At 43.4% G+C, this 576,716-nt stretch overlaps 1 protein-coding gene across 3 annotated transcripts; it reads right to left on the bottom strand.

Moving 5' to 3' along the window:
• Positions 1 to 1,195: 1,195 nt before the first annotated feature.
• Positions 1,196 to 307,184, bottom strand: KCNC1 (potassium voltage-gated channel subfamily C member 1). 3 transcript variants are annotated; one of them, XM_085648061.1, is made up of 4 exons: positions 306,247 to 306,952; positions 78,272 to 79,205; positions 5,649 to 5,837; positions 1,196 to 5,176 (listed from the first exon to the last, which is right to left on the bottom strand). In XM_085648061.1, the coding sequence occupies exons 1-4, from the start codon at positions 306,817 to 306,819 to the stop codon at positions 5,163 to 5,165; spliced, it is 1,710 nt and encodes a 569-aa protein (XP_085504187.1). In that variant the 5' UTR covers positions 306,820 to 306,952; the 3' UTR covers positions 1,196 to 5,162. The 3 variants fall into 3 exon arrangements, with proteins under 3 accessions (XP_085504187.1, XP_085504188.1, XP_085504189.1); XM_085648063.1 differs by having other exon boundaries at positions 1,198 to 2,519; positions 306,247 to 307,184; XM_085648062.1 differs by lacking the exon at positions 5,649 to 5,837 and having other exon boundaries at positions 1,197 to 2,519.
• Positions 307,185 to 576,716: the final 269,532 nt, after the last annotated feature.

Consider the following 576,716-nt stretch of genomic DNA (forward strand, 5'->3'; position numbering starts at 1 on the left):
TTAAATGTTCAGTGTTAATCGACATTGACTGGAATGATCCTTATTTGTGGCTAATTCATACTAGCTTTCATCATGATCCCTCGATATGTTTATAGTCCACCAAGTTAATCTCATTACTTCCAGTTTAAAGTATTTGTGCCAACATTTGTAGCATGGTTTGCATATCTTTTCAAAGTTTTTGCGACACTCATTCCCATTTTAACGTACTTCTGAGATCGTGCACCAAGCCAAACCCTCTGCCATATCATTACTTCTGGTTGTTTGGGTCTCTCTCATTTGTAGGCTGTACACCCCTCACCCCCCCCATGGAAAGTGCAGTAATAGAGGTCATTGACCATTTTTCCAACACATACACGGTATTTCCTAAAACCACAAATCTAATCTTGTTTTGGGGAAGTTTGGTGTCGATCAGAAGTATACAAGCACAACTTCCATGAGACCAGGTTTTCTTCAAAGTGGGCAGGCCAATACCTGAATGAAGTCAAAGAAAATGGACCCATAGTGTCCACTATTGGTTGGGGAATTGCGAGGAGCTAACAATAGAAGGAGAGGGGGGTTGTGAGGAAAGGAGCAGTAGAGATGGTGTGGATAGCAAGAAGAAAATAGAAGAAGTGTGAGTAACTCAGCAGAGGAAATAAGTAAAGGAAGACCAGTAGAAGAATAGAGGAGCAAAAGGGATATTACCGAGAACAGAGGAGCAAAGGAGCCAATAGAATGAGGCAGAGGGATTCAAGGAGGTGAGGAGCAAGTAGGGACCAGTGGAGTAGCTGAAGACTAAGACTCGACCGAGAAAGAAAGAGAGGGTGAAGATGCAAAGTGCCACCTAGACATTAGCAACCTGATAGTCCCTACTAATGGGGGACACATTTATCACAACTGCTGTCTGGAGAAAGACATGGAGTTATTTCCTTCAGCTACAATCTTAAATGAGGACCAATGCTCAAGGCAAGTAGAAGGGAAGTGTTGGGCCTGGTGGAGGAGCTGCTTGGTCTCACAAAAGGTGTACACTGTAGGAGCTATAAATCTTTGATGGGAGAGGAGGTGAGCTTTTAAGGAGAACCTTACCATTTGGAAATGTAAACACATTTAGGTAATGCCACACATTTCTAGATCATAAGATATCTTGCCCTTATCAATATCAGAAAAAAATTTGAAAACATAAAATTATCAGGAACACTACAAATGCATAAATATTTAAAATGTTTTTATTTATGAAATGTGTGCACACATTTATTATTGATATTTAAAGAATACTATACCTGAATAGATTTGTCCCTCCTTTAATTTGTTTTTCAGGACTTTTCAGGTTCTAGACAGTAATTTGTTTCACAATGTGGCTATATATCAAATGATTGGTTATTTTGTTCACAATGTTGATATTTATCAAAGACTCGCATTTTATTTCCATCTGCCATGCATTAAATCTGTAAACTTCACCCTAATGGATGTCATTCTTCTAGATCTCTATAGCGCAACAATGCATGGCATGCATTTAGCATGTGTGAGCCACCATTTTGTGAAATCTGACTATGTCAGAAAATAAATATGTCGTACAATATGCAGCAAGCAATCAATCCATGATATAAAATTTATTTCATGCTAGATTTGTTTTTTTCATAACATTGTGCATGCAGTTTTACTTAGAGTACTAAATTGCGTACAAGTTTATCTTGTGTCTTAATCTGCAAGATATGGTTATATTCAAGTTTTATCCTAAATTTGTACAATATGTTCCAGCTTCAAAATAATACTTTTTGAAAAGTCATACTGCTTTTTAAATATGAACTCTCTGTTATGATCTTTACATCCGATATGTACATCAATAAAGTACAATAGAACCAGAGCCAGTAATTTGATCTAGAACATTTACAACCATCAGGTACAAGGAAGGGTTCCATGTGTCACAAGCATGCCAATGGAAACAGACAAGGGGAACCTAGTCCTCAAAATTTACACAATTGCATTTGTTTCAATGTTATTTTGATTTCCACATAAGTAAGCACATATGAAGGCCTAGTCAATATGACCGATGAATGCCTGATCGCACTTTTTTAAACCAATATCTTGCAGCTTTCACACGAAAAGTAGCAATCCATGGCAAATTAATGTACAGATGCATAATGCTTGAAGTTGGCTACAAGAATGTATATACATGTAAAAGACTATGAAAGAAAATATATAACCCTTTTTTCTTCTTAAAAAATTGTATGTTTTCAGTTTTTGTTTTGTTTATTTACTTCATGCAATTCATGCAACACAACCAACATGTCTTCTACAGTTTGTTAGACTTTGGCCGCGGAGAAAGCCTCCGTCTCCAGTACAACTCCTTGATCATGTGATGTTGTCCGATAAACCTGCTTGGAAAGAGCGTGTCCAGACGAAGAGGTCTTCAATGCCTGCACAATTCCAGACAGATGCGTGTTGGCCTCCATTTTCCATCGGCATCTCAACTTGTTAAGTCACTCTGACTGCCTCTGATTGCATATACTTAGCAATGACAGGGCTTTCTTTGCAAAGATCTGTATGTAAAGAATACAATGAATACTTGAGCTTCTTCCATGTTCTTTCAACAAGTTCCGATTAGTTTTTTTAAAAAGTCAAGGAAGGGGCATGCAGAGGCAGGCATATTTGTCTTTAAGTATAAGTCATTAAAGCAGCCAGTTATACCTGTGATCAGTTTATATTGTATATAGTATTGCTTTCAATTTATCCTATACCATGCACATGTTAATCCCTCTGTGCGTGTTTGCTCAAACTCCTGCAGGGCTCTTATGGCTCAAAATATCCTGAGAAAAGGGATTAATCAAATGTTGACTTTTTTATAGTTTATACAATAGGGAGCTGATCCATTTCATGCGAACCAGTGGATCCATGAGGATAGTGCTAAAATAAGGACTCGGACAAGAGTTACTATTAAACAATGAACTGCTTCATCCAGTTCATAAGTAGCAAACAGAGTATGACTTACGAGCAATAGGTAATGCCCCCCTACTTATTTGTTAAATATTTCCTGTATTTTTGTTAAAACTCAAAATATGCATCAAACACAAGACACTGCAGTGAGATATGACTTTGGCCTCTGGAATCAATGCAGCATAGAAGAGACCAGCCACGTATAAAGCAGGGTTGTCTAATGTAAGTCCAGGTGGGCTTGATACATGCAACATTGTCAGGATAGCCACATAAGGTACATATACATTGAATCTATATAAAACGTATTCCAATAGTGTTTAGTTTTGACCTCCAGCAAGGAGCCGGCCTCCTGGATTTGCATTAGACAACTCTTGCATAGATCTTAGTAGTCAATTTTGCTCTTCAATCATGCTACACAGTGAGTTGGATGAGAGATCATTAATGTCTTGTACAAAAGCTGTAGCATGCCGAACCTTGAGACAGTCCTACCACAGTTCCACTTATGCATCTATGTTGGTAAGGCTCCATGACATTTGACAACCTTCCTTTAAAAGTTAAAATGTAAAGTAAAGCACTGTGTGAACAACATCGAGGACATATGAACATGGTCAACTGGTCAACATAGTCTCCAACAACTGTTCCATGCACCAACATGCTGTGAGTAAGATTATCAAACAGCAAACATAGAAACACAGGCAATGCATAGTATGGCGGCTGAAATCGTCAGACTTGGCACATTAGTTTCATAAGTCTTTTAGAAATGAATATGGGAAAGCAAAAAAAAATCTAAAGGGTAGAATCATGCGCAAACAATTTGTGATTGGGTACTCTGTGGAGCAAGTGTTGGCTCGGCAAGTCACTCTGCTATGTTGAACTCTTTCCCATACATTTTCTTTCCCTGAGAGACATAAGCTACTCCTACACATGTAGTTCTTTTTATAGCACTTGGAAATCATAACATGACGTTAGTAAAACCTAGTAGAACAAAAATACATAATGAAAACCCTTTGATTTGGTGTTTTTTTGTGTGCTAATTTGTCAGTTCTCAAGGAGGCAGCCCAATAAAGGTTTGTAAATTGGGTAAGGGTGGAAGTGAGTTGTACAAAGAAACATTATTACAATTATCTTCATCAACGTGTGGCTTTGGTCGCGTTGTGAATTGATAGGTAATGATGTGCAAATATTTTTTAAGTTAAGTGATTTCCACTCCTTAGCATGGGAATGGGGCATACTGAGCATGTATTATCGTGATGGGTTAGCATGTCTCCTGTTGTCATAGTGTTACTATTCTTTGTTCACAGCAACATAACCTAAAACACTGAAGCATGCAGATATTTGTTCATTCCGATACATGCACACAAGCACAGCAGAGCAAGATGACATATAGTCACACGCAATGAAGTCGGTTTCAATGAACATTCATGATGCTTGGAAACGTGGTCCTAATGAGCCTACCATATGCTGACTTGTTTAATTTTAGCCAAAGTGATTCTTCTTTGTCACCGCATTTCTCATGCCTTCTTGAGCAGTGCAGAGTACGAAAGGTACATCATTCCTACCAAAAGATGCACCTTTTCGAGGAACCACACAGCATTCCAGGCAACCAAAAGCCCACTTTGGCTAAATAAGCATATTCTGTATTGATCCAATACAGAAAATTCCAACGACTTGCACCAGGAACAATCCCATAGCAAATACACAATGTATACTAGGTGTTGTGGGCTAACATTATAGTTACATAGACTAAAATTAGTATTTCACTAGGTAGAGATTGTTGCCCATTAAAACTGCCACATGAACACTCTAAACATGGCAGTTTTATGCATTGCTTCTATATTTGAACATACCTGTTTATATTGTATATTATCTGCAATGTAGAACTTATTTACTGTGGTTGGAGTATGTTTTTCATTTGATGAAAAATGCCTAGCAAAGTCTATGTACGTTGGTATTGTTTACTGTGGGAATATATATTCATATTTACAAGAGTCTCAATAATTAATGTATATCGACAGGACTCTATCTATCAGGGCTATAATAGGCTGGAAAAGTGACTGAATGAAAAAACAAATCCATTTCAATTTGTCAGCATATTCAAAGCTATTAAAATGCGAATGTGTGGCAGATTTGTAACAGTCAGCAGTCAAATGACTCTAGAATGGAAATATGAGATTGATGAATTAAAAATGAGCCCCAAACATTGGCGTTTGTATGGGAAACTTAGATTACCATACCTATTTGAATCCCTGTTAAGTGCATTGAGCTCAACATAAGAAAGACATTTTAAGAAGTAGATTAGACAAAGACAAATCTAATATAGTCGGTACAGTGGTCTGGACCTTAAAGAACCGTTAAATAATCAATCACAATATTGTTACCAAAATTTAAATATTTAACTCTACAGCTTGGTAAAAATAATTCCAAGACAAATGTTGTGCCTTAAATATTTGAGGCATTCTTAAATATACTTCGCTGAATCTCACCAGAAAGCCTGCAAGGAAATTGACAAGCGGCTTCATTCAACTGATGAAAATTCTAAGAGTCTTTGATTTCCATTTAACTGTTTCTATAGAAATACATTGAAAACACAGTTTGTACACATCTACATAGTGATTTATATACATAGACACTGATATACAACAATCCAAACTTAAGATACTATTTTGAGAAGCTTGTATTCTCTAAACATGGCAACAGATCACTACCCGTGTGGTTATATGACCTAGACTACATACCCTTTCTTATTCCTCCTTCAGGTGGACATGGGTACTCCCTGGGTGATAGGAGGAAGCATGGTCCATCTCTCTTCCGAATGCTAGAGTGGGTATAGGACAGGGCCTCGTCAGGCGATAGTGCCTGGTCTATGTGGGGGCAGTCTTCGTTTGCCAGCGCCGCCTTAGCCATCTCGCCATTCAGTTTCCAAGCTTCAAACATATAAGCAAAAGGCCATTGAAAAATATTGTTTACTGCAGGTTTGTGTCTGCATTGGGTTCATTGTTAATTTTTACAAGATAACGTGTTAACAAAAGGAAGCACATTTTTTCCAAATCACAATTTAAAATTTGTGAGGTTAAGAACATAGACATGTAAAAAAGAGTTTGACATTTTGCTACATTATGTTACTGCTTCCTCTATATGAATCATTATTAGGGTATTTTTATCTGAATCGTATGCTCTGTAACTATGAGGAAAAATCTTCAGAAATTAATTAGAGAATATATATTTTGGGTTATATGAATTAACTTTGTAAACTGAAGACTGACATCAATAGGCCTATGCATAAAAAAATATGGGGGCATAAAAAGGTAATTGGACTCCTCTTTCTTATACAAAACTTTATGATCCGACATTTTTGAAAAAATCAAACTATTTCAAAAGCATTAAAGGGCGGTAAACGTAAAAGTGATACTCCTTGACACACAATAGCTAGTGTTTTACCTATCATTGGAAACTGCTATTTGTTTTGTGCGTTTTAATTGCAGAATGTAATGTGTTTTGGAGTGATTACAGCAAACATAGTAATATAGAATGACATGCCATGATTCCTTTGACTGACATACCGTGTGAAAATTGCATACCCCTTTTTCTTAAGAAAATACGTTATCTTTGTACTGTAGTATTTTATACTCTCCATTCATAACGACTGTTTGGAGACGATGGTTTTGCTGTGACAAAAATGATTGTGATTTTGCCTCAACCACTTTATTTCCCTGAGCCTCTGGGTCCTAGATGTGTGCGATACACATCTAAGTATGTAAAAAAAAAAACTAGATGTGCATAGTGTTAACTGGTACTAACTCCACCCTATTCCACTACACTTTGGTGTCTGTAATCCATTCTCATCCGGGCACTACACAATGTGGTGTTTGATTTACAGCGCCTCGTGTTTACACCTGAGCAACAGGAATGTCAAATTCCAAAATTGCCTCTGTCCTGGATCTATGCTTAGGCTATATATATAAAGAACCCAAGCTGTTTAAAGAACCTGGGCAATTTGTAAAGTGTCTGTAGACTGTTCCATAATTCTCTTGGAAAAAAAATCAATGTAGAAAACCAATTTAGATCCTATTAATACTTGGGCTATGGTTTCACAATGATATCTCTTCATGATATGGGTTACAATCGCTCAGTTGTCTCAGATGTCTTTAGTTAATTAAACTAAACGTCATGCTTTATTGAACTGTAAATGCGCGTTTTAATCTCTTTGCAAGAAACACATCAAAGGTGACACTGGACGCACTCTGCCGTCTAATGATGGCGCCAGCTGAGAGCACTGAATGTTGCACAGCCCACTTAACCAGACCGCGACACAGGGAGGGAGGGCACCTCGAGTTTCCTCTTGCAAGCAGGCTGTAACATTTCAAGTTTTGTCTGGTCAGCTGCTTAGCCACTTACTGGCAATTGTATTTTGGGTTTGTGGTCACCAGTGCTTAACTTGTGAAAAAAGTGCACATGCCAAAATGCTTTTTTAGTAGCCCACCACTAATGCTGTCAAATGCCAGGTGTTTCAAAGTGCTACAGCTGCCTATTCTTGATTCCTCCTGATGCCTCTTTCTTCCACCATCCTACACTTTCATTCTCTTTATTTCACTCTTGTAGGTTCGTTTTCATGTCCTTTTTCTCCTTTTGTCACCATTGTCCTATCTTACTACTCCTCTCTCCTTTTTCTGTCTTTCTCTCTCTTACTCTGGATCAAAACCTGATAATAAAATATAAGACCAGGTCCTCAAAAATGAGTGCCAATACCCACCACCTGGGAACAGCGACACAAATTAAGCACTGTTGGGCAGCTCGCCATTAGGATTTAGAATGGTATTATAGCACAGTACTCTGGCCTGAGACCTCCTCATTGACTCTGGAGGGTGGCCCCTCCATATCCTTTGCAGGAGACCCCCTCAAGGTTCGTTACGCCACTGCCTACCTCCTCACAACACATCCATTGGCATCATGGGTGTCCAGTGTCAATCCATGTAAGGTTCCGCGATAGCCACTCAGTATGTAAATAAGTCCCATTTGCACTAATTCCATGTAATGTCTACTTCATGCACATTCTGTATATCTGACATGAATTAGTCCAGCATGAACCAATGTCGAACCCCTTTCCTTTTCTACACTTAGAAAGTAAAATTTAATAGAAATGTTGTTCTGTGCTGCGCAAGATAAGCCCCATTGCGATATGCATTTTTTCACACAACTGTCCCCTCATTTATTCATTTTTATTATAGAAGCACATGTACACTGAGAGGTTTCATGGTGCTTATGGCAACTGGAACTTTGGGAATAAAACCAGAAGCTAACTCAGGATCAGCAGCTTGTTCACTGATCTCCTGAATTCAAGATGGCTGCTCTGTACATGAAGACAAATGGAATTCCAATACAGGGAATCTAGAGCTCCATATACCCAAACTCTAGTCTGAACTTTAGAGGACACAAGCAGAGAAAATTAATATTACCTTAAACTTAATCTCAACTTTCTCATTTAAAATCGTGGCCTGAAATATGTTTGTTCTAAGCAGCTCAAATAATACACATGTTCTTTTCCCATTGTTGTGGTGTACGTTTCTAATAGGCTTGCTCTATTTCTCATTAAATGTACATCAAAATAGTGCAGAATGATATGATTCTTTTTCTGCTCTGGTGCAAAGGTTAACCTGCTTGTGTGTTTCCTTTAGGACCAACAATAATCTTGGCCTGCAAAAATGAGGCATTTATCAAAATATGCAATAGCTGTGCAGGGTTATGTTGAAAGTTCTATGGGGAATACAGATGTTAAGATCCCTGATAGGGATGTGCAAAGATGTGTGTTGACAATACTATGCTTGGCATCCCTGCATGCTCTTGAACAGGTGCACAAAGGCACGTACTTCTTGTACCAAGGCTTTTTCAAGGAAGGCTTTTGCAAGGAAATATTTGCTGATTACTCATGATTACTTGTCCTGCAAATGCTTAGCATCTCACAATACTCAACAGGATTCTAATTGTAAACCAGTTACAACTCTCCAAACAAAATGTTTTGGTTCATAAAAAACATAAAAGGAAATTATCTGCATTAGGAGATTAGGTGCCAGATGTAGGTGGCCAAATAGCGAGCGTTAACGCTGAAATTCTCAGAATTTGCCTATTTGGCAGCGAGCAATGTAGGTAAGTTGTAACGTACTAGCAAAATAAGGAATCACAAAATTGCGATTCCTTATTTTGCTCTTGCATTTAAGGAATCGCAAATTGCGATTCCTTAAATGCAATGTAAGTAGCACAAAAGAAGGTGCACTTTGGCCTTAAGGAATCGCTAATTACCACCAACTTCATGTTGGTGGTAATTGGCGATTTCCTTTAAAAAAGCACTTTTTAGCTTTCTTTTAAGTGCCATGTGGCACACATTCATGCCCTTAGGACATGTATGTGGTACAAAAGGGGGTGGTGATGGACGGAGCATCAGAACCAATTGGCAGGGTATGCTCAGACGTGAGTCCCTTGCTCACTTTGCCACTGGATTCAAGCAAGCCTGGCTGAAGACGACTGAAATGCCAGAAACCGGTCCTAGGAAGCTTGTTTCCGGTCCAGGGAAGGCATGGCTTGGCAGTTCGGGCTGGACTGTTCCCATGAGGCACAGGGTCAGACTGATTTGCATATGGCCATGTCTGAACTGGGGTGGCAGAGTGGGCTAATGAACGGTGATGGATCAAACCCAGATCTGTTGACTGGGTGTGAGTGTTTGATTGGTTCTGATGCTCCATCCATCACCACCCCCTTTTGTACCGCTTAGGACATGTATGTGCGCCACATGTGCACACATGCACATTTCAGGGGTGCAACAGGGTGTCCTTTTGGAATTTGTGAGTGCCTCTTGGTGACTCGCAAATTGCGGGAGCAATTCCTATTCATTCCTATGGGCCTCTTGGCCCATAGGAATGAATAGGAAGGTATTCCTTAATTGCAAATCACAATTTGCGATTCACACTTAAGGAATATTAAGGAATCTCAAAAAATATTGCGATTCCTACCTACATGGCATTTTGCGATTCCTTAATAGTGATTTCCTAAAAATCGCTATTAAGGAATCGCAAATATGCATTTATCTACATCTGGCCCTAAGATACCCATGATAGTAATAACAATGCCACAGTGTTAATATAGGGCTGTGTGAGACCTGGCATGCTTGGCGTGGTTTGCCCCCTAAATGCTTGCCTTCAACACTCCTGTTTGCAAGCTTTAGGGCTCTGCAGACTTTGCCACTTCTAACCAGTGCTAAGATGCTTGTGCTCTTTCCTTAAAACATGGTAGAATTGTCATAAACCCAATTGACATCTTATGTGTAGTTCTTAATAGTTTGTTTGGAGGTAATAGGAATGCTGTCATTCAGATAGAAAATAAGCAGACAGTTGTTGATACGCATGTGATTTTGTCTTGTATTGTATTGTATTGTAGATGTCCCTGACGAAGGGATCCTCCCGAAATGCATTGGGCAAGTTTTTAATAAAGTCGTGACATATGGAAACCACCTCTTCGCCTGTGCCGTTGTGACCATCTTCGCATTACAGTTGAATGAGTAAAAAGAATTGAAACAAGTAGATTAAAAGGAGTAAAAAAGAAAAAGTCAAAATATGGATTAACTTGGTGAAATATTGTGAATTTGATTCATTTGACTCGTTCAGCAACATGGCTGTGCAGCTACTTTTAGAAAGGTCCCTTTGTCCTTCCTTAGCCATTTGGTGGCTGCAGCCTGCCTCTGGGTCACATGACTGGGTGTAGTTGAGAGATGGGCATTGTGTATTTCGCCTAGATAGCCACACACAGTAGGGGGCTTAGGTGTGCCTTGATGGGCCATCACTGGCAGTGTGGGAAGGAGGAGCTGGACCCAGCCCTCTTTACACTTGTATAAGCTGTCTCCACACAAAGGGCTGCATACCATCTCTGTAGTTAGTCTGGTGCCAGGACCAGGAAGGTAGGGCATCTGTGTAATTCACAGGCCTGACTCTAGAAGCCTCTCACCACTTCAAAGTCACAACTGGGTATACATACTTTGCCAGGAAGGAGTGCTGTGCTGCTTGACTGCTGCTCTGAAGGAACTGCTTCCCTGTTGTGCTGACAAGCTGCCTGGTGCCCTCTTGCTTGGGTGAGAAGGATTGACCTGCATCTCTTGAGCCCAGAGTGACACCAAGGGCTACTTGGCTGTCCTCCTGATCTGAAGCCTCAGGGACCCAACAGGCTTCCAACAACCCTGCACCTGGACATCTGTGAGTCTGTCCTGCCAAGTGGTGCCAGCTCAGTCCTGGACCCTTGGAAGTGGGCTTAAGGTGCTCTGTCACCATTTGTGAACCAAGCGGACCAATGCATCTCCTCTGCTTCTCGGTGCAAACCCGAGCAAAATCAACAAATTCCCGCTGCTGCATGGATTGGACCTGTCTCAAAGAACCACATTGATCACAGCCTTTCATAACTGCTGCTATGTGATGCATCCGCAGCTCAGGCCCTCGCATCCCTCGTCAATGGCAGCCTTGATGATGACACCAGACTGTATTGCAGTCTTGTAGCTCCTTGGAACCAACACATAACCTCTACTGTGTGGCGCAACCTCGACGCCGGCCTTTGCATCGCAAGCCGTCATCAACATAGTCCTCGACAATGAGATAGGCCCTCGCACTGCAGCCTTGCTCTAGCTTGGAAGCAACGCATCGCTTTGGCTGTGCGGCGCATCTTTGATGCAGAACCTTGCAACGTTCCATAAATCAGGATTTCAGGTGCTCTGTTCAGCAGGCCTCACTGGGTCCCCATATGCGGCCTGCGGTTCATCACGGTCAGCCTGAACTAATGACTTTGTCCCTGTGAGGCTCCACTAGATCCGCAGTTGGTGCTTGTGCTTTTTGGTGCTATTTTCACTAAAATCTTTACAATTGCAGATGTCCGGTTCTACTGATTGATTTCTGTCGTTTTGGTTTTGTTTTATTTATTAATGAAAATTCTATTTCTCTAACTTGGTGTGGGATCGTTTTTGTGTCTTGTTGTGTTGTTCTCTCTATTACTCTTTGAAGTGTTGCACAAATACTGTACACTTTGCTTCCAAGTTAAGCTTGACTGCTCTGCATCAAGCTGCCAGAGGGTTAAGCACTGGTTAATTTAGGGTTGGCGTGTGCCTCACCCTGACAAAGATTATGGTTGCAGCTTGACAACGGCTCACATACTAGTCAACCAAGAACCCAATTTCTTGCACGCTGTATATTGAGAAGTGTAAAATGGCAAATCACTCCACAGCATTCATTGCCTCACTCACAAAACTATTTGTGCATGTACAGCTGCAGGTGCAAATTGCCTTTTTTACCAGTGCAAAATCCTCTTGTAATTCGGTCAGTTTCACATTTGTGAAAGGACTAAGAGTTTGGGACCGTATTATAGAAGATGGTGCACTCCTTGTTAGCGTCCAGCTCACCTTTCAAAAGGTGCGCTCAGCGTTAACAAAGAGAGTGCGCCATATTATATTGCTGCCCTGGGGGCAGCGCATTCAAGTGAAATATGAAGCGGCTTTGAAGCAGCCTCTCCATATTTCACTGTACTGATGGCAACCTGCCGGCACTTTTAAGGGGGTTAGAGATCCCCTTGCAGGTGGGTGCAGTGAGTGACTGCACCTACTTGCACGAGAATGTCTAGTGGGTCCATATGACCCCCTTCAACCCTCTACAGAGAGCTGCCATCAGGGGGCGCACTGACAGTGAGCCACTTTTTAAAGTGGTGCACCTCCTGACATCTTCTGTGCCCACTTCTATCATACCGCGCGTGCGCAGAGGCAAAGGGATTTCCTCATATGCAGGGGGCCATGTCCCCATGAAATGAGGAAACACCCTCTGCTGATAGCGCTGGTGCTGTCTGCAAGCACTCTCTGTATTACAGAAGGGTTCACACAAGCATCTGCTGCACTTTCTGTAATACCAAAGTGCTCCGGAGGCGCACAAACTGGGCACACATGTGACTGGTTTGCAAATGGGTGTTCAATTTTCAAAGCAACCTTTATACTAATAGGATCTAACACAAATGATCTACCTGTAAGGAGAAGACAATGACCTGTCTAATGAATATTGAATAGGAAGGTCACTGTTTACGACCCCACATAATTGAATGCAAATACAGGGTTGGTGGCCTGCAAAGGCAACATTATTATTTTTCTTTTTTTTAAAGCAGTGTTACGAACTTTTAACTTCTTCCCCCAAGGCCACAGACATGATTCCAGATGGGAAGATTGCCCACAAAGACAAAGTGTCCTTCGTAAAGCAACAATTTTGGGTCCTGTAACAATGCAAACAATGGATTGCGACCACAATTGCAATCTGTATGCATCAAAACATTCCTTTCAGGTTCACAAATAGAAGAGGGACACTTCTTTTACGCCCCTCTTTTCCGAAAGTTAAATCTTTTCTGAATCTTAAAAGGACTTTTGTACGTTTTTAAAAGCCCTATTGAGGTTTCAAACTTCATGATTTTGTGAATTGTAGGGTTTGTGACCAAAAAAAGGATTTTGTGAGGCATGAGATTCGGAGTTTTTGTGAGCTATTGACCTGGAACTGTATGAACAAACACAAATACATGTTTCCCCATGTTCACAGGTAATTTTCGATCCCTTTCCATGATGGACATTTTATTTCTCCTGTGAAAAGCAGGAATAAATCCCTTTCCATGGTAGTAAGTAGCAGGCAACACCCCCAAATTGGTGAGGATGTGGAGAAAGGGTTTTCTTCAGGAGAAAATATTTCCCCTTGGAGAAAATAGAAAACAAAATGAGCAAGTTTATTTACTCTGTTTTTTCACTGTCAGAAATATGCTTCCATATTTGTGCATGCACATAAGGAATTCACAAACTTTTCAGAGTTTTATCTGGAAATAATAGTTTAAGAATCTGGCTCCCAGCATTGAAATGTGCTCATATTCATGCATTTTACCTTTAAATTTTCCCATAAGGAGTTCTAACTTTACTTGAAACTAAAGGGCACATGTAATGATGAGGTGCAGAAAAAAAGCCTTGGCAAAGACAATAGGTCTTGCCTGTGAAACCTATAGACTTTCTCAGTGATTTATTTCTGCTAGATGACTGCTGCAAATTCACAAGTATCCACTGTAGCCATCTTTGAATTTATTCTCTTATGCTTTAGGAAAAGTCAATCCACAATAGTCTCCATGAATGCACACGCACCCTTGCACATCATCTTTGAATTGGATTTATCTAAACATAACAATGGACGCCCCACTGGCAAGTGTGTGCACATGGGGCAGCCTCTTTTTTAATGATGAAAAACATTTTAAGATGACTGCCCACTGTTAGCTTAGAGTGCAGTGCTGAAAGCACCGGGGGAGAATGTATTAATAAATAGAGGCATGGGAGTGGATAAGGAAGAGCTTGACAAACAAAAGGAAGTGAGGTGTGGTGATGGTAGGGAGAAATAGTGAGAGATAAAAGAGTCTTTCAAATGCTCTGCAAATTAAGGTCTAATATCAGCAGGGGAAGGGTACATGCCATCAAATTAAAACACAGTGAGCTTGATTTGCTACTGGGCCGGACAAACACAAGAATGGGGAGGGAAACCGTTGAATAAAGAACAGGAAAGTGAGATAGACAAGAATGCAACCCAGGCATGTATAAGGTGCTAAGCTAGAGCCATTTCTATGTATTGAATTATTCATAATACATCTTCAAAAACAGAATACTAAATGTATATGCATGTGAAACCTAAAATCTTTTTTTTATTAAAGAATGTGGAAAACACACAATCTAGATTCATCTGTTTACTTTCTCTCTTAATTTCTGTCTCTTTGTGATGTATAACGTTCAGTTACATTCAAGCAATGTGGGTGCCCTAGAAATACTAATTTATCTATGTGCACAAACATTCATTTTCTATTTAAAATGCATTACCTAACCTTTGCATTCAAAAACCAAAATTACGCCCTTCTGAAGAAACCCACAGCGGACCCTAAAGACCTCAAGAGCTTCCGCCCCATCTCTCTTCTTCCCTTCCCTGCAAAAGTCATCGAGTAGACCGTCAATAAACAGCTGACCGCATTCCTCAAGGCAAACGACTCCCTCGACCCATCCCAGTCCAGATTTCGAGCCAACCACAGCACCGAGACCGCCCTCATCGCAGCCACCGACGACATCAGGACCCTGCTTGACAACGGGAAAACAACCGCTCTCATCCTCTTAGACCTCTCAGCCGCCTTTGATACCGTCTCTCACCGCACCCTAATAACCCGCTTCCACAACACTAGGATCCAAGGAAAAGCCCTGGACTGGATCACCTCGTTCCTCTCCAACAGAACCCAGAGAGTCCGCCTCCCTCCCTTCCGCTCCGCGGCCACCAAGATCATCTGCGGCGTACCCCAAGGCTCTTCACTCAGCCCAACCCTCTTCAATATCTACATAAGCCCCCTCACTGCCATTGCACGCAAACACAACCTCAACATAATCCACTACGCCGACGACACCCAGCTGATACTCTCCCTCACCAAAGACCCAACCACCTCCAAAACCAACCTCCAGGAAGGAATGAAAGACGTCGCGGAATGGATGAAGCTCAGTCGTCTGAAACTGAACTCAGACAAGACGGAGGTCCTCATCCTCGGACAGTCCCCATCCGCCTGGGACGACTCCTGGTGGTCCACAGCGCTGGGCGCCGCACTGACACCCACGGACCACGCAATCAACCTGGGATTCATCCTGGACTCCTCCCTCACGTTGACCAAGCAAGTCAACGCCATCTCATCCTCATGCTTCAACACCCTGCGCATGCTCCGAAAAATCTTCTGGTGGTTCCCCACCGGAACCAGAAAGACGGTCACCCAGGCCCTCGTCACCAGCCGACTGGATTACGGGAACGCCCTATACGCAGGAACCACAGCCAAACTTCAGAAAAGACTTCAGCACATTCAGAACGCCTCCGCACGACTCATCCTCAACATCCCTCGCCACAGCCACATATCTGCCCACCTGAAAAACCTGCACTGGCTCCCCGTCAGCAAAAGGATCTTGTTCAGGCTCCTCACCCATGCACACAAAGTGCTCCACGACATGGGCCTCGAATACCTCAACAACCGCTTCACGTTCTACACTTCGACCTGCCCGCTCCGCTCCGCCAGCCTCGCCCTCGCCCCCGTCCCACGGATTCGCAGAACCACCACCGGAGGAAGATCGTTCTCCTACCTGGCCGCCAAGACATGGAACTCCCTCTCCACCCAATTACGACTGACCCAGGACCATCTCACCTTCAGGAAACACCTCAAGACCTGGCTATTCGAGCAGTAGCAGCACCCCCCCCTCCCTTCAGCGCCTTGAGACCCTCAAGGGTGAGCAGCGCGCTCTATAAATGGATTGATTGATTGATTGAATGAAAACTTGCTGCTGTTTTAATGTCACTTCTGACACAGTTCATAAACAATGCTCATCAATATCTTCTTATAAATGCACACTTGGTCCGTCCCTTTTACTATTACTGTGTTGAAGATTTGTACAACTGGGGTAAGATTATGTTAGCTTTCCCCAGCTATATTTATACAGAGCTATCATTAGAAAATTGTGTTCTTGCAAAAGCAAGTCACTGCTCACTTGATTTTTGCACTAGTTAGTTGGTGGGAATGGCAGTGCAAACATTTCACTGTACCAAGTCAATGTTACCTAATCTCATGACTTACTATCTCATTCCCTCAACTTTTGCACTCGGGTACTCCTCAGAGTTGCATATCAAATAGTGAATTTACTTAACCAATTTGCCCTTTAATAAGCAAACTTAGAACCGAACTAGGGCAGTGATCACTAAAAATAAAGTTTGTGTTTTGAAATGTATATAAACTGGAAGTTGGAAAGGGCCCACCCCTTTAAATATACTATAGAAAATAAAGTTTTCCCATGAGCATCTGCTCCAGACCCTTTTCACAGAATTCCACCCCACAGTCAAGGTATAAAAAAACTTTGTTAGATGTACTTTTTCGCTGGGAAATATCCTTACCATTGGACCAGAGTCACTTTTAAATGAACTGTGTCATTTAAATACATATATCTATCTTTAAAAGATGATAAACAATCCCAGACATGTTTGGACTTGTGAGTATGAAATAGTCGACATTTGAGAGTGTCTTATATCTGGATATAATGATGAGCCAAGAAAGAGAAAATCACAATGTGTGTAATGTTCTGTAAAAACGAACATATTCCATGGTCAGGCATATGTAGTGTGCAGCCCCTCATTGCAGACTTCTAAAAACAGAATTCGAAAGGGTGCCTATCAACATTTCACTGAAGAACTCACATCTTTTATATTAGATTTTATAAAAATAAATCCCTACCACTCCTCCCTTTTTTCTAGCACAATCATGTTCTAGCATCTATCCTGCCTTTTATGTTTAATATCATACAATTGTGATTGTAAACCACACCCAGGAATCTGGGTGTGTACCTTATATTGAACTCTTTGAATGTCTTTTAACATGCTAATTCTTCTTGCAGTTCCATTCGTTTTGACACTACCTGCTGTATTTCCTCAAACTTCTCAATATCTTCTGTATATTTCTTTCTAACTAAACGTGCTATTAATGCTTTATTACTCGACAATACAAGTACGTTTAAATTGTCTTCAGCTCGACACCTGTTAATGTAATCCTGCATTGGTTTTTCAGTAGGCACATCCACTCTGATGTGCACTGTTACATACTGAACTTATATAAAACCCAGCCATGCATTTTCAAAGGTCGAAGGATTTCCATTTAAATCTCACAGAATACACAGATGGGTCGCGGGAATTGATGCAAGCCAGAGCTCCAAATGTGATTTGTCATGGGGATTGATGGTAGCCCAGCCCAGATGTTGACTTCTGGGGTACTCCTTTAAATTGTCTCTCAGCTACCTACACAGCTGAAAAAACAGTCGCTCATTCCAAGAGGTCAGTGCTTCACATGGGAGAAAGAGCAACGTAACAGAATGGAGCGTGATATTAATGCAATGTAACATATTTACGAAATATGGAAATCTGTGTTAAAGCTTTTGAATGCTAAAATATGCCTTAAACAGAGCGATTAAAATCAACAAAGTGTACAAGATTGGCACCAGGGGGCCATGCATGCCCTCTTTACTTACATGGTACTCTCTCACCTTTCCCCTCTGTGACTAGTGAGCAAAGTAGTTCATTTTGGCAATGCACTCTTAGGTGTATTGTCACCAGCCAAGATCAGCGAATGCTTTTTAAAGATCTAAGGGCCAGATGCATAAAGAAACCGTTTCGCGATTTCCTAATTGCGAATCTTTAAGATGCGCAGTTAGGAAATCGCAAAACGGAATGCATGAAACTGTGTGGAACACTTTTAGCAATTCCTAGGGAATGGCAAATGACCTACATCAAGAATATTAATGAGGTCTGTCGCAGTTTGCGACCCCCTAGGAATCTCAAAAATCACAGGGATGGTGGCCTGCCGGGTCAGCATACCACAATGTCTGTGATTGCTTTTAAATAAATCAATTTGTTTTTTGAAATGCAACCCGTTTTCCTTAAAGGTAAACGTGATGCGTTTCAAAAACAAAAATTAAAAGATTTCTTTTCGTTTTTTAAGAGCAGGCAGCACGTACTACTGCCTGCTCATAAAAAATGATTTTACAAACGTTCACAAAGGAGAAGGGTTCCACTGGGGATTCCTTCTCATTGCGAATGGGTTACCAACTATTTGAAGTAGGTGGTAAATTGCGGATGTTTTGACACCACATTCACGGTCACAAAACATTCATGCATACCATTAGGATTTGCTATTTGGAAGGTACACCCTAAACACGCCCCTTCCGAATAGCGAATCGGCAACCCAGTTTGCGATTCGATAACAGGTAATCGAATCGCAAAATTGTGTTTGCTGCATCGGAAAATCATTTTTTGTGATCGCAAATGGGCCGAATCTAGTATTCAGCCCGTTTGCGAGGAGAAAAATGCTTGATGCATCTGGCCTCTATGCTACATTGTTTTATAACTTAACGAAAACGAGAAGTTATGGCTTTACCTTGGAAGAGATGCCCCTAAGCTACCCTTCGTGCACTTTTTTCCCTAAGGTAGATTTGTCCTTTTCAAAGATTTACATGTGAAACAAATACGCTATTCAACAATAATTGCTATAATTGGAATCATTTTCAACTACTGATAGGTGTTTTTGGGACTACATTCTGAAACAACTGACTGGGACTGACTTCATGTCTTAGGGGGCACATTATGATGCAATGGGAAACATCTATTGAATAGGTAACAAAACAAGATAGCAATCACAATGCATACAAAAAAGTCTGAAAAGACACAAAATACTCAGAAAATCAAAACGTATTGATTTGCATTGAAAAAAAGTATATCATTATCTAAAAAAAATACTGTTTCTTACCTCAATAACGATTAGTCTGCAAACAAAATTCACGAGGGTCATGTACTTAAATAGCACTGTGGGAATTCCTCAATACGATATTTTTGTTTTAGTACCAGCAGTTTGCCATATTGTGTTTCCTTTTATTTCTGTGTTATACTTAGAAGACCTGTGCACACTAATCATAATCCAACAACTGCTTTTTAGGAAACCACGAACAAAGCTATTTGTATATGGTACATGGATGGGTAAACACTGTTATGACACTGACCCTTTTACCACGTGCATTCCCCTAATTAAACCTCACCTATGTTTGCATTACCAAGAAAGAAGGGGAGTATAATATGAATACAAGACATGTTTAGGGAAAGATCCCAGAGGGTTTGGTGGAGGACAAGATAACAGAAAGTTTAATAATAGGCGAATAAAAAAAAGGGAGACAGCAGTACAGCAAAAGGAAATCAGGACAGGATGTACAGGCGCTGGGGTGCAGAGAGCAGATGGGCTTCGCACTCTTTCTTTCTTGGCTTTCCCATTTCTTCTTGATAATGTAACTAGTAATGTTGTTTATGATGAGATATGAACAGTGACGCTCAAGTGATTTGAACAATACAAAAATAAACAGTCAGAGTGAGGTGTGCAAATGCCATCCTTTGTAAGTGTAAATTCAGTTCAGTGAGTCACAAAAAAGGGAGTTTGCCCTTCTAAACGGCTTTACTTACAAATAAAACTACACTGTTGTGGGGAAAATGTATTTGTGTGAAAATCTGCTTGCATGACTGATGTGTAGGTGTGAGATTGTTTAACACTCCAGGAAAAACAGCATTTTTTCCTAGTGAAACGTTCATCCTGCAATTAAAAATGGAACATTTACCGATCTTTTGTAGTAATTTGGTGCAGTCACTAAGGCCCCATTTTACGAGTTACACAGCTGGGCGCAAACTCTGCTCCTGTAAATACCAGTAGTGTATCGTAACACCCTACCAATACAATAGACTTACAAGTTAAACCCCTCGAATGTCCCGTTTCAAGGGAGGTTCATGTGCAGTGGGGACTAGGGAGATGACGTAAGAAGTCTCATGGCAGTTGTGAGCATGTAATGCTGCCCTCTGGCTACTAAAAGAGGTTGGGTTTGGTCGTGGGATGAGGTCTGGCTGTGTTGCAACCCAATCCTAAAGCGATTTTACCAGCTTGAAATTCGTAATGACTTTCAAGAAAAGGTAGAAATTTACTCTCATATTAAGATTACATTTCCGTATTTAGAGCTGAGACGTCTGTGAACTGGGCACAAACTTTAGTTTTGAGATGCAACCAATGACAACAAGTTTAAATTAAGGATAAGGCACCTTGACTTCCAGCCTTCAAACGTTTGAAAATATACCATTTGGAAATTACTTGAAGACAATATTGATGATTTACTGGTTCAACTGATCATTTTCAAATATTATCTACAGAAACTCTTATTTTTTTATAATGAGTATTACACTGATAAAGTGGCTGTAGGGTTGTAATCCTAATAGTACATTAAAAAAAGGTGTATTGCATTTACCACTTCTTTACAGTTTGTGCCGGTGGTAGTAGGTGGTGGTCATGGACCCAGACCACTGTACCAACAGACTTTGACCCAGAGCAAGAAAGAGGAAGGTAGGAAAGGGAGAAAGAACGAAAAATATAAAGATAGGGAAAATGTGACAAATGGAAAAAGTGCATATGAAAATTATCTGCAAGAGAGCGAAACAGAGATAGGAAAAGTAGGGTTGTAGAAGAAAGAGGAATGAGGTGAAAGCAAATTCCGCAGCCTTGCTAGGCGGAAAACTTGGAAAAACCATAAAACGTGACACCTATTTCATAGAAAGATGCTCAAGGGAAGAAGGACTACCCTGTTACACAACTCACGATTTTTATATGAAATGTATTGTCTCTTGATATCTCTCCCACCATCATCGTCATTTTATGAGGTACACAAGCGAAATAAACACAATAATTAATAATTTGGTAATCTGAACATGTGCATCTATTCATTTAAAACCTGTTACACAGAAAGTCGGAAACCAATAAAAATGTGATGAGTTGGAATTAAATGGCACTTCCTGCTGCAGCAGGGCACACCCAGTTGACACCTCTATTCTCTCTGGGGCAAAAATCTCTGAAATTAATGTCACCCAGTATGCTCTGTGCTAGTAAAAACACATGCAATTTATCATGTGTTGATAACTGGATTCAATCGCAGTGCCCACATCAAGAGCAATGTGTATAGGTTTGGCAAAGCATGCTTCTTAAGTGTTGGGCTAATTTAATGTAGACTAAAAACAAAGTATACACTGTGAGAATTTTGCCGTAGTGGGCTATAGCGGCTATTAAAGGCCCGTTCCAGCGTTAAAGGCCCGAGCCGAAGGCGAGGACCTTTAACAAGGGAGCGGGACTTTAATAGCCGGTATAGCCCAGCTACGAAGGGCTATAAGGCTATTAGAACATTCTGCCACTAGAGGACAGTATGTCCTAACAAATAAAACAAAGGCTTCAGGGAGCGCGAGGGGATTGAAATCCCCTCAGGCTCCCTGAACCCTTTGTTCACAGCCACAGCTGTGAACAAAGAAACATTGGAATGTTGGAGCTCCGGGCTTATACCAGCCAATATAAGCCCGGAACTACTCCATTGTTTTCAATGGAGCTCCAAAAATTCCAATATTCTAATAAACATTAAATTTGTCACGTTCTTCTTCAAATACCAATGGCTATTTTAAACAAACCAACTTAATACGTGATCGATTTTGTTAAAGTATCTGCCAATTGAGAGATGACCAAGCGTATGAAAGTGGTGAGATTATATAATATATAGGACTAAAGTAAAGGGAAATGGAAAACACTTGTTGGCTCAATGTCCGACAAATAATGTGATACAGATTATGAAGTCTTTAATCAGCAATCTCCAATTGAATTCAGCCTATGTGATAGACTACTGCACTGTGACTCACTTAGGCCCCCAAAGATTAATAGATGGATTTTAAAGGCTCCAAAGTCATACCATCAAAATCTCTCTAAACTGATAGACACATCTTTATCTATCTCTTCATCTGTTCCCACAATGCCCCTTCAATTAACAGAATCACGACCACTGTTTCATGGCAGTGCTGGGTCCTTAAGTGTTTGACATCCTGGAATTCCAACTGAAAGCTGAGACAAACTACCCCAGATACAGGAAACTCCTAAAAATAGTTTCTCGAGGTAATGTGGCTAAAACTTCTGTCCTGGCACCACACTACTATGGAAGAGTGTCAGAAAGTGAAATGCATTCATACTTCTGGACTTATGTGGCCAATTGATTCATCTGTACTTAACCGAGCTGTGACATTATTTTAGGATTATGTCCACTACTTCACAAAATACATAAAACAAGTCAAACAAATAAAGCATACCTACCGAGAACAAGAGGCAAATATGCTTAGTTTAAATGTATTCATACAAATGCAAGAATATAAATATATTAACCAAAACAGGATATTCTAGTGGATGCAAAAGGCCAAACAGAATCTCCTGCCTTGAACTGAATGTCTGAGCTCCACTGAAGGACATCCATCACTTGTATTCCGTTGAAGCAAGCCTGCAATGTAGAGAGATCACAGGCAAGCAGAACAAGTATCTTAAAAGCCAGAACTATAAAGAAAAATCACTATTCAATATTGTGAGAAAGTGGATTATTAGTTGAGGTGGATGGTAATCTACCACAATTTGTGGACATTTTACCACGGGGCAATCATCAACATACTCTTCACGCTGGTATTTGCCCTGTTGTGATTGCTATTTTTTTTTTTAACTGAGGGGCCTCCCTATCCCCCTGCTCCTCTCACTATGCTGCCCATGGGCTTTTCGCCACCTACAACTGCAGCACTAGTTAATTAGGCACTGCAGTGCAGGCTTCACAATATCTGTTTGCAAAAAAATGTGGCACAAAGTCTGCATAGCGTCCACCACATGGAATAATATCACTATTCTTGTTAGATCCAGTAAATGTTTCAGTAATATAAACATGAGTTCAACCCTTGGTAGCTATGGCACCGAAGAGACAGGCTTACCTTAAGAAAATATGTAAAGCAATTATAAGTACCAAAACATTTGATAAAGTCAAAAGTCCAACACAATACAAAACCACCAAAACACCAAAAATCCAATAAGGAGAACAGGAGCATATTTAAAGTTTCAGATAAAAATATTGCCAAAACGCATTAAGCACAAACCACGGTGATCCGGTTGCGCTTGCTTGATCAGTACTTAGACACAAGTTAAGGCCGGCATCGGTGGACTGTGGGTCAGATACAGTGACCTGGTTTGTCCCACTCAGGAGTATTACCTTCTGACATGGGGCCTGATTACCAGTTTAGCGGATGGGATACTCCGTCACAAATGTCACATATATCCTGTTCCCTGTATTATGAGATCCATAGGATATAATGGAATTGTAATTTGGCAGACGGTATATCCACCACTTTTGTGACAGAGTAACCCCATCCGCCAAACTCGTAATGAGGCCCTTGGTCTCTGAAATGGAAGTCAAAAATCCTCAACCAGACAAGGCTGCAGACTGGGCTGAGACAGGTTCCATGAGGCCAGGTAGCTGTTGGATGAAGTCCCGGTGAAGTTGCAGACTTTTGGGGAAAAGCTCTGAGTGGTAGCAATTTTAAATTTCTACCCTTGGAAGGTCTGTAGCTGTCTGGATTCTTTGGGCTCCTTTGCCCAGTGAAAATTTCTACCTTTAAACTTGGTCACTTTTTGGGGGGGGACTCGGCTGCAAGGTAGGTGGGGCAAGGATGCTAGCTGTAGCAGAACTTTGCTCGAAGAAACTGGATACCTTCTCCGCTTTGTCATGTAAAATGGATTTCTTGCTGCAAAAAAACTCAGAGTGGGAGGAACCCAAATCTTTGTCCCAATTGCAAGGCACCTCCTTAGGAGTGACTTGGTAGGTGTGTCCTGATCTTCTGTCAATTCTCCAGGCAAAATATCTTGAATACGTTTCTAAGTCTAGGTTTTAGGGTTAGGCAGGAAAGTACACTCTGAGACCAGTCAAGGATTCCAGAACTTCAGGAGCAGTACTTGATCGTCAAGACTCTCTCCAACAGAAGCCACCACCAGGATCCAGGGCTGTTCCACTTCCAGCTGGTCAGCTGGGCTCTTCAGGAAAGTGGGCTTCTTGCAGCTTTTATGTCCCTGCAGCATAACAGGAGGTCAGCCAACTGAACCTTGCAGTCACTTCTCAGCCGAGGGTACAAGTGGGAGCAGGGCCAGCCCCTATGGTTCTCCTCACAGGTTACCACAGCAGATGCAGTCCTTCTCTCTTTCACATGCCCAGAAGTGTTCTGAAGAGAGTACTGGAGGTGCCACATTCATGCAAAGTGCCAGTCCAGGAGTGGGGGAAACTCCTGACCACTCCCTAGCCAATGGGATAAAAGTTCCCAGGGATGACACTATCAACTTTTGCAGCACGCCCTGCATGTTTTACTGTAAACATCCCACAGTATCCCTCTCTACCTAAAACCAACATGGTAGAACCTTACTTTCCTTGTGCAGAGCTCCCTGTGCACACCGAAAGGCTCAAAAATGATAATGGGCAACCTTTCCTCGTGGTGACTCAAAATCAGTTCTGGGGGCAGCTTCTCTCCCACTGGGAGTAGTGCCTTTGATGACTGACTAGACAATGGAGGGAGCATGCCCAGGTGAGAGATACATCTGTCATTCTGTGAAACCAATTCAGTTCCTGGGCACAGCCCATAGGGCCATCCTGTCAAGAGAATCTCAGCCCCCACTCCCTTTGTCTCAGCTCCGGGAACCACTTCACACCTAATCAAGATGTCATTCAGCTCTGGCTGACAGTGAATACTGGCAGAAAAGCACATTTGGCTCAGGCAGGAAAATGGCAACTTTGCAAAAGTGTCATTTTTATAATAGACATATAAAATCCCACTTGACCATTAAGTGGGATGTAAAGTTACTATTAAAATGAGTCCTTGAAACATTTTTCTAGCTACTCCCAAATTGAAGTTAGGCATTATAATGTACCCACGTATTTCTCAATGGGAGAGCCAGCCTTGCCACGGTGAAAAAAGAAGTTTGTAGGTTTTTCATTGCCATGACATGTTAAGCATAAAATATACATTTCCTACTTTTTAAATACCATGAACCCTCTTCTATGGGCATTTAGGGCCTACCTTAAAACTTATAAGGATTATAAAGGGAGCTGAAGGCCTTGAAAGAGGTTTATTTTTCCAGGTCGAATTTGCAGTTTTAAAACTGCATGCACAGGCTGCAGGGGCAGGCCTGGAGACCTGCTTTGCATTGTCACTTTAGTGATGGCACAATATGTTCTTCAAGCCACTAGTGACATTTAACTTACAGGCCCTGGGTATATTTTTGTACCCTACACCAGGGACCTATAGGTAATTTATATATACCAGTCAAAAGGGTGCCCAATTTCAACATGCTTTAGGAGTCAGAGCACATACAATGGGCACTGGATAGCAGTGTCCCAGTATGCGGAGTCAATAAAGCAGCAACAAAATCTAGCAAAAAACGGGGTGACCACACAAATAGGGGCATATTTCTACAAATATAATATAAACAATCCAGTGCATCCCCGTGGACCAAACCATGGTGATTACTACCCTTTTTCCACTAGTAGGCATCCACTGTGCCACCTAAAGTAAGAGGCAGCAAGCCATAAATTACGGACCAAAGCTATGCACATTTACATACATCCTAAAACGTGTTACTATCTCTTTCTCAGGACACTAAACAGACAATATATCTTTTTACTCTAAAAGAAGAAAGCATGTGAATTTACCATTAAAATGGCTTAAACACAATAAAACCATCCATGTAATCTGTGCTGCACAATCTTACAGCCATAGCGTTTGAGCAAAAATGGTGTTAGCAAAATCTATGCAAAGGGCAAGATAACTAACACAGTAGTGCTTTGAACATATGAATTGTCCTCCCTAATTTAGGTAAAGCCTTATCTCAAACCATCTGAGCTGTGGTCCTCACATGTGTTTTACCAATGAGCAATTGAACTATTGATAATTAGAAAATCAAAATAATATTAAACTATCATGTTTTCGCATCACCGCATAAAAAAAAATATTGAAAAGTGAAGAAGGAACCAAATTGTGTCCCTCCACTAAGAGAAATTTGGCATAGTAATCATTCCTTCTAACTCAATATATGATACAGACAAGAGACTTGTGTCACTTTGCCACTGGATTCATGCTAGCCTGGCTGATGGAGGGTGTTACCCAGAAACTGGTTCCAGGATGCTTGTTTCTGGTTCAGGGAAGACCTGGCTTGACAGTTCGGGCTGGACTGTTCCCATGAGACACAGGCTCAAGACTGATTTGCATATAGCTGGGTCTGAACTGAGGTGGCGAAGTGAGCTAAACAATGATGATGGAACCAACCCCGATATGTGACTGGGGGTGAGTGTCTGAAAAGTTTCAGCCCTCTGTCCATCATCTCCTTGTGTTTGCTTTGTTCGCAGAAAGTACCCCCAATCCTTTTACCTTCTGAGAAACAAAGGTTATCTAAGGGAGAGCAAGAGATTACTTTTTTTTAAAGTGTCTCTTACCCCTGTTGGACCAATTACAGGGGGCATTGCTCCTTAGAAGTGTATAAACACAAAATATGTTTAACTGGGTATTAGTACTAAAGATTTATGAGCATGATGAACACATTTTTGATGGTAGACATATTGGACAATTTGACTAAAAATGTTTTCAAAAAGGTGAATCGAGATATAAAATTAGAAATCTCTTGGAATAATTCTCTTCTTCTGATATATCACTCTGTGTTCAATTAATTGCAGAGTTTGATTTTTAATAAATAGTTCAGGAAAGTACCTTTTAGAAAGTTACATTTCACCTGTCTGCACCTCCAATAGGCCATTTACCTGCTGATAGCTGGTCTGCCAGTGCTCGATCTTGATGAGGAGTGGAAACTGTATCCAGAGCAGACACTATGGCCTAGGTGTAAGGAGGTGTTTTTCTTTCCCTTGCTGGAAGACCAATTAAGATGGACACAGGAACTTCATTAACTTGTAAAGGGCCTACTCTTTCACTAATAAACAAAAGATGAGACACGTTGAAGGCAAACCTTTGTTCTCCCAGCCAGGCTTGCTCCAAATCCAGTGGGACGGAAACTACCCACAGAGGCAATTTTGATGGACGACAAAAGAGGCGGCTTCTCAGTTCCCTGGATGGGCACATAAGCTCTGCACAAGGGAGAAAGGGATTTCCTATTTTGGATATTAGGAGTAAGGTACACTGTGGTATTGTTTGCAGTAAGACCAACATGAAAGGCTAAAAAGTTGGGTAGGGTTTCTCCTCGGACTTTTTACTCTATTGGTTAGGGAGGAGACATGAGTCACCCCCACCCACTAGCTAGAGTCAACCATAAATGTGACATCACAAAGCACTCTCCTCAGAACACTTTCTGGACCTGCAGAGAACAGAAGAGGACTAAACTCTGCCTGCTGTAACCTGAGAGGAGCTCAGAATGACTGGACCTGCTCCTTCTTCCACCAAGGACCAAGAAGTGGACTCCAAGTATCAGTGTGCGGATCGCATATGTGACTTCAGGGACACATTAAACTGAGGAACCACTTTTTTCTGGATGACCAGTTGCCCACTAACAACTGGACCTGCACTGGACCATGCGCAAGGCCTTTACTGAATCAAGCCCTGAATTTCTAAGTGCCCCCATGAAGTATGGGAGCCTTAGGTGAAGAACTGAGGAAGAAGGGGCTTACCATTACAAAGTTTAGCGACTTGGAAAAATTGTGAGTTGCAGCTGCCGGAGGACTGGGACCAACTCCCAAATCCCATTCAGGAGGAAATGTGACCCACCGACTGAAGAACCAGGTTCAATGTGCCTGGAGCCTCTCCGTAGCTGCAAATCCATTTCAGCCAGCCTTTAGCATGAACATATCCGACCATGTGAAGCCCTCTTTGGATATATCCTGTTGCCTTGTCCTGCTAGAGAAATCCAAGCTCTGTTTCATAGACTAAGTCAGAAGGTAGAAATCTTGACTAAGGCAAAGGTACTGAAAGTATTCGACCAACACGATGACGGCCGTCGCTCAGCACCTGCCCGATTTCAATGAGATCTTCCCGGATACAGTCTGCTGGCTTGCCCCACTGAGATGTTCTGAATTCAATTTTGCAGATGAAGTTGGAAGACAAAATCCTTGACTAGCACATCCCATTTGGTATTTTCGACCTTGGGACCTTCATGGTTTGCCTCAAAGTGTGCCTATGTCCTGATCTACCGCCATCATAGACTATATCATTGGCGCATAGTACTTTTTTGCACTATTTGACTTAAAACTTAAAAACTCATTTATTCCAGTCCCCCACATTGAATTTGTCATGTTGGTGTCAGATATGTCATTCAAATGTATTCCATTTGACTAATTTCCTTTGAGATTTTTATTGTTTGGTGTTTTCACGTTATTACTGTTTTCGTTCTGCATACATATATTACACATTGGTCTAAGTTAAGCCTGAGTTCTCTGTGCCATAGCTACCAGGTGGTTTTACTCGGGTTAATTTAGTAACTTTTTAGGGTTACCCTGTTGGGATAGTGCTATATTTCCTAGAGGAGGGTGTCCTCCTACCCCAAACAGAATACACTTTCTACAAGATTGATAACCAAGTGTGAGCTTTTTAACCATTTTAATTGTATTTGCCCAGCACTCATTGGTTTTAAACGGGCTAAACTCATACATTGTTGACCATGTCACAATAGAGCAACTGTTGAGCACTATGGTATTAAAACCTTCAGAAAAGAAAATAAAATATAATGATTATTAAAGAAAAACAATGTTAATTACTTGTGCTCAAAACCTATGTATTTTAGGATGAATCTTTTAAATTAGCAAAGGGAGAGGTTAAAAGGCATAATTGTTCCCTTGCCCTTGAATAATGGAAAAGAGTAGCCATTACTTTCTGATCCCATTCATCCCATTATGATTGATGTGAAATTGCTACTACTAACAGCTCATATCTGGATTTAGAGGTGCCTTTCCCCAATAGGCCTAGCTCTGCAGATAGCAGTGGGTCAACACTTTGATACTCTGTGGAGGAACTTAGTCAATGATCATCCTGCTTCTTTGTTGATGGAATAAGACAGACTCAAGATAAAACCACACCGTGAGGAGGATCTGGTCAATCCTGAAAGTGCAAAGTTGTCAAAGGTACGCTCTAGTGCCCCTGTGTAAAAGCACAAAGGGTGGGCAACCATGGCATCTTCCCAGAGTACCCTTGTACCACATGAACAAAACTACACCAATGTTGGACATGAAGTGTCTATTATTTGGCTTGGCCGTATACTAGATGGTAGTTCTTTGCAAGGGTCTGTGTCTGACTTAGACTTTAGCTGGCTGTGATCTTTTTTTTCTAAGTGTTAGACCTACAATCAATAGTAGCTTTACTTTTTCGTTTATAAAAATAAGGAGCTGCTTCCATATTCTGTATTATTGTATAAGCGTCATGCAAGGGTAGCAAACAAACAAGATGATATCTACCATTCAAATGGATTCATCGGATGTTCATGGCGAAGTCAAAATTTGGCAAGGAGCAGTCTTTTGAGGCTTAATGTACAACTTAACCTGAGTTAGTTGACTTAAGCAAACTGGTGATGGATGAGAAATCTTCTTGAGAATTATTATTTGAGACACTAGAAAAGCCGAATCCAAGGTCTCAAGAACTCAATATAAGGGTTCCACAACAAACATGTAAACTGCATCCTTTTAGTCTCAGGAATACCTACACTGCAGTGATGCAGTGATGCAGCTTGTAGTTTCAGCAGGCCAAGTAACATGAATAAAAAAGACCTTGTATTATGCATATTTATCACAATCCAATTACACGCAAATGACTGGTGCTATTCCAACTAGATTTCAGATGAGCTGCTAATGTCTCAGTTGAAATATCTCTAACGAAAGAGAGATCCGTACTATTTCTCCTTATCAGCGATGCTGACTTCCTTGTCATGGGAGGGATACACAATTAGGAAAACCAAGATGTCGTGAAGCTACCAGAATTAAGTGGTTTAATTGGGGTTTAGGATAACAGTATTGTGCGTCAATACTATCTGCTTTGGATTCAGTCAGGAATGTCCCCACCACCCAACAAAGGACCTTTAGAAGGAATGATGGTTTCCTTAAGGGGACCATTGGAATACAGATAAAATCTAAAAATGTGCACACTATTCCTCAGCCACAATGGTCCATTTCCTTTACAAGTGATAAACATTCTGTCCTAGAGGTGCATATAGAACCCAATACAATGTTTAAAGACCAGGATAAATTGCACAAAAATTGGGCATGAGTAAATACCACATTTTCTGCCAGTTCATGGAAATAGCTGTAAAATAAAAAGGTGAGAGCACCTACATCTCAGTCTTGAAATGAGAGGTAACTTCTCTTGTGTCAAAAATGCATTTATGAAGGTTTTAAAATATGGCAAATGATGTGCCTGATAGAGCCTCTAACATGTCTTCATTGCTCTAAAGACGGCCAACAAGATTTGAATCAATTTTAACAATCGTTGAAGAAACTCCCATGAATTGCAATTCATGAAAATTTGAAGAAGGCACTTAGAAACTTTGGTTTCAGAACTTAAAATAGCTATTGATATAGCTACTCAAAGCAAACAAATAGCTTGCTCAAGATATTTTCCTATGTAAATTGTACAAGAAATCGAGCTTTCGTCTACACACTACCTTTACATGCTATTTGAGAAAACCAAATCATAGCCAAATCAAGCAGCAACTATAGTTTAACTTCACTTTAGATCTAACAATAGAAGCATAAAGTACACCCACTGTGCACCTTTTTTAATTTGAACCCTAAATCTCAAAACACATTGTTGATTGAAATAAAAGTAAAACATTGAATATTACAAAAAAGATAACCTGCAATCAACTAAGAGGTGAATTAAAAAATGAATGTAAAATAAAAACATGTATTTATTTAAGGAAGTATCATTGCCAGCTTATAATAGTGCCAGACTGTCTAGGTGCCAAGAAATAACTTAATGAAACCATGAAAGCTGTGGGGCAATCAGAAAAAGTATTTTACAGCTTGAAACGTGATCATTTACAAACCACTTTCAAAATAGGGCAAAGGAAAAGGAAAACAAATTGCTTCATGATCTTAGAATGAAAGCACTGCTTCTACAGCCAGCCAGCACACTCAACTGTATATTTGAGGAATTTTTTAAATAATAGCAGATCCTGACCTGCACAAGATGCTGTTCGAGTGGAATTAAAGCCTAAAGAATAACAGAATTTAAGGCATATGGTAGAAAATGCTAACTGTTTAAGGTCAGATTGGTAGAAAATGGACATGGATTATGCTGGAATTAAGAAGGGGAATTCTTCTTATTATAGTAGAGCAGTAGTTTAACGGGTAGCCCAAAGTATAAAATATGCTGTCTATGTTGCGCTTCATGGCAGTAAATGGTGTCTCAACTCTCAAAGCATCTTTTTACTGAACTCTGGGCATTTGGTATGTGATCTCTGAAGTCCCTATTTATTACTTTCTGAGCAGGCCTGAATTACAAATGTTCGATTTTAAAAAGATGATATTTTTTATTCTTAATAAATCAACTGTGTTTATGTGCAAAGTTTTACACACCTGTAAGGTGTACAGAAATGTACTGCTGGAGTAAAGATGTTTCCGCTATTACTCAAAACGATAACACATGCAGACAGCAAGGGGCATATCAACAAGCGGCAGAGATAATTATCGCTGGCCGCTCTTAGCGTGAGGAATTTTATCGCCGGCTATCGCAGATAATTATCGCCATGCTAGCGCTGTATTAACAACGCATAGCGCAATGGCGATAATTATTCCAGTGATATCGAGGTTTTCCAGCGATGTTCCATGGAAAACGGCAATATCCTTGGTGATTGGGCCGGTGGTCTTAGCCACACAATCCACCCCCCATGCTAGGTATGCCTTAGTCAGGAATTTAACAGACGTTAAATTCCTGCGTTAAGGCATACTTAACGTGATTTTAAATATCGCTAACCCTCGTTGTTAATATGACGAAGCTGGGTTAGCGATATTTACCCAAGGGAGTCTGGTCAGGCACGCCTCCTTTGCATCTCACTAACGATGCGATGGAAGGCATGCTGAGAAGGGGCGCTAATGCAAGGATATACACGCTAGCGTGCCCTTTTTTTTTTTTAAACTTATTTTTATTGCCATTTTCATATTTCATACATTGTACATCATTCATAATCTTCAAGTAGTCGTATCCGTTTCTACATCCTGTAATGGTACTTAACAACTGTACTGATTGATGATTCGTAACCAGGAAGCATAAACAATGTATACAGATATCGTGACGTTTATATCCTGCTGTCACGGGTTCCATATATGGCAAAGGAACTGGGGTTTAACACAGGCATAAACTAGGGGACGGGCATGGAAGAATATATCCAATTACACTAGTGAGGGTATGTAGCATTGTATGGGTAAGGCACCTCTGATACTCATGTTTGCGTATCCTAGTTGGTGCGACCTAGAACCGTAATAGTGTACCTGAGGCTAGGGCTTGTTATAAGCTCGCGCTGGGATTCTGCGAAATCAGTTGGGCAGGGTCTGCGACTGTATACGCTGGATTAACTGTGTAGATGAGCCGTCTGGTGGGTCCGCCCCCGGGGAGAGCTGCCTAAACTGGTACAATAACATGGCCCATTCCATTGATATAGGGTGCTTGCGGGTCCCTTTCACCTCCTCCTCCCGTAATGTCTCCTCCTCCGCCGCCGCCCATTTGTGCGTAGCTCCCACCCACGCCGCCAACGGTGGACCGGTGGGGGAACGCCAATGCATGGCGATGCTGCGTTTGGCCAAGAGCACCGCAAGGGAGAGGAAGCGAGTCTGCACCTTGTGCTGCTTACTTACGCGAAAGATGCCTATGGCACTGGCCTCCCAAGTGTTCATACAAGTTAGCCCAGTGAGGGTACCCAAAGCAGTGTGGATGTGGTGCCAGAAAATTTGAATGACGGAGCAGCTCCAAAACATATGCCGGAAGTCTGCATTTTGCTCATGACATCTGGGGCATAGGAACTGGGTGTCAGGGTAGAATCGTTGGAGGCGTGCAGGTGTTAGATAGGCTCTGTGTAGGATGTAATATTGGATGTTTTTAAAGCGTGCGTTTCTGGAGACCTTCTTAGGGTACTTCAAAGCTCTCTCCCACTCCCCCTCATGGAACACCTGCCCGATTTCCGCCTCCCAGGTGGCCCGGAGGGTTTCCAATGGTTTATTAGTCAGTTCCCGTATGGCTTTATAAAGCCATGTAGTGAGATGGCGTCCTGCTCCCATGTGTAGGATCGTGTGAAGCACTGGGTGTGTGTGTGGTTCCCCTTTACGTAGGTCCTGATGCGGTCGGTAGCTATCTAGGAGTTGGCGGTGAAGCAGGAAATGTCCTGGGGGTAGATCGTACTCCTCCACCAAGCTATGGAACGGTCTTAGTTGCCCGTCCTCGAAAATGGACTCTGCCTCCGTTAAGCCACACCTCGTCCATGTGCGAAGCGCGCTATTTGTGTAGTAGTGTTCCCGGTTGGGCCATCCTACCAGAGTGAGTAGAGGGGAGTACAACGGATTCCCCGGGGACATGCGGTGTATCCGCAACATGCACTTACGCGCCACTGACACCTGTAAAGGGTATGTGCGCTTTGGGTGAGTGCCAGGGAGGAGCAAGCGACGGATCTCCGGAACCGATACCCGTCCTGCGATGGTATGAGTTTCCACATTATACCTGTCTGCCGTCCAATGAGATAGCCATTGCAGTTGTGCTGCCAAGAAGTAGGCTTCGAATGATGGGGCTCCCAAGCCACCCTGCGTGGTGGGCAGTTGTAGTTTTGTCAGGGCTATTCTGTGCCTGGCGGACCCCCAAATGAGCGCACTGAGGAGGGAGTCTAGGTCCCGACAAAAGGCTCTGGGCGGGATTACTGGCAGGTTGGTAAAGAAATACAGCAATCTTGGAACCATGATCATTTTGGCCAATGCCACTCTCCCAATTGGAGCCAATGGAAGGCTCTTCCAAAATCCGATCGTAGCCCTAATACTCGCCAGTGCCCTGAAATGGTTACCCTCGAACATATCTGTGGAGGAGTGGTAGAGACGGATACCAAGGTATCGGGGGGCCTCCGCGCTCCAGGGCACTCGCTGAGCTCCTATGTGAACCTCCTGCGGAGGCAGTTCCGGATGCAGCGGATATTTTGTGGATTTATCCCAATTCACCCGTAGTCCCGAGGCCGCGGTAAATTCCTTCAAAGTTTCCCAGAGGGGGGTCAAGTCGTCGGTAATGTCCCGCACATAAATCAGCAGGTCATCAGCGTATAAGGAAACACTATGCACTGTGCCTGCTATCGGGATGCCCCAGCTCTCCCCTTCCCGCCGGAGTCGTATGGCAAGAGGCTCCACCGCCAGAGCAAAAAGCAGAGGGGATAACGGGCAGCCCTGTCGCGTGCCCCTCTGAACCGCAAACTCCGTCGATATGCACCGGCCTAGGCGCACCCGCGAGGTCAGCCCGGTGTACAGTAGGCGCGTATGAGCTAGGAGGGTGGGCCCAATGCCTACTCGCTGCAGCACCGAAAACAAAAACTGCCATGTGAGGGAATCGAAGGCCTTCTCAAGATCTAAGATGAGACAGGCCGCTCGAGGGTATATCCCCCGTACCTGGTCCTGGATGTGGAAGACTCGACGTATGTTCTGGGACGTGCATCTGCCGGGTATAAATCCGCACTGATCCGGGTGAACCAGAGAGCGTATAATTTGTACATATCTATCCGCCAGTGTCTTCCCGAAGAGTTTGCAATCGGCTGACAATAGCGATATTGGACGGTAGGAGGCCATTCGCTGTGGGTCCCTATGTGGTTTCAGGAACGTCACGATTACAGATTCTCGCATGGATTTCGGCAGTTCTCCCTTCTTCAGCGCCGCCGCAAACACCTCTACTAACCGAGGGACTAGGTGCACCGAGAATGTCGTGTAATATTCTAGGGGGAACCCATCCAGCCCCGGAGCCTTATTTCGGGCCAGGGCACGCAGGGCCCGTGTCACATCCGCCGAGGCTATTACGGCGTCTAAGGCCTCCTTCTCTGTCCTCGTGATTGTTGGGATAGGTAAAGGATCGAGAAATCGATCCACTACATCTTGCGGGGTAGAGGTGGGGTCGTTATATGTCTCTGCATAGTAGTCGCGGAAGGCCCCTAGAATCTCCGCTTGGGAACGCACTAACACCCCCCCAGGGTCCAGGGCTTGACTTCCGTGTCCTGCCTGGCCAACCACGCCAGTAGAGTGCCCGTCTTGTCTCTCTCTCTATGCATCCGTGTAGCGTATGATCGGAAGTTGTACCTTCGCAGATCCGCGGAGGCCGTTTAATAGGCAGTTTTTGCCTCGGCTATACGCCGCGTCTCCTCTTCGGACGTAACGTCCCGTTTGGTGAGGGTCGCCAGGCGGTGTTCCGCGGTGGTGAGGGCCTGTTCTAGTACGCGCTTAACCCCCGTTATTTGCTTCAAGCACTCTCCCCGGGCCACCACCTTAAACGCATCCCATTCCACTAACCTGGATGATGCTGTCCCCGAATTGCGTGTGAAATAGTCCTGGATGCTACATTCCTAATCGTGACGAAAGACCTGGTCTGATAGACAGTCCCGCGGTAAGCGCCACGTGGGGACCGGTGGGTGTGGGGGCCGCCAGTGTAACTGGAGAATGTGAGCATCATGATCGGATATGATCCTGCCCAGGTAGTCTGTGTGGGCAATCTTGGGCAAGATAGTCACCGTACATAAGAAGCGGTCAAGTCGGACACGCAAATTGTGTGGGATGGAATGAAAGGAATACAAGCGGACCAGGGGGTGGCGCATTCGCCAGGCATCAGTGAGCGACCAGTGCTTAATCCAAGCCCGGAATCTATCGGTTTGCTTATGCGCCGGGGAATGCGGTGGAGGCGGGTGCGACCGGTCAAGGTTCAAGTCAAGTGAGCAGTTATAGTCTCCTCCCAGGACCCAGGGTATAGAAGCAAATGGGGCAAGGACCCCTGTGAGATGGTCCCAAAACTTGTCTTGGTCAACATTAGGGGCGTAAATGCTACCGAGAAGCACTACCTGTCCGTCCAGCAGACCCTCCAGTAGCGCATATCTACCCTCTTTGTCGACTACCCTCCGAAGCTCCTGGAAGGGAGTTCCCGGTCGCACCCAGACCAGCGCCCCTCGTGCATATGCAGAATAGGTTGTGGCACATATGAGACCCCTCCATTTCAACTGCAGTTTCCCGACCTCTTTTGCAATGAGATGCGTCTCTTGTAAAAAGACTATCGGGGTGTTGTGACGCTTTGCATAGGAGTACACCGCATACCGTTTGCGTGGAGTGTGAAGCCCCCTAACATTCAGGGTGAGGATGGTACTATCAGTGTGTGGCGTATGATGCGTCATGTTTTGTGTCTGCGCGCCATGCGCGGGGACTACGCCTATTGAGGTGCGCATAACTTGGTCGCTCCAGTTGGCTAAGGGTGTCTGTATCCCCCGACGCTGTATAGGCATAAGTAGGAGATGGCTGGATCCGTATCATTCCATATGGGGGGGTGGGAAAAGTGTTGAACTGGGGCAGACAACTGTACAAATGGGGTCGGGGAACATCCACAATGCCTAGGGCCCATCATCAAGGACGATGCGTCCAAACCTGTTTACCCAATTAAGGGAGGTACAACAATATAAGAAGGGGGCGGCGGTGCATGCGTACTGGGCCAGAAACAAATCGGGCCATTAGTAGGGAAAATGGACGTTGCTCCTGCTATAGCAGGTAACGAGGTTGGGGTCGGAGTTCAACAGGTGGGGGAGAAAGTACATTTGGCTCAATGGTAGTTTCAGGAGCCCCTCTTATTTCGCACGGGAGCCAGATTGTTCATCTAGAATGAGGTCCGCCGTCTGCGGAGTGACCATGGGGGGCGTCACGGAGTCCTCCCCCGACCCTGTTCCATCACTGTCATTCTCCTCCTCCGAGGTAAAGATATGCGGGGGCCGGTCAATGTCGTCCGGTAGGGGAGATGCCTGCAGGTCGATCACCGCTTGTAAGGCCTCTCTCCGTTCTTTCACAATTTGCTCTAGGTCAGGAGAGTCCTGGGTGCGTGCACGAGCTCTGCCACGCGCGCCCCCGCGTGGGTGCCGCTGTGATCGCTTTCCAGATCGTGGAGGCTTAGGGTGCGGGTCTCTTGCGATCTCCGCCCTAGACTGTCGTGTGCAGTGCTGGTCCGCCCAATCTTGGGCTTCCGCGGTATTAGTGAAAAACACAGTAGAGTCGGCATAGACCACCCTGAGGCGGGCCGGGAAAAGCAAGGAGTGTTGGATATTGTTCTCGCGCAGCCGTCGTTTTACATTCAGAAAGGACATTGTTGAACTGCAAGGACATTATTGAACTGCCCGTGCATAGTCGGGAAACACCATAACTCGCTGGTTGTCGACCCGCAGGGTGCCCGCCACTCGTGCCGCGCGTAGCACCGCATCTCTGTCTCGGAAGTGGAGGAACTTTGCTAACAGCGGCCTCGGGGGCACCCCTGGGGGCGGTCTGCGGGCCGGGACCCTGTGGGCTCTTTCCATAGAGAAGAAGGCGGAGCGATCCTTATCCGGAGTGAAGGATTTCACCCAGGTCTCCAAGTATTGCAGGGGGTCTGTGCCTTCTATTCCTTCGGGTAGCCCTATTACACGAATGTTGCAGCGTCTTGAGCGCCCTTCTAAATCGTCCGCCCGTTCCTCCATGATGGTTAGGCGATGTAGCACCTCCTGGAGAGTCTGCTGGTGTTTATCGAGCGTTGGCTGCATGTCCTCCATTTTCTTCTCTCCGTCCTTCACCCTATACACCAGTTTCTGATGGTCGTCACGGATAAGGCTGATGTCCGTCGCTAGCGTCCCGAGTCGCTCCTCCATTGAGACTCTGGAATGCTCTATGGCGGCCAGAACCTGGTCCAACTTGACGGAGACCGAGGAGTCAGGTGGTGGCTCCACCGCGCCCACCCACGTTCGGGCTCTGGGCATCTTCCCCTGGGCCGTCTCGGGAACCGCCGTCTGTTGGGTCCCCCGGGACTTCCCCATTGTTGCGATCGGGGTACTTCGGCACGTCGTGCCCGTCCGCTGGGGAACGCGGGCTCCCTCTCTTCCCGAGGAGGCAGGGGGGGGTCGCCTCGTTGCCGGTCCCGCTCTCACCAATGATTTGTGTCCCCACCGGAGCCCTTCGTACTCCGCCACGGGTCGCCTCAGCTCCACGAGATCCTCCGCTAGCCTGCCCCCGCCTGTGCGCCAACAAGGAGGCCGCCATCCGTCAACCTCAGGGACCGGTATTCAGAGCACGTGGGAGGTGGCGTCTCACCTCGTGTCTTCTCTCGAAATGGGCCACCGCAGGACACTCCGCCGCTCGGCACCCTTCAATAGATCCCCAGGATGGCCGGGCTCTTGGGGCCCATTGGTAATGTCCGATTCTGGGTGCCATCCATATGTATGCCTCCCTGCAGGGTGGGGCGTCCCAGGTTTGATCCGGGAGGAACGTAGGCCGCTCTCCCCTAATGCCGGTGTGCCCTGCCCTCCGTTACGGGCTCCAGACCTTGCTGTGGCGATGTCCCGTCGGGCGCCATCTTAAGGTCAGGCGTCCCGACCCTGCCTCCAGACACACCAGGGCTCCCCCCGTAGCTCCTCACGCACCGCGGATGTCGCAGCCTCCAGGCGCCCCCAGGGAATGCGTCGTCTCTCGTCCAGTTTACCTCGTCCTCTCAGCCGCGGGGTTGATTACTGCGTGGGACGCGCACTGCAGGCGTCATGGCCGCCCTCTCTCTTCGTGTCAAGACAGGTAACGGGACGCTCACGCTCTCGATCTGCCTCCGGAGCTCCGCCACCCATCAGCGTCATTCAGGCACCGTCCTCGCCTCAGTGGGGGTTCACAGGGGAGATTTGCCGGCTGTAACCGAGTTCCAGCCGTCCTCCAGGCACACTATCGCGGACCTCAGGGACCGCTCGCCGCCATCTTGCGACCCCAAGCCCCGGTCCGGAGCTGTCCCGCGCCGCCACTTCTCTTCTCCCCTTCAGTGCTTCGCCTCCTCAGATCAGTAGACGCCCGGGTCACTCCGACGCCTAGGGTTGCGTTTTCCTGTGGGTGCAACGTCTGGAGTCGACCACTTGTCCGGCCCGATTGTAGAGCCCTAGCAAGGTGCAGCCGCCATGGTAGCTGGCTTGGCCACGCCCCTACACGCTAGCGTGCCCTTGTTGATAATGCGATAATATTATCGCCGGTTTTCGACCGAAAACGGCTCTAAAGCGGCACTAATATTATTGCCGCACCTTGTTAATATGCCCCAAAATGTTTTCTGGAGTCAGGATGGAAGACCATTTGTAAAATGTCACATATTAAGCACACCCCATTTTTGCTACACTTGTAAGGGCCATGCTATCATATAGGTGATTCATCCAGTATAAAATGAAATTATCAGCTTTAGTTAACCTGCAAGGAGGTTTCATCACGTTTTAAGCAATTACATTTATTCTGCAAGAAAGCACTGCCAAATGCTTTACTAAACTACAACGTACACAAACAGCTGGGCGTTCACAAGTAAGAGTAAAGAAGTGTGTGATTCTAACATTTTAAAGGAAGCCAAGAAATATATTCATTTATAACAGGCCCAAAATAAAGGAATTCTGGTCAGAATAACCAGGTTTTTTTTTTCTAGAAGCAATACACGAGGGAGAGGATGGCCAAGAGTTCAAAATAAAGGTAACTGGAAATTTTCTCCCCACATATGACATTGAGGAGCAAGCGAGAGCCAATCTGACAAAGTAGGCCTTGTCTCTTGATGACATACTGGGCCTTAGCACAGACTTAGGTTTTGATCCCACCAGAATGCATGATCCTTATTGTAGTAAGAGGGAAATGAACAAATGATTGCAACAATGTGTCTTTGTCACTTCTTTGACAGTTATTCATCCTCCACAATGCATTCAAGCTAAGGTGAGTGCATTTGAGAAGGCAGTCTTAAAAGACCAAGAACCTTGAATAAGAGGGGTCTTTTTGTTTCAATTACATACATTGGACTGAACGAGAATCCATCAACAATCTTAGGCAAGAAGAAGATATCATGAATCTAGTCCATATGAAAGGAGCAGTGGTGATCCTACACCTCAAGATATATAACCAGGAAGCCACTAGACTGTAATCTGATGAAGCAAGTAATAAGGCCTATTATCAAGATACTCTTACTCAAAGGGTCTATAGTGGGTTAGATTAAATAACGTGATGTTGATTTCCTTAGAGAAGACACTCTAGTAAGCCACATGTTTACATTCTCCATACAATACACAAAGGGAGATTGTAACTACCACAAATACCCATTGTATCTAGCATAGTCTTTTTTTAATATTAGCACTGCAACTTTTTTCCCTGATCAGAGGTAACAAGCTGTCACCTTATCTATAAGATATTACAGACATACTGCATCCGATCAAAGACCTTGTACCCTGCTCCACTGGCTAATATGTGAAGGGTGTACATTTTGAGATGCTCTACATGGGTATTAGTCCCGGTTTGCACTAAACCTAGCAAACCTATACATCCTTTTCTTTGAACATACCAAATTCTTGACCATCTCAAACCCTTTCTATCACCATATGACACTTTATGTATTTACTTGTGTGGGATTTATAAAGTGCAAACCTAACCGAAAGGCAGCAGAAAGCTGTATAGAGCCAAAGGTAAAGTCACAGTCAAGATGTGATAGGAAGGGTGGCTTGTTTGTGAACTGTTATTGCTTCATGATGTAGTATTTCTTTAAGAGATACTTCTTTATCTCTGGTAATAATACAAAGATAGTGTACTAGCCATGTGGAATGGAGAGAAAGACTCTGGATAGTTTCATGGTCTGACCCATAGCACAATACCTTCATTCAAACATTCTTGCCACAATGGATACAATGTAACAGTTATTCTTTAACCCGTTAATTACAGAAAAGCATGTTGGCATAGCGGGTAAGTTGGAAACCGACCCTACAAACCATACTTCTATGTTACACTGTGATAGGTGATATCCCATAGTCTAGACAATGAACCTCATATATCAAAGGGTTTAACCTATCCTAGGACCATGGGAAAATATGCTAGTACATATGGGCCAATATTCCTTAAGAAACAAGTGTTCATATTTAAGTATGTCAAACTATTTATAAGACTGACACACGCAAGTATGATGAGATAACTTCCCCCCCTAGATGTTTTTGCTACCCAACTGAAAGGTACTCATTTTATCAACCTCAGAATGTTAAATTTCTCCATGTTTTACTATTTCCCTTTCTCAATAGCTCCTGAAAACCTTTGACCCTTTATCCCTTATTCATATCCTATTTCACGCCCCATTATACTCTCTCTGGCTAACTCCACTCCTGTGTCTTTCCCTATCCAAACGACTCCTGATGCAACATATCTCTTCTTAGTCCCATTTTCTCTTTATTATGTATCTTCTTACCCCAGTCTAATTTCTTCTTTCATGTTGTAGCTTTTTCTGCCTCTCTATATCTTCATCCCTTTTTTATTTCTTTTTTCCTTCTTACCTATTTATTTTATTCCACCCAGGAAACCCACTTTAACAAGGAAGAAATGTAGTATCCATTACACATGTATGCAAAAAACATATTAGCATTCTCCAATAGTTAATTTGTGAAAAAATAAGTGCCTTGGCTCAGGAGGCAGTTTGCATCAGCCCATTGCTCCTATTAGCACTGCCTACAACAGAACCAACTATTAACCCTGAAACTCTAAGTGGGAAGAGCATGTGGTGTAACGGCCAGGGCTGCTGACTTTGGTGCTGAGGAACCAAATTTGAGTCTTGGTGTAGGCTTAACATCCCCGCCCTTAGTATTTAACTTTTGTTTCTTGTAAGCATAATGTTCTCGTTGGAAAAAGGCAGCATGGTTTTCACGTCAGTGCATGTTACCAATTCTCTACAAGCGTTGATGTGAGTAAACCTCTAAGAGAGAATACCTGGCATTCTTAGACCGTCTAAGGTCTCCTCTTGGGAGAACATAATGTGATGGACTGACAGCTCTGAGGACGAGATGGGACACTCTCATGTTCCAAGGGTACCTTTTTTACTTACTGGCTGTGTGACAGGGGTAGCTTGGTCAGTATATTGCGCAAGCACCCCTACTGTTGACCTATCGAAGAAGCCTATTGGCATTCAACAGGAAGGTTTTTAGTAGTGGCTGATTTCTACATACTGAGGTCTTTAGCTCCCCCATGAAGGCCTGGGAGGGGTGACTTTAGCACTCCTTGACTCCTCGAGGGAGCAGAGGGACAGACCACTGCTCTTACAGGTCTGACTGCTGGGTCGCTGCTCTCGTGTAGACTGATGCCCTTTTTTTATATTGTTTTGTAACACACTGAAACATGGCTGGTGCAGTGAGCGCTGTTCTGAAGCTTCAGTGCAGTTTAGCGGACTTTAGAGGACTTAAGTGTTGGTGCTGTTTGGCTGACACTTGGCATAGTCTTTAATAATCTGTAGTCACTCATTATTGCCTTCCTGAAATTTGTAACACCAGCACAACCTTTCGACAAAGCTACCGTTTAACTCTTGTGTGTCATTTCAACACATAACATTGTAATGGTCCTAAGATCCATAACCTGGATGTGTAAGCTTCTCCCATTCCCATTCCTCACCATAAGGAGCTATGTATAGCATTTTTTTGTTACAAATACCAAAATCCATAGACACCTTTTATCTTAAACATTATTCCTAATATTGCAGCAAATGATATACTTACTTGTGAATTCTGCATGGCAGCAACCAGATTTCTTTTACGTAATATAATTTTTACAAACCTATGCTTCCTCTAGTTTAAACAGTTACTGTCTTCCAGGTACTCTCACATAGTTACTCTTTTAAAATTCAACTTGGTATTAAAATTAAGCTGATTGGATAGTTGTTTTCAGAGATCTTGTTTTATCCTTTGTGAGTAAATTTCTCTTTTCCAGCGTTCTGGCACTTTAACTCTTCTTAAGAGATTTTCGCCAAAAATATGTTGGTTATTTGGCTTATATAGCACCTATTTCATAAAGAACAAGTAGGTTAAGGCTATCTATTTTAGCCTCTTTAGATATTTTCCAATTTTCAGTTGCTACTTTAATTAATTTACCTTAAATTTCAATTATTATTTTAATATGTATATATATATGTATATACACACACACAGGTATCATTCTTTTACACTTGTGACAATTGAAATCTCCGAGGCAGATGCAGTCACTATAGAAAATGATTTGATGAGTCCTTTAATATGGAAAATCTTCAATAAAAATGTTTTTTTTAATACCACAGTAGAAACTATGAAAGACTTTATTACGAGTACAACGGTTTACAGGACTGCATACTTGCGGTGGCGGTCGGACCACCACTGTGGGTTGGCCTGCAGTATTCAGAGTGTGGCGCTCAGACTACCACAGGACCGCCGCATCTGCCGCAGATCCAGGATCCCATGGCAGAATGCAACATGTTTTAAGTTTGGCATATAATCCCAATGCTATGCTTTACAAAGTAACCTGTTTAGTAATGGCGACACCTTAGACTGGAGCAAGTCGGGTGTCCTTTGTTTATGTTTATCAGTAAATGTATATTTAAACCTGTCTCATGCCGGCGCCGGCCACTATTGATAAAGGCGGGAGCCAAAATGCTTCTGGTCGTGTAGTAAAGAACGCAATAAAATCTGGGGGATAACGTTCCTGTGAGTGCTAGTGCATTTATTTTGTGCCGCGAGCTGTGGATTTGAGGATCCGCGTGGTGTCCGTCACCGCACAACAAAGCACCCGATCGCGAGTGAAGGGAAGAAAAGATGGAGAGCGAGCGCGATGTTAATTTCCCTTCACCGCTGAGAAGCAAGTGAACTGGAACATTGTATCACCGTAAGTCTGAGAGGCTGCGGCGGGAACGCTGTAGCGTGACGCTTCAAAGATTGAGCTAAACACGTCTGAGGAATCGGTGAGATTGACAAAAGTCGATGCTCGGCTGAGCGTTCGAGCAAGTTAACTGCAACATTGTATCATGTAAATCTGAGAGGCTGCGGTGGGAATGCTGTAGCGCGACGCTTCAAAGACTGAGTTAAACGCGTCTGAGGAACCGGTGAAATTGACAAAAGTTGACGCTCGGCTGAGCGTTCGAGCAAATAAATAAACTCGGCAGATCGAAGGAACGTTAACTACACGTGTAAGGAGCAACACGCTCGAATAGTATGTTTGATGAGAAGGCGCGGCGTGAGGCAGCCACAGAAATCTTCAAGAAAAAAGATTCACACAAAAACGGAGAGCACAGCGGAAGCAGCCGCGCACCAGCCACTGGCACTAATCTGCTGAAAGACCAATTCTTTCATTTAGAAAAACTCTACGAACGTGAGACTCGCAAATGGTGGGAGGCTACCTCCCTCCAAAATTATATCGAGGTTGAGAGGGTACCGTGGGGACTAAGAATATATACAGTCCCTGCATATGAGAATCCAAACCCGTTACTGCTCGAGGAATGGGCGGAGCATACGGCGGCATCAACTAAAGGAACGCTAGAAATTCTCAGTAAATTTGCATGGTGCGATAGAGATCAAGCACTACGCGATATCGAGGAATTGGAGAAACAGATTGCCAAGGACAGTGACAAGAACAAGCAGGAAGAACTACGGGAGGCTATGAAAAAACGCCTCACAACGTATGAACATAAAATAAAACAGCAAAAACAGGATAAGTTCAAAACAGATGAGAGGGATTATCTACAGGGACGTATCCTGACATTTGCGAAGAAATATGACCAACCCAGGAAGCAGCATTTAAGCAATAAGAATAAAACTGCATTGAAACAGAGAGAAACTTCTGAATCAGAGATCACTGATATCGAACAAAGTGAAGACGAAAGAGAAAGTAGAGCTTCTGTATCCGCGCAAGTTGCAGCCCCCGTATCGGCCCCTTTTTTGGAGGAGTTTCAAGTCATCAGGGAGACATGGGGCAAAGGGGGGAGAGGAAAGCCACCAGAGAAACTGCAACAAAGAAAGAAAAAAGCAAACGTCGTACGAGGAGAGGTGGTTGGCATAAGCACCAGCAGCGCCTCGCCAAGAGTGACCCGGAGCAAGAAACAGTGTAGAAAACGCTAGATGTAGAAATGCTTACTGTTGTAAACCTGACTTCAAGAAAATTGAAGAAGCCAGAAGAGGAGGTACTACAACTGGGTTTAAGCTTCAGCCCAACAAAGGCATCTGAATATACACAGACTAAAATTTACCTATTTAAGTTTGGTACGAAAATTAAGTTATTGAAATATTTCAAAGGCAAAGAACGTCCAGCTCCAACACGAGTCACTAATGATATAAGCAGTATTGATAATCTTACAGCTGACGATGTTGAAACCTTAGCAGTATTGAAGGATTTGGCAGATAAAGGGAATCCTATATCACTGATTCCATCATCGGTGTTTGATAAGAACCAGACAGGGGTGATACAGATTAATCCTGGTAGCCCTTTCAAACTTAAATCGAAGTTTTGTCTCTTAATGCCAGCTGATTCCATAGATGTCTTCACGGACATTGTGACCGAGGAACTCTTAAAACTTCGCAATTCAAACAACAGAAAGAAAGGTAGAAGGAACATTAAGGAATTGCAGAGAAAGGCAATTGCTGATTTGAAGTGGAAATGTAGTCTTGATGACAAATGACTACTACATAAAAGAGGCCCTAGTGCAGCTGAATGATGAGACAAGCTACAAGAGAGTGACAAGGAAAACGTTTGAGGACAGCATCCATGCCTACCGGACAATGTTGAACATATGGTTCCATAGAGGGATGTTGAGTAAGCAGGAGTATGCCTTTTTGGAATGCAAACATCCTCGCATACCCACCTTTTACCATCTTCCGAAGTTGCACACACATCCGACCTGCCCACCAGGTCACCCAATTGTGTCGTCGCTGGCAAGCCTGACAGAACACATGTCAAGGTTTGTGGACTATTTCCTTTTTGAATTTGTTAAAGAACTGATTTCGTACATCAGAGACACAAAAGACCTTTTGATAAGAATGGAGAATTTGTTTTGTGACAAGGACTTAGTAATGATAACACTTGATATATCAAGTCTTTATACGAGCATTGATCATCTACAGGGAATTGAAGAAGTTAGTTGGTTCCTCGGAACAAGATCAATGAACTTGGCTGAGCATAACAAAATGATATTGGAATTTTGCCTAGGAAAAAAACATCTTCCTCTTCCAGGAACAACTATTTAAACAGATACGTGGCACTGCGATGGGCACCTGCTTTGCCCACAGCTACGCAAATCTTTTTGTGGGCTGGTGGGAGAAGCAGGTGGCCTGGGCAGAGGGGAATGCAGACTGGACCCGCAGGGTTATAAGCTGGAACAGAAATATAGACGCTTTATTTATCATCTATAAAGGCACAGAGCAGTCAGCCAAAGAGTACATTAATGTCCTGAATATGAACAATCTTAATCTCAGATTCACAGATGAAGTTAGCAAAATATCGGTAAACTTTTTGGATCTGAAGGTCTTTCCTGCGGACGGAAGACTATGCACGACATTGCATAAAAAACCGACCGCAAGGAATTCCGTGCTACACGCAAGCAGTTGCCATCCTGGGAAAACTATAACTAGCATCCCATATGGCGAATTATTAAGAATAAAAAGGAACTGTATTGAAGGGATTGAGAGCTGGAGATTTGGCAGATTGGTTCTTGGATAGCATTCCAGGTACTTGGATTTCAAACTGTGCCTTGTGTTAATTTAGTCTATGGGAGGTGCTAATGACCAAATACTTATACCATTACATGCTTATCTGACAGTTTTATCCCAGAATACATATTTTTGAAGCAATCTATATCTTAGACGTACCTGGGTCTTTTGGATACATTTTATTTCATTTCTGCCAGGCTTCTGGACTGCTTGTTTTGATGCTTGGAAGAGTGTAAAATACTAGTTACAGTGTTTGCAAATCAGCAATTTACTTGTGTTTGATAATGGAAATTGGCAATTTTTACGACCATTTGGTTTTTTTTGGGCATAAACTTAGGGCTTGATTACGATGTTGGTCAGAAAGCTTCTGACCGATAGTCGGATTCCCCTAGACCATGTCTGAACCCATCTGCCTCACTCGGTCGAAAACAATTATGACTTACTGATTACGATGTTCGCAGTTGGAAGAGGAACCATTCGGTCATTCTGAATCGGTTCCAACCGGCATCCAGAGAATCCGAGGCGGTCAGAGCCGATTCGTACGGCTCTACAGACAGCGTTTCCGACCGAGCGATTACGATGCTGTATTCTGACAGCTTTTCCGAGTCGGCCTGTCAGACACGAAAAGGCTGTCAGAAACTGATTTTGGGGCCCCGTAGCAGGGCATCCCTTCATCCTGAGGCCTCTGGTCAAACCTGGCACTGTGTTGCAGGCACCATGGGTTGCCTGCGACATGGTGCAAGGTTTTCCGCAGACACCCATTTCTCCCATAGGAGCCTGTGTGGTTGGTTAGAACACAGGCTCCCGTTGCAGTCAATGGGAGTCCTTGAAAACGGTGTTTGGAGGCATCATATTCGGTCCGGCAGAACCACCGACTGTGAGTCAGTCGGAACCAAATCCAACAAGGAGTCCGGCGGTTTACTTTCCGACCAACATCGTAATGAGGCCCATAGGGCCGATTAGGATGGCGATGGGACTGCCACTGACAGCTCGTCAGTGGCGGTCCCACCGCCATCGAACCCATCACATCCCCCCACTATATTTCAATGGCAGGCGGAAATGTGGCAGTCGGAAAGACCAACTGCCATGCATGCCTTGAGCCCGCTGGTGCGGCAGAGGGGCTCGTAGTTCCTACAATGGTGGTGCCTACCAGGCACCACCGTAGGGATTACGTTTTCCCTTCCTGCCTGTTCATGGCGGTTAACCCACCATGAACAGGCAGTTGGAAAAGGACTTTGGGGGCCCATAGCGGGCCCCCATCTCCCCTGGCCCTAAGCCATGGGCACTGGGGGGGGCACCTATGGTGTCCCCTACATATCCCTCCACCATGTGGCAGACACCGCATGGTGCCTGCCATGTAGTGCAGGGATATGTAAAGTGTCCCATTTTTGCATTGCGGTGGGTGCTGCAGCCAGCAGCACCCGCCAAAATGCAAACTATAGGAATTGTGACCGCCGTGGTGGCAGTCGCATGGAAATGCTTCGTGCGGGACTGCTGACCGCCTGTCGGGTGGTCCCATCTACGATAGGGTGGCAGGCGGACAAAAGTCTGCCCGCCTTCCTAATCAGATCCTTAGTTTGTGTTGGCTTTCTTTAGCCAGTAATTTCTGTTTTGTTGATACCTTGTCGGATATTACTAAATAGCACCTCCTATAATGCAGACCTCAGGTGGTCAGAGGGGCAGTTAGTCCACTACACCCATCCCCTCTCAATGTCATCGACCCCCTTCCATGGAAAATTTCATTATGCCTTTACGGCAGGCCAATTGCACTACTCAAGGATCTACATCTCTAGCGAGAGCCAGAATTAGAAATAAAAGTAGTTGGGGCAATGCCACTCTCTTGAGACCTCAAGATCTTCCCGATAGGTCAATGATCCCCAGTTGCAGACCACATCTGCCACTGGAATCAGCTCCACTAGTTGCAATCATGACCAGGGTGCCTCCTTTAAAAGAGGGTACAAGTAAATCCGTTTCTGATTTGTATAACACAGTTATTCATTTGTGTAATGTTCAATGAAGACTTGGGGAACACTTTGCTAAACATATCATAATGGCAAGAAGATGTGACTGGGTGGGCCCTAGGGAAAAGATCCAAGAGGGCGACTGTGTCATGCTCAGATTTGACCAATCCCACTGGACTAAGCAGTTTCTAAATTTAACTGGTCAGTGTCTAGTATCTAAGTTGTCCCATTGGGCTCTTTGTATCCTCCTGGGGCATCAGATAGGGCCTCTGGAAACCCTTTCATGCACCAAGAGGCTTGTAAAGTGGGTGGTGAACCAATTCCGCTGCTGAATAATTTAATCCATTAACTTACTTAGAAGGGCTGATTGACTCCGGCGGAGTTCTGCTTTTGACACCACTACTCAGGATTTAGATGAGAGTGTAGGTTACTCCACATTTGCACACCCTCTAGGGATTATCATTTTAATATTGCTAGTTGGAATGTGGCAGGTCTAGCTAACGGACATTTGGATGCGAATTGGTTGACTTTTGTAAAGGATTCTTATATCTTGGGGCTGCAAGAGACTTGGGACTTGGAAATGACCTTTTATTGAAATGGATATTGCTCCTTTGTTTATCGGCTATACCATCATCCAGAGTTAGAGCAATGGGTGGTCTTAGTACTTTGGTCTCCTTGGACATCCCATCCAATATGGCCCAGGTTTCCACAGGATTTCAGTTTCTCCTCGCAGTAACTTTGATGTTTACACCCACATTAAAATTCCTAGTCATAAATTTTAATAATTTTAACACTCAGGATCCCCAGAATGAACATTTTGGCTGACTTCAGGGAAACGTAATGTGTCCTGACAGAGGGAAGTAGCTGAACCTTGAGGGGTACCTCATTTTGAACATACAGGTCCAGGGGAGTTTCTGTTAACATTATGGCTGATAACATTCAGCATCTTTTAAACAACAATGGGACTCGGAACAGCACAGATATGATGGTGCCCATATTTGTTGGGCGAGGTTATTATTCCACTGTTAACTTTATTTTGCTCTCCTCTATCTTAGTCAATTTTGTTATACAGTACAGTGTGGTGTGGAGCTAATTTAATGACCACAAGCCTTTGTGTCTGGCCTTTAACTGTGATTTGATGAAGAACATGAGACTTGATAAGGCTAGGGCTGGGAGGGATCTTAGATCAGTAGACCTTGGGTGATGATTGAAATGGTCCAAGGTCGTTGCCCTTAACTTTATGTCCAAGCTAGATTCAATCTGTGGGCTAGACATTTCCATTTGTTTGAGAGATTACTTTACGGCGGAGTGAATTCTGCATGCCTTCCACAATATCTGTGAGTTTATTAGGAGGTATCTCTTTTTGGGTAAGAATAAACCAATGGTGCTGGTAGCCGACTCTTGATGGTTTGATCATGCTTGTTCCTAAGCCCACCATTACCTGCTTATTGTCCTGAAAAAGAACCCCAGCAACACTAAGAAGGAGGAAAAAGTATAAATCTGTTGTGGCCAAAAGGAAATAGTCTATTAATCAGAATGCGTGGGAGCAACTCCTTCAGGTTGATGTCCTGAAGAACAGCGCCTGCTTCTGGGAAATTGTTAAATACTCCTATTTTGTTGGGTTTGCCAATGATAGTAACAACAGCATGAAGTGTCACATCTCACCTGAAGCATGGTACAAGAATTTTAAGGGAATTTAAGGGCTTAACATGGCTAATGAGTCAGGACATGACTGGGAACCGCCGGCAGGCACATTTAGTTTGGTTTTCCAGGTAAGAGAAGTCAAGGCAGCCATTGAAGGTATGTCCAACAATAAAGTGCCTGACTCTGATAGAGTTCCGGCAGATTTCTTTAAGACCGACTCAGATAACTGGCTAGACTTTTGACCAAATGTGCTGAATGCTACTGTGCTGTATGGCATCCCACAATCATGGGCCAAGTCAATAATCATGCTGATATTTAAGAACAGACTGAGAAATATTCTGAGTTGTTATCTACCGATTTCTTTAAAAGATTCAACAGTTAAAATTAAGGGATGAGTCATTCTTTCAAGGCTGACCGCATGGCTGGAGGAAAATCAGGTTCTGAGTGACCAGCAATATGGCTTTAGAGCAGGCAGAAGTACCATAGATCAATGTATAAACTTACAAATGGTCACTGATAAATATACTACTGCTAAATAGGGTCCTTTACATATGCCAATTATGGACCTATGTTTGGCCTTTGATATGGTCAATAGGAATAAGCTTTGGTCAAGGTTATCAAGTATGGGCCTAGATAAAGAGATAGTGCATTTTTTGTTTGACTTGCACTTTAACCTGGAGGCTAGTGTTAGATATGATCAAGATAGTAATACCGCAGCCCCCTTTAAGGTTCGTTGGAGTGAGGCAGGGCTGTATCTTGGCCCGAGTACTATTTACCCTTTATATATATGAGCTGGTGGAGACTGTTTGTGCAGCCAGTCCAGTTACCCCTCATGCAGGTGTTTGCCACAATTCGTCTCTTTTGTATGCCGGCGACGCGGTCCTACTTTCTAGGACCACGGTCAGCCTTCAAAGGATGCTAAATGCCTTTGTTACTTTTATGGATGGTCTGGATTTATACACTAATTAAAAAAATTCAGATATAATGGTCATAGGCAGGGGAGCCATGGGGCGGAGAGCTTATAGCCTGGCAGGGGGTGATATCACCACGGTTAGCACTTTCCCTCATTTAAGGGTTCTTTTCGATGAGAAGGGCTCATGGGTGCCACTTTTAAAAACTAAAATAAATGTTTTTAGCAAGTCAGTGGCCTTAGTGTTTGATTTTACAAGTTGTTTAGGAGCATTACTAATTAAGGCTCTCATTCAAATCTATCAATCTAAGTACATCTCTCTGGCCTCATATGGGAGCGGTATTTGGGGCCATAACAAAACCCATGACTTGCAAATCATTAAGAATACATTTTCTGAGACGTCTCCTGGAAGTGCCCCAAACCACAGCTTCTTTTTGTAATACATGAGGAACTAAGTGGGGGTTACATCTGGGATTTACTGGCAATATGGCCCCTGTTAAGATGGATTTCAATAGGTTCTAATGATGATTTGAAGTTTAATAGGATTATTTTGAGGGATTGTATGGTTCTGGATAAGGCCAAATTCATACCATGGCTGAACTATGTTAGCTCTGTTTGCCAGGAGTTGGGTCACTCTGACTTTTATTTTCATCCTGAGAACATTAATAAGGGGGATTTATCCTGGGTGAAAAAACATTTTAGTGCTAAAGCTCACGCTACCAGGGAGTGCACAGAATTAGTAAAACATTCTGTTTGCACGTGTGTTATCTTTACCACCTTTGTGTGGACCAAACCATGCCTTACCTTTGTCACTAACCCCCAGCCTTGTTTTATATGGACTCGCTTTAGTTTGAACCAATTACATTGGTTATTAGACTCTATTTGTTGGAATAAAGTCGATAATCTAGCCCCACGTATTTGTGATCATTTCTCTGATCAGGATATCTTTCATTTTGTCCTGTCTTGCGATCTTTATTGTGTCCCTTGCAGAAAATGTATTCTTCCTCTACTTAAAGGGAAGCTCTTCACTCATGCCAGACCCACTTTTATATTTTTACAAATTGTATCTAATGAATTTGTTTGTTTTAATGTTGCCTGATTTTTAATGGCTGCTCTTAGGCTTAGAAAAATAAAGGGGTGATTGGCATTCTGTTTATATTGTGTGCACGTATGGGTATTTTTATGGTGTTTATCAGGTTTTTGTGCCATCAGTATTTTTTATCCATTTTCTTCTCACAGATTTTATTGGTTTTATTTTACATATTGTATTTTTAAACCATTTTTGTTTTTATTATCTCGAGATTGATTCTGTCTCTAAGCTTAATTACTTCTTACTGATTTTTTTGTTTGTGAATGTCTGTCATGAAATGTTTTCACTGTTCATTTGTATCTTTCATGCTTTTTATTAACCAAATAAGGATTATCTGACTGACTGACTAGTAAACAGTACATCAAAACATGTTGATGTGAAAAAACTTGACTGGAAATAGGCATAACATAGAGAGAAAATAATTCACTATGATTACTGCTTACTTTAATCATCTTTCAGAAGCAAGTTCTGTAGCATCATCCATGTATTCACATTTTCCCTCTGGTGTCCATTGCTATATATTGTTGCAAGAAAGCATCCACAGATCAATGTCCCTGTGGAGTGTCAAATGTGTTAAGAAGACTAATAGCAGATCTGATGTCTCTCTCACTATATTCCAGATACATTGTATTTAAATGCAGTCTTTTCTATGTATGTTACATGGGATGTTTACAAATAATGTTTTTTGTATCCTTCACCTTTGGCTTACAACAACATAAAAGAGGATCTTACACTGCATCAATGTCAAGTGGTCCATTTTGTTGCTAATTGGTCAAACCCTAGTATCAATATAGAATACAGTACTCACATTTGTTGGGGAGAGACTAGTCCTGACTCTGACACCTGTACATGCATACTCATATATACTCTAGATAGTGCCTTATCATAGGGCATCTATAAATATTTTCCTTGGTCTCATCACAATTTCTCGAACATGCCTCAACTGCAGCATCGTCATAGCCCCTTGTGAAGCCATGAACTTACATAGAGCAGATGCATATTAAATCAATTCTTCAGTGAGCCACTACCTAATCCAATATTACATAAACATTAGTCTACCATCCAAATCTCAACTCACTGTGATCAATCTGACAGCTCCTTAAAAAGCACTAAAGACACAGACTGAGATTAATACCAAGAGTGTTTGTTTAAAATTAAAGAGATCAACCAGGATTGTATTTTAGCTTGTTGGCTTGCCTTTTCTCTGTTGGGAGATTTCCCACTTTCCATCTTTAGTGGAAAGTTGAAAAGTGTTTCGGAGTACATGGAATGCACAGAAGCCAATTGCTGAAAACACCAGATTATCTTCAGCCCCATCTGCAACATACAGCATAATGAAACCTCTGTTATCTGGCTCAATTGAATAACATTTCAATGTCTCTCTGTTGTTTGAAACATAGAGCTGGCCTGATCTGAGACATTATCTGTCAGAGTGTCACATACTATCTTTAGTTTCTTACAATTTGTTTATTGTTTGGTGCCACTGAGCTGCTGAATGTTCAACAGAAAGCACACCAATTATGCCATGCTTTGTAGTAGTTGACTTTAAGGTCTCATATTGACCAGGTGCATTAAGTTATCAGGTAAATACAAAATACGCCTTGAGCTCTTTCGAGTGCATCATAAATAAAGCTGTTGTAACTAGCTCTTCTCTTTTTCATTTTGGAAACTTTACTCGTTGAACGGATTTAGAAATGTATTAAGGAATTTTTCCAACGTGCACAATATGTCATTACAATGATTCCATAAGAAAAGATGTGATGGTAAATGCACTTCACAGCATGCTCCTTGGGTGCTGTGGGTACCCATAATGTGGTGACATGTTCCTTTTTATCTAGAATCTTATTCTGCTTGTGCTGCATTTAAGTCAAATTATGGACTAACATGCACTGTTAAAAATGTCCACTAGACCATCAGAATAAGTATGTGAGGAGTTCCTAGTGGATATGCCATCTTTCTCAACCACTAGCTGAATCTTATTTGTTGTGAAGTTGTTTTCCAGGGAACTTTCCATTGTGCATCCAGTGTTGACAATTGCAAAGATCACGAGTGGTTTTGAAAATCATTTTTGTCTGGATGGACAACCATTTTAGATTATTCCACAACATTTCACACCATTGTTGACAATTTATTTTTACCTTTTGGCAATTACTTTATCAGAAATTAAGAATTTGCAGGGAATTCTCTTCAAGTTCTTATTCACAAAGCAATGCACAAGCAGAAAAGAAAAATCAAGCAATGGAATCATACTTACGCTCCCAGATCAGTGCCACTCAAGATGCTTGGAGTGATTACTTCTCTACAGCAGAGTTTTTGTGCAATCATTCTATCCATTGTTCCTAAGGGAAAATACCTTTCTGCTTCATTTAAGATCTTCTCTTTGTTTAGCGCCTGATCTTCATTATCATCTGTATTCATAACAATGAACGTGATCAAATCTCTGCAGTCCTTTCACACAAAGTCGGCGTAGCACCGCAGGAAAGTCAAAGAACCACGAAGCTGTTAAATTGCCTAGCCTCCACAGTTGGCTCCTGGATATAATGTTGGTGACCATGTGGGATTGCTACCAAAATGCATTAGTGGCAAGCCTTTTGTTGCTTTGTGGCTCCATGTCCAAATGAGAGTAGGAAACAACTGGGTAGTTTAAAAGTTTGAAATGTCTGTAGCAATGGTCAAACTTTCTTTTTGTATTTCTCCATATTCAAGGCTTCCCCTCCTTACCCAACTTTTAGTATTCAGTACACTTTCCCATCTTATTGGAGGGTGAACCAGAAAATAAAGTCTGTCAAATCCGGGTCTGTAATATAACTCACAGATTGTAATAGCATCTGACTGGGTAATTCATCTAAGATAGCTGGGTAATATACCATATAATACTTTCTTACTTTTTCTTTGATAGCTCCTTCCCCCCTTTTTCTTTGCTGTAATATCTTTATAATCTATCTGTTTGTGCGTTTTCCTTGATATTTTGGTGGATCATTCTTTCATTAGAAACAGCAGTGTGTAGCATGCAGCACCGTATAAAATCTATTTAAGGTAGGGTAACATAACATAACATAGTATAACATAACATAACGTAACATAACAGCACATCACATCATATAACATAACATGACATGACACAGGAAACCATAACATGCCATAACATAATATAAAATAACTTAATATAACATATGCCCTTTGGAGGAAAAGCCCTTTGCTTATTGACCTTAGCTACAGGTTCAAGTGCTGGGTATTACTAGCTGTCTTACAGCCCATAGAATGAATAATTTCCACAGAATTAATGTGCTGATCTCACCCATCCAATTTTCTAAAAGAATCATGAATTCCCAAAGTAAATCCAGAACTTGAGCCAAATAATTCAAATAATGCTCCAAATTCTGTAATGCTTTAATACATATTTAGAAACCTGCTTCTTTATCTCCCGCCCCCCCAGGGTATCAGATATCGTTGAGTATTTTCCAAAGAATTCTACCAAAATAGAATATTTAATTTCTCCCAGTTACACAAACCGGTGTTCAGTCTAGGCTGCTCTGTAGCCGATTGTCTTCCATCACCTTTCCTTTCTTTTGAAACCCGCTGTGCCTTTTCTGCGATACTGTTAGGAAGCCTTGGCCCAGGCGAAGTCATCTGATTTTTCAGTTCAAGTCCAACTGCATCTGTCAACTTCCCTCTCCAAAAGAGATTTCAGGCTCCTTTGCAAAGAAACTCCAAATATGTTGCTGAAGCAATCAAGATCCCATATCCCTACATTTTCCATTAACGTTCAGAGGTGCAGGGTTTGGCATGGGCTTTTGCAGACACTAGAGTGTGTCGCCATTGCTGCCATCCTTCCGGAATGAATTGTATGTCTCAGGTGATATTGTCTGTGTTTTCATTAATGTCGGGATCTTGCATCCGCATCCAGATCGGTGTGTAAGAACTTGCTGAACAAGACAAAGAAGATGTTTGAAATTTTCTGAAAGATTGCTCAGCTCAGCATTCTGTGGGCTTGACACCACACCTGAAGACATTTAACACATTTGCGATATCTATTATAATTTTGAAAGATCTGTAATGTATTGTGTTTTCTGTAATCTTCTGTGTATTCTGCAACTCTTCTATGTTATATGATTACCACATTTCATTTTGTTCATCATTACGTACTCCACGCCACCATAGCTACAACCAACGCGAGGTTCTGCTCGCTCATCTCACATGGCAGCAGATCGCACGGCAGATTAGCTTGGGAAGCAGTAAGTTTCCAAGAATTGGGAGAATTGAGTTGGATCAATTTGAATCAGGAGATCAAATCTGAGGACCTTTGACAGCATGAATTTAGAAACAGCTAGCAAATTCTCACCTGGAACTTGTAACAGCAGTGTGGACTACTGGTACTTGAATTTTTTGCACTCATATAATTAGACCAACCCTCTGGATTATCTGGTGAATCAAGCATGATGACTAAAAATGTATACTTTCATGGACGTGGAGCATGTAGATTGAAGACATCATCCAGGAAATGTGATCTCTTGTCCCAAGCCAACCTGCAGTACCAGCCAAACCGTGGCATTCTGGAACCATCTTGATGACTGTCAGTCCGGAAATATTTTATGGATATTACCATCATCCCGGTAAGATAAGGTAACAAACTGAACTGCTGTTACAGAGTGCCCAAAGGATGGAAAGGGGAAAACTCCTCAGAGTAGAGCAGTTTCAAATGAAGAAAGTAAAGTTAGTCACTGTTTCCATTTGGGATTTCTTAGTAACAATTTGCAATCTAGCCAGTTTCTCACTAATGAATCCTGCCCAGTGCCTACTTTTGGACGCAAGGTACACGCCTTCTTTCGTGAGCATCACCTCTGATTTGGTATAGCTGAGATTCAGCCTGTTACTATGCATCCTTGCTCATGTTCCTTTGCTGTCCTCTTCTTACTTTTTTATTTAAATGATGCCCAGCTCAGAGGTTTGTTGTTATGCTCTGCTTTGAGTGTAGTATGGGTCATACTTAAAGGCACACTATCCATGTAAAACATTAAACATGAATCTCGCAATGCACAAGAAGGGCACAGGCAGAAAAATGGTTGTGAATGGATGTAAGGATTGGCAGACAAAAAGATGGAATTATAAGTATGGAGGCCTGTGTGTTGAAGTAATTGTCACACAGGGACACAAAGAAACAGTAAAAACAACAAGAATTGGACAGACAGGTAAACAACTTGATATACAGATAAACATAAACCTACTCAGATTGTAAGATTTTAACTGTATTTCTTACAACTCTGAGAACTAAGCAAACTTTTGGCACAGCTATAAGCGGACCATTTTACGTATCCAGTGGAGATGTGTCAAGTACTGAAGGACTGGAATATAGGAGATGTGATTTTCACAAATAAAAAAAGGATAACACAAGTGGCTTTTAAAAAGACCCTCCAATAAATTTGGATTTAACCTCACAGGTAAAATGCAGGTGTTTACACAGAATATTGGAACCAGATATATTGCAGGACAAAATATTGTGTCAAGAATATCAAGGACAAACATATTGTGAAGATAAGTTACTATAGGGTAAGTAACATTTTACTATGTGTATATATATATATATATATATTTATATACATATATTCACATACATATATATATATGTATTGTCAAGGAATGTAGATGTAGAGTTAAGAATAGTAGATCTATACTTACCTATTTGGGCTTACCTTCTCAATATTTGGTCCTCAATATTTGTGACCCAACAGTCTGCCCATTTGATATTTTTGGTTCCAATATTTTGTCAGTGATCTGAAATACATACTAAAGAGAACGAGGGGTAGACCTAAAATGTAGTAATCGTTTGAAGAAGAATCAGCAGTGTTTTGTGAAAAACATATCAGTGGTATCTAATTGGATCTTTGGAGAACTCTACATGATGCAAATGACATGGTTCACTTTGACTTAAATAAAGCATTTTAGATCACACCTAGCAATAAACTAGTAAAAATGAGAAAGCTGATTTGGGAGAGGATATTGACATACTGAAAAAGGCATGCTTGCTGTACTGTATAGAAAGCCCAGAGATAAATCAAGCTGCTGCAGATTACTTGAAAGTTTTGCAAAATTCCCAGACTTTTTTCTCACATGAAGCAGGTGAGCACTTAGCGTACTCGTAGTTTAGAAATTGTGCATACTTTAAAATTAGTTACAGTCAGGTGGATACATAAAATAGAAATAAAATGACAGGAAGAAATGATGAAGACAAAGATCAAGGTTATTGGGATAGAGTAATAGAGTAGCAAATGTGAAGTATTAAAATGGGAACACATTTAAAGGAACAGTTGAGGAGGGGAATCAGGGAAAGGATACAAAATTAGAGAATGACAGAGATTGAGGGAAATGGCATGAGGCAGGAAACAGGAAGAGGGTAAAATGGAGAGAAGGAGCGAACCATACAACTGTAGAGAAAGGGTTAAAAATACGACCGGAGTAAGAGAGAAAACAGGAGAAAATATAAACAGGGAGAAAGATAAAGGGAGAGACTGAGATGCACATTTAAAAATATGAGGTAGAGAATAGGAATTGAAAGAAGTGAAGCTATGAAGAGGTCAAAGTTAGAGGAGCAGTGAGATAAAGAGAGGTAGAGAGTAGGAATTAAAAAGAAGTGAAGAGATAAAGAGGTTAAAGTAAGAGGAGCACGTATAGGGAGGCAAATCAATGTGAAAGCAGAGAAAGAAAAGTAAAAGGGGAACATTTGGAGTGGGAAAGGTAAGAGAAGGCAGGAAAGGGGAGATGGGGGAAGGTCTTAAACAAAGGCAAAGAGTAAGGAGAAGGGGAGAAAGAAAAAAGATAATATGAGGAGCCAGAAGGAGTAGGAGAAACAGATAGTGAAGGGAGAAATTAAGCTAAAGGTATTAAAAATGGTAGCGAAAGAGAAAAATCATGGAATGGCTGATCAAAGGGAAGGAATGAGGTAGGGCAGTAGTCACATGCAGAGAATATAAATAAATGTGGATGATAAAAGCAGAAGAAAATGAGAATGAGTGTAAAGGAGGCATACAGAAAGGGGAGAATTGTAAGAATGAGAAATGATTTTTATGGAAAGGTAGACAAAATACAAAGTGGAGAAAGGGATCAAAATAAAGAAGTGGCATGTATTGGGATAAAAAAAGAAAAACAGAGAGTTAGAGAATGTGAGAAGGAGAGGAAAGTGAATAAGGAGAGGAAAAGACTGAGAAAGAGCAGGAAAGGAAGGGGTAGAGGAGGAAGTGAAAGAGAACGGAAGGAAGAGTGAAAAAGTAATGGAGCGATATGCACAGAAAAAGTAAGAAGAGACAGAAAGAACTGAAGGAGAGAAGACACGGGGAGAATGGAACAAAATGGTAAGGAGTTATAGTGGAAAGAGCACAAACAAATTAGACAGTAAACGATGAGAGAAGGTGACAAAGGAAAAAGAATGTCTAAAATGGCCAGAAGAAGAGTAGAAGGAAAGATAAATACGCTGCAATAGAAGGCTATATGTCAATAGGTAGTGAAGCTAATGTTCTGAAAAGCCCACCTTTAGTACATTGTGTTCAGTTTAGTCACCACTATGAATAAATCCTTTGACAAACCTCTAGAGAAGGGTGACAAATGTGTTTGGCATATAACAAAATAGTGTAAGAGCTTACTAATAGTGCTCCGCGTGTAAAGGTCAGGCTTGACAAAGAGCCTGGATAAAGTGATTGTTACATCCGTGCAGTGATGAACTATAGCAGCACTCACGAAACCATGACCCATGGGTTCCCATCAACATCTGCAGTTCCATGATGTCATCTTATTTTCGCTACTCTGCCAATACCAAACTCTCCATACAAAATCAAGTCAATATAACCTTTATTCGCACACTTATTCGGAAAGGGTTGCCTTTGCGAAAAAAGCAAATATGCGTATGTCAACGGAGCCCACCAATGGGAATATAACTTTTTTAAACAGTGTTGAGGCACAATCACATTTACCATATTAAAGTGAAAATATAGGGGCAAAACAACTAGCATAAAAAAGAAAAATCATCATTGGTTTTTGTTTATTATTTCTTTTACCATGCCTGATCATTTCCCATCACTTTTCTATTTGTTATGCCTCCTTTCTTCATTCAAACCAACACATCCCTTTTGCCTTCCAAATTCCTCATTTAACCTTCATTATTTCCAATTGCACCTACTTTGTTCCCTTTCAGCAAGCCACCCTTGTCCTGAGAATTTGCTCTCTGTCTTATTCAATTTCTTTGTTTTAATACAGTTCCTTTACCTCCCCCTTCAGGGAGAAATATCACATCTCCTTAAAGCTCAAAGGATGAACCAGCCCACCAATTATTATTGTCTTCACACTTATTCATTCTACTTTAGCTATTAAACATAGTTTGTGTATTTAACTTCTTTTGTAGGTATTGGGATGGTTATTTCTGTGATTTTAGCATAAGTGAGTTAATGCGTTTTAAATGTTCATGATAAAAAAAAAGATGAGCTCAAATTAGAAGTCTATCTTACAACAACCAATTAATTCTTTTTTAAAACCGATGAGTATGCAGCCTCTTATTATATGGAGCTTCCAAGATAATTTTTTTTACCCATAAGAAGTATAAACAACACATATCAATAACAATACAGGGTGGAGGCATTATCCTGTTTTTATCAGGTTTGCGTTCATGTTGTTTGCTCTTTGCTTTTAGTGTTCTTCTTTTCCATTTTTAATTTTGTGTTCTTGATTTCAAGCCTTTTACTACAGATTATTATAAGACCATGTCATGTGTTCCAGCAGGACTGTTTATGGTCCTCTTATAAGTATATCATCTGATATGCCCCAGGTATCTGTATAAAATCACGCTCAGTCTGATCTGTTCAGTGTTCTTTTGGGAACTCTTTTCATGTTTGTTTTTGTATATCTTGTATTTATCAGGGTATCACCATTTGGCATGGGTTTGCAATTGAAGGAAGGGTAGCCCTATTTCTCATGTCACCCTATTGAAATTGTAGGCCCTCTGCTAATATCACAGCGATCTCACATCCAAAGTCACACTTACTCCAGTGGCAGCACATGGGTACCAAGAAATCTCTACTGAAAATACAGGAAGAAACAAACTTTGGTAAAAGGCCAGTGAAAGAATAGACCATTGAAACTACTGTGTAGTGTGGGATGGGCAAATAGAAAGGTGATAAATAGCCAGTAGAATGCTTTGTCTCAGCAGATAACATATTTGGATAGTAAGGATAGTCTGGGCAGCAGTGGCTCTACAGAAGGCTATTTTTTTATATCTGTCCTCATATGTAGTTATACTTAATTTGGTTCTAAATATTTATTCACACCCTAGTTATATTAGTAACAAATAACACCAGTTATGGATATTATTAGGAAAATATACAATAAGCACAATATATTATAAAACTGTTGAAGAGTGTACAAGTGAGGAATTCATTTGTAACCCGACATTAAAATACATGTTGATTTTTCGAGGCATAAAATAATATTTCTGTCTTTCCGGCATCAGAGGGTGAAGATATGGATTGACGATCAAATTTGGCCAAGTGGATTCATAAGCACACCAGCAAGTGATTAGAAAGGACTTTAAGTTGTGTATTTTGGAAAATGGGTTCAATTATTGTAGCAGTTTTAGGTGTTGATAATAGCCACTCCATAGAAACATACACTCTGAATATATGGATATTACAGAGTTACGTTTTGAAAGATTGATTCTTCAGGAGGAAGCCCAATAGTAATGTATCTCTGCAAATGGTAACTGATTGACTTAAATCTTTGTGACAAATCAATCAGTTAATAGTTTTGTTACTTACCTGTGAGTTGGGCAACCACTGTGCAACCAGGTGGTGGGTGTGAAGTGCTTTATGTTTCTGGTCATCGCCTTGAGGTGGTAATCCACTTTTGGACATTATCTGGGCATCATTATGGACCTGGTGCTTCTGCCCATTATGTAAACCTCTGTGTTGATGGGAGGTTCTCTTTATGGCAGCAGTTATCCACTGATGAGGGTATGCATCATTACTGCTAGCAAATTGGTCCTGGCTAGGACCCTGCACTGCTATGTTCCCATAGAAATTTGGCCCGACCCCTTGCATGAATCACTGTGAATCATAATTTCAAAGATTAAGGTGAACTGCAGAATACTATTTTTTAAGAGGTCAAAATTTTGGAGGTCTGCTTTGGAGCAGTGTGCAAGGTTAGCCTAGAAAATCGGTATTTGAACCCCTTGTGGGAGGATGGATTCAGGTCATCTGCCACAACTGCAGAAGGACTCACCGAGACCATCTATTGGTTTAGCCCCCAAGCATCACCCATCTACAAATCTAACTACTTTGCAGCACTCATGTGGTAGAAATGATCAGGTGAGCGGGACAGGTGACAACTTGGCTCTTTCCTTTGCTGCCTTGAAGGAGAGGGATATATTTTCTTTATGTTTTCTATAATTCGAATCTGCCCAAGGAATTTACATACTAATGCTTTTATGTAATGAATTTAAAAAATGGCAGTTTTTTTTAAGGCATTGACAATATTTATTAGAGCACAGACTTTTTAAAAGTCTTAGGGGCCGATTAGGATGGCGGGCGGACTTTCGCCCGGCCACCAGTGGTGCGGCAGTCACGCACCTGCAATTAGGATGCCACCGCCACGGTGGCGGTGGCATCCTCTATTACCAGCATTGTGGCGGACGGTGCTCACAGCACCGCCCACCACAATGCTGGAAATGCACTGTGTGCATTGTCATGCACAAGGTGACAGGTAGCGCGAGGTGCCTGCCACCTTGTCCATGACAATGTATGGTGCACCCCATGTGCACCCCCCACCTCCCCAATACCCTGGGGGCCCGCAACTGGCCCCCGACAGCAAAATCCGCATGCCATTCCATGGCGGCGAAAGGCTGCTTCCCGCACCCATGCTAATATGGATGGCGGTGTCTAGCAGACACCGCCACCATATCTAGCTCCTTTTCCGCCCGGTCGACTGGTCGACCAGCGGAAAAACGGCAAACGGTCTTTCCGTCCGCCAGGGTCCCTTCGCCATCCTAATATGGCGGGAGGAAATGGGTGGCGGGCGGAGGGAAATGTAGGGCGGATCGCCACCACCATGCGGGCGGTGGCGATCCACCCTACATCGTAATCAGCCCCTATATGTTTAAATAATAAAATTAGACAATTTTAATAGCTGTATTTAAAGTAAAATTACACCTTACATGATTAGGTAAATTTAATTTACCTTTCGGTAGTACCTTTGATGCAATAGGTTTGACTGGAGGTACTGAACATGCTAATTCTCTAAAATATTATTTGTAATCTAAATTCATTTTGAGACATTTTTAGTTTGTAGTATTTTTAAAGGTTTGACGCGATTTATTTTAATGTTTCCCCAAAAGTTTCTTTTCCAAAGCAGTCGTTACATCTTAACAGGCTGTCATCTAGTTTGATAAAGTAATATTGAATAACTGTGTGTTTACGAAAATATGATAAAATTGTGCTCCATATTTTGGAGGAAAGTAAAACTTTTAAGAGCATATTTTCTTTTTTATATTAAGTTTCAATGATCTGTGCTGCAAAATTATCCATTATTTAGAATTGTACTCTGCTATTTATTATAAAAACACATTTCCATGTGTCTTTGATTTTCCATGAATGACTTATGTAACCCTTCTGTTGACCAAAATACTGTACCTCAAATATGTGGGGCTTTTTAAATTGGATGTGAAGAAGGCCTGGTGGTGCCCGAAGACCTAACCCTTATAGAGTAGCATAGCACATCACTGCTATGGTGGGCTGAGGAATATTCTCACTCCAGGTGACACACACCAAGACCGATCATGCCTTTTCACCTTAAAAAGACATTTGGTGTATAATATGGAACATGGTGCATACTCCCACTGACACACTATTGTATACCTCATTGCTTAATTTCTTGGTTAGCCCATAATAGATGCATTTGTAGTGTAGAAGAGTGTGTTGAAAGTGGTCTGTAAATTGACTCAAGCAAGTGAATGGACGTCTGTGCCAGACTAAGATCCTTTTTGTGGTTTGGAGCTATTTACTTTCCAAAACCATATTGACAATCCTTGAGTTGATGTCAGCCAGGCATACTCCTAGAACCTGGCTTTCATTGAGTTTGTTTCTGATGCCTGGGTTAGGTTGCATGCCTCCACTGTTTAACTATTAGAAGAGCATGTGGCTGGCAGTGGGAAACAGTTAGGGGTTAAAGAGTATGGTCTTTAACCCATTGTGTGCCCCGCCCTTTCCCCGCCCTGTGCCGGGCGTTGAATTAGCGGGCGGGGTTCATGACGAGATAGTCTCGTCATGGGCACAGCGCTACCGCGGCCCATGACGAGACCATCTCGTCATGGGCACTCAAGGGGTTAAGAGACAGACTGTGATGGATTTCATATGAAACATTACAGGTGTGTCCAACAGGAAGGCACCTACCTTGACCCCTTAAAATGAATTTTGAAACATAATATGAGCCAGAAGATGGATGAGTGCATGACTACTTCTACTCCGAAACCTGATGAAGTAGGATCTTGTGGTAGATACTGTGCCAAAGGCCAGCCAAGCTCTAGGTGGCATGCCGCCATCACCATCCTCTTTAAATTATTCCATTACACATTTTGAAGACTGCATTTTGGTCAGACAACCAGGGGAAAATGATTGAACATATTGGTTGGAAGAGGTTGAGTTAAACAGATGAACTGTTTTTTTTCTACTTGACTATGACAGCAAGGTGTGATGGGTTTTGAGTTTCTGATGATGACGAGGGTATTAGTGTGATTTTAGAGTAATAGTGTGAAAAGGCCTAGTCATTAGAATACAGAATTACTCTTTTTTTGAAGGGCTGACTGTGTGTTATACACCAGAATAGTATAAAAATGCATTCATTATGGACTCTGGTTGATATTATGTCTTTGCCTTAAAAGCAGAGCAGTAGCTTTCTGAGAATGCCATTGACAGTGAAACTAACGGGTTATGGTTTGAGTGAGAACCATTTACAGGCTTTTTTTTATCAGAATTAGTTTGGGTTGCTTCTTTGGAGATGGTTGTGACATTTTGGTCAATGTTTCTATAGATTTTTCTGATTTTATTGCTGCAGAACGTTGGCAGTGTTTTGTGGGATTGATGAGATTCAATCAATGAGAAATATAGGCTTGTTGGCCTTTTAGACTGCCAAATCTTGTTGAGTCCAACTGGTTTTTAAAAAGCCACATGTAGTTGCCTAAACAAACACCAAATCATGCACTAATGTTACTCAAAAGCAGTCCATAAATGAAAGAAAATGATATAAAAACAGAAAAAACTGCAATGGGAAACCCTTTACAACCCAACAATATGCATGAGGCTGGTCATCCAAATACCACAAAACCAACTGAAGGAAATGTATTAACTCTGCAGTTTTTAAAAGGTCCAATGTTGTATACTTCATACAAAGAAAGAACACCATTTCATATCCCTCTACTCGCAAGTCTGTGACATTGAATTTCTCACAGAAGACACTCTCTCACTCTCTCTTCCTCTAACACTTTCAGCAAAAAATCTCTGGTCTAACATTTGGCCATGACTTTAAAAATGCACTTGCCTTTATAGCAACTTAAATATTAAATTGTTTTCCATTATATAGAAGAGCACTGATAGGGTACCAGGAAAATATTTAATATTGTTAGATTATAAGTACATAGATATGAATTAAGGGTATATGATTCATTTTGGGAATTTGGTAAATAAACTGCTTGTCCTAGTCTGTAGGGTAACATTTGGATACACTGTGGCACTGCAGTTCTTTGATGTATAACTATGTGAACGGGTTGATAAAAACATATTTTTCTCTAATTTGGTTTCTGTGGTTATCAGTGTTCTTTGATAGTATAGGGGCACATGCATCAAGCATGTTTGCCTTTGCAAACGGGGCGAATGCAAAAAAATGCTTTTCAGATGCAGCAAACCCTATTTCGCTATTCTGTAACCTGTTACCGAATTGCAAAATGGGTTTGCGATTCGCTATTCAGAAGGGGCGTGTTTAGGGCGTCCTTTCCTTATAGCGAATAGGAATGTTTTGTGACCAAAATGAGGTCGCAAAACATTCACATTTTACCACCTACTTTAAGTAGATGGTAACCCATTTACATATGGGAAGGAGTCCCTAAGGGACCCCTTCCCCTTTGTGAATGTTTGTTACAGCATTTTTTAAGAGCAGGCAGTGGTACCACGGGGGTCGCAAATTGCGATCTACCTCATTAATATTAATGAGGTAGAGTGATTTGCGAACGCCTACAAATCGCTATCTGAAACTCTTTGAGTTTTATACATTGTAATTGCGATTACCTAATTGCGATTCTCAGAAATGTGCAATTAGGTATTTGCAATTTACCATTTTGATGCCTGTAGTCCCAGAGATTAGTTTACCTATGTATGTCAGAATTTTCATACCCCTAACACTCCAGAGCTTTTAAAGTTTACAAACAACTTTCCACCCACAAGCTACGATATTGAGGTTTCCTAGGCACACATTTGGAGTCCCAGATCTTGAAGATACCGCTGTGATCTCCAAACCTAATGCGCTACGCTAGTTTTTAACTTGTCTAGGCCATATTCATAGGTCTTTAGTACATGTCAGAAATGTGTCAGTTCCACATACAATATTTTATGATTCTGTATTATCTCATTAATCTGTTCATCATGGTATAGAAAGATATTTTCAAACGGGTTTTAATTGATAACATTGCCTACAAACAATGCTCATTCTGATTAATTTGTCAAATGTTTCGAGCATTTTATTAAACTGCACAGTGATATGTTACATACCGGAGGCCCTCAATATTGCAGGTGTTATGAAGCACTAAACACCTTACGTTCAATGTTGAGTTAATTCTCAGATCAGTTACCTCCCCCATATCTAGTTAACTCTATTTCACTTCTAGAAATTCTTAAGTCATTTTGGAGGAGACATTTGTGTTTACTAGTTAGTATCATTTTTCGATGAAATATGGAATATTTGAGAAATATAGTATGTATGTCTTCAGAATCAAAAGTAAACATTTGATATTACATTATTAATATGATCATTGCAAAGGCTTAGTATTGATTTTTTAATATCTATGAATACATTTTACTTTGATATTTGTGATATTTTGATAGCTTTGTTAATGTAACTTTAATGGCCAGAGACATTACTTAGAATACATTTTCCAACTGTTTTGTTATTGAATTATGATGTTAGGTTATTCATAACATTCAAATTTCAAACTTTTGAGATTAAGTTGAATGAGTGACTATCTTTCTCATGAAAAAATATAGTGGGCCCAATTGACAAGTTTTTACAGTTAATGAGCGTTATTCAGTCATATCTAGGTTTGACTAGTCCTGAAATGTTAGGAGTAAGTTACTCCTACCTATGGAAAAATATTTTGCAGATAAGGTCTTTTATAAGCATTTTAATATACAAGGGCATAATGGCCATTTTCAAATAAAGGCATACTGCCTGAAATGTTTGGTCTTAAGAGTGATTAGGGACATGGAGTTAAATTTGGTACACTAGGCTGTGATAATTGTCCACCTATTTACATATTTACAATGGTGAAAATGTAAAATTGTAATTCAAATGACATATATAGGCCTGCTTTGGTTTACCGACATGCTATTCACATTTGAATTCAACTTACATCATGTGCATTTTAGTAAATAGTTTTTCTGATTAATAATATTTTATTGAGATTTTTAGGGTGGATATTTTATGTTGCAGTGACTCACAAGGAATAGGATTATATGGGGAGATTAAACTAAACAGTGCCATATACTAATGACAAAAATATTTCAAAGTGAGAAACATACTAGTTTTTTGCCCAACCCACACTGAATATTTTACAATTAGTATAATATTCCGCTTGAGGTGCTACCAGAACACTGAGGGGCTCATTAAGATGTCGGTTGGAGTTCCCTCCGAACGACATTGCAGCGGATGCGGAATGACCAACCTCCAGTCAGCTGTCCCAAAACTGCAATTAGGATGCAACTGCAAATGGTGCGGTCGCAAACTTCCATTTTACAATGGGAGCTTGTGCAGCAGTCTGACACCGCCCGCAGCACAAGCTCCCATTGTGAAATGGAAGTTTTTGCACATCCCTGCACCGTGTGGCAGGCACCTCATGGTGAGAAAGGGAGCACCTATAAGGCTAGGGGAGAAGAGGTGCTTGCTAGGGGCCCCCAAAGTCATTCTTCAACAGCCTTTCAATGTCAGAAAAGCTGACATGGGAAGGCTGTCAGAAAACGACATCATAATCCCGATGGCAGAAACACTGTCCGTTAGGGATTATGTGCGGCTTCTGACTGGCAGTCAGTTTGACCTTACTTTTTGACATTATGATTCGGCGGTCGGAATGTAAACATACCATGTCGGTCGGAGCTTTACAGACCAACATCATAATTAGGCCCAGAGTATAAACATTGTGCTACAAAAAACAATTGCAGCCAGGATGTTGGATACTAAAGTATTGTGAGGGGAAGTATACATAGGTCAGTACAGTTATAGGCACCCATTTTGAGTGGCCTTCAATTCATGATGGACCGAGTGACAGATTTGTTAACAGCGAGATTACAGCTGCTGAAAGACACCCAAATCTCTGTGTGAAACTTTGTGGGTAAACATGATTGAATCAGTGTGGGAACACCAATTCTCAAAAACATGTAATACCCGGTATTAACTCAATTCCAGAATCATCAAGGCCTCTCATAATGGCAATTCTAGGACAGAGTAAAAACTGGGATTGTCACAAGATTTTGTTATCCCTGTTAATATTCTGTAATTTACAGTTTTCCTTTTCTTGTCTAGCCGTCAGGAGGCATTTGGCTGGCAAAGAGTAAGACAAGCGGGCAACTCTATCATGTCATTCAGGGTAAAATACTGTGTGATGCCACTTGCATAACCTTGGAATTTTGGTGAATTAACAACCATGTTGCTGATTATTGAGGCATATTACCCTGAGTTATGAATTTTAACAATGCAGAACCATGTAGAGGCACTTGTGGAATTATGTTTGTCAGCTTAATTCTTGTAATCCGAGCCACTTTTGCAAGCCATGGTGTGAGTTTTAATGTCATTAGAGAAAGTAAATTGCATTGCTTTGGACCTGGCCCTTGTTGCAAGGTTATGCCCAAATGGTTGCTTTCTTGCTTCTATTTTTCTGACCTGTTTTTGTTAGACTTAGGACTCTCTGCACTTTATCAATGCTGATCAGTGCTAAAGTGCATATGCTCCCTCGTGTAAATTCTGATTGTGATTGGTTTATTCATGAATGGCAAATTTGATTTACTAGCAAGTTCCTAGAAAAGTGCACTGTGAGTGCCAAGGGCCTGTCAACCAAGTGCTAGTAGTGGGCTTGCAGCACTGATTGTGCCACTCACAGGAGTAGCCCTGCAACCATGTCTCAGACCTGCCACTGCAGTGTCTGTGTGTGTAGTTTCAAACTGCCCTATCGACCTGGCAAGTGCACCCACTTGCCAGGCCCAAACCTTCTCTTTTATTACATGTAGGTAGACCCAAGGCAGCCCAATGGGCAGGGTGCGGTGTATTTAAAAGGTAGGACATGTACTGGTGTGTTTTACCTGTCCTGATAGTGATATACTACTAATTTAGTTTTTCACTATTGCAAGGACTATCTCTGCCATAGGTTATCGTTGGAGCTGACTTGTAACCTCTTACAAGTGTAACTTCCATTTGGGAAGAGATGGAGATTTGGAGTGTGGATTCCCTGAACTCCTAATTTAAAAATACATCTTTCTGTGAAGTTGTTTTTTTTAATTATGTGTTTGAAAATGCCACTTTCAGAAAGCAGGCATTTTCTTGCTTTACCATTCTGTGTCTCTGCCTGCCTGTAGAATCCAAATCTGGTTTAGACTGACAGTTGGGCTGTTTGTGCATTCACTCTAGACTGTCACACAAAGGGAGCTCAGGTGTGCCCTGCATATCCTGGTGGCCCATCACCAGGCTGATAGGCCTTCCTGAGCTTGAGTGGTGGGAGTAATTGTCACTGACACCTGAATAGGGCTGAGCCTGGCCTGACACAAAACTGTCTCCAGCCCCCTGTAGTGCGTCTGGACACAGGTCAGGGCAAGGCAGGATCTGTGCACTACAATGACTATCCTTAGAAGTTTGCTTACTTTAAAGCCATAAACTGGTATAAGTACTGAAGCAGTGACCCCACATTTTTAGAACATTTTCCGACTAAGAGGAGATTCTGTCAAGAAGAAGAGCTGGAGAAGCTGTAGGAGGGGAACTACCACTCTGCTTGTTGTTGTGTGGTGTTGGCCTACTGCTTGCTGCTTCTGTCTGTGGTAGGGAAAGGTCTGGACTTTGCTTTCTGTATCCTGCTTGCGAAGGTTCTCCAAGGGCTTGTGTGTGCTTACCTCCTGTTAAGCCGTCTCAGGGCCATCAAAGACTTCACCTGCAGCCCCCTGAACTCCTCTGCTGGAAGTTATTACTTTTCAAGAGGTGCCAGTCTATGTTCTGGGCCCTTGAAGGTGGCTTTGCTGCAAAGAAGAGAAGAAAATCCATGCATCGGCATTCAGTGCCTGTTTTTCCTGACACAGCACCGCCATGCGGTTGAAAAACCTGCACATTGCCGTGATGCAAGCGAAGAATCAAATCAGCACCTGCCCTGTGCCTAAAAGATCAGTGCAGCTTGAGTCCTGAGCATCATGTCTCCGATGTCTGAAGCGACTGCTCTGACTTCGACGCAGGATCTGCTGTGCAGCTCAAGAAATTGACACATCACCTGCCACCTCATCGACTCAGCTTGTCCCGATTTTCAGCGCATCTCACCTGTGTGCCATGTTTGTTGCCCAGCAGTAAGGAACTGAGGCTGTGTTTCCAGAAACCAACGCATTACCTCCTCTCACAGTAAGGAACCGATGAATCACCTCCCCTCACAGTAAGGAACCAATGCATCACCTTCACTTCGCTACAGTAAGGAACTGATGCATCACCTATCCTGGCAGTAAGGAACCAACGCATAATTTCCTCTGGGAGTAAGGTACTGACGCATCGCTTTGCTTTTCCGTTGCCTCACTTCCCCTGCGCCTGTTTTTGTCTTTGAATTTTGACGCATCCCATATACTTTGTGATAAAAGTGACGCATCCATAGTTTCCTATGGACTTAACTGTTTTTAACCTTTTAAAGTGATATCTTCACTTGTGTATGTTGGATTTTTGTCATCTTGGTATTGTTTTACTCAGGTAAATATTGGTTATTTCGCTAAACTTGTGTGGTGTTCTTTTGTAGTGTTTTCACTGTGTTACTGTGTGTTTATGTACAAATGCTTTACACATTGCCGTGAGATAAGCCTGACTGCTTGTGCCAAGCTACCAAAGGGGGTGAGCAGGGATCAAGGATTATCTTGGGTGTGTAACCTTACCCCGACTAGAAGAAGGGCCCCTACATGGACAGGGTGCAAGCCACTGCCAACTAGAACCTCATTTGTAACACATTGCATCTCAGTAGGTGTAAAATATATCATTGATCAGCAGCCCATAGTAATTCAGGAAGACAGCTGCAGTTCCTAATACAGCTACTTCAAATGCATAAGGTGAGAGTTTCTATCTTTGTCGCTACTTGCACTGAAGTGTCTGTTTGTGGAGATGAATGAGAACTACTCCTGGGGCATCCATCTCTGAGAATTACTGAAAGATGCAGCCTGAAGGTGTCATATATTGGCTGTTACTGTTTGCAAAATACCGCCCTGGGCAGATTTGAAAAACCATTATTAAACAACCACCAAGTATGTTGGAACATAGGTGATTCAGGGAATGCAAGCTTATCTAATGGCACTGGTGCAACAAGCTGCAGTAGGAGTCCCTGTATCTTGAGACAAATTGTTGAATTCCCCCACATGCCCTCAGCTTTCTTTTTCATTGAATCAGAGGTGGAAAATGCTTTTGGTGTCCCTTTTTACTAGGAAAGAGTTCAACAAATAGCACTGCATTGCTTAAATATGGTTGCAAGCAAACAAGAGCCTAGAGTTTAGAGGGCTTTGTGTGCTTTCAACATACAGGTGCTCATGTTACCAACTTTTCGAGTAAATCATACATCCAGTAGGAGTTTTCGCCTGGTATAATCCTTTCTTTAGACATTTTGTAAGTAGCACCTATCATTATTTGACTTTCTCACCAATATCTCTACAGCTACATGTGCAGTCATCCACCGTGCAACTCAACTACAATCACAACCAGGCACTCAAATTACTACCAGGTTTCTCGTGCCTTGGCTTAGGCCTATGATTGGCCAGTTCATCTTCAGTTATATTTACACATTTCTTCAACAAAGCTGTATTCCTTCTTTCTTATGATATTTATCCTTTCAATCAAACACCTACTTTTTACCTACTACTAATTCGTTTAAGTAAGTTTTCAAAGGTAAAATTAGACGTTTGGTCTTAGACCAAACGGTTAGGTTTACGACTTTGGGAATTCACAAAGGGCATTTACGAGTACTATCTTTATGTCTCCGGCCCGAGTGCGGACATAAATATAGTACTCATAAATGCTCTTAATGAATTCCCAAAGTTGTAAACTTAGACATTTGGTCTAATTTAGACTAAACGTCCAAGTTTACCTTTGTCAGTCGGGCCCTGAATGTGTAATGATTTATTACAATGGGATGTGATCACTTTAACTGAACCTCTTGTTATGACTGTAATTTAGTGAAATTTACTATTGGTTTTTATTATTGTTAAGAGAGTAATATCCATATGGTGAATAGACTGCCATTTTATTTAATATAGTTCCAACTTATCTTACCCAATGTTGCTTTTTAAAGTTTTCTCTGGGTGTCCGTGTATGTAACTTTCACTGGATCAACATGGCTTTACGTTTGCCACTGTTATCGTCAGTTTACTATATGCAGATGATAGTTTTCTGCATTTTTTATTTATTTTAATGTATTCCAATGCTCTTCCAACTTTGAAAGAATGTAAACCTGCATTCCGGGTATATGATAAGTGTTAATGTTTGTGGTTCGTGCCGAGTGCAGCTCCATGAGTAAACTGAAAAGTACATCCACAATTGCTAGACATAATCTGTCATATGGTTCAATGTTTTAAAATACAAATATCTATGTGCAGTGCCTTAGCATTCCAAATAAAGGATCCAGTGGTGATATTATAATGAGGGTTCAGATCACCTTTGCTCCTTAAAAGCATATAGTGACTTTAATTCTAAATGTAGGCTTTCTTATATATAGCAGTGCAATACATATGAATGGAACCACAGCAAGGCAGGTTTTCTACAAATTTTGAAATTCCTTCCACATATTTCATGCTAGCCTGTTCTTTGTGAAAATGTAGGAGAACAAAGAATGTGAGAAATCTTCATGGAGGGGACGAAGACAAGGTGAGAAAACAATCCTAAGAAAACCTAGGGGCTGCTTTAGAGTTTTGCAGACAGAGTACTCCACCGACAACATGACTGAATATCCTGTCCACCAAACTGACAGTCTGTCCACCTGATTTAGAGTTGGGCGGACCATCAGTATTTCTTCGACAGAGTCCCCATTGGCTCTGTCACTGGAATATTTCCTACAACATTCCGACGGAGTACGAGCCATTGGAGGAAGAACTTTTCATCATCAGCCTTATAGGGTGGATACTGTAAAGCCCTTTAAGCTGTCTGTCACCACCAGAAAAATCCTGCCAGTATGGAATAGTAAAAAAAAAAGAATAATGCCCCCCACACCCTGGGAGAAGATTCCCAGGGTGTGAGGGTCATCAGTTTGTATTATCTCAAGGTGGGAGATTAGTTTTCAAAACAAAAAGATTTTGAAAAGTTTAATGCCTGGCTGTCATGGTTAACTGTACCATCTGTCAAACTTTTCATATATATACAGGAACTACTGTGACGGTGGTTCCTGCCAATGTACAAAGTTATCCACAGGGCCAGCAGACAACTCAAAATTTGGTGTATAAATATCCACCAGGGTGACAGAATAAAGTACATCATTGCTGTGACAGACTATAATCCATCCGCTGAACTCTAAATCAGGCCCTTAGTTAAAGGATGAACACAATTATCTGATTGAAATGAATTTTATACTTAAACCATTAATAGAAATCTCTTTGCTTTTGTAACATGGACCATTTCTTAACTCTGGGACTTCTTGGGAAATTGTCACAGGAACATTTCTATAATAATGCAATCATGTAGAGTAAAACTGGAAATGGGTCCTTCTAGTTTATGATTTATCAATTCTTCTAAGTGAAATATACGTGGAAGAGATATGTGTGGTGCACAATTGGCTGAGGAAGTTTTCCTGAATCAGAGACCTAGTAATTCTGAAGGCAGCTATTTTAATCTTTTTTGATAGATACTGTTTTTATTTTTTTGTAATTTTAGATATTTCTTCCACAGCACTCTGTAGTTTGAGACTTGTAGCAAGTGCACCGGCTTCAGTTTATCTTTAAATATGGAACTATCCAGTGTCATAAGCATTTTCTAAAAGGTAATTTAATTAACTTTGTGCGGAACATCACTGATGCTTAAAAAAAATCATAAAGCGTTAATTGAGGGTAAAGTAACAGGATTGTCTTTTTCCACAAGGCCATCCTTTCGTTTCGTTTTCTTCAGCGTTTGCTACTTACATTGAAATAAAGCAATTTTATGATTGACACTTTAAACGCACATGAGGTTTAGTGAAGTCTGGCTAGGTGAAAGTAAGTAGTTAACTTATTTCCCAATGCAGCCTAGACTGCCTGATATTATTAACAAAAAATATCAAATATGTCACCCATAGGGGACAATCTAGCGTTATTTGTTCAGTACCTGTAGTTATTGGTCCTTATATGATATGGGCCCACACTGTCAATAAATGACTATAAGTAGTTATTGCCTAGCTCCACAGTCAATACCGCCATTAGCACATGGACATGTCACCACTGTCACCCCCTTTTACTTCCTGTATCTCGCATTCTGTTATCTTTTGTTGATAGAACTACCTCACTGTTATATTAATGAAAGTGCTAATTTGGAAATATTATCTGAGGGAATGTGCCCTCCCAAGTATCTTATCACCTTTGGCAGTTACTTGAGTGTTCCAAGGGATGCTGAGGGCTCGACTGTATCTCAGGCTAATTCCTAGTTAGGATGGTGGCCTCCCTCAACCAACAGTGCTCTATTGAATCAGCTCCTTCCACATGTCATGCCTCAGAATGAAATGCTTACAGTAGTTACAGGATGGCAGGATAAGCTTCTAGTTCTTCCACTCAATCGGTGTGTAATAATACTGGCAAAGTGGAGCTGGAGGGCGAGTCAAGGGCATTTTGGGGGGCATTATCTTCATCCAGAGGCATAGCCGAGCATCAGTAGAGGCCTATCATTAGTGGAAGGTGCATTCCTCTACTGAGACGTCACACCTCCATTACAGTGCCTCCTCCCCATGGTAACAGTGACATTTCCACCAACCATTAGAAACACATAAGAGATTCTCAGGAAAGCTTTATATAGAGCAGAAATCTTTCCTTGTTGATGAAGGAAAGGGCAGAAGCTTTTTTGTGCTGCAGAGGAAATTCCTACTGGTATTATACAGGGGGGAAGAAGAGGAATTTTCTCTCAGTCTAGCTTTCCCTAAATCCTTCAGGATTCCACGTGAAAGCCGTAGCCCTGTCAGTGGTTAATCTGTAAATTAAATGTAAGTGCCAGGGCCCTCACACGAGGTCACTGGAGCTTGCATCAGTGGAGTAACAATAACCCAAACAGTTTTGGGGGCCCCAGAGCTCCAGGGATGTCCATTGGGAGTGGGCCCCTGGAATGAGAGCTCCTGATTGTCTCCGACAGTGTCCAAATTGTAGGGATCCCCCTCAAGTTTTGCTGCGCCATTGGCTTTCACCACCCATTGCCCCCGACATCGCTGAAATTGACAGTACTAGCACAACTATTAACCATTGCACTCCTACAAATGTGACAGTACAGACTATTCCGGGCCCCCAAAGCTATAGGAATAGCTTGGGCGGTAGGTTTTAGTCATTTTTGAGTATTGTATTGTATTAATAAACATCTGTTGTTGTGCTCATCTCTAACTCAGAAAAACAGTGTCACCATGTGACAGACTGTCATATGTGCTGGTGTTGACAATTAAGTGCTGGAACCGATCACTGGAAACCACCGCCTCAATTTAAGCACTGACCCTGCTCATCTCCCTCACCGAAGTTGAGCAGCCAGCCGCCTATTTCAATGCAGTGATATATTAAACTATTAGCCAATTTACAATGTTTTTAATACCAATACGTTTGGAACGTGAAGCCTGCGAATGGAAATCTAATCCCTCTGCTGCCGTCCCTGACCATGTACGAGTATATTCACTTGGTAAATCGAGTAAACATTTTGTGCAAACCTTTTCTATAATTCAGCAAATGCTTGTACGTTTCCAGGCTAGTAAATTGTATGTCAATATTAATTGCTACTTCCTATTCACACCCTATTTCACCAGATGAAACAGATAACACACATGGGTAGAGGTAGATTGTGGGGTGAGAAATCTATGATTAGAGCCCCTTTACTCAATTTCTCCCATAAAACTGAGACATTTCCTATCTAGTCACATTGCCTAGGGATTGTAATATTTTCATTGTAAATGTGATTGTTCTTGTGATGCTTTTTGCCTTAATCTTTTTACACTGCCTTTCCTCATATTGCTGCTGTGAAACAGTAAAATGAAAAAGCATTCCCTGCAATTGGCGTTTCGTGGCTGACTAAAACAAACATCAAAAAGTCATTATTGTGAGGTCACTCTCTTGTTATAAAATCTAAAAGAGGTGATTATCCTCATTCCATACCTGCATAAATTGTCATATATGTAAAACGTTTTAGAGTGTTCCAAACTATAACAATAAACAAACCACACTTTATATTCATTTATCATGAGTTGATTTGCCAACTCTTGGGTCATGTTCCTGTGGTAAGTGTATGTGGGAGCTAGCACTTGCTGAGTGTGTAATGTTGTGGGGGAGCTTCTGGTGAGGTTTCTGCTTGCACGGCAGTAGCTCTCTGCTCAATGAATGTCAGTGTAGTTGTCCAAATAGACTATCTGCTTGAAAAAGTCTTTAGTTGTTAGTTCATATCTACTTTTATACAAAACAGGTGAGTAGTTACTATCAAACCTTCAAAAATGGACCCTGTGAGAATTCTCTGTAGCCTACTCTTGTTCGTTTGATGACCTTAGGAGACTCTACCACAGATTTCTATTGCTACAAACCACACTTGTCTCCGAGGCATTAGCAACACTTTAAGGTCAAGGAGCAGGCTGTAGGATTTCAAAAATTTGGCACAGAGGTAATGGAGCTTCATGACCTTTTGCAGCTTTGTCCTTCTAACCATAGGAAAAACGAAAAAGTTCCTAAGAGTAGGACTTTCCTCTTTACTTCTACTGGTCCTACTGGTTCACCTCCGCCACTTCATGCCACTTACCCCTGAAACCTTAACTGCAGCATCACACATTCTTGATGTGTGTTTGAGACTATAAATGGATAAAAATGCTACCCATTACTCTAAAGAAACAGTCTGGCTGAATCATAAATATCTAAAAAGGGAATGAGGTTAAAATTCAGATGGACATTCCTCTAAGAGGTTTCCTACCTGCTCTGTTAATGTCTAACATTTCTTCTTGTGCGAGTGGACATGTGTCGCTCTGAGTACTGTGGTGTGGAGAGTTTATGACAGATTTACAATAATTGGGGGATCCCAGTTGGGGTGGCCTTGGAATATGTTTCTTTTTTTTCTTTGGTAGTTTCTGTTTAGCCATTGCTAAGGAGTAATACATTCCAAAATTGTTCACAATGACGGGCACAGGCATGGCAATGGTCAACACGCCCGCAAGAGCACAGAGCGCCCCTACCAGCATGCCGGACCACGTCTGAGGATACATATCTCCATAGCCAAGGGTAGTCATGGTGACCACAGCCCACCAAAAGCCAATGGGTATATTTTTGAAGTGTGTGTGTTGACTGGCACTCGGATCATTGGGATTAGCACCTATTCTTTCAGCATAGTAGATCATTGTGGCAAAGATTAAGACTCCCAAAGCCAAGAAAATGATGAGCAGCAGGAATTCATTTGTGCTGGCACGGAGCGTGTGTCCTAGAACTCGCAGGCCTACAAAGTGCCGGGTCAGCTTGAAAATTCGCAAGATCCTCACAAATCGAACAACTCGAAGGAAGCCCAAGACATCCTTAGCAGCTTTGGAAGACAGGCCGCTGAGTCCAACCTCCAGATAGAAAGGCAGGATAGCCACAAAGTCGATGATGTTCAAAGAGTTTTTCACAAATTCCACCTTATTTGGGCAAAAGGTAATCCTCATCAGGAACTCAAACGTGAACCAAACAACGCAGACTCCTTCAATGTAGGTCAAGAAAGCATCAGTCTCGGACTCCTGGTAGAAGCGCTCCTGGGTCTCATTCCCAAAGGTTTCGATTTCAGTTTTGTTCACAATGGGATTAAATCTCTCGTGGGTCTCAAGGCAAAAGGTGGTGATGGAGACCAAAATGAAGAAGAGGGATGCAAACGCAATGTACTGCAAAGAAAAAGACAAGAAAAAGGACGTCAGCCATGTTGCACAATATGTTTCGTCTTCACAAACAGTTTTACAGTTGTCATTCAATAGGTTTCCTGCACGTGTTGTTGCTGCACAGAACAATTAATCGTTTTACAGTTTCAATCAGAGTCAAGGACATTTCTTTGGGACTCACACAGGAAGTATTCCTGAAGAAACTTCCACAAGTGTGCTCTTTTGGACACTTTTAACCCAAAACACTCAAACCTTCTCAGATCTACAGCTCCGTGTTCTTAATTTAGGAGGTATACCGTTAAGTAGGTGTGCGCATGAAACATGTTGGTGTCCCGAATCTCCCCCAGTGACGGTAGTGAGAGATGAAACAAAAGAATTGAACACGGTCTAGCAAAGGGATAGAAATCCTTCATCATCAGCGAGCGATGTAAATAATTAGACCTTATTGCCAAACATACTGTGCATGCTTAGGCCTTAGATGCAGATGCGATGTAATATACCAAAGAACCCAACCACACCCTGGCAATTATTGTTAATGTTGCCCTTGTAGACTTCTCTGGTCAGGGGTGCTGTCACATATGGAGCAGTAGGGATGACACAGTAATAGCAACTTTTAAGTACTTAGAGCCCCAGCAGCCCATAACCTCTAATGTCCTAGGGCCTTAGCCATTCAGTGGGGTGCTGAAAAAGTTCGACCTCCTCGTTGTCTTATTATTCACACTTTGCTATGTGGCACACAACGGCAGTGCACAATAGCCAATCAAGCACAAATTACATTTTGCATGTCTGCTTTCTACATTACCACCTTGGCGTGCACGTTGCCCCATTGCATACGTTCAGCTCCTTCAAAAACACGCCCCACAGACATATATTACTGTTATGGGCAGAGCAATCGATCTCCTTCCTGTATTAGAAAAGGGGCGTTGCTGTGCACATGCTGCCATACACGGCCTTTACCAAACAATGTCACATGCATAGCTTTCGTGTATTAGACTTCGACGGCATTGTCGTTTTAAGGAAGGGGGAGGCCCTGGGTAAGTGCGCTCTCTGAACAATGTCTTAAAACGTCTCTGTTCTTGGGTCTTCAGTACAGCGCTGAGGCTGGAAAGGGGCAGAGCATTTGGGATACACTGGCCCAATCCAGAGTATAGCAATTTAAGGGGATATGTGAGCTTTTCTTACTCCCACTCTTCATATCTCTGCTTCTCATTTTAACTTCTCCTCAGTCCACCTAACCCTCTCCTGTGTGAATTTCTGTTCCTCCCTCTCTTTTACACTTTCCTTGAACATGGTTCTCTTCCTGACGCCCAGTGTCAGCTCTTCCTTCCATTCCTTTTCTCTCGTCTAAATTTACATTGTTTTCTTTTTCTTCCCTACTTCTTTCCCTCTTCTAGGTCTCTGCCCTGTCCCTTGCAACCTTTATGTTTGCTTGTGCACCCATATTTTATTCACGTCTTGGTGCACCTCCTCTACATCGGCTCCGCGACTGCGGCCTACCACCACATCACTTTGTATTACGTCGTCCAAGGTATGCCTTATTATGCAGGTTAAGAGTAATGGTAACTTTTACAAACCATGCTGACCTGCACACAAGATAATTTAGAACACGGGCGATTACATAGAGGTAAGACGGGAATGACAAGCAAGACAAAAGCTGTAACTGACACAGGAGTTTGCACCCGGGGTTTGCAGCAGGTAAAACCTGTCACAAATCTCACGTTTGAATTGTGCACAATTCTGGTGCGTGCATCCCTCCCTCCAGACCAGGTGAAATTGCACGTGTTGAGGTGCACGTTTCTAAAAAGAAACTCAGATTCCTTAGGCCTCTCTTCACATAAAAACATCACATCGCTTTGTTTTGTGTACAACCATTCTGCAGCCGTTATTCTCTTTTCCATGCCTATAATCTGCATTCAAATTATTCATATTAATTTATTTTAAAGACATAGCCTTTGCATTTTTTTACCATATAAAGTTCTTTGCCATTTTTACATGCACGTTTATTGTCAGCATTTTTCCCCATCCAAAATGTTCTTTTTCACTGCTTTCCACACTATGCAGTGTTGGTTCTCACATTCATTATGTGTAGTTTCACTTTACCGCTGTATTGAAGGGTCACTCACTACCAACGTTCTCATACCTTGTGGTCACCTCTGAGAAGCACTTGTGCGCGTGCCATACAGCGTGGGAAGCTTGCCCACATGCACTCTCTCACATACACACATGGTACACCACCTCAAAAATGATACTGGTCAGTAGTAGTACATGTCTTTGGTAAACAACGAAATTCATTAAAAAATGCAGTAAGTTAGATATTAGGACAGTTTACAACAGTGCATAAAGTTGGAATTATAATACATATTTTAGAACTGGAAATTTTAGAAAGTGACCTGTTTTCTGACTAAAGCCTCTAAGACTAACAGTCCATTTGCATGAGTTTCCAGGGGCTGAATAGCCCTTTGATGAGGTATGAATTGGTGCCAGAGCCGAGACGGAGGCCTTGGGTGTGAGGAGGTTCTGTTCCTGTAGCGAGAGGACTATTTTGGCTGTGCCCAGGAACGTAATTACCGTCAAAGAAGCCTATGTTAGCTGACCCCTCGGTAGGACACACCTAAATCTAAGTGGGAGATGAGCTGCCCCAGAACAGATTTGAAGTGACCACAGGGCAGGAGTTGTTAATTTCCCTGATATTCTGTGGCAATTTACACCATTCGATTTATAATAATTTGCCTCCTAGAATAAATTCCTATGAATGCAGACTTCAATTTCACTGAAGACAGTTATTTGGAAGAGGAAGCCCAGAGAGCATTACTGAGGAAGTAACAGGCTACCACCACTCTGAGAACCCAGCTTCTCCGCCAATAACTCATTGACTGCATCTTAGCCTTTGACCCTAAGCAGTGCTCTAATACACATTGGCTAGGTTTGCCCTTACGTACACACGTAAAAATACGGCCATACGTACATAGAAATAGCGTGGCGTCTGGCATGCACCTCTTGATGCTGAAATGAAGACAAAAACAGACTCTTTGTATAAGTGACTTAGATCAACACAAGTGAGAGCAAGATGGCAGCCAGGCTGCTTGCACCCGCAGTCACTGAATGGCGAAAGTGAAACAGAAACAACAACGGCTTGGAAAAGTAAAAGTGTGAGGTATGAGAGGTGATAAGCAGGCGATTTGAAGCAATACTAATTCAAAAGTTATACAAAGTCGCTGGATTGCGTCAAGGAAACTCCGTTAGGGGAGCAAACTGGAGAGAAACATAATGGTGTCACAGTGATAAAAGGTAAATACAAAATGCCACTCGTTTAAAGATAATCGTGAGATGGTTCGCTGGATCGGTCGAGAAATGGGAAACCTCAGAGCAGGGCGCAGGTGAGGAGGCTTTATTTCTCGTTGGATATATTAGTATTTACACACAGCCACATCATTATGAGCGTGTTTTCCTACACGTATCTGCTCGTTCTACTATCCTGCTGCTCGTGTTATTCACACCTGGCATTGCGACTGAAATTGTGGAACAACATGGTAATTGTTAAAACCATCAGGCGTCAAATGCAGCAGGTTAGCTGAATGTAAAGCTGCTTCTAATCTACTTCTTCGCAAGCGCCTATAAGGGATCAGCGTGTTTGCCTTTGTATGTTACTACTTTCATGTAAAAACAAGATTTAAAGAGATAAATGCCCCAAAAATGATTTTTAGAAGCTCAAGTGTGAAAAAAGATCTTCGTACAATTTCTTTTATTAGAATAAAGAGAAAAATATTAGGGAAAAATCAACAACTGCATGAAGAAAAAGCAGTAGCCATGGTAACAGAAAATCACATTCAGTTTCCATAGCAACTGTAGCAGCACTGGCTTTACAGACAAGGACCATACGGATGGTCTCTTGGCTTAATCAGATATTGTATAATCATTAACGAATACAGGTGTATATAAAAAAATTCATGTATTTTTTCCCCGTTATTTTCATCAATATATCTGTACAGATTACATATTTTATCATTCATAGTATTAGGTAAATCAAGGTACAATGTTTTTTCAATGTGATTCTTTTTAAGAAATCTCGAGTTTCTTTCTCTAATGCATACCTATATGTATTTCCTTAAATTATGTTTATACATCTTTTAGCAAAATTATCCATTTTAATATGCGCAACTATGTACTTAAAGCTTTGGGGTTGTATTGCATGTTCTGCTTGTAAAAGAGGGCTGTGTCTTTCGGTTTAGTGTAAGGTGCATAGTTTAGCGCACTATGAAAATGTGCATTTGTTTCTTTTTTGCTCAGTCTATAAAGTTTAAACATTGACTATCATTTCACAATGTTGTCTGAAATATCACTTAACAAGAGCCGCAAAATAGGCAAGTACACAATATCCAACTGTTCCAGATCTGAGGGCTAGAGAACCTTCTACACACTAGTATTAATTAGTCACATGAAGTATTAGACGTTATTTTTCTCATTGCTTGCATTGACAGCTGTTAATTGCCAATCTGTAGGTTTGGGCCTTTGTTGAATGAGAGGGAGAAGAGCATTTAACAACAGTTAATTTCCAGCAGCACTTGGACCGCATACGTACCATGGACCTAAGACGATCTATGGATTTACATTTGAACCTCTGCAACAATACCCCAGTTCCTTTCAGCATTGACATCACCTAAAACGCCTCTCTCTCTTGGAAGAAGGGTGTAGTCTGTTGCATTCCTAAATGGGAACTAACGGTTGAGACAGTGGGTTGCCAGATTGAAACGCCAGACATCGCAGTAGTGTTTGCTCCTTGTTTTCACTCTGGCTGCCATTTTGAAGACAGGCAACTTGTCACTGTTAGACATCTTTCACTCAGGGACTACATTAAATAATAGCAGGTGTCTATCACAATGAGGACAAAAACATGTATTCCTACGCACACAAATTTCAGAGTTGGCTTGCAGCAGCACACCTGACAGAGGCCATGACTTCACACCCATACATGCCTCTGTACTCATAAGAATACCCAAATAGACACGCCACACATTGGACACTAGAACAAACAAATGCACTAACCAACAAGCAGCATGACCTACTCCAACTAACATTAACTGGAATGGGGTGATTCACATAACCTCAAGAGAAATGGACCAAAATAAATTCTCCCAAACATGTGCAATCATAGAATTATGTAAAAGAGTCAGCTCAAACGCTTCACTCTTAAGCGGGCCGAATTTTGTCGCTGCGAACATCGTGGCAGAGCCAGCCCAGATCCCCGCTCCGCTCGTTAGCGGGCAGAATTTTATCGCTGCGAACTTCGTCGCAGAGCCTGCCTCCGCTGGGTGAGATCGTCGCAGAGCCAACCAAGATCATCGCACTGCTCGTTAGCGTGCCGAATTTTATCGCTGCGAACATTGTCGCAGAGCCAGCCAAAATCATCGCACCGCTTGTTAGCGGGCAGAATTTTATCGCTGCGAATATCGTCGCAGAGCCAACTCAGATCATCGCTGGTGAAATTGTCGCCCCGCTTGTTAGCGGGCCGAATTTTATCGCATTGTGCCTTAGCGAGTAAATTTCTACCGGAAAAGCTACGCCTTGGAATCCATACAAGTATCGTCTCACTCCCCATGCAGACCGGATTCGTCGCCCACGCCCACTGTGTGCAGCGGGGTTGTCGCCTCGCCTCCCCAGGGTCTCAGGACTGACGCTGTTGCTTGTTTTTCGACGCCTGAGCGCCGCTAAGAACTTTTATCGCATCACCAGGTACTGTTGGCTAAAATTGACGCTAAGGTGAATGATTTTGTCGCTAAGCTAAGAACTCTTTTTGAAACCATATTCTTGAACTGTGTATGTTGGATTTTTGTCGTTTTTGTCTTGTGTAGTTTATATAAAAGTACTTTACTTATCTACACTGTTGTGGAGTCCATTTGTGGTGTTTTCACTGTGTTACTGTGAGTGTTGGTACAAATACTTTACACATTGCCTTTGATAAGCCTGTTTGCTCGTGCCAAGCTACCAAGGGGGTGAGCAGGGGTTATCTAAAGAGTGTATCCCCCTTACCCTGACTAGAAGCAAGGGTCCCTATTTGGACAGTGGTACCTACCCCTGCCAACTAGAGACTCCCAGATCTAACAATTGGGCACAAGTTGTTTGTGTCCACAAAAAAGGGCTGCCCTCTGCACAGCTGTGTTCATTCTGTTTATTTATCTAGCTGCCTAAGTTTGAACTTTCAGAGGAAGATACATAACATTGGAATGCTCTTAAAGTGGCCTATATAACTAGATAATGTATGTTATTTTTCTCTGCCAGCAGCATAGATTGGAGTAGGGCAGTCAGTAGGCTACATGGATTTTAGGTCTGACTTGGCAGTGCGACTTTCATCTGAACTTTTAACATACACCAATATTATTCTACATCTCTTTGCTTCAACACAAATGCGTGTCAATATATTTGTAATGTTTCACATTACCATACAACATTCCTTTAACACCAGACCTGTTGGTATTGCCAATTCTTGTTCCTCATGGTATGTATTATTATATGTGCTTATTTTCATCATTGGCCTTTTTGTTATGATAATGCATGCTAAATTCTCTTTCCCTGGGTTTGATAGAATTCCTGCTGTTGAGAGTTACACAATCACACTTTTGCCCCAATGACTCAGAGCCTGGGTTTTCGAGACTTCAACTGTGATAGCCATGTTGAGTTACTTGATTACCTCCAGCTGTTGGAGAAAAACAAAACCCAGGCAATGAGTAGAATAATGACACCTCAGAAGATGCAGAAAGCATCGGATGTATGTTGCCTGGAATCCAATCCAGCCGGTAAGCAGAAAACCAAGCCTACTGAAAACCACGTCCACTGGCAGCAATACTCCCAAGGTTGTACTCACGTTCAACAACCCCCTCTCAACTTGACTTGGGTCGGTCAATTTTTGCCTGGCTACCATAATAGAAATAATTCACCCTATGCCTAGAGCGCAAGAATCTGGTAGATATTTGTCCAGACACAGAGTTAAATGACCCTCGTGCTAAAGATGAACCCAGCCTAATGTTCATGTAATGGAGTTGAAATGCACAGCATTGACAATGATATTCAATGAGTGCTTAGCTGTTGCAGATGAATTTACAAGCCTTCTGCCTTTCATCAATGGTATTATGTCTCTGGGCTACTATAAAAAGGACGGGATTGACCTTGAGAAATGTCCCCAAATTCATCATACCTTCAGACATCATGTGAGCCTCATCCCCTGAAGCAATGATCAGATTAGCAAGAGTGTGATCTTGATGTTACCTACGAGCTTCATCATGTATCTGTATAGGCCCCCCAGTTGAATTAATAAACATGCTATCTAAAGGTAAGCAGTTCCCCTCATAGGGATGCCTGGGAAAGAAAGCACGCCAAGCTATCCTTGTTTGTAAATTGCAAACTCAGTGGGGTTTGGTGCAGGAAAGAGAGTGAGGGAATTCCTTCTTTCAGAACTAGGGTCCTCTCACACCCAGCAAGCTAGGTGTCATGCTTCATCAGATGGACCTGCTCCTCGTTGGGTTGGCGCTGCAATACCCAACGGGCACCTATGAAGGGGCTCTTTACCGGAGATCTTTTGTTCCTTGCCGTATGATGTAGTTGGAGTGTGTGGGCAGAAGCGTGTTTATATTGTGCAAGGGTGATTTAAAAGAAGTGGGATAGTCCAAATAAGTCTTTTATTCTGGCTGGCTATCCACCTCCTTAAAATATACAGAGTGGCAGCCTATCTAACTCCAAGGTTTAGTTTAGGCTATGCTCAACTCTACAGGTCAACATGTTTCATGCCTATTGGTCAGGTTGATCTGTGGCAATTCTTCAGGACCTACTCTGTGAATCTATCTACACAGCACGGTGGGGTCTAAGTACTACCTACCATGTGTTCATACTACGAGTCAGATAATCTGTAGTATCTTCCATTTACCTAAAAAAGGGGGGGGAGTTGGGGGAATACAGAATGGAATCACAACTGTATCACAGGTGTTTAGGCCATTTATTGTCCATTACTCTCTCTCCGAACACCTCCTGTATAGTCCTTTAATTTGTGCTCAAATCTAGGCAATTGAAGAACAAAAGGGGGGCCTAATTTAGGACACCCGGAAATGTGAAAGATTTAAAAACAGAATCTAAAAGCACAGAAGACTGTACTCCCCATATGGTGTCACCCAGGGGAATGTCATTCATACATATTAACGTTGTATCATACGTCAACTTAAATTTGCTCATAACAACCACCAGTTCATTGTGACCCAGTAATTGTGGTGGATCATTTTTGTACATAACTCACCTCGCTATAGTGAGGGAGTCACTCCAGTCAGTGTCCGGTGGCATCTGAGGACACCTGAAACATGGTGTCCTATAAGGCATAAATGATAAGGTTGGATGGAAACAATGGATCACTTGGGCATTGGTTAAGAAACCAACCCCACGTAGGTCACTTGCCCTATTGTGTGACAATCAGGGAGTACGTCAATTGTACACTGGCTCCCAAGGGTGTCTAGGTAAGAGAAAGGGTTCCCTTAAGGCACAAATAAAAAACAGGTGTAAAATAATGTACCTTATGACTTAACAAATACATACAATAAAATATGGAAAAGTTAAAAGTTCATTTATTTGAATATATTAAAAAACAGTCAATAGGGATAACTAAACTAAATCCCTGAACTAAAACAAGATAAAATTAAGACAATATATATAATTGCGACCTGCACAATTACAAGCAGACAGAACAGTTACAACACACATTTGTTGGATACAGGTTTGTATATTCTTTCTCCGCTCTAATGACACCAGAGTAGTATCACTACCAAATCAGCGTATCTATTATGGTGTTGGAGACTTGAATTATACGCTTTAGGTTGCGTCGACGCGTTTGGGTGATAACTCCTTCTTATAATCACCTTTATCAAGACATAAAATTTGTCTGCCAGAACCAGAGGGTATGTAAAATTGCCCCTGGAATAATATTGACGATCCTTTATAGGGATCACTTCACGTTTCCTAATTGGAGCGTGGGCTTCTGTAGTCGCCTTATACAAAGCTGCTGGTAGAAGTATATTTCTGTTTCTGTTCCGAATAAATGCGATCTTTTGTTGTTCCCCTGATCATGGAAGACCAAGGGAAATTGGTTGTGTTGTAGACCATAAGAGTTATATGCGATCAGGCCAAAATTGCCATGTGTAAATATAAATATCACAAATTCTCCACTTCTGACGGGTTATGTTACAGGAAGTTGTGGTTGTAATTCTCTTTTAGGCTTCACAAAGGTAACCTATGATATATGGCCAAATATAATGAGAGTCTACCTAGTTAGTAGATAAGGGTTCCGCTCTCTATAAGGGTCTGAGTCGTGTGTCTACCGGTGCCCCCTGGTAGTTGGATGAAGAGGAAAGGGGGGTCCACCAATACCCAGGCTGGATTATTATCCTCACAGGCAGCGTTGGGCGCCCACTATCTTTGGGGCGTCCGCCCGCTTTCCGGACTCACAATATCAGCCAAAACGCCTTGCAGTACAGCCCAGGGCCCACCGTTAGAACGATCGGTTGCGCGTTGTCTCCACTTAAGCACTCGTCTGTTATCCACCCTAGTAGCTTGCCTATTCCGTTATGCTTCAAAACCTTTTCCAGCGGTCCATCATTACCCACCATTCCATAGTTAAAGCGGGCCAAAGTCACCTACCCTCTCTCGTCGGCACCGGAGAATAGTGGTTCAGCCCCTGTGGAAGTGCTGAAATACTCTTCCGGGTGTACGCGATATGGGCGGGGCTCAGGACACGTCATTACGTGTTGTGGCTTGGAGCTAAAGTATTAGTGTTTCGTGGTGGCAGTGGCGGCCATCTTAGAAAGGAGAATGTATCCCTGGCATTGTACACTTGTCGTGATGGTGTCTAAATTAGGCACCATTTGTAATAATTGACATTGCGGTGTTTGTGTAGCCAATCTACGTGTATATGTATCACCTCCATTTCGTAGTGGAGGAGTGGGATCGTTCCCCTTTGTTGGTTGAAGGGGCTTACTCTATCGTGCATGTACTCATGTACTCAGTCAACCCCCATGTAGTATCATGTATGGTGGTGGGATCGTATCACACATTTATGTCCGGTACCCAATCATATTTAATAATCATGATTCATACCATTATACAGTGCAGTGCGGGGTACGGAGTCTAGTGCATACGTTGGTATATTCTGGTCATGCAAGTGTAAGGAGGCCTTAGAGAAGCTGTGGACGAACCTGACCAGGTCAATATTACCTGTTGTTCAGAGAGGCCCACGGAATGTGATCGGTCAGTCCTTGTTGGGCACGATAGAATATAGCTTGTATTAATAATATGGGGGTAGACACTGACTGCCTGGAGTATGAATGTAGTCTTTCTTTAGTAAATAATGGCAATGGAGCCAATGACAATCAAAGGCTTCTTGTTTTATTCACTATCTGGAGCCGTATTACAAATGACTGCGCCAGCGCTAATTGTCGATGTGCATCGAGTATGTCTGTGTTTATGTGCGTTTGTGCGCTAATAAAATACGCGCACAGACGCAAATGCACATAAACACAGAATTCAAAGTCCGAACCAACATCACGGCGCATCACAGACAGATCCTTTGTAATGTCGTTGGGCGCATACTCGGGCGCACAGCGACAATTAGCGCTGGCGCAGTCATCTGTAATACGGCCCCTGGTGTGAAATCACCAGAGAAAGAGTGTTGGGGTCTTCATATTTGAGCAAATCTAGCCTATAATGTGGCCATAGAGGAGTTGGTTTAATGACCAGAAATTTGAAGGTTGGGAAATTCTCTTCTAACCCCTGTGAAACCTGTGCACCGCAAGGGATGGAAGTATGGCTGGCGGCAGCATGATGCAGCCCCTGAGGACCTATAACGACACATCTCAGAATGAACAATGAAGAACTGGAGATTGTCGATGACTTAGATTTTATATGTTTGCAGCAATGTCATGACTGCGATTGCAGCCCTGAAGTCAGAAGACAGGTAATACTGAGAAGAAAAGCAATGATGAACCTGGACAATGTGATAAAGAGCAAAGATATCTCTCTGACAGCAAAGATACGAATCGTCAAAGCAGTGGACTTTCCTGTAACAATTTATGGATGTGAAAGCTGCACAACTTATAAAAATGATCGTTCAAGAATTGACACCTTCAAACTCTAGTGCTAGCGAAGGCTTGTGCAAATCCCATGGACTGCTAGAATGATTTAATCAATACTTGTCCTGATAAAGTAATGTAAGGTAGATTTGTAGAGCACTGTTTGTCACCGTGAGGGTACCCAGGTGCTGGAAAATAATATTATGTTAGGAATGATGGAAGGAAAACTGAAAAGAGGAAGATCAAGAGCACAGTGGTAAGTCCCCAAAACCTAAATAATTCTGTTATCCACAGAAACAACTGGAGCATTTTTGTAGACTAAGTAACATTCATAATTCTTTATACATTTATTAATTTTTTTTGCAGTTTTATACAGCACAAATTCGACCCCGAGGTATTGGAGCACTTTACATGAGCAACAGCTAAATAAAACAAGGTCACATTTGTTTTTTTGGCACAGGTAGAATTTGCTCAGAATTACAGTATGTTGAGCTGACACCAAGACTAGAACCTAGTTTTCCATTTCCAGAGCAAACACAAGGAGATGATGGACGGAGTGTTGAACATTGCCAGCACTCACCCCAGTTAACTGATCTGGGTATAATCCATCATCATTCTTTAGCTCACTCTGCCACTCCAGTTCAGACATGGCCATATGCAAATCAGTCTGACCCTGTGCCTCATGGGAACAGTCCGGCCCGAACTGTGAAGCTATGTCTTCCCTGGACCGGAAACAAGGCTGAATTGCATATGGCTGGGTTCAAACTGGAATGGCATGGTGAGCAAAAAAACGATGGATTTAGGCCCAGATCTCTGTACTGGGGTGAATGTATGACATTGTTATGCATTCTGTCCATCAACTGTTGTTTTTGGATTTTTCACCCCGAGTGGGAAGGGTATGCCCAGACGTGGGTCCTGTGCTCTCCATGCCACTGGAATCGAGCTATCCTGGCTGAAGAGGGGTGAAACCCCAAAACCGGTCCTAGGATGCTTGTTTCCAGTCCAGGGAGGACCTGGCTTGGCAGTTCGGGCTGGACTGTTCCCATGAGGCACAGGGTCAGGACTGATTTGCATATAGCTGTGTTCAAACTGGCACGGCGAGCAAAAAAACTATGGATTTAGGCCCAGATCTCTATACTGGGGTGAATGTATGACATTGTTCTGCATTCTGTCCATCAACTGTTGTTTTTGCAATTTCCATTTCCAGAGTCAGCAACTTTGACCATAATACCACATCCTCGCCCCAATGTGTTGTCATTAACAAATACCTACTTTGAAGAGCTGCAAAGGGCGTTGGCTGCAGCTTTTGGGTTAACGAACCCCTTTAGCTGCTGAAGCAAAATATTTGGCTGGGGTTGAATCACACTCACTGGAGCGTAGCCCCTCGTTGGAGGACTAGGAGACCTAATGGTTTTAATGTTCATTTTTTATTTACAGATTTTTGTAGCAAGAACCTTAATCTCCGGGTAACACAACTCTTTACAAGGGACCAGCAATGTATACAAATATTTAGCACCAATACACAGGTCGATAGTAAGCAGAACAAAAGTACTTATATGTAACCAGGAAGCTAGCATTTATAATATAATTTTAGCCCATTAAACACCAGGCAATGTTACAATTTCAGAACCCAGGAGTGTGGATTAAGTGTTACTTTGAAAGGCCTCTTTGAAGAATCTTGTTTCAAATGCACCCTGTTCAGGTTGATTTTTCGGATCTGGGCACAAAGCAATCCAGTGCTGGGTTTTCAGTATGCAGATTGTGTCGTAACCATGGCTCCTGCAGAGCAATCTGGCCTGTGTGAACTAATTTTCCTGATTAAACCAAGAATTATGAATTGGTATATACATTCACTACAGAGACTTTGGTCTGTGGCCACCAGGGCCCGTATTATGTATCTATTTTTATTTCTAAAGAAACAAGGGAACCCTGAAAGTCAGAGGGACCTAGGTCAGAGGTGATAATCAGTGAAACATAGAAATACAATGAAAACTACGTTTATCTTCTCTAGATGGAGAGTTGGATCATTTAATAAATCACACAATAATTAAAAAACATAGGATAATTGGGCAAAGAAATTGATATCACAAGATTGCCAGACCTCAGGCATTATACAAAGAGTGACTCAAGAGTAAATGCACATTCACTAAGTCACAATTGTAAAAGTATCTTTGCTCATAAAGAATACAAGTAAAACTGTTTGGGCCTCATTTATGAAAACTGTTGCATCGCTCCGATAAAACAGCGATGCAACAGTTTTCACTGCACCCTCCTTGCGACATGATGGATGGGCCATATTTAAATGTACGGTGCTCCATGTTGCAAGGAATGACAGATACGTCAGGAATCCTGGCGTATCTGTTGGGCGCAATAGTTACGCATTGCTGGAGTTGTCTCGCAAGCATGAAGCAACTCCAGCAATGCATGGAGTAGGCCTGTTCCCATTGCACTGCATCACCCTTACGCCTGCCATGAGGCCATGAGGCAGGCGTAAGTAAGGCTTTGTTGCAGTGGAGTCCTTGAAGTGTCGCAGTGACATCTCCTAGATTTCACTGCAACACTTCTATGACCCTTTTACGTGGCAATGCCCACCCTGCATACATTACACCTGACACAGGTATAATGTGGCGCAGGGCTTTACAAAGTGATGCACCTGCCTAGATGCGTGACCTTGTAAATATGGTGCAACATGGCGCATTGTTTACGCCACCACTGCGTAACAAAAAGTAATGCAACAGGGGCGCAAAAGTGTTGCCTAGACTTCATAAGTAAGGACCTTAAAGTCAAGACCCAGAAGTCGATTACGTTTTAATTCCAACTAAGGTTGGGGTATCATCTTCAGGACACAAGAATTTATACCTGAGAAATTTCCTGGTGAAAAAGGAATAAAAGGAAAATTAGGGAGAAAGAGGGAGAAAAAAGAAAAGAAAAGAGTTATACAAGTCTCACAATATTAGGACTAATCAAAGCACCAATGTGTAGTCAATCACAGACATGCACTACTGTTCCAGTAGAGTCACAATTATAGTGCGTGCATGCGTGCCTGTGTAGTACGCACCAGCTCAAAATTATCTAAAGGAGTGAATGATTGGTACCGTGTCAATGACAATGCACTAGTATCAAAAACAAGAATAGAAATAATAATAATAATAAACTCGTGCTGGTAGCGCGGTATAAACAAAGTCCCAAAATTGATTAATAAAGTGAATGCGGACTAGTTAGCCACTGACCTGCTAGTTATACCTAGATGAAATATCGTGTAGAAAAATCGGCCACAGAGTGAGTAAAAATGCCATGCTGATATTTACCAGAGTCGGTAATCCGACGCAAAACTCAACGATTTCTGAGGATTCAAGAAATATTAAGTCAGGATCCGACAGTAAAACAACACGTATTATGCATCTGGCACACTGTTCCTGTTTGAGCCAAGACACACCTTTAAACAGCTGCACCAGGTAACACAGTGCACCCTATTACAAGTAATGCGCTGCCCCCAGGGCAGCCTCATACTTGGGCATTAGGGATCTGTGCAGGCGGCAGACACTTGTACTTTCAAGAGGGTACAAAGATCCCCAAGCAGGTGGCTGCAAACTGTGGCCACTTTTTGTGAATTGAATAATAGTTCTTCTGGCCTTGGCTTCCCTGAGCCCGTGGAAACCAATGGCCTGTTTATTGTGTGAAAGGAGGCGATTTCTGTAAGTTGAAACAGTGTCTTGCTGATTAATTCTGCAGTGACTGGAGTGGAGCTTCAATTCTTTGAGCCTCAGGCCTGGAATATGTAAAAAGCAATCCTGTCTCGACAACATAAATGCCCTGTTCAACTTGATGCTAACCATAGTAGCTTTCTTTGTAAATGATATTAAAATTAGTGTTTTTGATAACTGGCTACAGAATGAGTCTGGGTTGAATTATATGTATGTTACATCTTGGGAAGAAGTCAGAGTGGCTCCTAGAAGCTCTTGCCATACAGAGGGAAGACTGTAGTAGAATATGCCTCCAACTCTGTGTGTTTTTGTCTTTGATCTATTCAGGCAGAAGTAGCTCATCTTTATTCGAGTAGAATTGTCATTCAGGCAAGACATGATGTTATCGAAGAGCTCATTTTAGCTATCCACGTGGCTATGGAGTTATATGTTGTATACATAACTTTAGGTACTATTGTGAGTTATCTTTGGCCAGTGGTCTCATGTAAATGTTGAGTAATGGAGTATAGGGGAGATATTTCATCATGAGATGTGTCTCATAGTTGAATAGCATTGCCCAGTTCTGATTTGCTGGCTGCAGTTTAATAAGAAAGAATGTAAACATTGGATAACAATTTGGTCATTTGGGTCCATTCCATAGGTGCTTCAGTAATGCATTGTAGTCCACTGTGCCATTAGCAGAAGTCAAGTCAAGTAGAATTTAGATTTCAAATTGTCTCAATTGCAATGATGAAATAGGATGTTCCCCGAAGTCAGCTACTATGGATTCTATCCCTCTCTCTGGTGTGAAATCAGTTCAGGTAGATGCAGCTAATTCCTGCAGTTGACATGCAACCCTGCCTTCCATGATTATACTGACAAAGGGTAGGTCTGAGATGGGTTTGTAGTGCTTAACTGGTTACAGGCTGATCGTTTCCGTTGTAGACAAGCGTTTGCAGCGTGTTTTAGAGCCGTAAGGGCAATTTCACTTTGTGGGGGTGTAGCAATGATTCTAGTTAAATCCTAATCAAGTGTGAAAAAAATATTTTTACTGTAATATTCAGAGAGGGCTCGACTGGGAGGTTTGAGGCTTTCCGCTTACCATCTGCCTTTCACTGTTGCTGATGAATCAAAACTGCAAAAGAAGGGGATAATGATATGGAATTCTGGCATTCTATCAGGTGCAGATTGGTGTCCCCAATTTCTCTTATTCCTCCACTTTGATCTTATGAGCTGTATTGTTGCAAGATAGGTTCCACCCATATTGTATGCCCAGATTGTTTGCTGTCTGCATCACCCGGTCTGTCTTTTATTTTTTTTTAAAAGGCTGCTGCGAAGCAGCTAGGGTAAGGGGTACTTGTTGGTTGCATGGGAACACGTGCATACGCATGTGCGCATGTGTGCGAGCTGCTCGTGGGAGACTGCTGTAACTGCACACAGGTAAGCTGGTGCAGGGGGACTCTGCAGGGTTAGATATTGACCTGTGTTACGGCTTATAATATTAGTGGCCGCTTACAGGGAAAGTTAATGTGATTTACTGTTTTGTCTGTGGTGACACATTATTATATATAGGAAGCAATCTGCCTTAGAGTGCGGTTTCTCTTCCTTAAATCCTACAAAGTTCCAAGGGGTATGAAACTGGGCTGGAAAGATACACCCAGTCCATATTAACCAGTCCTAGGTGCATCCATGTAGATTTATGGGCCATCCACAAATTTCATATTTCTCTGGCTCACCTCAGGAGCAGAGTCCAGGCCTTTTGTCAACCTGTTGGGCCAAGATAATAACATTTCTCTCCAATAGCAGGAAAAAAGGCCTCCCCACACAAAAGGTGTAATTAACAGTGCTTTTCTCAGCAGAAAGGGGTTTGGATGAAAATCTGCGTCTATTAATTACCTGTCACACTGTACCAGGGCTTTGGACAAAGCAGGTCTGCTGAACAAAGGAGGAAGTCCAGACAACCGAAGCCAACACAGAAGGTGGTTCTTCTTTGAGATTTTGGTGGGAAAGGCCCTGGCAGTGGTGTCTGTGAGGAGGCAGATCTAAGACCCCAGAAACAGATGTGACCGGTGACTCCTGGATGACGCCATCTTGAACTGTCCAAGCATCCTGTTCAGAAGGGTTGAGTCAGTGGTGGAGAGATGATGTGGCACCCTAGAATTGCCTGACTTCTAGAACCTTCTACCCCATTTTAAAAACAGTTGCACAAGGAAGAGATAAGGCTGTTATGCTTTTTGCTGCTGGTCCCTGGGACTGTGACAGCCATGGGCAATTTAAAGGGGGAATCCTTGAATGCCCAAAATGACTAAGGACTCTTTCCCAGCTGACCCCAGGACCAGTAGGCCTCTACAAAGGTCAGTGAGGCTTGTCCCCCTTATCTCTCCTGAGTACCATTTGGGGGAAAGACCTGGATGTCTGCACTGAGAAACAAATACCAGAAGGAAAGCTTGCATGGGGAGCAAGTGGAACTAGCTGCATGCAAAGTACACCACCTTTTAGGTCAGGAAACTAGCTGGAAGGGCTCCTGGTGGCTAGAACTCCCAAACAGGAGTAAAACAAGCCCAATTCGGTCCAACGGGGCCTGAGTCATGGCATTTTAAATGATTGTAACCTTTGACCCCTTTTCCAAAATGGAGCGTGTGGGGCTCCGCCGCCTGGTCAGCAATCCCTCCCAGGGTGGGCCTGGGCTCTGCGCTGGAGTACTCTATTTATTAGCCCCAGTGAGGGGGCATGCATGGGATTCCCTCCCCTCATCTTTAATTGTCCCTGGGGGCAGAATCAAGAGGACCGGGAGAGTGCCATTGCACTCCCACAATTGTAGTGGGCCTGCTTCCTGCTCCCCATGCCTGTGCTTGGGGGAAGTGGGGTGGTCATCAGGAGAAAACGGACAGTGCCAGCAAGAGCGGGCAGAAGAGAAGATCTGCTGGCTCCTGCAGCAGCAAGGATGCTGTGGCTGAGCTAAGCTTGGCAGGGACAACCCGGGGTGGTCTCCCCAAGCTGGCCCCCACCGCCTTGGCATTCAGGGGGGCCCAGGTGGGACCGTGTACCTCAAACAAAAAGGAAGCATGCTGCACAAGACTGCACACCAAACAAAAAGGAAAGTAGAAGAAAAGCTTTGCGAGTCTTTCCATCATAGTAGGAAAGACGCAAATAAACTAGTCACTGCTCTAGGATGGAGTATCCCAAAATGCCCTGTTGGGCTGACTAGTTTTTATCTTGCCTTATGCTGGCCCCAGGAGGACAGGGGCACCACCAATGAATCTTGAACGTGTTGTTGGAAGCTGTAGGAGTTTCAGCAGCTCCCCAGAAGTAATATTTGATAACTAACCCTATGCTTGCGGGGTCAAGGAATGCATGACTCTTTATGATTTTCTCATATGTTTTTTTAAAGCTCTACCAAAGCTGGAGCATTTGCTCTATAGCTGGGAGTGCAGTACTTTCTAGGAGCTAGTTTTATGACTGCATTTTATGTGGCCTGGAAGTATATAAAGAAGATGCAGAGCTATGGAGTACATCACTTTCTAATGGTGCAGTCTAGGGGATTGATATCCTTTATTGATATTAATAATTGTATTTACCAATGATTATTATTGAATATTGTATTTAAAAACAAAATGATGATGTTATTAACATGTGGTTTGTTGTTCATGCAATATGGTGAACCTTCGATAAAGCCAATAGACCTGTTTTACCTAAAGTGATATCCCCTATATTGTGATGTGTTGTATGGTATAGGTGGGTGGCACCGGAGTTTTGGGAGTCATGATCCTTTAGGGGTCAAATGTGATCTCGTAACATCTATGGTATTTTCAATCTGCCTTATGTAAATATTTGTAAATTAATATGTAGTATTAAGTGGTGTCTGTCTAATAAATATACTTTTTCGAAAGAGAAAGCACTGACTTGACAGTCATTTATTAAGTGTTATTTTTGCGCACCAGCGAATGGTGACACCACCTCCCCTGAGTAGACCTCTGACTGCTCTGCTTCGCTAGCCTGCGAGAATCAAGTGCTACAATCGGGTGCTTGGTTTCCAGTAAGAGGAAATTGTGGACCTATTACTTGTGTAGGCCTCACATCCTAATCTCAATTTCCTACACATAGTCTTCAAATGCATCAAGTCATCACACCGTTGGTAGGAAAAAACGGAAACATTCTTTAACACTTCTGTTTTCTTTGCTTCCTGGAATGTTTTTAAGGATTTTCTAGTTTGCTGATCCTTGGGTTTTTCTATGCTATCTTTACATTGTATTGCCCTTTTATTTTATGTCAGTCATCTCTGAGTTGAACAGCTAGTTGGCCATCTTTCCAGCCGATTGAGGTTGTTTTGGTTGACCTTGAGTCACTACCATGAAAAAGAGATCTAGAAGAAAAGCACAAGAGGCTGGTTTACAGAATAGGCCAAACTAATTCATTTTGCCCAGTAGGTGATTTTCTGTCATCTCACCCATAGTATTTGTTGAGAAAACATTCTTTTAACATGTGTGACAGGAGAGGCTCTGATATGGGTGTCAATATTCTAACAGCGTAAACTTTTTCTGCATGATGTACACATGCACAAAACGCAATGTCTTATACAGGGCATACTTGTCTGGTGCTAGGACATCAATAGGTCCTTTGCTGTATGTATGATCTACAATAGACAGATAGACATCTGCTCTGCTTTATTTCACATCTGGGTGTAAACTTTATCTTCCTCTCAGTGGAAAAAGAGAGCTATGCATTGGCTATGGACTTGCTGCAGTGTTGGCATGGAGACTGCGTGATATCTCCCCCTCCCCAGGGCCATGCTCAGCGAAGCTGAGATTTCTCACTCTCTGTGCAGCAGTTTACTTGTCAGATGCACCCTACTGTGGAGGGTCAGATGGGAGAGTGATGTAGGTGAAAATAGGCAGTGCTTGCTGTTATCAGAATTGAATGCAGTACTGGTTGACTAACTTGATCCTTGCTCGATTCTGACTGATGTACGGTTGACTCTTGCAAAATCATGTCTGAGGGAAATCTCCACGTAGGATTGAATTATGAGGGACTGCTGTACACTTCTGGCTGATGGACTGTGGAAACTCACTAATGGAGAACTGCTGTGAAGAACTGACTAATTGAAGGCTTCTTCTGTACTACTGGTTGCTGGAAGTGTTTTTGCATAATACCAGCTGATAATGGATTATCACAAACACGTTTTCTGATTATAGGGGTCTGAAAAGTACTGCTCGATGGGGGAAATAGGCATTCTGGATTGTCAACGACATTGGAGCAAAGGTTTTTTTTTTCCCTTTCAACAGTGTCTCATGTGCATTGTTGCATAATAATCACTACAGGGCACACTCATTCAATTTTAAATGATGGTGACTATCAATGGTTCAGTGTTAAGTTTGTTCACCTCATATTAATGGAGGGGTGCGCATTTGTGTTCTGAGGAATTACAAATCACATCTGACCAGATTTTCAGAACTTTTTGCCCAGCTACAATGAGCACAAATTGATCTAATCATATCCGTGTGCACAGAACCGTGGTCCAGATTTATCAAACGTTCACGCATCGCAATGCAGCAAGACACCTTGCTGCGCTGCGCTAAAGGGTGAGGGCAGGAATTTGCCATATTTACCATTATATGCACCAACGCAGGCCCCTTTGCACCAAGGACGGCTCCTCCGTTTGAGCGGAGGAGCATCGCCCAACTAAGCAAAATGCCTAAAAACAAAACCAAGAGATGAAAAATAAAATGGTAATAAAGTTAATTTATTACCATTTTATTTTTCGTCCACCCTGTCCGGAACCAAGTGTCAGGACTGGGCGGGGCATGTTGTGTCGTAGCAGCAGGGAGGGGGGTGGGCTGCCTTGGCGCATGTGCCTTTGGCCGGCCGTCTTGCGACAGTCAGCCAGACATAAGCACTTTGAAAGCTCTAACCCAGCTGTGTTAAGACAGCTGAGTTAGAGCAAGTGCAGGGCTTCAGTCTGCTCGTTAGTGGCAAGAGAGGCTGCTCTCTCTAATCCTGGTGTTGTTCTCATGCAGCATGGGAGCAGCACCAGGATTGGTTAAGGGAGTTGTTGAGGGTCCCGCGCTAGAGAATACCAGAAGATAGAAACCGGACCAGAGCGCGGAGGACGTTCGTGCAGGTAAGTGTGTTTTTCTTTTTTTCTTTCTATAATGTGTTCTCCACCCATTTGCCCACCCCACTACGTTGCAGGCAGGATTGCTTTTGTGCAGGAAGGAGCAACACCGGGCACAAAAACAATCCTCTGAGGCTTTTTCCTTTTTCTATCTGTGTTTCAGAATGCAGCACAAATACAAAGAGGAATAAACAAATAGAATAAAGATATTTCTCCTCAGTGTGCCTCCGTTTGGGAAGGTGTAGCATTTTGAAGTATTCCCAGGTGTACCACTAAGGGTAAATTCAAGCATGTACCAAAATCCAAGGGTGGAAGTGTGGAAACACCCATGCTCCACCCATGGATGCCTCCCACTGGCGTAACGAAACTTGAGGGATCCTCCCTGCAAGGCACATGGAGGGGCCCGGTCTGGGCTCAATCAGGAGCTCTGCAGCCAGAGTGCTGTGCTGTGCTGAGGTTGCACCGCGGGGCTGCGGAGACCTGTGTTACGCCCCTGACGCCTCCCTGGGGCGGAGTAACGCAAGGCAGCTACTTGCTCTACCTTGCGTTACTCCAGATTTACCATGCACTGCAAGACCATGCAAGGTGGCTTTGCATTGCTTAGTAAATCCGATGTTAGTGTTGCATTGCCCTTGGGTTACCTTGCGTGACGCAAGGGCAATGCAACACTATGAGTAATCTGGCCCAATATGTTTCAGCCACAGTGGCAATTAGAGAATTGCAACAGTTCTGCCGAAAATGTATAATGGTTCAGGGATGCTGTTTTTGGTACTGGTTAGAACACATTTCCTGTAGTGCAAGTACTTCTACAACAGATGATGAGAGTTAGAGAAGGCCATCATGCGTCAGCCTATAGAGATAGAGTGCTCAGCCGTTTGTTGCAACCCCCCCCCCCCTGCCTCTCGAGCATTAGTTATCAACATAATCAATGAGATAGTTGAGTTTTTGGCCTTTGTGGCTTGATTGCTGCTTGGATGCTGAACGCAATGGGCCATAGGGGTCACTTTCTGTAGGTCTAAAAAGAGGTTACATTGGTAAATTATTTAGGATGATTATTTGAGTATTTTCCTAATTGGCCAGACAGAAGTAATGGACCACCTTCCATACCTTTTAGGCATTCCACGTATTTTGCAGTAGATTTGGAGATGCCATTTATTGTTTTGTTGATGAATCAGAGGCATTTCTTACAGATCATTAGGAGACTAGAGTGACAGTGCTGCATGGAGACTGCAAACTGAAGCCGCCACAACTCAGACACCTGCAGCAGCCAGAAACACTTATTGCAGTCATACACACTTGAAAGCAAATATCATGGCTTGAGATAGGGGAGACAGGGCTCGCCAAGGTGAATGTTTACCTTCCTTTTCCAAGCATCCTCGCAGTGCTGCACTTACTTAACACAGTCACGCGGAAAAAGAGTCTGCTGGATGTAAAGAGGGCTGCTAATCTAACATGAATCAAGCATTGGCAATGCCAATAGGTCTGCTTATAAATTAAGGTGCCTCTACAGTCACCTATTGGTTTATCACTCTGATTTTGTCTAAAATCTCTTCCTTATAACTCGTAGCTTGAAATGTATCCAGCATTTCTTTTTCAATGATCCCATACTGTTCAGTTGTACCACAGATTCTCTTGGCTCCTAATAGTTCCCCATATGAGATGCTGACTTTTAATGGGGCTGGGTAAAAGCGGTTAGCAAACAATGTACTGTTTCCTGCAGTCGATTTTCTGTACCAGGTACTAGTGAGCCTCACTTCAAACACTTCTAATAGCACATCAGGAAATTCCAACTTTTGGTTATTAATATTACTGGTGAAGGTGAGATTTCTGTCAGATACATCTCAATCGGCCACAAGTGTCAATTACAGTGAATTTTAGAATAATATCTCATGAGACGCTCACACAGATAGACACCCTGTTTGCTAGTGAGGAAGGTGCAAGTGGTTTTAAACCCCCTTCTAAATTTGTACCAATAGCTGCACATGATAATGACATTTTCTCTGAATTGGTTATAAAATAATTTCGTAGTTTACAAAGCAGAAGTATGAAAACAAAGGTCCTTTATGACACTAATTTAGAAGCAGTTTATGAGGAGCCTCTCAAAAAGGTGGGAAATTTAAAGTTTGTGGTAATTAGAAACTCTGATAAAGGGGCTAATTCAGTCTTGTGGGTGACTGAGAGGTATATGACTGAATCCTACAAAGAATTATCCAATGCAGAGTGTTACAGTAAGGTTGAGATGGCGTATTATCTAAATTTGAAACCAGAGTATTTCAGAGAATTGATTGAATGAAGGAAGTAGGTTTGATTAATTTGGATGAATTCAATTTTCTTAAAACTGACCATCCTAAGTTGCCAGTATTGTCTTTGATCCTGTAATATTACAAAGATATGAATGTATCTCCCCAGGATAATTTCGGCACAAGGCAATTTGTCAAGAAATTACCCCTACATTGGAGAGGAACTCTCCCGCAGACCTTCAATTACTTTTCAAAAAGCCTAGTCTATAAGGGACAAACTGATTCACAGTGAAGCCAAAATGAAACAAGAACTTAATGGGTGGTTGACTTGAAACCTAAGACATGTTTATTTTTGTGCATAATGTGCAAGGTATGTAAATATGGTAAGATCATTACTGAAAGTGCTATTATGCATAAGAGAAACATAAAACTTAAATACCACCTTATGTGTAGAAGTCAGTTTGTGGGTTACACATTTAGAGGCCTATGCTCGAAGATGTATATTGGGAGCACAACGCAAACAGCCCACAAAACTATATTACATTTGTAGGCAATAAAAAAACAAAGATGAAGAGTTATCCAGTTGCTAGGATTTTAATCAGGAACATGGGGATGTAGACAAATTGTGATTGATCAATTTCAAAGAAAAATAAGAGGAGATGATAGCGAGAGAGAATTGAGAAGACTAGAGTCTCGCTACATCATTACTTTGGATACAAATTAAACCTTGGGACTAAATATTGATGAGGAAGTACATAATAATTTATGAATTATTTCTAAATATGTGTTATTTAAATATGATCCTGCTTGCAAATGAATAATAATTGTTTTTTATCAACAGCTTTAATTTTAACTGGTATGTGTTTTAACTATGTGCTATGATCTATTTCCCATCTTTAGATAAAATATGGAGCCTGGCACAGTGAAGGGTTCCTGTCAACTTAGTCAAGTAGATAATGCATGTTGGAGTGTCGTGAGATAAGAAATTGTTAGGGTTATTATTAAAATACAGGACAATACAGGAAATATTCTTCTTATAGATCATTAGATCATCACACAGATTTTGGATGCTGACGGCAGCAAGATTATCCCTGTGAAACATCGAGGTATGCAAGTCAGCAAAGAGGCGAGTCCTCAACATATTTGATATGTAAGTCATGCAAAAACCCTCATGTAAAAATATAACGCCCCTCAAAATTCAAAAGAGGTGTATTTCTTTAATACAATGAAGTTGTATAGCATTTTAGTGGCATTTATTAGAGGTGATAGCTTCCAAACATGAGCTCAGAAGGATAAATACCCCTCACAGCACTACGCAGATGAGGACGCTGTTAGTGAAACAAGAAGCAAGTCAGTTATTATGTGCAAACTCTATAGGCCTTAGTTACTATAGATGAAGCATTATTATCAAGGACTGGGAGGTTTATTTAGTTCTTTGCTTGATTGCCTGAGAAAAGGTCAGCTTCTCCTGGCAGCCACAGTGCCACCCTGCTTAGTACAGTATATGTGAGGGGTATCAAATGACTCCTTAAGTGGGTCCCGGTGAAGAGGAAAAGAGATAAAATGCCTCCTTGGGAATCTTGTGGCTCTTGATTGAGGATGAAGATAGACAATGAAGTGATCAGTAACGCATCCAACTTCTCCTGGCATTAGGGACCTGACATCAGAGAAGTGGATGTTCTTCATCTTAGATGGAAAAGCATTCTATAGATAAACCACCATCTTGAAAATGGAAGCTTATAAGGTGTGACCCACAACTTTCCAAAAACTCATGGCACCCATTTGGCTCATGTTTGACATCCTTGCCCCAGTGCAGAATTTTGTTGTCCCGCCATCACATTTCATACCTGATGTTCTATTTTGGCCACAGAACACCCTTCCAGGTGAACATGCCTGTGGAAATGCCAGTGCAGTCTAGATGTTGAGGGTCCTTATCCACACTCTGATCATGTAGTCAAGGAACATGCTGCTTGACAGCGCAAGGAGCATTCCGTCTTCTACTAAATGTGTGTAATCTCTGGTAAGCCCTCTTTGCAGACATGTGACAAGTCCATTAACACATCTACAAAAGATATATTTGTACAGTGAAGATGGTGAACTGATGCATTTCAGGGTGCTCGCTAATGTGAGGAGATATGAAAAGCCATTGTGAAATATTTTAATTTCATGGGATCACACATTTGATATAGCAAGGATGCAAGGATTTATCCCATGTTTCCCGAATTCATGTGCAATAAATGTTACATCAAAGGTTAATGCTTTGTCTTTAATGCTACATCTGAATACCTTGTTAAATGAAAATACATATTCCTTACAAAATCAAGTTAAAACAAGAATTCTAGAAACAAAAAGTTAAAAGTTAAGAGGCAGGATACTTTATTAATTTTGTTATCACCTGCTTTACCTAATCAAAGAGATTCTCCACACCTTCGGCAAATGCAATTACATGTGGTTCACTAACAAAATATAGAAACCACAAATATTGTGGGACATAAATATTGAGTCAAAAATATCTAACACAAAATATTGTTATCTTATACTTAATAATAATAATACGGATATTTATAGAGCACAAACAGCTACCTCCCAAAGGAGGTGTCCCGGCGCTATAACGACAAGTGACAGCAAAATAAAAAGGTCAGACACCAGCACTCCAATTGCCTTAATCCAAGTTAAAAAGCCAAGTCTTATCTATACAAGTCTTAATTATACTTGCAATTGAGAATAATATTGAAATTAAAATATCGTTATACACTAATATCTAAGACGAAAATATAGTTTTTTAATACATATATACCTAAAATAATAAACACTAATGGGCCTATCACGATGTCAGACAGACTTACGTCTGCCCAACACCATCTAGGAAATGGGACTGACCGACCTCAGGTCAGCGGTCCTGACTACCTCATCATGATGCGACAGAACACTGTTCAGTTGCATACTCCCATTCCTCTAGGAGAGGTCGTGTTACAGCTGTAAACCGGCCATAACACAGGCTCCCATAAGGAATGAGAGTCTGTGTTCATCTCTGCACTGTGTGGCAGGCATCTCAGGGTGCCACACAGTGCAGGGATGACCAGCGGGGCACCACAGGTGCCCCCTCAGCCCCCAACCAGAGGCCGCAGAGGCAAGGGGAGTCCTGCTGGGGGGCCCCCATGCTCGCTCTCCGAAAGGCTTTCTCTGTCGGAAAGCCGGACATGGAAAGCCTGCCGGGGACCGAGTATCTTAATCCCAAGGGCGGAAAGGCTGCCCTTTGGGATAACAGGCAGGCCTCCAACTTGCAGATGGGCTCCTTGAGCCCATTGGAAGCCAGTGGAAGGACTCCCCAGATTAATTTCCGATCGACAGCATTGTAATGCAGCGGTCGGAAATTAAACCAAAATGAGGCCCCAATAAATGTTAATATTTAGCGATAATATATTTTATAAACTATATATAAATATTTTACTTATTTTAAAATAGATGTATATTTTAAAATAAGTAAATATTTACCACCCCCGGGACATTGCCATTTGCTATGGCAGGGCGGGTGCTGTGAGGCTCCCGCCCTGTCATAGCAAACGCTGCTTTGCTTGATTGAAGCGAGAGCAGGCAAACCTGCTCTCGCTTCAATCAAGCAAAGCAGAATTGCTTTTGAGCAAGGGGAGCTGCATGTTATATATATATGTCTAAATATGTTTCTTAATTTAAACATTCAAAATAATTATTTAAATTTATATTATAATTTACTATATTAGTTATAGTTAGGACCTAGTTTCCGTAGGAAAAGCTTTTGGCGTTGTTTGACGAATGTTTGCGAAATTTTCAAAACCAATAGCCCTCTCTGGTCAGCTCCTGTCCTGAACAATTCGGGGTGATTCCTCAAGTGGGGGCTAAAGAAAAAAAGGGGGTCCCAAAACGCTTTTTTCCCTATGTTAATTTCCATAGGAAAAATATGAACAAGCTACAGTCGGAACTGCTGAATGGAATTACACCAAATTTGGCAAAAAGGTAGCCCTTGGTTCAGAAAGAGACCTTTTTTTTAAATGGTGTAAATCAGTTCAGTAGTTCCTGAAAAATGAAAAAAAAAATATCGATATCTGAGCACCGAGGAGGGTTCGCGAACTCTCCCGGGCACGAGCTTCACTCCGATTGGCTGCCAACACTCTAATCCAGAATGTGTTGGCAACCATCTTGCGAATCCTTCTGAGAAAATAAAAAAAAATGGGCCCTGGGTGGGCCAGGTCCCGGGGGCAATCACCAATTAATTTGCAGGGGCCCCGCAGCCCCGGGGACCGCCACCTCCCCGGGGCTTATTTAATTGTATGCGAGGGGCACTGTGTCCCCCCACAGCCCCGGGGACCGCCACCTCCCCGGGGCTGTAAAAACAACATGCGTGGGGAACCCAATCCCCCCCACGCTGCTCCGGGGACCGCCACGTCCCCGGGGCTTTGATAATAAACTGCGGGGGGTGTGTGTGGCCCCCGCAGTCCCGGGGACTGCCACCTCCCCAGGGCTCTTTTTTGTTGCTAAAAATGTTGTGTGGAGGGGAAAGAGCCCCCCACACGCCCGAGGATCACCACCTCCCCGGGGCTTTAAAAACTTGGTAGGGGGGTCTTGATCCCCTGGGGACCGCCACGCCCCAGGGCCAGCTCCTGCAATGTCCCGTGGTGCCCACCCCCAGGACATTGCCATTTGCTATGCTGCTTTGCTTGATTAAAGCGAGAGCAGGGAAACCTGCTCTCGCTTCAATGAAGAAAAGCAGAATTGTTTTTGAGCAAGGGGAGCTGCATGTTAGCAGCTCCCCTTGCTCAAAAGCAATGCTGACTCTCGCAGGAGGCAGGGAGCCGGCAGGACCATGGGGGCAATGGGGCTCTCCCCATGGTCCCCAATGGAGAGGCCAGGCCCCGGGGGATGGGGTCCCCCTCCCTTTTAAAAAATAAAAAAGTGGTCGGGCCCTGGGGGATGGGGTCCTGGGGCCGAAATCAGCCTGGAGAGGAGGGGTGCGTGGCCCCCTCCTCAAAATGATAAAAAAATAAAACAAATGGCCAAGCCCTGGGGGATGGGGTTCCTGGGGCCAATAGTGGCCCAGGGAAGGGGAGCCTCGCATTGAAGAGTCTCAATAAAGCAGGAGACTCTCCCCCGTGAGTGCTGTGTCTTTTCTGGGAGCGAGAGAGGATAAGGAGCGGTAATATTGGCGGCTGCACCTTCCGCCGTATCAGCACCCGCTCGCGAGTGCATGAGTATGGTGCAGGAGGAGCGCCAATATATATATAACCTACTGGCAGTCTCCAGTAGGTAGTTATAGTTAGGGCCTTGTTTCTATAGGGAAAGCATTTTTTCGTTTGCCAATATCGTCGTTTGAGGAATCTTTGTGAAATTTTGAAGACTAATGGGGAGGTGAGGTCAGCTGCTGTGTTAAAAGTTTCGGAGTGATTTGTCAAGCGGGGGCTGAGAAAAATGGGGGATCCCAAAGCGCATTTTCTCCATGTTAATTTCCATAGGAAACTTTAGACATGGCTACAGCCTGAACTGCTGAACGAAATTACACCAAATTTGGTAAAAAGGTAGCTCTTGGTTCAGAAAGCACTCTTTTCGTTAAATGGTGTAAATACGTTCAGTAGTTCCTGAGAAATGTAAACATTTCTCAGATATACAACTCTCAGATATACAACTGTGGCCGTGGAGGATCCGCAAATCCTCCCGATCTCGAGCCGGCAATCTGATCCAGGAAGTGTTGGCAGCCATATTGTGACTGGGTTGAACTGAGTCACAAGAAAAAAGGTTAGAAAACATGAAAAAACAAGAAAATGGGTCAGGGTAGAAACACCCTGACCCCCTAGGCCTGCTCCCACAGGGCCACAAAAAGCATTAAAAAAATATATTAAGTGGGATTTGTAATGGATCTGCGAATCTGGCCAAAAATTAAAAAGAAAAAATGAGTCGTGGGCTCCCGCGCTTTGTTTACTTTATGCCCCCGGGTGGGCCAGGTCCCAGGGTCAATGAGTAATAGACATGCGGGGGCCTGCATGGGCTCCTGCAGCCCTGTGGACTGCCACCTCCCTGGGCTAATTTTATGAAGTGCGGGGTGGCCACGCGGCACCCTGATCTTCAGGGACCGCCACCTTCCCGTGGCTTTATATTGTTTTAATGCATGGAGGGCTCCATCCCCCCAACCAGCCCCGGAGACCTCCACCCCCCCCCCCGGGGCAAATTATTTTAATGTGGGGGAGCATGGATGCCCCCTGCAGCCCCAGGGACTGCCACCTCCCCCGGACTACTACACTAAAATGCGGGAGCCATGCGCCCCCCGCTGCCCCAGGGACCACCACCTCCTCAGGGCAATTTTGCACATGGGAGGGGCCGTAAATGGCCCTGGTGACCACCACCCTCCAGGACCGGCTCCAGCAAAGTTTGCTATGGGATGGGATGGCAGGAGAAAATAGCGTGCTTGCTTTGAACAAGGAAGAGCACTTTGCTCTCACTTGCTCAAAGTGAGCACACTTTGTTTTTTATCTCCAGGGAGCTGCATCTTAGCAGATCCTTGGGGGTAAAAAGCAATGCTGGCTCCCGCAGGAGGTGGCAGCCGTCCGGGACCGCAGGGGCCTTCAGGTTCCCCCCGCGGTCAATAACCAGCTGGCCATGCCAAAAATAGCCTGGGAGGGGGCTTGCGCAGGCTTCCCTACCAAATTTTTTACAAATAAAAAACTTAAGGCCAGGCCCCCGAAGACGGGGTCCCCAGGGTCAAAATCTTCCTGGGGAGAGGCCCACCTCCCTTGAAATTACCATTTTTTTTACAATGGTTGGGCTCTGGGGAATGGGGTCCCCGGGGCTGAAATATGCCTGAGGAGGGGGGGCCCCCTTCCCATTTACAACCCATAAACTAAATATAGGCCCAGCCCCGGGGAAAAATCGGCCTAGTATTCGTATGGGTCTAGGAATGGGTTTGTGAATGTATGTGCGGGAGCGGCAGAGGGCTTATAAAAGAATCAATAGGCGTGTCAGTGGGTGTGTCAGACATGCTGTGGATGATGTCATCAGTGATGTCATTTGAGATGTCATCAGTGATGTCACTGACCATGTCATGAGTGGTGTAATATGTGAGGTCATAAGCAGTGCATTGCGGGGGCTTGAGTTATAGGTAGCTCAGCTAACTATAACTGCTGAATTTTTCTGGTTTTATATGAGTGAAATGTCAGCCTAACTACAACGTCCCTGTAACCTTTGGTTTTTTCTGTGAATATCTAAGGTTTTTTTTAAATTCTGTTTGCTAACTATAACAGCCATGCAACCTTTGTTTTTTTCAGTGAACAAGGCAGGTATGCCAAAACGGGTCATAGCACAAGAAAAAACGAAATAAACGAAAGGATGGAATAGCAACGCTACCCCTGTGTCTGATCTGAAATGAGCTCAGAATTGGTTTGGATATATTTATATATATAAAGTTCCACAAGTTGCCTTTGATTAGAGAGCACTCACGGCAAGTAAAATTACCAGGAACAACCTCGGTGAGAGTGCTCTCTAATCAAAGGCAACTTGTGGAACTTTATCTATTACGGCCAGCCAGGTCGGGGAGAAGCACCATTGCAGGATTCTGTGCAAATCCTGTGGCGCGCTGATGTCAGGCGCCACATTGGAACGACAAGTGGGATTTCATTTGGATTAACTTTTGGTGAATGTACTTATTTTAGTAAAATGAAATCATGTTGTTGACATTTGGAGCTTGTTCATTATTTCCGACCCACATGGGTAAAAATTTGGGACTCCAACTCCCGAGATGCTTTGCATTGAGAGGCCCACCTGGGCTGAATGTGATTTAAATGGGCTATTTAGTTGGAGGCATTACGGGAAGAACAGTGCTCTGCATGCTGCCTCTGAAGAAAGATAATTAATCTGAAACGCGTTAGGCAATGGCATGCCGATATTTGAATCTCACCGAGGTTGTTCCTGGTAATTTTACTTGCCGTGAGTGCTCTCTAATCAAAGGCAACTTGTGGAACTTTATCTATTACGGCCAGCCAGGTCGGGGAGAAGCACCGTTGCAGGATTCTGTGCAAATCCTGTGGCGCGCTGATGTCAGGCGCCACATTGGAACGACAAGTGGGCTTTCATTTGGATTAACTTTTGGTGAATGTACTTATTTTAGTAAAATGAAATCATGTTGTTGACATTTGGAGCTTGTTCATTATTTCCGACCCACATGGGTAAAAATTTGGGACTCCAACTCCCGGGATGCTTTGCATTGAGAGGCCCACCTGGGCTGAATGTGATTTAAATGGGCTATTTAGTTGGAGGCATTACGGGAAGAACAGTGCTCTGCATGCTGCCTCTGAAGAAAGATAATTAATCTGAAACGCGTCAGGCAATGGCATGCCGATATTTGAATCTCACCGAGGTTGTTCCTGGTAATTTTACTTGCCGTGAGTGCTCTCTAATCAAAGGCAACTTGTGGAACTTTATCTATTACGGCCAGCCAGGTCGGGGAGAAGCACCATTGCAGGATTCTGTGCAAATCCTGTGGCGCGTTGATGTCAGGCGCTACATTGGAACGACAAGTGGGCTTTCATTTGGATTAACTTTGGTGAATGTACTTATTTTAGTAAAATGAAATCATGTTGTTGACATTTGGAGCTTGTTCATTATTTCCGACCCACATGGGTAAAAATTTGGGACTCCAACTCCCGAGATGCTTTGCATTGAGAGGCCCACCTGGGCTGAATGTGATTTAAATGAGATATTTAGTTGGAGGCATTACGGGAAGAACAGTGCTCTGCATGCTGCCTCTGAAGAAAGATTATTAATCTGAAACGCGTCAGGCAATGGCATGCCGATATTTGAATCTCACCGAGGTTGTTCCTGGTAATTTTACTTGCCGTGAGTGCTCTCTAATCCAAGGCAACTTGTGGAACTTTATCTATTACGGCCAGCCAGGTCGGGGAGAAGCACCATTGCAGGATTCTGTGCAAATCCTGTGGCGCGCTGATGTCAGGCGCCACATTGGAACGACAAGTGGGCTTTCATTTGGATTAACTTTTGGTGAATGTACTTATTTTAGTAAAATGAAATCATGTTGTTGACATTTGGAGCTTGTTCATTATTTCCGACCCACATGGGTAAAAATTTGGGACTCCAACTCCCGGGATGCTTTGCATTGAGAGGCCCACCTGGGCTGAATGTGATTTAAATGGGCTATTAAGTTGGAGGCATTACGGGAAGAACAGTGCTCTGCATGCTGCCTCTGAAGAAAGATAATTAATCTGAAACGCGTCAGGTCATGGCATGCCGATATTTGAATCTCACCAAGGTTGTTCCTGGTAATTTTACTTGCCGTGAGTGCTCTCTAATCAAAGGCAACTTGTGGAGCTTTATCTATTACGGCCAGCCAGGTCGGGAAGAAGCACCATTGCAGGATTCTGTGCAAATCCTGTGGCGCGCTGATGTCAGGCGCCACATTGGAACGACAAGTGGGCGTTCATTTGGATTAACTTTTGGTGAATGTACTTATTTTAGTAAAATGAAATCATGTTGTTGACATTTGGTGCTTGTTCATTATTTCCGACCCACATGGGTAAAAATTTGGGACTCCAACTCCCGAGATGCTTTGCATTGAGAGGCCCACCTGGGCTGAATGTGATTTAAATGGGCTATTTAGTTGGAGGCATTATGGGAAGAACAGTGCTCTGCATGCTGCCTCTGAAGAAAGATAATTAATTTGAAACGCGTCAGGCAATGGCATGCCGATATTTGAATCTCACCGAGGTTGTTCCTGGTAATTTTACTTGCCGTGAGTGCTCTCTAATCCAAGGCAACTTGTGGAACTTTATCTATTACGGCCAGCCAGGTCGGGGAGAAGCACCATTGCAGGATTATGTGCAAATCCTGTGGCGCGCTGATGTCAGGCGCCACATTGGAACGACAAGTGGGCTTTCATTTGGATTAACTTTTGGTGAATGTACTTATTTTAGTAAAATGAAATCATGTTGTTGACATTTGGAGCTTGTTCATTATTTCCGACCCACATGGGTAAAAATTTGGGACTCCAACTCCCGAGATGCTTTGCATTGAGAGGCCCACCTGGGCTGAATGTGATTTAAATGGGCTATTTAGTTGGAGGCATTACGGGAAGAACAGTGCTCTGCATGCTGCCTCTGAAGAAAGATAATTAATCTGAAACGCGTCAGGCAATGGCATGCCGATATTTGAATCTCACCGAGGTTGTTCCTGGTAATTTTAGTTGCCGTGAGTGCTCTGTAATCAAAGGCAACTTGTGGAACTTTATCTATTACGGCCAGCCAGGTCGGGGAGAAGCACCATTGCAGGATTCTGTGCAAATCCTGTGGCGCGCTGATGTCAGGCGCCACATTGGAACGACAAGTGGGCTTTCATTTGGATTAACTTTGGTGAATGTACTTATTTTAGTAAAATGAAATCATGTTGTTGACATTTGGAGCTTGTTCATTATTTCCGACCCACATGGGTAAAAATTTGGGACTCCAACTCCCGAGATGCTTTGCATTGAGAGGCCCACCTGGGCTGAATGTGATTTAAATGGGCTATTTAGTTGGAGGCATTAAGGGAAGAACAGTGCTCTGCATGCTGCCTCTGAAGAAAGATAATTAATCTGAAACGCGTCAGGCAATGGCATGCCGATATTTGAATCTCACCGAGGTTGTTCCTGGTAATTTTACTTGCCGTGAGTGCTCTCTAATCCAGGGCAACTTGTGGAACTTTATCTATTACGGCCAGCCAGGTCGGGGAGAAGCACCATTGCAGGATTCTGTGCAAATCCTGTGGCGCGCTGATGTCAGGCGCCACATTGGAACGACAAGTGGGCTTTCATTTGGATTAACTTTTGGTGAATGTACTTATTTTAGTAAAATGAAATCATGTTGTTGACATTTGGAGCTTGTTCATTATTTCCGACCCACATGGGTAAAAATTTGGGACTCCAACTCCCGAGATGCTTTGCATTGAGAGGCCCACCTGGGCTGAATGTGATTTAAATGGGCTATTTAGTTGGAGGCATTACGGGAAGAACAGTGCTCTGCATGCTGCCTCTGAAGAAAGATAATTAATCTGAAACGCGTCAGGCAATGGCATGCCGATATTTGAATCTCACCGAGGTTGTTCCTGGTAATTTTAGTTGCCGTGAGTGCTCTGTAATCAAAGGCAACTTGTGGAACTTTATCTATTACGGCCAGCCAGGTCGGGGAGAAGCACCATTGCAGGATTCTGTGCAAATCCTGTGGCGCGCTGATGTCAGGCGCCACATTGGAACGACAAGTGGGCTTTCATTTGGATTAACTTTGGTGAATGTACTTATTTTAGTAAAATGAAATCATGTTGTTGACATTTGGAGCTTGTTCATTATTTCCGACCCACATGGGTAAAAATTTGGGACTCCAACTCCCGAGATGCTTTGCATTGAGAGGCCCACCTGGGCTGAATGTGATTTAAATGGGCTATTTAGTTGGAGGCATTACGGGAAGAACAGTGCTCTGCATGCTGCCTCTGAAGAAAGATAATTAATCTGAAACGCGTCAGGCAATGGCATGCCGATATTTGAATCTCACCGAGGTTGTTCCTGGTAATTTTACTTGCCGTGAGTGCTCTCTAATCCAGGGCAACTTGTGGAACTTTATCTATTACGGCCAGCCAGGTCGGGGAGAAGCACCATTGCAGGATTCTGTGCAAATCCTGTGGCGCGCTGATGTCAGGCGCCACATTGGAACGACAAGTGGGCTTTCATTTGGATTAACTTTTGGTGAATTTACTTATTTTAGTAAAATGAAATCATGTTGTTGACATTTGGAGCTTGTTCATTATTTCCGACCCACATGGGTAAAAATTTGGGACTCCAACTCCCGAGATGCTTTGCGTTCAGAGGCCCACCTGGGCTGAATGTGATTTAAATGGGCTATTAATTTTGAGGCATTACGGGAAGAACAGTGCTCTGCATGCTGCCTCTGAAGAAAGATAATTAATCTGAAACGCGTCAGGCAATGGCATGCCGATATTTGAATCTCACCGAGGTTGTTCCCGGTAATTTTACTTGCCGTGAGTGCTCTCTAATCAAAGGCAACTTGTGGAGCTTTATCTATTGCGGCCAGCCAGGTCGGGGAGAAGCACCATTGCAGGATTCTGTGCAAATCCTGTGGCGCGCTGATGTCAGGCGCCACATTGGAACGACAAGTGGGCTTTCATTTGGATTAACTTTTGGTGAATGTACTTATTTTAGTAAAATGAAATCATGTTGTTGACATTTGGTGCTTGTTCATTATTTCTGACCCACATGGGTAAAAATTTGGGACTCCAACTCCCGAGATGCTTTGTATTGAGAGGCCCACCTGGGCTGAATGTGATTTAAATGGGCTATTTAGTTGGAGGCATTACGGGAAGAACAGTGCTCTGCATGCTGCCTCTGAAGAAAGATAATTAATCTGAAACGCGTCAGGCAATGGCATGCCGATATTTGAATCTCACCGAGGTTGTTCCTGGTAATTTTACTTGCCGTGAGTGCTCTCTAATCAAAGGCAACTTGTGGAACTTTATCTATTACGGCCAGCCAGGTCGGGGAGAAGCACCATTGCAGGATTCTGTGCAAATCCTGTGGCGCGCTGATGTCAGGCGCCACATTGGAACGACAAGTGGGCTTTCATTTGGATTAACTTTTGGTGAATGTACTTATTTTAGTAAAATGAAATCATGTTGTTGACATTTGGAGCTTGTTCATTATTTCCGACCCACATGGGTAAAAATTTGGGACTCCAACTCCCGAGATGCTTTGCATTGAGAGGCCCACCTGGGCTGAATGTGATTTGAAAGGGCTATTTAGTTGGAGGCATTACGGGAAGAACAGTGCTATGCATGCTGCCTCTGAAGAAAGATAATTAATTTGAAACGCGTCAGGCAATGGCATGCCGATATTTGAATCTCACCGAGGTTGTTCCTGGTAATTTTACTTGCCATGAGTGCTCTCTAATCAAAGGCAAGTTGTGGAACTTTATATATATATATGTATATATATATATATATATATGTGCAATGTGCACAATACATTTAAAGCAGTAACAAATAAACTGGAAAGAATATAAAAAATGACATTTTAATGAAAATATACTCAAAATTACAAATATTACTAAATACTAAATACAAATAATATAATTTTAAGTACAATCAGCCCCTCGGAAGCATCGGTCAATTCCTCCGACCGATGCTGTCCGACTGACCGCATCATAATGCGGCGATTGGACCGCTCTGCTATATGTCGATCATACCGCCACCGACGGCCTGTCAGTGGTGGTCCGACCACCATCCTGAGGCCCAATATTCTCACAATAATAACAACAAATATAATGTTATTTACAATTAAAAACAATAACACAACTCACACGTAACATAAATAATAACAGTTTAAAAAAACAAAAACTATTTGTACATTTACTATAACTTAAATACCTTCCTACCCTATACCTCTACAAATTCAACAACCCACACCTAAAATAAATCTAAAAATGTATATTAATTACTAAATTCACATAATTAATGATCAATTAAACAATTTATAATAATAAACTACTAATAAAATTACATTTAATTAAAATTAAAATTACTTTAATTAACTTCTTACCTTTGTCCCTACAAACACACCTAATATATATTTAGAAATCATAATATTTACATGATTTATTTCTTTAATTATTAATGGAACAATTATTAACAATTACCGAATATTTTTTTAAATATTTAATTAGCTTTCCACCCTTTTCCCCCTACAAACTTAACAACTTGCACCTGATATATACCTTAATAATGATCTTAATTACACAATTTACATATTTAATTATCAATTAAATAATGATGAATAATTCACATTAATTATTAGTTATTATAATTCATTTCTACCACACCATTTGCCTCTACAAAAACAACTCACACCCAAAATATTACAAAATTAAATTAATTGCACAATTTACATAATTATCAATTAAATAATTAATAGTAATTATGATTAATTTACTTCTCACCCTATACCCCTACTAATCCCACAACTTGCGTCTAAAACTAAAAAGTTTTTTTTTAGTTACACAATTAGCATAATTAATTAGTAATTAAATAATTAAGATTAAAGTATTAAATATGAATTAATTATTATTAATTTACTTCCCACCCTGTACCCCTATAAAACCAACAACCCACTATGGCACTAAAAAAAACAATAGACTAATAAATTACATTTATAAACAACAAAAACTATAACCAACTATATCTAAAAACACATTAACAATAACTGCACAAACAACTTTTAACATATACAATTAAAATATATACTAAAATACATAGAAATTATAAAAAAATGATATTATTAACTATATTTTTGTAAACGATATTACAACACAGATATTAACAGCTTAGATATTTTTAACATCGATATTACTTACCTTAAAATCGACATTCTTCAATCAATCAATCAATCAATCAGGGATTTGTGAATCGCTACTCACCCGTGAGGGTCTCAAGGCGCTGGGGAGGGGGTGGAGGGTTATCGTGCAACTCCGTCTCATCCAAAGAGCCATGTTTTAAGACTCTTCCTGAATGCTCGCAGAGTGGGGGAACGTCTGATGCGGATTTTCTTGTCCATGATATTCTTGCATCATCATATTCCAAACTCAATATTGTTGCCTCTTGATATTTTATTTTCGATATTTTGTCTGAATACCCTTGGACGCATTAGCAAAACAAAGGTCTGGGAGAGTCTAAGGAGAGCCTATGGAGTTCACATGATACAAGATCACTTTGATACAAGATTGACAGAAGATCACTGAGAGCAATTGAAAGATAATGGAGAACCGCTCCATCCGCTGCCCACCTCAAACTACTAAGAAGCACCAGAAACTCCTATTACAGAAAGATTAGACATTCAAAAGCTGACTTCATATGTAAACAATTAGACCAAGCTAAGAATCGCCCCCAAAAAACTATTCAATCTAAAGGTGTCTCCCACTCTCCCCAAGCTAACCCAGAAACATTCCCCAATTGCGAGGAACTTGCCTCCTTTTTCACAACAAAGACTGGAAATTTAAAGACAGACCTACCTAACAACCTATTATCCCATACCCACCCACACATTACCACCTCGCTGACCACACCAGTGACCCCGCCTAACTGCGCTACAAAGCTCGACCTCAAAAACAACGCCTCCTGGACCACCTTCATCTTCTACAGCGAAGAAACTATTTTAAACACGCTCACAGCTCTGAATCCCTCCAATCATTTCACAGACCCTCTCCCAGCAACCCACTTAAAGACCTTCATTCCACAGCTAGTGCCCCTATGGACCGGGATTATAAATACCTCTCTCTTGCAAGGAACCATCCCAGACATCTTCAAAGCAGGTCAGGTATCCCCTATCCTAAAGAAAGTATCAGCAGACCTGTCAGACTTAAATAACTATCACTCAATATCCAACATTTTGACCCTGGTCAAACTACTCGAAAAATGTGTTCACGTGCAGCTTAATAACCTCATTGACTACTTCAACCTGCTCGATCAATTCCAATCTGGCTTTCAATCAGGGCATAGTACCGAATCAGCCATGACCCACATTATAGATGCCACACTACAAATACTGGATCAAAATAAAGCCTGTTTGTTAATCCTACTTGACTTATCCTCAGCCTTCGATACAGTCAAACACAGCAACCTACTTGACCTCTTGAAACATAGAATGTGTTTATCTGGAACAGTGTTAAACTGGTTCACGTCCTTCCTCCAAGACAGAACGCAAAGATTCAAGAACAACCATTCTTTATCTAACCCCACCGCAGTCACCTTGGGAGTACCCCAGGGATCTTCCCTCTCCCCAACACTCTTCAATCTGTTTATGGAACCACTCACTGAGCTTCTCAACTCCTCAAACATCCAATATCACATGTACGCTGATGACACACAACTCTACATTAAGGTTCACTCTCTTGAAGACATCAAGTCCCTTAACTCAACGCTCCAAAAAACACAGACCTGGTTGGCAAGCAACCATTTAAAACTAAACACACTAAAAACAGAATTCCTCCTTATCGCTCCCCCCAACCAAACAGCCATGATCCACGAGTGGATGAAGCACCTAACTGCATTCGATGGTCAACCTCTCATCATTGATTCCGCTAAATCCCTAGGAATAACTCTGGACAATAAACTAAATATGCAGAAACACATCAGCACTGCAACTAAAGGAGCCAATTTTCAGATGAACACCCTGAGAAAACTGAAACCCTTCATACCCGCAAATGACTTTAAACAGGCAGTTTGAACTCTAGTAATTCCCAGAGTGGACTATGGGAGTGTTGCTCTCTGCGGCCTTCCCAGATCAACGACCGCTCCTCTAAGAGCCTCAATCAATGCAGCCTCTAGACTCATCACAGGCTCCAAAAGAAACTGCCACATTTCCCCTGACCTTCGTGCCCTCAACTGGTTACCTTTAGAGGCCAGAATCCATTTGAAAATCGCCTGTATGACACATAAGGCATTGCACCACAAAACCCCGAAACACCTGGTGGAGAAACTAGTACTATCGGGTGGTAACAGAACTACTAGGAATTCTGATAATCTTCTACTTAAACCACGTTTCTCCAGGAATGGCCCCCAGGATTTGGAACGCCCTGCCCCCAGAAACGAGACTTAATCTGTCCGCTGCTTTCTTCAAAAAAGACATGAAATCGATTTTCTTGTCCAGATTCACCTGAACTTTCTTATACACTCTTGTAGATATGTGCTAGTCTCTAATAGTTACCAGTAATGTATTCGCATAACTCATCATATTTATATGTGTATGTCAATCACCTGCATTTGCCCTGTAAAGTGCTCTGATACCCGCAAGGGTCTTGTTCACGCTATACAAAACTGTCAAAATAAAAATAAATTAAAAAAAACAAGATCAGAGCTCAGCTGTGGAGAAAGTTTCATACAGGACCACAACTGTGTGTGCTTTTTGCACTTGTCATTACCACCTGGGTTGGGAGTGGCATTTTAGATGGACTGTCTATCAAGACCGTCAGACTGCTGTGAAAGTTCTCAGAGAAATAGCATTAGCTTAACATCCTTCTCACTTTCACAGGACTCTGAAGGATTTTCATTATCAGCCCATCTACAAAACAAATAATGTGCAACTCGGGGCAGTACCTACTCTGCTGCAGGAGGAGCAGGTGTTGAGGGAGGACTTCAGGCTGAGGAAAGAGTATGGGCACCAGAAGCCACATGAGGGCTGAGCTCATTTTTTGGCTCAAGAGTCCATGAGAACCTTGAGCTTAGCTAAGGTAGATATCTGAATTGAGCTTGGCTCGAGCCTTTAGTGGATCTTCCATTTCTAGTAAAATATCATTGTAAAGCATTCACAGATTGGTGAGGAAACACTGATTACTGCAGGTGATTTTCCAAAAATATGTAATCCCCGTTATTTCCCTGCCCCCAAATTAATGGGACCGGGCCTCTTGTAATGAAGCCCTTAGTTTGCTATTTTCCACATTGCTGCAGTAATATCCTCATTTGTCGTTTCCTCAGGAGTTTATTATTTCAGTATCCACAACACCTTATGAAACAGTTTATATATTAATTCACATGAACAGACACAGACTTCAGTGCATACAAGCCAACAAAGGCACACAATCAGGCGCACAAACAGGCAAATGTGTCAAGAGCCTTTATGTTACATGTGACATGCCGAGACAGTCCTGTCTTTTTAACCCACCAAACTTTGCATGGTAGGCGTAGTGAGCTGATAATTCTAATGCTAATGAGGAAATGAATGCTGCAAGTGCCAAAATACAAGGCTAAAAAGATAGTTATGTCCGATGACGTTGCTCATGAGATGGGACAACATAGTAGAAGTGGACACATGCAGACACATATATATGCAAATTCCTACATTCACACACCAAGGTACTGTGACACAAACAAACACATACACACACACAGACAAATTCATACAATATGGGCCTGATTACAGACTTGCGGAGGCGCAGCGGTAGCTGTCCAGCCACTACCGCACCCGCAGTCTGACCGCCCTATTACAACTAGGGTGGCCGGATCGCCATTGCACCTGTGAAACCGTCAGCTAACCGCACTCCCTGGCAGTACCCCAGCGGTCAGGGGCTCACAATATGCTGGTGGTGCGGCTGCAGCACCCCATGCATATTATGAATTTCAGGACCACCAGCGGAGTCATGGAGATTCTTCCTCTATGAAACTGCTGGCGGTCATAAAACACCTGCCATGCTGGAATGAACTGTGGCGGTCCTGCGGGGGTGCCTTTCTAAGGCATACATAGGTGCCTTTAAAAGGCACCACCACAGGACTGCCACACCATCCGCCAGACCAAAAAAAAACTTGTTATCTGGCGGGTGGTGGCCCGAATTGGGGGTCCTGGAGTGGGGCAGTGGTGTACCGGCCGGCTCCAGAACTGCCAAACTTATAATTGGGCCCTATGTGTCCTTTCACATCTAAATCTAAAGTATGGATGCTCTAGGGGAATGTTTTTTGCATTTGGGATCATGGCCTCTTGCATGCCAAGTGGTATAAAACATTATTTTTTTTAATTGTTAATTTAATTTATATTTGTCATCATATATTTATATTTTGTCACATTCATACTGGGCTAGTAATTGCTAAGCCTGTTATGCATGAAAATTCTTTGCACAGCTTACATTAAAAGTATTCAAGAAAGTACAATATGGCTTTAAAAGAGCTATGACGATTATAGAAGAGCATGTCTTGGAATGCTACCATGAACTACACTAACTCTAACAACTTTAATATTTAGTTCCAAAGTTCATTAAGTGATAAGTTGCAGGCTTTAGATAGCTCTTTAAAGAAGGACAGAGAATAATTTTGCTTCAGCTGCATTAGATAGAGGATTGACTCAACGCATGTTGCACTCTCTGATCAGGCACACTAAACATGCTCACTGGTCTGAACCAGCTGCATTCATATAATTGATCATGGCCTGTGTGCCAAGAGCTATTCCACACCTCAATCCCAGAGTAGCAACATTGAATGTAAGAGCTCAAATGAAGTAAAGAACAGTAATACAAGACCATCTTGGCCAACAAAATGCTCATACTATCACTGGTCTATAATGCTCGGACCACTGCCCATTTACACTGTAGAAAGGGACCCTAAACATGTGTGTGTGCGTGTGCGTCTGATGGGCGTGATGGAGCAGGTAGTGCAAAATTTTGTATACCTCCTCTACTTTGCATGAAAGTATTAACTGAATAACCTACTTATTATAATTTACTAATAGTGTGCTGTGATATATTAAAATTAACCAACCTGCATACACAAATTATACGTGGGAACTTGCTATTTGCATGGCAAAATAACTCTGAAATACTAAAATACGTACGCATATTAACAGTAGTATATGTAATAATTAGATTTTGCATGCTTTATGTTGCTTTTGTGACGTTTGCACCTTCGTGGAGGACCGTAAAGGTGAATATACTGCTTTAAATGACGCTATATGCTAGGAAAATACTAATACATAAAGGGATTAGTGAGGGTGTAACATTAGATGCATCATTTCTTTGTATTAATTACTCTTTTGTGTTTGTTTCGCTTAAGTTGACAATTTGGCCTATCAAAAGCATGGCGGCAGAGACCGAGTTCAGAAGTGGCCACCGTCTCATGAAGTGCGAAGTCTACTGCGCAGAATCGGATGGCTCCGTGAACTTCCTAACGACCTCTGTACACGCCGTTCCTGTCAAGGATAGGTTATTGGTGGACTACCAAAGGACCCCGGATATTAGAAACTGGTATAAATGAACAATGGACCTTTTAAACTAGAAGTCGAAATATTGCAACAAATGGAATTTGGTCATAACCAGAAACATATCAGCAAAATCCATGTGAACCTGGACTATACAAAATCGGATGTTTTCCCCCGACCAATTGGAACCTTTCTCCGCCCAAAAATGTTTCATGTTATCCCGAAATTTACTATAAAAAGAGTAGTAGAATAGGGAGGGGCTATCTATTCTATTCTTTCCAGACCTTTTCGATCACATTCGGCGGTTATTATGACTGCGTACCCTCTTTGACCCCACAGGCGATGACGGATGCTGGCACAATTTCTGGTCCTCTGACGATCTTTGGGACTGTGACGTGCTGAGCAAAGGACTTTCGGACTTTGAGATCTGGCCTGCTTTTGGACAAATTAACGACAAAATTCAGTTATGCAGAGCCAATGAATTAAAGAAAACCAAGATAGCCAGAATAGGTAAATATGATGTTCTGTGATAAGATTAAATTGATCTAGAAATTCTAAGCTTTTGAAGAGACAAATGATAATATTAATGAAATTTAGATAAACAAATATTGATTAACAGAAATAATGAGTTTTGGGTTTTTCGTTAAAGAGAATAAGGATTCTGAGTCTTAAATGTGTTTTAGCTGGTTCTAAATCACCATCAACCAATCCAACTAATTGGTCCGATCGACCAAGTGGGCGGAGTGCCTTGATGTTTAGGATTAGGAATCTATAGGTGGCGAATGTTAATGTATATGATGTAAGATAACTTTTCTTTCTCTATAGGTTATAAGGTACTCCCACCCACATGTCCAGCGCATCAGTCCCCCTCCTGTGTGCAGACCTGTGAATGAGAAACGTGCGAGTGTTGGTGTTATGGGCCCCACCAATGAATGCGTGTGTGAATGAGTTAGTGTGAAGGCGGTTCTGCTCTCACTTTTTCCCCGAGTTGTTGTTTGCGCTGGATCAGGCGCAAGTGTGTCTTTGAACATAAAACCTCCTGAGGAGTGACAGAAGCCATGTCAGCAACCAAAATGTCTGCGAGCTCCAAAAGGCCCGAGTCATCACACACCTAACAGTCATAAAAGAAACAGAGCCACTTAAACAGATTCTCTGTAATGTTCTAAAGGATTTAATTTGCTTTTCATTACTTTGGGTTTTCACCTTTCTTTCCGTTAATTCTAGGATCGAAATTTCTGAATTCATTTTTCACATTGTTAACTTTGAGAACACTCAAATTCTGCTTTGCTTTCCTCTTTTTTGTGTATTTTTGTTTTTAGGTCTGGGTTCAGACAGCTGTTAAATGACCTTATATTGGTTATATGTGTTAAATTAGAGTTTTAAAAAGCGTGCTGCCAAAATATTGTAGCACTAATATCGACTGCCTAAGAAAAATTGACAAGGTGAATGTATTTAGGTAAGCATAGATATAATATATAATATAATATAGATGTAATATTTTCACATAGTAAATGACGCTCTACTTGCCCTAGACTGCAACGAAACCTGTCTCCTTATTCTGCTCGACCTTTCAGCTGCATTCGACACAGTAAACCATACCAAAATACTAGAACGACTGGAGGAAAGGATGGGTTTAGTGGGCACAGTCCTAGAGTGGTTTAGATCGTTCTTAGAAAACAGATCACAAAGATTCATGGTGAACCAAAACCTATCAGCATCATCAGCTTATTCGAGTACCACAAGGGTCAACACTATCCCCTGCTCTATTCAATCTTTATGTAGAACCTCTAACAGAAATCTTACAGCAGGCAAACATCTCCATCCACATGTATGCAGATGACACACAGCTATATATCAAGATTTCATTGGTGGAAGAGATCAACATCATGAACCAGGCCTTAAAGAGGACCATTCATTGGCTAACTAATAATCATCTCAAGCTTAACCTGCATAAAACAGAATTCCTTCTGATTTCCTCCCCAAAAAGCGCGATGAGAATAATGGAATGGACCAAGCTAATCACTGCACTAAACTGTACCCTGAGTCTAGTAGACTTAACCAAGTCTCTTGGAATTGTGCTAGACAAGACCCTGAACATGCGAACCCACCTTAACACAATGGCAATAAAAAGTCAGCTTCCATTTAAGCTATCTAAGAAAACTGAAACCTTTCATAGCTACTTCAGACCTCAAAACGGCAGTTCAGGCACTAGTCATCTCGAGGATTGAATACGGATGCACAACTCTAGCAGGTCTATCCAAGATATCAACAGCCCCACTAAAAGCATGTCTCAATGCGGCCACAAGACTTCTTACAGGCTTCAGAAAATTTGACCACATCACCCCTCATCTGAAAGCGCTTAATTGGCTACCTTAGAAAGCAAGAATGCAACTAAAGATGGCATATATCACACACAAAGCGATTCACTACTAAACACCATTATACCTATCCCAGAAAATCACATTATCAGTAGGCAGCAGAGTCTCTTGGAGATATGGAGATCTTTTACTGAAACCTGCCCTCTTCCGAAAGAAGAGAACTTATGACAGAGATTTTCCTGGTGCGCCACTAAGAATTTGGAACTCACTCCCACTGAGCAGAAGAAGAATCGCATCCACTTCAGCCTTCAAAAAAGAAGCTAAGACCTTTTTGTGAACAAATTCCTCCCATAATAACAGTAGACTAGACTCTGCTTGGTTACTTTCCTGATCACACACCCTGTTAATACAAATCAATCGCTAGTAGTCGTCAGGACTTGTATATATGATGATGAAAATGATGACGAAAGCACAAATGTTTCTCTCTCAAATCGATGTACGTATACATATGATCTTGTAAGCACAATTGTTTCTCTCAAAGTGTTGTTCGATTGTTATTTTGCTTATGCTCATGTCAAACCTGCTGTACTAAGATTAAGACAATGTAAATGTGAAGCGCTCCGATACCCTATTGGGTCATGTCCACACTATATAAAACACAGAATAAATAAAATAAATAAATAAAAAACTTGACCTCTACCTCGAAGACATTGATCTAGTCAAGGTACTTATATCATTTAAAGACAGTCGGGCACCATATCAAGAGATCTCTGCCTGCATGGGGAGGAAGTGGAACTCTGTGATGAAAGTGCATCTGCAGATGTGCCAAATGCAGTTTCATAACTGATGAACACTGATCAAGGAAGATGCTTATGTCAAAAAGGTTGCATGTCAGAATGTCATATAAAGAAGTATTGTGTGACATAAATATTGTGTCCTAAATATTGGTTAGAAAAATATCTTCCCTTTGGGTGTAGAGGTTCCATTAACTTCACCTGAAGGATAGTTTTTAAACAATATTTAGAATATGATATTCATGTGTGAGGCTCTTCTGACTCCAATATGAAGGTACCAGACCGCCAGGGGGAAATAATTTGCATATTTCCCAGAAAGATCCGACAAGGAACATGGAGGCTGGTTAAAGCTAAAGTGCGCGTGTGTTAAAAGAATAGTGTCAAGGTCCCTTGCGGAAAAAATCTGAGTTAAATAGTTGTTGAAAATTGAGTCAGTAATGACAGATCGTCTCTGCCCACCATTGTGCAGGCTGCTGAGTGGAGTTCTTAAGTTACAAGTCAGTCTCTTATGGACTTAATTTTGGGCAGTCAGCGAGGTAAATCGCCAACTTTAACTTCTACTGAAATTTCTGGGGTTTAATTTAAGGAGCATTAATTGGATCTGGTGGCCACAGAAAAGGAGGCAACTCTGACACTTCTGGAAGCGAAGATCAAGAACACACGAATGGTCATAGCCTGGGAGGGGTTAGGTGCCATTAGCGAGCTCATTGTAAAAACAAGTTGATTCGTGTTGCAAATAATACATTTGTTATGTTTGCCTCGTTTCTACAGAAGTGAGGATGGGGTTGGTGTGTTTGGCGGTGCGGACAGTGGTTGGGATGGAACTACTTAAATTATTTTCTTGCTATAAAAAAAATAGATAACTTTCACCACTCTCTCAGAAAGGCCTATGCGACTGCCGGTGTGCCTTAGAGTCTTGCACTGAACTTAGTTTATTATAAAAGTCTTACAAACGCCTTGCCCTCTTGTACTAATATCTTTGGAGCTACTTGTTTAAGAGCTAATGTGTGCATGCTTCCACACTGTCTTTGGTTTTTGTAGCAGTGGTTCCCTGGATATTCATTCACATTCACACCTTAACTATGAATTATTATCAGGTAAAGAGACTTGAAAGTGATAATAGCGTGTAATTGCACTGAATTATTTTCTAGAGTATATGTTAATATTTGTAATCACATGCTTTTGTCATTTCCGTTACTTATGTTATGTATTTATATACATTCTGCATCTCATCGGCTGATGACATGACATGTTTCAGTGTTTCCACAACTTGAACAGATGTGACATTCACTGTAAGTTTGAAATCCACATGTTTTCTTATTATATCAAAATGTCTGGCAGATTAGTTCGATAAAACCTTATGTTTGTAGTCTTGTTAAGTTGTCCAATTTTGTTTTTGTAAACCAATGCTTTAATCTAATGCAAAATACTGGATTTTGAATTACCTATGACTTTCTTTGACTGAGCTTGATTTACAATCACGTGGTATTCACCACCTGGTGAATGGCGTCCCACCCTATTGCAAACGGCAGTTAGACAGTATTGCAAACCGCCACCAGTAAAATTGGCATCACCTACGTGTGGTAGTAAAGAAGAGACCCCCAAATGCATCACCGCTAGACAGCCCTTTCTGTGGCCGCACTCGTTTCAAGGAATATCAAACTTTACCACACATATGTTTAGACTGCATGCCTTAGTACTGCTAGCATTACACCCTGTGTGTGTATATACTTACCTCCCTTTACTTCTATCTACCCGACCCCTAAAAATCACTTACGTTCCTTTGCCTCTGCATCCTTGAACCCTAAAGATTTGTATCTCCCTTTCCACGTCCCACTCCTGTACCCTAAAAACCCTTTACCTCAGTATACCTCTATGCACCCCTAAACCCTTAAAATCCCCTTATCTCCCTTTATCTCTACCATTCCATAAACCCTAAAAACCCTTATGTCCCTTTGCCTCTACCCACCGACCCCTAAAAAACCCTTACCTTCCTTTACCACTGTATGCCCATGAGCCCTCACAACTCTATAACTACCTTACCCATACCACCATGGACCCTCACCCATAACTTAACTCTAAAATCCCATTTTTATAAATTGATATTGTGTAGCCCTCCCTCCCAGTAACATGCAACAATCCCATAGTCAATATAACCCTGAACTGCCCCCCACCCTCTGAGCAGTGCCACCAACCCGTCGCATTTCGCAACAAGCAACCGAACTGGCCACCGGCCCCATCCCATACCCATATTTCCCATCATAACTGTGTCAATAAAAACAAGGCCTCCGTTGCCAAAGTGAAAAATAGGGTCTTTCCCTGATACAACACCCTAAGTTTGGTAGGGAACATAAGAACATAACGTAAGTTATGTTTCCGCATTTCTGCCTTAACTGCTAGGAGGGTCCGTCGTTGCCCCTGAACTTTCAGGGTCTAGTCTGGGAACACTGAAATTGGATGGCCTTCAAAGTTTGGTGCACCCGTCACTCGACACATGTAGTAGTATCATGTCCCTGTAATTGAACATTTGAGCGATGAGGGCTCTCGGCAACTCCCTGGGGCAGGGGGGTCATGCCAGGGCCCTATGGGCACATTCCACTGTAAAGAACTTAGATAGTGGCTCCAGGTGCAGGATTTTGTGGCTGCGGGTGAGTGATTTTTACCAATCCATTCCTCAAGAAACAGCTCCGCCGATTGCCCTTCCACTTTTTTAGGGGGTCCTACAAAGCGGTGGTTGTTCCTCCGGGACCGATCCTCCGCGTCCTCCATTCAATCAATCAATCAATCAATCAAGCATTTATATAGCGCACTACTCACCCGGAGGGTCTCAAGGCGCTTGGGGAGGGGGGTCTGCTACTGCTCGAACAGCCAGGTCTTGAGTTGCTTCCTGAAGGCGAGGTGGTCTTGGGTCAGGCGGAGGTGGGTCGGGAGGGAGTTCCAGGTCTTGGCGGCCAGGAAGGAGAAGGCCCTTCCTCCTGTGTTGACTCTTCGGATGCGGGGGACGGCGGCGAGGGCATGGCTGGTCGATCGAAGCTGACGTGTGGGAGTGTAGAAGTTGAGGCGGCTGTTGAGGTATCTTGGGCCTTGGTTGTGTAGGGCTTTGTGTGCGTGGGTGAGGAGACGGAAGGTGATTCTCTTGTTGACCGGGAGCCAGTGCAGGTCTCTCAGGTGTCCGGAGATGTGGCTGTGTCGGGGGATGTCGAGGATGAGTCTTGCTGAGGCATTCTGGATCCGCTGGAGTCTCTTCTGGAGTTTGGCGGTGGTTCCGGCGTAGAGGGAGCTGCCGTAGTCCAGTCGGCTGGTGACGAGGGCCTGGGTAACCGTCTTTCTGGTCTCGGTGGGGATCCATCGGAAGATCTTACGTAGCATGCGCAGGATGTTGAAGCACGACGAGGAGACGGCGTTGACTTGTCTGGTCATGGAGAGGGAGGAGTCCAGGATGAAGCCCAGGTTGCGTGCGTGGTCTGTCGGTTTGGGTGCGCTGCCCAGGGCAGGGGGCCACCAGGAGTCGTCCCAGGCGGAGGGTGATGATCCCAGGATGAGGACCTCCGTCTTGTCCAAGTTCAGCTTCAGGCGGCTGTTCATCATCCACTTGGCTACGTCTTTCATCCCTTCTTGTAGGTTGGCTCTGGCGGTGGAGGGGTCATTGGTGAGGGAGAGGATCAGCTGGGTGTCGTCGGCGTAAGAGATGATGTTGAGGTTGTGTTGGCGTGCGATGGCAGCGAGGGGGCTCATGTAGACATTGAAGAGGGTGGGGCTGAGCGAGGAGCCTTGAGGAACGCCGCAGATGACTTCGGTGGCTTCTGATCTGAACGGGGGGAGGCGGACTCTCTGTGTTCTACCGGCGAGGAAGGAGATGATCCATTCTAGTGCCTTCTCCTGGATTCCGACGTTGCAGAGGTGCTGCACTAGGGTGCGGTGGCAGACAGTGTCGAAAGCCGCGGAGAGGTCCAGGAGGATGAGGGCCGCTGTTTCCCCGTTGTCGAGCAGGGTTCGGATGTCATCAGTGGCGGCGATGAGGGCGGTCTCGGTGCTGTGGTTGGCCCGGAAGCCAGACTGTGAGTGGTCGAGGGATCCGTTCGTCTCGAGGAAGGCGGCCAGCTGCTTGTTGACGGTCTTCTCGATGACTTTGGCCGGGAACGGGAGGAGCGAGATGGGGCGGTAGTTTTTGAGTTCGTGGGGTCCGCTGAAGGTTTCTTCAGAAGAGCGCTGAGTTTGGCGTGCTTCCAGCTCTCCAGGAAGGTGGCGGTGTCGAAGGAGGTGTTGATGATTTCCCGCAGGTGGGGTGCGATGACAGCGTCGGCTTTGTTGAAGACGTGGTGCGGGCAGGGGTCGGTTGGAGAGCCGGAGTGGATGGAGTTCATCATGCGACGGGTTTCTTCGGTGTTGATCGGGGTCCAGGCGCGGAGGGTGGTGGCGGGGGGTGCAGGTGCGGTCGTGGGGTGCATTGGCTGTGTGCTGAAGCTGTTGTGTATATCTGCGATCTTGTTGTGGAAGTAGGAGGCGAGGGAGTTGCAGAGGTCTTGTGATGGGGTGATGTTGTTGTTTCCGGCACTGGGGTTGGAGAGCTCTTTGACGATGTTGAAGAGTTCCTTGCTGTTGTGTGCGTTGTTATCTAGTCGATCCTTGAATGCGGTTTTCTTGGTGGTGTGGATCAGTTGGTGGTGTTTTCGAGTGGCGAGCTTGAGGGTGGTCATGTTGTCTGGTGTTGGGTCTCTGCGCCAGGCTCTCTCGAGTGCTCGGCAGTTCTTCTTGGAGCTCTTGAGTTCGTCGGTGAACCATGGTGCTTTCTTACTGCCGGGTCTGCTAGGCGCGGTCCTCAGGGGGGCCAGGTCGTCTGCGCAGTTGCTGATCCACTTCGTGAGGTTGTTGGCGGCTTGGCTGGGGTTCGCTGAGCTGGTGGGGGGGTCCTGGCTCAGGGATGCGGCGAGCTGGTCGGCTGTGATCCTGTTCCAGCTTCTGCGTGCAACCTGTTGCTGGTAGTGGTGGATCGTGTTCTTTTTGAAGCTGAAGTGGACGCAGCTGTGGTCCGTCAGGTGGAGTCCGGTGGCGTGGCTGAAGGCGATGTCCTTGCTGGATGAGAAGACGGGGTGTATGTCCGGCGTAGTGGGTGGGGGTGGTCACCAGCTGCTTGAGACCGAGGTTGGCGAGGTTGTCCAGCAGGGTGGTGGTGTTGCGGTCGTTGTTATTCTCCAGGTGGAAGTTGAGGTCCCCGCGGAGGATGTAGTCAGCGGAGGGGAGGGCGTGCGGGCTGATGAAGTCGGCGATGTCTTCGCTGAATTGTGTGCGAGGTCCCAGGGGTCTGTAGATGAGGGTGCCTCTGAGGGTGGTCTTGGGGTCGTTGTGGATATGGAAGTGCAGGTGTTCGGCGGTTGCGAGGGTGGGGGTGTCGTCGGTGTTGGTCGTGATGCGGATGGTGTTCCTGTGGATGATGGCGATGCCTCCTCCGGTCTGGTTGCCGCGGTCCCTCCGGGTGATCTTGTATCCGTCCGGGATGGCGATGGCGATGTCGGGGGCTGAGGAGGCGTTCATCCATGTTTCCGTGAGGAAGGCGACGTCCGGTGATGTTGTGTCGAGCAGGTTCCAGAGCTCTACGGCGTGTCTGTGGACGGAGCGGGTGTTGAGCAGGATGCACTTCAGGTGGTTGCTGCTGGTGCTCGGCTTGGTGGGTGCGGGTGCAGTGCAGGACCGGATGCAGGAGAACTTGCAGGAGTGGCGGCTGAAGGGTCCGTGGGTGCGTCTCGGGGTGGCTTGGTAGCATCCGGGGATTCGACCGACGTTGAGTGCGTAGAGGTCAGTGGCGTCGTAGGTCCAGCGGGTGGGCTGGTGTCTGCGGGGGCCAGGGGTCCGGGCGCTGGGCGCGGGCCAGGCACGGACGGGCGCAGACGGGCTTAGCTTTGGCGCGCCTTCGGCGCACAATCGGCGCGCCCGCTGCGCGTCAACGCTGCGCATGCGCACGGTCGCCATTTATGGCGAAGTGCGAGGGAGGGAGGAGCAGCTGGGAGGCGGGAGCGGGGAGGGCACAGAAGGAAAAGGGGGCGTGTCCGAGCTCACGGCGGCGGGAGGCGGGGAGCAGGGCGGGTGGGCACAGGGGTGACTACGGGGTCACAGCACAGGGGGGCACACAGGTACAGAAAGAAAAAGGGGGTACAATGCCTAAAAGAGGCTACAAGGCAACAAATAAGTAATGGAAACACAGTTAGCGCGGGAGCCCACACCGAGCGACGGCGGGGGGCGTGGTCAGCAGGCAGGCTCAGCGAGGCTGAGGGCAGCGGCAGGCGGGGAGCACACGCTACAGCTGGTGGCCGTGCGGCGCGGGGGTGTCATAAGAATAGGTCACCATTTGGTGTTCTAAATGAATGGTCAGTTTCTGGAGAGAGGATTCTGTTTCATTGAAAGTCTTTACATTCGACTGTAACTCTGCCACAACCTTACACTGTGTAGATCCGCCCTCAATAGAGTTATATCCATGGCTACAGAGTCTATTTTCTGCACTAGCTCTGTACAGGTGGCCTGAATGGCCATCATAAGATCTGAGAGCATGGGTTCTCTGGGGGGGTTTGTCATTGTGCGAGTGCATAGTTGGGTCCAATTTCTGCTCTGTGGTCTGTCTGGTCGGAGCAAGTACTTTGGTATAGTTATCCATGGTATTTAACTTGGCAGGTTTGGTGTTTTTTTCTTTACCCATAGTGGCAGCAGAATTCACTTGTGGGGAAGCCCTCCCTAGAACAGGTGAGATATGGTATAACTTCAAAGGCAGTGGCCACTGTCTGCTTGTCTGTGTTATGTCCAGGGAGTGTGGAGAACAGTAGAGCACCTTTCCAGTAGCTCATATATTCCTACACATATGCAAAGTTTCCGAGCAAGCATCCATCAAGCAGTCATTGGGCTACCCCCGAAGCATTTTTTCCCCCAATACTTACACTTGTCCCCTCAGAGCAGGCAGTTGGGCCATCTGATCAAAATGTTTTTTTTAAAAGCTATTCTTTTCAGCTGCAACCTCACCTTTATGTTAGATCTGCAGGCATATACAATAGAGGGGGAGGGAGTCTCACCCCCCCCGTTTGTCACATATGCTGTTAAGGTCATTAGACCTATGCAATCTACAGTGTGCAAGTCTCGCTGCTTCCCAGCTCACCTTTGAAGTTCCGGGCCATTCCCTCGCACCTTTGTGCTAGCCTGCAGGGGCCACCTTCATCCACAGGCCTGCAGTATCAGGCCCACGCTGCCGCAGTATGGGTGGTCGCAACTCTCTCCGTTGATCTGCAGACACCGCAGGCACACAGGAGGCTTCTTTCTCAGCAGGGGGAGACCCACAGCACCGCTTCCTGACAGCGGGGCAGTGTCTCCACCTGCACTCCAGGAGCAAGTCTTCCGGCCTGCAGCAGTAAACCCCCATGCTGCAGAGTGGGTGCCCCCCCCCATCAGCAGGGCTATCCATGCAGATGGCACACTCGGAGCTTGACTCTCTGGGGTGGTGCCACCGCATGATTTCCACCGCAGCCTCTCGTCCTTTTTGGTTATTCCCCCATCTTTCTCTGTTTAGGGAATTGCCACACTTGTGCCCTGGTGCAGCACGGTGAGGCACGCTGGGTGGATGTTTCATTCACAGCAGGATGTTTTGGGATGTTTGGGGGCTCGGTCGGAGCTCGATCAAATGGTGTCTGCCATGTTTGTCATCCAGGCCACACCCCCGTGACAGATTTATAGTTAAAAATGTAAAGCCCCTCTTTGTCCACGGATTCACAATGACTAACTCCTTCCTTTTCTTTTTGTTAGAGAGTTCACAGTGTAAAATCACTTTCAGTTGCATTTGTAAGCGTTATGAGTCTTATAGAGCGTGCTAACACCAAATAAGGCACCTATGTATGAACAACAAGAGCACGGAAATAGATAAAGGTGAGGAGAGAGTAAAGGAAATAAAAAACAGTTGTCTAAGGAGATTCATTTAAGCTACAGATTTAAAATGCCAGGTTTTGAAGTCCTTCCTAAACTTTAGAAGATTAAATTGAAATCGCAAATGGCTAGAAAGCAAGTTCCACCATTTTGTGTCAGTGTGGGAGAAACTTCTCCCCCCAATGGGCTTATCCTATTTTATGAACTTGTACTTTTTTGCCACTACCAGACTGCAAAGAACGGGAGGCGGAGTTTCATTTAAAATGCCTTGTAAATAGGAAGGACCATTTAAATGTATGCCCTTTGTGGACACCGCAAAGTGCTTTACACTGGATGCACACCCGGATACGGAGCCAATGGAGATCCCTGATAGAGTTGGTTACCAAGCAAAACTGAGAAAGATTCAACAGAACTCTTGTAGCCGCATTCTGTAGGGTTTGAAGTTTATTGATGAATCGAGTTTGAGCTCCTACAAATAAGGCATTACAGTAATCAGTTTTTGAGATGACAAGCGCTAAGATTACTGTTATTCGCAGCTCCATTGGAAGATATTGTAGTATTTTTTTTTAAATGTTCAACATCAAGACAGAGGATGATGTTACCTGATTTGAGTGTTCCATAAAAGTGAGTCTATTGTTGAACGTGAAACCTAAATTTCTTGACTGGAGCCAGTAGAGGTACCAAGTTAGGTGGTCACCAAGTGATGTTCCAGAAAGTGTCATTGTTGCCAAACAACAACAGCTCTGTTTTGTCAGAGTTAAGCTTTAAATAATTCAAATTCATCCATTGAACAATATTGCTTATACAAGTGCTGAACTGCGCAGCTACTTTTCCAGGATCAGGTGAGTTAGGAACCACTAGTTGGGTGTCATCAGCGTAACAATATACTGCAAAACCAAAAGATCAAATCAATTAAATCAGAGGTGTGATGTAAATATTTTAAAAAGTTGAACTCAAGGAAGATCCCGTTGGAACCCAACAAGGGAGCTGCAATTGGACTGGGGCCCCACTATTGCCTTTATCAACAGAATGGACCTGATCTCGTCAGTGGCTGCCAGCAGGGCAGACTCTGTACTATGTTTCGGTCTAAAGCCATGTTGTGTGGGGTCAAGACAGTTGTTGGCATCTGTGAAGGAAATAATTTCTTGGTTCATTGCTTTCTCCGGTATTTTCGCTGGAAGTAGTGGGCGGCGGGTGGACCTGTATTTATTTTCATTATAGGGGTCAAGGTAGGGTTTTATAATCAGTGATAGAATTGAGTTTTTTTTCCAAGCTGTCGGAAAGCATCCTGTTTCCAGAATCTTATCCACTATGGAAGTAAGGTGAGATGCAATTGTGTCAACTACTGGATGAAGCACCTCAAGTGGACAGGGATCTGTAGGAGACCCTGATTTTATGGTTTTTAGGAAGGAAACAGTTTGATCTACTATGAGGTATGTAAAAGAGTTTAGGATTAAAGAAAAGTCTAGACCCTGCATCTCTGGGGCTTCATTAACACCCACAGTTGTTTGTGAGAATGGGCAAAAACGTAATTCTTTGAGTTCACAAGGTAATACCCATTCCTATGGTATTCGTCAGACAGTTCACTGTGTGCTGTGCTGTGCAGTATGTCATAGAGTTCACATTTGTAAAAGCACCTTCCTGTTGAATTTTTCAGAGAGTTCATAATGTAAACTGCCTTCCTATTGTAGCTGTCAGAGATTACATATTTTAAACCTCCTTCTTGTATTTGTCAAAGTTGATAACCCTCTTCGTATTTCAGTTGTTAGAGAGTTCACAATGTAAAACTACTGGCTATTGTATTTGTCGTAGAGTTCGCAATGTAAATGTCCTTCCTATAATCCCTTCTTGTATTTGATAAATCTGATTCGGGATATCCCAGGGCAAACAGTAGTAACTGGGATCCAACTGGGGTCAATGGGGGGTATTTCTCCTTTGTGTCCGGGAGCATCTGTGCTTTAGGACCACAAAATAGGGAACAAGTACCCATTGTAGCACTTGAATCTCAGGGTAATGAAATAAAGCAGTCCACGTCTGACTCAGGCAGGTGCTAAGGTTTGAAAATCGAAAGGGGCGGGGGGGGGGTTGGGGGGAGGCTTGTAGTCTTAAAAACAATGCACCACAAAGAAACATAAGGATGAGCAACAAACCCGGTGCATGTAGTCTCTTTTAAGTACATGTGTGGTACCAGCCAATAATCTGCGCACCAACAGTCTATTAACCTATATTCCAGTCTTGGCCCTTTATGGGCCAATTGGAATAAATAAAGCTATTCACATTCAGCAAGCTTTGACTTGCAAGCTTTATCAAATGATTAACAATTTTAAAAGAGAAGACTACTGTCTTTGTCACCACATAAAAACATTAAAGTAAGCCTAATAGCTTTAACATGGACAGAAATATAGCTTTGTTGTCTCTTCTTATATAGACCTATCAACCATTTTATGCAGAGCAAATGTAAACATTGACATGCATAAAAAGTATTTCTCTTTTGACACCAAGCATTTGTTTTGACCAGACCTAAAGAGAGGCCTCTATACTAAATACTTTCCTATTGCATATCTCAGAAAGTTCATAATGGAAAACCCATTCCTGTTGTGTTTGTCAAATAATTACAACTGTAAAGTTTCTTCCTAGGAGGTTTGTCATGATGTTCAAGTTATAAAAAATGTTTTCTGTTGCATTTGATAGAGAACCCACAATGTAATACCACTTGGCATTGCATTTGTCCGGGAGTTCATAATGTGGAGCCCCTTTATATTGAATTTGTCATAAAATTCACAATGTAAAGGCCCTTTTTAAGGTTTTTGTCAAGGTATTCATAATATTAAAAACCCCTTCCCTTGGTATTTGTCAGAGAGTTCACAATGTAAAACCCCTTCCTATTGTTTTGAGAAATCCGGTTCAGGAGAACCCCAGGCAGCCGGAAGTTACTGGCCCAAATTGTGTTAGTGGGACTTTTTCACCCCGGATTCCTGGAGGCCACTGATCAGTGTAAATTGTATACTATTATTATCCGAAAGTAAGAGAAGAACATTTGCACAAATTATATATTTCACCAAATGTTTTTAAATACAAAAAACACACTGTTATCTACACATCTCTTGATGATCTCTCCAACCCCAAAGGCTTACCAGCACCCAATGTTGAAATTAAAATGATGCAGTAGTACTTTAGATTCTCCCTTTTAGGCTAATGAAGAACTTGAAACTATAGGAAGAGAAAGACAGAGGCAGACTGAAATTACATTGCATTGAACATTAGAAATATGAGGTTGAATATGTTCCGATTATGGTGGATTGAGACAGAAGATATCATTTTATTAACTTAAAATAAGCAAGGGGCTTTTGTAAACTGCAACTATTTATTTAACCAAATGTGTTAAAATATAAAAAGACACACTGTTATCTGCACATCTCTTGATAAAGTCTCAAAATCCCAAAGTCTTAGCAGCAGATGAAGTGAAAATGTTGCATTCACATTTGGTAATACATAGCTCACTAAAGGCACAAAGCAGTTCCGATCAACTATTATTCAATAGTAAATGGTACTACCAGTACCCAGGGCATGTAAATAAATTAAATGCTACTAGTGGGCCTGCAGCCCTCATTGTGCCATTCACTAAAGAAGCCTTTCAAAAAATGCCTCAAGCCTACCACTGAAACTGTAATGCAATTTTGAACTGCCATTTCAACAGGAAAAAATAAAAATTTTACCAGGCCTAAACCTTCCTTTTTAGGTCTCGCCTGACCCAGCGCATGCGCTGGTCTGGCGAGACTTATTGAGAGGGCTCCAAAAAGTGCTACCAGGCCAGCCTAGAGCTACAGTGCATGTGCGCGGGCGCGCGCGCCGCGCTTTACCGCGATTACTTTCACTTTCGTGGCCGCTTTGATGTTTGATCGCGGTCGCGATCACTTTCACTTTCACGGCCGCTTGTTTCCTCTGGTCACCGAGCTTTGTTTTCATACCTAAGAGGTTTTGCTCCTGTGCGCCTGGAGTCTGCACCATTACAATACCTTCCTGCTCCAGCCCTTGTTTTTGGACTCTGTCACGGCAACACCCCACACTGTAGCCGCGAACTCGCCTTCCTAGTTGCTATTGCCCACCACTTTCTGTATTTTTCTTCTGCCTATATTTTTCTTCTGTCAGTAATCCAAGAGTCTCCACCTCTGGATATTACGGACTGCAGCCTCAAACTCTGTCTATATTTTTCTTCTGTCAGTAATCCAAGAGTCTCCACCTCTGGATATTGCGGACTGCAGGCTCTAACTCCTGCCGCATGTGTTATTTAGACACCTTCATGTCTCTCCGTTGTAATACTTTTTTACTTAAACCTCGGACCCCTTGTTCCGAGTTTAATCCTCACCAAACTGATTTCCTGTATTCTCTTTTATCAGCCTTACCGTTAGATCAATTAGTGTTTTCGCTACCTGCAGACTGCAGCCTCGAACCTCATTATTGGGATTTCCAATTTGTCACTTTTATGACTCTCCGCTGTCATTTTCCCCCTACCTTACGGCATTTGCTTTACAACATATGGAACCAGCACCCACCGCGCTTTTAGCATCTGGACTGCAGTTGAAACCCAGCAATTACCACAGACTTGTGTGCACCGTTCTCTTGTGAGTATTTCAAACACCTCACCAGCGCCTCCCACCATGCCCCTCCTGGGGATCCCTCATACCGTCCTCTCGCTTTCTTACTTATGTGCCTCCTGCTTTCTCGTTTTCAAACCCTCCCTGGTCACTTGCGTATTATCAGAACACCGGCGCTGGGCACCCTGATGCTGCGGGTGATTCTACCATGGCATCGCGGCCCCCCACGGCCCCCAACACAGCGATGCAATACCGACCTCGTTTCTCGTTTCTCCCCACCACCTGTTTTCAATCTACACTCTCCGCTCAGACTTTCTCTATAAACTTTACAGATACTTCACAAAAACCGCATAAGAATTCCTGGTAAGTTGAACGTGACAGTGATTACACAAGAAATCCCGGATTCTCATTAGTCTGTCTTTACAATATTATGTACCATGGCTCACTAACCCCACCCTGTATGTGTATGTACCTTTGTTCCTATCGGAAAAATACCCGCATGTTACTGATACCTCCTAGTGGGTTGTACTCCATGTTTGACAACTGTTTTTTCCCGTTAAATTACCTGCGGGTTATTTCATTGTCCTGAACTAAAAGTTCCCCTTTTTTGGCTTCTACGTACACGCATATGCACCATGCCAACCCATTCCCAGTTGTTCGACTGAACAAAGGTTCAAAATGATTTCACTCTCGTGTTTCACTATACACAAGCCACAGAGGCCTTTTAAAACTGCGTGCATTTCCTCCTCTTCGGCGCATGAACCAAATCTGATACATGTATGCAACCGGATCCACAGAATGGGTCTAGCCTCCATTATGGCTCTGTCCCCCCTTTTAGATATTAGCATGATATTTTTGTTGCCTATTCGTTTCTTTAAACCCTGCCTTTGGTGCAGGGCACCCTGTAAGATATTAGCATGACTCTTTTGTTGCCTATTTTTTTGTTGCTTATTCGTTTCTTTAAACCTTGTACGCCTATGCATAATGTTGAAATGTTTTACTATATGAGCTGCATGTTAGCCTAACGTACCGGTATAGACTTGGTTAAGACCAATATGTTGGCCCATTGCCTCTGTATAGCAAATAGCTTGACATATATTGTTTGCCCATTCCCTCCTCTAAATCTTTCATGGGAGGGACTCTGACCCAGGGACCATCAGAGTGCTTTAAAGACAGAACGAGCATTGGCATAGCCAATAGGTCTCGCCTTTGGGACCTTATAAGTGTTTTGCCATGCAACAGTTATTGCTGCACCAAGGATATTGTGCTGCATAACCAAATACTTATAAGGTCCCAAAAGCGAGACCTATTGGCTATGCCAATGCTTGTTTAATTCTTATAAGTGACCCCTAAGATAGGGCCTAAAGCTTATATGGCAGGGCTGGGTGCATGGTATCTAAAAAGCAGGACATTCGCAATAGAGGACATGTGTGTTTACGTTTTACATGTCCTGGCAGTGAAAAACTCCTTAAGTGGTTTTTTTCACTCTTGTAAGGCCTAACGCTCCCATTAGCAACGACTAGGTTACCTTATTTTGATAAGTACTAACTTTAGAATGGCGGCTGATAGAGATATGCTGTTTACACTAAAATGAATTTAAAATAATCTTTAATGTTAAAGTTGGATTTTAACTTACAGTCTTGAAAATTACACTTTCAGAAAGTTGACTGTTTCTTGTCCCAACTATGTGTGCCTTCTACCAGTGTCTTGGGTCACATGACTGATTGGCTCTGCCGTTGTAGTTTGTTTATTGTTTCTAGACAGTAACCCAAAGGGGTTTAGGTGTGGGCAGGATGGGACATCCTAGCAGGTTCACTGAGAATGAGCTGTACCTAGCCCCACTTACACTTCAGAGACATTTTGCACAAACAAAAGAATCTGACACCAGACCTGCCTTGCATTTTGCCACCCCCGACAGTTTGGAGCCTTGACAGTGAAAGAATCTTTCAGAACCAGATGTAGGGGTAGGACAAGCACTGCCCTGCTGCTTGGTGGACTGTCTTGCTGTCATAAAAGAAAGATTGGACCTGCCCGCCTTTATTCTAGGCAACCTAGAGTTACTCCAAGGGCTAGTTATCTAACCTCCTGTGTGAGGTACAGGGACACGACAAGCTGATAGGCCTCTCTGCATCTGCCCTGCGGACCACCCACAACTAGACTTGCCTAAGCCCCACACCTGGTATCTGATGAAGTGAGCCAATGATCCAGAGGTGCCACCCAGGTCCTGTACCCTTGACTGGCATCAGACTGTAGTCCACCTAAAGAAAAGGTGAAAATCCTGAAATTTGTGCTCCTTGGGACCGAGATTAGGTCAGTTTGTGCCAAGATTCTGCTATCTGCGACTATTGCAAATGTGAGACTCCAGTGAGACCTGCACTACACATCAACAATGACTGAGCACAGCGATTGACCGCAGTGACTGGCAACGGGAAGCTACAGCAATGACCATCCACGATGCCAGACTAGCTCTTTGTGCTATAGCAATGACCATCAGCTACACTCATCCTCGTGGCCTCCTCGAACTCGATTGGAACTCTTAGAAAGTAACTTTTCAGCTAGACTAACTTGGATCCTATATCTGACCCACGCTTCATCATGATCAGCCTGAACTTGTGAGTTTTCCTTGGTCTAGAGTTATCAGATGACCGCTATTAGCACTTTTCACTTTTAGGTACTATTTTCACTTACAACTTTAAAACTGAATATCTCCTGTTCTACTGATTGAAAATTTGTAATTCTGGTGCCATTTTATTTACTAACATTTACTCTAATTTTCTAAATTAGCTTGGGATTATTTTTCTTGTCTTATGTTTTTACCTTACTAATAAACTGGATAGCACAAATCAGTTTTTAAATTCACTTAAATATAGTGTAAAATATATGTATTCAGTATGTATACAATATTGTATAGTATATAGGTGAAGAATCCTATTAGAGGGCTACATCATTACTATAATACATTACAATAATACATTACAAAACTATCACAACAACTACATCACAAGCTAAAATATAGTTACATTTGAGTAAGTGGATGATTAGTTGTGGTGGATGGTGGTCCAACACAAGTAATAACGTCATTGTTCTTGTTAGGAGTAGTCAATGTTTCAGTCATTTAAACCTGAGCTCCACCCCTGGTAGCTATGGCACAGAACTTAACTTAAAAAAATATGTAAAGCATTTAGGGTCACCAAAACAGGTAAAACCTTGAAACACAACACAATTCAAATCCTACTCCAGTTTATAATAATAGAGAATAATTTAATTAACCAAATGACATAAAACTGACATAAATCAAAAAAGGGAAACCAAAGCTATGAATTTTCAAAGTTTTCCATGATAATAGCACCAAAAAGCACAAAACGCTAACCTCTGTCAACTTATTGGGGCAAGAGTAAGGTTTAAGGCGGCACACAATAGAGTGTGAGTAGGATGCACAGGTCGCATTTGTCCCGGTAGGAAAGTTACCTTCACATTTAGAAAATCCGAGGAAGGGAGTGTCTTGAGAGGAGCAAGGCTGCAGGTTGGATCGGTTCGTTGACATGAATTGGTGAAAGATGAGGCCCCCGGAAAAGCCGTTGACGAAGGCGGTAAAAGCTTTGAGTTGGAAAAATCTGAGTTTTGCGTCCATGAAGTCGTTGATGTTGATTGGCTGCTGCTCGGCGTCAGGCACAATAAAGCTTTCAAAGTTTGGACTTAGGCTCTTTTCTGAAAGCAGATTTTCCTCAGCAAGGTAAGGCTGTAGGCTGTAGGCCAGGAAGGTTTAACATCGTCAGATGCTGGTCAGCGCTGGTGTGCTGATACATATTTTCTGCTGAGGAAAATAACGTAGTGGGTGCTGTTAGAAACCTGGTCTTCTGTTGCCAGAGGTATGCATCTTGTCCAATGAGAGACCACGACCCTAGTAAGGGACAGTCACAACACAATACTAACGTATCCTGTGCTCACCCCCTGGTAGCTTTGCATAGAGCCGGCAGGCTTAAATTAGAAGGCAATGTGTTAAGTATTTGTGCAATATCTCATACAACACAGTAATACACCACAAAACAAGACTTCACACTAGATTAGAAAAATAATGAATCTTTATCTGTGCAGTATAAAACCAAGATAAAAGAAATGCAATAAGGATACCATGAGTTATGCTTCGGTAACGGCAAAGGTCAAAAGTCAGTATTTTGGACCAATGAGTCTCTCTTAAAGCTGTTACGGTAACCCTTTTATTGTGCAGAAAAATAGAACGAAAATATGCTTCGGGACTCAGCACATCCCTTTGTTTCAGTACCTTATTGCCGACGGAAAGGCAGGCAGGCGTGCTCAGGATAGTGCTGAGGATGGAGACACGCGTTACAATTACTTCTCCGACTTGCCAGCGGAAACAGGCACACTCAGAACGGTGTGGAGAGGAGATGAAACACCGCACTCACTTAACGGGCATGCTCTGGACAGTCTGGGAATGATGTGGAGCACTGCGCTCACTTCTATGACTTGACAGCGGCAACAGGCACACTGAGAGTGCGTGGAGGAGATGGAGCACTGTGCTCACTTCACCCACTTGGCAGCAGTAATAGGCACGCTCAGAACGGTGCAGGGATGAGGTGAAGCACCTCACTCACTTCTCCATTTTGCTGGCGGCAACAGGCACACTTGGAACTGTGCAGGAATGAGGTGGAGCAATGCGCTCACTCTATGACTTGCCAGAGGCAACAGGCACGCTCAGGACAGTGCGGGATGAGGTAGAGCAATGTGCTCACTCTATGACTTGCCAGTGGCACAGACACGCTCTGAGCTGTGCAGGGGCTGAGACTAAGCACAAGGTCTTTGATGTTCCTGAGACCTTGGAGAGAACAGGGGGCAAGACGACAAGCCCTTGGAGGTCACTTTTGGGGAGAAGTTAGAGTTCAGTTTTCCTTCCACAGACTCAGGGAGCAACAGGCAGCAGGGCAACAACCAGGAAAGCAGTCCAGTTGGGTCCTTTGGGCTATCCAACAATCATCAGGGCAACACAAAAAAGAGCAGTCAAGATGAGTCATTTGGCCTATGTGAAGAGTAGGCCACCCAGCATTGAAAAGCGAATTTAGCTGTTTGTTACTTCTAGGACATGTAAAACATAAATGCACCTTTTACTTACATACCACCCTGTCCTTTGTGTTACCCAAGTCCTTACTTAGGGGTGACTTATATGTAATAAATGGGGAGTTTAAGATTTGCATCTAGTTTTAAATGACAAGTCGAAGTGGCTGTAAACTGCACGTACAGACCCTGCAATGGCAGGCCTGAGACATGGTTAAGGGGCTACTTATGTGGGTGGCACTATCAGTGCTGCAGGCCCACTAGCAGCATTTAATTTACCGGCCCTAGGCACATGTATTGCACATTACTCTTGACTTTAAAGTAAATTAAATATACCAAGTGGGTATGAGCCAATGTTACCATGTTTAGGAGAGCACAAGCACTGTAGCACTGGTTAGCAGCGGTAAGGTGCGCAGAGACTTAAAGCCACAAAAACAAGTACAGAAAGAGAGGTGGAATGAAGGCAAAACATTTGGGGTGACCCTTCAGAGAGGGCCATTTTCCAACAGGAGCAGAAGCAAACTCAGTCCCCCCGGTGATACACTCACTGGCAGATCGGCTGGCAGTTTGGCCCTGGTCCCTTAACGGTTCATCAAGCAAAAAGTTAGCAAAATGTCTCTAAGTTCCACTTTTTCAGGTTTAGGCAGTAGGAGTACACTCGGACACCAGCCAATTTTTCCAGGACCTCAGTAACAGTACTTAGTGGTCAGGACATACTCCAACAATAGCCACCAGCAGGGTCTGTAGCAGGCCCTTCTGAAACTGGTCAGTTGGGTTCTTTCAGGAAAGTGGGCTTCTAGCAACTGTTTTCCCCCTATAGCTTAACTGGAGATCAACTAAGACTCTTGGAGTCCTGGGTAGAAGTACAACCAGATCTAGTCCTTAAGGTTCTCCTCACAGGTCTCAACAACAGATGCCGTCCTTCTTTTATCTTCCACAGGTTCAGTAGTATTCCGAAGAGGTTGCCTATGGGTGCCAAATTTATGGCCAGCACTAAGCTAAGGGTTAGGGTGACTCCTCACCCTCCCTAACGAACAGAGAACATGTTACCAGGGATAACACTACTCACTTTTGCAGCTGGCTAGAGGGACAAAAGAAGTAGCTTTCCCAGGTGTTAGAAACAATGGGAATGGTGGTATAGACAATAGGAAAAGGCGCCTCAAGGTAAATCCACTAGGTATTTCAAATAATACCTCTAATCGCAAGGGTGCTTCAGGGTTTTAGAGAGAACCACCTGTCTCTCTAGTTTTTGTGGCTAGAGCAACAAAGAAACGTTCATTGGAAACCCAAGCACACATAGATTATCACTGTCAATTTTTCATAGGAAGTAACATAAAAGGTACAAAGAAATAAACAATCGGTTTCTTTCTATTTCTTTCTTTACATAGTTTAATGGATCTTCATGTTTTTCAGTCAATATGCAGTTCCCAAGCCAACACCTGTTTCGTCGCCTCTGTAGATAATACATGCGACTTGATCACGGCTAGGTAGAGAATAATATACACTACATTTAGTTGCATGATTCATTGATCGCAATTGTTCATTACTATTATAAGAGCCACACAACACAAAGTGCTACCAGGGGTATTCGAGTGGTGTGGTACTCATCGCATATCAGCACCTCGTAATCCAGTGTTCAGACATGCACAAGGTGCCATTTGTGACAATACAATCAAGTTTAAAAAAAATGGAATTACCATTTCTCACGTTAACACAATTTTTTATAAAAAAGGTGTTTGTGAAGTGAAAAGTGCATGTGATGGTGTATAATTCCATGATGCATTTGAGAGGGTCACTGTACTACTACACTAAATGCAAACCACTAGGGTGTCACCCAGTGACAACAACCGAAAACAAATCACCTAAGAATGTAAGAACAGGTCTAATAGTTATTTAGAGGTTCCAATAAAACACCTATTACTTATATCTCACTGACCTAAAAAGCATCGGTGTATGTAGATCTATAGGGTGAACAAAAAAACACAAGGACCAAAAGGGGTATATATTAGACATTAGATATACCTCTACATAGAAGAATGTATATAAAACAACAAACAAAACCTCTAAGTCAGGTCTGTGCGTAAAATAAAGATCAAATCCCATTGATATGCAAACTCAAACCTACTTGTAGTGGAGTGATAATTCCAATCCACACTAATTCTGTGGCGTGAGGAGAAGAATCTTTATTGACTGTATGTCCGAATCTCATTACTTAAAATATCTTTCACGGGAGGAGCTTCAATCTAATAGAAGAACAGAAAAGACAAAAAGCGAAGAAGAAACCTCCTTTTAGTATTGACGCTGGTTAAGTTAATTAGACGAAGCGTCGCGAGGGAGGAGGGTTAATCAAAGGACCACCTGGGATGGCAGGCAAACCGCTGATCATAGACCCGGAAGAATAGAGATTGCAAATACCTGTATTCAAAAGAAACTAAGGTGCCGATCCGCTTACATGACCTCCTCACGCCGGATTCCAAATGCGAGTGCCGGCGAGCAGAGGTGCCTCCTGCTAAAACGATTCCAAAACCACGTGAGCCCGTGAACCGTGCGTAATCACGTGTGTCTAAGTATACGGCGGCCCCCATCTTGGAAGGTGGGAATAGTAGTAATAATCATAAGTATCGTGAGTAAGAGTCAAGGGGAAAAAACCCAAATGAAGTGAATTGTGAACTCTAAGACCTAGCTGCCAAAATGTAAAAGTCCCAGAAATAAATGATATGAATTAATGGTGGATACTAACCACCATAAGTAATTCAACGTACATGTTGTCATAGAGCCAATTATAGTGTAGCGATCGTTCGTCTATAATGGCGGATGGCTCGTCGTCTGTATCTATAGATAAAGGAGTGGACAGTAAAACCCTTATTGATTACTTCTGTAGCTATAACGCATGCCCCCTGTAAAAAGTCGTCCTTGCGATGTCGGCGGCCATATTGAGAAGGTGAATCCCTCCATTAGAGGAGTATATTTGACCCCTATAACGTATTGTAAAAAGCGGTTCTTTACGTATTTATTCCATTAAAAAAATGGGGGGGGGGAGGGGGGCCTCTTCAATCGCCAATACCCGGGACTAGTACATAAAAAATATTATGGGCTACGCAATAATATTTTTTATGTACTAGTCCCGGGTATTGGCGATTGAAGAGGCCCCCCCCCCCCACTCCCCCCGTGTGTCTTGTGGGGCTCCTCTTCCTGTTTTCTATTGGAGCATAGTTATAACTTGGGGCCACATTTTGGCCCTCTTTTTTATTCGCCTTTATGCCTTCGTGCCCACAGCCATTCGGGTTTGTTTTTGGGCTTGAGCCTGCCAACTCCTGCCTTCGTCCCTGATCCTGTGCAATTTGATTCCAAGAGACCCTCCTTTCTAGCCCCTTGGTCAGCTCTTCTTTGCTTACAGGTGCAACCTCTTCTGCGCTGTTCTTCCCTTTTCTAAGGTGGGCTTGATCCCTTTCCGACCGAATCTGTAGTTCTTGCGTCAGGGGGGTTGCCTTGCTTGGCTGTAGCGGGATTGGCAGATCACTTATGTTGCTATTATTTAGGCAGAGGGCAGAGCCAACGTCTTTGATGAATGGAAATTTTGAATAGATTTTAGGTTGAAAGCTAGATTTGTTCACTGAGAATACGTTTGCGATCCCTCTCGCCTTTGTGTCTGGCGGACAGTTGGGGCTTGTGAGCAGGGGGTAAATCAAAGGAAGTTCTACCTCCTCATCTCCATTCCTTCCCTCGTCTGTCCCCTTATCTTCGTTGCTGACATTCATTCAATCTTTCTTGAGGTTTTTCTTTACTCTCCTTGGTCTTTTAGGGGGGTTCACGGGAGCCATATAGTTCGTTGACTTCCCTGACCTCATTTCTTGGCTTAATTCCTTATTCCTTTATTCCTTTATTCCTTCTTGCCCTGGGTTGCTGCGATTTTAGTTTGTTTGCTTATTAGCCGCGCAGGTCTTGTACCAGCACTGGGGGTGGACTTATCAACGGTTTAACTGGTGTCTCTAACTCCTGCTCCTACACAACACTGCACCGCACTCAGTAGGGTGTGACGGGGGCTCCGTTGGTGGGGGCTGACGCCACTCCCTCTTGCAGTCCCTCTTGCTAAATACATGGGTTGTTAACACACATTGCTTTTTTGATAATCGTGCTTTTCAAAGATTACTTAGTCTTTCATTTGTAGCAAGTATTAGTGGCTGATGATGGTTTTGTTGTGTTTAGTCTCTCTATAGCCCACCATGAGTGCTTTGGACTGTAGCATACTGATTCATAGAAATTTAAAGCAAACAATTGTCTATAGAGCTAGACTGAAATCAGAAGGTGTGTTTTAAAGTTTGCATTTTATGAGGCTATGAAAATGGCAGGGATACAGATAATAATAGTTATATTGTAGAGAGTGGAGGATAGGATTAGGCCAAGTATGAAGTCAAAGCTTTCTGAGTCAGATAATGGGAACACTGGCGAGAAGAGGATGGAAAAACATGTCAGAGTGAGAAGGCTGATGACAGGTTGCACCGTTTAATAGTTACTTTGTGTGTTGGGCTAAAAAACAGGTTGGTTTTGTGTTGGGGTGTGTGGGTTTTCCAAAATCTATACAGTTCTTTTTTACATTTTATACAGATGGGGATTTATATATTTATATCTTCATTGTACCATCATAATTCATTTACTTTTCAAAGTGCTAACGCCATTCCACTTAATGATGGGGTTTATGAATTTATTGTCATGCTTGAGAAATGGTTTCATATTCCTGGGGTTCAGATAGCTCTAGTTTATGGCCTTTGGCCTTAGTCTTATTGTTAGTGGGTGTATTTGGGAAAGAATTTTGACCTTTTTTTACAACCAGATGTATAAAGCTTTTTTGCAGTCACAAATAGCCTGATTTGCAGAATCGGGTAAATTTTGACTGCAAAAAGCTTTTGACAATATACAAAAGGCAAATTGAAATTTAGTTACTTGCTATTGAATCACAATTTGCATTTGCTACCAAATACCGGTTCAAGATTTGGAAGGGGCGTCCCTTCCTAATACGCAATCAGAATGGTATGCATTGATGTTTTGTGACCTAATTCCAGTCACAAAACAGTAATACTTTTCCATTAGTATATAACTGGTGGCAACCCATTCGCCAAAGCGAAGGGGTCGTTTGGGAGACCCCTTTCTGTCTGAGAATGTAAAAAAATATTTCTTAGGAGCAGGCAGTGATTCCACTGACCTACTCTTAGAAAAGAAAATTTCAAATTTTAATCTTTTCTTTTTATTTAAAGGAAAACTGACTGCATTAAAAAAAAGATTGATTTATTAAAAAGCAATCATAGGCATGGTGGTCTGCTGATCTCAGCAAGCCATCATCCCTATGATGGCTGCAATTCCTAATGGATCGCAAATTGCGACCTACCCCATTAATATGCATGTGGTACATCTATTTACGATCCACTTGGAATCGCTAATGAAAATCAAAAGGGTTTCATACATTAGGAATACCGATTCCGGTATTTCTAATGCTTGCACATCCGGCACTTGATTGCACCTCACTTACCATTCCAAGAACTGCAAAGCATACAGTCACAAATAACAGTCAGTCATAACATTTTATTCAAATAAACTAATAACATAAAAGCAGCACTGAAACTTTCGGACAGCCATTCAACAATTTAAAACGCAAAACAAGGAGACATTGTTAATTATCCAAAAAAGTGCAAGAATTCAGTGCAGTACAATTGCTTTATGGCAAAAACACACACTACCCATAGTGCTTCCTAATACTGATAGCCCCCCTAATTAAATGTTAAATGTCTAGACAAATTTCATAAGTTCCCAATGAGTATAAAATACTAAAACCATTCTTAAAAGAGCGGGGGCTATACAGCCTCAGAAACAGAAGTAAAAATGTCCTCCTCACAGAGTGATAAATGGGACTAAAAAAAATTAAAGTATAGTAGATTGTTTTGAGAAATTATCACAAGGATAAGGAGGGTGGACCTGTAACCATCCTCCTTGAATAAGAAAGGCTACCAGAAAAAGCACTGTGCCAAGTCTAAACTTAGTTAATTAATATCTATCCTGAGGTTTGGGAATAAATATCAGATAAAATTGAATTGCTGGTAAAAATAAATCATTCATTGGATTAATATACATACAAAGTTGGCGGGGAATAATTCTAAGGTGACTTACCAATGTCCTTTCCATATAAGCTGCCTTAATTTCTATTTTAGCAGAGGGCAAAATGGCAGCTGGATCTAAAAAATGATTGCTAAGGCCTAGATCTTCAAAGGCACGTCTAACGTGGCAGAACTATGGGGATTTTCTTATAATTACTCATGCCAGGCAATCCGTTAAAATTTGCCTGGTAGCAGACATTTGAAACAGTTCCTACAATATTTCCTTGTAAACTAAAGGTCTTAGTTTTAGTTCTTTTTGGGACACACACCATTAGGTGAGATTTTTTTAAATTTACTTTTAAGTCCAAGGAAGACATCAATTCCACAAAAGCGTCAAGGGCTTGTTTCAAGCTGTTAGCTGTCCTGGCCAAGAGGACAGCATCATCTGCATAAAGAAGAGTGGACACAGACTGGTTGCCAACTTTGGGATAATCCAAGTGCTTCTGCAGAAGGAAGGACTCAAGACCATGAACGTAGATGAGGAACATTAAGGGGGCTAGGATACAACCCTGACAAATGTCCTCAGCTGAAAGTAATGATTCTGTGCATTCACCACCAGGACCGTAACGCACTTTCACCATGGTGTTCCAATAAAGCCTATTAATGAGGTTAACTGGGGCTTTCTCCACCTCTATACCGCCCATCATCTTCCAAAGTTTCTCTTGATTTACCGTGTCAAAAGTGCTCGACAGGTCCATGAAGGCCATATGTATTGAGCTTTTCATGGACTTTGTATACTTATTAACTATAAGCGCTAAATTCAGACACTGCTCAACTGTCCCACGACCAGCTCTAAAATCATATTGGGTCCTATATAATATGTAATTTTCAGTGGCCGAATTTTCCATTCAGGCTAAAAGGACTCTCCCTAGGACCTTGGCTGTGGTAGCTATCAAGGAGATTAACCTATAACACGTTGGATCACTTCTGTCTACCTTTTAAAGATGGGCACCACTATGGCCTCTTCCCACGAGACAAAAAGTGAATCAAGCACCACAGCCCTAAAGATGTTGGTAAGGATTGGGACCTGTAAAGCATGGTTACTTTTGTAAAGATCAAGTGGGACCCCATACGGCCATGGCAATTTTATACATATGCCCAATTTGAAGGCCAATTATACCTCCTTAACTGAGATTGTAAAACTGAACTGAGAAGCCAGGATCATGTTTGTAGAGGTCATTCTAACACAATCCCAATCTGCAACTGCCTTAGCCAGGGGATTTAAAAATCAAGAAAAATGCACCATCCTCGCCACCCCATCTATCAGACTCTCAATCTTGGTATGAGAACCCTCAGTAAATAACGAATGATTAATAACGTCCCAAAACATTTGTGAGTCTTTAAAATGCCCAGCGGCCAACAGGTCAGACCAAGCTTCGACCCTAAGTTCTTCCTTTCTTGCATGGAGAATAGCTTTATAGTTTTTCCGTGCTAACCTAACTGAGTCCACTTTTCTGGGGACTTCATTAAGTGCGGCTTTAGGAAGTTTGTGTGCTTTACTGCAAGCACTATTAAACCAGTGGTGGTCTTACCAGATTGAGCTGGACGATTCACCGTCAGGTCAGATTAAATAAGTAGGCACAGCCGCTCGAAGTCCCTTATCAAAGCATCAGGAGAAGACTCATCTAATAGGCAATTATCAATCAAGCTGGCATATTCTCTTACTAGTTTGGCTTCAAAGGCCACAAAATTTATCTTCTCCCATTTGAGTCTGAGACCTTTGTTTTGATTGTACATAATGGGAATTTGTGCGGGTTGTGGGATTCCATCCTTAAATTTTAATTTCAGACTTACTGCCAGGGGATTGTAATCACTGACACAGTTTGGTATCACTTTAAAATCGCTAGCCAGGTAACAATAATTTCTATCTAATAGCATAAAGTCAATTGTGCTAGGTTTCGATCTGCAAAAGTGGGATAAGTAATAAAATCTTCTGTAGCACAGTCTGACAAGAAGATTAAATATTTTGGGAAGGCAATGTTATTTAAGGCATCGTCCTGCTTGGAGTAACTAAAATGGGCTACAGATTGACCAACCTCATTTACCAAATCACAAAATCTTGTATTGCTGAAATCATCGGATGGGGAAATTGAAATCCCCAACCCATAATACAAGACACATCCTGCATTGTTTCTCTTCTGAATTGCATCACCAAGCATATCAACGGCATCTTAATTATTCTTATCAAAAATAGTATGATCAAAATTGATCTAAATATCTACAGGTTCTAAGCCAGTTAGTAATAATAATTGAATCCATGGACACCTGCGGCTTGCAATCTCTTCCTGCTCATATTCGCCCGATATTGCGCAAGAATATCCCTTAGGAAACCTAGAGAAATGGCAAACAGTAAATAATGGGGCTACATCAGGATACAAACAGAAACTGAATTACCTCCAGGAAGGCTTGATACTTCAGAGAAAAGAGGGGTGGCCCAGCCCAGTCTTGAACGGCGGCAGACACGGAACATCTGTGATGCTTTCATAGCGCTGAGGATGCTGGTCCCTCCTGTTGGCAGGGTGAATGCTGGGGGACTGGGTCCCACCCCAGCAGGGCCTCTTCAAGCTGTGACTGCAGAGTTGGTGAGGGCTTTCCAAGACTGCCCAATAGCATGAATACCTGTGGCGCTTTCATAGCACTGATGATGCTGGCCCCTCCTGTTGGTAGAGTGACTGCTGGGAGACCGAGTCCCACCCCAGCAGGGCCGTCTCAATCTGCGACTGCAGAGTGGGTGCGAGCTTTCCAAGGCTGTCCGATAGTGAGTCCCCAATGACATTTTCTTTTTTATAAAATGATCAAATTGGTGGCTTTCTGTGTTTTGGTCCTTTTTTCTTAGAGTGCATGAGGAGAAAGTGTTCAGTAACTGAAATACCTCCTTTAAGCAACTGGGCAAAGATAATTTGTGTTAGTATGCAAGCTTGGCTAATGTATCAGGTAAGACTCTTAAGCATTTAGAGATTTTTAAAACAAATCTTTAGGAAAGATAGTGGCTGGTTCATGTTTAATCCCCTGGACCTTAAAACGCTTTTAATAAGAGAAAGATAGGATGAAAAGATGTAAAGGGTGAAAAAGAGATGGAATCAAGGAACTTGATAAAAAGAGAGGTAGAGAAAAAAAAGTACCTTAAAAAGACATCACAAATCCAAGGCCATTCCCTACCAAGAGCAAGCTTTCACCAAAGGGACGACTCACAGAATAAATGAACTTGCAGAATTAGTTAATTCTGAAACTTGTCATAAGATACTAGGATTCAAAAAACGCTACAAAAAATTATTAGACCAATATATCTTTACGTGAAAATATTTAGCATACATAACAAAATGAAAACCAACTATTTCCTTGCCCGGTTTTATATTGTACACGAGTCTAGATAACAAAATATAGAATTAATAATAGTGATGAATGCAGCAGATGTAACGTACTGGAATATTGATATGTGAAATAGAAGAACACTGGGCCAAGATCAATGCTATCATAACTCTTTCATTTTTCCGGCCCAGATCTAGTTGACACTCAAATATATTTGTTTTGCAGTAAGTACAGAAAACGTGGGAATTAAATTGTTATTTAACTTACTTATTATTGAGTGTCAAGAAAGTATTACAAAAATTACACCTAATAGAACTAAAATGTAAAGATAAGTGAGAGAGCATTACTAGAAAGGTGCTTTGAAATAGCAGTTGAGAAACAGGCAGCAATATAATATGGAAATAACCAATACAGAAAGAGGAAACAGGCCATATCGGAAAGGTAAAGGCAATTTTGTAAAAATGTTCAAGAAAAATTGAAGTTGAAATGCATTATAGTGATGAAGCAAAGTTTATAACAGCATGCCTCGCGCAAACCCCCAAACGAATCGATTGAGTGTATAAACTGCCTGCAATCAAATATAGAATTACAACATATAAACCAAACAAGGTGGAATGGTGTCTAGTGTTAACATAATTTCAAAAACATATAACCACATATAAGCAAAGGAGCCATGGAGCCGCCTAAGGTATGCTTAGTACACATAAATGTAAACATCAAGAGGATGCACTACAGTGAAAGTACTAACATACAAAGGTGACTGTACACCTTGCCCTTTATAGTAAATGAAAAAGGAAAGATGTACGGTGTCCTGCTTAATGATCCTCTTTGCTGAAGGCTCTATCCTTACTTGGGTAGTATATTGTTTGCCAGTCATCAGTTTGTCCCCTTCAGTAAACTCATCACACTGAATCCTGGATGTCACACAACCTTTGACAACAACTGAGAGGGAGTCGTTATCCACATTAGTCATATGAGGAACTTCAGTGCCTTCCATCCTTGTAAAAGACACTCTAATAGCATCCACTACCATAAAGTTCATTTACTTTTTCAGATTCCCACTAGTGCCTTGAATAGTTTCATATTTTATCACTCTGTTCAAAGTCCACTGAGAATTATTCTCCACTCTCAATGAAAAGCAGGCCATTGTAATTACTCTGAGATGTTTCAAAAGCTTTTTTTTCGTTTACTAGCCAATCCCAGTATTTAATGTTGAACCATATCTGCCTCTGGTATCACTGAACTTCTTACAGAAAACTTGGATCTTGCAGCTCCATTATAACTAAGATTGTGACAACTAATATGGGTGTTTTCATCTCCTAAGGGAGAGGACAAATGTGAATATCACTGATGTGATCTTTTTGGTCTCACAGGGATACTTAAAGGTAATATTTATGGTGGTTATCGCCTGTCTGCAGCAATCTGAATGGATTATTAGGTTGTTTAGGTCTGCCCAAATGTATTTTAGATCCCCCTAGGCATAGACCTCTTGATATATTTAAGGAAGTACGCTGGTGATTTCATTAATGTAAGATGTATCACCAAAGGCTGTAGGCCTTTGTTAAAATGTTCAATATCTTGAGCAAGCCAATAGACCTAACTATATTATAATGAAAAGCTAACAATGCTGCAAGAGCTCTCTGTAGGTGTATTGGTGGTTTTAGGGTTAGGGTCTCTTGATGTTTTGTTACTTTTAGTTAAAACCACAAGATTGGATACCCTTAGTGTGAAATTGCAATGCACCAGATTTAAGCATTGCAAGCAGCTCACAGTGGGACATATGTGTTTTCATGACCGCATAGGTGACCCTCCAAAGGCAAGCTGCAGGACCTTGTCCTGGTCTTCAGAATGTGGAAATAATGACCAAGTCCCACTTTTCTCCACCTTCTGGGAAAGTTTCTTATGGTTTCTCCTGTAACCCCCACTGGTTTTCAGAGCTGGTTTCTAGGTACCAGATCTCTCCCCAGCAAGGCCCCCTGCAGAATCCAGTGATCTGTGGCCTCTTTCATTCAGAATTCCTTCCACTTTCTATGTCCTTGGACCAGGCAAATAGGAGGTCAACCACTTGATCCTTGGAAATTAGTTACAGTACTTGGGGGTCCTTTTCTTTCAGCAGGGTTTTCCTTTTTCCATTGTTATCTTCCAAGGTCCTGGAATGCTGTCAGTGGTTGAAGGATTTCTCACTCCCAATCCTGACTTACCTCTCACCCTATGCCCACATTCTTTTACAGCATATTCTTTTCGGTTTATTGCTAAGCATCCCAGAGGCCAAGGTGGTTATCCCCTTCCTCTGCCTTTTAGGGCTCTTGATCGGCCATAACCAATCCCTTATTCAGATAAGGTTCCCTCCTCTTTGTCAAGGTCCTAACTGGTTTGATATCCTTTCTGCTAGGGTCCAAATTTGTTTTCCCCCATCCTGGCGTTGGAGCCAGAAAGTCTGGTAAGTATTTAGGAATGAATGTGAGCATTTACTTCCAGCCATGTTTGGCATCATCAAGTCAAAAATGGTTAATGATGGAAATCGGCGGCTCCCCTTCCATGCCTGCCTGGAAGGAGGAGTTGGAGAGGTGGGGGTTGGCGGAAAGTGGAGTCTTGTGAATGGATGAACACCGCGGATTGAGGAAAAATATCATCAAGATGACTTGGGACCTCCTCTTGGAGTCTTTCAGGGCATTGGACTTGGTAACAGCTTAATATTGTCAGACCGCTTCCATTAGTAAGATGCAACTGAGACACAGGGAGACACGTACAAGCCTACACACAAAATCTAATCCTGTACAGGATTGAAGCGCAGGCGACATCACAAATCTTGGTCCGGTTGGAGATGGACATAACCAAACGTCCATGTGCAATTTCACCAACAACACTACGTATCTGCAAACTAGCAAACATATATTCTACAATAGCATTAAGCGCAGATAGGATAGCTCACCCATTTTCTCCTTCCTTTGTTGCACAACGGTAGGTGCACCTGTCGGTTGGGAGGGGAAGGAGGGGGTTATTGACATAGTTCTTAACTAAGTGGGATTGCTTCTTATACACTGTTCTTATTATCCAGATGCAACCTGTTGGATTTCCAAACACCGATATGCATGATACTGCAACTTATTTGAAAGCTGTAACGCACACTTGCATACCATGAAACTATGTATCATGTCACTTCATCGTGTATTTGAAATGTAATGTATGCATTGTTATGTGTGCATCTTTTTAATGGAAAACCCAATAAAATATGTTATAAAAAAAGAAGGAAATTGCTAAGGATGTCCTTTGTTCTGTAGCTATTTTGCAACCCCTCCCAGATAGTTAATCACTATTAAGAGGCTGGTTATTGACAACACCCCTGCCTTCCTGAGCCCAGAGGCCAGGCCATTGTTCTCTCAGAACAGGATCACTAACTCCCAGCCGGGAATGTTTTTGAGCCTCGCAGTGGGGCTATGAGTCAAACTGGTTCTGAATCAGCATTCTCTCAGGCAGCAGAAATACTCTGCTCTAAAGTTATCAATTCTCTACGTTTACAACTGAATTTATTTTTGACACTGGATATCTATATAAAGGAGTTCATTCACCACTAGGCCTGTTCATGAAAAATCTAGCTTTGACTACTCAGTGTAATCAACTTTTGGGTAATGATTCAATGTGAGGGCACACTAATGCCAATATGAAGTATCCACACATATATTTATATAGCGCATGACACTGTGGGCTTACAGGGCACATTGTAGGGATGACTTATATAATATATAAACATATTAATATATAAATGAATTAATAATATAAAAATAGGTTTTTCTACATGGCAAAGACAATTTTTCCAGCCATAGGTCAATGCAGTGCTTTGAAACTGCTGAAACTCATAGATTTTATGTCATATAAAGGGGTAGTGTAAGTATGTACTGAAGTCCACATATGACATTCCATGAAATTAGTATCTTTTTTGTGCTATTTAACATGGCCCAAAAAGACATGGCAAATAGGCTAATGTGGTAAATTCAATGAAAACTACATACTGTAGTGCAAAAACTCAGGCACCATATCACTGTTTAATAGTAGGCTAGTGCACAGGGTCTTAAAGCCAGTAAATGCAATTAGTAACACCAGGGAACCACATTCCCTGGCGGAGGCACGTGGTCTGGGTCAGCAATATGGCTGGAGGTGCGGCTACGGCACCGCCAACCATATTCTGAGTTTTCCCACTGCGCTTTTTTCATGGCGGTGATCCCGCCATGAAAAGGCTAGTGGGAGGGAAACAAAGTTGGTCGTACAGGGCCCCCTGCCATCCCTGTACACTGGAATGCATGCTGGGGGGCTCATGGTATGCCCCCCGTGTGCATGCATGCCCAGTTCATGCACTGTATGGACTAAATAGTCCATGTCGTGCAGGAACTTGCTTTGGCATTCCTATTGAGATGCCTTTTTCAAAGGTACTGCAGTGGGAACCCCAAACCATGCGGCCGACAGTTGACTTGGAGGTGCAGGAGTAGGGCAGTGGCATGCCACCCAGCTCCCGCACCGCCAAAGTCGTAATGAGCACTTTTGGTTTTAGTTCTGGTAACCATTTGTCCCATGCTGCATATTGTAGTTCTAATAGTACTCAAGTCCATTGTTATGCTATCTTGCAAGAGGACTCCAGTTGCATTATTCAGCCAGGTGAATGTGTGCTTTCCATCACACAACCTCTATCAAAGCCCAGATCCCATCATATCCAATTAACATACAGGTGTACAGGGCTTACGCACAAACTTTGCACAAACCGCCTCAAACTTGTGAACTTCAGCAAATCATATTTTCACTGACATCCCGAAGCCTAGTTGTGCATCCTTAATAGTTTATAAAGCTCTTCTTGCTGAGTAAGTTTATATTCTACTTTAAAAACCAGTCCATAGACATATGTTGCTTTCCGGTGCTGGTCCAAATCCAATCCTTAAAAAGCCTCACAAAGCCATATTGTCTACTCTTCTTTCACTCCTTTTGTTGAAACTATTGACACCATATTCTATTTATCTGTGAGGCTATTTCCAACGATCAGACTGCAAAAGGAGTTTCTACAGATTGAAAACTCATGTACTTGAAATAAGGTCTTTGACTGTTGGCATGCTGCTTCCATCCCACAGCTGTATTTTTTAAATATAAGTATAGTTGAATATGATCTCTACTCCAAAGCATAACTTTTTATGAAGGGAATATGCACTCCATTTCCAGGACATTAGAGGAATAAAGCAACCAATGGCAATGTACTTATACAGGGCGGACTTAGAACCAATCTAAATAAAGTCACAAAAGAGATGAGTCAGAACTCACATCGTCAACCAGAATTGGCCATTGGTAATCATCAATGTTTACTTGATTACAGGGGCATCCTCATTATATTAGGATTCCATCAAATAATTGTATCAATGCCAGATCCAATACAGGACCATTGAAACAAAGCAGAGAAGGGGTTAGAATAGTGTTGCTTTATCTAGCAACTCAGTTATGCATTCAGTCAAAGCTTGATCGAACACTGCCCTATCTCATGGCAATAAAAGACAACTTGTTAGGTACCCTTGTATGTGTAACACTATTTGATTGATGTGATTCCACTTTAATTTATCAACTGTGGGGCATATTTATCAAGGTTTTACATCACCCTTTGCACCACGAAAAGAGGCACAAGAGTGACGCAAAACCTGAATGAGATTTAGCAAGCCACACGTGGCCAAGTGTGGCTTGATAAATCTAGAGTGAGGCAAGGCAGCGCAAGTTTGCTGCCTTGTGTTACTCTGCAGCAGGGAGGTGTGCCATGGGTGGAGTGTGGTGTTCCTACGCATCCACTCATGGATTCTGATAAATACCCAGATTTACCAACATTGGTAGACTTGGAAATGCGTCAGAACTGTACCACCCGAGGCGAAATGAGGAGAAATCTCTTTATTTCTCCTCATTCTTTCCTCTTTCTAAGTGTGCTGCAGCACACTTAGAAAGAGGAAAATACCTCTGAGGATTGTTTTTGTGCAGGAAGGTGTCTCTTCCTACACAAAACAATCCCGACTGCAATGCACGCACCCTTGTAACATGACACAAGGGTGCCTGTGTTGGCACTAGGCAGCCAAAAGTGCTCCAGCACTAGGAAAGGACCGGAATGCGCCATATAATGGTAAATATGGTGCATTCCTGTCTTTTCCTCTTCACACTGCTTAGGCTGCCCATGGCACGGGAGCGCACTTGATGAGCTAGCAGTTGTTGATAGAAGCAGACGGCTAAACTTATGCTTCGCGCGCTGCTCGCGCTATCTTTTAACCTGATTGTTTTAGATGCTCATTTTCAAAAAAATCTATTGTATGAATTCATTTTACATAATTGCTCTTACTTGAGGAGATGGTGTTTTGCGTGGTTTTGCACCTCCCCGGTCCACCGCAGCCATTAGCGGGCTGATTGTTGTGGAGGGAGTACCGCATTGACCCAGCCGGCGTAATTCCACTTCCGGTTGCCGTTTCCCTGCCGCCATCTTGTCAGGGGAGGCGGTCTAGTCTTCCATCCCCTTTGTTCTTGGACACACTACTAAGGCACACCAAAGGCAAGCCCGTCTGCGCCAGTCCGCGCCTGGACATCGCCAGACGCCAGAAATGTTGGCGGTTTTAAGTCTGGTGTGCCAATTTATACCAGAGAAGTTCGGGTAAGCCCATGCAGACAGCTCTTGGTGGATGCTGTGGAAGGGCCTTTCTGTTGTCTTAACTGTGGCTATGACTCCCGCCCCGCACTGCCACCCTGTCGTCCTCTGTCTCCACCCAGGCCCTCTATGAAATTTCTATACCTCAATGTCCACTCTCTGGCTAAGCATTACATGGAGATCTACAACTTAATAGAGGATGAATCTCCTGTTGTGTTCTTCCTAACCGAATCCTGGTTGACTGATGTTATGGTGGCTGAACCGGGCTTAGCACTCCCCCCGAGTTTCAGTATCTTGACAGTAAACAGGGAGTCTAGAGGTGGGGGCATAGCTGTCATCTTTAAGTCCTGTCACCGCTGCTCATTTGTCAAGGAGGAAGTGGCTGGGTGCGAATGCGCTCGTTTTGTAATTTCCTTTAGCGCCCACTCTACTATGACAGGAATGTTAGTCTACTGCACCCCCCCCCCCCCCCGGGCCGGTCTCGGAATTGAAATCGACTATCATAGAGGCCGCGGGTTCCCTGGCGCTGACGGCCACCAACTTTAGTATCATTGGTGATTTAAATCTACACTTTGACCGTCCCTCTGATCGCAGCTTGCTGACTTCGCCGCTTGCCAATTAAGATAGCTTGTGGTGGGCCCTATCCATATTGCTGGGCACTTGCTTGACCCTGTTATTTCTAACATCCCTTCTCTTCTGGTCAAGACACCCAGCCCGATGTGTTGGTCCGACCATTTTATGGTCTCCATCTCCTTCCCGTTATCAGAGCCAGTGCCCAGAGTCGATCCTAAGGCCTCCTTCAGACGTTGCTGGCATAAACTTAAACTGGAGGACCTGCATGCCATCTTGGCATCCTGTCCCCCTAGCCCATCCACTGATCCGGATCTGGCGTTCAAATCACTCTGTGACTGGATCCTACATGCCCTAGACACTCTCATTCCTGCTAAACGGTCCAAGGGTCACTGCTCGAATTCCAGTCCTTGGTTTAACGATTCTCTGGCCGCCCTGCGCAGTACCTGTAAAAAACTAGAACGGGCCCGGAGAAGGGTCTACGATCTTGGGGCTAATAAGTCGTACCAGGATGCGATCAAGTGCTATAACAAGGCCATACATCTGGCACGAGTGGATTACTTCACTAATGAGATCAAGTCTAGTAAGAACCCTACCAAAAGTATCTTCAAAATACTTAACGACCTCAAAAACAGGAAAGACCCCTCTATCCCGGTGATCACATCTGGGAAGCAATGTGAGGACCTGGCCACCTTCTTTGTTAAGAAGGTGGAAGCCATTTACAAATTCTTCCCTATATCCCCTATCGATCCCGCTGCTTCGCATGCTCCTCTCCCCACTCTCACCTTGGCAGCTATCCCCCCTATTTCCCAGGATGAGTTTCTCACGCTGAGCAAGAAAGTCAAATCTGGCTCCCCTATGGATCCTCTGAGGCCTGCACAATTTAGGGACTCCCTACCTGTACTCCTTACGCCTTTGTGTCAGGTAATCAATTCCTCTTTCACCACTGCTGTGGTGCCTTTGCTATAGAAGCAAGCAAGGGTGGTCCCCTTGCTGAAAAAACCCTCACTGGACCCGACTAAACCGGAAAGCTTCCGTCCTATATCTTTACTGCCTTGGGCTGCTAAAGTTGCTGAGGACCACACCAATAACATCCTCTGTGCTTTCTGAACAACACCGGCGTCTTGGATCGTTCCCAGAATGGCTTCTGCCCTGGCAACAGCACCGAGACTGCGCTCTTAGCTGTGACCGAACACCTGCGCACCATTCTGGATGAGGGACATACCGCGGCCCTAATATTGCTCAATCTAAGCGCCGCTTTTGATACGGTCTCTCACCGAATCCTCCTACGTCGCCTAGAGGAGGTTGGGGTGGTAGGTCTTGCCTTGGATTGGTTTCGATCTTTTCTGTCTGACAGAACATTCCAGGTCACTGCCCCCCCTTTCTCTGCCGCGCCCATTCCATCAAGCAGGGTTCCCCCAGGGCTCAGCCTTGAGCCCAGGACTGTTCAACCTGTACGTTCAACCCCTGGCTGCGGTGGCGAGGGACCATGGCTTGACCATGGTCTCGTATGCTGATGATACGCAGCTGGTGGTGGCCCTCTCCGATGATCCTACGTTGGGCGCCTCCAAATTTCGGAGCGGCCTAGCCGCATTCGCGCAGTGGATGACCACCAACTGCTTTCAGCTCAATGCTAATAAGTCAGAAGTGTTGTTGGTGGGGAGAGATAAGGGGCTCTGGAGTACGCAATGGTGGCCGGCGACCTTGGGCTGCGCCCCCACCTCTAAGTCGGCTGTGAAAAATCTTGGGGTCTGGCTTGATTCCACTCTTGGGTTTCAGGAGCACACTAAGAAGGATGCAGGCACTTGCTTTGGCCTACTCTGGGGACTGAGGCCCATGTTGGGTTTCTTCGATCCACTCACCCGCCAGTTGCTTGTCCAGGTGACTATTTTGTCCAGCCTGGACTACTCTAACTCACTCATGTTAGGCGCTAACAAGGCAGAAGTGACTAGTCTACAGCGAGTCCAGAATGCAGCCGCCCGAGTCCTGTTGAGGCTCCCTAGAACTTGTTCCGTGATGGGTGCAATGCGCCGTCTACATTGCTTACGCATGTCCAAACGGATTGAATTCAAAACGCTATGCCTGACTTTCAAAATACTAAAGCTTTCATCCCCTGAGATTCTGTCTAATCTACTGGTTCCCTATGTACCCACCTGCCAGCTATGCTCTGCTGAGCAATATTTGGCTACGGTCACTCGGGTGAAGCGCCTCAGAGCTGGGGGCCGGGCCTTCCAGCATCTAGCCGCTAAACTGTGGAATTCGCTCTCTATTCAGATTCGTCATCTGGATTGCTTGCTATCCTTTCGTAAGGCCATCAAAACCTACCTGTTCCCCTTGGTTTAGTCCCTAGCTTCCTATTGACACTGCTACCAGCACCGGGACACCTCTTCGCTGAGGTAGCTGCGCGCTATATAAGAATACCTAACATAACATAGTGCAGTCCAGCACAGCAAGGTGACTTGCTGGGTTGCACTGCGTGAAAGAATGAAAAATCTTCTCCTCTATGCAATGTAAAATAGACCTTTAAGCAACAGTGGAAGCTGGGTTGTGTCATTTGCTCCTGAGATGCACATTTATTAGCAGGTGTTTTCCTTGAGAGTGGTTCCTTAAAACAGATTATTTTAGCTAAGGTCTCTGCAGATGTTTTCGGGCATTGATATACTAACACCTTGACCTGTGTTTTCCAAGTTCCTTCATAGGAGAAAGAGAGAATGGAAATTTCAGAAGGAAATAGTACCCCACAAGAGAATATTTATTGCTATGATGGAAAACAAATTAACATTGTTAATCTTCTGGGCTACCTTCAATTCACATGACCATTGAGCTCAAAGCTACATAACAATCAAAGCTAAGAATATCCCCGCCATCAGGATTTTCCCCAGTAGATGAAAGCAGATAAATGTCCAAGAGCTAGAGGAATACTCTTCACTAAGTTTCCTGAAAATGTCTGTTCCACAAGGCACTACCGTTTTCTTTTAATTTTCTAAAAACTATATATTCTTACTCAGCAGAAACCATGAATAGCATCCCTTCCCCTTCCAAAAGCCCTTTACAGGAAACAAAAACTGTTTTTCTTTCAAGGTGTAACTAAAGGTCTACTCTTTCTGCTTTGGAGACTCCTCTGACACATGGAGTGCCACTAAAACACTCATCCAACAAAATCTAAATGTTAGCAAAAGGCCTTCCACTCCTTGTGCAGTTTCTAAGGTTCTCATTAGTGCAAGGCTAAATTACGGTCACTGTGTAAACATGAATTTACACAGGAATCAGGATTATAAATGGCGTGCTAATTATCAAACCCTCACAGGTTTCATATGATAGAGACCTGCATGTCAAACAAGCAGAATTTTAATAGCGACAAAAGGCCAGGTAAAAAGTCAAAACATGCAGAAAGTGGTGTGTTAAAAACCGATTATGCATGCTATACCTCATTTTCCAGCAGAAAACAAGGTATAGGTGGAATGTACCACACTTGGTAAATGCATCACCCTGGACTGGTATCTGGACAAAATACCGAAAAATATTGTGATGCACAGATATCGAGATGAAGAAATATTGTCAAGAATATCATTTTTTCAGGTAAATAATGTTATTGCTAAGAATATCATTGCAAATATTGGTTTCAATGATATAGTTTATTAATTTATTTAATATGTTTATATTTTATATTAGTTTATTGTGTTAGTATTATTTGTATAATTGTTATTACGTTTTTAAAATACAGATTGCAATTTTAAATGATTTGACAGTCTTGATTTAATTTTTAATAGTAATTTATTGGGTAATGGCGGGTTGTTGGATAGGGTGGGGAATTAATTAAGTAGAAATTAATTACTAATTAATTAACATATTTTAAGTAAGTATGCTATGTATGTTATGTGATATTGATTTGTTATACTTATATTTTGCGTGCAGGTTGCTACGTTTGTAGGGATATAGGGTGGGAAGTTAATTAGGTAATAATTAACAATCAAATTTAAAATCTATTATTAATTATTTAGTTGCTTATTAATCATGTAAATTTTGTGATAATCATATATTACAGTTATATTTAAAGTGCAGGCTGCTGGGTTTGTAGGGGCATGAGGTGGGAAGTTAATTAAGCAATAATTAATTAAACATTAATTAATAATACATTATTAATTATTGAATTGATTAATAATGATGTACATTGTGTAATATTGGTTTATTTTAGTGATATTTTAGTTGCAGATTTGCTAGGTTTGTGGAAGTATGAAGTATTATACGTTATTATTAATGTATAATTAAATATTTAATTTACTAATAATTAGGGGAAATTGTGTAATAATTATATATTTAAGTTACATTTTAGGTGTGTTCTGCTGGGTTTGTAGCATTGTAGTTAATTAAGTAATAATTAATTTAAATTAACTAATTATGTAATTGTTCATAAATTATGTAAATTGTCTTATACTTATTGATGCTCATTATATTTGAGGTGTGGGTTACTTGATTTGTAGGTGTTTAGGGTAGAAAGTTGATTAGTAATAAATAAGCACTCTTTTTTTATTGCATTGTTTATAAATTTTGTAAATTGCATATATATATTTTTTAATTCTTATATGTATTTTATGCTAAGTAATAATGTTTATATTTAGCTATTTATATTTTTTCTAAATAAAGAGGGTTGTTCAAGTATGTAGCGTGTGTGAAATGAAGTACTTTAACTTCTGTTGCTCAGATTGGAGTGGGCATAGTAAATCTTACCCCTCCGAAGTCCAAAGCTTTCCTTACTGTTGCACAGATTGGAGCAAGAATAGTCATTCTTACCCTACCAAAGTCCAATGCTTTTCCTACTGTTGCACTGACTGGAGTGGGAATAGTAAATGTATCCTCTCTGAAGTTCAGCACTTTTCCTTCAATTGCACAGACTGCAGTGGGAATAGTAAATCTAACTCCTCCGAAGTCCAACGTTTTCCCTATTGATGCACAGACTGGAGTGGGAATAATAAACCTTACCCCTCTTCTGAAGTCCAATGCTTTCCCTGCTGTTGCACAGACTGGAGTGGAAATAATACATTTTACCCATCCGAAGTCCAAAGCTTTCCCTACTGTTGCTTATACTGAAGTGTGAATAGCGAATTTAACCCTCCAAAGTCCAAAGCTTTCCATACTGTTGCACAGACTGGAGTGGGAATAATAAATCTTACTCCTCTGAAGTACCATGCTTTCCCTACTGTTGCACTGACTGGAGTGGAAATAGTAAATTGTGCTTTAATTTCAGTGTCCAGAAACTCAATGTGACTATGGCTGGTGTGAGCAGTACATTTTAGATTGTGATCACACAAGTTAACCCATAGTAAGAATTCAAAGAGTTGGCTTGAATCATTTGACCAGATGAAAAATATGTCATCTATGAAACGAGCCCTGTGTTTAATGGACTCGTAAAAGGGGGCTATTTCATTATATATATGTATTCTCTCAAAATAGGCCATATATATATATTTGCTACAGTGGGAGCGCAGGACACTCCCATGCTTACTCCCTTTACTTGGCGGTACAAATTACCATTAAAGTCAAAGGTGTTTTCTTCTAAGACAAGCAAGTTGCTGCCTGTGAATGCTGACATTTATCACTTTAGCTGGCGAGCCGAATGACGTTTCACTAGGTTTTTATTATTTTTTGGGTAGAGCTTGTTTTTGAGTAACAACCGCGTAATGTTTTATCAGGTTTGATATTCTTTGTCTAGTTGGTTTGTGTACTTCTATCACAGCCCAGTTACCTACCGCTTAACGGTCAGCTCTAGTATAGACTGAGCGATGTCATTAGCGGGTAGTTTAGGCTCAGCTAGCACATACAGGCATTCTTCTGAAGAATGTGCATATTTATGCTCATTATTGACGCCGCACCCAGTGGTTTAGTGAAGTCGACTGCACATCTTTCATTTAGAGACTGTCAAACATAAGTTAATACATTCGAGTAAGCAATAATCGGATTTAGGTATATACGCATGGCATTTTCGATTTAGTTTACATGAGCTACCATTCTGAATATCTATCTTGATTTTTCTTTATCACCTCTAGATATATTATCTGGCTAAACGCCAAATGCTAAATATATTGAAATGTAAGTATGCAAACTACACTTTTGTAGTCATAAATCAGGCTTGCTTTTAAAATTAACGTGCCACTGCTGGGACAAAAAATATAGAAATATGTACTCAATGATATCCACTAACTTGTATGTAACCGCCAGTGGTCATTCAAATTGTAACCCATTTCTTTATATATATCATTTTCTCTTTTCATTTTCAGTCAAAAAGGACGATCAGTTATTGTTATAAAACTCTGGGTCTGTGGTGTCACAGCAAAACACACTTTCAATTGGAGGTTATCGTTAAAGGTATATACAACAAACATATACGGTGGAATCACCCTTTAACATGAAATAATAGATATTAATATAGGTAATGCCTTATTTCCATAGTTCTTTTATAATTTTTGGCCAGCCGTAGTGAAAACTCTACATGATTGTAGAAGTCACAGATACAGTCTGATCTCTCCTTTGAGAGCGATAAGGTTCATTTTTAGAAATCTTTACACCGACTTATTTTTTAACCTGATTCACCTGTGACAGGAGTGCCAGGTTGACCACTAGGTGAAGGCTTTATTCATTCAACTTATGTGGTGGCTAGTTTCTTGACTTTCCCCTTTTTCATTTTTCATCTATTGGGATTCTTTATTCTTTATTTAATTATTCAATCTTGCTTTCCCTACATTAACTTTTTCAGTCTATCTGTAACAGATTATATAATTTACTTTTCATTCTATATTCCACATAGTCACACTAATTAAATTCACTACCTTCTAACTTTATTTAAATGCAAACAAAAAGTAATACATGCCCTTCTGGCGGCATAGAGTTTATCATATAGTGAGAACCACTTACCTGAAATACATATTTTTTTTCACAGAAATCATCATTGATCCATTGTGGCCCTCTTTCCTGACGAAGGCACTGCCTTGTGCTGAAACGCGCGTAGAACACAACTGTCTATTACCATTGTGCCACATTGTTTCTTTACGATTATGAAGATTAAGAAAATCAGATACTAATTGTTACCATTGCCTCTGTCAAAAAATAGTGTTTTTTATTGTGTGTTGATAGCACATTGTATGGATGCAGATACAAATGAATTAGTATGAATGGGATGCTCTTTTAGTATGAAATTGTTCTTTCAGTATGTAATTGATTATTAATAAAATATTTTTTGATACTTATTATAGAAATACAGATATGTTGGTTTTCCTTTGTTTTTCTTACATATTTTGTTTAGTCTATTTTTGAAATTATGTGATGTTGATATATTGGTTGCCTTAAGTCTTTACATTTGATTTACTAGCCCTGCCTTAAGGAACTGCACCCTATTTTCAGGGGGCCTCTGTCTTTACAATAAATGAGCCTGATTCACAGAACTAACTTAAGACAAAATCCTAAACTTACTACCATTTTGGTATTCACAGAAGGCACTTACTCATTTCGGTATTCACAGAAGTTAGGAGTCCTAACTTTAGGACTCCTAAATGCCTTCTGTGAATACAGAAAGTCTTACATTTAGGATTTTTCTCAGTTTAGGAGCTGTAAAGTTAGGACTTCTAACTTTAGGACTCCTAAATGCCTTCTGTGAATACCGAAAGTCTTAAAATTAGGATTTTTCTCAGTTTAGGAGTAGTAAAGTTAGGACTCCTAACTTTAGGACTCCTAAATGCCTTCTGTGAATACCGAAAGTCTTAAAGTTAGGATTTTTCTCAGTTTAGGAGTAGTAAAGTTAGGACTCCTAACTTTAGGACTCCTAAACTGAGAAAAATCCTAACTTTAAGACTTTCGGTATTCACAGAAGGCATTTAGGAGTCCTAAAGTTAGGACTCCTAACTTCTGTCAATACCGAAATGAGTAAGTGCCTTCTATGAATACCAAAATGAGTAAGTGCCTTCTGTGAATACCAAAATGGTAGTAAGTTTAGGATTTTGTCTTAGGTTAGTTCTGTGAATCGGTCCCTATGTACCTACAAACTTCGCAAGTCTAGGAAATGTGTGTAATACTTAGAAAACAAGTTATGGTGAGGCTGTTGTATGACTGATATCCAGTTAAACCATTGGCAATGCAATTAGGAAAGTATTTAATATATATACTTCAGTGTTGTTAACAGAATTCAGTCCGTCCACGTTACTTCATCAGTATGGTACTGGTATTCAATTTCCACTTAATAAATCCACTTGGAACTCATATTTTGGTGGGGGTTAAGAAACAATACTGCAATGTTAATAACTAATTTGTCTGTAAGATATCATGCTAGTCTTTAGGTAAATTCACCATGTAAAGTTTTACATTTAAAAGATCTCATGCCAGTGTAGTACAAAAATACAAAACTTTGATGTGATAGCACAGCATGCGTTGATGCATGAGTGTGCAATTTCAAGTGAGATCTCTATCTTTTAAATGTTCAACATAATTAAGTGGGAATCACTTTCCCTCGCAAATTAGTATCAAAAAGCCTCAATGAATTAACGAGAAACTAAATAATAGTTGTTGGCATGTTGAAACAGCGATGGCATTAGGCCATTCCTTATTCCCTGAACCACTTAGCTTTTATTTCTTGTTTAATGCCACCCTAATGGATGCCAGCAAACAGAAGTGCAAACAAATGAGTCCCTTTGATCTTATTGGCAATATTTGAGAAGAAGTGATCCAACATGAATAAAACTGTATGTCTCTCTGCTTTAAACACACTCCTTTATGCCTTCTTTCACTTGGTCATGGTGGCTTTACCCGTTGTGTTGCAATGGGGCTCCCACTATTGGAAATATAAATATATTAAGAACATATATGCATACGTATAAACATGCATGCTAACATGACACTAGAAAAGGAAATCAGACACATTGAGTCTGACCATGTTTTGCTTCTGGTGCTTGTTTTGTGTGCTTCACCGGCTTATTCCAATTCTGAGTGTTGCTGTACCCCCGTTAGTAATGTAGGTGGGTCCCATTCTAGCTCTATTTGCCTTCACATCTAAGGGCCTCATTACGGTGTCAAACAGAAAGCCTCCACCCGACAGTCAGGATTCCCTAGACCACCTCGGAACCTTTCCTACCAACTCAGTCAGCCTACAATCCACCCGACCAATTACGATGTTGGCGGTCAGAAAGTGAACCGCACGGTTATTTCAAATCAGTTCCGACTGGCTCTCAGAGTATCCAGGTTGGTAGGAACAGCATCGTGCACCTCTACGAACAGCGTTTCTGACCGATCGATTATGATGCCGATTTACAACAGCCTTTTCCGAGTCGGCCTGTCCGACACAAAAAGACTGTTGGAAAGTGACTTTGGGGGACGCTAGCAGGGCCCCCTTCATCATGCGGCCTCCCACCTAAGTGACCCCCTTGTCAAACCCTGCACTGTGTGGCAGGCACAATAGGGTGTCTGCGACAGGGTGCATGGTTTTACACACGCTTACCATTTCCCCATAGGGGCCTCTGTTTTTGGGCAGAATACAAACTCCCATTGGTCGGCTCCCGAATCCGAGACGGTGTCAGACGGAAAGTTTCGGCTCGACATCGTAATGAGGCCCTTAGCTGTGAGTGACCCTCCTGCTCCACCTGACTATCTAATCTTCATCAGTGAAAGTGTGAGAGTGTAATGTTTCTTGTCTACTTCATCAGAGGATAGGAAAGTGGGAAGCACAGCAGCTGGGAGGACCTAAAAAGAAGACTGCGAATTGAAACTTCTGCAAGAAAGATCCGGATGTGGGGACTGACAACAGCATCCTTGTAACATGATGATATTTAGTTAGCTAATCTTCGCTATGGGTTTTAGCACTTCTACCAAGTGCATGGCATCCAACTACAATTCGATGAGAGTCTGAAACACAGCAGCATCACAATCATGCCACCTAATGCACAGCTGAAGGCGATCAGCAGTAGAAAGAATGAAGGGAGGGTTTCTATATTCCCATCATATTTGCGTACTGGAATTTTACTTTCATGTGGCAAGCCAAGACAGGATTCTACAACCTTTGTTGGCTAAGTACTTTCTATTCAGATTTAGAAAATGACGTTTGACTGCTAGAAAGACAACCAGGTTAAATTCCAGGGATTGGCAGCCATCTTTCATTCCTGCTTATAAGTGGGAAGTCTTCCTTAATGTGGTGAGGCATTTGTCCATTAAAGTAGAATACTATGAATACCTACCTGACCTTGACAGCTATGATAATTAATTATCTCCTTTTCCCTAGATCACAAGTTATTTTTCAGTCTTCGTGTTCATTTTGTCCCCTATTGCCCTCTGAGGTACATTACATTTCCTGTACTTCTTTCCTTAGGGAGCATTATTCTCTTCATATTTTTTCTACTAAGTGGGTACAGGAGGCTTACTGGCCCTCACTACAACAGAAAGAGTCTAAGTTGATATCCAGGATCCTAAATCCTGACTACACCAATTTACATATACTTCATTTTCACACCATGCAACTTCATTCAAATGATAGCTCCATTCAAGGCTTTCAGGCCCAATATATAAAAAATGGTATCACGTTAAGCCCAGTTCAGGCATGCAAATATAAACATGTCAAGCAGGGCTACTCTTTCAATATAGCCCTTCATGACACATGATATAATGATTGCTACTTCATAAAAAAGGCTGTCTTGCCATCATTAGCACTTTCTCTAAAGTGTAATAATAACGTTTTTTCATGAGATATGATAGCGGGAGAATACCTTCTGCCAACATAACTGTTCTTCGCACAACAGCTTCTAGCAAAATGGGCTCTGTGACCCAGCCCAGTGCCTGACCCTGACTTCAGAGACAATGTCATTACATCAGTGCATCATGTACCAGCTTTTGACTGCAATTTGTATGCTCTGAGGGTGCGTAGCTGCAGGACTGATCATTGCTCTGCTCCTTTGTGGGAGGAAAAGACATTGTGTATGTTCAGTTGTTACCTTTTCAGTAGCACCTCATTCCTACCCTTTCGGATTGGAAGTCATGGTAGTGCCATGTCCCTCTTGAAAGAAAAAGTGAGTTGCATAGACTGGATTTCGATGCAATTTTGTAAATTTTGTAAATATGTAATGTTACTGAAATAAACTACAAATCCCATCATGCTGCATAATGGGCTGGAGATGGGCACTTGTATAAAAAACACAAGTGAAGAAAGACACTGTGAGGTCGAAACACGTTGGTGTAGGATTGGTGTCTACCTAATAAAGGTTTCTTGATCAGGATAACTTTGAGTGTGACGTTCCTTGTTTGTTGAGTGCGACGTTCCTTGTTTGTAAATATATATATATATATATATATATATATATATATATATATATATATATATATATATATATGTATATATATATATATATATATATATATATATATATATATATATATATATACATATTATCTACTGGCGGTCGCCAGTAGATAGTTATAGTTAGGATCGTGTTTCCATAGGAAATCCGCAACATTCTATTTGGAATAACTTTGGTGCCGATTGACGAATCCTCGCGGAATTTTCAAAATAGGTGAGGCGCTCCGCTCCGCTCCTTCCCTGAAAGTCTTAGGGGGATTCGTCAAGCGGGAGCTGAGAAAAGGGGGGTTCCCAAAACACGTTTTCCCCATGCATTTTTCCATAGGACCTTTAGACACAGCTATAGCCCGAACGGCTGAACAGAATTACTTGAAATTTGGCAGAGAGGTAGTCCTCAGGTCAGGGATGTGCCTTTTGCAGGTCTGGTGTAAATCTGTTCAGTATTTCCTGAGAAAATAGCATTTAAAAGCATATATATATCTATAAGCGCGCACCGTGCGCGTACGGTAAAACTTACCGTACGCGCACACTGCCGTGTGCGAGCGCGATTCTGATTGGTTGTTAGATCTTAGTAAACATTCGAATCGGTCGAAACCAGGAAGTGTCGGCCTCCATTTTGTCTCTCGCAGTCTGAGGGGGTGAAAAACAAAGGTGGAGAACGTGAAAAGGGGGCAGGGTGGACAGTTGAACCTGCTAAATCTCCTGAGGCGGAAGCCGGGAGACGACCGAACTTTTTAAAAATTGTAACTTTCTGTGTCACTCACCAAATAACCTGTATTTTAACAGCGCACTCACCCGGCTGGCACCTCTGCAGCGGGCTTGAGACACGCCAAAACAGCGACCCCTTCGCTGCACCGAATCAGTAACTAAACAAACATTTGGACGCCATTCACGGCGAGGAATTGAGGCCACGCCCACTCTCAGGCCACGCCCACCCGCCACAGTACAAAAGCGCGGTCAACAGCGCTAAGTAATCAGAACCTGCTAAATCTCCTGAGGCGGAAGCCGGGAGACGACCGAACTTTTTAAAAATTGTAACTTTCTGTGTCACTCACCAAATAACCTGTATTTTAACAGCGCACTCACCCGGCTGGCACCTCTGCAGCGGGCTTGAGACACGCCAAAACAGCGACCCCTTCGCTGCACCGAATCAGTAACTAAACAAACATTTGGACGCCATTCACGGCGAGGAATTGAGGCCACGCCCACTCTCAGGCCACGCCCACCCGCCCCCTTTCCACCTATAAAGATGTGCAATCACCGGACGCGCAGCGGACGGGCGCAGCGGGCGCGCCGTCAGCGCGCCGAAGGCGTGCCAAAGGCGTGCCAAAGGCAAGCCCGTCTGGGCCCGTCCGGGCCCAGCCGGCCTTAGGCCCAGTCACTCTGCCCGCTGCAGCCACTAACAACCTGACCTACACTCGGGCTGACTTGCTTGCCTTGAACCCCTACAAACATCCCTCCTGCTCGCGCATCTTGACTGGAGACACTCAACTCCCCGGCTGTGACCGTTGCAACCCCGTCAATCAGACCATGGCATCAAAGGGTTTGCACCTAGGCCTACTTAACTGCAGGTCGCTTGTGAAACACGCACAAGAAGTGAACCTCCTAATCACCAATAATGCCTTAGACATTCTGTTTTTAACAGAAACCTGGCTTACCTCCAGTAGCGGCCCAGACATTGTTCTAGCACTCCCCCCCGGGTACGTTATGTGCTCACAGAACAGACCAGAGGGTAGGGGAGGTGGACTCGCAATAATCCTCAAAGACACCTTCACCTGCAGAACATCTGATGGCAACATCAAGGGTCATGAAAGCTGCCACTACACCATCATAATCTCCCCTGTCACCTCGATATCAGGAACGCTGATATATCGTCCACCAGGCAATTTAGGAGACTTTCCGACCAAAATTATTGACCAGACCTCCACCAAATGCACGTCCACTACTAACTACCTATTATTAGGAGATCTGAATGTACATTTCCTGGACCCTGACGACAAACTGGCCAATGAACTACTCCAGGATCTCACCTCAATGGGCCTTGACCTCAAAAACCCACAGGCCACCCACGAAAAAGGGCAACTGCTTGACCCCATTCTTTCCAAAATCCCCAACCTGAGATCCCTTGACCATATCCCCCTTCCCTGGACGGACCACTTCTTGGTTCCCCTAGTATGGGACATTATCACTGCGCTCCCTCCACCCCCAAAAATCAGAACGTATTCCAGACGATGGCAGAAATTGGAACCAGACGTCTGGGCAGCCAAACTCCGAGAAAACGTTCCCCATCCCCCCAATAACACCTTAGTAGGGGACAAAAAATTCAGTACCTGGATTACCCAATCGCTTGACGCCATCCTGCCTAAAACCCACTCTTTCAGACACATCAAGAGAGTTAATCCTTCGCCCTGGTATACCCCGGAACTCAATCTGCTACGTAAGGCTTGCAAAAGAAATGAACGTTTCTGGAGGAAGGAAAAAACCGAGGAACGGAAAGAAGCATTCCGCACCGCGGTAAAATCCTACAAAAAAGAGCTCCGTAGCATCAAAACTAGTTTCTACGAGGACAGAATTAAAAACGCTGCCTGCTCGGCCCATGAAACCTACTCAGTTCTAAAAGAACTACTCCACGCCCCTGACCCCCCACTCAAACTCCTCGATCCCAAAGCAGCTGAAACTAAATGTAAAAAATTAGCCACCTTCTTCGACGAGAAGATTCAAAACATTCTTCTAACCATACCCCCTCCCGAACAGGACCCCATACAGCCGGATCCTACCAGCACCACCACCAATCCTCCTTTGCCGCCAGCCCCCCAACCCTCCCTGGACACTTTTGGTCCCGTAACAACGGAAGAAGTAGGAGCTACGCTGGCCGCAATCAAAAGTGGCTCCCCCCTTGATCCTGCCCCCCTCCGTTTCCTAAAAAAAGTGTCAAGTACCATCATTCCCTCCCTCACGGCCCTGATCAATTCCTCTCTCTCAGAGGGTATTGTCCCCCCAGCTGGAAAGCGGCAGCAGTCAAAGGTCTACTGAAAAAACCCTCTTTAGACCCGCAGGATTTCGCCAACTACAGGCCCATATCCCTTCTCCCTGGAAACAGCAAGATCGCAGAGAAGCTGGTAAATAAGCAACTATCGCTTTACCTAGAAAGCAACAACCTCTTAGCGGCCTCCCAGACAGGATTTCATCCAGGTCAGGGCACGGACATCGCCCTCCTGACAGCAGTGGAGAAGGCCAGAAGCATTCTGGACATGGGAGGATCAGTGGCAGTGATCCTCCTAGATCTCAGTGCGGCCTTCGATACTGTAGACCATGCCACCCTAATCCACCGACTGGGAGAGATCGGATTAAAGGGTATGGCCTTGAAATGGCTAGAATCCTTTTTGACTGGACGCTCCTTCCAGGTGCGGGAAAACGACAGCTGCTCATCCACCATCCCCCTCCGGTGTGGAGTGCCACAGGGCTCATCTCTGAGCCCTACACTTTTCAACGTGTACATGGCCCCACTGGAGAAGAGGGTCAGCTCGTACGGCGTGTCAGTTATCAACTACGCCGACGACACTCAGCTGGTCGTTACCCTTTCTCACCCTCACCACGCCCCATCCGACCTCCACAGCTGCCTCTCCGAAGTCCACCGATGGATGAATCTCTCCTCATTAAAATTGAACGGGTCCAAGACTGAGATTCTCCTGATGGGCCACAATGGGCCCTCTCTACCATCTCACCTTTGGCCTAAGTGCCTAGGGGACCCTCCCGCACCCAAGGAAGAGGTCAAGAGCCTTGGTGTGTGGATTGAGAAGGACATGAGTTTTAAAACCCAGGCAAAAAGAACCGCAGGGACATGCTTTGGGCGACTTAGAGCCTGCAGGAAGATCTTTCCCCCGCTCCCAGATACCGCAAGGAGGCTCCTCATTCAGGGTCTAATCCTGGCAAGATTAGACTACTGTAACGCTATATACTTGGGAGCCCCTGAAGCCACCCTGAACTCATTGCAAAAAGTCCAAAACGCCGCAGCCCGCCTACTTACGGGCACACCTGGAAGATCCTCCGCCAGGCCGGCCCTCAACTCTCTCCACTGGCTCCCAGTCAGAGAAAGGGTCGTTTTCAAAGCCCTCTGTCTGGCCCATAAAACCCTCAACAACAACGGTCCCCCACTTCTGAAAGAACTCCTAATCCCATACAAAGCAGAGAGAAATCTCCGGTCCAATACAGAAAACCTCATTGCAGTCCCTAGAGTGAGAAAAGCCAAGACCGGTGGCCGTCGCTTTTCGGTTCACACGGCCAAACGATGGAACCATTTACCCCGAAAACTCAGGACAGAGCCGAACTATCTCCAGTTCAGAAAAACCTTAAAGACCCTCCTTTTCCCGCAAATATAATTTTCACTAGTTGGCTAAAACCCCTGGAGAAGCAGATCAGCGCTGGGATGCTCTTCGGAGTTACTACGCGCTTTACAAAAAACCATTAAAATAAATAAAACATTAAACAGTTCCTGACCCCCTAGCCTTTGTCAGGGGGTCCCAGAAGGACCCCCAAAGGGGCAACATTTCCTTTAATTTTTTTGCGAAAAATCGCGGAGTACGCGTAGCGTGCGCGTACGGTAGAAACGGAAAAATTCCGCGAACTGCGTAACGTGGGCGCGCGGTGCGCGAAGCGCACCGAGCGCCCACAGCGCCCGGTACGCGCATGGTGAAAACCCTTAAAAAAATAAAAAATAAAAATACATAACTTAGCATATAAAAAACCGTACAAATTCACTGAAAAAACCATAGGTTTCACACACGTTATAGTTAGGAATTAGCATTTAAAAAACCTTGCAAATTCACTTAAAAAACCATAGGTTTCACACATGTTATAGTTAGCTGGACATTTCACTCGTGAAAAACCATTGAAATTCCCCCGTTATAGTTAGTGCAGGCAACTATAACTCACGCGACCGCAATCCTCTGCTGATGACGTCAGATATTACATCACTGATGACATATGTGTTTTTCTGAAAAAAAAATATTTGTAATATATGTATAGCTAAAAATTAATGGAAGAAGACATGGGTAAATAAGTGTCTAAATACAGTGATGTAATATCTGACGTCATCAGCAGAGGATTGCGGTCGCGTGAGTTATAGTTGCCTGCACTAACTATAACGGGGGAATTTCAATGGTTTTTCACGAGTGAAATGTCCAGCTAACTATAACATGTGTGAAACCTATGTTTTTTTTAAGTGAATATATATATATGGACAAACCATGTCCTTGTTCACAGGCATTAACATCCGGGAAAACAGCAACTCTATGAAGGAACACCTTTTATTGCTTTTCAAAGTCCCGCCCTGGTGGGCACGGGGCGCATTGCCTCCTGGTCCTTGCAGTCCCTTACAACAATAACACCCTCGTGGTTGCTGCTGTACATCTCGTCGATATATCAAAGTCTTACCCCAGTGGGTTGGAAAACAGTGTGAACCCTCGGTGTCCTGCTATCAAACCACAACATGAGACTCCCTGCTCACACGCCGCCTCGTGGTTACGAGGCGCTGCAGTTCTGCATAGGTCACAGCAGGGTGTCTCCACGGCTGGGAAGCCGCTAATATATCCAACAACATGGAAGCCCTGCTAAGAGACTCCACACGCAGGGAGCTTCATTCCTCCTTCATTTGTGTACTGCAGAAAACATCAGGGTCACAAACTGGATCCTCAGTGCACAGCCCGACGCGTTTCGGACAAACCATGTCCTTGTTCACAGGCATTAACATATACATGCAAAACCCCTGCTCCCTAAGGAAAAGAGCACGCACACGAGGACTGCAGGATTAAGGCTTCTTTAATGCGCTGGGCCTCCCTTGACACAACAATCAGGAGAGATGCGTTTTGGCTGTGGCACAGCCTTTGTCAATCTGGTAAGCGCCATTTTTCTCAAGCTCTTTATTGTGTCACATACATAGATATAGTAAAAATACCCCATGTTTCAATATATTTTAAAAACCATCAACTAATGCATGAAAATACATTGCAATTTGTGTGCATATGAATATAGTGGCAGTGATTGACCTCTCAAGATTATATACTAATAATAAAGGAGCAATGCACCAACTGTGCCTTTGTTGCCAATACATGTGCAGTCCACTAAAATACGATAATTACCCTGCACATAAACATGAAATCTAAAATAGTTTCTTACATCTTTTTAAAACACCTCTTTTTCTTTCATAGAGATTAGCACAAAACCCCCTCAGGTAGCACTATCAAATGACATATGCTGCTTATTTTTCCAACATTAAGAATACGTCAATTAGCCTTAATTATTTCCTTGTATATATTTTATATATATATATATATATTCACTGAAAAAACCATAGGTTTCACACACGTTATAGTTAGGAATTATCATTTACAAAACCTTGCAAATTCACTTAAAAAACCATAGGTTTCACACATGTTATAGTTAGCTGTACATTTCACTCGTAAAAAACCAATGAAATTCCACGTTATAGTTAGATCAGGTAACTATAACTTGCGCACCCACAATAAACTGCTGATGACGTCACATAGTACATCACTCATGACATGGTCAGTGACATCACTCATGACATCAATGATGACATCTGAAATTACACATTGTGGATTGCGGTCGCGCAAGTTATAGTTACCTGATCTAACTATAACGTGGAATTTCATTAGTTTTTTACGAGTGAAATGTACAGCTAACTATAACATGTGTGAAACCTATGGTTTTTTAAGTGAATTTGCAAGGTTTTGTAAATGATAAATCCTAACTATAACGTGTGTGAAACCTATGGTTTTTTCAGTGAATTTGTACGGTTTTTTAAATGCTAAGTTATGTATTTATTTATTTATTTTTTTCTGGTTTTTCACTATGCGCACACCCTGCGCGCACGGTGTGCTTCGCGCACCGTGCGCGCGCTGTGGGCGCTCGGTGCGCTTCGCGCACCGAGCGCCCACGTTGCGCAGTCCATGCCGTGCGTGCCTCGCCTTTTTTTACGCAGTAACATTTGTTTTTTTCTCCCTTGTGGGTCCGTTAATTTATTTAATAAATGTGATTGTTACTTCTTTATTTATTTTTTTAAATTTTTTTTGCCGTGCGCGTACGGTAAGCTTACCGTACGCGTACCCCGCGATTTTTTTTTAAATTTATTACATTTATTTTTCGTACTTTTTGGGTCCTTCTTGGACCCCCTGACAAACACTAGGGGGTCTGCAACTCTCTTCGTTGCCCCCTTTTCACGTTCCCCACCTTTGTTTCTCAGTGCGAGAGACAGAAAGGGCGGCCGACACTTCCTGATTTCGACCGATTCGAATGTTTACAGTCATGTAACCACCAATCAGAATTGAGCTCGCGCACGGCACCGTACGCGTACGGTAAGCTTACGGTAAGCGCACGGAGCGCGCTTACAGATATATATATTGATTTAAATGCTATTTTCTCAGGACCTACTGAACAGATTTACACCAGACCTACAAAAGGCACTTCCTTGACCTGAGGACTACCTCTCTGCCAAATTTCAAGTAATTCTGTTCAGCCGTTCGGGCTGTAGCTGTGTCTAAAGGTCCTATGGAAAAATGCATGGGGAAAACGCGTTTTGGGACCCCCCTTTTTTCTCAGCCCCCGCTTGACAAATCCCCCCGAGACTTTCAGGGTAGGAGCGTAGCGTAGCGCCCCATTAGTTTTGAAAATTTCGCGAGGATTCGTCGACCGGCGCCAAAGTTATTCCAAATAGAATGTTGCGGATTTCCTATGGAAACAGGGTCCTAACTATAACTATCTACTGGCGACCGCCAGTAGATAATCTATATCTATATCTATATCTATATATATATATATATATATATATATATATCAGCTTTCAGCCTTGCGCCAGATGAAGTACAGAACAGAGCACTCGCGGGGGTGAGTCACGACAAAATGTATTTACGGACTCAGTTACACCAGACGTGTTTCGGCAGTCGCCTTCTTCAATGGTAATTGGGCGTGCCGGAAATGGCCACTTTTAATGATAAACTAGTTCCGATTTCCCAACTCGGGTATCGACATAGAAGAGGACCAACTTCTGCAATAGCATATTGCCATCTTGAAACATGTAAATACCTTATTATACAATTATATTTCTTTTTCAAGCTACATATTCCACTGTTTCAATGGTAAAAACATGTTTGTATATTTGCAAATCTATTCTTTGTTTACCGCATTCAGTTTCAATTTACGATATATATCGCCAAAGAAAATCATCATAGATGAGCCCATGATCGACATCAACATGTTTACATAATCCATATTTATGCCCAAGGCTATAGGTTAGTAGCTCGTCAAAATTAATTACATTTCGCATGTCATACAATCCTCTATGCCCCATTTGGCTACAGTATATACCGGAGATAAAAAGTATTATCTTGCCCTGTATGGGCACTTGGTCTTTCAATCAAATTCAAAGGTTTATACAGGTTATGATCACTCTCATTTTGTTATCTTTTGCTCCCCATAAAAATTCAAAATCACATTTTTCTTCAATTGAAAGTCATATCACGCCTTTCATTAAATCATTGATTCATTGATTTACGTTGTATACTTTGATTTGTTTGAAAACTAGGTATTTTTACCATACGGCAATATCCAGTCATAGGCATATTACTTGGAACCCATACTTACTTATACACATCTATGATAACCTGTGGTAAACAGTAACACCTCATTGTGTTACCGCAAGTATCTTTATCATTCACTGTACACAGGCTATTGCCCTAGATGAGTTGCTAACTCTTCATTGCTCTTCATACCATGTGGTGTCTAAGGGCCAGATGTATCAAAGGGTTTTACCCATTCTGTGCCTATGGGAAAATGTGTTCATACATATGGCCCTTAGTTCGAAGATCAATTATATATCTAGATTCCAGTCTCCTGAGACTAGTGACCCTATCTCCTACTCTAGGGTGGGATACTACATGGTCGAGAGCAAAAAATGTCAGGAGATCCCTATTGCTGTTATGTTTAGCCATAAAATGCCTCGCTAAGAAACATCTCAATTTTTTATTGCCCTCAAGGAGACCTTCCAGAAGAAGATCCAGAAGTTTGGTAAAGTCAGGGAACTTTTTGCCAACAAGCTCCAAGAAGTGACTGACTTGATGTCGAGAGTCAAGCCGACTACCTTCAACCGCGACCCGGCCTGGATTTCAGGTTCGTCCCACTGAACACTCCATAGCTTCCGACTTCCAGGATTTGACCGATGCCTCACAGAGAAACAATCCGACAATGTCACAATGAAATTGGTCTGCTGGAGGGAACCTCTCGACGTAGAAAAAACAATTCCTCCAGAAAAGTTTCTAAGTCCGAAGGTAACATTTTGGCCAAGTCCTCCTGCTTAGTGTAACCAACAAGGGCTCCATCGCGGTCAGCCTCAAACTTTGACTTTGTCCCGGTCAAGTGTGAACAGATGTTCTAAAGTGGCGCTATATTTTTTAAGCCCTAGAAAGTGTTTATTCTTTTAAAATTCATATTGTCGGTGCCCTACATTGGATTTTTGTTGTTTTGCTGTCTATATGTTCATAAAGATATAATCTATGTTTATAAATTGGAGTTGGATTTTTATTGTGTGTTGTGTCTTACTTATTTAATGTTTTAAACGCTTTACTCACCTGTCTCCTAATTTAAGCCTGCCTGATAGTTGCCAGCTACCAAGGGTTGAGCAAGGCAATAATTTTTTGAGAACCTAACTGAACCTTTTATTGTGTTTGTGGCCTTATTACTAGTGGTAAGTCAGTATTTAGCACTACTAATAATCCACTTTCCAACATTGGCGAATTCCATGGATATACCTGGCTATGATGGATAATAATAAGGGGACAGGATGTAGCCTAATGGCTAGAGAGGTTGATCTCTAATCTGGGGAACCGGGTTTGAGTCTCTGCAATGACTCTCAACATCCTGTGATTCTGGGCAAATCACTTAATCACCCCGTGCCTACTAAAAATGAATGTGTCCTTGTGTAATGCAACTCATGCTGATGTAAAGCGATCTGATACCCGATACCTTCGGGTCAAGTTCGTACTATATGAAACTATGGAAAATAAAGAATAATAATAAAAAAGCCATCCCAACGCTCTATCTAAATAGGGCCGACAGTCATGGCTTACCTCTGACAACCCCAACTCTCTCAGGCCATCGCAGGAAGGTTTACGCTAACAGAGCCTACTCCATCGGCATAAACCTGGCAGTCTACTCATCTCTAAATTAGGTAGATGGACCAAGAACTTGGTAGAGAGGGTAGGCTGACACCATTGAGATGGAGCACACCTCCAGAGCCAAATTCTAAATCAGCCCCAAGTTTCCTTTTCATTCTGCCACATAGAAAGAAGTCTCTCTAATTAAATGAACATTAAATAGCTGAACGTTATGGAAAATTAGATTGTGGAGTTTGGGGCTGACGAGTAGAGGAAGCTTCCAGGGCACTCTGAGCCTCATAACCTGTTGGACAAGGGCAATAGGAACTTGCCTGGTAGTTATGAAGAACATAATTAGCATCAATGTGACTACAATGTTGCCTCACAACTTCTGTGAGTTGTATGATACCTGCTGTTAGTCTCATCCACCATTTGTATTCCTCCACTTTTGTTGTTTTCCCCACTACCCTTCAGTTCCCTTCCCATTCTCCCTGACTTCAGGTCCTGTTATTGTTTGGCAGCCTTTCCACACCTCTTTTGTCAAGTTAGCTCCCTGCAGTGATGCCACCTATGCACACTGCAGTCCTGCCCCATGACTCTTCTGCTCTCTGTTACTTACTAGCATTCATGTTTTCCCCTTGTTTAGGAAGTTTCCTGGTACCCAGAAGGTATGGGCACAGTGCTTGGAATACTGAGAAAGAGAATCTTTCAGCAAACTATTTTTGTATTTGAAGATATTTGATCATCGAATATGTTACATATGCCTTTATCACTTCTTTAGATTAGATTGATTCTTGAGAGATCACAGCATTCCTGCCTGCTATACCTGAACCAAATCCATGGAGAGTACTAACTATTGGTTTACGTGAATGGCTACGTCTGAGTCTCACTCAGATTGTGAAGCAGCCTGTGGAGCTGTGGTGCAGAAAGCGCGGGCTGTGCAGCTGAACGGTTGTGGAGCAGAACAGCGTGGGCTCAGTTTATTGGAATTGAATGCAGGTGGTAAGGTAATTATGCTGCAATAAGAGATCCTAATTGTGCCGACGGTATGGATGAAGATCTTTGAAACAGATATGGTGATGAACGAGTTCTTTATTGGAACAGGCTGCGGCTAACTAAGGTGAGAACACTGTGATGAGAGGCGTGCTGGAAGTAAACTGAAGCAGAACCCGAACAAGCATGTGGCCTGCAAGGAAGACTGTTTACCTTGTCAAAGAGCTGTCAGTAAGGTTCTGAAACTTGGGGTTTATCATAACCTAATTCGTAGTTACACATAAAATGAATGGAAAAACAGTAGGGATACTATATGTAAATGATATCATACCCATATTTTGTTCAGAATTGGATGATCTCTACTTGGGATATTATTTGTAAAACTCTGTTGACATTTTTACATCATTATGTCCTGATGAAGTTCCATTAAAAGGAACGAAATGCGTTGGCTGTTGTCCTGTGTGTTCCTATTTTTATATGAAGATGAATAAAGGATTGTTTTGAATAAGATCACGGATTTGTGACTTCATTCCTGGTGCCGCCTCCACTTTTCTTCAGAGAGTACTAACTATGCCTGGGCAAAATTTCCGTCAAGCAGGCATAATCTTTAATAATTTTGTTTCATGCTTGATACATGATGTCACACTATTATGACATGTCGCTTAATTTCATGCTGTTCACGCCACAAATCTCATGTAGGCTCATAGGAACAACGTGAACTACAAGAAAGTGAGCAGCTGCTGTTTGCACCACTTCTGATTTTTGCTCTTTTTTAGTACAAAATGTGTCCTCCCTTTTATGGGGCTCAGTACACATTTCCTACTAAAATATAGCCAGGTTTGCTTTTTACTTATGTATGCAAATTTACAGAAAAATTAGGCAAATTAACGCACATCCCTAGAACAGATGTCAGATGCAACTATTTCTCTCCTAAGCATATGCCCTTTCCCCTCTGAATGGGACTTAGTAGTTGGTTGTGCTAGTTTTCCTATATATGTTGTCACTTTGTGCAAAAACTTTGGGGATTATCATTACAGACTGCCCATATATTAGTCCTCATACTAAGCTCCAGACACTCTGTTCCACAAAAATAAGTATTTTATCCGGCGAGCCTATGGAGTGATTGTGAAAATGGGACCATCACAGTTGGTGAATCAACTAAAAGAGACTTTCAGTACTTTGAGCAATGGCCCAACAAGCAATGACATACAGACATCAACTGCTAATGATTTTAAGGACTTTAGAGTATTTTCAGAACAATAGTTCAATAGTTTAAAACCCCAAATCTCCAACTATATTTCCAGGATTAATTTCAAGAAATTATGGTAAAACTAAAATTGTAGGAACTGTTGCCTATCAAGATGGAACTGTATCTACTGAATTTAAGGAATCTATAATAATATCCTTTGTGAAAAAAAGATAAGAACCCATTAGATGTGGACTCTTTTAGGTCAAACAGCTTACTTAATTCTGATTACAAGATTTTAATGAAAGTATGGGCTCAGCGCTTCCTCCCTGCTGCTCAAGAAATAATACATAAGGATCAGACAGGTTTTATAGCAGGTCAATCTATGGCTACTAATACTCAATTTTTAATTCATGCCTTAGATTTTTTTAATACTAACGAAATTCCTGCTGCAATATTTATGGTTGACGCTGAAAAGGCCTTTGATCTTGTGAATTGGCAAACATTGTTTTTAACTTTAAGGAGTATGGGTCTCTCACAACAGATTGTTAATATGTAAAAGAATATTTATTATAGTGCAAGCGCTAAGGTGGTTATTAATCAGGAACAAGTAGGAGAAATTATAATAAAACGGGGAACCAGGCAGGGTTGCCCGCTCTCCCCGCTACTTTTTACCTTTTTTATTGAACCCTTGGTTCTAAAAATACGTAATAATGCTGCTATTTTTTCTCCTATACCAGGGATGTCTAAAGTTAAGTTGTTCGCTGACGACATTATTTTGTATTTAACCCCGACAAAAAGAGAACCTAGAGCTTGCCTTTAAAGAGTTTTTTTTGTTTCAACAAATCGGTGGATACAAAATAAATGAAAAAAGACCGAGATACTGGCTCTTAATATTGATCCTAATGTTCTACCTAATAATTTGAGGGTCCAAGCTATGAAAACTGACCCGATAAGATATTTGGGTATCTATGTTACTAACCAGTATCAGAAATTATTTGAACTAAACTATCTTAGAACTAAACAGAAGATCAAAGGCTTTTTCGAACAATGGTCTACACTCCCCCTTACAATTATAGGGAGAGTCTCTTTGATTAAAATGTCCATTCTTCCCCTATTGATCTTTTTATCTTTTTATTCTTAAACGTCCCTATTCGCCTCAATCAAACTTACTTCAATGAATTAGATACATTGTTTAGGGAATTTATTTGGGCAAAAAAGGTTCCCAGAGTAAAATTAACCACAGTACAGCTGCCCATAAATCAAGGGGGTCTAGCATTTCCGCAGATACGGACATATTATCAGGCTGCCTTATTGAATTTAGTGGTTGACCTAACTTTTTATAAGTGCATCTATGATAGCTTTTTTATTGATAAAATGATAGTAGAAGGGGGAACGCAAATGCCCGCCTTTTTAAAGACTGCCAAATTACCTAAGAGGACCCGCTACAAGTCTCTACGAGAAGTTCAGTTTAGGCTTCAAGCAATCTTTAAAAAAAATAGCTCCTCAGGCTTTCAATTTCTGGGTCTGGGTGAGTGTAACAGTCTCGGCCTACATCTGCAACTAAGATATATTGAAATTTGGGGTGAGTGTGGGTTTTCTCAACTTAAACACTTCATTGCCCATAACAAAATAATATCCTGGCAAGAAATAATGGATAGGGCAGAAGGTTCTAGAAAGCCCACATTTCTTGAATATATGCGGATAGTTCATTTTATTTCCAATATTGAGGGTATTTTGAATACTCCACACTATACCATGGTAGAACTCTATGATTTAAAGCTTTCGGGACTTGGGAAATGGTATTCTGTATTGCGGAAGGAGGAACAGGCAAAGGGGATAGTCTCCCACATTGAAAAAATAGCAAGGAATACTGGTTGCAGATTGAGCCTTAAGGAATGGGAAAAAATATGCCTTCTAGGGCATAGGTCCCTACGTGCCGCTAATTTTAAAAGAATGTCCTTTTTATCAAGATGGCTCGCTTATTGGACCCCATCTATGATTCAGAAACGATATCCCGACCATCTCAATAGGTGTTTCCGCTGCCACCAGGAGGAGGAAGGAGGATGGCTACACATTTTTTTTTCCTGCCCGCAACTGGTGCAGTTCTGGGGGGAGATTTTCAACGATTTGGGAGCAGTTACAGGCATGAGTGTCTTTCCCCAGGTTGAAACTGCATTATTCGGGTATTCAAGGGACGAGGTTAATCTATCTAGCTCCGATAGGGTTTTTGTAGCTATATCTTGTATGGTGGCGCATTCCTTGATACTTCAAAATTGGAAATCTAAGGAGATTCCGAATCATTTAAATTGGTTTAATAAAATGAAAAGGATCTGGAAATTTGAAGAGGCATATGCCAAGAGAGTAGGGGGCATAAGGAAATATTAGAAAAATTGGAAAAAATTTGAAGAATTACTCCTACTCAAGGATAGGTCGTAGAGATGGCGCGGATCTTCTAATTGTTAAAGAGTAATACAGCTTGAATTACTAAATCACTATTGATCCCCAAATGGACCGGGGCAATGATTTTCTACTTGTATAAGTTTTCTACTATTCATAACGTATAATTTTTTGGGGGGTCAGTTACGAAAATGTTGTTCTCTTTTTTATGTGATTTTAGCAGCTTTTAATTGGCTGTTATTTGTATTTGCACTTTACCCTGTTAGCCTTATATTGTGTATTGTATGACTGCAATACTGTGTTTTTCTTTTAAGTCAAGTTCTGCTGCTAGTACAATTGCACTTTAAACGGTGATAATGTTAATAGTACTGTATTCTAACAAGGCAAATTCCGGCTGCTTTTGCATTTGCACTTTAATCTAGAACCTAATTAGGTCCTTAGAGTTCTAAGACGAGTTGAGTTATATGTGACTTTGTAGTTTCATTTTGCATTTGCACTTTAGTCGTCAATATTTGTATTTGACGTTAAGAGTACTGTATTTGCCAAGGTTAACTCTGGCTGCTATTGCATTGGGCACTTTAATCTGGATTTTAATTTTTATCTTAAGTGATTTAAGATGAATCGTATATCTCAGTTGAGTTATAAGTCAACTTGTAGTTACATTTTGCATTTGTACTTTATTTGTCAACTTGTCAATAGACAATGGAATGATATGTGACTGCTAATAAATATGAAAATGCATAGCACTCCGTACTTTACTTAGTAAGTAGTCTTTCAATATACCAATATCAATGGTTGGTCTAATTGTGGTGTTTCAAATGTTGTTTTTGAAAATATGTATGTACCTTTTTGCTCTGCTCAATAAAAAAAAATAAAAAAAAAAAAAAAAAGGTGGAGACCCATTCGTACATTTAAAACTGATGAAAATGAATCAGTAAGGCATCCTTCATGCACAAACATCTGTTTCCTCATCACTGATGTTGCCTTATGTTTCAACGCCTACTTCACTAAAACACTATTTAATTGTTCAGGTTCTGGTCTTTGTTTTACCTGAAACAATGTGCCAGTGTTATACTGAATTTCAGATGTTTTCAGAAAATTGTAATTAACTGTTCATATGCTCTTAAAAGCAATCTTATGTACACTACTATTTAAGCAGTACAATGCCCTTTTTTGTATAGCACTTTAATACCCATCGAGTTTGGCTCAAGCTATATAAAACTATAAAAATGTATACATAATTAAATAAATAAATCCATAATTCACTCAATTATTTCCATGTCTGTTACCTCTTATTACTTCATTACATGCAATTAAATTCCATGTTAGTATACGTATTTTAAAGTACCTATTGACCAGGAAATGGCATCTTTGTCCTAAAGACCAGATAATGTCATCCAAACTGAACTGAAGTTTTGCAAAACAATTATGGTCGTCTGGTCATAGATTAATAGTTTGTGGTCACACTGGAATATTACATACAATTATGGGTAACTGTGATGATTCCCATTTCTTAAAAATCACTGACTAGTAGCGCACTGATACTTACTGAAAACAGTGTCAAATTTCACCAATATGCTGATTATAACCAACTATTGTTTAAAGTCTCTTCTATTTCAGACATACAGTGCCTCAAACACTTGCATGTCACCCAGACTTAGGTGTCCAATATCTACAGGAAGTTCAATTTCAACAAGACAGAATTCTTATTTGTCAGGAACAACAAACAAGTGCTAGAACAAGTCGGGCTCAATTACATGAACCTTTACTTCTTTGAACCCAATGCCAAGTCACTTAGATTCACCCTCGACACCAACCACACCCTCAAGGAAGACATTACCTAGAAAACAAAGCACCTGGTGCAAAGTCTCCCTAATGAAGAAAGTTAAACTGTTCCTCCCAGAAAGCGACTTCAGAACTGTTGTTCAAGCGGAGAGTTCACATCTGTATGATGGAACAATTAGCTCCATGTTCTTCCAGACTCCATGAGAGTCCTTTTATGAACATGAGACATGCAATAGCATGTCTCATCCAGGGACTGAAGAAATATGAACAACATTTTGGTTAAAAAAGCATGATGTTACTTTATTGTCACATGATAGCAGCACGCCTCATCTATAGTCTCGTTTCAAGCTACAACTGTGCGGTCTTTGTTAAAAGCCTTTTATACGTTTGAACATTATGAGAAAGTAATATTAAGCTTTGGAATGTAGACTTCAGACAGGAGCACAAACCAATATGTGTAATGGAGGAAAACATCTTAGAGTGATAAAAATGTTCAAAAGATAGACCCCAGTCTTTTCATAGGATTAATGTGATTAGAGAGAGTGAGATAAGGTGCTTTTTTGAGTGTCTGAATTCCCACCCTTTAAAATAGAGTTTGGGTTAAAGTAGACAATTAGAACAATGTAACTTGGGTTTACCTACACTTAGGGTCTCATTACGATGCCGAGCAGGAACTTTCCTCCCTACTCCTTCTCGGAGTTGGTTGTGACCGACTCATGATGAGCAGTTTTTGCATGGCCGATTACGATGTTTCCGAACACCGTACGGTCAGACTCCTATTGACTCCTATTGGAGCACGTGTTCCAACACTGGCTCCTATGGGGAAAATGGTTGTCTGCAGAAAACCTTGCACCCTGTCTCGGGCACCCAATGGTGCCTGCTACACAATGTGTGGTTTTAAAGGGGGGGGGGGTCCCTTGGGTACCCCTAAGGCCCCCAACCGGAGGCCTCAGGATGAAGGGGGCCTGCTAGGGGCCCCCAAAGTCAGTTTCCAACAGCCTTTTCATGTTAGACAGACCAAGTCGGAAAGGCTGTTAGAATCCGACATCCTAATTGGTCAGGCAGAAATGCTTCGGCTCTGACCAACACAGATTCTCCGAGAGCTGGTCAGAATCAATTCAGGAAGACTGTGCGCTTTACAATCTGACATCTTAATCGTTCGGGCGGATTGGATTCTGACCGAGTCGGGCGGATGAATTTCGACACGGTCTGGGAGAATCCGACTGACGGTCGGAGGATATCCACCCAACATCGTAGGGAGGCCCTATGTTGCCATATATATGGTACAAAAAAACATTTTCTAGGTTACATGCTAGTGCCCTAAAAAACCCTTACTTTGTCATTCTCGTTCCACCTGTGTTATACAAAGATGAACTGTGGAATCAGTCGGGCTTCAGAACAGCATATTCAGAGCGCTCAGTTCTCTGTTCTTTCCATGGGGTCACCTGCTGTGTGCTCATTCGTTAATGTCAATATTCTCTTTTTATGCTATTCTTTGTAGTGTGTTACTATTGGGTATTTTCCACAATGAAATCTTATTTCCCTGAGATCTTCTGGGACGTGTTTGTACAAAGGGTAGATGACACTCCTTAGAAGAGCTATATTTCAATCCATTAATTTCCAATTATTTGGATTTGCGCATATCACAATTTTCGCATTTGAAACAGATATGGGGAAGTTATTGAAGCCACTTTGTGTTCTGTTCTTTAAGTGGACTTTGCACCCAGAACCTGAACCTATTTCAAAAATATATATTTTTCCAAATCTGCGTCTGGTTGTAAAATCTGCAGGGACTCACTTGAACTCCCACAAATCAACAGCCATTGGATGTGGTATGCACACTTACTCAAATGGTGGTTTCTGTCCAGAATGTGGAAACCTAAATGTAGTCGTTATAAACTGGGCAGGGTACATCTCCAAAGAGGTGTCGACCCAGTGTGGGACTGGACCCAGAAGGTGTTTAAGCACACGGTATGATTTAATATTAAAAGGTGCTGTGACTTACTGTTGCCTTCGCTGTGACATGATTTGGCGGAAATTATGTTCCACGTTCACCTTAGTCCCAAAAGTTAATGACTAGTCATACAAAGCAACAGACCTTTGTTAAAGCAACAAGGATCAACATTTGTATATAATTGACTGTGGATTATACAATAATGCAAGCCCTTATAGTGTGGAAAGTTACACCCATTTTGAGTTTTGATTCTGTTTCTTATGCAACGTGGATCGATAACACAATACAGTACAACCCTGACACCCAGGGGCAACAGGTTAGAACGTCCACACAGTCCACATATCACCATTAACAATGGTCCTCAAGAATTGCCCTCATCTTTTCCTGCTCGGATGTGCCCCTTCTTATTTTTCAGAATAGTTTGTGCAGCTTGAGGATCTGTAAAGACATGAGTTGTCTCATCACAAGTAACCCCGAGCTTTGCAGGGTAGCAACTAGAAGCTCCATAACTCACTTCCAAGATCTTACATCCTATGAATTTTAAAGCTCTGTTTGGTAGCTTAACAAGTAACTTCTTCATGAGATTCCAGCGTCCCCAACTCAGCTAAGATGGTTCAGCCCCAGGTGTCCTCACTCCCTAACCGCGTGTGGGAAGATGGATTAATTTATGCACATTTAGAATTTGCTTGGTAACCTTCAAGTTTTTAGGAAGTCTAAAAAGTAATCATTTAGCTTGATAAATTCCCACAGACTGGGGCTCCTTCACCCGTCACCATGACAAGTGAGGAGAATATCGCCTATTCCTCCCTCGCACCATTGAGTTTAAACGGGCATGACAAGAGGAAAATCCTACATAGGGATCGTAGCACACAGAAACTCACAGATTACTGTGACCTCTGCGCCAGGTCGCATACATGGAGCTGGGAAGTCTCTGGTCAGCCAAGCAGCCCGCCCGTGGCCAATGGCAGATGGCAGGGTCTTGCTCAGCATCCGGTCTTCCGATGGATCCTCAGTGTACAGTCAACTAGTTCCTCCCTCTGTCCTCAGTTTGTGAGCTCTATCCGAGGTGGGTGCTCTCTAAAAGAGCAATGCAGGTGCCAAAAATGCTCAAGCAGTCTCGACCGCTGCACCTTTTTGGAGTGAGTGGCAGTGACCATGTGGATCCGCCACCACTGGTTCATGGGCAGGTGCCAGCTTTCAAGGCATCAGGTCCACATGCCTTGAATCTTCCACTACTCTGGCCTTTCAAGTGCTGTACCCTCACGAATCCCCCACAATCAAAATCGCCCCGATTGTGAAATAAAAATTGATATATCACCCTTACAATACATTAGACATTTTCTGTATTAAACGTTCAAAATTCATAAATGCGAAAAACTTCAATAGGAAACCATGTAGATATGTTCTCAATGCAAATGTGAAAGTATGGGACGTTTGAGATGTTTGATGTGGACTTCACTCAAAATATTTCATAGCTCTAATGATATCTGTCCTGTTGTATGCAAAGACAGCTGTAGGAGGTCTAAATCAATCACCTAAAATTGACCTTTTCAGGTAATTTAGTTAATACAAGGCGGGCGCCACAGCAAAACATTGATATGAAAAAATGAAATGCACCTAGCCGTAAGGGCAACTATAGATTTCCTCCAAGATATTTTGAATGTTTTTTTAAAAAACGAATATTTTTGCCACATATCTTGATGGACATGATGTCAGTAAGTGAGGGCGGCTACTCTCAGATTTGTTTAACTTCTGTACAAACATTCATCAAATGAAGGGGACGAGCACTTGCAGTTACAGCTGGGTTAGGGCGGAAAATAGCACAGCACCAGGATTAGTAGGGCTCACCTGCTGATGAGCTCATCGGTGGTGCATGGGCTAAATCCGGCTGTTTTGTGTGACTTTCCGCCTCATGCTCTTGCACAAAGGTAAATCGGCAGTGTCCTATTTCAGATTTGTTCTGGAGGAACAGCCTCCGGTACACATTGCTACATATAGACAAGAGCAAAGGGCCAGACATGTAAGATGTGTGCTGTAGGGCAAAGTGCAGCTTCATCATCTTGGGATATTAGGCCATAAACTGCTTGGCCCTTGCTTGCGCCTGCTTTTACTTGGCATTCGGATTTAAGGCAAAGCCACTTTAGTAGATTTGGCTTTGCACCAAACGTATGAGTTTTGCACCGGCCTGCACCAGACAAACCATCCTTGCGTGCATAACCTGGAGATGGAGCAAAGAGTTTTGGGCACAGTTCATTGGTCAGTTATCAGCACAAAATAGCGTTTGCACATAAAAGTTGCTCCATCGCTGACGTTGTGCCAGTGCAAACCTTTAGAAAACCTGGGATGTCTGTAATCTACTTATGTGCCCTGTGCCTATCTGTCAAACAGGAATGTGAATCTGCCGACGCTGGTTGGAACACTTTTTGTGGCGTGCTTAGTACAGCCACTAATGTCATGCAATTATTGACTGACAGATGGATTGTGAACGCATGTAATGTTACAGAAGTTTTTATTTGCCGTGTTTTCTTATTTAGTTAAAACTGTTTAAGCTGTCGTTGCTTGATTGATGTCTACATGCTTGACTTCAGATGGGAAACAAGAACAATACTGACTGTGAATCCAAAATGGAGACAGCATCTTTTGAAATTGCCCTGGTGAGCTAGGGTTTCAGGCATCCTACAAGTAGGTTTCAGTAGGAATTTGGCAAGGCTTGATTTTGTTCAAATCTAGACTCCGAGGTAGGTGCGAGAGAGGGCTTATTTACAGAAGTGGGGACGCAAACCTATCACGTCCCTAATCTGAGCTTAAACATCACGTTATCTGGCCTCCAAGACTTGAAATGTGAGTGAAGAACTCAAGATTAATGGAGCTGATTATAGAACAATAAATGTGCAGTCTGTCTGTCGTTGAAGAAGCGCTGCGACAAAAATAAAGGTAAAGGCAGTTGTGTGGGTGGGTTGTGGTTGCTAAGCGTGTTGCTATGGATCAGGGTAGTATACTGAACACATGCTTCTTCTTTTCGAAATTTCCTTTAGAAGCTATCCAAGTCTGTGATGTACTTTGACACAATACCATGAAGTGGAACAAACATTAGCACATTCTCGTTCTTTTTGGAAATCTCCCTTGTAATCCAGAAATATCTCACCCAGCCTCTGATTCACTCTTCTGATTAGTCACTTTCTTGTCGTACTGCTAGAGAGAGAACCTAGCTAGTTATTGCAGTAAAAGAATGTTTAAAAACCGACCGACCTCGAATAACAAAGATTTACTTTGCAGGTACCTGTAGGTAGCATCTTCTGAAGATCTCAGTTAATCGATTTCTTGGACAGACCTTTAGGAAATGCAAACACTTAATGTGCGTTATTTATCTTTTTAATCAGATTTTCTGGTAGAGCAGTCGAAGTGAATTAGCAGCCAACCTTGACAGATAGAATGTGACTCTTCAAGGACCTTCCAATAAGAGTAACTGTATTTTTAACTACATCCCCAGATCACTCTTGCATACCATGAACCACCCCGCTATCACAACTTTTTTTTTACATACTACTCCTGTTGTTTCTAAGCACTACACATATAAATTTGAGAATTTGGGTTCTTGGTTGAGGGGTGTGTGAGCCCTTCTCAAGCAACAGCCACAATCCCTGTCAGGGTGGATCACAAAAAGTCACTAAATTAACCTGTGCTTAACTCTCTGGTAGCTTGGCACAAAAGCAGCCAGGCTTTACTCAGAGGCAATGTGTAAATTATTCATGCAGCAACCAAAAAGTAATAAAGTGCAAACACAACATAAGAAAAATCCCACACGAATTTAGAAAAAATAGACTTAAAATGTAATAAATTATTTGGCACCAAAGCAACAAAAATCCAATCAGTAGAACAAGAGATGTGCAATTTCAATCATTTATGGAAAGTGTAGCACCTCAAAGCAGACAGCAGCACTCGTGGCAATCTGGTCGTGCAAGAATGGGTGCAAGTGACAAGCTCAGGCTGACCACAATGGAAGGTGGACCAGATACAGGGACCAGGTTTGTCCTACTGAAAAAGCTACCTTCTAGAGTCCAGTGCGAAGAGTCCAGGTAGCGGCGGAGGAGGCCACAAGAGGCAGAAAGAACATCACAGATGGTTCTTAGCTGTAGCACAAAGAGAAGGCCTGGCATCGTGGATGGTTGTCGTTGTAGTGCAAAGGTCCTGTTGGGAGTTAGGGATGATCATTGATGGAGCTTCATGCTGGCAGTCACTGCATACGGTTGATGCTGTAGTGTGATGGGCATATCTTGCGTTGCTGCTCATCGCTGATGGTCACTGTACTGTGAAGAGTCAGGTTCACCAAAGATTTGCATTGGCAGTCGATGCAGTCGGCAAGATCTTGTCGAAAATGTGCCCGTTTGCGGATCCGAAGAGCCCAAAACTTCAAGACTTCTCCTTTTATTTTAGGAAGCGCACAGCAGAGCTCCACCAGAGTCTAGGACCTGAGGGCAACTCTTGGGCTTCAGGAACTCACTCCAGCAGAGGCAAGCAGGGTTCAGGCAGGTCCAGTTGTAGGTTCAGTACATCATATCAGCTGCGCAGTTTCAGGGAGGCATCTAGAGCTTTTTGTGTACCTGTAGCTCAGAACAGGTGGTCAGTCAGCTGACCTTTGGAGTCACTTCAGCCTGGGGGGAAGAGTGCAGGTCTATTCTTCCTTCTCATACAGCATGACAGACCTCAAGCAGAAGGGTATTCCTCTGGCAGGAGGGCAGTCCTTCTTTAGTATCCACATGTCCTGGAGTCTACTGAAGAGGGGTCTGAGGTTTCCTTTTTTATTCCTGGTGTCCTCTTGGAAGTGAAGAAAACTTCTTGAGTCTTCCTCTTACATAAGTGGCCGGAAAACACCACACAAAAAGCATCCCACACCAAGTTAGAAACATAGATCTTCGTTTTAGAAGAGGTGTGGCGCAGCGGCCAGGGTGCCTGACTCCGGACCACAGGGTTCGCGGTTCGATTACGGTTTGATCCCCGGCTCTGGCTGCAGGTTAGCCCAGCACTATGTAACTCATTCACGTCATCTTTCCAATGGCCCCCAGCGCCAGGACACCTCTCTGGAGGTAGCTGTGCACTTTACAAATGCTGGCATTTACATTTACGTTTAATAAATAAGTCAAGACCAAAACAATAAATCTCCAATCACTAGAACCGGAGATATTCAATTTTAAAGATTTCAGGTAAAAAAGCACCAAAAAGCACAAAGCTCCAACTGTGAATATCTGGTCATGCTGGACCAGGACAAAGCCACAATTTCATGCCAACTGAGATGGAGGGCGGGCCAGCTACAGGGACCCAGTTATGCCTCCGAACAGAGTACCTTAAATCCTGCTGTGCGGGGCGTTGTGAGGCTGCATGTCGAAGATGCTTTGCACAGCCAAAGGGATGAGTCCCTTGAGATTTGGCAAGATTGTGATGCGAGGCTGTGGTGTGTGGTCCTGCATTGTTATCGAAGATCCCGTCGATGGGGCTTGCAATGTGAAGTCTGGTGTAAAGGATGCGGTGTGCAGTCGGGGCAATGTGTCGCTTCTGAGGAACGGTGAGGCTGGGATGTGGAGTCCAGCATCGTCATTGAAGTTGCCGTTGATGAGGGATGCGAGGGCCTGCACTGAGGATGCAACATGCAGAGGGTGGTTCTGATGGGACTGCGAAGGCAATGCAGGTATTTGCGGTGGGTCCAATCCATGCTGCAGTGGCTCGAGTTTGCGCTGTGCAGAAGAGGAGGTGCGTCAGTCCTGCTGGATCCACAGAGGCTGACAGAGCACCTTATGCTCACTTCCAAGGATCCAGGACTGGGGTGGCACTGCTTGGCAAGGCAGACTCACATATGAAAAAGTCCAGGTGCAGGTGCAAGGTTGTTGAAAGTCTGTTGTGCCCCTGAAGCTTCAGATCAGGAGGCCAGAAAACTAACCCTTGGAGTCATTCTGCGTTCAAGAGATTCAGGTCCAGTCATCCTCACCCAAAAAGAGGGCAGCAGTTAGCAGGTCAGCACAGCAAGGCACCAGTCCTTTATAGCAGCAGTCCAGCAGAGTGGCAGCCCTTTCAGCAGCATAGCAGTCTTTCTTCCTGGCAGAGTATCCAAAGGTTCAGAACTGTACTGGATCGTTGGGGTCTGGGGTCCAATATTTATACCCAGTGCCTACTTTGAAGTTGGAGAAGCTTCTGGAGGTTTCCACCCCTTGAGGTAGCAAGCATTCCCTTCCTCCCTGTCCTGTCCCCAGCTTGTCTGGGATCACAATAGACTAGTGACAGGCCCTTTGTGAGAATGCTCAGGCAGATGTAATGTGCAAGTGTGGTAGGTGACAACTCCTACCACTTGTTACCCCAGAATGGCCCATCCTGCCAACACCTATCTTCCCTTTGTCTCACTATCTGGGAGCCAACTGCCAGCTACATCTAGTCATGTGACCCAGGATCAGGCTGAAGGTACCTAATGATTAGGGCAAGAAAATACCAACTTTCTTAAAGTGTCATTGTGATTAAAAATCCAACTTTGCCATTAAAGAGGTCTTTTAATTACAATTCCAAACCTGATGCATCAACCTGGTCCCAATTGGAAATTACAGCTTATTAAATTGTTATCCTATGGGAGAGGTAGGCCTCACAGTAATGACAAACGAATGTAGGTGTTTTTCACTACAGGACATGTAAAACTTAAAGTACATGTCCAACTTATTAAGTGCACTGCGCCCTGCCCGATTGGTTACTTAGGACCTACCCTAAGGGCAACTTATATGTATTATAACAAGAGGTTATGGCTTGAGAAAAGGTTTATTTTGCCACGTTGAAATGGCAGTTTAAAATTGCACACACAGGCTGCAATGACAGGCCTGAGACAGGTTTTCAAAGGGCTACTTTAGAGGTTGGCGCAGTAAGTGCTGCTGGCCCACCCCACTAGTGTTATTTACTTTACCAGCCTTGGGAATATTGTAAACCACTTTACTAGGGATTTACAAGTAAATTAAATATGCCAGTTGGGTGTTTGCCAATTTTACCATGTTTAAAGGAGAGAACACTTTAGCACTGGTTAGCAGTGGTAAAGTACGTAGAGTCAAAGAGCCCACAAAACCAAGTTCAGCAAAACAGAAGTGGTGAAGGCAAAAAGCTTGGTTGGACTACCACTCAAGGTCACTAACTATACCCCCTCTCTCAATTCAGGGGGTGGTCTTTGTCTCTACCTGTATGAATTAAGTTATACCCCCTTTTCTACTAGTTCTACTAACTATGTTATTGTTGATCCTACTACTCTCTTATAATTGAGCCCTCATGTCTTTACTTTGTGATTTACAAAGCTCCATTCTAATCACATTCATTCTGTCATCTTGATGTGTTCCTGGCTATGACCTCTTTATGTCCTTGATATCACTATTATATTAACTACCACCATTAATCTGCTTTTCAATATACACTATAGATCTCTGTTGAATGCACATGGCCATGCTTATATTGACCTTTAACAGTAATTGCTATAATCAGTTATTAACTCTATACATTAGTATCCTTTTTAACCAATCTAATCACTGCCAAATATTACCTCTAAAGTTTTTGTACAAAAAGTTACTTCTTATTTCAGACAGCATTTCTGTTAATACTCATTGTATTCATCAGCTAGTCTCTTATACGGACATTAATCTTAACCTGGTCAGCTATTGTTCTGTACATTTTCATGTGCTATTTGTGAAATGCAATACTGTACTATAAAACACCTTGAGTAAATACATTTACTAACATTACCCAGAAAACTGGTGCAGCTAATACACTACTTACTATTGTATCACAATGAATTGTACTTTGCTCTACAACCCGTACAAAGCATGAGTTTGTGCCATGGAAACAATAGATGAATAATTGCGGATATCAATTAAACAATAAATAATAAACAAATACATAAATAAATAAACATTCACTGGTTTTACTTACTATTGTATTATCCTATGCTACAATGCATCCTGCTCTATGTGAATCTAAACATCTGAGCAGAAAACAGCTCTGCAGACCGTAAACATGTACATCATGAACATTCATTTACACATGGGACTATGAGAGCACACATCAGTCACATGCATGCAACACCTACTTAATTGCATGCAAATCTTAATATTTTATATATATGTGTGTGTGTGTGTGTAGATATATTAACATATATATTCACTAAAAAAAGGTTACAGGGACGTTATAGTTAGGCTCAGATTTCACTTGTACAAACCCAATGAAATTCAGCAGTTATAGTTACCCGAGCTAACTGTAACTTATGCCCCCGCAATGCACTGCTTATGACCTCACATATATTATATCACTAATGACATAGTCAGTGACATCACTGATGACCAGTACCATAGCAAGGGGGTCATGGTATTCCTACCCTGCCACCTTTTCTTAATTCTTTGTTTTTTGGGGGGACTCGGCTGAAGCTGAGTCCCAAAATGGCTGCCAACACTTCCTGGTTGAAGTGTTGGCAGCCAATCAGATCTCTGCACGTGATTGGGCGGGTTTGTTTCCCTATATATACAAATTGGTTTTCTTTTATTAAGTCTAAAACTACTGAACAAATTATAACAAAAAGCACTCTTTCTAGACCAAGAGCTAGCTTTCTGTCAAATTAGCAGTTTGTGTTCAAAATTCCTATGGGAATTAACATGGGAAACACAACTTCATTTGACCCCCCCCCCCCCTTCCCCCCTTTTCTTGGCCCCCAGTTGACGGATCATCCTGAAACTTTCCATGGACAAGTAAAATCACTGGCACACTTTTTTGGGGGGAAATTTTGTGAAGATTCATCAAACAGCGCTAAAGATATAGGCAAGTCAAAAAATGCTTTTCCTATGGAAGCATGGTCCTAAATATAACTGCTAGTAGGAAATATATATATTAACCATAATATGTAATATATATTTTAATATGCAGAGACGTGTAGGACAGGTGCTTTACTTAGTGAGCCTCTTACCATAGATGAATCCCACAAAGTAATCTATGTAGTGTCTTAAGACTAAAAGAGTCAGGATCCCGCAGGTCTGGGCGCACTCAATGACCGAATCATGTAACCATTTGGGGAGGTGTTTAGGTGTGGTTATTAAAGGTTAGGAGATAATGAGAAGCTTAGTTGACTGTTGTATGCTGGTGAATAAAGACGCTATTTAGGAGCTGTGTGTGTGGTGTTTTCATTTTGCATGGTCCTGGGCCCATGCCCATACATATTGCAATCAAGTTAGCTTGCAGATTGTAGAGGCACAGATTTATGTGCTGTTCCCTTACAGCTGCCACTTTAGTGTATGTACATGACAAAATATAACAAATAATAGCGCTGTTCTAAAATTCTTTACATCGTCCTCAAAAGGCAGGTAGAGGTGTGCTTAAGTAAGTGGAGCTCATACAATGGAAAGCACTGCAATGCCATTGTAATGGCAGATAACACATTATATAATTGCTAAATACTAATAACAACATTAACAATAATAATGCTCAAATATCTCCCTTATTTTAACATCAACCAGTATGAAAATAAAGATTCACGGCTAGTGGGTGATGATAGAATACTTTGATATCCCTTACTTTTGTTTTAAGTGTAATTAATACTGCAGTTTACACCCATAATGCAGGTTTCTAACCATTTGTATGGAAACTCACTCTGTGTTACCTAGTCCATTACCAAATATCTATATGGTAGACATAGCTGACAGCACTCATCTTCTCTCCCAGTGAATGGTGCTCTATACCTTCTTACTGTGCTATGCAGAAGGTAGATATATTCGTTTACTCAATTTACATAGGGCTGTATGCCTAGTACAGACCAGTACCATTGCCCAGAGGACTTGCTGGGCATGCCTGCCTCTGTGCTGAATACCCCTTAGGCTGCAGTACCCCCTAGTCATTTTCAGCATTTGTGCAAATAGACGTGTGTCATAGCTAATCCTTTAAAACCCCCACAGTGCAGCTACTCATAATATATACTGGTAATGCCAAGTAAATAAGGATTACAAGTCAACACCTTTGACGATGCCTTGTGCTCGTGACACTAAAAGTGTTAATGGCCACTGGCTGTCACCAAGGCAAGAAGATAAAGGGCTCAGAGGTCAGTTTTCAGTTTTTAGCTCTGTACTGTGCCTATTGTTCTTCTCTATACTGCTCAGAGGGCCCTAGGTATAGTGTTTGTTTCTGTCCTGTGACCCATGTATGGCACCCCTACCTACAATACGCACTGTATACAGTGCATGATTTGGCTATGCTCTGTGCCCAGTGCCCTCTCCAAAGGACCCATGCCATGTTGCTCAACACCTCTGCCTGCTATTCCTGTTTGCTCTAAATCTAATTTGATCTGTAACAATTAGTCATCATAAATTTTTATTGTCATTTAAATAGCACACAATGTGCCGTGTAATAATAATTATGACAACTCTGTAGAATTTCAGCCTTTCCTATATATATCTAAGGGCACATATTATTGTCAGTGGTACCACCAACTTTCTTCCCTGCATAATATTTGTGGGGACATCTATTACGTTTCAGTGGAACTGCACCTTTTCAGTTGCATGAAATATGTATGAATACAACTACTGATGGTCAGTGATACTGCATCCTTTCTTTTCCATGTAATGATTTCAGGGTATCTGTAAACTGTCACTGCAGACTTTTTGACACTTAACATGTCACATATGAAGGTACAATACTGATATTATCTGGGATGTTATCAGTCATCACAAATGTGATGACACAGGTAATGTCTTCAAAGATGTTTTAAACGATGTCATGCAAGAGGTCTTGTGAAGTTTATCAGACATGCTACTGTGATAATGCTACAGTCGCTTTGAATAGCACAAGACAGTACTGGATCATCAACCATCAACAAAAGACAGTCACTCAAATTACTATTAAGAATGACTAAGGTTCAGATTTAGACTTTGGCAAATGGGTTACTCCATCACAATTCTGCCATATTACAAGTGCATTGTATCCTATTATGCTCGGCATATCCACCAAAGTCTTAATCAGGCCCTGAGTCAAAATAGTGTAATGAAGGTAAAATATCACAAAACACTATTGCTATAGTTTGTTTCTTTAGTAAGAAATCCAAAACACTCTAAAAATGTAATTTTTTCGATGTTTTAATAGTATATATTTTAGTAATCCATATATATTTTGTAGAAAGCAAAGAAATTCATTGAGTGGTCTGTGGCTGCTCTCAGCGCATCCTAGGAGGTGTCCAATATCAATGTATTTTGACTTACCCCTTAACTCATTTATCTTTTTTTCCTGTATATTCACTTTCATCATGCTCCAACTTCAGCCCTGTTGCGGCAATGCAGTCCCACTACTTTTCAATGAAGTTATATGAAATTCATTACCTTAAGAATAAATCTAATTACCATAAACCTAGCCTGTATAGAGCAAATCCTTTTAAAGATCGAATGCAGTTTGATTGTATTTCAACTTGTAATGCGCGTAGTTTTTAATTGTTGAAGGAAAATCATTTTTTGGTATCATGTTCTCAGCACTCTGACATGAAAAGATTGATGTTTGCTTTTTAGCACACAAAGTTGTGTAAATAATACTTTGAATGTTATTCTTTGCCTTATGGAATTTCAAATTAATATCTCTCACATGGCCCACGTCTCTCTAAAGTTAAAGGGGTCACCTTCACCCAAATTAATATCTTAGAAATGGAGAAAGCAACCCTTAATTTCAATTAGATTCCAGTAAAGTACCAAATAAGAGTATGACTGGGATCCCATGTAGTTTTGACTGAAATCAATTTACAAACAAATATTTGTGTGACCTGCTAAAGAACACATGTATTTTTCTCTGATTGCAACTCATTCTCTCATTTCAGATTTATTTTACACTTTATTCTGTAATATCTGCTTTTTGTAGAACGCTTTATACTTAGGTTCACTTTGAGTCAGTAGCTGTTTTAGTTTCATTTTTGGATAAAGTAACTTCTTTTAGGTGGCACGAATCTGTAGAAATTGTAATTGACTTATGTTATTGTTAAAGTACTGGCAAAACATGCAGTTCACTTATTTTTCTTCACTGGTGTGCATGAGGGAAACGTCCATTAGAACGAAGTCTGAATCCTGCTGTGCCTTCACAGTGCCGGCAATAGAACAAACGCATCTTTAGTACGCATTTGTTCAGCACGCAAGTTGTTATAACGACTTGCTTTAGGGGGGCGCATTGGCGGAATGGTGTTGTGTTTAAAGTCCAACACCTACTGTTGCGCAGACTGGAGTTGGAATAGTAAATTAACCTATTCCAAAATCCACCGCTCCCCTAAAGCAAGTTGTTATAATGACTTGCGGGCTGAACGAATGCATACTAAAGACGTGTTTGTTCAAATGATGGCACTCTGAATGCACAGCGGGATTCCAGCTTGCGGAATTCCATTATACATTTGTGCATGAGCATAAGACAAGAATGTCTGGGCAGCCCTAACAATCACTGGAGAACTTTTAATTTTGGAGTTTGTATGATGCTGGTAAAAAACGCATGGTCAAAATATTTGTTTGGTGATGGTGGAATTACATTGGCGTGCTCGACAGGAGCATTAACATCAGTTACAATGGACACATCAGAAAAGTTAGAAGAATGTGGATAATACACTTTATAGCAGCTCTCACTTGACTTGCACGTGATAGTCCATAAAACAGGTAAGGAGCAATACCTAAAATGTTTGACCAATTGTGATGTCAATAATATCAGCATATTAATTTGCCAGTACCTTGCCTCTTCCTACCCCACTACAGATCATTTGTTGGTAGTGAAAGATTCAGCCCAAGACATGTATTATAGGCCCGCTCCAGGGTTGGTTTCGAGCCTTTAACAAGCGAGCGGGCCTTTAATGGCTGGTAGAGTCTGCTATGAAGGGCTCTAAAGCAATTAGAACATTTTGCCACTAGAGGGAAGAATGTATTGAATTTGTAAAACAAAGGCCTCAAGGAGCTCGAGAGAGTTGAAATTGCCTCGGGCTCCGTGAGGCCTTTGTTCACAGCTGTGAATAAACATTGGAATGTTGATGCTCCGGACTTCTACCAGACATTAGAAGCACAAAACACTCCATTGTCTTCAATGGAGCGCTCAACATTCCAATGTTGTAATAGTAGTTACACACTCCACTACCTGTTCACACTCAAAAGTCCAATAAAGGTACTAATCAAATAATTCGTACAGGGTTCGTTTAGCACACCTCAGTTCCCTGCCCTCATGAGTCTACATAATTGTTATGCAATCAGTTTGTAAGTGATAAAACAATGTGTTTAGCTGCTCGTACATGGGATGTCATGCAGCAGCTGAAATCTAGGCAATGGCCCTTTGAAACGTTGAAACAATAAAGAATATTTCAAGTACGTGGAGCACAATAATTCACTTTGAGGCAGTGGGTGTACTTTCGGCACACATAGGGCATTCAACTGAAGTACTGAGACAGTTTTCCAGCATTCACGGAAACATAATCGGAGCCTCTGGGAATTCACTATTCTTACGGAGGTCAAGAGTAAGCACAATAATATTTCCAAAAAAGCACCTCATACACACAAATAGAGCAATGAAAGGAGGCACTGAAGTTGTGATGTTGTAATATCACCTGTCTTCTCTATCAGGAGGGAAAATAATCACAACTTTGTAGCAAGAAAAGCTGGTTGTATGGCTATGGCAGTTAAGCAAGTCTTGTTGAAATCTGGGTGTAACCTGCAGGATTGATCCCAGCAAATCAAAGCATTGAGCATCATGTTACAGGAGGATAGCAATGCCTTTTAGGTACCTTGTTACATCAACATTACAGTATCAAAGACTGTATCAAAAACAATGTTTTATTACTGTAGAGTTAATTGATGGCTCAGACAGACTGCAGGTAGGTGGCATGCCTTTGTTACTCCTACAGGGGTAGTGATGTTACACAGTATATTTGTTTCCAAGCCACTTCTTATAAAAAATTTGCCTAATATATATACGTTTTAACATTTTTCAGTTCATGGACTATGATTTACTGATACGCCTAAACTGGATGTATGAAGGCACAACACATTCCATTGTAACGCATGCAGTTACAACATGGACGTTTTAACACAAATGCCTTTACCACGCAGGTTTTTACAACAAGTATGCCCTTACCCAGCATGTTTTTACAACTAATTTTGTTATTAAAGCATGAATATTAAAGGCATATGAGTGGTAAAGGTTTTCCTTGATCCCAGCCCTAAGCTCTAAATCTGGCCCGCAGCACAACGCTTCCTAGCCCCTAGCCCTCCCCCCCAAAAACAGCCCCAGCCCTGAGCCCTAAAACTGGACACCGGCACAGCCCTCCCGGCACCCTGGCCCCAGTATTTTAAAAAATAAAATACCCAACCCCAGCCCTGAGCCCTAAAACGTGACCATGGCGCAACCACCCTGGCCCCCAGCAATAAAAAAAAGGCCACAGTCCTAAATCCTAAAATTGCCTGCTGGCTCTACTTCCCCCAGCTCCCTGCCCTAAAAAACCCACCCACCAGCCCAGAGTCCTAAACCCGGAACCACCACAGCACTATACTTGAAAATCCCCCTTCCCCACACCCTCCTATAGAATTCCCTTTGCCTGACGAAGAGGCAGGTAGCTCCTGAAGGCTGACCTGCAATGCAGATCGTGTTTCCCCGGAGAAAAAGTGGAAGGGTCTCTTCGCTCCTCTAACGGCATTGATAGCCTTTACCAGACCGGTGCCTTTACTACCATTACCACGTGTATACCTTTACCACCAGTACCACGCATATGCCTGTACCATTCATACCTTGATAACGTTAATTTGTTGTAAAGGCATGTGGAGCAAAGGCATATGCGGTGTAAAATTATTAGTGGTAAAGGCTATGGGCCCGATTGGGATGTCGGGTGGAGAGCCACTGGTAAGTTGTCGGAGGCTCTCTGCCCGACATCCTGGGTTTCCCTCCAACCGGTGTATTTTGATTATGGCAGTCAGAGGGAAAACCGCAAGGGGACTCTGACCCTCTTCTGACGGGCTCTGTGATCTCATCAGAACAGGAGCGTAATAGTAATCCCTTCAATGACAGCGGAGTCAGGCTCTGCCATCGGAATTACAATGTCAGTTTTGGACAGCCATTCCATGTCAGCCTTTCCGACATGGAAAGTCTGTCGGAAAGCGAAGTTGAGGGCCCCCCAACGGGCCCCATGGCCCTCTGTTTAGGGTCCTGCAGGGCACTTATGGTGCCCCTCTGGATATCCCTACTCCATGTGGCAGGCATCATGAGGTGCCTGCCACACGGTCGAGGGATTTTCACAAACTCCCATTTCTTAATGATAGCTTGTGCTGCAGGCGTTTTCTGCCCGGTGCACAAGCTCCCATAGAGAAATGGGAGTTTTGCATTGTAATCAGGTGTCCCAAACCGCCGACCTATGGTCGGGTAGTTCCCTCATCGAAACGGTGTCAGTTGGAGGCAACCCTGACTGACATCGTAATGACGGCCTAAGTGGGGTAACGATCCCACGCGTTGTAACAATGCTATGCGTGGTAACAGCCATGTTGTAATGGCTGTTTCCCACCCAAACTGTTAACATTCGAGTGACAACCTAGAGATGTTTGATTGTCACAGATTAGGCCTTAAAGTATTTACTGAAAAAGATGGGCACAGATTGAATATTTTTGTTCAAAAGGATTGGGTTTTTCATGAATTGCACGAGAAATCATTTAAGGGTGCTTCCTCTTCCAGTTTCATTTGTTTGTATCCCTCATCAATGCATGTTCATGCTGGCCATAAAGTCAAAAGAAGCAGGTAAAAGAGGGATTTTAAGGTTCATATAATTCTTGAGATAGGCCAGTTTAAAGAATATATCGTAAACGCATCTGTTTTTTAACTTCTCTGCTAGTTAAGTTTACTTTGTTATTGTCAATATGTAACACGCAGTTTTATCCATCAAAAGCTTGATGATAAAACATTATGCAATATGTATGAGGTGAAAAAGGGTGTTAGGACTTATTTCTAACCTTCTCACAGTACTACAGCACAATTATGGAAATTTGGCTTATTTTGCTCTTGTCTCGAACATATATGGCCAGTGTGTGTGTGTGTGTGTGTGTGTCTTATGTGCGTGCCTTGTGTGTATTTGTGTATGTGCATACACTTTATTTTAAGGCTCCTTCAGTTGTAAGCACATAACAATGTTAATGTTAATGTTAGTGGGAATTTGTAGAGCGCACGTACGCCGATTGGCTTCATGGCGCTAGGGCTCAAAGTTGACAGAGAGGCAGAAGCTAACCCTGTGTAAACAGCCAGGTTTTCAGGAGTTTCCTGAATTGGAGAAGGTCAGTGCAGGATCGAATTTCAAGCGGAAAGGAGATCCACAGTTTGGGGGCGAGAATGGCGAATCTGCGGCCTCCTAGACGTACCAGTTTAAAGTCTGGGATAGTGAGAAGAGATAGATGAGCGGACCTTAGGTAACATGTAGGAGAATACCTGAGTATCAAATTATTGATGAACTCAGGGCTGGTGCCATGCAAAGATTTAAAAATAAGGCGACCAGTCTTAAAAACACAGCGCTGTGATATTGGAAGCCAATGTAGTTTCCTCAGCAATGGGGAGGCAGAGTGCCATTTAGGTTGGTGATAGATCAATCGCGCTGCCTGGTTCTGAACCAACTGAAGTCGCTTGAACAAGTAGTGGGGCATCCCCAAGTAGACAGAGTTGGAATAGTCTAGATGAGATAGAACCGTAGAGATCATGGCTTGAATCAAAGCGTCGTGGGTGAGGAAACGGTGGATTTTCCTAATTTTGCGCATTTGAAAGAAGCACTTGGACACCACAGCTCCTACCTGGATTTTCAATGACAGATCACTATCCAAAAGTACTCCTAGCGTTTTAGCTGAACTGGAAGGGGTGGGTGGAAGACCGAGTTCTAGGGGCCTATAGTGAGGGCCCCAGTGCTTATGGCTATCACCAGTAAGGACTATTTTTACGTTTTTTCCAGGATTCAGTTTAAGATGATTGAGATCCATCCAAGTTTGGATATATAACATAGTATCCTGGAATTCCGTAATAGAGTTGTTAGAACTATCAACCCTAAGAAGGAGCTGAAGGTTATCAGCATAGTTGAGGACCAGCACGTTTCTGTCTTTGAGTGACTTGATCAAGGGAACCATATAGATATTAAATAGATGGGGAGAAAGAGCCGAGCCCTGGGGTACCCCACAGGTGTTAGTATGTGGATGTGATAAAATCAGACCCAGGCGAACAGCTTGTGAGCGGTCCTCCAAAAAAGAGGTGAGCCATGGGCCGCGGTCCCCCGAACACCTGCCCTCCTCACACGGTCGACCAGAATGCTATGGTCGACCGTGTCGAAAGCCGCGGACAGATCCAACAAGACCAAGGCTCGGGGGCAGCCTTTATCAGCATAATCTCGCAGGCTATCCACAGCCATCAGAATCACAGCTTCGGTGGAGTGGGCGGGGCGGAAGCCAGCCTGATGAGGGTCCAAATATTTTGACAACTCTAAGAAGTTAGAGAGACATTTTGCTATGTAGCCCTCCAAAATGTTGGCCAAGAAGGGTAGCAGAGAAATCGGACGGTAGTTGGAAAGGAGCGCAGGATCAGCTCCCAGCTTTTTCAAAAGAGGGACCACTATAGCTCTTTTAAAAGCCAAGGGGACTGTGCCTGATATAATAGATTCATTCAGTAATGCGAGAGCAGGACCAGAATGAATTGCAAGGCACTCTTTTAGAATGCGAGGGGGGCAACAGTCAGAGGGAGCGCCTGATTTAGTTTCCACTAATAGATCTTGAAAGGCCTATGATAGGGAAGCAGCTTAGGGTTCTGTTATTGCAATGTGGACTAGGGGAAGAACCCAAAGGAGAGAGATGAGTAGGAATACTAGCTTTTATTAAGGAAATCTTATCAATAAAATAGTCATTCAATGAATCACATAGGCCTTGGGAGGGGGCAGCCTTCAAAAGGATACATAAACAAATGTATTTAGTTTAATCTCTTCTTAACAGAATTGGAGCATTTCCCATATGACAGTTCCTAATGGTTCACTGCCAAAATATGGAAACCCTAAATATCGTGGTAAAAATATTGTGTCAAAAATATTGAGCACAAAAATATTGTTTCCTATACCTATATTGTAAATGACAAAAATATCGAAACAAAAATATCGTTCTACACTAATATCGAAAAATCTATACAAAAAATAGTTTTTTAAGATATAGTTGAACATAGTAAACATTAAATATATTAACACGTAACAGTAGTATAATGTAGATTAAATATATTCAAATAATATGAGATATATACATAAATATATACTTATTTAAACAAACACACATAAATATGTGTATATGTTTATTTACACATATGAAATGTACAACTATTATTAAAATAATAATTGTAATTTATATTATAATTTACAATTTTTTTAATTCAATAATATAACAATTATGTATATAAGTATATATAAATACACACACACACAAATAATTAAAAACATACCAAATAAAATGGAAAAAATGTAAGACAAAGACCAATTTATATATACATAAAAAAGTAAGCAATCTAAAAGAATACATTTTACTAAAAAAATATTATATATATCAAACATAACTAATTAATAAATATATAATTTTAAATGCACAGAAACATAATATTAATAGAATTTTAAACAATATAAAGAAAACTATACACTTCTAAAAATAATACATATGTTATTCCCGCTCCAGTCTGTGCAACAGTTGGGAAAATGTTGGACTCTGGAGGGATAACATTTACTATTCACACTCCAGTCTTTGCAACAGTAGGGAAAGTGTTCGAATCAGGAGGTGTAACATTTACTATTCCCACTCCAGTCTGTGCAACAGTAGTAAAAGTACTTCACTTCAAGCACATACCTTATTTTAATACAAGCATTGATTTAATAAAATTATAAAATTATTAATTTAAAATTAAATATATACAGTGAAAACAATTAAAATCCTTTTACATTTAAAAAAAATCATTATAAGAAAAAACTCTTATTTAATAATTATTTCATTAAATTCCCACACTATAGTCCCACATACCTAGCAACGCACATTTAACATATATGTGAATTAAAAGAGTATTATAAGTACACAATTTACATAATTAATTAACAATTCATTAACCAATAATAATTAAATAATTTAAATAATAAATTATGATTTCAATAAATTCCCACCCTATACCCCTACAAACAAAACAACCCACACCTAAATTGTAGCTTAAAAAAGTATAATCACACAATTTACATTTCAATTAACAAATAATTAATACACTTATCTGTAATTTTTAACTAATCAATTATTATTTAATCAACTTCCTATCCTATAGCCCTATAAACCCATCAACCTACAACTAAAATATAAATTGAAGAATAATAATTACACAATTTACATAATTGATAATTTATTTATCAGTAATCAATAATTAATCAATGAATGCTGTTCCTAACTAGGGTATGCTATAGATTGTTTATCAAGTACAATTGATATTCAAGTACTGTCCCCAATAGAGTTTTATATCATAGGTCAATTTACTTTTTCTGAAACTCATCGAGAATGAGCAATTTAATATTCCCTGCAATTTTTTCTATGAGCTGCATATTATCATTTCGGCAAAACTCAAGAATTTACTCTGTCTTCAGAAATATCATGTTAAGTCCAAACCTGGGTTTAGGTCTCAATGTCTGTTGATCAGGGCATATCTTTCTTAACTTATGCTACCAGGAAACTCCCAGTTTGGAAGTATCTGAAGGGCAACAGTCACATTCAAAATAATTTCTGAGTGAGTTTTCAAACTATGAAATTCAAAGTAGTCCTGGACCTGAAGAACATTAACTGAAAAACATGTTTTCCCCTTAATCTCCAAATCTCTTTGGGAGTCTGGCTTACATGATACACGTTGATCCTCAGTTAGCAGAGGAACTATAATGTGCCCAAAATATTAGGCCATGTCAAACTGAGTGCCAATAAGTACTTGAATCATATATATAAAAGTATATATATATATTATTGTCACACAAAAATCAGAGATGCTATAGTTAGATTCAGATTGTACATGCACAAAACAAAAGAAATTCAACAGTTATAGTTAAAGTTATGTCTAGAAACTATACCTCGTACCATAAGGTAACTGTAATTCACGCCCCGCCATGCACAGTTCTTTCATCAATAACTTTACAGCAAATGTTGCACTAATATTATCAATGATGTCATAGAAGTTGTTATGAGTGATGTAATATGTGGGGTAATTAGCAGTGCATGGCGTGGGCCCGAGATATAGTCAACGTAGGGCGGGTGTTATAGTTTCTTGACATAACCTCATAACTGCTAAATTGCTATGGTTTTGTGCGTGTAACATCTGAACCTAACTATAACATCGCTGTACCTTTTGTTTTTTTAGTAAATTTCTAAGTTTTTTTTAATTCTATTTCCTAAATATAACATCCTGCAACCTTTGGAATAGTTAAGTAATCTTTAATTACCTTACATTAATCCAACCCCCTCCGTGCATGCCCTTTGACTGTGTGCAGCAGGGGGTTTGCTGCATAACCCCCTTCGGGCAACCAATCCTGCACTGCGCAAGGCCTTGGCTATGCGGGGTGAGGCCCTTACAGAAAAACCTCTGCAGGCACCCGACTGAAGGGCAGATATGAGCTTTATCCTCCATGAGCAGAGATTCCTCCTTTGTGTTGAAACCTGCGGATAAAGGAGGAAATGTGGTTCTATAGGATGTAAACAAATATGAACAGGAAGCTAAGAGACAGCAAAATGTATCAGGCAGTTATGAGAGATGTACTGTGAATTACTACAAACAAATCAATCAGAGATACCGTGCTGGCAGATTGGCATAAGGAAGGAACACTGGGGGTGGAAGAGTTCCAGTTCTTATATGTGGATAAACCAAGGACACCATGTTTTTACACGCTGTCAAAAATTCACAAAAATAGGCAAAATTCCCCAGAGAGGCAACTCATTTCAGCCAACAATAGACTATTGGAGAATTCATCTAAATACCTTGATTACTTCTTGCTGCCATATGTTCTTGGTCTACCTTCCTATTGTAGGGACTGTACAGATTTTATCTTCAAAACTGGGGACATCCCATGGAGATCTGATTATACTATGGTCACCATACATGTTATGTCATTGTGCACATGCATTAATCATGAATCAGGCATCCAGGCTTGCAGATATTTTGTTAGGGACAACTCCTATTTTTGTATGATCATTCTATGATGCTCCTGGACATGCTATGTTTTGCTTGTAAAACAGTTGTTTTCTGTTTATAAGAACCAGTGGTACAGGCAATTGACTTGAACAGCTATGGGAAGTTGCTTCACACCCAGTTATTCCACTATTTTGATGGGCTGGTGGGAGGCAAGGCACATTTGAACAGAAGCAAATAAGAGGTGGACAAAGCATCTGTTATTTTGGACCAGCTATATAGATTGTGTTTTGGGATGGTTCACATAGAGACCTGCTTGATTTCCTTGAATACATCTCCGATAATGACCTTTAGTTCACACATAATATACACAAATCTGAGATTGAGTTTTTGGATGTTTTTGTTAAAGTGGAAGGAAACACAGTACACACCAGTCTCGTAAATAGTATCTTGCATGCACACAGCCACCATCCCAGTTCTCTCAAATGGAGCATTTCCGTTGGGGAAATGCAGCGAGGAAAGCGCAACCGAAGAGCGCCTCAATCTATAAAATATGAACAAGACAAGATGATAGGCAGATTTATTGCTAGAGGTTACCTTAAAAAAGGTTTAAGAACAGCATTGGAGAGAGTGCAGGACAGACCAAGGGAAAGTTATTACAGAAGATAGCAAAAACACAGGAACAGAATACAGTGAGATTGATAATGACATTCAATAGTGAGTCATGCTGGGGAAACATTGGCATTTAGTGAGTGCATACGTGGTGATTGGCAACCTGGTGAGCCCTCATCCTGTGGTGTCCTACAGGACAAGTAAATCAATAAGGGTCTTGTTGGTACATATCTACGCCACACCACAAAGCAACACAGGGTAGTGGTTGAAGGAACAGCAGGGATTCTATAAATGCAGAAAGTGTAAGGCATGTTGACACAGTGTGAAGAGAAAGACATACACATTGGCTACAGGGAAAACAGCTAAGATAAAGAAATTCATTGCATGTACTTGTGATTTTATGATTTATATCTTGCAACGCCCTTGTGGACTATGCTATGTGGGTAGTACTATCTTCCCCATGAAGAAAAGAGTCCTGGAACATTTTCGAGCCATAAGAAACTGTGATCCTAACTATCCTGTATTGAGACATTGGCATAAAATGCATGCAGGGGGCAATGACAAGTTCTAATTTTTTAGGTTTGACAGGGTACCAGTAAGTCTGGGAGGTGGAGAAAGAGAGAAGAAAATTAGGAGAGTGTAATCGGAATATATTAATATGTTCAACAGCAAATTTCCTGGAAGTCTCAGCTTAGACGAGGAACCTAATGTGCATATTGGCTGTAATTTACTGTATGGTTTAAACACCTCTCTCTGGCATATCTACAGTTAAGAACAGAGCAGGAGCTGTAACCATATGGTTCGATTTAATATTATTTTTAGTTATAGTTTAGTTTTCTGTTTGATCAATATGCAACCAAAGCCTTTTTTTTATATCAATATGTACTTGCGAAAGTATTCCTAAATTTCGCTTCTTTTAGACCTGGGGTAGCACTAGTTGTGAACATGGTGATAATGAATTTGATTTTTCTTGTTGAGATATTGTCTTAGATTAACAGACTACTTGGTCAGAATATATTACCTATAACGAGGTCCTTTTGTTTAGACGGAAGGCCCTGTTTGATTCTTTAATTTTTTTGATTTCTTAAAGAGGAGTAGGATATGGAATATAAAATGTAATTTGTTTATTCATGCAATTACATGCCACTTGGCGGAAGAGCAATTTGTTTGTTATAATTGCAAATGTCAACAAACATGATGGTGCAAGTTCCCCTCGAGGCACCTCTCATTTCGTTACATTTAAAAAAAAAAAATTCTATATAAATACTGTGTGGTTACTTTACCGCATGTGATTTTTTTGACCAATGGAATGTGTTATTAACATGTACTAAAGGCACCCCTTCTAGTTTCTTTTTATTATCGTTTCCGTTGCTTTCAACCATGCATTGATTTGAACGGAGGATGTGCAGTATCTCTACTATCTTTATGGTTTTTGGGTTGTTTTTAAAGCTGATGGTGCACTGGGTATGTGATCTTGGTTGTTATGAAGCCCGTTCTGGTCGCATGTGATATACCTAAATGAACTAAACACCTACTGCCGATATTTGTGGATAAGTTACAGACAACAATGCTAAATCGAAGAATAGCTGACTCAGCCTTTCCTCCTAATGAAGTCAATAAAATCAGTACTATTCAGTTCGGCAATAGAAACCTATTCTAGTTGCAAACTTATGAAATAGTGACATATTTGGTTGCTGACTCTATAAAACACAGGTTATCAGTATACCTTAATTTGGACCATGTATATATTTTGCATTCATTCACCACCAAAGGAATCATTAAAACACCCGCGTTAAATATCAAAGTCCTGTTATCCCTGTTTGAAATGAGAGCTCTGTGTAGGTTCAAAAGTGCCACACTGCTGCCACCAAAGCATGGGGCTGCGACAGAACCCAACACGCGTACAGTATGTCTGACCTAGCATGGTAACAACCTCCAGCATAGACTAAGCCATTGATGATGTCTGCAGGTGTCCATTAATTATTAAAGCAGCCTACTGTGGCATAAATGATTCAGAGTGCTGTTGCAGAGAGAGACGGCTTCAATCTGTGCACGTTATTCTGAATGTCTGCATATCCTACATGTGTGTGAGCGAGCCTGGGCTGTTCAATTGTGTCCATTCCAGCAAGGAATCTTCTCACGCATTTTATGCAAACCCTGCACCAAATCCATCACTTTATTCCCCATGCCATTCCTTTTCAGGGCACCAGAGCTGCATGTTCATCTAATTAAATGTATTTTCTTTTGAAGAAATGCATTTGATGGACCTGAAGCAACTATTTCAGATAAAGTATTCCATAAAATACATTACATGCATGTTACAAGTCACCGAGCAGCTCTTTTGCTCTATATGGGTTTGAGGCAGAAGACAGTTTTTTGTAAAGTCACAAAACTCCAAGGTGACGTTTACTATCAACATAACATGGGCTCGAGGGTCTCGTTTAAGAAATTTGGTTTCCCACTCCTCCTTCTGAAAGAGAAATACTGTTTGCAGATACGTACAATCAATGTGGAATCTGTACAGTTAAATTAAGCACCAATATGTAAATTATATTTGGCTGCAAAACAGATTAGATAGCAGGGGAACCAGAAACAGCCCGAACAAAAATGCTCAAACCAGCCCTTCTCCCTTGATCTCCTTGCACTATCTCTCTCTCTCTCTCTCTCCACGAATCGACTCTCTCTCTCTCCTCTCTTCTCTCTCTTTGATCTCTTCCTCTCTACCTTTCCTCTGCCTCCCTCTCTTTTTCTCTCTATCTTGAAGCCTACCCATGCCTGCTGCAATTAACATCAGGAAGCTGGGGAAAGTGACAGAGGCACTGGGCTTTCAACAGCTGTCTCTTAGGGCCCCAGCCCACAGAGGAAAGGCCCAAGGGTCTCAGTCCACAGGAGAATTGCCCAGTGGAATAAAAGGCATGTCTGGCCCTATTAGATAGTTTAACGGGTGGGGGAGAGGGAGGGGCTACAATTCAGAACGTATTATGCAGTCCGTATCTTGCATTCTTGCTATGAATTCCAGCAGTTCAATTAATAAACATAGTCATACATTTCTCCTTATCAAGGTAATTCTTGTGAATTTTCAGAGGGACTAATTCGGAAGGTACAGCTGAAGAATGAGTTATCCCTTCCATTGTTTAAACATGAGTTGTAATTCTGCTCAGTGACCTTCCTTTCGCAGTGTCTGCCTGCTCTGGCAGCAAGCATTGTGATGTTACAACTCAGCTGTAATAAGTTATTATAGTAGAGTAGCAATGTAATTTCCCTATTAAAGGTGAGTATGGATGTTACAGTCAGACTGTAACAACCAGATTCTAGATAGATTTTCATTCAGTGATTGCATGCTCCATGTATTATATAACTTTACTTGCATCGGCCCAACTAATGGTGCAACACAGCATGCAAAGGGTCACCATTTGAACCGAAGATGAAATCACAATTGATAACAGTATCTTGTTTAATCATTAATATAAATATTGCCATATAATTTTTAAAGCAAATACATAACTGTTAAACCGCAGTGTGACACGCGACAACAACCTAGTACCAGATGTATTAACTGTGACAAAAGCAGCACTAGGCACAGAGCAGCCTTTGCACTCTAGCAAAGACAAGTGTCAATTTACCAATTTGCACCCGCTTTACTGTCTCTAAGGAGAGTCTGTGACCTTGCACGCCATTATGATTCAGTGTGCAAGGACTAGGGGCTTCCACATGCTAAGAGAGCGTGTGGACATTTCTAAAATGCTTGAAGCTAAGATTTCTACGACTATCATGCAGTTTGGTAAGTACTAACCATACTTAGGGCCTCATTTATGGCATTTTGACGTAGGGCAGCACAGCCAAAGTGAAAGGATGTGCTTTCATCTTTCCATGTATGCTGCAGAAGCAGCACACATGGAAAGAGGACAAAACAAGGAGAAATCTAGTTATTTCTCCTCGTTATGCATCACCTCAGTAGGCGTACAGATTGGGAGCTTGCCCAGGTCTGGGGCAGCATCAAATTCTATGAGTGTTGCGTGGAAAAACCCACTGCAACTCCCATGGAATGCCTCCTGGGTGCAGAGTAAAGCGATGCAGTGATTTGCTCTGTGTCCCCTTACTCATGATTTATAAGGCCACTCAATGCCATGCAGGGTGGCTTTATGTGGCTTCATAAATCTTTATGAGAGCCCTGCGATTACCTGGTGCAAAAATGATGCAGGGCTCTCATTAATAAGGCCCTTAATGTCCTGAATGCTGTGGTATACCTCTGACTTGGGATAAAGGCCAGAAGTTTAGTCGCAGATGAACCAATCTTGAACAGACTTGAATCGGATGGCTGTGGGAGTTAATCGAGGTTTGCTGAACTGTCAATCTTTGCTGGCTCGTGGGGGCTTGACCCTCAGTCTGCCCATCCACATTTGATTGTAACCAAGAAAATGTATTTTATATGCACTGCTGAGAGTGCAGAATTCTGGGTGGAGCTATCGGGAAACATTTAGGATTAATTATACGTAATGAGGATTTTGGAGTGTTGAAGGTTTTTGGACCTCCAAGAGTCTTGGTTTTCTGGGAGCTGTGAACCACTCAAATCCCTAATGTCAAAAGTGAAAGACATGAATTTGACCCACGACTTGTCATCCAGAAAAGCTCACCTGAATCAAAGTCTTTCTATGGATGCATGAAGTCCCAACTGAACTGCATCTGCCATCTGTATGAATTAGAAATAACAAAAGATGGCCCAAGTTCTGTGAACTGCAATGTCATTGATTGATGGGTCCTTTTTTATATAAATGAAGACAAACACAATTTCCTTTTTAGTCATGTTTCCCTTTCAGCTTGATTTGAAGAGTTTCAACATTAGGGTATATAAAATGATCATTTGCTTGTATCATGTACTTACGTACAGAGTACTCTACGTATCCGCCGACAGAACATTGTTTATCTATTTTGCTAGTATGCTGCATAGAGATAATATAGATTCTTCATTTGTTTAAAACAGCAATTCAGGAATGGCCAATTGCAATTAGAAGACTTATGGGCTTTATATTGAATACGATTCCTTCTCTAACATTTAAAGAAGTGCGAACACCAGGTATGTGGTCTAGTAGTTTAGATGTTCATGGTGAAACTGGGGGACATAACTTCTAGCCCCCCTGACTCCTTGAAATCATAGATCTGTGTGTTCCTAGACAAATCATTTTACCACACTCTCCTTCAGTTTCCTAATTCCTGAAATTAACCAATGAAGGTAACTTCTAAAGTCCCCATTAGAACTTGAAAGGAAGTCTCTGTCAGAAGCACTCGCCCATTTGCCTAATTCCCTGCACAGTTTGTTCTGTAAGATCTATGCGTGATACTCTTTTAGAACAATGCAGCAATCTGTGGCGGTGTGTCCGGGCTATCAATTGTGTGCATCTGCTGAAACGCCATAGAAGAAAAGAGGAACAAAGGGAGATGAATGTAGGCAGTGAGCTGGGATCTGACTTGAAACATGCACACCAAACTTTGTACTCACAATGCATTTGCAGATGTTGGCCAAGAAAATTGTGATTATCCTGTCAACCCACACGTTGAAATTGCCCATTGCATCCAAACAAGCAACTGACTTCCTTGAACATACGAGGACATTAGGTCTCATCCAGGTTGTTTATGACCTGTGATGTACTGCTGGCCACTTGTACTTAATTTAGACACCTTCAACACGTTGGTGCAACTGCTTTCATGGACAGATCACTCCATTATTTCCCAGGACCTCTGACATTTGTTACACTTTCCTTTCCTGTGCAAGAGTCAAACTTCTAAATCCTTTTCTATCAGTCCTTACAAGAATGTAGCTGTTGAGAAGTTTGAGGTTATCCTACATTCAGTCTGAACACACTCATCCAAAAGCCCTGCTGAACAGCTTCTGTTGAAACATATTAACCACGCCTGACAAACATACTCACCTCAGAACCAAAAGAAACCAAAAACCGGCCTTCAACTCTACTAATAGGTGGTTTAAGAAGAATGTTTCAGAGATTAGATAAACCTCCAATGCCAGTGATGCTCATCCATGATGGAGGCAGGCCCATCCATCTGCAAGAGGCACTGAAGGAGACACAAACCAAACAAGGGACTTCTTCCACATTAACCAGGGCATAATTTTTAGACCTGACGTCCTTGGTGTGGTATTTACCTGGGTATCCTGATATTTGGTGAACTCACTTTTGTTGGCATTATGACTCTGTACACTTTATCCCTGCTAACCAGTGCTAAAGTGCTTGTGTAGTGTTTGGAATACTGGAATTATCGTGTTGAAGAAAGTATTGAAGAATTGACATAAAACTGAGTACACTGTACTCACATTGTTGACTATATTGGTCTATGGACCTGGTGGTTGTGCATCCTGGGTCTGGTGCACCTTTTGGGAACCAGCTAGCGACAATAGCATGTATGCGAGTTTTGGATAAAGCACACACCAGGGTTGCACACCAAAACTTTGCCTGTGAGCGTTTGAAAGAATGTTGATGATTTTGGAGTGCATTCTATCATTCATATTATTAACAATAAAACTTTTGCCAGGCCTAAGTTTATTTATTATGCATGATTAATTAAAACCTTTGCATATACAGAGGTAAAATTCCACTCATTTCATACTAAAATCACTATGTACAATAAAAACATTTTTATCACAATCAATAAAATAATTAACACAATTTTGCGAAAGTTAGCTGTTGTTATAGCAACTATAGCTGAAGGTGGTTTGGTCAGGATTTCATCTAAACTTGGTCTTTCAGCAATTCGATCCGGGTTTCTTTTAGTCTCTTTGCGGTAATATCAAGAAATTTAAGAAATTTAATTAACCTACAATTTAGCTGAACCCAGGCGGGGTTAAAGCACAACATTAGTGCTTGTCTGCATGTTCTGGCTCCATGTTGTTTAAAGACGGGTTTTAGTAGGGTACTCCTGATGTCTTTTAGCTTTTTACAAATGCATATAATGTGAATTGCGTCTTCTGTACCGCCAGGCCTAAAACTTCCTTTTTTAATAATGATAATTCACCTCTAAGGTAGGCCCTGCTAAACACAACTTTATTTAGTGACTTTTGTGGTTTATCCAGACGAGGATTGTGTTTGTTGCTTGAGTGAGGCTTCCACCCCTCTCTACCAATAACCTAATTACTTACAATAAATCCAGGCACCATTAAAATACAGTTTAGGCATCTTATTAGCAGTACTAGGACCTCCTGATATATTTCTAGCCGAAAAATCAAAACATTCCAGGACTTCATCCCCTATATCTCAAAACCCTGAATTTACACTTCTATAACCTATACAACTTCCATTTTCTACATTCAATCCAATAGTGAAACACAAAATCAATGTAAGCGCACATCAGTGAAGTTTCTAAATTTCCTCCTTAGCTGTGTCCATCCACTTATCTGAATCAGTTACTTTACTCATTAGAAATAGATCCGACATCTGTGACCAAGACATTCCCCTTCCAGTTTCAGACCATAGGGAGGCAACAAATCTCAGGCATCCTAAAAGGCTAAGAAATTCTCTTGCTTATTGATTGAAAGTAAGATATCAGATCTGAAATTCCAAGACCTTTCAGACACTTATGATAACTAGGACCACAATTTACTTTTGTGCAGACTTGAAGAATTTACTCGATTGTCTGCAACTGCCTTGGAATTAATCAGATCCCTTGTCTACTACAGCTGCCAACAAATCACAAGTTGGCTTGGGTGAAATTTGCATGATTTCCTTTGCAGAAATGACACGAAATGCCCCCAAACTTACGTGGAATTCGCTTTATTATGTGAAATGCCTATTTTGGAATTTTCTCTATTTTTAAGACTCCACTTCTGGGCAAGGATGCATTTTGTGCTAAAAAAAAGCACAACATCACGTGTGAAGGGGCTCAAATTAGGTTATTTTTTATTTCCGGGCTCTTGCACTAGGGTTTTTATCCAAACGCATGTCTCTATAATGCAACATAGCCTAATGGCGTGATTTCAGGCATTTCAAGTAACAGTTGTAACACAAACTGCCATAAATCACACAAGATTATGCCAGTGTAAATTAAATTTCACTAGTGCCTATTCAGAAGTAGAGCATTTGAAAAGTGTCAAGGGATGGTTTGGAGAGATCTACCCTCTTCTGCCTACTTTTCAATATTTATATGGCACAGGCTAATCGATTTTATAGTTATATCACGGTTTGATAGTGATCACAATGCCCTAGTACTTGAACTCAATGAGCTTAATCCTAGGAGTGTCACAAGTACTTATAACCCCATCGATGATGGGCTGACACTCTCAAACTGCAGGAGAAGAGTACGCTGGTCGGATATTAGTCAGTCACAAGCCAAACTTAGCGCCATTTATGAAGCTATGATTTCGGTGTTTCTCACTGCATCTAACTCAATTTCCCTCAATGGGGATAGAATCGATCCCCAGATGGCCGCCATGAACCATGTCAAACTAGGAGAAGTCACATTAGACTTTTTTTTCCCTTCAAAAATGAACAGGCAAAACCGGAAGATCCCCCATCCATGGTATAACGAGCAGTGCCGCAAATCCCAAAAAACCTTGGTACAGTCTATTAAGGCTAATGACCGTCCCTTAATTAAATAATCAAGCACGGCCTATAAGGCCGCAGTTACCGAGGCTAAAAAAGGGTGGGAATCTGATAAGTGGGACATTTTGAGAGGTTCCCTGGGTTCTAGGGACATGAGGACCTTCTGTAAAACTGTTATCATAGGTAGCTCTGGTGTCAAACCACCAATAGAGCCGAATCTGGATGCAGAGGTCTGGCGGGTTCACTTTGAGGCCCTTTATTCAAGGGGAGAGACACTGGAAGAAGGGGCAACTAAGGGATGCTCTGTGGGGTTTGATTATCCGACCCGAACAGAGCTCTCCAATGATAACGATGGTGAAATCCCCAGTATAACTCTAAATGAGATCAGCGGTGCTCTTTCTAAAATAGCCCCAGGCAAAGCCCCTGGATTAGATAAGATCCCTGGGGATTTATTTTGTAGCGAACCGACTATATGGGCGCCATACCTTTGGGTGTTATTCAACGCCATACCCCAAGGCATGAAGATCCCTGCCATTTGGGCTGGGGCCGAAATAATTCCCATCCACAAGAAGGGCTCACCGTTGCTGCCAACCAATTATATGCCAATTAGCCTTATTAACATTACGCAAACATTTTTTGCGCGGGTGTTGCTGCTTAGGCTGCATAGCTGGATGGAGGAACAGAAAATACTTACCCCCCTACAGGCAGGGTTTCGAGAAAAAATGTCCACACTGGACCAAATCCTCAGGCTACAAATATTATACTGGAAGACCGTATGTTTGGAGGATGGCAGCCTCTACTTAATATTTGTAGACCTGAGGTCAGCTTTTGATTTGGTCCCTAGAGAAAAACAGTGGGCAGTTCTTCAGGAGATGGGGGTCCCACCATATCTATCCCAAGTTATAAAACGGCTCCATGAGGACAATTATGCCCAAATCAGGTTTGGCAAGGAGGAAAAGCTAACAGCTCCCATCCTGATAAATCGTAGTGTTCGACAGGGTTGTGTGTTTGCCCCCACTCTTTTTAGCCTCTATATTAATGGTCTAGTAGACTTTCTGCTTGCAGAGAAAGATCTTGATGCCCCTAAGTTGGCATCACGCAAAATCCCTGCAATAATGTTTGTCAACGATACCTTATTAGTCTCTAAATCACCTATGGGAATCCAGAGGGTACTCAATAAATTTGAAGCGTTCTGTAATGAGAGAGGATTAGAAATTAATCTACAGAAAACCAAATTTATGGCATTTAACATCACTAAAAGTACCCGAGCAAATCCTACTCCAAGCGGTATACCCCTCGAAAGAGTTTCCTCTTTCGATTATCTTGGCATCACCATCACAGAGACCATGGATTGGGGGGCGCAAATGAAAAAATCAACTCTGAAATTGGCACAATCTTCAGACGGCCTAATGACGTTTTTTTGCAAGTCCAGCCACAAACCAGTGAGCCCTGCTATTGAAATATATAAGGTTCAAGCAAGGGGAGGGGCTTTATATGGTGCTGAATTATGGGGCCATTGTAGCTCTGAAAGCCTCACCCGGATAGAAAACAACTTTTTTAGACAGTTGTTTAACCTCCCACAGAGCACCCCTCTCACTCCGATCGGATTAGATCTGGGTGTAAGGGCAATTGCCGAACAATCTAATCTCAGACCTCTTTTATATTGGCGGCGTCTGTGGGTCACTCCAGAACTTGCAGTGTACAGGGAAGAACTAAAAGAGGTGATGAATCTACGGGGGGCGGGTAAGCTCCTGTGGCTTGCGTACATACAGCACATGACAGCTAGTTTGGGGTGGGATGATCTCTGGGGTGACCCAGAGCTCGCCTGCTCCTCACTTTCAAGGAAATCATTAAAGGTCCACTATGGGGAGTTCAATCTAGCACAGCTCCACCATAACCCCCTAATAGGCAAGTTGACCTCAGCTTTTGTAGAAATTAAAGATAGATATAACTTTGAGCCGGCCTTGGATGATATCAAGCCGGCAGCTGCAAGAAAGCTTTTTCTTCAATTCAGATATGGGTCCCTGCCTCTTCGCTCTTTTACACACAAATGGGGGGGTCTGCAAGCTTTGAAATGCCAGGCATGCGACTGCCCCGCGGAGACAGTCCTTCATGTGTTTTTTTGTTGCCCCGTATATCATAAGGCAAGAAAGCGTTGGTTGGTACAGATTTGCAGAAACTTGGGAACCAGGAGTTGCTCTGAGGCCTTCAGGATTCTGAAACATGACTGTAGCACCCCGATAGTATACTCAGTAGCAGGATTCCTTTTTTCCATGTGGTGCACCCGCAGAGCACTTTTAAAATTATCTTAAATAGTACATACCATGGCTCTGCACAAAGGAAATGGGGTTTCTTCTTAAGGACCCCCTTATATTATTGGCAGTCTGTAAAAAGTACACATCCATGGACCCGTTCTGCAGCTAGGCCCTATCGTCTAATGACTAGCTGTACTTGAATTATGTATTCAGTGTTCGGCATCACGCCTCTGGAGAAACTGACTTTTTAATCAATATTTGTTTTAACTAGTTATTTACTATGCATTATGCACTTTTAAATGCTAGTACTGTTTTTCGCCCTGATTAATTTATTGTCATACTAGATGTGATTATTTCCTGGTGAAATAACCCGAAATGAGGGCACCTTATAGTTATGGCAGGCAATACTTTAAAAAAAAATATTTGTCACATATAATGTCCATATAATGTTTTAATTAAATCTTTTCTATGTAGTATCTGAGACTATGTTTTAGGATAAACTGATCTTTATTATTATTTATTCATTTCGCACTATGCACTTTCAAATGTGAGCACTGCCTCCTGTCCTGACCAATCCACTGCCATACCCGAAGCGATCAATTTATCTGGTGAAGTAAACTGATTAGAGGACATCCTAATACTGTGTTAGGCAATCTTTATCGACTAATATGTATGCCAAGTTTTGCCTACTCTTGTTTAAACAACTGTCTTTGAACAAATTTGTATGCATTGTTATTTGCACTTTTAAGGTCATACTGACCGAAATAAAGCTTTTATTGATTGATTGATATTCATATGCACCCCTGGCTCAGAACCTAGGGCGGTATAAGGTGACCCTTCAGCGGTTCTCATGTCACCCAAATTCACTTACAGTTGGAACACTGGCCAGTAAACCAGGTTAACATCATAATTTAATTGAACCACAATTTACAAGAAGAGCACATATGAACTAAACCTTGACTGAAGTGATGACATGACAAGAAGCTACTTAAGACTAAGTGCTATTAAGTCTGCTCCGCCCCAGCTTAGCTTTGCATCTTTCTATAAAATTGAAAGTGACATTGAGAATCCTTTTTGACTCCAAGCTTTCCTTCATTTCATAAGTAAATTTAGCAGCCAACAGTGACAATTGAAAGTGACATTGAGAATCCTTTTTGACTCAAACCTTTCCTTCATTTCATAAGTAAATTTAGCAGCCAACCGCGTGAACTTGCAACTTTCCCTACTTTAGACACTTCTGCCACACCTCCAAAAGTACCACTAGGATGGTTAAGGTTCTGCACTATGCAAGATCATCTACACCGGGCTTCCTAAAAAACTCATCAACAAGAGCACCAAAATCAGGCTGCCAGACCGCATAAAATCTACCCCTAAATGGCCCACTGGCTCCAAGATTGTAAAATTCATATTCAACTTACAAGTCAGGTTAAACAACAAAACATCAGTCCAAATATTTCTTAAAAACAAAGGGACATACAAAAGAATAAGCAAAAAGCAAAGGGCTATATGCGAACATAACATTATAACAACCAATGGAATATGTGGTACTTTTTATAATTACATAATACACCTTTCCATGCAGCTTATTCTCATATAGTGTAAAAGTGGAAATGATATGCAACTTCTTTTCTTCTTTATGACTAGGTAGCATCTATCAGGTTAATCTCCGTTTGACAATTAAACTAAGTGAACCTAGACATTCCTTTTCAAGTTTTCTCTCACAAGTCAATGAATCAGTTTAGATAGTACTTCTTCCTTGATGTCTTCTCTACACCCTTCTCTAACAATGGTCTGAACTCTTAGACCAATCAGATCCTAATTATCACATATGGCTTTAAGCAGATGCCATTTCCGGATTCAAATACTAAATATAGATCAAATGGGTATACACAATACTTTATACCAAATGGCTGCCCATATACGTACATACGTGGAAGAACATAAACACTGTGACATGTGTTAGTGACGTTTTCCAAATTACTGAATTGACTTTTAAACGTATTAACTGTCTTTATTCTGGCTCTATTACTTTGACAACTCCATAAGTAGTTCCTTTGTCCGATCTGACCTTGGACATATCAGTTAAACTGGTATGTATTATATTGTCTTTATAGTCCACTAGCTTTACTCCGACTACATTACCAGATTGTATGGACAGGGATGATTAGACTTTGGGTAAAAGAGGCCCCTAAGATGCCCTTGAGCATCCACTTAGACAAATGTGGCATTGTTTTTAACTAACAGCCTGCTTTCTCTCTGCAGAATTTTAATACTTTGTTCTTCAAATTTGACAATTGCCAGCTCCAATTAATTGCATTTGCTCCTGCAGATACAATTTTACCTAACTTCCTCACAGCAGGACAACAATTTCATCTTACTCTAGGTAAGAGAATCTGGGGGCTATTCAGAAGGGTTACCTACACTTGTGAATAATTTGCCTCATTACGGCCTGTCAGTTGTCTGGTGCCACGGTCCGACTGCCGCATTATGATACGTAGTAGTTGGAAGCAGCGGGCGCAGCAACAGACTGATGTTTGCGACGGGCTGAATGTCAGTCGTAATGTAAAACCCTACAATGGGGTGATGCCTGCTCAGACACCGCTGTAGGTAGCAGGCACAGCCATAGGGATTACGATGTCCCTATCAGACAGCATTTCTATTGTGGTCTGATTGCCATAGAAAGGCAGTGGGAAACGGCATTTGTGGGCCTCTAGCAGCACCAACATCCCCCACGCCCTCTGCTATATGGACTGGGTGGCACCTGTGCCTGCCACACGGTGCGTTGATGTTTTTAAACATACCATTCACCATTGTGGCTTGTGCTGTGGCCCTTTTCCGACTGTCAGCACATGTCGCTATGGTAAAGGATATGTTTGCGACTGCCCCAGTGTGTTACACTTACCCTAACTAGGATTGTGGGTCCCTACTTTGACAGGGTCAGCCAACTAGAGACCCCCATTTCTTACACAAGGATGTATAGTTGCTATTTGTATTACAGTGACAGTATAACTTTCACAGTTTTTTCACTCTATCTAATGTGTTTGGTCCACATTTGCCGTGCCTCATGAGTGTACATGAGGTAAATAACATCATGATGTTTCAATCTAAAATTAGTATTTTAGATATATGTATATATTAATATTACAATCAATATGTCAGCCTTGAGAAAGACTCAGTCATAGGAGGCGGGTAGGACGAAACACATGCTGCCTCATCCATGGCAATAAATAAGTTTGTTAAGAATTGTTGCTATCAAGTCATAAAGAATGAATAAAGTCTCCAAGTTTCTTATCACTAAATGTTGACCTCCTTGATTCTGAAAATGCTTTGAATATGCCTGGAATCGAAGGCTTTACCTTTGTAAGAGAAATGCACAGAATTCCAACAAAATATAAACATCAAGTACTAAAGAGAGGCAATGAGTGCAGAGCTGTGAATTAAGGGGGGGCTAACCATATAAAGAGGCATACCTTCAAAAGGAAGAAAAACAATCACACAAACCAAATCCTCTCCTCCAACTTCTCCCAAAACCATCGCTCAGAAAGTGAAAGTCACACCCATATACACTTTCTGGGCTGGGCTTACCAACTGTATCTCACAACCGTGTACAACATTTCCAGAGAATCTACCTAGTGTATCCAGGCAAATAGAAATATTTTGAATTGGACATTTATTCTTGAAGGATCACCACATTCAGCATTTTGTCCTTCACTTTATGGATTGCTTGTATCACCCTCCATCGTTGTATCACTTTCTTCTGGTAACTGGAGTCTCGCGTTGGTAATGTATTCCCGCACATCCTGTCAGGTCCTGTCACTTTACCCTTCCAGACGACTCTGGGAGATGCTATCGTTTCCCCTAGTGACTTTCTAAGGTCAGCCTCCTACCTTGGGAAGTACAAAATACTCACACTTTCTACCAATACCCTTAGTTGTTGAAAAATGTCCTAAATGTTCTGATTAACACGCAGTTTTCAAAATACTTTTGAAATGTCATTGAGATCTCTGTCAGTAAAAATGAAATGATGAAATGCCCTCTTACTTTTTCACCTCTGCTTGCTTCTGATCTGCGCCCTGAGCTCTTTGCCAATCTTGTCTCCGAACCGCGCCTTTGCAGCCTTTGCAGCCTTTAGGTTGCTGTTATTGATTGTGCTGTACATTAATGTAATCTCTCATCTCAATTTCTTTAGATTTGGTCTGCAGAGTGTCAAGATTCCTCAGTGAGTCCCCAACACTAATTGAGAAAATGCTCTTTTGCAAATGGTTATTACTGCCTCGACTTCTCTCTTATCTCTGTTTTCGTTCCCATCATACTTGGTGCGGAATCGCCACGAAAAGAGCCCCAGAAGGTTCCCAGCGCACTAGAGCTGATGCTCCACCGCCATTGCTATTTATAAACTCATTAATATGATTTGCCAGCTGTTCTCCACAACTTCCTCTCTCCGGTGGTTTCCTGCTGCATGTGTGCTGGCACTGCAAGGACCATTGAGCGATGACCATCACGACAGGATGGGCAGGCATGAGTTTGGGGCAACCGCATCCATTCTCAAACATTGATAAAAGGGAACGGCACTCATATAAAATGCAACTTCCGCATGATGTCTAGTAATTCACACTCATCCATAATGTATGGGCGGAGATGTTTTACTTTCAGTCCCCTGGGCAGATCATATGAGCTGAGATCACACAAAGAAGTAAACTGCAAAGGCCCTCAGCCAGGACTGTGAAGGTGATACAAGAAGTACCTCCCTGAGATGTAGCCGTGGCTCATTCTGTCAGAGGAAGAGTCTCTTGTATGTTACATGCTGTACTACCATTTGTATCAGTACCCAGGGCCACATTTACTAACATTTCACACAACGCAGCGCATCGCAGCAACTTGCTGTGCTGCGTTGCATGAGAGGGAGACATCTGAAATTAGTCATATGTGTAATAATAGGGTGCATTTCTGCTGCCTCCTTGTTCTCGCACACTGGGTGCTGCCTAGCGCCAACACAAAAACCCTTGCGGCATGGTGCAAGGGTGCCTACGTTACAGGCGTTACAACAAACAAATGATGGACGGAATGCTGACAATGCAGACATTCTCCCCCAGTCAAGAGATCTGGGTTAAATCCATCGTTCTTTTGCCCACTACGCCACCCCAGTTCAGACATGGCCATATGCAAATCAGTCTTGACCCTGTGCCTCATGGGAACAGTCCAGCCCGAACTGCCAAGCCATGTCTTCCCTGGACCGGAATCAAGCATCCTAGGACCGGTTTCTGGCTATCAGCCGTCATCAGCCAGGATAGCTTGACTCCAGTGGCGTAGTGAGCACGGGTCCCACGTCTGGGAATACCCATCCCACTTAGGGCGAAAAGCGTTACAACAAACAAATGATGGACGGAATGCTGACAATGCAGACATTCTCCCCCAGTCAAGAGATCTGGGTTAAATCCATCGTTCTTTTGCCCACTACGCCACCCCAGTTCAGACATGGCCATATGCAAATCAGTCTTGACCCTGTGCCTCATGGGAACAGTCCAGCCCGAACTGCCAAGCCATGTCTTCCCTGGACCGGAATCAAGCATCCTAGGACCGGTTTCTGGCTATCAGCCGTCATCAGCCAGGATAGCTTGACTCCAGTGGCGTAGTGAGCACGGGTCCCACGTCTGGGAATACCCATCCCAGGCAGCATTGTTTTTGTGCAGGAAGGAACACCTTCCAGCACAAAAACAATCCTCAAAGGCTTTTTCCTTTTTCTATGTGTGATGCCGAATGCATCACACATAGAGCAAGCATTTGCAACGCAATCGGTCTCACCTTTGGGACTTTATATGTATTTGGCCATGCAGCACATTAGCCTGAGGGCTTAAACAGCTACTGTTCTTTAATATGGAGGGAAAGTAAGCACCAAACTGCGTGACACGCCAGGTATGGGAACACATGGAGAGAAATATTGCCTTTCAGCGGGAAATGGTATAGTGCAAAGCTGTGTTTTTTATATGAAATCAGGGCCTTCGGTAGTCATATCACTGAAAATACAAGATTTGAAAAAAATATTATTGTCTACGTGTGCTTGTGGAAGACAATTTCCATGGACTGGAACCTAGAGAATGCTAAAGTGATTCTGGTATTTTACTGACCTCTGCTGGTCGTTCTCTATCAAGAAAGTTAATTAGAGGCAGTTGCCAGAAAAATAAAAAAAATAAAGTTCCTCAGCAGAAAACAATTCTGGTATTTTACTGACATCTGCTGGTCATTTTCTATCAAGACAGTTAAATAGAGGCTGTTGAACAGAAACAAAAGTCCCTAAGCGGAAGCAGACAAGTCCTGGGGCTGATCTCCAGAGCCCACAAAGTACATACCAAAGTGCATACATATATAAGTATATACTAAAGTACATAAGTGTATACTAAAGTATATACAAGAGGTCTCGAATGCTCGACCTAAAAAGGAAGTAACAAGGAGGAAAAAAGATATTTCTCCTAGTTACGCCTGTGTCTGGAAGGCATATCATTTTGAATCATTACCAGGTTTACAACTCTCTGTAAATCTGGGAATGCTTCGAAATCCATGGGTCGACACGTGGGAACACCAATACTCTTCCCATGGAAGGCCTTCGTGCTGCAAGTTAACACAAGGCAGTGGTGTGTGTTGCCTTGCATACTCTGAATTTACTAAATAATGCAGAGCCATGCAAGATGGCTGTGCGTGGCTTAGTAAATTTCACTAAAGGACTTGTGTTGCCTTGCGGCGACCAAGAGCAACGCAAGCCCTTAGTATAGCTAGCCTTCAGTCACCAGATTCAAAGTGGCTTGTAACTTTGTATTTTGGTAGCCTGTCATGTTGTATTGAGGTAAGTTATCTTGGGTAGTGGTCGACTGGGGTGGTATAGACTATACAATCGCATTCATTTAATACTTGAGGCAAATGCTGGACTTCTTGTGTAAATTTAACCACTAGAGCCGGAGAGCCTGAGATCGTGTGTGCCCAATATGCTGGAAAATAAACAGTAGTCAGAGTTGACAGCTATCCACTAATCATTCTGATTACTTAAATAATAAACACACGTTATAAAAAAAGTATTCAATTTTATTGTTACTCTATGTACTATTCTTTTGCTGTCGCCATATTTTATTATAAAAACGTTTTTCAAAAAGTATGCTTTTTACCCCTGAACAATCCGACCCGACCTATGGGTGGTTTTTGATAATCTCATAGTAATTTTATAATTTACAAAAGTTTGTTTCACCCTCGCAGGGCACAAGTCGGGGGTACACCCAGGTACACGGCGTCCACATAGGGTGGACGCCATTCTCCATGCCAAGAAGATTGGACCACACAGAAATATGCTGAACGTGTCCCTGTGTAAGGCAGGGGGACATGTTCAACAGCGCCTGTTTGTCTGCTTTCAATTTCCAGAAGCAACGTGCAGGCAGCGAGGGAGTTTTTTTCACCTCCAGCTGAGCCATAGTTAAAGGGCCATCAGGCCTCCTTTTGTTTGAATATCCTGACTGGAGGCGGCCTGGAACCTCACACTTAAATGTAAATGGCACAGAGGGGAAACAAAGGCACAGGGCTTGTTATCTCTTCACAGGTACTTAAGAGAGGCATGCTTTTGCCTTTGTTCCGTCCCTGTATTTGAGATGCATGCACTGTAAGAATGTCAGATGGGTTGGTCTGTCACATTATTTACGCAAATACCAATTTCAATAGCACTATTTTATTTCTTTTATAGTGCTATTGATTGTTATCAATGCGGGATGTCAAAGCTCTGTATGGAACATACACATTATAAATTGACAATAAATCACGTACATGTGCAAATCAATGTACAAGATGAGTTACATGAGACAGGATTACAAGATGTAGGAGTCACATGTCCTTCATAGCTCACTGTGCTATATTACAAGGAGTACAATTTATGAACTGCAGGAAGCAAAAGGATCTCTGTGTTAAAAGTACTAACCCACTTACCTATCTATAAAATGAAAATCTGTCATCTGCATGTTATGTGGTGTGCTTTGCAGGAGACACATTAACCGTATACGACTTTGATTCAAATTTGGGACTTCACAAAACACAGATCCCTTCAACAAATGCGTTAAGCTCCAGTGTTATCTCACCATTATTACTATTCACTGAGATTTACTGGGCACCTTTGCAGCAGATGCCTTAACCCAATAAAATATTTTAAAATGTAGACTTTCCAACCAATTAAGCATAACAGCTATGGCCTTGTGTCTCCTTGTAGCCAATGTGTTTGTGGCAGGGCTCTAAAAAATAAATATTAGTTGAGTCCCAGATTTTGTGTAGGGATTGTGCCACTTTTTTGGCACAACCCAGACGCCAAATCCCATTCATAATGCGCTTAAATGTACTCATGAAATACCTGATAATCATGTGGGAGTTCTTAATATCTGATGTCACGTCTTGTGATGTCCCTTCCTATGTCACATGCAATGTCATGCGTCGTGACATGCGATGTGAAGGCACGCGTCATGATTGCACTTGCATACTGCTGAACCTGGTTAGTCCCCCCACTTATTTTTTTAGGACTTGTGCCCTGCAACCTTGTAAATGGATTTATTCACATGCAGGTTTCTGTGTGAGTAAAACTACTTCTGTGGGTATGGATTGATCATCCCGAGGCACGAAGGCCCTCGAGATTTGTGCACAGACACAAACTTTCACAATTGTAGATCTTTACCAACCTTTTGCCGACCCATTTCTACCCTTAAAAAGGTTATACATTTACTTGTGCCAAGGGCAGTAAAGGAATACGATCCCCGAGTTAATGAAGTGAAGAGGAAGGTATAATTCCAAAGGCCAAAATAGTTAGAGCATTTTCACTTGCTTTGCTATTTTTCGCATGCAAGAATTTTCACTGGTATACTCTTGCATGTTCAACTGCATAAGTCTGCCTTGATGTGGCAAATGCCTAAAATCCTGGTTGCTCCAAACACAATTTTCTCTTTATTCCCCATAAACTAAATATTTAAATTGTCTCTATTTAAGGTGCAAACTCTGTGAAAAAGTGAATTATTAACGAGGGTGGAATGTAGTCATTAGTTGGGCTTGTGTAAAGTATTTAGAAGAACTAAGAGTTGAAAACACAACACAATAAAAATGCCACTCCAATGTATAAAAAAAATTAAAAAAATTGCTCAACAAAATGACATCAAAACAACAGAAGTTCATTAAGGGAACCAGATAAAGGAGTATTTAATGTTTTAAGTCAAAATTAGTACCAAAAAGTGGAACGCTCCAATGGAAGTCAATGGTCGCGGTAGGCACGATTTCAGGCTGACTGCGATGGAGCGTGAGTGGGATACACCAACCTGGGTTGACCCAGTTAGAGGGAATACCTTGGGACTTTTTTCTGAAAATCAAAATCCTACTGCAGGGCAAGGCAACAGTCTGTATCTAAAGAGGGCCCCACAAGGCTGTATACTTTATCGGCAAAGTCCAACTGAATTGGATTTGTTGCTGCAGAGAAGCCCTGAGCAGGGGAAACCTGTTTCTCCAGCCCCAGCAGCAAAGCACCTCTGGTGGATTGACTTAGCATGGTTGTACCAGGCCTCCAGAGGTCTGATGACACAGGTCTCAGGAATGTTAGGAGGAGTACAGGCAGATACAGCAAGTGTCCCAGGACCTCAGGAACAGCACTTGGGGGTCAAGACACACTGAAGCAGATTCCATCAGCAGAGTCCAGGTCAGGTCCAGGCGGTACTTGTCAACTGTGCTTCAGGGAAAAGGCTTTTTGCAGATTGTTGACCCTGTATCATACACAGGAGGTCAGCCAACTGACCCTTGGAGTCAACTTCTTTGTCCTGAGTACAGGTGGGAGCAGGTCCAAGCTTTTGGGTCTCCTCATAAGTCGCAAACAGCAGGTGCATTCCTTCATCTGTTCTTCCATAGCTCATGAGTGTTGTACGAGGGCGCAAGGGGATGCCACGTTTATGCCTGGCACTAACTTGTGGTTGGGAGTGACTTCTTGACCCTCCCTAACCAATAATGAAATTGTTCCAAGGCATAAACCTATCCACTTTTGCAGCAGTTCCTGTGTGCTTTACTATAAACAACCCCACAGTAGAGCCTCACTCATTAAATCCAAAATGAAGAAACCTTTCTTCCGTAGTGCAGAGCCTTTGTTTTCACCCAGTGATCTTGCTAGGGTAATGAGCAGTCATCTTCTCCAAGCCAGTTTTATGGGCAGCCTCCACACACTTTTGATGTCAGCCTGAATGGGGCTTTGGAGGCTTTCACCCTTAAACAAATAGATGAAATTACAAATGGTGTAAATCATCTTACAGATGATATATCACATCACCTTTACAACCTTCAATCAGACAACTAGTTTGATTATGTATTGTTGTTTAATTTAGATTTTAGATTTCAGTGTTTTTTCAATTTTAATTTATAACCATAATTGCACTTTAACTGTGTTTTTTGGTGAATTTCTGAGTTTTTTTTAAACACACAATAAGGTTTTTTAACAAAACCAACTATAGCTTTACCATCACCTTTGATTTTTTTTCAGTGCATTTCTAGTTGATTTTTGATCACATACCACATCCAGGATTTCCCTCAGCCTGACTCTTTGAAGCCAGTGAACCCAAGCTGCACATAACCTGTGTCCTTACACAGCAGGAGTTGGCTACATGGCAAGGTCTCTGGTCAGGCAGAGCATCTAATTATTCTTCTATGGGCAGCCAACCTAACTTGTGCACGTATTCAGCAGGGATTTGCCAGCGGGGGCGGACCTCTGGCCTTGCCCTGCACCTTACCCTCCATCGTTGGGCAACTCCCGCTGTGCACCTGAAAAGTGGGGATTGGCAGCAGGACAGGGCTCCAATCAAGCTCTGTGCCCATTCCTCTGTTGTCAGCTAACCACTGCTGCACATGGACTTCTGCCCTGTGCAGTGGGGTTGGCTGCAGGGTCCTTGTGCCTCCATTGGTGATCAGCCCCTGCTGTGCAGACATACAGTGGGAGTTGGTGGCAGGGCCTGGGTATAGGCTTCTATCCCACAGCAGGCAGCCAGCTCCCACTGTACATGGCAGCCGCATCCGCAGCATGGGTTAGCAGAAGGGCCTGAATTCAACCCTACGTAGGCAGCCAATGCTGCTGTGAGCGTACACAGTGGGGAGTTGGCTGAAGGGCCTGGCCAGAGGCCAGGCTATATGCCTATCCTACCATGGTTGGCCAACCCAAGCTGGACATGGCCAAGCTGGGCATGGCCTCTGGCTGCGTGCAGAATTGGTTAACCACAGGCCAGGGTCAAAGGCCAGGCCCTGCACCCATCAGCCAGAGGGAGAGGGAGATATAAGGGGAGAAAATCTATACTTACATAGATTTTACTATCTTCACAATATTTTTGTAGCTGATATTCTTGCTGCAATACATTTGTAGCACAGTATTTAAAATTCAATATTCTGGTAGTACCTCCTCCTTCCATGATGTGGTTGGCTCCCCCCCAACCCTTTCGCTTGCCCTTGCCCTGGAGGTTCCAAGGTGCACAGTAATTTAGATGTCCTTTAGTGCAGTTCTTGTAGTGCAGGCTGAGCCAATGTATGTAACCAATCAGCTGGGCAATGCCACTCAAGGTGATGTGGTCCACGCCTGGCCCACCGAGTGAGGATCATCTGCTTTCTGCCCTGACGCAGCAGACATGCTTGTGGCCCATAGTCTGTGCACCAATGCACTCCCGGTCAGGCGTGCATTGGCAGCTCCACTACTGTCAAAGGAGCAACTGTGCCTAGCCTAGGTTGTGCTGCTCGTAGTCCAGTGGGGCTTGCTTCCATGAATCCTCCTTGCAAGCCAAGCTTAAATTCCAAACTCAAACAAGCTAGGAGCCCACCACGGGTCCCAGCAGTGAAAACAGGCTCTTAGTCACACCCCCTTTGGGGACAGGAGATGTCTTCTTTATAAGCACAGATCATTGGGATTTTCAGTGGGTGCGGTCGGAGGACCTCGGCATAAGAATTGCAAAATACAACACAGAAACAACTTTTTAAAATGTTCGCAAGTGTGTAAATATGGCTAAATCGGTGAGGAGGGAGGTAATAGGAAAGGGGGGGCCTAGATCAGTATGAATACAGTGCATTAGTTGTATGTATTTCCATTACTGTGAAAAAATACAGTCTGAAGTCCGCTTCCAATTCAGAAAACTATTTGCAATGCTCATCAGTCAGGAAATCTAGTGCTTAATTTTAAAGTGAATTGTGTGCCGGTGTCCAGACCTCTACTCAGAAGCCCAAGGCCTGTGCAACCGTAGTCTGAAATCTATTTCTTGGCTCTTTAATCCACTACCAGACACACCCTGCCCCTTTATCTCACTCTTGCATGTTCCTCCTTTTATTCTTATTTATTATTTTTGAGTTTTATATAGCGCTAGCTAGAACAGAAGGTATCAGAGTGCTATACATGTTACATTAATGAGCTCATTTGAACTACATGCGAGGGTGCTTTCTCTGTTTGCTATGGTTTTTCCATCTTTCTCTTCCCCTGTCTTTCTGCTTTGTGTGTTTTTATCTCTCTTGCTATTTTGCAATGTATAATACAAAGAAAAAGTTGCCAGTCATCAAAAATGAGTGCTGGTGCCCCCATTGGCAACTACTGGCTCAAATTAAGCACTGAGTAAATTGCTAATTATTTGGATTCCTAACTCAGACCTGTCTGCTCAATAGAAGGGGATTCCCCTAGTCAAAGTCCCGCATTCCTTTATATAGGTGCCAAGGGCCAGACTGGGAACTGAGAGAAGCCCTGGCAATTTTGTCAGACCAGCCCCCACCCCTGGGGGGTGAGTGAAGCACTGCTGCTTTTGCTCCTGGGGGCCGATATTACAGCATCGCTGCGATACTGGCCCCCAGTAACAAAACCGGCCCCCACCCTTCCAGCCTCCCTGGCAAATGCCAGCCAGTCCAGCCCTGTTTCTGCCTCGGCATGACAAGACAGAATAATCTTCCACGTTTTCAAGAAGAGGCTACAACAGGGTTTGCGGACCCGTATGACATCTATTATGATAGTCAATAAGTTGGACTGACATGGTGGCAAGGATTCTCTTGATCTCCACCGCTGCTGGGGTATTGTCTCGTGGGCCACATGAGTGTCAATGGCATGAGCCTATGCCCTGGCAAAGTGACATTTTGTCACCGCATCCCTTGTCACGGGGGCCATATTTCACGCTTCTGGGAGTAGTGTGGTGTGCTCCCCAGCTAGTGGGCCCTGGGCATCTGTTGCCTTCAATCGCTGTGCTGTACCATCAAACCTGCACCCAGCCACCTGCCACGTGAGCATGCTCTACTGTTTAACTGTTCTTATGATGACTAATCTAAATGTCTTGAATATCATGATTAGTGTCAAGCCTGAAATTGCTTTTGTCTGTATTTGATCCTTTGCCGTATATGTCCATTCCTCTACCTTAAAAATACTCATGGAGTATTCATTTCCCTTCTCAGAAGGCCTTTTAAAATTCCAAATGAATAATGTTTAAACAGTACTTTATCATATGTTAAATCTTCAAACTCTTTTATTAGTTTTATCATCTTTGTCTGGAGGTTCTCAAGTTTGGCAGTGTGTGTTTAGGCCTGTAAGTAAATGCCCATCAGCAGGCCACACAATAACTGGTTGCCGAGGGACACTGGGAGATCAATCACTGTCAGAGGCAGGCTGCTTTCACTCTTCTCCTCCCACCTCTGGCAGCAAAGTAGCCTGTGTGACAAGGATGAAGATTGATGGGGTTGGTCCTGTGTTCTGGCAAGACGTGGAATCCTTTATTCCTCCTCTCTCTTCCTCTTCCACGAGGCTTATTCAAAAGTATCCCTTGTCCGCGCAGTAATTGCTTTGTCACTTACAAGTGCAGAGGCTAGATCAAAAGGGGAGAGAAAAAACTGCAAGGAGCCAAATTTACTCTATTTACTAAAAAGTCAGGACTATGCTGTTGACTGACATATGTATTGTATTGTAGTTGCATTTATATAGCGCTTGCTACCCCTGATGAGGCGTCAAATTGCTTTTTCGGCAAGTAGCACACTGCTCCGGAACTCATAAAGAATTAGTGTTGAATTAGGATAGTGAAATATGAAAGCAATTTGAGTGATGGATAGGTTAGTCAGTTATTTGGATTCAGAAGGATAGCGGAAGGATAGAAGAGGGAAAAAAGGTTTGTATTTATATAGCGCTTGTTCTCCCTGATGGGGTGTTGAAGTGCTTTTTTGGCGAGTAGCACACTACTCCGGAAACCATAAAGTATTAGTGGTGAATTAGTATAGTGAAATATGGAAGTAATTTGAGTGGTGGATATTAGTCAGTTATTTGGATTGAGAAGGGTAGCGGAGGGATAGAAGGTGGAAAAAGGTTTGCATTTATATAGCGAGAGGGCCTTTAGTTGAATTAAGTTCCTCCCAAACTTTCAAATTTGAAGCCTACTCCCAAGATGTACATTAAGGGCCTCGTTCTGATCTCTTGCACAGTTCTTGAATCAGGTGCAAACCCCAGTTTATACCCGATTCGCGATTACAGGTTTTGTGGCAATTAATGCGACAATGAATGTTCTGCTGGAAAAAAACTTCCATAACTAGAGGATTAGGACTGTTTGCAGATGTCACAAATGATATGGGACAAGCACCTATGCAAACAATTCCCCGTAAAGGTCCAAAATGCAGTAGAGAGCGATATGGTGCTGAAGTGCCCCAGAAACATGCTCCACACTCCGGGTCCCAATTCATTATGTAGTGCTCTGTTATGACTGTCCTCGCCCCCAGCCAAAAGCATGCACATATTGCTTGGTTGTAAATTTGCATGACATCACGCTCTGCTATACCAAAGGGGATGATGGCTATCCATTTCCCTAACAACTTTGATCCAGCACAATGGACTGTAATCAATAGGAGGAAGATTCGGTGCAGCTCTTCCCAAACATACCTGAAGACAAGCTCACTCCTTGCACTGGGCCATAATCCAGAACCTGAATATCTGATGTGGCCACAACTAGAGCATGCACACCGTACTGTGGCAAAGGTTCTGACTGCAGTGTATGATCACTTCACAAATAACTACAATTACTGCATAATTGTGATTACTGCACTTTTCTGAACGATTTACACAGAGTAACTACTGATGACCTGAGTATGGCACAATAACAGTTGCTTTCTGCACAGTTCTGTATATACTACAGAATGAAGGTGGATGCAGTGATTATGGCACTGTTAGACTTGACATCTTTGGCATATTTTTCCCATCTTTCTTTTGCTTCTGACCTCCTGTTTTTGACTGTGTGCTGTATCTCGTTTCTGCTGGTTTTAGAACTCTGGGCTCTTACCACGGCTGATCAGTGCTGAAGTACAAGTACTCCCTGGGAAAATTGTGATTGGTTATCCATGATTGACATATTTGATTTACTGGTAATTCCTTAGTAAAGAACACTGTGGGTGTCCAGGGCCTGTAAATTAAATGCTACTAGTGGGCCTGCAGCACTGATTGTGCCACGCACATGAGTAGCCCTGCAACCATATCTCATACCTGTCACTGCACTGTCTGTGAGTGCAATTTTAAACTGCTATGTCGACCTGGCAAGTGCACCCACTTGCCTGGCCCAAATCTTCCCTTTCTGTACATGTAGGCACCCCTAAGGTAGGCCCAGTGTAGCCCCATGTATCAAAAATATGGGTTATGCCCTAAACCCCCATGGAAACATCTGGGCAAAATCAAAGCAAGAAGCACAAAAAAGATGTCCAGGAAAAAATATGCACAAGCGACTATAGCAAAAAGACAAACAAATAGGTCTCATGCATGGGAGCAAAGTCCCCAGCTATAACTTGTCAGCTCTTAATAGACTCATGAGGATGCTCTCAGATCTTTTAACATATCTTTCTTTTATTATAGATATGGGTATCTGCACGGTTAAACATTTATCAAAAACGAAAAACAATATATAAACACATAATCACAATCAAAAGTTGATCAAGATCTTTTGTAGTACCCATCCATTTTAACCTGGTTGCACTCAAATGCAATTGCACAGCAATACAGATGGAGGTAATACACACTACCTAGACAGAGAGGCAACCTCCTATCTATTCAGTCATTTATATAGTTTGTAACAAACATATTCAAACATCATATTTCAATTTAGATGGACTCCTCCTCTTCATATGTCGACGCGTTTCAGCCCACTGAGTCGGGCCTCCTCAGGACAAGGGTAACACAATTGAACACAAATACTCCTTTGGTCGGGCCACAACAACTTGACAAACTCGGAACCAGATGCCACCATGCATCTCTACCTGAAGTATCCTGTTGGGGACTCCTACACAACAGGATCTTAACAAGCTGGGACCGGGGTAAACAACACGGGGTCAACGGGAGAATGGACGCTTTCTATTCTGTCCGATCACACTTCTTCCGAGAAAGAGCTGCTTTCACCAGGGTGCCGGACGTCCCGTCCCGTAGCCCCATAGGCAGGGTGCAGTCTACGTGAAAAGTAGGACATGTGCTGGTATGTTTTACATGTCCTGATAGTGAAATACTGCCTATTTCATTGTTCACTATTGCAAGGACTAGCTCTCCCATAGGTTATCATTGGAGCTGCCTTTTTAACCTCTTACAAGTGTAGCTTTCAATTGGGAAGAGATGGAGATTTGGAGTTTGGGGTCCCTGAACTCACAGTTTAGAAATACATCTTTTTGTGAAGTTGCTTTTTAAATTGCGTGTTTGAAAATGGCACTTTTAGAAAGTGAGCATTTTCTTGATTTACCATTCTGTGCCTCTGCCTGCTTGTGGAATCCACGTCTGGCTTAGACTAACAACAGTTGGGCTGTTTGTGCATTCACTCTAGACAGTCTTACAAAGGGAGCTGAGGTATGCACTGCATATCCTGATGGTCCATCACCCGGCCTATGGGTCTTCCTGAGCTAGAGTGGGGGAAGCCGTTGTCATTGACACGTGAATAGGGCTGTGCTGGTGTTCGCACAAAGCTGTCTTCATCCCACTGTAGTGTGTCTGGAGCCAGGTCAGGGAAAGGCAGGGTCTTATGCACTACAAAGACTTTCCTTTGAAGTTTGCCTAATTCAAAGGCAAAAACTGGCATAAGTACTGGAGCTGTGACACCATACATTCAGCACTCTTCTGGACTAAGAGAACATTCTGCCAAGAAGAAGAGCTGGAGAAGCTGTAGGAGGGGAACTGGCACTCTGCTTGTTGCTATGTTGTGCTGGCCAACTGCTTGCTGCTTCTGTCTTCAGCAGTGAAAGGACTGGACTTTGCTTTCTGTATCCTGCTTACCAAGATTCTCCAAGGGCTTGTGTGTGCTTGCCTCCTGTTAAGAAGTCTGAGGGCCATCAAAGACTTCATCTGCAGCCCCTGAACTCCTCTGCTGGGAGTTCTGACCTGCTACGTGGTACCAATTCCAGTTCTGGGCCCTTGGAGATGGCTTTGCTGCAAAGAACTGAAGAACATCTATGCATCGTTCTTCAGCACCTTTTTTTCCCATTGCAGCACCAAGTCAGCGATGCGGCCAGCTCAAGGTAAGTGTTTCTCTTTTTTTTACGTTGTTTTCTCTCCTCATCATCTGTCACCCCCCTCCCCCACCCTGTCACCCTACCCCACCGTGCTTATCTGCACCGGCCGCTCCTGCTATGGTCACATTTGTGGAGGTGATTTACCAAGTGTAGATTCTGTTATGTTATGGCTGAATTCTCTTGTGCCCTGAATGGCTATGTCCGTGTGGGTCTGGGTGAGGGATTAGAGGGGTTGGGAATGGTCAAAGCAAGTCTGCAAAGAGCAGAGATCTGTGGCCTTGGAGATAGCGAGAGCATGCTTACCCTTGCAAACCTCTACTGTTGTGTCATGAGGGCAACACATCTGGCTTCCCTCACAACAAACCATCCAAAAGTATTGCTGAGGATGCAATTTTCAGCTCCTATTTATAGTGTGGCAACATTAGTGGACCCTACCCACTAAATGAATGAAAGGGCAGGCCCTGCAGTCCCTCCATTAGGCTTTGACTGTTTCAAGCATCCATCATGCCTCAGAAAGTCAATACTGCGATGAGCCATTAACAGCTATATTTCACCATTGCTAATGGACAGGCAACGTGTCCATCAACTAGTTTAAAGGCTTTGAAATGTCAGTGGGTACCACCCTATGTCCACTATTTACTTCTGTTGATGGCAGAGTGTCTGGACTCCACAGCAGTGACCTGAGCACATGCTTTAAATATTTTATAGATTAATGTATAATATGTTGTACGGATTAGCCATTTACGATAAAGATAGCAAACACATTCCCCCTTTCCTCACTGTATCCCTGGGGTTCCTTCGAGGAAAGCACATCACTTAAAAACATTCTAAGTGTACTTTATGGTCAAAGAGCATTTGCACAGTCTTCCAGCAGCCCATAACACAAAGTGCTGCTCAAGAGTGGTCAAAAGGGGTGTTGTCAGCTGTGTTGTGTGGCGTCATAGAGTGACCTGGGCAGCAATAATTCTTTGATTGCACTCCTTCTTCTGCATGCCTCTATGTCTCCCATTTACGTGAGTGTGAGCTATTGGCATTGTAAATGACAATGCCCTTTATTTATGTTTTGGTTTTTGAAACATAAATAAAACGCATTGTCATTTACAATGCCACTAGGAGACCTATTGCATTGCAAATGCTTGTTATTTTAGTCCTTGGGCAATTAAGTAATTTGCCCAGAATTACAGGATGTTGAGCTGAGGTAGGTCTCATACCCATTTGCATAGTTCCCAATTCGGCAGCTCTGACCCTAACATTACACCCTCTCAATTGTCCTCCCTCGGAAAGGTGCTTCACAGCAAGGCTTATACAAACCTCCCGCCCCCCCCAACACACAGGGATCCCCGAGCTGGTGATGTCGAGATGTCCCTCTTGATTGTTGGGATGGTGGTTTAGCCAGGCCTGTGTGGCATGGCTGTGCCCGGGCAGCCATGAGGGGGAGAACCAAAGGCCCTGGGACTGCTGTGGAGAAGACAGGACACTGGAGCAAGAAAGCTCTGAGGCCAAGGAGGGCACGGGCCCTGTAACTGTCCCTGGTGCCTGGGAGATCCCTGTCTGCCTTGCCCACACCGTTCGACAGGAGTGGAGGCAATCGGTTGTAGAGGGGGCCGTACGCTTTCATTGGCCTCGAAGTGAGCCTCGGCTTCGTTGAGGCAGGTGAGCTGTGACGGCCTCCCGGGAAGTTGGAAGGACGGCGAGGGACCCCACTAGAGGCTGGTGAGAGGCTTGGAGTAGGCTTTGATTTTATCAGCCTCGATCCTGCAGGGCTGCACTAGGGAGGCCGCCTGCTGCACGGCAGACTTAAGATTCCTTGGGGAAGGGTCGTTTATGGGGAGGGTTTTCAACACCACAAAATCAACCCAGCTCGCGTCTTCCATCACCCCCTGACCCACCAAGCAACTCTGTTCTCCATGCATTTCTGAGTGCATTGCTTCCTTAAAGGGCGTATTTGAAGCGCCTGTGATTCGCAGAACCTTCAGATCCTTGTGTGCCTTGTTCCACTCTATTACCCTTCCTTTGACCTTTGCCTCTTGTCTGTTCCCCCAGGCAGCTCTCTATGACCCGCCTGGGCTTGAGCCCCTCACCATGTTAGCGGCTGCTCGGATTGAAATGTCGCACGCCTCTTCCTTCCTGCAGCGGGCAGAGCGTTGCCGGTGCGGCGGCTCCGTGTTCCTTGGAGCCCAGCCCATCCGCTGCAAAGTTGGGGATCCTGCTCCTGCAGAGTGACCCGCCCGGATCCTGCCCGCTCACTCCTCCATGCTGCTGCGGGCGGCGCGGAAGTGCTGCCCGCTGCCCACCTCCTCCATGCTCGGAGACCTTATAACGCAGGAACAGGAGCCATCCCGGGGTGCACTGCCCAGGCGTGTGTTTAAAGAACATGCGGCTGCCATTGTCCAGGCTCAATAAATTTCACCTCCTGGGTAACAGGCAAGTAAAGAGGCCAGTAGCCATGGAAGGATACAAATGATGACATGGACGTAATAAGGAGAGACTAACAAGCCTATAAACGAATCCGAAGGCAGTATTTACGAAGGACAAAGACACAAGCCAATTAAAAATATGAGCGGGGGAGTGGGCGGGGATTCCCTCACGTACAGAACTACAGCAGATCTTCACCTGAAGAATCGCTGATGTAAATAGCATACTGTACATTTCCCTTCAAATACTGTGCAGGAATATGGCTCTTGCACACAAAATTGTTCTGCTTAACGCTGATGAAACAAATTGTATTCCACAGTCATAAATGACCAATCTCATTTGTTATTTCTAAGCTAAAAAAGAGATTCTTACTTTTTGTAACAAATCCTGCACATCTGACACACGTTTTGTTCTCTAGTGTGGTAGTAAAACTAGCTTTTGGCTAGCTTTATCAAGGCTTTAATGTAATATTGCTCATTTTACGTGCCCTCTAAGGTGTGGGAAAATGCGTGCTTAAACAAACTGAGAACTGCTTGTAATAGTGTTATGTTATGTAATATTACAATGGAAAGCTTCTTTTCTGCCATTGTATTCACCATATTAGAGCTGTAACGTTCAACCTCGTCATCCAAACCTGTTAACAAAACATCGATGCAAAATATTAAGCGTCCTCCAACATCTTTCACGACTGTGTGGTAGGGGCAGAATATTAAAACAGAGAAAGGGCACTATAAGCGTTTGGGATTACTGTGAGAATATTAGGCCAGGATTTGCCCACAGATGAATACAGGGGCGTGACAAGCCCATGCAGCCTCTGTGGTGCAGGAGTCCCACACCCCTTCAGGACCCCCCTCAACCCTTCAGGAGGGGCCCATTCACGCCAAGATCAATGAACATCTGTGGATGTGGAAGACTCATGGAAAGTCTTCCTAGTCTGCAAGTGGGAGGGCATCATTTTGCGTTCCGCCAATGGCTGATACTCGTCCTCAGCACTGGCCTGAATGCTATTGCTGTAGGATGAAAGACGCACAAGTATCAAACAGAACCTTCTCTTCAGCCGGCTGCAAATGGTCTGATACTAGGAACCCACAATGCTTTGCGCACCACGGTCGCCACGGTCTCTCTCTGAACGTTTTTACATCGGTGCTGCTGGTACCCCGATAACTCTCTGCCAGACATGATATTTGTCAGAAGAGAATGACCGAAGCGCTCATCATGACTGACGTTAAAGTCTAGAAACTTGAAAAACTGGAGCTGGACAGTGTAACTTGTTATGTAATTCGAAACAACCACAGGTTCTCAGGCCCTCCGAGATCTTACCCTACAAAGACGTCAGCCCGCATTGGAATGGACCCTATGACCTATCATGGTGCCGTTTTCTGTGCTGCCTCGGTGCAGAACGGATCTTTGTGCTTCCTTTTGGCGTCTCCATTGCGTGCATTAACTTGAAAAATCTTCGAGTTCATGCATGTTTTGCTGACAGCAGAGCTCAGAAACGCAGGGCAGTAATTGCCTCTTTGTGTTTCCGGCGCTTCTCTCAGCAAGGCATGCATTAACTCCAGGGGTTTTTAAGTTAATGTATCCGCCGAAGACGCCAAACAGGTGCGCGCAACAGACATCCTCGCTGACGCAGCGCAGAAAACAGCATCGTGACAGGAGCCTACACGTTCACGTTGCTTTCTATCGACTTCAGTGTGTTCCTGCACATTTGCAAACAATTGCAAATGAATTTGTCACTAATGGCTTGCTTTACTCCTGCCGAGAATCTAGTCCAAGGCTCTACATCCGTGAAGCTGATGAGAGCAATAGACCTCCGCTCTGCTCCTGCATCTATTGGTACCTTCTCCTCCCATCTTAAAACGACATTGTGATCAATGTCTGCCAATTTCCAGCTAGGATCTCACCGCTGGTCCTTATGGTGATAAACTGCGCTACACAGCCGCTTGCTGTTAATAGGCGCTGCATGGGACACTCATTTGCTTTTGACTAAAGGTAATTATTGATGATATGCCTGTTCCTTCGAACTCATCGACAACTGAGCATACGTGATAAATGCTTTCAGCCTCCATCAAGCAGCTCATAAGCAAGAACCTGCAAACGACCAGATAAGTGGAGCGGATGGGCCAATTGCAAAGTGATCGATCGAGCTACTTGAGGAGTAACAACGTCAAAAACACATTAGGCTTTTGCACTGGGGGCATCTAGGTATAATTGAAGACGTTTCACAAATGATAAAACATAAAAGATTCATGCTTGATTTATCTCAGGCGTCCATTTTCCAAACAGGCCGCACCCAGCCTGTCCAATGCTCTAGGACCAGAGAGGAGTTATGGATGACCTCACCAAACTCATCAAGTTGGTTTCATGGTAGAACCCACGCCACAATCCCTTGAGGAACCTTTATGGGATTGTATTAGGGGTGGGCGGAATTTGCGAAAGTGACTTTCGCAAATTATCGCGAAAATGTTAAAAATCTCCGCAAACACGCGGAAATATCGCGAAGATGCAGAAGTTTTTTTCCCGCCCGTTCGCGGTATTTTCTGCGTGGTCGTGGCTCGCCAACTTACCCATGCGGTTGCTCGCGGGCGCGGCCATCTTGTTTTCAATCTTCTCGCGGTGCATGATCGCGAGAAGAAAGATGTGATCGCGCGACCAATGACATTACTGCGGGCGCAAACTGTCGCGAGACAGCGCAAATGGCTACCAACAATCCAACATCTCGTAGAGAACGTGACCGGATCGGGAAAACTTGTCGGCGAATGCGGGGATTCAGGTAAGGCGATCGCGCGCGCGCGAGAATGTATTATTTTACAGCGCGAGCAAGAAACAAATTATCGCTAAGCTGCGGAATGCGGAAATTTTGACATTTTCGCGCTCTCCGCGGAACGCGAAAATGTCAAATTATCGCAATTTCCGCGAGCGGAACGGAAATTTAGCCCAGGCCTAGATTTTACTCTGGAGGACCCAATTGAGAGAACTGGCGCATGGAAGAGCCCATTGCAGGTTCCCTCCCCTCATCGCATGAATATATTACATTCCAGGGGGGAACCCCATGGCTTCTGTACCCCTGTGCTGGGGGTCATTCATGGTGATTTTGTTGTTGTGCACATTACTGACGGATCTTTTCAGGGGGCGGTGATGCATCCAATTATGCTGCCGCCCAATTAGAAGCTGTCAAGCTCTAATAAGTGGCTGTGAGCGACGTGTCTGTTACATAACTGCTGAAGAGAATGTAATGACAACTGCATCCCAAGCAACAGGACGCAGGTTACTGCTCCCTTCTGCACCTTTTTATTTATTTGTTTATTTAATTCTTGACTTATTTTATGCATTTATATAGAGCACCAGCTCCTCCACTTAAATCTTGAGGTGAAGAATCCCCTACTTAAATACATCAAAACTTTTTGTTTTATGGCTTTGATTTTTATTTGGAGATATAGCTCATTTACTTTCACAGTCTCTCTGTGATATGTCCCAAATGATGAGGTGCCGCCTTCGATGTTCATTTATGTCATTAAGTACAAATGTATTCTATTTGTGTGAATCAATTTTTTTTCTTCATGCTGCTTCTTCTCCCCAAAGTTCTCTAACCCCAGCATTTGAGGGTGTCTTCTTGGTGTGGATAGGCAAGAAATTAGTTCTTCAGGGCTGCCCATTCCAGGTTTACTCCTGAGAAACGGGGAATAAAGTTGGGATTGATCCTGGCCGCTATCTCCACGTGTTGTTTAACACACCCTTTTCATTAGCAAGTTTGCCTGCTTTCAACAAGTAACATGTCATTGGCTAAAATTGTGAGTTGTGATTTTCTTGTGTCACTTGAAATTTGCAATCCTCCAGTAACTCAAGTTACCAATTAACTTGGGAATTATCACCAGCCACTCAGAATGAGAACTTAGTTAAGTATTTTAGACTGTTTTCCATTTGAGATATTGTCAGTGATGAGGATTTAATTTGCAAAAACCCAACAATATTGGGCATGGCTTCCATAACCACCCCACTCATACAAATACAATTGAAACCTGTGCGAGAATACAAGGGGCGTCTGTTCTCAGTAACCTAGCAAGAGACGCTTAAAGTGCTTAATTTCGACTCTACAACATCTTATCTCTAAGATGAGGGATATTCACAGACTGACCACTGTGTTGCTTGTTCTCTTTATTGCACAGAAAAGACAAGGCCTCTGGATGACCACCCCTATTTGCACAATGGAGAAAACAAGCATTTAAAATGCAATAGGTCTCGCATTTACGAGATTTTGAGCTATTGCCAATGCAATAGCTTAAACTCTCACAAATGCGAGACCTATTGCATTACAAATTATTAGTGCCCATGCTGCACTTTCACATTCATGGAGACCGCGCCCCTTCCTTTAGACAAGCCGCATCTAAAGAAAGGGACGTGGCTGACATTAAAGTGAAACTGCGGCAAGGGGAGCTTTGATCAAAAAAAGCATCTGTTTGTCAACTTGACAAACAGATTTTCTTTTGTAAAAGCGCCCATGCCGTGCTTTCACTTTAATAGCGGCTGCGCACCTTTCTTTAAATACGGCTTATCTAAAGAAAGGGGCGCGGCCTCCATGAATGTGAAAGCGCCGCATAGGTGCTAGTAAACAAAAAAATAAAAAATAAGTTAGTGCAGCCATTATACCTAAAGTGGACCGCGCTACTAAAATTAAGAAAGAAAGAAACACCGCCTAAATAGTTAAAGCGGACCACCATTAATGAATAAAATAAAAGCAGGCGGCCTGCAGTGATGTAGTTGGTGCTTTAGGGGCAAATCATTAAACAAAATAGTGCTCACAGCCAAGATAAAGCAGACCGTGTAATAAGACGAGTAAAAGGTCCAGTTGTTATGGGAGGTAACAAATGCAGACACGGCGGTTCCAAGGAGGGACTAACAAGCCTAATAACGACTAGGAAGCCAGAGTTTAGGAAGGACAATGACACAAGCCAAATCAAAATATGGCCGGAGAGCGGGCGGGGCTTCAAAGCCATACTACAATACTGCATGCCTTGCGGCAGCGCATGCGCTGCAGAGGCTCGACCTAAAGGCCACATTTGTTTAGCTGTCTGTGATTTAAATTCCAATTCTTTACTGATAGTAAAAGGCAGGTGTTTATATACTGATGAAAAAAAACTCTCTACCACATCAAAAAGAGATGTTCAAAGCAGGAAGTCAACAAAGTAATTTCAACCAATTTGCCAAGTTAGTTAGTGTAAAACCAAACATGATCATGTATTCAACCAAATCTCTTCCAATTTCCAACAAACCCACAGAGATGCTGAAGAGGTTAGGTAAACTAAAGCATACCCCAGTGTGAACAACAATAAAGCTGGATTGCATCCCACAAAAATCTCAATACTCCACAACTAGAAGAGCAAGCTGGCTCAAGGCAACATTTTCATGGCTGTGACACTGAAGTTTATGCTACCCAGCCAAAGCAGCCCCTCTCAGGGCAAATGCAGGGTTATGCCTTTTAATTATGGATGACAAAAAAGCAGGACCCTGCTTGTAAAATGCTCTATATGTCACTTAAGCGACCCTAAACCGAGTTATTTGTGTGACAGGGAGACACTGAAGTTTTTTAAGTGCAGGAGTGGCATGAGTGTGGCTGGTTAGTTTGAAAAGCATCCTTGCAGCATCGTTTTATGACCTGGAGTTTACGAAGGATAGTGGAAGGGAAGTCAAGGTAAATAGAGTTGGCGTAATCAATGCAAGAGAGTATGGTTGCTGTAATGGCCGACCGCAATGCTTCGAGGGAGTAAGGAGGAAGTTTTCTTATAATTCTCAAAAAGCCTATGCATTTAATAGTAACTGTGTTGATATGAGGGTACAGAGAAAGTTGGTACCCCAAGGCCACCCCTAAACTTGAGGCTGATGGCTGAGGGGAATGAGGGTTGCCCTATTTCCGTTGGCCAATCATAGGGTGTCCAAGGGTTGAGTGCCTTATTGATTCCCACAAACTCAGTTTTATCTGGGTTTAGCTTGTGTGAGTTCCTCTGCATCCACCAGCAAATAAAGCTCATCGTTGATTGAAGTTCCAAGTAGGAGCTATGAGTGCAGTAGCGGCTCCTCGTGGGGGTGCTGCAGGATGGTGGGGCGGGGGAGGGGCAAGGTGGGGGGTAGTAAAATTTGGCTTACGGACGAACGGAGTTCAATAAATAAATAAATAACTAAATAAAACGAATTACATTGCGCGCGCTGCAACGCCAATCGGCGATGCAGCGGGCGCAATGTAATTAGTTTTATTTATTTATTTATTAAACTCCATCCGGCCGTAAGCCAGAGTTTACTACCCCCCACCCTGCCCCTCCCCCGCCCCGCCCACCGGCCCGCAGCACTCCCACGAGGAGCTGCTACTGTATGAGTGCCCTCCAACTGAAGTATGAGCTGTGAGTCTTCTGTATAATTATAAAGACAACAACCCCTAGAGGCAAGAGTCTTAACCAGGGGGCATGTATAGATGTTAAACAGTAAGGTCGATTAAGAAGAGCCCTGCAGGACACAGCAGCCAAGTTTTACAGTAGAAGAGGTGAAGTATCCTAGCTTAACCTCTTGGGTACGATTGTTGAGGAACGAAGCAAGCCAACTCATCGCTAGCCAAGATATCTCGACGCCTTCGACCGGGACGTCAAAATCCTGTAGTGCACCATGTCAAAGGAGGCACAGATCTCCAGTAATACCAGAGTGGAATTGTGGCCTGCATCACATTCCATGCACAACAAATAAAGGGTCAGTGGGACCCTATCTCAGCGCACTGTTGCTGCTGGGTATTCCATTTCTTTCAAAATTATAAACCTCTCTGTTGTTTGACTTCTGTACTTTTCAGTTGAAATGAAACATAAACATTCTTCTGAATTCAATACATCACAATTTTATTCATTGGATATAATATAGTTCATTTCTTGTTGTTTAAATTAATAAACTCCTTGGTCGATCAATGCATTCTTTAGGTTGCCCTATGCATTTCGAGCCTACTCGGCTCTTCTTCAGGGGCTTGGGATTCTAAGATAAAAATAACGTTTAACTTTAGTAATGAAGATGTTATGGAACGCGTCATCTCAGTCAAGTCAATACTAACTATGTAAATGCTAGTCAGTGTGTCACTCAGAAAAAGGATGTGTGTCAGTAATACCTCCACCAGGGAAAGTGATCGAAAAGATAGGGACATATGGCTTCATGCAAAGAAATATTGGTTGCATACCTGGTTCGAAATTGAAGAAAAAAGTACCCGTTCTGAGGAGGAAAAATCAGGATGAAATCGTATCTAGAGAGAAACATCGCGGGAATGAAATATAGAAAGAAATCGCCATGAACTTACTGGGATCGTAATCTGCGTGGTCTCTAAATCTGAGATCGTTACAGGGTGGTGGACGAAGATTCTGGGGCCACAATCTTCATCGGATAGTGTTGGGTCGAAGCCGGTAGCAGGTATAAATACTTCTGGGTTTGCGAGTGTGAGCGTTGAAATCTCGCGACAATGAAACTCTGTCAGGTGGATGCTGAAAGCTCAGCGGCCATGTGTAAGAAGTAGACTGTTCAATGGAAGAAGCGCTTACGAACTAATCACTAGTCCCCCTTTTAAGTATAGTTGTTCCCCCAGTTGTTCCCCTTGTCCGACTTTATTACAGTTTCACCCGTGATTAGTTCGTAAGCGCTTCTTCCATTGAACAGTCTACTTCTTACACATGGCCGCTGAGCTTTCAGCATCCACCTGACAGAGTTTCATTGTTGCGAGATTTCAACACTCACACTCGCAAACCCGGAAGTATTTATACCTGCTACCGGCTTCGACCCAACACTATCCGATGAAGATTGTGGCCCCAGAATCTTCGTCCACCACCCTGTAACGATCTCAGATTTAGAGACCACGCAGATTACGATCCCAGTAAGTTCATGGCGATTTCTTTCTATATTTCATTCCCGCGATGTTTCTCTCTAGATGCGATTTCATCCTGATTTTTCCTCCTCAGAACGGGTACTTTTTTCTTCAATTTCGAACCAGGTATGCAACCAATATTTCTTTGCATGAAGCCATATGTCCCTATCTTTTCGATCACTTTCCCTGGTGGAGGTATTACTGACACACATCCTTTTTCTGAGTGACACACTGACTAGCATTTACATAGTTAGTATTGACTTGAATGAGATGACGCGTTCCATAACATCTTCATTACTAAAGTTAAACGTTATTTTTATCTTAGAATCCCAAGCCCCTGAAGAAGAGCCGAGTAGGCTCGAAATGCATAGGGCAACCTAAAGAATGCATTGATCGACCAAGGAGTTTATTAATTTAAACAACAAGAAATGAACTATATTATATCCAATGAATAAAATTGTGATGTATTGAATTCAGAGGAATGTTTATGTTTCATTTCAACTGAAAAGTACAGAAGTCAAACAACAGAGAGGTTTACAATTTTGAAAGAAATGGAATACCCAGCAGCAACAGTGCGCTGAGATAGGGTCCCACTGACCCTTTATTTGTTGTGCATAGATTTGCAAGTATTGACTGTCGCTTGCCTCCTCAGCAGCACGCTTTTTTTAAAAAAAACTATCAACTAAACTGAAGTCTTCACAATAACAAGGGAGTGCCTCCTCTACCTACTTTGGCTGCATCACATTCCCACATGAGGTCATCCAGCAGGGATAGAATTACTACTTCAATGCTGTGGGCGGCTCGAAAGCACGCTTGGTGTGGATGCAAGAAATTAGAGGTGGTAAGAGAACTGGTGAGTTCCTGGGTGACATATGATTCCAGCACTTTGTCAGGGTACGGGAAGAGAGAGATGCGGTGGAAGTTCTTTAACTGCTTAGGGTCATCTCTCGATTTCTTCAGCAGGGCGAGAACCACTGCTGATTTAAATTGTGGAGGTACTAGACCCTGGGATAGTGACATATTAAGTAGCTCCAACATAGGGTATACTACAGTCTCGGCTAAGGACTGTAATATTGTTGGAGGGCAAGGGTCTTTGAGGGAGCCTGATTGTACTTTATTCAATATAGTGAGTAATGCTATTTTTTTTGCATTCGTGCATATTGACGGAAGAGGTGCGTGGGCAGCTTCTTTCTTGTGATGTAGGAGGAACTGGTGCAATGTTTGTCTTTGGTAGTTTGTATTTCTTCTATAAAGAACATATTGAGGGAGTCACACGACTCCTGAGTGGGCTGCAACTCACGGAGCGACTTTTTGGCACCTCATAATTCATGTAAGAATGTAAAGGTTTATTTTTGTTTGTTTATGACTCCATTCATGCTGGCACTTTAAAAGGGGGTTTCAACCCTAAAAAAAATTGCTTTATACATTCTTTTTTCTTCTTTAAAATCTTTTTGTTTCTGGGGCTATAATCCGTGCGCATGCTCCTCTCTTTCTGCGAAAGTTTGGTGAACCTCAATCGCTCACTGTACCATGAGGCGTGTTTAGACGCGGGTCTAAGGAGGCCATGGTGTTCCGGAGCATGATGGTTGCAGGCGTTTGTGATCCAGCACTTAAAGCCCGTGGCTGCGTCATTCAACTGCGCTGTTAATTTAGAGCTGAAAGCCCTAAGAGTAGCTGCCAGGTCGACGCGATTGACTCTTTTACAACTGAGAAAAAGATTATTGGAACATTTGGCTTGAGTAACAACCACTTCTAGTGAGATATGAAAGAAAATAAGAACGTGATCTGACCAAGCACAGGGAATGGTATGTTTATGGGTAACAGGTGTGGTGTAGGACCATAGCATGTCCATAGTGTAAACATTGACATGAGTAGGGCCTTGGATTCATTGAGTAAAGGAGAGCAAAGCCATGACTGCGAAGAGCTCTTTATGAATGATATGCGGCTGATCATACCACATGTGGCAGTGAATCAATTGTAGGTTGTGCGCAGAGTGCGCATAAGTTCAAAGAAGTTACTTGTGAAGTTAGACATGTGCTGTAGGGGATGAAATGGCTTCCACACACATCAAGCAGCATCATGGAAGTGAGATTTCCACTGAGGCAAGCTCGGCGTTAGGGATGCTATTACATTCCACAGCCAAGATATTCAGCGAGCTGCGGGCCAAAATTGCTACCCCACCCCCCTTTCCTCTGGTTGCCCTGATTTTTGTTAAACATGATAAACTGAGGAGGCGGGGCCGCCAGAATGTCTGAGTGTAGTGATCCTTCAGCCAGGCTTCAGTGAAAAAGAGAGTATCAATAGCGTCAACGGTTAGAAGATTGTAGAGTTCTTTGCTTTACTTGGGCAGAGAACAAGTGTTTAATAGGACCATGTAAAGATGAATGTGAGGACTGATTAGGCGACCTCGCAATGAAGGGCTGGAAAGCTGCATGTGAGGGGGCATTTTTAATACAGGGAGCCTGTAGTGTGCATGCTGAAGGTAGACTAAAAGTATGCCCTACCTTCTTCTCCACTAGGCTATTACTAAGTTTGTGGTCTGCGGCAGAGGATTCATTGATATTATGTATGTCAAGGCCATCTGTGTGAAGTAGGAGGAAGGTGGACTACTCAATGGAAGAGCTTATTGGTATTAAAGAACAGAGCCTTTGAACAGGAGTAAAAACTGCCAGAGTGGCTGGCCCCTGGTCCCAAATGGGTGTGGATGGGCACAGGCAGGCTTGACTTTGGCACACATATGGTGCACCAGCAGGGCTCCAACTGTGCGTGTACGCTGCCAGAATGCACGCCCCGGGCATTAAAGAGCCCTTGAAACAAAATGGCACCCAAAAAAACTAGACCGATAGCCCTACAATGGCAGGGAGTACAGTTAAAATAAGGCAAAGGACGAAGTAAAATCAGATAAAAACAACTGGGCACATTTTTGTACGTTTTAAGTTTTCTGAGCAAATAAGCAGAATCACTCTGCCCCTCAGAGTCTCTAGCTCGACTGGGCTGCCCTGGGCAATAAATAGCCCTTGAAACAAAATGGTGCCTCAAAAAACTAGGCAGCTAACCCCAAAATGGTGAGGGCACAGTTAAAACTACGCCAAGAACAAAGTAAAATCAGAAAAAAAGTGAGCAGATGTTTTATACGTTGTGTACGTTTTCAGAGCAAACAGGCAAGTATTTCTGTGCAAATAGGCACTATAGTGCTAACAGGCGGTCACTCTCCCCCCTCAGAGTTTCTGACCTCACGTACGACCTTAACAACACAATTATGCATCACATGCTTGCTTTATAGACAGCTTGGTTAGTTTTTGGAAAAACCTCTTAATCAAGAGTTGCATTCTCATACTATGTTCCAGAAAAGTTGCTAATAGGAAGCTTCAACATAGGAGTCTACAGTATTTAGAACAAATGAACAGCATACCTAGCATGGAACTTTCACGCACTATTTTTCAATTGGATACTGGCACTTGTCACCCAAGAAACTAGACAAATAAGGGCCTAATCCTAGCACACATTATCAATGAAGCAGTATACAAGTCCCTATAGGAACTGGACAATCCTTCAACGTGAAATACTGGACCCAGACACCTAGAAAGACCAATCATAATCTGAGCATATTAAGGCAGACCAACAAAATGAACATGGGCGAATATCAAAACATTTATAGCGCAATCCATCTATGAACACAGGATGTGACATACCTAGAAACTCTCTCGGAAGCCGTCAACTTTAACATGGCCTGTACTTGAGTACAGGTTCCCTTTAAAAAGCAAAAGAACAGTAGCCTGAGAGCAGAGCAATGCCAATGACAGTGGCACTTCTACAACACCTGTGGCGGCAAAGTATGCACATGAGAACACGTAAATGTGAATCAAACAGTAGTCCATAAGGCAATAAAGGTATACCACAACAATAAAAATAAAGAGACAGCTACCCAGTAAATCAAAAGAGCAATTTAATATTTTCCATGCTTGTGTACAGAAGTTGCACTAAATCATAAAACGAATATTTAGGTGCCCAGAAGATCTGAGGTCTCAACTTCAATATACCAACTCCCAAAAAAGTGGCTAGCCGAAGAAATACAAAAAATACGCTTATGATTCAGCTGGCACAGACGTGGTATAAATTCGACGCATGTCATTGGCACTGATCGCATTATGTGCTACAAATTACTCGTGAATGAGTAAGAAAAAACTATCTAGAAGGCAAAAGGAGAAACTGCAGTCATGTTATCAAAATAATTAGATACCCACCAACTAGATGGAAGATTTTTCCAGATTGTGTTAGCCTTAAAAATGCACATTGCACCACAAACCAAACAACATTGAATGAGAATTGTTTTCAATGAAAATGCTCAAATTCCCTGTGATCACAATGCACAAACCTCTCAACCACTCACAAAACCATTGGCCGCCACCTGCACACCTTACAGTCCTCTTTGTCGGCTTTCAAGCTTTTGGGACTGAACAATGTTGCAAAGGCAGCATCCAATCTGCTTGCAGAACCTTTCCCAAATCTTGCATCAAAGAATTCTTTAAAACATCTTCTGCCAATATATTAGAATTTTTAATACATCCCTTTGCTGTGTCATAGTACCGGTCCCCAACCCTCTCTCCCTGAAGAAATCAACATGCCCCAAAAACATGCTAGAAAATAGCTAACTTAACACCTCCGGGAGTATGAAGTTGGGCAGATTAGACATACTGATGACATTTTTTTAAATTCGACACACTAAGTGGCCAAAAGAAAAAACCCTCACTCCCCTCCAGTCTGAACATGCTTACCTGCTCCACTAGCAGATCGCAACGTAGGGACTCTAGAGATTGGCGGAGAGAGTACTCAATCGCAACTACGATGGAGTACCCTTTCTGCCAAACTGAAGGCCTGCCGTCTTGATTTACAGAGGGGCGGAACTCCAGTATGTCAGTGATGGAGACTACCACATCTCCATCACTGACATATTCCTTCGACGGCTTGATGGAACAGGAGCTGATGGAGATTTTGCCCTTTTGCTGCGCCCAATTTAGAGTGGGTGGTCAAATGTCCAGTTTTTACTTTCACATGCTGCCATTAAAAACGTGGTGGTAAGTGAAAGAGATAACTTTTAAATGACCTTCATACCATGGAAGAAACTCTCTTGCTGACGGGTTCATTCGTTTTGTTATTCCCCCCCCCCCCCCCCCCCCCCAAAAAAAACCCGCTTTGGCATTTTGTTTTTGAAAATAAATCACATTTCACTGAGCCGCATGTCACACTTTGTTTCAACCAGGTGTGCTTCTCGAAGTACGTTCGGGGGTGATCGGACTTGGAAGATAAAATCACCAGTTGCTGTGGTTTTTGTCTGAACAGTCTTCTATGAAGAGCAATCCAGGTTCTCGCGCCGCCATTTAGCCCTGACCAACTATTTTTAGGTAAATTCTAAACATTGAGGAATATGTAAGTTTCAATGCGAATTCATCTTACACTTTTTCACGTGTACACATTGATGCATGTCACAGACCTGTATCCCATTAACCCCCACAAATCGGGGTCATCACGGCTGAGATTATGTTTTTTTTCCTCGTCCTGATGAATGCGACAGAACCTACAGGGCTTTTTCAGGCATGAAATATGTCGACCACGTTGTTGTGACCCTGTGGATGATTATAGCCCCTCTTGTATTTTTAATCTTGTCTTGGATTCCACTATTAATCACTGAAAATCAAATGTTGGTCATTCATAGACAACTTTAATTCATCAGCACCAATCTAATTCATTCACCTACCCCTCTAGCTTTTTAAGGGATCTTCGTCCATTAGGTCCTTGTGGTCTATGAATGAATAATTAAAAGGAACTCCAAAAAGTGCTCCTTAAGAAGCCCGTTGGGATTGCACTCTCCCCGCCCCCCACAAACGAGGAGCACGCCCCGATGATGAAGCAAGCTACCTCCATGTGTGGGCACCGTGCAAAAGAATGACCTTTGCACCTAAAAGCAGCTGGCTTCAGATACGTTATCCTTTATTAGAAAGTCGCACCTTTTATGTGCAAAATTCCTGCCAGCCATGATGTTGTTTTGAAGTTATTTCTCATCGTCTATACAATTAAAACTCTTGTGCATATTACCAATTAAAAGGCATGTTGATTAGGACAACCTTGAAACGTTTGTGTTGGTGCAGCGCTGTGTCCGTCGACATTGCTATTTTTCTCAGTTAACTTTCCTATCATTTGTCACATCACAGCGAGAAAAGGAACAGCGAACACAAAAGAAGTAATTATGTGTAATGAGTAATGCTGTGGATGGAGAAATTGCGCACGAAAGCATCATTTACTATGATTTCCCTCTCAGATGCATAGTGCTGCTGATGACTACAAATGCAGGATGCACAACATTCTATCCAGCTGCCTTTTTCTCTGCAGTTCTGTCAGAGCTGTTGCCATGGCAACGCTAGGCAGCTGCAGAGAGCACATGGTTGATATGCCTCCTTTGAATCGAAAAAAACACCTTCATTAAGAAATCTAAACACTGTCGACACTGCAATGTACACATTTATATGCGCCTGCATATAAATATATCTTGTCCGCTATTCTCGTGGTAACCGTCTCCAATGGTTGTTTGTCGTGCCTCGCCCGCACCGGTCCTAGCTTTTTTTGAGGGCGGTGATAACGGGAGGGTGCTTGCCTTTGAGAAATAGAGGGCACGCGCACCGCGGTGTTGCATAACGTGGGAGCATCTGCCTGAGCGCAGCCTCCATTTTGAATTGCTGCATGGTTCAGATGTAATTGACTAACTTTGGAGCAGATGTTCATTAGGCGACGCAGTTTATTTCTTCAAAGATAAATTCTGATGTTAGGGCTGTTTTCAGCCATACCATCCAGCGAGGAGGCATGTTTTGTGCAGATAAAAATGTCAAAGCCTGCAAGACTAAATAACGTACTGTTATGTTGCTGTAACTGGGGTTTCATAATGTGCTGCTCTTGATATGGAAAGCCTGTTCCTTAATGGTGTGAAGAAAAGGCTGGAATTCCATCTGTCATGCTTATTGGCTAAATATAATTGTATTCAACTGTATACTGGCCAACATGGATATAAGCACCACAGGTTTTGTGTTGTGAATGTGAAGGACTGAGATTGCTATTTTGTGTTTGCTATTGGCGGCATAGTGCAAAATGTGGCAGTGCAATTGCAGAATCTCTGCTTTTTTTTTGTTCTGTACTGGTGCACGTGGGCAGTGTGTGCCAGAACCCAGTGCTCGTGTTTATCATTGGAACCAATGCAAAAACAACAGTTGATGGACAGAATGCAGAACAATGTTATACATTCACCCCAGTACGGAGATCTGGGCCTAAATCCATCGTTTTTTTGATCACCATGCCATTCCAGTTTGAACCCAGCCATATGCAAATCAGTCTTGACCCTGTGCCTCATGGGAACAATCCAGCTGGAACTGCCAAGCCAGGTCCTCACTGGACTGGAAACAAGCATCCCAGGACCGGGTTCGGGGTTTCACCCCTTTTCAGCCAGGATAGCTTGATTCCAGTGGCATGGAGAGCACTGGACCCATGTCTGGGCATACCCTTCCCACTCGGGTGACAAATGCAAAAACAACAGTTGATGGACAGAATGCAGAGCAATGTCATAGATTCACCCCAGTACAGAGATCTGGGCCTAAATCCATCGTTTTTTTCCTCACCATACCGTTCCAGTTTGAACCAAGCCATATGCATATCAGTCTTGACCCTGTGCCTCATGGGAACAGTCCAGCCCAACTGCCAAGCCAGGTCTGTTCCCATGAGGCACAGGGTCAGACTGATTTGCATATGGCCATGTCTGAACTGAGTTTGTGGAGTGAGCTAAAGAATGATGATGGATTAAACCCAGATCAGTTGACTGGGGGTGAGTGTTTGATTTGCTCAAACGCTCCGTCCATCATCCTTTGGTATCGCTTTGTTCACCCTAAGTTGGCAGGGTATGCCCAGGCGTGAGTCACTTGCTCACTTTGCCACTGGATTCAAGATAGCCTGGCTGATGAGGGTTATGAACCCGAAACCGGTCCCAGGATGCTTGTTTCCGGTCCAGGGAAGACATGGCTTTGCAGTTCGGGCTGGACTGTTCCCATGAGGCACAGGGTCAGACTGATTTGCATATGGCCATGTCTGAACTGGGGTGGTGGAGTGAGCTAAAGAATGATGATGGATTAAACCCAGATCAGTTGACTGGGGGTGAGGGTTTGATTTGCTCAAACGCTCCGTCCATCATCCCCTTTGATATCATTGGAACCAAGGTATCAGATTGTGACAGTGCTGCTAGATGCGAGTGAATGTCCCTGCACCACCGGCTGCCTTGGTAGGAGACTCCTAAACAGCGTGGTGAACCCCATGGCTACACCTCCTCTCTTCAGGTGGTTTTTACCGTCACTCATAGCCCCTACTCCCCCTCCCTAACTAGACTATGGCATATAGACACTCCAGACATTATCTAAGCATTCTGTCTCCCATATCTGAAATGGCCTTGGCAAAGCATGTTTCCTAACAGCAATGGCATTATGAGGCAGGGGATAGGGCTTACTTTGAGAAGTTGTCCACAAACAAATGAGGTCACCCCACTGTAGTTAATTTGCAGACACCTGTGCCTGAATTTCACGATACGCATGACGCCGGTTTATGCCAGGCCCATATCACAACAGGTCACCAAACACAAGTTAGGGCTCTTCTAGACTATGCCTCCTTTACCCAGGGGATCTTTACCACCACTCAAAGCACCTTCATGGAGTCGCAAACATATCGGGCAGATTTACAAGAAACTGACGCATCTGTAGAGATGAGTCAGTTTCCTGCGCCAGCCTGCAAAACCCTTGCGCCACCATGGATTCCCCGTATTTACAATACGGCACACCATGGTGCAAGGATTGACGGATGAGTCAGAAGTTCTGACGCATCTGTTGGCGCAAAAGTCACGCATTGCTGGAGTCATGTCGCAAGCACAACGCAACTCCAGCAATGTATGCTGAGGCTTATTCTCAGTACACTGCGTCACTCCTTACACCTGCTTCAAGCAGGCACAAAGTTTTGATGCAGTGGGGTCCTAGAAGTGAAAACCTGTAGATTTCACTGCATCACTTTTACAAGGCTCTCCTGCTTGAGTATGCCCACCCTGCATACATCATACATGACGGAGGTATAATTTGAAGCAGAGCTTCACAATGTGACGCATCTCCCTAGATGTAAATTGGCTGTATTTTTTTACACCCCCACTGCGTCACAAAAGTGACGCGACCGTGGCGCAAAAGTGTTGCAAGGGGCTTGCAAATCTGCCCCTTAGACTCCCTAGATATTGTTTAAATGTTTGATTTCTCTGTTTTGCTGCACCAATGCAGATCGGGACTGTGCACATCATGACTAAAAACAGTATTTTATAAGTGCCTATCCTAACTCTCTGAATTAGCATATTTATTGCAGACACAACCATTGAGTGTGCAGGTTTCCCCACAACCCTTCACGGGGACCCTTAAATATGACTCCCACTTGCGGGGTTCTTCTGAAATGTCCTCAGGAGACGGCCATCAGCCCAGGCACATGTACTTTATTTATTTTTATTTTAGGAAGTTTACTCAGATCACATCACTCACCCAGTATACAGTTTCATTGTACCGATTGCTGCTGAACGTGTGGACCACATATGGTGTCTTGAAGTGAGTAGTTGAACATCATAAAGTCATAATTTAAGGCTTATTGAAATATCAAAAGTGTAACTGAATTTATTATCTTCGGAAAAATGGAAATTCCACAGCTGTTCACCTGAGCGATGAGAGCTCTTCCACTATTCAATTTAAATTTAGGAATGTTGAACAAATGTTTGTTCCTGGATCTCAGTGACCACCAAAGGAGGGGCATCTCACAAACGTATTGCTCCGAAACGTGGGTGATATGTGAAGAACTGAATGATATCTATTTGTTGACTGGAAGCCAATGAAGTTGATGCAGAGTAGTGGAGACATGGGCAAACATTTTTAGGCAAAAGAGAGCTCTAGCTCGGGCGTTGTAGATAGACTGCAATTTCTAAATGCTCCTTTTTGAAAGGGCTACAAATACAAAATTGTATGGTGTATGTGAGATGTGACAAAACGGCTGGACGGCTATTGCCCCATGAGGAAGGTATGAACTGTGATGATCTGAGATTGTTCAAGCATGTTTAGTCGCTGTACTGTCTTGTGTGTCATGGCGAAGCCTTCAGCAATCAAAAGGGCAAGAGTTCTTACAACTTGAGGTCTGCATGGACCGGGCAGCGATTCAAGTAGTATTCTGGCATCCATCCATTGTGGGGATGCTTTGCCATCATCAATGTACCTTTTCATTGAGTTACTTTGAGAAACCTTGCGCACATCGGCTCATGGGTGGCTCCATGTGCCATAGGTAGCTTCTTTGTAACCAAGACCTAGATACCCTCCCTTAATATTGAGGAGTATCTGAGTGTCTTCAGCATACATGTGGACCTTTGGCAAAGACAAACAAAATGTGCTATCTAGACGACAGGGATAGAGATTAAAAAACAAGGGGCGACCGTAAGGATCCCTGTTCCTGTGGGATTCCCCAACACATGGTTCTCGGGGTCAAAGTAAAGGAGGCCAGCTGAACTGATTGTGTTCTGCTACCAATGGACTCCAGCCATCTCAAACCATCACCTTTAGCGGCTGATTCAGCCAGAAAAGGATTAACATCTAGTGATCGACAGTGCAGAATGCTGCTGACAGTTCTAACAAAGGTCAGTGCACTGACACTGCACCCTCCGTTATCATCCGAAGGTTGTCTACTGAAGACATTGACACTGTGGCTCATCAGAGGCTGCCAATGTCTCTACAGGAGCACTCATTGCCTGCCCTTGGATGAGCACCACCGGCTCTCCTTGCTCTCTAAGAGTATGCTAAAAATGTGCATTATACGTTATCTGAGACCTGGGCGAGGCACTGTTAAAGTGTACTTCTAGGGATTTTTTTTTAGGTTGAATACGTTTTGATTTGTTTTCAAGCAAAACATTTTGAATCAAAAACCAGAACTCCCCCATCTACCCCAAACCCTCCAATTCCCTTCCATGTGGAGTAGCTAGTGATGTAGTTGCCAATATCTATAACTCTCACCTTCTGGGAGCCCATCTTCCTCCCACAAGCACTTAAATGATTTGATCTGGCCCCCTTCAAACATGACACAAGGTTTTTTACAGGCTCGCTCCAGCCACACTTGATATGGCTCTCTTGTCTTCCTAGAGGTAAAGTCTGTGTTCGAGAGAAAAGGGCGAGGGAAAGGTGTAGTGTTTCCTTCCAGGTTTAGAATACTTGGGCCATGATGTTCTGGTCTCAAGATTCCTTTTAGAGTGTTATGTTTTAAAATATGTGACAGTTGTCTGTACAAGGGTACATCGCTGAAGTTGGCTGCAGCGCAGCACCTGTTTATCTTATTAAACTTCACCTTATGAAACTACTATGAAGTGACTCGACTTACTACAAATTATATGGCGACAATCGGTCACAGGTGTCTGCAGAACCCACGAAGCAAACCACGCTTCATCAGTGAGTCGGCGCTTCAAAAGATAATAGCATCACGCTGTGGTGGATGCTGGATCGCAAGTTCTTCCACCGGAGCTGAATCTTATGAGGTACTGTGTTGTTGTCAATTAAGTTCAATTGTAGCAGCGGCTGAAAGAGGACAACGAGTTGATCCTCATGTCACGGCCCGTCATGGCCCATCACTAAAGGTTAGCGTTTCAGTCATTTGGAAGTACGCCATCTTTGATGTACACGCAGCGTTGCGTAAAGATTTTTAAAAAAGAAATCTTCAGTTTCAATGAGGTTTTGGGTTACGTCCTACGTCGGCGCCATCTTGTAGTTGGTGTGACTTCACCGTTCCTCGATTACTTTCTCGGATCAGCATTTTCTTCACATTGCACGTCATTGTTAATTTTTTTTTATTTTCATCATCGTTACTCTACGCGTTTGACATCGATGACACGCACATCATTTATTGTGATTGTTCCAACTTGCGAAGCTCCTGCGTGTTTGTTACCGGTGGCATGCACACCTTTTTTCTCCATTTAAGGTACTTTGCTTCATATTTGATTTAAAACGGTATTCTTCAGCATTAAACAGTTTAGAATCACGGTGATGCGCACACCAAACGCTTGAGTCCTGTACATATTAAGCAGGCATCTGTACAAAATAGTATTACTACATGGTTTTGCGCACACCAAGCGGATAAGTATTAAACACGCATTTTTGAATTGTTATGTGTAAGCTCTGAACTGTTTTTTTTATTCTTTTTTTTAAAACGGTAATATATACATCAAGCACATGAGTTTATCTTTCCATCAACTGTGATGTGCATGCCGAGCACACATCTCAACTACGTTTTTCTTCAAGAGTTAGTAGTTTTTCAACGATCTTGTGCACACCAATACTTTATCTTAATTCACGGTGATACACACACCACTAATTGTGTACTTACCTTGGAGGAAGTTTGTGAGGGTTATTTTTGTTTAATAGTTTTACACAGAATAGCTGTACTTTCATTATGCAGTCTGTTTCTCCACCTCCACCCTTTCTTGAGACACTGGGTGAGCCACCCATCTCATGGAAAAAATGGTATCATGTCTTCATAACCTATATTGGTGCTGTAGGTGGTTCACGCTACTGAGCTGAGAGAAAGAAGTGTCTCTTATTAAATGTTTTGGGGTTCGAAGGAAGAGTCATCTTTAAACATTTACCTCCTTTAGTACGTACTGCTGATGATGAGGAGATTGATGAATTTTAAGAGACAGTTAAAAAATTGGAGCTCCGATTTGACGTTCAATTCAGTCTTGTTGTCAAGAGGCACAAATCTTGTAAGAGAGAACAGAAAGTTGGTGAAAAAGTTGAAGATTTCATTTCCGCACTACGTATTCTAAGTGCAGAATGTCAGTTTGAAGGGTTTAGAGACCAATTGATAAGAGACCAGTATATTTGTAAATGCACTGACAAAAGCATTCAACAAAAACTACTCTCCTTAGGTAATCCCACGCTGGAAGAGACCATTCGCATCGCGAAAAGCATCGAACTTTCAAAGTTCTCAGTAAAAGAACTAGATGAGAAATCTTCACCTACACCCATCAAAGAAGATTCTGTCAATGTTGTAAGGTCAAAGGACGTTAAAAATAACACCTTTGCACGTAATGAAAATAAGTTTTTCAAACAGACAAATATTTGTTTTAAATGTGGCAACTTTCCTCATTTTAAGTCAGGACGTCCTTGTCCTGCCAAAAATGTCATTTGTAGAGTGTGTGGTAGAATGGGTCATTTTGCAAAGGTTTGCCAGAACGGCAGGAGAAGCTTTTCTTCTCCTTAAGATACTAAACAGGCCACTAGTTCTTCTTCCTCTGTTGCTAATATTTCTGTGTTTGAATCCAAGCCTGATGACTACAGCAAAATTAAGGATGATTTAAGGGACATGGTTGTTGTTGTCGGAGATATGATTACGGAGTCTAACATATTTTCTGAGTGTGTGGATCCTTACGTGGATGTGGAAATTGGTAGTAAGAGGGTTTGCTTGTTAGTTGATTCGGTTGCAAGAATAACAATGTTAACACAATAAAAATTTAAAGAAGTTTGGGGGTCTCGTCTATTACAACCCCCAGATAGATCTCCAGTTTCATACGAAGGGAGAACCATTGAACTGGCAGGATACTTTGAGGACACTCTTGAATTTAGGGGAAGGAACATTTTTGGTAAAGTTTATGTAGCCATCAAGGGATTAAACATCCTTGGATAGTTCCACCAGGGACTTTTCAAAATGGTACTTAGACCAGGTACTAAGGACCAAGTTTCTATCCTTCCTTCAGATGATTTTATAGATATGTCCGAACGTTTTCCAACTGTTTTTGGTGATGGTCTTGGACAAGTTAAAGATTTTGCTCATGTCATCAAGGTCAAGGACAATGCTATACCGGTTAAACATAGACTCAGAAATGTACCATTTAGTATGAGAAATCAGTTAGAACAAGAGCTTAATGGTCTTTGTAAGAAGGGAATGATCGAACCTATAGAATCGTCCCTTTGACTTTCTTCTTTGGTAGTAGCTAAGAAGAAAAATGGTGAGATTCGTGTTTGCATAGACTTACGCAGTCTTAATAAAAATATTTGGATCGATTCTCATCCCCTTCTGAAGATTCCTGACATGCTTTGACTAATCAATGGTTCTAAGTGGTTTAGTAAGCTGGATTTGGCATCAGCTTATCACCAAGTTGTTCTTGATCCTTCTTCTAGGCATCTAACTGCTTGCGGTTCCCCTATTGGGACTTTTCAATACTGCCGCATGCCATTTGGGCTGGCCTCTGCGGCAGCAGTTTTCCAGAGAATCATGTCAAATTTGCTGAGAAATATGAAAGGTGTAGTTGTTTTCCAAGACGACGTTTTAGTTCACGGTGAAACGTGCGAGTCACATGATGACACCATGTTTTGTGTTTTGGAGGCTTTGCGTGATGCTGGTGTTGTCTTAAAAAAAGAAAAGTGTGTTTTCAGAGTACAAAAGCTGGAATATTTAGGTCATGTTCTTTCCGAACATGGAGTTGAACCAAGACCAGGTCTTGTAAAAGCTATAGTGGAGTGTCCTCCTCCCAAGGACAAGGTTGGGCTCAAGTCATTTATTGGCCTGTGTGAGTTTTACTCACGAATTTTACCAGACTATGCTTCCAGAGTTCAACCCCTTTCCAACATGCTTAAAAAAAAGTGTTCCTTTCCTCTGGGATAATCTTTGCAATGATGTTTTTGAGTGGATCAAGCGTCAGCTAATTAGTCCCAAGATCCTCAAACCTTTTGACCCAAACGTTACATGTACTATCACAGTGGATGCCAGTGGTTTGGGTTTGGGTGCTGTCCTTACCCAAAACATCAACGGGAATGAGCACACTTTAGGTTATGCATCTAGGGTATTACGTGGTTCCGAATTTAATTTTGCTGTTATTGAGAGAGAGTTGTTGGCATGCTGGTGGGCTATAAGAAAATGTAGTCCATACATTTGGGGTGAACATTTCAAATTGCGCACGGATCACAGTCCGCTAGTATCTATTCTCTCTGGTGGTAAACTGAAGGAACATACCCCGAGGATTGCACGTTTGTCTACTAAACTGTTACAATATGACTTTGAGGTCACTTATATTCCTGGAAAAAAGAATGTCAGAGCAGATTATTTTTCTAGGCATCCTGTTGACTCTGACAAGGAGATTGTTGATGATGATGACGAGGAGTGTTTTGTTGCTTCTCTGGGACTGGACGAAATGTGTGCCGTTAGTGAATCAAAGAGGAGAGATCTACTTTCAAAAGATGTTTTACTTTGTGAAGTTATTAATTGTGTGAAAGGAGGTTGGCCGAGGGAGAAGAATGCTCATTTTTCCCTCCAGACATTTGTTAAAGTTTCCCCTGAACTCTCTGTTGAGGATGGCCTACTTGTACGTGGTGATAGACTAGTTCCTCCTGACTTGCTAAGAACTAGGTTGATTTTAGGTGCACATGAAGGTCATTTAGGGAGGACACTTACTAAGAGAAGATTACGTGAACACTTCTGGTGGCCACACATGGACAAAGATGTTGACATGTTTGTTGGGGAGTGTGTTGTCTGTTCTAATTCAGAAAAGAGTTTGAAAGTTCATACACCTCCTCTTCAACCCATTGAGTTACCTAATAGGCTTTGGGAAAAAATTGGTATTGACCTAGTTGGACCTTTTAATATGCTTCCTGCTAATTCTAGATATGCTATTGTGGCAATTGATTATTATTCAAAATGGCCAGAAATACGTTTTATCAATGAACCCAATTCAAGGAATCTTATCGACTTCTTGAAAGATATTTTCTTGCGAGAAGGTTTTCCCTCCACTATTGTAAGTGACAATGGAGTACAATTTGTTAGCCATGAGTTTGATTGTTTTTTGCGCCAAGGTGGTATTACGCATTCCAAAGTGCGCTCTATCACCCACAGACCAATGGTTTGGTTGAGCGTATGAATAGAGTACTTAACAATTGTGTTCAGTGGGCTTTGGCTGGAAGGTGCAATGTACAGAATGCTGTGAGATCAATGTTATGGTTCTATCGCACCACTCCGCACTCTTCAACAAAAGTTTCCCCTTACGAACTACTACGAGGAAGGAAACCCTGCTCTAAGGTTTGTCTAAGATGGATGTCATAATGGGTAAAAATTGATTCTTTATGTGATGTGGATGAGTTTGTGAGACATAATGTGACACAAGCCCAGTCACGTCAAAAACTGTATTTTGACTCCAGGAAAAGATCTGTTTCTCAACCTATTATTGTTGGAGCCATTGTACATATTAAGATTCCAGTCCATATCAAGAAGGGCAGCTCAAAATTCTCTGAACCTTTCACCGTTGACAAAGTGTGTAAAAATGCTGTAAGAGTCAATTCTAAGAACTGGTGGAATGTTTCTAGAGTAGGAAAAGTCACTGAGCGAATCAATCAAAATCCCCTGCGTAATCAAAATGATGTTTCTTCTCCCATTCCCACTACGGTGGGTTTACGCAGGAGTTCCTGGCAACGTTTTGTTCCTGCCAGGTATTGTTAAAACCCCTTTTCCTTCTACTGTTTTCTTTTTTTATTTCTATTCTGTTTTCTTTTCTTTATTTGTTTATGAGGAGGAGGATAATGTAGTGTTTCTTTCCAGGTTTAGAATACTTGGGCCATGATGTTCTGGCCTCAAGATTCCTTTTAGAGTGTTATGTTTTAAAATATGTGACAGTTGTCTGTACAAGGGCACATCGCTGAAGTTGGCTGCTTGCAGCACCTGTTTATCTTATTAAACTTCACCTTATGAAACTACTATGAAGTGACACAACTTACTACAAAAGGTCATAAGCCCCTTTCGTACCGCCTACCTATTTCAGGTCTCTAAATGTCGCTTTTGCTACCGGTGATTTATAAAGTGTAAAGTTTCTCTGGGTCTTTCTCCTCTATGGCACTTCCCACAATGAACCTGCCATTAGTGTGTGGTCTGTCATGCACCACGCCTTGTTGGTCTCCCAGCGGGTCCAGTGGTAGATATAGCGGATGTGGAATGCTATGTAATAATAGGTGAGATTGGGGTCCCTAGACACCTGTCCTTGTGTTGGAGGAAGCTCTGTCTTTGCGACACTCTTCCTTTCTTACCTTGCCAGATGTAAGTCTGGCAGACCTCCTGTAATTCGTCAATATATTCTTTGGGGATCCAGAGGACCAGAGTTTTGAAGAGGTAGAGAATGCTGGGGAGGATCAACATTTTGAACACTGCTATCTGTTACAGGAGCAAGAGGGATTTGTGTCTTCAATTGTTCGAGTCCAGTTTCACTCACTTTTTAAGTCTTCGGAGATTTATATCTTTAGTTTTGAACAGCGTGCACACCAGGGCTAAGCATGGGTTTTCTGTAAACCCTGAGACTGTCTGATAGTCACTAAGTTCCGTCATGAGCTGGGGGACCGAGCAGCTGGGGTCTGTGAGGGAGGCCAAAATGTCATCTGCAAACATGGTCAGTTTGATATTCTATACCCAAAACTGGATACCTTGTATCCAGAGGCTTGTCCAATCTTATGGGCTAGCGGCTCCAATGTTGCTGCAAATAGGAGTGGGGATAACGGGCAGCCTTGCCGTGCCCCACGTGGGATGGAGAGCCATCCATACAGTTTCCCATTCAGTCGAATTTGTGCAATTTGGGAGGCTATCAGAATTCCCTGAAGCCCATGCTGTGAATGGCATCACCCAGAATGTTATTATATATCAAGAAGAGAGAGAGGAATGGAGAACTAGTCCAGATCACCTGTGGTAATCTTATTAATCAGCGTGAACTAGTCTGTCTAGACGTGTGGGGAAGTCGCAAAAGTGTATGTAGTATGATGTATGTAAAGGGGTAGAGTTTACCCTTTTAGAAAGCCCTCACCCACCAACCTAGTTGGTGGCATGCTTCATCATCGGGCCCACCTGGTAACACCGAGTGTGTTCTGGGTGTGTTTCTATGCCTGATTATAGCGGAGCAGGTATGTTGCTGAGTGTGCAGTGTGGGTGAAGTGAAGAGTGAAAGGATAAAAATCTGTCAAGTGGTCCCAAAAAGATTACTTTATTTTTTGGGTCTCTTGCAGTGTTAAAAAAGCAAGGCGTTGGATGTGAGTGGAGTTGTATTTAGGGTACTCCTACATCCGGTGTGCGGTCTACATGTTTCAGCCAGGCCTTGAATTGTAACTGGCTTTCCTCAGGACCTATTCGAAAGGTGATAAAATGAAGTATGCTACAAGTAGTGACACAGAACATAGACTATGTGCTGCATGCGCTAAGGTGCATTATATGTAAGAGAGGGTTTCCCTCTCAGGACAGTAACAAGCGTTATGTTCCTAGAGTCCCATGAGTATCCTGGCAAGGGTGCTGGTACAAATGAGTCCAGGACCCTCTCATCAACCTGTTGCTGCTGCCAAAGGATCTCCGACGTGCTGTCCGAGGGTGCATGGATTGCATTTGTCAGTTTCTCCAGGTGACTGGAGACTAGTTATTGTGTACTCATGCATTCCGATTAGTATGGCGTGTTATTGTCTGCATAGCGTCCATCCCGACTTACCATGTTGGAGTGGTGCTTGCAGGAACGACTGAGCAGGATGTTCTTCTGGAAGTTTTTTTAGCATGAGGTGACCAGGTTAGTGAGGACAAGGCAGTAGCATTCTACCTCATGAGCTAAACACCCTTTTCCTCTGTTCTCTGAGGCGATTTTGAAGAACTCTTGTACAGCAATTATTGCACACTGGTGAACATTCAGCTGGTTATTATGAGTGCCCTGTAAATTTTCATGGGCCAGTAATAGGCATCACCAGCCCACTGATGAAATTCCTCAAAATACCATGAGATAAAAGACATGAAGCATAATTTAAGAGTTGTCTTCTTTACTGTACAGAGGGCTCTAACCCAAAAGGTTTATGTGGTTCTGTCTACATGGGACTCAAATGACGATTTGCAGTCAGTTTTTTTTTCCGTATGCAATTTGCTCCACTCAGACATTTTTTTTAATAAAACATGCTCAGAATCGTGATCAGTCATGTCAAACAATCGTCTAGAAACAGCGATGGTACAGCCAAAGGTGACCTGTGCACTCCCTTTAAATGACTGAGCTGAGTGGCTCACGATTGGCACCAATTCTATTTGCCACACGCCAAAATAATTATATTGTAGTTAAAAAGTGACCCTTTTTTTTTTTTTTACAGATTTTTGGGGAAATCATATAAAATTCACTGTTCCGTGTGTTGCGTCATTTATAACACCTTAATGAGGTGTTCAGTCATTTAGAAATTATTAATTCTGTTGAAACTCAGGTGAACTGTGTGTTGTTAAATATTCATGACAAAAAGCTAGGAAATTCAAGAGCTGCTCTAACCATGTTTAGTTTTTTCACACAAGCATCAGTAAAATATGTCAGTGCGCATGGCTGCAAGAAATCTACCTTCTACCTCTTAACTTCCATCAGCAGAGTGATTTACTCCGTGCTCCCGGCGGAACAATGCAAACACAAGGAGATGATGGATGGAGCGCTGAAACTTTCCAGACACACACCCCCAGTCACAGATCTGGGTTGAATCCATCATCGTTCTTTAGCTCACTTCGTCATCCCAGTTCAAACACAGCTATATGCAAATCATTCTTGACCCTGGGCCTCATGGGAACAGTCCAGACCGAACTGCCAAGTCATGTCTTCCCTGGACCGGAAACAAGCATCCTGGGACCGGTTTTGGGCTAACAGCCCTCATCAACCAGGCTAGCTTGAATCCAGTGCCAAAGTGAGGAAGGGACCCACATCTGGGCATACCCTGCCAACTTAGGGCGAACAAAGCAAACACAAGGAGATGATGAACAATGGGCAGTCCACCGCATTATAACTCACATCCTTAGGTTTTTTAAGGTGTGAGCCACAACTTAATACATCAGGGTGCACAACTTAATACATCAGGGTGACACCCATGTGAGATATAGAGAAAAAAAATATTCCAGAAAGGAAGAGGGCATGCTCATTTAGCAAGATATTGGGTGTCTCCACTCAGTGGACTAATGCATCAGCCCCAGGAATCTGTGTTTGAGCTTGTGGTCGAAGTTGGGTCGTGGTGGGATCCTAGTGGGTCTACTCATCTTTTCATCTTCTGACATAGATAAAATGAGTACCAATTGGTTTAGTAACAATAAACATCTTTTGATCAATGCTAAGTACCTTCATACCCCCAAGGAGTACTTCACAGAAGCAAATGTTATATTAAGATATTCCCATTTTTTTTTTGGACAGAGGGAATAACATGCTATGCCCAGCTGTCGACCTACAGAAACACACAGGAGGAAAGGTAAGGCGCATCTGCTGAACACGTTGGAGTGACTTTGACATTGGCCTATTAGAATACGTGGACAATTCTTCCTAATTTTGGAGACAAAACAAAATGTAGGAAACAAGCTTGTTGACCCCAGCATGGTGCATTTCCATTTTGGTAAATCCTCCAAAAGTCATATTAAACAAAATGTCAACAAAAAAAAAGGTTGTTGTTTGGCAGGCTTCTACCAAAAACATAGCAGAGGAATGTCAGAAATGTCAGAAATAGGGCACAAAAAACTGGGTGAAATGTTACCAAGAAGAACAGGGTTTGTCAGCCTGATGAAAACTCTTCTTGGTGACAATTTCAAGGAACTTTTTTTGGAATGAATCTCTGTAGGCAATGGCTTGACTACCTGCAGGAAATGGCCAACCAGAGCCACCGCCTCCATGCTCCGAACAATAATGTAAGCAAACGAGCTTCTTTATTTCAAAGAAGCATCCCCTTGTCTCTGGAATTCTCTTCCTCTCTAGATCATGAGCTCTGCACATTCCTGTGCTACTTAAACAGGAACCACCACCTCTTCTCACGGGGCTGCAGTTAGCACCAAAAATCAACGAAGGACCAACAGCCCTGATGAACGACTCCAGCATCGTGGTACCTCTGAAGGCCTCGTCTCTCAACCAAAGCCCAGCCACGGTCCTAAATGTTGCAAGTAACTGTCTTCGTTTGTATGCATTTATTTGCACAGTTCATTATTTGAATGCATAAAATAAAGAGTTGTTTACATAAGGAGTAGTGCACGTAATAGGTTTAAACCAAATGAAATAATAAAAGACATGTAAGGCAGGCCAGATATGGATGAGCATGGCGTGGCCGGTCTTTAATTTGCAGATGGGTTCTATTTGAAACTTCTAGTGATTATGGAGTCTCACTTAGTTTGTCCTTCCACTATGTCACTGCATATATCTGATCGTATTGCATTCTTACAGGCGTACAGATGTAATTCCATTGTAGCTTTGCTGTGCTACCATTATACCATATAATCAGTATGTGTGCTCTCGGTGCATAGCCAGACACTGTTTACATGGACGTCAATTGAGGGTAGCCAGCGATAGCAGCTATTACGCCTGACTTGCCCTTATACACCCCCCCACACTGCCACGGCTACCCTTCGTCTCAGGCCGGAAGTAATCAGGTATCTAAGAGATGTATTTAGTGCCTGTAGTTTTTACTCTGTGCCCTCAGCCTAACCCATCCGCAGCATATAGCAGGCTGTTGACAAAGGAAAGAGTGCGGCAATACGTCAATACCGCTTCCCCCTCAGTGTAGTGAACTGAAGTTGATGCTGTCTGGCTTTTGACTAAAAAAGAATGACAATAATGAGCAATGATGCTTTATTCCTGGACTAAAATAAAAGAAATAACACCCTTAATACAGTAACATTTTATACTATATCAATTTAATTTAGCTCTGCATCAAGACGCTGGCATGGGGTTAAAGTGCTTTCTGCAAAATAGTAGCACAGTGGGGAGCGCAGGTGAAAGTAAGTCAGGGCAACACCCTCCAGATGTGATTCACAGTACAGTCATGAAGGAGGGAGAAGGCCCTCAGCAGGTGTTTTTGGAGGTTCAGGCAGTGGGCTGCAGTTCAAGTGATTCATCTCAAAATCTGTGGTAGCGACATCCAGGAATTGGTTCAATTTCATCTTGGCAGCTCCTTGTATTAAATGCATTGCCAAATAGCTTGCAGGGAATGCCAACGCTGGATTTAAGCGACATCCTCTGAGTAAAGAAATTAGAATTCAATAACACCACCGTATGAATTAAAGTGGTCTGCCACAAAGGCAGGCTGACCTGGCTCAAAAACACACACACAAGAGCACATTGAGAGATTCCTGCTGCGCGTTGTTGCACAGTTCGAAGATGCTGTGTTCACTGGAAGGACCTGTTCGATGGACTGGCTGCGCATGGCACTGTTAATGAAGTGCGTAAGCTGGGCATGTGCCAGGGTCCTGGCACTCTCGCCTACTAGGTAACAGTAGACCCAGAAACCTTAGAATGAGGAGTCAAGATCATGAGGCCAGCCTCAAGATAACTTTAATACAAAAATAAAGATTGTGGAGCATGAAACATGCCCAATAGCAATATGGACCTTTAGCCCTGCACGGATAATGATGTAGCCGTGCGCACATCGGAATTAACCCCTCTGTTGTAGGTGTCTTCACTTGCAATGCATAGAAGTTTCAATAGAAGAGCAGCCCCTTATAGGTGAACAATACCCATGTGTTCTTTCAGAGCTCAGATACCCTTCATGGTGAACGTGCACTTTTCCTTCAGGGCCAATATCAAAACATACTACCTCTTAGGCTTGGGTATGGGTTACTACTTTAGGTAGCCCATCAACATGACTCTACTCGACTGGTTTTCTACTTCTAGGTCTCTACATTCATGGGGTTGCAGTCTTGTCATTAGGCTGCTGCTGTATAACTAGTGCAGGCAAGGGCCGGAAAATTGTCTGTTCCAAGCTTGTTAAACCCTCCACAGTAGTGGGCATCTCCAAAATGGAGAGCGATCAGCTACAACGGTGAACCAAGGGATGGTGAACCAGGGTATTAGGGAGCAGGTAAGGGGAACACACCACCTGGGAGGGGAAGATACCCACAATGAGAGCGCCAGAATGGCAAATATAAAGATGCAGAGTGTTCAGATATTAACGTGGAATGGTAACGGATTGGGGAACCAATTTAAGCAAAGTCTTCAGATCTATTAGGCACATGCATCAAGCTAAGAAATAGCAAATCCTTATTAGCGATTTATAAGGAATCGCAAATAAGGACTCGCTATCTCCTATGCATGAAGCAGATACCGGAAAAGTACCGAATCGCTAAAAATCGCTAAACGCGTTAGCGAAAATGACCAAAAATGCGCAATTTCAGAAAACACTCATATAGCGAGATCGCAATTAGCGAGATCGCAATTAGCGAGATCGCAAATAGCGAGATCGCTAATTGCGATCTCGCTAATTGCTAAAGTCGCATCGGGAACAGCCTGATGACATCAGAACCAGGAAGTAACTCTTCCCATGGTGCATGCTGTTCCCAGAGGAAGCCAGAGCAGGAAGCTGAGTGCCTGCAAAGAGCTGTGCAGAGGACCACTGAATATCCAGACCACTGACAACCCAGGAAATGGCCAATAGATCTGCTGAGGAGGGTGCAGGTGCCAGGAAGAGAAAACTGAAGTTCAGTGAGAGGGAACTGGAGTACCTTATAGAAGATGTGGTGAAGAGCCATGACAAGCTCTTCGGGAAGCTCTCCCTGAAAGTCCCAGAGGCAGAGAAACGACGCCTCTGGAACAAGATAAAGACAAGGGTAAATGCTGTGGGTGTGACACACCGCAGCATAGATGACTTAAAAAAGCGCTGGTATGATTTGCGCAGCCGTGCAAAGGAGCGCATCGCCCAGAGGCTGAGGGAGGCTAAGAGCACCGGAGGAGGACCATCTACAGTCCCGGACAACACAGCCCTGGAGGACCTGGTCGAGGGCACTATCCTGCCTGAAGCTGCTGCGGGGGTCACGCAGTTGGATACATCCGGCGTAGCCTGCAGTACTGAAGGTAAGAGGCGCAATGATATACCCATCAATGTACATCATAATAGCGCCCATACAGGAATACGAAGGCAGGCAGCTGTAACCAACCCCAGTCCACAGTCCATATACAGTAACTGATGCATCATGGGAGTTGTAGTCCCCTGAACCAATCATTGAGTCACATAGCACATAGTGAGACCATTGTGGCCAAGATGCATTACAGACAGGGAATACAGAGAGTGAGAACGTAATAGCAGACATAATCACAATGTAGCAAAACTTAATCCAATGAAACATTAATCCTGCACTGTTTCACACAACAGGTGCTGAGGAAGGAGACAGTGATGACAGCGAATGTGGGGAGCACGTCCAGTCCACCGCAGACACTGCCGTCGCAAGACCAGTCACACCTCCCAGCACATCCCAGGCACCCACACGACGCAGGGCTACTGTCCCTCCCATGCAGCCAATGGAGAGCTCTCCTGAACCAGAAAGGGCAACTGCAGAAGGGGCGCCTCGGGTCCGGTCCACCACCACCACCCAGACACCCGTCCCGACGATGCGTAGACGCAGGGCAAGGGGCCAGACAACTGCGCAGGAGCCATCTACACCAAATGTCTGGGGACCCGTAGAGCTGCAGATGACAAGGGTGCAGCACCTGCAGGCACGCCACATGGGGGCCATCAGCCTTCAAATGTCCAAAATGAACAAAAACCTCTCCACCATGGCAGAGCGCATGAGTGCCCTCACTCAAGCTGTTGTGGAGGGCAACAGGGACACCAACGCAACATTTCACGAGCTCGTGCGTGTGATGCAGGAGGGACAGATTAACGAGCGAAGGAGGCATTGCCAATTCATCGGGCGCCTGTCCGGATTGACATGCTCAAACCTCAAGTTGAGCAATGCCACAGCACTGCTGTCACGTCGGTCGGTGGCAATGCAAATCGACATGGGGCATTGTTGTGGGGACGTGGCCAGGGCCCTTGGACAGGTTACAACAGCAGTTGAGCAGATCCATGCTGGTGTAGGTGGACTCAGCACTGCCACTGGCGATGAGGGGAGTGAGGGGGCATCCAGCGTAAGCAGCATGTCTGCGCCAGTCAGCACGGGCAGAAGGGGTAGTGCACGCCGTTCGACGCCTACAATTCCACCAATGGGTGAGGAGGGCGCAGCAGGAGATAGGCGCCTCGGTGTGCGTGGGAGGAGGCGCTGAGCAGTGACATCCTTCCGGACATTTGGCCATGGTGACATAACCATGGTCAGGACCTACAGAGGGACTGACAATTGAGTCCTAAACCTTGTTAATCATCGTGCCTCGGTACATGACGTCAATGTATCCTCAGACTACATGTCTGTTCTGACATCCAAGAATCCATGTGCAAGTGACAATAAAACTTAGCATTTGATGGATGATCGTGTCTGTCTCATTAATAAGTACCTTTGTTGTGATGTTGGGTGATGTGGGCACGTATCAACTGCCCCGCCGCATAGCTTCCATGATGCTGGTGTAGTGGGTGTACAGGGGGCTGATTGTCCTCAGTGCCGTGGTTATCTATGGGTATGCGTATCGTGGTAGCTACGATGGGCTACATTGCACCTGCTGCCACCTTCCGACAGCAGGTCACCGGCTGGTCCTGCATCGCAGCCCTAGGTCTGTGCAGGATGTGGAGGCGACTCTTGACCTATCCAAATGTCCTTTCAATAACATTACCTGTGCTTGTGTGTGGTGCGTTGTACCGCAGCTCCAGTTGTGCGCCTGTGTTCAACTGTGGATTCAGGATATCGTACCTCACCGCGCATGCACTATCACCTACAGGGTAGCGTGGAATGTGTATGTGTCAGGTTTGCATTGCGATTACAGTATTCTTTAGTGTGCATGAGTATATTGTCTGACCTAGCAGGTGTCCCTCGGCATGTCCCCCCCTGAGCAGGCGTGTGTGAATGCCAATGTTTCGGAAGATGTATGGATCATTGATGCTCCAAGGAGATTGCGCTGCGATATCCGACATGATGTCATCCACATTGCACATTGGTTGGACGTGGATGGAGTGATAACAATTCCGGTCATGGAAGCTCTACTCATTGACTGATGGTGGACATATGGGTCATGTGGGCTATCTCGCCATTCAACTCACATCAGGGAACTGTGCAGTCATATTTGTATGGAGTCTTGGTGGAATCAATTCCTTTTGGGTTCTGGGGAGGCTGATGTGGTCGTGGGTCTGAGTCATCATGCCAGGCAGGGAGGTTATCTGGATACGTGAGTGGGAGCCCAGTGATACCCCTCCCGCTAATGCCACTACACCCTGGACACCTCACGATGCTGTGGGTGCAGGCAACATTACAACTGGACATGGGGACCCTTAGCATGGCTCCTCTGTGTTTAGCGCAGCATTGGTGTTGTCAATTTGGATTTGTGGGTGAGTTGTATCGCAGCGTTGATCATGTACTACTCATATCAGTCCTCTTGGGTGTGTCACATCTGAGTGATGCGCAGGCAGTATGCCCTCTCCTGGAATCTCCGTCTGACCTGCCCTGCTGCATGGGTCCTCATCCCCCCATCACACATGTTGTGTGCCGCCTTTGTGTGCCTCCTACATGGACTCATTGGTTAGTTGCAATAGCCCTCACCAGCTACATCATTGTTTTTGCATAGAAATGAGAAAGATACATTTTTACCACCTGCTTCTGGTACTCCTTATTCGGCACTTGCTAAATAGCGATTATGGGTAAAATCGCTATTAGCGACTTTTGATGCATCCATTTGCGGGTTCATTCTGCGATTCCTTATTTGCTCCCGCAATTCTGGTTGGTGTAGAATCCGAATCGCTATCTCTCGGGGATCCCGGTAATTGCGAGTCGGTATTTTTGCGATTTTCGGGGATTTGTTTGATGCATGGGAAATAGGTGGTTTGCGCTCGCAATTAGCTACTCGCAAAGGCTTGATACATGTGCCAGTTAGTCCTGATGAGATTTGCAGTGCACATGGTGTTTCTGCAAGTGACGCATCTTAAGGGCTCGAACTGTGGTTTCCCGGGCAGGGAGAAGTATACAGTGGCCAGTCACTCTAGTTATACTTTCAGTTTAAAAGAAGACATGATACTAATAAAGGAAGTGTTAGGATTTGGGTCTCTAGTAGGCAGAGGTTTTCAGTCAGGGTAAGCTAGATACACACTTTAAATTAATCTGTGCTCAGGCTCTGGTAGCTTGGCACAGGGCAGGCAAACTTATGTTAAGAGGCAATGTGTAAAGTATTTGTGCAACACACACACCCATGGTAACAATCAAAACACCACAAAAAGTATCCACACAGGTTTAGAACAATAGAGAATATTTATCTAAGTAAAATAAGACTGAAACAATAAAAATCTAATCAGTGGAGATCGAGATGTGAATTTTTAAAGAATAAATGCAAAAATAGTGCTTAGAAGTCACTAGTGGTCAAAAGGTTACTTGAGGTCGGGAGGGACTGGTACATATCCAAAGTTCAGGCTGACCGCGATAGAGGGCACTAGTGGTCAAAAGGTTACTTGCGGTCGCGACAGACTTGTACAAACCCAAAGTTCAGGCTGACCGCAATAGAGGGCAGTTCGGCTATGAGACTCTCACTGAAATGTACCTTAAATAGTGTGTCTACATCAAAAGCACGATGCGCCGGTTCCACTTCATGTTGTGGGTTCCAGCATCAAGCTCAGTAGAGCTGAAGGCACTGTGTCATCATTGAGCCACACAGTGTTGTTGTCAGACCTCGCAGGCTGTGAAGCCGCTGTCGTAGAACAACCTCTGCCTTGACATCAAAGGGCGATGCTTCCGTTCTGACAGGTGCAGTGGTGATGATGTGTTGGTTTTGAAGCAAATCAGCTGCAGAACCCACTTCTGAGGCCCAGGACTGAAGGGGCACCTCAGGCGAGGGTCAAACTCCCAGGTCCAGCAGCACCACCAGGATTTCAAGAAGTCTTTTGGGTTCCTGAGACTTCAGAAACAGGAGGCAAGCCAGCAAGCTCTTGAAGTCACTCTGGGTTCAAGTGTGATGGATCCAGTACTTGTCCTCAGCATGGCAGATATCCGCAGGCATCAGGGCAGGTCAGCAAAGCAAAGAAGCAGTTCCTCAGAAAGTGGCAATCTTTACAGCACAGCAGTCTTTACCCCAGCAGAGTTCTTCCCAGGTCCAGTAGTGTGCTTTATTTGGTAGGGTCAGAGCCCACGTACTTATACCCAAGAGTGCCTTTGATGCAGGGAGTGACTTCAAAGCAACTCTATGAAGTTATGGGAATGTCCCAAACTGCAACCCTTTTGAAGGAGTATAACCCATAGGCTGGAAGAGGCCTCAGGCTAACTATAGAGGCAAATACCATCCTGATACTACTGGGCATATGAAATAACTCTTGGGTACATTGTGGTGAAGAGTGAGATAGCCCAGAAATGGGGCAGTAAAATAGGTCCAAAACTGCACAACTTGGAACTGGGAATGGAGTTGTGTAGGGTAAAGGAAAAGATGGTGTATGAAGGCAGAGGATCCTCTCTCAAATATGAGAAAATATGGGGTGCCTAGGACACAGGACGATAAAAGGATATAGAGATCTGAGAGCAGACAGTTGGCAATGGGCTAGGGAGGGAGGTCCGGGATGCAGTAATAAAATAGGAACAATAGTGGATATAGGCGATAAAACCCAATCCGTGAACAGTTGAATCTCGAGGGAGACTCAGTGCTAATATGATCGCCATAGTGTAAGCTGAATAAGAGGGGTGGTGAGGGGGGAGGGGGGAAATTGTATCACTGCTGCATTTGATTTAAACTGCTGATCTATGTTTGAGCACGTCTTATTTGACAATAAATGACAATATATATTTTTTTTAATTGCTAGGTAGGGTGTTTTTATTTTATTTAGTTTAAAAAATATTATTTCAATCGTAAATTAATATATTTAAATTATTATAATTATTTAGTATACCTTTAGTTTGACTGGGGAATTCACTCCAATATTTTATTTTATTAGTTCAAGGGCAAAATAATTACTTTAATTTATTTTACATTTATACTTTACAATAAAATAAACGTTTTAAATTAAAAAACTTCAATCATTTTCCCTAGTCATTTCCATTGGGGGATCCCAACCGCAGACATGGAAATCTCCACCACACTGGCAGAGATCCTGGACTAGATGTGAAAGGCTACAAGGAGTAACTTTGCACGCATAACTTTGGTATTTCCCTGCTACATAGATCTAGTACTTATTTACCTAATGCATTGATAGGTACACTACATTAGCAGATAGCTAGACCCTGGGAGCTGACATCTAGATTGGTTCTTACACCGATCACTCTAGAGGGCCTTAGGAAAAGACAAGCACTGTACATACACTGGACCAGATTTCATTGACTCTGCCATTCAATTATCAGCCGGGGATATTTTTTATGAAGAGGCATCTAAGAGCAGACCAAAAATGTAGATTCACAACCCAAGTATACTAAGGGCCCTTCATAAGTACAAAGTGGAAGGATTTGGGATTTATACTGCAAGAGATGTCTAGAGAAACTCCTCACATTAGGTAACCTCCACGGTTGAACGACCCAATGACAGCTTGCAGAACTGAAAATGTAGTCCGTCCACTGCCTGTGCGCTCATGAATGTAAAACCCCCTTCGTGCACCACATTCTGCTTGACTGAATGTAGTAATATTTCATCTTCCTTTCCAATTCCCTGAATACCAGCGCTCCTTCTGTCATATCAGTTTGACATCGGCATGAACCATGCAAATGTGGGATAGCAGAAACTATACTCTTGTCTCAAAAAGGAGAAAATCACTTTCCAGTCCTTCCTGGAAAGACTGACCCTCATCTAACTGCTTATAAATATGGTCATATAGGGTCCAGGAATGATCATGTTAAGTACTTAATTAGGAGGCAAGTCAACATGGTGAAATGAGGCATGGCATATCTGCATGGCAAAAGACAAAGTGGGAGTGCACTTCTAGGGATTTCTGGGCTGGTGAAAGGGTGGACCTTTCGCATATTTGAGTGTGGTGCCACAACTCTCCTAAACACCCATTATTGAAGGGGTGGATGGAAATGTCACAGACAAAGAATAGCACATATCTAGGCTTTTCAAGTGTCTTTCTATAAGATTTATCCATACATCATGACCTAGAAAGAATGTGAAGCATCTCCTGGAACAAAACCCCTCAGGCTAAGTCTCCATTAGATCCTCTTGAGTATGGGCACCTCTGTGACTGTGTTGTGTGATTTACAAGAAATCCCACAGACTGGAAATTCTCCAATTTGCCGAACTGCTACCGTGATGAACATCGTTATTGTTGAAAAATCTGTAATTTCCGTCCACCGGACCCAGGACTGAATGCAGGGCCAATGGTGGCAAGCATTATTTTAAAAAAAGTTCCAAAATAGGGTTTAGAAAGATCAATAATTTAAAGCAGCTAAAAAATGAAACATTCACTATTTAGAAAAATTGTCGTGGTGCTCTGTTTGGTGCTCTATCTTCTGGTTCTACTGTAACTGGAGTCCCGAAGAGAAGGAGAAAGATACACGTTGGAGATGCATGATGGAAAAGAAGGTAATTCGAAGTGGGAAAGTGGAAACAGAGATCCAAGAGAAGCTAGACGTGGGTAGGAAAATGGCATTCCCAAAAGAAAGAGCTGAAAAAGGGGTAGGGGTTGAAAAATAAAAAGTAAGGGTTTAGTTCATTGAGGATGTGGGAGGATGAAGAGTGTGGGGGACAGTATTAAACGGTGAGTCGTTAAAATGTATGATAAAAAAGCAGAACGTTAATGGTTAGAAGAAAATGATCCAGGGGAAAAAAATAAGGAGGAGGCAAAAGAAGGAAAAGTGGTATATTAGAGTGAACCCAAAGAGGATTTCCTGGTCCAGTAATACTTGTGTAAGGTATTACTGGGCAGATGACCTAAGAAAGAAGATAGGGCGAAGGTGATCATGGCAAAATTAACCTGTAAACCATTTTTCGAAATGAAAGTCTTTCCTCAAGCTGGATTCTACACCTTGGTATAAGTCATTCATTTTGAATTTTTTTTGAGAATCAGTTTAATAGAACAGTTTAATCAGAACAAGTTTCAATGTGGAAGCAAGTCAAATCAGAGATTACGTGTCTGACGCATTGCAAACCTTCTTCATGTTAACTGGATAGCTCTATGGCTTATAGTACAGTTGTCCGGGATTTGAGGTGGGAAAAGCTGTGGAATTGCACTGTGCCTGGCACATTGCGGCCGACTAAGCCACTGGAACAGAATTTAAACCTCCTCAGAAAGGAGACATAAAATGTGGGTCTTTTGTTGAAGTACTCTGTGAGTACTTCGATAAAAAGGTCATTGCACACCTGAAAATTGAGAGATGTCTTTTGGAAGAGCTGAGATTGTACATGGTGGAGGCCAATCCATTGTTCAGCGACAAGTACCTCGCCCCACAAGCGCCTCATGTTCAAATGTGATGAGAAACACATTTGTCAGTAGTGCACTTATGTTAGTTGGTCTCAGTTGCACAGTATAAATATTTAATAAGACAGGAGATAGATGGCTAAGCCAAAGGATGTTTAGCTGTTTAATCCCTTATCATTTATTTATTTTGGTATGTCTTTATTAAGGTACTTTTAAAGCATTACACAAAGCCTTTCAGTTACTTTGGGGCATTGACTGTGAGCAAAAAGTGTGATTTTGTGGGTAGAGGATGTCATTTAATTCAAGATAGACACTATATGGCCTGGTACTTCCGCAGCCCACCAGACCTGCATTTCTGACCTTGATCAAATCACCTAATTTCTCTGATACGATGAAAGTATTTAAATCTAATTTAAAGCGCACCTCCACTGACTCTAGTTAGCCCTTCAGGTGTCTTAAAATTAAATAGACAATGTATTTCCCACAAAACCATGAAGTTGACTGCTATTCGCAGAAAAAAGTCCTATTTTCATTTGAACCCTTATTTTACTACCAGAACTAGCAAGTTCTACCTGTTTCAAATTCCTCAAATATTTTGACAAACTAAAAAGGGTTAAAGCTGCTAATGACTGATTTAACCTTATTTTGACATCTGCTTCAGAAAGCACCAGGTCTGAATGTTGAAATCACAACTATTATATGAGCCTCGCCCAGGAAACTTTAAATAACACAGTTGAGTTAGGTAGTGCCAACTCCATTGCTAAAACTGACTACCAAAATCAGGCGGGTTTGCTCTTTGCCCTCTCGCATGCAAATAATATAGTGGATTCCCAAAATAATCTTTTCTATGATCATTAACTCTTGATATGCTAGTAAGGTTTTCCCTAGTTCAATGCTTATTTAAACAATGTATTGAGAATGTTGAGCAGAAAGAACTAATAATCCAGTTTCGCATATGAAACAGCACAAAGAACAGGTACTGTTAGCAAATATTCCAAGAAGTCCACTATGAGACGAGAAGAAGTAGGCTAAACTATAGAATATCTATTTATTGCACAGGCCCAGGCTATGAAGCCTGACTATAAGAATTTGCACTCAAAATTTTACGGCCCATATCTTCCCTGAACCTTTAATTGTTTATTGATAAGTACACCATTAAGGACTGGCACTTAGTAAAGCACTTTCCACAGCTCCATTAATCGCATCACTTTACGAAACTTCTGAAACTCTTGGATGCACAGTACAGTAGATGCAGTATCCAAATATATCCAGGGCCAAACCAACAATGTCTACAGAGGGGTTCTCCTATCGAAGTGATGGTATTAACTAAAGACAGAACCTCAGTTGGGAACCCCACCCTCTAACAAACTGCTCAATTAACTGATCAAAGATGGTTAGACAGATTAGGAGTCAGTGGCGTAGCTAGGGTGGGGCGGGGGTGGTCAATCGTCTGTCAATCTCGCCGCATCCCCACCTCCCCACTCATCATCGTCTTATGCCAGCACCCACCTCCCCCTGCTCTTACCCGCATTGGGCGGCAAAGGAAGGCATCCAAAGCTCTAGCCACGCCACTGCTGTTTGGAGTAGCTGGATACACTACAGGGAGTCCTGAGGGGGGTGATGGGAGGACTAGAGGGAGGGCCCCAGGTTACTCCTTAGCAGATTCTTCCAGGAAACTATGTCACACGCTACTTGTTGTACATACAACTTGACTGAGGCCGATAATGTTTATGCCTCCCGCGAGTGGCTTACTGTATTGGTTTTTTATTGGGTCTGTATAGCTATGAACTGAACAACTACTTGGTAAAAAGATTTCTATTAAAAAAAAGATGGTTATACAGAACCAATAGACTCAGGGCTCACTCAATAGATCTACCCCACAGGTTCCATAGACGTGCAGGTTCTTCTGTTAAAGAACAGAGCTAGCCATAATGGGGCATGGAACCTAGGGTCTCAGACCTAAAAGAGTGGTACTGCCTTTTGGGTTGTACAGGTCTTATGGCCATTCATTTTAGAGAGCAGAGCTATCCTTTGGGCTACACAGATTCTACTGCTGTTCCATATTAGACTGCATAGCTATAGGCCAGATTTCACACACCATAAGTACTCATGCCTCACACTGCAGAGCTATCCCACTAATCACAAAGATCGGACATGTTTTGACTTCAGAATGCAAACTTATCACTGAGTTTATACATTCACTACACTCTTGTTTACTGTGGACAACAGAGTTATTTCACAGCCTACAGAATTTACAGGTTCAGGACTCAGACAGCAGAGCAACCCTGTCAGTGGCGATTTAGAATCTTACAATTGGGTGTCTAAGTAAATAAAATATACAACAAACGAGTGAGTTTCACAGAATAGCACCCAGCCCGTGAGAAGCGAGATAATCCTTGAATGAAACACAGCCCCTAGATTTCAATTCCACCCTTAATCTTTCCTAGCTCATTCTAGGTTGCATTGGGGACCTTCAAAATTCAGAGGTTACTTGAGGTTTGTTTTAATCTCAACTATGAGCTTGTTTAATATGATATAGCATTTTATTACTAATCCTTTATGCACAAACTCGCTCTCGTGAAGGTGTCATTCAAGTAGATTTATGAGGCACAATAACCCTATGGGTATCCACCTTCTAGCACAGACACAACAATGCAACACTCCATCAATGCATGCACTAAGGCCCAGATTTACTATGATTTTGCTTTGGGGCTGCGTCACGTTTTGCGCAACCCCGAAGCAAAATCCTTTTTGGTGTTTACTAAGTCACACAAATTGCCACACAAAGTTGATTTGTGTGACTTTGCGCGGTTTAGTAAATACAAAGTAACGCTTGTGTTAATGTGCATCAGGTAGTCATTACATGGGTAGAGCATGGGCGTTCCCATGCATCCACCAATGCATTTTGATACAAACCCAGATTTGCAAAGACGTGTAAACCAAATGCTTGTGCGAAAATGTGCTCCTATATGTCAGAGGCGCAACGAGGACAAACATCTTTATTTTTCCTGGGTACTTTCTATTTCCGCATGTTGCATTCTGCAGCACACATGGAGAAAGTAATATGTCTCTAAGAATTGTTTTTGTGGAGGAAGGTATGTCTTCCACCACAAAAACCTGCCCACAATGTAGGCCCCCTTGCACCATAGTGCAAGGGTGGCCTCGTTGACGCTAGGCAGCCTCAAGTTTGCCAAAGATGGGAGAGAGCTGTAGAGCACCATATCTTTAGTAGATGTGATGCTTTTCAACTCCCTACCGTTCATGTAACACAGTGAGGCAACTTTGCTTGCTGCTCTGCATTGTGTGGACATTTGATAAATATGCCCTCAAAAGATTAGCACTTTTGCACAGTGTCTAAACATGCCATCTTTTTGTCTTCCCTCAAATCCACTTTGAACTCATTCCATCATTTGCTCTGAATAACTTACAGACATTTTTCATCTCAAGCTCTTTTCCGACAGTCAGTGACCTTGCGTTAGCCTCTGCCGTGATGTGCAGCATAGTGTCCCAATAGGTAAGGGTAAAATCTAGTTCTCCAGTCATCAAACCTGTTCTGGTGAACAGTCTTCTGTAACATAAATGATGCCTGAAATTTCTCTTCACTGATGACTAGGAGCCAGTGGACTGACTGCAATGTAGGACTGAATTATTTGTGACGATTAAATCCAAGCCACAATTTGAGCTGTGCAATCCTGAATTGTTTGTAGTCTGTCCATTATCTTTTTTGATACTCAATATTCCAATATCACATTCTGGCTCCTATGATGACCCTTGCACACATGGCTCGCCTATCCTCAGGTATGAATTATAAACCCAGGATTTTGAACAACATTCCCATATCCATCAGGACAGCCCCAATACTGTTCCAATTTACGTAAGATTTGAAGACTCACCTCTTTAAAGAACACTACATCACAATGCATGAATCATTCACAACCCAGCTTCATCTCCTCTTACTTGTTGATTTTATGCTTGTCTTTGACTCTGAACATCGCTCCGGTGCCTTTTGGCCAGAGTAACATATACATACATACATAATACATAAATGCATGCATGCATACATACATACATACATTATTTTAATTTAGTCAGCAGGTGGATGTAATAGCAGCTCAATTCTTAAGATGGTTAACCTGTTCCTCTAACATATAGAAAGCTTTCAAAACTAGCCCCAGAGTCTTCACTATATTTGGCAATCCTATTTCTGTATCATCCAGCTTTCCTATGCTGTGATTCTCACTTTCTTCTCTGCGGCTCCATATCCTTCTAACAACAGTTCTGTCTTTCTGAAATTGAGTAGCTCATTCCATCATTAACTTAGAACCAGATCTTGTGCATCAGGCTGTGAAGCTCATTCACTGTGTTCCATAGGGAAGCTGGGTCAGTTTAAAATCACAACTTATCAGACTCGCCAGCTGTGAATCATCGGTGTAAAAACAAATGCAAAATACGTATCTCCAGTAAGTCACAAAGAGGTTCTATATAGACATTGGAAAAACCAAGATTAGAAGGGACACCTGAGGAACCTCATAGATGTAGTGGGTATCACATCCCTGATGATCTGAAAGCACCGGCCAGCAGGAAATTACTCAAAAACACTTATGAGAGAGGGCTTGGAACCCAGCAACAGTACAGGCCTTAATATCCGGAAACTATTCACAATCTACATAAGGCACTATTTGGATTCTGGCCCCATCCTTACCCACAAATGCAACATAGTTTCCCTTTCCAACATGGACGTCCTCCTTTTTTATAGAGAGTAAGAGTGAAGTAAAAACACAGCACACAGACACCCAGGGTAGAGTCGGAGGACCAACAACTGACCCAAAGAGTCACGAGGAGCAAAACGAAGGAGCCCACTCCATACACGAACAGGGACCCTCCAGTGCAGTAAATCCTAGTACCACCATCCTCATGGATGAGGACCTGGGGGATTTATCAAAAGGATTGGAATTTGTCCCCACCTCACGAAGAGACTTGTTTTCTCTACATACTGAACAAGCACAGTTCTTCAGTTGGATCAAATTACAGGCATTCTTTGAAAATCAAGATAACTCCACAGAGGGAGAACAGAACACTGGTCTGCGGAGAAAGTTGACCTTCCAAACCCCTGCATTTGAACAAGCAGTTTGAACAAGCAGTCCTTAGGGATATAGATGACATCAATTGCAACACCAAGAACTCATTTCACAATCTAAACAAAAAGGAATAGAGAGCTCTAGAAGCCCTAAAGAAAAATACAGGATTGATCAGAAAACCAGCTGATAAAGGGCGGAACAATAATGATCATGGATTAAACCATGTACAACACTGAGTGCCAATATCTCCTCTCAGAAGGAGACCGTTTAGAGTGCATGACTGAGGACCCCACTCTTGGACTAATCAACACGATCAACAGAATAGTAGAGGAAGCACAGGCCCATGACTGGATAATGAAAAACGAGGTGGAATTCTTCATTGCAGTAAGACCAAAGATATTGAGGTTTTATACCTTACCAAAAATTCATAAGCAAAGACTACCACTCCAAGGAAGACCCATTGTCTCTGGGACTGGTTCATTGCTAGAATCACTGTCACAATTCTGCCACTGGTTCCTAAAATCCATTGTAAAGTAGTTTTCCTCATACCTACGTGACACAAAAGATGCCTTATGGTTACTCAAGGACATTGTGATCAAGGTACCTGAGAATATGATAATAACCACTTTATACAGAAGCACTATATACCAGTATTCCACAGAGGCACCCACTGGAGGTTGTAGAAGGAATTCTGGTAAATACAGAGTGGAACTATATCACTCCAAGGAATTTCGCGTTGGAGTGTGCGCAGAACTGGTGCTAACGGAAAACTTTTTTGAGTTTGAGGAGAAGATATACCATCAGATACAGGGGACGTCTATGGGGAGTACCTTCGCCCCTAGTGTGGCCTGTCTCTATGTGCATCAGTTTAAGGTGGATCACATTTTCACCCAGGACAACCCATACAAAGATAACATCAAGCTTTGGCATTGATATATTAATGATGTACTGATAGTATGGCATGGAAATGAGCAATAGGTAATATAGTTTACTAACTAGGTTAACTCTAAAGACAGGCAGTTGAGGTTTACACACAAGATTTGCAGGAAAGAGGTGGTATTCTCGAATCACCATTGGGCCCAGTGGTATAGGGACAAGAGTACGGAACAAGATGACAGACAGAAACACTCTTCTTCTATATGATAGTTTCCACCTAAGAGCCCTCTGTGAGAGCCTTCCAGTGGGCCAATTCCTGCAAGTGAGGCACAACTGCTCCTCCTTGGAAACTTTCGAAACCCAGACCACCACCCTTGAGAAATAGTTACTGGCACGCATCTACCCGAGCATAACAGTCAAAAAGCATGCAAAAGGGCAAAATACAATAATAGAGAGGCACTCCTAGAAATGCACCAAAAACCAGAGCTGGATAGGATGGCCTGTGTGACTATATTTAGCACTATTTGTTACAGAGTACAGGGTACCTTAAAAAAACACTGGAAGATACTAAACTGTGGAACTAAACTGTGACCCCCTCCACGTTTTGCATTTAAACACAACACTAACATATGGGATATGCTAGTATACACCAAAACATTAGCACCTACTAGCTCACCACAGACAAGTCTCTGGAACAATGAACTCCGGTGGGTCACTACCCCTGTGATACCTGTGAGGTGCTTTACTGCACCAACAAAGAAATTAGACATCAGTAGAAGGAGACCATGCGTCCTGAAGAGCCTAAAGAACTGTTGTAGTGAAAATGTGGTAAACCTGATCACCTGTCCGTGCTGCATGCTCTATGTTGGCATGACTACTTGGAAGATAAAGATACAAATAAATGAGCATCGAAGCACTATATGGTGCAAAATGAACAACATCAAATTGACGCAACACTGCTCGGAAGCTAACCACAATGATGGTAGGCTGTCCTGGGTGGTACTGGAGAAAGTGGCAGCAAATGCCCTGGACACAGCCCAAAAATTGGTCACTCCGGAACTGAGGTGGGTGTATCACCTGAGATCTTAGAAAAATGGTCTGAACGATGAAATACCATGGCTACAATTGTGAACCGCTGTCCCTATCAGTTAACACTATGCATAGATACTATATCTGAGATATTATTGAGCACGTTGGTCTAAGACAAAATATTACCCCTGGCAGGGCGAATGGCCCTTTGATATCATTACCCTTTGGTATCAAAGCACTAAACCTAAGTCCTTAGTATACACAGCAGGGCATTATTCTTGTCCATAGAGGCAATAAAAGCCTGTTGCACAATCACTCTATTTTGTCCCTTGAAATCCTTTTTATAAAAACACAGTGCTAACATACCACTACAACCTCTGGGACTCAGCATTTTTAAATATCAGCAGTGATTTAAGGGGAGTGCCAGGCATCTGAACAATGCTTTCTCAGCGGTGGCCCATTGGTCCCACTTGTACATCTTCATGTTGAGAGGGACACCCCCACATGGTCCACAAGGGCAGAAGGCTGACCGTGTCTCTGCTAGCACGACTCAGATGCTCTTGTCATTGAGGGGAGCTCATGCAGAGAAATGCCTTTTGGACCGCTGTGCCATTGCTCACAGCTGCTGTAGTTCTATGATCAGCAGCGGAGATTACACTCCACGAGGGGGGGCGTGCATACGGATGCATACACAACTAAAAGAAATAACTGGAACACAGCTGAGAAGATTCGTAATGGAAGCCCGAGGGATGCACCTTGCAGTAGTAAGTGGGTAATGGGGGGAGATAGGTATCTGGCACTACAACCTCTGGCCTAATCTTGTTTAATGTTGATAACAAGGGGGCTACAATGAAGATGGTTGCTGTATTTCCCTCCTACACCGTGTGTGACTGCACAGGTTCTTGACCCCTCCTCCATGGGGCACAGATGACCCACAGTTAGGGTAAGAGGGATGTGAGCTGGCCTCACATCATTTCAGTATGGAACGTGTGATGCACGAGTGCAGTTTCATACTCACAATTTGTGCATGCAAAATGTGCATGCTTTGTGTTTGTCTGTTGATTTCAGCCTATCGTATTAAACATTGTGTGTGCTTGTTATTTTCTAGGTACCTAGAGACCTGGGATAGTGCGGGACAACAAAGGTCAGCCTGAGTTAAAAGTGGCACTAACAGCAGTACATGCCTCAATATGATCCTGTGTGCCATCCTGACGAATGCCTTAGACTCTTGAGAGCCAAGATGGAGAAACATGTTGATGGCCTAAGTGGGAATGGGGTATTGGTTCCCCCAGTCTCCACACTGGTGTTTAATGCCAAGTGATATTTCATTCAAATTAAAAGGTCATTTTGATTTATCACATTGGTTTTTACATTTTCATATCACAGATTTAATAGATAGAAGTGCCTCCTTAACTATACAGCGTAGACCCGCTATTCATCAAACAGGGTTTTTGAAGAGCAAGGGGAGTCCTATGATGAAGCATGAAACTTGGTGGTGTGTGATGACATCCCGTCACAATTTTTTGTGTGTTCATAAATAGGTTTAAGGTGGATAGTCACTTATAGAGAGGAGCAAATTAACATATACCGTGTCGCTTTTCTAGTTATTAATGAGCATGAACGTCAACCTGATCCCTTCCCGTGTCTGCAGACTCCAAAAGTAATTCCTGGACATCCATCAGGGTTGAGTCAGTAGTCCAAGGGGCCTGAACCCCAACCCCACATCCCCCCGCAAATCAAAGGCCTCAAGGTAGGTGAGCAGTTTTGTAACTACCATCTCAATGCTCTTAAATGATATCTCTTGAAAAATAATTTCACAATCAGCGCCATATATTTAAGATATCTATAAATTAAAAGGATTGTTAGTAGACACTTACACACTGTAGACAATAGTAAAACTACGCTTTTTGTGCCGTTGTCTTTTTCTTCATTTCTAAGTAAAGTGATACACTGTGGGCATGAAAACATTTAAAAGAATGCAGAGAAGCTATGTGAGTGGGTTCTAAATTTAAAATTCACAATATTTAGTAAGTTGGAACAAATTCAGTGGCAGGGATGATGCTTCACAAATTGAGAGCGCACTGTGGAAAAATGAGGACAATCAAATCTAAATGCAATTAACTGCTCCATTGTTAACTTGGGTGTTCAGATGTGGATTTGTAAAGCCTAATGTGGATCTGCTCAATGCAGTATTGATTAGCAATTTACTATTAATTAGCCACATTCAGACTCCAACCCTGGAAGGCATCTGGTATGCATTATCTCTTTACAATACAGTTTGATAATAGAGTGCGGGTGCTGGCAACAAGCGACCCAACACCATTTTACTTCCAAGACATTATGGTGACGTAAATGCTGCAAAAGATTTGCTTTAAATGAATCCCAATTCACTCATTTGCTCTGTAGGTCAAGCAATGTTTCGTGGACCTGTTATATCTGACAGGCAAAAGGGAGCATCATGGCTGGGTATCAAGGATAAATCTTTAGGCCACATAGGGTCTTCAATGCTGGAGGAGATGTGTCACTGCCTGCTGAGATGTGCCCGGCAGCCTTATCTTCGGTCAATGTATATGTTGCTTAAACTGACGTCCGATTCTATGCTTGGTTCAATTAGAGCATGTTTTATTTGAGCGCTACATGACCACTACATAGGTGTTTTCTCCACAAAGTTGCATCCCTCTGGAAGCACAGCATTCACTCTCAGCTTCACAAATACTCTGTGTACATTTTCCACCTTTGTGCCTGCATCTGGAAAGCTGTGAATAAGAAGCGGCGGTGTGGGGGTAACATTGTTTTGAATCAGGTTGCATTCATTCATTTTTCAATCACACTGCTTGGCACAAGTGGATTCAGACCACCTGTGCGAAATCAAGAGGCATGGCAAAGTCCATTCGGGATATATTCAGTTCTAAAACAATTTCAGATTGTTGTCCTCATAACAAAGTGCGACTGACCATGAGTTCCACGGCTTGGACAAAGAAATGAAAAGGCGTCACCTCCTCTTGTGACGCTGCTAATCTGCCACCCTTCTCTTGTGGGTTCACAACCTCCTCTCATGCAGAGGTATATCACCTCACACAATTACAGGCCTAGTCTGCAGTTTTTATTAATTGCTTATAGGCGCCCAGAGCCCACTTTGATAATCCTTCGCAGCCCTTCATTGTATTGATGACCCCTTGTTCCCATTTCTACACACAGTTCTTCGATTTCCCCTCAATTGGAGGTTGTGGAATGTCTACATAGGTCTGAGGAAAGCAAGAGTAGGGCTTGGTGGTTAGCCTCTAAGCGTTGAATGCAGCCAATGGTATTCAAATTCACCCACTGATAACCACCAATCGAAAGACCTATCGATTATTCGTGACATTTTGCCCTTAAGGTTGTTGTAAATTGTGTGTGGGGGTGAATCCTCTTTTGAGCCCTGATAACACAGCCCTTAACATTTAGATTTTGGATACATTATATCTCTGTTTGCTTTCCTGGACTGTACGGGTGCGACCTAGCACTTCAGGAAGGCTGCACGTGACCAATCAGACCAGAGGCACCACATTCTAGTGAGTGAAGTGTCTGTGGACCTGTAATAAAAACACGCGAGCTCCACCTCTTCGACAGTTTCGTAAGATGGCGAGTGCTTCAGCAATATCCCTTTTATTTATGGACATAGATTAACAAAACCTAAATATTTTGAGAAGTCTTTCTGTGAGTGCATGGGATCTCCATTCCTGTGGCACTCAAAACAATCCTTCATATTGTCTCCCAAGTACCAATCAATGCCACGATTTCAGTTCATTCCTACAATCTTTCTGTCAGTTCACATGAATCCAACCTGCAAGATGCACTCAAAACACCAGTCTGACCTACACAGTATCCGTGTACCACACCACCACCAGCCCTTCTTCCTGTGCCTTTGAAGCCACTGCTGAAGATACCTGACATTATCCTTCCTCGAGCCACCCATCCATTTAGTCATCTGACAATATGGGCATCGTTTACATTCATACTCCGCATCATTGCGCTTTCACAGTATCCTCTTATATTCCTATGCTGTGAGTCTCAGTTTCTTCTCTGAGGCTCCAGATCCTTCTGACAACAGTGCCGTAGCTCATTCCGTTATTAACTTAGAGGCAGCTCTGGTGCATCAGGCTGTGGAGCTCATTCACGGTGTTCCATAGGGAGTAAAATCACAACTCATCAGACTCACCAGCTGTAAATTCCACGCCCATCAACCACCTGCAGGAAGACAATCTGCAGAAAAGCACAAATCTGCAGGTCTCTGTTGAATTAAGGGCCTTTGTTCCAATGTGAGCATGTCTTGTTCTAAAAAAGAAAAATTGTAGTTCCTTAGAAGCAAGGAGTGCCTTAACCGGGAGGGTATCTTGGCGCTGAGCAGGTGTGAGTCTAGACACCCCTTGGGCCTAGTGGGACTACTGGAAAAGCCAGGTCTTCAGTTTCTTGTAGAATTCAAGAAGTGAGGAGGAGGCTCTGGTGTGTGTAATAGAGGAGGAATGTGTGTACTTGTTCAAATCAAAAGGAGGGGGGTTAGAAGTGTAGAAAATCACACTTCTTCCATGCACCATAACATTTTTAATCAAAAGGGAGTGAGTCCTGGTAATCCAGGACACGGGGAAAAACAATCTATTCCCGAAACCCTCAACCAAAATTACCCGTGAGCGGCGTATGTGAATCACCACTGGAGTATTGTTGTTTGGGCAGCATCCTTATTGGGTTTCGCACCTAGGTACTTACTTCCCTAAATGAATACCGCCTCCTGTCGAGTCTACGTCTCATAGTGTCTAAAATTACCTCCTGTATCTTAAATAACTCCTTTAATATGAGTGAACGGCACAGAGGTATGATTAAAAGAAAGGCGATGTTCTAGGAAGTGTGAAATAACTGTAACATCTTTCAAAAGTAGTCATTGTGGCATCAAATACGAGTGGTCAACATGTTTCGGCTTTTCAAACCCCATTGGGTCTATGCCTTCGTCAGGACCGTATGCTGTTTATACGGGTCCCATTATTACTTCTAGACCATTATTCTCGGTCATCTTTTTTCAGCACGCAAGCCTTTTACTCCTGTGTCTGTGGTCCGTGATATATGCATCGGACAAAATGTCCCTGGCTTCTTTTAGCCTATAATTTGCTTGTGCTTTAAAGGTGCATGTCTCATAGGAATCTGGTGCAGTGGGGTGCTCCTTCTATTGGCCACTTGTCGGTGAGAGGGCCCCCAGTGCATTCACCTACATTTTCCTCGCCTGTCCTGGCTGGTGTCAGGGAGAGGAATGTGTGTACACCTACAGGTGAAGGGCTCCTCAATGACTCTCATACTTTACTCTGTATAACTTGAGGATTGTAATCCTTTCACCATTAACCAGGAAGCAATGTACCTAACTATAGAAAACAAGATATCTAAGTTAATGTAACTCTCCCTGCTGACATCTGTATACTCTGTAAAACACAAGTTCAAATCCGGCAAGGGACATCCCGAGTCCATTCTGTAATTCAGATACTACAGACGTCATCTCTCTCCTACTTAGCACACATGAACACCATGCTGAGTTATCTCAAAGCGCAGTGTGAACCTTAACCTGCCACATCTGGAACTTTTTGTGTTGGCAGACTTTCGTCTGTTCTCGAATGGAAACAAATGTTTGTTTGCTAGTTAGCTTTCCAGTTCCTCTGACTGTTTGGCATACTGGTAATTAAGTACCTTGGAAGTGATCTGTTTGAGAGGTCTATCTGCAATGTAACACAATTTGTAGCATTTTCTTTGTATACTGTGCCAATATTCATTGCTGTTTATTTATGTACTTTGTGTGTGAATTCACTATGTAAAATATTTCTCCCCCACCATTCTTCCTTGCTTTCCCAGGTGAGCCAGTGGTCTCCTGGGTCAAGTGGAAAAAGAGTTTTGTTAATAATTTGAAAGTTTGTGGTTCGAGCATGGTACCTGAAATAGATGCTTCCATGCTTCACTGCCTAAGTATTGAAGGGCAGGATGTTTTTGAAAACCTCCCTAAATGAGAGGTGCAGGATGATGGTGATGGGGAACATTCTGGGAATAGGTTTGAGAGAGTTCTTAAGAAATTAGAAAACCATTATCTGCCAACGGTCTTGTTAATACTGGAGGGATGTCACTTTGGCAGGAGGAAACAAGGTCCTGATGAGTTGGGTGAGGAATTCATCACAGGTTTATGCAAACTTGCTTCTTCTTGTAATTTTGGGGCTGGAGTAGAGGAGCGTATCAGAGATCAGCTTTTGCTGCAATGCAATTTAGATTAAGTCAAGGAGGCATTGTGGTCTAAAAATGATCCTACATTGTTAGAAGTCATCCTCATATCAAAGAGGGTAGAACATTCTGTGGAGTGTATCAAAGAACTGCAGAAGCAGAAGGATCATTCTCTTCCGGTACTGGTAGTGAACACCAATAGTAAGAAAAGTGTTCCAAGCAATGCTACTTTCAAAGGCTTGTGCTTCAGATGTGGGAGCCCGAGTCATTTAACTAATTCTAAAGGGTGTCCGGTTATTAGCGTCATCTGCAAAAATTGTTCTATGAAGGGACACTTTGCGAAAATGCTGCAGATCAAGACCTGTCAAGAAGAAAGATTAATGAGTTGGACTGTTTTGATGAGCTGGTGGTCTTGCAAGTGGTAAAGGATGTGAACTGTGTGTTGGAAGCTAAGTGTGATTATCACTTTGATAAGGTGGAAGTCAATGGGATTCCGATTTCCATGATGATCGATTCTGGAGCCAAGTTGTCCCTTGTATCAGATTCTGAGTTTGAAAGGAATTTCTGGGGTAAACTTAAACTGGACTATCTGGAAGTTATGCCATACAGTTATGGCGGTAAACCATTTGAGCTTGTGGGATATTTTGTCACCAAAATTGAATTTCCTGGTACTGTTATACAGGGCAAAATTTATGTTCCTGTGAAGGGGGACACCATTCTCAGTTGCCCCCATTCATATATCGTTAGCAATATTTCTGGATCCCAATGCCTCACCACAAGTACAAGTGAGGAAAATGAAAGTTGAAGAGGCTAGTTTCTTTGATTTTAAGGTTGATTTTCCAAATTAATTTCCGGAAGTCTTTTCGGCCCAAATTGGCTGTGTTGACGGGTATTTGCACCGCATTCGGCTCAAAAAGGATGCTAAACTGGTTTCATGCAAAGTGATGAGTGTCCCTAGTCATCTACAAGAGGCTGTTAAGCAAGAATTAGATTGATTGTGGGCAGCCAGGAGCCTTCAAACAGACATTGCAGAGGAGCTCTGCCCGACCCATATTAGAGCTCGCTATGTTCCTGCTTCCCTGCCATACTCTTCCTGAAGCGGGAGTCCAGGGCGCCAGAGAGTTGCAGCATTGCCCTGGGCACTAACAAGGCCACCCGCATCTCATCAGGGGTGCTGGGCCACCAGGAATGTGGGAGGTGCACTTCCCTCTACTCACCCAGCAATGCCAATGCCCGCAATCCCCTGTGACCAAGGCAAGGAGAGTTTTGACGGGGATTGGTGCCCAACTCTATCTCATATGAACTGAACTGCTAAACAGCAAGTGGAGCTGGCTTTGGGGTGACTTGGCCCTATTAAAAGCAGTGCGATTGGATCTGCAGAGCCACAGAGGAGGTCTTATCCCTGCACTGCGCACTGCACGTACCTCAGGACATCTTGTGAGTGGGGAAGAGCGACCCTCCACTGCTGTGGCTGGTCTGTCAGCTATACATGTTATTGCCTGGAAAACTTTGCAAAGGGTGAGTCGCCACTGAAGACGCTGCCGCTGGGACTCTAAGGTCCACAATCCCTTGCTCTTCACATAGTTGCATGTGCTGTGTAGCGCCTCCATTCCCATCCTGTGTGCCAGGAGGTGATAGGGCAGGGCACCCTCCCCGCCGGCCCCTTTGCAAGACAGTGTACAGCTGATAAGAAGTGACTACAATTATCTTAAGAGTTGTTATACTAAAACTGCTATCCACTGACGTTTTTCCTTGAGCCTGAGTCTAGTCCTATAGAGTAGTACCTTAATGACTTAAACTGCCTGGGCCTGGCTAGTGGGGGCTGCCCATTTGACTGGCTTACAGAATATGTCTGTGCTCCGCAACCACACATCAAGTCTGCCGCCTTATTTGCCCATCTCCATAATACTTCTGGAGCAGCTGCTGCCACCGAACTTGGTTTATCCTCTGTCTGCTGTAACCCATGTATGATTGGCTGCGAGACTCAAATAACTTTTGCTGGGCTTGCCCCCCTCATTTACTCTGAGTCATCCTGCACTGCTGGTGTAATCGTGGTATTTGTGTGTAGCGCTTCCGGACTGCAGGATATTGTGGGTGTCCTCCTTTAAATGCCTGTTGACTTTGTCTAATGCAGGGTTTAACTGTTGCAAAGAGGGATCTGATGCTCATCATTTTCCTGGATCTCCTTACATCCCACACCAAACGTCTTGCTATACCACTCAAAGTAGCCTTTGATCCTCCCTGCAAAACAAGGTCACAGGAATATAATAATTTGGTTTCCACATCACACACCTAACTTGGTGTAACAATGTCATGCTGTTTAGAAATCTACCTAAGCCTAAGACAAAACCATTGGATAGCATGGGGAAGAGAAGGGAGGGCACTGCAGCCAAAAATCCCTTAAACACCGTAAAGTTCTCCAGCATCGAGGGGTTCTTGACCCGTGCGGTCTCTGTTGTCTCAAAAGAGATTGAACTAGCCAAGAGTAGGCTTTCTCTTTCGCTGGAGGATGTTCTTGCAAAGGAGTCACAGGACCCTAGTCCTATGGAGCCTCCCATCCTAATTTCAGACATTAGTTCCCCACCCCCCCAGAGGGCACAGGTGGAGCTGCCCAAACGAAAAACCAAAGTGCCTTATATCCACTAGTAAGGAATGGCACTAGTTCATCGAACAAACAGCCCAGCCCCACCACTGGCCCCAGTAATCAACAGAGGAGACTTATGGCCGCCCGAAGAGAAAGAGTAACCTGTCTTCAGTGGGAGTCTAGACAGATACTTTCCTTGATTATCCAGCACACACTCCTCCAGGGATAAATTGCAGTAAGCACCCTAAACTGGATCTGATTATCACTCGTCTAGACCGGTTAGCAGGACACTTCGCACATCTTATGGCCCAGATAAACAATCTAGCCACATTGCAAAAATATATATATATATATATATACAGTTGAGGGTGGAGTCCACCAACATTAGTACCAACTTAAATACAAAGGTGAACACTGTTTCAGCTCAGAAACCAAGTCTGCTTGGTAACTCCTCTGAGCAAGCGCCCTTAGTTAGGCAGTCACTCAGGAAGTCTCTCATTGCCCCGCATAGATCTTCCATATCTACTGCACATCGGGATGCCTCACACTCTAAACACTCCACAAATGTGGCACAGTCCCCACTGTTTAGGCCAAATATTGTGATCAGTCTCCCCCCTGAATCAACCCCTTATGTAATAGTGCCTGGGAATGTACCCTCATACACTGAGTCACAACAGGAAACGTTTGGGGAGCTAAAGAATAAGGCGGTCTATTGGTTGAACTCAAACTCTAGCACCGGTCCGGAAATGTACAATTAAATTAACATGGTGAGACGGGTTGATTGGATAGGCCCGGATAAGAAGAAGTGGCCAGGGGACTGTGGAGTAATTAACTTTTAACAACCCCGTTACTGCTGCACTCCTCCATCCACCTTGGTCCTACCAAACTCTGCCCGGTTAAATGGTATTCAGGTCTACCCACTGGGATTTTTGTTACAGACCCGAAACCGTATGCCGCTTCCGCATGATTCCAGCATAAGGCAGATTAATTCATAGCGAATTTTGTCCCTTGGCCTAACTGACAAATCCACCGCTGACCCTTGGAAATAGGTTTGCTCCTTTGAGCAGCCTAGACTCATGCGCTTGACTTCGTGTCACAGAACCTACACTTGTTTTCCACATATTAGTTGCCCAAGGTTCAGGTAGCAGAACAGTTGCTCGCTGAGGCCCCACAGGAAGCCCTGCTAATCATGTCTACTTCCCAATGTACCACCCATTGTATTTCCATACACAGAGCCATGGGGCACACGCTGAAAGTACTCAGCTGGAACATTACAGGTTTACAATCTAAAATGTGTTTCCCAGAATGGCAATCCTTAATACGAGACTATGATATTATTATGTTACTGGAAACCTGGGATTGTGGTTCTATTATGCTAGATCGGTATTCATGCTTAATATACCGGATATCCCTTCCAGCTCAGAGCGTGCCTCTGCGGGGTTAACTACCTGGATAAAACTTTTTATAGCAGGTAGCACTGAAGTAATAGCTACCAGTGCAACCAATGTTTATACTGTACTCCATAAGGGAAATCCTACAATTTATATTGTCAACTTTTATAACAATAACTTTACGAACAACCTTAATTAGAGATTTTCTTAACCCCTTCGGTGCTCATGACGGAACGGTTCCGTCATGAGCCACGGTTGAGCTGTGCTCATGACGGAACCGTTCCGTCATGACCACACCCGCGCAGGAAAAGATCAGCACAGCAGGGGAATCCGTCCAGCATGGAAGGGGTTAATTGTTCTGTTTAATTGAGTCCCTTGTGGAGTCAGCCACTGGTGAATGCCATCAGGTTTATTTGTGCCTAGCAGGAGATTTTAATGCCAAATTAAAGCGCCCTATGCTGGGCAATCACATACCGTTTTCTGGGGGATTTGATCAGAGGGATAAAGAACTGAGGGGCATATTATCAAGCGAGTTATCGCCGCTTTAGCGGCACTTTCATGCCGTTAACGCATTTTTTTTATCGCACTATTATCAAGCTGGCGCAAACAGGGGTTAGCGACAGCTTTCCGGCAATAGCAGCCAGATTTTTTATCTCCTTGCATGCCAGCGATATTTATCACTGATGACATGCAAAGTAGGCGTTCCTTCCCAACACTTCATGGAAAAAGTCACTAACGCAACATCGCACTATTATCAATGATGCCCCAGACCCGCGAAGCGACAAGAAAAGTCGCGCTAAGCCCCGTTAGCACTAGGAATTTAACACCACATAAAAACATGACTTAAACTGGTGATGAAAGGAGCTACATGGGTAAGACTAGGCCAGAGCTCCATCAGTAGAGCCACAGACACCATGGAGGTGGTGATCATGCAGTTTAGGGATCCCACTAAGGCAACAACAACCACTGCCAATGCCAACCCTCCCAGGACCACCCCCGAGGCAGCGACGAAGAAGACAGCGGGTACTGCGCAGATGTAACAGGCGCTAGTCTAGCGGGGCATCCAGGATCGCATTATGGTAATCCTGGATGTTGGGGGGCTTGAGGGGGGTTGTTGCTGTGTACTGCACTTGGCCCTGGGTGCTCAAATCTGTATTTAACGTTATTGTACATCTTTTCTATGGTAGGTGGACTGATAAGCAATTTTTTCAAAGTCCACACTTGCGGGTTAGCATGCGTTTTATTATCGGTAAGAGCTTATTGCTTGTTTCTGTCCGCTATCGCCGGTTTTCCTATCGCCATCTCGCAGCGGTTTGCGGCAGTTTTCGCTGAAGCTATCGCCTGTTAGCATGTGTTGATTATAGAGCGATAACAGGGCGGAAGAAACAGGCAATAGACAGCGATAGAAAAACTAGCGCTAAGCTAGGCTAGCATTAGTTATCACCAGTCCTTGATTATATGCCCCCGAGTCTTTCTTGGCATCCCCGGATATATGCAACACACTCGAGGTGGCAGGCGTGGGTGAAGCTGGCATGCCAACTTTCAGGGGCAGGAATTGCTTTTTTTAATATAGATTATATTTTTGTCTTGAATAACCTATCTGGCTGGGTGGTGTCAGAGGCTATTGTGCAAGCAGACTTTGGAGGTTACAATCCCATTGCAATTGATTTACTTATGCCATCTAGAGTAGTCCCCAAATGTTAACCAGAACTCTGCATCTGTATCCACTGACAACGCAAGGGTCCGCTGGAAACTTCCTGACCCCCTCACATACACTAATAGAAATCATCCAGAGTAATCTTGTATTCATTTTGGGCTGCCTTTCCAACAAGAGTTTTAGTGGAAACACTCATATAGTAAGTTTATTCGTGCTTCTCTGCTCAAATAATAAAATGCACCTCTCATAGGTGGTAAATACCATCTGATGTTTGCTCCACTCCAAGATGGTTTGTCCAAGAGTGCTCAGCTGTTAACTGAGAACTCCGGAAGGCTCTAATTGCTACCCCTAGAAACCCTGCAGACGTGATTAGAGTGCATAAATATTCTAAAATAGCAACCAAAAGAAGGAAGGTGGAGGTTATTACCCAGCAGTGGACCAGTCTAAAGCACTCAGCCATGACCGAGAACAGTAAGCCCTTCTGGGGATCCTTTTCAGCCCTGAGGTCAACCAATGGTCAGAGGGTGCCAATTAGTTGTCACATTAGCAGTGAGGCGTAGGAAGCACACTTTGCGATAATCTATATGGCATGAACTCAAGCCGTGTGTGTAAGTACACTGGCTGGGAAACACCCCAAAATGTCAGTGTCTTTATCTGAAGTCTCAATTGCAATATCGACAAAGCGGGGGGGCAATGCACCCAGCCCAGACGGCATCCCCTTTTATCTCATAAAATTCAATGAGATCATATTGGGCACCCCTGTTGAGCAATGTTTATAGCAATCTAGATTGTACATCCCTAACTGAGTCATGGGCATCCTCTACAATTGTACCCATCTTTAAAAAGGGCGATCGAACTTCACTGAGCTGCTATCATCCAATTTCTCTCATAGACACCTCAGCTAAAATCCTTGGGAGGGTCTTGTATTATAAGATCGTTGAGTGAGCAGAGGCAAACAAGATCCTGAACCCGTGCCAGTATGGTTTTCGTAAGCACATTGGAACTCAGAAACAGTGCTTAAACCTTGATCTAGTATTGGGCAAATATACCATAGCAAAGCGCACCCCGATGTACTTAGCATTTATGGACTTAACTATGGCATTCAATTGTGGAAACCATTCTAGGCTTTGGCAAATACTATTAGAAATGGGGATGGAGGAACCACTTGTGCATCTTTTGGCTTCTATGCATATGAACACCAAGGCTAGAGAGAGGTTCGGCCACGGAGGATAGCTCACAAGAGAGTTCCATATTGGATGTCGGATACGCCTGGATTGCCTGCTCACTCCTCTACTGTTTGTTCTGTATATAAACAAGCTTGGCACACATTTAATAACATGTATGCCAGACATTCCTATGGTCCTTGACACTCCATGCCCTGTTTTGTTAGATGCAGATGATGCAGTTTTAATGGCACGTACCCCAAGAGCCCTGAGATTACTCGTCAAATCATTAGTCACACTTATGTCAAGGTAAAGCGCCCACAAGAATCCTACTCTGCCCAAAGGAACAGCCGTCTGGTAACATCATGATTCATGAGACCTCCCTTAGGTTCAGGTTAGCCCCCCTGAGGTGGAGTTCACCCTGGTAGTATCATCTCACCAGGGTGGGACGAGGTGGAAAACGATGAAGCATGTCACATTACGTGAGTGAGCGTACCTTGTCCAATTCTTGGAATTGGCCATCTTTCTGTAGGGATGCTAGCAGTAGGTAGATGGGCACATACAAACTAGGGCTAGGGAGACAATTCCCTATGCACGCAAAAGAGGGTGTCACGCCAATTCTGTGTTTTGAGTGTTTCCCAAGAGGCAGGTGTGAGCCCAGGGTATTGCCTCTCTCTCTCTCATTGGTGTTTTTACTGCTTAAATCCTTTACACTTTGCCTCTACGTCAAGCATGATTGCTTTTGTGCCAAGCTACCAGAGGGTTAAGCACAGGTTAATTTGGGGTTTTCTTGTGTTTCAGTGTGCAAGAATTTTGGCTTTAGCTTGAGTAGGGTTTCACTTCCCCTCAACCAATAACCCAATTTCCAACATAATCAATGTGCTGAACAGTGATAGACATTTGCAGATTGTTCTTACACCCCATGTGCTTGGAGTCAGGGGTCAGGAGCATGAATGCTGCTGTATATCAATTCATGGAAGAAATAGATCGATCACTGATTTATGTCATAACATGGATCTCCGTTAGTCAAAGAAAAGAAAGTGGTAAATTATGTGGACTGCTACCGGCTCATAGAATTGTTGCCTTTACTGTGAGCAGAATTTATTGAATACAAATTTCTGAAAGGAAACTATGTAATACTGTAGCAGTAAAAGTTGCAGCCAAGGGCTATACTAGCTGTGAAAGGCTGTGCTACTATGTTACAGGTCTGAGCTGCAGCTGAAGGACTATTACTAAGGAGAGGGCATTTAAGAAATGGTACAGCTGGAAGCAGAAGAGCTAAGAGGCTATTACAACACTCCAACCATTGAGGGTATAATGTTTGAAATTAAAAAGGAGAAACAGAAAGACAAACATTGACGATCTGTACCAGCCATTATTTGCCCTGAGCTACTCCATTGCCTTTATTGGTACTGCCACTATTCCAATGTTCTATTTAGTGTATGTGATGTAAAGGCCGATGGCAAAACTAGGACAATTTTAAAAGAAGAAAATAAGCCAGGAGTGGAAAAATGGGTTTCTGATTACAGGAGGATATTTCTCTGAGTTTGCAAACTTTGAGCAACTGGACGAGTATGAGGGCATCGCTTGCTTTCATTATAAGCTTTTGCACATTATTATGGACCCTGTAGGTACATTTTTTTATTATAGGCAACCAGCAAGAAAATGGTGTTAGTGGGTAGGAGGTGCCCCATTCATCACCATAAAGCTGTTTCAATAGCAATCCTCAAAGGGACATAGTAGGCAGATTGAAAAGAGAAACGTTATGTAAGGTAGGCCGGCTGCTCCCGCATCACAACCCGTTGTCCTTATTTATTTAGCTACTAGTGGATCAGGATTAAGGACCTTTATGTACCAACTCCCATTCTACACTCTTAAAGCTTGGACCACCATACTTCACACATGAGCTCAATTTGCGCCGGGGTTACAGGTGGTGGGCACTGACAACTCATGTTTGGGGCCAAGGACTTATTTTTCATTATCAGACTTTAACCCAGCGCAAGAAATAGAAATGTAGAAAAGGGAGAAAGGATAAAGAAAACTATAGGAAAACAGTGACAACAGAAGAAAAAAGGTGTGAAAAATATCCTGCAAGCGTGAGATTAAAAGACATGAAGTGCAGGGTGATGGAAGAAAGAGACATGAGCTGGAATTAAAAGTAGGCAGCTTACTTAATGAGCTTGCTTGGCTTACAATAGTGGAAGAGACAGGTTCCTAAGAAAATATTTATGGCACTTATTTTGTTTTTATAAATGATCCACTGCTTCACAGGCCGGGCACATTAGTGAGCAAAGTGGCCAGATCTGCAAACTGCAGGTAGATGGTAAGTACAGGAAGTTGTATGTCATGAATTCCGATTCTTTCCACTGAAGGCCCTGTTAAACTTTCCCATTATTAAGAAAAAGCACCTTCATTCACACATCAGGTCGACTTGGTGACCTTGATGCAGACTTAAAGTTTGAGTATATCCTATCTGTCTTTGCTTGAAGGGGTTTTGTTAAAGTGCCCGGTTTCTATTGAGGCTGGTTTGTATACGGCTGATCCCTTTCTGTAATGACACAGCCATGCTAAAAACGCTTTAATGTGGCTAAGGCCGATCACCAGAGGCTTCGATTTCTTGAAGAATTCCAGCCAAAACTTTTTGAGCTGTGCTCTTGAAAAGTGGCATATTCTCCTATAAAAATAAATTCTCCTATGCTGCAAGTACCTCCCTGCATTGTAAGTAACAGATTCTATTATTAACTAATGCAATTGAAGCCATTTACCGACTTCAGAAGGGTGCCAGGATGAGATGGTGTTGCCAGGATATTAATATGACCTTCAAATTACATCAGATGTCGACATTGAGCGTTTAACTCACAAATACTTCTGCCCTTTATAAACTTGGGCCCTCATTTACGGGTATTTGGCATAGGGCAGTGCAGCAAGTCAGCTAGCTGGGCTGCCCTACGCCAAAGTGAACGGGCAAGAATGCACTGTATTTATGCAATTCCTGTATTTCCCCTCTGTGCTGGCACTGTTTCGGCAGCCTAGTGCAAACGCAGGCACCCTGGATGGTGCAAAAGTGTCCTTGCCTGTGTTGTTGACAGGATTGTATTTGTGCAAGATGGGGCACCTTCATGCAGAGAAACAATCCTAAAAGGTGTTTTCTTCGTTCTATGTGTGCTGTAGAATGCTGAGCTGTAGAATGCAGCACACAGAGAGAAAAAAACGAGAAGAAATAAAGTTATTTCTCCTCCTTACGCCTCACCTTGGGCGGGGTATGGTGGAGGCACTTCCCCAGGTTTACATGCTCTCATAAATCTGGGTGTCAACATTCTTGGGTGTTAAGTGGGAAAATTAAGGCAACACAGCCATTAGTTCTGCCTTGCCTGTCTCCATATCAGTGAGGCCATTAAAAGCCACGGCTTTGCATGGCCTCGTAGATATGATTTTATGATTTGGGACTCTTAAATATGCCCTTTGGTGCATTCAATCATTTTACCATTGACAGAGTGGCGAAGCTGCAGCGGCAGGGTTCCCGCACGCTCTGAGCGGAGATAAATTAGGTTGTGACGTCATCTGAGTCTTCCATCTGAGACCTGAAGTCGTCGCTACAGGTTCGCATGGACAAGGGAGGACAGGCAGGTTCAACCAAGCTGAGCAGGTGGAGCACAGACCCTGCAGCCCTTGCACGGAGCGCCCGCATCCTCCGCCCACCACTATGAAGGACAGAGTGAAACGTCGGAAGCGCAGAACCGATGTCAAGGGCAGTGGCGTAACGAAAGTTGAAGGGACCCCCTTGCAAGGTACACAGAGGGGCCCCCGCTCCGGATTTAATCCAGAGCTCTCCGGCATGAGTACAGTGCAGAGGGGATCCCCTCCAGCTCGGGGGCCCGCCCACACTGCGGGGGATGCAGGGTCTGTGTTATGCCCCTGGTCAAGGGCCGAGACAGCAGGCACGGAAGAATGCGCATCTCAGCCTTACAACCACTGCCCCTATAAAAAGGACATGGGGGGGCTCTAAAGGACCACGGGATCTGGGCAACACAATCTTACAAACACTGCCCCAATAACAAGGGCACAGGGGGAACTAGAGGAACACTGGCCCTGAGGATCACACCTTCACATATACTGTCCCAATAGCACGGGCACTAAAGTGCCACGAGATCTGGGCATCACAACGTCACAGGCACTGCCCTTATAACAAGAGTAAACCGAGCACTAAAGGATCACGAACTCTGGGCATCACAACCTTGCAAACACTGCCCCAATAATAAGGGCACCGCACTGGAGAAACACCGTCACTGAGAATCACACCCTCATAGATACTGCCCCAATAACAAGGGCACTAAAGTACCACGAAGTCTGGACATCACAACCGCACAAACACTGTCCATATAACAAGGGCACAGCTGGCACTGGAGGAAGACAAGTTATGGGCATCACAACCTCACAAACACTGTCCAAATAACAAAGGCACAGAGGACACTGGACGAATACAAGCTCTGGGCATCACAACCTCAGAAACACTGTCCAAATAAAGGCACAGCGGGCAGTAAAGGACCACAAGGTCTGGGCATCACAACCTTACAAACACTGCCCCAATAACAAGGGCACAGAGGGCACAGGAGGAACAAGGGCCAGGGCATCACCGTTTTGCAAACAGCACACTGCGCCAATAACAAGGGCAGAGCGGACACTGAAGGAACAACAACCCAGGACATCACAACCTCACACATACCGCTCCAATAACAAGTGCAGAGTGGGCGATGAATATATGCTGCCCCTGGGCATTACAACCGTAGAGAGGTGGCGCCTGTATTAAGGATAGAGCGGGCACAAGAAGAAGAATGACCTCACACCCCCTGTCCCAATAATAAGGGTAGAGCGGGCACGGTAGGAACACGGGACCCACATCGACACCTCACAAGCACTGCCCTAGTAACAAGGACGTGACAGGCACGAATTGCCCAGGCACAGGGTGCCAAGTACTCACTGCCCAGTGAACGGAGACGTGGGTACCCCACCTCAGAAAGATTGCCCCCGTGACAGGGACGTGGCAGGCAGGCTCAGACCGGCTAGGGCTCCGGGCACATGGCACATGAAAGCTGAGTCCTGGTTGGGCATTACCACCTCACAAACACTGCCCCAATGCAAGGGTGGAGCTGGCACAGAACGTTCACGTGCCGTGGATATCACCACTGCACAGGCATTGCCCTAGTGACAAGCGGAGGGCAGAGCCGCCTCACAAACACTTCCCCAGTAAGAGAGACAGGGCGGGCCCAGAATGCACGGAAGGCCCTGGGCCTCACACCCCCTTCCCCAGTCCCAGAGGCAGGGCTGGTTCTCCTTCGTACTTACCCGTGCGAACCTGGACGAGTAGGGGTCCTCGAAGAGCGCCCAGATGCGCGGCTGCCAGCGGCGCCACACGCCCCCGGGCTTGCCGTCGGGAGAGTCGCTCATGGCCAGGCGCTTGGTCATCTCCAGGTCCTCGTCGCCCATGTCGGCCGAGTCTCCGGTGCAGTCGGCGTCGCCATCGTCGCCACACGTTTCCGGGGGACCCCCACCGAAGCTGTCGAGGGCCTCCTCGGCGTCACGGTGCTGGCGGTAGGTCATCCAGCAGCAGGGCTCCACGTCCGTCTCGTCGATGCCCCAAAAGGCCAGCTCCTCTTCGTAGAGCGGCCCGCACACGTCGGCAGGGCAGTGCAACTTGCCCGTGCGGTAGTAGTTGAGGATGTGCGCGAAGACACCTGGGTGGCGGTCGAAGAAGAACTCGCCCATGCGTGGGTCATAGTCGAAGTGTCCGTGGGCGTCGGGCTCGGCCAGCCACGCCAGCCTCGTGCCGGGCAAGGTGCGCAGGGTGCTGCGGTAAGTCTGGTGCCGGGTGCCCCCCACATTGATGGTGATGCGCTCGCTCTCCTCGCCCTGGCCCATGGCGCCCTCCCCTAGGCATGGTGCGGGGGAGCCGGGGCGGGCATCGGAGCATCGGGGCCCGGCGCCGAGCTCATCCCGGGGGTACCCTCGGCATCCAGGTGCGCCTGGGTATAGATGGATGGGGCTGTAGGGATCCGTGGGGGCGCGCAGTGACTCCTGCCCCCGGGCTCGGTCGCACAGGGAGACCCGGGAGGTGGCGCTGTCCGCTCTCGGGGTGCTGAGCGCCGATTGCACCGTGGCCGGGGTGCCGAGCACGACGCTGTCACAGAGCAGCTGTCCCTGGGAGGCTCCTATATTGTCCCCTTGTGGGGCTGCCTGGGCAGCATGGGGGGCAGTGTTCACCTGGGCCGCGGCGCAAAGGGGTGCCGAGATCTGAGAGCTGCACTTGCCTTAGTAGATTAGATCTCTTTCTCTGTCCTTTTGGCCAGAGATATGCTTCTTGTTGGCGTAAGTCGGTCTCCTCCTCCCTCCTATTGCCTGTAGATACAGTTCTCCTTGGCCTGAGTAGATTTCCTCCTCCCTCCTTTTATCTAGGTGTCTTTTACACTCGCAGATAATATCAGTGAGAGTGCGGACCTAGCTCCGGAGATCTGCGGCTCCTTGGCCCCAGTGGCTCTCCTGCGCCCTCCTCTTTTCCGGAGTTCTTGTTCTCCTAGTGTTAAGTCGGTGGACGGTCAGTATTATCAGGGCTGCTACAGTCGGAGATCTGCTGCTCCTTGCCGTCTTCGAGGGAATGAATCTCCTATCCGGAGATCTGCTTTCCGCTGGCGTTAGGGCAGTGGGGTGTATCCTGCAGTCTGCCTTTGCTCTTGTTGTTAGCGGTGCCGAGTCCTCTCTCGTTATTCGTGCTGCTGTGGCCTGGGATTGGCTTCGCTGCCGCTGTCCGTGGTGCTGAGTCTAGCCTCATACACCTGTTCGTTCTCTCTCGCGCTGGTTATAGCGGCCCTTCTACCCTCTCTCTAGCCCTGTGGAGCCCGCTGCTACCTCCGTTCATCTGCAAATGCACCCTGTTGTGTCGCCTCTCCCTGCTTCGATCTGTCGCGCTGGATGTTGCGGGGTCCTCTTCCTCTGCCGTTGTCTGTCAGTGGTGATGTACCCGCGGGGTCTGCCTCTCCCCTCTCGTTGGTGGGGGTGAATTCTGCAGGATATGCCTGTCCCTCCTCTCTTCACTGAGGGTGAATCCTGCCGCCGCTGTCTGTCTGCTGTCACCAGTGGCTCTGTATCCTGCAGGCTCTGCCCCTCTCCCGTTGCCAGTGCTGGTGAAGCCTGCAGGGTCTGTCTGTCTCTCCCTCCCCTCACCACTGTTGGTGAATTCAGCAGGCGCTGCCTCTCCCTCTTCTTTTCAATGAGGGCCACTGGATCTCCAGATCCAGTCCTCCCGTCCAATGAACGGCGCAGGATCTGGGAGGCTCGGCTCCCCCTCCCATCGGCGGTGTAGGTTCACCCCTCTGATATCTGCGGTTGATCTCCGTCCCTCCTTCACACTACAGTGGTGCAGACGTGATCCGCGGACTGTGCTCTTGCCCTCTTCGCGGACCCCGCTCAGGGCTCGTGCAGAGCAGGAGCCATCCGCCTCCCCGAGGGTGCTCGGGTCCTGCAGGTGATGCCTCAGACTCCGTCTTTCCCGTTGACAGGTGCAGCGGCCAAGCCTGGAGGGCATTCAGCCAGAATTAGTCAAGGTGCGCTCCCGCAGCCACAGATGTCAGCCTCTGACCCTCACCCTCCTCACCGGCCTGGGCTGGGGTAGACGAGCAGCAGTGTCGGGCGGCGAACCTCCTTGCTGCCATGTCCCTGGGAGAAGATTCCCCCCCCCCTGCAGTGTGTGTCCTTCACCCTCCGCAGGAAGACGTGCATCCACCTCACCGGCTGCAATGGCTGCACCTCACCCTTCAGTGTTGTGCTCTCCTAGCCAAGCAATGCCAGGGCGACCCCCCCTGGACTCGCGCAGACCGAGGGCCCCACGGTGCCTGCCCAGTTGTCGGCCAGGCACACGGGGGTGACCTGTTCTCCCGGTGTCCCCACTGCGCAGGCGCCTTATACATCGACTTTCTAGGCTAATAACCAACCAGACATTCAGGTCAAGACTTGAGCCCCTTCATCATGCAACACCGGGAATGCAAATTAAAGCGGCATATCTATGAATTGCTTAAACGTGCGCCTATTGCCAAAATACCGTTTTGTTGTAAATGTCATGAGAACACGAGCAGGGAGTCGCTCCATGTAGCGTTTTGATCAAAACCTTTCCATTCATACACAAGTTCCATCTCTCATCCTCATTTGTCTATTTTTTCTTCCTTAGCAACTCCCTTTTTTCATTCACTAACCCTTTTCCCTTTCCCTTTCCTTTCCTTTCCCTTTCATTTCTTTTTCCTTTTCCTTCTCCTTTTCCTTTTCCTTTTCCTTTTCCTTTTCCTTTTCCTTTTCCTTTTCCTTTTCCTTTTCCTTTTCCTTTTCCTTTCCATTCCTTTCTCTTTCCCCTTCACCCCTTCCCTTATTCCTTTCTTATTAAACCAAATTAGAAACATAAAATAGGTTAAATTAAAAAAGACGGACGCCTTCACTTAAAAAATCCAGGATCCCGTGTAATGAATTTCTAAAGGTTTAAGCATAAAGAGAGTCCAAAAATGCAAAGCGCCAAAGTTAGTCAATGGAAGCTGGAGACTGGGACCTAGGCATGATTTGAGGGTGACCACGCTGGAGCCCTCTCAGTAGGATGAAACAAATGGATTGTTCCTGGTGAAAGTCTGGAGGTCAAAAAGTTCCAAAACGCTTTTAAGTCCCAACACAGATAGACAATTTGTCTCTTTTCAGAAGTCTCAAACAAACACAGTAGTACAAAAGCAAAAAGAAAGGTAGTAGTGTTTCTTAAAAAGGAAAAACACACACCAGAATATAACAATGTATATGATCCCTGTCAGACCTGCTAGTCCTCTGGCTGTCCCCTCCTCATTTTTTCTTCCTTTACCCTCTAATATTTCTGTCCACTAGTTTTTTTTGGTGTTGACTTAGACTCTGGGCACCCCATTATCACTAATTGATGGTGTGGCGCAAGGTGCTTCCCTAAAATGGAGGGAGGGAGAGAGCTCTTCCACAAAATGGTGGCCTAAACTGTCACCTCAGAACCTGGGCCATAGGCTGGCATGAGGAGTTCCAGAACCTTCTGGACCCCTCTGGACAGTCAGGGCCCAGGATATATATAGAGGTGAGTTGCGTCGGCTATTTTAGGTGGGGTGGAAGGTGTGAAGTGAGGTGGTCAGGAGCAAGGCACCTGAGTGGGGAGGTAGGTGCGCTGGAGGGGGGGGGAGAACTGACTGTTCTTAGGGCCTGCTTTTTCTCCCCCCACAGTTGAAACTACCCCCTACCTCGTGACCTAGACTTGCCTTCAACCTCTAACTCTGGGATCACGTTAACCGTCTATGTTCCCCGCCTAGTCAGGACCCCTGAAGAGAACTGAGTAAGAGAGTGACCTTCACCGACCTTATCCACCATTTCCCTGACTTTGCTTAGCTGAGGCGACCCTGTGAGCAGAGACATCTTAAGGATTTTGGGGGCCCTGGGCCAAACATATTTTGGGGGCCCCTGTGCAGAACAGCTTTGAATTTATGATACAAATTGAGCCCCTGTTTCCCACGCAGTTTCCGCTTCCTCAGCTGCGTTAGCGATCTAGTTTGCATCATGGGCATTAGGCTATATTTTCCCCGATGTAAACAGATGCGCGCAGCTGACAGCGGTAGGATTTAGTGTTCCCTGCCCTGCTACTAGGTTTTTAATACTTTTTAACTTGTATATATGTGGCTGAATTACTCTGTGCTTTTTAACAATTTCTCCTACCTATGCGCACTTGCACTTTACTTGATTCTGCTTGCCTACACCTCCTTAGCTGCTCCGATTCGCATCTCGCTTTTCCTCCAGTCCTTGTCCGCCGCGGCTGATACACCGATTGAGCGGAGGGCTGGGGCTACTATTGGGCCCCTCACTTCCGCCGTCACAGTTTCCGCTTCCTCAGCTGCATTAGCGATCCAGTTTGCATCATAGGCATTAGCCTAAATTTTCCCGATGCACACAGACGCCCGTCAGCATCCTGGAGGCGTCCGGCGCCAGCCATGCTGCCCAGTTCCCCCCCAGTGAGTTTCTTTCACTATATTACATTAGGGAAAAACCGCTTAGCCTTAGGCGGCTACCATTATGTCAGTGTACAGCGGCTGATCCGAGCTTGGAGGTAGACTTTCAACGCAATAAGTGCAACTGGTCTCCTCCAGCCAAGGAAACGTGCACCCAAGATCCTCCCACGCAACAATAAGTGTAAAAACAATAAGAAAACAGAGGACTTAAAGGCCACACTTTTAAATTGTCGCTCCATGCAAATGCATGAACCACACATTTATGACCTACTTTTAGATGAACAGCCTTATCTCTTATTTCTCACTGAGACCTGGCTGTCTGAAGCCACCAACCCTACTATCACCTCCGCCATCCCTACGGGTTATAAAATCCTTAGGAGGGAACGACCGAGTGGGAAGGGGGGCGGTGTCCCCATAATTTACAATAAAAAACTAGACTGCTCTCCCATCCCGATGGAAAACATTGAGGGCGCAGAGTCCTCAGGCTTCCGCTCAACCTTATCCCCCCATCATAGCATAGCTGGTTTTCTGATTTACAGACCTCCCAGTGCAATTGGAAATTTTATTACTACGCTTAATACATCCACCACCTCCCTGGCCTTAAAATACAACAACTGCCTTGTTGTGGGAGATCTCAATATACATATGGATAATAGAAAAGACCCTCAAACAATTTCCCTTATTGGAGACGCTGCAGGCCTGCAACATGTTTCCATGTATTTCTTCAGCCACCCATGAGAAGGTCCATACCCTCGACCACATTTTTCACAACTTTGACAGACCAGTAAGCTTACTTCTTCTCATTACCTGGTCTGACCACCACCTATTAAAATTCATCATTCCCAACTCTGCCACTGCCCCTCGGGCTAACGCAGGGCAGAGGGTCCCTAATTACAGGACATTCCATAAAATATCCATCCCAATGTTAGCAGACGCCCTCAGTTATTCCTCACCGGAGCTGTCTGGCTACCCCGACTCGGACGCCCTCTCAATAGATTCATGGCTCCGAACCAACATCGGTGCAGCGGTATCGGTGGTTTCCCACTCCTCAAAGAGGTGGGCCCCACCAGCTCCATAGTTTTACGGTTCCCTTAGATGTAGCAAAAACAATTGTAGAAAAATGGAACGGAAATGGCGTAAATCCTATGCACCTTAGGACAGGAAGGTGTATAAAGACACCTTAAAAACTCATTACATTCTCGTAAAGGCAGCCAAGAAAAACTTCTTTCAAACCAAGATAGAAAATGCCCAAAATAAGAGTAAGGAAATCTTTAGCATAGTTAAATCATTTACCGCCCCGAAAGCCGGGACAAAGGAAGGGTCATGCACAGAAGATTGGTCTAAGCAAATAGCTCAATTCTTCCACAAAAAGCTCTCTCGTGATCAAACAAGCATTCACTAACATCTCAGAGGAAGAACTGACCTTCTACCTTAGTTCTAATAACAAATTTCACCTCTTGGATCCTCCATCTTTACTAGCTTTCCCTGAGTTTCAGCTTGAAGAATCACTGACCCTTCTCCAAAGCATTAAGTCTGGCTCTCCTATCGACCCATGTCCAGCGAATATCCTGAACCTATTAGCTCCCACCATGAACCCCATGGTAAACCAGCTCTTTAATGCTTCCCTCTCCTCAGGGAACATGCTGAAATTCTGGAAGAATGCTAAGATTCTTATACTGATAAAAAAGGCTAACGCCAAACTGACGGACCCTGACAACTACAGGCCAATCTCCCTTCTTCCTGCTCTCTCCTAAGTATTAGAGCAGCATGTAAACAAGGCCCTCCAAAAACCCATTGAAGATGGGAAGCTCCTTCCTGAGTCCCAATCCGGTTTTAGGGCTATTTACAGTACGGAGTCCGCTTTGCTGGAAGTGACTGAATTTCTCAAGGGTAAGCTGGACCAGGGAGGCAAGGCTGTTCTGATACTGCTCGATCTGTCGGCGGCCTTCAATACAGTCCCACATGAGAGGCTCCTGGAGAGACTTGCTAGCATCGGCCTGGGGGGACCGCCTTAACATGGATGTCATCCTTCTTGGCAAATAGATCTCAGGACATCTGGCTCCCCCCTTTCTTATCCCCGGTTCCGGCCATGAATGTAGGTGTCTCTCAGGGCTCCATTCTCAGTCCTACCCTTTTTAATATATATCTATCCCCCCTTGAGTTTCTGGTAGAGGAAGAGGGCGTCAAAATAGTTTCCTGTGCTGATGACACTCAGCTGAGTTTTACATGTGAAAAAGGAACCAACTTTGACGGGCAATGATTAGGACTTTCCTCACAAAGGTTTTTAACTGGCTTAAGATCAATCAGCTGAAGTGCAATCCTGACAAAACTGAAGTTGTTTTCTTTGGTAATCCAGAAACGCTCTTGGTGACAAAAAGATCAGCCACCCCCGCCCGCAGAAAAGGAGAAAGTCAAAAACTTGCGCTTGCTTTGGCATGCTCCGGATGCCAACTAAATTCCTGCTACTGTTACCGCTTGAGAGTAGAAAGATTGTGGAGCAGGCTCTGATTACATCAAAGCTTGACTATGTCATCAGCTTGTACCTCGGTCTTCCCAAATCCATAATCCAGCGCCTACAAGTGGTACAAAATGCGGCAGCCAGAGCCATCCTGAGACCTAAACCCAGATCTAGTATGACCCCTATTCTTAAGTCTCTACACTGGCTCCGCATAAAGAACAGATCGACTTCATAGCGATGACCATCTTCTTTAAAGCTTTCCATGGCTTAAGAGCCAGCTAACTAAATAAGCGCGCTAATCGCTACACAACATCTAGACCCCTAAGATCTTCCAATGCCAACCTGGCCATCGTGCCTAAAATATGCCATGCCTGCACTGGAGGCAGATTCCTCGCCTTTCTAGGCGCAAAATTGTGGAAAAGACTCCCTGAGTTTCTGAGACTAGCCACAGACCTACTCTCTTTCAGGAAGAACTTAAAAACCTGGCTTTTTAATAACTGATGGGTCTTTCATGAATGTTTTCCTCCTACTGTCACTTTTTGTGACGCACCGGCAGCGTAAAAAATTTGCATGTTGCACACTATTTACAAAGTAACGCATCTAGGCAGATGCGTCACTTTGTAAACCCCTGCACCGCATTATACCTGCGCCAGGTATAATGTATGCAGGGTGGGTGTTACCCCGCAAGAAGCCTTGCAGAAGTGGCGCATTGAAATCTATGAGAACTCAGTGCGCCGCTTCTTGGACCCCATTGCGTCAATATCTTACCCCTGCCTCACGGCAGGTGTAAGACTGATGCATTCTCTTTCACGTGGGGCTGTCCCATGTGAAAAGACACATCGCTGGATTTGTATCTATTTTCAAACACACCCCAGCAATGCATCACTGTTGCGCTTACAGATACGTCAGAAATACTGACGTATCTGTAACTCCTTGCGACATGATGCGTCATACAGTAACTATGATGCATCCATCATGTCGCAAGGAGGGCGCACTAAGAATTGACGCATCCCTGTTTTCACACAGCGATGCATCACTTCTCATAAATAAGGCCCTGAATGTGTTTACATCTAATATTCAGGGATAGTTATGTGTGTTTTAAATATTGTACCACACCAGCAGCTCACCAATATTGCTGCAAATAATCCCTGTGATGCCCTCCCATTTCTTATATGTTAGGCCTTGTTTGATATAAAAGAAACTTTTTTTTATGTATATTGCATGAAACATAAACACAACATTTCTCTGCAAAATGGCAGTACTAGACTCTCACACACCAGCTACATAAAAAATAAAGTAAAGGAAAACAGTATTTAACCCCTTCGGTGCTCATGACGGAATGGTTCCGTCATGACCCACGGTTGAGCTGTGCTCATGACGGAACCATTCCGTCATGACCACACCCGCGCAAGATTCCGTCAGCACAGCGGCGGAATCTGCGCAGCATCGAAGGGGTTAAAACAATCTGTTTAAGAAATTTGCAAGGTCATGAGGGCAAAAGTCTGGAGAATGGAGATGACTGCCAGGGGGCCCCCTGAAAGGCTGGGGCCTGGGGCCAGAGCCCACTTGGCCCATGCATTAAAACGTCTCTGCCTGTGAGAGTAGGGGGCACTGGGTGTCAAACTATTCACCACCCCTCAAACTGTAGGCCTGGCCTTAATTTCTACACCCCCCATTGAGGAGATCCTTAAAGAACTCACCACTGTGGCCTGGGGGCCGGAAAGATTGTCCCTGCTATTGCTGGGGCCCGCGGAGAAGCCCGGGGCCCTGTCGCTGACGTCACAGCTGAGTTTGCGTGGCCCCCAGGGCTGAGGAGGCTGCTAGAGTTCAGGGAGGGCCTTGTTAGGCCGAGCAGACTAATCGAGGCCGCGTAGGCCAGAAGCCAGTGTCTCCTGTCACCTGACGGGGGCGGACTGTCAAACGCCGCCCCCACCGCTTCACCACTCGCTGACTGGGCTGCGGCCCCGCAGGCCGCACTGTCATTGGCGGCTGCGGGCGCACCCTGGCTATGGTGCGTCGTCAGTGCGGAGCCTCGAGAGGTGTGACCAACCCGGATATCGCCGGGAAACCTGCACGGCTGACGGAGGATCTTCGCAAGTGCCGGTAAGGCCGAAGTCTGAGGTAAACCCTGGGGAGGAGGGCTGGAGGCCTGGGAGAAGCCCAGTGCACGCCCCTCCCCCGGGGAATCCGATCGTCGGGCCTGCTTGGCCCTGCAACTACCGCGGAGTGGGGAAGCGGTCGAACCATGGCCCAGTGAATTCGTGCCAGTGTAATACTAAACGTTGGCCCCCAGAGTGGAAATAACTGACTCCCCAGTCAACATGAGTCCCCTAAGGAGGTAGCCAGTTCAATGCTCAGCGCTTGGTCCCCTTGATGAAAAGCATAAGTGAAGCGCTATATTTAATGACTCTACTCAAAGTACTATGTGATCGCTAAGTAAAGCGCTATATTTAATGTCTCTACTTGAAGTGCTATGTGATCCATAAGTGAAGCGCTATAGTTAATGACTCTACTCAAAGTACTATGTGATTGCTAAGTGAAGCGCTATATTTAATGTCTCTACTTGAAGTGCTATGTGATCCATAAGTGAAGCGCTATAGTTAATGACTCTACTCAAAGTGCTATGTGAATACTAAGTGAAGCGCTATATTTAATGTCTCTACTTGAAGTGCTATGTGTTAAATAAGTGAAGCGCTATAGTTAATGACTCTACTCAAAGTACTATGAGATCGCCAAGTAATGCGCTATGTCTAAAGACTCTATTTAAAGTGGTAGGAAATCGCTATGTGAAGTGCTATGTTTAGACACTCTATTTAAGGCGCTATGAATTCGCTATAGGTAGTGCTATATTTAATGTCTCTGTCCAAAGCACTATTGAATTGGCGGTACTGTGATTGATCATCAGGTGGCGTGCTTGATTTCATAACAGATTTAAAATGTTTATGCAATGCCAATCTGGTCACGAAGAAATGTGTAGACCCTAATGTGAAGCGGATAAAAGCTAATTAGGGCCACGTGAAAGGAAAGGAAAAGAATGATAAAAGAGAAGATAAAGCTTTTCTAATTTCTCTAAATTCCTTGGTGTAGTGTCGTTTTTAGTGGTGGTACGCTAGAGTGCTGAGGTGAGTGGAATGCAAGCACGACATAATACTCCGGAATGAAGCCTTATCACCTGAGCCAAGCTACCAAAGGTCTTTAGGTCCAACAAGTTGGTGTTCAGCGGTGGGATTCTGAGCTTGTGCTTGCGTCCACTTATCAGCAATTCAGTGTGCGCTACGCACCCTACACCGGATTTTAGTTTTTATTGGAGTTTTCTCCAGGTTGTCTCCCTGATTGGATTTCCTGAAATTATCCCTGTCCTGTGGTGGGGCTTTTTCTTGAAAGAAGGTCCTTCTTACCTTCTGAGTCCTTTTCCTCATTGTTTAGGGCCCCATCTGGCAGGATGGAGTTTGAGCTGGGTAGTCTAGAAAAGTACACTGTGGCCCAGTTAAAGTAATTCTGCCAGGAGAGGGGGGTATTTTCCAAGCGGGGAGCAAAGAAAGAGGAGCTCCAGACTAGCTTGAGAGCCTGGGTGATGGCCCACCCTAGCGGGGGACGGGAGGAGGAGGGACCAGAACCGGACACCACGGAAGGGACAGAATCACTTTTCCCCCCTAAGAGCAGCAATATGGATGCAGGACCCAGGGCACCTTCAAGGGGCCGGTAGTAGCGCTTCAGGGGGAAGCCTGTCTTCGGCTGATTTAGCCGATAGGAGGGAGGAGAGGCAATTCAGGATGGAATTAGCCCGCTTGGAGAAGGAGAGGGAAGAGCGGAGGTTCCTTCATGAGCTCCATTTGAAAGAATTGGATCTCAAGGCCCTTCAGTTCGGGGCCCCCGTAGTCCTGTTGGTGGCAGCGTACAGAAAGAAGTCACCAGGGAACCTAGACCCCACTTGCCAAAGGACGTAGTTGCCAGCTACGGTGTTGGGGACAACATCGCCAAGTGGTTGGCTGCCTATGAGGTCTCCTTACGAGCCCATGGGATCCTGGAAGCTCAGTGGGGGGGTGGTCTGTACAGGTACATGCCTCCGGTGGGGAGGGATGCCCTTTTAGCCCTAGAATAACGGGAGCAGACTAATTACCCCACCATGAGGGTCGCCTTGATTAGGAAGTTTGGGCTGACCCCTGAGAAATACAGGCAGAGATTCCGGGGTAGCCAAAAGCTGGCCGCCCAGAATTGGGTGGACTTTCTGGACTACGCCAAAAAGGCTTTGGAGGGCTTGGTTCAGGGCAGTGAGGTGAAAGACTACGAGGGGTTGTATAACCTATTTTTGAGGGAGCACCTCCTCGAGAAAAGTGTTCCGGAGCTGCGTCAACACCTGGTGGACAGCAAGCTAACTAATCCTAGGAAGCTTGCGGAGGAGGCGGACATCTGGGTTAGTACCCGGGTGTCTTCAAAAGGAATTGGGGGAATTCCCAAGGGACTGGACAGGGCGCTCCCAGAAGAAAGAGGGGGGAGACAAAAAGAGAGAGTTCCCTAAAGGCCCCCAAAAGAATTCGCAGGGAAAGGGATCAGGATTCCCTCCTAAGGTTGGCCCCCACAAACCCCCTTATTCTGACCGTGGTCAGCTGCCTAGGGTTATCCGTTGTTATGAGTGTGGCGAGATTGGGCACTACAAGGGGGATACCAAGTGTCCCAAGAGACCACACCCTCCCACTGGAGGAAAGAGCCCTGGGGTGGCGAGTGTAGTGCTCGGGGAGGAGTTGCCCCTTGATCAGGGAGGTGAGTGGGCAGGGCTAACATTAGTGTCCCTGGGAGATTGCGAGATGGTTCCTAAGACCCATGTGCCCTCGAATACCACCAAGTACAGGCAATGGGTCACCATCAATGCCCAGAGGGTACAGGCTCTGAGGGACACAGGAGCCAGCATGACCATGGTAAGGAGTCAGATGGTGTCCCCAGAGCAGGTGGTTCCCAAGGTAGTCCACCCGGTTGTGATGGCTGACAACCGAGAGGGTCACTATCCGGTGGCCCAGATTCCCTTTGAGTGGGGAGGGGTTACGGGTCCTCTACGAGTTGCGGTAAGCCCTGCCATGCCGGTCGACTGTCTGTTGGGAAATGACCTTGAACATACGGCCTGGAAGGAGGTCGAGTTCAAGGCTCATATGGAGATGTTGGGTTCGCCTGAGTGGACTTGTGCCAACACGCGGTCCGTGACTGCCCAGAGGGGGAGTTCACAGAGGTTGGAGCCTGGGACAAAGGCCCAACCAGCTGCCAAAAAGGGTAAACGGGGACAGGGGAAGCCTGCCCCGGCATCTGCACCTCGTAAGGTGGATGGGGCAACTGAGGTGGTGCCGGAGTCCACAGAGGGGGATGTGACTTCCCTGGAGGGCTTACCTACCCCTGCAGAATGGCAGGTGGAGGGAGGACCTACCAGGGAGGAGTTTTGTCAGGCCCAGAAGGAGTGCCCCACCCTTGAGGGCTTATGGCGGCAGGCCGAAGCCCAGGCAGTGGGTAACGATTCGGGGAACTTCCACATATACTGGGAAGATGGACTCCTCTATAGCGAACCCAAGGCTCCGGTGCATGGATCATCCCGGGCCTTGGTGGTTCCCCAGCGTTACCGAGCCTTCCTTTTGGAATTGGCTCACGAGATAACCTTAGCAGGACACTTGGGACAGGACAAGACCTTTGCTCGGCTTGTCCCTCACTTTTACTGGCCTCAGATGAGGATTACGTCTGACACTTTTTGTAGGACGTGTGTTACCTGCCAAGCTAGTGGGAAAACAGGGGTGAAGCTGAAGGCTCCCCTGGAACCACTGCCTGTCGTTGGCATCCCCTTTGAAAGGGTGGGCATCGACATTGTTGGGCCATTGGATCCACCAACGTCTGCCGGTCAAAGGTTTATCCTGGTTCTGGTGGATCATGCCACCCGGTACCCAGAGGCTATTCCTCTGAGGACCATTACCGCACCTGCGGTGGCACGGGCCCTGAAGGGGATTTTCACCCGGATGGGGTTCCCCAAGGAAGTCGTATCTGACAGAGGTACCAACTACATGTCAGCATACATGCGGGCTATGTGGAAAGAGTGTGGAGTCACTTACCGGTTCTCCACCCCCTATCACCCCCAGACCAATGGTCTGGTGGAGAGGTTTAACAAAACCTTGAAGGGCATGATCAGGAGCCTGCCCGAGAGCCTGCGGAGGAAATGGGACGTCCTCCTGCCTTGTTTGCTGTTCTCCTACAGGGAGGTACCACAGAAGGGAGTGGGCTTCAGCCCCTTTGAGCTGTTGTATGGACACCCTGTTTGTGGACCCCTCAGCCTGGTGAAGGATGGATGGGAAAAGACTCCCAGAAAACATCCCCCGGATGTGGTGAGCTACATGCTGGCCTTTCGTAGCCAAATGGCTAGGTTGTGGAAGCAAGCTTCCGAAAACCTAGAAGCCAGCCAGAAGGTAATGAAGGAATGGTATGACCAAAATGCTCACCCAGTGGAGCTGGAGCCTGGCCAGAAGGTGTGGGTCATGGAGCCTGGGGAGCATAGCACCCTCCAGGATTGCTGGTCAGGCCCCTTTGAGGTGATTGAGAAGAAGGGCAAGGTCACCTATGTGGTGGATCTTAAGACCCCCAGGCAGCCCCATCGGGTGCTCCATGTCAACCGCCTCAAGCCCTATCAAGAGAAATCAGAGGTCACTTTGATGATGGTGACTGATGGGTCAGAGGAAGAGGAAAGTGAACCTCTACCTGATCTTTTCGCATCCCAAGAGAAGGATGGGTCGGTAGAGGGAGTGATCCTCTCACCATCTCTAACTACCGAACAGCGGAGAGACTGCCGCTAGGTCCTGGAGCAGGATGCTTCACTGTTCTCACTTATCCCGGGAAGGACTCATCTGTGTACCCATGATGTGGCACAGGGGACAGCCCACCTGTGAAGTCCAAGTCCTACCGCTTGTCGGATAAGGTGAAGGCTAGCATCCATGGTGAAGTCACCAAGATGCTGGAGCTGGGAGTGATTGAACCTTCAAGCAGTCCCTAGTCCAGTCCGGTGGTACTGGTACCTAAAGCTGCCCCACCGGGCACTACCCCAGAACTCAGGTTCTGTGTGGATTACAGGGGACTGAACTCTGTGACGAAGACCGATGCTCATCCTATCCCGAGGACGGATGAGCTCATTGACCGGCTGGGAGCTGCCCAATATCTGAGTACCTTTGACCTTACATCCGGGTACTGGCAGATCTCCCTGACAGATGGAGCAAAGGAAAGGTCAGCCTTCTCCACACCTGAGGGTCACTACCAGTTCTGCGTGATGCCCTTTGGGCTCAAGAACGCCCCTGCCACTTTTCAGCGGCTGGTGAACCAGGTCCTCTCCGGGATGGAGGCTTTCTCGGCTGCTTACCTGGATGACATCGCCGTCTTCAGCAGCAGCTGGGAGGACCATTTGTGTCACCTTCAGGCTGTCCTTCAGGCCCTGCAGCAGGCGGGTCTGACGATTAAGGCTAGCAAATGCCAGATCTGGCAGGGGTCTGTAGTGTACCTCGGTCACTTGGTGTGTCGGCAAGGTGCAACCCCTCCAGGCTAAGATCGAAACCATTATGGCCTGGGAACCCCCCAAGAATCAGACGGAGGTCCGAGCCTTTCTGGGTCTCACCGGTTACTACCGACGCTTCGTCAAGGGGTATGGTACTATCGTGGCTCCCTTGACTGAGCTTACATCAAAGAAGCACCCTCGACGGGTAATCTGGACCGAGGTGTGTCAACGAGCCTTTGACACCCTGAAACAAGTAATGTGTGCGGCGCCTGTCCTCAGGGCCCCTGACTTCTCCAAAGAATTCATCGTCCAAATGGATGCGTCGGAGCATGGCATCGGGGCAGTGCTGTCGCAGCTCAATGAAGAGGGTCTGGACCAACCTGTGGTTTTCCTATCTAGGAGACTACTCCCCCGGGAACAGAGGTGGAGTGCAATTGAGAGGGAGGCTTTTGCGGTGGTGTGGGCTCTGAAGAAGTTGCGGCCATACCTGTTTGGCTCGCACTTCCTGGTTCAGACCGACCACGACCCCTCAGGTGGCTGATGCAAATGAGGGGCGAGAATCCTAAGTTGTTGAGGTGGTCCATCTCCCTACAGGGAATGGACTTTAGGGTGGAACATCGGCCAGGAGTGGACCACGCCAATGCTGACGGTCTCTCCAGGTATTTCCGCCTTAGTGAAGAGAACTCCCAAGGGATTGGGTAGCTCTCCCCACTTTCAGCTGGGGGGGACGCGTGTTAGACCTGCCAGTCCTCTGGCTGTCCCCTCCTCATTTTTTCTTCCTTTACCCTCTAATTTTTCTGTCCACTAGTTTTTTTTTGGTGTTGACTTTGAGGCTCTGGGCACCCCATTATCACTAATTGATGGTGTGGCGCAAGGTGCTTCCCTAAAATGGAGGGAGGGAGAGAGCTCTTCCACAAAATGCTGGCCTAAACTGTCACCTCAGAACCTGGGCCATAGGCTGGCATGAGGAGTTCCAGAACCTTCTGGAGCCCTCTGGACAGTCAGGGCCCAGGCTATATATAGAGGTGAGTTGCGTCGGCCATTTTAGGTGGGGTGGAAGGTGTGAAGTGAGGTGGTCAGGAGCAAGGCACCTGAGTGGGGAGGTAGGTGCGCTGGAGGGGGGGAGAACTGACTGTTCTTAGGGCCTGCTTTTTCTCCCCCCACAGTTGATACTACCCCCTACCTCGTGACCTAGCCTTGCCTTCAACCTCTAACTCTGGGATCACGTTAACCGTCTGTGTTCCCTGCCTAGTCAGGACCCCTGAAGAGAACTGAGTGAGAGAGTGACCTTCACCGACCTTATCCACCATTTCCCTGACTTTGCTTAGCTGAGGCGACCCTGTGAGAGTAGGGGGCGCTGGGTGTCAAACTATTCACCACCCCTGAAACTGTAGGCCTGGCCTTACTTTCTACACCCCCCATTGAGGAGATCCTGAAAGAACTCACCACTGTGGCCTGGGGGCCGGAAAGATTGTCCCTGCTATTGCTGGGGCCCGCGGAGAAGCCCGGGGCCCTGTCGCTGACGTCACAGCTGAGTTTGCGTGGCCCCCAGGGCTGAGGAGGCCGCTAGAGTTCAGGGAGGGCCTTGTTAGGCCGAGCAGACTAATCGAGGCCGCGTAGGCCCGAAGCCAGTGTCTCCTGTCACCTGACGGGGGCGGACTGTCAAACGCCGTCCCCGCCGCTTCACCACTCGCTGACTGGGCCGCGCCCCCGCAGGCCGCACTGTCATTGGCGGCTGCGGGCGCGCCCTGGCTATGGTGCGTCGTCAGTGCGGAGCCTCGAGAGGTGTGACCGACCCGGACATCGCCGAGTAACCTGCACGGCTGACGGAGGATCTTCGCAAGGGCCGGTAAGGCCGAAGTCTGAGGTAAACCCTGGAGAGGAGGGCGGGAGGCCTGGGAGAAGCCCAGTGCACGCCCCTCCCCCGGGGAATCCGATCGTCGGGCCTACTTGGCCCTGCAACTACCCCGGAGTGGGGAAGCAGTCGAACCATGGCCCAGTGAATTCGTGCCAGTGTAATACTAAACGTTGGCCCCCAGAGTGGAAATAACTGCCTCCCCAGTCAACATGAGTCCCCTAAGGAGGTAGCCAGTTCAATGCTCAGCGCTTGGTCCCCTTGATGAAAAGCATAAGTGAAGCGCTATATTTAATGACTCTACTCAAAGTACTATGTGATCGCTAAGTGAAGCGCTATATTTAATGTCTCTACTTGAAGTACTACGTGATCCATAAGTGAAGCTCTATAGTTAATGACTCTACTCAAAGTACTATGTGATTGCTAAGTGAAGCGCTATATTTAATGTCTCTACTTGAAGTGCTATGTGATCCATAAGTGAAGCGCTATAGTTAATGACTCTACTCAAAGTACTATGTGATTGCTAAGTGAAGCGCTATATTTAATGTCTCTACTTGAAGTGCTATGTGTTCCATAAGTGAAGCGCTATAGTTAATGACTCTACTCAAAGTACTATGAGATCGCCAAGTAAAGCGCTATGTCTAAAGACTCTATTTAAAGTGGTAGGAAATCGCTATGTGAAGTGCTATGTTTAGACACTCTATTTAAGGCGCTATGAATTCGCTATAGGTAGTGCTATATTTAATGTCTCTATCCAAAGCACTATTGAATTGGTGGTACTGTGATTGATCATCAGGTGGCGTGCTTGATTTCATAACAGATTTAAAATGTTTATGCAATGCCAATCTGGTCACGAAGAAATGTGTAGACCCTAATGTGAAGCGGATAAAAGCTAATTAGGGCCACTTGAAAGGAAAGGAAAAGAATGATAAAAGAGAAGATAAAGCTTTTCTAATTTCTCTAAATTCCTTGGTGTAGTGTCGTCTTTAGTGGTGGTACGCTGGAGTGCTGAGGTGAGTGGAATGCAAGCACGACATAATACTCCGGAATGAAGCCTTATCACGTGAGCCAAGCTACCAAAGGTCTTTAGGTTCAACAATCCCCCCCAAAAAAGTCCTTTAGCGTGTACCATAATATTGTGTAATTTGGATCGGGGTGCTCAAAGCAGCTATGATATCTACTACCCAGAGACATCACCAGCACATGAAGTACATAACATGCAAAAAATTGAAACAAAAAAGAAGCCTGAACAGCACACCCTTGTATTGATATGCCAGTCCAACATTAGTATATGTCGATTACCACATGCAAAGAAAAAAACATGCACTGATTGGTACATATGAAAGCTACAGAGGTCAATTCAATCAATAAGTAATCTTCGTGTCCAACAGAAAATCCATACCCAATCAATTTCGTAGATTTTCATCTTTATTGTATTAATAGAATTTCCAGCACACGATCTAGCCGACACGTGTTTCGTCTGTACTCAGACTTTTTCAAGGCGATCAAAAATTAGGGAGCATCGATGATTGCTAGTCACAACAACGATCGAAGAAAAATCCAGTCAAGCCTGATGTGGAATGGCCAAAGACACCTGCAAATCTATAAACCGAGTGTCCACTGAGCAGATATCTTTATAATTCCGTTAACGGACATCTGAAGTAACCTGTACAGTGCCGTACTGGAGTAAATCTATAAATAATACGTAGCTTCTGACACGAATGCGGTCTGTTTAGTGTACAGCAACCTTCCACCACGCTGTCTAAAATAAACTCTATTATATAATCTGTAGTGTCTTTATCAAACTCTAAAATGCCTATCTATCTATCTATCTATCTATCTATCTATCTATCTATCTATCTATCTATCTATCTATCTATCTATCTATCTATCTATCTATCTATCTATCTATCTATCTATCTATCTATCTATCTATCTATCTATCTATCTATCTATCTATCTATCTATCTATCTATCTATCTATCTATCTATCTATCTATCTATCTGTCTGTCTGTCTGTCTGTCTGTCTGTCTGTCTGTCTGTCTGTCTGTCTGTCTGTCTGTCTGTCTGTCTGTCTGTCTATCTATCTATCTATCTATCTATCTATCTATCTATCTATCTATCTATCTATCTATCTATCTATCTATCTATCTATAGAGATATATAAGAGGTCTTTACCTGTCAAAAATGCATTACTCTGACAGGTCTCACTGCAGATTTTATACTGTCCACTCAGGGTATACAGTGTAGGCCTGTAGCCATGCTTAAACTGCCACTGTAGTTGAGGGCACAGTAGGAGTTGCTGTCCATAAGTGCTATTTAACTTTTAGGCTTTGGGCACACAATCTACACTGTATACTAGGAACTTACAGGCAAGTTATGTGCCAATAAGGAATACGCCAATTTAACTATGTTAACGGGGAAGTACAGGAACTTTACTCTGGATAGCAAGGGTAAAGTTGACAGAGTTCCAAAGCCAGCAAAAATAAAGCCCAGCAAAAGATGAAAAATCTGGGGGGACCACACAGAAAAAGCAGATTTCCTACACTATATCCTCACTAGTCTACCTTTCAATTTTTAGAATGGCGGATTTGCACATTTTTATCGCTAGAAAAAATGGTTCATAGAGAAAAATGCCTTCATGGTTTTCAAAGTCAACTAGCCTCACCTGTGTTCATGTCAAAACTAAAATCATAATAGAGTTCAATATAAACTAACACACATTTAACATATGAAGCAGACTCAACTCAGTGCTACAGAAAGCCTTGCTAAAATGAAATTCAAAAGAAACCCAGAACATGAAATGAGTATTAGGGAAGCTTGTACAGTTTTGTGGAAAATCTTTAATTGCATGCAGGTTCAAAGGTAAACATACCCAAATGATCATCTTATTCTAGAAAAGAGGGTTCTCTTGACTGATGATTTTAAATTAAATAACCCTACAAAGCTCAAACCCTGAAGGTAGGTCATCTGGACACCTCTAGAAGTACTCTCCACTGGCAATGGTGAGGCCTGCTGAATCCTTCTCCCACTCCTGACTCCAGGGTCGATATTACAGACAGGGTGCACCACCCTGTCCTGCACTGCGTTGCATCTTAAATTGGGTACGCCCATCACAGAGCGTGTCAGTGCATAATGTCACAATGAATGTGCTGTTACTAGAGCAGTCTTATACTAGTGTCTGTCCTGGAGTAGCACATTATTGAAAAGTGGACCGACTGTTTGAAGCTGCCAGTCTGCTTTTACTATGCAGGTGGCAACTCTGACAGCAGTTGAATACCCAGCTGGGCCTTTGAAGTAAGGAGAAGCTTCTAGAGGCAAGCCCTTTAAGTGCACAGTTGCCCTGCCTTCCTTACCCTGGCTCCAGACTAACTACAGTGGGTATGCACCTCTTTGTGTGGAGGATGGATGCAGCCTATTCAAGTGTAAGTGGGTCTGTGCCCAGCTCCTCACTCCCATCCTGCCAGTGATGGCCCATCCGGGTACACCAAAGCTCATTAGTGTATGTGGCTGTCTAGGAGGTATGCACAAATCCCAACTGTCAACCACCCCAGCCATGTCACCCAGAGACAGGTTGCAGGCACTAAATGGCTAACACAGGAAAATGTCAAATGTCTGAAACTGGCATTTTCATAATTATAATTTAAATTCCAACTTCACCATAATCTGAGATTTTTCATTACAATTTCAAAGACACCAAACATGAAGTGGGTATCTGCTCCCATTTGGAAATCACAGTTTATTAAATGTAATAAGGTAACTCAAATGCAATCCTATGGGAGCGGTATGCCTTGCAGTAATTAAACAAATGTAAGAGTTGTTCATTACCAGTGCATGTAAAACTTAAAAGTGCATGTCCAACCTTTTAAATGGACTGCACCCTGCCCTCCGGGTTGTCCAGGCCCTACCCTAGGGGTCACGTATATGTATTAAAAAGGAAGGTCTGAGCCTGGCAAAATGTTTATTTTTCCAGGTTGAAATGGCAGTTTAAAAATGCACACACAGGCTACAATGGGAGCACTGAAACATGTTTAAAGTGCCACTTAAGTGGGTGGCACAATCAGGGCTGCTTGCCAACTTGTAACATTTAATTTACAGGCCCTGGGCACAGGTAGTATCACCTTACTAGAGACTTACAAGTAAATTTAATATGCCAGTTGAGTCTGACCCAACCATACCGTGTTTTAAGGAGAAAGCACAACAACTTTAGCACTGGTCAGCAGTGGTAAAGTGTGCGGGGTTCTAAGGACATCAAAGACAAAGTCAGCAAAACAGGAGGTCTGAAGGCAAAATGTTGGGAAAACCACGCCAAAGATGCCATGTCTTACAACAGTGCTTAGTTGGAGCCGGTGGTTGCCGGTGGGGGCCACTGGCACTCATCTTTGGGGACCAACACTTAGTTTTGATTGTCAGGCATTTCCCGAGTGCAAGAGAGGAAAAACATAAAGCAGAAAGATGGAGGTAGAGAAGGAAAAACCATCACAAAGAGAGAAAGCAGGAACCTGCATCACTAAGATGAAGGGGCAAGGGATGTCTGATAGTAGGTTCAAGAGGAATGAGGTGGATTTAAAATTCCTAGCTTTGGTATTTGGTGCACTGACATTTAAAAGCACAAGCTTTGTGCTTCTGAGCAAAGTCATGGGGACCGTCACTCTTTCTTTTACAATTTAAGCACTGACAATAGAAAGAACATCCAAACCAAGTTTTTAGAATAAAACAAATTTAATAGCAAAGTGTCATAAAATGAAGGGAATCTGATGTTTGGCTCAAAAGTTATCGTCAAAACTAATTGAAATACTAACTGAAGACAAAGTCAGATTTCAAATGCAAAATTAAAAGAATAGTGCTGGCTGTGGTTCTCAAAATGAGCCCTAGGTGTAGTAATGGATTTATTTTTTGCCACTGGAATCAAACAATGCCTTTAGGTACTTGATTTAAAAGAGAATATTTTCAGAAGTGTTTCTGTTTGTTAAAAACGGCTCTACTTATTTGGATAAAAAATGTTGCTATTTAAAGAGTATCTGGTGAGAATAATTTCCAGATCTTTTGGCCTGGTTTCTTGGGCACCATACCATACTTTCACAACTTAAGTTCCACACCAAAATGTCCATTAGAAACCGACTGCTGAACACCTTTCACATCAGCTTTAACCCTTTTATCTGAAGGGCCATCTCCGCTTCCCAAACACATGAGAAAAGTACTGAACGGGTTGGCACTAGAAATATACAGTAGCCACTGTTCTACTAGCTAACTTCTCTCTGTTCCATAATATTGTAGTATAAGTGGAAAGGGTATATGTGATAAGTATGCACAGATCTGTACTTATATAATAATATTATACAAATATTGGGCCTCATTATGATGGCGGTGGGACTGTTCCAGATCAGGGCATATAAATTCTCCCTACTTCCACGGATAGAGTAATTTCACAGATAAACGCACATACACTCACCATACGCTTGGTCCCATTTCACTAACATACACTCAGATTACTCTATCAATACCAACCATGGGAGAAAACACCTCCTAAACACCCTGCATCTAGAGTGAGGTCAATGAGACCAAATTGACACTGTCTTGAGTCATGATTTAAACAACAATAATCACAATAGAGTGCTCAATAAAGGACAAGAAATAACCACCAACACTGTATTTAAAATAATGGTACTTTATCTAAAATTAGTTCAAATGGAAAGGCAATCAAAATAAAATCATTATTCTCATAGTTACCTATTCTAGCTAAATGTCATAAATGGGTCAGGACAGGTCTCTCAGTAGAAGTCTCCCAAGTCACCGTCCTCACAGCATCGATCCTCACCAACGCAGGTTTGGGAAGAAGTGGCCTCAAAAATCCCGAATGCAAAGACCACAGACCCTCTCTAGTCTAGTATATATATATAACAAAACTTACAAAATAAAGCAACATAAAATGTTCTGAATTTCCGTTGAGCCGCTGAGCAGAGCGAGCAGGAAAGGATGTAGCATCGCTACATTTGGAAAATCTCCGCTCAGAAAAAATCACAAAAATAAAAAGACGGAAGAAGGAAACTCGAGTTTGCAAATGTAACTTTTACAAATGTTCTTCCTCGGAACCATCATGAAAACCACTACTGTAATCACAAAGTTCATTGTGGCTCTCTTTTCCTCCAAGGTTACTTGGATGTTTGCCTGGAGTCGCTGTCATCATGGAAACTTTCAAAACTCCAGCAGAAGCCACAGTCAGATGACTTTCAACAAGGCCTCTCGTCATCCATTTCACTCGAGCACAGGCTGTAAACGGCAGCCATTTTCTCTTAGGCCAAAACGAACCATCTTAATCGAAAGAAATACAAACAACGTTACTACATCATCGCAATGATTAAACAGTGTTAATTCCCACTAATACCCTTATGTGTATGCAATTAACTAGCCATCTGCAACATATTTAAGCATTAGTACACGTTATTTCAAAAGCGTTTTGTGCTTAAAACAAACAGCACTTAGCAACATTTATTTAATAAAACCTGCACATTATTATTAAGCAACATATATGCATTCCCACGTGTAATTTCTCTTTGTTAATCATGTTGGTTAATCAAAATTTTCACACAAGACAAATAATGACTAATTATGAATTAGTATTTTTAATCACGACTTATAGACAAAACTGGAGCTTATAAACCCAATAAATTTTCAACAGAAAACTCTGCTCCAGCAATCCCCCCTTTGGTGATATTATCACCAAATAAACAACCCAAAAAAAAAATTTTCTCCCATTTTAGGAGAAATTGGAAATGTCTTTTTTCTTTTTCACAACACTACACACCAGACTCCCTTTCATCATCCCTCTTCGTCTCCAAGTAAACACTCTCCCTCAATTCTTCTAATTCTATTTCTTGTGGATCTCTTTTTGACCTTTTATTTCTCTTTTCAATATTTCTTTTGATTAATTTCTTTTTCCCTCCCCTGTTTTTACAACACAAACACCCCAATCTTAGTATTAATAAAGCAACAATTACACAGGTCAAAGGAAACAATATCTTACCTATAATAGTACTACCTATTTTTGCAATAAAACTCTTAACAGCAACTATTTTATTAGCTATTTTGGTAAAGATACTTTCAGCTTCCAGTGGTACTAATTCTTCATGCAAATCAGTAATATTTTTGATATAGATCTTCAGGTCCTTGCTTTCGTCTGGAATGTAAGTGCAACAATGTTGAACTTTCAGCATTCCACAAACTCCACCCTCCTTGGCCAATAAAATATCAAGGGCAAGTCGATTTTGCATAGACATGGTACGTACGGCAATCATCTCCGTATTCACCAAAAGAAACCCTCCAGCGGTACTTGTCGATAAGCGATCCACCACTGTTGACAATTTCCGAATTCCATATGCATTTAAAGAAATTCCCACTGCTGGAATTAAAGCTCCAAAGATATCACCCACTATTTCTGACCAAGTCTCTCTCTTAAAACGTGTTAATAAATTAATATGTTGTACATCTTCTATTCTATCTATATGAAAGATCTTTGGAAAGACCAGGCCCACATAACACGTGCCATACCAATGGTCAGGCAACCTATAATAAGCCTTGTTCCCACAAACATAATACACTCCTGGGAAAACTGGATCCTCTCCTCCTTTAAAACCCCATCCTGTTGCAATGAAGTATGTATCATGACACTCACTAGTCCCAACAAAATATGTATCATATTGGGTTTTCTTCCTTGTAATGCATAGTTTACCCTTCTGTGGTGCATCTAGAGCTAAAGTTGGACTAGCCCCATTCCTCAACTCTTTCCCCATCTCAATGTCCCAAATTGTCTCACTCACTTTGTATTTCCCTGCCTTTTCGTGCATGCTCATTCTCCTTTCCTCTACCATGTTTAGGAAAGCCTTCTCCTCTTCTTTCAAGCTGCAAGTTAAATTTTTCTTAAAAATGTAATCTAATGTTAATTCTTCTTTTTCAATAAAAATCTCACCAAAAACATTAGCTTCTTTAGCTGGATTCAGCCTTTTGTTCATAAGCAATTGCCCAAAAATATTACCTTTGTTAGACATCACATAATCTATTTTCCCTAACAAATAAAAAACACTACTTAACACACTACAAGAAATTCCATACGTAGCTGGTAAATGGTGATAAGTAACACCCTCTGAAACGGATGCAGGTAATTGCATACATACGTAGCAATCTCTTACTTCCATTGTCTTCACATATTCATATAGCAATTTTGAAAAAACATTACTAGAAAAATCATTAATTGACCTATCTTTATGCATGTAAGTATTACTAATTCTAGTTGGGACTACTTTCTGTGAATTCTTCTCTACATTAGTCTCATTCTCAGTATGTATCTCAAATGTACCTATTGTAACCCCAAATGTAACTAATAAAGCTAAAACTCCCCATAATAGCATTAATAATCCAGTACAGCAGCAGCACATTCTACACCATCTTTTTAAGAAGGCACATCTACTTTGATTATTCTCTATGTTAGCCATTTTACTACTTTGGCCGTGTCTTTTGACTTAGCCTCTACTACTCCACTACTGCAATTCTTTATTTCTGGATTACTTCAGACAGCTACATTTCAGACTTTCTCCTTTTCACTTTTCTCCAAGTGATTTCTTCAGTTCACTCAATTTGGATATTCATCACTCTTCACTCCTTCTTCAGCAACATCAAATTGTATCAGATCATCAACAACATCCTGTGCATCCGACTCTTCTCCAATGTCAGTCAGGATAACTTTTAAGATTCCAACAGACTTTTCCTCTTCCTCAACCACTTTTCTCAAGATCCCCTCCGGATTGTCTTGATTCACTGTTTCTTCTTCTTCTCCTTCAGACAGTGCTACATAAGACCATTCCGGTGATCTGTACTTTTGGTTGGGTCTTCTAATTCTCTTTATCTCCTCGGGTTCTTTTGATTTCTTTTGCTCCTTTTTCTTCACTTCATTTTGACTTGACACCTCATTCACTTGTTCAGCTTTCGATGTATTTGCTCTTATCAGTCTGTATCTCAGCCTCTTTACTCTGTTGTTAGGCCAAAGATCTCCTCTTACAACCTTTTTTGGTCTTGTTTCTTTATTATTTCTTTCTCCAATCCAAGTTCTCTTTCTCAGAACTCGACCTTCTGATTTCTCATTCTCACTGTCATCCGATTCTGTTTCATATGCCTCTTGTTCTTCAGCAGTTTTCTTTCGCTCCACACTCTTTATCACCACTGTTTGAGACTTCCTTATTTCTTTCCCTCCTCGGGTCTCCGACACACAATCTTCTTGCTGTCTACTTGTCCCTTCACCTAGCTTATCAGGAATGTTCCCTACACCTCCTCGGGGGTCTTCCGCAATCTGTCCCTCTCAATCTTCTTCTGACCCTACTTCTTCAGATATAATCTCAAGTGGATCTTCAACCTCCTCATCTGATTCAGGAGTAGTCTCTGTGGAACTGCTCTTTTCTCTTCTTTCTTCTCCACTGCTTGTTGGAACTTCAGGCTCTCTCACAGAATCTGATCTCCCTTTTGAAACTCTCAATGTTTCTCTTGAAGCTTCTCCTGGAAAGAAAGAATCACCTGACTCTCTTTCTCCTTCACTCCTTCCAGAATTCTGATTCCTTGTCACTGGTTCTGTTTCTTCATCATCACTGGAATCTGACTCTTCAAAATACTCCTTACCAGTCCCATCTTTTGGGTTTGGAACTCTCAGAGTATGACTTGCATGTACCCAGTTTTTCACACCAGCACACTTCACTGCAGTTGTCGTAGTCAGAATGACTTGTCTTGGCCTTCCCCACCTTGGAACCAAGCAATTTCTTCTTCTGTGCACTTTAATCCTCACCCAGTCCCCTGGATTCAGATCATGAGCTTGCTTCTTCTCAAGTGTAGTAGCGTCTTCTCCAACCTGGTGAAACACAGAATGAACTGCGTCAGCCAGGCCTTTACAGTAATCCAAAATCATGTCATCAGTTATTGTCATCAACTTATTGACAGGCACAAATGCATGACGCATTGCACGTCCCATCAAAATCTCATGTGGACTCAAACCAGTAGTTCTATCTGGAGTAGATCTAATAGTCATTAGCACTAGAGGCAAGACATCAGGCCATTTCATTCCAGTGGCTAAACACATCTTACCAATCCTGTTCTTAATTGTGCCATTTATCTGTTCCACAACACCAGAAGCCTCTGGTCTGTAAGCACAATGTAGCTTCTGCTGTATGCCCAATGCTTCACAAATCAAACTCATGAGCTCATTATAGAAGTGTCCACCTCTATCAGACTCAATCGTTACTGGAAACCCGTACCTGGGAATCAATTCCCTCAACAGTAATTTTGCAACTGTTATTCCATCATTTCTCCTAGTTGGATAGGCCTCCACCCATCTTGAGAACAAACAGACTACCACTAGAACATACCTCAATCTGTTCACTTGTGGCATTTCAATGAAATCAATCTGCATTCTCGTAAAAGGACCACCTTCTCTGCCTATTTTTCCTAGACTCACCACTGTCTTTTTCCCAGTGTTAAATTGCTGGCAAATCAAACATCTTTGACAAATGCTTTCTGCAATCGTCCTGAACTTTGCATTGTACCAAGTCTGTTTAAAAGACCTGATCATCGCATCCCTTCCCAAATGTCCCTGGCCATGATACATCCTTGCCATTGTCGACAGCATAGAGTTTGGCATGACTGGTCTACCATCTCTATAGATCCAGACACGATCTGTTTCTCTTGGGGCACAACCTGCCTTGATCCAGTCTTTCTTTTCTTCCTTTCCTGCCTCATCCTGCAACTGTTTCACCTCATCCCACGTTTCTAGGACATTAGTAAACATCTCAGAACAAAAAGACATTTCCCCTTCTCGTTCCCTATTAATCGAGTGATTATTTTTAGCACAATACTGTGCTATATCGTTCGCGAAACGATTTCCAGTTGTCACAAAATCATCTCCTTGTCCATGAGCAGCACATTTTACAACTGCTAATTCTTTAGGCAGCTGTATCGCCTCAAGTAATTTTCCAATCACCTCAGCATTCTTTATTGGAGTTCCACTCGACGTCAAGAAACCTCTCTGTAGCCAAAGCTGGCCAAAATCATGCACAACTCCAAATCCATACTGACTATCAGTCATTACAGTCACTCTCAGATCTTTCCCAATTTCGCAAGCTTTCGTCAATGCCACCAATTCAGCAACTTGTGCAGATTTCACTCCTTTCAATGGCGATGCTTCCATAACTTCTGAAACCTTGCACACTGCATATGCTGCACTCAGCACACCATCATCATTTCTCAGACATGATCCATCCACAAACAGCACATGATCACTCTCAGGCAATGGAAGATCTCTTATGTCTGGTCTCGGTTTTGTACAGTAATCCAGCACATCCAAACAATTGTGATCATCTTCTTTCACACCCACATTTTCATTATCTGGCAACAATGTTGCTGGATTCACATTCACACATCTCTCAAGAGTCACATTTGATGCTCCCAGAATGACTTTCTCATATTTAGTCAGCCGACTATTTGACATATACTGAGTTCTGCTTCTTGTCAAAAGAATTGCCACATTATGGGGTACAAATACCCTTACAGGATATCCCATTATGATTCCCTCACTCTGTTCCAGACTTCTGCATGTTGCAGCTACAGATTTCAGACAACCTGGTAAACCCACAGCTACAGGGTCAAGTGTCGATGAGAAGTACGCAATAGGCCTTCTCAGTTGTCCATGCTTCTGGATTAACACTGAAAGTGCACATCCATTTCTCTCACTGCAGTACAACTCAAACTCTTTTTCATAGTCTGGCATACCCAAAGCAGGGGCTTCACACATTCTGCTCTTCAACTCCTCAAATGCTGCCATTTGTTCTCCATCTAGTTCCAATGGGTCTTTCATCTCACTCTTTGTCAGCTTAATCAATGGCTTTGCTATCAGGGAGAAATTAATTATCCACTGACGACAATAACCCACCATCCCCAGAAACATCCTCACTTCTCTCTGGGTCTTTGGGGCTCTCATTCCCTTGATAATTTTGATCCTGTCATCAGTCACCTTTCTCAGACCCTTTTCAATATTGTGTCCAAGATAATGCACCTCTTTCTTGCAAAATTGCAATTTGGCTGGAGATACCTTTAACCCTCCATCTGCCAGATGATTCAGTAAAGCTATGGTATCTACTTCACAAGCTTCACGTGTCTTTGATGCCACAAGTAGGTCATCAATATACTGCACTAGTACTGAGTTTTCAGGCATGATCAAACTCTCCAATGACTTTTTCAATAACTGATTGAATATAGAAGGACTCTCTGTATACCCCTGTGGGATTCGACACCATGCTAAAATACGCTGGCCAAACCTAAATGCAAAAATCGGCTGGCTGTCATGATGCAATGGAATTGAAAAGAAAGCATGACACAAATCAATCACTGTGTACCACTCAGCATCATGTGGAATCTGATACAAAATCACTGACGGATTTGGCACAATGGGACAACATGCCACCACAATTTTGTTAACTTTTCTCAAATCCTGTACAATCCTGAACTTCCCATTAGGTTTCTTTAGCCCCATTATCGGTGAATTACACGGACTACTCAGTAATTCTCTCAAATCTCCTTGCTGAATCATTTTCTCAATTATAGGAGTTATTCCTGCAATTATTTCTGGTGTCATTTTGTACTGGGGAATGTTAGGATAAATAATTCCCTCTTTCACTGAGATTTTCACAGGATCTCCATTATTCATCAATCCCACATCCTCTCCAGTAAAATCCCAAACTGCCTTTTTCACTGTGCCTCTCAGCTCTTGAGGCAAATCCTCTGGATTAAACACAGCATATGTACCAACCATCTCACTTTCTCTATTATCTAGAGTCATTCGGTACAAAACATCTTCATCTTGTGTTTCAAAAGCTATTCCATCCGGAGTACAAAAAATTGTACAATTCATTTTGCATAGCAGGTCCCTGCCTAACAAGTTCACTGGACTAGTGTCACAGACTACAAATCTGTGCATGTCCGAAAATTTCCCTATTTGTACCCTTACTGGTTCAGTAAGACGTGTCTTAATTTGTGTATTGGCTACACCAACTACTTGGATTGCTTCATCCGAGAGAGGAAGATTTCTAATATCTGCTGACCTGACAGTTGATCTCGTCGCACCTGTGTCTACTAAAAAAGTAACACTTTCTTCATTTATTTTCCCATCTACAAATGGTCCTGCCTGGTCTATTTCTAGAGTTGCACCAAGTATGCACTCTTCCTCCTCTCTTCGGCACCGTCAATAATCACCTTCAGACTCACTCCCTTCATTCTTTAACAAATATTGTTGTACCTGGTTAGAACGCCTTGGTTTGTTTACCTGCTCCTCATTGTAGAATCCCGAATCCTGATTGTACTTTTGTGACCCTCTACTCTGCGGCAAGGGCGGTTTTGGCTCTTGGCTCTGCTGTCTCACAACCTTCTGTTGTTGCTGCTGTTGATTATTCCCCTCGTTCTGCACCTGTTGATTTAAGGTTTTACTCTCATTATTCGCTAATGGTGGATTGGTACATTCAGATCTCCAATGTCCCAGTTGGCCACAGTTGTGACAAGGAAACTTTTTCTTCGCTTCCTCAAGATTCCCCTTTCCTTTCCCTGCATATCTGGGCCTATTCCCTCGATTATTTGCCTGTTCCACCAACTGTGCTTCTTGTCTCTCCGCAACTTTCACTTGTGCCCACATTGCTTTCTCTTTCAGCTTTCTCTGTTTCGCTTCAATTTCATCACTAAAGTACTTTGCATGTCTCAGAATCTCATCTATTTTCTTACTCTGCCAGTCCACTGTATGCTCACGAATTCTCTCACTAATCTCAGGTCTTAGGCCATATACAAATCTGTATACAAAATGACTCAAATCCTTGTCACCCAGGTGCTCATCCCCACTGAATTGTTTAAAAGCCAGTATCAGCCTCTCATAAAAAGCATGAACTGATTCTTTTGCTTCCTGATGTGTTCGATCTATCTTAACCCAGTCTGTCTCTTTTGGAGGTACTTTACTTTTCAGGTATACAATCACCTGATCGTACTTCCTCATTACCTCTGGATCTGGTGCTCCTGTTCTCTGATCTCTTGGATATTCCTCAGTAGGCCAACTTACAACTATTTTACACTCAGCCCACAAGTCTGCTGGAACAATTGTATCAAACAGACTATTCAGGTCAATCCACAGCACCTTTGACAATTTCACAAACCTGTCTACCTGCCTATACCACTCGACGGGCTTTTCTCTCAGTCGAGGGAAATCATTCGTAAATGATAAAATATCCTGTCTGGTCCATGGAACATGTACATATCCTCCTCCAGGTATTTCTCTCATAGGATAAGCATCCACTGTTTTCTCTTTTTCTCTCACAGGAAATGCTGAATAAGTCCTGTCCACTGATTCTTCCCTTTTCTTATACCACCTATCCTTCCATTTTTCTACGTCACCCCATTTTCGCAACAATGCAATCATTTCCTTAATCTGTCCTGCTCTACCAGCACCATTCAGATTTTCAATATCCTTGTCCGTAAAATCCATCCTATAAGACCTCTGCAATGTTTTCACCTTATCAATGTCAACTCCTTGCTCACTCGCTATTGCTCTTAACCTGTCATGCGTATTTTTAGCTCTCCAGGTAATGTTTTTACACATGAATAACAATTCTCCATCATGATGATTTTTTAGAATGTCTGTAGGAATTGTCCCTACAACAAGCTCCTCTAATTCTATGCGTAACCTGGCCACATCAATTGCCTGGGAATCGTTATCCCTCTTTTGAAGGACTCTCATCCAATCATTCAAATCTTCAGCTGTTATTTCAGTAGTTCTTTTCACTGGAACCACCTTTTCTGGCATTCTCTGTGGTTCTAGAATTGGCATCCCTGAACAACTAGCATCACCAGTATCCAATCTCGAATTAGACTGTACCTCTAATCCTCCACTGCATATGTCACGTCTGGATTGTCTCAAATCATCATTACTTTCTGTCCTTTTTCCTGAATCTCCTGAGGGACCAGCCAAACTTGTTATCCTATTCCCAACATATGGAACCACCAAACCATTTTCACCCGTCCTCTGCTTGTCAAAAACAGGCATAACCAGACCTATGGTTACAGGCACCGTAACAGCTTCTAGATTCTTCGTCAGTTCCCTAATCTTTTCAGTCAGTTCTGATGTAGTTCTGGCTAATTCTCTCGTATTCTCATCACCACATCTTTTCTCTCTCTCTTTTTCTCTGAAAGGGTTACCACTTCTTAATTCAGGTGTCACAACTTCTGTCTCAATGATACGCAATGTATCTCTCATCGGAGAAACAACTGGTGTGCTCTCTTCTGGTTCTGGTCTATATGGAGGTGGTCTCTTGTAAATCATGTCATTCAAGACCTCATCCTCATAATCGCTAACTCCATATCTTCTCACTTCTGCCTCAGGAACCCTCTCCGTACCCTTCCTTTCTTCCTTCTCGTCAACTGTTCTCATAGGATATAATCCCTCTGACATACTAGCATCTCGCCATCTTCTCATTCGATCATGATGAGTTTCACGATCATGTTTCCTCCCAAACATGTACCTATAGTTGCCTCCAGATCTCTGTTTTTCTCGCTCATGTACTTCCTCTTCCCATTCCACCAAAGCCTCAAACTGTGTCGGCCTTGGTCTAGGCTCTAGACCCATCATTTTCTCCCGCAAATTTCTCAACACGGCCAGATTAAATGAACCATGTTCTGGGAAAGCTAAGACACCATCTTCCTTAGTATACCTAGCCCAATTCTCCAACCATATACAGGTTTGATACCCATATCTCGCAACCATAAAGGATGCAGGCGTTTTCGTTGGAGGTAACAATTCACCTTCTCTTGTTTTAACATCTTTATCCTTGTCAAACCATCTCTTTATTTTTCCGAACAAGGATTTCTTCTTTTTCTCTTCTTGGTAATACATTTCTGTGTTTACCAAAACTTTCTAATCCCTTCCGTAATTCCACTGTACAGTATGATATTTTATCCAATAACAGCGCAACTCACACCAACGCACCAATCCTGGAGCGTCTACGTCACAGGAATATAGGGTGACTCCTTCCAATCCCTGCGCGGCTCACACCAACGCACCAATCCCAGCGCGAGCACTGTTCTGATTCACTATCCAATCAGAGCGCGGTCTGTATGACGTCAGCAGTCGCTGCAGTCGCTCCTGCTCCTGTCTCCTGTCACTCGTCTACCCCTCCTTTACAAAATCTTCTCAGTAGACTTCGTGTCAAATTTTACAAAATCTATTAGTTACAACATATAAACATCTCCATTGTCTGCTTCGCTAACCATAGAATAGTAAAGAAAATCTATTTCACAAGAATCCCGTCTTTTCCCTGAAACAGTTCTCACTTCTGCTTCACTACGGAATTAATACTCTCGTTGACACAGTAGCACATCCCTCTACTCTGCCCTTCTAACATGCATCCATTAACTGTTTCCTCTAGGACTGCTCCAAAGAGTCTTACAATCAACTAAATGCTCATACATTCACGCACTTTCATACAAGAAAATATAATACATACACACAAAATCCTGCCTTCCCGAGAACAGCGAACAGTCTGTCCCACTACAGAATTATTTCACACATTAACCAAGCAGCGCTTACCTCTGCCCAGTCCTTCAGACAAGCTCAGAGAATACCTATTACTCCTCCCGTGATAAGCTTTAACGGCAAACCTTACGGATCCCTGGGACTTAAGACCAGAGTTTCACAGATAACCTTCGCTATCTTACACACTCCTTTTATACTAGAAATATATCCCTAATAGTAACACACGACGATGTCACTGATTCCGAACCCAGACAATGTGACGCGCAACTTCAATTGTCACACGTTTTTCCTGCATACGTACAGGTAATTCCAACAATCCCGTCTTTCCCGAGAGCAGTATATACTTCCCTCTGCCCTACTACGGAACTGCTACCAGCTCCCAAATTCCAGAAGCACTACATAAAACTCAACACGACGATTCCAACATATAATATTAGTACATATACCAACATCAATCAATAATCAATAAATCAAAAAGCCAATGTACAAGCAATCTAATCAGATCAAGACAATAATCAAAACCATCAAATTCTGCTACCAGGAAATTGTTCCAGATCAGGGCATATAAATTCTCCCTACTTCCACGGATAGAGTAATTTCACAGATACACGCACATACACTCACCATACGCTTGGGCCCATTTCACTAACATACACTCAGATTACTCTATCAATACTAACCATGGGAGAAAACACCTCCTAAACACCCTGCATCTAGAGTGAGGTCAATGAGACCAAATTGACACTGTCTTGAGCCATGATTTAAACAACAATAATCACAATAGAGTACTCAATAAAGGACAAGAAATAACCACCAACACTGTATTTAAAATAATGGTACTTTATCTAAAATTAGTTCAAATGGAAAGGCAATCAAAATAAAATCATTATTCTCATAGTTACCTATTCTAGCTAAATGTCATAAATGGGTCAGGACAGGTCTCTCAGTAGAAGTCTCCCAAGTCACCGTCCTCACAGCATCGATCCTCACCAACGCAGGTTTGGGAAGAAGTGGCCTCAAAAATCCCGAATGCAAAGACCACAGACCCTCTCTAGTCTAGTATATTTATAACAAAACTTACAAAATAAAGCAACATAAAATGTTCTGAATTTCCGTTGAGCCGCTGAGCAGAGCAAGCAGGAAAGGATGTAGCATCGCTACATTTGGAAAATCTCCGCTCAGAAAAAATCACAAAAATAAAAAGACGGAAGAAGGAAACTCGAGTTTGCAAATGTAACTTTTACAAATGTTCTTCCTCTGAACCATCATGAAAACCACTACTGTAATCACAAAGTTCATTGTGGCTCTCTTTTCCTCCAAGGTTACTTGGATGTTTGCCTGGAGTCGCTGTCATCATGGAAACTTTCAAAACTCCAGCAGAAGCCACAGTCAGATGACTTTCAACAAGGCCTCTCGTCATCCATTTCACTCGAGCACAGGCTGTAAACGGCAGCCATTTTCTCTTAGGCCAAAATGAACCATCTTAATCGAAAGAACTACAAACAACGTTACTACATCATCGCAATGATTAAACAGTGTTAATTCCCACTAATACCCTTATGTGTATGCAATTAACTAGCCATCTGCAACATATTTAAGCATTAGTACACGTTATTTCAAAAGCGTTTTGTGCTTAAAACAAACAGCACTTAGCAACATTTATTTAATAAAACCTGCACATTATTATTAAGAAACATATATGCATTCCCACGTGTAATTTCTCTTTGGTAATCATGTTGGTTAATCAAAATTTTCACACAAGACAAATAATTACTAATTATGAATTAGTATTTTTAATCACGACTTATAGACAAAACTGGAGCTTAAAAACCCAATAAATTTTCTCTGCTCCAGCAGGACCGCCATAGTTTCGGGCACAGGACCGTCCGACAAGGATTTGGCGGTCCAGACAGCCCAATTACGATATGACCGCAGTGCTGGCAGTCTTAAACATCCCTTTTTCTATTGCTGTTTTTGCTGCAGCCCAGAAAAGAGCTTCAGCACAAGCCGCAAAAGAAAAAGGGATGTTTTCAAACATCCATTAACTGTGTGCCAGGCACCATGTGGTGCATTGCCCACGGTGCATGGATGTTTGAGGGAGCACCACATGTGCCCCCCTGGCCCCATAGCAGAGGCTCTCTTGGGATGGGGCCCTGCTAGAGGCCCCCAAAGTCCATTTCCGTCTGCCTTTACAAGGCAGTTGGACCGCCATGCAAATGCATGGGGAAAAGAACATCCTAATCTATTGAAATGAAGATGATGCAGTTCAATTAAATTATAAGTATATTTAATATGAGCAGCACAGCAACCAAGGATAACGGACCAGCAGTCTCAGACAGTGCAACTGCCCACAGAGCCTCACAGTGTGCCCAAGGTTCCATATGGAACAAGAATGTTATTCATAAGATGCCACAGTATAGAGGCATTACAATAGTGAATTAAACAAACATAGAAAATGTAAATGTAACATATCTCCCCTTTTTTTAAGATAGGAGAATATATATAAACTCATACATACATAAACAAACAAGTGTACATTAACTAACTAAATGAGTCCAAGCATTATTCATTGTCAAATCTTTTTGGAGCCAGTCTGATGCGATCAGAAACTTTAACTCTGGACGCTACAGTATCATTACCATGCACTGATGGACGATTAAATGTTTGACTGGGTATATTGTAACATTTTGCAACACGTTTAACATTCCATAATCTTCCATCTTGGGTTATTACACTGTTATCAAAAACCCTTACAATCTTCATAGGTTTACCAAAACTATCTGAACACTTTATGGTTAAACCAGGCTTTTTAACCCTGACCCAATCACCCCTGTTGAAATTGTGAGATTTGGTTTTCCACTTGCTGTCGTACCAGATCTTCGTTTTCACTTGTTTGGAACAAACTCTTTCTTTAACCCCAGTAATCATGGAGTCAGAAAAAGACTTGTGCTTGCATTTTTCTTTCAACCACCATGGACATATCTTGGAAGCAGGATCTCTCCCCTTTAAAAGGCTGAAAGGGCTGACTTCAGTAGTGGAGTGGGGTGTAATGCGGTACAACCATAATTTTTCTCTCACAAAATTTTTCCAATTACAATTAATATTTACTCCATCTGAAACAAACCCTTTTAAGACCCTATTAAAACGTTCCACAAGACCATTCTTGTGTGGTTCATAAACTGAAACTGTATGGTGTTTGATGTTGTGACATTTTAAAAAACTCTCCATTTCATTAGACGTGAGTTGTACTCCATTATCAGTAACCAATTTGGCTGACACCCTTCCCTAGAAAAAACTTCTTTGAAAAACTCCATGACTAAATTGGTCGAAGTACCTGATGAAAATTTTTCTTCTGGCTATTTGGAGTGGTAGTCCACCAACACAAAAGCATACCGAGAATCACGTGGCAAGCACAAAAAAGGACCGGAGATGTCAAACGCAACTTTCTTCCATGGCTCAGTAGGCCATTCAGTATTCTTTAAAGGAGGAGTATTCAGTTTTAACATTTTCTCAGTTCCCATGCACACTTTGCACTCTCTGACCATGCGATCCACCATGCGATCTAAGCCGGGCCACCAAAAATAATTTCTAACTAGACATTTCATTACTGATATTCCTGGATGTGACTTGTGTGCCAACTCTAGAATAATCTTTTGAATCCCAAAAGGAGGCACACACTTCCCATTTTTAAACATCAAATCACCTTCTAGTACTAGAACATCCGCAACTCTATACATTGGCATAAACTCTTCTGGTAACGCCTTTTTGTCTGGCCAGCCCTTCAAAATATACTGTTTAACAGTTTGCCATATGAGATCCTCCTTCTCACAACACTTCCAGCTATTTTCAGAAATGTCCTCAAACGTTCCAGCCACAACATCCTGAATAGTGGTAATTACTTCAGAATCTTCACACTTATTATTATCAGAAACTTGACAGGGAAGTCTGGACATGAAATCTGCCATGACATTTTTTTTTTCCAGGGACAAACACTGGTTTAAAACAATACTCTTGTAACCTTGAGGTAAGTCTTGCTATGCGGGTGGTAGAGTTCCAGCCACCACCCGGAGAAAGTATGTTAACTAACGGTTTATTATCAGTCCTTAAGACAAACTTGCTGCCCCAAATGTAGTTCCTATAATGTTCAATTGCCCAAACGCATGCTAAAAGTTCTTTCTCTATCACTGCATATTTGCGTTCAGTGTCATTTAGGGTGCGGGATGCAAAACAGACATTTCATTCATCCTTCCTACACTTTTTGGATAAAACACCTCCAATCCCATACAAGCTTGCATCCACTGTAATGATGCATTCTTTGTTCATGCAATAAGGTTTAAGTGTGCCCTAAGGATTTCAGCTTTGATTAGTTCAAAAGCTTGTTGTTGTTCTAAACTCTATTCAAACACCGCATTCATTCTTAATAATTTTCTTAAGGGTTCCATTTTGGTAGCAAAATTTTCAACAAATTTACTATAGTACTCACACATTCCTGTGAACGAAAACAACTGTTCTTTGTTCAATGGAGAAGGAGCCTTTACAATACCTTCTACATTGGACCTCTTGGGTACTACTCCATCACTAGATAGAGTGTGGCCTAAATATTCTACCGAATCTTTAAACATTTTGCATTTATTAGCTTTAAGAGTTAATCCACTATGTCTTAACCTTTCAAACACTTCGGTTAAATGTTTGAAATGTTCTTCCTCATCTATTGAAAAAATTAGAATGTCGTCCTGGAAACATTTTACAAATGTATCAACATCCCTAAAAATGTTGAACATAACTTTTTGAAATACAGATGCCACTGAGGCCAAGCCAAACGGCATTCTAGTGAACTGATATAAGCCTTGGGGAGGGATGAATGCTGTAAACGGTTTGGAATCTTCAGTGAGACAGATTTGATGGTAGGCAGACCTGAGGTCCAGGGTGGAAAACACTTTGGCACCTTCCAACATTGAGACAACCTCATTAATGTTAGGGAGGGGATGGCAATCAATAATGATGCCAGCATTGAGTGCCCTTAGGTCAACACACACTCTCAATTTTTTGTCTGGTTTTCTTACCAAAACAATGGGAGTAACCCATTCAGCCGAATCAATAGGTTCAATAATATTTTCTGAGACTAAATCATCTAACATGTTCTTAACCTCTTCTGTGCCCATGACGAGATAGTCTCGTCATGGAGCACAGTCCCGCTGTGCTCATGACGAGACTATCTTGTCATGAAACCCACCCGCTAGGGAAGCGCCAGGCACAGGAGGGGGAAAAGGCCTGGCACCCAAAGGGTTAAGCTCCTCCCTGACGTTAATTGGTACGCTTCTTTGTTTTTGTTTTACAGGATGAACGTCTCTTTTAAGTTTTAAATCTTTTAATTTACCCAACGTGTCTGAAAATGCGTCACTGAAATTTCCCTTTATGACATTTTCTTTTACTTGTGGGGAAACAAATGAAATATTGTTCACATGCACTTCCTCATCCAGTAATACGGGTTCACCAGAGCGGGGATTAAGGATGATGCCTAATTTTCACTGGTCCCACCATCCCAATACATTGATTCCTTTGGCGGCAATGTATAACTTAACATCTATTTTCCTTGTTTTAAACCGTAGATTCACCTCAAAATACCCAATCATATCAATTTTTGAGCCATCATAACCATGTGCAACTGTGTCAGAAGGTAACAATTTGGAAGGCAGTAATACATGACTCAGTTTTTCCTGAAAAAAGTCATTTGAAATAATAGTCCATGGTGAACCTGAATCAGCCATCAGATCTAAGAATACACCAGAGATCTCCACCACACACATAGGAGGTTTCTTACATTTGTTGGATACTGGATTGTTTATGCTAGAGATTTCTTCATACATCGAAACAACTAAACCTTTGTTATGTTCTGTGCAACCACAAGTACCACATTTATGAAGAGTGTCATTAACTTCAGACATTGAAGATACTTTGCCTTGAGAAGGGACATTGTTCCTCCTCACATCCCTGCATGCAGAAGCAAAATGACCAATTCTACCACATTTCCTACACTCTTTGTTGATCGCTGGACAGCCGCCATAATTAGCTAAGTGTAACCTGCTACCACACCTGTAGCAAGATCCAGCCCTATCATTCCTTTCTAATTTTTTTTGGAATGAATGGGTAGCACCACACAATGAATTAAGTCCTGGAGTGTTTTGCTCACTTTGTTTTGCTCTAGTCATAGGTTGCTCACTTTGTTGTGTCTCTGGACGTTTGACCACACATATATCATCAGATACTTCAGTTTTATTAATGGTAGTGTTTTTTACAGTTAACATCCACTTTTTAGATTGTTCTAATGCTTTTGCAGTTGAAATCGCTTCTGCTAATTTAGGATCACCAATTTCCCATAACTGTTCCTGAGTTTTTTTTATTCTTTACATGTACGATGATTTGGTCTCTAATCATCTCATCTCAGATTGCACCAAAGTTGCAGTGAATACTTAAAGCTCTCAACGCCGTTAGAAAATCATCAAATGATTCATTTTCATGTTGTACCTTGGTGTAAAATTTGTATCTGTTTAGCGCGATATTTGTGACAGGTTTAAATCAGTGTTCCATTCGTTGTAAAGCTTCCTTGTACACATTAAAACCTTCTCCTTCTCCTTCCAATGGGGGTACCTGAGGTAGAGCTCTGAACACCATTTGACCTTCCGACCCCAAACAATGTTGGAAAATACTTTTTTTTCCTTCTGCTCCCATACGTTCCCCATCAATCGCACTCATATAATTAAAAAATTCTTCTTTCCAACGTGTCCAAGGAATTGGCGGATCACCTTTGTTTTGAAGAAATTTGTCAGGTGGGTCAAATTGCATGTTGTTGTTTTGAATAAGTAGAGAACACAGAGTTGCAAAAAAAAAATATAAAGTACGTATTACAGAATTGGTTGCGTATATGTATGTAGTCCCACACAATATAGATTTAATATTATCTCACTGTTCAAATAAAATGTTTATGAGAGGGTGACTTCTTTTCAAAAATGTACTTTCTGGAAGTGGTGGTAATAAAAAGCAGTTGTGAAAACTAAGGAACAAAAATGTCCTTTATATTTCCACCTTTTTATTTTAAGATTAAAGAATGGCCCCCTATAAGGAAGTACAATTTTTTCTGGAATGTGCTGTTCTTGGCCGATACATACTTTTCTTTTTTTTAATGCAGATGAAGTCCTTCGTTGTAATGCGTTGTTATGGAAACGCATCGGGCCACATTACGAGAGAATAACACTTGAAAGCAGTGAAACGCATACGCGAGAGACGCTCGTTCCAAGAACGTTCTGTTGCTAACAATAGAGTTCACAGTAGAATGTCTCCAGAGGCGATCGTGCTTGAAAGCAGTGAAACGCATGCGCGATTGACACGCTTCCAAGAACGTTCTGTTGCTAATAATAGAGTTCACAGTAGAATGTCTCCAAAGACGATCGCGCGTTAGCAGCGAAAGCCTTCTCGCTGGAACACTCAGCACCACGGACAAACTGTGCGCGTGGAACGCCTCTAATGACGATTACAGGATAGCTCATGAGCGAGGTATTTTCTTTTAAACACACGCTCGCATCCTCGCGCTGAATTTGTTAAATTTAAATTTAAAATGTTGAAATTGCTTAAGATTAAATAACTCACGTTGCCTAAGGAGTTGAAAAGTCCGGTTTTGACAGGAAGGAAGATCCTGAGGCAGTGTCTTTATCGGCAGGGTCCGTTTCATGAAGTTGGCATAGAAGGATATTCAGAGAACACACAACACCTGTGCTGCAGCCATCTGGTTGGTAAGGTGTTCTCCTTCTTCATAACTCGTCGCCATTGTTGAAATGAAGATGATGCAGTTCAATTAAATTATAAGTATATTTAATATGAGCAGCACAGCAACCAAGTATAACTGATCAGCAGTCTCAGACAGTGCAACTGCCCACAGAGCCTCACAGTGTGCCCAAGGTTCCATATGGAACAAGAATGTTATTCATAAGATGCCACAGTATAGAGGCATCACAATAGTGAATTAAACAAACATAGGAAATGTAAATGTAACATAATCCCTACAGCGGTGCCTCCACAGGCACCACCCCCATTGTAGGAATTAGGCTCCGATCTCTACCCTGACAGGCTCCTTGAGCCTGTCGGAGGCAGCAGACTTTCCCCCACCTGAAGCATTCGACCACTGGCATCCTTATCCGGCAGCCGGACGGCTGTCTCAGATGTCGGACGGGTTGCCGCCGATGGGCTGTTGGTAGCGATCCGCCCGACATCATAGTTAGGGCCATTGTCACTTAAAAATTCTATGTACAATAAAAAGTAGTCTAAGTAGCGTACAAACATTTGGGGCCAAATGTATGACAGTCAGGTTTTGCGACTTACAAATTGGGATTTTAAGCGACTCGCGATTTGTGAGTAACAAAACCTGATGTACAACAGCATCTCAGACATTGTTTGTTTTTCCCAAATGGGTCACAAGGAACCTGCCTCATTAATATTCATTAGGCAGGTTGCAATTTGCGACCCATTGGGAATGGCTGGCACTCACAGGGATGGTGGCCTGCTGGGGTCAGCAGACCACCATGCCTGTGACTGCTTTTTAAGTAAAGCAATGTTTTTAAAATGCAGCCGTTTCCTTAAAAGAAAATGGGATGCATTTCAAAAACAAAAATAAAAAGTTTTCTTTTTTTTTTTTTACAGTGGACAGTGGTTCATGGGATCACTCCCTGCTCTGAAAAAATGTTGGCACCCCCCTTCAAAAAGGGGAATGGACCCCTTCCTGTTTGTGAATGGCTTACCACCAATTTGAAAATGGTGGTAAAATGGTGGTTTTGCAACCGCATCCCCAGTTTCAAAACATTCATACATACGGGTGCAACTTGCTATTAGGAAGGGACATCCTTTACAGACCTCTTCCTAATCGCTGCTTGCAAACCCTATTATGCGAGTCGGTAATAGGTTACTAACTCGCAAAATATGATTGGTACATAGGAAATTGCATTTTACTGGTCAAAAACAGCCCATCGTACATCTGGCCCAAAATCCCTTTTGAATTCGGGTGTTTAATGTTTCTTTATTATTCTCTCAGTCCAATATTACACTATGGCAAAAAGATCAAAGGGGGAGAAAAAAGATAAACAAACCTGAATGATCTAGAGGCGGATGTAAAAACTAATTTTCAAAGAATCATCAAAATATATTTTTTGCATAGCACAGTTCCACTAAACCTCTCTTATTCATTCAAGCAATGTTTTCCAGTTCCTCAAAAAATTAACTCTGGCAATGTAACTGCAAAATGTACAAAGTACACTTCAATCAATCAATCAACCAATCAATCAATCAGGGGTTCATAAAGCGTGCTACTCACCCGTGAAGGTCGAAGGCACTGGGGGTGGGGGGTGCAGCTCCTGATCAGTCAAAGAGCCAAGTCTTGAGGCACTTCCGGAAGATGTGCAGAGTGGGTGAGCGTCTGATGTTGACTGGGAGCCCGTTCCAGGTCTTTGCTGTGACGTAGGAGAAAGCTCTTCTGCCTGCTCTGGTTCTGCAGATGCTTGAGGTCTCTGCCAGGGCGAGGGCGACGGAGTGGAGGTTCCTTTTGGGTACGTGGAAGGAGACTCTATTGTTGAGGTATTTGGGTCTGATGTTGTGGAGGGATTTGTTGGCGTGGGTGAGTAGCTTGAAGGTCACTCTCTTCTCGATGGGGAGCCAGTGGAGGTCTCGTAGGTGCTGGGTCATATGCTCGTGTTGTGGGGTTCCAAGGACGAGTCTGGCTGTGGTGTTCTGTATGTTTTGGGAGTTTGTGTAGCAAAATGTTGTTGATTAGGGTGTAGAGGGTGTTGCCGTAGTCCAATCTGCTGGTTATGAGTGCGAGGGTGATGGTCTTTCTGCATTCAGGGGGGATCCACTTGAAAGTCTTGTGGAGGATGCAGAGGGTTGTGAAACTGGTGGAGGTGACGGCGTTTATCTGGCGGGTCAAGGGTGAGGGAGGAGCCCAGGATGATGCCAAGGTTCCGGGCATGGTCCATCGGGTGGGTGTCCGAGGGCAGGGTGCCACCAGGAGCTGTCCCACGCAGTGGGGGAGGGTCCGATCACGAGGACCTCCATCTCCTCTGAGTTCAGTTTTAGGCAGCTGTTGCTCATCCAGGCTGCAACATCTTTCATTCCTTCTTAAAAGCTGAGTCTGGTGTCTTCTTTAATCTTGCCATATATTTTTCAACATAATGGTGAAACAGTCTGGGGTTATATTAAATGTTCTTCTGTATTTTATTCCAGTTTTTGAAATGCACTAATCTAATATGAATAAACAATAGGCACAAAGCGAATACACGTACAAAAAATCTTGATCCTGCCCATCTACAAGAATCAAATGATCAATCCATTTTAAAGTAGCCTTCTTCCACCTTACATCTGAAGTATACAATTGATATAGACCTGCTCTCATTTTAAGTTAGGTAATAGAAGTGCTTTGCACATCAAACTATGATTTTTATTCCAGTCATGTCCAATCAGGATTCTCAATCCTCTTTACTTTTTTAAGTACAGATGCTTTTGACCCTATCCTGGCTGAGTGTCCTACAAAAGTATACTGCATGAAAGTTATCCACTACAAATTTATGACTGTGATAAAACAATGAACCAGTGTCTACAATAGGCATCTAAATTCCTACTTTTATGAAGAAGGTTTTAATAAACATATGAGTGTTATATCCTATCTTCCCTGTTTTGGGATCTGCCAAGAAGTCTTGATGTCAGTTTTTTGAAGTGTGTGATGTAAGAATGTGCGTGTGTGTGAGCAGCCTACCACAATGTGTTGAGAACTCAGATGATCTCGAGCTGAGCTTAGAAGAACATAGGTTCTGATGGAGTGCTACACTTCAGCCTGAAACTGTAACTGAACTGAAGCTTGAAGATTAACATTAACTACATATGTAAATACAAGTTGACAATGTTACATAATCATAATTCAGAATATTAATACAATTCAGTAATGAAAGGGACTGCAACATTCAAAGGGTATTAGAGGTATCCATCTCTAATACATTACACAGCCTTAAACTTTCATGACAAAAGTTCAATAATGACAATCTTGAATAAAAGCTGGAGGAAAATCGGAAGTTTTTTGTAATGTCAATGTTTTAAAGTAACTGTAACTTGTCAAAAATGTACATTTTCCACCTTCTTTTTTAAAAATGTTCTGGGAAGGCCTTTAGTTAGTTGTTAAACTTTCTTTGGATAGTAGAAGTCAAATATTTGATTATTTATATGTTTAGGAGAAAGAAAGTCAGAATAGAATGGAAACAGTGATCCTGCTTAAATGAGTGATTTTTATTGAGGTCCAAAAGTATACCTTTACAAAATGGAAGCCCCCAGTTGCTTTATAGTGTGTGAAATTATTTTCTAGCATTGAAAATGTACTGTAAAGTTTGCCTAACCTGACGATCCAGATCCAACAGGAGCCGAAGCTCATCTCCACACTTTCCTGAACCCACTGCCAACCATGCAAAGATATTATGATTGTCAACAGTAGACCCGGGGAATTGGGATTTGGACAAGAGAGAGAGAAAACAGAAACATTTGATATCTTCCCTCTGTCTGTTTTTAAAGCTGGACTCAATCTGCACTGCAGAAGCATTGATATGTAACATGAGAAATAACTCTTTAGCATTTAATGATTCAAATTCCAGTTCACTATTCTGATATGGCATATCATATTCTTTACAAGAGTCTCTGTTTTTCTAGCTCTTTACAGTGGGTTGAATTTTTGTAACATCATATACCTGAAATACACATAATCCACTGTAATACATGCAACAATAACTGGAGCGGTAATATGCATTTCGATGTTGAAAACTACTTACAATCTTTTGGAAATGAAGCCTGTGAGCCAAGTGGTTTTTGTTATAACCTATCCATAAGCTACAACATAATGAATACACATTGGCATTGTATGCTTCTTCCTTACAATAAACAATCACTTCCCACACACTGTCAATACCATAATACAATGCATGACTTAAGGAAAAATACAGACAAGGTCTACACAAGTGAGAATTCTTCTCTTCATCTAATTAAATAATAAGAGTAGACTTCATAATCTTTATAAGGAGGACCCCATGAGTAGTGTGCAAAATCAAAGTCTATCTAAAATATTTCTAAAGTATTGCCCCGGAACATGTCTCTGTTTTTAACAAGTCATTGATTGCCTCCAACGATAGTGCTGAGATTCCAATCTCTGAGAACAAGGGTTCTGGCTGTAGCATCTCAACATCTTGGTTGCCTAGCAAGGAACATTCTGAAACATGAGCAACTTATACTCAATGAATTCAAGATTTCTACCACAATTACAAATCTCATGAGAGTCCTGTGACGCGCTGGGTCATATAGTCTGTCTTGACTCCACTTGTGCGATTTGCTTAGTGCGTCACAAGAAAAGCCTCATCCCAAGCAGTGCCCACACTCCTCTGGTCCTAAAGACTGGAGTACTAGAAACGTTCAGAGAAGTGCATCTCCATACCTGCCCAATGTACACAGGTGAGCACAGTATGTGAATCAAGACAGATAAATACACTTAGAGAGAGACATCTCTTAAAATTGTATTCTTAGAAGGAGACCACATTCAATTCATCCACATTTGTAAGATCATTGATGGCTTTTAACGACCGAATAGGGAAAATTACATAAATAAATCCTATTCCATCATCTGTCGACATCCCCCACCTCACCCGACCCACTCCACCGTGCTTGCTTGCACGGACCACTGCTGCAATCAAGGGCTTATAAAGTGTGACGGCTCACCTGTGAGGGTCTCAAGGCGCTTGGGGGTGGGGCCTCATCATATAAAGCCTGCTGGCTTTCCCTTGATGTAAGGGAAGGACTTCCATTGCAGAGACAATGTCCCAACAGGAAAAACTTAGGTCAGCCTCTAATGGCCCTTACTCCTCAGGGCCGTCGGAGAAGAATAATAACAGCGTAGTCTGTCCGCATATAAATTTGCCGGGCTGACCCCATCCTAGGCAATAAGGATACTCCATCGTTGCTGTGGCGGACTATCCTTGTGGCCAAGAATTAAATCAAGCCCTCAGTATCAATGTAAAACATCTGACATTGACAAAACTGCTACGTCTATACAACTTGTGTTCCAATGCAGTCGACCTGAAATTCCACTTAGGTTCCGATTACTGACAACTGTAAACTATCATTGAAGAATTAAAAAAAGTTAGGGATGGAAAGCTTAATTTAATCAATCTAAACAACTGGCAATTACTCGGGTTGCATCACAACCCATCGCTTTTGTGCCCACATACCACCTCAGACCCATTCATATGCAGAAAGACCAGGACTGATTTGAATAAGGGGTGTCCCTGACTAGAATGGCACATAGGGTGAATAATAATGGTTTGGAAAGCGGCCCTAAGTGGCCACCAGTGGCTGAGATTAATTTGAGCATTCCTTCCATTATCTTGTTTTTGTGTAGACCTCATTGGTGCATAGCGTTTTCGGTGCTATTTTCATTTAAAATGTTTAAAACTCATATCTACGTGTTCCTTCATTTGATTTTTGATGTTTCAGTGCAATTCTTTTGATTAAAGTTTACCCTATTTTCTGATTCAGGTTGGGATTTTTATTGTTTGGTAATTTGACTTTATTACTATTTTGGTACTCAATAATTAATTTACAGATTGTCTCAAAGGAAGCCTGTCTGTTACCAGGGGTTGAGTTCAGCTTAATTTAGTGACTTTTGGGGTTCACCTTGACACGTGAGTTTTATTATTCCTCATGATGGGTCACCACCCACTCCAAATAATAAGCCACTTTCTTACAGGTCTGTTGAGTCATTTGAGTGGATGGGTTCCTCTGTCATTTGTAGCAGGGTGTGACCTTCTCCAATATGCCTCCTTACCCAGCCAGGTGAAGAGGAAGGAATCTGGAGACACCCATCTATATAGTGTTTGTTTCCTTTGGAGCTCTTGAGTCACTGGTCTCATCTTTACTGCATTTCTGCAGAGAGGTCTTGATAAAGCACAATTGGGCCTACCAAGTAGGTATGCTCAATAGACCATATAGCTTCCTAAAAGAATCTTTCTTTCAAGCGCTAATCTGATAATTTAGCTAGGGTGATCCATGACTTGGTGTTAGCCTCTTTATGTCGCTATCTTTCACTACTGATCTTCACCCTTCACGCTTCCTGCCGGCCTCACCAGGGACTACATCCCCCACCTTTCTACACAGCAGGAGGTGCCAGTGTCACGTTTCCTGCGACAGGGGGGCACATATGGAGCCCCCTACTGATGTTCACCCTTCACCCTTGCTGCTGGCCTCACTGGGGACTTCATCCCCCACCTTTCTATACACCAGGAGGTGCCAGCGTCACGTTCCCTGCGCCAAGGGGCACATAAAGGCTGTCTTGGGCTCCTGCGGCACGGGTCACACCCGGTCATGCCCGGGGAAAGCCCAAGCCAAGTGCGGGCCTGTCCATGCCTGTCCGAGTCCGGAGGAGGCTGGGCTGGGCCCATTCCCTGTCACCAGGACTGTGGGTCCCAAGGATCATCACTCTTAGGTACAGGTTTTTAAATACTGACTTCTCCTTTTAATATAAACGCATCGTGCATAGAATGGTTAAGCATTAAGGCACTAATGATTACCTAGGGGGTGGAATAGCAGGAACTCTAGATGCCTTTCTAATGAGGGCAGAGTCAGTTTTGACCCACGAAATTGAACTAAACGAGAGGCGTCTTTCTCTGGACTCTCTAGCCACTCAGAAGCGCTGCTCCCTTGGCAATCTATCTGTGGATAGCCCTCTTATTCCTTCCTCTCCAGTGCCCATGCCTACAGCCCCAGTGCCTGCGGCCCCTGTGTTGTAAGATGTACGAAATCCAAACTCCATCGAAACCTCAGTCAAAGCTTCAACCAGATCTAAAACAGCAACAACGGGCAAAGTCGCAACCGCCCCACTAGATACTATCAGTGAGCTACCAGTAAAAAGAAGAAGGGTTGGTGCCCTTCCAAAGCATAAGCTAAAGCAGAAACCGCATGCCATTGAGCAGGGAGGACCCAGAGACACTAAACCTGGCTTAAGTTTCAATTTGTGTCCTATGGCTGGTGACGGCACTTTTATTTCGCCAACCCAGGGGAGTTATGTTGAAATATGGAAAAGACTTGAGACATTGGTTACTGTCCTCCTCAGCCCATTATTAACCAAATTATCTCAAATTGAGAACAGGTTGTTGCATATTGAAGGGCTGGGTAGACCGACGCATGATAAAGGTGTATGTTTTGCCCATGCTCATGTTTTGGAGCAGCAGAGGGGCCACCAGCATCCGTAGGGGGGTCCCACCCAAAGGAGTGTAACAATGAAGGGCAGCATACCCGCATGGGCAGCAACGTACGTAACATAGCAGCTACCTCTCATCATAACCACCAATTGTCCCCTGCCTGCCCAATGGGGCATCCCTCAAAGCTAGATGGAGTTTCAAATCTCCCCCCCAGATGGGCCAGCTTCCAATGCACGATTAACTTTACAGGGGGCTGGAGGGTGGGAGCTCCGCCCTAGGCAGTGCAGATCAAACTTGGGGAGCCCTCGTATCGCACATCAGTTTGTACAGCCTCCCACAGGCCTCATCCCCTCTAATACTGATTCTGGGCGACGTCCCAATCCTGAGGGACGATCAGTCTGAAACTACTGCCCATTTAATGTACAAATCCCTGCATTGGTTAACTCATCAAACATCTAGTAGGGGAAATAGGGGGGTTCCACTGGCCAATCGAATTATTATGGCTAGAAGGGTGGAGTGGCTGGGACCAACTAAGAAAACAATGGACGGTGATTGTGTGATTATTAACTTCAACAACCATTATGCATCAAATGTCCTATTAGATCATCTATTTTGGGACCCACCTAAAGGCACACAAATCAGAGCACAACCGTATGCATTCTTCTATAGGCACCCCCAAACCCTGGTTAATGAAACAAGTGCTCCTATGGTGGGAGGGGGAAGGATGGACGAAGAACCATGGAATATAGTCAATGCAAGGGTAACCCTCGAGAATAGATGTGCCCCTCTATATGATCTGGAGCAATGCAATTGACTATATTCCTCAGTCCACTGGTCTTATCAAAGCAAAAATGGGCTAGTCAATCACTTAACTCCCCATATAGACAAAGTAAGTAAGGATGCTACCCCCTGCAAACCAATAGACAGCATAGATCTAGCATCTCCCCCCAAATCAGCTCAGATAACATATATTTCTTGGAACATTGCGGGATTGCAGTTGAAAATAGAGTCTTGGGACTGACTTGAATTATTTGAAATTCATGACATCTGCGTGTTCCAAGAAACATGGTCCCTAAACACTTTACATCGTTAAGGCTATCTTAATTTTTACAAACCGGCATCCTAAGGGCAAAGAGGTAGACCATCAGGTGGGCTGACTATTTGGGTAAAACAGGGCCCATGCTATAAAATTTGGGAAGTCTACATTGACAGCCCTGCCATTATGGTCATCTGTTTACAGATCAACCCCAATGCCAAAATAATAGTCCTTAATGTTTTTGCTAGAGGTCTTACTGGTGTAAGACTATCTAATACAGTGGCCATTTTAGAGGACTTCCTGGAAAGGACGACTGGTACCCCAAACGTTGCAACTGCAGGGGACTTAAGCACTACCTTTGAGCCCCTTGATAAAAACTATAGCAAAGTCACCGAAGAAGAAGATGTGCAATGGAGCATCCCTTCTTTAGAGGAGCCTCCGATCAAGAGATGAATGGAAGCAGCTTTACAACATAACGCATTATGTATGGGGTGGGGTCTCAGGGCAGTATATGGGCGAACCTCATCAGATAAGCTGAGTTCCAATTCTTTCAACAATCAACAATAGCGTGAGTATGAGTCGTATTGACTATATTCTCATAAATATGGAATACTGGGCCTCCCTCATTGATATGGAGGTCCAGGAGAGAGTAGAAAGTGATCACATTCCCCTATTATTAAAAATGAAAGAACTAGGATATAATTTGTTCCCAACCCTAACAATACACTGTACCACCAACAATGCCGTGGTCTGTAATGACCTGGGGAGGGTAAAGTGGAACAAAATAGTGGAAGGTGAAGAAACACTCACAGCAATAAGGGCAGATGTTATCAACACCTTGACAGAGCTATAAACCAGCACCACCCAGACACAGGTAAACCAAAATATAAGTAGGGCCCATGAAAACCTATTTGGTTAAATTATTAAATATTTTATAAAGCCCGTCATCCACTCCAACAAACGGGAGAAGAAACAAGCAACTTGGTATAACAAGGCCTGTAGAGAAGCTTACAAGTCATTGGTGGTAGTCATTAAGCAGAAAGATATGGCCACCGTCAAAGCAACCCGCCAGTAGTATAGAGCTATAAGCACAAAGCAAAGAAAGACTGGGACGAACTGAGATGGTATGATCTTCATCAGGCCAGCCTAGGGAAAAATCTTCAACACTTCTGGCAGTTGGTCAAATGGGGGGGAGGTGGGCAAGCACCACAACTGCAAAATCATGTAGCTCCCTAAATGTGGGTTGCACATTTTGCCAAGCAATTTGCTATAGAGGAAGAGGGAAAAACCGTAGACCTATTCCAAATTCCGTGGTATGACGTTGAATTGCACTTTGAAATAGGGGAGGTTGAAATAGCGTTGAGTGCTGTTACTAGTGGAAGAGCCCCGGGCCCGGATAGCATCCCAGCAAATGTGTTTTTATATGATAGGGTCATCTGGCATGAGTACATATTACAGTCAGCTAATGCAATAGCCAGTGGAGCTTCTATACCCGTCTCTTGGAGGGGCTCAGAGTTCTTACCAATTTACAAGACAGGTGATCGTTCAAGCCCCAGTAACTATAGGCCAATAAGCCTCATTGATGCTATACAAAAAATAATGGCAATAAAACAGAATCCAGGAATGGATCACAGACAATGATATATTGTCACCGTTACAGGCAGGATTTCACACCCATGTGAGCACAGTGGACCAGGTCTTTCGTTTTGTATTAAGTGTGTTGTAGTGCTGGCGGGCGGTACCATTTATGCCGCCTTTGTGGATTTAAAATCCGTATTTGACCTCGTCCCCCGTAATCAACTTTGGTGGGTCCTCAAGGATCTTGGGATGCCACTAGAACCTTTATCTGTCATGGTGAGTCTACACGAGGAAAATGTTGCACAGGTCCGGAGGGGTACACAGGGTAACATTACTAATCGATTCCCTGTATCCAAAGGGGTCCGCCAAGGGTGTGTTATGGCTCCAAAATTATTTTCACTATTCAGTAATGGGGCAGTCAATAATTTTACCACTTTCCCGACTGATGCACCCACCCTTGCAGGCATAAAAACACCTATACTCATGTTTGCAGATGACACACTTGTCATTTCGAAAACACAGAGTGGCCTGCAACAGACGTTAGTGAGGTTAAAGAATTTTGTGACGCCCATGGTCTTGCGATTAACACAAGCAAAACTAAATGTATGGTTTTTCATAAAAATCGGCCATCGAGGGGAGGGTATCTCTAAATAATGAATATATTGACCAAACAGATGTTTTTAACTATTTAGGAATCTCGCTAATTATTTGGAAATAAACATAATTGGAAACCCCAGATTGAAACCATGGACTTAAAACATCGCCAACTAGCAGGTGCATTGCTGAAGAAACATAAGTCCTCAGTAACAAATTCTATAAACCCTGTTCTGAAGATCTATATTACTAAACTTTTAGCACCTGTACTATATGGTGCTGAACTCTGGGGTTATGAAAATTTGACACCGCTAGATCTAGCCCAACACAAGTTTCTGAGAGGTGTCATCGGTTTATCTTAGAGCACTCTACTCAAGCCTCTATATTATGACCTGGGCTGCAATAGATTGGATGAGATAACAAGGTTTCATCCGATAGCTTTTTGGCGAAGATTATGGACCTCTCTTGAGCTATCACATTATGCCGTCGTCCTTAAAGTTGTCTGGAAAGCCGATACCTCTTGTAAAATTACATGGTTGCAAAAGGTGAAAAACATATTAGTCAACATGGGAGTGCGACATCTATGGGATGATCCAGAGGGTCAACAGTTCCCCTCAAAAAAAGAAATGAAAAAGCTCTACTGGTCTATGGTTATAATGAATAGTACCCAAACTTCTGGTAGTGTTACGATGACAGATAAATTCATAGAGTTTAGACCTTGTCCTCTGTATGGACCGTTCTGGGATTCTATAGCCAAGCCCAGAGACATACAGCTGTATTTTCAATTCCGGGTGGGTTCACTACCAGTGATCTCCTTTACGTGCAAATGGCATAATTTAAATGATAGCAAGTGGCATTTGTGTGTAGAATTTGAGAACACCTATTCACATACTTTATTTTTTTGCCCGGCCTAGAAGGCCCCTCGGAATAAATGGTTGAAACCTTTATGCAGAAATATGGGTACTAGGTGCAGCACCATTGCAATGAGGATATTGTTGACCAACACAAATGAATCATGGCTAATAGCAACTGCCAAATTCCTAAGTTGGATGTGGTCAATTTGTGATTTTTTTTTTAAAGATCCCGTGCCCATCAAACCCAGTGATTAACAAAAAGAATAAGTTGACGTATAGCATGGTTAGGCAAATGTCATATTGGTTGCCTGACTAGAAATATCTAATGTAAACTTCTGTCTGGGACAACCATGGTCATAGTTATAGAATTACACTTTTATTCTAGTGCTGTATATACTGCTGTATATTCGACAGTTCCCATGCACACTTTTTATGGCCATTCCCCATTGCATATTTCTTCTCTTTCTTTTTATTTTTTTAACTGGTCTTTTTATGACATTTTTATGAAATAAGAATTTAAAAGTTCATATATTAATGTTTTATATATGAGATGTAATGGTTTTATGACTAGCTTTGAATTTTTCAATTTATATGGCCTCGAAGCCCTTAAATTCTAATTGTAAATAACTATGTATATATGCCAATCACTATGACCATAGGGTGTATGCACCCCCAATTGGAATGCAGTGTGCATTGTTGTGAATGTCTTTTGTGATCTTGGCGATTGAAATAAAGATTATGAACTGAACCAATATCTTTCCAGAACTCTGAATTTTCAAGGCACTACCGAAGAGCTCCTCAAGACACTTGCAGACGTTATTACTTTTCATGTCTTCTGTGAGACCCCTTACTTTGATGTTGTGCCTTCTTGAACTATTTCAAAGTCTCCACATTTGTCTAGGGTTTCAGATGTGATATTTCCATATGCATTAATTGATGCAGCTCTTCACTCCTTTTCAGATGACTTTCCGTAATTGGCCGATGCTGGTTGATTCACTGCATGTCAGACTTTAGATTTGAGAAGTGTTTGTTAAGGTTAGCATTGAGTGACTTCAGACTGCCAGTCATAAATGTTTCCAGGTACTATATCAGTTTATCCAGGCATAGTCATAAGTACTCTTTGTTTAAGGCCTGGGTGTTTTTTGCTGCCATGATGCTTGATGGTTGACTTGTCTCAATGTTGAAAGAATCTGCCAATTTTACATTGTTTCTGCTTTTTGAGTGACCGTGACATTTAGGGTCTGATTATAAGTTTGGTGGTACGGGAGCGGAACCACCACGCCCACCAGAGTATGACTTTTTTTTGTCACTGGCAGATAGTTCTTGCCGATGAAATAAGCACTGGAATGGGAACGTCAAAAGCAGTACATGCATGGCATGGACTGGTGCAGTCCATGCCATGCAGTTATTGGGGTGCATGCACACAGGGGGCACAACATGTGCCCCCCTGCATGCACCCCATGGCCCTGAGGTTTCAGGGGGGCTGTAGGGCCTCCTTTTTTCCCTCTCCGCCAGTTTTCATGGAATAGAAACCGGCAAGAAAACTGTGGCATTCCTGCCAAGCATATTGCAGCCTCAAGACCCCTGTACCATCACCAGGTGGTTGAGGCGGTGCAATGGCGGTCCAAATGCCCTATTAGTAATAGGCCTGTTGGACCGCCGGTGTAGCAGTGGCCGGACTGCCACCACGTCACTATGAATCTGGCGGTCCGTGTACTGCCATATTCATAATCAGGCCTTTAGACTGATGGGCAATCAATGTATCCCCTGGCCTACTTTCTCCTTTCCAAATGACTCTCTTAGACATATTGGGACTGATTCACAATGGTAACTGACACTTTTGAGGAAGTTTACTATGTTTCCGGTTGCACTGTATCCCGCTCCATATTTACAAGGAAGCGATAAGCTACTTTGCGTGGCTTAATGCGGCCTTGTAAAATCCTTCCATTTGATGCTTTTTTATTTATTAAAGGGGTTGTGCATTGGGTGTTGCTGTGGGCATTCCCTGCAATACCCATGCCTTTTTGAGACTGCCCCAGATTTACGAGGAATCGTAAATTTGAGACAGCACCAAAAACCAATACTTTCCCAGGAGGTATAAGTTTGGCGCAACAAGGAGAAATGCTTTTATTTCTACAAATGATTGCTCTTTTTATGTGTGCTGCATTCTACAACACACGTAGAAGGAGCAAAATGCCATTAATGATACTATTGGTGCAGGAAAGTGTCCCTTCCTGCACAACAGCAATTATCCCTGCAACCCAGATACCCTTGTACTGTGGTGTAAAGGTGTCTATGTTAGCACATGGCTGCTGTTTGTGCGCTGGTGCAGGGGTGAGTCCAGGAATACAACGTATTCTTGTAAATATGGCGCATTCCTGCACTTAGACAATGACGCAGCTCGGCGCAGCAAAATTGCTCGCGGCACCGCGCTGTGCCATTGTCTTGTAAATATGCTCTCAAAGTGTAAGTCCCTACTAAAAACAAACAGTAATGAGTTGCATACTACACATGGTCAACCACTGGACTGCAACATCCTCCCATAGAAAATAAGGGCCAGATGTATCAACATTGTATTTTGTGAGTCCTTAATAGCGAATTTTATGATGGACTCGCAAAATGCAATGTATGTAGGTTTCGCAAATAAAATTGTGATTCCTACGCATTCCTTATTTGCGACTCGCAAATAAGGAATGGCTTCTCATTCATTTCTATGGGCCTAGAGGCCCATAGGAATGAATGGGAATTGCATGCGCAATTTGTGAGTACGCAATAGTACTCGCAAATTGCGCATGCAATTTCAAGGGTTCAAGGGTGCCAAAAGGACACCCTGTTTCATCCCTGAAATATGCATGTGTGCACATGTGGCGCACATACATGCCACATGGCACTTAAAAAAATGCTAAATTGTAAATTTTTCTAAGGATTTGCAATTTACCACCAACTTGAAGTTAGTGGTAAATTGCGATTCTTTAAAACAGGGTCACAATTTAAAAAGCGCTTCCTGCAATGCATTTAGAGAATCACAAATTGCGATTCTCTAAATGCATTCGCGAAATAGGTAATCGCAGAAATTGCGATTCCCTATTTTGAAATTGCCTTTTGGGATGATACATCCCAAAAGGCATTTTCCCGTTCGCAAACAGGCCGATTTTGCATACGGGAAAACGCTTGATACATCTGGCCCTAAAAGAGGTAGGCACTTAAAATAAAGCCCTATTGAAAATAATGATACATTTAATTATTTTAAATAGTTAAAAATATAAAGAAATCTAAATGAATGTTAAACAATAGACATAAAATAGTAAATATTTATTATTTTATTATAAAATATTTCACTAACCTCGATTTAAAACATAATGTACCAATACGCTTTATTAAAAAAAATGAAATTAATTTTAACTCATTCTATTGATTTCATTACAAATAACTACATTCATTTGAATACATCCTATATATCACTTTTAATAATTATTATTGAAAATTAACATTTCTATTTTTTGTCATATAAACTTTAAAAAAACATAATTTAATTTAATATACTTCTATCAATTACCATTTTATTTTAGAATTAATTTAATAGAGCATTAGCATTCTTTTTAATTTGTTTTAAACTTTTTGTATTTTTTCCCTGCATTTTAGCATGGCGAGATCTCCACACTGACTGCATAGACTCCCTATGGTAAAGTCAGGGGAAAGTTAAAAAATGTATGTAACCCAAAAATAAATATTCAAAACATTTTTATGTCAAATGTTAATGTAAATTCATTTTAGATATTTTCTTTAAATGTGGAACAAAATAAACAAAATGATTTAGCACTATTAAATTTAAAATTGAAACTTCAATTAATGGCAATATATTAAAATAAATTAAAAGAACATGAATTTAAAATTATTAATAGTGATCTATAGAATGAATGAAAATGAATTTAATTATTTTTAGTTAAATCTATTATTACATATTTTTTTAATTCAAAATAGGTTAATAAATAATTTAACATTATTGCTTAAGGTATTTTAATTTAAGCTCCTAACATTATTTTCTGTGGGAGGATGTTACAGTACCAGTGGTTGCCCATTTGTAGTGCTGGTCTTACTTTGTGAATACCGAAAACTAGTAAACTTACTCTGAAGTGTAAACTTACTCAAAAGTATAAATTACCTTCATGACTCAGGTCCATTGTGTCTGTGAGAAAGTGGATTATTAGTTGGGGTGAATGGGGTAGTTCACCTCAAGTAATCATGTCACTATTCATGTTTGGTCCAGTAAAGTTTCCAGTAATTTAAACCCAAGCTTATCCCGTGGTAGCTATGACACTTAGCAGAAAGGCTTAACTTAATAAAACGATAAAGCATTTAAAAGTACCAAAACAGTTCAAAAGTAAAAAAAAAAAACACTATACAAATCTCACTCCAAATTATGTAAAAAGAGAACATTTTCACGAACAAAATGAGAACAAAATGGCACAAATCAATTAAGGGGAATCAGAGCTATACATTTTTAAAGATTTAAATAAAAACAGCACCAAATAGCGCAAAGCACCAACTGCGTGCAACTGATTGCGCTAGACCGGGACACGGGTACGTTTTAAGTCCGATCAGGATAGAAAGTGGGTCAGATACACAGGTCAGATTGGTTCCAATTGGAAAGTTACTTTCACACTTAAAAAATTCATAAAAAAGTGGAGTCCTCAGCAAGACTGCAGGCTGGATCCCATGATGGGTTACTCGTAGATGGATCGACGAAGGACGAGGTCCCGATAAAGTCATTGAGATGAAGGGAAAAGCTACAGATCAGGAAAAGTCCAGAGTTCGTACCAAGGAAATCATCAACATCAATAAGATGCTGCTGGGTGTCGGTCCCGATGAAGCTTTTTACTTTTGGACATAGACCCCCATCAAAAGCTAAGCTGGATGGGTTGAGGTATGTACCACACATAGCAAATACCCTTACCCCAGGAAGAGATATTTACCCCATGTGGTAAATGTAGTTTGTAAATGAGGCATGACATCGAGAATCGGAATTTAACACACCGAATTCTACATTTTTTACCTTTTTTACAGACCTTTGCTCTGATAACAATTGGCAGGTATGACCTGCTGGAATTTATGTGAAAGTGTGATTATTATCTCACACATCATAATTCCGATCCCTGTGTAAACAAGTGTTTGCTCAGGGATCTGAACTTAGCCCTGAACTTGGACTGAGGGCCTTACACTCTTTTCTGGAAGTCAGATTCAATGGGGCAAGGCTGTATCACAAAGGCTTCAGCGTCAATGAATGCAGGTCAGCGCCAGGCTTACTGAATTGAATTTGCTGCTGTGAAGAAAAATGTAGCAGAAGCTGTGGATAAATCAGGCCTACCTGCAATGCACCCTCGGCGGATTGACTGGCATGTTGGTCCCGATCCCAGGACAGTTCTCCAGACAGAAAGTTAGCACCACGTTTCTAATTTCCAGGTGTTTAGGATTAGGCATGACGGGTACACTCTGACACCAGCCAAGGGTTCTAGGGCCTTGGGAACAGCAATTATGGAGGAGGGGTGGGGGGCTAGGCCTCAAACCAGCAGAATCCATCAGCAGGGTCTAGTTCAGGTCCAGTTGAACAGGAACGTGAGCTTGCTTCTTGCAGCTTATGTGCCCCTATAATTTACCAGCAGGTCAACCAACTGACCTGTGGAAACTACTTCTTTGTCCTGACTACAAGTGGGAGAAGCTCTAGCACTTATGTCTCCTCACAGGTCTCAATAGCAGGTGCAGTCTTTCTTCTGACTTTCAAAGGACCAGTAGTGTTTTGAAGAGGATGCTCAGGAATGCTACATTTATGCCTGTGGGTGGGGCTGATTCCTGTTCCCCTCCTACCCTCTAGGGATAAAGATCCTGGGGTAACCATAACCACTTTTGCAGTTGTTCGTGTGTGCCCTATTGCAAACAATCCCACAGTGCCCCCTCTACCTAAATTGAACGTAGCAGAACCTCTCTTCTGCTATCCCACCCTAGAGGTTTAGCCAAGGAAATGAGCAATTTTCTTGCCCTGATGGACTGATACATAGTAAAAACATTATTTCAAAAAAGGACATGCATAGACTGAGAAATGGCCCTGCCCTAGTCTCACCTACAACTGTCAATTTATCCAGCTGACAAATGTTACATATATGAAAAATGTATTGTGGGGAGTGAAGGAGCAGCATTCAAAGTGCAAAGTATTCAAATACCAATACGTTGATTAATCTGATATAGTTATATTTACTTATTTCACCAAATGAGCAGCATATTCATATAAGAGTTACAACATATCAAATATTGTGCCTCAATTTCAGGCTGTGTCCATTTTCACCAAAACTTCATTTAATCATGCATTTGAAAACCAACATATCGTGTCAAAAACCAAGTTGTTGAATACAGCATCAAAAAGTAGCCATAAGCATGAAGTAGTCAACGTTTGTTTCACGGGAAATCCACTTCTTCGAGGCTACAAGCAAGGAAAAAGAGAAACAAGAAAAATAAATACCAATAAGTTTCAAGCGAAAAGTTTTTATTTTTCTAGTCAGAAAATTCAAAATCATATTTATAGATACATTGGGCTTTGGCTCAACTAAAGCAATAAAACACATTAGTCAACAAACTAACTTGACTTTGCAGAGGAAAAAGAAAGTAGAAAGAAAAAAGAAAAGACAAAGAGGAAAATTGAAGAAATGAGAAAGAAGGGATAAAAAATAATAAATAATGATAAATAATAATAAAAATTAAATAAAGCCATATCAAAATGAAGAGTGCATATAATCGTCATGGCATGGGATATATATATATATACATATATCCACAAACAAAAACGCTTCTTCTGGACAGCTGGCCCCTCGGAAAGTGGCGTACACGCCGGCGAAGCAACCGGCAAATAATATATCCAAAGTTCAAAGATACGTGCGCTCTCAGGTCAGTAAACGACACATCCAGGTTGTGATAGTGACCAGGTTTATTCCATAACGCGTTTCGACTGCGTCCGCAGCCTTGCTCACATGGAACCGTGTAATAACAAACTTAATGCAACTATATACAGCGGACACAACTTTTGAGGGCAGTGGAGTCAAAATAGGACTATGTGAAAGACAGCGTCCGCCATCTTGGAAAGGTCAGCATTTGTAAACATCGACGATAACTTAGATGCAGTTTGGATTAAAATACCGAAATGCAAACAAGACCAACAGTGCAAATGAAAAGATATACATCCTCTACTATTTCGCATGTATAATGTGAATCACAATGACATATTTTATGTTCGGCACGATAGGCTGTTACGTGCCGGAATATCTCACAAGTGAGCTTAAAGTAAAGTAAAATACATAATAGACTGCATGCGTGGATATTCTGTGTCCTAAAAGATCAGGAACGCCTGGCAAGTGCAAGAGCCCTGCAAAGTAATGAGAAATAGCGATGCTGTAAGGTCATGGCTAAATAGCCAGTAAATCTAACGTCAAGGTTTGTTAAAACGATGAGTATCAGGGCAAATCTTAGGCGTGCAGTGGACACAACGCATAAAAGTGTTATAGCCACTGTGTAAGAATGGGTGATTGTGCTAGCAACATAATAATTTAGATGTCTCTCCGTGTGCTCGCTACACAAGAATGCATAGATCACCCTAAACAATGCACATGATAATGATAGATACATACACAAAGGTACAGGCATAGTGCTCGTGAAGTGCATGACATCTTGTCTACCAGATTATGGAGGATAATAAGCAGTGTAAAACAGTAACAAGCAAATGCCCTGGGTCAGTCAATAACCAAAATACACTTATCCTGTTGCTCTCTGTGCCCTTCTAGAGGTGTCCAATCGTATTAGAAGTGCCCCATTTCTCTTTGTGAAAGTGAAGAAGTGACTCCGAAGAAAAGGTTAGGCGACCTGTGCAGTGGGTAGGTACCTTCCTTCTCTCCTGCAATAAAAACATGAAATAAACACTTAGCTGACAAATCAGAAAAACATCTGAAAACAAGAGATGGTACATCCAGGGTTGCAAATAACAGACGTTGATCATAAGGGATGAATCTGGGTTAACATGTCAGAACAAAGTGTATAGGATTACTCTTTTTTCAAATGTATTGAAAGTTCCTCGTCTTGGTTCATACCCCCAGGAGCCTTCGTTTGGAGATCCACAATGTATTTTGACTCTCTCTGTCTAAGTTTAAGTGTCCTGTTGCCACCTCTGTGGTCTAACTGGACTTGTTCCAAAATAAATTATTTGAGTAGAGAGGAGTCAGAGTAGTGTCGTTCTTGGAAATGTCTAGCCACTGGGTATTTGGGGTCTCTGTTGGTAATGGCCCGCTTATGTTCGAGTATCCTTTTCTTGGCCATAAGGGTGGTACTGCCTATATAGTATAGGCCGCATGGGCATTCTATCACATATATAGCAAATGTGGTGCTGCATGTAAGGAACTGGGTTATTGCTCTCTGATTGTGACCTTGTTCGTATGTTTTACGTGAGGTACTGGCCGAACAAGCTCTACAATGGCCGCATGGGAAGAAACCTTTAAGGTTCTGGATACCTCTGTCTTGTGTCAATGTGATATCACTGTGTACTAGTATGTCCCTTAGATTTCTTCCTCGCCTATATGTGATATTAGGTCTGTCCTTGAAAGTGTGGCCTATGCTGTTATCATTTTTAAGTGTGTTCCAATTTTTTGAAAGGATATGTCTGATGCCATCAGATTCCGTATTATAGGTCATGATCACCCTGGTCTCTGCATCTCCAGTTCCCTCCATCACCGTCGTATCATCTCTGAGTATGTCTTTTCTATCCACAGACTCTACTCTACAGATCGCTTTCTTGAGGACCCAGGTAGGGTAACCTCGAAGTTTGAATCTCTCAATCATCTCTGCACTTTCTTTCTCGAAAGCTTCACTACTGCTACAATTCCTTTTTGCCCTCAGCAGTTCACCATAAGGGATACTCCATTTAAGCGTATCAGGATGGCTGCTGAGGGCATGTGGGATGCTGTTGCCTGCTGTGCTTTTGCGATATAAAGAGGTATGTAACATGTTAGATCTGACCTCATATTTATAGATATATTGGGCTTTGGCTCAACTAAAGCTGTTTTTTCTAAAAGAAATACAAGAGATACAAAGATAGCAAAATTTAAAAAGCAATAAGACACATTAGTCAACAAACTAACTTGACTTTGCAGAGGAAAAAGAAAGTAGAAAGAAAAAAGAAAAGACAAAGAGGAAAATTGAAGAAATGAGAAAGAAGGGATAAAAAATAATAAATAATGATAAATAATAATAAAAAATAAATAAAGCCATATCAAAATGAAGAGTGCATATAATCGTCATGGCATGGGATATATATATATATATATATATATATATATATATATATATATATATATATTTTTTTTTTTTTTTTTTGCACAAAGTTTAGTCGCACACATCAATCCTTCGTTTTAGATGTTTATTCAACGTGACAAAGGCTGCAAAGCCGAAACGCGTCGGTTGACAGACTGGCTCTGTTTTGAATAAACATCTAAAACGAAGGATTGATGTGTGCGACTAAACTTTGTGCAAAATTGAATTTTGGCCCTGGGTCCGGCCCGTAGCCTGCACCCGCTGCTGTGTGATCTGGCGTTCTGACCCCATTGATGTGGATATATATATATATATATATATATATATATATATATATATATATATATATATATATATATATATATATATATATTTTTTTTTTCTATTTTAGACTATAATACCCACAATGCATCATTGCAAGTCCAATTGGCTGGCGTATCAGAAGTAAAATTGGTATAAAGGACAATAGTCATATGACAAGTTGATTTGCTGATTACACACATGAATAAGGTCAGGTGACCGAAACGCGTTGGGGAAGCACTCTTTGGTGCCGATCACAATCCGGTAAAAAATTCCCCCGTGCGACTCGTATCGGGTCTTTTTACCGTACGAATCGTACAAGTGCCGTACGAACTGGCAATCACGATTCGCATGGTAAAAAGTCCATACGACCCGCACCGGGAATCATTCCCCACACGTCCTCGGGTCGGAAAATGTGTCCGACACGTCCTCGGACGATTTACCTTACAAACGTAAAAATCCAAGTCCGACCGAGGAATCACGATCCATCCCGTGCGTCCGAGCCTACAACCGTATGGAAAAAACACCGTCTGCACCGAACACCAATAGCAACCATGGAGACATGTGCCCGCATACGCGCCCAACACTCCCCCCAGCCCCCGTACGTCCGACACGTACCCCCCGTATATGTATACCCCCACCCGTCTATGTACACCCCAGTACGTTCCAGTCGTACCCCCACCCCAGTACGTGTCGTACCACCGTCAATGTAAACCCCCCCACCCCTGTACGTGTCGTACCACCGTCTATGTACACCCCAGTACGTTCCAGTCGCACCCCCACCCCAGTACGTGTCGTACCCCCCGTGTACCTACACCCCAGTACGTTCGAGCCACACCCCCACCCCAGTACGTGTCACAGCCCCGTCTACCTACACCCCAGTACGTTCCAGTCGTACCCCCACCCCAGTACGTGTCGTACCACCGTCAATGTACACCCCCCCACCCCTGTACGTGTCGTACCACCGTCAATGTACACCCCCCACCCCTGTACGTGTCGTACCACCGTCTATGTACACCCCCCCACCCCTGTACGTGTCGTACCACCGTCCATGTACACCCCAGTACGTGCCAGTCGTACCCCCACCCCAGTACGTGTCGTACCACCGTCAATGTACACCCCCCCACCCCTGTACGTGTCGTACCACCGTCAATGTACACCCCCCCACCCCTGTACGTGTCGTACCACCGTCAATGTACACCCCCCACCCCTGTACGTGTCGTACCACCGTCAATGTACACCCCCCCACCCCTGTACGTGTCGTACCACCGTCAATGTACACCCCCCACCCCTGTACGTGTCGTACCACCGTCTATGTACACCCCAGTACGTTCCAGTCGCACCCCCACCCCAGTACGTGTCGTACCCCCCGTGTACCTACACCCCAGTACGTTCGAGCCACACCCCCACCCCAGTACGTGTCACAGCCCCGTCTACCTACACCCCAGTACGTTCCAGTCGTACCCCCACCCCAGTACGTGTCGTACCACCGTCAATGTACACCCCCCCACCCCTGTACGTGTCGTACCACCGTCAATGTACACCCCCCACCCCTGTACGTGTCGTACCACCGTCTATGTACACCCCCCCACCCCTGTACGTGTCGTACCACCGTCTATGTACACCCCAGTACGTGCCAGTCGTACCCCCACCCCAGTACGTGTCGTACCACCGTCAATGTACACCCCCCCACCCCTGTACGTGTCGTACCACCGTCAATGTACACCCCCCCACCCCTGTACGTGTCGTACCACCGTCAATGTACACCCCCCACCCCTGTACGTGTCGTACCACCGTCAATGTACACCCCCCCACCCCTGTACGTGTCGTACCACCGTCAATGTACACCCCCCACCCCTGTACGTGTCGTACCACCGTCTATGTACACCCCCCCACCCCTGTACGTGTCGTACCACCGTCCATGTACACCCCAGTACGTGCCAGTCGTACCCCCACCCCAGTACGTGTCGTACCACCGTCAATGTACACCCCCCCACCCCTGTACGTGTCGTACCACCGTCCATGTACACCCCAGTACGTTCCAGTCGTACCCCCACCCCAGTACGTGTCGTACCACCGTCAATGTACACCCCCCCACCCCTGTACGTGTCGTACCACCGTCCATGTACACCCCAGTACGTTCCAGTCGTACCCCCACCCCAGTACGTGTCGTACCACCGTCAATGTACACCCCCCCACCCCTGTACGTGTCGTACCACCGTCCATGTACACCCCAGTACGTTCCAGTCGTACCCCCACCCCAGTACGTGTCGTACCACCGTCAATGTACACCCCCCCACCCCTGTACGTGTCGTACCACCGTCCATGTACACCCCAGTACGTTCCAGTCGTACCCCCACCCCAGTACGTGTCGTACCACCGTCAATGTACACCCCCCCACCCCTGTACGTGTCGTACCACCGTCAATGTACACCCCCCCACCCCTGTACGTGTCGTACCACCGTCAATGTACACCCCCCACCCCTGTACGTGTCGTACCACCGTCTATGTACACCCCAGTACGTTCCAGTCGTACCCCCACCCCAGTACGTTCCTGGCGCACCCCCAACACAACCTCCTAAGTACGGAGCGCACCCCATGCCCCAACATCACAACCGCATGTACGAGTCGTACAAAGCCACACACAAGGACCAAATCGTACAACCAAATGGCCCATGTACACACCGTACACACGCTCAAAACGCACGTACACAACAAGGACAAAACAAAACAACTCAACAATACACCATTCGAAAGGCACACAGCCACTAAACATGGCCAACAACCACTAAAATAACACAATCACTGACCTGCAACTGTCAAAAACAAACAGAGGCCCAATACACCACCACTCCTTATAACACACCCACCCAAAATTCAAACACTGCCACACCCACCCATGGACCAATAAAAAGGGCCCACACACACAAACCATGAGCCTTTGCAACAGACCCACTGCTGCCAGACACCACAGAACCAGACTACAAGCGACACCACATCTTACACTTGCACACCTTCACATGACCACCCTCACAAACACCCTCTCATCACATTCACACACACACACAACCATCCACACCCCCCCCCAACATCCACACACCCCCCACACCCACACCATCCCCACCCACACCCCTCACCATGCCCACTACCAAGAATCCAAAGTTCAGTCACCGAGAGTTGGAGGTCCTTGTTGATCAAATCCTCAGAGTCGAGCCACAGATCTTTGGAACATTGGTCAGAAGCACCAGCCAGGCAGCCAAAACAGCCATGTGGCAGACCATCGTCGATGCTGTGAATGCTGTTGCGGACACCAGGAGGACCAAGCAGGATTGCCAGAACAGGTGGTACGATCTGCGGAGGAGGGTCAGAGCCAAGAGACAGGAGGAACACGACCAGGCCAACGCCACCGGAGGAGGGCCCTCCCGCAGACCCGTACAGTACCATCCCTGGGAGGAGAGGGTGATGGCCATACTGCCGGTGGAGGCAGTTGAAGGAGTAGAAGGACTCCGAGACCCGGGTGAGTACACAAACAACGCACCTCACATGGGGGGAACTGCAACCACAACCAAAATTAATAACAGGCACGCAAACACCACAAGCCATCGCATTACTCAACCACACTCCATGAGCAGGCACATGCCACTGCTGCCACCATGCCCCATGCACCCAGCTGGACAATGTCAAGTCACAGGCCACAGAAGACAACAACACATGACACGGTAACCCGGATGGAGGGAGTGTGGGCACCAAGAATCACATAGTGCGACTCCAAAGCAGACAACAATGCCCTCTGCCCATATGGCCTAGGTCACAGCCAGACAAACACTGTGTCCCAACACAGGAATGACTTGCCAGCAAATGGCGGATGCCTTGCATCAACACATGGGGGTGAAGGCACTGTTTTGCACATGCCAGCAGCTAATGAACAGCCAACAGTGTGAAAGAGTGGCAGCACACACCACCACAGCAGCAGCGCACAGACACACAGCAGACAAAATGGGTGCCTGGAGATCAGAAACAAACTCACATCAACAGGCCAAGGGCCACTCAAAGATCTGCTAACAGTGTGTGCCCAGGAAGCTGGGCCAAGGTGACAGAGGGTGACACACGGAGGGAGGGAGAGGGGGACACAGAGGGAGGGAGAGGGGGACTGAGAGGGAGGGAGACACAGGAAGATGGACAGAGGGAGGAGGCTGACACACAGAGGGAGGGAGAGGGGGACACAGAGGGAGGGAGAGGGGGACAGAGAGGGAGGGGGACACAGGAAGATGGACAGAGGGAGGAGGCTGACACACAGAGGGAGGGAGAGGGGGACACAGAGGGAGGGAGAGGGGGACAGAGAGGGAGGGAGAGGGGGACACAGAGGGAGGGAGAGGGGGACACAGAGGGAGGGAGAGGGGGACAGAGAGGGAGGGAGAGGGGGACACAGAGGGAGGGAGAGGGGGACAGAGAGGGAGGGAGAGGGGGACAGAGAAGGAGGGAGACACAGGGAGAGCAAATCAGTCCTTTGGTGTGTGGGAATGTCTGCTCGTCAGCAGGTGGACTGCGTGCATGTAGACAAGGGTGCCCAGTGCCAGAACCCCCCCTCTTCATCATGGCAAAACGCAGGGCCATGTTACAACCTGTACACGAGCACAAGGACAGCCACCTGCATCATATGAGTGTGTGGATCCACTCCATGTGCACATGTACAGTGCTACAAGGAAGGCGCAAACGCATAGCTCGGCACACATGCACACTCCACTGCTGACTGCAGTCACACTTGACGCAGCAAGTAAGACTGTGCCACACATAGTTAAAGGGGCCAAATTGGTGCCCAAGGGACACACACATGCACAAGTGCACTGTGAGTGGAATGCAAGACAGATCCTAATTCCAAGAGGAAATGTGCCAACTTTGTAACGGATGCAACATGGATGTTGCATGGATCAAAAGTAACATTGTCTCTCTCACACACAGGTCAACGTCGTGCTGCACCCCCCAACACTGGGGGGGAACACTCACAGGACCCGGATCTGCAGGAGACCGATCCCACCGGCAGCGACCACTCTCACCACTCTGCGGACGACCCCGACCGACCTGGCCCCTCTGGTGTCCAACCACCTGCAGCACCTGCGTCAGGTACAACCGTGCCAACCACCACCCCCACTCCTGCCACATCCCAGGAGACACCCAGGATCCCTGCCCCAACACCACAATGCAGCCAGGCTCGCCAGGAGGGACACGGTGTCCCGGGCACCCAGGAGGAGGCAGGCGACAACGCCAATGCCACCCCTCAGGGGTCCCGGAGACCCCATGTGCCCACAAGTGCAGGCCAGGCGCAAGTGGGCAGGGGTGGTGGGAGTGGAGAGCGGCGGAGGCGCGAGCCTGACCAGTTGGCTGGGGATCCGGTATTTTCCCATGTCCGTAACATCCTGGACTCATACCGGCAGGACACCACGGGCATGGCCCAGGTTGTGTCCGTCCTCGAGGGGATCAAGGTCCAGCAGGCCCAGCAACATGCGGAGCTAATAGCCTGTCTACAGCTACACCAACGGAGGATGGAGGACAGACAGGCTGAGCAAGTGACGGCGTCCCAGGGGATTCACGCTGAACTCCGTCGGATGGCCGACACCATGGCCGACCCTCCCTGTGCCAGAAGGCGGAGAACATCACCACCCACAGGGAGGGATCATGAGGAGGAGGAGGAAACATCCGACGGAGCATCCCAGACGTCGTCACGGCCTGCTGCTGAGGTTCCCCGCAGGAAGCCGGGTCGTCCACGGAAAGGACCGTGAGGGTGGCTGCTACATCACCATCTCCCAGGACACCTGGCCTGGCACCTGGCCCACTGGAGCAACAGCATCACAGCATCAAGAGACATTCTCTGCCACATGGCCCTGCTGGTCACTGGCTGACCAATGTTGACAAAGACTGTGGCATGGACTCTGAGGATTTCCAATGGCAAGGACACCAACTCCCCTACTGAACTTTGGATTCCCTAATCCCGGAAAGGCCCTCACTTGGCCCCCCCCCCCCCAATAATAAATCACACTATTAAGAGTAGATGCCTGCTGGTAGCATTATTACCTAACATGTGTCTTGTACAGTCTAAACATGCCTGAGTCATCTGTTCACTTCAACCATCCACACCCTGGGGCCTGAGTCTGGCACAGGACACATGGGTCACAGTTTTCTAGGCAAGACAGACATGGAGCACCATACACACCCGTGATGGTCAGAACCAGCTGAGGGGGTGGCCGAACAACCGTGCTGACAGACACATTGAGTACAGCAACAGTCATGCGCAGAGGTCAGGGATCCTGGCCCGTGTCCTGGGGGGCACCCAGGTACGTGTAGACAGGTGGCAGAACCATGTCCTGCAAGCTTGAGTCCGGTGGATGCAGAGAATGGGGTCATGGACAACGTTGGATGCATGGGGATGGCACATGTCACAATACCCACACAGTCATGGACATCATGCCCATTACACAGTCTCAGCACACACACACAGCTTGCATCTTGCCACTCAACACATTGACACATAGCCACAATCAGGGAATACCATGCCAGACATGCAGGATGCACCATGCCAACACACCAGCATTGACTGAGAAGAGGCACCTTGGAGGCATAGGGACACCTTTAATAGTCATGTGTTTGGGATTGCAGAGGCAACTTGAAGTACACATGAACACATCATGTGGAGTAACATGTGGCTCCAACACTGGCACCCCCCTTCTGCAGCACAAATGCGTGATAGCCATGGAACTGGCACACAAGTGTCGGATAATAGCTAAATACCCACAGCTGCTCACGGAGAGCCTGCCATACACCATACATCCGCTGATGTGGAAGTCCCACGCCATGTCAAGACAATGTTAACCGTATGTGTCCGAGGGCAGTGTCACACACATTGATGCCTTCATCACAATCCACCATCCCATCACTGATGACTGACAACCAGGCAGCCCATCTATTCAGGTGTACCCAGCTGCATGTCGTGTCCCATGGGGATGCCACATGTCTGCAGAGGACCCAAACCCCGACCGGGGCAGTGTGCACACATCGTGAACAACTGCCACACCCAATACACCCCAGATGCATCCCTTACCCCATGGAGACTTCCAAACGTGTCCGTGCCTGTAACGCTGAGTCAGCCCACGATGCCATGTCCATGAGGAATAGCAGTGCCACAACAATGCAACCAGCAAACGGCATGCGCAGGTACCTGGGGAAGAGAGACACACAAGAAGTCAGCCACAAGAAGCACAGCCACTTGCATGTGCATGTACTCGACACATGTATGTATGACAACATGCTAGGTCACAATTATGTCTGGGGAAATGCTACCATCACTGCCACCATGACTCCAGTGACACACCCACACACACCTCTGAGCCACGTGCCATACATGCAGGTGGAGACACACATCACAACGCATGCCACACGGGGACCAATGCGTGCACACTCAGACCCTGGTACTCACCACTAAGCAAAGAAGTCGCGTATGAGCCGAGTCCGGATGTCCTCTTGCGGCTCCACATCCTCCACATCACTAGCCCCATTGCCAAGCCCTTCGTCCTCCACGGGTGGATGGTCCTCGTCATCTTGATCCAGGATGAGGGGCACAGCTCTTTCAACTGCCATGTTGTGCAGCATGCAGCAGACCATGAAGATCTTGCAGACCTTCGCCGGGGCATATGGGAGTGCGCCGCCGGTCTTGTGGAGGCACCGGAATCGGCTCTTCAGCATGCCAAACGTCCTCTCTATCACTCGCCTTGTCCGGCCATGGGCGGTGTTGTAGCGGAGCTGGGCCGGCGTGATGGGGTTGCGGAGAGGTGTCAGCAGCCAAGGCATGTTGGGATAGCCAGCGTCCCCTACATGGAAAGCACATGGATATCGTTAGAACAGGCGAAGCGGTAGTGCTGCTCGGCCAAACAGAATACAGGACAGACAGACTGTACCCACCAACAACACATGCACGTTCGTTGCGCAGCTGCATCATCATATCAGGCATCCCGCTACGCCTCATGATGTAGGCATCGTGTGCTGATCCTGGAAAACGAGCACAGACATGTGAAATCACCATGTTGGACAGACACACCACAAGGGCATTGATGGAGTGGTAGTGCTTCCGATTGCGGTACGCCACCTCCCGTGCGTGTGGTGGTACCAAACCTACATGTGTCCCATCTATGGACCCAATGACATGGGGCATCCCTCCCAGGGCATAGAAACCACGTTTGACCTCAGTCATCTGTTCAGGGGTTGGGAACTTGATGAAGTCATCCAGGTGAATCAACATGGCCTCCAAGAAATCATGCAGCACACCACTGAACGTGCTCTGGGACATGCCACCAACATGAGCTATGGTATTTTGAAAGGTACCCGTGGCAAGGAAATGTAGGGCAGCCATTACCTTCAGCTGGGGTGTCAGTGCCGTAGGATACCTGTGCTGCGGTTGCAGGTGTGGTGCCAGTCTCGCCGTCAGCTCCAGAATCAACGGTTGGGTGAAGCGGTAGAGCCGGATGCTGTCATTCTCCTGCATGGTGGCCAAGTCTGGAATTCTTCGGGCAACAGGAGGCGCTCTGCAGTAATTTGGAAGTGACAAGGAAGAGTGAGTGCACTACGAGAACAACTCATGTCTACTGAGCACATGTAAATCTGCCAATACACACATGCCACATAGGGAGTCAGGCATGTGCTACATGCCCAGGACACGTATGGATGCAAGGTGACACTCCTTCCAAGACCCAGCTACACACGGTGATTGAGAACCTCCCCATGCCACGCCATGGGAATAGCTGTGTCCCAGTGCAAGTGAACAGCCCGACGCAAGACAGAAGTGACATACACCCACACATCAGCAGAAGTAGGATGCCGATTGTAGAGACTGGTAGCGGAACACCGGAGCCACAGGTCACATGACATTACACTAGGCCTGCCCACACACCTTGCCATGAAGGTGCACATGTCATGACTCACCACACATTCCTTGTGAGGATGCTGACATGGCCTTGTCACGCTACTCCGTGTCCCATGCATACATGTGCACCTCACATCAGATACCACATGTGGCATGGTGTGCGGAACAGTGTGCAATGACAATCTACACACAGACACATGTTGGTTGCTGCAACGGCTGCAGCTTTTGAGGGTGCTACAACATCAACCTGATGTAAATCCCGGACACATAAATGACATAGTCACATTGTGCACTGTGGGTAGTGACAAGTCAGGTGTCATGACCCCTGTACCGGGCATCATGGGACACTTCCGTGTGTTGGTGTCCGTGCCATGCCAGTGACGCTCACCCCAAGTGCGCAGTACGACATGCACACATGTCAAAGGAGTCAAGGGCATGCCTGGCACACATTGCACCCTCACACAGTACACCTGTACACATCTCATCATACATCTGGTGCCTCCTCCACTCAGGAGGCATGTTCCACATCACAGCCTGTCACACCTGTGCCCCACACATGTAGTAATGCACAGACGATGCCTTGATGTCCATTCCTGGACAAGTATGTCCATCCATGGACAAGTATGTCCGCCCTATTCCTACCTGTGTGTCGACTATCACCACAGTGATGTGTACAAACCGGCGTACTGCTGCTAAGAGGGCCTGTGTATGTTCCCCAATCACTGTGGGAGTGCTGCCGTATGTGTACCCATCGTGATGGCGAGCGTACAGGCATTTGTAAGGTCCGTACCACAACGAGTACGCATACGCGTGCAGACCCATAGTGAGAGGGCCGTACACTCGCATGTACGCTCACTATCACTATGGTTCTGCACGCGTATGCGTACTCGTTGTGGTACGGACCGTACAAATGCCTGTACGCTCACTATCACTATGGTTCTGCACGCGTATGCGTACACGTAGTGGTACGGACCGTACACTCGCATGTACGCTCACTATCACTATGGTTCTGCACGCGTATGCGTACACGTAGTGGTGCGGACCGTACACTCGCATGTACGCTCACTATCACTACGGGTACACAGACCCATAGTGATAGTGAGCGTACAGGCATTTGTACGGTCCGTACCACAACGAGTACGCATACGCGTGCAGAACCATAGTGATAGTGAGCGTACAGGCATTTGTACGGTCCGTACCACTACGTGTACGCATACGCGTGCAGAACCATAGTGATAGTGAGCGTACATGCGTGTGTACGGTCCGTACCACTACGTGTACGCATACGCGTGCAGACCCATAGTGATTTTGAACGTAGGCATGCATGTACGGGCCGTTGCCATGCATTTGGGGTGCCCTAGGGCCTGGAAACGCACCGTACCTGTGTGTGATTCTCCTAATTACATAGGGGACAAGTATTAAGGCCTACATGCATGCTGGTTGTCATGGCGACCAGGTTCAAATTTCGATTTTGTTCTGGAAGGTGCACAGCAGAAGTCAGTTGGAATTCTTCTACTTTGTTGCAATGTGTTTGTGGGGCTGACATCATGCAGGAGAATGAAACCGATAGAGAACCCACAGACTGCTAGGTTTGAAGGGATTGGTGGAAACATAGGATGCAAATGTGAGTGACCAATCACTCTGTACTCCTGTGCATGAGACTGGGCAGAAGGCCACATATAAGGCAGCCAGGTCCCATGAGGGATTACTTGCCTGCACATCTTTGCATTTGTCGACCAAGCTGCTGCTACTGATTCCCTGGAACCATGTCAAGGGCTGTGGAGAGGACACAGCCATTCACCCTGGAGGAGAACATGGCTCTGCTGGATGTGATCCTCCCACAGTACCCCATGCTGTATGGGCGACCAGGGTATCAGGTGAGTGCATAGGCCACTGCCACAGACTGTCCCTATGTTGTGACTGTGTCTTCAGGCATTGTGACCCGGTGTGACACACATGCCATGTACTGTCGGGGGGGTACAAGGGGGGGGGTGCCTGATGCCTCCCAGCAGTGCCCTGAGACAGGAGGGGTGTGTGCAGAGTCCTCCCAGCAGTGCCCTGAGACAGGAGGTGTGGGTGTGATGCACAGTGTGAGCCTTGATCATTGATTGTGACATTGCCATCATTCCACCTGAGTACCCACTATGGCACGTACTGCCTTTTCCCTCACCAGAGGATGATGTCCCTATGACAGAGGTGCTATGCGTTGGCTGCATTACATGCCATGTAGTAACCAGCTATTATGTTCACATATGTCTCTCTGTGACATGTGGCTGGTGTATTGATGTGGTGTCACTTGTACTTCCTCACAGGTAGGCGCCACTGCCAAGGAGCAGATCTGGCTGACCGCCGTCAGTGCCGTGAGGCGTGTGGATGGTCGGAGGCGGAGCCTGTCCCAGGTGAGGAAACGCTGGCAGGATATCCGGTGCTGGACGCGGAGGATTGCACGGCTCCTGCTGGGGGACTCACCTGAGAGCCACAAGAACCGCGGCCGCCGCCGTCTGACCCACCTCCACAGGCGTGTGCTGCCGGTGGTCTTTCCAGACCTGGAGAGGCGCTTACAGGCGATGCAGCAGGCGGAAGGGGGTAGGTACATGTGCGTTTGTTGTGTGTCACCGGCATTTGTAAGGGCACAGTGGCATTAATTCACTGGCAGGGTTTAAAGGTGCTGTGCCCATCCAGTTTGCCCAAGTGTAGCGCTGCGCCCCTGCCACCCTTCCCCTCCTTGCAATGTGTTCCCTGGTCTGTGTGTAGTCACTCCTTCACAAGGTAATGTAGGCTGGCGCTTTGTCCACGAGAACAATGACTGTAGCATCATGGGTGGTGGTGGTGGGTAACAGGTTGTGGGACCTTGCCTGTGAACTGTCAAGTTCACTGCATGTGGGTTCCATGTCAGTTAGCACTGATGCTGGCTCCAGACATGGGAGTTGGTCTCTCATGTGTCATGCCTTACAGCGCGCATGTCCTATGTAGTGGCCTGTGACATGATGTGCATGAGTGTGCGCTACGCATAGTGCAGGGATGGTGACGTGTGTAGCAGTCATTCCCATTCAGTAGCATGTAGTTGCGTGCCCAATACTGTCCCCTGGGGCACCTTATCCTCAGTGTTGTTTGTGTCATCATCAACGTGGACACTCTCACTGTCTACAGCGTAGGTTGTGCTCTGTGCCATTGTCCCCTGTCACCATGTATATAGACGTGCTATTATGTACAGGTGTCCACTGTGCAGCCTGACCTGATTGTCCCTCTTCATACTCACAGTTGCCAGTGCCTGTGTGTCTTGTTATACTCATCTGAGGATGGGCACTGGTACCTCATTATTTGTACAGGCGCACCTTTGCTGTTTTGCGTCCAATCTTGCCTTTAGCCTGCCACTGTGTTTATCACCCAGACTATGAGATGTTGGTGCCACCTGTGTCTCAGCAATTAGCATCGTGTGGGGGTTGCTTGGGGCGGGCAATGCCTATGTGTCAAATCCTGATTCCTAATTGCTGGGTCTGGACAGTGTGTGATGTTACTGGACACACACGCAAGGTGCAGTGACCGAGTTATGTTGGGCATGTTTGCATCATTACCTATGCAGCATGTGTCTCAAGTTCATGGATATTGTCCCTGGTCATAGGTATTTTCACAAACGCTGTGTGGTGCAGAGGCAGTGCAGGATTGTCCCCAGGGCCTGGGTGCTATGTCAGACTCCGTTTCCTGTCATCAGCTATTGTCTCATGCTCTCCATGGAATTTCAGTGGCATGGTGGCTCAACCAACTGTGTTTCATGCCCTACATCGGTACCTTGTTTTGCAGATGTTAGGGATCTGCCTCTTCAGGCTATGCAATGTTGACTATGTAGATTGGACTCATGTGACAGATGTGTACAGGTGTCTGATTAATTTCTGTCTCTCCACCCTGCCCACAGCATCGTCGGGGGACACAGAGGGAGACATGGACACGGACCAGGCGGAGGGACCGAGCACCAGTGGCAGCCGTGACATCGGGGCTGCCACATTGAGTGGGACAGAGGCGGAGGATAGTGTGGCCGAGGACCTGTCGACTGGCACATCAGACTACGAAGCTGACAGGTCCGAGGAGGATGTCTCAGAGTTGGCGGAGGCTGCACCAGCAGCTGACAGTGGAACAACACCTGCCACCGCCCCCTCAGTTCCCACCAACCGCCTCCCACTTGCTCGTGTCCCTTCCCAGCGTGCCCGGTCACCGCATGTCTCCTTCCTGCCAGGCACCGCACCCCCTGCCCCTGTCTCCACTGCTGCCGCCAATGCTGAGTCTATGGACATCCAGCGGCAAATGCAGGTTGGTCAGGCTGCGATCCTGAATGTCCTCCATTCCCACGGGAAAACCCTCAGCAACATCGAGGCATTCTTGGAGGGCATTCATTCTTTGCAGGCTGACCAACGCAACTTGCTGAGGTCCCTAGACTCCACACTGACTGCAGCAGTGGGTCTCCTGCAGCGCGACCTCCCCCCACCTACCCCTGCCCCATCCACACTTCCCACTTCCATGCCTGTCCCACGTACACCCAGACGTCGGCATGCACCCACCACAACAGACACAGGCACCACACCAGCAGGGAAGGTCCACCGCACTCCTCCTGACACGCACACACAGGGTGAGATAGGCACACCCACTGGGTCGGGGGGCAAACGTGTGACACGCAGCCAGAGTGGGAGTCCGCATTCCACACAATCCACTCCCTCCAAATCCCCTCCCCTCAGCTCTCCTGGCCACATCTCCCCCAAGGACTCCTTCATGGCCGCTCTGTCCCTGAGCCCCACAGTTACGCCACCACGCAAGCGGTCAAGGAAGTCCTCGGTCAGGGTGGTTGAGTCTCCCCCCCTGTCTCCACCCTCCCCCGGTGGCGCTGCAACCCATCCCTCTGAACCCCCCCCCTCCTTGGGGCCTGAGGTCACTTCGGGTGCAGGGGACTCCCTGGAGGACCTTGCTAAGGTGTGTAGTGCCATCCTGGCCTCCGCCTTTGGCCATGACACACCCCCTGTGGTTGAGTCCTCCATCCCTGCACCCACAACGCCGCCCCTTTGCCCTGATGTCCCTGCGGTGCCTGTTGCTTCCCCCCCCCCTGATGCCCTCACCAGTATGGAAGACGATGGCATTTGACTGTGCAGGCAAGGTAGGGGACACACATCCCACTGTGTCCCCCATGCAGCTGGGAATAATTGACTGCCCTATGGCCTTTGTTGACTTTGAACTGCCTTTGATCCACGGACATTGTGCTCCTGCTGAATAAAGCTTATTTTTTTTTTCATGATTATCACACTCCTGCTATGGTGGTATTGGTGTTGGTGGGGCTGCTACATTGTTTTGGGTGGTGTTTAAGGCTTTGGGTGTGTGGGATTTGTAGTAGTGTTCTGCTCTTTGGGGCCACCCTAGGATCTGTGTGCCATCACAAGGTGTTGGCTAACTTCCTTAGGTCATGTCAGCAGTTACTGCATGGTTCAATTGTCCCAGGGTGTATTCCTTCCTCTGTGTACCCAGTTTCTTCCCTGCAGGGTGTTCCCAATGTTTAGCGCAGAGCTGTGTGTACATGAGCTGTGTGTGTGACGGAGCCCTTCTACTTTGGCCATGCATGCATGGCCATGTCTCCACCTGCAACAATCGTGGCATCCTTGGTGATCACTGTACTTGTGTGTGGAGTCAGTTGACATGAGTTCATGGGGACATGTTCCCTTGTAGGCAGTATGGATGTGGGTAATTGTGGCATCACACACATGTGTTACACCCCTCCTGGGTGTGGACACTGCTGGGAGGACTCTGCACCCACCCCTCCTGTCTCTGGGCACTGCTGGGAGGACTCTGCACCCACCCCTCCTGTGTCAGGGCACTGCTGGGAGGACTCTGCACCCACCCCTCCTGTGTCAGGGCACTGCTGGGAGGACTCCACACCCACCCCTCCTGTCTCAGGGCACTGCTGGGAGGTCTCTGCACCCACCCCTCCTGTCTCAGGGCACTGCTGGGAGGACTCCACACCCACCCCTCCTGTGTCTGGGCACTGCTGGGAGGACTCCACACCCACCCCTCCTGTGTCTGGGCACTGCTGGGAGGACTCTGCACCCACCCCTCCTGTGTCGGGGCACTGCTGGGAGTGATGGGCACCCACCCCTCCTGTCTCAGGGCACTGCTGGGAGGACTCCACACCCACCACTCCTGTCTCAGGGCACTGCTGGGTGGACTCTGCACACACACCTCCGATTTCTGGATATGTGCGCTTGGCACATACACGGTGGGGTTACGCACACTGCATTCGAGGTGAGGGTACGAGTCTACTGACACTGGTGTGGTGGGGGTACGCTCCGTACGTCCGCGGGTGTGGGTACGGGTCGTACTTACACTGTTGGGCAGGGGGGTACGCTCCTTGCATTCGTGGGTGGGGGTTCGAGTCGTACTTACACTGTTGGCATGGGGGGTACGCTCCTTGCATACGCGGGTGTGGGTACGGGTCGTACTTACACTGTTGGGCAGGGGGGTACGCTCCTTGCATTCGTGGGTGGGGGTTCGAGTCGTACTTACACTGTTGGCATGGGGGGTACGCTCCTTGCATACGCGGGTGTGGGTACGGGTCGTACTTACACTGTTGGGCAGGGGGGTACGCTCCTTGCATTCGTGGGTGGGGGTTCGAGTCGTACTTACACTGTTGGCATGGGGGGTACGCTCCATGCATACGCGGGTGGGGGTACGGGTCGTACTTACACTGTTGGGCAGGGGGGTACGCTCCTTGCATTCGCGGGTGGGGGTACGGGTCGTACTTACACTGTTGGGCTGGGGGTACGCTCCGTACGTCCGCGGGTGGGGGTACGGGTCGTACTTACACTGTTGGGCTGGGGGTACGCTCCGTACGTCCGCGGGTGGGGGTACGGGTCGTACTTACACTGTTGGGCTGGGGGTACGCTCCGTGCGTCCGCGGGTGGGGGTACGGGTCGTACTTACACTGTTGGGCTGGGGGTACGCTCCGTACGTCCGCGGGTGGGGGTACGGGTCGTACTTACACTGTTGGGCTGGGGGTACGCTCCGTGCGTCCGCGGGTGGGGGTACGGGTCGTACTTACACTGTTGGGCTGGGGGTACGCTCCTTGCATACGCGGGTGTGGGTACGGGTCGTACTTGCACTGTTGGGCTGGGGGGTACGCTCCTTGCATACGGGGTGGGGGTAGGGTCCGTACATATCCGTCCCCACGCTATGTGATGTTTGTGCGGCCCGTACCCAGGCCTTTGCCACGTGGGTGCGATCCGTCCCGCCATTGTTGGGGTGACGTGTGTGGGCGTGGTCCGACTCGTACCCACGCTCTTCAGGCGTGGGTACGGGACGTACCTGTCTGGTTGTGTTGCCGGTTCGCGTGGTGACGGACTTCCGTTGTGGCGGTCGCTGGATTATCAGGACACGCCCCCACCCCCTCGTGGTGACCAGGGCATGGGAGTCAGGTATGTCCAGGCCATGTGTAGTGTGTCACTCATGTGGTTGTTTTGTGGCCTGCCCTGGTCGTGCCACCCCCACCCCACCCCACTTTCCCCCCTCCCTTAGTTATTCTGACCTTCTGCGGCGTCGTAACCTGTAGAGGAGGTGTACTGCTATGAGGGCAGGGATGACTCGTAGGTTCGGGTCCATGTCTGTCCGTCGCGTACTGGTACTCCTTGCTCGCGTCGTCCTGTCGCGTACGGGTCCTCCTTGATCGCGTCGTCCTGTCGCGTACGGGTCCTCCTTGGTGGCGTCGTCCTGTGTGTCCGTCACGTACTGGTCCTCCTTGTTCGCGTCGCCGTCTGTCCGTCGCGTACTGGTGGTCCTTGTTCGCGTCGTCCTGATTTCCCGGCAGTTTTTGGCTGCCGCAAAATATTCGCCGTGCGGGGTGACGTCGGTGCGAATCGTGATTCCTGGGTCGTGAATGGCTGGCTGCGTGCGTCCCGACGTCAGGTCGGCGCTTTCCCGGATCGCATTGGTAGGTGTTTTTTGTTCGGTCGGTCTTTTTTACGATTCGTACGGTAATGGTGTACCCGTGCGAATCGTAATTCCATGTTTGTATGTTTTGACGACCGGGTACGCGTCGGACGGAGAATATGCTCCGTCCGACGGTTCGTACCCGGTTTTTACCGGATTGTGATCGGCACCTTTGTGTGAAAATTAATGGATTGGATGCTTGCAGTTGTGTGCCTCTCTCCTTCTCTGTGGGTATTGGAGAACTTAACTATATATATATATATATATATATATTATCTACTGGCGGTCGCCAGTAGATAGTTATAGTTAGGACCGTGTTTCCATAGGAAATCTCAAAATTCTATTTTGAATAACTTTGGCGCCGGTGGACGAATCCTCGCAAAATTTTCAAAACTAATGGGGCGCTCCGCTCAGCTCCTACCCTGAAAGTCTGGGGGTGATTCGTCAAGCGGGGGCCGAGAAAAAAGGGGGGTCCCAAAACACGTTTTCCCCATGCATTTTTCCATAGGACCTTTAGTCGAAGGTACAGCCCGAACAGCTGAACAGAATTACTTGGAATTTGGCAGAGAGGTAGTCCTCAGGTCAGGGAAGTGCCCTTTGCAGGTCTGGTGTCAATCTGTTCATTAGTTGCTCAGAAAATAGTATTTAAAAGCATATACATATCTATATGTGCGCACCGTACGCGCACCGTAAGCGTACGGTGCGCGCACCCTAACGTGCGCAAGCGTAATTCTTATTGGTTGTTATATGTCTGTAAACATTCGAATCGGTCGAAATCAGGAAGTGTCGGCTGCCATTTTGTCTGTCACACTGAAAAGGAAAGGTGGAGAACGTGAAAAGGGGGCAGGGTAGGGAGTTCCTGACCCCCTAGCGTTTGTCAGGGGGTCACAGTGGGACCCCGAAGGGCAAAAAAAAGATTTAATTTTTTTTTTTAAATTCGCGAGGTTCGCGCACGGCCAAAAAAAAAAAAAAATCATAATAAAAAAGAAAAATAAGTGTTTGGATGTTGGTTGGCTCTAAAAAAGAGCCGTTGTGTTCATTGAGTGTTTTTTGGTACCTACAAGTAAGTACCGATGCAGAGTCTAAAGTTCAAGAGGAAGACTCTGTTCCCTTCATCATTGAAATGTACACCGTCTCCTCTATAAATGTCTTGCATGTTGTAACGCAAGTTGTTGTGGTATGTAGAACCCATACCATAGTCTCTGAGGAAAGCAGAAACAGACTTATTGACGTGCTTTCTTGCTTTGTCAATCTGCGGACAATGTTGGTAGGACCAGTTCCACTTTTGCCTTTGGCATATATTAGAATATACAAAGGCAGTTTGTGGAAAAAGTGACATCAATTGCACAAAGGTGTCCTTAATAAGCATTTCCAGACCTACCCCAGTTAAAGTGCCTAGGTCATTTCCACCACAGTGCACAATAATAAGGTTAGGCTGTGGGAGATGTAGAAAGGTTTGCACCAAAGGCATTAATTGGTGCCACTTTAACCCTCTCTGACCAATCCATTTAATGTCTACATTTGGCAAAGCAAGATCTTTCACAATACCTCTTTTTCCTGCAAACTTTTCACTCCAGAAGACATAGCTGTGACCTATAATCCACACTGTGAACATCTTTCAAAGAGATCTGGATGCACTCAGAAGGTGTCTTTCAGTAGAATGGCAATATGAAAAGAAAGATAGTTGTAAAATAGAGGCTTACATACTTTTTTCAAAATAAAAAGAAATCATTGGCTGTTTCAGACCATACAACACTAAAAACTAGGTTGTATGTTTAAATTTTAAAAACATGTTTTGTATTGGTTCAGAAAAATGTGCTCCCACAGAACATTAGTTTGGATTTGCTGTTAGGTTTGAAAAGTCAAGCACTCTTTCTCTTTGGATTTGAAACATTGTGTGCTGAACTTCTGACCTCTCTGCTCACACCAGTGTTCCATGACCTGTTGCTATGGTAGCAGGCAGAAGTCATGTTGGAGGAAGGGATCATTTGGAAAAGAGTTGAAATTTGCAACCAATAGAAATGTGTGTTTCCATTTGAAAAAATGTGGGAAGCACAGTGATTTGAAATTAACATGTATATGTGTGAAAAAAGAGAGGGAAACATTGCCATTTACTGGTTCTGCTGAGAGGTGTACAGTTCAGAGATTCTGGCTCTGATAATCTGCTGTGTGAGTGGCACATTTCTTTCTCAACTAACTACTTTTAAAGGTGAGTTATGAATTTGAGAGGGGATGTATGTGGTGTAGTTTGATATAAATAATAAAAATGTGAATATTCTTATAAAGTTGTGTTTTACATTTTATTTTAAGGAAGATATTTAACTGCCTTGAACATGTCAGATATTATGGAGTATGTCTTCACCATAAGTTATGGTGTACTGGTATCACCCAGGGATACTGTTTTGTGCCTAGAATCACACCATGAGTCTGTCTGTACACAGGAATTTTTCACAGAGATTTAATTTGTGTTGCTGTTTCTCTGTTTGACTTGCACTAGCAGGAAAGGGGCAGCTTGTTTTCAAGAACTGTGATGGTTAGCATTGAGCAGAAATCACTTTCTCACAAATGAGAGGCAAATGCAAACACATTTGAAAATAGCATGGTACATTTTCCTACCACTTTGAAAGTTGTGTTTTACATTTTATGTAATGGAAGATATTTAACTGCCTTGAACATGTCAGATAATATGGAGTATGTCTTCACCATAAGTTAAGGTGTACTGGTATCAACCAAAAAAACGGTTTAGTGCCTAGACTCACACCATGAGTCTGTCTGTACACAGGAATTTTTCACAGAGATTTAATTTGTGTTGCTGTTGCTCTGTTTGACTGGCACTAGCAGGAAAGGGGCAGCTTGTTTTGAAGAACTGTGATGGTTAGCATTCAGTATAAATCACTTTCTCACAAATGAGAGGCAAATGCAAACACATTTGAAAATAGCATGATACATTTTCCTACCACTTTAAAAGTTGTGTTTTACATTTTATGTTAAGGAAGATATTTAGCTGCCTTGAACATGTCAGATATTATGGAGTATGTCTTCACCATAAGTTAAGGTGTACTGGTATCACCCAGAAATACTGTTTTGTGCCTAGAATCACACCATGAGTCTGTCTGTACAGAGGAATTTTTCACAGAGATTTAATTTGTGTTGCTCTTGCTCTGTTAGACTTGCACTCGCAGGAAAGGGGCAGCTTGTTTTCAAGAACTGTGATGGTTAGCCTTCAGTAGAAATCACTTTCTCACAAATGAGAGGCAAATGCAAACACATTTGAAAATAGCATGGCACATTTTCCTACCACTTTAAGAGTTGTGTTTTACATTTTATGGAAAGGCAGATATTTATCTGCCTTGAACATGACAGATAATATGGAGTATGTCTTCACCATAAGTTAAGGTGTACTGGTATCACCCAGGAACACTGTTTTGTGTCTAGAATCACAACATGAGTCTGTGTGCACACAAGAATTCTTCACAGAGATTTAATTTGTGTTGCTGTTGCTCTGTTTGACTTGCACTAGCAGGAAAGGGGCAGCTTGTTTTCAAGAACTGTGATGGTTAGCATTCAGCAGAAATCACTTTCTCACAAATGAGAGACAAATGCTAACACTTTTGAAAATAGCATGGTACATTTTCCTACCACTTTAAAAGTTGTGTTTGACATTTTATGTTAAGGAAGATATTTAACTGCCTTGAACATGTCAGATATTATGGAGTATGTCTTCACCATAAGTTAAGGTGTACTGGTATCACCCAGAAATACTGTTTTGTGCCTAGAATCACACCATGAGACTGTCTGTACAGAGGAATTTTTCACAGAGATTTAATTCGTGTTGCTCTTGCTCTGTTAGACTTGCACACGCAGGAAAGGGGCAGCTTGTTTTCAAGAACTGTGATGGTTAGCATTCACTTGAATTCACTTTCTCACAAATGAGAGGCAAATGCAAACACATTTGAAAATAGCATGGTACATTTTCCTACCACTTTAAAAGTTGTGTTTTACATTTTATGTTAAGGAAGATATTTAAGTGCCTTGAACTTGAAAGATATTATGGAGTATGTCTTCACCATAAGTTAAGGTGTACTGGTATCACCCAGGGATACTGTTTTGTGTCTAGAATCACACAATGAGTCTGTGTGCACACAGGAATTCTTCTCAGAGATTTCATCCGTGTTGCTCTTGCTCTGTTAGACTTGCACTCGCAGGAAAGGGGCAGCTTGTTTTCAAGAACTGTGATGGTTAGCATTCAGCAGAAATCACTTTCTCATAAATGAGAGGTAAATGCAAACACATTTGAAAATAGCATGATACATTTTCCTACCACTTTAAAAGTTGTGTTTTACATTTTATGTTAAGGAAGATATTTAAGTGCATTGAACATGTCAGATAATATGGAGTATGTCTTCACCATAAGTTAAGGTGTACTGGTATCACCCAGAAATACTGTTTTGTGCCTAGAATCACACCATGAGTCTGTCTGTACACAGGAGTTCTTCACAGAGATTTAATTTGTGTTGCTGTTGCTCTGTTTGACTTGCACTAGCAGGAAAGGGGCAGCTTGTTTTCAAGAACTGTGATGGTTAGCATTCAGCAGCAATCACTTTCTCACAAATGAGAGGCAAATGCAAACACATTTGAAAATAGCATGGTACATTTTCCTACCACTTTAAAAGTTGTGTTTTACATTTTATGTAAAGGAAGATGTTTAACTGCCTTGAACATGTCAGATAATATGGAGTATGTCTTCACCATAAGTTAAGGTGTACTGGTATCACCCAGAAATATTGTTTTGTGCCTAGAATCACACCATGAGTCTGTTTGTACACAGGAATTTTTCACAGCGATTTAATTTGTGTTGCTCTTGCTCTGTCAGACTTGCACTCGCAGGAAAGGGGCAGCTTGTTTTCAAGAACTGTGATGGTTAGCATTCAGCAGAAATCACTTTGTCACAAATGAGAGGCAAATGGTAACACATTTGAAAATAGCATGGTACATTTTCCTTCCACTTTTAAAGTTGTGTTTTACATTTTATGTAAAGGAAGATATTTAAGTGCCTTGAACTTGAAAGATATTATGGAGTATGTCTTCACCATAAGTTAAGGTGTACTGGTATCACCCAAGGATACTGTTTTGTGTCTAGAATCACACCATGAGTCTGTGTGCACACAGGAATTCTTCTCAGAGATTTAATCCGTGTTGCTCTTGCTCTGTTAGACTTGCACTCGCAGGAAAGGGGCAGCTTGTTTTCAAGAACTGTGATGGTTAGCATTCAGCAGAAATCACTTTCTCACAAATGAGAGGCAAATGCTAACACATTTGAAATTAGCATGGTACATTTTCCTTCCACTTTTAAAGTTGTGTTTTACATTTTATGTAAAGGAAGATATTTAAGTGCCTTGAACTTGAAAGATATTATGGAGTATGTCTTCACCATAAGTTAAGGTGTACTGGTATCACCCAGGGATACTGTTTTGTGTCTAGAATCACACCATGAGTCTGTGTGCACACAGGAATTCTTCTCAGAGATTTAATCCGTGTTGCTCTTGCTCTGTTAGACTTGCACTCGCAGGAAAGGGGCAGCTTGTTTTGAAGAACTGTGATGGTTAGCATTCAGCAGAAATCACTTTCTCATAAATGAGAGGTAAATGCAAACACATTTGAAAATAGCATGGTACATTTTCCTACCACTTTAAAAGTTGTGTTTTACATTTTATGTAAAGGAAGATATTTAAGTGCATTGAACATGTCAGATTATATGGAGTATGTCTTCACCATATGTTAAGGTGTACTGGTATCACCCAGAAATACTGTTTTGTGCCTAGAATCACACCATGAGTCTGTCTGTACACAGGAATTTTTCAGAGAGATTTAATTTGTGTTGCTCTTGCTCTGCTAGACTTGCACTCGCAGGAAAGGGGCAGCTTGTTTTCAAGAACTGTGATGGTTAGCATTCAGCAGAAATCACTTTGTCACAAATGAGAGGCAAATGCTAACACATTTGAAATTAGCATGGTACATTTTCCTTTCACTCCCGCAATGGGTGAGGTAGTTCCTACATGTTCAAAACTCCAATTAACCTTTACCACACATGTACTCTTACATACATCTCTGCAGTCTTCATGCAGTTCTACAAGCGTCCATGCAGATCTGTGTTGCACCTGACAATACATGGTCTCCAGAAGCACGCTCTTAGCACACAGACAGGTGCTTCTCCTGCACTCTCATGCTTACTATTCAGCTCTGTGTGGTATTTTAGATAGCAGTGTGTAATGCTAACACATTCAACGTCACCAAGGCTCATTTCCTTTGCTCTTCTCTAATCACTCACCCTGTAACACATGCTGATGGTCTCAAGTAGCTGTTAGGACGTGTACTCTTTTCTGCCTCTTTAAAATATAAGGAAAATGTGTCAGGCTGCCATAGTAATTATGACTTACTCTTCCACAGTAGTAAATGTGCTTTGAAATTGCCAAACTAAAATCGTTTTTGCCTAGAATCACACCATGAGTCTGTGTACAATCAGGAATTGTTGTCAGAGATTTAATTTGTGTTGCTCTTGTTCTGTAAGACTTGGAGTTGTAGGAAAGGGACAGGTCATGTGATAGAATTTGAAAAGCTCTGAAAAAAAATGGTAATGTATTAAAATTACATAAAGGTATTTTTTTTTAGTTTCTTTCAGGTATTGCTGAACAACAGTGACATTAATTAAAGATGCCTATAAAGTCAAGAAACAGAAAAGAACAGCAACAACATCTATATTTTAAGAAAACTGGACCAAAAAAAAATAGTTGAAGAACCTCATGTTGGAAAAAAGAAAAAGACTTCTGGTAAGCAGACTAAGGATTTTTAAAAAAATATCTTCAAACAAAGAAAAAATGTTAAGAAAATATGCACTGCAAATAGTGTTTCAAGTACAAAACAACAACAGAGTCGACAGAAAATACGAAAAGCCAATGTGCCAATGTTGAATCAGAAGTAAGAAAGAGTGACTTAACATGAAAAATAGATTTTAAAAACATTAGTAGAAAAATGTTTCAGAGAAGAGTGATGTTAAATTTGCTAAAGGATGTGAAAAAATATAAGAAGAAAACCAAATTTTATAAAAAAAAGAAATATATTGAAAAAATTGTTTCTAAGGCTTTGGAAATAAAACGAAAACTATTCATTTTAATTTGGAACAGGATGCGTAGATTAGAAAAATTAGTAAAAGCAATGAAGTCACAAAGCAAAAGGAAAAGAGTAGTGAAAAAAAATAACTTTTATAAAGTGTTCTTAGGAGAATGGAAGCATAGTTCAAGTACTGAGCCATTTTTTAATGAAGAGAGTTATCTTCAAAGTAATAGTTTGTTGCATGCAGTTGACACCAATGGTCGAGCTTATGAAGTTAAAGATGGTTGTGTAATGGAAAAGGAGAAAATGGTTCCAAGAAATGAGGAAGAAGTGTTAGCTGATGAGGTTATGGGGAGACGTCCTAAAGCCCCAGTGTACACTTGGAATTGTAGTAGTATTTGCACTGTGCGACAGGAATCTATTGATAAATTACGTGACTTCCTAAGAGAATATAGTAAAAAGAGTGTTAAACAGAAGATTAAGGTGCTTCAAAGACTAGACCCATGCAGAGTGAGAGAGAATACTGGTTGGCAAGGACATTCTCTTGCTTGTCTATCTAGGAAAGTTTGCCAAAGTGTTTTTCACCATTTTAGAATGCTGGCTGTTCATCATACTGAAATGAGAAAGTTTGTGAGAACATTGTATTTTGCTAAAAGTCCAGCACTAAAGTTAAATGAGTTGAATAGTGCTCTGTTCCGTGGATCTGTATCAGATGTAGTGAAGGTTACTGATGATATTCAGTTTTGTTACTTTGGTCCAGAGCAAGAAAGTGCAGGAAATGACACAGTTATTGAGGAAAATGTGGAAGAGAATGTAGAACCCACTGTTAGTAAAACATTTGAAGATCAAATGACAAAATTTACTATCATCTCTAATGAAAGACCAAATATTACTTGTATTTGTTGCCGGAGAAGCCATTATAAAAATCAAACAAGATATGTTGATCTCTATAAAAAAAAGTGAAAAAGAAAATAATACTAAGTGGATGGATTTTGCTACATATTTATTTCTGGAAAATTGTTTTGATTTGGGTGAATATCACCGTATTTGTAAATACTGTTATAACAAGTTAGAAGAAAATAAAATGCCAGCAAGAGCTGTACATAATAATTTAGAATTGGTTGAAATTCCTGCAGAACTTAGTGATTTAAATACATATGAGTCTATACTCATTCAATATGTCCATCCTTTTCAGACTATAGTTCGTATAGAGCCCAAAACAGGTAAATTACCTCCTTCGGATTTACAAAGAGGTTTAAAAGGAAGAGTTGTCTATTTGCCATTGGATTTGAAAAAAAATATGGAAACAATTGATGCAGATAGATTGGAAACTGAACCATTAGTTATTCTGGTTAATGGAGTACCAACAAAGAATAAGAAAATTTGGCAGGAGCTGGTAGATGTACGAAAAGTACAAAGAGCAAATTTATATTTGAAAAGAAATAATAAATGGTATGAAACAATTTATATGGATGAAGATGAAGAAGTTTTACTAGCAGACTCAGGAATACCAGCTGGGCAAATTGAAAAAGTGGATAAGTCAAAAGAAGAAGAAATTTATGAACATTTCAGCATACATCCACTTCATTCTAAATAAGTTATGGGAAACACTATTGATCTGTTTCAGATGAAAAAAGCACAAGGAAGTCCCGTGAGTGTATGGGAGGAGAGCTTGGAAGCTCGTTGTTTTCCCCAGCTGTTTCCTACAGGAAAAGGTGGACGATATGATGAACGTCCAGTACAGATTCCTGCTTCTGAGTATTGGACTACAAGATTATATACAGAAGATCCAAGATTTCGTCAAAGTATTTCTTATTTGTTCCATCTTTTATTTGAAAGTGACTTGTCTGCACTATCTTATGCATTAAATCACATTTTAAAAACTGGAGTACATCTACATAATGTGTCTGCAAAGGATTTTATGAACAAAGTGCAACAGCAAGATGATCATTTGGAATCTCAATTGATAAATTTGATGGCTTGTCAGCAAGGAACTAATGAATATTGGTACCGACGCCATGGAGAATTGAAATGTATGTTACGGAATTTAGGAACTCCTACATGGTTCCTTACCCTAATCTGTGCTGAGTACGCTTGGGATGATTTACTGGATTTTCTTCGAGAGGCAAATTCAAATATTGAAAACATCCAATACAAGACAACAGGAGAATTGTGCTCATTGGATCCGATTAATGTTTGCAGATATTTCAATCATAGATTTGAGGCTATGATGTCCTTCATCTGCAATAAAAAAAATCCACCTCTTGGAGAAGTTGTGGATTTCTTTTGGAGAAAAGAGTACCAAGCAAGAGGTGCTCCTCATATTCATATGCTGTTGTTGATCAAGGATGCCCCAAAATTTGGAACAGATTCTGATGATGCAGTTTTATCATTCATTGAAGAATATGCAACATGTGCTATACCTAAAAGCACAGAAGAAAAAAACTTAAAAGAGCAAGTTTTACGTTTCCAAAGACATCGGTGTGGAAAATACTGTCGACGAAAGTACAAGCGTAAAGATAAATTCTACACAAAATGTCGATTTGGATTTCCACGACCTGTTCTTTCAAAAGGAAGAGTAAACAGTTTTATGTCAGCTGTGTGACATACTATTACAAGAAAATCGCCTAAGAATACCTACAACCTAAGAAGAAAAGAAGAGTCAAAATATATAAATGACTACAACCCAGTCATTTTATCCATGTGGAATGCTAACATGGATATACAGTATGTTGCTGACAATTCTATTGCTGTTGCTCGGTATGTCACATCTTACAGCACTAAATCTGAGAAAACGGAATTGAAAGAAATGTGGGAAGAGATTTCTCACGAGAAGACTGTCAGTAAAAAGCTATACAGTTTCAGTTTAAAGATGTTATCGCATCGAGAAATTGGATCCTACGAATGCTCAGATAGATTATCATCTGCAAGTCTGTACTCCAAATCCAGAAGAATATTTTGGGTAAGTTTAGGCCTTGCAGGAATGAGAAATCGGGTACTGAAATCTATTCGAGAAATTGAATATTTAGCAGAGTACGAACCTGAAAGTACAGACATTTTAAGAACAAACATGTTGGACACATATTACCCAAAGAGAAGTCATCATCTTGAGAACATGTGTCTCTATGAAGTGCTGCAGAACTACATTTATAAACGGAATGTCACAGAAGACATCAACAATGGAAAATATAAAGTCATTGGTGAGGAAGGATATTTGGTAAAACAAACAAAAGGAAGTTTGATTAATCACAGAAAGCTGAGTTGTGACACTACTGACAAAAAGGAATGTTACTACTTGGCACTTTTACAGCTGTTTAAACCATGGCGTTCAGAGGACGAACTACTTGGAGATTTTCAGAACTATGAAGATTCCTTTAATGCTTGCAAAGATAGCATAGAATGCAGTACTTTCTCAACTTATGTTCAAATGTTAAATGAAGAAATTGAACAAGAAGCAACAATTGCAGCTGAAGTAGCTAGAGACAGTTCTCAAGACAGTCAAAGTTCTGGGACGTTCAGTCAAGATCCTCTAGGACAACCAATCGTAGAAAATGAAGCTGCAATAGCCATGACTGAAGTCGAAACAGCTATGAATCAAGCTCAGGAAGATTTAATAAACTTACCAAATATGGAACAACAACTGAATGATGAACAACAACAAATTTATGAGGAAGTCAGAAAAAAAATTGATCACGGATTACTACATGAAAATAAAGAGTTCTCATGCACATCGTTTGAACCAATCAGAATGTATGTGAGTGGACAAGCCGGAACTGGAAAAAGTTTCTTGATTAAAGTAATTAGAAGCTACCTACAGCAAAAAACAGATCCAACTTTGTCTTGTGTTGTTACTGCTCCAACTGGGTTAGCAGCATATAACATAAAAGGAATTACCCTCCATCGTTTGCTAATGTTACCAGTAGAGCACGAGAACAAAATACAATACCACAAGCTAACAGGAGAAGCATGTTTTGAAGTTGCAAGAGTATTGAAAAAAATGAAAGTTCTCATCATTGATGAGGTAAGCATGGTATCAAACTTAATGCTTGCCTTTGTGCATTTAAGAATGCAGCAAATTCTAAAGACAAACTATGACGTGCTATTTGGAGGAAAACATGTTATAGTTTTTGGAGATCTTCTGCAGCTTACTCCAGTTAAAGGACAACCAGTTTTTCAAACCCTAACACATGAAGACACGAAAAAGTCATTAGGAAGTATAGGTAATGTGAATATATGGACATACTTTGAGTACAAAGAACTCATTACCAATATGCGGCAAGCCAATGATGAGGATTATGCAAGTATTCTCAAAGATATCAGAATTGGACTACTAACAGAACATGGCAGAAAAGCTTTACAGAGTCGATTGCTATGTAATGTGTTTCCAACAGAACAAATAGTTCCAGAGAAAATATACAAGAAAATTGCTGGAAAAAATACTGTAATCTGCTTAATGCCAACACTACATGAATGCTCTATATTCAATCAAGAACTTTTGAAATTGGAAAATGAAGAGATTGTCAAACTGGAAGCTGTGGATAAAATACAACATGAAGGAATAACTATGATATTGACAAACAAATTGACAAGTAAATTGGATTCTCTAGAGAAAAACATCTCGAAAACAGCCGGTTTAGAAAATAATCTTTATGTATGCATGAACTGTCGAGTAATTTTAAGACGTAATTTGGATGTAGAGAAAGGTTTAGTGAACGGAGCTATGGGTAAAGTTTTGGGTTTTGTTAATTACCAGAAAAAAGTTGGAATTGAATTTTTAAAAATAAAATTTGATCAGATTGAAGAGGTTAAAGACATTTGTCGTTGTTCAGTTCGTTTCTTGCTTGTGAAAGACTTATATGTACGTAGGAAGCAGTTTCCGTTTTCTCTAGCATATATAGTAACTATTCACAAATCTCAAGGATTAACTGTAGATAGTGCATTTGTAAACATTGGATCTACTGTGTTTAAAGAAGGTATGGCATATGTTGCTTTGTCACGCGTGAAAAAAATATCTGGTTTATTCATGATATACTTTGATGACTCAAAAGTAAGTGCTGATGCAAACTGTGTAAAGGAGTATAATAGATTAAGAAGAAGCTATGCTCCTTATTTAGGTCAGTATCCTGTGTTTGAAAAACGTGTTGTTTGTCGGAAAAGGAGATTTGAGAATATCTGTAATGAGGATGTACAGAAGAGAAAACAAAAAGAGAGTGATGTGACTGCAAGCAAAAAGAAAAAGGACAGTGTTGAAGAGGTTGTTGGTTGTCATTTTGAAAATAGCTCTGGTGTCAACTGCTACGCAAATGTAGTGCTCAATGTTGTATTTTATCTTGAAATTTTGCAAGAGCAGATAATAGTAAATCATAAAAAAAGATTCTGTTCTCTGCTGAGTCTCCTTTATGAGAAGCTGAGTAATGATAAAACTAAAATAGAAAGTGCTTCTGATGTTAGAAATCTTTTAGATGTATGTTCAGGATGTACACAGTTTACTCAAAATGTCCAGCAAGATGCACAGGAATTCTTGATGTATATGCTTATGGTACTGGAAAATGAAGGGGTAGAAATAGAAAATATGTTTGGTCTCTCTTATAAATGGGAACATAGTTGTGAAAACTGTTTGAACACATGCAGCTCTAATGTTGATTCTGAAAGGTTCATATATTTAACATTACCAGAGAGTAAATCAGTGACTTTTAGTAAATTAGTTAAAGATGCCAATCACAACATGGAATGTTCTCAATGTTAATCAGACATGTTTTCAACGTTATTTTTAAATAAATATGGACAGTATGTAATTTTAATGATGCAACGTTGTAGAGCTGGTGGTACAAAATTGGACACTTTAATAAAGAAGTTTACAGGACATCAATTAAAAATATCTGGGAAAACTTTTGTTGCAGTTGCAATAATTTTTCATGATGGACCTTCTATAACTTCTGGTCATTACACAGTTTATCTTAAATGTGAGAAAGGAAGGACACTGTGTAATGATTCTCAATTGATTTTCAAGCTACGTTTGCCTTATGATTTACCAAATTGTTACTTAATTTTTCTAAAACCAAAATTTTAGATACAAATTGCACCAGCTGAACAAACCATTATTGCGATTTTATTGGATTACCATTGGATATTTCATCAAAAAAGAATTTAAAAATTACCATTTGGCCTCATGGAAAGGTAAAAATTTCTCTTGTGGACTTCTTTGACAGATATTATTTTGGTGTATGTGCTTAAGCAACAAGATTTACAGACGATATTTATTGCAAAAAGTTATTGTTCTTACATGATATTTTTATTAAATATGTTACATTTCTATAAAGGTATGTTTTACTGAGAAGAGATTCTGGGCTTTTTTTAAACAATATTTCAGATTGTTAATTGTTTTGCCCGCTGTTAAGTGATGAATGCAATTGGTTTCACAATTTGCAGTGAAATTCAATATATTCTGAAAACAGCAAAAAAAGGGCAAAAAATTACTTTGTTAAATATGAAAATATGTTTACTGTATTCTAAAATGTATTATTAAATATTAATACTTTTTTTCTTTTTTTCAGATCGAGAAAGAAAATTTAGGAACATTAATCCTTTTTTCTAGCAATTAAAAAAAAACTTTTATTTATAATTAATTTATTTTGTGGGTCAGATAAGTTTCAAATATCTGTATATCTCACCCCTTTACTTTCATGCTCCCTTTTTTTCACTTTTGCTCACTCTGCTTTTCTCATTCCCCTTGTGGTCCCTCAAGGACCATGAAGGGTGAAAAAAACATTTTAAACACGGCGGGACATTTTTTTAAAAAAAAATATTAAATTTTTTAAAAAAAATTAAGAGGTAAGGTGGCTCTAAAAAGAGCCGTTGTGTTAATATAGGGACAGAGGAAGGAAAGAATGGCAATATTATAAGGTGCCGCACTTGTGCTGCCGTATCTTATTATCTATTAGGGGAATACTGGACTCCCCAAAAGCAATAAGAGCGTAGCAAGTATTGCACCTTATATGTCCACTCTGAAACCGAGGGTAAATGTCCAGAGGAGCAGAAGAGGATGACACTCCCACCGCAGAGGAAGTGCTCGGCTGAGCTGCCGATGATGTACTCGGCTGAGCTTCTGCGAATGTGCTCGGCTGAGCTGCTGGAGGGGTTGCTCTAGTAGCTCGAGCAAAAGTCTTAGGGTGTACATCCCTAATGTGCCTGAACATAGTGAAGATTCTAAAAGAGTACTTCTTCTTAGGATCTCCTCTAGATAAGACACGCCCACAAAGTTTGCAGGTGATTAATGGAGCATTGACTTTCTTCTGCCCCTCTGGAAATGTAAAATATTGCCAGACAAAAGAATCTTTCTGTTTCCTCTGTCTCTGTCTGATAAGGCTCTCCTGCTCACTCCCAGAAGATGATTGCTGCTCTGCCATTGTATCCCAAAAACAGTTCAGCTCCTTCTCCCAGGGAATCAGAAGAAATAATGAGGGGAATGGGTGTGGTGTAGGAAGTTTCTGGAACTGAAAGTACTTTAAACCAATGAAAAGTATTGTTTCTTGATCACATGACTTACTGTGCGCGCACGGTTCAAGTACGCATGCGCGTACGTAAGACGCGCGCATGCGCATACGGTGCACGTGCGTACTACGCACGCGCGCATGCGCCTTAGGGGCATGCGCATAAGGCGGACGCGCGTACGACGTACGCGCGCATGCACGTACGTAGTCCGCGCGTACGCATTGAAGACGAAGTACGCATGCATACGTAAATCACGTACGCATACGCACACGGAGCACGTAGCTATGGAAACAGCATGCACGCACCGTACTTGGACCGTACCATGCGCGCACCGTAAGCTTACGGTGCGCGCACGGTAAAAATCCCTTAAAAAAAAAAAAATGTTTAGAGATTTGTAGAAAATATTAACTGTGCTGTTCAACTATATCTAAACATTTTTTAAAAAAAGGTGAGCCATTCCATATTGCAGGATACAGTAAATCTATCATTATATACATAGGTAGCATATTGTTAAAAAAAATAATAAATTCAAAAATTACCATTTAAAAAACCTTGCAAATTCACTGAAAAAACCATAGGTTTCACACACGTTATAGTTAGGAATTAGCATTTAAAAAACCTTGAAACTTCACTGAAAAAACCATAGGTTCACACATGTTATAGTTAGCTGGACATTTCGCTCGTAAAAAAACAATGAAATTCCCCCGTTATAGTTAGTTCAGCTAACTATAACTCGCGCGCCCGCAATCCACTGCTGATGACGTCACATATTACATCACTCATGACATGGTCAGTGACATCACTCATGAATTTCATTGTTTTTTTACGAGCGAAATGTCCAGCTAACTATAACATGTGTGAAACCTATGGTTTTTTCAGTGAATTTTCAAGGTTTTTTTAATGCTAATTCCTAACTATAACGTGTGTGAAACTTATGTTTTTACCAGTGAATTTCAAAGGTTTTTTAAATGCTAATTCATAACTAGAACGTGTGTGAAACCTATTTTTTTTTCAGTGAATATATATATATATATATATGATTGAGAAAGCCTGCTGTGCAGGCACAACTCATCTCTCTGCTATTGTGGGGTTGTGGGGGACCTGAAAACAATAAATCTGCCCTATTCCTACCGACCATGTGTATGTGCCGCTTTCTCTTCAGAGTTGGATGGATGGTTGTTTGATATATATATATATATATATATATTCACTGAAAAAACTATAGGTTTCAGGGGCGTTATAGTTAGCTGGATTTTCACTCGTACAAAACCATTGAAATTCCCCCGTTATAGTTAGTTCAGCTAACTATAACTCACGCGCCCGCAATGCACTGCTGATGACGTCACATATTACATCACTCATGCAAAAAAAATTTGGAAGGGGGCCTCCTTGATCGGCCCCAGGGACCCCATCCCCCGGGGCATGGCCTTTTTAAAAAAAAATTATTTGGGAGGGGGGCTGTGTTGCCCCGCTACTCAGGCCACTTATGGCCCCAGGGACCCATCCCCGGGACCGGCCATTGTTTTTTTTTTTTTTTTTGATATTTATAGAAACACCAAGGACATGCTGGACAAATCGTACGTACCTATCACCATGACAATTTGCGTGCTAATAATTAAAAGGCGACTATGCATACAATGAATCCACGTGGAATGTATTTACATCGCTAGTGAAGCTCTGATGTGTCTGACGCCCTACCGTGCCTAATCACGGTGCCCCCGCTGGTGGGTACTCTCCAAGTAGACACCCTTGTTGTTTATTTAAACAAACATGGGTAGCTATTGACGGGCACATTTAATAGACACGCACACCAAGCCATTCAAAGGGGATTCGACAAAAATTTGACCAAAACTATGCAAGAAACCCCCCTCACGGTGAACAAAACACACATCCACCGCCGGATGTGTACTACTTTTTATTTTACTCTCTGGAAAGGAGACGAACCTCACTTGAGAGTCACAGCGCGCTCCTGGCTGAGCCCAATGCTGTGTTTCACCCACCAGTGCCCGCCGAGTGCCACACACCTCTGTGTTGTATTCCACCAGCTAGTGCGTATGCTATGACACTCTCTAGCCCATGTGCACTGTAACACCACCCCGTGCATGTGTCATGCCACACTTGCCTTCGCACAGGTTATATTGCCCCATCTATCGTGCCTTCCTCGATGCCTATGTTATAACGCACAGCGCTATGCCATATATATTACAATCTGGGATCCATATCTTTGTCACAGTGCATATGCAACATTACACTCCCCAGCAAATATTTTATATTACAACTTTAGAGACTAGTTAGGTTACACAACACTGCCCTGTGCATATTACACTCCAAGGCGCATATCGCATAGCACGCGCTAGTGCCTGTGCTATCTCGCACTCTCCAATGAATCTGTCATTGCGCACAATGTATTGCATATTATATTTCACGCCCCGGTTCATCTTATATCACACTTTTTGGTGCATAGTTTATACCATACACTATATCTAGTTTTCATTTTCAATTGTGCTCTCAGGACTATGTTCTATATAACACTGCGTTCACCTACCCTTTTCACAGGCATTACATTTTGCGATGGGGGATGGAGGGTCAGGGGGTGTTTCAGCTAAGTGAGCCCGGAGTCACAGTCACAAACGTCCTCTTCTTCCTCAATAAAAGTGAGATTATGCTGCATACTTGTTCATATTTTAACTAGTTCGCACAGACACACATTTTAAAAACAATAACGTTCCTAATACCCACCTTCTCTGCACAGTTAGCTTGCTGCCCCATCCCCCTCCTCCCTATCCTCTGTTGTCTGAATCCATGGACTAGCCTCCTCCCTCCTGCCATGCATGGTCTGATGTGCTGCCACTGCCCTCCATTTAGCATGATGTGCCAGTCCACTCCTCCTGCCCTCCATTGCCTAATTCTATGCACCATTATTGACCTCCTACTTAGCCTCTGTGCTTAGCTTGCTGCCCCTATTATCCTTCCCCCTGCCCTCCGATGTCTTTGTGCATGCCCCTGCTCCATCCTTTTTGCCCACCAAGTTCCATGGACCTGCCACTCCTATCTACTGTGAGTGTTCTGTTGAGCTGCCACTCCTCTCCCACCTGCCTAGCATTGTCAGATGACTGTAACCTGTCCCTGCCACCTCCACCTTGCCTGCCCACATGCCATGCCCCTATCCCCTTCCTCCTGTCCTCCATGGTCCATTTTACTGCCACACCCTTCTGCCCTCCCTGGTTTGTTGTGCTGCAACTGCTCCTCCTGCCTGCCCCGCCTGGTCTGTTGTGAGGCCCCTTCCCCTGAACTCTCTTGTCTGTGCCCTGGTCCTGACCCTCCCTTCCATCCTCCATGGTCCTTTGTGCATGCCCCTGCACCTTCCTTCTTGCCCATCATAGCCATTGTGCTGCCACTAACCCTCCCACTTGCCATGCATGGTCTTCTGTGATGCCACGGCCCCTCCCACCTTCCCTGTGTGGTTAGCTAGCTGCCCCTGACCCCCTCCTACCTTCCCTCCATGGTCTGTGTGTATGCCATCATAGTCTCACTGTTGCATGGTGTGTCTTGCTTCTAGTGCCCATCCTGCCTGACCTCCATGGTCATCTTGCTGCTCCTGCCCTGCCCCCTTGCCCCCTTGCCCCCAGCCCTCTGTTTCCATGTGCAGACCCCTATTCCCTCCCTCCTGGCTTGTCTGTTCCATTGTAATGCCCCTGATCCGTCCCTCCTGCCCTTTATGGTCTGTTATGGTGCAGCTTTCTCTCCTGTCTGTCCATTATGGTCAGCTTGCTACCATTGCCTCTTTCCTCTCTGTTCTCTGTTGTCCATGTGCATGGTCTTGTCCCCTCCCTATTGCTTTCTATGGATTGTTGTGCTGCACTCCCATCCCGCATGCCCTGTGCGGTGTATTGTGCTGCTGCAAACCCTGATGCCTGCCCTGCAGGGTCAGTTTGGTGCACCTCTCCATGTTCCTCCTGTCCTCTGTTATCCAAGTCCATGTCCCTACCCCAATTCCTCCTGCCTTCCATGATCCAATGTACCATTCTTGCGAACATTTTGAACTTGGTAAGAGGGAGATTTTGAAAAAAAACTGGGGTATTGATTTTCCCCTTTGAGTTACATTGAAAAAGAGGAGATTGTAGACAGGAGACAGATCAAATAAAGGCCATTTGAGCTCAAAAACATTGGACGTTTCCTGGCTGAATCGGGTCTGTTGGCATGTATGCTTGTACTACCACTGCCTCTTCCTTCTGCCCACAATGGTCTATTATATTGCCACAGCCTCTCTTGCCAGTCCTGTATCGTTTGTTTGTTGCCCCTGCCCCCCTTTCCACTGCCCTCCATAGTCTGTTGTGCTACCACTGCCCTACCTGCCTGCCCAGTGTGGTCAAGTTGTTGCCTCTGCACCCTCCTACCTGCCTTCAATTTTCAGAGTCCGTGCCCCTGGCCTCTGCCTCTCAAAAGTATCCTAATGAACAACTAAATTGCTAACATTCTATATTTATTACAAAAGTGTGGAACGCCTGACGTCATCTTGATGTATACAAAACTGTAATACCTAGAGCATTTCCTTTAGAAATTACATATATGAGAGGGTCTTATTTGAATCAAAATTATGGTTAGTCCTCTAAAAAACTAAAATGAGGACATATTTTCTGAGTTTTCAAATAGCTACAAAGCACTTTTAAATTATTTGTTATCTTTATGTTTTTTTATCCAGTTGACCACTTGATTAAATGTTGCACTTAGGGGCAGGATGTGGTGTTACTTCCAGAGCTGCAGACTTTACAACTGGGGAACCAGGTTGGAGTTTCTGCTTCAGCTCGACATTCTGTGATTCTGGTCAAATCACTTAATCTCCCCATGTCTACATCCAAAATGAATTTTTTCTTGTGTGATGTAACCAATGCTCATGTAAAGCACTCCAATACCTGACAAGTCTGCACTAAAACTGTAAAAACACAAAATATAAGTGTTTTGCACACTTCTGTCATTGGGCTATACTTGGGCTACATCTGGGTGATATTTGGGCTACATTTGGGCTCCTTTGTCTCTGGTGGCCATCTTGGGAGATTTATTTGTTATGAAGTTTCCTAATTTCCTCATTTACTGCAGTCTCCTCAGTAGGAAATGATTTCAGTTTTTTACTTTGATTCCATCAAGAAGGTATTCAGATATGTCACACATTTGCCATAAATTCTGAATGTTAGCACTCTAGTTACTCATTAGATCACTGTAGTAAAGCTACTGCTCATCACGGAAGTCTGCTGCTGGTATTAAAAGTGCATGCTTCAGTCTGCATGTCAGAATTTTTTAATGAAATAGAAGAGGATTTGAGAAGTCACTCAAAATGTGCCCTAATTTTTCGTTCTGCAGCACTAATCATACTTTCTATGGCAAAATTTTGTTCCTTTTTAAATTAAAATGTTTCAAGAGTTACCACTTTATTCCAATCAAGATGGCTTCAGGTGTGCCATACATTTATCATAAGTAGGACTGTTAGCCCTCTAGTTGTTCGTTGGAACACTCTGGGAAGCTGCAGAAGAACACAAAAGAATCAACTGACAGTCTCTGCCCTTGTTGGATGTACATGTTTTACTGTGAATGTCAGACTTCATTCTCACATGACTGAGAAAGATAATGTGAATTTACAGAAAATATGCTCTCAGTTTAGCTTATAGATCACCTTCTAAACCTCTGTGGGAAAAGCATGAGACATTTTTTTTCTCTCAATCATGATTCATGATATCCCAGCAGAAGGCCTTTTCACATGGTAAAATCACCTTAGAACATACCACAATTCCTAAAATGAGTATGGTACCATCAACAAATGATTTATAATGTAACTAAAGTCTTAAAACTTTCTACTAACTGCAATGCTTTTTAATGAGGTGTTATCATGTATATTGGTCCGAAGATGGCTACCAACACTGCTTGGATGAAGTGCTGACAGCCAATCAGGTCTCACGATGAGATGTGTGGTTAGGCTCCGCCCAGATATATATGTGATTTTACTTTTGATTTTCTCAGGAACTACTGAATGGATTTACACCATTTAAGCAAAAGGCACAACTCTGAACCAAGGTCTACCTTTCTGCCAAATTTGGTTTAATTCCGTTCACCAGTTCGGGCTGTAGCTGCGGCTAAAGGTCCTATGGGAAATTGCATGGCGAAAACACGTTTTGGGACCTCCCTTTTTTCTCAGCCCCTGCTACACAAATCATCCTGAGACTTTCAGGATAGGAGCGGACCGGAGCTGGCCAAAAGTTTTGAAAATTTCGCGAAGATTCGTCAACGGGCGCCAAAGTTATTCTAAATAGAATGTTGCGGATTTCCTTTATATATATATATATATATATATATATATATATATATATATATATATATATATATATATATATATATATATATATATATATATATATATATATATATATATATATATGTGTTCAAAATCCAAAAATAAGTACGCTCTCAGGAAAGCAGGCACAGAAACCACGTATAAGAGTCCAAGGTATAAAATACTCCTCCAATATGCTTTCACAAATCCCATACTAAAGTGCCACACAATAGAGTTAGGGATCCCCCAAAAAATTTGTTGACATCAAAGGTTTGTTCTAGAGATTAGTGCAATCTCAAGTTGACAACTGGTGAAAACTTATATAATGTACCAATACCATGTGCAGATGTGCAGAACAGTTGCGGAGAAAAGGGTAAGATGCCCGTGCTGGTGAGTGCATGTGAAAGGGCTCCTTCCTTCACTCCTGTTGAGAAACATAAAACATAAAAAACATTCAGTTAGAATCAGATATATACACAATCCAAAGCACATCAATAGAGGCCAAGGAAACAGAAACAGAAAGTCTCAAAATATAAAATTATATATACACTGTAATGCAATATAAGCATTCAAATTAAAAGCAGCCAAAGCTCAAAACATTTACAATATAATAGATGGTCAATGCATATTATGTAGATTAGCAGTCATACTTTCAGATGAATGAACAATTCCTCATCCATGTTTAATCCCCCCCTGGCTCTTATATATCTAGATTCCCGTTGTCTCAGAGCAAGAACCCTGTCCCCACCTCTAGGATTTCTAGGGATGTGTTCCAAAATCATATCACTTAAGTCAGAAACATTGAAAAAGTGATGTTCATTGAAATGACGAGCAACAGGATATTTCGGGTCATTATTCGCTATGGCTCTAAGATGTTCAAGAACCCTTTTCTTGGCAGGACAGGTCGTACTCCCAATATACCACAGTTTACAAATACATTTAATAGCATAGATGAAACAAATTTGTACTATAGGTTAGAAACTGAGTGATCTTTTTAGAAATACCATTGTATTCAAGAGTTCTCTTGAATTTGCTATGTCTGCATGCTTTGCAGTGACCACATGGAAAAAATCCCATGAGGCCATGACCTGTGTTGGTAGGATATTGGGTAATATCATGTTTGACAACCAGATCTCGTATGTTTCTTTTTCTTCTGTATGTTATTGTAGGTCGATCAGGTAAGGATGTTCCCAAAACCCCATCTGATTTCAAAATACTCCAGTGTTTCGTAAATATGAGTTTGATTTTATGTACCTCAGAGTTAAAGGTTAAAATCATCCGTGTGCCTGCCTTGTCGTCATTTCCCTCAAGAATAGGTTTATCTTTTAAGGTGTCCATTCTCTGTACCTCATCCACATGATCTCTCGCTTTCATCAGGATCCAATTAGGGTAACCTCTATTGCGAAATTTGTTGATGATGATGCCCCTTTCATCAGAGAAAGCTTCAAGATTATTGCAATTCCTTTTAGCCCTCAACAGCTCCCCGTAGTGAGGAACTTCGATTTCTGTTCGCGATCGAATCGACCCGCCATTTTGTGCTCCACCGCCATTTTGTGTTGCCATCACTCAGGCAGCACGGCGAACAAAGTCTATTCTGCTTTTTCTGCAGCTTTGTGGTATAAACAGCCTTTCTGCCTCTATTTGCAAAGCTGGTATTAGGACTGGCCGAGTACACTAATCCCTGTCTGGCTTTTCTAATCCCCGTCTCAACTATCTGTTGGTTCACACTATTCTTTTCTGACTTTATCTTATCGTCTGGCCTTCACTGTCTTCTGCTAGCATTCTCTCGTTTCACAACTGTCCTCCAACACACACAAACGTATCTCGCCACCTGCAAGTTAGTTACGAATCCGTTAAAGAATTAGTTTGAGGGAGGGGTGACAAACATAGTTGGAGGAGAGGTTGCTTCGAGTCATCTGACACTTTTGTTTTCCAATCTCTCCTATTGGTTCTGTCATGTTGTCCAACTTTCCTTATTGGCTCTTTCTTGTATGCTCTGGTTGTACATTTGGTTAATGTATAAGTTATCTATATGGTATATAAGATTGTGCGCCACAGAGTGAAGTGGCAGTCTCCTGAGAACCTACTTTGTGTACTTCTGGGATAACTGTACTAGCTGCAGCTAATAAATCTGATCTTCTAACGCCGACAGAGTGTCCCGTGTCTCTGTGTAGCTGGGCAGGTGAATCCCGGAGATTAAGGCGTACCCTGCGCCACCAGGCCCAAAAGGTTCTGGTTCTTCAACTGGCGCCCAATGTGGGGCGGCTTCAGTGGTATCGGTTCTGCCTGACGGTCGTGAGGAACCCCGCAAGAAATTTCCGGAGGGTTTGCGAGCCACATTAAGCGACCCCTGTATGTGGAAAGTGGTCTGAAGGTCTTTTTCAGCGCGGTTACTCCTCCCTGGAGGCTACTGACAACCGCTGCCCTGACTGCTGCCCTGCCTTGGCCCTGCCTTTGGTGATGTATGGTAAGGCGAGACGATAGACGGGCCTCTGTTGGCGGGAGAAGACGTCCTTAGTTAAGTATTTTTGTGGGTCGCGCCCACAATTTTTGTCCTTTGTTTTGTTAGTATTTGTGGTCCTTAGATTCGACTATTGCAATAGCCGAAGCCGAGGGTAAGTGCATTTGTGCTGCGTAAACTGAGTTTTACCCCCTTGAAGTTTGTGAACAGTCCGGTGATATCACGAGATGCCTGGTCTGACTAAGTTTGGAAGAATTTGTTGCTTTGGTTGTAATAGGGATTCCCGACTTGAGGACTCTTGTCCGATTCCTTCGGTTGGAACTCCCACATATGAGCTCTATTCAAAACATGGTATTGGCCCCATTGCCTTTAGCGAGGCATGGACCCGATACACGAAGAAAGATGGTGTTCTAAAATGGCCAGAAAATGGTAGTTTTGATCCTGATGTGCTAGACAATTTAGAAGCAGTTTTATTCAAAAGAAAAGCCCGGCCGGCAATGTTTGACTCTTTCCGCCTTTGGCGTAAAGAAGCCAAACAGAAAGAAATTAAGCAAGCAAAACGAGATAGAAAAGCACAGGGTATGACAATAATACAGGCTGCCCAACAGTTTAAAGACGATGAAATTGATAATGCGACTGAAATCTCAGAAAGACAGCATCGTATGGCGATAGATAAATGCTATCCGGTGTTGCCTGTTTCCCCTTCTGATAATAAGAAAGATATAGAAGAAGATCCCCTAATGTCCCATATTAAGGTTGCCTCCGCCCTATGCACAAAGTGCTAATGCACCTCAGCCGTTACAGCCTGTTCAGCTGCCAGCGGTACCTCCGCCTGTTCCGGCTCTTCCACATTTGCCTCCTCCAGTATTACCGCCTCTGCCGGTTTTACCGTTAACTTCAACTTCTTTGCCCTCATCTCCTGATCTTAGATCTCTCTTGCCTTCTGCTCCTCCTGCAGTTATCGGTTCTCCTTCTGTCAGTCCTCCTAATACTTTGTCTCCAATTCTTATGTCTAATTCTCCATCTGTGTGTAAGCGTCTCACAGACACAGTCACTGGTATTCTATCTCCTTTCTTTGAAGCTTTAAATGTGTCTCCGGCTTTCGCTCGAAGACAGTCTCGTAGTCAGTTCCCAGATTTTGAAGAACGAGAAAGGTTAGATTCTCTTGCACGTAAATGGATCAAAAAGGGTCCTCAATACAGTGTGCTCGATATTATGCCTACTTTTCCACAATGGAATGCGCCTACGCAAAGATATGTTTGTAATGCAATGTGCGATACACTCATTAAAGGATGGGAAGATGTGAGTTCGAGTCCGAACCCACAAGATCTGTTAGAGGTTCAGACTGATTTTGATAAAGGACTTATTGTGGGTTCTAAGGTTGAGAAAGCTGTAAGGACACTTATTTCTTATAGATCCTTATTGTCCTCTCAGGCTTTCCTTGATTCTGATCCGTCGGTTAAACTGACACTGAAAAATTATCCTATGAGAGAGGTTCCTCCAGTATGGAAAGAAGAGGTTGCAGCAGCAGGTGCTAATCCACAAATTCCTGCTCATTTTCAACGTATATGGGTACATGTCCCTTGGAAGAGATCTGAAGTCTTGGCCCTTAAACAGACTCTACCGGATCCTCGTAAAAACCCTGCAGGTTATTATAAAGAATTATCACAGACAGTTGATGCTTGCATTATGAATCTAGCAGATATCGATATGTTGATGGGAAATGTAGTCCCACAGACAATATGGGCTAAGATCCGTAGAGAGGATCACGCGCAGGAATTAGGTGCTACTTGGGGTGTTATAACTACAACAGATAGAGATCAAGTGGGTGGTGCAAAGCCTGACGCTTTGATTTCGGAACTCCCTGGTAGGATTATTACATTAATGAAAACTATAATGCCTGCATTGAGAGTAAATTGGGATAAACTAGCAGCATGCAAACAAAAGAAAGATGAGAGTGTCTCTGATTTCTTTACTCGTTTTGAAGAGACATTTATTGATCACAGTGGTCAAGATATGGCTACAGAGGGTGGACAGCGATTATTTGTGGACAAATTTGTATTTAATTTGCTTCCCGAGCTATCACACAAATTGAAAGATTCAGAAAGTTCATGGGCTGTTTCTTCTTCTGCCCAGATATTGGCTACTGCGCAATATTATGAAAACAGGGATAAAGAAGAAAAAGAAAAGCAAGAGAAAAAGACGAAAGAATTAAAAATGAAGGTTCTCTTGCAACAAGCCTATCCTCCACGTTATGCTCAGCCTCAATTTCAACAGCCTCCGCAGTTTCAGAGGTTGTATCAAAAACTTGAGCCATATATTCCGCGACCTTTGTTAGGACCTAATCAATGTGCCTATTGTAGAGAGGAAGGTCATTTTAAGAATAGTTGTCCGGCTTTATTGCAACGCGGAGCATTATCTGCTCCACGAGTTCGTGCTGGCCTCCAGTCAGCAAACAGAGGTAGAGGTCGGGGTGTGTTGACTCAAGAACAGCGTGCCCTTCCTTCTCCCAATTCCATGAACTACTTCGATCAGCAGAATGTTAGGTCTACTCAGTATTACAATGAGGATTGTTGTATTGAAAACGGAAATTAAAGTCTTCATGCCAACTAGGACAGCCATGGACAAAGTAAGGGAGTTGTGTCGATTCCAGTAGATCAGAATGGACCTTATGTTAACGTCACTACAATGGGTGTATCAGAGCCATTTCTTCTAGATACTGGGGCGATGAGAAGTTCTTTCATTCACTCTAAACTCCCTGGGGCACCTTTGTCTGGCTTAACGAATGTTTCTGTAGGATTTTCTGGCGCCCCTGTTCGCAATCCAGTTTCTTGCCCTTTGCCTATTTCAATTGGTCCTTATGATTTGGAAGCTCCACTTCTGTTAACGAATGGTTGCGGTGAAAATCTGTTGGGTCTAGACCTATTGAAAAGAATGCATGCTACGATATATTGTTCTCCTTCTGGTGCACATCTTACTTTAGGACAGAAACTGATCTCTCCAATGTATTTGTCCAAAGATCAGTTTCCACCTGAATTGCTTTCTCTTCCAGCAACACTTTGGACCACGGGTGGGTTGTCTTGAGATTCCACCTTATGTTGTCACTCTTAAGCCCAATGTTGAATTACCGCGCATCCCGCAGTATAGAATTTCTATTGAAGGTGAAAAAGCGCTTTTGGAAATCATCCATGATTTAATTCAGAAAGGTGTGGTTGAAGAAACAAGAGGTAACACATACAATAGTCCTATTCTTCCTGTTCTTAAACGCACTGATCCTTCTCAGCCTCCTGTATATCGTTTTGTAATTGATCGGCGGGAGGTAAACAAAATTGTTGTACCACAATTCCCTGTTGTTCCAGATATCACTGCTCTATTGACAATGATACCTTCCACAGTGACTTGGTTCTCTGTTATCGATCTAAAGAATGCCTTCTTTAGTATTCCCATTGCAGAAGAGAGTAGGGACATTTTTGGCTTCTCTCTTGGAGGCCGAAGCTTCCGGTTTAAGCGTGCACCTCAGGGCTATTGTGAAAGTCCCTCCATTTACAGCCAAGCTTTAAAATGTCATCTTGATACTTTTCATTTGCCGTCTGGTGCTGCTCTTATCCAATACATGGACGACTTGTTAGTCGCCGCTGATTCAGAAGATATTTGCAAAAATGTCACTGTTGCATTATTACGGCATTTGTTTAATCTGAATCATAAGGTTTCACCTTCCAAATTACAATATGTTTGTCGAGAGGTTACCTACTTGGGTCATCTCCTATCAAAGGAGGGACGACGATTGACACCAGAACGAATTCAGGCGATTACGCAAATGTCTGTGCCATCCACACAAAGGAAGGTACGTGGCTTTCTGGGTATCACCTCTTATTGTAGGCAGTGGATCCCTAACTTCTCTCTAATAGCCAAACCTTTGTTGGCACTCACTTTAAAAGATACGCCTCAGCCCCTTCCTTGGACTGATGAGTTCCAAAAGAGTTTCACTGACTTACGTATTGCCCTGTGTTCTGCTCCTGTACTAGGCACCCCTGATTACAGTAAGCCTTTTACGCTCTATGTTCACGAGAGAGAAGGTTGTGCATTGTCAGTTTTAACACAGCAATTTGGAGACAAACAGCAGCCATGTGCCTATTTTTCGGCTACGTTAGATCCTGTAGCTAAAGCATTGCCCAGTTGTCTCAAAGCGACAGCAGCAGCAGCAATTTCTATTCGACAGTCTGCTGGAGTGGTGTTGGATAACACTCTCATTGTCATGGTACCACATGCAGTGGATACCTTACTAAACAGAACAAAAACGCAGCATCTTACGAGTGCTCGTCTAACTGGATACGAGCTGACGCTTTTGTCTAGTCACGTACACATTAAACGATGTAATACCCTAAATCCGGCTACTCTGTTGCCCCTTCCAGATGAGAAAAGCGTTGAAGCGCAACATGATTGTTTCTTCCGTACTGAGGAAGAGACAAAAGGAAGAATTGACTTGAAAGACACACCACTAGAGAATCCGGATGGAACTCTATGGGTAGACGGTTCTTGTTTTAAAATGCCAAATGGAGATACAGTTTCGGCCTATGCTGTAACTACTTTACATACAGTTGTGGAAACTGCACGCATTAGACACAATTCAGCGCAAGCAGCTGAATTGATAGCATTAACTAGAGCATGTGTATTGTCGAAAGGGAAGAGAGTGAACGTGTACACCGACAACCAATATGCCTTTGGTGTAGCGTTTAACTTTGGGCGTCTTTGGAGGGAAAGGGGATTCCTCACTTCACATGGCACCAAAATACAACATGGTCAGTTAGTGACTGATCTTCTTGAATCACTTGCCTTACCCACCCAAATAGCAATCGTGAAGTGTAGTGCACACAAAAAGATTACAGATGATGTTGGTCGAGGAAATGCATTTGCAGATGGAATAGCGAAAAAGACAGCGAGAGATGTTACATGGCAGAATGAACAAATCCCAAAATGCGCAGATAATGTAGTGAAACATTGTATTATTTGTTTAATGTACAATCCGGGAAAGGGAACCCCAACTCCAGCAGGTCACTTTGCTCCTCCAACATATCCATTTGAGGTGTTGCAGATCGATTATATTCATATGGAGCGATGCAACAACCTCAAATACGTTCTGGTGGTAGTATGCGCCTTTTCAAGACGGATAGAAGCGTACCCTCTAAAGGATAACACAGCCTTATCCACAGCTAAAGTTCTACTAAAAGAATTTTTCCCCAGGTTTGGTTTGCCGCGCATTGTCTGGAGTGACAATGGGAGCGAATTTGTTGGCCGAGTCATGCAAAAAGTTTGTGCAGGTCTTGGTATCAAGCAAAAGTTCCATGCGGCAAATCATCCACAGTCAGCGGGTTTAGTAGAATGCTACAACGGAACCTTAAAGTTAAAACTAGCAAAGGTTCAAGCTAGTACAGGACTCAATTGGCCCGATGCTTTGCCATTAGCCCTGCTGTCCACCAGAACTGCAGTACACTCTCGTTTGGGACTTAGCCCTTACGAAGTGGTTTTTGGACGCCCAGCTAATGTATGGGGAGTCCCTCGCCCTAAGAAATACTCAGACTTGCCATATCCAATGTTGATTGACTACCTGCATGATCTTACGACTAAATTGCATGTTCTCCATCAACAGGTTCAGAGTGCTCTGCCGGAGGCCTCCACAGACCCAGGTCATTCCATCCGACCAGGTGACTGGGTCTGCACCAAGAATTTCCAAAGGACGAGAAATTTGGAACCCAGGTGGAGAGAGCCCCGAATGGTTTTGCTAACCACGAGGACAGCAGTTAAAGTCAAAGGAAAGAAAAATTGGATTCACGGTGTGCATTGTAAGAAAGTGCCTTTGCCTTTACCCTACAATCAATGGGTGCGCAGGGGATTTGGTGACTCTGAAAGTGAGAAGGTTCCACGATTCGTGCCCTTTAGTGATGCACACCTAAATGGGACACTGTCTGAGAAAGAGGACGATGACATTCTTCAAGAAGCAATACCATCACATCGTCGCTTGAATACGACTAATTCACGAACATTGTTCCAAGATCAAACCACGCCTGGAAAGGAACACTACAATCTAAGACCTAGAACAAAGAACTCTTAAGATTTCTCTCTTGTGTAGTATTCTGTCCCGGTTGCAGGGTCACGGTAGGAGTCTTAATTGCGACCTGAGTAGTGGCAATAGGCCTGCAGGACTTGCAGTGTCATAGGACGGCAGATAATCATAATTGAGTGATCGAGGAAGATTGCCGTGAGCATCCATTAGAAAGATGAAAACTACACTAGGAAAAAGAGAGAGAAAGGATTAAATGAAGAAAGAATCCTGTAAAATAATGTACAGTCGTTTCAGTATAACTTTATGTATTATTACATCATTGTGTATTGCTTTGGCGTTTATAGGTTGGATTATTTATGCTCTGCAGCAAAAAGTTGTCTCTCCTTCTTCCTCTCCGTCTTCTTCAACTGTCTCTCCACATCTCTTTCATACTCTTCCTCAACATGAACTCATTAGAAGAACCGAATATTATAACAATTCCTTTGTTCAGTTATTACATCAAAATCAGTTAGTGGTCAATACAACTGACTGTTGGGTGTGTGGACTTATGCCACATACCACAGAGAAAGGAATGCCATATTTAGTTCTCCCGTTTTCTTATGAGGGTTCTGCTTGGGCTTATTTTGTCATCTTCTCCAATGCTTATCAAAGCAAATTCAGACGATCCGTTAGTTCATATGTTAGTGATCCGGATTTTAGTCATAGTTCTTTGATTAAGGAAATGGTAGCTATGGCTAAAATCAAGGAAAATAGTAAGATCTCCATTGACGAAAGAAAAGCGTACACTAACTGGAACGTCACCCAATATATGTCTAGCCTTAGTGATAAAGTTAAGAAAGGAAAGTCTTTACCGATTTGGACTATACCACATCAGGGCAATTTCTGCTTACAGATAAACGATCGCTCTTCTGACACCATACAAAGAAATAACTGCTCCCATACGTACATTTATTCCTCTCAAAACTCGCCTCCTCTAGTGCCGTCTCAAGGCACATATTTCATCTGTTATAATAGAGCTTACACATGGTTACCCACGGGTTTCTCCGGTACTTGTTATATAGCTTTCCTTCTTTCCCCCACATACACCGCTTCTGCAAATCATCATCGAAACAGATACGGCAGGGGGATTATTGATTCGAAAGATACAGCAGGACAAGAGGGAGGAGATTTCCTTAAAGGATTTCTTCCTTTTTGGGGTCCAATGGCCAACAGCAGAAATATAAGGCAACTGGTCCATGTCGAAGAGACCACAATAGACATCACTGTAGGAGCCTTAAGTAACATCACGGCAGAACTACAGGCGGACCGTCTTATGACATTACAAAATCGAGTTGCCTTAGATTTTGTTCTTGCAGATCGTGGTGGAGTGTGCAAATTGATCGGGTCAAGTTGCTGTATTTTCATAGCTTATGACGCTCCGACAGTATACCAAGCTATCCCCAAGTTGCACATAATCTCTGAGTCGATCCACCAGGACGAAGGAGATTGGTCTTTTACGGAGTGGTTTTGGGGACTACTGTCCAAATGGGGTTGGAAAGCATTGACATTCCTTGGAATAGTGTTGACCATTATTTTCTCCTGTTGCCTTTGTATGCACTGTGGTCCCGCCATCTGTGACCTTTGTGCTACTATGTGCATCCCAAAACCCAAACCACAAGTAACAGAAAACATAAGAATGATGTTACAGCAACAGCTCGATGACCTCATGACTATCGACATTGACTCAGATTAGCATGAGTCTATCTTGCCTGAGTACTGGCAAAAGGAGGGTCTGAGGAACTTCGATTTCTGATCGTGATCGAATCGACCCGCCATTTTGTGTTCCACCGCCATTTTGTGTTGCCATCACTCAGGCAGCACGGCGAACAAAGTCTATTCTGCTTTTTCTGCAGCTTTGTGGTAAAAACAGCCTTTCTGCTTCTATTTGCAAAGCTGGTGTTAGGACTGGCCGAGTACACTAATCCCTGTCTGGCTTTTCTAATCCCCGTCTCAACTATCTGTTGGTTCACACTATTCTTTTCTGACTTTATCTTATCGTCTGGCCTTCACTGTCTTCTGCTAGCATTCTCTCGTTTCACAACTGTCCTCCAACACACACAAACGTATCTCGCCACCTGCAAGTTAGTTACGAATCCGTTAATGAATTAGTTTGAGGGAGGGGTGACAAACATAGTTGGAGGAGAGGTTTCTTCGAGTCATCTGACACTTTTGTTTTCCAATCTCTCCTATTGGTTCTGTCATGTTGTCCAACTTTCCTTATTGGCTCTTTCTTGTATGCTCTGGGTGTACATTTGGTTAATGTATAAGTTATCTATATGGTATATAAGATTGTGCGCCACAGAGTGAAGTGGCAGTCTCCTGAGAACCTACTTTGTGTACTTCTGGGATAACTGTACTAGCTGCAGCTAATAAATCTGATCTTCTAACGCCGACAGAGTGTCCCGTGTCTCTGTGTAGCTGGGCAGGTGAATCCCGGAGATTAAGGCGTACCCTGCGCCGCCAGGCCTAAAAGGTTCTGGTTCTTCAGTAGGGTATGCTCCATTTAAGGGCTTCTGGGCGGCTGCTGAGGGCGTGTAGGATACTGTTGTCAGCTGTCTCCTTTCGAAATAAGGATGTACACAGTTTATCCTGTTTGATTTCTAAGCAAACATCTAAGTACTTAGTTTTGCTAGCATGAATGTTGCCAGAGGGTAAGATGTTATACTTGTTGGTATTCAATTTCACAATGAAATCTTCAGCCTCTTCCTTTAAGCCACTCCAGACTATAAATAAGTCATCTATGTAACGCAGCCATATAATGACTTTCTGGAGGTCCTCGTGAAGAGTGGTACTAGCGAAGATTTCTTGCTCCCAGTAGCCCATGAAAAGATTAGTAAAACTGGGAGCAAAGCAAGAACCCATCGCAGTACCCTTTACCTGCATGTAGAGGGCGCCATTGAAGGAAAAGATATTATTTTTCAGGCAAAAATCAGTCATCTCAATTATCATCTGACTGTGCTCACGATATTTCAAAGGTCTATGTTTCAGAAAATGTTCGCAGGCTTCCAGTCCCTGTTGATGGTCAATTATCGTGTAGAGAGATTGTACGTCAAGGACAATAAAAAGATAGTTAGAATTCCATATGAGGTTCTCTATCTTAGAAAGAAAGTCTTTGGTGTCCCTTAGGTAACTTGGTAGTTGTATAACAAAATCTCTCAAAAAATGATCTACATATTTGGAAATATGTTCAGTGACACACCCAACTGACGAGACAATGGGGCGTCCCGGTGGTTTGATCTTATCCTTATGGAGTTTTGGAAGGAGATAAAGTATAGGGAGTCTGGGATGATCTTTTTTCAAATAGCAAAATTCTTCCCACTCAAGGAGACCTTTTTCTCTCCATGTAGTAAGTTTCTCCCATATGTCAGTGATGCTTAGATTATAAACATCCAGAGAGACATGTACATAGAAATTAGTGTCATCCAATTAAAACTCATACTCTTAAGGTTACGATAACAGCTGTAGGGGCTCATATATGACAAGATATACTTTCTTGCTACACTAGATTCTAAAATACAATAAGAACCAGGAGTTCTCTCTTAAAATATCCACAATAGGGCTTGCTCTTCCATATCAGTAGTGCTAACTGGTGTCTATATACACTGCATGCAATCTAAAAAAAGCCATAAAGAATGAACCATGGACAGGCATTTCATAATTTTTTTTATTGTTTCTTATCTACTTCATTTTCTAATCCAGCCCTTGGGTGAGGAGGAGGCGTTGAAGCTACTGTAATGAATTATTGTGTCTATTCCAGATGTACAAATAAGTCCTCATCACTGTTCAGACCATTGGGGATCTTGCAGTCAAACATTAATATATAGCGGGACTCCAGTTTTCTTAAACTGCCCTCATGTTTACCTCCTCTTCTTTTCTTGGGGACTGAGTCTACCACATAGTAGGTTAGGTCCTCCACCTTGCCTCCATGAATCTCATTAATGTGACGAGCAACTGGATAGGACTGATCTTTATTCTTGACAGCCCTGAGATGCTGGAGTATCCTGATATGGGCCATGTGGATTGTGCTGCCCACAATATACCATGGGGCATGTGCACTGAAGCACGTATATCACATGGTCGCTTTTGCAATAAAAAAACTGAGGAATCTTCCAAGGTCTATTTATTAGGGGCAGTTGGACTTCCTTTATTTTTACACAATGCTTGCATGCCTTGCCCTTGAGGCATTTCTTAAAACCAGGATTTGCTTTTAACCAGCTTTCAGATTCAAATATCTCAGGGCTGCTGTTCATCAATTGCTCTTTCATTGATTTTGCTCTCCTATATGATACCAGGGGTTTGCGCGAGACCAGGCTGTTCAGAATAGGATCTCCTCTAACCAGGTGCCAATGCCTGTTCATGCAGTCTCTCACCCTTGCGTGATAGGCATTGTTCCCGGTTATCATCCTTATATCCTGTTTGGAGTCACTAGCATTTTTACTTTTTTCTGTCAAATAGGATTTCTTGTCTTGACAATTTGTCTACCTTTTATACTGCTTGTTTTAGTACTGTCTGACTGTACCCCCTCTCCAAGACTCTGTCAAATCTGTTTGGGCTTGTAACAACGAGCACATTTCACTACAGTTCCTCTTCATTCTAAGCTGTTCAGTGTATGGGATACTCTGTTTCAATATCTGAGGTTGGAAACTACTACAGTGAAGAACAGAATTTCCCGCCATGGGTTTTCTAAAAGTACGGGTATGTAGGCCACCATTACTTATGAAAACTTTTAAATCTAGAAAGTGCACAGAATAGTCACTAATAGAGCACGTGAAAGTCAAATTTAAAGTATTATCATTGAGGGCTGTTAAAAATACAGTAGTGTTTCCCTCCATACAATGAACAAGTCATTGATGAATCTACACCAGTCCTTGATGTTCTCATTCCATTCTTTCTTATATACTACCCCGAGCACCTGCTCCTCCCACCAGCCCATGTAAAGATTGGCATAGCTGGTGGCGAAGCAGGTGCCCATGGCCGTTCCCCTAAGTTGTTTATAGGTATCATTGCCAAATAAGAATAAATTGTTTAACAAACACCATTCTGACATTTGCAGAAGCATTTCTGAGTGTTGATATAATCGTAACGGTCTGCTGCCTAGGAAATGTCTGAGAGCTTTCAGTCTATCTTTATGTTCTATGGGCGTGTATAGCGAGGCTACATCCAGAGTTATTAGTAGATTTTTTTTTTCTTCCCACTGTAGATTGTGTAGTTTCCTTAAAAAGTCCCCAGTGTCTTGGATATAAGACGGCAAGGCTTTTACATAATCCTGCAGTAAGTTATCCAAATATCTAGATGATGTTTCGAAGAGGCGTCCAATGGACGATATTATTGGCCGACCTGGAGGAGATACCAAGTCTTTGTGGACTTTTAGTATTAGATACAGCATGGGAGTGACTGGGTTGTTTACTTTCAAGTACTGATATTCCGCTTCTGAAATTAGTCCCATACCTCTACATCTGGCCAGTTCCTTGTGATATTTGGTTTTTACCTCTGATAGATTACTCTGTGGGACTCGCTGGGAGCATTTCGTGTCTCTTAGCTGGAGCCTTGCTTCCTCATTGTATTTACTCAGCAGCCATAGGACTACATTGCCCCCTTTATCGGATTGTCTTATTACAATGTCCGTCCTTGATTTGATTATTTCCATGATCTTTGTACAGTTCCTTTCTTCCTCTTTTGTGTTTCTATTATAGTCCTTGCTTGACTCTGTAGAAATCAAAACCTTCTCAGGGGCTTCACTGATACACCTGGTCCTTTTAAACCAACAAAGAAGAGATTGGCACAGAAGCTGTAATATAAAAGACATCTTTTTATTTAACCTCTAAAGAGGGAAAAAATGTGTCACACAGCAGTCTCAAATCACTGTATGAGACATTTTCTAAGGTGTACAGAGAACAGGGGCATTATATACCCACACAGGGGCTGAAAAAAGGCGGTACAAGTACACATGAGAAGAGTTATGCACATAGATGGTCATACAGAAACTACACAGTCAACAAGTAGGAGGAGTAATAAGTTGCTGACATCAGTTAGAACAGCCTGACAGTTCTATACTAGGAACAGGTGCATTCTACTAGCTAGGCCCATCTGAGCATGTGTAAGACTCTGGGAGAGGGAAACAGCAAATGTCCAGCACATAGCTAACTAAAATGGCTGCCAAGTACAACATGGCTTTCAGCTCATGCTAAGAGATTAATGCAATCTTCAACAGATGGTCCTTTTAGCATGAGCTAAAGACATTTCCCATAATCCAGTAGGAAATATGCATATTAATTTTTTTCATAAATTTATCAATATCCTAATTCATTATTTGGTGGGCATTTCTCATTCTAAATATTGTTAAGCGGGTATGTATAAGGTATAAGCAGGAGTTCAAAGGGAACAGAGCATTGGGTCATACAGATAGCAGGAGAGAGTAATTACTGTTATCAGAAACAGAACTATTAGCTTTCTAGTCCTAAGCAAATCCTAGAACCATCCAGTAAAAACATTTTCAAGGCTCCCATGCATTTCCAGTGTTTCCTTTATGAGGTCTAGAGTATCAATCAAGGAAAGGGTAAAGTAACATTTGTCAACTGCTCAGAGGAACTTTTCTCTTGCAGAATAAACATTATTCCTAATACAATTATGAAAGCAGTCAGACATATTATTACAAAAATGATCCTGGATCCAGAGGACCAGGAGGACCACACAGGACCATGAGACGAAGAGCTGCAAAGGGCTGCTCCTCCTCAAAAATGGGACGACCAATGGGGTACATTTTCAACAAAAAAGAAAAAGAAGTCCTTGGGAAATTAAAGCCGCTGTACAACCAACCAGAGGGGAGTCTTCTCCCTGTGTCAGTTTGAGCCTCACAGGCAGGCTCTTGTTGTTCCCACGGTGGAGCTGTAAAACTCGCAACTCAGGAATCACGGCCCAGTTTCAAGGGAAAAGTTTATTCTTTCAGGATAGGGCAATCACCCACCTGAGCAAATGCTCTCAGCAATCCTGTCCAGTGTCTCAGGCAGTGCACCAGTTTTCTTCACTTTAATCTAACAGGCACCAGAGACACAGCACCTGTACCCTCAACTCAAGTCCTTCCCTAACTCCTGTATTGCTCTGCTGGCACACTGCTCTTTCGTTGGGGCCATAGATTGCATTCAGTGTGCCCAGGTATCTGTTGACCAACAAAGGTGAAGACTTTACAGCCACTTTGGGACCAGGATTCAGAGGCCTGATGCTAGGATCTCTGAAGCAACCCTTGTTTCAAAGGGGGTTACCTCAAGCAAAAACTTTCTCGCCTTCCTGGTCGGTCTGTGACTCTCGGCTGGGCATCAAAAACTTGATCCACGATTTCTCCTTTCTGAGTTGTGACCCCGTCTTTCACCCAAGACAGTGGCAGGGGTACACACTTCACATCCCAGTGCTTCCGGCCTTCTACCTTCACTGAGGTCCTGATTACCAGCAATGCCTGTGCTGGTTACCTTCACTTTGACTTCAAGCTGGACTGGTGCTAACTCCTCAAGCTAGATCTGACGTCCGCGCCCCTCTGGCAATGGTTGTAAGGCAGCAAATATCTATTGGTGGACAGAACAAAAGATCTTTAGACAAGGCACAGAAATAATCTATCAACAGAGAGGATAGTCTCAGAATACTTCCTAGTCTAGGGATGCCCCATATATTAGCAAGGCACCCAAGAACCACTTTCATCTATGTGAGAGTAAAAAAAAACAACAGGCTCGACCTAATGGCAAGTATAAAAGGAACTCTTTGGTGAACTGACAAGAGTAATACGTCACCCAATCCCAAGCAGCCAAGGAAGTCTGTGTTCATTTACTAAATTCTGAGGAAAAGAGAAAAACAATACAGACATACTCCAAATCCTTACATCTGTATATTCCTATCTTAATCATCTAAAGACCCTCAAGAAAAAAGGAAATGTTCTACACTTTTACTCATAGACTTTGCATTACTTGTACAGGACTGCAGACACTTCTAAAATGATTTCTCTTAATAAAAGCACCTACATTGTATGCTTAGGACCATGCTCTCATGTTATAGGAGCAACAGGAAAATCTAAAACTGCTAATTTAGCAGGGATTCCTATTACATAAAGAACTAAAAACTTCAACATAATGGGTACATTTTCTCCAGCAGAACATCTTGTGACTAACAGACTCCTATAAAACAATATGTTCCTCAAAAATGTTTGCTAAGGATCACATGGGCATCTTCCCTGCATTCTATTTTTCACAATCCAAACTATGCAACATCAGCTCTAGTAAGGACTGTCAGTTTATTTACACAGACTAGCTAATAAAAACTAGCAATGCCCTTGCAAAACTGTATGTAGCATGAGAATAACAAACAATAGTGGTGTTATCACCTGAGAATTTTAGAACAAAAACTACCCACAGCTAGTTCCCCTCAAAGATCAATAAGGAAACAGCAATCTAGACTACTCATCCTTTCATAATTTCATCAGGCAGGATGGGCAGTAACATAGCAAATTTATTTATTCATTTTATTAATGCTAATAATGTTTAAAACAGTATTACTGAATAGCCAATTAAATGTCTCATGGCTATTTCACAGACAGTTTAGACAGGCTCTAAAGAAATTGAGAAAAAGAGAGAGAAAACATACATTTGCCTACCCTTAATTTGTAGAGGAGCTAGCCTCCTACCCCCATTTTTGACAGTAGGAAACCTGTAACAGGTTTCATTCTGTCAACACTATCAACCCCTATTTGTAACAAAACTCTGAGGAGCTAAATAGCACATTGAGCTAGCTAAAGAACATATTCCCTTAGCAAATGTACAAGTGTAACACGAGGGTACATGAATTCAAACTAAATCCCATTGCTTCCTTAATTCAGCCCTAAAAGCATTAGTGCTATACATATGGCAGAGCCATTGTCTTAATAAGAGTTCACATATACCATTATTATTCAATCTGTTCATATGAGTGAACAAAAATTTGCTTTTGCCAAAAAAAGTAAGCAAAACCTCTTTCTGTCCCTGCCCTGCCATTTCGTCTTTCAAATGTCGAAATGTCAAAGCAAATGTTGCACTGAGCCTTGCTTCTAAATGTAGAACTTCAACCTTTAACCTATTCTCAGCTGTTCCATCTTGTGTGCAAGGTTTTCATGCAGTTTTACCAATTCAAAGTGACCCTAGAGACTGAGAGCGCAACAGCAACCCACTCCATTCCTGTCTACCAGCAATTCAGAGGTAAGCTTAATAACTTCTGCCAGTTTTTTTTTTGTACATATTTATATTTGTAAGCAGTGTGCTGAGTGCTTGTCTAGCAGTATAGATTCAGCTATTCATTCTATACGTACATATGTGCATTTACTGGAGCCTAAGGCAGTTTAAAAGCTGCTCTGATTGGAATAACCTCATTTAAATAGTGAATTCTACCCAATTTCGACTTTGATGTTTGGGGTACTTAAAAATGAATATCCTACAATGTTTTTTCATAATAGTCATCCCCAGAATGTCCTCTACATATCCCAGAGATGTGGCATCAGAAATGTATAATGTATACCCTTATAAAAATGAGTTTTGTACGCCTGGGTAAAGTGACATTTCACATGTAAGTGACCCCCTATTGCTGTATAGCATGGCTTAAATTCAATTTGGATGCTAGGAGGTCACAGCATCATTATTAGGCATTATAAATATTACAAAACGAATTTAATGCACCTATTTTGAATACAAATTTTTATATAATCAAAATTTTTTTTTTTTTAATAAATCTAATCATTTTGATGAGTCCACATATGAAAAGCAAGCTGCATCCCTTTGCCTATCATATTTAAACGCATTCATTCACAGCCCTAAGCACAGATGCTTAACTTGAAAGTCTGCGCCACTTTTAAATAAAGGACAGTCATTATTATTTAACATCAAAAACCACTCTTAACCTTATTTAAAAAGGCATTAAGAAAAGAAATCCCTACTGTCAATCTGTCCTCTGTTTATCAAAAATAATGAAACTATATTTTTAACTTTTAAAACAGCAGTCTGAAATGCAGGATTTTACACCGTGTTTGCAGTGACTTAAGGGGTAGTGACTTCAGCTGTTTTCTTTGTGTGGTCTGGAGTCAGAAATACCCACGTGCTGACACAGCTGCTTGACAGGTAAAGGCGTCGAATTCACACGCCTTTCAAGTCAGCCTTTCGAGCCAGCACAAATCTGTCGTTCTGTAATGTGTATTTTAGTTCAGCAACAACCAACTCACTCAGATAATGTGAATGCCTTTTAATACCTAATACAGAAGGATAAATGCTGTGACATTTTGTATCTTAATTTTATCTATTGCAAAACACACAATTTCTTTTTTTGAAGCTTTATTATTCCTATTCAATGTGGATTCTAATTTTTTCTTTAACATTGTGGCAATTTGCACACATGTATAGTGTCTTACTCTGTCAATTTAATGATAGTGTGCAGCTATTTAGCATATATTATATAATTCATTGCTGGATTCTTTTAAAATATATTTTATTTTAATGATATTTTGCATAACAGAATGATGACAAAAAAAAAAAACCATTGAGCTCATTCCAGACATTTTCAAAACGGTGTCATACACATAATACAGGGCACTTAAGGCGAGCCATTCTTGCACCAAGAGCGCAATCGCTACTTACTCACACAAGTACCACTAATGACAAACCACAGACATTTAAACACACATTTAACCCACAGATCAACACTTAAGACAGAAACAAAAGACAGCCCACAGACTGTACTTAAACCAAACCATTTGTAAATACTAGTTGTAAGTCATATTCACTAGATTTGGCTGGCAGAACACCAAGAAAAAAAATGCTCTGCATATCACCACTTATGAATGTTACTAAGTGCACAGACCAGGATCCTTTCTATGTACATATTTAGTTCCTCGGGGTACTAGTCATCAAGGAAGAAATACGTTTCTATACCTAAACCTAGTTAGGTATCCCCTCTAGGGGAGCCGGCTAATTCAATACAAGTTCCAAAGGGTACCTACAAGAAAAGCAACACATTCTATGATGTGTGCTAAGAACAGGCATGCTAAAAATATTGCAGCATATACAATATTATACACAAAGTAGCACTTAACTCAAAGTGTGCCGTTCAAGTTTACAAAAGTTTCTCATTACCTGCCTACATAAACTGCAGTTTACATATTTCCAAATTCCAAATATTGGCCAATTTCCATACAAATCCAAAAAGCGTTGCAACAAACGACCTTACCAAGCACAAGTTTCCAGATTCTAACTGCCAAGTTCTGAGTGACCAAACGGTCATTTTTAGAATACTCACGCCAAAAATGTTCTCAGTCAGGAGTGGTAACCAGTTGGAGGAGTCCAATCAGGAAGACCAGAAATATACTGGGCTGCAGAGACAGAATCTCAGTTTTAGGGTACCTTTTTACTAGAGTCCTGTTCTGTCCTCCTCAGTAGATTCCTGTCTCCGATCAGGATCACTCCCTTGGATAGCCACTTCTCTGATGAGCCTCACAGAGGGCACCAATTGTAGAAATCAAAACCTTCTCAGGGGCTTCACTGATACACCTGGTCCTTTTAAACCAACAAAGAAGAGATTGGCACAGAAGCTGTAATATAAAAGACATCTTTTTATTTAACCTCTAAAGAGGGAAAAAATGTGTCACACAGCATTCTCAAATCACTGTATGAAACATTTTCTAAGGAGTACAGAGAACAGGGGCATTATATACCCACACAGGGGCTGAAAAAAGGCGGTACAAGTACACATGAGAAGAGTTATGCACATAGATGGTCATACAGAAACTGCACAGTCAACAAGTAGGAGGAGTAATAAGTTGCTGACATCAGTTAGAACAGCCTGACAGTTTTATACTAGGAACAGGTGCATTCTACTAGCTAGGCCCATCTGAGCATGTGCAAGACTCTGGGAGAGGGAAACAGCAAATGTCCAGCACATAGCTAACTAAAATGGCTGCCAAGTACAAAATGGCTTTCAGCTCATGCTAAGAGATCAATGCAATCTTCAACAACTCTTTAGTCAATTATTTGAGATCCTTGATCACCCGATCAGAAAATAGATAGATGGAGTCTTTGGGAAGGATTGGTGTGAAGGTTGATTTCTTTTTAAAGGCAGTATTGCTTGTTCCATCAATGTTCAAGTCGAATCTATCAGCAATTTCTTTACAAGATAATTCCAAGCCTGGAATCTCCTTACTTCTCTCCAACTCATCCAAATCCCTGAGAAAATGTAAGTCTTCCACCACTAGGTTATCTAATGTCCCATGCTCTATACTTTCCAACCCCCAATGTTTTCTGGGTGGTTGATTTCTATTTCTAAAATGTTTCCTTAGTTTGGGTTTTCTAACAAATTTAAAGAAATCAATGCGGGTCTGCGCATAATTGAAGTTGGTCCGTCTGCAGAATGATAACCCAGTGATAGAGTATTCCTCTCAGTTTTGGATAGGGTTAGGTAGGATAGGTTGATCACAGTGATTGATGTTGTCTTCATTTGTTCTGCTTGTTGTCCCTCGTTTTGGACACTGACCGCAGCTCCATACCTCCTCCTTCTGCTTTTTCATTTCTTCTGTACCTACAGCACCTTCCCCCTCTTGGTGGTCTTTGCCTGGCGTTAATGTTCCAGTCCAGAGCTAAAAAACGCATCTCTTCGATTACAGTTGAGGGTTTGTCCAGACTGCCAATTGTTCTCCCACCTTCGTCGAGGTCTGTATTAACCTCGGAGCTCCAGTCCGAGCTTATCTCTGCTGCCCTCCTTTTGTCCTTGCTTTTACTTGCTGGGGCTGGGTTACTGGATAATTCTTGTTGACGCAGAGTGTCGAACCTTTTGGCAAACGTGTAGATTTGTCCCCTCTAATAGTCCAGGCGGTCCCTGGTAAATTTGGTTGCCTTTCTTTCTTTAATTGTTTTCTCATATTTACTTATTTTAACTTCTAGATCCTTTTCAAACTTTTCAATTGCTTCAGGATTCGTCAAGTTGCCTAATTCTTGTTGCAGACGCTTAATTTCCTCTAAGATCTTTTCTCTATCCTTTTTGGCAAATTTAACCAGGATCCTCATCATATTGCTGGAGGACTCAGCGCTGTTATTGGCCCACTCCTGTAACATCTCTGGGTCCAAATTCTCGAAAGTAGGGGCAATTAGGATCCTTAGACCTCGAGGGACTCTTCCAACCTGCGGATACTTCTTCAGTGATTGGATTTCCCACGATTTGGAAATCTCTTTATGCCTGAGTTTTTTTAATTTGCGCATAATTGAATGTACATCATTTCCTTGTGTGCCCCTTCCTGCACCTGTTTCTGTATTTAAATTACTTGTTCCTGGTATCTCCTCATTGAAACCGGCTCCCACCGCTTCTTCTCTTAGTTTCACCCACTCCTCCATTGCCGGTGTATGGCACTCTGAAAATGAGCCTGTCACTTTAAATGGTTGCTCCTCACTGTCTGACAGCGCGTTGAGCGTCAGATACCAGCCCTTCGTATGATTTGTTTTTCTTTCTTTATGATAAATGCCCGGACTTGCCCCCTCGAACGCACTCAGCATCCATGGGCAACTTACCCCCCTCACTTCTCGTGTCTGCCGTTCACTACACTGTGCGGGCGCTTATCTGCTTCCAGCTGTCCTCCGGCGCTCCGTACGCAGCAGCACTCCCGCCCCTGTCTTCGCGAGTCCTGCAGCATCGGTTGTCTTCTGGGGGGGGACCTCCACACGTTGTGCTGTGCACCAAAGTCCAAAGGATACCAAGTCACCGTGGGGCTCCAAAACAAGGGCGTGTCGTTAAAGCCGCACTCGGCGCAGTGGCTCATACATCAAAAACCAACTTCGGTACACCGGCTTGCCGTACCAAAGAACGACACCGCAATCCAGGCATCAGGTATATCTTGATTTATTGTACTTTCTTCCGGGCTATGACGCGTTTCCGCAGGGTCTCCTGCCTTGATCACCTACAGAGCCATAGTATACCATTCATTTTAAATGCACAGTTATGCATGGCAACATAGCGACATAGACATAGACAACATACTATGCAGAGTCGTAAAGTTCATTTTGTACATATTTCTCAAAACATGCATACGGAGAATTGTTACAACTTACTTTATATTAGTCTTGTTTGCTTTTATATTTTTACAATCTTTCTATATTTACCCTTTTTTTTGTGCTATCAACTTACATACTTCACTATTTGAATGAACTTTATTGTACCATGGACACACACCCTTTTGAATACAAGTCTACCTTGTACTTGCCTTAATGGCCGCTGCATAGAAGAGCTCCGAGATCCAGCCGACATCCCCGCTGATCCGCTCACTAATCCGCCTGCGCTCTACAACAAGACGCCCTGATCTTGGCATCAGAGGTGACTGAGTACCCCAGGATCCTACTTTAGGGCTTCTGAGTGGCGTGGGGACCATACATCATCTCTCCGTGCCGTGGCCTGCGCACAAGAGGGAAGCCGGGACCTCTTCCAATCCGCCTGAGGTGATACTGTGAGGGGGGCTACCGGGGAGGCGGTGATGTGGCCAGACACCCAGTGGAAAGCTCTGAGACATCGCTCGACGTGTTGCTGCGGGGCACCTAGGACCAGACAAGAAGACAGCGGGCAGACCGTCGGCACCTGTGCCGCATGTAACCCCTGGGTGCAGCACACCCAAGATCCATGAAGGTAGGGTTGGGCCTGGAGTGCTGAGAAAATGCAGCACTGACGCGCGGATACACTACATCGGCCGAATCTCGTTGTGAAGGGCCTGCATGACCCCCCCCCCCCTCCCCGGAGAGATCTGCCAGGATTAAGGTGAGCACAGTCCCCAATGTGACCTGGGGCCATCAACGTATTGCGCCGAGCCCCGTGTGTGGCGACATCGAGACTGTCCAGAACTGGCCTTAACATAGGTAAATGCCACTGAGTACTGTGTGCCTTCGGTAAAGGTGGCTTATAGCAGTGGAGCCCCCGGGGCTTGCTGGAAGAACCTCGCAACTTGCTCCTTGGTCTGCCTGGTCTCCATCCCGTTTGTCTGCTCACCGTGACAACATAGCCCCTTGCTGCACCTAGGGCCACGTGGCAAGAAACCCAAAAGGCTGTGCGTGGCTTCTAGCCACAATGCAGGCAGCGGCGATTACTGCCACGAGCGCCCCCCCATTCCTAGCGCCATGGGAGGCCGGGGTCAACGCACAATGCAGCAGCTGAAAATGGACAAATACGCGCACCCCAAAGATCACCTGGAACAGGCAGACAGACACACGGTGCAGGAAAAGACCCCAGCGCCTGAGGACCCGGCTGAGGTCACGCTACAAGGCATAATGTTTGCCCTCAACAAGGTCCAAACCACTGTGGGGACATTTTCCACCGACATCTTGCTGCTGAGGACGGACTTTCAGAAAATTGACGCAAGAGTGTCCGAAGTCAAAAGTACTACGACAGCCCTATCTGCTGACACAATGGCACTACAGAGACAGGGGCGCCAACTTGAGACAGACAATAAATTGATACTGGCTAAGCTGGACGACCAGGAGGGCTGCTCCCGCCGCAACAATGTCCGCATCGTGGGCGTTGCGGAGGGTAAAGGGGGTCCTGCAATGGATTTATTTGTTGAAGACCTTGTCAAAACCCATCTCCTGCCCAGAGGACTTTCAACCTTTTTCTCGGTGGAGAGGGCCCACCGCGTACCAGGAGGCAGGCCCCGGCCAGGAGCCCCCCCCAGGCCCATCCTAGCCCGCATTTTTAACTTCCGGGACTGCGACGCCATATTACAGACTGCGCGAGTGCCTCCCCCGCTGCGCATAGAGAACTCTGTAATTTAATTCTTTCTGGACTACACAGCAACAGTCACCAGACAGTGGCGGAGCTTCCTGGAGGTGACAAAGGAACTCCGCCGACGAGAACTTGCCAACTCAATGCTCTTCCCGGTCAGATTGAGGGTAGTCGGTGATGACAAAACGTGGTTCTTTGAGATGCCGGAGGTGGCCCAGGACTGGCTGGAGGGCTGGAGACGGGCATCGAGGCCTCGACGGGCTGGCAAGACCCAGGATCAACACCAACAGCGCCGAGAGCCAACGTCCGAAGGCTCGAAAGACACAGACTACGCAACCGACTCTACACAACCAGAGACCCGAAAATAACGACACCCGGACCACCCAGGCTTGGGTCCAGCAGCGGAGCAGATATTCCGGAAAACCCGCGCCAGGACAACACCCATGTTGGAGTGTATCTGCAGGGTGGACGTCTCCGACATGAGGCGCCCTGAGTGGCAAACAGCGGGGCGCCTGGCCGCCGATGCTTTTCCTACTTCACAACATGGACAGAATAGAGCGGACGATTATGGTATCGACGGAGGGGATGGATCGGGGTGATCTCTGGACTACTCTCCCCCGCACGCAAGTAACAGTTAATGGGGACCAAGCACTCTGCGAAGTTGGGGTGGCAGATAGTTATGTGTCCGTCCTGCAGGGAGGCAGGGAGGGGGGTGGTGGGGTGGGGACCAGTTCAAGTTTATGTTCACAGTTAGTTCTTACACATAGGTACACCGTTTGCTATACACGCCAACATGCCGCAGCTCACTGGCTACCACATGCTGCCATCTGTACACCGACCCCACTGATACATCCACTGACGTGAAGAGACGCATTGACCGAACCCATGCAAGTGCAACCAGAGCCTTCTGAAACAAAAGGCCCCCTTTGATGATTATTTCCTGGAACGTCAATGGCCTATCAGACAAGATAAAGAGGGGCCTTGTACTACATTACCTCAAGCGCCATGCCCCGGCGGTGGTCCTCCTTCAGGAGACACACTTGACGGGCTCTGCCACTAAATCTCTGGTTAGGTGGGGGTTTAAAATGGTGGCGCACTCTGATTTTACCACTGGGTCAAGAGGGGTGGGTATTCTGGTTCGCAAAAGTTTCCCACTCGTCATAACTGGGTCATGGACAGACGAACAAGGGCGCTTCACAGCCATCTCATGTAAATGGGAGGGACGACCATACATCCTACTCTCGGTTTATATCCCGCCAGCCCTGCAAAATATAACCCTCCCCGCACTTGGCGAATTTCTACTCGCACTCCCGCTGGGTGAACTGGGGGGCGACTTCAACGCCACTCTTAATGCAACACTTGACAGGCTCCCCGCTACGGACCACTGTGGGATCCAGCGACATATGGCGGAGTTCCTTGACGCTTACGGCCAAATAGATGTCTGGCGCATGCGTTTCCCCCAGATAAAACAGTACACTTTCCACTTAGGCGCTCACAACAGCTCGTCCAGGATAGATTATATTTTGACACACGGGTCTGCACTGGAGGGTGTGTTGGAGACCTCGCACCTCCCCAAGAGTATCTCTGACCATTCACCTGTTGTGATAAAATTTATGTCCTCCTTCTCAGGACGGCGTAGCACCTACCCTATATACCCCGGGTTCCTGAATGACCCGGACATCTGGAAGGGACTACGCTCTGCCATGAAACACTACCTTCAAGATAATGAACACTCAGTAACTTCCCCGGCTACCCTCTGGGAGGCCTACAAGACAGTTCTACGTGGGCAGGCAATATCTCCTATTACATTTCATAAAGCAGACAAGAGACGACATGTGCAGACACTTGAATAGGCAGTGAGCTAGGCTGAAGCCAAACACTCCCTCGATCCTACCGCTGACAATACTCATAAACTCCAGCTAGCAAAACAGGAATACAGGGATTATACTTGGAAGGATGCCAAAGCCTGGGTCTCCAAGACACAGCACACTATTTACGAAATGGGCGACGAAGCTGGCAAGCTATTAACGTGGCTAGACAGGAGGGAGCATGCAAATCGCTGGGTGCCACAAATACAAACAGACACCGGAGGGATAATCACGGACCCACAAGAAATAGCACAAGCATTCGCCACTCACTATGAACGAATATACACCCCAGAGGCCACAACCACCCTGGAGGAGAACTTGGCATTTCTCCACGATATCCAGATGCCTAAACTTGCGCCACATAAGGCACAGGCCCTGGAGTCAGACCTTACACCAGATGAGTTAACAATGGCCTTTAATGGGCTCCAATCGGGAAAGGCTCTGGGACCGAATGCCATTCCAGTGGAGATCTACAAAAAAGCAGCAAACACACTCGCACCCCACCGACTTAGAATGTATGAAGCTAGCCTGGAGGAGGGTGTTCTGCCTCGAGATCAACGCATAGCGACGATTGTAGCGATCCCAAAACCTGGCAAACCCCCACAGGAGTGCTCCTCCTATCGGCCAATTTCACTGCTTAATGCAGACTCCAACCGCACCTTACAACACTAATGCACCCCGACCAGTCCGGTCGGGGTGCTGGTCGGGGTGGTGAGCCAGGCCGCAATACGGCTCTTAATCTGAGACAGCTCCATGCCGTGATGGCCCGCATTCCTATTATCCAGGAGGAGGCCATAATACTCTCTCTAGATGCACGTATCGCCTTCAACCTAGTAGAGTGGCCCTTTCTTTTCGCTGCTCTACAGCACAAGGGCTTTGGGCCCAGATTCTGTGCCTGGGTTCACCTTCTTTACACGCAACTGATGTCACACGTGGTGGTGAACAGGTGTATCTGCTAAACCTCCTGAGGCGGAAGCCGGGAGACGATTGAATTTTTAAAACTGTAATTTCTGTGTCACTTTAAAAATAACCTGCACTTTTAACTGCGCACTCACCCGGCAAGAACCCCCACAGCGGGCTTGAGACACGCCAAACAGCGACCCCTTCGCTGCACCGATTCAAGAACAAACCAAACATTTGGACGCCATTCACGGCGAGGAACTGAGGCCACGCCCACTCTCAGGCCACGCCCATCCGGCCCCTTTCCACCCATAAAGATGTGTAATCACCGGACGCGCAGCGGACGGGCGCAGCGGGCGCGCCGTCAGCGCGCCGAAGGCGCGCCAAAGGCAAGCCCGTCTGGGCCCGTCCGGGCCCAGCCGGCCTTAGGCCCAGTCACTCTGGCCGTGGCAGCCCCCAACAACTTGACCTACACCCGGGATGACTTGCTAGCCTTGAACACCAACAAACATCCCTCCTGCTCGCGCATCCTAACTGGAGACACACAATTCTCCGGCTGTGACCGCTGTAACTCCGTCAACCAGACCGTGGCATCAAAGGGTTTACTCTTAGGTCTACTTAACTGCAGGTCGCTTGTGAAACACGCACAAGAAGTAAACCTCCTAATTACCAACAATAGCCTAGACGTTCTGTTCTTAACAGAAACCTGGCTTACCCCCAGTAGTGGCCCAGACATTGTTTTAGCACTCCCCCCCGGGTACGTTATGTGCTCACAGAACAGACCAGAGGGTCGGGGAGGTGGACTTGCAATAATCCTCAAAGACACTTTTACCTGTCGAACGTCTGATGGCAACATCAAGGGCTATGAAAGCTGCCACTATACCATTACAATCTCCCCTGTCACCTCGATATCAGGAACGCTGATATATCGCCCACCAGGCAATTTAGGGGACTTTCCGACCAAAATTGCTGACCAGACCTCCGTCAAATGCACGTCTACAACTAACTACCTATTATTAGGAGACCTCAATGTACACTTCCTGGACCCAGACGACAAACTGGCCAATGAACTACTCCAGGATCTTACCTCAATGGGCCTAGATCTTAAAAACCCACAGGCCACCCACGAAAAAGGGCAACTGCTCGACCCCATTCTTTCCAACATCCCCAACCTTAGATCCCTTGACCATATCCCCCTTCCCTGGACGGACCACTTTTTGGTTCCCCTAGTATGGGACATTAGTACTGTGCCCCCGCCACTCCCAAAAATTAGAACGTACTCCAGACAATGGCAAAAATTGGAACCAGATGTCTGGGCAGCCAAACTCCGAGAAAACGTTCCTCATCCCCCCAATAACACCTTAGAAGGGGATAAAAAATTCAGTACCTGGATCACTCAATCGCTTGACGCCATCCTGCCCAAAACCCACTCTCTTAGACACATCAAGAGAGTCAACCCCTCACCCTGGTATACCCCGGAACTCAATCTGCTACGTAAGGCGTGCAAAAGACATGAGCGTAACTGGAGGAAGGAAAAAACCGAGGAACGGAAAGAGGCATTCCGCGCCGCGGTAAAATCCTATAAAAAAGAGCTCCGTAGCATCAAAGCTAGTTTCTACGAGGACAGAATTAAAAACGCGGCCTGTTCAGCACATGAAACCTACTCAGTTCTAAAAGAACTACTCCACGCCCCTGACCCCCCACTCAAACCCCTCGACCCCAAAGCAGCGGAAACCAAATGCCAAAAATTAGCCACTTTCTTCGATGAGAAGATTCAAAACATTCTCCTAACCATTCCCCCCCCGAACAGGACCCCACACAGCCGGATCCTACCATCACTACCGCCAACCCTCCACTGCCACCAGCCCTCCAACCCTCCCTGGACACCTTCGGGCCCGTAACAACGGAAGAAGTAGGAGCTATGCTGGCCGCAATTAAAAGTGGTTCTCCCCTTGATCCTGCCCCCCTCCGCTTCCTAAAAAAAGTGTCAAATACCATCATCCCCCCCCTCACGGCCCTGATCAATTCCTCCTTCTCAGAGGGCATTGTTCCCCCCAGCTGGAAAGCAGCAGCAGTCAAAGGTCTGCTGAAAAAACCCTCTTTAGACCCGCAGGACTTCGCCAACTACAGGCCCATATCCCTTCTCCCGGGAAACAGCAAGATCGCTGAGAAGCTGGTAAATAAACAAATATCGCTTTACCTAGAAAGCAACAACCTCTTAGCGGCCTCCCAGACAGGGTTTCGTCCAGGTCAGGGCACCGACATCACCCTCCTGACAGCAGTGGAGAAGGCCAGAAGCATTCTGGATACGGGAGGATCAGTGGCAGTGATCCTCCTAGACCTCAGTGCGGCCTTCGACACTGTAGACCATCCCACCCTAATCCACCGACTGGGAGAGATCGGACTAAAGGGTCTGGCCCTGAAATGGCTAGAATCCTTTTTGACTGGACGCTCCTTCCAGGTGCGGGAAAACGACAGCTGCTCATCCATCATCCCCCTCCGGTGTGGAGTGCCACAGGGCTCATCCTTGAGCCCTACACTTTTCAACGTGTACATGGCCCCACTGGAGAAGAGGGTCAGCTCGTACGGCGTGTCAGTCATCAACTACGCCGACGACACTCAGCTGGTAGTTACCCTTTCCCACCCTCACCACGCCCCATCCGACCTCCACAGCTGCCTTTCTGAAGTCCACCGATGGATGAATCTCTCCTCATTAAAATTGAACGGGTCCAAGACTGAGATCCTCCTGATGGGCCACAATGGGCCCTCCCTACCACCTCACCTTTGGCCCAGGTGCCTTGGGGATCCTCCCGCACCTAAGGAAGAAGTCAAGAGCCTGGGTGTGTGGATTGAGAAGGACATGAGTTTCAGAACCCAGGCAAAGAGAACTGCAGGAACATGCTTTGGACTACTCAGAGCCTGCAGGAAGATCTTTCCCCTGCTCCCAGAGACCGCAAGGAGGCTCCTCATCCAGGGTCTAATCCTGGCAAGATTAGACTACTGTAACGCTATATACTTGGGAGCTCCTGAGGCCACCTTGAATTCACTGCAGAAGGTCCAAAATGCCGCAGCCCGCCTACTTACGGGCACACCTGGAAGATCCTCCGCCAGGCCAGCCCTCAACTCTCTCCACTGGCTCCCAGTCAGAGAAAGGGTCTTGTTCAAAGCCCTCTGTCTGGCCCACAAAACACTCAACAACAACGGTCCCCCTCTTCTGAGAGAACTTTTAATTCCATACAAAGCAGAGAGGGATCTCCGGTCCAATTCTGAAAATCTCATTGCAGTCCCTAGAGTGAGAAAAGCTAAGACCGGTGGCCGTCGCTTCTCGGTTCACACGGCGAAGAGATGGAACCAGCTACCCCGAAAACTTAGGACTGAACCGAACTATCTCCAGTTCAGAAAGACCTTAAAGACCTTCCTTTTCCCGCAATTATAATCCCATTAGTTGGCCAAAACCCCTGGAGAAGCAGATCAGCGCTGGGATGCTCTTCGAAGTTACTACGCGCTTTACAAAACCATTAAATAAATAAATAAATAAATAAATCTCAGCGGAGTTTCCCCAGGGTCGCGGGACTAGGCAGGACTGTCCGCTCTCCCCCCTCCTGTTTGCTCTGGTACTGGATCCCTTGGCGGCCTGGGTCAGGAGGACTCCTGATATCCGTGGATTAAAGTGGACGGAGGGATGGGAGGACCGCATCTCCCTCTACGCGGATGACATCCTCCTATACAAGGCATCCCCCAAACGATCGATTATTCAATTGCTAGACATCTGCACCTCCTACAGCAGGATATCCGGCTATGCTATAAATTGGGCCAAATCTGTTATTGTTGTCATTAATGGCCAGCCTCCACGGCTGCCGCCCAACTGCCCACTGCTGGGCGCGACCGGAGGGTTCAAATATCTAGGAATACACATTACTCCTATACCTGAACAATTTATTGATCAGAACCTCATGACACCCTTGAAGAGACTCCGGCACGATGTTAAATATTGGCACTCCCTGCCCTTGACTCTCCTGGGCTGCGCCACCCTGTTTAAAATGATGGCACTTCCCAGATTTCTGTACACACTTCAAAACACTCCATTCCCTGTCCCTCCCTCATACTTTAAGGCGATCGACGCTGAGGTTAGCCATCTCCTCTGGGAGGGAAAACCCGCTCGCAACTCAAATTGGTGTGGAGCTGGTACAATGGAGGCATAGCTCTACCCAGCATGAAAACATACTACTGGGCCTCACAGCTCACTGTGATAAACCAATGGGTACACGCTCCCCAAGATGAATCAGCATTCCGTATCGACAGACAAACGCTCGGGACCGGGGGGTTTCAGAGTGCACTCTACAACAAACCGCGCCGTCACACACTTCTGGGACCCACTGCACATACAGTCCAGGTTTGGTTTACGGCACTCCGGGCCCTCGGTTGGGAGGGGGTTTTAACACAACGCACACCACTCTGGGGCATCCGGCGCCTAGGACTCCTTTGTAACAGTAAAGGTTTCGCTCAGTGGGACCTCATAGGCATATCAAGGGTGCGGGACCTGTGGAAAAAGGGGGAGATCATTCCATTTTCACAACTGCAAACAACCTATGAGATGGCTTCCACAGAACATTACCGTTACCTACAGATCAAACACGCGCTCACAAAAGCCATTCCACCGGGCACCGACCTCACCGAGTCCTCTCCACTTGAGGACAGACTGCTGACTGACCACTTGACAAAAAAGGCCATTTCCCTGACCTATCGCAAAATAATCAATAACTGGAGAGACCCTACGGTGGCCCTCCGTGAGAAGTGGCAGGCTGACCTGGTGAACCTTGACAAAACAGACTGGCAAGGAGCCCTTGCATCCCCACGAGAAGTGGCCATACCTGCCAAATTGCAACTAGTACAACTCAAAATACTCCACCGGACCTACTATACACAAGTGCCACTACACAGAATAATTTGGGAATACTCTGTTCTATTGCTTTTCATATATATTTTTAACTGCAAGAATTATTGATAAACTTGCCAGAGAGATATTATTCAAATGTATTTTAACTAAGAAATATTTTTGTTCCTTGTGAGGACATAAGAACCAATGAACCAATCACAAAACAATAAATATTCAAGACACGGGTATATATAGAAAAAGTTTTTATCTTTTGAAATGTATCAAGGGTACTACACAGTTATACAAACAATGTAACCTGAGGAAAATAAATACAATTGTATAGTCCTTCAATGTCACTATTGTAAACACTTCTTCTCATTGTACATTATTTTCCAGAAGAGAGTGTGAATGTCGACGTTTCAGTCTCTATGCATTTGTCCATGAGACCATCTTCCGGACTATCATAAATGTAACAGTTGACCCTTGAATGGTGTTTCCAAATATTCAAGAATTATAGAAAACAATTGATACGTATATGTCAAATCGATCGTCGTTCTGTAGCTTTTGTTTAAGGTCAATAATCGTCAAAAGATACAGGTAAGTGAACTCTGGTGCTTTTTAGACAGCGTAATTAAATTTCCAGTCCCCAGCAACTTCTCAATTGAAGAAGTTTGTTCTGTTAAGTTTTGTAGAAAATTCGGCAGTCTGCAGTCGGATTAGTAGCAGACTGCTGAATTTTCTTAAATATTTCTTAGTTAAAATACATTTGAATAATATCTCTCTGGCAAGTTTATCAATAATTCTTGCAGCTAAAAATATATATGAAAAGCAATAGAACAGAGTATTCCAAATAAATCCCTTGAAGGCGCCTTTTACCCGTTCATTTGATTTGCCCAAGCCCTCAAGGGTAGATTGGGTTTCCCATTATATTCAATTATTAATTACTACACAGAATAGGCAGGGCCGACGACCTAATGTGCTTGAAGGGGTGCGGATCACAGGGCACCTTCTATCACACCTTGTGAGAATGCCCCAAAATCACGCAATTCTGGGAGAGGGTTATGGACACCATCACGCAGGTTTGTGGCCACGCTGTCCCCCCGAACCCGAGGCGTTGCCTCCTTAATATTTGGGAACCAACAGACCTTAACCATGCAGCGCAGGACTGGGCGACCCTGGGTATGATGTTGGCTAAACGTAATATAGCGCAGAAATGGGGCTCACAAGCCATCCCAACGCTTGTACAATGGTGCGGGGACATGGATAGAGCAATGGTGGCAGAGAAAGCTGTTTTTGTCCATAGAAAATGCCCCAGAAAATGGACTCGGATATGGGGCGGGTGGAATGCATACACAGGGAATATTTGCACTCTTCCCCTCGAGGAAGCAGACTCGGACCTAAGTGCATAGTTTATAATCTCACCCTTGGCAAAACTCAAGAGACAGATCTTTTCCGAGTGTATGGGGAGTCGGGGGCTCACAGGCACACTGTACTGATGGGAACATTACCGATATATTGGCATAAATGTACCTACTGTGTGTATTCATTTTGTGTTACCTCTTTGATTCACTGTCAATTACATGAAAAAACCAATTAAAAAAAACAAAAAACAAAAAACTTCAAATACATATATTTTTAAATATCCACAAAGTAATCACGCTCTCTCAATCCCCTCTCAGTCCCCTTGTGAGCAAGGGGACTGTGTTACCCGAAATACGTTACTGGAATAAAATCGAAGTATGAATTGATCTCCTGAGAGAGCGTGATTACTTTGTGGATCTTTAAAAACATATGCCCGGTAGGCTTCACCGAGACTCGCTCCATCTCCCTGGGCTGAGTGGGGCGGAAGAAGCACAGTGTCAGATATATATATATCTATATCTATATCTATCTATCTATCTATCTATCTATCTATCTATCTATCTATCTATCTATCTATCTATCTATCTATCTATCTATCTATCTATCTATCTATCTATCTATCTATCTATCTATCTATCTATCTATCTATCTATATATATATTCACTGAAAAAACCATAGGTTTCAGACATGTTATAGTTAGCGGAAATTTTACTGATAAAAAACCAATGAAATTCCCCCGTTATAGTTAGTGCAGGCAACTATAACTCACGCGACCGCAATCTTCTGCTGATGCTAATACTGTATTTAGACACTTATTTGCCCATGTCTTCTTCCATAAATTTTTAGCTATACATATATTAGAAATATTTTTTTTTCATAAAGACACATATGTCATCAGCAGAAGATTGCGGTCGCGTGAGTTATAGTTGCCTGCACTAACTATAACGGGGGAATTTCATTGGTTTTTTATCAGTAAAATTTCCGCTAACTATAACATGTCTGAAACCTATGGTTTTTTCAGTGAATTTGCAAGGTTTTTTAAATGCTAATTCCTAACTATAACGTGTGTGAAACCTATGGTTTTTTCAGTGAATTTGTACGGTTTTTTAAATGCTAAGTTACTTTACGCCATTCGTGGCGTGCACGCCCACTTAACGCACTTCGTTCCGTGCGCACACGGTGCGCTTCGCGCACCGTGCGCGCACGGTGAGCACGCGGTGCGCTTCGCGCACCGCGCGCCCACTTTACGCAGTTAGTGCCATACACGCAAGGTGGGCACGCAGTGCGCTACGCGCACCGCGTGCCCACGTTACACACCGTGCGCACATGGAGGACATATTATGCGCTTCCTTGTGATAGGTAATCTGTTAAATTTAATTTGTAAGTGATGACAATAATATGCCATGCACAGAGAGTGTTTTTTTTTTTTATTAAAATTTTTAGCGTAAGCGCACCGTACGCGTACGGTAAGCGTAATCGGCGAAATTTTCAAAAAATAAAAATTTACCGTTTTTGGCCTTTGAGGACTCAACTAACATGGCTATGTGCATGGGCGCTGTCTAAACAGCCCCTTTATATGTTTTTTGCCTTTATTTACAGCCCCCCCCTCAGAGTGCGAGAGAGAAAATGGCGGCCGCCGCTTCCTGGTTTCGACCGATTCGAATGTTTACTTAGATGTAACAGCCAATCAGAATCGCGCTCGCGCACGCCACCGTACGCGCACGGTAAGCTTACGGTAAGCGTACCGTAAGCTGGCTCAGATATATATATATTGATTTAAAGGCTATTTTCTCAGAATCTACTGAACAGATTTACACCAAACCTACAAAAGGCACTTCCTTGACCTGAGGACTACCTCTCTGCCAAATTTCTAGTAATTCTGTTCAGCCGTTCGGGCTGTAGCCCTGTCTAAAGGTCCTATGGAAAAATGCATGGGAAAAACGCGTTTTGGGACCCCCCTTTTATCTCAGCCCCCGCTTGACGAATCCCCCCGAGACTTTCAGGGTAGGAGCGGAGCGTAGCGCCCCACCTATTTTGAGAAAGTCGCGAGGATTCGTCAACCGGCGCCAAAGTTATTCAAAATAGAATGTTGCGGATTTCCTATGGAAAAGGGGTCCTAACTATAACTACCTACTGGCGACCGCCAGTAGGTAATATATATATATATATATATATATATATATATATATATATATATATATATATATATATATATATATATATATATATATATATATATATATATATATATATATATATATATGTGTATATATTTCTGACAAATTATAGACTACACATTCCATGGCTTCAAGTGGGTGGCCTTTCATCAAGATGGTTTGAGTGTGCACAGTGAATATTCTAAGACCTACCTCATTCAATAAATCATCTCATCAAGGGGAATATGTATCAAACGATTTTGTATTCGCAAATGCTGCGAATCGCAAAAAAACAGCGTTTGCGAATACAAAATTGCAAAACGCGATGTATGTGACATTTTCGCATCGCATTATTAAGGAATCGCTAATTGTGCGATTCCTTAATTTTTTTCGGAAGCATTTAAGGAATCGCAAATTGCGATTCCTTAAATGCTATGTAACACGCACCCAAGTTGTGCGAATTCTCCTTAAGAAATCGCAAATTACCACCAACTTCAAGTTGGTGGTAATTTGCGATTTCTTTGAAAAATGCAATTTTTGTCATTTTTCAAAGTGCCATGTGGCACACATACATGCCCTTAGGGCATGTATGTGCGCCATATGAGCACACATGTTCATTTCAGGGGTGCATCAGGGTGTCATCATGACACCCTTGCACCTTTGAAATTATTCTCAATTTGCGATTAGCAAATTGCAATTCGCAATTTGAGAATTACTTCCCATTCATTCCTATGGGCCTCCTGGCCCATAGGAATGAATGGGAAGGTATTCCTTAAGTGCGATTTCGCAATTTGCTAATCACAATTAAGGAATATTAAGAATTCACAAAATATGTGCAAATTTTTAAATACATCCCGTTTTGCAATTCTCAAATAGCGATTCTCAAAAAATCGCTATTTGAGAATCGCAAATACGGTTTTTGATACATATGCCCCCAAGTCTCTAACAACAAGCAAAGGAAGCATCAGTAACGCGTTGCATTCACTGTTAACTTTCATGTATAATTATATTCATGATCTTATTCACCCTTCTAACGTTCCAAAATCTGGTAATCGGATTATGACTTTATGGGACTAAAGAACAGAAAGTAGAGGGTATACTACATTAAAGTCTACCAAAAATGGAAAGCATGTTCTTCAGATTCCCAAAACCTACAAATAAATCCACTTGTAACAATTTCGGAGCCCAAGAATAGGACTAGACAAAAAGGCTAAAAAGACCTTCCTGTGTCTCTGCAGTGGGTTTTCCCTTTGGTTATCTTAGTTGTGCCCCCATGACCACTCCCATTTGTGAAGGAGGGTAGTGTCAGTCTTTCTTTAGTTGTTTGTCTGTTTATTATTGGGAAGTGCCATCTTGTGCCCTCTCCTTTCCCTTGAAACATTGTGCTAGAGGTTTTGTGCTTTTTCCCCTTGTGGACTGATGCTAGTTCTGTCTTAGTGAGGGCCTGCCCCTATTTTCCCTTTATTAATTTCTTAATTACACTTAAAATGTCAGTAAAACTTGTCAGGTGGGGCGCTGACTCCTTCTATGTCATGTGGGCCACACTGCACTTGTCTAGTCTCTTCCCAATGTCTTCCGCTTAGATGCACCGACTTCTCCCATGCACCATCTGCAGCTGCCAGTATCCCATGAGGCCTGTGCTCTCCAGTGTGTCGATTTCCACTGTGTTATGTCATGGCCTAGTTTCCTCTGTACTTATAGCGCCAGCTCCTTCTGAGACAGTTAGTTTTGACAGGTGTTCTCCGCCAGTGGTTGTAGGGGGGCGGGTCACGGGGACAGAGGTGGAGGAGGGAATGAAGAAAAAACCCAAAACACTTACCTGTCTGCCGCCGCCTCCTCTCCCTCTTTGCCCCCTTCCAGGGAAGGAAGCAGGAAGTACCCATCTCCGAGCCTCCCGATGGGAGGCTGGGCCTGTTCTCCATGAAGGCTGTAATGAAGCCTGCATGGAGAATATACAAAGTGCGCATGGCGGTTTGACCGGCCCGAGACGGCCGGCCAAAGCATCCTGCGCACTGGAGTTTGCAAACCACTCCTTCCCTGTCCTGCAAGCAGAGCAGCCCACACCTACCCAGATAAGCAAGGGGAAAAATAAAATGATAACAATGAGTTATTATCATTTTATTTTTTCCGTCTTTGACCTGCCTAGTTGGGCGCCGAACCTCTGCCTCAGTGGAGGAGCCGTCACTTAGTGGCTGACGTGTGCTCTCACCAGCTGTGAATGGGGATTGGCTACCATTTTATCTGCAGTGTAAACTCACAGTCACACACCTCCCCTCAGTGTTCAACTACCCCCCAAGACCAGTCCACGGCTCTGCAAACTCCCCTGCCATTCTGCTTATAACTCATTGCATTTCGGCTCTGAAAGAGCTTTAGTGTATTGGTGAGCAATGAGGTCAGGCCCTTGTTGCAGGGATTCTGCCCAAAAACAGAAGTATGAATAGGATTATGGGACCTTAGTGCATAGGGACTTAGTCATCCCACCCCCTTAGTACCCATGAGCCAAGGACCAACTAGCTATAGTGTCTCACTTGCTCTCCTTCTCACTCACAGAGAAACAAATAATTAGACACCCCAGAACATAACACTCCAAGATCTCTCAGGAATCGCGGTAATAAGACACACCCTTTCGCTCGCACTCTAGTACTTGTCCACAATAAGATTTGACAGAGACATGAAACAGTTTAAAATATTTATTTTAACTAACGTGCCCTAACATGCAGTATACGTGCACCAACAAGTAGGAAAATATATAGTACAAATACAGTAAGCATAGCAGCTAGTCCATAAATCATGAAGGTAGATGTCATCATGAAAACACAATAGAGCCTAACCTCCCTCCCCTTGCTAAGAAGCTGTATTAGTATATATTGTAAGATCTCTGGGCTTTGTCAGCAGACCTCATACCTTAGCCTATAGAGAGTAGATTTACATCATAGGTGCTGTCTCTCTATTCTACCTGGAAAGGTCCCCCTCCAACTATGTGCCCCAAATTCGTTAATCCCAATAAAACCTAAGTACGTTTTCCCGAACAACAGCTGCATCAGTATGTTTGTCTAAGTCCTAAGGTCTGGCCAAAACAAAGTAACAATGGGCATTGTTGTTCGACCTTGCTCACAATGTTCAGTCAAAATCCCAGGAACCTGCAGAGTGTGAACACAGCGATGAATTCTCAAGTAAAAACAGCCACAGAAATGATTGCAAAAATAAAGCTGTGTAGTATCATGCACAAAGCAGCGGAAAGCTGCAGTGTGCTCATACTGACTTACAGGAGACGACAATGTTCCCATGGGCCATGTGACACCCTTTGGCAGTAATGGAGCTCGGACAAGGATGTCTACGCCAGCCAGCTTTCCGACTACAAGGGATACGACTTCTATTATTATTATTTAAAAAGAAGACTCCTGAATGCTTATAAATCTGCATCTTGGTTGCAACACTGTGGTTAGATCTCCATCCATGCCTGCGACTGTTTCTAGAAATGCATGTATTTTAAATCCAACCACGCTAATTCTTATGTAGAGAGAAATTATGGGGCATATTTGCAAGTCCCTATTGCCACCAGAACGTCACTATCGTTGTAAATACGGTGCAGCCCTGCATTTAAGAAGTGGTGGAGCACGGGGTTAAGCCAAGAGGGCTATTGCTGCTCTCTGTCACTTCTTTGTAAATATGCCCCTATATTTATCCATCGTTAGTTTTATTGTAGCTAATGTAGGCCTGAACTTCAAATGAGTTAAAGTTGGTTGCCATCTTTGTTTAGTGACTTGAACATTTTATTTCTAATGAAGTTGAAGTTCAAATACGGTTGAAAACTATGCTCTTTTTCCTTTTTTCCTTGTGAAACTTTTCTTTCTAATAATTGAGGAATGTTGTTTAAAGGAATAGCGCATTCAAGAGACACCTGCAGTGTGCAGACTAAACCATGTGCCTTATCTTGTTACAAATAGTGTAAGTTTATGTATTTAAAACAAAGTAATTGGAAATCTGTTACAAAAAATGTCACTGCAATTGTTCTATAAATGAATCGAGAACTTTTAGTGGTTGCTATCACCCATCTTGGATGTGTTTTACTACCAGGGGAAAATTGGCAGTGTCAGCAAAAGATCCTTATGATACCGAAATCAATTTAGCGGTAACCAATGAGAAGAGCGTATGCCCTTATTTAAATCAGAAAAAATGGGTAACGTACTCGTCGAGAGAACGCTACGACAGTGAAGGAATAGGTGCAGGACACAGGCAGCACTTTAATAGGTGAGCTAAGCGGGGGATGCTCATGAGCGCATACGGCAACAGACATAGGGGAGCGCAATATTTTGGGGCCACATTAAGAAACGGGATTCCGTCAGGGCAAGCAGTGATTTTCTTTACACTAAGGGCGGTTACAGACAATTATGACTGGCGAGTAAAAACAGTTATCTAGATTACATAAGTATAGAATATTACTCTTGTAAACGTTTTGGAGTATAGTCAGGAACATCCGTAAATGAGTGAGGATGCGTGTTTCTTTTGGAATTAAGAAACCGCTATAAAAGTTGGGAAAGCTTAAATGATGCTTATGTTATGAGGTGATAAAAGGGATCCTCAGTTGACATTTGGTATTTTGTTGAAACAGCACACCGCGGAGGCGAAAGATTCATTTGTCCCTCGGGTGATTTGGAAAACAGAGCCCCGATAAGTGGCTTTATGTGAAATACTCTAAGGTATGATATATCTTCTAAAAGAGGTTAAATAAAAAGCTAACTTAATTCATTTGGGGATTGAGACTCTTAATACTCATCATTGTATTATTTTTATCATAGGGGGAATACTTGGAGACTTTATAGAGTTCAGCCGTTAATATTAAAACGGGCCCAGATACCGGAAAATGTCATGCACTACAAACAATAAGGTATTAATACAGTTATGATTATCGACAATACGACCTTCCTTTATTAGGGGACACGATTTAATATAATGTCTTTCTCTTTCTTGGCTTCAAATAGGTGGCAACTCTGTTTTTTATAAACCGCTTTTTAGAGAACATCATATGGTTTTTAAAATGAAACACATCCAAAATTGAAATAGAAGGTAACAAATGAGGAGTATTAATTAAAAGGAGTATATGAGTACTTATGGGAAATAGGTATAGTAGTCAAGGGATCGATCAAGGTCTGGGTTATGCCCATCCAGATACCCATACAATGTGAAGCTAATAGACATTAGGTTCAATTAATGGGCTTAATAGAAAAAGGGAACTAAATCATGTGGGATGATTTTCTTTTTTAGAAAAAAGTCACATAAAGTAAAGGAGCCACCAATTCAATGTACAAATTTTTGTATTTATATTAGGATATCTGTATTATGATTTAAAATATGGCAGGGGCATGTAGTATGTGAGGGTGGAATACATTGTTATCTAGACATAATTAAGATAGACTGTTGATGCTATCCATATATTTGTTTTTACGCAGGACTATAAAGAATCAGGAAATAATATGTAGAGAAAACTCTATTCTTTTGTCTTGAAAAAGATGGAAATAATTGGAAAAATCCATTGAAACGCATCAACGCTACTTTGATTACATAATCTCTATTGGAATATGGTCTCGTCATTGCACAAATAGAAGTTGAAAACAGACCATAAATTCACTGCTTTAGATGATATGTACAGTTAAAGACTAATGATAGTAGTCTACAATCGTGTTTTCTCTCTTGTTTTTATATATATTGATGTCTGTGTCCACATTTTATTATATATGTTAAATGGGAAAAAAAATGTTTTTAAACAGTGTGTATGTAGGAAGAGGAATTTTTCCTTATGCAAATGTAATGATTTTTATGTAATTCTAATTAAAAGAAAAATTTGTAATATGTTTTTAGTTTTTGTGTAAATTTTAATTGAACTCACTAGCTGAGTTTTTTTGAAAGTGTTACTTGTCTTGTGTCACGTATATGGTACATGCAATTTAGACTTGTCCCAAAGGGAACTTGCACTTTACTAGATCTCCATCCATGTCTGCGACTGTTTCTATAAATGCATGTATTTTAAATCCAACCACGCTAATTCTTATGTAGAGAGAAATTATGCGGCATATTTGCAAGTCCCTATTGCCACCAGAACGTCACTATCGTTGTAAATACGGTGCAGCCCTGCATTTAAGAAGTGGTGGAGCACGGGGTTAAGCCAAGAGGGCTATTGCTGCTCTCTGTCACTTCTTTGTAACTATGCCCCTATATTTATTCATCGTTAGTTTTATTGTAGCTAATGTAGGCCTGAATTTCAAATGAGTTAACGTTGGTTGCCATCTTTGTTTAGTGACTTGAACATTTTATTTCTAGTGAATTTGAAGTTCAAATACGGTTGAAAACTATGCTCTTTTTCCTTTTTTCCTTGTGAAACTTTTCTTTCTAATAATTGAGGAATGTTGTTTAAAGGAATAGCGCATTCAAGAGACACCTGCAGTGTGCAGACTAAACCATGTGCCTTATCTTGTTACAAATAGTGTAAGTTTATGTATTTAAAACAAAGTAATTGGAAATCTGTTCGAATAAATGTCGCTGCAATTGTTCTATAAATGAATCGAGAACTTTTAGTGGTTGCTATCACCCATCTTGGATGTGTTTTACTACCAGGGAAAAATTGGCAGTGTCAGCAAAAGATCCTTATGATACCGAAATCAATTTAGCGGTAACCAATGAGAAGAGAGTATGCCCTTATTTAAATCAGAAAAAATGGGTAACATACTCGTCGAGAGAACGCTACGACAGTGAAGGAATAGGTGCAGGACGCAGGCAGCACTTTAATAGGTGAGCTAAGCGGGGGACGCTCATGAGCGCATACGGCAACAGACATAGGGGAGCGCAATATTTTAGGGCCACATTAAGAAACGGGATTCCGTCAGGGCAAGCAGTGATTTTCTTTACACTAAGGGCGGTTACAGACAATTATGACTGGCGAGTAAAAAACAGTTATCTAGATTACATAAGTATAGAATATTACTCTTGTAAACGTTTTGGAGTATAGTCAGGAACATCCGTAAATGAGTGAGGATGCGTGTTTCTTTTGGAATTAAGAAACCGCTATAAAAGTTTGGAAAGCTTAAATGATGCTTATGTTATGAGGTGATAAAAGGGATCCTCAGTTGACATTTGGTATTTTGTTGAAACAGCACACCGCTGAGGCGAAAGATTCATTTGTCCCTCGGGTGATTTGGAAAACAGAGCCCCAATAAGTGGCTTTATGTGAAATACTCTAAGATATGATATATCTTCTAAAAGAGGTTAAATAAAAAGATAATTTAATTCATTTGGGGATTGAGACTCTTAATACTCATCATTGTATTATTTTTATCATAGGGGGAATACTTGGAGACTTTATAGAGTTCAGCCGTTAATATTAAAACGGGCCCAGATACCGGAAAATGTCATCCACTACAAACAATAAGGTATTAATACAGTTATGATTATCGACAATACGACCTTCCTTTATTAGGGGACACGATTTATTATAATGTCTTTCTCTTTCTTGGCTTCAAATAGGTGGCAACTCCGTTTTTTATAAACCGCTTTTTAGAGAACATCATGTGGTTTTTAAAATGAAACACATCCAAAATTGAAATAGAAGGTAACAAATGAGGAGTATTAATTAAAAGGAGTATATGAGTACTTATGGGTAATAGGTGTAGTAGTCAAGGGATCGATCAAGGTCTGGGTTATGCCCGTCCAGATACCCATACAATGTGAAGCTAATAGACATTAGGTTCAATTAATGGGCTTAATAGAAAAAGGGAACTAAATCGTGTGGGATGATTTTCTTTTTTAGAAAAAAGTCACATCAAGTAAAGGAGCCACCAATTCAATGTACAAATTTTTGTATTTATATTAGGATATCTGTATTATGATTTAAAATATGGCGGGGCATGTAGTATGTGAGGGTGGAATACATTGTTATCTAGACATAATTAAGATAGACTGTTGATGCTATCCATATATTTGTTTTTACGCAGGACTATAAAGAATCAGGAAATAATATGTAGAGAAAACTCTATTCTTTTGTCTTGAAAAAGATGGAAATAATTGGAAAAATCCATTGAAATGCATCAACGCTACTTTGATTACATAATCTCTATTGGAATATGGACTCGTCATTGCACAAATAGAAGTTGAAAACATAAATTCACTGCTTTAGATGATATGTACAGTTAAAGACTAATGATAGTAGTCTACAATCGTGTTTTCTCTCTTGTTTTTATATATATTGATGTCTGTGTCAACATTTTATTATATATGTTAAATGGGAAAAAAAATGTTTTTAAACAGTGTGTATGTAGGAAGAGGAATTTTTCCTTATGCAAATGTAATGATTTTTATGTAATTCTAATTAAAAGAAAAATTTGTAATATGTTTTTAGTTTTTGTGTAAATTTTAATTGAACTCACTAGCTGAGTTTTTTTGAAAGTGTTACTTGTCTTGTGTCACGTATATGGTACATGCTATTTAGACTTGTCCCAAAGGGAACTTGCACTTTACTAGATCTCCATCCATGTCTGCGACTGTTTCTATAAATGCATGTATTTTAAATCCAACCACGCTAATTCTTATGTAGAGAGAAATTATGGGGCATATTTGCAAGTCCCTATTGCCACCAGAACGTCACTATCGTTGTAAATACGGTGCAGCCCTTCATTTAAGAAGTGGTGGAGCACGGTGTTAAGCCAAGAAGGCTATTGCTGCTCTCTGTCACTTCTTTGTAAATATGCCCCAGTGTTTATCCATCGTTAGTTTTATTGTAGCTAATGTAGGCCTGAATTTCAAATGAGTTAACGTTGGTTGCCATCTTTGTTTAGTGACTTGAACATTTTATTTCTAGTGAAGTTGAAGTTCAAATACGGTTGAAAACTATGCTCTTTTTCCTTGTGAAACATTTCTTTCTAATAATTGAGGAATGTTGTTTAAAGGAATAGCGCATTCAAGAGACACCTGCAGTGTGCAGACTAAACCATGTGTCCTATCTCGTTACAAATAGTGTAAGTTTGAAGTATTCAGAGAGAAGCTTGAATTATGAGAAGCCTTGCAAACATATTGAGTATGTAATGGAATAATTTTGCGTTAATCTGATCGAACAGGCTTTTTGAGAACTGCTTGTAGTTGGGTAAAATGTCACAGTTTTTGTGTCTCTGGGATCTGAACAGAAGTATTTAGAGTGTTCTCTCAGGTAGAGGACCAACCATTTCTTTCTACTTCCCTTTGAGGCAACTCCATGCTGGTTCGACCTCTGCTTCATATAATTTGATCTAATTTTATTACCTGTTAATATAAGTATACACATTCTGAATATAAATTGCTGCTAACCTGATTGTCACCTGATTTTTGCCTTCTGTAATCTATTAACTTTTAATAAACCTTCATGGTTTGATACTTGTTGAAACTGGCCCTTTTTGCAGGGTCTCCTTTAAACTTTTTGCCTTCACTCCCTTCCTTTGCTGAACCTGTTTTTTTTAGCTTTTAGGACTCTGTGCACTTTACCACTGCTAACCAGTGCTAAGTGCTTGTACTGTCTCCATAAAACATGGTAAAATTGACCTACACCTGATTGGTACATTTAATTTACTTGTCGGTCCCTAGTAGATGGTACTACATGTACCCACGGCCTGTAATGCAGTTGTAAACTGCCATTTCAACCTGACAAAATAAACATTTGGCCAGAGCTAAACCTTCCTTTTTAATACATATATGTCACCAGTAAAGTAGGCCCTAAAGACTCATAGGTCAGGGTGCATTTTATTTAAAAAGTCAGACGTATGTTATCAAATTTTACATGTCCTGCTAGTGAAAAACCCCTAAAGTCATTTTTCACGACTATAAGGCCACTTTGTCCCATTGAGTAATACTGCCTTACCTTATTACAATTAATAAGTGGTAACTTTGGATTTGGTACATGTTAGACCTGGCACCATTGGCGTGGGTCACCCTTCCATTTTTGTCTGTGCCTCAATGTGTTTTTGTGTTGGTGTTAGCTGCTCAGGGCACTGTGCCGCTGCCATCCAGTGCCACAGTGCAAGTGCTCCCTATGGTAAAATGTATTATGTGAATTGACTTCCACGTTTGGTTTATTTGGTTTACTATCAGTCCCTAGTAGAGTGCACCAGGGGTGCCAAGGGCTTGTATATCCAAATGCTGCTAGTGGGCTTGCAGCACTGGTTGTGCCACCCACCGAAGCAGCGGGGTAAAATGTGTCTAGGGTCTGCCACTGCAGAACCTGCGCGCGGTCGGGTACCGTCGCGCTGACTGAGCAAGTGTCCCCACTTGCCAGTCCCTAAACCTTCCCTTAACTACATGTTAGTCACCCCTCTGGTAGGCCTAAGCACAGGGTGCATTGTAGGCATAAGGTAGGACATGCCCTGATGTGTGTGGCATGTCTTAATAGTGAATTACAGCCATTTTCGTTTTTCACTATTGAAGGCTACCTGCTCTCCATAGGCCAGAATGGGCTGCTGGGCTCGCTACATGCTGTGACCCCAGTGGACTCAGAGAGCATGGTAGAAAGTCATGTTTAGTATGCCTGAACTCGGGATAATAAAATACATCTTTTAGTAAAGGTTATTTTAATATCCTGGGTTTGCAAATGCTGCTTTTAGAAAGTTAGCCTTTGCGTGCCTGACCATCTCAGTCCGCCTCTGCCGTGGGTGTGTGTTCTGCCTAGCAACAGTACAGGAGCAGGGCTGGGGGATTCCAGGAGACAGGTTGGCTGCCAGGTGGTGGGTAGAGAGATTACACCAGGATGGGTGGGAGGAGTACACCCTGACTCTTGAATAGACCTGTGCTCTGCCACCACAAAGCCGGCGCCGCCCCCTGTGGAGCGGCTGATGTCTCTGGCCTGCTGCTGAAAGGAACAAGCCGAGTCACCCCAACAGAGTGCTCCAGAGCTGGACTGAGCCAGGCCCAGGCCCCCTGGCGCTAAAGAACAAAAGAATCCCTGTATAAAAGTAGGAGCCTGGCTCCTAAGAAATCAGATCCAGATTGAACCACGAAGGAACTCTGCCCGACTAGAAGGACCTGGAAGAAGCTGAAGGAGGAGTAACTTTCCCTGACCTGAGGGACTGGCCTGCAGTAGGTGCCTTGCTGAGGAAGGAGAGGAAAAGACTGAAAGAGACTTTGCACTTTGTTTTCAACTATCTCCAAGGGCTTGGAAGAAGAGCTTGCCCCCTGAACTGAACCCCAGGACCAGTGGGTTCACCGTGTCTCCGCTCGTCTGAGAACTTGAGCCGTGTGCTTTCTCCCGCCGGAGTGCTCTGCGCACCTTCGCATCCCTCCTAGGGCCGTGACACCCAGAAGCCTGGCCGCCCCCCCTCGCCGAGAGCCCCGCTCTACCTGAGTCGCTCCGGACCCATAGAGGCTGGCCGCCCCGCTTCCCTGTCACCTGCCTGCCACTGGAGCGTGCCTGGTGCCCTCTCGCCCTCCCGCCGGATTTCTAATTGGGAAGTGAAATCAAGCCTCGGACGGCCGCCCGTACGTCGTAACGTATCCGGCCGCCCCGCTTCACCTCCCAGCCTGAGTCTGACCGTGCCGCCCTCCGCAGTGACCTCCTGCACAGTCCGTGCCGGAGGCCCTGGGCCGCACCTGTCTACCGAGAGCCGCCCGCTGAATTCTTGATCCGGAAGACCCGCGAGGTGCAGAACCTGCATCTCCCCCGAAGACTCGTCCAAGCACATCGCACGTTCCCAGGTACAGTGAACTCTCTATCGGACTCGGGGTCCGCAACGTTCTGATTTCCCCGTATCACTGTACCCCGGGTGCACTGCGCATCATCGTGACTGGACCGACTCAACCGAGCCCTGTGAAGCGCTCGTGATCGAATAAGTTACCAAAGAAAAGAACAGTGCCTAATTATCATCTTGTGGCTTCCATTTCGCAACCGTTATTGATGGTCTTGTACATGCCTGCGTAACCAAGAATCTTTTATATAAAGCATCCGTATTTTTGATACAACTTACGCCTGGTGTCCATTTGTGGGGGATCGTCGTGGCTTACTGTGTGTGATCATAAATGCTTAACTGACTAGCTCCCTGAAGTTTAGCCCTGACTGCTCGTGCCACACTACCTATAGGGTGAGCAGGGGTTGTTCTGAAGGGGTAATTCTCTCGCCCTGAATAGAAGAAGGGACCACTGCTTGTCACAAGTACCTACCTGTGCCAACCAGAGGTTCCCCATTCTAACATTGGTGGCAGCGGTGGGGTTTTCGAATTTGCATTTATGATTTACATACAGTGAATTATTGATCACCACGTAGAGCAGACCTATAACGCAGCCACAGATTGATTGACAGTTGTTGCTAAAGAAGACTCTCCACCTTAAGAAACCATGCCTAGCTCAGTCGGTGGAGGCGGAGCGTCCTCTGTATTCTCTGGAGTGGATGACATCGATTGGGAGCCCGAGGCACTGAGGAAGTGCACAAATGATGTCCTGAAAGGATATCTCTCCAAGTACAGAATTAAGCAAAGTGGACTAACGACCAAGGATCAGTACGTGAAGGCGCTGAGAGCCTGGCACGAATCAAAGTTTCCAGAGAATGCACGAGAGGTGATACCCCCAGAAGGTGTTTTTGAGCCTAGCAGAGGCCTGTCGCCCGAGGAGATGGCCGACAGGAGTGCTGCACGAGCACATGAGGTGGAGATGGCAAAACTGCAAATGGAGATGGAAAGGCAGAAACTGGCCATGGAGCATGAGGTAAAAATGAGGGAGTTGGATCTCAAGGCCAGGAGTTTAGACAACTCACCCTCTGGTGGCAGCAATTCAACAGAGTCAAGGGTGCACATTCCTAAAGATGTAGTCAAAGAATATTATAAGCAGGATGATATTGGGCAGTGGTTCAGGGCCTATGAAGTAGCCATGTCCTCCCACCGGGTCCCTGAGAAGGATTGGGGAGCGGGGTTGTGGGGAAGGTTCCTGAGTGAGGGGCGGGACACACTGCTAGACCTCCCCTCTGATGTCCACACATCCTATCCACACATGAAGGAGGCTCTTATGACAAGGTATGGGTTAACTCCTGAATTGTACCGACAGAGATTTAGGGATTGCACCAAGAAACCTGGTACCACTTATGTAGAATATGTGACCTTTTTTTGCAGAGCGCTGGATGGTTGGGTGAAGGGTAGCAAAGTGAATGATTACCAAGGGCTGTTTGATTTAATTGCATGGGAGCACTTGTCGGATAATTGTTTTCCTGAGCTACGCCAGCACCTGATCGATAGCAAGCTGTCCAACCCGAGGAAGCTTGCTGAGGAGGCGGACCGCTGGATCAGCACCAGGGTCCACAAGGGTCCCGTGGGAGGCCCCGCCAAAGGTGTTCAGGGTCCCCAGCAGAAGAGTGGGGGGGACAAGGGTAAACAGAGGGAGTTCTACAGAGGGCCCCAAAGTAATTCCCAAGGGAACCAAGGGAAAGGTTCTCAGCCACCCCCACCCCCGAAGCAGACCGGGGCCCCGACAGGTAACCCTGTTCAAAGAGGGCCCCTCAGATGTTACAAGTGTAACAACCTGGGGCACATTTCCGTGGATCCCAAGTGCCCCCTGTATGGTAAACCAGCACCCTCTGGTGCTCCACCCCCCAAGCAGGTGAATAGTGTAGCCTTGGGGAGGGAGATAGATGTCCAAGGGGCGGGGGATCCCGTACAGATGACCCTAGTCTCATTAGGAGACAGTGAGATGGTCGCTGAGGCCCAGCTGCCCCCCAATACTCAAAAGTATGGGCAGTGGGTGACCATAAATGGCAAGAGGGTGGGGGCTCTTAGAGATACAGGAGCCAGTGTGACTGCTGTCAAGCAACACCTGGTGTCTCAAGAGCAGGTTGTCCCGCACGCATTCTGCCGTGTTGTCAACGCCGGCAACACAGAGAGTCAGTGTCCAATGGCTCAGGTTCCCTTTGAGTGGGGGGGGTCTCTGGTACTCTGCAAGTGGCTGTGAGAGAGGCCATGCCTGTTGATTGTCTCCTAGGTAACGATTTGGAGAGCTCCCCTTGGGAAAAGGTGGAGAAGACAACTCACCTGCGGATGGTGGGCTTGCCTGATTGGGCGTGCGTGACCACCCGCTCGATGGCAGCTGGTAGGGGTGTTGAAGGAACCCTGGAGCCTGAGGGAGAGGCCCAGGAACCGGCCTTAGAGAGAGGGCAAGGGAGGCACGGGAATCCGGCTCCCGAAGTTCCCACGGCCCAGGAGGAAGCAGACCTTGAGGGGGATGCCCTGGAGCCTACCGGGGAACAGATAGCCGAACTGGGGGACCTGCCTGAGCTGACCCATTGGCAGCAAGAAGGAGGCCCCACCAGGGAGGAATTCTGCAGGGAGCAGAAAGAGTGCCCCTCTCTAGAGGGTATGCGGCAGCAGGCTGCAGCCCAGGCCAATGGTGATCAGTCCGGAACTCACTTGATCTACTGGGAGAACGACCTCCTATACTCAGAGCCTAAGGTTGCTGAACCTGGGTCAGCCCGTGCGCTGGTGGTACCCCAGAAGTTCAGAGCCTTCCTACTGGGGCTGGCTCACGACGTGCCGTTAGCAGGACATTTGGGGCAGGACAAGACCTTTGAAAGGCTTGTCACCCACTTTTATTGGCCCCAAATGCGCAGGGGTTCTGACACTCACTGCAGGACATGCCAGACTTGCCAGGCAAGTGGCAAGAGTGGAAGGAAGCTGAGAGCTCCACTCCAACCTTTCCCTGTGGTCAGTACCCCATTCCAGCGGGTGGGGATTGACATTGTGGGGCCACTGGACCCCAAGACAGCCATGGGCAACAGGTTTATCCTGGTCTTGGTGGACCATGCCACCCGGTACCCTGAAGCCATCCCTCTGAGGACAGTGACGGCCCCCGTGGTGGGACGGGCACTGATGGGAATTTTCTCACGAGTAGGATTCCCTCTAGAGGTGGTGTCTGACAGGGGGACCAACTTCATATCGAAATATATGAAGTCCCTTTGGCAAGAGTGTGGTGTGACCTACAAGTTCACCACCCCTTACCATCCCCAAGGAAACGGGTTGGTTGAGCGCTTCAACCGAACCCTGAAGGGCATGATTATGGGTCTCGAGGAACCCATGAGGCGTAAGTGGGACGTCCTCTTACCATGCCTTCTCTTTGCGTACCGCGAGGTGCCACAAAAGTCTCTAGGGTTCAGTCCCTTTGAGCTTTTGTACGGCCACCCAGTACGAGGACCTCTTAGTCTGGTCAAGGAAGGCTGGGAGCAATCTCCCAGGAAACCTCCCCAGAATGTATACAGTTACATGCTGGCTTTCCGGAACCAGACTAGGCGTTTCAGGCAACTTGCTGAGGCAAACCTGGAAGCCAGCCAGGAGGAAATGAAGCGGTGGTACGACCAGAACGCCACTCTGGTTGAGCTTCAACCTGGCCAAAAAGTGTGGGTCCTGGCCCCTGTGGAGCCTTGTGCACTCCAGGACAAGTGGACCGGACCCTTTGAGATTGTGGAGCGCAAGAGTTCTGTCACCTACTTGGTGAACTTGCGGTCTCCTAGGAACCCCTTAAGGGTCCTACATGTCAATCGACTGAAGCCCCACTTGGAGAGGTCCGAAGTGGGCATGCTCTTGGCCACCGATGATGGGACGGAAGAGGAGTCCGAGCCTCTTCCTGACCTCTTGGTAGCCTCAGAGCGAGACGGGTCAGTGGATGGAGTTAACCTCTCACCCACCCTGACCCCTGAGCAACAGGGGGACTGTCGCCAGCTGCTGGGGCAGTTCCCTGACCTGTTCTCCCTGGTTCCTGGTATCACAAATTGGTGCGTCCATGATGTAGATACAGGAGACAGCTTACCTGTGAAGCACAAGGCCTACCGGGTAACTGACAGGGTCAGGGCCTGCATCAAAGAGGAGGTCTCAAAGATGCTTGCCCTAGGGGTGGTTGAGTCCTCCAGCAGTCCTTGGGCCAGCCCAGTGGTCTTGGTCCCAAAGGCTGCAGCGCCGGGTGCCACGCCCGAACTCCGGTTCTGTGTGGACTACCGAGGACTCAACTCAGTCACGAAGACTGACGCGCACCCCATCCCCAGAGCTGATGAGCTCATCGATCGGTTAGGGGCTGCACGGTACCTCAGCACGTTTGATTTAACATCTGGGTACTGGCAGATCGCCTTAACTGATGGGGCCAAAGAGAGGTCCGCATTCTCTACACCAGATGGGCATTACCAGTTCCGGGTGATGCCCTTTGGGATGAAGAATGCCCCTGCCACCTTCCAGAGGTTGGTCAACCAGGTGTTGGCTGGGCTGACCGAGTTCTGCGCCGCCTACCTGGATGACATCGCATTGTTCAGCGGCACATGGGAAGAACACCTGCAACATCTCTGGGAAGTGTTGATGGCGCTGCGCAAGGCAGGCCTCACGATCAAGGCAAGCAAGTGTCAGATCGGGCAGGGTTCAGTGGTGTACTTGGGACACCAAGTGGGGAGCGGCCAGGTGGCGCCCCTCCAACCCAAAGTTGAAACCATCCTGGCTTGGGAGCCCCCAAAGACCCAGACGGAGGTGAGGGCCTTTTTAGGACTCACCGGGTACTACAGGAGGTTTGTCAAGGGGTATGGCAGCATCGTTGCCCCCTTGACAGAGCTGACTTCGAAGAAGCAGCCCTGAAAAGTGATATGGACTGACACCTGTCAGAAAGCCTTCGACACCCTGAAAACTGCCATGTGCACGGCGCCCGTGCTCTTGGCACCTGACTTCTCCAAAGAGTTCCTGGTGCAGACAGACGCATCAGAGCATGGTGTAGGGTCTGTTCTCTCACAGATCACTGAGGAGGGCTTTGACCAACCCGTAGCCTTTATTAGCAGGAGGCTACTTCCCCGGGAACAAAGGTGGAGTGCGATAGAACGAGAAGCATTTGCTGTGGTCTGGGCGCTGAAGAAGCTAAGACCCTACTTGTTTGGGTCTCACTTCCGGGTTCAGACCGACCACAGGCCCCTCAGATGGTTGATGCAAATGAGGGGTGAGAACCCAAAACTGTTGAGGTGGTCCATCTCCCTACAGGGTATGGACTTTACGGTGGAGCATCGCCCTGGCACAGATCACGCCAATGCTGACGGTCTGTCCAGGTTTTTCCGCCTTAGTGATGAAGAACTCCCTGGGGTAGGGTAGTTCTCCCCACTTTTCAGCTGGAGGGGACACGTGTTAGACCTGGCATCATTGGCGTGGGTCACCCTTCCATTTTTGTCTGTGCCTCAATGTGTTTTTGTGTTGGTGTTAGCTGCTCAGGGCACTGTGCCACTGCCATCCAGTGCCACAGTGCAAGTGCTCCCTATGGTAAAATGTATTATGTGAATTGACTTCCACGTTTGGTTTATTTGGTTTACTATCAGTCCCTAGTAGAGTGCACCAGGGGTGCCAAGGGCTTGTATATCCAAATGCTGCTAGTGGGCTTGCAGCACTGGTTGTGCCACCCACCGAAGCAGCGGGGTAAAATGTGTCTAGGGTCTGCCACTGCAGAACCTGCGCGCGGTCGGGTACCGTCGCGCTGACTGAGCAAGTGTCCCCACTTGCCAGTCCCTAAACCTTCCCTTAACTACATGTTAGTCACCCCTCTGGTAGGCCTAAGCGCAGGGTGCATTGTAGGCATAAGGTAGGACATGCCCTGATGTGTGTGGCATGTCTTAATAGTGAATTACAGCCATTTTCGTTTTTCACTATTGAAGGCTACCTGCTCTCCATAGGCCAGAATGGGCTGCTGGGATCGCTACATGCTGTGACCCCAGTGGACTCAGAGAGCATGGTAGAAAGTCATGTTTAGTATGCCTGAACTCGGGATAATAAAATACATCTTTTAGTAAAGGTTATTTTAATATCCTGGGTTTGCAAATGCTGCTTTTAGAAAGTTAGCCTTTGCGTGCCTGACCATCTCAGTCCGCCTCTGCCGTGGGTGTGTGTTCTGCCAAGCAACAGTACAGGAGCAGGGCTGGGGGATTCCAGGAGACAGGTTGGCTGCCAGGTGGTGGGTAGAGAGATTACACCAGGATGGGTGGGAGGAGTACACCCTGACTCTTGAATAGACCTGTGCTCTGCCACCACAAAGCCGGCGCCGCCCCCTGTGGAGCGGCTGATGTCTCTGGCCTGCTGCTGAAAGGAACAATCCGAGTCACCCCAACAGAGTGCTCCAGAGCTGGACTGAGCCAGGCCCAGGCCCCCTGGCGCTAAAGAACAAAAGAATCCCTGTATAAAAGTAGGAGCCTGGCTCCTAAGAAATCAGATCCAGATTGAACCACGAAGGAACTCTGCCCGACTAGAAGGACCTTGAAGAAGCTGTAGGAGGAGTAACTTTCCCTGACCTGAGGGACTGGCCTGCAGTAGGTGCCTTGCTGAGGAAGGAGAGGAAAAGACTGAAAGAGACTTTGCACTTTGTTTTCTACTATCTCCAAGGGCTTGGAAGAAGAGCTTGCCCCCTGAACTGAACCCCAGGACCAGTGGGTTCACCGTGTCTCCGCTCGTCTGAGAACTCGAGCCGTGTGCTTTCTCCCGCCGGAGTGCTCTGCCCACCTTCGCATCCCTCCTAGGGCCGTGACACCCAGAAGCCTGGCCGCCCCCCCTCGCCGAGAGCCCCGCTCTACCTGAGTCGCTCTGGACCCATCGAGGCTGGCCGCCCCGCTTCCCTGTCACCTGCCTGCCACTGGAGCGTGCCTGGTGCCCTCTCGCCCTCCCGCCGGATTTCTAATTGGGAAGTGAAATCAAGCCTCGGACGGCCGCCCGTACGTCGTAACGTATCCGGCCGCCCCGCTTCACCTCCCAGCCTGAGTCTGACCGTGCCGCCCTCCGCAGTGACCTCCCGCACAGTCCGTGCCGGAGGCCCTGGGCCGCACCTGTCTACCGAGAGCCGCCCGCTGAATTCTTGATCCGGAAGACCCGCGAGGTGCAGAACCTGCATCTCCCCCGAAGACTCGTCCAAGCACATCGCACGTTCCCAGGTACAGTGAACTCTCTATCGGACTCGGGGTCCGCAACGTTCTGATTTCCCCGTATCACTGTACCCCGGGTGCACTGCGCATCATCGTGACTGGACCGACTCAACCGAGCCCTGTGAAGCGCTCGTGATCGAATAAGTTACCAAAGAAAAGAACAGTGCCTAATTATCATCTTGTGGCTTCCATTTCGCAACCGTTATTGATGGTCTTGTACATGCCTGCGTAACCAAGAATCTTTTATATAAAGCATCCGTATTTTTGATACAACTTACGCCTGGTGTCCATTTGTGGGGGATCGTCGTGGTTTACTGTGTGTGATCATAAATGCTTAACTGACTAGCGCCCTGAAGTTTAGCCCGGACTGCTCGCGCCACACTACCTATAGGGTGAGCAGGGGTTGTTCTGAAGGGGTAATTCTCTCGCCCTGAATAGAAGAAGGGACCACTGCTTGTCACAAGTACCTACCTGTGCCAACCAGAGGTTCCCCATTCTAACAGTGCACGTGACAGATGTCATGTTTAAACTCAAATGAATTGTAGTTTAAAATCCTCTTTAATTGTAAAATCTGATTTTCAGTCACAATTCTGAAAATGCTACTTTAGAAAGTTGGCATTTTCTTGTCCCAACCAATTTGTGCCTCTGACAGTGTCCTGGGACACATGATTGTCAATGGCTTCACTGTTGAGCTTTGCGAATTTCTCCCAGACAATGATAAAAGAGGGGACTAGGTTTGGGCTAGATGGGATATCCTGCCAGAATGGCTGGTGCGGAGCTGTTCGCTGTTCTACCTACACTTCAAAGGGCTTTCCTCCAGCCCACACAAAGGAACCTGACACTAGACATTTGTCACCCAGGACGTCTGGGAGCCTTGACAGGGGAAGGGAAGAACTTTCCAGAACCTGATGTGGGGGAAGGGCAGGATGCTCCTCCACACCGAAAAGCTGGCACCAGGTATAAATATAAGGCTCTCAGACAAACCATTCAGTATATTCCCGGACCTGTGTACATTACAGAAAAAGGACTGCCTTGCCCCCCCGAGGACTTACCTTCTGCTACCAGAGAACTGCCCTTCTGTTTGAGGACTGCCATGCTCCCTGAGACTGGACCTGTTCCCTTCATCCCAGTCTAACCTGAGGTCAGTCTAACTGACCTCCAAGGGTCAGTTGGATGACCTCATGTCTGAGGTACCTGGACATAATGAGCTTCAGAGGTCTCCCTACAACTGCTCAGCTGACCTGCTTCAATGGACCTGCAATTTGTCCTGCCTAAGCCCTGGTGGCATCTGAATTCCTGATCCCTAAGAGGTGTCTCCCCAGGTCTCCCCAGGTCCTGGACACCTGGCTGGCATCAGTTGAGCTTGTGAAGAAAGATGAAATCCTGACATTTTGGGATCTTGATGACCCTGAACAGGTCTGTTTGTGCAAGACTCTCTGCCACCCACGACGACCACCAACGCAAAGCTCCAGTGAACCCAACTCTTCGTGCTACAGCGACAGACAGCGATGACCGGCAACTCAAGATCTGAACTTCATGCTATAGCAACAACAGCCTACAGTGACAGCCAACACAAAGCTCCAGCTCTACCTGTCAAAGATTGTGGTTGTTGGTTGAGGAGGGCTTCTGCCCTCCTCAACCAATCACCCAGTTTCATACAATACTCAAACATTCTCTGTCTTTTTTTCTGGAGACCAATGTGCTTTACATAATATTGAGGGTCATTTTTATGAAGCTTTCACGCAGTGCAGTGCAGCAAGTCACCTTGATGCGCTGCGTGAAAGGGAAATGGCAGGAATGCACTGTATGTAACATAACACAACACAGTACTGTCCCTTCCTTGTGCTGGCTCACTATTGGCTGTCTAGTGCCAACGCAGACACCCTTGAGGCCTGCGTTGCCAATGGGATTGCTTTTGTATGGGAAGGAACACCTTCCTGCAGAAAAAACAATCCTCTGAGACTTTCTCCTCTTTTTATGTGTACTGCTGTATGCAGCACACATAGAAAGAAGAAAAAATGAGGAAAAATAAATATATTTCCCCTGTTTAAATAGCATTATGATGCATTTGCAGATTTACTAGTGTTGATAATGCTGTGAATGCGCCAGAATCCAAGGGTGGCTGCGTGGGAACACCCACACTCTACCCATGGAACGCCTTCCCAGGACAGAGTAATGTAACATAGCGATTTGCGCTGTATTTCATTACTCTGGATTTATCAAGTCATGCAGGGCCACGCAAGGTGGCCTTGTGTGGCTTGATAAATCCAAATTAGGTTTTGTGTCACTGTCGGACTTGGCCCTTTTTGGCTAAAGTTCCTTAAACTTATTTGCCTTCCTCCTAGACCTTTTTCTGACATTGTGTTGTCGACTTAGATGCTTTGGGCACTTTTCCACTGCTGATCAGTGTCAAAGTGCAAGTGCTCCCTGTATAAAGTGTTATGGTAATTGGTTGCCCATAATTGGTATGTTTGTCTTACTAGTAAAGTCTCTAGTAAAGTGCACTTTGTGTGTCAGGGCTGGTAATGTCAATGCTACTAGTGGGCCTGCAGCACTAATTGTGCTACCCACACAAGTAGGCCTAAAGAGAGATCTCAGGCCTGCCACTGCAGTGCCTACGCGCAGTTTGTTAACTGCCTTGTTGTCCTAACAAGTGCACCCACTTGCAATGCCTTACCCATCCCTTTGTATGCACATCAGACAACCCTATCGTAGGCCCAAGGTACCCCCCTGGGCAGGGTGCAGTGTTTGTGAAAGGTAGGACATGCACTGAGGTGTGTACCATGTCCTGACAGTGAAATACTGCCAAATTCGTTTTTCACGGTTGCAAGGCCATCTTGCCAATAGGACAGAATGGGGAATGCTGGGTTACATGTTTTCATTAAACAAAACAATTGGTTCTGTCGGGATGTATGCAATTTCTAAGAGTACTGTTTTTCAATACAGAGAGCAATTACTTATTTATAATGCATAGAACAATGATTCTTGAAAGAAAATGAAAACACACACCAAAATAAGATTCAGTAGTATATTCCAAAAGAGTACCAAATACTAATGACTGTCACAAATTACAAATTCAATTGCAGCAAGGAACAATAAGTGACTGTGGAGAAGTGTGGCTCAATGGTTAGAGTGGCAGACCCTGATGCAGAGGTCTGGCCTGGGACCAGGGTTCAATTCCCACTTCGGCGGCTCTTGGATTCAATTTCCCCGGAGCTGATAATTCTCACCTCGGTGCCTATTCTAATCATGGGTCCCACTGTGCAACTCTGGGCAATAGCTTGCTTAATCACCACAACGGCCCCCACAGCGCTAGGATGCCTGGCTTCACCTTGGGGGTGCCCAGGAGTGGACATCTCACAGGAAAACCAGGAAGGGTTCCACAGAGGTATGAATACAGCGCTACGCGACCCCTGGGTAGAAGTGCGCTATATAAGTACATTTACTGTGGTGAAAAAAGTGACATGTAGTGATTCAGTGATATAGAAAGTACACTATATACAAGACAAATATATGTGAGATAAAGGAGGGGTGGGGGAAATAAAACAAAAATAAGTTTTTGTTCTGTTTATTTTTGCACATGTGCTGCAAGATTCAATAATGAATTAAAATTGTGATCAAAATGGCTGTGGCTGTGAATCCCAACTTGCCGGATATTTTTCGAAGCTATTATTTACAGGATTGGCACAATGCGGGAATCAAAAAATTTTATTACTATTGATGGAATTAAGTCATTTATAGATTTAAAAACCCAATTCAATCTACGGGACCAAGATACCTTTAAGTACATCGCTATAAGAGATTTCTTGGTCCGAAAGGCCGGGGGCGCCATAGGATTTGCGCAGATAGATCTTTTTGACAAGCTAAGCGCCCCTCTATTACCTCGGATAGGAACAATCTATTCAGCTTTGAACAGCTGAATGCCTGATGATCTTCATAAGATAGCCGGCAAGTGGCATTCCAAACTGGGGATTCCCTATAACATCTTTTACTGTGCTCTAAGATCTGCCCAAGAGGATTTGTTATCAACTAAGTTACAGGCACAACTTTTTACAACTGCTTTCTTCTTGTATATCACACAGAGCTGGGTTGCAAAATGGGGGTCCGGGAAAGGGACGATGTGTCCTAGATTTTCAGAGTATGGGGCAGACTCAATCCACATGTTTGCCCCATGCCCAAAGCTTATTCCTCTTCTCGCTAAAGTACAGGATTTTCTTGGGAAAGTTCTCTCTACGGATATTGATTTAACCCCAACGACTATCCTACTGGGGATTCAGGACAAGGTTAGTAGGAAAAGGGGTGGAGCATTTATTTTTGTTGCTATGGCAGTTTTTCGTATCTGTTTAGCTTCTGTTTGGATTGATTTAAATCCTCCACTATTTTCTTACTGGTTGGCCCGATTGATCTCGACATGCCATCTTGAGAAAGCCATATATGCAAAGAAAGGCATACGGGGAAAAGGAAAGGGCCTAATAATATGGGATCCTCTCACTATGTGGCTAAACCATGTATAGAGGGAGGGCTTTTTGAAAGGTATGCTTTTTTATCGTTTGTCTAATTTTTTTCTTAGTTCTATTTACCTTATTTGCAGAAATTGGTTTTGTAAACTGTGACTATCGGTTTTCTTTTTGTTCTGTTTTGTGTTTGACATCAAGTGCCTAATTCTGTGTATATTGTTTTGGGTATTGGCGGTGGGGGAGTCTGGGGGGGCCGGTATTGACTTGATTCTTACTTTGTATTCTTTCTTATTTGACGAAAAAAAAAAAATGAAATCCTGACCCTATGGTCCAAATTAGGTGTACAATACCACTCGTATCAGGCATTTTGTACGTATAAGTGCCTGTATCTCAGTCGAGGTCCTTGCAATTTGAAGATCAAAGGTCTCAAGGGCGGAGGTTAAGGGTACGGTTTGCTGTAAAAGCATGGCTTTCAGTCTGCTCAAAGTATCAAACTGTATAAAGGAAACATTCAACGAAGGCCATGACAGCGCCTCCCTGACTGTATTCATTGGGGAAACAATACTTGCATACAGCAAGTAACCCTGGAATTCACAGTGACCAGATAGACAATGCCCGGAAACATCCCACAGCAACCTTGACTGTTCAGCATCAAGTACCTCCCATTCAAGGGCAGCTTGAATACCGGAGTAATCACGATTGCTGGAGTCCCTTTCATGTGGCAAGACAAAGTCGCCACCAACCATTACATGCTACGTGCAGTGAAATGTCCTGGCACATGAGAGAACCACTCAAAGCGTTTTTTGCAGGTTGTACCGCCTAGAAACACTTCTTGATCCCCACTCTGGCATCGAAATCTGAATGGTAATTCCCAGGATTCCTTAATGTATTCCTTATCCATTTTTTCATATTTGCCTGCCTGCTTCTGCTCAAGGCAATATTGAAAATAGTGACCGGTAGAGTTATGTGGCTATGGATCAGCCATTCGGTTGATGGCGAGTTTGCAAACCACTCCTTCCCTGTCCTGCAAGCAGAGCAGCCCCGCCCCAACCCAGATAAGCAAGGGGAAAAATAAAATGATAACAATGAGTTATTATCATTTTATTTTTTCCGTCTTTGACCTGCCTAGTTGGGCGCCGATCCTCTGCCTCAGCTGTGAATGGGGATTGGCTATCATTTTATCTGCAGTGTAAACTCACAGTCACACACCTCGCCTTAGTGTTCAACTACCCCCCAAGACCAGTCCACGGCTCTGCAAACTCCCCTGCCATTCTGCTTAAAACTCATTGCATTTCGGCTCTGAAAGGGCTTTAGTGTATTGGTGAGCAATGAGGTCAGGCCCTTGTTGCAGGGATTCTGCCCAAAAACAGAAGTATGAATAGGATTATGGGACCTTAGTGCATAGGGACTTAGTCATCCCACCACCTTAGTACCCATGAGCCAAGGACCAACTAGCTATAGTGTCTCACTTGCTCTCCTTCTCACTCACAGAGAAACAAATATTTAGACACCCCAGAACATAACACTCCCAGATCTCTCAGGAATGGCGGTAATAAGACACACCCTTTCGCTCGCACTCTAGTACTTGTCCCACAATAAGATTTGACAGAGACATGAAACCGTTTAAAATATTTATTTTAACTAACGTGCCCTAACATGCAGTATACGTGCACCAACAAGTAGGAAAATATATAGTACAAATACAGTCAGCATAGCAGCTAGTCCATAAGTCATGAAGGTAGATGTCATCATGAAAACACAATAGAGCCTAACCTCCCTCCCCTTGCTGAGAAGCTGTATTATTATATATTGGAAGATCTCTGGGCTTTGTCAGCAGACCCCAGACCTTAGCCTATAGAGAGTAGATTTACATCATAGGTGCTGTCTCTCTATTCTACCTGGAAAGGTCCCCCTCCAACTATGTGCCCCAAATTAGTTAATCCCAATAAAACCTAAGTACGTTTTCCTGAACAACAGCTGCATCAGTATGTTTGTCTAAGTCCTAAGGTCTGGCCAAAACAAAGTAACAAGGGGCATTTTTGTTCGGCCTTGCTCACAATGTTCAGTCAAAATCCCAGGAACCTGCAGAGTGTGAACACAGCGATGAGTTCTCAAGTGAAAACAGCCACAGAAATGATTGCAAAAATAAAGTCGTGTAGTACCATGCACAAAGCAGCAGAAAGCTGCAGTGTGCTCACACTGACTTACAGGAGACAACAATGTTCCCATGGGCCATGTGACACCCTTTGGCAGTAATGGAGCTCGGACAAGGATGTCTACGCCAGCCAGCTTTCCGACTACAAGGGATAAGACTTCTATTATTATTATTTAAAAAGAAAACTCCTAAATGCTTATAAATCTGCATCTTGGTTGCAACACTGTGGTTAGATCTCCATCCATGCCTGCGACTGTTTCTAGAAATGCATGTATTTTAAATCCAACCACGCTAATTCTTATGTAGAGAGAAATTATGGGGCATATTTGCAAGTCCCTATTGCTACCAGAACGTCACTATCGTTGTAAATACGGTGCAGCCCTGCATTTAAGAAGTGGTGGAGCACGGGGTTAAGCCAAGAGGGCTATTGCTGCTCTCTGTCACTTCTTTGTAAATATGCCCCTATATTTATCCATCGTTAGTTTTATTGTAGCTAATGTAGGCCTGAATTTCAAATGAGTTAACGTTGGTTGCCATCTTTGTTTAGTGACTTGAACATTTTATTTCTAGTGAAGTTGAAGTTCAAATACGGTTGAAAACTATGCTCTTTTTCCTTTTTTCCTTGTGAAACTTTTCTTTCTAATAATTGAGGAATGTTGTTTAAAGGAATAGCGCATTCAAGAGACACCTGCAGTGTGCAGACTAAACCATGTGCCTTATCTTGTTACAAATAGTGTAAGTTTATGTATTTAAAACAAAGTAATTGGAAATCTGTTCAAATAAATGTCGCTGCAATTGTTCTATAAATGAATCGAGAACTTTTAGTGGTTGCTATCACCCATCTTGGATGTTTTTTACTACCAGGGGAAAATTGGCAGTGTCAGCAAAAGATCCTTATGATACCGAAATCAATTTAGCGGTAACCAATGAGAAGAGCGTATGCCCTTATTTAAATCAGAAAAAATGGGTAACGTACTCGTCGAGAGAACGCTACGACAGTGAAGGAGTAGGTGCAGGACGCAGGCAGCATTTTAATAGGTTAGCTAAGCAGGGGACGGTCATGAGCGCATACGGCAACAGACATAGGGGAGCGCAATATTTTAGGGCCATATTAGGAAACGGGATTCCGTCAGGGCAAGCAGTGATTTTCTTTACACTAAGGGCGGTTACAGACAATTATGACCGGCGCGTAAAGACAGTTATCTAGATTACATAAGTATAGAATATTACTCTTGTAAACGTTTTGGAGTATAGTCAGGAACATCCGTAAATGAGTGAGGATGCGTGTTTCTTTTGGAATTAAGAAACCGCTATAAAAGTTGGGAAAGCTTAAATGATGCTTATATTATGAGGTGATAAAAGGGATCCTCAGTTGACATTTGGTATTTTGTTGAAACAGCACACCGCGGAGGCGAAAGATTCGTTTGTCCCTCGGGTGATTTGGAAAACAGAGCCCCAATAAGTGGCTTTATGTGAAATACTCTAAGGTATGATATATCTTCTAAAAGAGGTTAAATAAAAAGCAAATTTAATTCATTTGGGGATTGAGATTCTTAATACTCATCATTGTATTATTTTTATCATAGGGGGAATACTTGGAGACTTTATAGAGTTCAGCCGTTAATATTAAAACGGGCCCAGATACTGGAAAATGTCATGCACTACAAACAATAAGGTATTAATACAGTTATGATTATCGACAATACGACCTTCCTTTATTAGGGGACACGATTTAATATAATGTCTTTCTCTTTCTTGGCTTCAAATAGGTGGCAACTCTGTTTTTTATAAACCGCTTTTTAGAGAACATCATATGGTTTTTAAAATGAAACACATCCAAAATTGAAATAGAAGGTAACAAATGAGGAGTATTAATTAAAAGGAGTATATGAGTACTTATGGGTAATAAGTGTAGTAGTCAAGGGATCGAGCAAGGTCTGGGTTATGCCCATCCAGATACCCATACAATGTGAAGCTAATAGACATTAGGTTCAATTAATGGGCTTAATTGAGAAAGGGAACTAAATTGTGTGGGATGATTTTCTTTTTTAGAAAAAAGTCACATCAAGTAATGGAGCCACCAATTCAATGTACAAATGTTTGTATTTATATTAGGATATCTGTATTATGATTTAAAATATGGCGGGGGCATGTAGTATGTGAGGGTGGAATACATTGTTATCTAGACATAATTAAGATAGACTGTTGATGCTATCCATATATTTGTTTTTACGCAGGACTGTAAAGAATCAGGAAATAATATGTAGAGAAAACTCTATTCTTTTGTCTTGAAAAAGATGGAAATAATTGGAAAAATCCATTGAAACGCGTCGACGCTACTTTGATTACATAATCTCTATTGGAATATGGTCTCGTCATTGCACAAATAGAAGTTGAAAACAGACCATAAATTCACTGCTATAGATGATATGTACAGTTAAAGACTAATGATAGTAGTCTACAATCGTGTTTTCTCTCTTGTTTTTATATATATTGATGTCTGTGTCAACATTTTATTATATATGTTAAATGGGAAAAAAAATGTTTTTAAACAGTGTGTATGTAGGAAGAGGAATTTTTCCTCATGCAAATGTAATGATTTTTATGTAATTCTAATTAAAAGAAAAATTTGTAATATATTTTAGTTTTTGTGTAAATTTTAATTGAACTCACTAGCTGAGTTTTTTTGAAAGTGTTACTTGTCTTGTGTCACGTATATGGTACATGCTATTTAGACTTGTCCCAAAGGGAACTTGCACTTTACTAGATCTCCATCCATGCCTGCGACTGTTTCTAGAAATGCATGTATTTTAAATCCAACCACGCTAATTCTTATGTGGAGAGAAATTATGGGGCATATTTGCAAGTCCCTATTGCCACTAGAACGTCACTATCGTTGTAAATACGGTGCAGCCCTGCCTTTAAGAAGTGGTGGAGCACGGGGTTAAGCCAAGAAGGCTATTGCTGCTCTCTGTCACTTCTTTGTAAATATGCCCTTATGCTTATCCATCGTTAGTTTTATTGTAGCTAATGTAGGCCTGAATTTCAAATGAGTTAACGTTGGTTGCCATCTTTGTTTAGTGACTTGAACATTTTTTTTCTAGTGAAGTTGAAGTTCAAATAAGGTTGAAAATTATGCTCTTTTTCCTTTTTTCCCTGTGAAACTTTTCTTTCTAATGATTGAGGAATGTTGTTTAAGGACTATCGCATTCAAGAGACACCTGCAGTGTGCAGACTAAACCATGTGTCTTATCTTGTTACAAATAGTGTAAGTTTAAAGGATTCAGAGAGGAGCCTGAATTGTGAGAAGCCTTGCAAACATATTGCGTATGTAATGGAATAATTTTGCTTTAATCTGATCGAACAGGCTTTTTGAGAACTGCTTGTAGTTGGGTAAAATGTCACAGTTTTTGTGTCTCGGGGATCTGAACAGAAGTATTTAGAGTGTTCTCTCAGGTAGAGGACCAACCATTTCTTTCTACTTCCCTTTGAGGCAACTCCATGCTGGTTCGACCTCTGCTTCATATGATTTGATCTAATTTTTTTACCTGTTAATATATGTATACACATTCTGAATATAAATTGCTGCTAACCTGATTGTCACCTGATTTTTGCCTTCTGTAATCTATTAACTTTTAATAAACCTTCACTTGTTGAAACTGGCCCTTTTTGCAGGGTCTTCTTTAAACGTTTTGCCTTCACTCCCTTCCTTTGCTGAACCTGTTTTTGTTAGCTTTTATGACTCTGTGCACTTTACCACTGCTAACCAGTGCTAAGTGCTTGTACTGTCTCCGTAAAACATGGTAAAATTGACCTACACCTGATTGGTACATTTAATTTACTTGTAGGTCCCTAGTAGATGGTACTACATGTACCTACGGCCTGTGATGCAGTTGTAAACTGCAATTTCAACCTGACAAAATAAACCTTTGGCCAGAGCTAAACCTTCCTTTTTAATACATATATGTCACCAGTAAAGTAGGCCCTAAAGACTCATAGGTCAGGGTGAATTGTATTTAAAAAGTCAGATGTATGTTATCAAATTTTACATGTCCTGGTAGTGAAAAACCCCTAAAGTCATTTTTCACAACTATAAGGCCAGTTTGACCCATTGAGTAACACTGCCTTACCTTATTACAATTAATAAGTAGTAACTTTGGATTTGGTGCACGTGACTGATGTCATGTTTAAACTCAAAGGAATTGTAGTTTAAAATCCTCTTTAATTGTAAAATCTGATTTTCAGTCACAATTCTGAAAATGCTACTTTAGAAAGTTGGCATTTTCTTGTGCCAACCAATTTGTGCCTCTGACAGTGTCCTGGGACACATGATTGTCAATGGCTTCACTGTTGAGCTTTGCGAATTTCTCCCAGACAATGATAAAAGAGGGGACTAGGTTTGGGCTAGATGGGACATCCTGCCAGAATGGCTGGTGCGGAGCTGTTCGCTGTTCTACTTACACTTCAAAGGGCTTTCCTCCAGCCCACACAAAGGAACCTGACACTAGACATTTGTCACCCAGGACGTCTTGGAGCCTTGACAGGGGAAGGGAAGAACTTTCCAGAACCTGATGTGGGGGTGGGGCAGGATGCTCCTCCACACCGAAAAGCTGGCACCAGGTATAAATATAAGGCTCTCAGACAAACCATTCAGTATATTCCCGGACCTGTGTACATTACAGAAAAAGGACTGCCTTGCCCCCCCGAGGACTTACCTTCTGCTACCAGAGAACTGCCCTTCTGTTTGAGGACTGCCATGCTCCCTGAGACTGGACCTGTTCCCTTCATCCCAGTCTAACCTGAGGTCAGTCTAACTGACCTCCAAGGGTCAGTTGGATGACCTCATGTCTGAGGTACCTGGACATAATGAGCTTCAGAGGTCTCCCTACAACTGCTCAGCTGACCTGCTTCAATGGACCTGCAATTGGTCCTGCCTAAGCCCTGCTGGCATCTGTATTCCTGATCCCTAAGAGGTGTCTCCCCAGGTCTCCCCAGGTCCTGGACCCCTGGCTGGCATCAGTTGAGCTTGTGAAGAAAGATGAAATCCTGACATTTTGGGATCTTGATGACCCTGAACAGGTCTGTTTGTGCAAGACTCTCTGCCACCCATGACGACCACCAACGCAAAGCTCTAGTGAACCCAACTCTTCGTGCTACAGCGACAGACAGTGATGACCGGCAACTCAAGATCTGAACTTCATGCTATAGCAACAACAGCCTACAGTGACAGCCAACACAAAGCTCCAGCTCACCCTGTCAAAGATTGTGGTTGTTGGTTGAGGAGGGCTTCTGCCCTCCTCAGCCAATCACCCAGCTTCATACAATACTCAAACATTCTCTGTCTTTTTTTCTGGAGACGAATGTGCTTTACATAATATTGAGGGTCATTTTTATGAAGCTTTCACGCAGTGCAGTGCAGAAAGTCACCTTGATGCGCTGCGTGAAAGGGAAAGGGCAGGAATGCACTGTATGTAACATAACACAACACAGTACTGTCCCTTCCTTGTGCTGGCTCCCTTTTGGCAATCTAGTGCCAACGCAGACACCCTTGAGGCCTGCGTTGCCAATGGGATTGCTTTTGTATGGGAAGGAACACCTTCCTGCAGAAAACACAATCCTCTGAGATTTTCTCCTCTTTTTATGTGTACTGTTGAATGCAGCACACAAAGAAAGAAGAAAAAATGAGGAAAAATAAATATATTTCTCCTGTTTGAATAGCATTTTGATGCATTTGCAGATTTACTAGTGTTGATAATGCTGTGAATGTGCCAGAATCCAAGGGTGGCTGCGTGGGAACACCCACACTCTACCCATGGAACGCCTTCCCAGGACAGAGTAATGTAACGTAGCGATTTGCGCTGTATTTCATTACTCTGGATTTATCAAGTCATGCAGGGCCATGCAAGGTGGCCTTGTGTGGCTTGATAAATCCAAATTAGGTTTTGTGTCACTGTTGAACTTGGCCCTTTTTGGCTAAAGTTCCTTAAACTTATTTGCCTTCCTCCTAGACCTTTTTTTGACATTGTGTTGTCGAATTAGATGCTTTGGGCACTTTTCCACTGCTGATCAGTGTCAAAGTGCAAGTGCTCCCTGTATAAAGTGTTATGGTAATTGGTTGCCCATAATTGGTAGGTTTGTCTTACTAGTAAAGTCCCTAGTAAAGTGCACTTTGTGTGTCAGGGCTGGTAATGCAAATGCTACTAGTGGGCCTGCTGCACTAATTGTGCCACCCACACAAGTAGGCCTAAAGCGAGATCTCAGGCCTGCCACTGCAGTGCCTCTGCGCAGTTTGTTAACTGCCTTGTTGTCCTAACAAGTGCACCCACTTGCCATGCCTTACCCATCCCTTTGTATGCACATCAGACACCCCTATAGTTGGCCCAAGGTACCCCCCTGGGCAGGGTGCAGTGTTTGTGAAAGGTAGGACATGCACTGAGGTGTGTACCATGTCCTGACAGTGAAATACTGCCAAATTCGTTTTTCACGGTTGCAAGGCCATCTTGCCAATAGGACAGAATGGGGAATGCTGGGTCACATGTTTTCATTAAACAAAACAATTGGTTCTGTCGGGATGTATGCAATTTCTTAGAGTACTGTTTTTCAATACAGAGAGCAATTACTTATTTATAATGCATAGAACAATGATTCTTGAAAGAAAATGAAAACACACATCAAAATAAGATTCAGTCGTATATTCCAAAAGAGTACCAAATACTAATGACTGTCACAAATTACAAATTCAATTGCAGCAAGGAACAATAAGTGACTGTGGTGAAAAAAGTGACATGTAGTGATTCAGTGATATAGAAAGTACACTATATACAAGACAAATATATGTGAGATAAAGGAGGGGTGGGGGAAATAAAAATAAAATAAGGTTTTGTTCTGTTTATTTTTGCACATGTGCTGCAAGATCCAATAATGAATTAAAATCGTGATCAAAATGGCTGTGGCTGTGAATCCCAACTTGCCGGATATTTTTCGAAGCTATTATTTACAGTATTGGCACAATGCGGGAATCAAAAAATTTGATTACTTTTGATGGAATCAAGTCATTTATAGATTTAAAAACCCAATTCAATCTACGGGCCCAAGATACCTTTAAGTACATCGCTATAAGAGATTTCTTGGTCCGAAAGGCCGGGGGCGCCATAGGATTTGCGCAGATAGATCTTTTTGACAAGCTAAGCGCCCCTGTATTACCTCGGATAGGAACAATCTATTCAGCTTTGAACAGCTGAATGCCTGATGATCTTCATAAGATAGCCGGCAAGTGGCATTCCAAACTGGGGATCCCCTATAACATCTATTACTGTGCTCTAAGATCTGCCCAAGAGGATTTGTTATCAACTAAGTTACAGGCACAACTTTTTACAACTGCTTTCTTCTTGTATATCACACCGAGCTGGGTTGCAAAATGGGGGTCCGGGAAAGGGACGATGTGTCCTAGATGTTCAGAGTATGGGGCAGACTCAATCCACATGTTTGCCACATGCCCAAAGCTTATTCCTCTCCTCGCTAAAGTACAGGATTTTCTTGGGAAAGTTCTCTCTACGGGTATTGATTTAACCCCAACGACTATCCTACTGGGGATTCAGGACAAGGTTAGTCGGAAAAGGGGTGGAGCATTTATTTTTGTTGCTATGACAGTTTTTTGTATCTGTTTAGCTTCTGAGTGGATTGATTTAAATCCTCCACTATTTTCTTACTGGTTGACCCGATTGATCTCGACATGCCATCTTGAGAAAGCCATATATGCAAAGAAAGGCATACGGGGGAAAATAAAGGGCCTAATAATATGGGATCCTCTCACTATGTGGCTAAACCATGTATAGAGGGAGGGCTTTTTGAAAGGTATGCTTTTTTATCGTTTGTCTAATTTTTTTCTTAGTTCTATTTACCTTATTTGCAGAAATTGCCTAACTCTGTGTATATTGTTTTGGGTTTTGGCGGTGGGGGAGTCTGGGGGGGCCGGTGTTGACTTGATTCTTACTTTGTATTCTTTCTTATTAGACAAAAAATTAAAAAAACAAAAATGAAATCCTGACCCTATGGTCCTAAATAGGAGTACAATACCACTCGTATCAGGCATTTTGTACGTATAAGTGCCTGTATCTCAATCGAGGTCCTTGCAATTTGAAGATCAAAGGTCTCAAGGGTGGAGGTTAAGGGTACAGTTTGCTGTAAAAGCATGGCTTTCAGTCTGCTCAAAGTATCAAACTGTATAAAGGAAACATTCAACGAAGGCCATGACAGCGCCTCCCTGACTGTATTCATTGGGGAAACAATACTTGCATACAGCAAGTAACCCTGGAGTTCACAGTGACCAGATAGACAATGCCCGGAAACATCCCACAGCAACCTTGACTGTTCAGCATCAAGTAACTCCCATTCAAGGGCAGTTTGAATACCGGAGTAATCACGATTGCTGGAGTCCCTTTCATGTGGCAAGACAAAGTTGCTACCAAACCATTACATGCTACGTGCAGTGAAATGTCCTGGCACATGAGAGAACCGCTCAAAGCGTTTTTTGCAGGTTGTACCGCCTAGAAACACTTCTTGATCCCCACTCTGGCATCGAAATCTGAATGGTAATTCCCAGGATTCCTTAATGTATTCCTTATCCATTTTTTCATATTTGCCTGCCTGCTTCTGCTCAAGGCAATTTTGAAATTAGTGACCGGTAGAGTTATGTGGCCATGGATCAGCCATTCGGTTGATGGCGATTCTGCTACCGTAAAAGGTAATCTATCCAGTTTTTCAATACGCAGCATTGTATATTTAGCTCCCCTTTGTGCCATTTCAACCTGTTTATCTATTAGATTGTATTCAGAAAACAGAGACGTATTGTTGATAAAATGCCAAGGCACATAGCCTGCATGCAAAGATTGCAGCGTCCAGCTTAATAACATAATAGAACGTAACTGAGATTGCCCACTTTGTAATATGGCCAAATCTTGTTCTAGTATGTCTATCGCAGAAGAAACAATGAAGCCAAATGAATATATCCTGGAGGTCAAAGTTGTTAACCCATTGTCTACCACAGCTAACGCTTTTTCTAAGTTAATGCGGTCTATTTCCCGTATTCTCTCTGCGGCCTCTTGTTGGGATATTTTCCAAATTTCATTATAGGTAGCATAAATGCTAGCATATATGAAACATTTCTGATGGTGTTTCCTGGGACCCAGTAAAAAATCCATAAGATCCATGTCTTGTGTGAGTAAGGGTAAGTGTTGTTTCACTTCTGTGAGTGTTGAGGTTTCTAGCCAGTCAAGGCACAACTTCCCAACACTGTAGGATGTCACTACCCCTGGGTGTTCTCTTTGTACATAGCATGAGTCTGGCTTATGGATACTGAACCCGTCGGTGATACCCAAGAATCTTTTATGACATCTGCTTGTGTCTAAGGGCCAAATCAACCATTCTTTCCAATTAAGGTCTGATCTATTGTACTGTAAAATGTCCTCCACTGTTGCCCCTTCTTGTGACGTTGAATTTTGCCACCCCTCCATCTGTGATGATGTTGGAAACCAAGGTGTGTTAAGGTCCTTGTTCTTGGCTAGTCCAAGACAGGATGTCTGTTGCACAGTGTCATTTAGAAATATCATCTGCTGTGGAATGAGGCATGCTCTAAATAGCGCTTCTGTTCCCTGGACTTGTGAGTCCCTAGAACCCCAGACTAATTTTAAGTCTATTGTGTCCTTCCATAAAGACTGTTCAGGCAACTGGGCCATAAAGGAAGCAGATTAAATCTGTTTGGTGTTTGTCAACATAATTTTCAGTGCCGAAGTCGGTGTAACTTTATAATAAAATCAGGTCTGGTCAGTGGTGTTAAACCCTGAAAAATATGAAAATTTCTGTGCAAATGTTTGCGAAATACATTTTAGTGGTGTAGGGCAATGTTCCTACTGGTGGTACTCAAAAACATTTCTAGGTGTTATAGATTTGTGTAGGAAATGATGACCATAATGTTCGTAACAGTACAAAGTGTCATAGTCTGAAGTACCTTCTAACATTTCAGTGTTTGGAAATGCGTCAGTTTTCTCTAAATCAGACAGCATGTTATTAACAGTTTCAGTGTCCCAATCATCAGAAAATGTACTGGAGGTAATGAAATCACTCAATGAAATTTTAAATACATGAGAAATTTTTTAACGTTCGGTCGGGCCGAATATGTCGATATCAACCATGTCCCAAACTATACCGATCCTTATAGGAACTGCTGTATGGTTCACTGATGGCAAGTCTCTTTGTCCACTTTTTGGGCTGTAGAGCTTTGTTGAAGGTATTGTCCATTAATAAGCATGCTAAAAGTTATAACTAAACCTAGCCAGAAAAGAAAGAACAGTATCCCAGTAATTACCCAGAGTTCTACCCAAGGCGATACCAGGTAAGTCTTTTTGAGAAAGTGCAGAAAGTTCTTGACTTGTTGCTTGCGTGTTTGTTGGGCTGGTGTCGTTTCTGGTTCACTTGGATCCAAGAAAAATGTATCAAAGTTCATGAAGTAGCCAGAAGCAGTTCGATCAATTGTTGGAATTGCATCGGGATTTGTTGAAATCGTATTTTGCTCTTGTCGAGGCATGTTGACGTAGACGTCTGTATTTGGTCTAATTGCAACCTGGTTGTTATTTTGAGTTCGATTTTGAAGTTGAACTTCTGGTTCAAGGGGAACGAGTTCCATAGCATTGTTGCATAGTCCTTCATTCCGTTCAGGAGGCTCTTCGAACGTGATGAGTCTCTCTGTTTAAACTTCTTGGATTGTAGCGAGAGGAGGGCCTCTGCTACTTTGGAGTCCACGTGGCCTACTGCTTAGTATCAGCCACATTGAATAAGTCGATTGAGACAAATCTGTTCTCCTTTTTTCTGGCAAGAGGCAGCAAAAGTACATTTCTTGTTCCTTGAATTGCTAGGACAGGTACAGGTTTTCTGTATGATGGTCCTAAATTCTTTTTTGCCCGCTATTTTCTCTCTGACCAGATCCCCAATTTTTGGGATCCATACAGGTCTTGCCATGGCTGCCTTGACTTCCCCAGTGGTGGTCAGTCTCATGTGAAATTTACTTTGTTGTGTCCTGGATTCAGTTAGATCCTGTAAAACAGCCAAACGATCAAGGATATCAAATGGTTTCTCATCCACCACTGCGCCTTCACAATCAAGATCTCGTCCCAAATAGGACCTCGTAAGGAGCCACACCCCCTAGAGAACTTCTTGGCTGGTTGTTGAGGGCTCTCTGTACCCCATATAAGTGATTGACCCAACTACCACCCTTGCCTGATACCCTGGCTGTTAAAGATTGCTTTAAGTCCCGGTTTTTCCTCCCCACAACCAAATTTCCCTCAGGATGGTATGGAGAGGAGTACCGCAATGCTACGCCCATACTTTCCATGGCCTCTTTGAAAGCCTGAGAGCTAAACGCCGGGCCATGATCATAATGTAACATGCCAACTGCGTATGTCCCCATAAAGACTCGAAAATCTTTGATAATAGGTCGAGCGTCAGCCGAGCACTGAGGCCAAACCCATAGGAATCTTGAGCATGAATCCACTGCCACCAAGATATACTTGTAAGCCCCATCAGATTGTAAGGGGCCGCAGTGGTCCAGATACACACAAGCGAGTGGTTTGTCTGATTTTAATAACGATTTCTGTGCCGGGCGTGTTATGGTGGAGCCTTTCACCTGCTGGCAGATGTCACATTTCAAGACATAGTCCTTAGTTTGTTTTGTTAGACCTGCCCACCAATAGCGCTGTTTCAATAGTGAAATAGTTGCTGTAACGCCTGTGTGTGCCGAGCCCAAACCCTTGTGTGCTGCAACAATCAAACCTTGTCTACGATCCCTATTTGGTATTACTCTATCCCCCACTCCAGGAATCTGAGCATATGGAATGTTGTTTGCATCAGTGGAAATTTCTTTGGTACTGCTGAGCTGCCCTTGCATGAAGCAATTACAGCAACCATAACATCACCGTCTATCCTCGTATTTGAACGATTGATTGCAGTTACGGAAGCTGTGCGTGCAGCCCCCTTTGCGGCTTCATTAGCCAACAAATTCCCTTCAATGTGAACGCCATCACGTTGATGACTCAACTACCTGTTCCCATAGCATTTTATGCTTAATTGTGCCACCTTTTGCGTCTTTAAACCCATTTTGTTCCCAATGATGTAAATATTCATTGTATGATTGTACACAGTAAAAGGAATCACACACTATCGGAGTTGGGAATTCGTGATCTGTATTCACCAGTGCCAGTATCAGTGCTTTTAACTCTGCCAACTGAGCCGTGCAGTCTCCTAGAGATTGCGTCTTGGTGCAAATTGGATGAAACTTTCCATCCCTCATGCGACCTTTAACGATAGCACATGCTGCGCTGTATTGTTACTTACTCCTTATGGCCGGTCGAGCAGAACCGTCAGTGTAAATTATGTATTCATATTGATCTAGAGGCAAGATTTAATTTGGTAGAGGATATTCTTGTTCATATTGCAGAAATGCTTAAGCTTTTAGACTTAAATCAAATCTGTATTCAAAGTCTGTTGCAGTAAGAGAATTAGCCCATTGTATCCATCTCGGATGTAAGGCTTTTGCATTTGGAATGCTAGCCTTTGTAACAGCTTCTAAAGCTGGTACTGGGGTTACAACAATTATTCGTTTTCCCTGAGCCAGTGCTCTTTCTCTTGCTACAGTGGTCTGAACTGCTGTCAGGATTTTCTCTGTTGAAGTGAAACACATTTCTGCGTTTTTGTACAGGTGTGATTTGTAAGTGATTGGTACTGTTTCGCCTTCATTGAAGGTTTGGTAAGTGTACCCGCATTGACCCACTATTATACGGATCACTAAGTTGCGTACGTTTACCCACGTCTGTAAGTGTTTTGAAGCTATCATGTCTTCTTGTAGTGAACGTAGGATATTTGTGTGCTCATGTGTCCATTGTCTAACTGAAAAGTCGTAGAAAGGTTTTACTCTTTCTGCGTAATCCAAAATGTATGTTCTGCCGAAATTTATGAATCCCAGTAGTGACTGTAAATTTTTTCATGATGTTGGAGGTTGGAGCAGAGCACACTTTTCTAAAAAGTTAGCTGCCAGACTTTTCCCTTCACTTGACAGCTCATATCCTAAAAGCAGGACATTGAGGCAGGTGATTTTTGATTTTTTAAAGTTAAATTTGTAGCCGTCGGAGGCGAATCCCATAATTATGGTGTTCACCCTGGTCAAGTCTTCGTCTATCAGATAAATATCATCCACATAGGACAACGCTTCCTCATCAAATCTTTGAAGTGACTCAGTTACCCTTGCTGAAAATACCCTCGGGCTGTTCTTATACTCCTGGGGGAGGAGACAAAATTGTCGCTGGGACCTCAATGCTGAGAATGCGGTCAAATACCTGCTTTCAGGCGCTGTATTTTGGCAGAAAACTCCATTTGAGATATCAAGTTTAGTTTTGTATTTTTTCCACACAATGTTATTCATTAATGCGGCACTGTGTGCATTTTGGACAGCGAATGTCTTTGTGCATGTTTTTAAATGTCTATAATCTAAAACTAGACAATATGAGTTGTCTGGTTTTGATACAGGAAACAAAGGATTGTCCATTGGTGAGGTCCATGTTTCAATGACCCCTTGGTATTCAAGTTGATCTAAGATCTCCCTGACCTGTTTTTTTAGCTTCTTGCTTTATTGAATATTGTCTCTGTGCATTTGGTGAGACTTTTAACATGATCACGTGGTGGGTTAAATTCTCATCCCAGCCGGCATAATTTTGTATAATGCTGGAGCTAGGTCAACTCCTGTGCATATGTGTGTTTAATATGTATGGGAACAAGGTTGGAGAGGGCTGGAAAAATTATATCTTCCCCTCTAGGGCACTCCATAACGAATGCTAGCGGACAATCTTGTTCAGCTAATATGATGTTATAACCAGATGACAGGTTCTCTCAAAAGAGACCTTTAACTTTCCTGGGCTTATCCCCCTCCATTTGGAGTGTTATTTCATGTAACTTATGTGGGATGCTCAACCTCGTATCTGGTGTTACCAACGTGATGTACTCATTCAAGTCCGCTGCCACCAGAAATTCCATCAGGTTCTGTTGAGCTATTTTTACTTCTGCCGCACTGTCAAGCATCGTCTGAACCCATTCCCCGTTCAGAAATTGTGTCCTCAGTATTCTGGGCATGTCTGATCTTCAGGCCTGCAACTTTCTTCTTTTTAAACTGAGGTGTTGATTTTGGCTTTTCTTCTTTTTTGAAAGTATAATCTTGAGCGTGCTGCTTGTCTCTGGCTTAGTACGCTCTTCTTTGTGTTCTGACCGTCCTTCTCTGTCTGGGTTTTTCGACGAGCCCTGAAAGGAACGAGAGGAATATGCATCAGTATCCTGATACCTGTCAGGTTTCCTAATATTACCCCTATTCCTAAGGTTGTACCTCTTTTCAGAGTGCTCCTTTGGAGGAGATCTACATCGGGATTGGGATCTGTTTTCTGTAAAGTTTTGTTGTTTTTTACTATCCCACTTCTTTTTAGAAGAATCAGGTGTCTGCTTAGAAGTGTCCTTTTCAAGACTGCCCATCAGTTGTGGTTTTAAAGCTTTCCCACCCAAACTGTCTCTGCCTAATTCTGCATGCGCAATTTCAATTATTTGGGAAGTTCGTGTTGTTGGTTTAACGGACTGAACTCGCTTAGTCGTTGGCAGATTGCCACTGACGCTGCTTCCCCTTTAATATTAGTCAATATTATGGCTGATACCTGGTCATAGTTATTTAGTAACTTCATCCCTAAGTTCAGAGCAGGCTCTGCTCCGTACTCGTTATGTATTTGTCTTAATACATTCGGTATCACCGCTAATGAAGGAACACCATGAGTCCTGGTATAAATGGCAGCAAAGACTGTACCCCAAGTTGTACAGTCCTCTAATTGTGGTGTTATCCCCATGGGCAAGCAGATTGTTAGCATTCTATGTTTTTCAAATGGGGTAGTATCCGGGAATACTGTGTTATTTTCTGAGCTACCCATTTGTTTGCGTTTTTGGGCATTTTGTCCATTACCGCGTGTAACGTTTGTGGAGTTATTTTAGTTGCAGTACTCTGAGATTGAGTTCCATTTGTTGCAACTGCTGCTGGTTGGACTGTGAAAGTCCTCATGACGAATTGTGTCAAGTTTCTGTAGATTTTAATTAAATCTTTGTGTTGGATGAGTAAGTCTCCTTGTAGCATTGTTTTAATGTCAGGATGAGGTGTGTAGGCTGCTAATATCGGCCATGTTGCTCCTGGTCTTCCTAACGGACCAAGCCTTCCTCTTCCTCTTATGTGGGGGAGGGTGCCTTTAAATCAGTATTGGTGTTCCTGGGACGTGAGTGGAATCTCTATGTCCTCGAACAGATTTTATTCCGCTGGTGCATCTCTGTCTGTATAGTAGTCAAATGTCTGTGTTCGTGCATCTGCTGCTGGGAATGTAACCCACAAATAAAATACCTCTGTTTTGTTTGATTCATGTGCCTCAATCACAAAAGCTACTAAGCCACCCCTAGCTTGTAAACCATTGTCTAATAGCTTCAGGGTGATAGTATGTCTTAATTTAGGTGCAATTTGAATTGTAGTTAAATCTTCTTCTCCTGAGAGGTGCAGATCCACTACTGCGTTATTTTCGCCCGCAGTCATTTTGTAACAGAGATTAAGTTTGTTCAAGGGAACTAAGATAAGATTTTATTGCACAATTTTTAGGAACACTATGTCCTTCAAGCTTGATTAACCAGCAGCCAATAAATAGGATATTTCACCTACTCAGCTGTGGCGGAGTTTGCGCCCACCCACTCCAGACGTCTCTGGCGTTTTGTGAATAGGGGTCTCTGAAAATAGCACGACTGAACTACTCAGATTCTACTGTTAAATAAGTACCCAACCAATGTTGATGGCGCCATGTTGTGTAGTTCTTATATATTCCTATACAGAATCTGTACGTTCGGATAACATAAACTGTGGGATTGGTAGCAGACTGGCTCTGAGTACCCCCACCGAAAAGGTTAGCCTGTTTGCATTAGCTAGCTCACAGTGACACTAGAATCTCCTCATATAGGGGAGAGAATAGTTTCTGGCAACCTTAGAAAGTGACAACTGATCCCTCAGAATCGTGGAAACAATGTACTACCTTTCGCTCAGTCACTCGTGCTTACTTATTCGGTCTCAGAGAGTTACACAGAAGAAACAGTTGGGCGTGTTACAATAAGAGTTTACTGCACAGTTGTTCTTCTAGTGTAAAATAGATGTGCTGCAACAAAAGTTAGCAATAAAGTGAATATAAAAGGATAGTATAGTTCTACCATCGTGCAATAATCATAAATGAACATAAAATGCATGATAAAAGAAAGGGCATACTCCTACGATGGCTATCTAGATGTACCTAAGTGTACCTAGCATATGAGTAGGTGTGAAGACAAGAATCCCTCTAGGTTTAGTCTAACCTCGTTACCTGAAGCAAGAGAGTGTGGGAACCTGTCCTGATCTCGAGTTGGACACCCCGCGAGGGATGTGTTAGACCACTGTAAGCTGGAGCGTCTGCATGCAGGAGCCTCGGCGTCTCTGGTCAGTGTGTCAGCCTGGAAGTCTCTGTTCCCTCTCTTTGTATTTATACAGAAAGTAACTAGGGTTCCTTTGCCCCTTGTTTCTTGTATTAGCCATTGTTGGATATGAGGATGACCTATGGGATGAACCTTGTACATAGATATTATGCAGGTGGCTTAGCCCCTGCCTGGTTTCCAAGAACCCTTATGAATATTCATTCATACTGTGCGAGTCTATTGATTAAGTTATAGGACACTTTTGTCCAGGGAAAACCCTCCTTCTGTGCCCAGGACTAGAACTAGGTAAAGGTTCAATATTGAAAGGCTTGTTACTGTGTAGTGTAGGGGAGGTAATGTCGGTGAAGGGGTATGCTATTACTAAGGCCTATATTAGGGTACCTATACGAAACAAAACAAAAGGGGGCCCTGCTAGGGAACTGCAAAGTCGCTTTCCAACAGGTTTTCCATGTCGGAAAGTCCGACATGAAAAGCCTGTCCGAAACCGAGATCATAATCCCCACAGCGGAAACACCGTCCGCAAGATTATGTTATGGTCACCGGCTGGCTGACGGGCTCCGTGAGCCCGTCGGAAGCCAGCCGGAATGACCAGCCGGTTTGACTTACAACTGCCGTAATCATAATGCGGCGGTTAGAAGTCAAACCAAGGATGTCGGTCGGAAAGCCTCCGACTTTCCGACCGACATCCTAATGAGGGTCAGAGTTGCAAAAATAGAGGGCAGAAGTGAGCAGAAAAAGGAAAAATAATGATCAGAAACAATCAGAAAGATGGAAAATAATGGGCAGAAATTAGCAGAAGGAGGAAAAATAAAGGTCAGAAATGAGCAGAAAGAGGGAAAATAACAGGCAGAACAAACAGAAAAGGCAAAAAACAAACAGAAAGGAAGAAGAAAAGAAGGCAGCAAACAAGCATAAAACGAGCAGATGAGACACAAACCTAAGGCAGCAGAGCGTAGTAGACTGCGGGCAAGCTGGACAGGAGAACAGTCACAGGGGAGCTGGCATGAGGACCTGCTCCCAGTGATTTATTTCTCTGCCATACTCGATCTAATGGCTGCAGTGCTTTAATGAGTGCCTCAAAGCTATAGCCGCTGTGGGTGTTATAATCCAACAGCGCAAAGGCATAGTGATGGGGTATTCACTTATTGTGGTGTTTTATATTCAGTTGAGATCTTATTTACCTGCACTCGAACTCAGAACGTGACAATCAGCAGACTCACTAAACATGAGCAGGTGATTTTAGCAGTAGAAAATGTTTCCCTCAGGAGGAGTAATGTCTTAAATATTGCTCCTCTTTGGTCCCTTCTAGAGAGTAATTAAGACAGTAATAATGTTGAACATGACTGCCTTGATGTTACAGAGTTGTACACTAAGCCTGACAGTTGAAATGTCCCCCTGGAAGAGCCCAATCTTACCTTATTTGTAAATGGGTTTTGTTTAGGAGATATGCAAGGAATTTTGAGAGCAGCATATCAAGTTTGCACCATAGATGGTGCCGTAAAAGCCTCTTATTTATGCAATGTAACCTCTGTACAAGTAGATGAGTTGACTGTATTGACAAGTGCATGCTGTGTTTCCTATACATTGAGCACTACCATTTACACTAACAGTCAATATGGTTTTGCCCTGGTCCTTGATTTTGGAAGGCTTTTGTCACAGAGGGGTTTCCAGATCTCATTTGAGTTCCCTATCCCAAATGGAAACTATGCCATGGATTTTTTAGAGGCCTTACAGTTGCCTATGGAGATATTGGTTGTGAAATGTGCAGCTCACAAGAGCAGATGTGATTTTGTTTCTTCAGCAAACCACTACGCAGAACAAAAGGCCAGATATTGCGCTCTTGGGACCTGTACATTAAATTAAAATGCACAAAATGAAACTGACAATGGCTTAATTTCAAACATGTTGATGAAAATTGTGAATACTTAAAATGAGTTGAGAGAAAGCAGAGAAGGAAAAGTGGGTGAAGTCTGGATGTGTAAAGAATCTGAGCGAGGTTTGGGTTTTTACGAATGGGAGATCTAATATCTCATATTATGCTTTCCCCCAAGGCCAGACATTTCCATGATTACACACATGCAGGAAGGGATGCTATAGTTCACACATTCCAAAACTATTGGTACGAACTTCATTTCTGTGTCTTTACTGAAAATTTGTGTGAAAGGTCCATTACTTGCCAGCAGTTAAATGCGGGCAGAAGAAAAGTTGTGACCATGAGTCACAAAGGGAAGTCCGATGCTCCTTTTAATCAAATGGAGTTGGATTTTTTAGATGCTCGTATACAATGAGCTTCATCATACTCAAGTGATAGTGTGTCTCTTCTCCCAGTGAGTTGAAGCATACCTGACTAGGAGGTGTGATATTCTTCCTGTTACTAAATTATTATAGAGGGGATTGATACCTGGTCTGGCCTTCCTGTTTCTCAGGAGTCCGATCGAGGCACTCATTCTAAAAATAAGATCATTAAGTTGCTTTGTGCAGCTTTGACTTTTGAGCAGAAGTTCAACTGCAGTTGCAGGTCAGAACCTTCAGGCATTAACAGCACTCTGAAATCCAAGAGGGCTAAAGTGCATGCCTCTGCCTCTTTGAAAGGGTCCAATGCTCGACCTCTTGTTCTGATGAACCTTTGAAGTTGTTATGCTTATGCTTAAGCCTGTTATCTCTTCCAGTAGCAAATGGTGAGAAGAAGTTAGATGACCAGGGTACCTAAAAGATTATGTTACTTAGTGTTCAATATTAGTTCTGTGTATATTATTTCAAGGTCTCTTATTGTTCATAATATTCACAACATTATTTTTTTAATGTATTTCTTATGTCCTTTTATCTTCATGGTTTTTAGCTTCCATAGTAATTGCACATTATTGTACTGTTTTTATTTTATGTAAGGAAGAAGATGTGTTATGTCGATGCTTAAGCCAGCTGGAATGTTGGCTATGTCATATTGTGGGTCTCGTGCAATATAGAATGTTAAGGGTGACAGTTGGAGTCGCCTGCCACCTGTTACAGATGTGTTTGCCTTCCTAGGATCTATCTTGTGAATAAAAGAAGTTTATTCAACCTCAACTGAGTGGAATATACTCAACAGTTTTGGCGACGATTTATACAGGAACCTGCGCATCATTGGCGACAGATATCCATATGTCTGGATTACTTGGCATTTTCTTCTGAATTGACTCATGCTGTTTTCATGGTGACCATCGCTTTGGGGTGCCGTGAGTAATTGTCACTATACTTTTCTTGACATTTGGGAGGCCAGCACATTGGGTTTTTCCCTGTTTGCAACAAGTAGTCCTAAGGGACGTACAGTATAGAATTTCAACTGTCTTGAGTGTGTTGTACCTTGTAAAAATTGGTACTTGTCGGTGCGAAGTGAAGAACGGGCGCATTTGAATATTCTTACCTATTTAATGGTATGTCGTACTCCACACACAGTTCTATTTATCTCTGGCATGAGTGCCCAGTGTTAGGAGCTTGCACGCACAAAGAGGCTTCCAGAAGTATGTGTTCTTTTGCACGCAGGATATCGTAGGGATGATGTAGAACTCTGCCATTTTGAACTGGGAAAATTGCAAACTGTCCATCCCTGGATCCACTGCAGTGCAGCATTGTTGGTGCACATTACTGATTCAGCATTTTGCACATAGAAAAATCAATGACAGGCACACCAGTGCTTGCCTGTCTACATGATTTGCATTGGGTTTACGGCAGTAATTATGTGAATTCAAGGATCGGTGACAGGCACACCAGTTTTAATATGTTTTTCACTATTTGGAAGATTTTTCTGTTTTGTGTCAGCAGCAAACCTATTTATATGAGTTAGAAAATTGTTCACATCATCTCAGCAACAGTGAGGTGATTTAAGTATCAGTCACACGTCTGCCTGTCATAACCTTTGGAGACAGGCACGCTTTTCAGCAGCAGTGTGGTGAGTGAACTATCGGTGATAGGCACCCCAAACATCTACACGTCATAACTTTCAGTGACAGGCACACCTTTTATGTTTCTTAGCAATATTAGTATGCAATATGATGCGTGCTTCGCAAACATTTTCTTTGGCACCTCCTCAACCCTTCTTGGCTACTATGGGGGAACCTCAAATCAAGTGGCAGGGATGGAGAGAATATTTTTATGATTATATAGACACAATAGAGGAAGCAGATGAGGAACTGTCACAAGTACGAAAAAAGAAAATACTTTTACACTCAGGTGGGCCTCAGGGACTTAACGTTTATAACTCCATTGAAAAAAGGATTCGGATATCGAGAGATACTGATGTATTTCAGCTCGCCTTAGAAAATGTAGATGTTTATAATTCTACTTCAGTGTGCATTGCAATTGATCGTCATAAAGCTTATAGCAGGAAACAAGGGAAATCGGAAACAATTGTGACAGACTAGCACTCACTTGTAGAATTGGGACACTGCATGATGAGTTGCTTTTTGACCAAATCATCATGCATATCAATAATGAACATGTACAGGAACGATTGTGGATGCATGGTAAATCACAGTTATCAGAGGTGGTAGCTTAGGTTAAAAAAGTGGAGATTTAAAACAAGTGTGCTAAAGCTATTGCAGGTGAAACAAAGGCTGATCAGAAAGATGTTGTGAGCAAAGTAAAGTATAAAGCTAAAAAGATGTACCTAATCAAAGGGAATGTAAAAGAAATGAGTATAAACCAAGGGAGATGTGGTAGTAGGGATCACTTGCGGACAGCAGAAGAGGTCCAGCGAAAAACCAAAAATGCTGTGAATGTGGTTTAAAAGTTAAAAGCAGTAAGAAAGTTTCTATAGTTTGTTGTGAGAATGATGATTCAGAATCTCACACATCAAATGGAGAAGACCCATCCAAGGAAGTTGAGCGTGTTTTGGGAATAACATCACAGGGTGATGATACGGTTAATCATCTTAGCGTATAGTGCAGGACCAAGCCAGTCTGTAAGATAAGGTTTGGGGGAATAGAAACGCACATCCTTGCAGATTCTGGGTCCCCTTATACTATTATAGACAAAGTTCTATTGGAAAAGAATTTGTAGGTACCTTAGGACCATCATTTCTACCTCTAAATGTAGCTCCAGAAAGATTTACTGGGTAAAAGATTTCTCTATTAGGGTTTTTTAGGGAATTAATTTCTGAGTTCAAAGGAAGAATGGCTACAGGAAAATTTTACATTGCAGAAGAAGGACCATCAGTCCTAGGGTGGATGGACCAAAGAAAGTTGTTACATATTGTTCTAAACCCTAACAGTCCTAATCATGAATAATAGTGATCAGTATGGTTTCTGGTTCAAAAGAGAATTTTCAGAAGTATTTTCTGGTAAAATTGGCAGTTTGGAAGGGAATGTACACAGAATTAATTTTTTTTAAGTGCCACACCAAAAGTTCACAAGTCTAGAGACATACCGTAGGTTCTGAAGGATGAAGTCAGGAAAGAACTGCATACTTTACTAAAGGGAGGTATCATAGAAGAAGTGGATGCATCTGAATGGATTGCACCTTTAGGTGTGGCACCCAAGGCGAATGGTAAAATCCGTGTTGATTTGAGCAGTTTGAATGACAACATTGTTGTGGAGAAATTTCCCCTCCCAAAGATTAATGAGTTGATGGCATTGACAAAGAACATGAAATGGTTTTCTGTGATCGATTTGTCATCGGCTTATCATCAAGTAAAATTACATGATAAGAGTAAGAGCTTAACTACATTTATGATGCCACAAGAGCGCTACAGTTTTGTCCGCATGCTATTCGGTTTAGCATCGGCAGCAGCGATATTTCAAAAGCTTATGCATAAATTGTTTAAGGAGTTACCAGGCATAATTTGTTTTTCAAGATGACATCTTAGTCATGGCTGAAACTAAGAATGAATACTATAATAGAGTGTGTAATATACTTGAGAAATTGAAGAAGAGTGGTTTGACAGCAGAGATTTCAAAGTGCCAATTTGGTGTACAGACGTTAAATTATTTAGATCATGAAATCTCTGTTGAGGAAATTATACCTTAAAAGAAGTTATTAAATGCTATAAAGAATGCTACAGCTCCTCAGAATAAAGAGGAGTTGAGGTCATTTTTAGGATTAGTAGAATTTTATGGTAAATTTGTGCAGGGATTTTCTGAAAAAACTTGCAATTTGAGGCAGTTGCTAAAAAACAAATGCACATTTGTTTGGACTGGAAGTTTGCACTCTGAATTCGAAAACATGATGGAAGAAATATGCAAGGCAAACAATTGTGTGGTTTTGATCCAACGCTTGCATGTGTAATCACTACTGATGCAAGCAAAAGGCTTGGGAGCTGTTTTCTCCCAGAAAAATGTTGATGATAAGGAAGACACTGTTGCTTATGCCTCCAGAGCACTTTCACCAGCAGAGGAACATTATTCTGCCATTGAAAAAAAGGCTTTTGCTGTGGTATGATATTTAGAACACTTTAGGAGCTTTTTATCGGGACTTCATGTGGAGGTGAGATGTCATCATAAACCTCTTGTTAAAGTGTTGTCTACCCAAGGTATGTTGAAAGCTACACACAGAATAGCGAGAATGTTGGTGAGATCGTTTGATTACAGATATTTCTTGTGTTATCTACCAGGTGTTAAAAGTGGCTGATTGAGTAGAATGCCATTACTCTTGGAGAAAGACCCTGAAGTGCGGGATGAAATTAGTGCGCCATGGGTTGATGAAAAGACGAGAAATAATGCTATCAGTGTAAAAAAATTGAATGAAGCTTGTGTCCAAGATGACAGTTTAGCCTGTATTACGACTATTATTGTAAAAGGATGGCCAGAAAAGAGGACATTGACATAAGAATTAAGGCACTTTTGGGAAGTGTGTAACGAGTCATCGGTGATGGAAAACAATGTTTTAAGAGGAGAAAGAATTGTTCCTCCCAAGAGCTTGAGGGAAATTTTGCTAAATTTATTTTATGAGGGACACCTAGGGATAGTTAAAAGCAAGAGGAGAGTGAAAGAAGTATATTGGTGGCCTGGTTTGGATTTTGAGGTAGAGAGGGTCGTCAGGCAGTGCATTCTGTGCATGAATGCAGACAAGTCGCAAACATCCTTGAATCCGCCATTGTCACCAGTTCCGTGTTCTGAAATGGCTTGGGAAAACTTAGGTTTTGATATAATGGGTCCCATTAGTGATCAATGTGACAATTGGTTTATTTTAGTAGCTTTTAACAATTTTCCAAAATGGCTGAAGTGAAATTTGTGGAAAGGGCAGGTACTGAGAGTGTTATTTTGTTCATGGATGAAATGTTCCAAAGGGAAGGGGTACCTAAAAAAGTGATTACTGACAACGGCGTGCAATTTGTGAGTACAACTATGGAATAATGTATAAAACAAAACAGAATAGAGGACAAAGTTACTTCAGTTTATTATCCCAGTGGTAATCGAGAAGTGGAACATTTTAATCACATGATTGAAGATTCGTTGCAATTAGCCAAACAAAGAATTATTAACTTGGAGTTAAAAAAATGGTGTGGATGTATCGCAACACACCAACTGTGTTGGGATAAAGTCCCTTTCCCATAATAAGGGGTAGAGTACACTTTACTAAAGCCAATCAAGGTTGGTTACTTAAATCTAAGCTAAGCCAGTGGTCCCTGCTGAAGTGAAGAACATTAAAATATATCAGGATAAGTACAAGAGTTACAGTGACTTGAAGTATAATGCAGAAGAGATTCTTCTAAAGAAAGGGGATATGGTTCATGTAAAGTTACCTTTTAAAGTAAGGAAATGTGAAAGCAAGTATTCTGGGCCAATACAGATATTAGAAATATTTACCAACTCTGCAAAATTAAGTGCTGGATAAGTGTGGCACATGAGCCGCTTTGTGAGATTTAACAATGGAAAGGAGAATTGGTTAAATGATCTAGACAAAAAAGATTATTGTTGACTTGGATATCAACAAGTTGATGTTCATTTGCCACAGGATCAGGGACAGGTTGAGATGATGGTTGAGATACATCAATTGAATCCACAATCCGAAAATGGGTTGTCCTTATCCAATGATGTTCAGTCACAAGTGGAAACTGTTCCTGGTAACAACATTCCAGATATCTCTTCCAGTAGCAAAATGTGAAAGAGAAATTAGATGGCCAGGGTACCTAAAAGATTATGTTACTTAGTGTTCAATATTAGTTCTGTATATAGCATTTTAAGGTCCCTTATTGTTCATAATATTCACAACATTCTTTTTTAATTTTATTTCTTATGTTCTTTCATTTTCATGATTCTTAGCTTCCATAGTAATTGCACATTATTGTACTCTTTTTTATTTTATGTAATGAAGAAGATGTGTTATGTCTATGATTTAGCCAGCTGGAATGTTGGCTATGTCATATTGTGGGTCCCGGTCAATATAGAATATTAAGGGGGACAGTTGGAGTCGTCTGTCAGCTGTTACAGACGTGTTGGCCTTTCTAGGATTTATCTTGTGAATAAAAATGCTTATTCAACCACAACTGAGTGTAGTATACTTAAGAGACGTACTCCCACTTGAAATAACAGATTTTTCCCACATGAAGTGCTAATGGGGAGAGTCATGAGAATTACATCCATGGCTGCAGCTATACTTGTAAATATAATGGATTATATAGTTCTTTACTACTGTAAAGGATTGACTAATGCAGTGCATTCTGTTTCTAATCAGGTTGCCTTGGGAACCCCACCTGCAGGACAAGAGCTGTGCCATGACCTCAGTCCAGTCAACTGGCTTTTGGCTAAAAAACACACCTGGAAAATGTGTCTTAAGCCATGATGTAAGCGACCCTTTCAAGTGATTCTTGTGATTAGCACTCCTGTTAAGTGTGGCGGATTGCCGCACTGGATACAAGTCTCACATCCCAAAAGAGTGCGACAGGCTGGTAAAGAGGTAGTGATAATAGTCATAGATTTGCAGAGTCAAACTCAAGATCATTGCAAAAGTTTAAAGCAGAAGACATAATGCAAAGGTCTCGAAGTCAAGTTGTGATGAGCACATAGTCTGTAGCCAATGACCAGAGAATAACAACAATAATAAATCAAGCGGCTTAACACAAGAGAGTGCACCACGAATGGGAAATAAGTTCAAGCACGTCGGATAGCACAGTGCTGAGGGAAGAGAAGGTGCTGGATAGTGCTGAGAGACTGAAAAACATTGTGATGGAAGAAAGAATTCCAGAGATGATCAGGAAAAAATTAGAGCCGACCGAGCAGAGTGGTAGTGACAGTGAACAACTAGAAGTCATAAGAACTAAGAGACAAAGGGGAAAATTTACAAATCCCTATCGCCACAGGAACGTCACTTTTATCAACGTTCCTGTGGCGATAAGGGCTTTGCCTTATTCACAAGGCAGCGTTAAGCCACTTAACTTGGCTTAATGCCGGCTTCTGAATAAGGCACCCTTTCACGCTATACCTAGCGTGAAAGTGGTGGGCAATGGGTGTTGCGGTGGGCATTCCGCCGCAACACCCATTGATTTTGACCCTGCCCCATATTTACAAGGGTGGTGTAAATATGAGGCAACGCCAAAATTAAGACCAGGGAAAACCCGGTCTTAAACAGACAAAATGCTTTATTTCTCCTTGTTTTTGCTGTTTCTATGTGTGCTGCGTTATATGAGGACTATCACACGAATTAATTCAAGTAACCCTATTAATTTTACGGCTTCAGGTAAGCTGGATAGGACTGAGAAAGATTTCAAAGAGGAAATGATGAATGAAAATCAAAGGATGAAGCAGGCTTGAGGAAAGCCGAAATAGGTGTTGGGAAAAGGAAAAAGAAGAGGTTAAGGAATTAAGAATGCATCTGAAACAGCCTGGAGTTATAAAAGAGGGGGGATTTATAAGGGAGAAAGATCAGATTCAAAGTCCCCAATATGGTGGGTTGAAGTGATTGTGTACAATGGTTCAGACTTTTGGATGTAGTTCTGCCAGGGAAATAACTTATTGCTAGAGAAGTTTATTATGTGTGCGGATCGAATGCCTATTTTGAGCTCCCACAGAACTGGGTAGGGAATTGCTATTTAGCCTTAGTATTTCCTAAGGTATAGCATGTTAATGTTAATGTTATATGATATTTGTTAAGCGCTCGTACGCCCGGAGGCTTCATGGCGCTGTAGGAAGGAACAGGCGTGGCCATCGGTTGGTGGAGAAAAGGCAGCTTAGTGATGCGCCTGGGAGAAGAGCCAGGTCTTCAGAGAGTGTCTGAAGCTGAGGATGTTGTCACTAAGTTTCAGATGAAGAGGGAGAGAGTTCCAGAAGGCAGCTGCAAGATGGTCAAAGCAGCTGCCTCCGAGACGCTTCTTCTTATACGAGGGAATAGTCAGAAGGGCTTTATGAGCAGACCGGAGGTTGCGGGAGGGGCTGTATTTTTTAAATAGGTCTCTGATGAAAATGGGGCCAATGTCGTGTAAAGACTTGAAGAGGATACACCCAGCTTTGAAGGCCATGCATGCAGATTAGATAGATGCTAGGAGTGGAAAAGCTACTGGAAAAATTAAGCGCAGTGCTTCACAATTCGTATGATGTAGGTAGGTGTAGTTTTAAATGATGTGAAGATTAGAAAGCTGTCTTCTTTTGGAGATCAGTTAGCTAATAACATGGCTGGTGCATTAACTACAGTAAGTCAATGCTTATACCCATTCAAGATACAATGTTACAGAACAAACATGCTTTAGATAGCTTATTAGCAAAAGAAGGCGGAATTTGTCCCACGCTTTGTGTTCAGCAATGGTGTATTACTCTCCTGATGCAAGTTACCCGATTAACAAGTTCATAACTAATATGAAAGATATCTCTTACGAGGTGAAGGTTTTTGAGGAGACAGGTGCTTGGGAGCAAAAGGGAAAGGATTTCAAAAATTGGTGAGTGGTTTAGTAGTAGTGGAGGCAGAATCTTCAGGACAGTATTAACACCAATACTAATTCCTGTGATTTGAATGATAAGCATTTTCGCTTTTATGAGAGAGATTTAAATGGTTCAGATAATGGGTGGATCATATTGTAGGGGATCAATCAGCTGTCAGCAATGATAGGAAGAAAAATGATGAGGGACGAGACTGAAATGGGTGGCATTAAAGACAAGGGAGCATATTCACCAAAATGTCATGCAGCGCAGCAAGTCATCTTGCTGTGCTGTGTGACAGAGAAAGGGCAGGAATGCAGCGTATTTAACTTAGAAATACAACACTTTCCTGTCTTTTCCCAGTACTGGTGCACAATGTGCTGCCTAGCACCAATGCAGGCACCTTCATTGTAAGCAGGATTGTTTTTGTGCAGGAAGGGACGCCTTCCTGTACAAAAACAATCCCCTGAAAATGTTTTCCTCTTTAGAAAGAGAAAGTATTGCCTCGTTACGCCTCCCCTGGGAAGGTGTAGCATTCTGACGCATTCCCATGGCTACCAGTTTTGGTAAATCTGGGAATGCTTCAGAATCCATGCGTGGGTGTGTGGGAACACTCACACTCCACCCATGGAACACCTTCCCAGGGCAGAGTAACGTAACTCAGCGTTTTGAGCTGTGTTGCATTACTCTGGTTTATCAAGCCACTCAGGGCCACGCTAGGTGGCATTACGTGGCTTGATAAATCAAACTTGAGGTTTGCGTCGCTTTTGCACTCCGTTGCGTGGTGTAAAAGTGACGCAACCCTATGATAAATATACCCCAAGGTATAATGTGAACGTAAGGAGTTGGAGGAATTCAGATGCAAGCTGTGAAAACTGATGACTTCAGAGTAAAAGGAGAATTCTATTTGAGAAAGTGTAATTTGTGATGATTCCCAGAATCACCTGAGGGAGGGATTTGAGAAGGTTTTATATATTAGAGGCATATTTACTAAAAACACAGCACAGGGCAACAACTGAGCTGTGCTGTCTGACTGCCGGGATGGGGCACGAAGTTGAGCCTGCCCGTGTGAGCGGTTGACACCTGTCGACTGCAGGCATCAGTGGGATGCATGACCTATAGGCGCAGGACCCTCATATTGGTTGCGGGTACGAGAGATGACCGCAATCGTTCAGTTTGGTGTGACATACCAGTGAGGTGCAGACTGGTTCCCCCGTCAGCCCTGATGAAGTTGCCGTAAATAAATTGGCAACGGAACATGTTGGCCTTTCGTCTTTGAAAATTTCCAAATACATGCCATTCTTACAATCTGAGGACATTCACGGTACCAGATACATTTTTGTTTATGCAAGTGAGTTATACCTCATTTTAATTTAGAGAACTGAAATTCTCTTTCTTTCACAATGGGGGCCAGGGGGTACTGAATGACACAAGTACTTACAGTGCATCTGTACACATTTTTTCCTTTCCTTCTTTCTTTGGTTTTCTCACCTCTGAGAAATTTGGACACATTTTCTTTCTTTATGGTCCTGAAAGTTACCGATGATGATAGCGTGGGCAAACTGGTGAGTACCAACCAGCAGCTCCCCTGGTGAAGTTTACGTGAGGTACTTTCTGACCTTTCACTCATTTTTTCACCAAATACTTTTCACTAATCTTTCATGTCTTCAATCTGTTCTGGACACTTGAAACACATTGTGGTATATTGACGGGAGTCAAAATGGAACAGTTGGACGACCAGGTGAATGGCACGGAGTCCCGTGAGGGAAGTTTAAAGTTTGTTTGAAACTCCCTCTGTGTGCCATAAAAGCCAAAGAGGTAACTGTTTGCAATATTCAGGTCTTTTGTGTGAACAGTAGACAGCGGAATAGCTCCATATCAACTAAGATATGATGCTCTTCAGCTCTTTACCTGCGCTAACACACTTGAGGCTGCCTAGTGCCAACACGGAAACCCATGCACTATGGTGAAAGGACGCCTGTATTATGGACAGGATTGTTTTTGTGCAGGAAGGGATAGTTTCCTGCACAAAAACAATCATAAAAAGCGATATCCTCTTTCTCTGTGTGATGCAGAGGTAAATCTGGGCCTAAATGTTTTACATTAATGTGGCATTAGGGCCATCGCCTCATTGAACTACATACTGATTGGAGACCTGAACTTCCACCTCAACAACACCGGTGACCCCAAATCCACCATCCTTCGTGACAACCTCGCCAGCATCGGACTTAAACAACTCGTCACCTCACCGACCCACAGAGCAGGACACACCCTCGACCCCTTGTTCGTGGCAGGGACAGCGTCTACTTCAGCCACACGACTAAACCACAATGGACCAACCACCACTGCGTACACTTAGCCGTTGACATTCCCAAGGCACCCAAACCCTCCCCATGCCAACCACAAAGGAACTGGAGCAAGGTTACCGACGAGCAACTCAACTCCACCCTCACATGAGACAACCACACCTGGTCATCCGACGCAAACATCGCAGCCAGAGAATTCCACACTTGGATCTCCAACTGCGCAGACGAGCTTGCCCCGCTTCGCAACCCCAACAAAGAGCGCCCCAGGAAAGCTGCCTATTTCACCACCGATCTCCAAGAAGCCTGGCGCACCTACAGACACCTGGAGAAAAACTGGAGAAACACCAAGACAACCGAAAACTACTCCACCTACAAGAACGCCATGACGGACTACCACAACCAAATCAGAACAACCAAGAGGAACATCATCCACAACAAAATTCTCACCAACTCCACTAACTCCAAGGAACTCTTCAATGTCATCCAGGAATTCACCAACCCACGCAGCGAAGCCACAGACATCACCCCATCCCAAGACCTCTGCGACAACCTTGGAACCTACTTCCACCTCAAGATCAAAAACCTTGAAGACAACTTCATTAACCATCCACCAAACGCCACAGCTGCCCACTGCCGTCTAGAGACACCAGCCAGCCCACCATCACCAACTGGACACCGATCATGACCGAAGACACCGCCTCGACCATGGAAGGCATCCACTCAGGGGCCCCCACCAACCCTTGCCCTCCTCACATGTACCACAGGGCCGCAGCAGCCATCGCACCAAAATACAATGCACCATCAACACAACCTTCAAAACAGGCACCTTCCCAGACGACTGGAGGCGCGCAGAAGTCAGGCCCCTGCTGAAGAAGCCCACAGCTGACCCCACTGACCTCAAGAACTACCGACCCATCTCGCTCCTTCCCTTCACAGCCAAAGTTGCAGAAAAAACGCTGTCCTCAATCCCGTCCCAATCACACAGCACCGAGACTGCCCTACTCGCCCACCACAGACGACATCCGCAACCTCCTGGACCAAGGCCACTATGCAGCCCTCATCCTACTCGACCAATCAGCAGCCTTTCACACCGTCTCCCACCCACACTAGTCGCCAGACTACACAACGCCTGCATAAAAGGAACAGCCCTGGACTGGATCCGGTCATTCCTCACCGGAAGAAGCTAAAGGATCAGACTACCACCCTTCCTCTCTGATCCCACGGAAATCACCTGCGGTGTCCCACAGGGGTCATCACTGAGGCTGACCCTCTTCAACATCTACATGGCCCCACTCACAGCCATCATCCGACAACACGGCCTCAACATCGTATCCTACGCTGACGACACCCAGCTCATCCTCTCCCTCACCAAAGATCCCACCAAACATAACTTCCAGAACGGAATGCACGACGTCGCAGTCTGGAGACCAACAGCTGCCTGAAACTCAGTGCAGAGAAAACAGAAGTCCTCATCCTGGGAACCACCCTCTCAGCATGGGACAGCACCTGTTGTCCGACCGCCCTCGGAAGCCCACCTACCCCCTCAGACCACACCAAAAACCTCGGCATCGTACTCGACTCATCACTCACCATGAACCGACAGGTCAACGCCATCACCTCCAGCTGCTTCAACACCCTCCGGATCCTCCTCAAGACCTTCAAATGGATCTCCCCTGAGTCATGGAAGACAGTCATCCACGCACTCATCACCAGCAGACGGGTCACTGGAAAAGCATTCTATGCCGGCATCGACAAGTCCATACTCCAGACAATACAGAACACCGCCGCCAGACTCGTCCTTGGCATCCCACAGCACGAACACATCAGCCAACACCTGCGAAGACTCCACTGGCTCCCTGTGGAGAAAAGAGTCACCATAAAATCCTCACTCACATCTACAAGTGCCTACACAACAACGGACCTGAATACCTCAATGACAGAATCAACTTCCACGTACTCAAAAGAAACCTCCGATCCTCCAACCTCGCACTGGCTGAAACCCCGTGCATCCACAGACCCAGAGCAGGTGGAAGATCTTTCTCTCACACTGCAGCCAAGACCTGGAACGAGCTACCGATAGACATCAGACGAGCCCCCTCCCTGAACACCTCCAGGAAGACCCTCAAGACCTGGCTATTAGACTAAACAGATCGGCATGCCCCCACCCCCGCGTGCCTTGAGACCCTCACGGGTGAGAAGCGCGCTTACAATTCCCTGATTGATTGATTGATTGAGGCTTAGTCACGCTAATGCTCGTGTAGAGTGAAATTATGTTTATTCAAGTTTAGCTTTATAGTAGCTAATTTAGGCCTGAATTTTCAAAATGAGTTCAACTTTGTTGACATCTTTTCTTAGTGGCTTGAACATTTTATTTCTAGTGAAGTTGAAGTTCAAATGCTGTTGAAAACAAAGTTCTTTTTGCATCTTTCCAATGTGAAGCTTTTCTTTGTAATTATTGTGGAATATTGTTTTAATGAATATCACATTCAAGAGACACCTGCAGTGTGCAGACATGTACAATGTATCTTATCTTGTTACAGATAGTGTACGTTTGAAGGACGCTGAGAGAAGCTTGTATTGTGAGCAATCTTGAGGATCTATTGCGTATGCAATTATAGAATTTCTCTTTAACCTGATTCGCCAATCTTTTTTAACTTTGTTCCTTCTTGATTTATCTATAGTCATGTTCTACACCTCATAAATGACCTTTAACCCTTTTTGAGTTGTATGAAGCTACCCTGATATCTCTCAGCCTTGTAGTCTTGAGCTGTGACCTTCATGTTTCTCGAGAGTTTTTTGTAATGTGTCCTGATTGATTAATCGGAACACAGATGACATTGTACTGTCCTGTGGCTGAGCTCCTGCATGATGTGAATACAATATTGGGATTTCCATTTCGTAAGCCACAGATGATGATCTGCAGCACAGAAAGCAAATAGTCAGGATCGAAAAATGAGAACTATCCACAGAATACTTTCAGATTGGCTTTAAGGAAACGAGGAAGACTCCTTGCAGGAAGGTTGCATTAGAGGGGATTGGTAAACATCAAGGGGCATATTTAGGAGCCCCTTTGCATCACTCTTGCACCGTGCAATGTGGTGCAAGACCAACGCATATTAAAAATTAAATTTATGAAGCCACGCAAGGCCACCTTGAGAGGCCCTGAGTGGCTTCATAAATCTCAAGTAATGCAACGCAGCACGAATCGCTGTGTTGTATTGCTCTGTGCCAGGGAGACATTTCCATGGGTGTTGCATGGGCCTTCCTATGCAAAATCCATGGATTTTAATGCATTTCCAGATTTACTAGAAGTGGTAGATCTGGGAAGGCGCCAAAAACCTACACCTCATAAGGTGAGACGTAACATGGAGAAATATGTTTATTACTCCTTGTTGTTTCCTGTTTCTATGTGTGCTGCAGAATGCAGCACACATAGAAGAAGGAAAAATCCTCAGGAGATGTGCTCCTTCCTCACCAAAACAATCCTCTTTACAATGCAGGGACCCTTGCACTACTGTGCAAGTGTGCCTGCGTTAGCGCTAGAAAGTCAAAAGGGCACCATTGCCCTGGAAAAGGCATGAATGTGCCATATTGACTTAAGTACTGTGCACTCGTGCCCTTTCCTTGTCACACAGTGCAGCGCAGCAAGGTGACTTGCTGCACTGCACTGCGTGACTTGGCCATAAAGATGGCCCTTAGGAGCCTACTAGGGACTGATGCAAGGAATTGAGAAAAGCAACCATTGGCAGTCTAAAGATGTCTTCCATAAAAATGGAAGTGGCAGACCAATCAGATATTAGGTAAGAACAAGGTTTCCCCAAGCATCACTTAATTAGCCACAGCTGAAAACTTACTAGACATAGTGCTAGTGATATAAGGCAAAAAAGATCATGGTACCTCATGTCAGTATCAATCAATGCATAACAGGAAGGGAAATACATGACCTAACTAAAGGTTACCATGTATCAAAAGACTTTTTGGTTGTGTGAACATCTCACAGTTAGGCAGTTTCTAGTGTGGATGCCCTGTTCTCCTTTGCTCACAAAAAGTCACTTTGCACGGAGGTGCTTTTTTACAAACCCTGTGCGCTGCCAGAATGTCACTTTTATTTATGTTCCAGCAGCGCAGACTGCAGAGCCATATCGATGATGCCACGAAAAGTCACCATACATGGCTTTTCATGGCCCTTTAGATATGGTGTAAGGCAACGCAAGTCACTGCCTCGCGGAGGAGTGCCATAGGCATTGCGGTGTGCGTTCCCACTCCATGCCCATGGTATTCGAGATCTACAACACAATGGAAATCTGGGAATGTGTCAAAACCGTGAGCCTCCCTAGGGGAGGTATAATGATTGTTTTTATGCAGGAAGGTGATCCTTCCTGCACAAAAACAATCATGTCAACAACGTAGACACTCTTGAACCATGGTGCAAGGGTGCCTGCATTGACTCTAGGCAGCTTTTTGTGCTCCGTGTAGTGGAAGAGGACAGGGATTCTCTGTATATTATAGATATGGTGCATTCCGGCCCATTACTTTTGACGCAGAGCAGCACAGCAAAGTGACGTGCAGCGCTGCCCTGTGTCAAATTGCTGTCAATGATTTCCCAGCTGCCTTCATTTCAGCTCAAAAGCCATGGTCTGAACCTGGCAAATATAGACAGGACAGTGGATGGATTATAGTGGTTCACTGACGCTTTCAGCTGCGCTTCAGTGCAGAGTGGGCGCAACAGCCCTGAGCCTTGAGAAGGCTCTTACTGCCCAACGGTGGTCCACAATAACCTATAGTATAGTTAGTATTCATGATGATGTCACACACACACCTCTTGTGGTTAAATCTCAGGGTATGTAGTAATTGCAGAATTTGTAAAAGTGCACGAGAGCACCCAGCTTTGTTTTTCATTTTGCCTTCTTCTGAACCTGATCGGATGATTATTCAGTTGATATTGTTGCGGAGTCTGTGGTGTCCGCCCTGGCAAATTACGTGTCCTTCAAAATCAGATCATCACCGTCGTGGGCCTAGTTTCTTCCCATTGCATTTTCAGACACTATCATTTGAGGTTTTGAGCAAGCTAGATATGCTGAAAACCAAAAAGCAGGTTTATTTCTGGATTTTAAAGAAATGGGCTAATTTATTAACAGGTGAGGTGATGCACTTACGAACATGTTTGAGTAACAGTTTCCATTTCTTTTTTTCACAAAGCTCACTTACAGAAAGTGAGCAATAGACGCCTGGAAACCAGCTTAGCCATACCTGTTGGTTTACTGCTGTATTTGGGTCACAGTAATGTATCTTTAATGCTCCACACATTCTTGTATTCCTTGCTTGTTTTAAACATGTATAACAGATTGTTTTGAGAGCACGATGAAGGATCAATCAAGTGAATATACCACACACTGGGCCTCATTTATGAGACCCCTAGTGGGTGTCCCTTCCTGCACAAAAACAATCCCCCTTACAACATAGACACCCTTGCACCTTGGTGCAAGGGTGCCTGGGCTGGGGCATGGCAGCCCATTGTGCACCAACCCAGGGGAAAAAGATTAGCATGCGCGATATCCCATAGATAACGCGCGTTACGGCCTTTTTTTTGATGCAGGGCAGCGCAGCAAGATTCCTAGCAGTACTGCCCAGCGCCAAAACCTCATAAATGAGGTCCAATGTGTTTATATAAATAATCAAGGATTTTGCAATAGTGCTGGCATTTTTTGTATTTAGGGAATCAGACAATGAGGGCTTCATTTACGAGGCCCCAAGCAGCACTTTTGCAGAGCCGGAGTGTAACTTTTTCACGCTCTGGTAACGCAATGTGGCGCAGCATATTTACATGGCCACGCAAAGCCACTTCGCTCATTAAGTATCACAGCTCTAAAACAAATGTGCCCATTGAAAACAACCAAAATATATGCCAATCATTCATATTTATTCTCTGTAAAGTTGTAAAGTGCTTCAAGGCCTCATTAGAGGACTAAGTGCCATTTACAGCACAATGCAATATAATATAAATCGTCATGTAGCCTCTTCAAAATAAAAAAAATCTATACTTTTCAACATGCAGAGGCGTTTCAACATAGTACAATTGAATAATCATTTTCCCCTTTCTCTTTTCAAAATGTTCTCAGATGGGAAGCCCACAAACCTCCCATATGTCAGTTGGGCTCACTCACTAAGTCAAACTTCCCCCTAAAATTTGATCCAGCGCCAATACCAATGATCGATCAGGGATCAATACTCAACAACATCACTACAATGGCCCATACACATTCACCCAGTATCCCAGATGCGCCGGGGTCAATTTATTCGTTCGATCAAGTTTTTTTTCTTATAGATTCCATTGGGACATCCTTTAATGACTAATCTTTGATATCAGCTTTCCTTCTACTTGGTCGATGGACCAATTAGTTGAATAGTTGATGGCAATGATAGTTACTAACTTAGCAACCATTTAATCAATTGATCACAGATTCTCATTGAGGTTAATTATGAATTGTTATCTCAAATATAAAGGTCAATGCTCAATTGCATTAGGTCACAGTTACAAACATCAAATTTCATGAAAGGAGAAATTACATATAAAATACAGACTAGGGTAAGAGACAAAAGTTTCAGCAAATATGTATGCCAAACATAATATACCTAACGGAGGGATAGATGAAGAAACAATAGGTTCATCTAATATGCATATCAATATATTATTGACGGAGTGGCTATGTGGAGAGACAAAAGGTTCAGAGACAAACACATTAATATTTTAGATTAATATAGGTTAAATACAAACCTAAAGGTCTGTAGGGAAACCCACCCCCTGGACCCAGGAGATGATGGGGGTTCCCCGGAAGGAACCAGGAACAAAGGGTATAAGGACAGGAACAGGACAGGTCAGGAACAGCTAGGCCTCTCTGCAAAACGACGGACTGCGACACATCGCCCCTCTTCTCTCCTGCCAGCCTAAGCTCTAAACCACACCCCTAAAGAAACCTTAATTATACCCTAAAATTGACATGTCCATCCCACAAATGTTGCACTCTACAATCAAACTTGCACAGGTATTGGTGGGCTGGGGAGGTGGCGTTGTCACTCCACCATGACTTCACCTTTATTCAACAACTTTATTGTGGAAAATAGTTCCCATGGTCTGAATCTTAGTTTATTCGCACGTTCCCCACATAAGTTTCAAATGTTACATTTTTCATTTTTGAATTAGTATTATTCGCAGAGAACATCTCCGGTCCCACGCTCGGGTACAGTAGTTGGCAGACGTCTGATACTCTGGCCTTCACTTTTTCATGTCATCTACGGTGCACAGCACATCTTGCTTGCCTCGAAACAGAACGGAATCACTCTTCGGAGCTTCCCTCCTCCCACTTTGGACAAGTTAGGAAAATGGAAGCTTCATTCAGCACACTAAAGTGGATGAAAATGAACATGTATTAATTATATGGTAATGAAACCTTCACTGTTTACTACCCCCATTCACTATTCCCCATTAATGTTACCTAGCATATGCTTAGTGCAAAAACAGCAGTAATAATTACTTTAACCCGTTCGACGCGCATGACGGAACGGTTTCGTCATGCACGTCGGTTGCGCTGTGCGCATGATGGAACCGTTCCGTCATGGCCCCGCCCGCGCACGGAACCTTCAGCGTGGCGCGGAAATCCGCGCCGCGCTGAAGGGGTTAAAGCAGGATGCAACACGCACAATAAAATGCACATGCGGCCTATTTCGTGCAACTTCTTTTTTTCTTCCAAAGCACATAAGTTATTACAATACTATGTAATTACGTGTTAATTCAGGCATGCGCAAAGCAGTTCCCTTGTGTATATGTTGGTGTACTTTAGTTTTACTACATCTACTTACTGTTAGTACTTATTATGGGGGTATAGATTCGAGCAGGTTTCATTTTTTGCAAAACCCTGCTCCATCAATTCCCCCCTCTGATGGCTTGTGAAAGCCATCATAAAATACCTACCGTACAATGTGCCATCTTTATTCAATTTTAAAATTCTGTACTCTTTTCTCTTTTTATGGCACCCCCATCTAAATCTTTTATTAAATCATAGTACTCTCCTTTCATCTCCTCTAGTTCCATTTCTTCTCTTTTTCTCTTTCTTGCTCTTCGTTTGTTCTTTATTTCTGTCACTTCTTTTCTTTCACTCTTCCACTCACAACATTTATATGTTGTTATTATTACTAAAACTATGATTGCTATTGAAACTATTGTCATTATTATTTTCCCTAATAGACTACTTCCAAAGGTAGAAACCCAATCACCTATAGAGGAGAAACTCTTACCAAGTCTCTCCCAAACACCGTAAACCTCCAGTTGGGTCAAATCTTCATGTAATTTCGTAATATTCTTTATATATCCCTCAATACCTTTACTCTTATCAGGGATATAAGTGAGTGCAGCAATGTTGGACTTTCAACATACCACAGACTCCACCCTCTTTGGCCAATAAGATATCAAGGGCAAGTCGATTTTGCAAAACCATCGATCTGATTGCTACCATTTCCGTGTCATCAACAAGAACCCACCAGCAGTATCCGTAGATAAACGATCAACCACTGTGGATAATTTTCGAATTTGTTGTGAATTCAAAATGACTCCAACTGAGGGTATCAGTGCACCAAAAATATCACCTACTATTTCTGAGAAACTTGCTCTTTTGTTATGTGTTAGTCCTTGCTTTATTTCGTTCAATTTATAATTGCTTCGGTCCATGTGATACAACTTAGGATAAACGATAGCAAAATAACAACTTCCATACCAATGTGCAGGCAATCTATAATAGGCTTTCTTGCCACACACATAATAAACTCCTGGAAAGACAGGATCAGTTCCACCCTTCAATCCCCAACTTCCAGTAATTTGGAAGGTATGCTCACATTCACTAGAACCAATAAGGTAATTATTATAGTTAGTCTTTGTTCTAAGCAAACAAACTGGTCTTCTGTGACCAGTCCAGAGACATTGCAGCATATTTTTCGCCCTTCTCATAATTTCCTTCTCTAAAATCCCATGTTGGTACCAGGGACTTTTGTTCAGCAGCTTTCTTTTGGAAACTTTCCCTTCTATTTTCTACCATCTCTACGAACATTATCTCTTCAACCCCTTATACTACAGGTTAAATTATTCTTATAGTCATACTCTATGTCCAAAGTTTTAGTAATATGGAAAAATTCTCCCATGTATCATGCATTCTTACCACTTAATACCTTGTTCAGTTCTTTAATAACAGGAATTTCAGAAAATACTAAATCTATATTGGAGAAGTGGTACTCAAGTTTCCCTGTTACATAAAACAGGCTTGTAAGTATGCTGCAAGACACACCATAGGTCAATGGAAGCTGGTGATAGGTCACTCCTTCTGAGACAGACAAAGGTAATTGCATGCACACGTAAAAATCACTAACATTCATAGTTTCAATATATTCATAGAGTAATTTGGTGAAGACATTTAAAGAGAAATCTCTAATTGATTTATCATGATGGAGGATGCTTCCATCAAAGGTCACTATGGGCCAGATGTAGGTAAATCTGAAATACCGATTTCTAAATAGCAAATTTTACCGATTCGCTATTAAGAAATCGGTATTTCCTATGTAGTTAAAGATTCGGTAAAAAATACCGAATCCTTTATATTCCTTATTACCGAATCGGTAATTGAGATTCGGTAATAAGGAATACCTACCCATCCATTTCTATGGGCTTGGAGTCCCATTGGAATGAATGTGAAGACATTCACTATTAGCGATTCGGTATTACCGAATCGCTAATAGCGGGAGCACTTTCAAGGGTGCCAGGGTGTCAAAAGGACACCCTGTTGCACCCCTGAAATGTGCATGAAAGGGCATGAATGTGTGCCACATGGCACTTAACAAAAAACAAAAAAGTGATTTTTTAAAGGAAATCGGTAATTATCACCAACTTCTTAAGGCTCAAAAGCACTCTTTATTGTGCTTCCTACATTGCATTTAAGGAATTGGTATTACTGATTCCTTAAATGCAAGAGCAATAAGGAATCGGTATTTATCGATTCCTTATTTACCGATTCCCTACCTACTTTAGGAATGGCTAAATACCGGTCGGTAACGCTGACATTTACAGAATTTCGGCGTTACCGACCGGTATTTAGCCACCTACTTCTGGCCCTAAATTAGTTTGAATAGGTACAAGGACAATTAATAATACCCACATAAATGTTAATAAGAAGACACTACATAAGCAAGCTTTAATACACCTACGTTTAAGACTGGGTTTTGGGAGTTCAGTCACTTCTGCTTCAGCCATTTTCTATAATAAACTAAAAATCTATATATACTTCTAAAATTCTAAAAAAAAAAATAATAATAGTGTAATCCTACACTTCAAGGCTTTCTTCTTTACCCCCTTTCTTTTTTCTTTTTCTTCAGTCTGCGTTGAATCTTTATTTCAGTTTCTTTCAAACAAAAGGTTGCACCTTAATTTTATGGCAAGACCGGAGGCTAATCTTATTGCAATCTTCTTTATTTAGCATACCACAGCCACTTTAAAGAACTTAGGGGCATATTTATAATACCTGACGCATCCCTGCATATCAGCAGGGATGCGCCAGTTATTTTGCGCCCCAGCTCCGCCACCATGGATGCGCCGTATTTATAATGCGGTGCACCATGGGGCAAAAACGGCACAGATGCGTCACGCATCTGTGCCGTAAACGTGGCGCATTGCCGGAGTTACGTCGCAAGCGCGACGCAGCTCCAGCAATGCTCTGGGGGGCCCTATCTTCACAATGCTGCGTCAATCCTTACGCCTGCTTCAAGCAGGCGCAGGGTTTTGACGCAGCATGGGCTCAAAAGTGACTGAGTGAAATCTTGTAGATTTCACTCAGCCACTTTTAGGAGGCGTTCCTGCGCCGGAACGCCCCTACCTGCCCTGGAATGCCTACATGTGGCGCAGGGCTTTACAACGTGACGCATCTCCCAGATGCGTCACGTTGTAAATACCACACACCATGGTGCAGGATTTGCGCCGCTGCTGCATCACAAAAGTGACGCAACGGTGGCGTAAATGAGGCGCAAGTCAAACATAAATCTGCCCCTTAGAATGTTGTAACACAAAGAAAAAATTCCACCCAAATAAAAGGTCAGAACTCTAGTAACACTTTCTTCTTTTTTTGGCTGCCACAGTTGAGATAAGTATTCCCTTGAACTCCGCCGCTTTGCGCTGTTTATTTATTACTTTATCTCTTTTTTCTACCACTATATTCTATCTTTTCTTCTTATCTGCTGCTCTTTATCATGCGGTAATGTTTTTTACATTGTTCTATGCCGATAATGTTTTTTTTGTTTACATGGTTCTATGCCTTGTTTTATTCGCTTTACTGCCTTTTATACTGTTTATGCCCCTTGATCTTCTCTTTCCTATCTTGACGCTTTGCTGCCTTGTGCCCTAACCTCACTCTCACTCTGTGGTCTATCCTTTTAAAATTGCCGTGCTGCCCTTTTCATTTATTGCCCCCCTTACTCTGTTTCTCTTGCCTGCCTTCGCTCGTGTTGTCATGTGCCATCTGAATTATATTCCTTTGTTCATCGTCCTCCTTTTCTTCCGCTTTTGGATTTTTCCCTCCCTCCCCTTGCAGCTTGTATCCTTTTGAAGCCCCCGCTTACCCCGTAAAGCCATCCGGCGCTCCATGGTAACCTCCGTGGTTACTGCATGCGCCACACGGCCGCGTTGCTTGGAGCTCTAATAATGCTCTGAAGGCGGCCGAATTCCTGCTTGGCAGGCTCCTGTGCCCTTCACGCATGAACACTGCTTTAGGACCCTCATGCCCGGAAAGGCTTAAACGCACCCTCGCCTTCCGCGTACATGTTTTTTACCGCTTCCGCTTCCTCTAAAAAAAATAAAAATAAACGGTGGCAAAATAGTCAAAGGACTCAGATTACGTGGTCACGTATCCTCGGTGGCCATTTTCTTACTTTGGAAACCTTCCTATTAACTTATAGTTTTCCCATGTATTTTGCTTGCTTTTGAAATACTGTTAGTTAATCAGCTGATTTTCAGTAAGCCTCAAATCGTTTTTCACATCTGCTGCCCTTCATTTTAACCCCCTGTTGGCTATACATTCCTTTATCATTATGGATCAAGAAGACTTGTCCAACCAAGGGATTCCTTCCACTTCAAAGCCCTTTGAAGACAAATTAAAAGAAATGTTATAATCCGTTTCCAGAGATCTGGAAAATCAAATGGATAGAAAACTTGAAAAAATTGTCCTTGATGAAAATAGATCTTCGGACGAAGAGAGGTTTTGGTCAGCTAATGAAGACCCCCTTACCAAGATTGGACTGATAGAAAACATAAACATTTACAGGCAGTTAGTCCTAGTTTTAAAAGGGGTAAGTTTTCTCATTCAAAGAAAATCTCTGTCCATATGAATATTGGTGGTGTCGAGGACACACATGGGGACCATGGAAAGGGTCCAATTAATGAATCAGAAACTCAATTATCTAACGCTCGCAAACACAAGATTGTGCACTGTGATGGCTCCTTGGGGAGCGCTGAGGTAGAACTGAGCTGTTCCATTGATTTCGATTCTGATGAATCTGAGTCCTTACCACCTAAGGACATCAACAATAAAGTTTTTGTTTTAGAGGATCAAGATTCTGGGGACTTAGTTGACCCTTTTGGAGAACTTATGTTTAATCCTTCAATGTTGAAACACCCCTTATCCCTGAATGGACCCCAACTGCTCACGTAGCCAACTATATGCAGTTCTGGCTGAGAAAACAAATACCTAAGGACGTAAGACTTCATCTCAGATCTGAATGTCCTAGACCTTCTCTCCCCATCAAGATTACCCAAACACCAGATTTGGACCCTAAAATAATTGCCTCCATTTAAGAGCCCTAGGAGACCCTGGGAAAGGTTTTGACAAAGGCTTACGCATGTGTCAAGATAGACTCCTTGACCTATCCGGTCCTCTGACCAAGATTTGCGATCTGACTGAAGATGCCTTTGTTAATTCATCTCTTAATGTTGAAGAGTTAAGCCAATGGATACAAAGAGCTGTATGCCTCCTAGGCAATGCTAATACCGCCTTAAATGTGAAGAGAAGAAAGAGCATATTCCTAAAAATCGACCCCAAACTGGTGGAACTTGCTAACAATGAAGGAGGTCAGGAGGCTAATGGGCTCCTCTTTGGGGATGTCAAAATATGTTGGAGCCTTTAGCTCAATTCAAAAATCCCAAAGAGACATTAAAAGGGTCTTCGACAGACATGTTTTTGGAGGGGCCGGGCGATCAAGAGGCCGATTTCCCAGCTGAGGGCAAGCAAACTCAAGGGCCTCCTTTCAGAGGGGCTTTAGACCAAACCTCTACCAACCTCAATACTCCTATTCAAGCTTCTACCCTCAGAGGCAAGGCTTTAGAGGAAGAGGTTCTCAAGGCGACCGTCACTCAAGAGACTTTGTGGGGGAACCCGTCCAAGATCAAATCCCGGAAATCATAAGGTTCGACCAAGAATTATCAAAGCTAGTAGACCAAGAGGTAAAAGACCTTTTAGAGAAAGGTGTCATAAGGGAATCACTAGAACACACCAATGGGTTTATAAGCAATAACTTTCTGGTGCAGAAAAAAGAGAAAGGATGGAGACCAGTTATAAATCTAAGGAGTCTAAATGATTGGGTAGAGTACCACCACTTTAAAATGGAAGGCATTCACCTAATAAGAGATATTCTTCAACCCGGGGATTGGCTAACAAGATTAGATTTAAAAGATGCCTATTTAACCATTCCTATTTGCAAAGATCACCAAAAATATCTCCGTTTCAGATGGGGTGGAAAAATGTGGGAGTTTGTATGCCTACCCTTCGGCCTCTCCTCTGCCCCTTGGTGCTTCACCAAGGTTCTCAGACCAGTGGCAGCCTATTTAAGAGAACGGAGGGTATGTCTAATCATCTATCTAGACGACATCCTCATTATGGATCAAGTTAAATCGAGAGTTTTAGACCATGCTACTTTGGCAATAAACCTTTTAGATAATCTAGGTTTTGTGGAAAACAGGCAAAAGTCCTGCTTAATCCCAAACCAGGTTACTCAATTCCTAGGCTTCATGATAGACACTGTCCAAGGTCAACTCAAACTCCCAAGAGAAAAATTAAAACATATAAAAATGGAATTAAGGAATGTACTTTCCCTGGGGAAGATCTCTTTTCGAATGCTGGCAAGGGTAATAGGCTTGCTCTCCTCTACGATTCAAGCCATTTTTCCTGAACTATCGGGCGCTACAACATCTGAAGAGCAAACACCTAAGAGATGGCTTGAACTACTTGCAAGAAATTTCTCTCACTCATGAAGCGAGGGAAGAAATAATCTGGTGGTTAAAAAATATAGAAGCTTGGAATGGGAGCAATTTTTGGGTCTCTCCCGACCTCGTGATAGAGTCAGAAGTGAGTTTGTTAGGATGGGGAGCGAGCTGTGGCTCAGTTTCTACTGGTGGTCTTTGGAAAGAGGAAGGAAAGAGTTTACACATAAACTACTTGGAGCTTTTAGCACACTCCTTTGCTATAAAAAAGATTTGCGAAGAACTCTGCAAGATGTTCCATTCTTTTAAGGATGGACAATACCTCAGCGTCAAATATGTCAACAAGCTTGGGGTTCCCAAATCGAAGGACTTGACAGACTTAGCCAAAGTATTTTGGGACTATTGTCTCAAACAGAATATTGTAGTTCAGGCAGAACACATCCCTGGTTTGAACAACTTAGAAGCAGACTGGTTTTCAAGGAACCACAGGGATTCAAGCAATTGGTGTTTGAACAGGGAACTATTTCTTGGTCTGATGGACCTTTTGGGCCCTTCCCAAGTGGATCTTTTTGCAGACAGATTAAATATCCAACTACCAACCTCCTTCAGTTGGCGTCCGGACCCAGATTCCGTAGGGGAGGATGCTTTCAGACAAGATTGGAGTCTTCTGAAAGGTTATGCTTTCCCTCCTTTTTCGATGATTACTCGAGTAGCTGCTATGGTCCACAAATGGGAAGTTTCTCTGGTTCTTGTGACCCCCCTTTGGAAGCCTCAAGTATGGTACCCTATGTTATTAGAAATTCTAGTGGATTACCCGGTATTACTGCCGGTATTCCCAGAAATTCTTCTAGGTCCTTCAGGAGAACTCCACAATCTCGTTTTAGATGGGGATCTGAGAATGATGGCTTGGAAAATTTCAGGAATTTATGGGAAGTGCCAGGACTATCTGAAGAGGCATCAAACCTCATTAGAGAATCTTGGGCACTAGGGACATGTAAAATCTATCGAGTGGCTTGGCAGAAATGGGTTTGCTGGTGTGTTGAGAGGAACTTTGATCCCATTTCAGTGGATGTAGTGGAGGTAGCTAACTATCTTTCGGAATTGTTTGGGAAAGGTCTAGCTTACAGAACTATCATTGTTCACCGTTCTTCTATTGCTCATTGGTCATGTTTTGGTTAATGGTTATTCTGTAGGTCAAAATGTTCTTATTAAAAGACTATTAAGAAGTATTAGGATTTCTAAACCTACAATTTCAAGATACAATTCCCTGTGGGATGTTTCTAAAGTTTTGAAATGTATTGATAGCTTGGGTTCTAACAACTCACTATCTCTTAAACTTCTTTCCTTCAAACTGACAACCCTTCTCTGTTTAGTCTCTTTCAGAAGAGTCTCTGATGTTAGAGCTTTCGAAATTTCTAACAGAGGGCCATATTATCAAGGAACGGCGATAACATTATCGCCGCTTTAGCGGCAGTTTCCTACCTCTAAAGCGGTGATAATGGGCTTGACAATATGCCTTTGTGAATTCCCATATATGCCCAGGTTCACACCAGAACCTGGACTTCTATGGGAATTCACAAGGGCATATTATCAAGCCCATTATCGCCGCTTTAGCGGCAGTTTCCTGCTGCTTAAGCGGCGATAATGTTATCGCCGTTCCTTGATAATATGGCCCAGAGTTTTGTCTCCAGAAGGTATATTTTTCTACTTAAACAACAGAACCAAAACTAATTCTCAAACAATTTTCTATCCTTATTTTGATGATTATGTCAATTTATGTTTTGTCAGATGTGTTATAGAGTATGAACTGAAAACCTCTCTATTAAGATCTAACATTAAACAGTGACTGATTTCTTTCAGGAAACCTCACAAAGGTGTTTCACCTTCAACTCTAGCAAGATGGGTTAAAGAAGTTATGAGATTGTCTAATGTTGATGTTAGCATGTTTGGCGCACATTCTGTCCGTGGTGCCTGTGCTTCTCAAGCCTTTTTACAGGGAGGTTCTTTGATTGATATTCTTAAATGTGCTGATTGGTAAAATGATATGGTTTTTCGCAAGCTTTATTTTAGGCCTATTAAAAATCCTGCTTCATGTCTATTGAAAATGCTTTAAACTTGCAATAAGATTAGCCTACGGTCTTGCCATAAAATGTACATTTTCCCGAACTTTGTTGACCAGAAAATCTGGATTTTTTTAATGACACTGAGGCTAATATTATTCCCTCCCTTTTCCCATCCCTTTGCTTACTTGCCTTTTTATTACCTTTTAGGTCGTGCTCAACAATAATTTGGATGGATTTTCAGTGTCGACAAGATTTTCTCTCCACTTCAAGAGGATTTTATGGATTGGGACAGTTCTTGTTCTATTAATGTATTTATTTATATTTCGTACTTAAAAAAGAAGGAAGAGTTACTAGTGTTCTGACCTTTATTAGATTGGAATTTTTTCTTTGTGTTACAACGTTCTAAGTTCTTTAAAGTGGCTGTGGTATGCTAAATAAAGAAGATTGCAATAATATTAGCCTCTGTGTCTTTAATAAAATCTAGTTTTTCTGGTCAACAAAGTTGGGGAAAATCTACATTTGTAACAGTTCTTTCAGGAGGTCTTAGTTTGCTTTCCTCTGCTTGTTCAGTGTCTGAGTTGTCTGTTTCTTCACTTGGATCTGAGTTTTCAATTTCTTCCAATATTGGGTATGTCCATTCAGGTGCTCCGTATTTTCTACACGGGATTCTTACTCTTCTTGTTTTTCTTACTAATTCTTTTCCTGATTCTTCTTGACCTGTTTGACTTGAGACCTCATTACTTTGTTCTGGTCTTTTTCTTAACCTTCTCTTCACAAGAGTGTACTTTAGTCTTTTCACTCCACCTGACCAATTATCTCCTTTTCTTGGTTTCTTTGCTTTGACCACGTTTTCACCTTTTACAACTGGTTCACAGGTTCTTTTGCTTGCCCTTTCTTCTGGCTGATTTTCTTCTTGATTTTCAGTTTCTTCAGGTTTTTCTGTTTCTACAATAACTTCTCTTTCATCTGTGAACTCACTTCCTTCTGGTTCAAATACAGTTTCACCCATTTCAAGTTCAGCTGGAAGTTCACTTTCTTCTGGATCATCAGTGAACTCACTTCTTTCTGGTTCAACCGCAGTCTCTGAAACCCTAGAATCTCACGTCCACTCTACTCGACTTGTGCTTGGCTGTTCACCATCTGTTTGTTCGTCACAATCTGTCACTCTGGATTCATCAGCTTCACACACTTCAGTCACTTACCTTTGATTTTGATTCATCAGTTGTGGCTCTTTCGGTCTTTCAGGTGGATCTAGGGTTCGTGTAGTGTGGATTGCATGAATCCAATTCGGCAAGCCAGCACACTTCACTGCCGTTGTCGTCTCTAGGATGATTTGATAAGGGCCGTGCCACTTGGGGTCTAAACACGATTTTCTTACGTGATTCTTGACATAAACCCATTCACCAGGACTCAGATCATGAGCTTGATTCCGATGTATTGTTGTGGCATATTCTCCAACCTGGTGAGATAAAGAACGTACCAGTTCAGCCAATCCTCTGCAACAGTCAAGCACCAGATCATCAGATACAGTCATCAGTTTGTTCGCTGGTATATATGCCTGTCTCATTACTCTTCCCATGAGAATTTCATGGGGACTCAATCCAGTCTTTCTGTCAGGAATGCTTCTCAGACTCATCAACACAAGGGGTAAAGCGTCAGGCCATTTCAGTGATGTGGATGCACACACTTCCCCTAACCTGGATTTTATATTGCCGTTGATTTGCTCGACTACTCCAGATGCTTCAGGGCGATAGGTACAATTCAGCTTCTGTTCAATTTTAAATGCTACACAAAACAGCCAAATTATCTCATGATTAAAATGTGTTCCTCTATCTGTCTCCAAAGTGACTGGAATTCCAAATCTAGGGATCAGTTCTCTCAAAAGTAGTTTTGCTACTGTAAGGCTGTCATTTCTTCTCATGCGGTAGGTTTCCACCCAGCGAGAGAACAAGCAAACAATGACTAGCACATATTTTAGCCCGTTGCAAGGGAGAAGCTCGATAAAATCAATCTGGAGTCAGGTAAATGGACCTCCTGCTCTCTCAATTCATCCCCAACTTACAACTGTCGTACTTCCTGGATTCCGCTGCTGACATATTATGCACCTTTGGCAAAGGCTCTCTGCAATGACCCTGAACTTTGGATTATTCCATGTCTTCTTGAAGAGTCTGATCATTGCATCTCTTCCAATATGTGCATTTCCATCGTAAACCCAGGCCATGTGGGAAAGGAAAAAGTCTGGTAAAACTGGTCTTTCATCCTGATAAACCCTAATTCATCATCTGCTCTTTTTCTACAGCCTGTCATTTTCCAAATCTCCTTTTCCTCATCACTTGCCTCTTCCTGCATCTGCCTTACTTCATCCTAAGTTTCAAATGTTGGTGTTGTTGTGAACATAAGATGGCATTCGGTATTTTCTCTGTCAATTGATCTGTTTAAAGCCATTGTATGTCGTGCACAATAGCGTGCAATTTGGTCTGCATATCTATTGCCTTTTGTCACATAAACATCTCCTGATTGATGTGTGGCACATTTGACTACACCAATCTTTTTGGGCAATTGCTAAGCATTCAATAATTCTTTGCCAGTTTTGCCATTTCAAATAGGGGAACCTGAGGAGATCAGAAACCCCCTTTGCATTCATAGCTGGCCGAAATCATGTACAATTCCGAACCCATATTGACTGTCTGTAAATATTGTTACTTTCAAGCTTTTGCCAATTTTGCATGCCCTAATCAGAGCTATCAGCTCAGCTATTTTGGCGTAGTTTACTCCTTATAGACAGGATGCTTCAAGAACTCCTTCTAAGGGGCAAACAGCATAGACAGTGCATAATTCACCTCTTTCATTTCTCAAACATGACCCATCAACAAATATCTCACAGTCCAATTCTTCTAAGGGGCTATCCTCTATGTCTGGCCTGGGTCTGGTGCATAGTTCTGTCACATCCAAACAATCATGATCTGCTTCCTCTCTCACCTTCTCACAGCAAGACTTTGGCAGTAAAGTCGCTGGATTCACAGTAGTGCACCTGACCACTGTCACATTTTCAGCACCCAGAATCACTCTTTCGTACTTAGTCAGCCGACTAGAAGTGAGTTACTGGGTCCTAGTGCGGGTTACAAGAATCTCAACCGAGTGGGGCACATACACTTTGGCAGGGTAACCCATCCGAATCAGTTCACTCAGTTCCAGACTCATGCAAGTAGCTGCTACAGCTTTCAAACATCTTGGAATGCTGCAGCCACTGAATCCAGAGTAGAAGAAAAATATGCTACTGGACGTCGTGCCATTCCGAGTTAAGACTGAGAGTGCACATCCATCTCTCTCACAACAGTACAACGCAAATTCCTTTGGATAATCTGGCATTCTTAATGCAGGTGCTCGACAAAGACTGCTTCTCAATTTTATAAAAGCATCCATACCTCCATCATCCAAAACAATCGGGTATTTCACATCTTTTCGTGTCAACCTCTGTAGAGGTTTTGCAATCAGTGAGAAATCACATATCCACTGACGACAGTATCCAACCATTCCTAAAAACATTCTTACTTCTTTCTGAGTTTTGGGTGAACTCATCTGTTTAATCACACGGATTCTTTCTGGGTTTACTTTTCTAACTCCCTTTTCTATTTTGTGTCCAAAGTACTGTACTTCCTGTTTACAAATTGTAGTTTTGCTGGGGACACCTTGTGTCCTCCCTCTGCCAAATGGTTTAATAAGGCAATTGTGTCTGTCACACATGCCTCTCGTGTCTTTGATGCCACCAGTAGGTCATGAATATATTGAACCAAAACAAATTTCCTGGCATGACTAGAGTCTCTAGGCATTTTTTCAAGACCAGATTAAAGATTGAGGGACTCTCTGTGTACCCTTGAGGAACTCGGCACCATGCTAAAACACGGTCTCTGAACCAGAACGCAAATAAATATTGGCTTTCCGGATGCTTCCAGACAAGATTGGAGTCTTCTGAAGGGTTATGCTTTCCCTCCTTTTTCGATGATTACTCGAGTAGCTGCTATGGTCCACAAATGGGAAGTTTCTCTGGTTCTTGTGAACCTCCTTTGGAAGTCTTAAGTATGGTACCCTATGTTATTAGAAATTCCAGTGGATTACCCGGTTTTACTGCCGGTATTCCCAGAAATTCTTCTAGGTCCTTCAGGAGAACTCTACGATCTTGTTTTAGATGGGGATCTGAGAATGATGGCTTGGAAAATTTCAGGAATTTATGGGAAGTGCCAGGACTTTCTGAAGAGGCATCAAAACCTCATTAAAGAATCTTGGGCACTAGGGACACGTAAAATCTATCGATTGGCTTGGCAGAAATGGGTTTGCTGGTGTGTTGAGAGGAACTTTGATCCCATTTCAGTGGATGTAGTGGAGGTAGCTAACTATCTTTCTGAACTGTTTGGGAAAGGTCTATCTTACAGAACTATCATTGTTCACCGTTCTTCTATTGCTCATTGGTCATGTTTTGGTTAATGGTTATTCTGTAGATCAAAATGTTCTTATTAAAAGACTATTAAGAAGTATAGGGATTTCTAAACCTACAATTTCAAGATACAATTCCCTGTGGGATGTTTCTAAAGTTTTGAAATGTATTGATAGCTTGGGTTCTAACAACTCACTATCTCTTAAACTTCTTTCCTTCAAACTGACAAACCTTCTCTGTTTAGTCTCTTTCAGAAGAGTCTCTGATGTTAGAGCTTTCGAAATCTCTAACAGAGGGCCATATTATCAAGGTCTTAGTTTGCTTTCATCTGCTTGTTCAGTGTCTGAGTTGTCTGTTTCTTCACTTGGATCTGAGTTTTCAATTTCTTCCAATATTGGGTATGTGCATTCAGGTGCTCCATATTTTCTACACGGGATTCTTACTCTTCTTGTTTCTCTTACTAATTCTTTTCCTGATTCTTCTTGATCTGTTTGACTTGAGACCTCATTACTTTGTTCTGGTCTTTTTTATAACCTTCTCTTCACAAGAGTGTACTTTAGTCTTTTCACTCCACCTGACCAATTATCACCTTTTCTTGGTTTCTTTGCTTTGACCACGTTTTCACCTTTTACAACTGGTACACAGGTTCTTTTATTTGCCCTTTCTTCTGGCTGATTTTCTTCTTGATTTTCAGTTTCCTCAGGTTTTTCTGTTTCTACAATAACTTCTCTTTCATCTGTGAACTCACTTCCTTCTGGTTCAAATACAGTTTCACCCATTTCAAGTTCAGCTGGAAGTTCACTTTCTTCTGGATCATCAGTGAACTCACTTCTTTCTGGTTCAACCGCAGTCTCTGAAACCCTAGAATCTCACGTCCACTCTACTCGACTTGTGCTTGGCTGTTCACCATCTGTTTGTTCGTCACAATCTGTCACTCTAGATTCATCAGCTTCACACACTTCAGTCACTTACCTTTGATTTTGATTCATCAGTTGTGGCTCTTTCGGTCTTTCAGGTGGATCTAGGGTTCGTGTAGTGTGGATTGCATGAATCCAATTCGGCAAGCCAGCACACTTCACTGCCGTTGTCGTCTCTAGGATGATTTGATAAGGGCCGTGCCACCTGGGGTCTAAACACGATTTTCTTACGTGATTCTTGACATAAACCCATTCACCAGGACTCAGATCATGAGCTTGATTCCGATGTATTGTTGTGGCATATTCTCCAACCTGGTGAGATAAAGAACGTACCAGTTCAGCCAATCCTCTGCAACAGTCAAGCACCAGATCATCAGATACATTCATCAGTTGGTTCGCTGGTATATATGCCTGGCTCATTATTCTTCCCATGAGAATTTCATGGGGACTCAATCCATTCTTTCTGTCAGGAATGCTTCTCAGACTCATCAACACAAGGGGTAAAGCGTCAGGCCATTTCAGTGATGTGGATGCACACACTTCCCCTAACCTGGATTTTATATTGCTGTTGATTTGCTCGACTACTCCAGATGCTTCAGGTCGATAGGTACAATGCAGCTTCTGTTCAATTTTAAATGCTACACAAAACAGCCAAATTATCTCATGATTGAAATGTGTTCCTCTATCTCTCTCCAAAGTGACTGGAATTCCAAATCTAGGGATCGGTTCTCTCAAAAGTAGTTTTGCTACTGTAAGTCTGTCATTTCTTCTCATGGGGTAGGCTTCCACCCAGCGAGAGAACAAGCAAACAATGACTAGCACATATTTTAGCCAGTTGCAAGGGGGAAGCTCAATAAAATCAAGCTGGAGTCGGGTAAATGGACCTCCTGCTCTCCCAATTCATCCCCAACTTACAACTGTCTTTCTTCCTGGATTCCGCTGCTGACATATTATGCTCCTTTGGCAAAGGCTCTCTGCAATGACCCTGAACTTCAGATTATTCCATGTCTTCTTGAAGAGTCTGATCATTGCATCTCTTCCAATATGTGCATTTCCATCGTAAACCCAGGCCATGTGGGAAAGGAAAGAGTCTGGTAAAACTGGTCTTTCATCCTGATAAACCAATAATTCATCATCTGCTCTTTTTCTACAGCCTGTAATTTTCCAAATCTCCTTTTCCTCATCACTTGCCTCTTCCTGCATCTGCCTTACTTCATCCTAAGTTTCAAATGTTGGTGTTGTTTTGAACATAAGATGGCATTCGGTATTTTCTCTGTAAATTTATCTGTTTAAAGCCATTGTATGTCGTGCACAATAGCGTGCAACTTGGTCTGCATATCTATTGCCTTTTGTCACATAATCATCTCCTGATTGATGTGCGGCACATTTGACTACACCAATCTTTTTGGGCAATTGCAAAGCATTCAATATTTCTTTGCCAGTTTTGCCATTTCAAATAGGGGAACCTGAGGAGATCAGAAACCCCCTTTGCATTCATAGCTGGCCGAAATCATGTACAATTCCGAACCCATATTTACTGTCTGTAAATATTGTTACTTTCAAGCTTTTGGCAATTTTGCATGCCTTAATCAGAGCTATCAGCTCAGCTATTTGGGCGTAGTTTACTCCTTATAGACAGGATGCTTCAAGAACTCCTTCTAAGGTGCAAACAGCATAGGCAGTGCATAATTCACCTCTTTCATTTCTCAAACATGACCCATCAACAAATATCTCACAGTCCAATTCTTCTAAGGGGCTATCCTCTATGTCTGGCCTGGGTCTGGTGCATAGTTCTGTCACATCCAAACAATCATGATCCGCTTCCTCTCTCACCTCCTCACAGCAAGAATTTGGCAGTAAAGTCGCTGGATTCACAGTAGTGCACCTGACCACTGTCACATTTTCAGCACCCAGAATCACTCTTTCGTACTTAGTCAGCCGACTAGAAGTGAGTTACTGGGTCCTAGTGCGGGTATAAAGAATCTCAACCGAGTGGGGCACATACACTTTGACAGGGTAACCCATCCGAATCGGTTCACTTAGTTCCAGACTCATGCAAGTAGCTGCTACAACTTTCAAACATCTTGGAATGCTGCAGCCACTGAATCCAGAGTAGAAGAAAAATATGCTACTGGACGTCGTGCCATTCCGAGTTAAGACTGAGAGTGCACATCCATCTCTCTCACAACAGTACAACGCAAATTACTTTGGATAATCTGGCATTCCTAACGCAGGTGCTCGACAAAGACTGCTTCTCAATTTTATAAAAGCATCCATACCTCCATCATCCAAAACAATCGGGTATTTCACATCTTTTCGTGTCAACCTCTGTAGAGGTTTTGCAATCAGTGAGAAATCACATATCCACTGACGACAGTATCCAACCATTCCTAAAAACATTCTTACTTCTTTCTTAGTTTTGGGTGAACTCATCTGTTTAATCACACGGATTCTTTCTGGGTTTACTTTTCTAGCTCCCTTTTCTATTTTGTGTCCAAAGTACTGTACTTCCAGTTTACAAAATTGTAGTTTTGCTTCGGACACCTTCTGTCCTCCCTCTGCCAAATGGTTCAATAAGGCATTTGTGTCTGTCACACATGCCTCTCGTGTCTTTGATGCCGCCAGTAGGTCATCAATATATTGAACCAAAACAAATTTCCTGGCATGACTAGAGTCTCTAGGCATTTTTTCAAGACCGGATTAAAGATTGAGGGACTCTCTGTGTACCCTTGAGGAACTCGGCACCATGCCAAAACATGGTCTCTGAACCAGAACGCAAATAAATATTGGCTTTCCGGATGCAAAGGGATCGAAAAGAATGCTTGGCACAAATCAATCACTGTGTACCATTCTGCATCACAAAGAATATGATTACGGATCACTGCTGGATTTGGCACTACTAGACAACAGGGTAGTACAATTTTATTTATTTTTTGTAAATCCTGCACTATCCGGTACTTCTCACTGGGCTTTTTGATACCTATGATAGGCAAATTCCAAGGGCTGCTCAATATTTCTTTTAGCATTCCCTGTTCAATCATTTGATCAATTACTGGAGCACCTCCTGCAATCACTTCTGGACTCATTTTGTACTGAGGTGTGCTCGGAAACACAGCACCATCCTTCACTATTACCTGAATTGGATCTACTCTTATCATTAGGCCAATTTCCTTTCCTGTAAAATCCCACACATCTGCATTCACTGCACTCTTTAACTCTTCAGGCTGATTCTCTTCTGTGAGAAGTGAAAACAACACATTCACTTCTGTCCGTTGCTTTGATAGCATCATCTTGAATTCAACATCCTCATCTGGGGTCTGAAATGCAATTTCATCTGGGGTACAATAGATGGTGCAGTTCATTTAGCAGAGCAAATCTCTTGCCAAGAGATTTACTGGGCTCGAGTCACACACCACAAACCGATGCATGTCTTTGAAGTTTCCAATATGAAATTCTATTGGGTTTGTTACTGGCTTTCTAATATGCTTATTTGAGACTCCTACAACTTTGATAGTTTCTCCCTAGAGGGGTAGGTTCGGAATTTCTGCTGCTCCTACAGTAGAACGGGTAGCACCAGTGTCCACTAAGAATGTAATATCATTACCTTCCACCTTCCCGTCAACAAATGGACCTGACTGATCTACCGCCAAGGATGCGCCAAGTACTTCCTCCCCCCTCAGGCACCATCATTGAGATGAGTCTGAATCACTTCCATTGCATTGCAGCCAATACTGCATAATCACACCTTGATTCTTACCAAGCGGGTCTCCTCCGAGATATCCAGTGTTCACATTGTACCTCTGCACTTGAGCATTCACATTATGTGGCATGGGAGCTTGTGGCACCTGTAGCGGTTGAGGAACTATCTGCTGCTGTTGATTTACACCCACCTCCTTCTGCATCTGTGGAATTAAACGTTTGATTTTCCCTGTTATTCTTTTTAGCAGATCTACACTCATTCCTCCAATGTCCAAGCTTTCCGCACGCATGACAAGGACATTTCTTCATAGCTTCTTCTTTACTCATTTTTCCCTTTCCTTTACCTCCACTGTAATTCTGTCCATTCTGACTCTGACCATTAATCTGACCACCTGTTTGATTATTACTGTTTTCTTTTTGCTCTGCTACCTTCATTTGCGCCCACATCATTTTCGCCTTTAACTTTTTATGTTTGCTATCAATTTCGTCACTACAATGCTTTGCATACTGTAGGATTTCATCCACTGTCTTGCTCTGCCAGCAGATGAAATGTTGCTGTATCATGTTGCTAATCTCAGGCCTCAATCCATACAAAAAACAATACACAAAATGTCCCATGTCTTTATCTCCAATGTTTTCAAAACTACTATGCTGTTTAATTACCTGTAACAACCGTTCATAGTAGGCATGTACTGAGTCCTTTGGTTCTTGGGTAGTTCTGTCAATCTTAACCCAATCTGTTTCTTCCAGAGAGATTTTTCCCTTTAAGTAAGTGATTACCTGATTATACTTTTTCATTACTTTTTCTGAAGGTGCACCAGTTTTAGGATCCTTAGGTTATTCCAATGTTGGCTAGTCAACAGTAATCTTACATTCTGTCCATAAATCAACTGGAACAACAATATCAAACAGACCATCTAAATCCTTTAACAAAACCTTTGATACCTTTACAAACCTATCTACCTGCTTGTACCATTCAACCGGTTTTTCTCTTAACCTAGGAAAATCATTTGTGAAAGACAATATATCCTGTCTCGTCCAAGGGACATGAACATATCCACAACCTGATACTTCTCTCATCGGACACGCCCTTTCAACCTGTTCTGTTTCTTTCATGGGAAACATGGATGCTCCTTCGCTAGCTGATTCTTCCTTATTTTTCGTCCATCTATTTTTCCATCGATCTACATGTCCCCATTTCTTCAAAATGTTCATTATTTCTTTTATCTGCAATATTTTTCCAGAAGCATTCATACTCTCTAAATCCTTGTCATTAAAAGCCATTCTGTATGATCGCAGTAATACTTTTGACTTTTCCATACTCACTAGCAGCTTTAGATATTTTCTTGTAAATTCTTCGCCCTTCAAGTAATAATCTTACACAAAAATAACAATTCTTCATCACGGTAGGTCCCTAATCTGTCTGGACTTATCGTACCAATAATCATTTCTTCCAAATCAACTTTTAACTGACTCACATTTATACTCTGGGGTTGAGGTTTCGGCTTCGTCATTTCTTTTATCCAATTATGTAATTCTTCTGGTGAGGGTCCTGCTGAACTCCCTGCTACTGGAGTAACATTCAGCCCTATTCTCCTTGGGTCTAATTGTATACCTCTTTGAAGGGTCTCAGTTATCAATTCACAAACCGGAAGATCTAACAACGTGTTATTTGCATTGTCCTGTCCATCCTCATTCGTACTACTCCTAATGCTGGTTCCCGGTAAGGCTAATGCATGCACTTTAGACACTTTCTGTTTATCTCCGTACAACGGAACTACAGGACCAATTGTTACCAGTACCTTCAATGCTTCTGCATTCAAACTCAACTGATTCAATTTCTGGACCTGTTCTAGTCTGGACTTATTCAACAGTTTTGCTTCATTTTCTTTCATTACTTTTGCTATATCTGAAACTTGCGGAGTCAACGGAGTTCCCATTTGCGGGGCACCTGGAGTAACTACCCTTAAATTCTCTTCATATGGCGGAGGTCTTTTATTCATGATGACCTCTATGAATTCATCGTCATCAGAATCATTCATATCATCTTTTACACTAGGAGTCTCTATGGTTTCTTTTCTCTTTACATTTACATCCAGTCTGCTCATCAACTGTTAAAACTGGGTATAATCCTTCCGTTACCACAGCTCTCCTCCATCTTTTTAGCTTTTCTTCCCTGCTCTCAAAAGGATAACCATATCTCCAACTTCTGTATCTTCCGTAACCTCCTCTATATTTCTCTCTTTCGAATGCCTCAACTTCCCATTCTTCCAATGCTTCATACTGAGTCAATCTGGGATTTGGGACTAAAGAATTCATTCGATTTCTCAAATTCTGCAATATCCCCACATTAAGGGGCCGATTCTGATCCGGGTCGGAAAGCACTCCGACCGAGTCGGATCCGGAGTGTTTTCCGACCGATCCGGACCCCTACAGTCCGACCGAGCGAGTACGGTGCGCACGTATGCTGTCGGACTCGGTTCAGTCCGACTCCCATAGAAGTCAATGGGAGCCGGTCGTACGACGCGTACATGGGCTCCCATTGACTGAATGGGTACGTCTCGAACAAGTGCGCCCCTACAGTGGGTACACGTCGGTGCCACCTGCACCGTAGGTGCCTGTGTTGGGGAGACCCATAGGTCTCCACCTGTGTCTGAGTCATAGGGCTGCGGGTGTCAGGGGGTCCGACGCAGACCCCCAAAGTCCGACTCCGGGAGCTTTTGCGAGCCGGACACTCCGGCTCGCACAGGCTGTCCGACGAGTGCATCGTACTGGCTCGGTTGTAAATCGCATCCATTGCACGCCACGGTTAGCTTCCGACCGGGACGTTCGGAGTGGTTCGGACCCGGAAACGACTCGGTCGGTGAATTTCATGTAGCTCGCATCGTACTTGCTCGCTCGTACGGCTGTACGAGTCGGCCGGAAAACACGCGTACGGCTCATCGTTTTTCCGGCCGAACCCGATTGGGTGCCCTTCTGACCGAGATAGGAATCGGCCCCAAAATGTATCATGTTGCGGAAAAGGTAAAACACCATCACCTTTTGTATACTCTATCCAATTCTCTAACCACATACACGTGTGATATCCTCGTTCCAACATCATAAAAGAAGCAGGCGTTTTTGGAGGCGGAATCGGAATTCCCTCTCTAGTCACAATTGGTTTGTCTTTCTTGAAGAAATTCTTTATTTTCTGCATCAACTTCATTTTCTGGCTTCCTCCACTAATGGGTCTTATCATGAATAAACAAAAACAACCTTTACGTAATTACACTTATTCTATTGGTTAACTTTCGCCCTATACCAGCGTGACTCACACCACCCAACTAATCAGAGCACTGCTACGTAAGCAAAGTCTCAACCAATTCTAGCGCGGCTCACAACAACCAGCTAATCGCAACTCGGTACACGCCCGCAGCCTGACCAATGTCAGCCCGGCTTTTTCTGATGTCAGTATTACTCCTTCTACTGACCCTCCCTTTACAAAAATTTTACGGCAATATTTTTCTATTTTCTTTGGCCAAAAATCTGTTAGTAACAACATAAAACAATGCTACTTTGTCTGCTCCACTAAATAAAGAGATAGTTTTCACTCTTCAAAAGATTCTCTTCCTATGGGTCCTAATAATGACCAGCGCTATTTTTACCCTTCAGACAAGCTCCAGGTGGACCTATTATTCCGCTAGGGATAAAGCCAAGATTTCACAAGAGGACTTTATTGGTGTAAAAAAGGAGTCTTGCTATTCTCCTGGAAATAAGGCTAGAGTTTCGGAAGTGAACCCTTCACTATTCAGACATTTTACTCATATACGAAAATTCCCTAAATATACCATCTAAAGCCCTCCAGAGCTTTTGGGTATTATTACAACAGACAAAGTACTTCTGCAGTGTGATTTCTTTACCACACTTTTCTTCTGCCTATTTCAGGAAAATTCCTTCCCGAGATTCCTCAGGTATCTCCGCACCTGTACTTCTAGACAACATAGAACATGACACTAACTTTTCATGTTAGAAACACAGTACCGATAATGAATAATCATTACCAAACTAATCAATAATTAAACCGTCCTCTGCTACCAAGAAACCGATCGAGCGCCAATACCAATGATCGATCATGGATTAATACTCAACAACATCACTACAATGGCCCATACACATTCACCCAGTATCCCTGATGCGCTGGGGTCAATGTATTCGTTCGATCAATTATTTCTGTTTATAGATTCCATTGGGATGTCCTTTAATGACTAATCTTTGATATCAACTTTCCTTCTACTTGGTCGATGGACCAATTAGTTGAATAGTTGATGGCAATGATAATTACTAACTTACCAACCATTTAATCAATTGATCACAGACTCTTGGTAAGGTTAATAAAGAATTTTTATCCCAAATATAAAGGTCAATGCTCAATTGCATTAGGTCACAATTAAAAACAGCAACTCTCATGAAATGAGAAATTAAATATAAAATACAGACTCATTACGCAATGACATTAGGCAATGAAGGAGTGGATAGGGTAAGAGACAAAAGTTTCAGCAAATATTTATGCCAAACATAATATACCTAACGAAGTGATAGATGAAGAGACAATAGGTTAATCTAATATGTATATCAATATATTATTGACGGAGTGGATACGTGGAGAGACAATAGGTTCAGAGACAAACACATTCATATTTTAGATTCTGCATTGATATAGGTTAAATAAACTGCTCTTATTGGTGCAATTAAATCAAAAAACAAGGTTAGATTGAACTCCTCCAGGAGGGTCTACAATGAAACTATTAAAAAGGCAAAAAAAGCATGGGAACTTGAAAAATGGGAGGGCCTGAAATTAGCTCTATCTAATAAAGATATGAGGGGTTTTTGGAAAATAGTCTCTAATGCAGGTAACAAGGACGAACGATCCCCAATTCTCCCGAACATTGCAGCATCTGTTTGGGAAGCTCATTTTAAGTCTCTGTACTCTACTGGAGATGACTTGATAGTTGTGGAGGGTTCCCTCCCATTAGTCCAATCTGAACCTATTGAGGAAATAACAGCTTTAGAAGTAGAGGGTGCTATTAAAACTCTTTCTAACTCTAAAGCACCTGGCCTCGATAAGATCCCTGGGGATTTGTATAAAGAAGAACCTTCCATATGGGTACCATATTTATGGACCATATTTAACGCAATTATGAAAGGTATGAGTATCCCAGACACGTGGCTAGGAGCTGAAATATTTCCCATATTCAAAAAGGGATCACCATTGCTCCCTGTAAATTACAGGCCAATTAGCCTAATAGATGTTGCCCAAAAGTTGTTTGCAAGAATATTACTTAATCGTCTGCATTTATGGATGGAAGAGATGAACATTCTGAGTGACCTACAGGCGGGATTTAGGAAAAGGGTGTCAACTGTTGATCAACTTCTAAGGCTGCAACTACTATTTTGGAAGACAGTATCAGTGGAGGGTGGTTGTCTCTACCTGATATTTGTCGACCTGAAATCAGCCTTCGATATGGTTCCGAGAGCTAAACTTTGGGCTGTACTACATGAGATGGGAGTCCCCCCGGACCTATTAGCTATGATTGTTAGATTGCATACTGGTAACTATGCTCAGGTCAGATATGGGAAGGTAGGCCAATTAACAGCGCGCTTTCCAGTCGACAGAGGTGCCAGGCAGGGATGCGTACTAGCCCCTACCCTGTTCTGCCTATATGTTAATGCACTGGTATCTCATATCAACAGGACGGATAATGGTGACTCCCCTAGACTCAATGGTAGAAAGGTTCCAGTTATGCTCTTTGCAGATGACACTTTATTGTTATCTAAATCCCCGATGGGTGCTCAACGTATTTTAGACAGTTTCTCAGCATTCTGTGTAGACCATGGGCTCGAAATAAACATTTCGAAAACCAAATATATGGTTTTTAATCCAGCTAGCTCAACACGATCTAATCCCACACTCAATGGAACGACCCTAGAAAAGGTTTCATTGTTTGAATATTTGGGAATTACACTTTCTGAGTCTTTTTCCTGGGCTCCTCAATTAGATAAAGCAGCTATGCGGCTTGCCCAACTCTCTGGAGCGATTCTAAGAACTTCTAGATACGCTACATACAAGGCTCCTGGCCCCGCCGCAGAAATCTATAAAATACAAGTGAGAAATGCAGCTTTATACGGGGCAGAATTGTGGGGCCACTCCCAGATGAAAAGTCTTTCTCTACTCGAGAACAAGTTTATTAGACTTTTATTGGGACTACCGCAAAGTACCCCTTTAATCCCATTACGTCTTGATCTGGCAATTCGACCAATAGACGAAGAAGCTGGCTTACGTCCTTTAACGTTTTGGCGAAGAGTGTGGCTCACTGAGGAGCTAAGACTTTATTGTAGTGATCTTGGCTCAATACTAGCACTATGCACTTCTAAGAAGTTTCCTTGGCTTGTCTATATCAAGGAAATGTGCTTTAAGATTGGCTTGTCTGAACTTTGGACTAATCCTGGTGTATTTTCTTCGACCCTTCCTCGTGTAAAACTGGTCCAGGCATATAGACAGTATAGGCTAAGTGTACTACAGGGAAGTAAAACACTCGGTAGTCTTTCAAGGCAATTTTTATCTATTAAAGACCAGTATATCTTTGAGCCTTTCCTGAATGAATTGTGTCCACCTTTGGCGAGGAAATTATACATTCAATTCAGGTTGGGCACCTTACCACTCAGGGATTTTACCAACAACTGGTCAAAAAACGCAGAAACAACTTGCCCAGCCTGTGGAAGGTCGACTGAGTCCTTAATACATGTACTATTTCTCTGTGTCGCATATAGAGCTCCTAGGAAATACTGTCTTATTCCTTTATGTAAAAGTCTAGGATTCACAAGATGTATTGAAGCCCATCGCATCTTAGCTAGTGATACAAGAACTGTTGTAGTTTTTGCTGTTTCACGTTTTTTACAAGCAATGTGGATCAAGCGTCTTAGTTTCAAATAATGTCTTGCTCTTATTTATACTCTGTCTTGGTCCATTTTAAATTATTTGTTTTTTAATGTTTTTATTACCTGTCTAAATGTATTTTATGCGACTTTTATGATCTTTTGATCGAAATAAAGTTTACAAATGGAAAAAAAAAATGGTTAAATAAAAATGGTCTGTAGGGAAAACCACCCCCTGGACCCAGGAGATGATGGAGGTTCCCCGAAAGGAATCAGGGAACAAAAGGAATAAGGACAGAAACAGGACAGGTCAGGAACAGCTAGGCCTCTCTGCAAAACAACGGACAGCGACACATCTCCCCTCTTCTCTCCTGTCAGACTAAGCTCTAAACCACACCCCAAAAAGACAGCTTAATTACATCCTAAAATTGACATGTCCATCCCACAAATGTTGCATTCTACAATCTAACTCGCACAGGAATTGGTGGGCTAGGGAGGTGGCGTTGTCACCCCACCATAACTTCACCTTTATTCAACAATGTTATTGTGGAAAATAGTTCCCATTGTCTGAATCTTAGTTTATTTGCACGTTCCCTACATAAGTTACACATTTTACATTCATGAATTAGTATTATTCGCAGAGAACATCTCCGGTCCCATGCTCAGGTACATTAGTTGGCAGAAGTCTGACACTCTGGCCTTCACTTTTTCATGTCATCTGCGGTGCACAGCACATCTTGCTTGCCTCGAAACAGAACGGAATCACTCTTCGAAGCTTCCCCCCTCCCACTTTGGACAAGTTAGGAAAATGGAGGCTTCATTTAGCAAACAAAGTAGATGAAAATTAACATTTATTAATTATATGGTACTGAAACCTTCACTGTTTACTACCCTCCATTCACTATTCCCCATTCACGTTACCTAGCATAAGTTTAGTGCAAAAACAGCATTAATAATTACTTAAAAGCAGGATGCAATATGCAAAATACAAATGCACATGCAGCCTATTTCGTGCAACTTTTTTGTTTCTTCCAAAGCATAAAAGTTATTACAATACTATGTAATTACATGTTAATTCAGGCATGCGCAAAGCAGTTCCCGTGTGTTTATGTTGGTGTACATTCGTTTTACTACATCTACTTACTGTTAGTACGTATTATGGGGGTATAGATTCGAGTAGGTTTCATTTTTTGCGAAACCCTGCTCCATCACTTTTACGCCCCAACCATTTGAAAAGTCACTAGCCGCCAATGGCAGTGAGACTGTTCAGTTTCTCCCAGGCATTCATTCTGGCATTCTTTGCAAGCTCGGAAACCCTTGCCTCAAAAATCTGCCTCACTCCATTGCCACCACACCTTAAAAATACTTTACCCTAGGTCGTTTCCAGTGTTTAACTGCTTAACTCGTCCATCTGCTTCTGGTGACATGTTTGTGCACAGTGTAATTTTCCGTCATGTACAAATCAACTTAAGTCAAGTCAAGTTTATTAGCATAGCTACTTAAAACCATTGCATAAAAGAACACTATACAAATGTCACAAAAATGATAAAATATTGTATAGGCAAATTGTACGAGTTCTTTGAGTGTGTCTCAATCTAATGTTGAGCGTCTTTGGCGGCGTAGCCCTTGATAGAGAGTCCTCTGCCAGGAGGTAGTGATTTGACATTAAAATACTGTAGAGCCCTGAAGATAAAAAGGTTAAACCTGGATTTGGCTGGCATGTCTTCTACTTCGAGCACAGTGAACTCTCTGGTCAGTGACTAACTTCTGGTCTGTGGTCCCTTTCCTAGTCTTATTTTCAATCATGACCTCTATGGTACTTTGACCGACTCTATCAATCAGTCAATCAATCAGGGAATTTTGAAGCGCGCTACTCACCCGTGAGGGTCTCAAGGCTCTCCCCCCAGACCTCCACCGTTCATGTATCTGTGCTCTTTCCCTCGATTCCAACCCGCATTTTAAACGACTCAATGGCAATAGGATTGCCCGGGCCACGTCTTAATCGTCAATTTCCAGTTGTTCAATATAAATGAAGAAATAGCTGCCCATCGGAAAGAGTAAAATAATTTAGCTCGAATACGTATGAAAAACGCATTCGCCTCTGAGCGTGTTAGTTGCTGCCATTTCTAGCAACTCGTAAAACCCTCATAGGTTTGAATTATTCATAAACAAAGGAAGGTGAGTATTGGGTGATTCTTAAACAGGCTCAGTGGTGTAACTAAAGACCGCTTCAGGGGGATCCGTGTCGTGTATAAAATGTTCACTTTAAATCTGACCTCTATTTATAAATCACTGGGATAACTCCTCATTGGTTTCCAAGACATGCAATACTCCCAGCGGGCGCATATCATTCCCAACCTCTGTAACCTTCAGAAGACATCTACCTCATGCATGCCTGTGTGGAAGTGTTTGGAGATGTTACAGTAGTGCTGTTGCTTGTGTCTTCTTTTCCCCTTCAGATGCCAGGCGAGGTTGTGACAGTGAAAGGGTCTGTTGCAAAAATATTAAAATCCAGTCACTTCAGCAGTGAAAGAAGGGCGCTTCTGTTCATGCAGTGCAGAAGGACAGGCTCTGACCTGTGCACTTAAGCAGGGGTTTAGCTTCAAGGGTGGTGCCTGGGGTGATATACTCTCCGCCCCTAATACATGTATTCTGAGGTAAATAGTTGGGCAACAGATGCTCTCAGTGGGGTATGGTGAAGTCTCTGCCAGGTTTCACCTGGATTTTTAAATACACACATGGATGAAAACACACCCACAGAATCTCTCTCTCTCTCTCCTCATCTGTTTTGAAGGTCTTCAAAAATGTTCTGATTCATGGGTGTGCACAGCTCAAAAAGTCAGGATAGCTTGTACCTGATGCTTTTTTAAGAAAAGAGATTTATTGGAATAAAGAAGTTATTTTTTCTGATTATGTGTTTCGATTGTACTTTTTGAGCTGTGCACCCCCATGAATCAGAATATCGTTTGATCTGGAGCACAGTGACACCACTCAACGGCTGGCTTAGGGGAAGTTTTGCACAGCGAACTCACAAATAGGAACTGGCACGAGGTGCGGCACAGGAGGTCCGCCGTTGTTGTTTTTGAAAATTCGTCTTCAAAAATGTTGGTTGTTTTACAAGATATTGCATTTCCTACCACTTAATTTCCCTAACGCACCTCACTCCTCTTCCTCTTCACTGCCCCTCAAGGCCCCCCACATGCTTCACTTGTTTTATCAATGTATTCTAACTGGATATGCCAGGGGGATTATTGGAATATCTGAATGTCACACCTTTCCAGTCTTTCTTACCAAGAACACCCCTGCCCATATGCTACCTCACGTGCCCTCATTTCTTAACAGTTCCAGAAGAAACAGCGTCATGCAGAATAGCATGTTAATCACTCAAAATCCAATTGGCTATTTGGTGAAAGTGAAGTCGACAGCTCTTTTATGGTTTGATGCTGCAGGTCACAGTGATAACGTCCCGGTTAAGCGCCGCTGCTCTCACCACACTGTTCAAGTTTGGACCAAAATCATATGAAGGTCCCTAATATATATGGGGGCAGATTTACAAGCCCCTTGTGGACACATTTGCGCCACTGTTGTGTCACTTTTTGTGACGCTGCGGCGGTGTAAACAATGCGTCACATTGCGGCCCATTCACAGCGTGACACATCTAGGGAGATGCGTCATGTTGTAAAGCCCTGCGACACATTATACCTGCAGCAGGTATAATGTATGCAGGGTGGGCATTCCCACGGGGGAAAGCCTCGTAAAAGTGACACAATGAATTCTACAAAAGTTCACTGGGCCACTTCTAGGACGCCACTGCGTCAAAACAGGTGTAAGGAGTGACGCAGTGTATTAGGAATAGGCCTCCCCATGCATTGCTGGAGTTGCTTTATGCTTGCGACAAGACTATAGCAATGCGTGACTTTTGCGCTGACAGATGCATCAGAATTACTGACACATCTGTCAATCCTTGCTCCATTGTGCGTTGTATTGCAAATAGGCTGGCGCAGGGAAACTGACGCATCTATACAGATGCATCAGTTTCTTGTAAATGGGCTCCATGATACTGATAAAGAAATGTGATAATGTATTGGTAACAAGGTTGATCTCATTTCAAATATGTGAGAATAACAATGAGGTACCAAGAAGCTGTTCCGAAAGCTGAAAGAAAGGGAACCCCTTTTGCTCGACAAAACTGTACATATTTTCTTTACTTTTATATACCATCCTTGTAAAAAAGAATTGACCCAAAAAAATCTTGTTTAATTATAGAAGTCGTTTACACCTTAATTCATAAATGTATTACTACAGTGCAAAGGCCAAATTACACATCATCACTTTACCACAACTGCCGCAGTCATGTTGGGGCATATTATCAAGGACGGCCTTAAAATTATCGCCGGTTTAGCGGCAGAAAACTTGATAATATGTCTTGGAGGATTCCAATAGAAGCCCAGGTTGACACCAGAACATGGGCTTCTATGGGAATTCACAAGGGCATATTATGAAGGCCATTATCGCCGCTTTAGCCGCAGTTTTCTGCCGCTAAAGCAGCGATAATTTTTTAAAGGCTTCCTTGATAATGTGCCCCTTGGAGTGGTTTGTAATCTTTGGAGGTAATATCACACATGGCAAGTTCTGAGTGCGCAGGGTGCAGAATTTGCTAAGTAAGATATTACCTCCACTTTCATCTTTTGCCATATTCCGGATGCGGAATTTGTAATATTGTGGTTCAAATTGCGGCTGGAATATCTGGCAAAATGAATGTAGAGAAAAACCTCTCAATTTGCGCGCAGTTTTCTCCCGATTTCGGTTGAAACTATCATTGTGGTTGAATCAGGCTGACCAGCCGCGCCTATGAATCCACTCTCGACCGGTGTGAAGCGAAAAACATCTGGCCCCATGTATCTCTCAACACGGAAGCAACCCGTGTCCTGGGTATGTTTAAATCCACTTGTATATAACTTTCGCGCATGTAAAAGAACGGCTTAAAATTATTGCAGTTCTCTCAAGTGTAGTGCAGTATTTATTATCAATGTACTAAATGTACTGGGGCTTATTTACAAGCCCCTTGCGCCGCCAGTACGTCACTTTTAATATTGGAAAAGGTGACTACTTGCGGCGCAAAGGGCTTGTAAGTAAGCCCCATTGTTCATTATCATTTTTTAGGATAAAAAGGGGCACCATGACCATTTTAGTAGCCAGGAAATCAACGGAGCCCACATATAAAAGGTATTGTTCATGATACTGAACGTTACTACGTGGATTTATTCCCTTGAGCCCTTCTCTGGTTAAATACCTTTATTTCAAACTTCCTAACATGAAGGTGTTCGGCACAAACCATATGCGCAGATCTGCAGAGAATAGTACAGTACTACTGTTTGTGAGCTAGGGGTCGCACATCATGACTTGCTCAAGATTTCCCCTGTTGTGAGTTTTAGTCTTTGCATACATAATTTTATATAAACTAACCACAGTTGCATACACCTATGTACCTAGATACATGCTACTCGTTCCTTTGCTGATTATAAACTGTTTGCAAAACTTTGTGAGTTATAGCGCTTCCCTCTACTCCATGAGGCACTTGATTGGATTTATCACTGAGCACATCTGCATTTACAGCAGATATCCACTAATGACGGTGCAGTTGGTTGCATGTTTGAGCAATGGGGTTGGAAGTTACACACTCCTGGGTGTATATACAGTATGTACAGTATATAAAGTGGTAACATTAACACAAGCCAGTGACTTGTAAGGTGCAGTGGCTTCTTAACCACTGGACAGTGAGTGGCAGTGGTTTAGTCTGGAATAATGGATAGCAGAAAACAATGATATGCTTTTTTTAAAGTTGAAAATAAAAGAGGGTATTTTCTACCTGCCAATTCACAACCCCGTGAGAAGTCAAAATCACACGGTGGCAGGGAAAACGAGCTGAAAACCACTGTAAATAGTGATTTTCAGATCACTTTAAGAGACGTTAAACTGCCGACGTCCATTAAGAGGTGTGAAAACACTCCAGGACATGGGCACCAACCTCAGCAAGTTTTTTAGGTCCAGCCTAGAGTCAGTGCATATGCGCTGCTCTGCAAGACTTGCTGTACTGAAGAATGGAATAGAAGCCCCACCCACTCTCCGCCCATATTTGTCATTGGCTTCTGTCTTTGTCCTTCTTAAATGCAGGCTTCTGAATCAGTAATCGGCTTGATAGCCCCTCCTTAGTACTGCCTTGTCTTCATTTGTAACCTGGCGACTGGCCCTTTTACTTCAGTTGTTACACGGTACGTGTTTAGTCTGTAAGGACTATTTTCTTTATTGAGTGTCTCTTACTACAGGCAGAACATGGGCGCCTGCTTTCAATAACAACACGGGCACCCACTTTCACTTTAACACGGGCACCCGCTTTCATTGTAACACGGGTGCCTGCTTTCAATAACACTGACGCCCTCTTTCACTTTAACATGGGTGCCCGCTTTCACTGTAACACGGGCGCCCACTTTCAATAACAACACGGGTAACCGCTTTCACTTTAACACGTGCGCCCGGCATTATCTCAATCTCCAACCCACCCTGCTGCTGCTTAATCTAGCTTTGTCGCCCTCATGTCTGTTTCTCCCCCTCCCAACAACCAGACCTAAAGCCCCACCTCCTCCACTTGACCGTCTACGTTGCCTCTATCTCTGTTCGTTTCTCTGGTCCCGGGTTAGCCGAGTCAGCTGGACCAGCCGCTCTGTCTGCACTGCTCCCTTTGAATAACAGCTCGGTGACATCTGATCTTGGCGCGGGCCTTCTACAGAGGGAAACAAGGAGAAAATGAAAGAAAAAACAGATATGTACATTTTCAAGAGGAAAACGACTGGATGGTTAAAAGAGAGATGTGCTCCAGTTATAAATGCAGTGGCAATATTTTCTTACAGGCTAAAGGACTTTATTGTGCATGTTTTGTTTGCCTCTTGAATATTAAATGCCCGCATTCTTGATGGCTTGTATTAACTGCATACTTGAGATTAGGAATGAGAGGAAAGTTAGCTTTAGGCCACACAATGTCATGGAGCAATCGTCATACATGAGGCTTGCACCAAGAACCTACATTGTTTGGACATGGTTAACATCTGTTATGTTATGTTATTGAGTCTTGTAACACGCGCGGCTACTCCTGGGAGTGTCCCGGGGCGAGCTTGACGGGGGTGAGGGGGAGAGGAGAGAGCTTATACACACAGATATGTCTTCAGCTTTTTCTTAAATAGGCCAAAGTCCTGAATGCTGCACAGATCTAGGCGAAGCAGGTTCCACATAGAGGCAGCTTTAACAGCAAGAGACTTGCCTCCAGATCTTGTGAGCCAGAAGCGGGGAATGCAGGCCAACCTCTGAGATGCTGATTGGAGAGATCTGACCGGAGAGTAGAAGTAGAAGCGCTTCTGTAAATAGATAGGGCCACTGGCATGTATAGCACGATGAATCAGAGTCAGTTCGACAACCAGTGGAGTGACCGCATCTGCTGCCTGACACTGCATCTCGTGGGAATGTTGAATACGATTCTGACAGCGGCATACTGGACAACCTGCAGTTTGTTAAGGAGATACCTCGGCAGACCGACTAACAAGGGTTAGCGTAGTCGATCCGCAAGAGTATCAACGCTCGGGTGACTTAGCTGTTCTGGGGAGAAGTGAGAGAAACTTCTGGAGAGATTTAAGAATACCGAAGCAGTGACCTGTCAGCTTCTTGATCTGGGTGGAGAAGGAGAGATCCTCCTCAAACCATATTCCTAGATTCTTTGCAGGTTGTCCTGTGGAGATTGGCATAAGGAATTCCAATGGCCAGAGAGCTTCCCTGAACTGGTCGGGAAATGTTCCATAAAGGAGAATTTCAGACTTTCCTTAATTGCACTTCAGTTGTGCTGCGGAAAGCCATTTAAAAACTGCCGACATGCATTTTCTAGCCTGGGATGTAGAATTCTCAGATTTTTCCCATGTAACTAGGAGCTGCGTATCGTCAGCTTACACAACGATTTTAGCTCCCAGCTCCTTTGCTAGATATATCAGGGGAGAGACATATGGATTAAAAAGCAGGGGGCTCAAGGAGGACCCCTGGGGCACTCAAGTGGAGACCGCCTGAGAAGAAGAGAATGGGGAAGCCAGAACTGTTGGCTGCCCCCGCCCAGAAATTATTTCAGCCAGCTCAAGGCGGTACCAATGATCCCGAAGTCTGCAAGGGGGACCGTATCAAAAGCCGCTGTGAGATCGAGCAAGAGGAGGGCCGCTCTGCCACCTGCGTCCAGGCATTCCAGAGTGGCTTCAACTTGGTACTATATGAAGTTCTCAACCCAGATTGGGCAGGATGAAGAAGGCCTGCCCTTTCCACATAGTCAGTGAGCTGCTTATTGACTATATTTTCGCAAGTTTTGGCCATAATAGGGAGGAGCGAAATGGGCCGGTAGTGGGCTGGGTTAAGAGGATACACTGAAGGTTTTTTTAATAGGGACAGTATTTTACCCTGCTTCCAGGCTGAGGGGACATAGGCTTCCTGTAGAGACAAGTTGATAAGTCTGTTGACTTTCGGATTTACTAATTCAGCAACTGAAGTTAGTAGTCAGGCGGTGCAGGGGTTAGATGGGGAGCCGGATTTCAAGGCCTTAAGAACCCGCAAAGAATCTGATGGATCAATAGGTGAAAAAGCGGAGAGTGGAGAGAACTCGGCATGAGACACCTTTAAAGAAGGAGGTCAACCTGGCGGTGAGTTCCCGGGATCAAAAGAGTCTTGGATGGTCCGGATTTTAGAAGTAAAATAATTAGCAAGCTCCTCGCACCATGTTTTGGAAACAGGGAGTGAGGTGGATTGTGCTCTACGGGCCATAAAGTTTTGGACAATTGAAAAGATCTCTTCCGAGTTATTCCTGGCGGTCAGTGTAATAAAGACTCTTGACCTGGGTGATGGCAGATTAATAGAGTTTCTGAGATTTTCGAAAATGGAGCTTTGCCACGGGACAGTAGGCCAACCGCCATTGGCGTTCTAATTTTTTACAGTACTGTTTCTGGAGCTTAAGCTCAGGCGAAAACCATGGCTTAGATGGAGTGTCCCTAACTAGTTTAATGAGTGTCGATGGACCGGCCTGGTGAATAGCTGTTTTAATCCAATTGGTAAAGTTATCAAGCTCACCGATCAGATTATTGAAGGGGACCGGTCTAGAGTTAAGTAGAGCCTTCCTAAAAGAACTAAGGTCGATTTTTGCAAAGGTCGGGCCCTGACCTAGTTGACTAGGAGGAGGATTGGAGCCTGAGATCCAAGAGAAGTAAGACAGGAAATGGTCAGACCATGTCACTGGTAAAGGGGCCTCTCCGAAATGGAGACATTTGAACAGATATGGTCAAGGATATGGCCCCCTAGGTGCGTAGGGGCCCTAATCCATTGTTTAAGTTGAGCAAGGGCAAGGGAATCCATACATTCTCTAGCTTCCCCAGTGTCTTCTTTATCTAGATGGATATTGAGGTTCCCCAGAAAAAATAAATAATGCGTAAAACACAAGGCCCGTGGAGAAATGACATCAGGTAGGTTTTTCAAAAAAAGGGCCCGCCGGCCCAGGGGGCCTATAAGCCAGGGTCCCGCCTTCTTGTCTTTTCACATTTTGAGTAAAAAAAAAAAAGCATATCATGTGCAGGGACCCACAGTGCACTGTTTGCGTTCACTGTGTGAAGGATCTCCCAGCATTCTCTGTCCCCCATGGAGAACACACATATTTTTACCCAATTACAACTAAGTAAACATAGACATGGCGAGCTGGAGCGAATAGAGCATTTGTTTGAAGTGTGGATGAGTTCAGGCCATTTGGGAAGTTGTTAAATTGAAGCAAATTGGGGACTACCACACACGTTCTCCTGTGATACCTCGCGCCGCTGTTTCAATGCGCTATGTCACATAAATGTAGGAAGCAGTACCAGGCCCCATTTGATGTGCTCTGACTTCTAGGGAATTTTTGGTATCATCCGTAAAGATCTTGCATTTAGTACTGTAAATAAAATGTTTCTTACGGGTACATTTTGTGTTAATTTTACACCAGATTGTGAAGCCACATTTTATAGCTTAACTTTGCAAGCTTTGTGGTTGATTAAAAGATTCTGTTTCCCTAAATGTAGATCTCTTTTGCGTTTTTGCAGCTGCATATTTTATAAATTGGGCTTTTAAAACAGCAAGCCTGATGAACATCTGATAGTTGCCATCCTATGGGGATGGTTACTTTTTATTGATTTTTTACCCTGAGCGCATTTAAAGCTGTTTTAGAAATATATTGGTTTGGTCGGCCTGCAGAGCAATGAACTGATGCCTTAAATTAGGTGTCTGCAAGATGTGTTTCCAAAAGCGGATATTCTAAACAAAAACTGTTCTAGTGCAGGTTAATTTTAAATTGTAAAATACACTTTATATTGATGGTGTAATGAATCACTGTTGTCTTGATGACTGCATGCTGGTGACCTGCTTGAGAACAATGTGAAATTTGACCAGACACCTCAACCCTGAGCAGTTTGGACTAAGATACTGTGGGGCAGATTTACAAGCCCCCTGCGCCACCACTACGTCACTTTTCATAACGTACTGGTGGCGCAGGGGGCTCCTCCATATTTACAAGGAGAGGAAAAGCCACCATGCGTGACTTTTCCCCTCCTTGTAAATATGGCCCCTTCACACGCAGCACTGTGCGTTGAAGGGGCGTTCCATGGGTGTTGCTGTGGGTGTTCACACGAGATATATATATATGAGAATACAGAGTTGCTTCTTCTAATGTTTTGTTGCACTGCTTGAACAGGGTATTGATCTGTAGCTTTTGTGTAGGTCTCAATACTTTGGATTGAAGATTTCCCCACTTACGGAGCGTTGTTTGAGTGGCACTCTGACCTCTAGGCGGTGTTAGCTGCTGTGGTGATTGAGAGAATGAAGTTGCTGAAACAAGTGCCAAATCTACTGCCACACTTATAATCACTGCTACACAGTCCATTGCAGTAATGTGGGATAACATAGTGCATGGCTAAACACTTATAAGGTCCCAAAGGCGAGACCGATGCATTGCAAATGCTTGTTTTTTTATTGTGGGAGGAGGGGGCGTGGGAGCAGGGTGGGGGTTCAAAAGTGCCTAGTAGGTACTACTCTGCAGGAGGCCCCACCCCTTCAAGGCCCTGCCCCCTCCTCACACTGTGAGATTGCTCTTCAAGTTGGCAGGCAGGGATTTTTTTAAAAGGTCTGGGATTGAAGATGGCACGATTGGCCGTTATGATAAACTGAGCTGAGATAGAGAGAAGTTTTGCTCATGTTTTATTACATTTTTCTGGCATTAGATCGAGCGTTACCCATGTCAACAGACACATAAAGTGATGTACCCAATAAAATGATGAACGGGATGCCAAGATTTGCCTTTATGTAATGGTGTTGGCATGTGGCCTATGTCATGATGCTGCTGACCTACCCTTGGAGTATACACTGGTGATGAAGTCTATGTTCAGTCATTTGGCTTGTGGCCTGCACCGGCCCCTAGGTTGTATTAGGATGAGTGTTGCCTGCATAGGCAGGCACATTGGATAACAGCTTCATGCCCAACTTCTGATTAAAATCTGCCATTGTGCACAGGTGGTCAGCTTTGCAGAATCTTCATCACCGGTCGTTGTCCGGGAGTGTTTACCACTCACACATGGCATTGCCAATGTATCTATGGAGGTACAACAGAGACCAACATCATCCTCTTGGCTATTTAATGCTTGTCTCATCTCTGTTTTTGGGATTTGAAATATATGGCATCCTACATTGATACATTACTTTGTTTCAACTGATACTGGAGCCATCCTTTTAGAGGTTGTCTGTTCATCATCACGTTGTAGCCTCAGGGATCTTGGTGTAACAGTGCTTACGGCTGAAAAAGTGGATCATTTTGTTTTTTGGCGCTCTCAGAAGAACCCTCCTAAGCCCTCTGCTCTGGAAAGTGGCTATAAAAGAGAGGGTTAATTACAACTATTATTATCATAGGTCTAGAATGATGATCCACAGTGGAAGGCAAAGTCTAAGCATCCTCACTGTGATTATATTTGTTCATCAATACCTAGCGCCTCATTCACAAATTTCTGACGCAGGGCAGCGCTGTGAGTCACTTTGCTGTGCTGCCGTGTGTCAAAAGAAAAACGGCAGGAATGCATCGTATTTCTGATATACAGTGCATTCATGTCCTTTCCCTTTGTGCTGGCACCATTTTGGCTGCCTTGCGCCAACATTGGCACCCTTGTACCACGGTGCAGGCTGTCTGCATTGCAGGAATCATTGTTTTGTGCTGGAAGGGACACCTTTCCGCACAAAAACAATCAATGGAGTCATTTTCCTCCTTCTATGTGTGCTGCAGAATGCAGACCACATAGAAAGACGAATACTGGAGGAGAAATAAAGTTTTTTTCTCCTGGTTACGCCCCCCCCCCCCCGCCTGCGGAGGTGTAGGCTTTTGATGCATTCCCAGGTTTACAAGTCCTTGTAAATCTGGGAATGCGTCAAAATCCATGGGTTTTGCTTGGGAACATCCACCGCGATGCCCATGGAAAGCCACTTTGACGCATAGTAAGGCAATGCACTAAAAAACCTTTTGCCTCCTCTGAGGCCAGGGGTCGCAAAGGAAGTGCCATGAGGAGCAGGGAGAAAGCTAGAGGTCACAGCTGAGACCCCCGACTACTCCAAAATGACATCCATGCTTACATCCCATTTATACTTTTAATTGATGGTTGATTCCCTCTTGAAACATTCAATGGACTCTAGCAAAGCTCTTAAATACAGCACCTCCAAGTGGTGGACAGTGGGAGTGACAGTCAGCATTATGAGGATGTGGAGCATGAGTGGAACTTCTCCCTGAGAGCACCTGCTTTTGACAACCATGTTTTGGGGCTTTGTGAGGAGCTACTAAGATTTTCTGACAGGATCATGGGACAGTAAGTACAGAGAACTGGATTCATAACTTAGTCATAATATTTAACTATGGCCAAGGTCCCTTGAAGTGAAACAATCTAGTGCCTAAAACATAAGAGCACATTTAATGTAAAGAATCCTGATCTTACACTTTTTAGCTTGACTCACGCAACAGGCTTCTTTTAGAGAAAATGCACATTTATATTTAGCACCACCTAAACAACATCAATGTTAAGAAATAAATTAAATCAATTTCCAAACCAATTTTGTAGAAGAAATAAGAGAGATGACACCTACAAGAAAAGGATATAGAATGTGAAAAGCCACACTCTTCCAATCTTAACTTCACAACAAAAAAAACATCCAGGCAAATGCTATGAAATCAAAAAGCACCAAACCTGGCCTAACCACCAATGTCAGTGACACTTTCTCCGGAACATTTGAGAATTTCTTGACCTTTTTCAAAGAGATGATAAGAAACATTGAAAGCTCTATCACCATGAGCTTGATGCAAACTGGGCTCCACTGAACTACCTACCCTTCTCCCAAAAGGAACGCATGTACATGGAGCTGGTCATAGCTTACAACCATCTTACAAAGCCCAAAAACTACGCTACATGGAATGAATTTAAGACTCTCAGTGAAGCCAACATCTAGAATTTCATAGCATCGCTGAAACCCACCTCACACATCACTGACCCGGTGTCCTCATCACTCACAAAAGATCTCAGTCACTTTTTCTCCTCTACAGACCAAAATTGTCAGTGTATCTCTCACCTAAGACACAATCCTAAAAAAATGATGTGCTGACCGAACAGTTCTAAACAACTTTCATCCAGTAAGTAATTACCCTATCCTGGCAAAAGTATTACAAAAATGTGTCCTCACCCAACTCTGTCATCACATTGAAAATTATGACCTGGTTGACTATTGCCAATCCAGTTTCAGACCAGTCTACAGTGCAGAAATGACAGTCTTACTATCATGGATGATGCTTTCAAAATCCCGGACCAAAGCAAATGTCTTCTCACCCTCCTTGATTTATCATCAACTTTCTACATTTCCAACCATATCACCCTAATGAAGACACTTGAGCACAAAATGAGGTTTGCAGAAAACATGCTCAAATGGTTCTCCTCTTATCTATACAACCACACACAATTAATCAAATTGAAGAGCTACTTATTTAACCGACCGTAGGTTCGATTAAGAGTCCCCCAATGCTCCAGCCTTTCTCCCACACTGTTCAGCCTGTACATGGATCCACTAACAGAGACTCTTCATCACTCAAATCTGGCATACCACATGCACATGAATGACACTCAGCTACACCTAAAAATATTCTTCCTGGGTGACAGTACATTTCTCAACTCGATGCCAAAGGTAAAAAATCGGCCTTGCCCAGAACCTCCTCAAACTATACTCCCTAAAGACTGAATTCCTCCTCATCTCTCCACCACACAGTATCACCCCCCATACAGGAGTGGATCATCCACTTAAACACCCTAAATGGTAAACTGGTCATCATCTAATCAACTAAACCCCTGAGGTTAACCTTAGACAAAAACCTAAACATGCGAACACACATCAGTGAATCCACACTCTGCGCTCTATTCAACTACTCCTGAAGAAGGTCAAATCATTCATCCCTATACCAGATTTCAAGACTGCAGTGAAAGCCCTGCTCATATCCAGGCTAGACTATTGAATTGCAACTTTAATTGGAATACCCAAATTTAAACTTGCTCCTCTCACAGCAGACATCAACGCTGCAGCCAGGCTAGTAACTGGGACTAAACTCTTCAATCACATTACACCCTCTCTAATATTAGGCCTGGGCGGTGAACTTTGCTCCAGTCACGGAGTTTGCGGAGTCTTCTGCACCCTGCACTCCGCGGAGTGCAGAAAACTCCGCTTCGTGATGTGCAGCAGAGTTTTTTCCCCGCTCGCGATCGTGAACGTTATGTTCGCGAACGCGAGCTGCCGCTCAGGTTGAATTTCTACCCAAGCTGCAGCAATACCAGCACAAACTGCAGTCAGCTCTGCACTCCGCCACTCACGTAACTATGCAGAGTTTTTTTTGTAACTTCACGGAGTTCCGCGTAGCAAAACTCTGTGAACTATGCCCAGCCCTATCTAATATCTCTCCAAAGGCTTCCCATCAAAGCCAGAAGCATGCTCAAGATAGGCTATCTAACTCATAAAGCCTTGCACTTGGGTACTTCTAAATATCTAGCCTGCAATCCCCCCATTTCCAAAAGCAGTCGCTCACTATGCAGCTCCAACTCCCTCCAACTTGAATCATGAAGATTCAAGAAAAAAAGGATCTATGACAACATCTTCTCCAGCAGAACTCCTGGAGTCAGGAACTCCCTCCCAACTGAGATCTGCCTCAACCCATCCTCTATCACATTTAAGATGGAGGTAAAAGCGATCTTGATGAACATATTCCTATCTCTCTAAACCTCCGTCTCCCATAAGGACATCCGGTAGGCAAGTGGCCCTGATATCGCCTTCCTACCCAGAAGAACTAGAAGTGAGGCACCATTCCCTCATCAACCTCCTCCTCCCTGTAAAGCTGAACGACATAAGACTCTTTTGGTGCTCCATGTGAAACACAAGGCGAGGTGCACATTTCTGGATTGTCCACGCATACCTCAGCACAGACAAGGGACTATTGATTTATGTTCTACTAATGTCAAAATGTATGTCGTGTGTTGTATGATTGTAGCATTTACTTTATCTCAATACTGTTTTCTCTCGACTTTTGTTCCACAATGTGTAAGTAGCTGCCTTGTACAGCGCTATGATACCCTTGGGTTGGCTTTGCTTCTGAATAGCAAATCCAGGATATCGTGGGACACTAATATTCTGGACAACATTTTGAGGGACAAAATATTGGAAGATAAGTATGTGTAGATTTTCTATACCTAACACCACATTTGTCCCTTACATATATCTTTATATATTCAAGGTACATAGATGTGGGGATAAAAATAATAAATCTACACTTCCCTCTGTGCACATACCTTCAGATATTTTGTTCCTTGATATTTTGTCCACAATATTAGTGTGTCCACGATGTTCATGCTTTCAGTATTCAAGAGTATAATCCCTTAAGTCATTAAAAAATAAATAAATAGGAATTTGGAGATAGTGCAAACAATTGTATTTAAAACTGTTTCATTGTAGGTACTTAAGCTCTACAGCACTCTATGCTTTAAAAAAAATCTACTTTGAGTAACTGTATTTGTGTTTAACACTGAACAAAATAAACGTAACATCCATTGAACGCCCCTTTCACGCTAAGTGCTGCGTAAATAGGTGCATTATTTATAAGGTGGCGTTAAGCCACGTTTAGTGGCTTAACGCCGCCTTGTAAATAAGGCGAAGAAGTTAACACCACCAGAGCATCACTTTTTATGACGTTAACTCCTTGTAAATATGCCCCTTGGTTTTGCTTTCTCCAAAGTCTAATAGTGTTCTGATTCAATGTGGTAAGAACCCCAACTTATAGGAGAAACAATTCTTAAGAGAAACAGCAGTGATTGGTGGACACCGTATCATATCTTGCAAAACTTCCCTAAATGTTTGTCAAAATCTATCTGAATAAGCATAATGTCAGTTTTTTTTGCAACTTGACAGAATGGAGTCTCGGTCCAGCTGAGCTGTATGGGCTTCCAAAGACCACACCAGTTACCCCCCCAGCTAAGAAAAACACACTGAAACTGGCCCTCTTTTTGTTGCATACTCTCCCTTCCCCCAGGTTTGAGCTGTAGTCTTTGGGAAGGCCTGGTTCAAAAGCCTTTTCATACTGTGTCATGTCTTTGACATGTGAGTGACAATAGTAGGATGTCATGTTTGCCTTCATATGGGACAGCTTTCGCAAACAGCCTCTCTACCCCTCACTACTACCTATCACATTTCCTGGCAGTGTCACATCTAATAATTAATTTTCTTTGTCTTGGAGATTTTAAGCCAAAAGCTCAATTGTCCTCTAAGCAAAACTCTAATTACAGCACTTCACATCTTTCTACCCGGAAAACATGGTTAAAGGAAGACATGCAATGTTGTTTGATCCCTACCTGCACATTTTTACGCAACACTGGGATTTACAGGCTATACCTGCATGGGGATTTTAAACCCCTAGCTGTGCATGAGATGGATCTTTTGAGCTTTTGAAGCCATTGCTGTTGTAAGAAATTGGAGCATTGGTTGAAAGTGGTGAGACTTCACTTCAAATATTAATCACAATCGTTGTCCAGGTGAACCACTGATGTCACCAAATAAACCTGTGCCTTACCCACTGAAGTTACTAAATAAACCTCGGCTTAAACGTCTGGTTGCTTGGCACAAAGCAGTCAGGATTAAATTAGAGGCAATGTGTGAAGTATTAGGTAGCAACCGAACAGTAATAAAGTAAAAACGTAACACAAGAAATATCCCACTCCAATTTAGAAAAATATAGAACAAATTAATTAAAAGATTAAACTAAAACGACAAAAACCCAAGAAGCAGAACCACAGTTTTTAATTTTTAAGGTTTGAATAAAAAATAGCACCAGAAAGCACAAAGCACCAACTGGTTTCATTTGGTCATGCTAGAACAGGTCAAAGTCAAAAGTTAAGGCTGACTGCAATGGATCGCTAACGATCATCGGATACAGAGACTGGGTTCATCCTGTTGGAAAGTTTACCTTCCAACTTAGAAAGTTTTGGAGAGAAAAAGTGGTTGTCAACAGGTTGTTGGTGGGGCAGGCTGCAAGCAGGATCTGAAGTGGGTTTAGACAGCTGTGGGTTACTGAAGAGCAGGGCTTCGGTGCAGTCATTGATGAAGGGCGGAAAGCTCTGAGCAGTTGAAGTCCAAAGTCTATTCACAGGAAGGCCTCGGCATCGATTGTATGCTGCTTGGCGTAAATCTCGATTAAGTCCTCTATCTTCAGGCTTAGAAACTTTTCTGGAAGTCGGATCACCTTCACCGGGGCAAAACAGCAATTTGAGGCTGACCGTCTATATTACATGGAGCCTGCAACTTAGCCCATGACCGGTTTCTGTCATTTTATCAGGAGGACATTTGGAAGCATTATCAGCATACCTGTGAGATGGCCACATCGGAGAAGATAGCAGGATAGGAATTATTTAGAGCCCTTCACAGATCTCCCACAAAACCACACATGTATGGGGTTGAGCTTTCCCATCATTTTAGCAGAAGTACAAAAATAGAGGTATACAATTTGATTACACAATCACAGGTAAACTATCAGGATTCCTTATGGTGATTCTGTACCAACAAAACATCTGACAGGTTAGAAGTTGAAAGCATGGGGGCGTGGCTATGGCGCCGCGTAAGATGGCCGCCTAGGGTCTCCGCTCTTCCACATCGGGACCTCCTCTCAACGTTACCGGCATGGTTTTCTGCCGCAACTGGCCGTTTGACACCCACATCGCTATAAGGAACACTCCGTGCCTCTGGTAAGGTGATTTTTTGATGCCAATAAACACGCGCTTCGCTGTTTGGATTACCATGGTGATTTCCTCGGAGCGGCCGCCATTTTAGCTATGCACGCGCCGAGATAACGAGTTGTTGTCTCAGCTGAGGGGATTTTCGTCCGCCTTGTAAAGCGTCATACTGCCTGCACGGAGGAGATTCTCTTATGATGCCATCTTCTCTGATTCCATTGTCTTGATATTTTTACCTCAGTCACTACTAATATCTGGAATGCTTTCATTTTACACATTACGCTATGTAGGCTCCTCTTCATGAAACAGACTCCTGTTTTTATGCCTAATGCAATGGTTTCTTCTCTCGACACCTGGGTCCTATAACTGTGTACATTTTTGTGACTCTCATGCCTCGCAGGAGCTACATTGTTGTCTGGAGGAGGGGATAGCCTTGTTCTTCGTCCATTTTCCCCTCTGTTGACTGCAACGCCACCCACTGGGTGCCCTGAGGTCTGAGGACTACTTCTTCTTTATGGGAAAGCTGCGTAGCACAAAGTTTGTTTTTGTCCCCTCTAAGCGCCCTCCTGTGACACCGAGTTCATCCTCCTCAGCTGCGGACCCTACTTCTAACGCAGACCCAATGGCGGGAGTTTCTTCCAATCGCCCTCCATCGGCGCAAACGTCGGCTGGTAAGACTTTTTCACCTACTACTTCATCTAAGCGCCTGAAGCAAGATCCTCCTTCTGCAGATAAGACAACGCCCCCTGTCTCTCTGGAACTTCTCCTGGATGAGATACGCGCTTTACGGCCGTTTGTTGAAGAAACTAATCACAAGATGCAAGTTCTTGAAGAGAAATGGTCCACTATGGAAAGCAGAGTGTCGTTGATGGAGCAGCAAGTTACAGATATTCCGGCCAACTCACAGCGAATCTCCTCCTTGGAGAAGTCGGTCCTCGCTCTTCAGTAGCACACAGAGGATTTAGAAAATCGCAACAGGAGGAATAATCTACGCGTTTATGGTTTGCCGGAATCTCTGGAAGGGGATGACCCAGTTTCGTTTTTCACCTCCTTTCTCCCGAAACTTCTGGATATGCCATCTACATCTTCTCTCAGTATCCAAAGAGCACACAGACTTGGTCCTCGTACATCTTCCTCAACCAAGCCACGTGGAGTCATCATTCTCTTTTTGAAGTTTACTGATCTTCTCTCGGTCCTCTCGGCTGCTAGATCCAAGCGTCAGATCTCCTGGATGGGACAAAAGGTGTTTCTCTCACAAGATGTCTCCACGGCTACTGCGACCAGAAGGAGGGAGTTCTTGAATCTTCGGGCTCCTCTTCGCTCTTTGGGCGCTAGATATGGCTTATTCCATCTATGTCTCTTCAAAGTCACATACCAGAACCAAACATGGTCTTTTCAAAATCCTGATGAACTCAAAAACGTTATTCATATTCGCGCTCCCAATGGCATGGACACCTCCACTTCTCCTAATGGTTGACCATATATCCTTCTTTCCTTACAGGTTTCGTGTTCCTGAAATTGCATTTCTTGCCTCCAGTCTCATTATGGTCATATTGCTTTGACGCTAGATTAGTTGTTTTTATGTAATGTCCCTCTCATACTTTACCTCCATTCTCGTTTTTATCTTTTAGACATCAGTGCTCTCAAGACTTCTTATCTTGTATATTTATTGATTGCTGACTACTTTTCTCCTTTTGAATTTTTTATGTTTAATTACTTTTCTTTGTTTTGTTTTATTCTAACAGGCTTGTTGGGTCTTTTTCAATTTGTGTGCCTCCTCTTCTGTTTTTTCTTTTTTTTATCCTGTCCTGGTGTGGTTCGGACTCCCCCATATGGCGAGCTCGTCTTGTTGAGTGTCGCCATCGCCCCGTTGCTTTCTGTTCTCCTCTCCCCCTCAGGTATGTTGTCTTCAGTCATCCTTTTGGATATGTAATGTCTCTTCTTGTCTTTCCCTCTCCCCTGTTAGCCCTTCTGTCCCTCTCTATTTATTGGTTGTACCTTTCTCTTCTCTTTTGCTCCTTCTCATTATCTCTTTCCCGGTACATACTTTTTTCATTTTTTCTTTTTTGTGCTCACTATGTTTCCCTTCTTGAATTCTCTCTTTTCTTTCATTTTCTCTTCCCTTCTATCTATTGGCATTCTTTTCTCTCCTTTTGTTCTGATGGCTTTTCTTTTTTCATTACATTTTTACTGTTTTCACATTCAAAGTTATTTCTTGGAATGTAAAAGGTTTTATTAATCCTATTAAGCGACAGAGAATACTTTCCCACCTGGCGTCTTACAATCCTGATTTAGTTCTTTTACCAGAAACTCATCTCACTGAAGCCGAGTCGCTTAAGCTGAAAAGAGGCTGGGTGGGGGCGGTCCTATTTTCCCCATCTTCCAATAAAAAAAATGGTGTTGCTATTCTATGCCACAAGAAACTAAAATGTAAGGTTGTATCCCAGGATAATGACACTGAAGGTCGATGGGTACTAGCTAAGTTATTAATTAATTCTGTACCTGTAACTGTTTTTAATGTTTATGGTCCTACTCAACCTGATTGTAATTTCTGGCCTTTAATTACAAAGAAATGTTTCCAACACAGAGATGCCATGTTTATTTTAGGTGGTGATTGTAACCAGATTGTTGATCCGTTTCTTGACCGCAAGTCATCTGTCCGCTTTATACCTCACAAATCCCATAAACAATTCCTTGACACTATTTCACAATCGCATCTCATTGACTCATGGAGGCTCTCACACCCTGACACTTCAGACTATTCCTTTTTCTCTCCCCCTCACGCCTCTCTTTCTCGGCTTGATTTTCTCTCCCAATCCCTTTCCCAAAATCTCTTATCCTCTTCTATCGAACCCATAGTTATTTCTGATCCTGCTCCTATTGTAACGGACTTTGATCTTCTTCCTTTGCGCCCTAAATCTTCTCGCTGGCGGTTCAATAACTCTCTTCTTACGGATCCTCTTTTCTCTTCTTCTTTTCTTTCCTTTGCCAACGAATTCTTTTCTCTCAATTCTGATCCTTCTCTGTCCCCCTATCTGGTCTGGGATTCTTTTAAAGCGAAGGCACGAGGGTTCATTATTGATTTTGTTTCTAAGAAAAAGAAACTCTTTCTTAACCCGTTCGACGCGCATGACGGAACGGTTCCGTCATGCACGTCGGTTGCGCTGGGTGCATGACGGAACCGTTCCGTCATGGCCCCGCCCGCGCACGGAACCTTCAGCGTGGCGCGGAAATCCGCGCCGCGCTGAAGGGGTTAACAAACGGAAAGCTTTGTTGGCTCATATTAAGTCTTTAGAACATAGGTTTTACACTTCTTCTGCCAATTCTGTCTTACCAGATCTCATACGTGCTAAACTCGAATTTTACAAATCTACTACTGATAAGGCTTCCTCAGTTCTTCTTCGAAGTAGTGCCCGTTACTACGGTGGTCGCAACAAAGCGGGTAAACTCTTAGCTAACTATCTCAAGTCGCGTAAGGAGCGTACTTCTATAGATTCTATCTATTCTTCAGATAATCTACTTGTTCACAAAGAGCAAGATATACTTACCCAATTCCAGCTTTTTTATCAATCCCTTTATACTCCTGAATCCCCTCCTTCTGCCTCTCTTATTCAATCATATTTTGAGAAACTTCCTACCCCTTCTACCTCACATCTCCATTTTCTTGGCCTTGAGCACGAACTCTCTCTTACTGAACTTGATAGCGCCTTAAAGACTCTTACTAAAGGTAAGTCGCCGGGACCTGATGGTTTTTCTGTTGAATTCTACATGCATTTCTCTGATCTCTTACTTCCTAAGCTTTCAACACTCTTTCAATCATTCTTCCTTTCTGGTAGGGCAGCAGGTACTTTCCATGAGGCCACGATTTGCCTTATTCCCAAGGAGGGTTGTGACCCCCAATTTTTTAAAAACTACAGACCGATATCTTTAGTAAATGTGGACTATAAATTATTTGCTAAATTGCTTGCTCTTCGCTTGGATCCTCTTATGCCCCATCTCATTGGCAAGGAACAATGTGGCTTTGTTAAGAGTAGACTTACCTCGGACAACTCCCGTCTTTTCCTCAATGTTCTAAATAAAGTCTCATCTCTCTCCATCCCTCTAGCTGCTATTTCTGTTGAGTGGATTGGTCCTTTCTGTTTGCTGCCTTACTCTGGCACGGTTTTGGCCCTAAATTCATCTCCCTCATCTCCCTACTTTATTCTGCTCCCAAAGCTTCTGTTCTGTCCTGTTCTGTCGGTCATTTATCCCCTTATTTTCCTTTCCAGCGCGGTGTCCGTCAAGGTTGTCCTTTATCTCCGCTTCTTTTTGTTCTAGCCCTTGAACCCTTTTTGACTTCGATTCGTAATAACGCATCCATTTCTGGTTTTCCGTACGGCAGTAACCAGTTGAAACTCTCTGCTTATGCAGACGATATCCTTTTATTTATCTCCGCCCCCGATTCATCTGTTCCTGCCTTATTATCTGAATTCAATTCCTTTTCACAGGTCTCTGGTTAAAAGATTAATTCAGATAAAACGGAGATTCTCCCCCTTACAAAATTCTGCCTTCCTCATCATTTTTCCTCTACTGGTTTTGCCAGGAATTCCTCACAAATTAAATATCTGGGTATATGGTTCTCTAATTCCATCTCCTCATCCATTCAATCCAATATGTCTGCGGTCCTTTCCCGTATTGACAAATCACTCTCCTCTTGGAATCCTCTTTATCTTTCGTGGTGGGGCCGGCTGGATTCGATTAAGATGATGATATCCCCTATCCTCATATATATCTTTTCCATGCTCCCTGTACACATCCCCGATATTCACTTTAAACGTCTCGACTCCTGCCTTTCAAGATTCCTATGGAAAAATAAAAAGTCTAGGATTGCTTTAGCCTCTCTTCGTCAGCCGAAATTGAATGGTGGAGTTAATTTCCCTGACTTTCGCCTCTATTATAAATCCTTTTCTCTACGTCAAGCCTCCAGATGGCTTGCATCAGAATCTTCTTCTTTCACTCCTCACTGGCTTTCTATAGAACTTACCCTACTTTCTCCCTTTTCTCTTACTGAGGTTATACCCATACTCTTCCCTTCTGAGACCCTTGGTCCAATCTGCCCCAATTACTCACGAATCCTTTTTGGAGACTCCCATTTGGCATAACTCGCTTATTCTCCTAAACAATAGACCTATTTGTTGGACTTCTTGGAGATCTATGGGTCTCATATGGGTTAAGCAACTCTTCGATGGTCTTCATCCCTGCTCATTTCCTCCTCTTTCAGTGTCCTCAATCCTTTTTGCGCAAGTTCTCCGTTCTCATGGCTCTTATTCTCGACGTTTACTATTCTCTTCCTTCCTCATCTTCACCTATGGCCCCATCTACTTCAAATTTGATCTACCTTTCCTAAAGCTTCTCTTATTTATACATTTTTCTCATCTCCCAATCCAAATCGTGTCAAGTCCAAACTGGAACTTGCTTGGGAGTTAGATTTGGGATGTGACTGGTCTGTTACTCTTTGGGATAAAATTTGGTCCAGATCTCTAAAAGTATCTCGCTCCGCTTCTTTGACCCAATCTTTGTTTTTTCTCTATCATAGACTTTGGTGCCAATTACGATCTGGTAAAAAAAATTCCCGTACGACTCGTATCCGGTCTTTTTACCGTACAAATCGTACAAGTGCCGTACAAACTGGCAATCACGATTCGCATGGTAAAAAGTCCATACGAACCGCCTTGGGAATTATTCCCCACACGTCCTCGGGTCGGAAAATGTGTCCGACACGTCCTCGGACGATTTACCGTACAAACGTGAAAAGCGAAGTCCGACCGGGGAATCACGATCCGTCCCAGGCGTCCGAATGTACAACCGTATGGTTAAAAGACCGTCCGCACCAAACTCCTATAGCAAACAATGGAGACGTCCAAACAGGTGCCCTGTACGCGCCGAACCCCCCCCGGCCCCCGTACGTTCGAGTCGACCCCCCCCAGCCCCCGTATGTACGCGCCGTACCCCCCCCAGCCCCCGCATGTACGCGCCGTACCCCCCGTGTATGTACACCCGAGTACGTGTCGAACCCCCCCGTGTATGTACACCCGAGTACGTGTCGAACTGTACGTGTCGAACCCCCCCGTGTATGTACACCCGAGTACGTGTCGAACTGTACGTGTCGAACCCCCCGTGTATGTACACCCGAGTATGTGTCGAACTGTACGTGTCGAACCCCCCGTGTATGTACACCCGAGTACGTGTCGAACTGTACGTGTCGAACCCCCCCGTGTATGTACACCCGAGTACGTGTCGAACTGTACGTGTCGAACCCCCCGTGTATGTACACCCGAGTACGTGTCGAACCGCCCCGTGTATGTACACCCGTGTACGTTCGAGTCGTACCCCCACCTGTGTATGTACGGTGCGTACCCCCAGCGCGTACATGCGGGGTCTGGGGGGGTACGGCGCGTACATGCGGGGGCTGAGGGGGGTACGGCGCGTACATGCGGGGGCTGGGGGGCGGTACGGCGCGTACATGCGGGGGCTGGGGGTGTATGGCGCGTACATGCGGGGGCTGGGGGGGTATGGCGCGTACATGCGGGGGCTGGGGGGTACGGCGCGTACATGCGGGGGCTGGGGGGCGGTACGGCGCGTACATGCGGGGGCTGGGGGGTGGTACGGCGCGTACATGCGGGGGCTGGGGGGGTACGGCGCGTACATGCGGGGGCTGGGGGGCGGTACGGCACATACATGCGGGGGCTGGGGGGGGTACGGCGCTTACCGGGCCACCTACTCTGGTCGTTTCGCGCCGTACTTCGCTTTTCCGGCACTTTTTGGGTGCCGTAAAAATATTGCCGTCCGGACTGCTGTCGGTTCGAATCGTAATTCCTGGGTCGTGAAGCGCGGCCTGAGAGCGTCCCGACGTCACGTCGGCGCATTCCCCGGATCCCATTTGTATGTATCTTTTCGTCGGTCGGTGTTTTGTACGACTCGTACGGAAATGGTGTTTCCGTGCGAATCGTACTTGCATGTTTGTAAAGTTTTACGACCGGGTATGAGTCGGACGGAAAAAAGCCTCCGTCCGACGGTTCGTACCCGGTTTTTGCCGGATCGTAATCGGCACCTATATCTCTCGCCAATTTCTCTTTCTCGCTTTTCTATCTCTATGGATTCTAATTGTTGGACCTGTGGCTTCCCTGGTGCTGACCTTCTCCACCTCTTCTTTCTTTGACCTCCGGTTGCTGCATTGTGGGATGAAGTTTGGTCCTACATATCGCGTCTATTTGCAACATCTATTCCCTATTCTATACCTCTTCTCTTTCTAGGCAGCCTTTCTGATTCCTTTGACCTCCTTCCACACTCCTCTGGTCTATTAGATCTTATGCTTGCTCTGGCATTCCAGCACATATCTTTTAATTGGAAAACTCTCAACAAGCTTTCTATACAATGTTGGTGGAATTCTCTTTGTCACCTTCACAGACTTGATGTGGCATTTGCCTCCTCCTGCACCCCCATTCTTAACAGAGATCTCTTCTGGGTACCCCTTACATCATACCTTGATCACATGGCCTTGAAAAACAATTCACATTTGTCTTCTGAAAATTTTAAACCTCCTTGAATGTTTTTTGCTCTGTCCTCTCTTTCTTAGTTTTCTTGCTTCTCCTAATATTGCTATATTCATTGATTAATATGTTTGATTTTCTTATTTTCCTATTTACTATGCCCTTATTTTTCTTCATATCTCCTTTGTAGAACTTTCATTCCCTCTCTTCCTTTTACTTTTCCCTCTCTTATTTCCCCTTCTTTCTTCTTTCCTTCTTATTCATAAAATTCTATAAAATGCTTTTGTCTTTTTTGCTATTTAGTATTAACCTATTGGCATTTCAGTTATGTATTGGATAATTTTGTTTGTAATGGTTGGTATCTCTCTGTTTTAACAATTCTTCTCAATAAAGCATTTCAAACATAAAAGAATGTGAAAGCATGCAGAGTGAATGAGAGATATGTTTGAGTTCCAAATTATTAATTTCTTGTTCAGGTCACCGATATTAGGCCTGCTCACATCTGCTAAAATGGAATATTACAGCAGCAAGTTCATCCGGATGAGTCCATTGCTAATTGTGGGATTATTTATCATGGTCCCTAAAAAGTGAAATGAATGGTATTTATTTATGAAGCAGAATCCACATTCAACTGATCAACATATTGTTCTTCTGTCTGAGGAACTCAGCAGCTATTGAAGGTACAATTGAGTCTTGGCAGTTTCCTGTGACTAATGAAAGGGGAGGCTTACTTTGCTGATCTGACGAATCGAAAATTGTCGCTACTATAAAATGTTTTGAATACACTAACAAACAAACATTAGCAAAACCAATATGCCTGCATTATACATGAAGGTTCCTGAATGCTTTCATCCATGCATTTATCCTATTGTCCATGCACTAAAGAACTCATCATTCATGTATTCTGGCACTCATTCGTGCACTCGCACCCATCTCTTCACCCACTCACACATGTATATTATACAAACACAAATTCACAAATCAATAAAAGGACACTTTCAGTTTCAGCTATTGGCTTTGCTGTAGTTTGTGAGGGGTGTGAATATGCATCTGGTAGAATGTGACTGCTACTCTGCGAGGGGTGCATGAGCGTTCTTGGCAGTGTGCCACTGCTCATTTGTGAGGCATGTGAGAGTGGTTCCAGTATTTTGTGACTCGTAGTCTGTGAAGGGTGTGATAGTGCTTTCAGGCGCACGAATCTGTTAGCGTGAGGGATGTGAGAATGTTGTCAGTAGTGTCAGCCTCTCACAGGAAATCACCTCCTGCTCTGCCTCTGCCTCTGCCTCTGGCCTCATGTGAACAGCTCTACAGCAGTTTCTAACAGCTACTCTCCCTGGCTGATGGTGATTCCAGTGCATAAATCTGCACTGGATGGGCAAAGTGCTCATCAGGAGCAGCTGTATTACCACTACGCAATTCATTTGATAAATATTAGTTGTCTTAATATAAGTTATTAGCACTATAATAATATTTGTGTTTAATGTGTTTTAGTATGTATAGTTTGCAAGTTTTTATATGAGATATATTTAATTTAATTCAGAATTATTTAAATAATTAATTGCTATTTTAATTAAATTATTTGTTAATTTTTAATTAATTGTTAATAGGCTGATCAGTTTAATTAAAAACTCAACTGTTTTAATTAATTTTATATTAATTAATTGTCTTAATTTACTATTCATGCAGTTTCATTTTTATAACAGTATTCATTTTGTTTGTGTGTCAACAAAGAATAGCGGGGAGGGAAGTGTTTTCATAGAAAGTTTTGTAATATTTTTTTAATGTAATTATTTTCTCTTTGTAATATAACATTGTTTTAGCTGTTTTATTTTTCAAGAATGTATTTATTCTTTTAAAAATGTTTAAAAAAATGTAGTCTATATTTAAATGTTAAATTAAAAAAAGTTTGGAGTGGGAAGAGTAGTCCTGACCCCTCCAATTTCCAACACTTTTTGCTCATGTTGGAGTGGGAATATTAAATCTAATCACTCCAAAATCCAATACTTTTCCTAGTTTTGCTTATAATGGATGGTTAAAAGTATACCTGACCCCTTCAAAGTCCAACAACTTTGCCACTGGTGCTCAGGTTGGAGTGGGAGTAGAGACGTTTACCTCTCCAACGCTAGCTGGTTTATTTAACTTATTTTTATTTCGATTGTAAATAATATACTTATTATTTGTACAATTATTTTTAATTATATATTTTTAATATATGCTGTAAGTAGTAATTTTTACATATATTTCCAAGTATAAGTATATATATTTTTAAATAGTATTATTTTTAAAGTTGATATATGCTTTAAAATTACTATAGTGCATAGTAGTTAAAATTCAGTATACTTATTGATTTTTTTAATGATTTTGTGGCATTTAATATTTGTTATTCAATATTATTTACTTTTCCTACAAAGTATATCAAGTCAATATTTGTATTCTCAATATTTTTTGGTGCAATTTTTGCTGCCAATATTTTTATTGCTGCTATTTCATTAGCCGGCCGTCAAGGGGTCACTGTACTAGTGGAACCAGACTGAGCACCAAGAACACTCCTTTAGCACTCGACCTCTGGAGGTGAGGCAGGGATGTCGAAGCCTCACTCAGGGTGCAGGTGTGGGTTAGTGTTAGATCTGGGGGTCTCTAGTTGGCAGGGTAGGTACCACTGTCCAAGTAGGGACCCTTGCTTCTAGTCAGGGAAAGGGGGATACACTGTTAAGATGACCCCTGCTCACCCTCTAGGTAGCTTGGCCTGAGCAGTCTAGGCTATCAAAGGCAATGTGTAAAGTATTTGTACCAACACTCACAATAACACAGTGAAAACACCACAGATTTACTCCACACCAGTTTTAGAAAAATAATGTATCTTTACTAAAAACTTCACAAGACCAAATACTACAGACAAACCAACATATAATTCAAAAAGGTTACTTTAAAGATAGTTCAAGAGTTTGCAGAAAGTACTCCAGGATGTAAAAGTCAGTGTCTTGCACAATGCGACTCTCAATGCACAAAATGCGACACTTTCGTGCCCAACAGTACCTGTAGTTGCGATAAGGTTCCCAAAAGCTATAACAAGGAAGCTTGCAAAGGCGATGCGATACTCCTGAGATCCTGGGGAGGCTTTGCAGCAGCCCTGCTTCACGCAGCAGAGGTGTATGCGCCGGCTCCGATCTGTAAGGGGAGGATGCGATGACTTTGGCCTTCCTTGCGTAGGTTTCTTAGGGGGAAGCTTCACGCACAGGTTCGATGCGACACTCTTCGATGTGGTGCGATGCGGGGCGCAGCGTTGCTTTCCGGCGCCGCAACTCTCGATGCGCCACGGAACGGGACTCTGCGTCGACGCACGCAGCGACTGGAGACTTTCACGCACCGGCAGTGGTGCGGTTCGCAAACTGGTTCTGCGACGACCCTCGCAATGCCAGGAATCTTCACGCTTCGGGACGATGCTCGACGCACTCGGCGATGCGGGGACCCTGCGTGTTGCGATGGTGCCGCAATGAAATTTTCCTCGCACTCTCGTCTTGCGACACGCAATCGGATGATGCGTTGGGTACCAGTCACTCTTGTTCACGCTTCTGCTTCCCAGCTCCCAAACACAGCAAAACGACCTCCTGAGGCCCCAAGACTGGGCAAGCACTCCAAGGCAGGTCAGAACTCTCTCAGCAGAGTTCCAGGGGAGCTGGTGGTGAAGTCCTTTTGTTCCTGGGACTTCTTAACAGGGAGCCAGCTCTTCTCAGGCCCTTGGAGATCAGAATCAAAAGAAGGGGACACAGCAAAGTCCTTCCCCTCTCCTTAGCAGCAAAGCAAAACAGCAAGCAGGCAGTCTTCTCCTCTTCAGTCCTTTCAGCTTTCTCCTTGGCAGAGGTTTCTTCTTAGTTCCAAAGTGATCTAAAGTTTTAGGTGTCTGGGGTCCACTTCTTATACCCCTCCAAGTCTTTGTCTCTCTTTGTTCCAGTGGGGGGATTCCCCTGCTCAAACCGGTTCCTGGGTGTGCTCTGCTCTGGAGCACCTGGTTCCTTTCAGAGTGAGGGGCAGGGTCGTTAGACGCTCAGCAGGAGGTGGAGCCTTCTTTGTGCCAGCAGAGGCAGAGTCCTCAGCCTGGCCAGCAGGGGGTGGAGCCAGCTTTGTGTTTGTCAGGGGCAGCCCTATTCAGACCCAGGGACTACTCCTCCCACCCATCTAAAGCAGATCTCCCTATTCACCCTGCTGCTGACTCATCCAGGCTCCTGAAGCCACCTAGCACATCACCTGACACCCTTCAGCCAACCAGCACACAGGCACACAGGAAGGTTAAACAGGAGAATAGCTACTTTCTAAAAAGTGCTATTCTCACACAGTGAATTTAAAAACCATCTTGCTAAAAAGATGTATAATTAAATTCTGAACACAGAGACACCAAACTTGGATTTTCTATCTTGCCCTTATGGGAAGATAGGCATGTAAACAGCCTTCCCCATTCTATCCTATGGGCAAGATAGCCTCTCAGCAGTGAAAAACGAAAATGGCTGTAATTCACTACCAGGGCATGTTACATACCTCAGTTCATGCCCTACCTTTCAGATACACTGCACCCCGCCCAGGGGGGTACCTAGGGCCACCATAGGGATGCCTGACATGTACAGAAAGGGAAGGATAAGGCCTGGTCAGTGGGTGCACTGGCCAGGTCGACATGGCAGTCCTGGACTGCACATAGGCACTGCAAGCAGGCCTAAGACATCATTTTAGCGCTACTCCTGTGGGTGGCACAATCAGTTCTGCAGCCCACTAGTAGCATTTGAATCACCAGCCCTGGCACACTCAGTGCACTTTACTAGGGGCTAACAGGTGAAACAAATATGCCAATCATGGATAACCAATCAATATAACAAATTATACAGAGAGCATATGCACTTTAGCACTGATCAGCAGTGGTAAAGTGCCCAGAGTTCTATTGCCAACAACCACAGGTCAGAAAAAATAAAGGAGGAAGAAGCAAAAAGTTTGGGGATAACCCTGCAAAAAGGGCCGTTTCCAACACAACCCCCTTCCAGCCTAAAGCCAGGGTAGACCAAGCGATACCTCGATGGGATTCCCTGCTTAGGGCGATAGAACACGGAAACTGGCCCAAACAGCAGGGCACTATTCCTGTTCTACGCCTTCCTGAACCCGGTTGGATCTCTCCATCCATACTCTCAGGGTCCACCAAGCCAACCCAGGTGGAACCCTTCTCCTCACCTGTGGACACCACCTGTGCAGCACCTAGCCTTAACTTGCTCACAGGTGTGTCCCAACAGACAGACAGCAAGCCGCAGTGACCAGTGACAGTGGTCAGGGATGAGACCCAGGCCTTATGCCTCTCAGGGCCCTCAAACCCCTGTGGCGTCAGAAGGAGGGGGGCAGTAGCCCCAGGTGCTGGGCACCCTTTGTCCACTTCTTTTCCTGTCAGGTCGGGTCTGACAACCTGGCACTGACCCACCAGCCCTGGGCCTGTATCCGGTGGCTGGACAGGAGGCTGGGGTAGACTTTTCCATACCCAGTCCTCCTCTTCTTTGGGGCTCTGTACCCTCCCACCTGGAGCGGTACCCCCTTCTAGAATAGTTAGGGTACCTGTGGCAGGTGTCCTGCACCATTCACCCACCAGTTCAGGGGTTCTATCCTGCAACTGGGATTCCAGGTCAGGGGGGACACCCCAGACCTGGCCCTCCAACCTAGGGTCTAAACCCTCCAGGTGAACCGGGGTCAGAGGCGAGGACTCCCTCCCTCTGCACCCCTTTCCAGAATTCTGCACCCTCCTACTCAGAGCGGTACACCTCAAAGACAAACTGGTAGAGACACTGCTTACAGATGTCCCTCCCTCCAGTTCAGGACCTCTCTCCAGCAACTGGTCTCCCAACCTAGGGTCTAAACCCTCAGGTTGCACCCCTGCCTGGCATGCCAGGACTTCTGGGAACTCACACAGTATCTCCCCGAGGGTGACACATGACTCATGTGTCTCGTGACAGTCTGCCTGGCGCAGATCTCCCGGCCCCTGTCCACCTGACAGTGCGCGAAGATCCCCCAGGACAGAAGTGGTGTCACCATGGTCACTCCTAGAGGACTCAGCCCTTCTGGCTTGTCCCTGACCCACTGGTTCTCCCACTGGGGAACACATCCCCCTCTCACCCCTCAGTCTGGACTTCTGCACCCTCCCAACTGGAGTGGTACCGCCAGACTCCAGAACCACTGGAGCTCTGTTTACAGAGGCTCCAGGTTCTCCTGACACTAGGAGATCTTTCAGATGTGCTAAAACAAACACTAGAATGACGACACATTTTCATAAAAGACAACATCCCCCGGAGTCCTTTGAGTGGTACGTCTTAGAGGCGCACCCGGGTATGTCTAAAAACGCTTTATTTCGCCTTGAACAGCGATGGGTTCTCAAACTATCGTGTGACAAAATAGGCCTGAATGAGGATATACCCTGGAATCTCCTGACATAATTTCAGGTTATCCCATCGAGATCGCCAGCACCTTCATCAGGGCCACATATTGTTGATCTCTAGTCAATACCATCTTGCTAGATTACGTGCGCTCAACTTTTATGCCTTGTACATCCTTTATACAAGGCTCTACCCATTGGAGTTCTTTAATTAATGAGCCCCGACACCAGGCATGTACACTGTCACCATCGGCTGAGTCTGATGTTACATTTACATTTACTTTTGTCTAAGACATTTCGGACAGGTTTGGTTCACACTGACCTTCTTTGTCACTTTGGCATTGATTGTACATGGGGTTCTACTTTATTCATTTTCCTTTATTTTCCTCGTAACTGGCCGTATACCTGGTCGTTCGTCTTTCTATCACCCTGACAACGACCACACATTAGGACGACCACGATTGGCTGCCCTTGCGATCACATGACCATCACGTTGCCAGGTGACCGCCACTCCAACTAGGCGATACTCGGGTTTTCCCTCGCGCTTGCCAGTTTCGCACCTTCCCATTGGCCCATGTTGGTCATGCCCCCTACGCCTTTTATTGATATTCTTGGCGGCGTACGAGTCCATCGAACAGCGCGTATGGACCGGTGACGCTGCTCGGGTAGGATAACAGTTTACTTCCACCAAGGAAACCGTGAGTAATTACTCCACTACCCTTTGATTAATCCTTTAACATCAGCCCGTTATATCAGCGGCCCACATGCTCCCCGCCGTCATCGAGTTAGGTTCCTCTATTATAACCTTGTATCGGGTGGCCTACATGCGGGGTGTTTTAAATGCGTGTTGTTTCAAAAGCGCTCGCTCTTCCGCCCAAATATTCGAGCCTTTTTTGGTAATGCCTCCTGTTGAAACGCACCTCTCGACCAGCACTCGCCAAACTTTGATGTGCCTTTCACACTCCTTTGTGATACGAGACGGATGGTCCGCACCTCACGTGACCACACTAAGCGTTTTAGATAACTCCTGCTTTTATTTTATTTTATCTTAACCCACGAGACTGACTTCGGTCAGATCCTTTAACCTAATGGGGTTAACTGTACATTTGTGCTCCTCTTTTCTGCTGTGTGATTTTAACTAACACGCTTTTATTAAATCAGGGCACTAGAACTCAGTGTCCGCGGCGACTGGTACTGACTTGGCCCGGATCATTAGAGACAAGGGTAAGGACTTACCTCATGTTTAAATATACCTAAGACTACGTAAGTTTCCGCTCGTCTTCTTTCAACCTCATTGTGATTATTTTACTTCCCTTCATCATCACCTGAACATCTCCTAATACATTGATGTTTGTTGCATCTAGCATGTCACAGCCCACGAGCTTTGTACACGCGTGTGATGCACTACCACTTGTTAAAATCAATCATATTGGTTTGTGTAAAGAGGTATAATAATGTTTTTTATCCCTGACTGTTCTAACTATTTTTATTATTTCCACAGGTTACATTTAAATTTGATTATACCAGAGGTACCCTCACACTTTTTTTAGGGTGCTGTAAGGGTGGTCACTTCTCACTTCATGTGTTTTGTGTCCACCACCAAAAAATGTGTGTAGGTAGGATTACTGTTTAGGTCCTGAAGAATTGCCATCTACTTGATAAAATAGGCATGAAACATGTTGACCACAAAAACTAGCGTATAAAAACACAACATTGTGTGTACATACGCGATTTTTTCATATTTTTTAATTAGGGGAAGAACCATATACATTAAAATAGTTTTGATTGGATTTTTTTCCCTATTTTAAATCACTTCACATACTCACTCATTCACCTACACTAAGACCCTCACTTACATCTTACCTAACGGCTTTGGAAAAAAGATCTCCGATAAGTAGGCCCCATCACGGGCGCCTGATCGGGCATTGCAGCGCCGGCCCGAGTAGGAGCAGGCCCGATGATGAAGCAAGACACCTTCTTGTCAGGTGTATGAGGGCCTTATTCCAAAAAAGAGGAGATCACTCTCCTGTCGTTCACTGGTATTCCTTATTACAGTTAGAATTTTGTCTTTGTTTTGCCTCTTTAGTTAGGAACTGCATACTTTGTTGTTTATACTAGGAGATCCTCCTCAAATGGCCTACTAGCACCGTCTAGGCCCCCAACCTGGTGTTCCCTTAAGAAACCCTCCAGGCCCTGAGACTGGGTTTCGGGCACATTGGGACCCACAGTCCCACACTCACCCCTTCTCCACTGAGACAGGACGTGAGCCCCTACACCCCTCCCACTACACTGAGACCTAACCGGGCTACACTGAACCTCTTCCACCTCACAGGTCTGGAAGATATCTGGGCCACTCCTTTTGGGATCACTCCCCAATGCCTCTCCAGACCTTTTGGCATCCAACCAAAGGTCTGCCTCCAACGCAAGCTCTCTGGAACCAGAGAACTCACACTCTACCGGGTGTTGGCATAGCTCTGGAAAACAGGGACTTAAAATATGCTCTCCAACAAATGAATCACACAGCCCCCCACAGTTGTTAACCAAGCTACCGTTTGCCTCACCCTCCAGTGCCTCACACAAGTACCCCACACCACTCTCCTGAGATTGGCAAGACAGTACCTGACTGTCTCTGTCACACAACTCACACTCTTCTGGGCGGTCTTCACACTCACACACCAAGGTTTCTACCATGGGGGAACCCCTCTCCCTGTACCTCTCATCTAGGGTCAGTAGAGTGTCCCTCCCACCACTAGGAATATGGTCCCCTGTGCCAGTTACCCAATCCACTTCAGGGACACTGCACTCCACTGGAACTACATCATAAACCTGAACCCCCTGGTGTATGTCAACCCCCTCCCTCAAGTTAGGCGCCACATCTCTGGGTGTTTGTACCTCTCCCTCAGCACTGGATATTACAATCTTGCTGCCACCATCTGAGCTCGACTCCACCTCCAACTCAGCAAAGCTCACTTCTTGAGCTAACCATTCTTCTTCAGCTGAGACACTCATGGCCTCAAGCCTCTCGAGCTCCAAATCAAGCTCCCTCATTCTTAATTCATGTGCCAAGGTCAATTTCAATTCTTCCAAGGCATACATCTTCTTGCTCTCCTCCTTTGACATTTCCATTTCAAACCTCATGACTTCTAACTCCTGATCTCTAGCCCTTTGATTCTCCTCCAACTCCTCTGGAGTGAGACTCCTACTGGAATGGGAGCTGCCAGCCCTTGAGACTGTTCTGCCCACGGGCAGATCTTGGGGAACAAAACCATCCTCTTCATCTGCATCATCCTCCTCTTGGGCCTCCCACCAGGCCTTCAAGACTTTTTGGAGCTCATCCTTTCTAGCTCCACTTTTAAAAGGGCAACCACGGTCTTTGCAGAATCGCTTGAGCTCTACAACTCCGTACGAATACAAATCCGCAATGGAAAACTCCAATTCTGCCTTCTCACTTGTTGCCACCTGAGACATGATGCTCTTGAAGAGTTACTCAAAAATAGAATAAAAAAATATAGTATGTGGTTGTCTATTGGTCTGCACTTAAACTAGTGATGTACACCAATTACTGTGGGTCAAGTACAAATACAAGTTCAATCCCACCGCTGCCACCAATGTTAGATCTGGGGGTCTCTAGTTGGCAGGGTAGGTACCACTGTCCAAGTAGGGACCCTTGCTTCTAGTCAGGGAAAGGGGGATACACTGTTAAGATAACCCCTGCTCACCCTCTTGGTAGCTTGGCCTGAGCAGTCTAGGCTATCAAAGGCAATGTGTAAAGTATTTGTACCAACACTCACAGTAACACAGTGAAAACACCACAGATTTACTCCACACCAGTATTAGAAAAATAATGTATCTTTACTAAAAACTTCACAAGACCAAATACTACAGACAAACCAACATATAATTCAAAAAGGTTACTTTAAAGATAGTTCAAGAGTTTGCAGAAAGTACTCCAGGATGTAAAAGTCAGTGTCTTGCACAATGCGACTCTCAATGCACAAAATGCGACACTTTCGTGCCCAACAGTACCTGTAGTTGCGATAAGGTTCCCAAAAGCTATAACAAGGAAGCTTGCAAAGGCGATGCGATACTCCTGAGATCCTGGGGAGGCTTTGCAGCAGCCCTGCTTCACGCAGCAGAGGTGGATGCGCCGGCTCCGATCTGTAAGGGGAGGATGCGATGACTTTGGCCTTCGTTGCGTAGGTTTCTTAGGGGGAAGCTTCACGCACAGGTTCGATGCGACACTCTTCGATGTGGTGCGATGCGGGGCGCAGCGTTGCCTTCCGGCGCCGCAACTCTCGATGCGCCACGGAACGGGACTCTGCGTCGACGCACGCAGCGACTGGAGACTTTCACGCACCGGCAGTGGTGCGGTTCGCAAACTGGTTCTGCGACGACCCTCGCAATGCCAGGAATCTTCACGCTTCGGGACGATGCTTGACGCACTCAGCGATGCGGGGACCCTGCGTGTTGCGATGGTGCCGCGATGAAATTTTCCTCGCACTCTCGTCTTGCGACACGCAATCGGATGATGCGTTGGGTACCAGTCACTCTTGTTCACGCTTCTGCTTCCCAGCTCCCAAACACAGCAAAACGACCTCCTGAGGCCCCAAGACTGGGCAAGCACTCCAAGGCAGGTCAGAACTCTCTCAGCAGAGTTCCAGGGGAGCTGGTGGTGAAGTCCTTTTGTTCCTGGGACTTCTTAACAGGGAGCCAGCTCATCTCAGGCCCTTGGAGATCAGAATCAAAAGAAGGGGACACAGCAAAGTCCTTCCCCTCTCCTTGGCAGCAAAGCAAAACAGCAAGCAGGCAGTCTTCTCCTCTTCAGTCCTTTCAGCTTTCTCCTTGGCAGAGGTTTCTTCTTAGTTCCAAAGTGATCTAAAGTTTTAGGTGTCTGGGGTCCTCTTCTTATACCCCTCCAAGTCTTTGTCTCTCTTTGTTCCAGTGGGGGGATTCCCCTGCTCAAACCGGTTCCTGGGTGTGCTCTGCTCTGGAGCACCTGGTTCCTTTCAGAGTGAGGGGCAGGGTCGTTAGACGCTCAGCAGGAGGTGGAGCCTTCTTTGTGCCAGCAGAGGCAGAGTCCTCAGCCTGGCCAGCAGGGGGTGGAGCCAGCTTTGTGTTTGTCAGGGGCAGCCCTATTCAGACCCAGGGACTACTCCTCCCACCCATCTAAAGCAGATCTCCCTCTTCACCCTGCTGCTGACTCATCCAGGCTCCTGGAGCCACCTAGCACATCACCTGACACCCTTCAGCCAACCAGCACACAGGCACACAGGAAGGTTAAACAGGAGAATAGCTACTTTCTAAAAAGTGCTATTCTCGCACAGTGAATTTAAAAACCATCTTGCTAAAAAGATGTATAATTAAATTCTGAACACAGAGATACCAAACTTGGATTTTCTATCTTGCCCTTATGGGAAGATAGGCATGTAAACAGCCTTCCCCATTCTATCCTATGGGCAAGATAGCCTCTCAGCAGTGAAAAACGAAAATGGCTGTAATTCACTACCAGGGCATGTTACACACCTCAGTTCATGCCCTACCTTTCAGATACACTGCACCCCGCCCAGGGGGGTACCTAGGGCCACCATAGGGATGCCTGACATGTACAGAAAGGGAAGGATAAGGCCTGGTCAGTGGGTGCACTGGCCAGGTCGACATGGCAGTCCTGGACTGCACATAGGCACTGCAAGCAGGCCTAAGACATCATTTTAGCGCTACTCCTGTGGGTGGCACAATCAGTGCTGCAGCCCACTAGTAGCATTTGAATCACCAGCCCTGGCACACTCAGTGCACTTTACTAGGGGCTAACAGGTGAAACAAATATGCCAATCATGGATAACCAATCAATATAACAAATTATACAGAGAGCATATGCACTTTAGCACTGATCAGCAGTGGTAAAGTGCCCAGAGTTCTATTGCCAACAACCACAGGTCAGAAAAAATAAAGGAGGAAGAAGCAAAAAGTTTGGGGATAACCCTGCAAAAAGGGCCGTTTCCAACAGTTAGCAACTCTGCAAAACACAAAGTAGCACTTATCAAGTTAAAATCCAGTCAGAATTTTTTCTTGTAAAATGAAAAGGTTCTTTAAATAAAACACAACTAAATGCAAAATAAAACATTACACATGTACAGAATGAAAGCCAGATGCCTCTAACCACTCTTGAACTAGAGATCTGTATAAGACTATTGCTCATAGTTATACAATGAAACCCAAGTCCTAGGGCGGGTGGCACTGTGTTTACAATGTCAAACCACCTACTACTGTATTTGTCACACAGCTGCCAATGTAAAACATGTTCATATTTCATTTATTTGTGAGTCTAAAATGTAAAACTATTTCCATTTGCATTGGTGGAGAGGTGACAAAATAAACCCCTTTCCTATTTTATTTGTCAGAGAGTTTACAATGAAAAACCCCTTTTACTGTATTTGTCTTCTGGATTACACCATGCAAAGTCCCCTCCTAATATATTTCACTTAGGGTCTGCTTTAACAATGTCTCTATCAGCCATGAGTAATGTAAGAAAGTTAAGTATGAAGTAGGGCATATAGTAGTATACCACAAGTAATACAATGTCCAACTTGTTAGGTCCAATACAAGGTATCATTAATTTGAACCTGAGCTCAACCCCTAGTAGCTACGGTGCAGAGCAGACAGACTTAACTTAGAGAAAATGTGTAAAACATTTAGAAGTAATAAAACAATTAAAATGTCAAATGCACAACACAATAAAAACCCCACTTCAATTTATAAAAATCGAATGAAATGTAGTCTACACAATAACACCAAAACATTAAAAATCCAAGGAAAGGAACAGGAGAAATGAATTTTTAACGATTTAAGTAAAAAAACGCTCCAGGAAAAGGAAAGTTCCAATATGGAAAAACTGTTTACAGTTGACTGACACCTACGCACAATTTCATCCCAATTTTGAAGGAGCTCCGGTTAGACACAACAAGCAGGTTTGTCCCAGTCAAAGATTTTACCTTCTGTCTTCTAAAAATGGGCTCTCAGAAAAGCTACCAGTCCCTTCGCTTATGTCACATTCTTCTATAGCAATAAGACAGTCTACAAAGAGGCGGTGACAGCTTCATATTTTACAGCAGGCTGAGGGCGTGTGCGAATATATGTCTTTACAACAAATGCGCTACAACGAATTCCATTACAATGGGGTCGTTACAACCGCGTTGTTACAACGCGAACCATTACATCGCAAGTCATTTCAACGACTTGCTGTAGGGGGCGCACTGGATTTAGGAATAGTATAATTTACTATTCATACTCCAGTTTGTGCAACAGCAGGGAAGGTGTTGGATTGTAAATCCAACACCAGTGCGCCCCCTACAACAAGTCGTTGAAACGACTTGCGATGTAATGGTTCGCATAGTAGTGTATTCAATGTAAACGATGTTTCCCGTGTGTGCGCAGCAGCGAAACCAGCCCGCTCTTTGCCAGTGAACGCTTAGGAGAGTTAGCTCCTGGCACTGAAGAGGCCACCGCCTCCACTCAGGAGTGAAACCAGCCCCACTCTTCTTCCAGTAGTGTCAAGGGGAGTCATCTGCCACTGAAAAGACGTCAGCCTCCACTCTGGAGCAAAATCTGCCGCTCTTCTTCTGGCAGTGCAAGGGCAGAGCTCCTGGGGCTGAGGAGGCTGCTGCCAGTGTGACATCACTGTGCCCACTGTCTGGCTCTTGGATAGGCAGACTGGAGGTGGTACATAGGCTTCTGTGACTCAAACCCATCTTCAGTCTATGGTCCACTTGCTTTAAGCAAACAATAGGTTAAGGCTCTAGAGACGTGTCATAACAGCAATTTAAGTGGCCAGTGTGTACTGTAAACATGGTTTGCATGTACTGTAACATTTCCATGTGGCGATGCAAGCGTAGGTTTGAATGCTCTGGTGTACAAAAGAATGATAAGCATTACTTGGGCAATGCTGGATTTGGTGACCCCACTCTCCCGGATCCTCCCACAAAGCCACCTACCACTTTTTTCTGACACCTAGTACTCCATCATATCGCTATAACACTGGTAAAAGCACAGTGGTGTAGCCACTGTGGAGAAACAAGAATAGTGGGACGAGCCGCTTCTTACCGTATTTTCCTATTATGGTCATTTCTGCAGGAGGAACCCTCAGTTAGCAGCGGAGACTGATAACCCCAGATAGCCTGGCCATCATAGCCCAAGAGCACCGGTTGACAGCAGCTAGTTGCCATTGAGGAAAGGCATTGTAGCAATCATGATATTGGCCTTACTAGACTACTTCCTGTTAGTTAGAGGAATGACCATTAGAACCAACTCAATATCACATGAAGTGCATAATTGTAATGATATAAACTTCCTATAGTAAACTTGACGTTGCCCCTAACACAGGGAATCACTTGTTGCTCAACCACGCCCTGCAGTGTTGCAGATGAGGAGCAGTGGAGTTTTCGTTTTCTGGCCCTTGGGAAGTAGGCGTGCGGTGGAGGTTGCAGCATCTTCAGTGTCCCGTACCATCACTCCAAAGCACTGGTGCACACAGACCAAGCTCGGACTGCCTTGAGCAAAGGCTGTGGTCTCTTAGGGACCAAGATCTAGTGCACTTCGGCACCGCTGGACGAAGACACTGCTCAGGGGCTCCTGAGTGGAGGCTGCTCATTCTTGTTCTTTGTCAGGTGCCTTTGCAGTTTCCTGAGACCCTCAGCAGGGAGAGTTCCTGGTCCATCTATTATAAAGGGAGGCTTCCTTTGAAAGAGCACGTCATCTTCCTCTTCAGAAACAGCACATCAGGACTCATGGCTGTTTAGCCCTCATGAAGGCCAAACACATATTTGCATTTTCATGTGCTAAGTAATGTATCTTTGAGTACCATTAAATCAGGTTATAGTAAAACCTGCCATTCACAGTGCTTTGACATGGCATAGGCATGACTTGAAGCACTACAGAATAAAGTACGTTGTTATTGTGTATTGGTGATATGAGTGTGGTGATTACCTCTCAGGGCACAGGTTTGAGTTAAGCACCCACTTCCATTCACGAAAGAGGTTCACTTCTGATTTCATTTGACATCCTGTCTGTTTTTAGTTAGTAGGATTTGGTAGGTTTCAGAGTCATTTGGGTGGTCAGTAAACTCTGCCACAGGACAGTTGGCAGAGTTATTGCTGAAGTCCGCACACCAAGCAGAGCACAGAGTCCGCAAAAATGAATTCCGCAAACTCTGACGGCAGAGCGGAGTTTAACGTCCACCCTTAGTTTTGGCGAGAGAAGCTCTGAGTGGGAAAAGTCACATTTCACACCCTGCAAAGCCGTCTTGTTGGCCTGATACTTTTGGCGGCATCACTTGGTCAAGATTTCTACCTTCAGATTTTGTCTCTTATATAGAGAATGGATTCCTACAGTGGGGCAAGGCAGCAAGCTGTTTCCGGGAAGGTCATACAAAGCTAAGATAGGCTTGGCCAACTGGATTTTGAGGTAGCCAAATGCTCAGAGCACAACCAGCCTGATTTTTATGCCCAGCAAGTTTGCACCTAAGGTGGATTGACTTGAGTGGTTGTCCTGTTTGTTTAGAGGTTTGGAAGTCTGACTTTTTTCTAAGTCCAGAATAATTCCATCTGGACACCACTATGGCTCTCAGGAACTCAATAACAACATTTAAGGGCCAGTACTCACTCCCGCAGAGGCCATCACGAGGTTCGAGTCCTCGTCCAGTTACAACTGATCACTGGACCCTTCTGCTGCCAGGCCAACGTAAAGTAGCCTCCATGAGAATCAGACAGGGAAAGGTAACTTTTTAAAAGTTTCTTTTCTGAATATTTATAAAAAATCTAAGTTCACCGATGAAATGGAGGAAAGAAAATGTTACCGATAATGGTTTAACTATTTCTCTAGCGTATTCCAAAACTGAGATAACCGAATTATTAATTTGATATGTACTCACATTTTGCTCATAGATCGCCAGATCCTTCCACAGAGAAAATAGCTTTTGGGAGTTGTCAATGTAGAGATATGTTAACATTGCATTTCTGTTTGTCCCACTTTTAAACATCATGAACCGGCTTTGCAGGCTACAATGCCTACATAGTCGATGACACAATAAGTACTGCACTCCACAGCTGACATTTAACTTTCCATGTAACAGGTGTAGTTTCTACATCATATAATTTGTCCTTGCAGAAGAGTTCAATATATAACAAACAAGGATTACCTAATTTCTAGATGTTTTAGAGGTCAGAGCACATACACTGAGCACTAGATAGCAGAGCCCCAGAATGGATGGTCTAAAAACCAGAAATTAAATTCAGCAAAAAACGTGAGATGACCACACAAAATGGGCATTTTTTACAATATCTAGTTAATTGAGTATAATTGTGTGTCTTGCAATAATATCATTATCCACTTATTTGGAGCACAACGAAAATGCAAGTGCATCATGCCTCACACAAGGCAAGGCTGTGCAGGTATTTTTACTTAACTTGTTCCATATTTATATTTAGTAGCTACAATTTGTAATTAATATGACTAAATGCAGTCATATAATGTGATATATTAATCTGCAAAGCAAATAAAAAAATAATAAGCTGAAATTTTAAACAATAAATAGTTTCCTTTCTACAAGTCATCTGACGTGTGATTTACATGCTGCTGTTTTGATTGCTTGAGTCATACTTCCAAACTTGCCTCTCTTTGACTTTAGGGGGAAATTTATCAACACTGTGCATTGGTATGATTCACAAGATTGGTGTAAACCCAGTGCCAAAAGTTGTGTTTGGATTTAATTTCCACCACATATCCTGATTTACTTTAGGAAAGTTGCCTAAAGTATAACACATAGTAGAGTTGTGCACTACTTATGTGCTAATTTGCATCAGCAGGGCATTCCATGGTGGTAAATAGGTTTCTTAATGCATCAACCCATGGGTTTTGATGCAAAATTGCGATCTACTCACTTTGATTGACAGAGATTTTCAGCAAAATCATATGCCTCTTCAAGGTAGGGTTTGAGAAATGTTCTCTTTCCTCAAATCCTTTAAAAGTTTGCATGTGTGCTGCACTGTACAGCACTCTTAGAAAGTGGAAAAAATATGAAAGCATATTTTTTGTACTAGAAAATAACACTTTAAGTGCAAAGCCTTTGCTTGACAGACCGTACACAATCTCGCACCTTGGTGCAAGGGTTTCTGTGTTGGTTGATGGCAGCCAAAAGAGTTCCTGCGATGAAGAAAAGGAAAAGAGTGCAAAACAAAGTAGATAGGATGCTGTTTTTGTCTTTCCCACTGACACCACACAATGCAGCAACTTTGGCTGTTGCACTACATTGTATCAGCAATTAGTAAATCGGACCCTTGGTGTTTTCCCACTCCTAATTTCATATGGAATAATCTATCAGTTTTGGCCTGATGTACCCTTATCACTAGGTAGAACCTGAGGTACAACTATATTTTACATACTTGAGATAATTTAATTAGAATAGTTAGGTGTTTTGCTTGTAACACTTCAGGGTGTAACTGATTTATTGGTCGACAAGATCTAAAAAATTATGGGTCTAAATGCTAAGATCAGACATCTTATGGAAGAGAAGATTCAGTCAAACAGTGAATCCAGAATGAAAAAGTTGATATGGTAGCAAGATAGTAATCGGATTTACAAACTAATAAAATGAATTATTCTTGCTCGGTATTAACCCCTTCGGCGCTCATGACGGAACGGTTCCGTCATGAGCGTCGGTTGAGCTGTGCTCATGACGGAACCGTTCCGTCATGACCACGCCCGCGCAAGCAGCGCTCAGCACAGCGGGGGAATCCGCCCCGCATGGAAGGGGTTAAAGAAGAATGGTTGTAGTTAGACCTACTTTCTAAGCTCATAAGAGTGCTATATGGACACAAGAAAATGGCAACTTGAGTCAACAACAAGGGAACAACTGACAGTCATAGGGAGAACAGCTGTAAAGAAATAAAAACTGGGTGTGTCAGGCATAGCTGTAACAGTAAATATCATTCACATGAAAACATGTATAGAGATACAAAGGAAAACACAGTGGCATATGTACAAGCCCATATCGCCACCACAGCATCACTTCTACCGATGTTGTGGTGGCGATAGGGGCTGCGCGTTATGTACAAGGCAGCGTTAGGCCACTAAACATGGCATACACTGCCTTGTACATAAGGCACTTTTCACGCTATGCTTAGCGTAAAAGGGGTGGGCAGTGGATGTTGCGGAGGGTGTTCCACGGCAACATCCATTCATTTTGACGCTGTCCCCTATGCACAAGGTAAATCCTGTTCATAAGTTGGCAAAACGAGGAGAAATACATTATTTCTCCTCGGTTTTGCTATTTCCATGTGTGCTGCCTTCTGCAGCAAACATGGAAAAAGGAAAATGCCATAGTTTGTTCATGTATGGGAAGGTGCCCTTCCTGTACATAAACAAACCTTTAAAAAAATGCTATTTTATCACTTTCATGTCTGCTGCGTGAAGTAGCACACATGAAAGTGACAGAATGGCATTTTAGGATTGTTTATGTGCAGGAAGGGACACCTTCCTACACATAAACCATCATCCCCTGCACGCAGACACCCTTGCACTATGGTGCAAAGGAACCTGCGTTGGCGCGAAGTTGTGAAACTTAGCTCCATCACAGGGGGAAACGCAAGGCTGCACCATATTCTTGTAAATATGGTGCAGGCTTGCGTTTCAGAAGTGGCGGAGTGCGGCGTTAACCCCTTCGCTGCCAGGGCTTTTCCCCCTCCTGTGCCATGCCCTTTTTTGGCTATTTGGGGTAGTGCGTGCTGAGGCCCCTGTAACTTTTTGACCACATAAGGTATCCACGCCAAATTTGCGTCCTTTTCTTCTAAGATCATGGGGATTCTGAAGGTACTCAGGGTTTGTGGATTCCCCTGGAGCAGTCACTGAAATGAGCCAAAATACAGCAAAAGTTAGTTTTTTGGGGGGAAAATGGGAAAAACGGGCTGCAAATGAAAGCATCTGGGTTTTTCCCTGCAAATGTTATCAAAAAAGGGTTGGGGCTGAAATCACCATTTTCCCAGCTTTTAGGGGATACCAGACTTTTGTCAGAAACCCAACATCTTTTACACAGTTTTGGCATTTTTCTGGGACATAGGCTATTTTTGCTATTTTTTGTGCTTTCAACCTCCTTCCAGTTAATAATAGAAATGGGTACAAAAGCAATAATGGATCCTGGAAAGCTATACATTTTAGCGAAGTAGACAAAATGCTGAATTCAGCAAGGGGTCATTTGTGTAGATTCATCAAGGTTTCTTTATAGAAACTAACAGTTAAATATAGGATAAATTGAAAATTTGTTGAAAAAAAAGGCTTTTGTGTCAACGTTCTCACCTGTAACTTCTTCTAATTATGACAGCTCTTTGAAAGCAATATACCGTTACATCCGCTGGACATTACTGGTTGTGGGGATATATAGGACTTGTAGGTTCACCAAGAACCCGACAAACCCAGAGCCAAAAACTGAGCAGCAACTTGCAATGGTTTTTAATTATGTACCGGGTAAATAGTAATTATTCTGTAAAAATGTGTACATGGAAAAATCGGTATGAAAGACACCTATGTATTTCTGAAATGGGAACAAAATATAGAGTTTAGAAACAGTAGATATTTGCACATTTCCGAAATTGGGAATACTCATACTAGCATGAGAATTATCAGTCATTTTTTAGAATGACTTCTTTTTTACACAATGTCTTTCATTTGGAAGGCAGAAATGCATCGAAAGTCAATAGGTAATAACAGTTCCTTTACAAATCTGAATTACCCTAAGTCTCCCAATAAAAATGGTACCTCACTTGTAGAGGTAGGCACAGTGCCCACGACAGGAAATGGCTCAAAACCCAACGTGAACACACCACATTTTCACAATGCAAAATTACCCTTTTTTAGCAAAGTGCCTAGCTGTAGTTTTTTAACACTAGCTCTGCCGGCACCTAGGGAAACCTAGCAAACCTATACATTTTTGAAAACTAGACACCCAGGGGAATCCAGGATGGGTTGATTTGACTGTCTCCCACCAGGTTCTGTTACCCAGAATCCCTTGCAAACCTAAATAATTACCCCAAAAAACACTTTTTCCCCACATTTCTCTGGTGGAAAGTTCTGGAATCTGCGTGGATCCACAAATTTCCACCCACCCCGTGTTCCCCAAAGTCTTCCGAGAAAAATGGTACCTCCCTTGTGTGGGTCAGCCTAGTGCCCGTGACAGGAAACGGCACAAAACGTAACATGGACACACCTCAATTTCGTAGCAAAAAATGACCCTTTTTTGGCAAAGTGCCTAGCTGTAGTTTTTGAACCACAGCTCTGCCGGCACCTAGGGAAACCTAGCAAACCTGTACATTTTTTAAAACTAGACACCCAGGGGAATCCAGGATGGGGTGACTTGACTGCCTCCCACAAGGTTCTGTTACCCAGAATCCCTTGCAAACCTAAAAAAGTGCCAAAAAAAACAAATTTTCCGCATATTTCTGTGGTGGAAAGTTCTGGAATCTACTTGGATCCGCAAATTTCCACCCACCCCGCGTTCCCCAAAGTCTTCCGAGAAAAATGGTACCTCACTTATAGGGGTAGGCATAGTGCCCACGACAGGAAATGGCTCAAAACCCAACGTATGAAGAAGATAAGGTACGGTTGCACTCAAATGTAGACTGGAACGAAGAAGTTAATCAAGGTAAATTGCTTAGGTGCTAGTGAGACCACCTCCTAACCTCAGAGGTGTGCGTATGAAAGTGGAAACAGCGTCTCATAGGAAAGACGACCTCACATCAGCACTCAATGAGCGGAGACTCCGCTTTAAAGAAAAAGTAGACTGTGTTCGTAGTTCTTTGTAATGTCTTTTACTTCATCAGTAGCCAAGTATGATACATCTCATACTCAAATCAGAATTTCCATATTAATAGGCAAGAAAGTCAATATTTATGACATGGTTTCTCAGATGTCCCCGATGCATTTCGGGACTCGCCCTTCGTCAGGGGGGTGTATTTCTATGAGAAAAAGAGAGAAAATAAGCAGAGGTCCAGGACGTAGAGAGTGTGGATTAGTAAACTAACAAGCCGAAGCGTCAGGTGATCGATGGTAAATTACGAAAAGAAAAATATACCTCAGTGTATGTTAAAAGAAGAAATAGTCAGAATGCGGTCAGCAGTAGGTTAACGGAAAGGAGCTGGTATGACAAAAAAAGGGGTAGAACAAGGTATGTATAGTGCAAAACCGAAAGACCAACGGGTGAACCATTTTCTACGTAAAAACCCAGTCAAAATAGTGCGTCCGAAAGGTAAAGAAACATACGGGTAAATTAAAATACAACATTAAATACCTGAA

The sequence above is a fragment of the Triturus cristatus genome, chromosome 3_2, assembly GCF_964204655.1.
Source record: "Triturus cristatus chromosome 3_2, aTriCri1.1, whole genome shotgun sequence".
Classification (NCBI taxonomy): Eukaryota; Metazoa; Chordata; class Amphibia; order Caudata; family Salamandridae; genus Triturus; species Triturus cristatus.

Bases quoted from the DNA above. Each gene is read 5' to 3' on its own strand.
- KCNC1 (XM_085648063.1), bottom strand. From the start codon at position 306,819: ATGGGCCAGGGCGAGGAGAGCGAGCGCATCACCATCAATGTGGGGGGC. The intron at 79,206-306,246 runs GTAAGTACGAAG...TTTTCTTTGCAG, and splicing joins ACTCGTCCAGGTTCGCACGG to TACATTGCGTTTGCATCCCT. The intron at 2,520-5,648 runs GTATGTAGTCTA...CTTTACATACAG, and splicing joins TGAAGGAGGAATAAGAAAGG to ATCTTTGCAAAGAAAGCCCT.